Here is a 526,138-nt window from a genome sequence, read left to right as displayed (position 1 = left end):
GAGCGCTTTTCGGAAGCTGAACATCCAATGTGGCTGTCAGCTATTGTTTCCAGGGCACCTGCCCCAATCAGAAACTGTGCCTTGGTTTTTGAACATTTCGGAAGTCAAACAGACTTCCAGAACGGATTAAGTTTGGTGCTTTTGTTTTTTTGCTTATTTCTTTTGCGTTTTTGTTTCTGAGGCTTTTTCGGTTAATTTGTTTTTGTGACTGTGTGGAACCCAGTTCAGCTACTGATTGATTGACTGCGGAAATGGATATAACCCCCCCCCCATCCAAACAATGACTATCATCAGTGCAGGTAAGGAAAAAATAATAATTTTAATTTTTATCATCTACAATACTGTCTTATTTATTTTATAGTACAGTACATTGATCATTGCTTTCAGTTTACGGATCAATGGTCTTGGTAGGTAGTAAAATTCATGTTAACATGCTGTTTTAGGGGTTGTTTTTAAAAGTCTGGAACGGATTAATCCGTTTTGCATTACTTTCTATGGGAAAGTGTGCATTGGTTTTGTAATGCTTTGGTTTTGGAACGGACTTCCGGAACTGATTAAGTTGGAGAACCAAGGTACCACTGTACTGGCTTCTAGGTTTCCTCTGAACTTTCTTGCTTTCACCACTTGGTGGAGGGTGACTATTTTCTCTGCAACTTTGCACAGATGTTAAATTTTGCATTCAATGCCCTGCACACTTTTGCTGACGCCCTGCCCGGAGCTGCCATGTGTCTCCCCCTGCCCACAAGGTACTCCGGAAGGGAATGTGACCCTCGGTCTGAAGGATGTTCCCCACTCTTGACCCTATAAGTGTTCTCAGAGTTACAGCTGAGAAAGCCTCCCCAGTCCGGCTGCTGCATTCGACAAGGATGGACTTTGGAAGGCTGTTATCTCCCTCTTGTCAAGATCAAAGAAGAAGCCCCGTTGGTTTTAAGAGAAGCTGGATTTCACCTTGCGATTTCTTCTTGAGAAATTCTGCTTGGGTTGTATAGAAACCCTTGGAAGCCTAACCCATATTTGGGAGGGTGCGTGAGGAAGTTGCACATGACCTATTTATGGATCTTGCTGGAACTTCAGCTAAACAAACAATTCCCAAAGCACTCCAGAGCAAGGAAGCAAGATAAACAAAATGCAAGGTGCCAGAAGGCAGACATCTGATCACAAGGAGTTCTCAGGCCTGCAATCCTAAGCCCCCCCTCTTCCTCCGCCAGTGGATAGGCCTTTGGTCTGATTCAGTAGGACTCTTCTTAAGTCCTTATGCTGTTGTTGTTGTTTAGTCATTTAGTCGTGTCCGACTCTTCGTGACCCCATGGACCATAGCACGCCAGGCACTCCTGTCTTGCACTGCCTCCCGCAGTTTGGTCAAACTCATGTTTGTAGCTTCGAGAACACTGTCCAACCATCTCGTCCTCTGTCGTTCCCTTCTCTTAGTGCCCTCAATCTTTCCCAACATCAGGGTCTTTTCCAGGGAGTCTTCTCTTCTCATGAGGTGGCCAAAGTATTGGAGCCTCAGCTTCACGATCTGTCCTTCCAGGGAGCACTCAGGGCTGATTTCCTTCAGAATGGATAGGTTTGATCTTCTTGCAGTCCATGGGACTCTCAAGAGTCTCCTCCAGCACCATAATTCAAAAGCATCAATTCTTCGGCGATCAGCCTTCTTTATGGTCCAGCTCTCACTTCCGTACATCACTACTGGGATGTAGTCCTTATAGTCTAAGACTAAGTCCTTTATAGGATTAGTCTGTTCCCTCAGAAGCTCAGAGAACACATAGCATTACTGGTTATTTGGTCAGTATTTTCCAAAGATTGCTTCATAAAATCCTAGAATTGTAGAGTTTGAAGAGACCCGAGGGTCATTTAGTCCAACCCCCTGCGATGCAGGAATCTCATCTAAAGCATCCATGACAGATGGCCATCCAAGCTATGCTTAAAAATCTCCATAACCTCCTGAGGGAGTCCATCCCGTCATTGAACAGCTCTTACTGTCAGAAGGTTCTTCGTGATTGTCAGGGGATTGTTGCGGCTACTCCCGAGTAAAGACGCTTCAGTCTGCTCTGTCTTTAAGAGCTTTATTGTGCATACTATTTACAGTGCAGAGACATCAGAAAACATGACTGCCTAGTCTGGTTCAGAACCCGGCAATGGCGCTTGTCTGTTTTTGCGCCAGCATAATAGTCTGGGAACCCCAAAACGCCGCCCCCTTGCCCTACGTCTGGGTGCATGACCCAACGTGGGTGCCGGAAGGGGCTGCGTTCCTTCTCCCGTCCTTTGGCTGGAACGTTGCCAAGGCTCTGATACATCTTGAAGCCCCCTCTCCATTCCGCTCCATTCCTCATTCCCTCCTCCTGACCTGCTGCTTGTGCTGTCACTGGGCGAAGTGCTGGCTAGGATGACTAGGGGAGGGTCCCTGTAGGGAGTCCCCCTGACAGTGATGTTTAGTCGGAATCTCCTTTCCTGTACCTTGAAGCCATTGGTCCTTCGAAGGAGGAGAAAGCAAGCTTGCTCCATCTTTCACTTGTCAGTCCTTGGGATATTTGAAGGTGGCTATCATATCTCCTCTCACTCTCCTCTTTTCCAGGCTGAACATACCCAACTCCCTCAACCATTCCTCATAATGCTTGGTTTGCAGACCCTTGGTCATCTTGGTCGCCCTCCTTTGCACACGTTCCAGCTTGTCAACATCCTCCTTAAATTGTGGTGCCCGGAACTGGACACAATATTCCAGGTAACCTCTGGCTGTACAGATGTTGACGGACTGCAAGCCACATCTGCTCCAGCCAGCAATGGTGGGAGTTGGATTCTGCCCATGCAAGGAGGGCTACGTGTTCCCCATTCCTGCTGCAGTATTTCAACAATGCAATAACTGTTCTAGAGACTTCTAGAACTTGAAATCTAGAGCTAGTGCAGAGTGCTAGAGACCTGAATGGGAATTCCCACTTAGCCATCAAGTGCATTGCAGGATGGTGGGACGCACCACCTCTCTCTCCCTCCACACTATCTCAAAGGGTTGTTGTGAAACAAGGGGCTGGGAACCTGACGTGTGGCATCAACAACACAAATGGATGCATGAGCACATCTCTGGCAGCCTGAGCCCACCAAAGGGTTAACGAGGAACAAGGCAGCTGCCTTGCTAAAATAGACCCCATCTGCTAAAGCCATGACTTATAAATCACGCCAATTGATACTGCAATGGCATTTGCTCTGATACCAGGACAAACATGGCATTATAGCTACTCTGCAAAGGACCACATGTTTCCGGTGTGTTTATTTCGACAGGGGCTAATGTCCATGGGTGTAGCCAATGCAGGACGGGGGGGGGAAGCTGCCCCCCTAGATCAAGTAAAACAATAGAAATACTTAACTAACTGACCAATCAGGTCAGTTCTGCCACCCCCCAAAAAAATGTGTCCCCCCCCCAAATCCTCGCTATGCCCATGATGGGCAGAGCCTGGGCACAGTCAGGAGGGGGAAACTAGATGCAAAGTTTCTTGTGGTTTGCTGATGTATAATCGATCTTTTTAATGAAGCAAGGGAGGGAGCCAGATCAGGATTATGGCAAAAGGACAAAGAAAGCTTTAACCCAGTGGGGGAAGGGTTTGTTTTCAGGCTCCAGGGGCCGAATGCGGCCCTTGAAAACTTTCTGTCTGGCCCTCGGGGCTTTCCCCAAGCCATACCCCTTCACAGGCCCTGCTCTGCATCCTCTTGGAGTGGCTTCGCCAGAGTGGAATGTACCACTGAACCCTGCTTGTGTCTCTTGCTTGCCTGGAAGGAGCAGAGAGGAAGGCTGTGTTTGTGTGTGGAAACCAGCCTAATGCAAAAAAGAAAAAAGAAAAAAAAGTAAAAACCCACATGTCTGCTGAGAGCAACTCCTGGTTTCTTGGTGCTGTGGTTAATGTTATTGATTACAGTGTAAAATGCACCTCGGTAACAGGTTACAAACCAAACTGTTCTGCACTTATTTTAATTTTTGTTTCAAGTACCCTTTTTCACATGGTTCTGAGAGAGCAACAAGAGGAGCATTTATTCTAAGAGCTCACAAAGCATGACAAAGTGGCGTGTGCCTTTGCCAAAAGCCATTCATCACGACCATATCCTGGCAACTGCTCACCTGCAAGCTGATCAGCTTCTCAGCGCAGCTGGGCTACCTGAAAGCTTGGCACCGCCAGGTAAGCCTCGGAGAATAGATGTCTACAGGGATCTCGTTATCTCTCATTTCTAATGTTGCTTGTTGAGAAACATGACCACGCAAACACCAGAACCGCCTCGCTGAAGCAGACAAAGACTTGTCTAATTCACTGTTCTGTTTCCTTCTACAGAAGCTAAGTCAATGTCTTCAGGAAGCTCCAGAACAGGAGATGGAGTTGATCAGAGTAAACCCCACCACCACCACTTTTCCAGAATAGATCTAGGGCCTACTAAATACAGTGGTACCCCAGGTTAAGTACTTAATTGGTTCTGAAAGTCTGTACTTAACCTGAAGCATACTTCTTCTTTTTGAGGTTTATTGGAATTAGTTTATTAAGATTAGTTTTATTTTTACAACAATAAAATAAAACACAGCTGTTTAGTAGGATTTTGGATTTGATCAGCCATACCACTTTACTATTTGTCTTTTTTAAAAGATGCATATACAGTACTGCCTTTTAGAGTTACCACTCCAGGTCAGGTGACATTGACCAATTAGAACAGCTGAATCACAATTTTAAAGTCTTGGAAAAATAAAAAAGTATTTGCCCAGCACTTAAGCAATCTCGGAGTGGTCCCCAGGTGAGCATCCCTGGTGTTTATGAAAATATTATGAAGGCAGAGTACCACAACAAAGAATGCTTCCTCATGAATAGCCATGTACCTAGTCTCTAGAACAGGCATCCCCAAACTGCGCCCCCCCCCAGACGTTCCGGCCCACAACTCCCATGATCCCTAGCTAAGAGGACCAGTGGTCAGGGATGATGGGAATTGTAGTCCAAAACATCTGGCGGGCCAAAGCCCAGGGATGCCTGCTCTAGAAGTAGGGATACCATGATGGTCTGGCATCCTAGCCAGCCATAATTTTTGGCACCACCATTCTCCACCTTCAAGTCGTCTGGCATGTATCTTCGGAACCTGAAGCGTACTTAACCTGAAGCGAACTTTCCCATTGAAAGTACAGTGGTACCTCGGTTTATGAACACAATTGGTTCCGGAAGTCTGTTCATAAACTGAAGCGTTCATAAACTGAAGCGAACTTTCCCATTGAAAGTAATGGAAAGTGGATTAATCCGTTCCAGACGGTCCGCGGAGTAACCGTTCATAAACTGAAGCGAACTTTCCCATTGAAAGTAATGGAAAGTGGATTAATCCGTTCCAGATGGGTCCGCGAAGTACTTAAACTGAAGCGTTCATAAACTGAAACATGGGTGTAATTGGTTCCGGAAGTCTGTTCATAAACTGAAGCGTTCATAAACTGAAGCGAACTTTCCCATTAAAAGTAATGGAAAGTGAATTAATCCATTCCAGATGGGTCCGCGGCGTTCATAAACCGAAAATTCATAAACCGAGGTGTTCATAAACCGAGGTTCCACTGTAATGGAAAGTGGATTAATCTGTTCCAGACGGTCCGTGGAGTACTTAAACTGAAGCGTACTTAACCTGAAGCGAACTTTCCCATTGAAAGTAATGGAAAGTGGATTAATCCGTTCCAGACGGGTCCGCGGAGTACTTAACTTGAAAGTACTCAACCTGAAGCGTACTTAACCCGAGGAATGACTGTACTGTACTTACATGAACACTGCCCACTCCCACTGAGAAGGAAACTAATATAACAAGCATGAATACATATAAGAAAGCAGAATTCATCTCCTTCTCTCCTTCTCTTCAATTCCCGCCCACTACTGAAGCTCAAGACACTCTGGATCCAACTGCTCGAAGCAGGTCTGAGACATCAAGATGGAGATTGGAGAGATGGCACCATGCTGCTTGCTTAGCTGTTTGGTTCTTTTGCAATATTTATTAGAGGTAGTTCTGAAGAATTCAGAAAAATACAACCCTTGTTTGCACATACATTTTCTTGGGAGCTTTATCGTTTTTGCTCACCATGGCTCTTCTGTACGTTTTTTTTTAAAAAAAAATTAAGTGTCTTGTGACTGCCATTTAGTAATTTATTTGAAGCATTTTAATCCCAATATATGCCTGTTGTCTTTGTCCATGGAGTTTTCTTGGCAGGGATACTGGAGTGGCTTGCCAGTTCGTTCTCCAGGTGGATCACGTTTAGTCAAAACTCTCCACTATGACCTGTCCATCTTGGGTGGCCCTGCAGGCATAGCTCATAGCTTCTCTGAGTTATTCAAGCCCCTTCGCCACGACAAGGCGAAGGGGACAGTGTTCTCGAAGCTACGAACATGAGTTTGACCAAACTGTGGGAGGCAGTGCAAGACAGGAGTGCCTGGTGTGCTATGGTCCATGGGGTCACGAAGAGTCGGACACGACTAAACAACAATCCCAATATTCAGCCTCAAAAAGGCTCTTGGAGCAGACTATGATTCTCAGTGAAAAGACAGCTCCTGTCCTCGGGTTTACAATCTAAAAGGAAAAGGAATTGGGATTGGGGGGGGGAGGAAAAAAGAAAGTTCAGGTGCTACCTCTTTGCGCAGTTGAATATAACATCCAACATTTTGAGTGGTATACTTATTCATTTTTAAAGCGAACATCTGGCAATTTAACCCCTGCAGACACATGGCTTCTCTTCCTATATACACAACATAATCACACAGCCCCCCCATGGGCAGATTTGTAGTTTTGCATCACAATCCTGGATTTCCAAAATGTTAAGGCAGGAGCAAAAAGAGCAGGAAGGTTTTAAAATGGCTGTTGTGAACAACAGCAGATGTTTGATTAAAGCAAGGATGTAGGAACATAGAGCAGCAGTAAGGATATGGCTTCCAGGAGATGTGGGGATATTGGGGGGGGGGTTGTGGGGGGTTGGCAAGGAATGTGAGCAGCGGCAGCCCCCTGTAACAGGAATAAAAAGAGATATTTTACATTTCAGTTTCATTTTCCAAACAGCTGCCCTTCCCGCAAAATCAGATCCAGCTATTTCAAAAAGCCAGGAGACTCTCAGTGTCCCGTCCCCCGTCCCCCCCGCAAATAACCCCCTACCACTGTTATGCACCACCCACAGACAGAGGGCCTACTGAATAAATAAAAGTGAATTTAAGGCATGGATAAGCTAATGCAGCAAGATAATGTTCCTTAAAATAAGGGATGTACAATGATCCATGCACTCACAGGTCAATTTCTAACAGCGATGATGAGGGTAGCCCTGATGCTAAGGCTGTAACAAGCAGGTTTAATGTTCTGCGAATGCATTCAGTTGTGAAACTCAGACATGGCAGGAGGTAATTATCAGTGGATCGTTGCACTTAAAATAGGCCGGAGTTCAGCCTGTGCATCAGTGGAACAAACAAAACCCCAGCTCCTATTTTCTGCTTGTTACGTTAATTTATTTCAAGCGGCTCCTCTGCGTATAGCAACTCGACAAATGCAAATGTTTCTGCCGCCGCATTTAGAATCACATACCAAATTTAGAGTGACTCCACACTTGGGAGAGGGGGCAGTAGGTAGCTCAGCCGTACAACACACACTTTTGCATGCAAAAGGCCCTGGGTTCAATTCCCAGCATCTCCGGGTAAGGCTGGGAAAGACTCGGGCTGGATCTAGACACATCAAAAAAAGCGCTTCAGGAAAACGCGTTGTAAACTTCATTATGGAAAATCACGTTGGCGAAAGACGGGACTCCACAGCGCCACCTGGTGTCACAGTGTTATAATGCATATCAAACGTTTTTTCTTTGCTAACGTAGCTGAGTCCTCAATGCCTGGAACCCTGGATAGCTGCTGCCATTCAGTGTAGACAATACTGAGCCAGATGGGCCAGTGGTCCAACTCGGGGTAAGGCAGTTTCCAAGGTTCAGGCAGCAAACTTGATCGTTGCCATCGATGCACTGATAATGCTGCCCACAGCAGACTCATGAACTGTGGGTGACTTATGCATGTCTTTGAGCACATGGATGCACTTGTCAAAGGACCTCAACTTCACAGGTGTCTTCACAGGTCTCATGCAGGTCTAGGGATGAGTGAACCTGCCAATTTCAGTTTCTCTCGCTTTCTCATTGCCCAAATCTTAAACGCAGTTGTCCTCAATCCGTTTTGCAATTTTTTTAAAAAAGTCCTCAAGGAAATTAACCAGCACAACTTTCTGCTAAGATATACATTTTTTTTTTTTGCAAAGCAATTTCCCCAGATATAATGAAAAACAGCCATCCTTCAAAATTTGCTGGACATTTTGGGTGGGGAGAGTTTGTTTTAGGGGACAAGCAATCATTCCAGTGCTCTTGAAGATCCCCTCTCCCCAGTCCGTAAGGATTCTGCAATCAGTGACCTGATTCTTCTCAAAGCACCGGCCGCCATCACGTTCAGTCTGGCTCTGCGTAGCGGCATTTAATTGGAATTAATCAAATCACGACATTCGTTTCTATTCAGCTTCACGCATGGCACGGCTTCCTCTCCTGTCTCTTGAGCACTTGGCCGGGTGTTGACATAACACGCTCCCTCGCTCCTGGGCCGAGCCAAAAGTTTCTGAAAAGTCTGGTCTGTGTCACGTAGCAGTGTGTAAGGTGAGTTGTGCTGCTTTAACACATAATGCGGCAACCTTTTGGAAGGAGTAAGGAAGAGCGCTTGTGAACAGGGCGCCCTGTGTACTTGCCAATTAAAAGTTTGTTGCTGTTTTCCCAATCCCGCTCTGTCACTCAGTCATTAAAAAAAAAGGGGGGGGAGCTGTTTCTGTCAGGCCTGCAGGCGGGGAGCTGTTAATGAAGGAGTTATGAATGAACTGATTGTGTTACACTTTGCATAGGTTCCCCCTTCCAGTACCAGGCACGGATCCCAAGAATAATTTCCTCCCTTCCCTCCATTGTCCTTTATTCAGCCCCCTTAGCTGACCTGGGCTGGCAGATTAATCGCTGGCTTCAAGAAGAAAAGGGCCCAGCATATTTTGTCCTCCCTTTGCCAGGGCAGAACAATATGTTTGTGAAAGTGTCAGTCAACATCTCCTGACAGTGATGGATACGGTTTTGAACTTGAGGTGCCCAGGTTCAAATCACCGCCAGCCACTAATATGCTAGGTACAGTACTTGTCTGAAAATCTTTCTATGGAGCCAATAGTCTGTGCTCTCACCTCCTCCTCCCACAATAGTTGCAAAAAGCAATTAATTCCAATCGCCAGAGTTATGTACATTGCAGAATGGCATTCTGTGTAATAATACGTGTTGATTTATTTATGTTTTCAGGTAATCTGGAATTTGGTGGGAATGAAATGAGTTCCATAAAAAGAGGGAGAAAGGACAGAGGTGTTTTTACAGCATGTAAGAGGACTAGAAACTTGATTTCTAAATGAGAATCTCATGCCAGATAGAGTGATTGCCGTGAGTTTAGTTGTTGTGTTTGCAGTACAAACAACAACAACAACAACAACAACAACAACAACAACAACAACAACAACAACAACAACTTGTAGGGTTTGGGAATTGCTGCTTCTCACCACCAGCCCCACAACCGTTTGATTTTCTTTCAGTCAGTTTTTAAATAAGCATTCATCATCATCATCATCATCATCCTCAATAACATTGCAAGAATGCATCCTTTGTACCATTCAGGAAACAAACCTCTCTTTTTGGAGGGCCTTTATGCTTGCATCTTTCCCTAGCTTAAGTCGGCTGCTTACAGATGGCCATTGAACACGGACAACATTGGTGGCCGCTATGCCAGCCTATGACTTCATCCATGTGACTCCGCATGCAAACACTTTGCTTTTCTTCCTCTCTTGTTAGTAGGAGGCTCTTTAGACACATTGACAGTTCCATGGCGCAGGGATAACAGAGGACCCCTTTGTGAAAACATTTGAGCGTTGCACAGAAGCGCCGCAAAGTGGCCTTTCGGTTTCAAATTCCCCCGCACTCGCACATCCTCCCGCATTCATGTACACCCACGGGTGTTTGTGCTAATGTTAGAAAATCAGATTTCTACATGGACATGCAAAATCAGAAAACATCGCCCTCTTAGCTAGCCAATTTCACAGCAGCAGTAGCTATCAATAGCTGCTAGCCATGATGGCAACATTCTGCCTCCACAGTCGAAGGCAATATTCTGGGAATCAGAAGTGGAGAGAGGGCTGTTGCACCCGGGTCTTTGCTTCTGGACTTCCCAGTGCCTGATTACTTTTTATTGCAGATATTTAATTTATTAGGAGAGGACAGTGCTCGTACAAGTCCCTGAAAATTCAGCGAGTTCTTCCAGTGCGGTCAAGACCAGTTGGTAGTTGGCATCTATCTGCTTTGGGAGACAATGGAAGATTGAGCCTTTGGGGGTGAAGTCAAGCTGTTGAAGGTTGTGGTTCCTGCTGTGGCTGTAGAGATCGATGCTGGACAGACATGTTTTGTTGCAGCTGGGGCAGATGGAGGCATCCTGTTGTGCTGGACCAACACAACAAATATGGATTTGAGGCACCAGGTCATGTTGGCCCAAGTCATTTGCTGCTTTGAGGTAACAGACAAGATTCGCACCCCACCTTACTTCAAACAGTGACTATGGGACTCCGGTTCTGTTTGGTTGGTTTTTGGAACTGGGGCCATGATTAAGAGGGGTGGCCAGGGGCATTCATATTGTGCAGCTAGAGGTGAAATTCTTGGACCAGCACAAGACGAACCATAGTGAAAGCATTTGCCAAGAATGTTTTCATTAGTCAAGAACGAAAGTCGGAGGTTCGAAGATGATTAGATACCGCTGTAGTTCCGACCATAAACGGTGCTGACTAGTGGCATTATTCCAAGAAGGAAGGAAGGAAGGAAGGAAGGAAGGAAGGAAGGAAGGAAGGAAGGAAGGAAGGAAGGAAGGAAGGAAGAAAGAGTGACTATGGGACAACACCACGCACTGTACCTGAGGGCAGCAAGTTGGGGGCTCAGAGGCTCAGAATCCACCACCTAAGGCACTTCCCCAATCTGCCAGATGGTAGGGCCGGCCCTCTGAGCCGGTATCTCATCATGTGGCTCCTCAAAATGGCCCGCTACCTCACATCTGGAGAAACAATTGCATCGGCATGAAGCTTGTGCACCTCTGCTGTGTTAAACACTTCCTGACTGCCCTCACAGCACGGAACAGAAAAGATTGCTCATTGCTTCTTGTCCTCGTGATCCAGACCTGCTGGGTTCTTTAGCCTCAGCCGGTTCCTATAAGTTTGCATGGCTGATGGGCAACGGCAGAAGCTGTGCAGCCTCCGAGGCTTATCTCTGGGCAAAAGAGTCGAGCAAATGGGTGATTTGGCTCCCTGTTGCCAGCACTAAGTTTGAGGCATAACGCTGCTGGCCCGGTAACAAAATGCAGCCTGCAGAAATGTCCAGAGAGGTCAACAAACTACTGTTACCTAACAATCTACTTTGGAAATGCTGAATCATCTGCCCAAGGTGTGATCCTGACTGCTATTCCCTGCGCTGAAATGTGTATGAAACTGTCTCTCATGCCAAGCTGCTCCGCACATGTCCTGCCTTCCAGCTTTGTGCAGAACTGATAACGCCCCTTCCTAGAAGCTGAAAGAGATAATGGAGTGCATTTGTTCCCCCCTTTCTTTTTCAGACCCCAGGCAACATTTTCTCAGCAATCTCTGGCAATCATTAGGGTTTTTTTTTTAAAAGGCAGGTGCTGTGGGTTAAACCACTGAGCCTAGGGCTTGCCGATCAGAAGGTCGGCGGTTTGAATCCCCACGATGGGGTGAGCTCTTGTTGCTCAGTCCCAGCTCCTGCCAACCTAGCAGTTCGAAAGCACGTCAAAGTGCAAGTAGATAAATAGGTACTGCTCCGGCGGGAAGGTAAACGCCATTTCTGTGCACTGCTTTGGTTCACCAGAAGCGGCTTAGTCATGCTGGCCACATGACCCAGAAGCTGTATGCCGGCTCCCTCGGCCAGTAAAGCGAGATGAGCGTGCAACCCCAGAGTCGTCTGCGACTGGACCTAATGGTCAGGGGTCCCTTTACCTTTACCTTTTTACAATTAAGAAGAGGAGGGAGAAATTCAATTTGGTTTGCATTTAAAGGTGAACTTAGCACTTTGCACCTTACAGATTTGCAGTTGATTAGATTTCTGCGTGGACAGACGAAATCAGATAATTTCACAATGATAGCTACTCAGGCAATTTCACAACAATAGCAGCTATCAACAGCTACTAGTCATAATGGCTACGTTCTATCTCCGTGGTCAGAATACCAGTCGCTGGAAACCACAGGAGGGAAAAGTGATTTTGCGCTCATGTGCCTCTTGCAGGCTTCCCACAGGGTGGCGACTTTGAGAACAGGATGCTGGACTTGATGGGCCATTGGACCTATCCAGCATGCTCTTCTTATCACAGATTCACAGAGTTGGAAGGGACCCCCAATGGTCATCTACTCCACCTCCCCCTGTTCTCACAGTAGCAAACCAGATGCCTGTGGGAAACCAGCAAACAGAATCCAAGCACAAGAGCTGTCTCTCCAGCAACTGGTATCCAGAAGTATTGCTGGAGGGCAGAGCATAGCCATTGCGTCTAGCAGCCATGGTTAGACCTCTCCTCCTTGCATCTGTCTACTCTTTTAAGGTCATCCAAGTTGGTGGCCCTCACTGCCTCCTGTGGGAAGGAGTTCCACAGACCAAAAGTTTGCTGACCCCTGGCATAAAGCAGTACTTTCTTTGATCTGCTCTGACCCTTCCAAAAGTCTGCTTCGTTGCATGGCCTTCTTAGACGGCCCCACAGCAAACCTAGAGACATTTCACAGGTCCAACCACTTGACCATACATTGTATTTTGGGGCTGCGGCATGTGAAAAACACCAGGAGAAGTGTGTGGCTGACTATGTCGTGGATATAAAATGCGATCATTGCATGTGAGTTTGGTAGGGATGCCGTTGGAGTGTGCTATCAATAAGCTAGTCGACTGCGGAATGAAAACAGAGGCTGCTGCAGCAGCAGAAGAAGAGTTATCCTTTGGGGAAACGAAACGAAAGCGAACTTGGCACGGAGGGAGGGAGGAGAGTTAAAATTACACAGCATTGTTTCATAGTACTGCTGAGTCATCCCCCTCCTACCCAGCTGCATTTTGGGAACTGCTATCAAAACCTGAATGTCCCGTGGCTCTTCAGCAGAACAGGAATGCCGATGGCACAATGTTCTATAAATAGCTCAAAAAAAAAAAAAAAACTGGAGACATTCCAGGGTGTTTTTCTCTCATTATTTTTAATGCTGCTCAACTCCAATGTTCTGATATTGTGGGGTTTTTTTTGGGGGGGGGGAGAGGTTCTGTTGTGGATAGAAAGGCAGCAGAGCCGTGTGATAGTATGTGGTGGTTAACAACAGTCTCCAGACTCATCTGTATATCTCACTGAGCTATCTGACCCCAGGAACAAAGGAGGGAAGGAACAAACATGATCTTAATAGTAGGCCTGTCACTTGATCTGTTTTTCTCTTGCCAAAGGAATCATTTTGAGATTTGTTTCGCAGCACCTACACTTGGGAACTCCCTGCCTGTTGACATCCGGCAGACTGTACTTGTTTTGGCGGATGCTGAAAACTTGGGGTTTTTTAGGCAAAGCTACCCAAATAGGTAAAAGGATTCAACTTTTATTTTGCTTATCATAAATTTGAATTGTTTTTGAATCTTTTAAATAGCTGTTTTTAACTGGGTTTTTTTTTACTGATAACTTTTGCCTTGTTCTTTTTGTTGAAGGCTTCAAGTTTTTTCCCCTTTCATTTAAGAGGTAACTTATTTTTTTTTGTGTGTGTGTGTACAGTGCTTTTTCTATTAAAAAATGTTTAGGGGTACTCTCATTTTGACTCAAGAAAACCACCATTTTATAGTTCAAATCGGGAAAAATAAATACAGTAAATGGAGAAAAGTACAAAGAACATGCATTACTCATATTGAAAAACTGCCCCTCAATGAGGGCAAACTTTCATCAGTATAACACGCATACATCCACATTCCACACTGCTTCACACATTAAACGCTCGCTTCCATCTGAGACTCAGGAAACACTGGAAAAGGAAATGAGGTCGCCATCAGGGGTAGAGACGGAACTTTTAATGTTTTTAATGTTTAATAGATTACTGTGTTGTATTTTTCTGTTGGAAGCTGCCCAGAGTGGCTGGGGAAACCCAGCCAGATGGGCGGGGTATAAATAATAAATTATTATTATTATTATTATTATTATTATTATTATTATTATTATTATAACTGACAATTCACCATGCTAGTCAACAGAACTGGCAATTCACTGTGCTAGAGAAGAAACTAAAATTTTAATTATTTTTAGTTTCTTCTCCTATTAGAAACTGCTTCGGGGTATGCGTCTCCCTGCGTCCCCCCCCCCAGAAAAAAAGCACTGTGTGTGTGGGTGTGTGGTGTGTACACACACACACACACACACACACACAAATGCAGATATATGCATGCATGCCTTTTGGTCCTCAAGTCTATTAGGTAACTCCCTGATCAATTAAAAATCAAAAGCATAATATTAAAACAAAACAACAAATGTTAGAAAATGTTTTAGCTGATTAGTCAACTAAATGGTCAACCAGCCCAGTCTTGCCAACACTGACTGGAAACTACTCCCCCAGGGCTTCAGAAGGGGAGCGTTCTTGGTCCTACCTGGAGTGGCTAAGAAGTAAACTTGGGGTCTTCTGCATGCAAAGAGAGCCCTCCACCACTGAGCTATGACCCTTCCCCAGTAAACAACTACATGCATTTCTACATGCAATGGACTGGCTGGATGTAGAGAAGTGGTGGAAGGCACCAGCTGGGGAAGCCCCCCCCCCCGGCAAGGGCAACCCCAAGGGAAGAAGGCTCAGAGCCAGGGGATTGGTGGGGGGACGACACTGAGTGGTCAGAGGGAGCAGATGGGGAGGAGGAGGTGTCGGAAGCTGAAGAGGTAACAGGGTTTAGTGAGCAAGAAGAGGCTGGGGCAGAAAGCAGTCCAGAAGCAGAGACAGAAGCAGAGGCTGGAGATGAGGGGGGCCTTAGGCTGCTGGGAAAAGAACCAAGACCTACTGGGAAGAGTTGCTGTAATCACTAGGCCTGCGCTGTTTCGGTTTCTTTGAATAAAGAGTTGACTTCACAGACACTGGTGTTTTTATTGCTGATGAGCTACTCCTCACCCTCAGGCATGTCAAATCTGCGGCCCTCCAGATGTTTTGGACTACAATTCCCATCTTCCCCAACCACTGGTCCTGCTAGCTAGGGATCATGGGAGTTGTAGGCCAAAACATCTGGAGGGCCGCAGGTTTGACATGCCTGCTAGCTCCTGACAATACACATCTTCAATCTAAGCTTTAGCAGTCACGAAATTAAAAGACACCTGCTTCTTGGGAGAAAAGCAATGACAAACCTAGACAGCATCTTAAAAAGCAGAGACATCACCTTGCCAACAAAGGTCCATATAGTTAAAGCTATGGTTTTCCCAGTAGTGATATATGGAAGTGAGTACTGGACCATAAAGAAGGCTGATCGCCGAAGAATTGATGCTTTTGAATTATGGTGCTGGAGGAGACTCTTGAGAGTCCCATGGACTGCAAGGATAGCAAACCATTCTGAAGGAAATCAGCCCTGAGTGCTCACTGGAAGGACAAATCCTGAAGCTGAGGCTCCAATTCTTTGGCCACCTCATGAGAAGAGAAGACTCCCTGGAAAAGACCCTGATGTTGGGAAAGATTGAGGGCACTAGGAGAAGGGGACGACAGAGGACGAGATGGTTGGACAGTGTTCTCGAGGCTACCAACATGAGTCTGACCAAACTGCGGGAGGCAGTGGAAGACAGGAGTGCCTGGCGTGCTCTGGTCCATGGGGTCACGAAGAGTCGGACACGACTAAATGAATAAACAACAAAATCCTTAAAGCATTTCTTATTTATTTGCCCATGGGATTTCACGCACTCCAGGGCTGGGAGCAGGTAGCTATGGACAACCCTGGTGTGTGTGTGTGTGTGTGTGTGTGTGTGTGTGTGTGTATACTATATATATATCTATATAGATAGACATCCTCTATAATCAACTTCAAGTGTCTCTGCGTCTAGTCCCTGTGTCCGTGGGATTGTGCTATTGCGCATGTGCCCCACGGACAGCCGTTGGGACTTGGAACAAGCAGGTGCGGCGGGGCACGGCTCCACCCCAAAGGCCCGTCCTGGGGCTGCAGCAGGCAGGCTCCTCCCTGGGCCGGGCTCCGGGCTCCGGGCTCCTCCTCTCCGGGCCCATATAAGGCTTCCACCGTGGGAGGGAGACCCCTTCAGTCCTCGCTTGGGCCTGCCGCCGTACCTCGCCTCACGTCTCCCCGGCAACTCTCCTCGCTCTCCGGCCATGGCTGCGGCGGCAGGTGAGGAGGGCGGCAGCGGCAGCAGGGCCCGGGCCAATGCCCCAACGATGCCTCTCCGTCCCGATCCTCACCTGCTCGGCAGTGATGGAGGAGAGCCCGTGGCGGGTCTGTGGCCAGCTGGTGGCTGTGCTCCTCGCCTGGCTCTGGTACAGCCGCGGAGATGGCAAGGGGAAGGGGGAGGCCGGGAGTCCCCTCAGCGGCAGCGCGGAGACTGAGGTACTGCGCTTTCTACCCCGCCCACCTGACTGTGTTGCTAAGTTGGTACCCTAACTTTTCCTGCCTCCCCTAACTGCTTCTCTGCCAACTTCTTCCTTTCCTGCCTCGCTTCGTCCCTGAGGGGGTCATTGTGGGGTTCTCCTCGCTGCCCAATGTCTTGGAGAGGGTGTGTGACACCCCCCCAAAATACCTGGGGTTTTCTCTCTCCTCCCCGCAACGGACTGTGTACATCATGCACTTTCCACACCGGCCCCGCAGAGACTTCAGATGGCCGGGTGGAACTGTTGAAGTCTGTTTTTACAAACGTTTCACCACATATGTTCTATCACCCGTTAATTTAACGGGCTTCATGATACTAGTTTGCAATAAAAGAGCCCTGGTGGGGAAGAGCTTGTAACGGGAGATAAACAAGACGTTTTGTTTTAAAGGCCAACATCATGTCAGATTAATTAAACTTAATTGCACTCTTACACTTGCCTCCTCAAAGGTAAATCCCATAAAATTTAATGTGGCTTACTCCCAGGCAGAAGTGTGTACAGATCTGCATGAACACACAAATCGAAATTGGTATAAGGGATTCAAGGATCCCAACATACATCTGGGCTTGGCCAACAAATTAAGTTCTCAAACCCTTCAAGCAATTTATTTTGGGCAGATTATTTGAATGCCTTGGGTGTATCCAATGCATGATTACCTTATATACTTGAATATAAACTGACCTGAATATAAGCCGAGGCACCTAATTTTACCCCCCAAAAACTGGGAAAACGTATTGACTTGAGTATAAACTGGTTCACCACACCACAAACTGGCGGAGGAGGAAGGAGCAGCCCCAAAGGGCTGCTTTCAGGCTTCTTGTTCCTCCTCCTCCTCCTCCGTCTTTGCTGCTGTCGGAAATGCGCTTGGGTGGGACCCTCACTCGAGTATAAGCCGAGGGGGGGGGCTTTTTCAGCATTAAAAATGTGCTGAAAAAGTCGTCTTATACTTGAGTATGTACACTTGTCTGCACTGTGGTTCGAAAGTTGTCGGAGAGCTAGGGCGCTTGAAAAGAAGAGTTGTGAAACACAGTACGCCTTGGCTGTGATTCTTGGCTGCTATTGGAAGTCTTTAGTTTGGAAGTCTTAAGTTCATGGGAACCTGGGGTACCAACAACAACCTCGGTAAATTACTCCAAGACAATCGGTAGCAGGTGGCAGGTTAGGTTTGTTCTACTGTGTGTGCTAACCTTATATTTGTGTTCCACTTCAAGCTGTTGAGATTTATTGGCTTCAGTCACAATCAACCAGGAAGTTCTCCAGGGGAGGTTCCATGGAAATAAATTGTTGTTGTTGTTCAGTCGTTTAGTCGTGTCCGACTCTTCGTGACCCCATGGCCCATAGCATGCCAGGCACTCCTGTCTTCCACAGCCTCCCGCAGTTTGGTCAAACTCATGTTCGTAGCTTCGAGAACACTGTCCAACCATCTCGTCCTCTGTCGTCCCCTTCTCCTAGTGCCCTCCATCTTTCCCAACATCAGGGTCTTTTCCAGGGAGTCTTCTCTTCTCATGAGGTGGCCAAAGTATTGGAGCCTCAGCTTCACGATCTGTCCTTCCAGTGAGCACTCAGGGCTGATTTCCTTCAGAATGGATAGGTTTGATCTTCTTGCAGTCCATGGTACTCTCAAGAGTCTCCTCCAGCACCATAATTCAAAAGCATCAATTCTTCGGCGATCAGCCTTCTTTATGGTCCAGCTCTCACTTCCATACATCACTACTGGGAAAACCATAGCTTTAACTATATGGACCTTTGTAGGCAAGGTGATGTCTCTGCTTTTTAAGATGCTGTCTAGGTTTGTCATTGCTTTTCTCCCAAGAAGCAGGCGTCTTTTAATTTCGTGACTGCTGTCACCATCTGCAGTGATCAAGGAGCCCAAGAAAGTAAAATCTCTCACTGCCTCCATTTCTTCCCCTTCTATTTGCCAGGAGGTGATGGGACCAGTGGCCATGATCTTGGTTTTTTTGATGTTGAGCTTCAGACCATATTTTGCGCTCTCCTCTTTCACCCTCATTAAAAGGTTCTTTAATTCCTCCTCACTTTCTGCCATCAAGGTTGTGTCATCTGCATACCTGAGGTTGTTGATATTTCTTCCGGCAATCTTAATTCCTGCTTATGATTCATCTAGTCCAGCCTTTCGCATGATGAATTCTGCATATAAGTTAAATAAGCAGGGAGACAATATACAACCTTGTCGTACTCCTTTCCCAATTTTGAATCAATCAGAAATAAATAGTAGCTCATAGAATCATAGCACTGTAGAGTTGGTGGGGTCTCCAAGGGACATCAGGTCCAGGAATCACAGCGAAAGAATCCTTGACCGATGACCACCCAACCTCTGTTGAAAAACCTCCAAGGAAGGAGAGACCACAACCTCCCAAGGGAGCCTGTCAAACAGCTCTTACGGCCATCAAGTTCCTCCTAATGGTTAGTCGGAATCTCCTTTCTTGCAACAAGAACATGCTTTCCTCCTGCAGTTTCCAGCAACTGGTATCCTATGCTCAGGTTGTAGACATGTAAATGAAGCCATCTATCCTAAAGACATCACAGCCTCCACAGACTTTCATTCCCAGGTAACCAAACCCTGCAAAAGTGCCGGCACCTGGAGTCTCTTGCTGCTTGGAGATTGGGGCTCGCACAGCAATATTTTCAAAAATGAACTTTAATATCGTTTATGCTGTTTGCTTGCTGTAAGAATTCTAAGGTCTCAAAATATAGAATAAATATTCATAAATGCATACATCTACAAGTATACACTGGTGGAGGAAGAGGAGTGCGGGGGGGGGGGGAGCGCACCGCCCCCGCCCGGGCTGGGCGCCACGCCGCGCCCCCGGGACTTGCGCCAGCCCCTCCCCCACCTGCCCTCCGCCCCGCCCCCCGGTGCCGGAGCATGAAGCTCTGCCACTGCAGGTATATAAACCCTATGTCTGAAATAGTGCAGGAGAGCAATCCTAAAACCATTTTGGCTCTCCCAATGACTTTAAATATTCTTCTGCAGTAAGGGAGGCAAATGGGGAAAGCTTTCTTCCCATTGTCTTTTTGCTTACAAATCCTTCAAACCCTGTCTTATGGGCGTATTTGTGTATGAATAGGGTGAGCCTGTGACCTGGATTCAGGAACTAAAGTATTAACCATCACAAAATAATGGCCAGGCTGCCCAGGTAATGCAATCAGTGACCATTATTAGGTATCCTGGCAGACAGGATTTCTGATGTAGACTGCCTCCTATGATGTATGTATGATGCTTTTAGGGTGATCTTTGGTTCGGCATTGGCAATGTCAAAAGTCTTTAAAGGTTCCTGCACGTTTTTGTTCTGGGTCTCTCCGTCCTTTGCAAGGAGGGAAGGGAACGATGTTGCAGCAGAAAAATAAAGGTCTGCCTTGCTTTTCACTGGATCCTGCCTCCATCCATTCTTCTCTGACTGGACTGGGGGAGTTGGGCAGCAAAAGCCAAACCCCAACTTTTACATCAGCACCAAGGGAGGAAAAAATCTTTTAGAATCTTTCTCCGGAACGACAGCCTACCAAGCATTTTCTGAAGCTCGTACCCTTTAGAAATGTCTCTCAGCCTTTGCTAAATAGCTTGTGAGCAACGATGCTGCTTTAACAATGGAACTTCTGGCATTGGTGCGCTGCAATTGCACTGGGGAACACATTTAATAAATGTGGCTGCCAATGAGGGCCTACTGCAGGTCTCCTTATCTGTGCTGAGCCTGACCGACAGCCTTTGAACACCCTCCTATCAGATTGGCTCGAATATGTGTGACCTCATTCCAGAAATATTAGTGCTTACACAAGACCTGTCCCTAAAAATAAATATCCTGCAGACTTTCCTCAATTGCAACAAACAAAAAACCTCCCACTCCAGGACCTCTGTCAAGTGCAAAATATATTACATCCTACTGAGCGTTTTCACAACCCTTAAATTGATTGGTGGAACATCACAGCTACCCAGCACATAAGCCTCATTGGTTGTGTTCTTTTGACATTAATTTCCTGTTAATGTCACCATGCACTGATGGAAAACTCGGCTGTAATGAGGAGGCGCAAGAGAAACAAGAGGCTCCGACATAAATGTTAAAGAACAGGAACGATTTCATTTTCATAACAGGAATTAATTGGATATTTTAGGGAGCGAGCTTGGTGGCTGATTAGGCATGGCTAATTGTAGCAAAAGTTGAAATTGAACCAAGATATTGGGTAGGATGGTAATGGCAGGGATCGTTGAGATAATTGAATCATAGACTTCTAAAGCTGTAAGGGACCAAGGGGTCATCTAGTCCAACCCCCTGCAATGCAGGAATTCTTTGCCCAACATGGGGCTCGAACCCATGACCCTGAGATTAAGGGCCTCATGCTCTACTGACTGAGCTATTTGTTTCACCCTCTTTCAATCATTGGCATATCCAGGTAGGCCTGGAAAAGACTTGTCTGGGACCCACCTCTTCTTGTTTTTTGTTAGCCATAGTTAGCCATGTGGCAACCAAAACATTAAACTGCGGCCGCTAGCATCTTGCCTTGAAACCACTACATGAAACCATGGTTTGTTTGTGAACCATAGTCTCAAAACTAGTTTGTCAGTCCAGACATTGTAGTAAACCATGGTTAACTGAAGAAGAAAGACTCGGACACACCTCTGGGGGCTTGCTGATCACTAAACCTTGGTTGGGTGTTATGCCTGAACTGAGTGAATGGAGGAAGAAAACAGGATTGCCCTATGTCTAAAACTATATCTTAAAAATATCTGACAGCAACACAAACTCCTTCGATCAAAATGCAATCTGCAATGTCATGCTGGCAATGGAAAAAAAGGGGAAAAGGACAGCCTTCAGTTGCCTAGCAATAAAAGCTCTGTCTAGACATCAATGTGCTGTGTCAGGTTATCTGATGGTCCAGCCATCCAAGTGCTTGCTCATACCCCCCAACATTTTTCCTTTTTTTTAAAAAAATGATTTTTATTTAATTTTCCAAATAAACACAACAAACTACATTCAAACATATATTCGTACACTCAACCTGCCGAGCTTGTGACTTCCCTCCCTTTTGCCATTCAGCTTTGTAGCTCAATCTGAGTCTCACTGTTCCTTATTATACACCAAGTTCTCATCGTAGGATTTATTTCAACCCCGCAAGTGTCTTCAAACTTCTACAGTTAATATTAATATAATCCATAAATTTACTCCATTCTTTCTGGAACTTTGTCTCGCTCTGGTTTCGAATCCCACAGGTCAGCTTTGCCAGTTCACCATAGTCCATCATCTTCATTTGCCACAATCATTCATTGGTATCTCCTGTAATTTCAATCATTGGTATCTCCTGTAATTTCCATTTTTGGGCCCCTCCAACATTTTTCCGATGAAAATAGGGACGTCCCATTCCACGATGATATTTTTACTATTTATACCCCACACATCTGACTGGGTTGCCCTAGCCACTTTGAGGAACTGCAATAATATGCTGATTATTGGGAATCACATATACTCCAACATGTCCTAGGATGTTATTATTATTGCTGCTGCTGCTGCTGCTATTGTTGTTTATACCCTGCTTCCAACATATATAGAAACATAATATAACAGTCATAGGGACCCAGGTGGCGCTGTGGTTAAACCACTGAGCCTAGGGCTTGCTGATCAGAAGGTCGGCGGTTCGAATCCCTGTGACGGGGTGAGCTCCCGTTGCTTGGTCCCAGCTCCTGCCAACCTAGCAGTTCGAAAGCACGTCAAAATGCAAGTAGATAAATAGGAACCGCTACAGCGGGAAGGTAAACGGCATTTCCATGTGCTGCTCTGGTTTGCCAGAAGTGGCTTTGTCATGCTGGCCACATGACCTGGAAGCTATACGCCGGCTCCCTCGGCCAATAATGCAAGATGAGCGCGCAACCCCAGAGTCGGTCACGACTGGACCTAATGGTCAGGGGTCCCTTTACCTTTACCTAATATAACACTAAACATTTTAAAAACTGCCCTATACAGGATTGCCTTCAGATGACTCGGGAGTCAGATAACTCCATACCCTCCAATAAAAATAGGGACATCCTAAGGAAAAGTGGGGCATTCCAGGATCAAATCAGAAACTGGGGCGGCTTCTCTAAATCAGAGAAGCCCTAGAAAATAGGGACACCTGGAAGGTCTGCTAGGCATTTAGCCCGACTTGATCTTGGGACAACATGTAGCAATTGGATAACTTGTTGAGGCACTTGGGATTGCGGTATTCCAATGGCTGTTTTGGCTTGAGATTCCACATGGTTTAATGGGTCTCAAGGAAGCAACTTGAAGCTACATGACATTGTCTGGGAGCCCAAGCTAGCTGAGGCAGGAAGAGAATTAGGAGCTCACCACAGCTGGTGCCAACAGGAATCTTGGCAGCATCCCTTTTCTGCAGCAACAGAAAATGAAGCTTCTTGAATCCTTCTGTTACTCACAGAAGAAGAGATCTGGAGGGAGTGGGGGAGGCTGGAAAGGGAACAAAGCAAAGGCATAAAAGAGACATCATTATCAAGAAGCGGCAAAGCATGAGCCTTTAAGGCTGAAAGGACCGAGAATTCACCTTGGAGCAAATATGTGGAACTCAGAAACTCGTACTGAGGAGACTGATGCCCAGTAGTAATTACAGATTGCATTCTCTGCTGGAAATGGACATGCATTCCTAGCCGCTCCTCAGTCCCCGTCCCCCCACTGCTCCCCCTCCCAGCTAAAGCATATGAAGGAGCAAGGAAACTCTGATCCCAGAGTTCAGCATCCCATGCCCTAGGCAGCGTGCCTTTGGTCTATGTTGCAATGAAGCGCTCTATCAAACTCTCCATATGCCCTGGATTTACAGAAGACATCCCAGCTTCTGATTTGATCCCGAAATGTCCCGCTTTTCCTTAGGATACGCCAATTTTCATTGGAGAAATATTGGAGGGTATAGAGTTATGAGACCCCCGAGCCAAGGAGATAAGTAACTATGCAACCTTTAGAAGACATCTGAAGGCAGCCCTGTATAGGGAAGTTTTAAAATGTCTAATGTTTCATTATGCTTTTATATATGTTGGAAGCCACCCAGAGTGGCTGGGGCAACCCAGTCAGATGGACGGGGCATTAATAATAATAATAATAATAATAATAATAATCGAATAGAAGGCCCCTATTTTTTATCATATAACTGTTGGAGGGAATGCTCCATTGCGCGGCAAACTTCATATTGAGCATTCAGTGAAAATGTTACCACTTTCTTTTGGTTACCAATGGCAAAAAGGAGAGGACCACAATTGTGGTCCCGGGTCTTACAATTGGCTAATAAGCCCCAAACCTTAGCTGCTATGTCTCACTGGGCTAAAAGGACAAGGGAGGAGAAAGATGAGAATGAGCACCTTCCCAAGAACCAGCATATTTGTGAACAGAGAAAGTGCCTGGAACAGAGAAAGTGACTAGAGAAAAAGTATTCTCGCTCTCTCAAAGCACTAGAACCCATGGACGTCCATTGAAGCTGAATGTTGGAAGGTTCGGGGCAGATAAAAGAAAGGACTTCTTCACACAGCACGTTGTTGAACTATGGAACTCCCTCCCACAGGAGACAGCGATGGCCACCAACCATTGTGTTTATTATATTTTAATTTATGTGGAGTGTCTTATTTGAGTTGATATAGCAACTGAGAAATTTTGTTGTTCCCGCAAAGGGACAATGACAATAATGATCTATTCTATTCTATTCTATTCTATTCTATTCTATTCTATTCTATTCTATTCTATTCTAAAAGAGGATTAGACAAATTCATGGAGGGGAAGGCTATCAATAGCTGCTAGCCATGATGGCTACGCTCTTCTTTGAAGGTCGGAGGCAGCAATGCTTCTGAATACCAGTTGCTGGAAACCACAGGAGGGGGAAAGTGCTCTTGCGCTTGAATCCTGCTTGCTGCTTTCCCAGAGGCAACTGGTTGGTCCCTACGAGAACAGGATGCTTTCTAAATGGGCCATTGTCTGATCCAGCAGCCTCTTCTTATGTAATATTCTTATACTGTATAGCCATTATTTCTCCCACCGCCTAAGTAGCAACGTTGGGATGTGGGGATCAATCATGATCAGAAGTAGACTGAAAAGGAGGGGATGTTGTAATGTGTTCTCCACACACGGTGGTCTCGATGAAAATCATACCCAACAATTGGGGCTGCTCCCTTGGCCACAGAGGGTTAGAAGTATGGAGTCATAGAATCATTGATGGTAGAGTTGGAACGAACGATGAGGGCCATCTAAGCCAACCTCCTGTGATGCAGGAATCCTTTGCCTGTCCTGAACCCACCACCTTGAGATGAAGAGTCTCCTGCTTTATCAACTTGGGCTATTCTACTTTCAGCAAGCTTTGCATGCCCAAAGTCTCGGGTTCAATCCCTCTCATCTCCAGGTAGGGCTGGAGAAAGGCTTTCTGAAACCAGAGCTGCTGCCAGTCAGTGCAGACAATTCTGACCTAGATGGGCCACTGGTCTGATTCAGTATAACTTAATACAGGTTTACTTTATATAGGTGAAAAATTCAAGTAGTTGTGTAATTTTCCATTGGACTTGAACCAGTCTGTATTGATCTCTTTCAGAGTGCATTCCTGAGAGTTAGATGTGGCACATTCCACCCATCAGTTACATTCTGGCCGTAACAGCGAATCTTCAGCGGTTTCTTGGATGCAATTCTTCTGCTGATGGGTCCTAAAATAGCATTTTGTCTCATGTTAATACAGTAGATCCTGCTGACTCACGCCTACTTTGTGAACTACTGCATAACATCCTCATCTGATGCTGCACCAGAAATGATGTGCAGGATTAATGTGCTAAATTCCCACCCACCCCATTATGCAGCTGGTGGTGGATAATTCTTGTCCTGCACATCAAGGGTCCCCAAAGATTGCACAGAAAGATTTAATATGATACTAAAAAGTATTGATAGGGGGGGGGGACACAACCCACCTGAGTAACTTATTTATTGCACCTTCCATTGAGTAGCTGTTTCACACATCTGATGGAGTGGGCTATTGTCTAGGACAGTCATCCCCAAACTTTGGCCCTCCAGATGTTTTGGACTACAATTCCCATCTTCCCCGACCACTGGTCCTGTTAGCTAGGGATCATGGGAGTTGTAGGCCAAAACATCTGGAGGGCTGCAGTTTGGGGATGCCTGGTCTAGGAATTCTTGTGCCACAATAAATCTGCTAGTCTTTTAAAAACTATATATGTATGCTTTATCGATTTTTCAAAACAACATGGAATAACAACCCCCCCCTCATCGAACAGGTCCCCCTCCTCCCAATCTCCAAACATAGTTCCATATGAAAAATTATTGTTCCAGTTAATTCTTCAGAGAGTGCTAGTGTCCATGCTTTCTGTTTCCACTGAGATAATTGCAGTTGTTGTTCTAGCGACTTCCAGTTTGGAGCAGTGCTTTGTCTAGTGACTACTCAAAGGAAGGTGATTAGTTCTTCATATCGCAAATAAAAATCTGCAAGACTCATACAAGACTCATCGTTCCTTAAACCAATAATGCACAAACTGTGTAGCATTGGAGAGCAACTAAGGAGCTGTGAGGAACAATATACCAGTATACCTGAAGGAGCGTCTCCACCCCCATCGTTCTGCCCGGACACTGAGGTCCAGTACCTGAGGGCCTTCTGGCGGTTCCCTCATTGCAAGAAGCCAAGTTGCAGGGAACCAGGCAGAGGGCCTTCTCGGTGGTGGCGTCCGCCCTGTGGAACGCCCTCCCATCAGATGTCAAAGAGAAAAACAGCTACCAGATTTTTAGAAGACATCTGAAGGCAGCCCTGTTTAGGGACAGAGGACAAGATGGTTGGACAGTGTTCTCGAAGCTACGAACATGAGTTTGACAAAACTGCGGGAGGCAGTGGAAGACAGGAGTGCCTGGCGTGCTATGGTCCATGGGGTCACGAAGAGTCGGACATGACTAAACGACTAAACAACAACAACAACATTTCATTTTTCTGTTGGAAGCCGCCCAGAGTTGCTGGGGAAACCCAGCCAGATGGGTGGGGTATTAATAATAATAATAATAATAATAATAATAATAATAATAATAATAATATATTAGTAGTAGTAGTAGTAGTAAATTAACAGTGCAATCCTGTGCATTTCTGCTCTCAATTAAGTGGCCATGTCTGGGTTTATAGTTAATATAATTTTGTTAACAACAACCCAGGCCTGGATTTAGGTTTGATGAGGCCCTAAGCTTATAGCTGTCAAGTTCTCCCTTTTTTAAAGGAAAATTTCCTTATGCTGAATAGGCTTCCTCGCGAGAAAAGGGAAAACTTGACAGCTATGCCTAAGCTACTGAAGGTAATGGGGCCCTTTATATGTCCAGTTGTCCTTTGTCAACAACAAATTGTCGCTGTTTTTCGTGTTTAATATATGCTATATGGTAATTTATGGACCTAATAGGTATCTAAAGCCATTTGCACATGCAGAATGTAGGCACTCTATCTATAGAAATGAGCAAACCAGTGATATTTTAGGGAGCAGGCTAGCAGACAGGGCCCATGACTTACACTATAGGAGCCTACACAACACAAAACACTGTTGCTGTTATGTTATGTTATTTGTTTTTTATCTTATACAGTCGTACCTCGGGTTACGACCACCTCGGTTTGCGAACAGTTCGGGTTACGAACTGCGCAAACCCGGAAGTGTTTTCGCCGCGTGCGCGTGCGCAGAAGCGGCGCGCGCGCGATCGCGCGATCTGCGCATGCGTAAAGCGCGAAAATCGCGAAAATCGCGCTTTGCGCATGCGCAAAATGGCGGCGCCCATTGCGTTCGGTTTACGAACTATTCGGGTTACGAACTGCGTTCCGGAACGGATCGCGTTCGTAACCCGAGGTATTACTGTATTTTGGAAATGTACATCCATTTTTTTCCTTTAAATTTTTTTGGGGACCTCCAAGAGAGTGGGGCCCTAAGCTATAGCTTGTTTAGCTTATACGTGTGCATGCACACTTCTTCAGATACGAAAAGGCCATTGTGTTCAGTGGGAAAGTGTGAACAGGGCTGCAGTTAAGCAATGAAGGCAGGGCCAGCCCTAGACCCAACAGCACCCTAGGCAACGAGCATCTTCAACGCCCTTCTTCATTTGTTCATTGTTTCAATATGTGAATGATATGGATAGATCCACGAGCGTGCATTTATCGTATTTTCTATTATAAGGATGAATCATGAACTTAAATGCAGCAAAGCCGTGAAATGAGATACACATACAATTAAATGTAATGTGACTTGGGAAACACTGGTTTTAAATAGTAGATTTCATACTGTAAGGCTGCAGTGTTGAGATCAAAGCACCTTCCCCATAAATCCATCCTTTGAATTCCACCGGGTTGCTTTTGCCATTCTTCCACGGAAGGTCGATCAGTAATAGCTCTCCCACTCTCCCGCAGTGACTACGTTAAATGCCTTCCCTTCTCTCTCTCTCTTGTTCTCTCTCTGCACATCAGCAGGAGAAAATATTGGAAGGTATTTACAAACTCACACAAAGGGAAAGGATTATTGTACTATTTAAGTAGGAGAGGATCGGTTGCATCCAAAGGATGCCTCTGCACTAGAAAAACATGTACTTTGGAGGAAAGACTTCTACAACAGAAATAGGTGGAATCTACACACATATAACAAATGCTGTGAAAATGTTTTGGGTTTTTTTTTTTTTAAAAAACATTTTGAAAAAATATATTGAATTTGCCATAGCTCACTTTCGCCATCTAGTGCCATATTTGTACATTGCACTTTACAACACACTTTAAACATTTCATTTGCAGCTGTATAGCTGAGACCACGGTAGGACTACTGCGGAATATACTGAGGTTAAACCAATAGAGCTAAGAAGGCCACCAAGATGTTGTGAAACTCCCATCTCACCAACCCTAGCTGGCATAGCCCACATGTGAACCATGAAGAGCCATGTAGACCTGGATTCGAATCTTTCCTCTGCTCCCCAACTCAAGAGAATGCCTTGGGGGGACGACATGTGATTTCCTCAGTCCCCCTCCTTCCTCCCTGGCCCCCATATTTTCAGTAGAGTCTGAGATCCTCTCAGCTGTCAATGCTATACTGAGGAATAAACCTAGGACCTTGTAATGCAGGACGCTGCCTTGCCCACCACCAGGCCATTGGGCTACCTAACTTATTATTGCCTTCATATGATGTCACAGGTAGTCCATAGCCAATGGCAACAGCTGGGGGTGCATCATCATCTTGGGGCGCACCTCAGTAGATATTTATTTGTGCGCCTTCTTATTATGAATACTAATAACAGTCATAAATAATAACTGTAGCTTGTTAAGGGGCAGACCCTCCAAGTCCCCCTATTTTCCAGGGACTATCCTGGATTTACAGAAGCCGTTCCGCTTTCTTGTTTGATCCTGGAATGTCCCGCTTTTCCTTAGGATGTCCCTATTTTCACCGGAGAAATGTTGGAGGGTATGGAGTTATGTGACACACACACACACAAAAGCCAAGGGGATAAGTAACTATACAACCTTTAGAAGACACCTGAAGGCAGTTTTTTTTAATGTTTAATGTTTTATTATTATTTTTATAAGTTGGAAGCCACCCAGAGTGGCTGGGGCAACCCAGTCAGATGGGGATAGGGCAACCTTATATTCATTGGAGCTCTCAGCATTCTTTGGGGGAAGCCATGCAATTTAAGAGTGCTTTGAATGGATGGTGTAGACATGACCCTAACATCCACTGCCTATCTGCAGGATTGGAGGAAGTGTGGATACCAGTAGATACCAAAGGATACCAGTTGCTTGGATTTCCAAGTGGGGGAAGACTGTTGCATTCAGGTCCTGTTTGTTGTTTAGTCGTTTGGTCGTGTCCGACTCTTCGTGACCCCATGGACCATAGCACGCCAGGCACTCCTGTCTTGCACTGCCTCCCGCAGTTTGGTCAAACTCATGTTCGTAGCTTTGAGAACACTGTCCAACCATCTTGTCCTCTGACGTCCCCTTCTCCTAGTGCCCTCAATCTTTCCCAACATCAGGGTCTTTTCCAGGGAGTCTTCTCTTCTCATGAGGTGGCCAAAGTATTGGAGCCTCAGCTTCACGATCTGTCCTTCCAGTGAGCACTCAGGGCTGATTTCCTTCAGAATGGAGAGGTTTGATCTTCTTGCAGTCCATGGGACTCTCAAGAGTCTCCTCCAGCACCATAATTCAAAAGCATCAATTCTTCGGCGATCAGCCTTCTTGATGGTCCAGCTCTCACTTCCATACATCACTACTGGGAAAACCATAGCTTTAACTATACGGACCTTTGTCGGCAAGGTGATGTCTCTGCTTTTTAAGATGCTGTCTAGGTTTGTCATTGCTTTTCTCCCAAGAAGCAGGCGTCTTTTAATTTCGTGACTGCTGTCACCATCTGCAGTGATCAAGGAGCCCAAGAAAGTAAAATCTTTCACTGCCTCCATTTCTTCCCCTTCTATTTGCCAGGAGGTGATGGGACCAGTGGCCATGATTCAGGTCCTGTTAGTGGGCTCCAAAAGGCTGTTCACCATGAGAGCAGGACGTTGGATTAGATGAGCCTTTGGCCAACAGGGCTCTTCTGTGGGGAGCCAGTGTGGTGTAGTGGTTAAGAGCGGTGGACTCGTAATCTGGTGAACCGGGTTCGCTTCCCCGCTCCTCCACATGCAGCTGCTGGGTGACCTTGGGCTAGTCACACTTCTCTGAAGTCTCTCAGCCCCACTCACCTCACAGAGTGTTTGTTGTGGGGGAGGAAGGGAAAGGAGAATGTTAGCCGCTTTGAGACTCCTTCGGGTAGTGATAAAGCGGGATATCAAATCCAAACTCCTCCTCCTATTCTTCTCATGTCCTTTATCTGTGCTATTACAGCTGCAACAGATCATTCGTGCATTGCAGTCATCACTTGACATGGTTTGCCATCAGCCAACCGGCTTGAAATCTTAGGCAAAGGGAGGTTCCCCCTTTGCTTGGAACTGCTTAGACTGGAATCTGTTCTTCTAGGGTTGCCCCATATTTCAAAAAGTAAAAACCAGGACACCCCAAAGGTTTTATGAAGACCCCAAAATTCTTGAGCTTTTTAAAAAGAAAACTACCAAAGTGGGTTGCTTTTTTTTTTTTTTTTACAAAAACGTCTTCCGGTAATTCCCCCCAGACGGGCACTTCTGCCTTTGAAATCCCAGCCTACTCAAGCATGCGACCACTGTCTCGAAAACCAGCAGTGCCTGACTGACTGAGCCACAGGCATGAATAACCAATCAAAGAAGAAAATGGTCATGGTGTCCAAAACACTACAGCTGCTACACTTCTGTCTGTGACACTGGCTGGCTTGGAGAGCTAACCTATTGTGTCATCATAATTAGGCCCTCTGCAGCCCCAGAATTTTTTTTAAACAATTATGTGCATTGCTAATTATGTTTTGCACACATCTATAAATACTATGCCCTGGGAGGGGACAACGAAAAGCTTCTAGGTATAAACCATGTCAGCAGACTGGGGTGGGTTAGCCTGGTTTTTAAGGCGGGGACTTTGACATCTGATGGTGACTAAGACAGCAAGCAACTCCATAGAAATAACTGAAGAGCGTTGCAATTTCATGGGTATTTGCCTGTGAATGAGCCCAAGTCAACATGGTACTGTAATTGGATCAGATTTGTTTATTTGTATCTAAGACCATAACAAAACAAAACTTAATAGTATGAACGTAACGCCAGGTAACTTCAATGTAAACAGCCGTACAGCTTGAACGAACTTAAAACTCCAAATTTCCTTGCCAGGTCACAACACACCCATTTCAAAAGGAAACATTGTTCCTCTTTTAGCAAATATTAAAATGAAATCTTAAAAACTGAGACGCAATAAAATTAATTTATGCAGATCTGAATAACGTTATGCAAAATCGAAGTGAATAACAACATAAAATAGAATTCTGAGTCACCCTGACAAGACACAACATTCTCTCTTAATAACTTTCTCCTCACTTCTGTCCTGCAGACAGAAAATGTGCAGTTGTATACTTACCTTGTCCACCCAGTAGATAAATTATGAAGTGTTGTCCGAAGTATTAGGGAGAGATGGGGAGAGGTCTATCTTTGAGTCCGTAATTTATCTAATGGGTGGGACACAGCGAGACTTGTGTTTGCATTTAGGATTAGGTTGCATATAGGCGTGGCTTGCAAGGAGGGGCAGAACTGCTACCCAAGCTTCCCAGCAGGTGGGTTGCTGTTGCTTCCTGGGGGCAGGAGGTGAATAGGTGAGATGTCAGAAAGGTCAGCACACTGCAGGCCCACCAGCAGAGTGAATCTGGTGTTCCTGCGGGTGTGTTTGCACCATGCTGACCTCACTGCTGCCTTTCCTCTTCCCCCTTCTAACAAGCAACAGTGACCCACCTGCTGGGAATCTAGCGTAGCTCGGTGGTAGGAGAGAGGCACTTAACTTGAAGGAAGACTCCCAGCAGGTCCAAATTCAGCTCAAACTCAGCTTCCTATCCAAAGCATTGACGGCTGGGATCTTTTGCTTTTGGAATACTGTCATGGCTGATCTTGTAGCACACAGTAGACACTGACCCATCAGTGGGGAATTCCATTCAGCTTAGTGGTGTCTTACAATAGCGGGGAATTTATTTACAAATAGAAGTTGGATGGGGGGGAGGGAGGGGCGCAAGCATCATCGGCCAGAGTATCAGCTGATCTGGGCCAAACTGTTGTTCCCCTGCGAAATACAAAGCGGGAGAGGGAGAGAAACAGACATACCGAGAGAGAGCACCTGACTCTCAGCCCCTAACTCGGCATTCTTGCTGGCAATCTATGCTCAGGAAGTAAGCATTTTCAACTATCCAGCATGATATATCACAGAGGTAGGGAACCTTTTTCAGTGGGATGGTTACATTATAATGTTCATCATCATTTTATTTGTACTCCACCCATCTGACTGGGTTGGCTGAGCAAAGTAAGTTATGTTCTGTGTTGTCTGCTTGTGCATTCGGGCAAGATTTAGTCCAGACCCTTTTCAAATTCCTTTCCCCTTAAAAGCACATGAGCTTTGAGGAGGGGGTGAGGCATGCTCCAGATTATCTTGCGGAGGTATCAGTGAGGTTCCAGGGCTGTTAGATGGAGATCTGGTTTCGATAAAGGAATATTGCCAAGGCAAGATGAATGGCTATCGCATTAGCAGTAGCAGAAACCTGATCTGAAAAAGCACCCGTCTGCAGAAGATTGGGTTACAGGCTGCATTATCTGACAGGAGATTTGCCTTTCCCTGCTTCTTCTTCAGGCAAGAGAAGATATGAATCAGAAATAGCCCATCAAATATTGGTGAGAGCTTCTGCATGCTTCCCGTGCTTGCTTCTTTTAAGGACAATGCTTTAAAGCTGCACCCTATAAACACCCAACTGTGAACGTGATGAGGCACATTGTGCCCAGGGGATGAATGCACCCCTCCAGGCATCTCTACCTGGCCCTCAGGACTTTCCCCAGGCCACGCCCCCCTCTCCCCAGGATTCGGCACTGCCGTTGCCCCACATTCTTTCCAGGTGCTTTTGTACAAAGGTAAGAGTAACATCCGTTACTCGGGCCACTTTTGCCTTTGTCACCTCCTGCCACTAGCATGCAACCTCCAGATGTCTGCCAGGGAAGAAGGCATGTGGCCCTCAGGCTGCAAAGGTTTCCCTATAAAGGTTTCCTTTCAGTATACCTGAAGAAGCATCCCCACACCCCATCGTTCAGCCCGGATATTGAGGTCCAGCTCTGAGGGCCTTCTGGCGGTTCCCTCACTGCAAGGAGTGAGGTTACAGGGAACCAGGCAGAGGGCCTTCTCCGTAGTGGCGCCCGCCCTGTGGAACACCCTCCCATCAGATGTCAAGGAAATAAACAACTATCTGACTTTTAGAAGACATCTCAAGGCAGCCCTGTTTAGGGAAGTTTTTAATGTTTGACATTTTATTGTGCTTTTAATTTTCTGTTGGGAGCTGGCCAGAGGGGCTGGGGAAGCCCAGCCAGATGGGCATGGTATAAATTATTTATTTATTTCGATGCCGCTTTATATTTTTAATAAAAACCTCAAAGTAGTGTACAGCATTAAATCTATAAATCAATAGCCAGGCCTCCAGCCTCATGAGGAGCCTCTTCAGTGGGGCTTGTGAGTGTGGGCCCTGTCCCCTAGGCCAGGTGGAAAGGACCTTGCACCTCACAACTGTGTGATCTCACGATTATTGGTAATAATCAGGTGATTATTACCCCTGCTCTAGACATTCTGCTCTTTAGGCAGCCATTCTTTACACCATGACCTGGGAATAAGTGATGCTTCACTCAGCATTTTTTACATCCGTAGATAGGCTTCAGGTTGCATTGTTGGAGGGTTGGTGAAATTCCCTCTTGCGGTATGGTATCCTGGTTGCTTTTAACCAGGCAAGCACCTGTAGATGTGAGCGTGCAAGCTTGCTGCTTTCCAAACAGCTCTGCGTGGCTCTTAAAAACCCACTTCCATTAGCAGCAGAAATCACCACCTTACCTGTTGGAAATTCACGCTTTGCTTTTGGCCTTTGAACGTTAGTGCATTGCATTGGCATGCGCTGATTCAAGAAACATGCTCCTCCTTCCTTTGTTTTATAGCTAGCTAGACACTGTAAGCCTGCAATATTCAGACCAGGTTGTCTTTCTTCAAAGGTAGAGACGAGACCCAGCTGTGAATTCCTATTGCAAGCTTTCGTGTTTGTGCATTTTATTGGTTGGTTGACAGGCCTTGATATTATACTACTTCACGACAAGATTAAGCAGGAAATGGTGCATGTGCTTGGCGAGCTTGTAAAAACTCGAACATAATAGAATCAGACCTGTTACCAGAAATTTTCTATGTGTGGGCAGTGGAGAGAAACTGGAGCATAAATATTGTGGGGAGAGGCACGGTAAATCAACTCAAACATCTAAATAGGCTTCTCTCTTGTTTGCAATAAAGCTTCATTCATTCACAAATGGTCAAGAGAGTAACCCTATACACCAGCTGACATAAAACAAGCTGGCACCCATAAAGCCAAATTATGCCTTAATTTGGGTGTTAAGTCTCACCCACATGCGGAGAGAGGTATATTGCTCAAAATTAATTAAACTGGGTTTGTTTTTATGCCACATCCTTCATGCTGTGCGTTTCCTGCGGTCTGTTTGATGGAGACAGAGAATCGATATCCAGTTTAAAGAGAAGCGGAAGAGCTTTTCTTCTAATATCAGATGGAGGGAAGTGACTCAGTATTGGAGATAAGAGACTGGGGAAGAGCTTGAAACAGATTGAGCAATACAAGGCAGCAAACTGAAAGGACAAGAGGGAGAAGCTCTTGAGGACCACCAGTTCCAGGCTGAACCCCTGGCATCACAAGCAGCGCTGAGAAATACCTCTGCCTGAAACCCTGCAGCAGCTGCTGCCAGCCAGTGTTGACAATACTGCACTAGATGGACCAAGGATCTGACTTGGGATAAGGCAGGCTATTATATTCCAGTTCACTTACAGGCAAAAGCTGAGGCACATTTTCAAACATTTGTCTTCAGCTGGTGGCGCATGGATCCAAAATCTGGTTTCAGACTGAAACCTCAATCAGCCGTTCAAACAGGTGGCTTATTTCTGAATAAACATGCACAGGCTGGCAGCCCACCATTGCCTCATGAACAAAGTTCTGAGCTGTTAAGTGGTTGGATTCTGTCCCTTGCAACCTGCCCTAAATCCTAGCGGGGCAGCAATAAATCTGCTAGCATATTTGCAAAGCTAAGCAGGGTCGGGTAAGGTTTCAAAATGGATGGGACACTGTATGTTGAGACTCCAGCACTGCAGGGAGTTGGACTAGTTGACTCCTTGAGATCCCTTCCAACGTTACAATTCCAATTATGTCGGAAGGATTTTGATGTTTGTACTAATTATTATTAGAAAGCAAAGTTCTGTCTGTGTTTCACCCCCGGAGTGTCTGTCAGTGGCGTGTATCCATGGAAACGGACCAGTCAAGCAGACAAAAGATGGAGCTATGAACACCCCCTACCCCCCACATTTTATCCAGTGGAGAACCATTGCCCTGTGTCTGCAGAACATTTTGAATGTTACCTACAGTCTATTACACTGGGGCTGATTCAGGAAACGGAAATCACATTTTACAGATCCTATTATTCATATTGGGGGCAATCAATGGCTACTACCGTAGTTGCGATAGCCTATATTCTGCCTCCCTAGTCAGAGGAAGTATACTTCTGAATGCCAATTGCTGGGAGAGTGTTGCTGTGCTTGGTCTCTGCTCGTGGGCTTCCTGTGGACCGGGCACCCCCAAACTGCGGCCCTCCAGATGTTTTGGCCTACAACTCCCATGATCCCTAGCTAAAAGGACCAGTGGTCAGGGATGATGGGAATTGTAGTCCAAAACATCTGGAGGGCCGAAGTTTGGGGATGCCTGCTATGGGCGTCTGGCTGGCCGCTGCGAGAACAGGATGCTTCAACTAGGTGGGCTAAGAACTGACTCAACAAAGCTCATCTTATGAGATTCACCATGTCAGTCTCACTGATTTTAATGAGACTGGTAACTGTGCGCTTAAACCTCTGCTCCTGCAAAGGATGGAGCTTCAATGCACTTAAGAGAAGAGCTCTCTCTCTCTCTCTCTCTCTCTCTCTGAACCCTTCCAGTTCAGAAGACCAGCATCATCAAGCTCCATATCTGATTTTCACAGGTGCCCACGGAGTCTGGAGGAAATGAACTTTTCTCCAGGCAAAGCGGAGAGATCAACTAATCTGCAGCCAATATAAGCTTCTGTCAGGGGCTCGTTGCCAGACACTGACAAGCTGGTGCAGATTCTCCTACTGCTTGGGATGAAGTAATGACACAATTTGCATCCCTCCGTTTTCACCATGGGCTTTATAAATAGTGGGATGAGTCAGGGCCATGAATGACATGGCTAAAAAAACAACAACCAATGCCTTGTTTAACTACGGAAATATGTTTTTCTTTTCTTTTTAAATCACAAAATCCTTGGCCTATGACTGTGTCAACCACAGCACACTCTGTCTCCTGAGAAATCTCTATGTGGGACAAGAAGCTACAGTTAGAACTGGATATGTAACAAAATTGGGAAAGGAGTATGACAAGGCTGTATATTGTCTCCCTGCTTATTTAACTTATACAGTGGTACGTCGGATTACAAACGCTTCAGGTTACAAACGCTTCAGGTTACAAACTCCACTAACCCAGAAATAGTTATCCCCTGAGTGCTCACTGGAAGGACAGATCCTGAAGCTGAGGCTCCAATACTTTGGCCACCTCATAAGAAGAGAAGACTCCCTGGAAAAGACCCTGATGTTGAGAAAGGTGGAGGGCACAAGGAGAAGGGGACGACAGAGGACGAGATGGTTGGACACTGTTCTCGAAGCCACCAACATGAGTCTGACCAAACTGCGGGAGGCAGTGGAAGACAGGAGTGCCTGGCGTGCTCTGGTCCATGGGGGTCACGAAGAGTCAGACACGACTAAACGACTCAACAACAACAACAACAAAGATGTCTAATACCTTTGTGGGGGGGGGGTAGAAATTTAGCACTGGCACTTTGTACCAAGGCTACATTCACAATATATATTTAAAGCACATGACTTCCCCCAAAGGATTCTGGGAATGGTCATTTCCCTATCACAGGGTTACCAGTCCCCTGATCAGACTACAGTTCCCAGGATTCTTTGGAGGGAAGTCATGTGCTTTACATGGATGCGCACACAGCCTGAGCAGCATAATCTGGTTCTCCACATCGCTACCACCATTTCTTCCTTGCTTGATGGGCCACCGGAAGTGAGTGTCCAGTTAGGAAATATTAGACTATGGATTGTTAAGTGGGCAATGTGTATGATGTCACTAAATCTAAATGCGGTAAGACAGCCTTGGTTGTGCTTGTGCGTTCTGCTAAGTGGCACCATTGATGTATGAGCCATAGCCAGGCATCCCCAAACTTCGGCCCTCCAAATGTTTTGGACTACAATTCCCATCTTCCTCAACCACTGGTCCTGTTAGCTAGGGATCATGGGAATTGTAGGCCAAAACATCTGGAAGGCCGCAGATTGGGGGTGCCTGGCCATAGCCCTGGTGACACCACTGGCTATGAGCACATACAGACAGCCATGCACATTGCCAGACAGGCCCTTTCTGTCCCATTAACCTGTCACCTAAAATAAAGTCACAATGTGGAGAGCACCAGCATTCTGCTCCCCGCCCCCCGTGTTCTTCAAAGCAGGGAACCGAGCTATTGCTTCTCAGTTATGGGGAAGAGGCATCAAGTAGCATGGAAAAGTTAAGTCCTCCCACAAGATGTATAATAAAGTTACAGGATGGGGTGTGGGTGTTAGTCTGGACGTCCTATCCGAGTCCCCTCCGGGCTTGTAGTTCTATCATCTGTAAAACAGAATTATGGAGAAGGAACTGCAGAAGCGGTCAAACCAGTCTCCATGCAGCCATAGCCAAGTCTGACTCAAGAGTTGCTTGACTCAAGAGTTAGCCAAGCATAGGAATGTTGCCAGAGAAACTACTACCGTAGCTACTGATGCTTCCAGTAGGGGGCAGACCTTCACCCGTCACCTGAGCTGAGGCAATGTCATCTTGGATGAAGGAGAATAGGTCAGTGGCCAATCTTAACACTGGCTGTAGCTGAGAAGACTCGGATGCTTGGCTTGCTCTATGCGCTGAAACGGAAGCGGTCACTTTGGGAATTCCCCATGAGACCTAATGGGAGGGAGTAGGATCAGTTGGGAAGTTAAAGCTGTGAGCTCTCCCATCTGATGCTGAGCTTGTACCATATTACCACAAAAGTATCATCATCGCCAGTGACCTTCTTCCCAAATATATAAGCTGGCACCCTTGAAATCTCTCCCCACTTGGGAGATTAGGGTGCGTGCAATTATCATCAAGAAGCTGTAACATTAGTCATGTCTGTTTGGACAGTGCTGGAGATAAAGAAACAAGGTTTTGTTCTGCCATTTGACGCACAGCAGCAGGGAGACCTCTTTCTCTGCCCTGGCACAGAAAAAGGGCCTCTAGTCTAGGTAGAGAAGGAAAACACCCCTTTTTAATAATAGGAAATGGTGTTTTTTGAGGAAGTGGTTGTCCCATAGCACACTAACTGTGTCAGTGGGAATGAGGCCGCTACTATCCTCTAGGGCAGGAAACCAGTGGCCCTCCAGATGTTGATGGACTACATAGGAGTATTATGTAAATGAAGACTATATTTTTAATTGAAGGGTTTCAATTGTTTAAGCAATTTTGTTGTACATATTTTACTAATTTCCATCCTGCCTGTCAATCCTCAAGGAATACCTAAGGCCAGCTTTCATCAAAGGCAGGGTGGAAATAAACCCAAACACAAGAAATGCTTTTCGTCAATTATAATAATGTCCTCTTAAACGTTAGTTATTACCCCTTTGTAATTACCAGCTACGTCATCTTATAATCGTTTACCCACCTCTGTTTATGAAAGCCTTCGTTGCAAAGGCATGTGGCAACCCAAATTCTGAAGCAATGGGAATTGCCACCACAGATAATAGCAAAGGGCTCAGCATACAGAGCAGGCCAGGCCTGCACAGAAACACTCACATGATAACAGAACTACTTCTGTTCTATAATTTTCTTGACTTAGAGCAATGCACTCCTTAAAATATTTAATTACTCCAGGCAACAGGCGATGTGGAACTTGTGGACCAACACACGTTGCTGGACTACAGTACCCACCATCCCTGACCACTGGGCATGTTGGTTGGGGCTGATGGGATATGGCATCCCCCAAACCACAGGTTTCTCACCACTAGTGCAGACATTCAGGAAGTTAGGCTTCTCCTGGTCTAAAGAGATCTTTAGGCCTACCTGAAGAATTTAGAATAATAGAGTTGGAAGGGATCCTGAAAGTCATCGAGTCCAACCCCCTGTAGCACACTTGGTCTCCCATCCAAGTTGAAACCATACCAGACGCTGCTTAGCTTTGCAACTGTGCTAGCAGTTTTAATTCTGCACCACTTCTGGCCTTAATCATAGGAAGAGTCTGCTGGATTAAGCCCAAGCCCGATGCAGTCCAGCATTCTTTTCTTATAGTGACCAGCCTTATTATGCCCAGCAGCGGAATGTCAAAGGGATGCTCAGCCAGCAATTTAATTTAAAATCGCCAAGGCATGCCTGAATGTTTTTCCATGGCATCTCTTTTGGGCAGGTACAAATTAAAGGGTTGCGTTCAATGATGTCCTACCTAGACAAGGCCTATTAAAACCAAGTCAATATTAACATCAGTGGGTCTACTCTGAGCAGCGCTAGCCACTGAACGGCTGTCAAAGTTTTCCATATCCAAAGTTTTTTAAAAAACGAGTCATGCAAAAAACAAAAACAAAAAACCCCCAGCCAATAACTCAAAACAGGCTTGGTGAAAGAAGCACCTCCTTTAAGCGACGACGTTAGCAGCTTGGATCTTTAAACATGCTAATTTACGTACAGTAGGAGAAAAATCGCCAGCCAACATTCCCCTCCCCAAAAGGCACGAGGTCTTCCCCGGCTCCTCCTCTGAAAGATGCTCGAAAGGGGAGGGCGAAGCGTGGCTGGAGTCCATTCCGGTCCGGACCCCGCCCTCGCGCGCCAAAGACCGAACTCCCCCCCCCACTTCAGGACCTCCACCTCCCACTACCAGGATCAGCCTCTCCGCAAAACCAACCACTTTCTTTGCTGCATAATAAAGAGGAGCCATAGTAGCGTAGGGTGCGCGCCTGGCGCTTCTTCCTCCCCCTCCTCCTGTAATTGGTAGCGCCCTCCCTTGCCCCCCTTCCTCACTGGTCTGTTGGGTTGTCCCTTTCGTTCCAAAGCGCGCCCGGGGGGGGGGTGGGAGTAGAACCGGGGCGGGGGGGGGTTACTGAGACTCGGTTCAAGTTCTGCCTGCTCATTGCGCGGAGGCTGCGAGTTGTGCGCACTTGTCGCGGCTGCTGCCGCCTTCTGTGACTCAACAGGGCGTGGAGACACTGGTGGCGGCGGCTCCCCTTTTTTCCTCCCGAGGCATCGCGCCGGCTCCTCCGGAGGCATTTGCGCAGCCGCCCTCCCTCCCTTTTTTTTTGGCCCTCCTCCTTTCACTTTCTCCCTCCCTCTTTCTCTCCCCCCTCCCTCTCCGACGGTGCGCGAGGCGAGCTCCAGCCTCCCATCTCTCTCTCTCTCTCGCCTCCTTTGCGCCCAAGCAGCAGCAGCGAGTGAGTTGCTCTTGTTCCTCATTGTTCTCGCCCAGAAGCAGAAGCAGGAGCCATGGACGACCCCGACCAGTCCCCCTTGGTCTCTTCCACCGCCACCTCGGGGGGAGCCGGAGGGCAGGACCAGTGGAAACCTCAGCAGCCCCTTTTCCAGTACCAGTTCGTGGCGGAGAACGACGGCGAGCCCGAGGAAGAGGACGAGGACGAGGACGACGACGAAGTGGACGACGAGCAGCTGGAAGTGAGGGAGAGGAAGCCCGCCGCACCCGCCCCGGCGCCGTTCCCAGTGGCGGCCTCTGCCCCGCCTCTGCGGGACCTGGGCGAGAAGCCCCCAGGGCCCCCGCCTGCCCCCCAGCCGATCTGGACCAGCCACCCCGAGGCGCCCTCTTCCACCACATCCCCTTTCTCTCCATCCGCCTCCGACTTCTCCCCGCCTGAGGGCAAGGGCAAGGACCCCCCGCGCAGCGCCCCGCCGCCTCCGCCGCACCGAGAGGAGCCCCGCGCCCCCGCCGTCCCTCCGCGCAGCGCCCCGCTGCCGCCTAAGAGAGAGGAGCCCCCCGCCGCCACAGCTGCCAAGAAGGGCGCCGCCTCAGGCTCGCCTGGTGAGTTCGCGCGCGAGGCAGGGGGAAAGCTGAGGAGGACTTGAAGTGGGGAGGGGGAGCTCCGAGGGGATCCCCCGAGGGGAGATCAGGGGTGTGGCCGATTGGCTTTGTGGCGATCGGGGGCCTCGGGAGGAGTTTCCGCGTGGGGGTTGGGCTCAGACTTATTGGTGGTGGTGGTGGGGGTTTGAAACTGGCAGGAGTGGCCTTACAAGGCTGTGGGGAGAGAGTTTCCTGGTGGGGGGAGGAGGGAAGGGGCAGGCCGGGGAGCCCTGAGGAAAATGGCGGGGAGGTGGGGTGTGGGGCATGTTTCCTTTGGGGTGGAGTTGGGGGGAGGGAGGTGTCTGTGGCGGCGATGGCAGCCGTGTCGAGGAGCCAGGAGAGATCGGGGTTTTCTTTGGGGTGGGGAGCTGGAGGACTTGTTGAAACGGAAGGCTTGAGGCACGAACTCGGGGGTGCGGGTGGGGGCGGGCATTGCAGGTAAGGGTAGAGAAAGGCGGCGGGAGCTCCTCGAGGGGAAAAGTAGGGAAGGGGCTGAGGAGGCAGGTATGCGGAGGAATAGTGGCCGTGGGGAGTTTGGGGGTTCAGGGGGGGTGATCGAGGCGCAGCTGGTGGGCCAGGGAAGGAGTGAGTGGATGTATTGGGGAGCCGTGTGTGTGTGATAGTGGGGCACAATGAGAAGAGAAGAGGGGGCGGGGAGGCAGTGGTCAGGAACAGTGACTGGTTTTTCTGAAGGGAGTGGCTGGTGTGTGTGCATTTGTGCGCGGGCCCGCGCTACGGAGACTGCTCCGTTGGAAAAGGTGAACTGTCCTAGCTAAAGTGGCAAAAAGGCGGGGTTCTTTTTCTCGGGTTGTAAGGTGATCTGCTGGAAATGTAATGAGGTGGATTGGGCTGGCGAGGGGGTGGGGGTGGGCTCTGCAATGGAGCAGATGGGAGTGGCAGGCGCTTTGTGGGGTACACGTGCGCGTGGACGTAGCAGGTCCGGGAAAGGCTTTGCTGCTAAGTGAGCGCGTTACGTAGGCTCTCTTGCCACTTTCCCCTAAAGAATACTCAGGGGCCGTAAGTAGCGCTTTGCCATCTGTCATGGGAAGAGCTGAGATCTTCCTTTGTGTCTGGAACCTGTTGTTGCCCATCCTTTTCCAAAGGCATTTTATTTGACGGGCTCCGAATGCCAACACTGCCGGGGACAGGGAGAGAAGAAAAAAAAAATATCTAGGGTGTTACAGGAATAGTTCCAGAGCAGGAAGAATTCTTGTGTGCTGAGAAGGTGGGTAGGGTAACTGCCATTCCGCCCCGCCCCCCGACTTTTGGAGACTTTACAATTTCAGTAACTATTAATGCAAGAAGCTGGTTCAACCCCCCCCCCCCCCTGGTCATTCATGCTCCTCCTCTTTGCTTACTTCCCATTCCTGGTGCTTTTGCATCTTGTTCTTTTCTTGATCTAGAAAAGCCCCCCCCCCCCCCGTTTTCATTCAGGATTAAGAAGAGGGTTAAGGGGGGAGCCCACCCCCAGTTCTCCCCACTGTCTAGCATAGGCGCGTATCTTTTTGTCTGCAGGCTAACTGAAGCCTCTACATCCAGCCCGTCTATTGTCACAGAGAGCCCGCCTTTTCTTTGCACACACTGGATCTAGAATAGATGAGTGATGTCTCTGGTCCTCCTTACAGCAGGCAGGATTCAGAATGAGCACCTCCCTTCCTGTATATGGAACCAGCAAACTTGACTCAGCCTCCTGCCACCGCCCAGCATCCGCGCCAGACAGAAGCATTATGCAGACTTCTCTCTCTGTCTGCCTCTCTTTCTCTCTCTTGCTTCTTTCAAATATTTCTTTGCCTTCAGTCTGGAAATTCAAGGCGCTTAACAAAGCCCAGGTACATTGAAATGCAGATATCTGCCCCTTAGAAACATGAAAAAGCATAGCTGTAATGATTCAGAAAGCATTTGTTCATAAGTAGAAACAGAGAATAGAAGAATGATAGGAAATGATTTGGGCAGGAGAATGTCAGCACCAGATTCACACAATACTTTATGGAGAGACTTACCGGGAGGATAAATATTCAAAAATAATATTACGATTCTTAACAAAAAAGAGTGAGGATCATGTGCTAATTTCATTCATTGTGCATTTCACGCTTACATACTACACTCCTTTTGATGTCATTGTTTGTTGTTAATAGTACAGAATCAAAATAAAAGGTTAAAGAAAAGAGAAGCAGCAGCAGCAGCAGCATAATAAATACAGCACTAAATTCCCTCCAAGTTTCATGCTGTTTTAAGGATTAGCAATAAGTATGAATCAGCTGGAAATCCTAAGTAGTATTTTCCAGTCCCCTTTGTCATTCTTTGTAGTGCCTTTAATAATGCAGAGGCAAAAACGGATGCTGCAGAAATAGTACAGTATTAGTTTTTAAAGGCATGTCTGTAGATGTTCACTTTCTGTGTATGAGATGGGCATGCTATTAAAGCCTCTGGATATTCTCTGACAGTGCTGCATTCAGAATGAACTCTAAAGTAGTTCTTGATAGAAGTATATGACAGGAATATGGGGTTGAGCAAACATGTAAATAGATGCTCTTTGCCCTTTAGCCATCCTAGGGGATAAGTGTAGTGAAAGTAGTTTCTCTGCACTTGTGCACAATGTATCAAAACATGTTTAGTGTATTTGTACCTCGCCTTTCTCCCAAGTTGAGAATCAAGGTGGCGTACAACATTTAAAAACATTATAAAATACAAAGCAATAAAAACGAACCAGTTAAAATGATAATTAAAATATTAATGATAATTAAAATGATAATTAAAATATTAATGATAATTAAAATGATAATTAAAATATTAATGATAATTAAAATGATAATTAAAATAAAATCAGAACATATTTAGCACCAGCAGCGAAAATATAGTTGCCCTAACAAGTAGGCCATTGATCAGCATGTCAATACAGTACAGTACCTTAGTTTTCAAAGTCCTGTCTGAGCAGGAAGGTCTTAGCTTGCTAGCAGAAGGATGATAAAGTTGGAGCCAGTCTAACCTCTCTTGGGAGGGAATTCCACAATATGGGAGCCACCACAGAAAAGGCTCTCTCTTGTGTCACAACCAACTGTGCTTCTGAAGTTGATTGGGTTGAGAGAAGGTGCTCACCTGAGGATCACATTGGGAGGTTAATATAGGAAGATGCAATTGTTCAGGTAGCCTAGGCCAGGCATCCCCAAACTTCGGCCCTCCAGATGTTACAATTCCCATCTTCCCTGACCACTGGTCCTGTTAGCTAGGGATCATGGGAGTTGTAGGCCAAAACATCTGGAGGGCCGAGGTTTGGGGGTGCCTGGCCTAGGCTGTGCCCAAGATTCTTGAAATTGCAAGAAAGAGAATGATGTATCAAAACACCCTGAAGCTTAATAAGGTACAGTCTCAAAGTAGGACAAAGAGGAGTGAAAGGAAAGACCTCAGTAGAAAGCACATTGTATAAGCATCAGATCAATTACAAACGGACTTGATGTGTTTTAACTACAAACTTGATGCCCACAAATGAGATGCAAATAAAAGTGGATTAATAGTTAAGATAGTTAAAAATGACAGCAAGAAATCCTTGTCTTGTGTCGCAAACGTTTATATAGTGGAAAGGGGTGTGTGTGTGTGTGGACTTTATAATCTGGTCAGGGTGGGAATTGTCACAAAAATTCTGTGACTGCTTGGGAGAGTGGCTGGTGGTTTTATTATTCCTAAATGAAAATCGACATCTGAAGAATAGAATGGTTAGAATTAAATGGAACCAGAAACTTGCCAAAGTCCTGAAGGGAGAAAACATTTGTGGAGCTGCTATCTGATCTCCAGAGAATCTATGGTATTCATCCAAGTATTAACTAGGTGTATTCTCCTTGTTTATGCAATATACAGTTAACCTCACTTTGCTACTCTATCAACCACATATTTGCTACTCTGCTGTCAATCTCTGGTTGCGCATTCCCCCCACTTTTTCCCCATCAATAACTGGTGTTTTTCCTCCTAGTATTTCCGTCTTACACTTCCCCTTCATTGTGGAAAATGCTACTATTTCCCCTTCTCCCCAGATTCAAAACAAGGGGTGTTCTGCTTCCTGCAGTTTCATCATTTCTAGAACCCAGTGATTCTTTCATTTGATCCCACTAAAATGTTGGTCTTTTCATGTGCTGATTAGGTAGCTCTCCCCATTTCTGCAGGTGCTCCCTCCCCCACTTGACAACAGGTGGGTGTGTCCCATTTGTGTTTTGCCATATTGAAAGCTGTCTCTCCCTGATATTCTGGTTTACTACATACAGAGAGGTTTTTGCATATGGGAAATTAACAACATATATGTCCCCTCACCAACCACAGCTTGCATTCTGAAGTAACACAGGTCCATATTCTGTCAGCTCCTTCTGCAAAATGCTTAATTACACAGTAATTCTCCAGTAGCACAGGTATATAGGGGCAGGTCGATTGCATCATGGCCCTTAAATAATAGGGTCGATACATTTTGGCATATTTCTGCGGCTACTTTGTAGCTTTGCTTCCTGTTTGAGACGAGCAAATAATTTTGAAGGGTTGTTCTCTTTCAGTGGAATGTTGTTTCATACTACAGAAAGGTAAGAGTGCTCTGTGTGTGAACAGTCGTGCTCACTAGAAAAGTATTTGGCTGTGTTGGCCATCCACATGTCGAGAGCAATTTTTGAACTTCTCTGAATGCTGATTCATTCAAATGGAGTGTTTGTGTGGGTAGCCAAGGCTTGCCTGTTAATGCAGCACATGGTTGGATTGTCTTGTGGAGAGGGAGTCTAACGAAGTGGCTTAGTCATCCTGACCACATGACCCGGAAGCTGTCTGCAGACAAACGCCGGCTCCCTCGGCCTATAGAGCAAGATGAGCGTGCAACCCCAGAATCGTCCGCGACTGGACCTAATGGTCAGGGGTACATTTACCTTTATAGCCTTTGAATTGTTTCTTTGGCTGGAGTTGCTCCACTAAAAGCTGGTGCTGGAATGCTTATAACCCAATGAACAATCACTAAGAACTGATAAGGTTCCATCTCTGAGGATTCTCTATAGTTAGCAGCTAACTCTGACTCGCTTCTAATAGTTTGTCCTCCTGCAGCGGGTTTTTAATTGTGTTATTAGTAAAAGAGTAAATATGAACTTTTAGCACAGGAATTGCATTCTGTGTTCAGTGTGCATATTATTTAAATTCAGGAGCTCAGTTCTAGAGTATAGATTGTGAAGAGCTTGGCAAAAACTGGCTTGCAGTGGATATAAATGGAAGTATGCATTTTCTAATTGAGTGCTTGAAACTCTGCTCAGTCTTTTGACCTTGGCATATGACTTCCTAGTGTGTAACCAGATTCTTGTTTATGAAGATGCTGCATCTAGCCATGACCTTAACTCGTCAAAAACAAGCTCATATCCTGCTGTTTGCAAAAATTATGCAGCTTAAGCAAATTTGCATTATTATTACTATTTGCCTAATTTTGCAGTTAGTCTTTTGAACAACCTGGGATAGGGTAACGAGTAGTGGAAATAATCGGAAGGGAAGAAGTAGGTAGGTGCTAGGACAGGTTGAGGTGAGTTAATGGCACAGAAAAAGTGGACAGAGAGAAGTTTTTCTTCCTTTTTCATAAATATAGAGCTTGTGGAAATCTAGTTGGAAGATTCAGGACAGATAATAGAAAATACTTCATTGTAGTGCATAGTTAACTAAGGCTGTCAATGGCCACTAGCCAGGATGGCTATGCTTTTCCTCTATGGTTGAAGGAGCAATGCTTCTAGTTGCTGGAAGCCACAGGAGGGGAGAATGCTCTTGTGTTTAGGTTCTGCTTGCCAGTTTCCTGCAGGCATCCGGTTGACCACAGTGAAAACTCTTGAATCCAGGAGTTCTATCTTCCCCAGCCACTTTGAGTCCTCATCAGATGCTGACTGCTTACATGTTCTCAAGCTTGCTTCTGCCGCCATAAGGACTAGAAACTCATTATTTCAACATGAAAGCTGGGATTCCCAAGATGCAGTCCTCTGCCACATAACCAGATCTTCTAACAGCACAGTACAGTGTTAGAAACTCAGCTATATAAGCTAGGTGCCAAATGGCACCTTACATGTAGGTTACAGTCTCCACAACAGAATGTCTGTTCGCCAGGGGGTTGGACTAGATGACCCCCAGGATACCTTCCAATGCAACAATTCTACAATTTCTATGATTTCTACATTGCTTGATGGTAGCTTGCTCTAACAACAGATCACTTGCCCCAGTATGCAAGAAGGAGAAACACACACAGTGGAAATGGTGTTTTCAACTCTGGTCGTCAACTTGGTGCCCTGTCATGTGATGCCCAAAAATCTTTCTGATACAGTGCATATGGAAGGCTCTAAGTTGCCTATGACTCACTTGCACAAAGCAGTGTGCTCAACACGCAAGCAGGTAGACCTTCATCGTGGTATTGGTCGTTAGCATCACATTCTCCCATACCCTTTTGGGAGAGGCAAGCCATTGCCATAGCTGCCTTGCCAATACGCTTGTCCAGCTCAGAGTCAATTGAGAGGTTGCTGGTTATGGTGGAGCCCAGGTAGACGGGATTGTCTACTACCTCTAGTGTGTGGTCCCCAGTTCTGATGTGTGGAGAGCTGGTGACATCATGACTCAGGATGCTGGTCTTCATCAGGCTGATGGCGAGGCCAAACTCCCTGAGGGCTTGGGCAAAATGGTTGAGAGGAGTCTTTGTAGAGCTTCCTCGGAGTGCGTTGTCAAAGCTGTGTCATCTGCAAACAACATCTCTTGGATAAGAACCTGCCACATTTTAGTACTGGCATGTGCCAGGTTGAGCAGGCACTTTTGGTCCTTGAATGGAGATACACACCATCTCTGGTCAAGCTGAAGGCATAGCAGAGCAACAGGGAGAAGAATATGCCAAAGTCATCAAGCTAAACTATGGTTTAGTGTGAAAATGTGTGCTCCCCCCAAAGGAGATTGTGGCTACTTTGCTTCTCTGGTCCTGCTATGTGATGCTATGTGATACCCTCCGGATGTTGTACTACAGCTTACATCATCCAGCATGGCTGATTACCATATCTGGGATGATGGGAGCTGTAGTCTACCACCAACATCTGGAGAGCATCATTTTGGCTTCCCTACCTCTGGTGGATACATAGAGAATGCACAACTTTAGTTAAGGCTTGGTACGCTTTGTACGTAAATGCCTTCTTGAATTGTATCACATTTTTCCTTCTGAAAACAAGGACTGCAGTTCCGGTAGGGTTTCACCATAAATCCTATTTCTATTTACAATAATATTAAAGGATAACAACTTTAAAGTTTTGGCAGCAGCTCACAAGAATGTCACTGGGTATTTGCATGGTTCACAAATGTTTACCTGAGAAGGTGTGGTGTTGGAAACTTGCCTTGAATACCTGTCATCATCTCCACATACTTTTAGCTCTTCTCAGCTTTCATATGCTGTTGGGATGAACTCCCTTTTCTCATTGAAACAAATCCCTGTTAAATCCTCCCTTGTTTTCCCTTTCTGTACTCCAAGACTCTCTCTGCACCACTACAACACACAATTATCCTGCTGGTTCTCCCCCCCCCCATTCTCACAGCTTATACTGCCTTCTCCCTCTACCTGTAGTCAACTTATCTTTGAATCTGTTCTTCTCCCCCTTTATCTAAGGCATCTATCCCATTATTTCACATCAAAGACTTTCCAGAGTTGCTTAAAAAGATCAGAAGTAAGGTAGTCCCTGACTTCAGGATTATAATGTGCTTCTTCCCAGGAGTTGCAGTTGGATCTCTCCCAGTCAGGAAGTTTGTGCTTCTAAAACACATCCTTCTCTTTACACTACTACACATCTCTCCACGTGTAAATCTTTCAATTTCTAAATTTTATTCTTTTTATCCGCACTTGCGTGTCTCTCTGTGTTCGCTCTTTCTCAGGGATTCAGCCTCCTCCACTGGTTCGCTTTTCTCTCTCCTTTTCCCTTCCTTCAGTATATACTTTGCATTCCTCTACAATGCCTTGCTGAGATAATCAGCAAGAACACATGGGGCTCCCCCCCTTTCTTCACACAGGGGTTTTGTTCCCCAGCCAGTTCACACAGGCCGAGAGCCTCAAACAGGTGGGCTAGCCACACTGGCTGCCTGCCTGCAGCAGCTTAGCAAAAACTGGCACAGACTTCCAACATGGGCCTCTGAACCCAAGGCGTTGCCCCATCCCTGCCCATACTTTTGATGAGCTTGGGAGAGCCTTACATTTTCCCAGGCATAAGTGGGAAACAGTTGCAAACAGTGGGGTCCTGGGAATTCTTCCAGAGTACAGCAAATAAGACAGGGATTGGGCTGTGACTTCTCTTCTGCAGGTCTGGTTGTATGGAGACCTCATGATTGTCAGAGCTTATGTGTTTTCAGCTTGATAGCTTTGGCAGAGTGTAACTGTTCTGATAACATTGTTTCGGAAGACTTCTGCAAAATGGCTTTTGCCCTTCTCTGTTATTGCACTGGGCGTATTTTCTTGTTTAGAAATGTATGCAGATTCATTGAAGCAATTAAATATTTTTGAAGGTTATGATTTGAGTTCAAAAGGTTCAAACGCCAGTATGTAGGGAACAGATATTAAATCATTACCTTCTGTTCTCAGACAAAATGAGCTTGATTTTATGAAAGTCTAGTCATTACTGAGAGGGAAAGCCAGTTGTAGCTGTACATACTAATTGTGCACAGCAGCAGTGATTGGAAGCATCTGGGAAGTCAGCGGATACAACTGTTGTACAAATGTGTGTTGTTTATTTCACTGTTGAATTTGCATAACAGTTGTAAGTTTGCAATGGCTTTGTAATAATGCCAGAATGGCTGCAAGTGAGTAAGTAAGCAAGTAAGTGGCCTTGTTTTGATCTGTTTTCTCATTGTTTTTCATTCCATTGCTTGTACTAATGTATTTGTAGTCAAAGCTGGACTAATATTTAAGCCGCTCTGTGGCCAGAGTATGAGGGCTCCTACTTGCCATGTTTTGGTACAGTCCTGTGCACCTGGCAAGCAGAAGCCTCACATCTCCTGTTATAGTGTTCCAGGAAGCCTCACTTCTCCTGTTAGTGCTTCAGGAAGAGGAGGAGTCAATCCCAAGAAGCTGAGAAGGGTGGCTGTGGTGTGTGTGTGTGAGGTTGTGTGTGTGTACTTGAGTGCCACTGTTATTGCTTGATGATCCGTCCTAAGTGGCAATCAACTCAAATTCTAGTTCTTATCTTTCTAGAATGGATGATTTCTCTTGGCAAATCATTTAAGATGGTATTTATACTCTTCTTTTTGTGTAAGCATTTGAAAGCAACTAAATGATAAATGTGAATCTAAAACGTATCCTTAAAGAAATTAGTACTTGCATTCCATTTTTTAAAAAGCCTTTGACAATAACTAAATTACATTGATCAATAAATTGGAGCTTAGGGGGCAAAAAGGGCCCCTTCCCATTAATCCTATCTTCTGGGATACTCCCTTCTCTCTCATGTATCAACTTCTTGTGAGTGTATGTGGTTTCAGTCTTTCAGTCTTGGAGAACCACTGCCAATAGGAGTTAATATACCAGTGTGAGATACTTATGTTCGTATGAGACCAGGAGTTAAGATACTTTGAGCAGGATTGTGGAATCAAAGGTTCTGAGGTGTGTTCCTGTGCAGCAGAACAAATAATTCCTGTTTTGCCGCCTCATTGATGTTCGTGCTCCCTCTCCTTAGAGGGGGTGTGTCTTCTCTGAAATAGTAAATGGATGCATAACCTCAGTATTAGAGTCTGCATGCCCACATTTCATATTTGTATGCCATTAAGGGACAATTCTTAAGATAGTTTTGCATTTGCAGCTTTAAATTAGCAAGAAGAATAGATATTAACAGTAGTCTTGTCTTCTGATGATAAGTAGTAGTTGCTGCTTTGCAGTTTAATAACTTGGAAAGGTTTTGATAATATGCACATTTAGAAACGATCCATTACAAAGGCATTGCAGGGGGTGATACTATGATTCTATGTTTAAATAAATTAACATTTCAAATGTCTGACAGTCCTCATCAATGCCATTTAATTGTTCTCATTTCAGATAGCAGATTTTCACGAAGGTCAATTTTTAATGTGGAAATCCATCTCATATCTCATTGTCCAAAGTGATGCTTGTCTAGCTATGCATAAATAATTAAAATGTTCCAAACGGACATTATGGTACACCCTTTCTCATGCCCTTTTAACAGATAATAGGGTAGCAACATGAACTGAGAGCAAAATATGTTGTATCAATCTGCTCCACTCTCTGCCTGCATGAGCAGCACTTAGTCTGCAGCATTAATTTTGTATTAGTAACCTACAATATGGAGAAAGCTGTTTTTTCAGATGTCATGTAGCAATAAACATTGCACGCTTCAGCTTCCCATGAAGTTCTTCAGCCATCCTCTTAATAATTCCCTTTTTAAAAAAAAGATAACCCAGGGCTTCTTCTGGAGGGAGGCCAGTGTATAAATTCAATAAATGATAATACTCTCTCTATCCCTTAAAATTTACTTGGTGTGGGAAACCAGGCAATGTAAAAAATTAAGATGAGATAATCACCCACCCACACCATTTTCTGCATCTTGTGCAAATAAATGCATGCATTAATAGTGTCTTGGTTTTGCAATGTACATCTTTGTTCTCCTCCACCGGATCTCTTGCTTTGTTGAGTAAGCATACAGAGGCAAACTAGCATTCCTTAATTCTCGGATGCTTTACTTGGCAACCTGAGCAGTGCAGTAATCTGATCTCTTTGTGCGGCTTAATACTTTCAAGAAATCAAAGACCAAATAAAAGATTGGCTCCATTTTATGCTGGATGCTTTGGAAATAGAATGTGTACAAATCAGCAGGACACCATTTAAGTGTATGTTGCAAAGCATCTCTCCTGTTTTGTGTTCTTCAGAAGTTTCAGGGCCGTGTGTGTGTGTGTGTGTGTGTGTGTGTGTGTGATGTAACTCCACACAATAAGAACGCTGGGAAATGTTAATCATAGTGTATGTTTGATGTCTTTAGGCCACTGTCCTGGTAAAAAAAAAAACCAGGTTCGCTAACAAGGACAAAGCAATAACAGAATAAAAAAGTGGACTAATAGTAAAACTAAATAGAAATATAATTATTTTATTTGGAAACACAAGAGAGAGAGAGAGAAAGCAACTGCAGGAAGCAGAGAAAGACCCACTAAATGCAGTGGATAATAATAATAATAATAATAATAATAATAATAATAATAATAATAAATAATAATAATAATAATAATAATATTGTCGCCAGAATAGTGACATTTGGATGGCGTTCTAGAGGAAGGAATTCACCACTGAAAAGTCTTTCTTCCTGCTTGGAATTTTGGTACTTATTCACCAGTAGAGATTGTCTGTATGGCAGCCGACTCTTCGTGACCCCATGGAGTCTTTGTCCATGGAGTTTTCTTGGCAGGGATACTGGAGTGGCTTGCCGGTTCCTTCTCCAGGTGGATCACGTTTGGTCAAAACATAACTTCTCTAAGTTATTTAAGCCCCTTCGCAACGACAAGGCAGTGCTCCATGAAGGGGATCTTTTACTAAAAATCTCAAAGCGGTTTACAGCATATTAAATCAATCAATCAATCAATCAATCAATAAAACAATAGCTGGGCAATGTTCTTCCAGCCTCATAAGGACCCTCTTTAGTAGGGGTGGTGCGTCTGGGCCTCGCCCCCTAGACCAGGTGAAAAGGGCCTTGCAAGGAGCGGCCTTCACGCCTCACAGCCGGGCGATGTTCCTCCGGCCTCATGAAAAACACAACACCGTATAGTGCAGGCATCCCCAAACTGCGGCCCTCCAGATGTTTTGGCCTACAACTCCCATGATCCCTAGCTAACAGGACCAGTGGTTGGGGAAGCTGGGAATTGTAGTCCAAAACATCTGGAGGGCCAAAGTTTGGGGATGCCTGGTATAGTGCATAATTCAAGCCAGCCATTCCCTATTGTTGATGGTCAGCTATGGTGTGCATTGCTCAGCTTTTGCATCATCTTAGATGTGCACTGGCTTGCTCATAGTCCTTTAATCATTAAGTGAGGCTCTGGCAGAGCTCTCCTGCAGGGCACAGGTGGCGCCCTTTGCATAACACTTTTTCTGTTGCTTCTTGGATCAGTCAGGAAGGATAGCTAGTAATCATCCTGCCACTACTATGCTCTTTAAATAGTTGATCGCAAGATGTGAACTGGAGGATGTATAAGACTTGGGCGAGGGCTAATGGTTAAATCAAAGCTCTTTTGATGTTTGCTTCAGCGTAAATATGTTAGTTCAACCTTGACATGGGAGTAAGTGGACATACATGCACTCTTGAGCACTGATTCTCCCTATGCTATTTCATGATTTTATACAACCTGATTTGTTTTTACGTAGCATTTAAAACAGTCCCAAATATAATATTAAAACATCTTTTCCTTATTTCTGCACTGCAGTCAATTAGCAATAGCTGCCCCCCCCCCCCCGATGCAGTTGATGCAATTGCTTAATGTACATATTCATATGTTTAGGGGGATGAAGGAGAGTAACCGTGTGAATCACATCTGCTTGTGTGGAATTCTGGGTGGAGTTTTAAGTGACCTGTTAATGACCTACATTAGCAAAGAAGTGTAGTAGATGAAACACCCTGGAATTTCTTGGCTGGTGGATCCTGAGTCAATATTCCTGGGCGTTCCTATTTAGGCCTGCATCTAAGATTGGGGCAAGTGGCTGGAGGGGCGGGGAGGGGAGGAGTGTTTCTTAGCAGAAGCTTCTCCACTTTGTGACAAACAGAGTAATCCTGCATGCGAATTCTCTCTCGTTTCGTTCTTTTTAAATATGGGTGTAAAATATCTGCTAGAAATATGAATGCTGAATACTCTCTTCTCCCTCTTTCCCTTCTTTAAACTCATTTTCCACATTTATTTCTGCTGAGGTCATACTGTATTTGTTTTTCAGATGAGACCCCTTTTGCTCTTCCTGTTGCATCTGACCCTCTGATGCACTCTTCTGCAGGCAAGTTATTTCAGCTAGCCTTTTGCATTAGAGTATGTCCCTCCCCCCCCCGTGTCCTTTGCGTTTTCCTTCCCCACTAATAGTTTCTAGATGTATTTACTAAAAAAAAAAAGTTGTCGCAGATCCAAGAATACTAAAGTCTTCTAAATTTGTAAAACATGTTTTGTTTGTTTCAAAGTGGCTCGAAATTCAAGCTTGGACAGTTTCTGTTTTACAGTTAAACTGCAGCTGTCCATCAATTCTTGGAACTTTTCCCTAGGAACAGCTTGTAGCTACTATTAACAGAATAACTATTAAAGGTGTAGTTGCTTTTGCTGATATAGAGTTGGCTCTAATTTGTTACAATTAATGAACTGTTAGCATTAATGCAGTTTACCATAATTGAAATTGATTTGCCTTTTCACCTGTTGGGTGTATGATGAAGGTGATCCTGCCAATCTCTTAATTGCATAATTAAGAGACTGGGCTTCAGATTCTTTGAGTTTTCCTCTTCCTCCTTGTATTTCTTTCCCAGTTTACTGTTAACATTCACATTGGCTCTTAACCATGGTTAATGCTGAGCAGGATTCCCATTGTTACCCGGGCTTGAAGTTGGCTTGCAAATGCTAGTTCGGAGGGAACCTGCTCGGTCTTAAGCACAGTTAGTGTTAAGTAGGGTTGCCATGAGTAGTCTCTTCCCAGGACACACCCTCTTTTTCAGGGGTAAGATTTGAGACAAATTGCATTTATTTGCTTTTAACGGCAGTCATAGCGTCCTCTTTTTTGGCTCTTCAAAATATGGAAACCCTAGTTGAAGACTTGGGAGGGAGAGGAAATGCATTATTTATCGCCTTCTCCTACTCTCTTGGCTATGGTTAAGAGAACATCAATATTATTTCTTCACAGGGTTGTTATTATTCACTTGCTTTTTTCCAAAAGAGAGAGAGAGGGGGTAGGAGAATGAGACCTATTTCCCAGGCCTGTTGCGTAAAACTTGTGTACTGTACTTTGCATAAGCTCTTCCCTAACCGTATTGGATTGCACAATACTTGCTGCTTCATTTACATTTACCCTCTCTTAGCTTTAATATTGCATGCTTTCCCTACTAACCTTTCTAGGTGTAAGTGTTAAGAGCTAGCTACTGTGTTTTTTTGGGGAGGGGATCTTGTCATTAAAACTTGCCTTAACTTTCAGACCACTTGCACTCTTCGCTAACTTTCCTTTCTGTCCACGGCCACAGACAAAGGTATGGACTTGCAGGAGCAGCTGGGTCGTGCATGGCGAGAAGATTTCGCTGCAGCCCCGCTTGACGCTACCGCTTCTCTTCCCTCTCTCTCTCCTCTCTCAGCCAATCCTTTTAAAGACTACACAGCCCCCGACACAGTAACAGGCGGGCTATCTACAAAGGGCAGTTACGGTCAGGTTGAAAGCCAGGCATTTACCGCTGCTACCCAAAATGCACGAAACCCATTCCTTGCAGATGTTGGTGGCGATGCTGGTGGTTCAGAAGGGAAACCTTCAGAAGCAGTGCCCTCTGACACGGGGACAGGGCTATTCTTTTCATCTCAGACGAAGGAACCAGTAGGCACCAATGAAGTGTTTAATATAGAAAAACTATCTGCACACCAGCAGGACTCCTCTCCAGAATCCCCTGTCGAGCTGTTTGTGAAGCACGATAACGATGCATTTCTTGAAGACCGAAAGCATGATCCTGACGAAAATATGGCTTTCGTAGACCTTTCTGTAAGGGACGACTATGTGGATTTCAAGCCTTTTGAACCATCATGGGCTAGCAATGAAAGCAGCAGTTTGAAAGAAATGGCTAGGAGTCAGATGGATGGTATAGGTAAACATGACATGGAGGAGGCTCAGACTCTGCCGGTAGAAAAAGACTTTGAAAAAGAGAGCGAGAAGAAGCATGAAAGCAGCAATGAAGATATTTCTTTCCCCAGCACTCCAGAAGCCTCAACAGAATTTTCAGAAGATTACATTACTTGTGCCAAGTTTGAATCAGCTGTGACAGTTGAGGGCAGCACAGCCAAGTCTCTGGTGGAGGAGCAGGCTTCTGAAAATAAAACAGATGAGAAAAAGATAGCAGAGATGAAGGCCCATTTTGGCACGGAACCAAGTGTTGCCCACATTGAGTTGGCAAGTGGCCAGGGCAAGAATGCTGAATCTGATAAAGCCGAGAATCTGCTGGCGTCTACTGATGCTCTGGCCAATATGCCCGAAGGTCTTACTCCTGATTTAGTGCAAGAAGCATATGAGAATGAACTTCATGATGCAATTAGCCCCAAACTTGCTTACGAAACGAAGATCGATTTGGTTCAGGTGTCCGAGTCATCGCAAGAGCCCTTGAATGTGGCCGTGCAGCTCTGCCCCTCCTTCGAAGGAGGGTCTGAAACAGCTCCTTCCCCTGTCTTGCCAGATATTGTCATGGAAGCACCATTGAATGCAAGCGCTGTTGGGGTAGTTGCTCCTGCCGTGCAAACTGAAACCTCCTCTTCAGAAGCTTTTTCTGGTGATTACGAGAACGACTATGATAATGTAATGCAGAAGTCTGAGGAGCCTCCCTCGTATCAGGAGGCAATGAATGTACCCGCAAGTCAAGCACAAGAAACCAAGGTTGATGTTGCCGATAAGGAACCCGACCATAAGAATGGTACAACTGCGGAAGACTTGGAGAATTCTTATATATCCATTGCATGTGACTTAGTTAAAGAAACTAAGGTTTCCAATGAATCCGCTTTACCGGCCGTTGCAGAGAAATCCAAGGAGATGATTTCAGAATGTGTTTCCCAACCTGTACCTGAATATGCCAAGCTTCACGAGAAAGCACCTGGGAAAAGTGACTTATTTGGTAGTTGTCAAGAACCCGTTCTTGCTCAGAAAGAGAAAACCACCGCATCTGCTGCTCAGATTGTATCCAAGGAAGGTTGGGAGGAGAAGCAGAAGGAGTTGCCACCTTCCTTTAGCAAGCCTTACTTAGAATCCTTCCAGCCTCAGACTGAACCCTCCCAAAATGCACCCACTGTCTGGGCTCCAGAAGTAGCGGCTGCAGATCTGGCAAAGGAGGAGAAGACATGGAAGGAACTAGACATGGAAGACCTACGTTCTGGCGCAGGTTATTTTCCTGTTCCCAAGGAGCTCAAAGTGGGAGGCAAAATTGTGTTGTCCGCAGAATCCTCTCCAGAGACGGATGATTTCCCCACAGCTCCTTATCAAGCTGCTAAGTCGGTGGTGGGAGCTACGGAAAAAGATGTGTCGAAGGAGACTGAACGCAGAGAGCCTCGTGATGCATTTGAATCGGAGGCAAGGCAGTCTCCTTGCCAAGAGGTGGCCCACGACCTTTCTTTAAAGAATGTGCAAGTCAAAAATGAAGAGAGAGGTCGTGCCTTGGGAAAACCCTCCGTGAAACTGGACAGAGAAGTGCATGAAACAACTAAAGAGATCTTGGCCCCAGCTGATATTACTTCTTCGCCGGCAGAGAAAAAGTTAGACAGTGTAGGAAAGGGAGCTGAGAGTGGAGTTGCTTCTGTCAAGGAAAAGGAGAAATCCGCCCCTATGTTTTCATCAAAGCTGAGTAAGCCTACAGGTAACCTGCTTTCACTTCCTTTGCATTTCACTAATCAATGTGTTTCTTCAGCATGCCATGGCTTGTGTCCCTCTTGAAAATGTGTGTCTCACGATCTGGCTGTACATCTTTGTGGTGGCGTCGGCTCAGAAAGCGGCCGTCTAAATTTCCTTCCTCTCTGCCTGCTGCCCAGCCCTTCTTCCCAACATAACTGCTTGAGGTTGAAATTTTATGCTGCACATAGAAGGAGGTGTTGCTGCTTGCTTCAGAACTGTTGCCTCTGTTGGGTCTTCTGTGTAGAATTTGTTTAAGCCAGAAGATGCCTTTGGGTGATGCTTGCTGATGGCACTTCTAATCTGGATACTCTAGACCAGGGATTCCCAAACTTGGGTCTCTAACTTGTCCTGCTAGCTAGGGATGATAGGAATTGTAGTCCCAAAACAGCTGAAGACCCAAGTTTGGGCAACTCTAGACACAGTCTAGAGAGTTGAGCCTCTTTAGCCAATTCACTTCCTGGGATTATTGGTGTGCAATGATGACAAAAAGGTAGGAATTTTTAGGGGAAAGTTTTATATAAAGTTTTTAGGAGAAGATTCAGGTAGGTAGCTGTGTTGGTCTGACGCAGTCGAAATAATTTTTTTAAAAAATGGAAAAATTGTGCAGTGGCTATTTTTGGTCACCTGCATACTATCCCTTGCTTTTTCCTGTTTGACTAATTGCAGTCGTTAACAGTCACAGCTTTACCATACCCATTGAGTCAATCATCCATCTCCTACTACCTTTCTGAGAAAAAGCCCACGCCACCCTCCCACTATATATAAGGGTCTGGTGTATCAGTGTATCTGAAGAAGTGTGTATGCACACAAAAGCTTATACCCAGAACAAACTTTGTTGGTCTCTAAGGTGCTACAGGACAATTTTGTAATTTATTTTTTGGGAGAAGTGGAGGTTTATATTATAAACCTATGTTGTGGCTGTATTTGAAATACTCTGCACAGTTACCCTGTTTCGAAACGGGTATCTCAGAACTGGAAAAGAAGAAAAAGGCAACCTAAACGATCAAAACTGGAGCACTGTATGAAGAATTTCCTTTTAAGCTTAGAGAAAAGATGACTGAAAAAGTATGATGGAGGTGTGCTGAGGGTGAACAGAGATTTTTCTTCTTCTCCCTGTCTATTAGAATGCAGATAATTAGCTTAAAGAATTTGCTTCCATAAGGTGTGGTGATTGATGGCTTTCAAAGTGGGGTTGACAAATTCTTGGAGGATAAGTCTTCATTTGCCAGTTAGCTACACTTCTCCAATGAATTCTACTTATTGGATGCAACAGCTAGACATAGAGACCATCTGAATCCAGAAGTGGTTCCTGGTCTACCTTCTCTATAAAAGTTGCTGAGTGGGAAACAATGAGAAAGGACTGTTGGCTTCAATGCTGCTTGAGCTCTTTGCCCAAGTGTTTGGACACTTGCACACTGAAGGGTTGATGGATCATGGCGGTGCGTCTGAGGTTGGGCTAGTCAGCACAACCTACTTGGTACCATGGGGAAAAGTCACCTGTATAGAATTATCATAGTTTACCCAGGGTTCGGATAAACATGCAGACTTTTTTTTAAAAAAATAAAAAATTGTGTTTTATTGATTTCCAATTACAAATGAACTAATTCGAAGAAATAATAGTATCAACAATACCAACAACAGGTTTGAGTACAGAGCCATCACAAAAAGGGGGAAATAGAAGCAATCCCAATTGGGGTTCCTTGGATGTACAGTAGTCAGATGAAAGTGTGTGGAACTTTGATCTGACTATTGTCTGCACCTCATCCAGAACGCTGCCACCAGAATCATTCACCTCTCTTGTTGCCCACACCGTATGAAGCGCCCTTCCTCAGTTGCTTCTCCTGCTTCGGCAACAGCACACACCCTCCTTCAATTTTACCCCTTGGAACAGCCTGAAGATCTCCTGCTCTCTAAAAACACCCTTCTTATTGCTACCTATTAGGCCCAGAGCTCCCTCGTCTATCCTCTGTATGGCTCTCTCCCTTCCTTCAAACCCAGGGGGTGGAGAATCTCTTTCACATAGAGGGAGCTCAATCTCTTCTCTGGGGGAAACTTTTGAGGGACATGGGCCACTGGTGGGCAGCACCAGAGGCAAAAGCGGGGAAGGGGGTGGGTGGAGAGAAGCAAATTCAAATGCCATCTTTGTACAGGATAATGGTTTCTACACTCCCCTTTCCTCTGGTCTCCATCCAGACAAGCAAGAAGTATTGTTAGAGTTCAAGGGCATATTCCAGCCAGGCAGAAACACTTGGGGTAGGACTTAGGGCCAGGGCCCGAATATAGAAGTTTGGAGGTTTCTGAGGGCCACGTAGAGAGGCCTGGAGGGCTGCATTTGACCCCCAGGCCTGAGGTTTTCCACCCCTGCTTTAAACCAGGGATAGAGAGCATGTGGCCTTCCAGGTGTTGCACTCCAAGTCCCATAGTCTCAGGCCATTGTTGGCTGGGGTTAATGGGCACTGGAGCCCAATTGCGTAGTGAAGGCCACAGGTTCCAACATCTGGATGGCTTTAAACCTTTCCTTAAACCACCTTTTCTATGATGCCTTTTCCTGGGTCATTACCCAACTGAAACAGCTTTTGCACAAAGCACTAGACTTCCCTGTTACTCTTGCTCATCCATCCCTCCTTTTTAGAATCTTGCTGCCTTCGACGCAGCTTTCGCAGGCCCTTTGGAGAAGAAATCTGCCTTCTGTTTTTAGCTTTGTAAGTACCAAATAAATTGACGGTACCATGTAAGTTAGTAACAATCTTTCCTGCCACGGTCAGAGTGAAACAGGTATGGCTGAGTCTTAGGGAAGGAAGTTCACAGTCCACCCAGAACATCTCTTGATGAAGCTCTGCTGAACTAAGAGGAAGAGGGGGGAGAGCTTATTCTTGGTGCTTCTCATACTCCAGTGTCCACTTATTCTACAGCATACCCGTATCCCCCTTTTTGATTCTGAGTTCAGGAAGCATCAGGAGTTATGCTAAGGAAACTTGGGGACAAAAAGAACAGCCACCAGAAAATCTCAAGAATCTGTGTTGAGGTGATAAGGAAACTTTCAGGTGTTGTTGTTCAGCAGGACCTGCTTAACAACAGAAATTGTTGCTTTGCGGGGGCAGTCATGGAACCGTGTCTGGGCAGAATCTTTCCCCCTGCCAGTCCTGTTGGGTCTCCTACCTCTTATTGTTGTTGCACAGAATTGTTTGCCACATTCCAGTTGTGTGTGACTTTCCACTTCAGGACACTGTGCCCCTTGTTGAAAGATTCCTGTGAATTATGCATAAGCCTCTGACTCAGCGGAAAAACTGCTTCTGGCACAGAACAGAGCCATTCTTTCGCCTTGATGTGGGATACCTCTGAGTCGCCTATTGTGATGTCCCTTCAATGTTTCATTTCTGTGCTTATGGTTTAAAAGCAAAGGCTTAATTCTGTGCAAAGGTGTCTGCCTCATACCACTGTTTTATGCCTTTCTTGTGCTACACTTGAAGAGCTGGGTCCTGAATTAGACATACCTTTTCAGAATTTCCTTTCTGAAGGTTTTTGCATCGCTTAGGAAACACCTGCTGTGTTAGAAATCTGAAATTTGCAGCAGTCCTTCCCAGTACAGCAGTTCTGATTTTATAGATATTGGTTGATATAAAATGTTAATAATGCCTTAAGTAGAGCTATTGAAAGCAATAAACCTACTTCAAGTAAGTGTAACATTTGACATAGGGTTGCGAGTGGCGCTGTGGTCTAAACCACTGAGCCTCTTGGTTGGTGGTTCGAATCCCTGCTACGGAGTGAGCTCCCGTTGCTCTGTCCCAGCTTCTGCCAACCTAGCAGTTCGAAAGCACACCAGTGCAAGTAGATAAATAGGTACCGCTCCGGCGGGAAGGTAAATGGCGTTTCCGTGTGCTCTGGCTTCTGTCACGGTGTCCTGTTGCGCCAGAAGCTGTTTAGTCATGCTGGCCACATGACCCGGAAAGCTGTCTGTGGACAAACACTGGCTCCCTCAGCCTGAAGCGAGATGAGCACTGCATCCCACAGTCACCTTTGACTAGACTTAACCGTCCAGAGGAACTTTACCTTTACCTAACATTCGATATCCCATAAATATTTTAACTAGGGCACAATTTTTGTATTTAATAGCATCAGCCAAAGGCAAGCATAGAATAATATGAATGTGTTATGCATAGTAAATGAATTGAATGATACCTTAAAATTAACTAATCCGATCAGTCAGACTGCAGTAAGTTACAGAAATTATAAACAGTTGTATTTGGAAGGCGATAACTCTCCATTTTGCTGATGCTGATGGAGAAGTGAATCATCAAAAAGCTTGAAATATTAATAATACAAAGAGACCCCACTGCTCTGACATTTTTAGTTTTAATATACATTTATCTAGCCACTTCTAAACTGGTTTTAAAAGTGTGTTCCACAGCTATGGTTTCTGCTCCTTAATCTGCCTGCTGCGCAACTAGCTTTTAAAAATAGAAAACACTTCTCTTGCTCTCCACTTGAACTCTGTCAGTTGTTTATTATGTATAACGTGTTTTAAAAACAGACAGGTATTGTGCGGATGCTGCCAACAACAAACACAACAGAAGGCAGTTAAAGTGCAGTTGAAAAGGAAGGCTTTGTTTTCCTTAGCTCTTTTTGACTGAAGTTGAAGGTTGTGGCAAGCATTTAACAGCAGTTACGTTGCTGCTGAAAATGTATGGAAAACAACAACCCACTTTTCGCTTTGAAATGGTGGTATAGGCATGGAAAAGAACTGCCTGTTGTTATAAAAGGCATGGAAAATCTGACCCAGAAACGACTTTGTAATCAATGCGCATGGTCCCAGCGGAAGATAGGTAAGCTAAAGTAACAATGAAGAAGTAAATTGAAACTCAAGAGCTGAGTAAATTGAAACTTCAGTGGAGTTGTAAGTGAAGGTTCTTCTGGATTGCATCTGCTAACATGACCTTCCACTACCTTTGCCATCCACTCACATGGCCTTGTAGTTCAAAACATCTGGAAGACCCCCAGGTTGGTGAAGGCTGCGCTAGCAGTTAAGAGACCCCCTAATTAAGTTTTAAGGAAATGTAGGGTGGGAATAAATAATGGAGTGTGGGGTCAAAAGTCAGTGGTGGAACACATGGTTTGCAGGTGGGAAGACGCAGGTTCCACTCCTGGCATCTACAGTTCAAAAATGGATTTGGTAGCAGATGGTGGGAGAGACTTCTCTGCCTGAAATCTTGCAGAGCTGCTGTCAGAGTACTGAGCCAGATGGACAAACAGGCTGACATGATATAATGCAGTTTCCTCTGTTCTTATCTGACTGTCATACTGGCCAAGCAATTCTGATGAGAAGAGGTGAATTTAAAACCATCCCTGCCATACCAGGTATTGGATGTACATTTCGTAAGCTCTCTTTTATCAGACATTGCCCTCAAATGTAGACATGGAATACAGTACATCTGTACTGAACTACAAACCAGCAGAGGTCAGATGCTGAGTTTTCTTCCTTTTCCTTTTTTAAATGTCTCTAGTTGCTGTAGAATTAAAGTTACAAAGCAAAATGTGCAGGTACTGTTTAATAATTGCTTTGTGAAACATGAACCTGCTACCACCTTTCATTGCTTCTAACCAATGCATGAAGTCAGAGGTGTGATTGACAATGGCTACAGAGAACTTTAGAGGCATACAACTTCAATAGAAGACCCTCAAAATGAGCCAGGAAGTATCATCTTCAGACAACTGAAAAGGGGCTTCCAGGTTTATTTGGAAGCTATTTGAGTATTCTTTGGTGCATGTTTCGCTTTAGTTTTTCTATGACAATGGAGAAGGTACAGTTTGGTTCGTTTTGAATCTGTTTTTCGCCCCTTTCCTGGGAAAGAAGTGATAGTCACCCAGAGAAAATGTTGAGAAACCCAATATTTTAGTGTACCTATGACTGTACTATAGCATATGTGAAGGGTTTTATTAGATAGGTGATGGAAAATAATTAACTATATTTTATCCACCTATAGAACCACATTTGTGAAGTAGCAGACAAAAAGTTCGGCTTACCGCTTGTGTTTTAAAAGCATGGGTCTGAACAAAGTTCAAATCCCATCTTATGCAGTTCAATTGAAAGCAAAAAATATTAGCTATTAGGCCAATCTCCTCCTTTGTTACCCCATTTTACTCACAGGCAAGCATTCATCCTTAGCTGCAACAGCATTAAACTAAATGCAGGTAAAATACTCGTGTTTACAGCAAAAGCAGTTTCAGGCGATGCGAGGCATGTCTTTCTGTGATAATACCATGTAAAAATGGCAAAAAGTTGTTGTTGTTTTTTTGGGGGGGGCAAGCAGACCCCCAGGAGTCCCCAGACTCCTGATTGGGAACCACTGATGTAAATGCATAACTGGAGGGGGTGGGTGGGTATTCTGATTGAGAAAACACAGGTTCCATCAGTGCTGCAAAGTAGGCCAGCGTTCCTGGACTATTGCTGCTGAGGCACTGGGAAATATTAACCCCATAGTGCAGTCCAGTATATTATATTGCTCTCCAGGTTCTTGGAGGTGTTGGGATTTTTTAAAGTGAAATTTGGTGGCGGGTTCTAGGATTATTCTAACAGCAATGTGAGGGGGATTGATTTCCTGCCTGAGGGGGTGGGAAATAAGGGGATTCCAGTGGGTGGGTTGCTGCTGCTGATATAAACGCTAGAAAGGAAATATATCAAAGACAACCCTTTTTTTGCTGGGGGGAAAGGGTGACTGTTGGCTTCAGCTGATAACATTGTTGTCCTTACTGCCAGGTATAGATAGTAAATCTTAAATCTTTTTTGGCCCCTCCTCCACTGCATTTGAAATGCCACACCTGAATGCTGACTTGACATGAGTCAGCAGTGTGATGCAGCAGCTAAAAAAGCCAATGCAATTCTGGGCTGCATCAATAGGAGTATAGCATCTAGATCTAGGGAAGTAATAGGTACCACTGTATTCTGCTCTGGTCAGCCCTCACCTGGAGTACTGTGTCCAGTTCTGGGCACCACAGTTCAAGAAGGATACTGACAAGCTGGAACGTGTCCAGAAGAGGGCAACCAAAATGGTCAAAGGCCTGGAAACTATGCCTTATGAGGAACGGCTTAGGGAGCTGGGTATGTTTAGCCTGGAGAAGAGAAGGTTAAGGGGTGATATGATAGCCATGTTCAAATATATGAAAGGATGTCATATGGAGGAGGGAGAAAGATTGTTTTCTGCTGCTCCAGAGAAGCGGACACGGAACAATGGATTCAAACTTCAAGAAAGAAGATTCCACCTAAACATTAGGAAGAACTTCCTGACAGTAAGAGCTGTTCTGCAGTGGAATTTGCTACCAAGGAGTGTGGTGGAGTCTCCTTCTTTGGAGGTCTTTAAGCAGAGGCTTGACAGGCATATTTCAAGAATGCTTTGATGGTGTTTCCTGCTTGGCAGGGGGTTGGACTGGATGGCCCTTGTAGTCTCTTCCAACTCCATGATTCTATGAATGCAGTATCGCCAGCCTGTGGTGGGTTGATCAAAGAGCTACAGTAGCATAACTAGTTTACAACTCATGAAATGTTTTGAGTTCTTCGCATGGTTTAGGAGTAGCAGTGGAGAGCAGCAGAGCCCTTGTGTTTAACAACTGTTATGCCGGCAGAAATTCCACAGGTTAAGCCTTTTCTTGTATGGCAATATAATTATGGGAAAAGCTCCTGCTGCCATTATCCCTGTGAGACATTTTATTTCTTGCACTGTTTTATTTTGGGAACCTTCCAAAAAAAACCCAAACCCAATCATACAAAGTACTATATGCATATTTTATACACTTCTGTGTCCTCTTTTGCAAGAGGGCAGAAGGCCCAATCCACTTGCAGTGAACTGGGCTCTGGAAACACAAAACATACAGGAGCATTTTCCCTATTGCCCTGAAGAATGCTGCTCTGTTGAATAAGACAGGCTACAGTTTAATAAACTAGTTACAAAAGTAATAATGTGTACTGTACGGTCTGTAATTGCTTTGCAAAATTCACAGTGTTCAGAGAATTAACAACCTCCTACACCGCTTTCTGTTATGGCTGCAAGAAAAAATAGACACTTCCATCTCCTTTTGTAATAACTGCAGTTTATTATAAACTGTGCTGAAAGATTATTGTAATGTAAACTCTGCTACAGTTAATGAAAGCAACCCTGCTTCTTCCCAACATATGGATCGAAGTCGGCTTGTTTCCACTAACTATGGTTAAAATAAGGCAGAGTTTATCCAGGTTCACACAGAACAGCAAGCTGTTGTTAATTACTGCCTTGTGAATTTATAATGTTAAATTGTAGTTTAGGGTTGCATCCAAACCAGCCCTTTAGTGTTAGCTCAGTTAATAATAATGATAAATAATAATAATAATAATAATAATAATAATAATAATAATAATAATTTTTATTTATACCCCGCCCTCCCTGGCCAAGACCGGGCTCAGGGCAGCTAACACTGAATATAAACAAATAAACCCCACAGTTGATTAAAATATAAGTTAGGATACAGTTTAAAATGCAGTTTAAAATGCAGCTTCGTTTTAGTGGTAGCCTATAGGTCAAAGCCATAAGGGAGAAAACGTCAAATATTCACTGGGGCCAACTATCCATGCTGGTCCTACATGGGCCAGCAAAAATAGCCGAGGGAAAATTTATATACAAATTCCATATAAGGGGGTTCCATTAAAAAAAAATGAGAGGGGGGTTAGACTGAGTCCAGCCCAAAGGCCAGACGGAACAGCTCCGTCTTGCAAGCCCTGCGGAAAGATGTCAAATCCAGCAGGGCCCTGATCTTCTGTGGTAGGGCGTTCCACCAGGCCGGGGCCAGAGCTGAAAAGGCCCTGGCCCTGGTTGAGGCCAGTCTAACCACCTTGGGGCTTGGGACTTCCAAAGTGTTGTTATTTATGGACCTTAAGGTCCTCCGCGGGGCATACCAGGAGAGGCGGTCCCATAGGTATGAGGGTCCCATAGGTATGAGGTTATTCATCTAGCGTAGTTGCTTATTAGTCATGACTAGGCATTGTCACTTCCCAGGGACTCTCAGACACGAGGTGTTTACCAGCCCTTCCATGGGAGAACCCTTAACCAGAGATTGAATCTCCCTGCCTTATTAACATTGGACAGGCAGCTTTTGCTCTACTGTCTTAGATGCAAGCTGAAACCGTTTTTATTTCAGCAAACATGCTCAGACGCATGATTTAGTTAGGTATACTTATCTCTAGCACAGTATGGTTTTATCTGTGCATCTTTGACGACAGTTTTATATTTTACATACACTTCGGATATTTTCCCATTGTTGATTTCTAAATGTTTCTCAGTTGATAAATAATGCTTAGCCATAAAGTATAGTTTATTAAGCCATAATGTGCGCATGGCTTGAGCGTTCCTCATTTGCTTCTTCCTTCCATCAGCAGCTAAACAAAGCAGACTGCTAGCTTAAGTGTGATGTCCAAGCCCAGGATTGTGGTTTTGTTTCGCCTAAACAAATCATGATTGCTAAGCCAACAACATGTCATGCACTAGTCAACACATTAAAACAACAACAACACACAGTTAAAACTAACCAGAGGTTCAGAGAACAGCACTATAGCACTCTCCCCACAGCTCATCAGTGTTCCTTAAACATTCCAGTGTATTAAGTCTCTCAATAGGCACCTGTCACTCACTCAAGGTTAGAAGTACAGCAACCCTCTTCACTGAGGCTACCAAGGAATGGTTGGGGTTCAAAGCAGTAAGGCCATAAGAGACCTGGGTTCAAATCGCCCATTCAGCTGTGAAACCCATCAGGTGAATTATGGGGAGGGGTCCATTTTACAAACGGCCTGCCTGCCTAACAAGGGTGACTGTTGAGGATGAAAGAGTACCATATTTAGTATCAAATTTAATAAATGATAATACACAAATTTAATAAAGAACACAGTGGTACCTCGGGTTACAAACACCTCGGGTTACTAACACTTCGGGTTACAGACTCCGCTAACGCAGAAGTAGTACCTCGGGTTAAGAACTTTTACCTCAGGATGAGAACAGGAATCGCGTGGTGGCGTCCACGGCAGGCCCCATTAGCTAAAGTGGTATCTCTGGTTAAGAACGGTTTCAGGTTATAAACGGACCTCCGGAACGAATTAAGTTCACAACCAGAGGTATTCCTGTAATACATTCTACAGCTTTTAAAATGTGTTTGTGGAAATGGGTTATTGGTTTCTTTTTGTTCTGTTATGTGAATTGAATTTTTCTGTTGTGAACAGCCCTGGAATCTTCAGCTGAAGGGCGGTATAAAAATCTAATAAACAATATAATAATACTGCATATGTACCACCTCAAGTCCTTTGGGATAAAAAAATCTTGACCTAAGGTTGCACTAACTCAGGGGTCAGCAGACTTTTTCAGCAGTCCACTGTCCCTCAGACCTTGTGGGGGGCCGGACTATATTTTGAAAAATATATATGAATGAATTCCTATGCCCCACAAATAACCCAGAGATGCATTTTAAATGAAAGGACACATTCTACTCATGTAAAAACACCAGGCAGGTCCCACAAATAACAAGAGATGCATTTTAAATAAAGAACACATTCTACTCATGTAAAAACATGCTGATTCCCGAAACATCCGCGGGCCGGATTTAGAAGGTGATTGGGCCGCATCCGGCCCCCAGGCCTTAGTTTGGGGACCCTGCACTAACTCCACAAATATAGTGATGACCCCTCTTTTATCAGCCAGCAATCAGCATTCAGAAGCACAGCTGATGTGAACTGAGATGTTTCATTTATCGGAGCTGATATTTAGTGATTGCTTTGTCTTTTGAAGTAAAAAAAACAATGTTTATCTAATCTTTGCTCTTCCCCCCAGAGCTTGACTACATTTGTGGGCCATCAGTCTGTCTTGTGGTACTGAATATCTAGGTTAATTAATAATCCGACTGATTATCCAGCTGTAGTATTTATGCTTTCCACAGTGCATAAGTGGCTTTCTGACCTTTTTTGGGGGGGGGAAAGGGAGGGTGCTTGTCTTCAGAACGATTTCTGGTTGAAAACAGCAGTCAGCTGTGTTTTTCATCCTCACACCAAAAATGTTAGCCAAGCACATTCCCTTTCAGTCCCAATGTATAATTTAGGCCCTACTTAATTAATATTTGAAGGAGTGTCTCAAGTAGGTTCCAGGAAGAAAAGCATTAATATATGCATTAGGAAGGCTGCTGTTCTAAAGGAGGCTCATGTGTTTGCCCCATGAAACCCCCAGCCGTGAATTATGGGCTGCATCCAACACAATGTCATACTCAGACCCATTGACACCAATGGATGTGAGTTAATAACCCCAGTTGATTTCAGTGGGTTTACTCGTGAGTTTGACTTCTTTGAATACAACCCAAATTTACGTTGCTGGAACTTCATCAATTTGTCTTATTTTTAAGTGGATATGGACATGTGAATTTTATAAAACTGTGTTTTTGAAGGTATTGAGGTATGAAGCTAGCTGGAGAGGATTGCACTCGGAGCTAGAGAACAGTTATAGGTAAATGATGAATAGGGAACATGGCTGGAGAATGCAAGGAGAAAGGCAGCAAACTATACTGGATATAAATATTCTGTCTCTAAAACAATGGAGGATTTTGTAGATGCTGTTTGCTTATTTTCAATTATATCCACAACTACAGAGACAGCAAGAACTTGAAAAATCTGTAATAGTGCGTGTTTCTGTGACAGGTATATTCTATATACCTGGAAGTTTTTAATGTTTGATCCTGTATTGTTTTTAATATTCAGTTGGAAGCTGCCCAGAGTGGCTGGGGAAACGCAGCCAGATGGGCGGGGTATAAATAAATTATTATTATTATTATTATTATTATTATTAATTACTAAATGGAATTCTACAGAATGTGGAACTACAGAAAACATGCAACCATTAAAAAAACTTTTTTCTCCAAACCAATGCATTACTTTGCAAACTGGGCTGCAACAGCCGTAAACTCTGAATTGCAAACCCACCTTGCCAATGCGATGGGTGCTGGAGCACAGCAATATCTGCAGGGACTCTGATTAGCCAACCCCTTTTCTAGGATTTAAAAGACCCTGGTTGGATAAAAAAAAGTCTTGACTTGATGGGGGGAAAGACCATAAAGGAAGTGCCAGGCATGGTTCTCTGGGAACTGAGGTGCCACAACCAAAAAGGCCTTCTCTATTGTAATCACCAGCATCGCTTCACATGATGGCAAGGGGCCTCAAAAGAGGATCTTCAGGTTCAGGTAGATAGAAGGTGTGATACATTTTAGGGAACCTAGTTTCAAGTCTTAAGAGCCCCAAATTTCATTTCTTGTGTTGAGCTTTAGCCTCAGTCCAGAAGACTTAGTAATTGTAGGGTGATCCTAGAGCAGGGGTCCCCAAACGTACGTCACCGAGGGCCAGTGACACCAGTGCCGATTGTGCTGCGGGCCGGAGTGCGGCCCATACGCATGCACACACGTGATTTCCGGCGCACTTCCGGGTCGCCAGAACACTGGAAATAGCTTGTGCGCATGCGCATGGGCCTCCTCCAGCCCGGAAGTGCTCTGGAAATGATGCTTGCGCATGCACACAAGCTATTTCTGACGCTCCAGCGACACAGAAGTGGGTAGCCGCGCCGCGCCACCCCGTTAACAGCGGGGGGTGCTGGGGGCTGCATAAAAGAGCATCGTGGGCCGCATCTGGCCCCCGGGCCTTAGTTTGGGGAAGCCTGTCCTAGAGTGATCCTGGGTTAAACCACTGAGCCTAGGGCTTGCCGATCAGGTCAGCGGTTCGAATCCCCATGACGGGGTGAGCTCCTGTTGCCCGGTCCCAGCTCCTGCCAACCTAGCAGTTCGAAAGCACGTCAAAGTGTAAGTAGATAAATAGGTAACGGCGTTTCCGTGCACTGCTCTGGTTCTCCAGAAGTGGCTTTGTCATGCTGGCCACATGAACTGGAAGCTGTACGCCAGTTCCCTCGGCCAATAATGTGAGATGATCGCCACAACCCCAGAGTCGGTCACGACTGGACCTAATGGTCAGGGGTCACTTTACCTTTTACCTAGAGTGTCTGGGGAGGGTTTGGAAACGAGAAAACTCCGTTCTCCAGCTTTGAGATTCTGAAATAGGCATAGGAGGATTTGAAGGAGCATGACATTGTTCTCTCCAACTCCCTTCCCAGCCCTACTGAAATGCTGGTGATGTCTGAGTCAACTTGTAATCATTCTTCCACTGCAATTCATCTGTCGAATGTCCATGCTTCCTCAAATGCATACTCTGCAGGAGGATATTCTGCCCACATCATCTTCTGCTGGTCACTGCTGCTGTTCTTTTGCTCCCTTCCCTAATGATCCTGGACTTCTCAACAAGGAAGAGGGATCTCTGTCCTACTTCTGTAACAATTTGCTGCAATAAACGTTGCTCGTTCATTGCATTTTCATCTGGTGGAGCTTGGAGTTCAATATATTGAGTTTCTGTCTTGTCTAGCTTTTCCTGTAACTAAGCAATTGCTTAGCGAGTGTGGCAAGTAGGGACTTATTGTTGGTGGTCCCCAAATTGTACAGTTTTCTTGCATCAGAAATCTGCATGTTGACCTTCCTTGTTCCTTTTTTAAAGGCCAGTGAAAGCACTTTGCTATTTTATTTGTTTGGATTTTTATACCCTGCCTTTCACCCATGGAACTAAAAAGTATCCCACATAGATTTCCAAGTTCCCATCTAGCAGCTCATCTTTAGCAAGGGAGCTGAATTATGGATTTTCCATGTACTGAGGCTGTATTTTTTTAACAGGCATTTCTACTACAAGGGTTAATGTACAAGCATCTCCTGTAGGGGTCAGCAACCCTTTTCAGCTGTGGGCCAGTCCACCTTCCCTCAGACCATGTGGTGGGCCAGACTATATTGGGGGGGGGGGACACACACAAATTCTTATGCCCCACAAATAACCCATAGATACATTTTAAATAAAAGGACACATTCTACTCATGTAAAAACATGCTGATTCCCGGACCATCCGCGGGCCGGATTGAGAAGGCGATAGGGCCAGATCCGGGCCCCGGGCCTTAGGTTGCTTACTCCTGAGTTACACTGCCCGATTATGAGTTTTGTCTGCTTGATTTGGAAATACTTTTTATTATGCTGCACCCTAATTGAAGCTTGTGTGTAAAAGAGGGCTACTGCTTTTTGATACCTTTCTCCGGAAATCTGAAATACAGTACTCATGGTCGTGGCTGGTCTTCTCGCCTAAGATTTAAAAAATGCATCAACTTTGGTGGAGCTTCTCTGCTTGGTAAGCAATAGGTAATTCTTAATCACCCCAAAAAAGTACCGATTTACAAGCCTGCCTCGCTTTTGTAATGTCGTTCATAAAAAAGTGGCTTTGCTGATTCTGCACTGTTAATGGTTTGCTCCTGCCAAGAGCTTGGATTTATTTGAAAAGACAAATGTTATCCACAAGACCTGTCTTAATGCAGCTTTGTATCTTGAGAATATTGCCAAGGCCGAAAGCAGAGCACTGCAGCCACCTAGTGTTTGCAAAGTGAAAAAGTAGCCTCCGCAATTGTATTTTTCACTTGCAAAAGTTTGACAGTTATGAAGTGCTGTTACTTCTGTAGTCTTTCCCTAATGGCTTTTTATTTTACTCATTTATCACAGAATTTATATGCGGTTTGTTGGCTCCCAAGTCCTCTTCTGGAGCATTTTTAAATTTTATTTTAAATACTAGAGTTAAGAATCTTAGTAAATTCCCATGGTGGTATTTGGACAATTAGCAAATAACATGATATATTTTAAGGCAGGGGAAGCCAGTGTGATGCCTTCCAGATGGCTAATGGTCAAGCATGATGGAAGTCGTTGTCCAGCAACATCAGGAGTGCACCACATTGGCTATCCCCATTTTAAGACATCTTTGACACTTTTGCACATGTCATTCGATGGTGGCAGCTGTATCTTAGATAAGCGGTGTTCATTCTGTCTTGGATAGCTCTACAACCACTTGGTCCTGACCAGCGCCGACCCACCCATGAGGCAGGGTGAGATGACTGCCCCAGGCAGCAGGATCAACAGCTCCTGTTGCTGATGTAGATCTTCGCTCCCTTCTTCTTCCTTTGGGGGATGCCATTTTGTGGTTCGCCTCAGGTGCCAAAATGTCTTGGGCTGGCCCTGGTCCAGAGGCAATTTTTAACAGCTAAGAAACCCCATCAGGGAAAGAATAACCCACAAAGACGTTTAGCAGCTGCTTTTAATTACCCAATCCCCCAATAGGCTGTAGTATAAGTACATGGTAGTAGAGCCACATCCGGGAAGAGCCACATCCCAAAGAACCATAGGTTCTATCCTTTCCATTCTTAATTTCACAAGCGTCCAAAGAACTGAGTGGATGGTTAGAAAATTAATCATAAAGGTAATCATAAAGGTTCTGAAGAAGTGTGCATGCACATGAAAGCTCATACCAATGACAAACTTAGTTGGTCTCTAAGGTGCTACTGGAAGGAATTTTTTTTATTTAGTTTTGACTGCCTGCCTACCTACCTGTAACATAAAGGTAGAGTTTTTCAAACTTTGTTGAGTTCTGCAGTTAACCTGGACCCTAGGCTTTCACGTGTTGGCAAGTAGAACCCACCAAAGATGCCTCTGGGGACAAGGCTTTTACACCAGTGTAGGGATCGTTTGTATGCACATGCTTTTTCACCTCTGCATTCATAGAATCATAGAGTTGGACGGGACCCAGAGGGCCATATAGTTCAACCTCTCCTTACTGCTGCCTTGGTTCATTGCTTGTCTTCTCCTCTTCCTTGCTCAAGCCCCCCACCCTTGGGTGAAAGATTATACTGCCTTCCAAAGGGTTGGGCTAGATGACTCTTGTGGCCCTTCCAACTCTGCAGTTCTATGATTCTATGAAGAATTCTGGAAACTTGGTAAGCCACGAATATTGCAAAAAATGGGGGGGGGGGACCAAACCCACCCCCAACCAAATTGAGGCAGCGTAACAGAAATTACTGCTGAACATTGCATGGTTCTGCATAAGTGTTATGCACATTTCTATTTTTGTGCTGCGTGTGGCATCTACAACCCTTGTAAATTCTAGTTTGAGGATAGGGTTGAAAATGTACAGTAGTCAATCCCTGATATATGGTGGTGGGTGCTGGACCTCACTAGTTATGGCATGCAGCTTCAATATTCTGGTTAGCTCTTTCCCTTTTCTCTAGCTGAATAAAATGTGAATCTGCCCAGTTCTGTAACCTGTACAAAACCTCTGCTTTTTCTTGGCCACAAGTAAGTGCTGAGCCTTGCCATTAGTCACACCTTCCAGGCTTTTCTCTGCAGCAGCCACGAGCACTAGACGCTTGCCCCCCAGTTCTAAATCGCTGCACTGCACTTGGGAACCTGCCCACACTGCTGCTGCAGTGCCATGCACTGCTGCCAGCGCCAGCGTGGCTTTGCTGTCATAGCTTTCGGTGTACCTACCCCAACTCTAGATGTTGAACCAGGAAATTCATGGTGTCAGTTCAGATAAATGCTGGTGGGCAGGGGTGTACCCAGGATCAAAACTAGGGGGGGCAAGGGGCAGGGGCAAGGGGCGGGGCCAAGGCACAGGAGGGAAGGGAGGAAGCGCGCACGGTGGGGCGGGGGAGGAGCCAGAGCGCGATGGCTGCCGGGCGAGGGGGCCGCCGGCGGCAGCAGCAGGAGCTGCTGAGTTCAATGGGACTTGCTCCCAGGGAACAGTGCACAAGAGGGCAAGCTTCTTAGCACCCGCTCCGCCAAGTGGCACTAATGTGGTGGTCTTTTAAGGTGCCCCGCATGCCCAGAAGCACTCTCCTTTTTTTCTTTTCCCCTCCTCTGAATGCAGTTCAGCAGCAGGATCGGCGGTAGTGGGATCCTGCATTCAGAGGATCCTGTGCTCCGCCTCTGCCCACCAGCCCTGCCAGCAGCGCCGCTCTCGTGCGCCGGCTCTGCTTCTAGGGGAGGGCAGCTGCCCCCTCATGCCCCGCGCTGGGTACGCCCATGCTGGGGGGGGCTGGGTTTTAAAACAAAGCAAACAAAAAGCCCTGTGTATTGTCATCGGAAATACTTGTCGCAAAGGCAGATTGAGGATTGGCTGGCGTGCTTTGCAAATCCTTCCAAACTGCGTGAAGTGGTGGCAAGCCAAATCGTGGTCTGTTCTTTAAGAAGGAGCAGCAGCACACACAAGCCTGCTGACCAAATGCAAGTTCTACCTTAAAAAAACAAAAAACAAAACCATTTTAAGGTGGCTGGCTTAGGTACACAGCAGCCAAAAATTCGGCTCCCTGCAATTTTAGCATCGACATAGTCTAAAGTACTAAAAAACAATAGAACCTGGAAATTGATCCCTGCCATACGCCAATCAGCAATCAAGCACTTGTAAAATACCTGCAAAGGCTGAAAGCCCCAGTGCATATTTCACCTCTGTCCAGAACTCACTTGATGGGCTTCAACCAGGTGTAGGGAACCCTTGTCCCTCCAGATGTGTCTGAATTGCAACTCCCATCATCTCTAGCCTTCAACCATGCTTGCTGAGGCTGAGGGGAAGCTGTAGTTCAGCAACATCTGCAGGGTCAGAGGCTCACCACGCTTGGCTTAGGCTAATCGCTGCGGGGCCTACCTTACAGGGAGGTGGTAACTATGGTTTTGAATACTTGAAATGCGGTACATGAATGCATTATTTGCCCGCATGCATTTACCGGGCTTAAATTTTCATTTAGACCATGTATTATTTTCACCTTGGGTCCTTCCTTGCTGCCTGTAAGACCTCTTTGCCCTGGTGCGATTTTTTTAACCCCACGATGCTCCCTAACGATCTAGCAACCCACGAGTTATTTGGATATACACAGTATTAAAAAGCTCTGTGGTGTGTGTGTGTTCGTTCGTTCTGTATTGCAGCATCAGTCTCTTCCCCCCTGCCCTCCCCATCTGTTTTTGGTACCGGCAGCAAGCAAACGGTTGCCACGGTAAGCAGATTGAACCGAGGAATTAGCGCGGGGAGTATCAGTAGCCTAGTTACAGATTGCACTGCGTCAGTCTGCTCCACACCCAGAAGACAGTCAGGTGACTTAAGTCCTGCAGCAGCCGTGCAGCAGGCAAGAGACTGCAGACCTCTGCTGGAGGAACCCTGATGTGTCATCTCTCGGGTGCTTTATTTCTCCAACTGCAGCCTTTCCATTGGTATGCATAATTGATAATCCCAGCTGGAGGGGCAGATCCATTGTGAAGAGAGATGGACAGCCAGCCGAGCAATTGGAAGGATAAGGGTATTTGCAGTTTTACTGTCAATTCTTTTTAAGCTTTTAAAGATGCTGTGGGTTGCCCTCTGTACAAAAAGAGGCTTATAGTGTGCGGTTTTTCTAGAGGAGCAATTTTCCTAGGAATGGGCATGAGGGCTAATGGCAAGAGGGTGGTGAGTCCTTCAGAAGATCAGCGATGAGGAATATCTAAATATGGGGGGGGCATGGGGCGGGGGATGGGTCATTTGCCTGACGCTCTGAATGTTTTAGTGGATTAAGTCCTGCCATCTGACGGCACAGGACAGCTTGCCTTTGGTATGTCCTGGTTGTACAAATGTCAGGGCCAGCTTCCATTTAGCTGATGTACTGGCTCAGAGAGAGAGAGAGGAGCTTTTCTAATAAAAACAAAAACCAACCCAACAAATGCTGCTAGTGGTTAATGTAATGTGATTTGCTAAAGTAATGGGCTTTCACCTCTGGATACAGTGCCGTCCTTTTACAAAGCAGAGGTAAAGTCCAGCAATACAGTTTCAAGTCACCCTTGTTTTCACAGCCCCTCTCGTTCCTCGCTTTGTGACGCTATTTTTAGTTAGTTTGATATCTGGGGGGTGAGTGGGTTCCATGACTTACAAAACTGTTTGCCTGCCTTTTAATTGCAAAACCGGCATTGCCAATCTGAAGCACGCTGGGATAAAATGAGTACCTATAGTTACAACGGTTGACCTTCGCCCCTGCAGCCACTGTTCTTTGTAATCTCTGTGTTGTGAAACTGTAAGAATTTTAAGTCTGTGCCACACATTTAAGCTTTGAGTTGTGCTAGTAGAACAAAACAGGCTTGCTCTCTCTCTCTCCCCCCCCTCTCCCCCCACCCCCAGCTTTTAATCCAGCTATCCAAAACAATACTTTACTTAAAGAGATTGGGTGTGCGATGATGGGGCAACCCAGCCAGTCTTGATACAGAGTCCAAGGTCCACAGTTATGTGTTTCAAAAGCTTATGTATGTACGTTGCTTTCAGAATTTGCTTCACTCATGCTCTCTCTTCCACCTCTTGAAGTGTTTGGAGTCGCCAAGTGTGGATGGATGCATATTAAGCTGTTTTATGCAGAGTCAAACTATTGGTCCCTACAGCCCACTGTTCCTTGCTCTGCTTGGCTGTGGCACTCTCTCCCACACATGTGCCAAGCTTGCAGTGACCTACAAATTGTATATATACACGCCGTTACTTCCCCTTTGGTGACGTATACAGTCCCAATCTTGGCAAGTAAGGGTTACATTGAGTGGCGGATTAAAGTTGCATCGTTCTAATGAGGTAGGAAGCTTTTGTTTTCCGTTTAAGAATAAGGAAGCAAAGACTTATCCAGAGGGGTGATTTCCCATGCTCAGATCCAGTGCAAATGACACACACAAACTTTATGGGGATTGTGCTGATCCTCACCAGTCTAAACGGCAGAAACAGGCTTAGTAAGTTCAGCAGGGTGGCGTAGCTCAGTTAAGGGGCTGCCATTTCCCTGTTTCTCTGTGATGCTTCCTCCTCCATTTCTGGTTTTGTGCTGAAATCATGCAAGCTGCCATCTGTAGAGAGCTTAAAGCCAACCTCCTTACCCCTTTCAGCACTTGACAATTCCCCCCCCCCTTTTAACTTCCATTGCCATGGCCGCCATTTTGTTTGGAGACCAAATGAGGCCTTAGACCAGCTTTTGGCCACCTGGTGCTTTCCAGGGTTTTTTTTTTTTTGGATCACAACTCCCATCAACCCCAGCCAGCACAGCTGATGGGACTTGTAGTCCAAAACACAAGGGTAGCTTCCTCAGCTACACTAGAGAAAGGAGGAAGGAAGGCCTGTAAATGGATTAGTGTAGGCCAGGGGGTCACCAAACTAAGGCCCGGGGGCCGCATGCGGCCCAATCACCTTCCAAATCCAGCCCACGGACAGTCTGGGAATCAGCGTGTTTTTACATGAGCAGAATGTGTCCTTTTATTTAAAATGCACCTCTGGGTTATTTGTGGGGCCTGCCTGGTGTTTTTACATGAGTAGAATGTGTCCTTTTATTTAAAATGCATCTCTGGGTTATTTGTGGGGCATAGGAATTCATTCATTTTTTTTTAAAAAAAAATATAGTCCGGCCCCCACAAGGTCTGAAGGACAGTGGACCGGCCCCCTGCTGAAAAAGTTTGCTGACCCCTGGTGTAGGCCCCTGCCAGTACAGTACAGACACACACAGGTTGCAATGCTTCCTCACACACTTCCTCACAATAAAGCCTTGTTGGGAATTAATGGTGTACAAGTCTCAAATCAGCAGCTTAGAATGTCCCCATCATAGCTGCCACGTTTTCTCCCTTTTCTCGCGAGGAAGCCTATTCAGCATAAGGGAAAATCCCTTTAAAAAAGGGATAACTTGGCAGCTATGGTCCCCATCTTTCCCCACCCCCTAATGGAGAAGGACCCCCTTTTCAAAGTTTTTTTTTTAAATCATGAGTATTAAGACTCTCCTTTTAATTACTTGGCTGCATAATTCAGAGCTGGTATATGGGGTGGGATCTACAGTACCAACATAAAATTGTAGAATTGTAGAGTTGGAAGGGACCACAAAGACCATCTACTCCACCCACCTACAATGCAGGAATCTTTTACCCAGTGCTTTTTTTTCCTGGGGGGGACGTAGGGGTATGCATACCCCTAAACATTTTGAGAGTCTAAGTTTGACCTCATTGAGAGGCAGTATTTCAATATGAGTAGGAAAACTAGAGTACCCCCCTAAACAATTCTTTTAAAAAAGGAAAAGCACTTTTACCCAACGTGTGGCTCGAACCCATGGCCCTGAGATTAAGGCCTGGATTAACACCTGAAACAAGTAGTTGTTTGATAAATAACAAATAATAGTTCTATTGTCCCAACTCGGGGGTCTCCAAACTGTGGTCTGTGGACCACCAGTGGTGCCCAGCTTCATTCAGGTGGCCCACATCGTGCCTGTAGATTTGTGGCTGAAGATGAGAGAGAAGGTGCATCCGTTGCGTTAAATATTCATATTATTTTTAAATTGTATTTTATTGCCCCTTTTTATTGTATGTTTTGCATTTACTGCAGCAAAATAAAACGCAGAATGTGTACAAAATTAAAGAAGCAACACAAATGCATTGGGAACCCCTACAGCAATTAGCACAGCGCATTGCAATTGCTGCAACAGGCAGAAAGTTTGATAGGTGGTCCGCCGGGGGGGGGGGGAGAGAGTTTGGAAACCACTGCCCTAACATGATATAATTGACACCCGCTTCTTTGATGTCTGTAGTAGTCCTCCTCTTCCCTCTTTCTCTTTCCATCATCCTCCCCCCTTCACTTCAACCCCCCCCCAAGTTTCCTAAAAAGAGCTGCACTTAATCTGGTGCATGTGAACCTTTGGTAAATAGCCTCTTGAAACTGAAGCTCCTGCATGAAGGGCTTGCGAGGAAGAGGGACATTTCTGTGTTGCGTGGATACTCTGGGCCATACTGGTGACACCCCAGAGATAACTTTGGCTCCAAACAGGTGTTGCACAAGCACCCCTCTCTCTGGCCCACATTCCCAAGCCAAAGTATATTTTTAAGAGAAGCTGGCTCTGTGCCTGATTCCCCAGCTGTGTTTTGTTTGGCTAATGTTTTAGGCTTGGGTGATAGGCGGGGGACACCTGTCGGACAAGATCCAAAGGGTTGTGCGAAGAGAGCAGCTTCCTCTTCTTTTCTGCCAGGAGATGCGCCCGTGCTATGTGCATGCAGAGCTCCACTCCCTGGCCAAAGAGGAGAATGTGAATTGCAAGAGGCTGCATGCAAAAAAGCTGTAGGGCCAAATTAGGCATGGCATTAATTGAACGAATGCCACTAGTGTGGATTTATATATATATATATATATATATAGAGAGAGAGAGAGAGAGAGAGAGAGAGAGAGAGAGAGAGAGGGAGAGGAAAATGTAAATAGCTGCATCAAGGAGCCCTTAGTTGAACTCTGCCTCTCCCTTACTATTGTCCTGACAACGCCGCCATCCCAATGCTATTTTCATTTGAAGTCCCTAGTATAGCCCTGCCTCTTTGCCAGGCCCCTTGAGGTGAGCCACAGCTTGGTAATGAAGTCTGTGGTGGCACTTGGAAGGATATATTGCTTGGTGGATATATTCCTTCTCGTTGGATAGATTGCTCGTCATGTTCTTCACCCTGAAATTCTGGCAATTTGCTGCATGGCCAAAAATAATTCCTTAAGTTTATTTGTTTTTGTTTACTTCATTTAAACATTTATACATGCTTTCCCAACAAATGGATCCAAAGCAGTGTACAACAAAATAACAAAAAGGTTATTAGCCTGTTCTTAAAACATCATTATCTTCAGTTATTAGAAATGAATTAGTGACCTGTAGCATTCTCCAGGTTCTCATTTTCCAAAGAAGGAAAGGAGAAAAATGTTGGTTGGTTAGCACACCTTTCATAGAAATTTGCCTATATATGAAGAAAAAGAACACCCCATTTTACTGTCTTAAGAGTTACCCCCCCCCAAAAAAAATGCTTGTTTAAAAGCTGCAAAACGCCTGCTCCTTCCCAAGTGGGTTCCCAGGTCCCATCCTGATGCCCTCTTGTCATATGTGGAACTCGTCCAAAAGCAACGCTGCAATTGCAACCCTGTAGCAAAATATTTGCTTCTCTTAAATACCATTCAGAGAACTAAACAAGAAGAGCATATGGACGATGTTACAACCTCTTTCTCCTCCTCAAATATATATATATACCTTTTATGTGGTGTGCCCCCCCCCCGGCCCCGTTTTTAAAGGAATGCCGTTTGACTACCGTAGCTGCCTCTGTCTAAAATCTAAATGTAGAACGTAGCATATTGCCTGCAAACATATGTTCTGCATTCCAAGGAATTACAGGGGAAACGGCCATTGGACGAGGGCTTAAAATACTGTGTGGTAGTCTGGGGTGTTCCTAACTGTGTATCAGCGAGGGCTGCAGGCAGTTGCGTATATCAGGTGACCTTTGAGTGCCCTAGCAGGAAGTGGAAAGGTTTGCTAGTCAGCTGTGCAAAATCTGAGTACATGCAGGCAGCCCTGGCAAGATGGATGCCAGAAGTGGTGAGTATGTGTTGTGGTGTCGAGGGCCCTTGCATTTATTGTTTGGTTTGCACTCAAGAGGCAGTGTGGTTCGGTGTGCATTTTATTTAATGCTCTAGCGGAGGGGAGAATGTTCACGATAGACACAGAATCCTTATTTTGTGCAGCAGCTGCAGTTGGCATTCCAGAGTTGTGCAGTGCTTTTTTTTTTTAAAAAAAGGTTTTAATAGGAAGACTGCAGAGCTCTGAGTTATCCAGACAGTTGCATTAAAAGCAAAGGAAGGATTGTAACTGGATGAGCTGTGTATGCAGGCACTGTGCTAGCGTTGCTATTTTTAGATTCGCCAAGTGACAGTCCTTGTGCTTTCCAAATGTAGTCAGACATTTGCTTTGGAATAGGCCTGGGTTTGGTTTTGTTCTTTGAAGGGCAGAAATTGTAGATCCTTCACATTGGAACTGCATTTGCCTCAGGGTAGGTGGCTGTTCAGAATACCCTTCTGTGTGTCTCTGCCAGTGGATACGTTTGGCTTTCATTTTAAAGGGAAGCAAATGGCAGTTTATCGTGTACAGTACATATTATTCAAGAACTGTACCAGTTGTGACTTAGAAAACGACTGTAATGTAATTGTTGGTCTTGAGTAAAATTAAAAAACTAAAAACAAAAAACCCAAATTTAAATGTTTATGCACATCACACACACAGAAGGCTTGTATTTTGGGATTTGTGACTTAAGCTATAGGAGATAATGGCAGAAAAAACAAACCACATATATATACACATACTGGTTCAAGGCACTCAGTGACTGCTTTCAGACATATTACTAAACCATGGTTTCATGTTACAGAAGTAAACTGCAGCCAGTCTCAGGTTTCTCGCTCTTCCCCTCCCTATCTCCCGCACGCCCCAGAGGATGACTTTGGCACGGACTACTTTCAGTTTCCTTTAATCTCTGTTCGTTGCATTAGAACCTGGGATTGTGGTTCGTCACTAATTATGGTCAGTTTCAAACAAGCTAACTTCAAACTATGGTTTCTGAAGCTGGCTTATTTAAGGGCAACCACAGGCTGTAGCTCTTGTCATGTAGAACTCGGTTTAGTGTTGTGTCCAAACACAGCCATTGGCTCCCTCCGTATTTTCCCGAGTTAATTTGTCGACCAGGTGTGTTTGGAATCAGCCCTCTAAGGCTGTTCTGGTTCTTGAGGCTCCTGTTTATATGGCTTCTATACAGTTATGAATGTATGCATTCCTCACTTTGCAAAAATAAAAAGTCATCTACGACTGGGTCACCTGTCAAGGCAAACGTGTCTTTGAAAAGGATTTTGGTTTGCATGCAAACTGGTCCTATGGTGTGTTTGCTGTTGTGGTTTATTTTTATTTATTTATTTTTTAAAAAAATCCTATGTTGAGTTCATTGGTTTGGCTTCGGTTACACAATTGTTTTCAGTCATTAGTAGCATTGGGGAGGAGTTCTAGACGTGGCGGCACAGAAACATTTTTAATAAACAGAAACAAAATATTCAGCGCGACAAAATCCTCTGGAGAAAATTGGACCTGTTCCTTTTAAACACTGCCTAATTTAAATAATAAAATGATTCCAATATTTGAGGCTTTCCTTTAACTGTAGTCTAATGTAGTTGGGATATCACTGATACTTTTACATGTTGTCAAGAAAAGCAAAACAGAAGCATAATTGATGATACTGCTGTGACACACAGAGAGCCAGCAGTGACACTCTTTCCCACTTCCTCTTTCAGCTCTATGCACTTTGCAAGGCTCAATTTAATTCTACTGGGCCCGACTTTTACTCAATATTGTTTGGAAAAGTGGAATGAGCCTATGCATGACTTCTGTTTCTCTGTTTCGGGGGTGGCCAGGGGGAGTGGTGCTTTTGGTTCAGAAATACAAATGTGCCCAAGGGCCTGTCCCTGGGCTACATGATTCCTAAATTTAATATCCAATGTAACATTCCATACTGCTGAACTCTGCTGTGTGCTGTTGCAGTGGAAGAGAATAAAGTGGTAGGAATGTTGTATTCAATATGCCAAATATGGTTTGCAGATTTATTGGTTACCATTGTGTTCCGTATCTCTTCCCAAGAAGAGCCTAGAAACTGTGTATTGGCCCATTAGCCCAGCTGTGACCTCACAGAGTGAGTGACAGACATGATTGAATGTGAGATTTGAACTGCAGTTTCCCCTGTCCAAGGTTCTGTTTGCCATAACTCATGGTGGGCTTCATGACTTGGTGAGTGGGTTTAGACCTGGCTTTTCCCATGTGCAAACAGAGCACTCTCTTCCTTACAGCATATTTTCTCTGAGGGTGTTGTCGCTAATATATTTCTGTCTGCCCCTGTAAGATAAGACCTGTTGGAAATTGCATCCATTGTATTTTGGCCTTGATGATGGAAACCTGTTGTGCTGGTAGGAATGGAAAGCAGCCTTGTTCTTGAGAAAAAGCAGTTTCGAAAACCCCATCTATACACTGCTAGTGCCAGCCTGCTTATTCCGATTCCTGGGAACCTCAAGCCCAAATGGGCATCACTGCACTGTGCTTGCTGCCTTCACCAAACCCATAACAAGAGACAACTTATATTGCTGTGATGGCGAGTGCGTTCTCCTTCTGCTCACCTGGGGCCAAGTGCTCTCTTCCTGAAGGAGCAGGTGAGAGAGAAATTATACTCCAGGCCTGATGGGGGCAGCACCAACACCATCAGGGTTAAAGTGCTTCTTTGGCTTGTTTGTTATCGCAGCAGCATATGAGGAAAAGCAAGCCCTGTACTGTTATTCTGACTTCCACTTAAACAGGATCTATTAACTTTTCTGAGCCATCGTGGTGTTCGACACTGCACACCACGTACTAAATCTTCATGGGAACATCTCCAACGTTTGATGCATGAGTGTGTTTTTATCTATGCATGTGTGTTAGAAGTTCATTCATATATACATTGCGTGTGTGTAAAAAAAGAAAAAGTTGGGGCTATGTTGCTTTGACAATGTCTTCTCATCTCCTTTCTCCTAAATCTCTCTAGTTGTTGACCTCCTTTACTGGCGAGACGTTAAGAAGACGGGCGCGGTGTTTGGATCCGGCTTGTTCCTGCTGCTGTCATTAACGGTGTTCAGTATTGTGAGTGTGGTCGCTTACATTGCCTTGGTCCTCCTGTCAGTGACCATCAGTTTTAGGATATACAAGGGAGTTATCCAGGCAATCCAGAAGTCTGAGGAAGGCCACCCATTTAGGTGAGTGCTTCACCCTACCTACAATCAGTTGTTAGGGGAGAGGATGTGAGGTTGTACACTCCCCCCCTCCAAGCAAGACTTTGTTTTGCCATTACCACCACTAGTTCATTTGTATCACCACGTATCTGTAGGGCCTCACTGGCAACCTTAAATAGCAATTGAAACAACAAACAGGTTGATGATACAATGACTACTGCAATGGACACAAGATAATACCACCAAGGCAACTATGTGTAAACTAACACTAAACATCCATAAAAATGGCAAAAGTAGTTTCTTTCCCAAATAGGTTTTATCTTAAATAGGTTTTATCTTAAACAATTGCAAACGCAGTTTCATTTACACTATATTGCATTGGTACGGTATATCAATAATTTCATAATCTTTGGCCGTTTGAGAAGCATTGGAGCCTACATTGCGAACATTGAACCATCTCAGAAGCAATGCCACCACTTTTGAATTGGGCAGTCGTGAAACCTGTGGTAGCTTTAAAATCAGGTACCTTTCACAAAAAGAAAAGCATCGCGTGAGCAGAATCGGCAGGTGCTACGTGCCTGTCTAAGGAGCATCTTGAAAACTTCAAGGATGCCAAATTCCTTCAAATAGGATAAAATGGGAGGAATTTGACATTGTGCTAAAGTGGTGGTTCCATCAGGGTGGACATTTTAGCTTGCTAAATGCAACAGTCCCCCCCCAACTCCTGCTGCGTTCTCTCCTGGGGGTTCTCCTAACCCCCAGAGGAAATTTTGTAGGGCTGGGCTGGGCTGAAGTGTTTATTTTCCCTTTTAAAATATTTAAAATATGTTGGGCTGATTGGCAAGAGGTTAGTGGGATGAAAGTAGAACTTTGAGGGTTGCAATATTCTGGGAAGTGGGTCTGCCTCAATGCAGTGAAGCTGTGGGAGTGTTGATGGCCATCATCTCCAGTTATCAAAATACATTTGATTTTAGTTGCCAAGCCTGCCTTTCCATGTGCAAAAAAGGCACAGTCTTTCTTTTTTCTTTTTACCTTTCGTTGACCTGCTTTAAGTGGCCAGACATTTGCTTCTACCATTTAAGTGCAGTTTAATGAACTAATTGTGCCGGTTCTTGGAAAGACCTGGGGTTTTAAGCTTCACTGCTGTGAATAAATTATAGAGTGCCTCACGCTTGGGTCTTTGTCCATCTGCACAATTCTTGAGCACCATGACCTTCCCTGTTGTTCCTCCATTGTGCTCTGGCTGAGAGCTTGGAGAGCTCGAAGAATCTCGGGCTGCCAAGTCAAATGTTATGAATGGCGTTTTCCCTCTTTTAGGGCTTACTTGGATAAAGATGTCGCTGTGTCTGAGGAGCTTGTGCAAAAATACAGCCATATGGTGCTTGGCCACTTCAACAACACAGTTAAGGAGCTCAGACGCCTCTTCCTAGTGGATGACTTGGTGGATTCTCTAAAGGTAAGATACTTCCATTATTTTCAACTTTTCCGGAGTATATACTTGCAGAAAGGGAGGGAATCTCGTCCAGGTAGACCTGAAGGACCACATGGTGTGTTTGCCAAATGGAATAAAGCATGTGAGGCGGGCAGGGATGGGGAACTGTGCCCTTGCTTTGGATGTTGTTGGGACTCCAGCTCCCATCAGCTGGAGGGTGATGGGAATTGTAGTCTAGCAACATATGGAGGGCAACAAGTCCCCCACCCACACGTTAGAGGTTCTAACAACCACCGGGGGTATGTGGGCCTATTTGGATTTCAGTTCCCTTGCAAGTCTTTCCCAGGATTTATGCCCATTCGTAAATTAGGCAGGCATATTTGAAATTTGTTGCTTTAGAAGCAAGGTTCGTCTACTCTATTGCGCCAGAAGCAGGAGACTTGGGATGCTTCCATTCTAGTTATTTAAGGTGGAACTGCCATGGTTTGATCACAGTTTGCGTGGGGGGCACCCACACAACAGCATCATTAGTATTTTTGATATATGTCTTCCGTCTATTCTCAGGCATAGAAAATTGATTTCCCCCCCTCCAAGAACTGAATGAATGAATAGTGCACACTTAGGTGTCTTCATGCAGCCTTCCCCAACTTGGTGTTGTCCAGATGTATTGAATTCCAAGTCCCATCATTATCAGTGCTCCCTCCCAGTTGAGGAAGGCTGCTTTAGAGCTGCTCTTCTACTTTTTTAAAAGGGTGAATTTTGGTCATGAGTTTGGACCTGTCACAGTTCAGCACACATTCATAAAATTTGTGGTGGGTGCCATTTCATGACCATGATTTTGACTTTGAATCCTTTCACTATTGCTAAAAAACACTTCCCCAGCTAATAAAAAAGAAGAAATTCAGCACCACAATGCTATAATGTTTGTGGTTTAATTATTCCCACTTTATAGTGTTATGGTGTTTGAACTCCAATTGCACCATAATACCGAAACTGGCATAATAGCATTATGGCGTTGCAATGCTTTCATTAAAGAAAATTTACAGCTGGAAAAGGATTTCAGCAATTTGAAGCATTGGCTTTTAAAAAATGTATGGGGGTCGTTAAAAATGGCCACCAAAAACATTGTGAATGTGTGTTGTACTTCAGATGGCCCCCACCCATGGATTCTGTGCAGACAGTTGTACAGTACAGTATAGCAGTTTATAAACATTTACAAAGCAGAATACTTCCAATAGAATAAAAGTCTTTGATCCAACTGGCAAAAGAGGAAGAAGAAACCCTCTGCTATGAAAAATTACTTTCAACTGTCAGTAAAGTCTTCATTCTTGCCCTGAACAAGGGAATATTCTGCAGTTCCTTTCCAGCTCATTGATTTAGCATTCTGCCGATCTTTCATGCTTCAAAAGACTTGCATAACCACGTAGGTTTATATGAAGTGGGGCACGTAGGAAGTGCTTCTGAAATAGACGATAGCTTGGATATTTTCTTTGCCCATCTAAAACCATGTTTGGTTTTAGATCTAGGCTAGAGTTAGCTGATGCCATAAGGGCTGTGGACTTGACACCTTTAATATTTAACCATGCTACTTTATTTTCCATCTGCAAAAATGCCACCTTAGAGTACATTTAAATGCCACTTTACAACTTCTTGCTACTGGATAATTCCAGTTGAGAGGCTGGTGATCTGAGCAAAGTTTTCCAGTGGTGGTATAGCCACTCCAAGGGAGTCTTCAACAGCCCTGGAGGAAGATCAACTGTCTCCTTATCAGAAAATCTGAGTTACTACCTGACACTGTTGATTGACTGAAGCCTATCTGATTTGCTTTACTGACTTACAGGATTTGCTCACTGGCGACTTTGGGGTGTTGAAATTTCAACTCCCTGACTTGGTTCAATTGCTGGTGTTGCCTTGGCAAGATACAAGCCAGTGTCCTCTCTTGCTCTGCTGAATGGTTTCTCCCAGCAGTCAGCAGCATAAAGCAAGATTGAAGCAACCCGTTCCTTAAACGTAAAAGGAAATTCCTGAAGGATGGTTCTGTGGAACTCAAGATGAGTTCGAACAAAATAAAACCTTTAGCATAGTTTTGTTCTCCCCACTGCAGTTGTTTGAGGCTTAAGAGCACCAGAGGGATCCTGCTGTGTAAGACCAGATATCAGTCTGCTCCAGCATTCCAGGTCAGGGAACTTGGTATCCTCCCGATCAGGCACCCCCAAACTTCGGCCCTCCAGATGTTTTGGTCTACAATTCACATCTCCCTTGACCACTGGTCCTGTTAGCTGGGGATCATGGGAGTTGTAGGCCAACAGTTTGGGGATGCCTGCTCCAGATGTTGCTTGACTACATCTCCCATCATCATTGACCCTTGGCTGTGCTAACTGGAGCTGACGGGATTTGCAGTCCAGCAACATCTGGAAAGCCATCAACCCAAAGTTGATTTAGAATCTTTTCACGCCGAGGAGCATATTGTGGTTCTCTCCCCCCCCCCCAACAAAGGGAAGAAGATATTTCTCTGAAGAAAATGTGTGGGGTTTTTTATATTAATGACTTTTGGATTTTGGATGATTTTACTCTGTGGTTTGCAGTATCTTTGGCATCTCACCCCCTTCTGGGGAAAGGCCTGTGGTCAGCCATATTTAAAATGCCAAAGAGGGAATGGAAACTGCCCCATTCCTTAGGAAACTCAGGCAGCCTAGGAGATGCCAGTCACATGTGCTAGAGGGACTATTCAACAGTTTCTCAATACCATTTGCCAGATGATGATGGAAGATCAAAAGAACTTCAGTGATGGCAAAGTAACTACCTCTGACTTTTGAGGAGCAGGAGGTTTGCTGCAGAGTTTTCAGTCATACTGTGATTTTATCAAGATCTGCTGTAGCGATTGCAGCACAGTATAAATTCACCAAAACATATGGCCCAGCCAGTCCTATTCTGCCACAGGACCCGATTCTATCTTTAGTATCTTCAAACTGTGTTAAGGGGTCAGCTGTTCAGTGTTGGGTTGGGGGTTGATTATTTTTCTTGCTAAATATAGTAGGAGTCACTTAAGGAGGCATATAACACATCACATATTGGTTTAACGCAGCCTTTCTCAACCTTGGGTCCCCAGCTGTTGTTGGACTACAACTCCCATCATCCCGGGCCACTGGTCCTCGTTGCTAGGGATGGTGGGAGTTGTAGTCCAACACCATCCAGGGACTCAAGGTTGAGAGAGGCTGGTTTAATGCCATTTAGCCCAATATGGCAGGATTGAAAGCCTTAGGTGCAAGGGCCAAATGTGCCCCTCCATGACGTTCGGTCTGGTCCTTGGAATTCTTCCCAGGTCACACTTCTCATGGCTTTGCTACACAGCCTCACTTGCCTGGCTGGAACGTGTCTGGAAACTCTTTCTTATTGGTGGAGGATAGAGGTGTGTGTGTTGGGGGTGTCTCTGCTTCCTGTAGTGACCCCCATGCTCTTGGCTAACTCTATGGCAGAGGCATATGGGCAGGGATGATTCTGCAGTGCTGTGTTGTCATGAGTTCATGTAACTGAGCCTGACTGGTGGACTGACTTTCCTGTAAGATGCACCCTGTCCTATCTAAGAAGAATTCTTCTTAAGCTTACAGCCTTAAAAAGAAGAAGAAGAAGACATAAAAGGGACCTTGCCTGGAAAGAGATTTAGGTATCTTATCTGAGCCTTAACATCTGCTAAGACTTGCAGCCGGTTCTGAGATAGGCCAGAGTACTGCAGAAACAGCCCTTTGCCCATAGTTGCTGTATAAGTAATGCTTCTATGCAGTTTCTAAAATAGGGGTTGATTTTTTAACAACAACAACTACTCCCTAGGTGTAGGGGAAAACAGTACTCACATTACTCTTAAGCAATGTGATGAACAGCCACGTTGCAGGGAATAGTAATAATAATAATAATAATAATAATAATAATAATAATAATAAATATTATTTATACCCCGCCCATCTGGCTGGGTTTCCCCAGCCACTCTGGGCAGCTTCCAACAGAAAAATAAAATAATCGATTAAACAGGCAAGGTTTCTAACCCTTTGGAGGAAAAGGCAGGCTTATGCACCAGAAAATGCTTTGTTATGGATGTGCGGAATGACCTGGCCTTGTCAAAGACTCTGCAACAATTGTAGGCCTCAGATTATGGTATATATGCTGGGGGTGGGGGACTCCAGACTCTGTGTTTCGGTGAACAAGTGATTGTAGCCCTTCTAGCTTCAGTGGCTTTTCTCCACACACTCCTTGAGTGCTTTTGTCTACCTGGCATGTGGCCTTGAAGAATGGAAAGGGCTACATGTAAAACCTCTGGTGTTTCTGTGGCTGGAATGCATCTTCCTATGCCAAGAAGTTTTTTGTGGATTCCCTACTTTTGCATCTGGCCACACCTTCTTTCCCCCCGCTGCTGACGTGGCCTCTGCAAGGTTGTCCGTAACATGGCCCTCAGCCCTGATAAATGCCACCAAGCATTTTCTGCTGCATTTTCTTGTCAGTGCTTCCCAGGGTGCTGTGTACACCATGCTTTTAAGTCAAAAGTACTGTGCCAAGGCAAGAATGCATAATCTTAAATCTGCATATAAGCATCTCCCAGGAGTCCCAGCTTGCATGCAGTGGTCAGAGATGAAGAGAGGTGCAGCCCAGCAGCATCTACAGGGCCACAGGTGTGCTGCCGCCGGCTTAAGCGTTCAGCAGGAGCCTCTGCTGCAGGTGCTGCAGCCAGGGGAAGAGCAAGAGGGCTGTTAACTGGAGATGGGCCTTTGGGTTGCTGGCGCTTTGTCACCAGTCCCAGGAGTATCCATTTAATAGTGACAGTACCAGCATTTCAGGTGCCAAGCGAACGCTTCATTATATTCTCCTTGGGCAGTGTTTCTCAAACTTGGGTCCCCAAGTTTGTTGTTGGATCACAACTCCCATCATCCCCAGCTAGCAGGACCAGTGGTCAGGGATGCTGGGAGTTGTAGTCCAGCAACAACTGAAGATCCACGTTTTTTTTGGGAGACTTAGGATACCTTTGGTTAACCAAGGGTCACAAGCAGGGGTTTCTTCGAATGCAAGAATTCAGAGATATACAGGGTGTAAGGCAGTGATGGCCAAACTTGGCCCTCCAGCTGTTTTGGGACTACAGCTCCCATCATCCCTAGCTAACAGGACCTGTGGTCAGGGATGGTGGGAATTGTAGTCCCAAAACAGTTGGAGGGCCAAGTTTGTCCGGTGTAGGGGAAAACAGTGCCCTTGAGTCTTTGGATAAACTATTGCTAAGTTGCCATTTTTTAAACTACTTTTTAAATGCATTGCTGAACTTCTTTTTTAAAATTAGCTCAGTTCATAGTTCTATCTTAAAGGCTTGTAACCTACTTCGAACATTATCCAATAAAAAAGAAAACCCAGCCCAAGTCATAAATACTTCTAAGTAAATGATTGTGCAAATGTGCCGTTAGTCATTTTGTTCCGAGAGCCCTTCCCCTACTGAACGTTTTGCCCTCAGATTAGGAGTGGGAATCAGCTGACTTGGGAACTCTCACCCACCACCCCACAGGCAACACACATTAGTGATTCAGCACTTCCAGGTCACACACACACACCCTGCCCTTCTTACTTGGCAAGTAGATCTTAAACCCTCTGGGAACTAGTAGGGCTCTATCTCATCCCGGGACATGTTGGTCTCGTTCCCTTATTTCTCATGTTACATTTGGAATAGTAAAGGTGATTCTCCAGTTTCATGTGGTTGGGGTTTTGGGTTTGCAATTAACTAGTTGCTTAGGAAAGGTAAACATTTTGTCTCCGAAGGAGGAGGGCCCTCCTTGTTTCCTCTCTCAAGTCCTAAAGAGCCACCAGCTCCTTGAGGAGAGAGACCACAGACCATGTTGCTTCTCAAGTTCAGTCCCTGGTGAGCTGGGCGGAAAGGATGTCAAGTTAACAGGCCCAAAAGAGACTCAACGAGCTGCTGTATACCAAGCCAGACCAGTCGTCCATCTTGCTTAGCATTGTCTGCACTGACTGGCAGCAGCTCTCCAGGGTTTCAGGCAGGGCTCTCCCCCAGCCCCACCTGCAGGTGCTAGGGAGCGTCTGCATGCAAAGCAAGATGGTCTACCATGGATCATGGCTCTTCCCCAGCTCCTTGCCCGAAATAATGGAGAGCTCCTGGGCTGGGTGGACTGGCGCTTTGACACAGCAAGTGGGAGCTGTGCACACCCACAGCTCTGCAGTTAAAGATTTTGCAAAGCTGCTTTCCCCCTTCTAGACTTAAGACTCTCCAAGTGCTACTGTACTCCAACTCTCATCAGCCCCTAGCCAGCATGGCTAATAACCAGGGATAGCACGTCATGTAGTCTAGAATCAACTGGAGGGCCACAGATTGGCTGCCACAACTGAAGACAACCTAGGCCACAAAGAACCAAGGCAGCCTTGATGGCTGCCACCATCTGATTTCTGTGTTCTGGGAACAGAATCTTACAGTGTCTGGGAAGCGGAAGGCAAGGAAGGAGGCTGCAGTGGGTGGTGGTGAGAGAACAAAGGTTTTGTCCTACGTCAGTGGTTTTCAACCCATCTGCCGTGGCAACCTGGGGTGCCTTGAATGATGGTCAGGGGTGCCGTGGGCAACACTGGCCTCCGTCCCTCTTTCCTTCCCTCCCTCCTCTGATCCCCTCTCACAGCTCTGCCTCCCAAAGGCTTGCACAGCTGTTCGTTGCAGCAGCACAGGCTGCAAGCTCCCCAGGTGAATGATGCCTCTGGCACTGGCCAGGGGGTGCTTCCCAGGCCCTGGTGGGGCAGTGTGAGGAGGCACATCTCTTTGGGGCAAGGGGGGTGCAGCTCAGAGAGTAGAGGCGGCAGCTGCCCAGAGGACTCCCAATGAGGGGAGAGGAGAGACTGCTGGGTGAACACTTCACAAGGCAGGGTGTTTGGAAAAGGGTGAGGGGCTGCCGGCTCTGCAGGGACGGGGTGACGTAACGGGGCTCCTGAGGCTCACAAGGGTGCCACAGAAAGAATGTAGTTGGTCAAGGAAGCTGTGGACCCAAAAAGGTCAAAAGCCTCTGCCCTACGTAATATCTATCAACCTTGCTTGCTGCTTGGAGGGTGTCTTGCTAACGAAACATTCCCCATGTGGTAAGAGCAGCTCACAGTGACCTTAAGTGCATGGAAGTAGCATAGGGAAGTTTCTAGTGTGTTGTGGTTTGCTTTGGTTTTATGATTTGCTGGAAGCCGCCCAGAGTGGCAGCCCAGTCAGATGAGTGGCATTTAAATTATTTATTTATTTAGCCCTAAATCTAATGGCGTAGGGCCTGTCTCATTGCTTGTACTTGAACCTCTTCTGTGGTCAAAATGGCCACATGAACCACAGGGAGATGGAGCAGACGTGAAATCCTATGAGACCTTTCGTCATTCTCAGCATGGCCAAGGGACCTCAAAGCTAAAGTCTGTGGGATCCCATTACAAGTCTTTTTGGCTATAATTATCTTTGACATACGGAGGCTGGAGTGCTGCCTTTTCGCTGCCTGATCTTTCCATGCCGCCTTCAGCGAAGTCCTTTTAGTGAAGGCCACCTAAAGAGTCGGGACAAATGCCAAATTGCCATGGGGGATGCTGCTGCTGCTGCTGCGAGTGCCATTCCCATGTCACTCTGCATTCCCATTCTGCATTCCTACTCAGCTTTCTCTCTTTTCTTCCAGTTTGCCGTGTTGATGTGGGTGTTCACCTACGTTGGTGCCTTGTTCAATGGTCTGACGTTGCTGATACTGGGTAAGTCGGCCCTCTATACTACGTTGCACCAAATAACATGCAAAGCGTTTCTGAGAAAGCAGTGTGTCGTCGCGATTTTGGTGTCACGGCACAGCATGATGCCGAGGCATCAGAGCAAATCGGCAAAGGCTGCAGAGATTTTGTGGGGAAAGCCGTAGAAACGTCATGTTTTAATCTGTGGGGTTTGCAGAGGAGGGCTGATTCCATTCCTTTTGACTTGGGCACAGTCGTTGGCTTGATATGCCAATAGCAGCAATCAGGATCAGTATTCTTACAGGGCAAAGTAAGGGGAAGGCTGCAGCTCAGCGGCAGAGCATCCGCTTTGCATCCAGAAGGTCACAGGTTCAATCCCCGGCATTGACTTGCAGGTATAGGGCAGTATATAAATTCTATCCATCAGTCTCCAAATAGAGCTGTGCAAGATTCCTTGCCTGAAACCTTGGAAAACTGCGGCCAGACACCACAGATGGCTGAGCTATGGTCTGACCTAGTATAAGGCAACTTCATAGAATCGTAGAAGGAACCACAAAGTACCATCTATTCCAATCCCTGCAATGCAGGAATCTTGCATGGCCCTGAGATTAAGAGTCTCGTTCTCTACCGACTGAGCTATCATAAGTAGCTCAGGCGAGTGCATAGGTTTCTGGATGATGTAGTTCTGGACCTTGCTTTGCTTGTCCAGCTCAGCATCACATGCCCCGTCATTGTTTGGGGGCACTGCATCCCATATTCACAGAATGCAGAGACTGCCGCCTCTTGCAAGGGCTATTTGCAGCAGCCTCGTATTTTTGTTTTAGCCTGCATTCACACACCTTACTTGATCTTTTCCGCATCCCTGCATTTGCATAAAACTTACAGATGTTTCTTGTGTTGTGTTCCCTCCCCCCCCCAATTCCAGCTCTGATTTCGCTCTTCAGTATTCCTATTATTTATGAAAAGCACCAGGTGAGTGTACGGCGCATATTCTCTGACAGTTCCGCCAAAAATGTGACGGTTAATTGGGACGATTAAGAGTTAAGTTGTGTGCAAAAAAGATTTGAGAGAGCTCTGCAGAACACAATCCCACCTCTTCTCCTGGTGATCTACTTAGTTGCTGCTGTTCCTATTGCTCAGCTGGGGTTATGTAAGTCTCTGGAGGGTGTCCCTCTTAAGCTGACTTGGCAGGCTTTCCTGGTTGGGAAACTACTTTGGAGCTGAATCCACTTCAAATGACCTGCTTTAGAGACGCTGCAAGGCAGTGAGCTAGGTTGAAGGGGGAGGGCAAGACTTTCAGAGAACAGGCTAGTAAAAGGAGAAGAAAAGAGCACCATTTGAAGTAAACATATAGTGGGTCCCCTCCGCCCCCATATATGGATAAATTCCTCCTAGACCATCTTCAACGGTAGGGTTGCCATATTTCAAAAATTGGAAATCCAGACACAAAAGTTGTTGAGCCCTATTCAACAGTGGCTTCAAATTTACTGTATTTTTCCGTGTATAACACGACTCCTATTTTTTGGGACACCAATTAAAGAAATCCCCCATATGCACTATCCGTGTATAAGATGACCTCCCAATTTTAAACTTGAAAAAATAGGGGGAAAATATGGTATATTTTGCTCAGTGGGCCTACAACAGGGGTGCCCAAACATTTTTCAAAGAGGGCCAGATTTGATGAAGTGAACATGCGTAAGGGCCGACCAAAGTTGTTGAGCTTTAAGATTTTACCCCAAGGTTGTTGAGATTTTACCCCAGGACATATACTGCCACGGGGGCTAGATTAAATCGTCCGGCGGGCCGGATTAGGCCCCTGGAATGGACTTTGGACATGCCTGGCCAACAAGGAAGCTTAACAGGCATAAATTGTATTAAATTTGCCTTAATTTGTGGCTGATTTGGTAAAATTGGGAAATTCAATAAAGGCACTGAAGATTTTGCAAATCTTTAAAACATCACTAATCCTATACTAAATAAAAAGCCTTGCACAGTTATGAAATAGATAGACATACAGAAGACATGATCTTATTTTATTTGTTATTTGTATTATATTTACTGTTTTTAATTAGATTTTGTAATTTTGAATTATGCGGAATGCTTTATCTGAGTGGATGTAGCAACCGAGTAATTTCGTTGTTCCCGCAAGGGGACAATGACAATAAAGGTATCTTATTTTATCTACTCTCAAGGCCTAGTGGAATAGGGATCAATGTTCCTTTTTTGTTAGGGTGACAGGAAGCCTCTGTCTCTGGTTATGACTTTTTTTAAGGGGGGGGGGATGTTGAGCAGAAAGTAAGTGTTAATACGTGATGATTTCCTGTGTTATTGAAATGGTAATTAATCCTTGTGCCTTTACTTGCCAGGTTCAAATTGACCATTACCTGGGACTTGTGAACAAGAATGTCAAAGATGCAGTGGCAAAGTGAGCATATAGAATTTTGAAGATAATAGCTGATAGCTTTCAATATTATTTTTAGTGAGAGACCACATCTCTCTGTGTGTGTTTTGTGTGTGTCTGTGTGTGTGTGCGCGCACACACACACACACCTCTTTCAAGGCCCTGTAATCTGGAATGCTCTCCCCAGGGGGGGCACACCTGGTGCCTTCATTGTCTGCTTTTAGGTAAAAGCGTTTTTATTTACTCAAGACTTAATCTTTGTTTTTGTAAGTCGCTTTTTTTGGGGGGGGGGGAAGCAACTGATAAATATAATAATCTCACACAGCAGAGAGATGAATGTGAGCTGAATGAGCATATTAAACTTGTGCTTCTTGTAACTTCCAAAACTACCATCTATGGATGACTTATCACTCTTATTTGAGGTTGCAAAGAAAAGTATTTCCAGGTCAAAACTGAAATTCACTAGAGCCTCTGGGTTTCTGTGTGCCATCTCTCTCTCTCTCTCTCTCTCTCTCTCTCTCTCTCTCTCTCTCTCTCTTTCTGCTTCTTGATGGTCAGCCACCCCAATCTCTTTGCTGCAGCCTCTTTGTCTGCTTGCACTTTTTACACTGGACTGCTTAGGTTGATTTGTTTGTTTATATATTTAAAAAAGTACTTGTACACTGAAATTTCATAAATAAAATTTAAAAATCAAAGTGGTTTGCAGCAGCCACAGTACAATTTAAAAAAAATATGCAGGTTTAAAATTGGAGATCATTAGCTAACTATTGCAGAAAAATGCTTTCTTAACTGGCAGGATAATTCTCAGCCATCATTTAAAAGTTAAAACAGTAGATGCATGTTGAATTTCTGTTGGGAGAGCATTCCACACGGCTGGACCAATGCCACTTAAAGGCTTGGTTTTATGTCAAATGAGCTTCAAAGACTCGGGGGGGGGGGGGATTATGGGGTATTGGGGAAGGCAGGAGGCATAGCATTTTAAACGGCTTGTTTTTGTTTCTTTGCAGGATCCAAGCTAAAATCCCCGGGTTGAAGCGCAAAGCCGAATGAAAAACCTAAAGCAACTTTTATTAAAATAGGAGTTCATCTTTTAAGTGGGGAAGGGGAGGCATATTCATTTGGATTACGTGGGGAGGGTCAGCGAATAGCAAAACCTTGACATTGCAGTGCAATTTCACAGATCTTTATTTTTTAGCAACGCAGTGTTTTGAGGCGGGAGGAAATAACCTGTTCTTGACTGCCATGTGTGTTCATCATAAGTATTGTAAGCTGCTATGTATGGATTTAAACCTAATCCTCTTTTGCTTCTCCCGTGTGCAGCACTGGTTAACACAACAGATTGGAGAGCTGTACATTTTATGCTTCAGCCAAGGTAGTCTTGCTGCGTTTCGAGACAGCGCAGTGCCGGTGAAGTGCAGGGAGAGCATTTCAGTTTAGCACTGTCTCTGGTCTGTGTAGGTTGATTGCAGATTTTCTTTTTTAAAAAAGAGAGATGTGTAGAAGAATATGCCATTAAAGCAAGCTTAAAAAGCCTTGCCCGTTTGGTATCGAGTGTAGCCGTATTGTGCTTTTTTTAATTTTACTGTTTTATCAATTGCCAATATAAAAGTTATATATATAAATATATATATATAGTGTTTCACAGCAGCTTAGGGTGTCCAGCTCCTCCACAGTGCTTGGAATATTGGAGAACGGAACTGGGTTTTGTTTTGTTTTGTTTTAGCTCCATTTATCTTAAATCTTCAGAAAACACTAGCATCTATTAAAGAAAGAAAACACTCAACTCTCCTGCACATTACACAGTTTTCTGCCATAACTTTTGCTGCACAAACCTCTTATAGTCTATTTTGAGTAAATAAGTTTACAGTCTCTCAAAACTCTGGATCTGTGGAAGGAATTTCTGAAGGTGCGATTCCCAAGATCCTTGCAAGGCACTGGCAAGGAGTACGCAGCATGCTTGTTCTCCGATGTGCTCGGAATCCTCGGCGCCTGTGCATGGGTCAGTGGGTTGCGCCCCGATGCTGCAAATGTTGTTTGGAAAGTTCAAACCTTGTTAATGCAAGAAATTGAAAATGGAAAAAAAATGTATACACTTGCGGTTCAAGCTGTATTAAACTAAGTCTGTGGAATGCATTGTGAAATGTAAAAACAAAACAATTTGAGTATCAATAAAGCGTATAGACTTAAATGGTTGTGTGTTGTCTAGCAAATTAAGCATCGTGCATTCGTGAGTGAAGGCACTGGCAGATTACAGGTGCGCGTGTTTCCAGCTTGAATGTGCAAATCCTCTCCACCGAAAAGTATGTTGAGTTGATGCATGGTGGTTGATGGGCACATGTACTGTGCCATTTAAGGCTCCAATTAACTAGTGAAGAAATACTGGAGTAAGTCCATTTGAGTCTTACAGATGACAGCTCCCAGAATCCCTGACCCCATTGTCCATGGCGACTGGGGCTGATGGGAGTTGAAAGGCAGCAGCATCTCGCGGACAACATATTGGCAACCTCTGATTTAGTGTTCAAGATCAGGAGTCGGCAAGGTCCACTCCCGCGGAGATCGCTCCGTGGGCCGGATCACACCTGCACAGTCGTGATTCCTGGCATCTGCACATACGCAATTTTCGGCACCGTGGAAGCGAGTCCCCGCTCCGCGCTGGTTTAGTGCAGCGCACAGGGACTCGCTGAGTGGGCAGCTCGGTTCGGGGGCAGCTCGTGGGCCGTTTAAATGACCCCCATGGGCCGCTTGTGGCCCATGGGCTGCAGGTTGCCGGCCCCTGTTCAAGATAATGTGACAAAATAAAAGGGCAGCCACTTCTACTCTCTTTTAAAAAAAATCACCCCCCCCCCCCCGAAAAAGTATGTGAATGAGTCACTAGCTTTTATTTATCTGTTCTGGGAACTTTTGACAAATGAGATATTTGCTGTCTGCAGTCAATGCTGTAAGAAGAAGGGGCAGCCGGGCAAAGACCAGTCTGCTTGTTTTGGGTGCGCTGCCAACCTCAAATGAAAAATCTTGACACACAGCTGTTTTCAAATCATAAATCTTTTACTGGATTGCTTGAAAAATAAACTCATGCAAGTACTATTTTAATTTACATTATAATACAGCATCAGGTCTGAGTATACTGTTCCTAAAATCAAACCATATAAACAAATACAAACAAATCTCTTCCTGGCACACACACACACACACACACACACTATTGCTCTTAAATATTTTTGCACAATTTCACTACATAGCAATTCATTCTGTCACATTTTATTTGTTTTTTTTTTAAAAAAAGGAATTGGGATACAATCAATATGAAAAGGCCAGCATTACAACATAGGCAAACAAGGTGACCACCTGACATCAACAGCTCAATATGATTACACTGCCTAATACAGAAAGGCTTCCTTAACAGAGAAGAGTATGGGAATAAGACTGCATAGGGACCTGTGTGTCGGAAATCATAGAGGCATGTAAGGCATTAATATATTCTATTGATCGACTCTCAACAAATGGTAGCACTTTTGCACATTAGACGCTGATCCCCTCTCCTACCCCTCTGGAGAATTCTCCAGTTTTATTTTGGCTCTCTCTTAAACCTAGGAGTGAGCTGCTTACCCTTGCTTGTCCTTATGCAGGGAGGCTATCTGTTTGTAGAGTATTGCTAGCAAAGGAGGATGCAGTGGCTTCTTTCAGCAGCTGCTGATGGCCCTGCCTGACTTGGCAAAGAGGATAGGAGGAGCCCTTTCCCTTCAGTGGCCAGCTAACTATTGCAGCCTTAACCATAGCACCCAAACCCAGTACCTTGGGGCAAAAGGATCTTTCCATTTCCTCCCTGTAAAGTACAGGAAACTGAACCTGTAATCTTCTAAGTATAGGAGGCATGTTCTACCACTGCTATTGGATTTTTCTGGGTGAGGAACAAAATTCTGCAGCTTCTTGGTCCCCTGCCTGAGAGCCTGTGTGTAGCTGCTGAATTGTTTGCCAAATCTTTGGAACAAAGGTGGAGGAAGGTTTATTTATGAAAGCATTGCCATTATTGGCCCCGACCTAGAAACAAAGCGGGGAAAAGGTTCTTCTGCAAGTGGGAGGGGGCCAGAAAGAGAATAATCTCCCCTTTTTCCTTCTGGAAACCTGAGTAGGAGCTGACCAACTTCCAGAGGACCACAAGCCCTCCACTCCTATCCTCAAGACTGCATTTGATACGTGGCAGATTTAATTTGATGGGCAGCTATATATATGAGACTTTCCTTGCACCCCACCCACTCTTGTTAAAAAGAACCAGTTGAGACTCAAGTTAAAATACAAAATAAAATACAAAAGCAAAAGAAGAGAGAATTGAACATCGAGAGTGGGAGGGCAGGAGGGGAAATGACTTTGTCAGCCCTCGTCAGTTGTGGAAGTTGTAGCACCAAGAGTAGAAAGCAGACACAGGCAGGAATCCTGTACCACTGGCAAAGCTTTCAAAAGGCACTTCATAGAAAACTGGCAAATGAACTTATTTTTAAAACCAGAAATATTTGGGAAGGAGAGGGGGGGGAATAATAATTTGGTCAGTATAAAAATAGCCATGGCTCAAAGCTTTCTTTACTCCGAAGGCGTCCCTTGCCCAATAAGGTTTTGTTGTGGGTGGTTTCAAAATGGTTTGGTTTATGAAAACACGAATACTTTTTAAAAATAATCTTCAAATCGCAACTTGTTTTGTTGTCAAAAAGGCTACTGGAGCTTAAGTTTGCACTATGGGCTTCGCAGATTAGGACACTTGATTTTCAGCAAGAGAGGTTTCAAATCATAAGAGTTGGGAGGGACCCCCAATAATCATTAGTCCAACCCTCTGCAATGCAGGAATCTCACCTGAAGCACCCATGACAGATAGCCGTTAGTGCAAACCAAACTGGGCATCCTTCAGTCTTAAGGACCAAATCAATTACGGTATTTTTCTGTCTATAAGACGGCCCCCATGTATAACCCACCCCTATTTTGGGGGACTCCAATTTAAGAAAATTGGGGGGGGGAGATCTATCCGTGTATAAGACGCCCCAAAATTGTTGGACATTTTAAAGGAAAAACCCCTAGTCTTATACATGGAAAAATATGGTAATTTTTCCTTCTTTCGCAATGGTTGAATGGTTGGGGGATGGTTGTGGCATCCAACATAGGTCAAGTTTCACACATTTAGAATCTACGCAGCGTTTTGTAACAAAGCCGCCTGCTGAGGTCTTGGGAGGCATCCCTGTTTGGCACTCACATGGCGGTGGTAGCAAGAGCGGAACTGGAGGAAAGTGACCTTCAAAGGCATCGCCATACAAATACGCTAGAAAGGAAGAAATGTCGATTACCATCTGTGTGCACATGTGTGGTTGAAATCAGACTTCTGCAAGACAAACTGGAAACCCGGCTCTGCCCTCCAGCTTCCTTATCTGCACAGTTATTCTAATTCAAGAAATATATCCCATCCAGCAATGCATACTATACAGTCATACCTTGGAAGTCGAACGGAATCCGTTCCAGAAGTCTGTTCAACTTCCAAAATGTTAGGAAACCAAAGTCCAGCTTTGGAAGCTCCTGCAGGAAGCTCCTGCATCCAATCAGAACATGCGGGACCCACGTCGGATGTTTGGGTTCCAAAAGAATGTTCGAAAGCCGGAACGCTCACTTCCGGGTTCCAATCGTTCGGGAGCCGAAGCGTTTGAGATCCAAGGTACAACTGTATACAGTGGTACCTCACAAGACGAATGCCTCGTCCAACGAAAAACTTGCAAGACGAAAGCGTCTTGCAATTTTTTGGGAGACTCGCAGGACATATTGTTCTATGGCCATGCTTCGCAAGACAAAGTAGCATAGACTGCAGGCTGTCTGTCTGTCTGGTTGGGTGCGAGGGTCCAGCTGCTGGGGAAGGAGGGAGGGAGCCTCTCCCTGGCCCTCCTCCTGCTTCCCCCTCCCCGCCCGCACAGCTGCCTGGACCTGGGCCGAGCGGCGGAGGCGCTCGGCAGAGCCTTAAAACTTTCCGGAGCAGCCGTGTGACTGCTGGTGCTCCTGGGCTAGGCGGGTGAATCAGCGCCGGACGCGAGGCTGGAGGACGAGCTGGGGGAAGGGGAAGCGAGGGACGGACCTTTTTTTTGCCCATAGGAACACATTAATTAAATTTCAATGCATTCCTATGGGAAACCGCGCTTCGCAAGACGAAATTATCACAACACGAAACAACTCGTGGAACGAATTAATTTCGTCTTGCGAGGTAACACTGTATGAAAAGTGAATCCCTACAGGCCATAAGACTTCAGGTGCATCCTCTCAGACCTACAATTTGTTCATTACAGTCCGGCTAAGGCCTGTACAAAACGGCATCTGCCCCATGCCAGACTCTTGCAGCTGTTTAGTGACTCAGATCCGCCCCCCCAAATTCCTTCCAATGACACAGGGAAGACAGTTGACTATTACTTCGGGCATTAAGGCAAGCCAGGGACATGAAAGACTTCAAATGTGAATAGTGAGGGTTAATTTTTCATTTTATTTTTTACTAGTTTAACATTTCTATTTCTAACACGGAGGCTCTTTGATAATCATTGCACCTCTCATTCTTGTAAGAACCCAGACACATGCATTGCAATTTGGTAGATGAAGGAACAGAGGATGGCAGAGATATTGGCTTACCAGTGACCTGGGTTCACAAATCCAATTTTGCCTGCGTGCAACATTCAATCCGGGCTGCCTAATGTCTCCAGCAATGCCCTTTGGTTTGCTTCCTACATGTTTGCTGTAGCTGAGTTTAAGCATTTCCAACATTTCCTTGCGACGGTAACAACTGTTCCATTTATTTATGGCCTTCTATTTAGAAGGGGCCCTGCTGCACCCCTCCTGCTGCTCAATGCCATTTTCCTGCTTCAGGAGGAAACAGAAGTGGTGCAAGCGCTCTCCTCTCACCCACTAGAGGAAAGGCAAGGGAGGGAGGGGTGCAAAAGCAGACTGATAAGGCTCAAAGGTCTATTTTTCTGTAGCCCGAGGGCTCCACTCCCTGACTGTGGGCCAAATTTTTGTACAGTAGGCAAGTTTCTCCCTCATCGGCCTCCATTCCGATAGGCAAGAAGCATGATCAGAATTCACATCCCAGCCAGATGGCGAAACCCAAGGAAAGTGCCGCCAGGGAGGATCAAAGAGGATGTGTCAAGGGATACGGCTGTGGAAGGGGCCGGGTCTGGGGAGAGTTGCAAGGGCTGAGGGCTGCTTGTGCCTCCCAGGACCGAGGTTCTCCAGCCCTGCTCTGGAGGAATGGAAAAGAGGAATAAAATGCTTAACAGATGGCTGCCTTTCACTGAGGGAATGTGGCCCCCTGGACTTCTTTATCTGGCCCTCAGCGCTATCCCCAACCCAAGTGCTTTTGCCTGGCTGGAATGTGTCCTTGCACTCGAATAATCACAGAATCATAGAATCTTAGTGTCACCTAGTACATCCCCCAGCATTGCAGGAACCTCAGCTAAAGTATCCAAGACAGATGGCCACCCAACCTCTGCTTAAAAACCTCCAAGGAAGCAGAATCCACAACCTCCCGAGGGAGACTGTTCCACTTGTCTGGATGGAAGACACAGAATGGTTTGTGAGGAATCCAGCCTACTGCAGAAAGGCAAAGTTTACATCCTTTGCTCTGCCCAACTGCCAACTTGTTCCAGCAAAGCGTTGGATGAGTGTGTGCCTCTTTGCCACCATTTCCTACAGCAGCTTGTGGGATTTGATATTCCTTTATTCTTTTGTCATCTCCACCACAAGAGCTCAAAGGAATATCTTTTTGCCTCCCAAGAGCCCTGCGAAGCAGGCTAAGTTGAGTGCGAATCTCCCAGTGGGGATGCGAACTCTGCTTTCTCACACCCAAAACCAACACTCAGCTTGGCATAAACAAATGCAAGAAGTTACCTGCAGTCATCTCCTCCTGTGCTGATAACGTACTTGTCATCATGAGAAAAGCGTATGTTGGTGACGTGAGCCGAATGGCCGAAGTAACGCTTGTGTTTGGCCTGTTGGGAAAAGGCAAGGTTTCTCACACACACACAAAAAGCACCATCTCGTTCCACCCACATTGGCAGCTGCGATTCTTTTAATTGTCAGAATGCAATGAAGACCGACTACACTGATCACGGGCATCTGAACACTTCTGAGAACCCACAATATGGTTCTATATATGGGCATCTCCCTCCACATGTGTGTTTAACTTGAGCCCGACTGCATATATGCGTGGCGCCGGGAAATAATTAAATCAATCAATTTAAACTCCAAAAAGGCACAAAGGGGACAAAAACACCCTAGAAAGAGTAGGAAAAAAAGCTAGCAATACCAGGAGTCTACTTCTAAATCACAGCCAGGCACTTTGGGGTACCGGTCTACCTCTCTTGTCATCTTTTCCATATTGTCCTCCAGCGATAAGGAAAACAGGGAGCCACCGCTGCTACCATTCATGCCCGTCCGGTTTTTTAAAGGGTTTTTCCAAGGGTTTCCAGAAGCTTAGAGAGGGGTTTACACGCTTTTTAGATTGTGTTCCCCACTATACCTGATTTCACCTTTATGCTGTAAGTGGGGAGACAGAAGCCTGAACCAAGGGGGGGGGGCGGAATGCAACTTGGTTTGCCTTTAAAGGTGAACCTATATAACTTGCACTGTTTGAAACAAGGTGTGAACCAAAACAAGAGCCACCCTTTGAAATTCTCAGTTCCCCAGCTTTTGCAATGCAATTCTACAGTTAAGTAATGTGTTTGACAATGCATAAGTTAGGATAAATATGCAGATATTCATGATAATAACATGCAGGAAATGTATTGTGTGTGGGGGGGAATTGCTTTGTAAAAATGTGCATGGTTGAGGAAATTAGCATCCCAAAATGTGTATATTGGGAGAAATTTGCTCGAAGATGCTGATGAATGATCAGGAGGACTTAAAAATAAATAAATCACAAACTGATGTGGAGAATTGAAATTAAGACTGGGAAAAATGAGAAACTGAAATTCTCACATCCGACCATCCTTGGTAGATGCAACCAGGAATAAACTGGAGAGAAAAAGTTCTCAACGTGTCCCAAATCTTTTATTGCTACGCAGCACAGTTTGGAAACAAGAAATTTGTGTCTTGGGGGGCAATGCTCCCTGCAAAAATATATACTACTACTGTTTCCTCATTTGCCAAATGCCTGGCCTCCAAAATGCACCAGGCAATAAAAAAAATATTTTTTTGGCATTCTAAGAAAATTTTCTCTCTTGTTTATTCATGAATTCAGCACCTCACCCCGTTTTCTGATTTTGTGCACAGACACCACAAAGCTAGAAAGCCGACTTACAAATTTTTCAGTGCAGGGGAAGTCAAAGAGTTTGACTAGTCCAAAGTCATCCCCGGAGACAATGTTCAGGCCAGCGTGGGTTACGCAAGCACAGTTGACATCTGCCTTATCCGCATTTCGAGGCCAAATACCAATGACTTCATCTCCAAGGATACTGCTCCAATGGTGAAAGATGAAAGAAAAAAGATAGTATAGCATTTGGGGCATGTAAAGCCCTTAAGGAGCCAGGTATGTTGTTGTTTTTTAAAGAACAAATATACTGAGATCTCTCAGAGAAGATGCTTTTGGCAGCACAGAGGCGGCCAGTCCAAATGTGCTGGCATCCATCTGTCTCGAAAGACAATGGTGTGTACCTCTGGGAGCGAAGTGAAATTGCTGGAGAATCACAGCACCTGCTGTGGCTGCAGAGACTGGAAACTCATAACTGCTGCCTCCCATGTCATTTTTGCTATGTTAGCAACACCAAAGTGGCCTCTCCGGGGTGAAAGCCTGGACAGTGTATGGAGGTCGAGGGCTGCCCAGACAACAAGACCCCGCCTTGGCCTCACTGATGTGTATGGGATGTAATCCATTGGTACAGTCAAATGCAACATTCCTGATTTCCCTAGCATGGGCACAGGCAGGGGGACATCCAGTCAGTGTAACTTTCTGTTCCACTGGTCTGGAGCGTCTTCCCCCTGCATGTGATCTGGGAGATGGGCATGGCTCTGGCTGACTCCATAAAAGAGCTGAGTCATGCAGTCATACTTTTGCCTTGCTGTTCTTTTGCTGCCATGCTGCTATCTTGATGTAATTTTCCATATGAGATGAACTCACAGTTTGGTGTGTAACCATTAAGCAAAGCCTGCCTTTCAGGGATCCAATCGTGAACTGAAATGTGAGTAAACTTTCTGTTACTTTACTCAGAAAGACTCTTGTGCCTTTATTCTTTTAAGAGGGATCAAAGGGGACACCAGGAAATAATCTTAACTAGGAGATTCAAATGAATCTGCAATCTAGCTTCCAGCTATATTGAGGGGAATCTGCTCTGCTACATCAATTACTAGAGTGAGTGAAGGATAATACTTATTCAATATATCCTTTCCTACCGTCCTTAACATTCTCACAATGTGGTCCAAACGAAATCATCAGCTCGGCCTGCAGGAGTTGCCGGAAGGAGGCGTACAAGATGCTACCCAACTGTCTTAGGGACGGCACTCCAGATTTGTGTAGGATTTACTCCTCAGCCTTTTCTTCTCCCAATTAGTTTCCAGCAAATTGACTGGGGTGGGGAACAGGGTGTATTTTTTCCACCCATTACAAGTGGGTGAATTCTTCCTGGGTAGGAAGCTGCGTTATACTGGAGTCAGATCATTGGCCCGCTTAGCTCATTATTGTCCACAAAGACTGCTCTTCATGGTTCCAGGCAAGGGACACTTCCAAGCCCTACCTGGAGATGCTGGGGATCAAACCTGAGACCTTCTGCATCAAAGCAGATGCTCTACCACTGAGCTATGGCTCACAATGCTGCTCTCCTGCCACCCATCCCCTTGTATCTCGTTTCTGCATCACCGTGAAGCTCACAGCTCTTTTTGTGCCGCATCACCTTGTCCAGGTGGCCCAGGTGATCTTCCCGATGAACACTGCATCCGTCACCTGCTTCCCTAAGGGCACCTCGTGGACTTGGCGTTTATAAGCACCAGTTGATACCTGAGGGAGGCAAGACATCATGATCGTCACACGGATAGTGCCAAAACGCTTGGTCCCCATGCCTAGCGCCTACCACGGCAGCTAGCAATGCCATAGGTCTGCGGCTCTCCTTACTGAAACACGGTTTTACAAAAAGAAAATATGAAGGAATTAATCTGCAGCCCGGACAAATGCATATGCTAAGTGGCATTTCTGCATTAACAAATGCAGGATCACAGATTATGTCTCAGTGCCCGTTTTGCTTTATCTGAGATATAAGCAGGGAAAGGTAATAGAATCAGAGAACTGTAGAGTTGGAAGGGACCCCAAGAGCCATCTAATAATCCAACACCCTGCATTGAAGGAATCTCAGCTAAAGCATCCAAGACAGATGGCTGCCCAACCTCTGCTAAAAAACCTCCAAGGAAGAGAGTCCACAACCTTCCGAGGGAGACCGTCGAACATTTCTTACTGTCAGAAAGGCCGCTACAGATCTTGAGTACCATGCCTTGCCACCCTGTTCCCTCTTCGTTGAGACTTATGCCACAAAGGAGCTCAGCTCCAGGGAAGCACATTCACAGAGTCACACACGTTTTATAGCCATTTATACAGCTTTCTCTACATGTACGAAAGGTCATTTCGCACATTCTTCAGAGAAAACCTTCTGAAGTCCATGAGTGTCTGCAGTGTAGGAATCTGAGTAGGAAACAATGGCTAGGATTTGCTGTGCTGGCTGTCAGGCTACTTAATGCTCTAAGTTTTTTCTGTGTCAAGTGTGAATGTGGCAAATGTGATTGAAGCACGTGCATCACATGAAATTCCTTGAAATGGCTTGTTCCCTTTGGCTTAGTTTTAACTCAGCCAATAAACTTTTGCCTGGACTGAACCATGTCAGTCTGAAGTTAGGAATTCACTCTATCACATTAAACCCTTGTGGGAAAGCATTCCTGCACATTAAGAACAGGTATGTCCGGGTCAGAGCTGTAGCTAGGTGATCTTAAACCCCTGGCAGAACCGTCTAGATCAGGCTTCCTCAAACTTGGCCCTCCAGATATTTTTTGGCCTACAACTCCCATGATCCCTAGCCAGCAGGACCAGTGGTGAGGGATGATGGGAATTGTAGTCTCAAAACATCTGGAGGGCCGAGTTTGAGGAAGCCTGGTCCAGATTGTGCCCCCTAGCCATGGACAAATTAGCTCTTCTTTCCGCCTCTCCTCCAACCAACCACCCCACCCATTCAATTTACTCTTTATTAAAAACTTTTCCTTATGAGGCAATACTTGATATTTTTATTTATAGACATATTTATGGAAATATTTTTAGCCGATTTTCTGCCTCCCCCCTTGCCTGCGCTCCTGGCAGGGGCCCACCTCACCATCCCCTAAGTACAGCCCAGGTCAGGGTGAAGGATATTCTAGGCTTGCTTTCTGCCTGACATGCTAGTTTTCTATGCGCAGGGAATATCTGTACCACGGGCATTATAACAGCAGCATTTTGATCTATGAAATGTAAGACTTCCTATTTTCATTCACTGTCTTCTTTGCCTCTCTGCTTTTGTTTTATTTCATCTGGGACACTGTCACCAGTATGGAGCCTTCTATATCAGAAGAGCTGTAAATCTTAATTTCAAAAATAGAACAGAAATGAAATAAAGGCAAAAACCTACCTGAATGTATCTGCTGTCTGCGGAAAAATCCATCTGAATGACAAAGCTTGGGATGTCTTTACAGTAGCCGATGCGGTTCAGGGTTGTGCCTTGGGTGAGATCATAGAAGTCAACAGTGTGTTCCTGTGAGCCCACTGCCAGGAACCGGTTGTCAGGGCTGATTCTGCACAGCAAAACAAGAAGGAGCGGGGCTTTGTTAAGACAGTGCTGGGCCATGAAGTGTAAGGAGAGTTCCTCGCTTGGGAAAAAGCTGAATATGATGCTTAGCAAATGATACTTTAGAATGCCTTTCATTCCTGAGAAGATCATCTGTGGTTTGTTGAGTGGTGCTCAGGTGGTTTGGAAAGCTGTTTTAAATAAGATGTCTGTTCCAGTCAATACAGAGTTTTCATTTCTTTTACAGAACGGGGAGGGGAAGCCGAAACTTGTGTGACATAAAACCCTTGAAGATATTTATTCAACCCAATCCGCTTTGCAGTCCTACCTCCTCAGAGATCCTCCTACAGCTTCCAGATCTGCTCAAAAGCACAGCAAGAGAAGACTTCCCTCCCCTCACTGTCCAAAGAATTCCCCCACTCCTCAGATTATCCGGCATTTCAGCACAACTTTAATTGTGGTAATGGGACCTGCAAAGGGCAGGCTACAGAGCGGAATGGAGTTTCTGCCTAATTAAATTTCTCTTGGAAATCACTTTGCTCACCAACTGCAGTATTTGTGCCAGGGGAGATCTTATTTTAGAGATCGTCTTCCCTGCTATGAGGATGCCCACCTGCTGAAGCCACCTTCAAGAGCCCCAATCTGTATTCCCTTGAGTCACAAAGTGAGGACATCTATGGAAGCAGCAGCGCTTTCTTGGTGGTGGCCCCGTGATTATGAATGATATCACCCGAGAGGTGTGCTTAGGGGTTCCATATGGTTCTGCAAGGCCTATCTGATCAGACTCATTGCTCTCAACTGCACTTACTGCTATTTGGCTAGCAAGAACTAGGGATGGCTATGGAATATCTGTTTTATTAGCTTTACGGTTTCTTGAAGTTTGGTGTACGTTTAGAACAGGGGAAGCCAATGTGGTACCGTCCAAATGTTGTGGACAACTCCCATTATCCCTGACCACTGGTCATCTTGGCTTGAAATGATGGGAATTTAGTCTGCAACATCTGGAGGGCCAAACATTACCTATCCTAGGCTTAGTGTGAACTAATGCCACCTGGGCAATGCTTTCCAAAGGAGTACATTCATCAGTTCCGCAACGAGCCATTAGCAAGCATCATGCGGCGCAAAACCAAACGGCTCACGAGCCCGTCAGTTGCACTTCTGCCCATCCTGGTCACCCCCCAACCTAGCCAAAATACCTGATGTCCTGGATGGCAGACTTGCGGTCTCTTTTCTTGCCCCACACTTTAAGGCTGTTCGTGAGCAGAATGATGAACTCTCCGTTCTTCATGCCGATGGCGACCATTTCGCCGTCGGGGCTGTAGGCGGCACATCTGGCAGCATGGCCCAGATTCACTTTGTTCAGAAGTTTCTGCAGGATGGAGTTGGTGACACTTTGCTTCAGGGCATGACTTATAACTCAAGACACTTACACCACACACACACACACACACACACACACACACCATCCTCATTCAGCTACACCAGTTCGTGCAGCTGATCAGTGCTGGCATCAACTTTTTGACTGGGACTTTGTACCCAACCCCAGTTTCTCGATCAGAAGTCGAACCATGCACAGTGCATGGTTCTTCATGCAGTCAGGGATACAAGCAGGGAAGTTAGTTTCTGCATGCATATGGCCCTTAACTGGGTCGCGGTGATATTTACAAAGATATCACAAGAACGTAGAAAGAGTCCTACAGAATCAGTCCAAAGCAAGGCCGGATTTAGGTTTGATGAGGCCCTAAGCTACTGAAAGGTAGTGGGGCCCTTTGTATGTCCAGCTGTCCTTTGTCAACAACAAATTGTCGCTGTTTTTTGTGTTGAATATACGCTATGTGGTAATTTATGGACCTAATAGGTATCTAAAGCCATTTGCACATAACAAAATATGTATTTTATCAAAGTAATTGTTTTTTTAGTTTGAATAATATATTTATTGAAATTTTTACAGTAAAAAATAGAGCACAAAAAAATACAGAAACGAGAAAAAAAAACCAAAGAAGAAAAAAGAAAAAATAAGAAAAGAAAAAGAAAAAATACATAAAATAAGAACATATAGTTAACTTAAACTTATTAATATCTTTCCATCGACTTCCTCGTCCCTCCCTTTCCCGATTCTTATCCTTAACTTATTCGCAGCAATCTTATTACACGCAAAATTACTCAACAATTTCATATTCTTCATATAATCCTATTTCTTTTAAACTTTAAATTTTAAATTCCTTTTAACTTCTTCCAATTATTTCCTTTAGCCTCTATTTACTCCCTAAAGAATATATCATTATCCCCAATCCTTATTTCACATAAATTTTCACAACTCATTCTTTTATTTTCCCCCTCCCTCTCCTGGGTAGCAATTCCCTCATCACCACCACCAGGTCCGTAATCCTTAATCTTTAATCCTTGCCACTTCTCAAACCTCAAAAATCCGTCCTTTAATTGGTATTTTGTAAAAAGTTTTTCACCCCACTCCCTCCCTTGCACACTCCCTCCCATGCCATTTCCCCCTTCTTTCCTTTTGTTGCTTCGAATCTGCCCATCTCTCTCCCTCCTCTTCATTTTCCTTGTCCCCTATCATCATGAAACTTTTGTCTGGGTTGTGTCTCCCCTCTCCCACTAGAGAGGCACAAACCCAGTCCCAAACATCTTTTTCTGTCACCACTTGATTGTCACTAACTGGGGCCCGGTCTTCCTCTCACTGGCAGTCCAGGACCCCATGTTTCTTCTTGGTCTGGAGAGTTTTGCATCAAGTAAAAGTCTTTCAAAACCTCTCTTACAGGTTGTTCTTCATCCAACTGCTCCTTCTTCTCATCTTCCTGTGGATTTTCCTCTTTATCTTCTTCTTTCTCCTGTTCTTGTGGTTGTAAAATTGTCATTAAGGGCTGCAAGTTCCTGTTGGGGTTACACAGCTCTTGAGTCATCTCCTGGATAAAATCCAGAATCTGTTGTATGCTGACTTCCTCAGGCTGCATGTCGAATATTTAGTCTATCTAGCTCCTTTGTCTTCTCATATTACAACAGCAGACACGTAGTATGGTGCCAGGGGTGGTACTATTCTCTTTTGTTCACTCCGTCCATTTTGTCTATAATAAATGCACCTTTTAACTTCTAAAACCAAGGACTTTTTCCATTCCAAAATTTCAGACCAGTTCAAATCGCAACTATATATCCGAAATTTACAATGCTTGATACAGTCTTTCCCTTTGTCTCGTCACTAATGCCGCTGGTAGTGGCTTCAAGGGTCCCGCTCCCAGGATACGTGGGGGGATCTTTTGATCTCACTATGCCTTGCAGAGTTCCCAAATTAAAGTACTCTCTCCCACTGGCTCTGCAACCTGGGGGGAGGGTTCGAGTTCACCTTCTTAAGAGAGTTCTTAGCCTTACGCAAGCCGGCTGCAGGCTAGTTAGCTGCTGATTGTTGTATCGGTGGTGGGGGGGAGCGACCTCCGTTCCCTCGTATTTTTTAACTCCCCTCTCGTGACCAAATTCAAATAGCTCAAATCTTGCTTCTTTTTACTCACGACCGAATTCTTTTTTTCCGGAGGTATCTGCCGTTCATCCGTCTCCGAATCGGAACTTTCTGCCATCCAAGTAGCACTGGACCCAAGGCTCCGTCGCGCTCTCTCCGCTCTCGGCGCCCCCGAAAGGGGGTTTCCGGGCAGCAAACATGACTTTATGGGGCACTGCTGGGAAATCCAAGCCCCCAGAACGCTCAATCTGGGGTTTTACGGGTGGTCGCGGCGCTCACGCGACCCTCCCCCTTCTTGGTGGCAGTGGGTGTCTCGGAGACCGAGACGAACCCCGCCGAACGGCGATGGCGGCAAACCGGAAGTCTTTATCAAAGTAATTGTTATAGAAATGAGCAAACCAGTGATATTTTAGGGAGCAGGCTAGCAGGCGGGGCCCATTACTTGCATCATAGGAGCCTACACACCACAAAACACTGTTGCTGTATGTAGATTTTATTTTATTTGTTTTTTATCTTATATTTTGGAAGTGTAAATCCAGTTTTTTTCCTTGAATTTTTTTGGGGGGGCCCCCCAGGGAGTGGGACTCTAAGCTATAGCTTGTTTAGCTTATACGTAAATCTGGCACTGGTCCAAAGGCCTATTTAGTCCAGGAGCCTGTTCTCACAGTGACCCACTGGATGTCTACAGGAAGACCGTAAACAGGTTATGACCACACCTGCTGCAGTTTCTCCCCTTGTGAATCTGCCGCTGAGCCTGAAGGTGTTATCCTGGCAAGCAGCCACTGATAGCTTGTTTAGGGAAGCTTTTAATGTTTAATAGATTATTGTATTTTACTGTTTTGTTGGAAGCCGCCCAGAGTACAGCTTGCTTGGAAAAGTCCTTAAAGGTATATAAGTAATAATTACTAGTTGTGATAACTGGAGGTTTGCCGAGGGACCTGGAGTTCAAGAGACACCTTTGCAAGTCACCAGGCATGATCCAGGCAAAGTTAAACACACGTGGCTCAACTGAATCTAATTTGTACTCAACAGTTCACCAGTAAAATAGGGGTTATGTTAACCCTCTGCATAGAGTTGCTGTCAGGGCAAACACAAGAGATTATGAAGCATTTTGGAAATGAGAGGTTCCATGATAAATTCTAAGCCTATAATTTTCCTAAGTACACTGAAGGTTGCAATTCAGCCCAAGCACCTCTTACTTTGTCACAAAGGTCCCAGATCCTTGCGGTGCCATCATTGCTAGCAGAGATGAAGATGTCTTTGGAGGGATGAGTAGCCAAGCCCCAAATCTCTCCTTCCATGTGGCTGTCAATCAGCAGGTTAGAAACACCATTTTTTTCTCCAATTTCAATTATTTCTCCATCTTTGGTTCCCACTAAAATTTTGCCCTGTTGATATTTCAAAGTGCAAGTATTATTATTATTTTTGTTAAAAAACTCTACTTAGAGAAGCATGAATTTCAAAAGACTGCTGCATTTTTTCACGTATTATTATTATTAGTCATTTAATTTCTATCCTGATTCTTTTTTTAAAAAAAATCCTCAAAGCGGCTTGCAGCCTACATTAAAACATCAAATAAAACAATCCAGAATAAAACATTACTGAAGAAAGTCAAACATAAAGTATACATTCAAAGCACTGTAATTAACAGGAAATTAAAATATTATCTCAAGGATTTCAAAATAAAGCACTGCAAAGGAAGTCAAGCACAGAATGCACATGTAATGTAGCAAAGTTAACAAAGAAAGTCTTAAAAATTTATCTTAAACATTACTTTTGTTCTGCGTCCAATGCTGATCAAAGGAAGAGAGAGGAACAGGAAATACTACATGCTCCTTCCTCTCCAGGGGAGGATGGGATGACATCATAGAGAACCCTCTCTACCAACTGTATTTCTATGGTCTGAGTATCTGCCTATTAGCAATGCAGCTCTGTGAACTTAGCCCTTTCCCATGCTAACTAGCAAGAATATGCATATGTTAGGTTTGGCTGCTAATCTCCCACACATGGGAACTGCAAGGTTGTTCCAACAAGTTTCCCCACCTACCCACCAAGATGTTAAGCAGAGGCAGAGAATGCTGCGCTACTCACAAGAAATTCTGTCCCTGCAGGAATCTTGGGCTTGAAGGTGGGTTCTGTGTCTAGGGAGCTGCACCTCCTCTTTCTATCAACACACTGCCTCTCCTTAGGAGACAACACCAGATATTCCTCCACCTCTGAATGCTTCTGCTGTGTCACACCAGGCTGTGCTCTGCTGTCTCATCCCTGCCATTCATCACCCTCTTCCCCAAGTGTCTGCCACTTGTGGCCAGAATAAGGAAATCCAGAGGGAATCAAGACAGATTGTCTGCTGGATATTCAGAACCATCTACTTGTTCCTACCCATTGGGGCTTCCTAGCTTCCTTTTCTCCATATGTGGAATCTCTCTCTAAGTGCAGATCACTTTTTATTGTTTTGCTAAACACATGCATTTTGTGTATCTCACGTACTTTGCCTCGGCACACGGAACGGACACACTCCACGATTTGCCCTGTCTCAAGCTGAAATGCCCGGCAGCGTTTCATCTCCTGATCCCACAGTTTCACAGCACCTCCTTCTTTCGTCCTGGGGGTGGGGGTGGGGGTAAAAGTATGCAGGATATCATTTAAGATTAAGTTTCCACATTCCCTTTAAATGCTGGCTGTGTCTTTCCTGCAATGACTGCAAGGCATCTGCATGTCTGAAAACAAGTAGTAACCCCACCCTACCCCACCCCACCAGGCTGGGTGCATGTTTAGCATGTTTTCACGAATGCCCTATAAGTAGCACAAAAAATGCAAGTGACCAAAGTTGGAGTTGTATTTTGTTGTGGCATGCAAAGCAGACTTTCTTCTTTGGGAATTAACAGTGATTTGAACTCCTCTCTGAAGAAGCGAAGCAACTGTCAAGCAGTGGAAACTGCAAACAGAAACAAGTTATAGTCTCTTACGGTCTTTCTTTCCCTCCAGTAACAATGAGTCCATCACGAAGTGTTGTGTACATTGTAAAGACGGGCCCAGTGTGAGCTTTTGCCACCAGTCTGATTAGAAAGTGATCCTTCCAGACATAAACATCTCCATTTATGGCACCAGTGAAAGTAAGGTTGTTCTGAAAGAAACAGTAATGAGCTGCTTTGTAAATGCCATTAATTAAAGGAATCTGTTACTTCTCAGCATAATGAACCACAATCTTGTAGGTCACAGATTGTCAGCTACTTTGGACCAGTGTATTTTGGCATCTACACTGACCCCTCATGAATGGAGATTCCATTCTGAAGTTGGTGCACTCTAGCAGAATGTCTCGATTCCTATATGCCTGGTTATACCACCTTTGGTCAAATGGGTGGGAAATGTTGGAGGTGGTTTGGATGGACATGCTTAGCAGCACAGGACTTCCTTGTTACCAGAGGCTACAGAAATGAAGAAGCAACTCAAATCATTTAGAAGTGAGCAATTCTGCAGCCTGTTTACTTGTAAGTAAGTCTCTTTGCTTTCAGTGGGACTTACTTCCTAGGAAGTAGGTTTCAGATTACAGCCTTAGTCATGAAAAAATAATAATAATATCCCACCTCCCTGATGAAAAGCCCACAAGTAAAAATACAAACTCACCGCTCCAAAGGCCACAGAAAGCATGGTTTGCATTTTGGCATCTTCCAACGAACCAATGACTCCCTTTTTATAGAGCAAAGCGCTTCCAGCCAGAGTCCAGAATTTCATGTGTTTGACTCCAACAGAGACAAACTGGGTGTCTGAATCTGGACGGAACTCTACAACAAAGATCCTTTCTAGATGGCCTCCTCTGCTTGCAATTTTAGCACCTGCGGAAATCGAAAGGGAGCGGCAAATCAGTGAACACAACAGCTACATCGGTGTTTGTTAAAAGCACCACACACACTTTTAAAAAGTTGTTTAACATTTAATGTGTGGCTTTGCCTTTAGAATTCATGGTTCTTCCAACTACCGCATTGGCCCGAATATAAGCCGCACTTTCCCTCCCAAATTCCGACCGTGAAAAGTTAAAGTCCGGCTTATATTTCCCACACACACCCCTTGAATTTTAAAGGTGCGTCTTATTTGCGGGTGTGGCTTATACAGTCATAGCTCGGTTTAAGTACGCTTCGGTTTGAGTACTTTCAGTTTAAGTACTCCACGGACCCGTCTGGAACAGATTAATCCACTTTCCATTACTTTCAATGGGAAAGTTTGCTTCAGGTTAAGTACGCTTCAGGTTAAGTACAGACTTCTGGAACCAATTGTGTACTTAAACCCAGGTACCACTGTATTCGGGCCAATACGATAGTAAGAAAGAGACTGTGTACTCACCTTCCTGCCATCTCCACACTGTGATTGTATGTTCAGGATCAACTCCCACAGACACTAGGAGCTTGCCAGTAGCGCTGAAGTTGACGTAATTCACTCCTTTGGAATGGAAGCAACGCAGCATAGACAAAGTCTGCTTAGTCATAGCATCCCATATGTGGATAGAAGGTGTTGTACCTGATTTATTTTTAAAGGAATGGGAAATTAAGAAGGTTTAAAGTCATCAATCTTGAGAGGCAAGTGCATTGTATCAACAATAAGGCAGCTAAGACAAAGCCATCTGCACCCCCCCCCCAAGAACCACATGTAGTAATAGCTCATGGAACACACATGAATGGGTTGGGGGGAGAAATATTGGACTCCATGATGGGAGATATGTTCTGAAATGATCATAAGGAAATATTCATGGAAAGATGCACGAAACCACGCACAAAAATCAAACCTGCCCATATTCAACTTGTATCCGCAGTTGACATAGATACAACAACAGGAGGAGGAGGAGCATGAAAAGGATCTGACGCGACTTTTCTGACTAGGACTCACAGGAGAGGGAAAGCCTTACCTGGAAATTCTGTCATATCACCTGCATGGTGTGGGCAATGGCAAATGAGAAAGCACCAAAGGGAAAACAATAGCGGAAATAAGTCACTGTTTCTAATGCTGAAGTGCTCAACATCAGCACCAGAAGGAAGGAGCACCAAATAAATAAATAAATCAACAAAAACCAATAATGAATATGGATAAATAAACAACAAAAACAAAAGAAAGGCAGGAATATAGTTGAATCATATATTCAACGTAATGCATTTCTGCTGATACCTGTAAGAGAACCAAAATTGCCCCAATGCAGTGGGCTATTCTGGGGGGGAAAAAATTCCAGTGCAGACTGATGGAAATGTAACACTGGCTATCTCTTCACTGCCGCCAAGAGATCATGAGCCAGTCCTGTGAATGTAGTTCCCCACTCCCCTCTTAGCCACAGGAATGGAAAACACTGGAATTGACCTTAGCTTCTGTTCATAGTAACCTGATTTTGAACCCTACCTTAGAATCATAGAATCTTACAAGTTGGAAGGGACCCAAGGGTCATCTAGTCCAACCCCCTGCAATGCAGGAATCTCAGCTAAAGCATCCACGACAGATGGATGTTTAAAACTATGTTTTCAGATCCTGGTTAAATATTCCAAGGGAGGATCTACCCTCATGGTTTTTAACGTTAAGGAAGGGTTAAGGAAGGGTTTTGAGATGGACACATTGAGATCCTACTTTTTACGTTCATAATGTGTTATTATCTGCCTTTTTTATTGCTTATTTTTTATAGGTTTATACTGCTATATTGGTAAAACACTGCTCATACGTCCCTATGTAGGGTTTTACCTTTTTAAAAAATTGTATTTAAACTCCAACCCCCCTCCAATGGTATTCGAGGGGTGATGTTCAGGGAGAGAGGAAGAATTAAAACGTGGACCACAGCAACCAGCGACAAGCAGCAGGGAAAAGAACCAGTGTTTTGTAATAGGGTGTGGCCAGGTATTACTTACATTTGACCAAAAGAAAAACAAGGTAAAAAAACGTTTCAATTAACAAGTATGCCCTATGACGTTTTAGAGCTACATATCTAATATTGTTCTAATAAGGGGAAATAATGTTAAATATTAGATCAGGCATCCCCAAACTGCGGCCCTCCAGATGTTTTGGCCTACAACTCCCATGATCCCTAGCTAACAGGACCAGTGGTCAGAGATGATGGGAATTGTAGTCCAAAACATCTGGAGGGCCGAAGTTTGGGGATGCCTGGTGTAGATCCAGCCCAAGTTGTAAAATGATGCCAAGCTCCCTGTACTACCCCCCCCCAATGATGCCAAAACAGCGTCAAGCCATGATCGATCACCCAAGAGGAACAGAATTTTCCACCAGCCAACCAAACTGCCAACACAGCCAGCCAGTCAGTAAATATTCTCAGTTCCTTAAATACTGCAAAAAAACATCGTTTGGGCATTTTGTGTGTTTAGATTTACTTTCCTGACGGATATCCACAAAGACAAGAGAGGCAAGGGAGATTTCCTTTGGAAATGTTGTCGAGAGCCTCAGGCCTAATATGTCATTGGCAGGAGAAGTTTCAACTTAAACCTCTCGGTTCGTGAAGTGCGATGATTGTGTTGGGCCCCAAATCATCTATCTATCTGCATCCAGGTACAGTAGTTTCAAGCTCTTAAAGAAACACAGGCGTTTTATTAGGTAGCTATAAATAGAGAGTTCCAGTGGAAATGCTGACTGAGACTGAATGAGAACTGGAGTTCCTTCCATGTGGCAGGTTAATGAGAAGACAGCGAATTAAGGAAGCCGTGGTAAATGGCAGCACACCAAACAGCTGCTATCCAGAGATTCCCCAAAGACACGCAGGGGCTATTTTGATGATAGCTTTTTGCTTGGGTAATATCAAAGGTGCTAGCTAGAGTAGGGAACACATTTTGCATGTTAAAACTGTCAGGGTTAATGCCCTAGCATTGCCTATCGAATCCTACCTCTTCATTAGGGTCAATTACCAGTATTCAAAAGGGAAACTGAGGTCCGAAGAGATGAAATAGCACCAAACAAAGCACAATCAAGGACCATAGCAACAAAATAACTTGCAGCTGTATCATATGTCAGGCATAGAAAGCAAAAATTAAAGTTTGCTTTAAAAAAAGCAGTCCTGGGTCGGTTTTACATGCAGCAACGTAGCATTTAGACACTCTGGAAGAGGTGGATGTGTTCTCTCCAGATTCACATTGACTATTTGCATAGCTGCCAAGTTTTCCCTTTTCTCGCGAGGAAGCCTATTCAGCATAAGGGAAAATCCCTTTAAAAAAGGGATAACTTGGCAGCTATGTATTTGCCCGAGACCTTAGGGAGTTGCTACATGTCTGAGCAGAAAATTCTGGGCTATGTTGTCTCCTTATATCAGGTTCAGAATAAAGATGCCCATCCAATAGCGGGGTGGGGTGGGGATAATTCAGGAAGGATACCTCTGTCCAGTTTCATACTCCCTACATCTAAACAGAGGGCCAGCATCATAGAATCATAGAATTGTAGAGTCGGAAGGGACCCCGGGGGGTCATCTAGTCCAGCCCCCTGCAATGCAGGAATCTCAACTAAATACTTTACTTCAAACTTGACTATGAACCTACCAATCTGGCTGGTTGCCACCACGTTTTTGTACTTTGGGTGCTGGTTGACTGTTAGGCAGAGGATGTCATCTGTGTGCTCCAGGTAGAAAGTCTGGCTTCCTATGCGATTCCAAAGAAACATTGGTTTTAGAATAGAAATTGAAACAGAGGCGATTACAATATACGTACAAAAAGTCAGTCCTGGAAAAATGAACGTATCTGAAGAGGGGGGAAGGAAACGATCACTTCTGTTTGTGTAAGAACAATTGAAACTTGATATAAGAATAGCTTTTAGACCATTTCAACCATTATTTATCCTGCAATCCTAACTTTGCTTATCCGGAAGGGTGCCCTATTGAATTCAACAGGACTTACTTCTCAGCAAAGATGAGATAGGTTTGCACTTTTTGTGATTTCGCTGAACACCTGTTTATGCCATACTACATCATCTATCCATTATTTACACAAAATACCAGCTCTAAAGAGGGATTGTGGTTTGCATTCATAAGTGATTTCGGCCTAGTGAAAGGTGAAAGGGTCTCAGATGGAGAATGGAGAAAGGAAATAACTACAACCAAGACTCTGGGAGGTTACTACCATTCAGAGTAGTAGACAATACTGGGTCAATAATATTAATAATTTTATTATTTCTATGCTGCCCATCTGTCTGGGTTGCCCCAGAAGTTTTCAATGTTTGATGTTTTATTGTGAGTTTATATTTTGCTGGAAGCCACCCAAGGTGGTTGAAAGAATGCCAAAAATTGCTCACCCACACGTGTCGCAAACACCGCCTCCCACCTGTCCCCTCGCCAGCAGAAGCTGCCAATTGCCCGCCCAATTGCCGCAGCGTTGGCCATTCAACACAACCATTGATGCAGCAACCAATAACACGCACATTAGCTGCTGACAGCCATGGCAGCAACCAATCAAACGGCCAGCCTATGCACTACCCATGTATAAGATGACCCCCACTTTTTAGCATGATTTTTGAGGAAATGAACCTAGTCTTATACACGGAAAAGTACAGTACATCTTTTGGGCTTTTCATGGGCATCTGGTTGGCTAGAGTGAGAACAGAGTGCTGAGCTAGGCCTGATCCAGCAGCCATATCCTTCTTATGTTCTTATATTGTTTCAAGCCCTGTCATGCACAAACTGTTCCTCCACATGTGGAAGGGCCTCTCCATTGAGTCCTATGCACAAGACTTATTGTGCAGGTGTCCCATGAGCTTAATGGAATTTTTATGGGATCCTTCGCCTCCAGAAGTCAAGATATAGGAGGGCTGGGAAGTGTGTGCTTTGAATTACCTGTGGAAAGGTTTTGAACGATGCATGCTGCAGCAGTATGGAAAATAATATCAGCACCATCGTTGAGGTAATGAAGGTTGTTGCGACAATCAAATCCGCGATACCCAAAAACATGGTCTAAAGCCAACTCCTAAAAGAAAAATGTACCAAGATAAGAGGGTTATATGCTACTTTTGATTAACACTTCTCTCCCCCCCCCCCAGAGGAGACACATCAGCAATGACATTTTTAAAAGAGACATTTTCTCCAGCCACCAACCACAAAAATGTAAAAAAATCAGAGTGGAACAATGTCCAAATTGTTCTGATGCTGATAATATCTGCAAAGTTTTATCCAGATCATACAAAGAAATTCTGAATCAATAAGCAGCATGCAATTTTAAAAAAAAGGTTTGCAGAACATTAACAAATATTTACCTCATTCACAATAAAGCCAGTTCAACAGCATAAGAAATAAAAATTGTAGACTAAAGTACTGTATCAGCTTGACAGACACTTCTTGCTCTTCCAGAAGGGATGGGACCAGGGTTTCTCCATACTATTCTCATCCTTTTTAGTACTCAAGAAGCAAATTATAAATCCTCATGCCACAAATCTATTGATAAGTCTCCATGGGATGAATGCATGTGAGTTCAACTACATGTGGTGCAATGCAAGGTGCAGTGGTACCTTGGGTTACGTACCTGATTCGTTCCGGGGTGCAGTACGTAACCCGAAAAGTACGCAACCCGAACAACCGTGAAAGCGTGCTTCTGTGCATGCACGAACTGCACAGACTGCTTCTGCGCATGCGACGAACCCGGAAGTAAACGCTTCTAGGTTTGTGGAGTTAGTAACCCGAAAAGTACGCAACCCAAAGCGTATGTAACCTAAGGTACAACCGTACTGAAGCTTTTCACTTAGCATTTACCTTTTCATATTGTCAAAGGAGAAATTACACATCTAAGGGCTCATCCAAACTTATCTTTACTCTGAGCAGACTTGTTATTGTTGTTGTCCCAGTGCTTTTCTGGGGAAAACTGTGTTCTACTAAAACTGCTGAATTGGAGCAAATGCCATACATGGAAAACCCAATTGCTGTTTGCTCTGATTTGACTTGGAGCATTAAAAGGGACTTTGACAAGTTGGCAGCAATGCTCCTGGAGAAAACGTGTGTGGAAAACTCGTGAACTGAGCGGTGACTAGGAAGGTGGAAGAGCTGAAGGACCGGGTGATTGCACACCTCGCCATTACGTTCAGCAAAAGAGGCCTTGTTCTGTGCTGATGGCATACATATTTCCAATTGGGGAAATGGTGTTTGGTTGCCCATGGTCTTTGAGGGCATTAGAGGTTGGTTGCAGGAGTGAGGGTGGTGAGCCTTCAGTTCGAGTGGCGGTTAGGCATTGGTAAAACCTGGATTGGGGGAGGTGAGGTGTGGCCATCGCCTCCATTCTAAAGGGTATTCCGTTAAAGGAATCCGGGGGTCGTGGTTCCTGTCTAAAGCTCGGGTGGAGGCTAGGGCCATGGCACGACCTTCCGGTGACCCTGGGGGGGAGCTCCAAGTTGATGTGCATCAACAGGGCTCCCCCTACTGGTGGTTAACCCTCATGAGACTTCCTGCAGGCGGGCAGTAGTCAGATATAGTCGGTTCAATTCCAGTGCCTAAGCCAATACCGCTCACATTCTGCAACCAATAAAGTTGTGGCCTAAATTTTGCCCATTAACCTAAAATATGGTGTCCACGTGTTATTATTCAACATAAGGGGGAGGCCTCGGGGTCTTGGCATGCAAATGCCATACACGGAAAGCACAATTGCTGTTTGCTCTGGCAGGTAGCATTCTTGGAAAAAACTGACCCAATAATTAAAAGCAGCAAGAGGCCAATAAGAAATTCATTGCAACTGCATGCGCAAATTAAACATTTTGCATGGCTTGTGGAGAAGAACATCAAAAACAAATAAAAATCACTGAGGGCAAAGACCAGCTTGTTGCTTGTCCATAATTGCCATCGCACACAAAAACTCTTGAAGCAAAGCAAAAATTCATTCAGCCCAGGTTGCAATTAGCATAAAATAACAAAGGATTAACCCTGACCTCAACCAGTTTCCTTTTTTTATTGATGTTATTCTTTTGCAGTTTCTCAGGTTGAGGAGCAGCTCTGCTAACTGGAGGCCTGAAAGAAGCACAATGAAAACACGAAGATCAGCACACATGAATGGGTAAGAAATAACCCACTGGGTAATGAAACTAGCTAGCTGGAGCCTGGGTGGTGTATATCTTGCTGCCAGGGGGTCATGGCTGCTTCGAGATTATCTATGGATGGAGAATGAGTTGCACTCTGCCGTCTTATTTCAAAACCATACTGGAGTGAATCTGAAACAACGCCCAAGGTGTTTTGGCTAGCATATGAAAGAGTCCCTTACGTATAAATGTCAGGAAAGGCGGCTGATTTGTTAAACCAGGCTTTCATAAAAAAAGGAAGGACGAAATCTGCCCCAATCCCAAAGGCTCCTGCTCACTTGTATGGTTGTAAGCTACATCAAAGGCTGCTCTGACCATCAGGAGTGGCTTCTGAAGGAGCTGGGCATGTTTAGCCTGGAAAAGAGGGGATACAATAGCCATCTAAAGGGCTGTCACATGGAGGAGGGAGCATGCTTGTTTCCCCCCCCCTGCTCTGGAAGATAGAACTCGAACCAATGGCTTCAAGTTACAAGAAAGGAGAGTCCGACTAAACATACAGAAAAAAAAATTCTGATAGTAAGAGCTGTTCAACAGTGGAAGAGACACCCTCAGGAGGTTGTGGACTCTTCTTCCTTGGAGGTTTCCAATCAGAGGTTGGAAGGCCATCTGTCTTGGATGCTTTAGCTGAGATTCCTGCATTGCAGGGGGTTGGACTAGATGACCCTCGGGATCCCTTCCAACTCTACAGTTGGAGAGGGCTGTGATGGCAGGGAGAGGATGTGCACATAGAACACTCTGTGTGGCCTTTTGCCTCCTGGCCTAAGGCCATAGCTTAGTGGAGGAGCATCTGCTCTGCATTCAGAAGGTCTCGGGTTCAATCCTTGTCATCCCCAGGTTGCAGTGGTGGACTCTGGGCTCTCGGATTTCAGTGGTGCCCCATGCGACATTAAACTTTGATACCCCTTCCCTCTTGTGCTCCGTTCTACAGCATTGCTGCGGCGCCTCCTGCAGCATGGCACCCAGTGCGTCCACAATGGCTGCACTACCCCTAAAACCGCCTCTGCAGGTAAGGCTGGGAGTGTCCCCTGTCTGAAACTCCGGGCAGTCACTGCCAGTCAGTGAAGACAGAATGTAGCTAGATTGGCCAGCAGTCTGATTCAGTGTAAGGCATTTCTATGATGAAACTTTTCATGGTCTTTTTTAAAAAATAAATAAATAGAAGGAACATATGGAGCTGTTTTATAGCACTGATCCAGCATTGTCTGCTCTGACTGGCAGTGGTTCACCAAGGACTCTTGTTCACTCTTTAAGAAGGGACTGGGAGTGGATGGAATTTCTGCAGATGCTTTTGGAAAAGGGGGGGGGGAATCCACAGCTGCTCTGTTGTCTCTGATAGATTTTTCAAGGACCCAGCTGTCAGAATGAAAACAAGCGCTGCCAATTTCAAACAGCATCTCCAATTTCAAACAGCATGAAACGAAGAAGGCATGAAGAATAGCATTTTACCATGTGCAATATAACTGGACGACGTTTATTGACTCTGTGGTTTGTTTTTTAATAAGGCTGTGTGTTGTAGACATCTGACCCAAGTGACTTCTGAGTCCTCTTAGAACATGACTGTGTTTTCTGAAAGATTGGTTGCCAGACAAAGGCAGAATGTTTTTTGTTAGTGAGGTCTCGGCTTTCTATGATATTTACTGAGCATTTGTTTGGGGGTAATAATAACTGGCTGATTTTCTTCCTTTGCTTTGTTATGTAAGGATCAGCCAGCGACATTGACTCATAATTCTTTGTCTCTACTGCAGTAGCAATTAATGCCTGCAAAGTAAACAACTATAATTATTGGGGTGGTGGAAAGAGAACAGAAAATACAAATACAATGAGTTGTCAGAAACAAAGCCCTTATTGCTGGCTTTTATAAATACTGCTACTCTTCCATGCAAATGGCATAGAAGTCTATGGGTTCTTTCAGACATGGGCTTAATATTACGAATAAACCACTGAGATATCACAAATAGGATGCTGGCAACAAGGTGTTGTTGTTTTTTATTAATTTTTTTATCTGATTTCCCTTGGAAAGGATGAATCTAGATTAAATTGGGGGGCATATATGGGCTGGTGTTTTGGTAACAGTGATGTTAGTACTCGTTGCATGCATGCTTTTTGCAGAGTCCACATTGGGTTGCAAAAAACTTGCATGCAATGAGGAGCATCGATCCCAAGATTAACACCCATTTTGAAGACGATGGAAGGTCCCTGCGCAGATTGGGTCTTTGTAATCTTTAGCACAAAGACGAATTAGAATACTCTTGCGAATGAGAGACCTCTTTTTTTCCTTTTTCCTTTTTGGCCTTCAGTGACCTGTTAAGAGTCCTGGTTTCTTGAACTTCAAGAAGTAGTTTGAGAACAATTTTTTGGAGCGTAACTTTCTTACCACATGAACTGGGTTGTTGCACACAGTGCTCAAATTATGGCAGTAAAGATTGGGGGTGCATGATGACATGATTAAATCTGTTTCCTGCTCGGCAGGGGGTTGGACTGGATGGCCCTTGTGGTCTCTTCCAATTCTATGATTCTATGATTCTACCACTTGACTCCTTCCAGTTTTAGTAAAATTATCACTCTCCTGTAGTCTTCCTAAAAACAGTAATGGAGAGGGCTGCCACAAAAGGTAAGGAGTTTATGATCCCTTTGCCCCCACCCCTGTAATATATCCATTCAAGTACGCTGTGGGCAGCCATGAAAACATGAGCTTCATGGTGAGCACTTTTTTATTATTTTTAAAAAAGGAGATTTCATTGTTAGGTTTGGTTATTCAGCTGAATCAAGCACACGCATACAAAAACTCGCTAAGACATAAATGTGCACATAAGACATTTCATGGCTTGCAATAACCTTCTGATATTAAGACCAAGGTCTTGAAAATGCTGGCAGCATTAAGATAAACTCAAAAGTGTAAATAAATATTGACGGATGTAATAATGGAATACTGAATGGTATAGTTTTTGAAAAATATGCAGGGATTTGTGATTTGCAAAATGAACCATGGAAAGAGAAGAAGGGAAGTCATTGATATCTGAAAGATGTAAAAACGAGTACTTTAAATTGTAAAACAGAAAATAAAGGGGGGTGTGTGTGAATGACAAAGGTCTAGTATGTTTTTCCCAATGCACTGAATGAAATATGCAACAGATCAATTATTATCTTTGGAGAAATGCCGAGCATATTATAGTAAAATAAATAAATCCACTGGAACAGCCTTTCCCAGCTTGGTGTCATCCAGATGTTTTCACCATTGGGAGTTGTCACCCAAGACATATTGCAAGACATCAGGTTGGAGAAGGCGGCGGTCAAATGACAATCACAATGGAGGTACAGAAATATGTAGCAATGACCTTGGAAGCAGAGTTTTAAAAATATAGGTCGTCACAAAGACGACAGCTAATGTTGATTATCTCACATTATTTAGCTATAAAAAGTTGCAGCAAAGTTATTGAGGAAATAGCGGCAAACCAAACGACCACAACTCAGGTAGGTAAGTATGTTCAGTTTAAGCATGAGCAAAACACTTCAACACTGAAAAGAGTTACCTTGATCCCCTTGTAAGCAGCAAATAAAGCCAAGTGAGAAACTTAGTACAGTTCAGAGAAACAGAATCAGGCCATTATAGACATTCATGCACAAGCCTCTTTTGAACTGACCGGTCATTCCTATGAGGCCATGCTATTCAAGCATGCCAGCAAGAACTAAAACAGAAATTAAAAGAGTGCGCCAGTCCGCAAATTCAGAAAGATCATACCCTGACATCGTGGGGCAAAGTCTGCACTAAAGATCCTACAAGACAAGGAGAAAAGAAAGAGAGGAAGCTTTATCAGTGCTCCCCACATACTCCAAACAGCCCTGCAAAAAAGTCTTTTGGCATCTTGCACACCTAAAGAGAAGTCCAGAGTATAGTAACAGCTTCAAACAATAGATGGATGTGGGGTTTGTTTGTTTTTTGCTTTGCATTCAAAAGCATCATATATAGAACCGGTTTGCCATGGAGCCGACACTCAGCAGGGAATCACAACTCCTCGAAGAGTGTTCCTGTGCAATACAAGTGCTTGCAAAAACAAATTTTGTCACATCCCCCTATGTCTATTTGAGGTGCACACTTAAAAAAATATTTTGAATGCATACCTAAATACGTAATATTTGGAGTGGCCCCTTGTCCCCATCCAAAGGCAACTTTTCCCCATCCTGATGCTCTCCAGATGTTTCAGACTACAACTCCCATCAGCCACCACCATGCTGGCTGGGGCTGAAAGGAGCTGTAGTCCAAAATAATCTGGAAGGTGCCAGGTTGGGGGAAGGCTGTCCTAAGAAATAGCAGATTCACCGCTTCACCGGCCTGTAGTGCTGCAATGGAAGGAGAGTGTAGGATAGGGAATGTTTTCTGCATTATGTTGATCCAAAGGCTCTGTCTGTGAAGTTTCACTTTAGAGGGGTGGGGTGGCTGCAGAGAGTTAGGGCTCCTCCGCACTCCCACTTGTCCCATGTCAAGAAAACACGAAGCTTCCCCAGTGCCCTGCCCCTTCCCAGGGAAAACCTGCTCTTTGGCTCGAAATGGGAGCAATGAACATTGAAGAGCATAGGCGTGGCTAAGCTCTTGCTGTACAGCTGCCATTGACTCCAAACACCCAGTCTGTTTCGGTTTTAAGAGATTCCTTAAACAAAGGGTACAAAGCTCTCCACTACCCTAGACTGCCGACTCCTCCCTTGTAATGCAATGCTAGTAAATTCTGCAAGGCTGAAGTGGCAATTCAATAAGCATTTGGGTTGAAATGTAGTCCATTCACTCCTTTAGGCCACTCTTCTAATTCCACTAGAATTACCGTATTTTCCCATCTACAAGACGCCCCCATGTATAAGACGCCCCCTATTTTTGCGGCAACAACCAATCGCCAGTCCACCCTTGGCACTATCCATGTATAAGATGCCACCTAATTTTTGACATTGTCCTTAGGGGGAAAACCTACTCTTATACATGGAAAAATACGGTAAGCGAAAACCAGCAACTCGTGTCTAAGGAGCAATTTCCAAAAAGGGGTGAAGAACCGAAGGATTCCTCACCCCACCACCATTCCGCAGGGGAAAAATAGGAAAAAAGCATTGTTTGAAAAGTGATTTAAGGCTGTGTTCCTCTGCCCACTTACCTGGGAGTAAGCCCCATTGAACCAAATGAGAGTTACTTCCGAGTGAGCATATATAAGAAGACGGTGCTGTAACACAGCGATCCTATGCCCACGTACCCCAGAGTAAGCTCTGTTGGGCACAGTGAGACTTGCATCATTCTAGGCACTGGGATCACCAGGGCCAGGAGGCAATGGTGTGTCTGAATATCTTCTCTAACTTCCATTTCCACAGGAGCAGTAAGAAACCTGCCTGCCGCTCCAACATTGAGTAGCCCAGGCACTATCGACAGAAATGTCCATGGCTTGGAGCAGGGGTCTGCAACCTAAGGCCCATGGGCCACAAGCGGCCCATGGGGGTTGTTTAACCAGCCCACAAGCCGCCCCTGAAGTGAGCCGCCTGCTCAGTGAGTTCCCGCGCGTTGCGCTAAACCAGCACAGTGTGGCGTGGGGGCTCACTTCCGTGGCGCCGGAAAGCGTGTCTGTGCATGCGCAGATGCCAGAAATCACATCTGTGCATATGCAGACACCAGAAATCATGTCTGCGCAGACACAGCCACCAGAAATCGTGTCTGCACAGGCGCAGATGCCAGAAATCGCGGGCAGGCGCGCTATTCGACTCACAGAGGGATCTCCACTGGAGTGGACTGGCCCAGGAAAGGTAAATCTTGCCGACCCCTTGGTTGGCAATATCGAAAGCAACACGATGGCCAGAAACAATTACAGTCTAGAAAACTTTATGAAATAATGCAAAACATCAAAATTGGCCATTGTGTTGCTTTCGATATTGCTGAGTCACATTTTGCAATGCAGGGGTTTGTTTGTTTGTTTGTTTACCCCTGGGTTGGAGCAATGTTCCTCCTTGCCCTTCTCCAGGGGTCAAGGAGAAAGGGCAGGATGCTCTGCCGCCCTCTCAAAAGCAAAACACTCTCAGCATTCTGCTGCTTAGCAAAACGGACTACCGGAAGCGGTGGCATAGCACAGCTCCCAAAACTGCCTGTGGGGGAAACTGCTTTTCATAAACGATAATTTACACACCCTTAGGTAGAAGAGGAACAAGGAGGTGTTTGGATTTGGCACCACCTCTCTCTCTCTCTCTCTCTCTCCCATTACACCTGACTGTGGTTACACTCACACTTTACATTTAAAGCACATGGCTTCCCACAGTGAATCCTGGGAAAAGGGGTTTGTTAACGGTGCTGCGAGGTGTTAGGAGACGCCCATTTTCCAAGGGTGGTTTGACAATAAATCCTTCTTCCTAGGAAACTCAGGAAAGCCCTATTCCCATCGCTGAGCTACCATTTCCAAACAACTATCAGCACCCTTAACTAACTAAAGTTCCTGGGTACAGGTAGGTAGAATTGTGCATGCACATGAAAGCTCATACCAATGACAAACTTAGTTGGTCTCTAAGGTGCTACTGGAAGGAATTTCTTTATAAAGTTCCTGGGGGAAGTCATAATTGTTCAAATTGGGATGGTACTGCTTTAAATGTGTAGTGCAGAGAGTTCACGATCCTCAGCATCTATCACTCTTTGGAACTGCATGAACAGCATCAGGCATGCAGTGCTTGTAATTCCCAGGATCAGGGAAAAAGTTTGGTTTGTTTGTTTTTTGTAGGCACATGACATCAACCTAAAAGACTCAGATGTATGCATGGAAATTTGATGAAGCCTTAGCAGCAACAATTTGGAAAGTACTCAAAAGTTTCTCTCGAACCAGTTTTTCTCTTCTTTCTGTTTTAGTATAGTTTAGAAATGAACCGATTTCCACAGTTCTCCTCCTAAGGATGTCCAATACAGTTTATGGGGAAAGCAAGGCAGGATTTGTGAAGAAAGCGAAGGTGAAGACAGATGTAACATTAAATGTGGGAGAAGAGCTCTGCAAGCACATTCACTGTCTCAAAACACACAGGTACATTATATTGTCCTGGAACAAGCTGTTGGGAGTGGGTGGGTGTCCATGTTTTTAGCATGCCAGGGAAGAACAAGCAAGTCCCAGGGTACCTATTGGCTAACGCCTATGCCGTCACCAACCTACCTCTTCCATAACTCCCAGAGCAGATGGGCAAATGTTATATTTTTTAAAAAGTTTGTGGTTTTTTAAATTGTTAACTGAAGAATATAAAAATTAACAAAGGGGAATATACTATTTAAAAAGAAGCTGGTCAGTCTGCCTGGGGAGTTGATCCAGTCTTCTGTTTGCAAGACATGCATAAGTGCAAGGGAAGTTGTGAAGCGCGGCTCATACTGCAGGTTTAAGAACCCAACATGACTACTTTTAAGAATGTTACATCTGTTTTCACCCCAGGAAGACACTGCTCACCATGACATAAGCCATATAGGAGAAGAAACACAAGATATAATTTGAAAATGTATACATACATATAAAATTTTGTAAAATTTTATATTTCTCTATGCACAGCACATATATGCGCAAATACTCAGTATATTCATATATACATAAACATGTATATATGCACACATATGCCTTTTGCAGTCTCATAGCACCTCAAACATTTGTCTAAGAGATGTAAAACTAATGCCACATCACAAGTCATGTAACACTCCTAGAAAGTCTGATGAAAGCTGGTTTGTGACCCCCCCAAACCACTTAATTCTGAACAATAAAATGCTATGGAGGTGAAATCTGTATGGTTGTTAGCAGAATATATTTACCCTTAACACATTTTAGTAAGCTGAATGGTACATTCACAGAAAGCTGTGTGGGTTTTATTTCCCTCCCCCCCCCTGGGTGTTGCATATACTTACTTGACAATTCCCTGCCTCCAAAGGAAAGCAAGTTAAAACATAATACAAGTATTAACCGTTTCTTTGCAGTAACATAACAAGGAAGTGTGTGTTTGCCACGAATGGCACTCAGAGAAAAGTACAAGTGTTCTCAAATATTGCAGAGGAATTTTCCAATGTTTTGCGAATGTAAAGCACCACAAAACTCAAACCTGGCACTTTGGCAAGCCCAGAGTCTTACTCTTCAAGGAAGAGGGAGAGTTTTTGGCCCAATATTTGTTGTGTTGTACTGCACATCAAAGTGCAAGTAGATAAATAGGTACTGCTACAGCGGGAAGGTAAACGGCTGCTCTGGTTCGCCAGAAGTGGCTTTGTCATGCTGGCCACATGACCTGGAAGCTGTACGCTGGCTCCCTCGGCCAATAACACGAGATGAGCGCTGCAACCCCAGAGTTGGTCACAACTGGACCTAATGGTCAGGGGTCCCTTTACCTTTACTGCACCCAGATAATGGTCAGCATTGCAGCTCAGCAGCCACTTGGGCCAGGTTATCGGGTGAACCAACAGGAGACTAGCTGGAACTGAGCTAAAATGTAAACTGGATTTGCAAATCCTGAAGCCTAAGTAAGTAATCATGGGAAATATGTTCATATGAGTCACCCTTCAAAGTGTAGATAGAAAGAGACCTGAGTAGGATTTAGTCGAATTAGCAGTGAAGAGGCACAAGTTACAAGAAAATATGTGAAGCAGGAATAGCTTGAGCTATGCATAAATATTGTTCTGCATGGAATAAATTAATCCGGGGTTCTTTAAGGAAATCACTGCTGTTTCAGCCAGAGGACTTACTAGAAGTTAAAGGCTACAGAACCCTGATTGAGAAACAGAAAATGCCAAGCCAGGTAAGGAGGGGAAGATAGCAAATTGACCAGTGCAGTTTGGTTGGAGAGGAAAAGTAAAAGCAGAGAGCTTGTTCTGTTGGAGACAGAAGGCAAAGCGAGGACAGGTTTGTTGAAAGAGGAAGGGTAAAAAAAATAATGCTCAAGTGGACTTGATCACCGGACACTTGTTTTACCAAGGATAGTGAAACCATGAATTCTCCAGTAAAACAGTTCTGCTACTTGAATGCTGCTTATTGCATTCACGTGTCACTCTGACTCTGCTTACAAATATGAGCAAGCAGAAAATCAGATTAATATAATCAGAGCGGAAGAGGATTTAGGGGACCTTTTTTTCAAGCTACCAATTGTTTTGCTGTGGGTCCTGGCATAGCAGATCAGTGATTAATAGGTTTGCTCAAGACAAGATGTTTGTCTCCTTCTTAAACAGTGATGTGCGGGAGTAGGATCTTTGCAATTTCACTAACCTCATAGTCTGGGTATGGTTGGAACTGTACTGAACATTCCCCAAAGCTCAAACTAATACTTTTTGGTGTAGATTTCCCATTGGCCTATTTTCATTGCAATACTAAGCGCGCTATTGAACACAGCAAGATTTACTTCAGAGTAAATAGGCACAGAATTGCAGAGTTAGGCTCCCATCGTGAATCTGGGCTCCCCCACCTCTTCTGGAATAGCATCAAAGAGGAGTCCAGAAGATTTCACTTCAATTTCAGATTAACCTCAGTTAATTTTAATCATGTCCAGTTGAAAAAGGCCAACTTCAAACCACAGTTTATGAAGCCGGCTTGATTCAACTAACCATAGTTAAGATTAATAGCAACTGAGGGTTGGGATGACACGCCAAACTGTGGTTTATTTAAAATGGAAGCAGAAACTTCTTCTCTTTTGTAAAGTTCTTTTATTATTATTTCAAGAAGGAGAACTCCTCGAGGAGGAAAGGGGAATACAGGAGAGCTTATGGCTGCTTATAGATTTCACCTCCTGCCTGAATTTGCTGATAACTTGGATGGTCTGGAAGATATTTCTTCTGGTTGGCTTTTTTTGGAATTCGTAGCTGGCAGACAAATCTCTTTCAAACTGCTGTACTGGCAGTATTTTCTCAATTTAAAAAAGTAAATCGGGTCAATGAAATATGACCAGCCCTTTGGCTGTGTGGGGGTGTTGCAGTGCATCAGTTGATTACATCTCACTTCTGGGCAAGCAGACTCTGCTTTTAAGAAGAAGAGAAGAAGAAGAGTTTGGATTTGATATCCCGCTTTCTCACTACCCGAAGGAGTCTCAAAGCAGCTAACATTCTCCTTTCCCTTCCTCCCTCACAACTAACACTCTGTGAGGTGAGTGGGGCAGAGAGACTTCCGAGACGTGTGACTAGCCCAAGGTCGCCCAGCAGCTGCATGTGGAGGAGCGGGGAATCGAACCCGGTTCACCAGATTACGAGTCTACCGCTCTTAACCACTACACCACACTGGAAGGACCTTGTCTCCTCATCGTTTCCAGCATACTCTGGTGTGCATTGAAATACAAATAGCAGACAGTCTTGTGAGCAATGCCAAAACGCAAAGCAATATTCTGGGCCAAGCTGTCTAACTACTTCACTGGCTTGTATCTATTGCATACACTGGCAGACTTTCCTTTCTTGTGCAAAAGGAGCCTCAGCTGTACTGAAAAGTGTCATAAAGGACTGCCTTGCGCCAGCTCAAAGTGAGCGATTTCTGCAGGCAGCCTGATAGAAGCCAGAAGCATTATAGTCCTCAGTATGCATACACCTGCCTGAGCTAAGGGAGCATTCCACACACCAATCTTACGATTCTGCTAAGAAAAAGAACAAGAGGGAGTGGCTTTCTGGAATTCTCAGTTGAGTTTGCACTGACAAGGAGCGATCACAGATTTTATACAGAAAATAATGGGTTTCCTCCTAGCCCCCCCCCCCAATCATTGCTCTCATTTTGGCTACTTCATTCTGTACTGAGCCACTCAATATGGCTTGGCAGAAGCTGGCATGAGATCAGCAGACCTGTGCCTTCTGAATGGCTGGCTCCCCAAGATCACTTGCAGAAGCAAGTGCAGAATATTTGATACCTGCCCACACCTAAAAAAATCTGGGCTGTTCCTTCTTTAAGTTCTCCCATTGTCCATTTTGCAGTATTAGCTTATCCTGAGCTGTCCACATTACCTATGCAACTGTTGGAAGTGGGAAGCAGATCAGTTTGCTTAGAAAACTCCGGAGGTGCGCGGGGAGCGCGAGCCTGGGGCTGCCTCCTCCGCGCCCTCAGCTGTTGAGCGGCTTCAGGCTATAGTGCGGAAGCTCCGGAGGCGTGCGGGGAGCGCAAGCCTGGGGCCACCTCGTTGCACCTTTCAGCTGTTCCGCGGAAGCGACCCCATGCTCCCGCTCCCCGAGCGAAGCTCCGGAAAGCTGCCTGAAGCCGCTGAGTTCGGCGCCCCTGATGGCCAGGCACCCTGGCGCCTTGCGCCACCCAGCCCGAGCCTAGGGACGGCCCTGGAGGCGCCCTCTCCGCTTGCTCGAGCCGGGCCTACCCCTCCAGCAGCTAGCGCGCCGAGATGGGCTCCAAGGGAAGCAGGGGAAGGCCACGGCAGAAACAGAGAAGGCCGCTAGCTGACAAGGTAAAGAGACTGCTTTTTACCCCTTCCCCCCTCACCAACAACCAAGGAACTCTCTTTTTATTTTCTACTTTTTATTTTTTTTTTCTAATTTTTATTTTTATTTATTTATTTTTTATTCCACTTATATTTTTCCTTAAAAAGGTCAACAACAACTCTGGGAAATGGGGGGGGGGCAGAAGATGATCTCGCCTAGGGCACAAAAAACCCTAGCACCGGCCCTGCCAAGAAGCACAAACTTTCTTTTTTTTCCATACTAAGTCCATTCTCAATGCATTACAGTTACGTCTGTGTGCTCCAAAGAAGGATTCATTTCAGGATAGTTAACTTCTTCTGTTGCATACGAACTCAAGCTGCGAACAGTAACTTTGTAAGGTGCCATTTATATAGATGGCACAGCAGCAACAGAGAGGAGATAGGGAGGTAAAAGCCCTTTTCAGATGAAACACTCAGGTGTTTCATCCATGCAAACATAAAGCCTGTGCATCTCTCATGTAAAGAGGACTAGACAGACAGACAGACACTTCCTGTTCGCCTGCACATTCCATGTTCTCCATGGCTCACTTTCTATATTTTCCTTATATTCTTATATTATATTCCTTCCTCAAAAGGGGCAAATGAGCTGGTCCAAGCTCCAGCAGATGCACACTGCTATAGCCCCCAAGCCCTCCCCCTCTGTCCTCGGCCACCATCAAAAACTGCATGGACGGCATTTCGAAAGGAGCAAATAAACTTAACGTGTGAACATCCATAAAGCAATTTAAGCATTTCTCCTAAAAGTACCTTCTGCACACACAAAAGGACCAACTTTACACAAGTCAGTTAGTCTTAAGCATTCAAGTCGCGATGCAAAAAAAAAAAATGGGAGCCATTTTAAAATATGAGCTTGTAGTTAGTATTGGCAATTTTTCCCAGACACAGTAGACCAACAGAAGAGATACAGCAAAGCAGTGTTGGTGGGGTTGCATATGCTCTTCAAGGTGTGTTAGAGTGGCGCTGTCTTAATACTTCATATTTGAGTTGAGGCATGCTTGCCAAAAAGGATGCCCGTACTGCATTGGTTGTATTAGAGTAAGGCAGCCAGGGGGAGAAAGCAGAGCTTCAATGTGCCTTGTGCAATTAACTTTCTGTTTAAGGGTCACTTCCCCACTGGTTATCATAGAGGTTATTTGTTCCCCCGGCCATGCAATTCAAAACAGACAGGTGCTTAAAACAAGGGATACAAATCAGGTGTTAGTAAAAGGCAAAATGCAAAGGCTTTGCAATGCCCCACATATCAGTAACATCAAACACCTGCAAACATCAGAAGTACCATCAACAATATGGCTTGCTTGGTTAAAGCCATTCAAGCCTGGTGCATATAAATATCTTTCTCATCCAAGGTACAATTGATTCGTGTCCTAAGTATAAAACTGTATGGCTTACAATTGCCCTGGCTTGTCCGGGACAGTCGCGCTACTGACCAAATGGTCCCGTGGTGTGGGAGCACTTCTTTTAGGACTCCCACACCGCGAGACTGTTCCTGTGGCTCCTTTGATAAGTGCCCCACTCCTAAATTAAGCAGACAGAGCAAGGGGCGGAGAGCCAATCAGAGGAGCAAGAGAAAGAAGGAAGGGGACGAGAAAGGGGGAGATGGAGGGGAGGTAGAGATAGCAAAAATGAGAAGGGAGAGAAGAAAAATGGGGGGGGGGGAGGAGAGAGAAACATCCATTAATTTTCTCAATGAAATGCACATACTAAAATCACCGCAGGATTTATATGCCCAGACCCGCCTTGTTAAACAATCGTTACAATACAAATTTCACTTCTCTCTTTCTGTTGTAGAGGAATGCCCTGAATTGGAAGGAAACAACAAAACATTTGGAGAAAGAAGAATCAAGGTCTGCGAAGTTTAAGGGATGCAGAAATGAGGTTCAAAACAGCAGCTCTTTAAAAACAATTCTCCACCAACTCCTCAAATTGGACCAAGTAATGGAACTCAGCTGCAATTTTTTTCTTTTTGGGTGCAAAAGCATGACCCAGCTTGGAATATTTTAAGGTTAAAACCTAAGTGTTCGTGGGGCATATTCAATGTAGCACTATGGCTAAAGCTCTTTCAGCGGAAGGATTTCTCCTTGTGCGACAAAACATTCTTCCCCTCTCCTCCTCAGCACACCCCCAACGTTGGCTTTGGGTCCCCCTGCAACTCTCCAGAGCAGATCTGAAAACAGCATGAGATGTGGAGGGGGGCACGCTTTGGCGTTCATCCATCACTTCATAAACTGTGCTTTATGAAGGCTTGGAAAATTAAATGCAGCCCCTAGGCCCCAATACTATTTCTCACAAGTATACAGTTTCTCTGTGCACAAACCACATTGCGCTGAAGATGGAGAGAGCTGGTATCTTGTAGACTTGGTTTCATTTTTAATGCACGAAATTTCTAGCCTTCATAGCTGTGACCTATGAGGATCCAAGTCATTTCTCTCTTTCTCTACAACCAGTCAGAGAGGGCCTGTGAAGACTCCACCAAAAACTGAAGCAGGCCTTATGGGTCAGGGAAGGGTCTCTTCTGTAGTGGCTCCTCGAGTCTAGAAATAACTTACCTAGGGAGGTGTCCATAGCCTGTAAACTTCCTAAAGCATTTTTTTTTAAGATTCAGGGCTAAATCTGCATTCAAATAACTGGTGGCCGGTTGAAACAATCTATTGGTCTCTGTTACATTTAACTTTATTGAAAATTACTGGATGGGTTTGGTTTGTAACGCCATTTAGATTTGTTGCTAAAGCTTTTTTTTTTGTAAGCTGTTGCAACAATCTCGTATTGTTAGCCGATTGAGCATACTGGAAAGCAAGGTAAAAAGTCGTGAGAATAATTGGAAGGTTGCCCCTGGTTTTCCAGGCCTGCGAGAGCTCAGGCTGAGCTGGTCTCAGCTGGGACTCCACGTGTCTAACAAGAGTCCACCAGCAAAGGCTTCCAATGGCCTCCCCTTGGCTTCTAATAGTTCAGCAAACCCAGCAGAAACTGTGCAGCAGAAACCGTGATTTCAATCCGCATTGTTGGAGCTGTCTGAATGCTCCCATGGTTTGTAAGAAGGAGGAGGGAGGGAGAGAGAGAGAGAGAGAGAGAGAGAGACTCCCTCCTTTTCCAGCTTGCATAGCTGTCAAGTTCTCCCTTTAAAAAAAAGGGAAAATCCCTTATGCTGAATAGGCTTCCTCGCGAGGAAAGGGAAAACTTGATAGCTATGAGCTTCTGGAAACTCAGCATTTAAAAACCCCAGGGGACAACATGGGAGATATTATTGGCATCTAGCCTGGATGGCTGCTGCAGGCTCTGGAACTACAGCTGCTGTGGTTTATGATGATTGGCATGTGTGCCTCCGTATAAGTGGCACATACAAATATTGGCTGCTGAGCAGAGGAGTGGATACACATGATGCATAGCTGCCAAGTTTTCCCTTTTCTCGTGAGGAAGCCTATTCAGCATAAGGGAAAATCCCTTAAAAAGGGGGATAACTTGGCAGCTATGCACATGGCAGATGCTTGCAGAGGTGTGAAAAGAAAGACTGCAGTGGTGTGTGGGGAGAGGAGGCTAAGACTCGAGACCAGAACCTGGGTGTGGGGTGGTCTTAAAGAAATAATGCATCAAGTCAGGGAAAGAGAGAAGTTGCTTGGCTGGGAGGAAACTAATCTCTTGTGACTGTAAGGGTGACTCCCTACAGAGAGCCAGCCCCCACCATCCTGATGTCCACCTGGATGGGGGGAGGACAGTTTGGAGTACCTGCTGGTATGGGAAGGGCCTCCAGCCTCACGCAATGCCTGGGTGCCAGCAGAGTGTGTGCAGGAGGAATACCTGGTAGAGGAATTCCATGCTCTGTTTCCACATAGGCCCAGACCACCAAGGTTTGGGGTGGGGGAAGTTGTGGCACCCCCAAGCAGCGGGGCCGACTCTAGAGGCTCCCCACCGAGTGATGAGGGGGAGGCAGACTGGGAAGGTTCTTCACCTACAGAAGAACAGGAGTGGGACGCAGGCGACCAGCAGGATGCCCTGTGGGGGTGGGACGCGTCTTTCAGGAGGGGGAGGGGGAGGACTGGGAATAGGTCTTCATTCCCACAGGCTCGGACAAAACAGACTTCCTGGGCTTCCAGTCATCCCCCCCAAGTACAGTCCCAGAGCACGGACTGGGAACAGATTTTCACTCCCACAGGAACGGATGAAACGGACTTTCTGGGATTTCAGTCCTCGCCCCACATGCTATCCGCCTCAGGAGGGGAGGGGGGTCATGGGGGTGGATGTAAGGGTGACTCCCTACAGGGAGCCAGCCCCCATCATCCTGACGTCCACCTCGCCAAGCACAGAGAGCAGCAGTGGGTCTGAAGCAGCGGGGGGGGGGGAAGAGACTCGGATGGGGAGAGAAATCAGAGTGAGGAACAATGGGAGAGCTCAAGGGCGGAGAGATGCAGGCAGAAGCTCAGGGATGTTGGAGAACCCTGTCACAGACCGCTCAGGGAGGAAACTGAGAGGGCATCGCTCCTTCCGGCGCAAGAGTTAAGGAGAGCGCTGCAACGCAGGTCGAGGGGGAGGCGTTTTGGGGTGCCCCGACTACTTTGCTGGTGTAAGAACAGACGTACGCCATTGCCGGATTCTGATTCGGAATGAGAGGTCATGTTTTAAGCTGTCTCTGCACTGTAAATAGCTTGCAAACTGGACTCAAGCAGAGTTACTCTAGAGTAGCCACGACGACCCTCTGACAGTGACAAAACACATCTCCCGAAAGCAGAAACAGAACAGGTTAAACAGCACTGACAAATACGTTTTTGGGTGCAATGAATTCAAATCTGCTATTATTTTAGTGACTGGACAATATTTAGGTTGGTTAAGTCTACATCTGATGAAGAAGCACATAAAGGTCTTTCAGAAAACCAAAGAATTTTAAATTTATCTTTTTGAAAAATCCAGGTAATGCTAAATACCCGGTAATAATATTAATATTAATATATGACTGCAAATACTTTCAATCATTTTAATGATTTCTATGCAATTTTACACACATATTGCTTACCAAGCAAAACTAAACCATATTAATTTAACAAAGATATCTTTTGAATTCCCAAATCATGTTACAACTTTTTAGAACGCTTCATTTTTGAAAGTTGAATCATTCAACACAGGTAAGTAGCAGCTTGCTCATTGCTGGTTTGTTATTGTTTATTTTACTCTATGCAACATACTTCCTTAGAGGAATCTGGTGACTTTGACAGTGGGCAGCCAATGCAGTGGGCAGACAGCTCCATCTGCAGAAGACAAATCCAGAGAAGACAAATCTGGATTCGGCCATAAACTTTGGGGCCAGCTGCTATGAGAAAAATCGAATTGCTGCCAACCCACACAGAATTGTTTCTGTAGATAAAAGGTATGTAGTAGGGGAACCATGAACACCAACCTAAGTTATTTGAAGAGTGATGGGATACAAATGTTTTTAAAAAGTAATTCTTAGCAGTTTCCAGTAGACTTCTTGAAAATACACGAGTGGCTTCAATTAAATTAACTGTGTCTCACTGACTTGGTTCACACAGCATGGTAAGCCAAGCAAAAAATGTTAGCTGCAACTCGTGGTTCTCAAGGACTAAGTATAGCCATGATTCCAGGTTCAGGTCACATACCAGGTCAAACTTTGGCTCACCTCAGTGTGACTCAGGAGCTTTTAAAAAACAAAACAGGGGGGAGTAAAACAGCTACAAATGCGTCTTGGGGAGTCCACCCATTTGAGCAATCCCAGTAAGCCGTAGTTCGGCTTGCCATGTTGCGTGAACATGGCAAAGGGCTCTGAAAATGGATTAAGACACTTTTCAGTTTAGGATGTGCTGACATTTCCAGGACACAGAACGCACTGTACCAACAAGTGTAAGACAAGCGAGACCTGGAACAAAATATTGCCGTGTATCGTGACGCCTAACAGGAGCACTCCTGCTGCCAGCCAACTAGCCAGCAACCATATCCTTCTCCTGGATTACTGTAAGATGCAAAGAGCTCAAAGCAGAGCAACCCTGCTTTCCATTTTTATTTTCCACACCCAACACGCTGTCTACTAAGCATACACAGTCGTTATTGGGCCATCTGGAGATATATATTTTATTTTATTGTCCTTTAGGTTGTTTTTTATCTAAAAATGATTTTTCATAACTCTACAAATCCCAAATTCTTCTCACTACTTAGTGGTCCCATTCAGGTTCAACTCCTGTGGGCACTCACCACCCAAGTTTGCAATTAGAAGGAGCGATGCTTGAAAGGGCCCGATGCTTTGATTCCAACACCACCTGCAAGTAAGGATGTTTCAAAACAAAACAACCAAGACCTGAGTTCTCAGCGTGGCCACATAACATATTGTAACAGTGGGTTGCATCCAATGAAGTCATCCCATTTCTGCAAGGAATATCCGTTGTGCAATGGAACTTCCTTCCCGTCTCTTCTCCCTGTACCCCTGCCACCACCACCACCCCTTGCAAATCTGCTCCAGTGGGCTGGAGAAAACACTAGAACAAATTGAGGGGGGCATAAAGAGGGAGGAGAAAGAGGACAAGTTCCATTGCACAACTGGAAGTCCTTGTGCAAACAGATTCACCATAACTCAATCTGCTTGTTTGTTCCCTAAAGATCCAATCTGTTTCTTTCATTTGTGGGCGGGGAGCCAAGGGGTTATGGCGAAGGTATCTCATACAACAGGTGGATTAAGAGGAACCCAAGGAGAGGGAGAGGCAACACCATGCAGGTATCCTTGGAAGGTGAAGGAAAGTCTGAGCCATTTGAAAGAAGAATCTGGTCAGGTACGGACTGGCAGGGGGACAAGCTGCCGACATAAAATGTGGGCTTTATGGGCAAGTCTGGATGGGTGGTGCAGTTTGGAGAAGTCAGAGCTATGGAGGGGAGACTGTGAGGGGAGAGACTTCATCAGGCAAGACCTTCTTCCACCTGCCCATTTCCATGTTGCTCACAGGGAGCAGCAGCAGCATGTTGTGACTACACCAGAGGGCCTCCTGAGCCAGCTGATAGTGTTTCCATGGAGATCTGCCACAGCATATTAACGCTGCCTTTTGCTGGCAAGGAAGGTGCCAAAGTGAAGGAGAGGACAGAGGAATTGCATGTATCCTGTATTCAAGGAGTAGCAGTGACTGCTCTGCACACATCACAGGCAGTAAATAACAATGCAGAGAGCGGAGGCCTCTTGCAGCCTTGGAGAAACAGTGCCAGCTAGATCCACGAGTAAACTCTGAGTCCTTTGTGCTGTTCCAGCTAAGCAAAACAACTCTAAGCCCCGCTTATTCAACACAAAAGCAGTTTACAGCTGCTTAGCAGCACTGGAGTGACAAACAGCAGCACCCAAAACGTTCTGCTAAACCTATTATTTTGGCTCGTTGTTTTCTGAGCCTGGTTTTGCTTCCCACAGACCCTGTTGTTGCTTTGCCCTCCTCTCATGTTCAAACAATAATTAAAAGGCTACTGTTATAAGAATTTTGAGGTCATATATATATATATATATATATATATATATATATATAATTGTTCATAAAACATGTACATGAATGTACAGAAACATGTCTGAGGCAGCACAGGAAGACAGGCCTGACTGACACCATTTTGACTCTCTCTCTCTGACCAGGTGTTCCTCTGCAAGGAAGAAGGGGGGTGGGGGGAACCTTCTCATTGTCTCAGGAATTAAAGTGATAATCCCTGGCATCCTGATACCTGAGTGCCAGACAAAAGGGTGTGATTAACTTGGCTGGGAAACAGGGAAATGTAAATATCTCTCTTTTTTGTTGATTAGGTTTTGGGGGCAGGGGGCAGGGTCCAGGATGCTCAGATTACTGCCACCAGACCTCCCCTTTCATGATGTACCTATGATGAATCTAGGGAGGGCGGTCTTGGGCTACACCCCTTCTGTGATGTATGGGTGATGCTTCTGGGGGGTGGGCTGAAACCAATTTCAAATTTCTTTTTAAGGGCAGGACACCTTTGTTTGGGGTTCCTTCCTTGTTCTCCTGCATGAGGGGAAGGACCCTGTTGCAACAGCGAAAATAAAGGCTTTGCTTCTCAAACTTCTCTGGTTGGCCTCTGTTATATTCTCCAACTGATGGAGAACCCAATAAGGGAATAAGGGCAGGTTTTTGCCCATATCACTACCTTTCAACAGCATGAAGGTACTGATTTTGCATCAAGTAAATACCCTAAGATTTTTATTTTTATTTTAAAAAAACCTTCCACAGAATCTGAAAGAAAAATCCACTCACATCCATACTGTTGTTTAATGTGGACAACAATCTTCCTGTACCTCCCATTAATTCTCCATTGCATATATGACTTTCTCCTCCAAATCACAGCCTTCTCACTCTTTCCCCTCCCTCAATCCTAATTTTCTCATACCAGGGATACTCCGAAATGGAGAGGGAACGAGAAAATCCAGAGGCAGTTCTTTTAGACATTGGTCTCCCAACACATTTAGTCTCATATGGAGAGGAATTTCAAGGTTAGGCTTGAAATGTGGTCTTGCTCGCTGACAAGGCTTTCACATGGTGGCAGCAATAGATAACATGCAGAGCCAGCCCACTCATGAGGCAGGGGGAGGAAGCTGCCTCAGGTGGCAGAAGCCCAAGAGGTACTAGCACCTTCGCAGGCACCCTGCCACCTCCACCACCAGTGGAGATGTGGCGTCAGCAACAGTGCTTCCAGTGAAATTTTGCCAAAATTTTCTGAGATCTTGCCAAAATTGCCGGAGCCTACCATTGCTGCTGTGCAACCCAGGTAAGGGAGGTTGAGGCGGCGGCAGGACGTCATGCCTCCCTTGAATAAATGCCATCCTTATGTGAAACTGATGAGGTACAGTCACTGTTTGAGGATGCAATCAGTACCCATGCCTCTTGGATAATGTAAGAATTGGGCTTCCGGTCACAATGCCTGCTTTAATGAAGGCAGCCCTACTGACAGCGGGGGATCGTCGGCGAATGAAAAACAAGGATGACAGAGGGCAAATTAACCTTGCAAATTCCCCCGAGAGATGGGGGTGGGGGGTGGGCTTCACTTACAGTTCATCTCAGTACCTGACTCTCACTCCAGCATGGAATGCAGGAGGCAGGGAGGCGCTGAGTGCAAAAGCACTTTGCCTGGTGAAAACCCTCCTACGCCGCCATTAAGAAGCAGAGGTTCTCTGTTTAATTGGATTTTTAATTGTCTTTAAAGTACCGGCATATGATGGAAAAGGGCTGCAACAACATACTGCTACATGGATCAAAGGTTTGAATTGAGAAAATATTTTCTTCAGTGTCAGAGCCAGTTGGGGAGAGGGAAGCACATGGTTTGTTTATTCTAAGTTTCTTTTATATATTTATGATTTGGCAACCCTCCCCAGAATGCAAGACAAAAAGATATTTACAAGTGAGGAAGGGACGTTGGAGTAATAATTGATACTAACAAGCAAAGATGGAAACTGTGTGTGATCTGAAATGAAGAAAGGAGGGGGAGGGGAAGCTCAAGTATGATTGTGTTGGAAAGACAGAGTAATTCCCCTCACCTCTGCTTAAAAACAACAGACAAGGAAAAAGAGACTGAGATGCAGTTGTGCTACTGATGGAACGTAATCTAAAATAAAGTTTAATTGGGTCATAAATCTCTAGCTGGAAGGAAAAGAATTTGGGGGCTGTGATAAGAACACTGCAGAGATTCTGGGTGTTGGAAAGGAGTATTAAATCTCCAGCGGGTTCAAAAACTGCCCACCTTTTCCTAGGCTGAGGGGGAAATGGCAAAGATCTGTGACATGTTTTATTAGTGAGACAGAATGGTTTCTAGCAGACTGTCGCCTGTTCTGAGACATTGAAGCAAGGGATGGAGAGATAAGACCTCTGAGAAACTTCGAGATTCAGTTCCGCCTGAAGCTACAATGGGAGAGAACAACAGCTGGGAAGTAACAGAGACAACACCATATGTGGACAGAAGTAATCTCCATGGACATAAGAGTTTTCACACACAGGGCAGAATAAAGATAAAAGTTTGAGTACCTCACCTGAAGTTTTATAAATTTATGTATTATAACAACACAAATGGAATCATTAATTATGTAGCTGTTGACTAAGGGATTCTTACCGTGTTTCCCCTTTTTTAAGACACCGTCTTATAACTTTTTTCCCCTCAAAAAACACAAGGTGTCTTATTTTCAGGGGATGTCTTAATTTTTTATTAGGTTTTTATTACGGTACGGTACCTTACTGGCTCGGGGTGCTGCCATCCATCCCATCGCTAACATGGGAGCCGAGGGGCGCAAAATGGAGGCGGGAGAGTGGGGGGAGGGAGAGATGAGAGAGACGCGAAAGGCTCCGGGGTGAATGGCAAGTAGGTCGTCGGAAAGATGCCTGTGTAATCCCGGTCCGTGAGGGGGAAACGAGACCCGTATCCACACCTTGTCCACACCACCGAAACACACATTCATAAGGGGCGGCAGCTCAAGGAGTCAAACTTCCTTTCCCGCTTGAACGCGTGCAGAGGCGGGCAAGGCGAGGGTACGTGCGGGGACCCCCTTCGGGAATCCTCTGTGCCTTTAAACTCAGGAGGTCGAGTAGCCAGCCAGCCCCCCATGCGCGACATCTCTGAGGAAACGTGCTTTTACGCTGAAGTCCCGCAGTATTGCCGCAGGAGGAGGCGGTGGCGGTGGCACCCTGACTCCAGAGGGAACGGGGCGAGTTCGGCGTGGCCCGCCCACCGAGCACCCCCGCGTGTTTCTTGGGCAAAGTGGCAGCGGCAGCACCACGGCAGCGCTCCCTGAGGTGCTCCTGCCTCCCCACTGTTTCCATTAGCGGGCGGGGTGGGGTGGGGGCTCCCTCGCTTGCTCCTCGCCGCCCTTCTCCCTCCATGCATTGGCAAGGCCGCCTTTCAATCAGCCGCCAACTCACCCGCGGCGCGAAAGGGGCCAGCAGCGCTCCCGCCGCCGTTCATTGCCCCGGTGGGCCATGCAGCCCACGATGTTCTGTCGCCCCGGTGGCACGGAAGGGCTTGCAGGCCTCCCGCCGCCGCTCTGCCTCGGGCCATGCAGCCCATGACGCTCTAGCGGCGCGGAAGGGGCCCAGCAGCGCTCCCGCCGCCGTCCGTCACCCCGGCAGCGTGGAAGGGCCCGCTCAGCCTTGGGCCATGCAGCCCATGACGCTCCGGCAGCACAGAAGGGGCCAGCAGCGCTCCCGACGCCAAGGGGTTTCCCCGTTCAGGCGCTCGGCCAGAGTGGAAAAAAGTCCTGAGAAGAGCGGGGGGGAAGTCCTCCTAGCGCGGCTCGCCTGGCGACGCGCTCAATTCATGCACCCCCTCCCACCTGGTCTCAAGCCTCTCTGAGGCTCTAAAGGAGAGCAACAAGGTATGTCTTATTTTCGGGGTATGTTTTATATTTCGCAAATACTTTAAAATCCTACCATGGCTTACTTTATGACTACGTATTAAAAAGGGGGAAACACGGTATTACAACGGAAATGTAACTGACATTAATTAAGATTATGGAACACAATGATATAAGATCGGAAACACACCCAAACCACCACCTGCGGAGCCACGTTAACTAAAATGCATTAATTGGAAGTCGATCGGCATTTTGATAATTGTATAATTTGGGAATTAATTGTTATTGTTATAATTTGGCTACTATTGGGGGTATATTGGAAAACTAATAAAAAATGTGTGGTTTTTTTTAAAAAAAGATAATGTAAGAATTGGACCTAGCAGATAATATGGCCAGCTCCTGACCCAGAGACAGCAACTTTTGTTTTATCAGCTCCATGCTATTTTTATATGCATTATTTCTATAGTTCATTTTATCCTTCAAACCATCGGCTCCTGTTCTGCTGCACAGATTGTGGAGAAAGGAAGGTGGGAGAAAGGGCTTCTAGAGTGGAGGCTTATCTCCTGAATAGTGTCTTGATTTCCCCAAGCTATTAAAATAATAGACAAAGTTTCCAGGCGAAACTCTGGCAGCCACACTAAGGGAGAACCAGAAACTTCGCGAGTTGATGAAAAGATATGCAATAACCGCTGAAAGTTTTTTTTTAGATAAAAGAAAAAAATACTACCCCAAATGCAAACCCAGAACCATGGGGAAAGGTTTTTTCTTTTCTACTTCCGTTTGAAAGAAATACATGGTATCCCCAATTATATGGACAATACAGCTTGGTGGTACCTGGAATACATTATTTCAGCACAATACGTAGAAAAGCTGGAATTTAGCATTGGGAGATATGGCAGCATCCAAATAAGGGAGATGACAGCTGTAGATTTAAAAATGCAATACGTCTCAGCACCCACAGTGAACTTTAAACTATACACAGATGAACTTGTTAAAAATGGATGGTTGCACTATAACGCCTTGAAATAAACATGTTTCATTGCAAAGAGGAAGTGCCTTAGTTTGCAGAGTAATGTGGATGTTTCAATGTAGGTTTTGGAGCTGTGTGGAACAGCAGCCCCTTCGATGGAACAATGAAGAAAATTAACTGAGTGCCTCCCCATTGGCCATACCTTTCCTCCACGGAAACCTCCTTCAGCTGCTGGTGCGGTTTTGTGCCTTCCATCTCTCGGATGCTCACGGCATAGATCTTCGTGGTGTAGTCAATCGCCTTTTCTCTTGCAACATCACTGTCATAACCTTTGATGGGTGCAAAATGGAACACGGCACTTGTTTAGGTGTTTGCAATACCATAGCATAGAAATTAAATGTGCTGCACATGGTTCATGAAGCACAAAGCATGCTTCCTCATCATCTAAGGAAAAACAAAACAAAACAGGGTGCCCATGGCCAATGACATGACAGTTTGAAACTTGTAAATATCAGGGTGGTCCAAGGTCCTCTCTGATTAACTTATTTAGCAAACTTGGTAACACAGCACTGGCTGATCACCTCCTTCTTGTCTCGTACCCATTTACACACAACCCAGGATGAGCTGGGAGAATTCTGGGCTGTGCCATTTTAGAATGCAGGGCTGGGCCAGCATAGCTTTAACTGCTGCTCCAAATGGGGAGGGTGGGGGAAACCTTCCTGCAAGTAGTAAACTAGCAGAAAGGTGACATACACCCCTCGCCCTGATATGGTAGCTTATTACACAAAGAGGTTTTTTATTTCCATGGGGAAGCTTTCAAAAATATGGCATCCCTTTCCTCACCTAAGAAGGCTCAGTTTATATGCCACCACCTCCTCTTCCTGCATAATGTGTAGAATGAGTCTTTAAGTGAACAAAAAGCCCATGGATCTGGTCTCAACTCATAGCTGCCAAGTTCTCCCTTTTTTTTAAGGGAAATTCCCTTATGCTGAATAGGCTTCCTCGCGAGAAAAGGGAAAACTTGGCAGCTATGTCTCAACTGCATGTAGTGAAGTTTGGAAGTGTAACAAATAAAAAAAAAACATAGGCAACGTCACCTCCATCCTCTTCGGCATCCGTATCTGACTCCTCACTGTCCACTAGTTTGCTTTCTTGGGTGCCCACAAATTCTCGAGTCCAGATCATCAGAGCAGTGTCGGCTCCCCCCACTGTCAGAAGCACAGAGTCATTGTGTAACCAGCGGGCATTAGTCACATGGGCGCTGTGCCCCACGTACTTCTTGAACTTAGCATGCTGACCCTGCAAGAAACCAAGAGGATTCCTTCTGCTTATTTCCCATCTTCCCTTAAAACGCATGATGCCTCCACTGGCCAGCATGCTTTTGGAACATGTGTAAAGATGTCAAAACCTGAGCTGTATTGTACATTACCTTGACCGGGTATCTGAAGAGCTTTACGAACCCAAAATCATCCCCTGTAGCTAAGAGCGTGCGATCTTTGGTAAGAGAAGCTGCGTTGATAACGGTGACGTCGCTGGGCATCGGCCAAATCCCTTCGCAGGTAGGACCAAGGACACAAGTCCATGTGTCCCACTCGATCTTCTCAATCTGAAAAGGGAGAGAGAGAGAGAGAGAGAGAGAGGGAGAGAGAGAGAGAGAGAGAGAGAATGTATATATAGATCTATCTATCTATCTAGGAATCCATAAATGTAAGTGCAGCTCACATCCTCTAGGGAATTCATTCTTGCAGCATACACTTTTACAGAGTGGGCGAATTGTTCCTCCAGCTGCTCATTTTGTTCGAAAGATGTAGTGCAGTTAAATGTGCCTCAAATAAAGGGCAGTGATTGCAGCAGGCTCATTAAAAACACCAAATCACTGTGTGCTGTTCCATGCAACCCTATTTTTAAAACTTGAACCACTAAGCTCACGTCCGGATTTCTTTTCTTAAAAACAATGTCTTGCAAGAAACCCAAAGATTCTTTATTCCAAAGCAGAACCAAAGGTTTAAAACACATGTAATAATAATAATAATAATAATAATTTTATTTATACCTCGCCCTTCCCAGTCAAGACCGGGCTCAGGGCGGCTAACAACAAGAATATCAAAGCAAGCATTAAAGAAACAATTCAATTAAAACGCAGATTAAATACAATGTTAAAATTCAATTTTATGGGATATGGGAGATGGAGGAAAGAACCAGATGTTGTAGATGCTTCCAGGCTATTTTCTGATGGGATTCCAATTCAGGATGCGGGATTGTTGATTTGGAGCTCTTGTGCAACAAACCCATTTCCTCTCCAAGCTGGACTTTTTGCAATAAGGAAACTGATGGGGAAATGCCCCGGAAAGTATGGGGTGATAATTGCTTGATACAGCATTGTCTAACCTCCCCACAAACAAATACTCAACAAATTGTCAATCTCATCTAATCTCCCTATCAATTTTGGGCAAACCAATCACAATGAATGTCATAAAAATATTATAACAACAACAACAACAACAACAACAACAACAACAACAACAAATAATAATAATAATAATAATAATAATAATAATAATAATAATAATAATAAACAGGTTGTCTGAAAGTGCACACCCATACTAGCCTACTGAGAAATATTTCCCACTGAGTGAAGTCAGACTTACTCTCAAGTAAACAAAGAATCAGCAAAATAATTCAGAGGAATACAATTTGGGGAAAGGGTCATTTCACAAAGAAGTTTCTCACTGCATTACTGGATCAAGTTCACCAAGTTTTGTTTGAATCGCTGTTTCTCCCTAGGCATTTCCTCAAAAATATTTGATTTCTAAAGTATCGTCTCACAATATACACATTTCAAAAGTTATGCCCCCCCCCAAAAAAATACAAATTTGGGTATGTTTTTGTGACAAGAACTGCAATGTAAAATCCAGAGAAGTGTGAAATCTGAAGGATAGTTGCATTCCTTTCATTTCACACATTAGTCTAGGCTTTACAGATCCGGTCAGTTCACAAGAAAATTGGCAAAAACCAAATTCAGGTGGCACTGCTGGGAGTTGTAGTAGAAACCTTCTGGAGGGCACTAGGTTGGGGAATGCTAGGATAAGACAGCTCAGAGGACCAGGCTGATCACAAACTAGCTTTGGTGAAGGCAAATAGGAAACTCTGGAAACCGAGCTGTAGGCTATGCTCTTATTCTATTGGAGAGCAAGGAAACAACAACAACAATAATATATAAAACCTTGAAAGTTCAATTTGTGACATATTCCACCATCCCTTTCATTCCTACCTCGGTGGATCTTATAACATGCCTCTTTCCTCTCGGAGCTTCAAAAAAGAATTGTTCTTTGGCACCAGAATTGACTTGCAATAGCTTCCCTTGATCAAAAAGAAAGAGGATATTATGACAAGGCTCTCTCATTATTAAATTAAGATACGGTTTGACACAGAAGGGTAAATTCCCTTTATGAAAACCTAGTTATTCAGCACTTGCAAAAAATAACTGTAGTCTTAATCAAGGGGGTGATTATCTCTGGATTACACTAATAGTGAGGACAGGTGTAAGATTTTAGGAGCGGAGAGGCCCAGAAAGCTTTCTCAAAGCATTCCATCTAAATATACCATTCGTTTTCAGAGTAGAACTTTGGGGAGAAACTGCCCTACAAGTTTGTAGCAGAAGTCAAGTGCACAAGGTGCTGATTGGCTGCCCTGCTGTGAGGTCACCAAAAAAAACTCCGCCCACATTCCGACAGCAGTTCTCCATTATCATTTCCATTGACACCACTAGCTGAATTGTGCCCAGTCCATATAACATACACACCGAGTCTGTAGGTGGTGTTAATTGGCGAGGGAAAGCTTGCATTGATGAATAATAATGATTTAGCTGCTTAAGATGGAGATTTGAAGTAACTGTTTCACCTCCCTCATCTGAAGTGTTTTACCCAATGGTCATATTTTTGTTTGTTTTAAATGTTATTTTAGGCCTTGGTGTCAAAATGCATTTGGCTCACGTCGAAATATGTAATATAAATTTGAGATTGTCTGGATATATTTTTGTTTCATCACTGGGCAAGCAGGAGCCACATGTTTTGCAGCACGTCAAAAAGAACTATGAAATCTGTTTCACTGGAGACCAGGCTGGACACATATTCAAGGTTTTTACCTCTTGAATCCCAGTCAATGTGCGTGACATAGCTGGATGCCCCTTTGCAGATGCCAACTCTTTTGCTGGTAAGCACATTGTAAATATCTACAAAATTATCATGGGAAGCCACTGCCAGATATTTCCCTGCATCTGTAAAAGAAAGAATCCCAAGTAAATTATAGCATTCGCTGTGGTTTTCTTTTTATTTCCATTGCAGAAGCATGGGGGAATGGTGCTGAGTTATAAAATACAGTGGTACCTTGGTTCTCAAACGGCTAGATTGCCAGGCAAATTGGCTCCTGAACGCCACAAACCCCGAAGTAAGTGTTCCGGTTTGCGAACGTTTTTCGGAAGTCAAACGTCCGGCGCAGCTTCTGCTTGAGTGCAGGAAGCTCCTGCAGCCAATCAGAAGCCGTGCCTTGGTTGTCAAACGGTTTTGGGAGTCAAACGCAGGGCAGTCTCGAGCAGGTCGGCCACCTTGGCGCTGAGGGGCGGAGATCGCTCCGGCGCCCCCGCCCTCGCACGGCGCAGCATGGTTTCCGCGCGGCTTCGCCGCACGGCGCCCTACCTCACCACGTCACCAGGGGTCTACCTAGAGCCGGTCCTGGTCAAACGGACTCCCGGAATGGACTAAGTTTGAGAACCAAGATACCAGTGTAATGGAAAAGTAGCAAGCAAAAGGAAAGAACATGGTAAAGGCAATGCAGTGCTACTCAATTCGTTTCCATTTTGTATTTTTATGCTGCGAACCACCCTGCGATCTATGGATGAAGGGCAGTATACAAATGTAATGAATTGTAAATAATAATAATTCATATACCCTTCCCACCCACTGCACCGGATTCTTTCACATGTAAGTTTCACTTCATGCTGACAGCAGCTTCCTTGCAACATTATGCGTGTGCATGTATTGTTACAGGGGTCAGCAACCTTTTTCAGCCGTGGGCTGGTCCACCCTCCCTCAGACCATGTAGTGGACCAGACTATATATTTTTTTTGGGGGGGGGGAAATGAACAAATTCCTATGCCCCACAAATAACCCAGAGTTACATTTTAAATAAAAGCACACATTCTACTCATGTAAAAACACCAGGCAGGTCCCACAAATAACCCAGAGATGCATTTTAAATAAAAGGAGACATCCTATCCTACTCATGTAAAAACATGCTGATTCCACGGGCCGGATTGAGAAGGCGATTGGGCTGCATCCGGCCCACGGGCTTTAGGTTGCCTCCAGTCAGTCAGTTCTCATTAGGATTTCCCCCTAAAGATTTTTTTGCATTTCTGCAAATCTTGGGGTCCCCTGAAGTCTGCTGCTACGCCTCTCTTAGACAAGGTTGGTGCAGTTTTGGTTTCCAAATGTTTATGCAAACCCAAAGAGAAAAACTATTGGCTAAACTCGGCATTTTGTAACATTGCATGGTAAAAGCCTTTTATTAAGAAGTCATTTCTTCTGCACCTCGGGAAAATTTGATGTCAGAGATCATTTCCTTTCTGTGATGGAAGGAAAGCATATCTTCTACAGTATCAGCATTCACTACCAGAAAACTCCCATCGTTCAGCCCGACAGCCAAGGCTTTCCCATCGGGGGAGAAGGCACAGCACCGCCCTCCTGGAAAAAAAGACATTTAGAGAGAGTTTCTGTTTAGAGCTTCGATGCCAAGGAAGGTAGCAGTCAATGCAGATTAATCACCCTCTTAGAATTAGCCAGTGTCTTAGGGCAAGGGCTGCAGCTCAGTGGCAGAGCCTTTGCTTTCCATGCAAAAGTTCTCAGGTTCAATCCTTGACAACTCTAGGCAGGGCTGCCTGAAAACCTGGAGAGCTGCCGCCAGTCAGTGTAGACAATACTGAGCTAGATGGAGCAAAAGTTTGACGCAGTTTCGGAAAGCTTCCTGTGTCCCTAATAACCATGCATGTTGTTGGCATCCATCTGACTCGCGAGACAATGGAGTAAACTGCCAGGGGTGAAATCAAACTGCTGCCCTAGCAGCACCGAAGTGGACCCCTTGGGGTGCAGGCCTGGGCAGTATGTATGGAGGTCCTGGGCTGCCCAGACAACAAGACCTCCTGCTCAGCCTCGCTGATGTGGTCCAAAGGAAAGCAGAACAATATGTTTTGCACCAGCTTGGCTGCAGGAGTTGCTGGAATTAGGTGTACGAGTCGCCATCCAACCATCTTAGAGACTCCACTCTGAATATGTTTTAAGGCAGGCATCCCCAAACTGCGGCCCTCCAGATGTTTTGGTCTACAACTCCCATGATCCCTAGCTAAGAGGACCAGTGGTCAGGGATGATGGGAACTGTAGTCCAAAACATCTGGAGGGCCGAAGTTTGGGGATGCCTGTTTTAAGGTTTTCTCTCAAATACACCCCACAAGACAGTGGAAGTCTAGGATTAGAGTTTGCCTTCTCTTAGATGAGCTACCTTCCCAGGTTGATGTGCTCCATCTGCCCCTCTAATTTCCATCTACAGCATGTGCAGAAACTGTCCTCTTAACCACTGGACCCACACTTGTCTGCTCAATCCGCCAGAAAGAGTCTGTCTTTGCATACAAGGGAAGTCCCTAGCTCACGGAAAATTTGAGATCCATCGGCTAAACCCTCACCTGGTTTAGCAGGTCATTCAAAGCTGTTCCCGGGGTGTGGCCGCTATCGCACGCTGACAGCTTCTAGGAGTCACAGGTGAGAGTTGAGTGAGGGGGGCAACCAATGGTGGACAAACTACCCAGAAGGACCACAACTATACATGTGAACAGCTGTAAAACTGAGCAGTTTCTAAAAGTGGCTGCTCCAGGTGTGAGGTGCAAGGCTGGGTGTGGTGTAGGGCATGACCCAAATGAGGATAGTAAAAAGGTGCTGTATTGATAGCATATATAGGACTAAAGGGAGGTTACCTTTCTTAAGCTTTCTCACAGCCAGCATACGGTGTTGAGAGGAAAGTTCCCAGATCCTCAGAGTTTTATCATCGCTCACTGTTGCACAGATAGGTAGGAGGGGATGCGCTGCCAGACCCCAGACCTCCCCTTCCATATGCCCCTGTTTATACAGAAAAAGAGTGGTTTACAAAAGAAAATCATGTACATTTATGCTTCAATTTCAAGCTAGAATTGCTTTCGAAAGAGCGTTGTGGGTTGTTGTTTTTACTGTGTTGCTTACTCATCCTCTGGCAATGAGGGTCCCTGTAATTCCCATTTATTCTCCTCCTTTCTCAGCTGTGTACTGGTGGAGGGATTAATAATTTCATAAACCCTTTAGGACATTTCTGCCTGAACCTAGCCACATGGTCAGGAAGTGCTCTGCCACACATCCTGGAGTGTTCTCTATACAGTGTACCTTGGTTTTCAAACAGAATGCATTCCAGGAGTTTTGGAAAGTGAAAATCAAGTAGGTTTGGTTTTAAGTGTGCTGAATTGAAATTTTCCCCACATTCCTACTTGAGAAGCACAAAACAACTGTGTATTCTGATGGGTTGCTTTTGTTTCTGTTTTGCCTTGCTTCTTGTAGTTGATTTTCCAGTTCTATAATAAACAATATTAATCTAGTTGATTTAAACCATACTAGGTGCGTTCATATTTACTGCCTCATTTGTTTCATATTGATTCCAAATGCAACAAAAAAGGCAACCATCCTTTTTCTCAAAATCACAAAACCCCACCCATTCAAAAGGGCACGAAGCTTGCTATTTTATTCATAATCATTCTTCTCCCATTTTTTCCTCTTCCCATTTCTTCCTCTTCCTCTTTCCTATTGCTGGTACCATATATTTCTCACATTTTTTTGTGATTAAAACCTGAGCAGCCAACAACACATGCAACACCGAAACAAAGGAACGTTGAGGGACATTTTACTTTGCAACTTATAAGCTCTGAAAACAAACTGATCTGCACACCAAGAGCCAAAGCAATCTAACCGTAAAGGAAAAGAGAGAGAGGTAGATAGAGATTAATTAGCAATCCAAAACAAAGATCACATGAAAGTAAGCAAGTGTAGAAATGCGGGAAGTCATAGTACCTGCACAAGCAGAGTCATGGGGCCGCTTTTATCAATTTCAAGAATCTCCCCATTTTTTGTTCCCACCAGTATATGCCCATGTCCTAAGGTGATGGCACGAATGGATGGGTTATCTTCCAACAGCAACCCTGAAGATTAGATTAGAGAGAAGGAACGTTCATAAGAATGTGGATTTTTTGAAGAGATGACTACTGTGCCTTTGGTCAGGGTTCAGCCTGACTCATTTTCTCTTTGTATAAGAATAAGCACGAAGGAGGTTCCCAGCCCACTCATAGGTGGGAACATATCAGTGGAAACAGTTGGTCTTGGTGAGTATTAACCATTTCCAGTTTTAACCTGAAGGTTGCCACTTGTCCAGTTTTCATCTTAATTGTTGGAATTAATTGTGGGGTGTATCTTAATTGACTGATCGCTTGTATTATGCATATCATTTTATTTATATGATATTAGCCACTCTGAGCCTGGCTTTGGTTGGGGAGATATTATTATTATTATTATTATTATTATTATTTATTATTATTAGCTTTGGTTCACATATTGTTTTGGAATGTGGAAATTAGGCTGAATAATCTTTAAATGGGAATTAAACAGAATTGCTCCCTGATCCCTACTTGCAGAACAACACAGAGCTGATGGTGGCTCTGGAAGATGCTTAAGCAGACTGCCTAGGTTTTCCCCAATTTGCCTAGATTTTGGGGAGGGGTTCTGCAGGAAGGCGTCTCTCTCACCAAACTCACGTATGAGGTTATACCTTTGGAGCCAGGCGACAATGCTGCTCTTTTAATGGCGTATGTCTTCAAGCACCTCTCAAACGTGTCATCCCAAAGTGCCACCACTCCATCCTTCCCACCTGTCACAAAGCCCTGCACAAAAATTCATATAAATATATATATACTTAATGCATTAACATTAGAGACGAAGAAGGTGTGCGCACAATGCAACTGGACTACAGAATGAAGGCTGCTTTACGTACTGAGCACATTATTGTACTATTTCTCACATGCGCATTCCCACTTCTGCGGCACACAACCTCACAAGCACCGACCGCAGCGAGGGTGTCTGAGACTCAGAGGAGGCCTTCAGTTAGATTTGTGGGAATAAAGTCTAATCCAAAGAATGTGAAGTGGACCAACTGTCCTACCACAAAGAAGGCTTGAGAGATCTTTGATCTGATTCAGCCAAGTAATTCCTACCTGCACCACTGCTGTAGGTGCAGCAAATGATTCCTGGGCATCCAAACACCAAGGATGCCAATGTGAAATTGTGTCTGTTTGTGTGCACATGGGGTGGGCTTGAAACGAGATAGGTATACGAAATGAGATCGGTATGCGGCTATGGTTTTGAAATTCCGAAGCCAAATAAAGAATATCTGGTGGTGGCGCAAGGCATACATACCTTATCTAAGGCATGCATGGCAAATACAGGCCCATCATGAGCTTTCACCGTCTTAAGCAGCAAAATATCTTTCCAGATGTAAATGTCTCCTGTGGCAGATCCAGAGAAAACAAGGTCCTCTATTCGTCCATACGAAACACTCATCATGGTTTCCTGCTTCCCGATATTTCCAAAGATGCCACGCTTGGAGGTAAAACCACCACCTGAATTTTGATGACAGAGCAACACACATTATTATAATTTTGTGTGTGTGTGTGTGTGTGACACACACACACAGAGAGAAGAATGGCCTAATGATGGCTCCTGCCCCGTTACATCCTACGAAGGTACTTTCAGATACTCCTTAGTTGACAAAACTGAGAGCCCTGAACACTGTTGACACCAATTCACGCAACGAGTGCCAACAACCCTTGAGTATGGTGGTGGTTTGAAAAACTGCTTTGGCTATCAAAGAAACTTAACTGGGAATCTGTTGTGCAGGGGCACACCAGCTCACATCCTGGGTGTGACTAAAGGAATGACTTCCAGCAGAGGTAGGTCAAGAGAAAGGCTCAGACTTGTGAACAGCATGGAATGGCCCAAGGAGAAGAAATAACTTACATTCTTTTCCTTTTAAACTAATTTTTATTCATTTTTAAACAAATGCAAATGCAATAACCATTAAACATTCTTAATGCAACACAATACCTGCTTGTTGCCAGAATTTGATGTGTTTCATTCCAACGGTTACCAGTTTATCAGCATGGTGGGGGTTGCATTTCACTACAAATATCTTGTCTTTATGGCCTCTGCAATGAATTAAAGAGTAAAGAATACATGAGTTGTCTAGCCATCTTTTTTTAAAAAAGATTTTGGTGCATTGTGAGATGTGTGTGTGTGTTTTTAAAATGCATGCAAAAAAAGGCACTGCTTTGGGAGACATTTTTAGAAATTAGAAAGATGAGTTGAATGGGGATTTATTGATCTTTAAGCAAGCCTTAGAATCTAATGAGTTGTGACAGCAGCAGACCTGTTTTACAACAAAAGGACACAACTGAACAGGTGTACTATGTGTTGCTACTGCAAGACAGACGTTGAAGAGAAATTGAGCATACATTCTAGTTGCTTTAGGTTTACATCCCTATTATTGCCGACCAAACAGAAAGATTTAAAACTCATACGGTATATGAAAATGGTTCTTGTATCCTTAAGGTGCTTGAAACTGTCACTATTTTGCACTGTTTTGGTGCTCTTGTGCAACAAACCTGCTCCCTCCATTTTTTGCAGCAAGGAAGGCGATGGGGAACATATGGAATACCAATCACTTGATGCAAAGTTGCATAGATCAGAATGAATGCTCAAAAAACAGCAGATGTCACATAAACTCCCTGCAAACTTTTTGCAATAAATCAGGATGAATAGTCAAAAAAACAGGTCATCTGGAAGCAAGGTCAGAGTCTGAAAAACTCTGAATTAAGTTTCTCTGACAAGCCATTTTGGTTTTATCTGCTATGATTGAATGGAGTTCTAACATCCTCTGAGAAGTTAGCACAGCCTGCAGAGTGAACACAGATCCATCTCAATATGATCAATGTGATCCGTGACATATTAAATATTGCTGAATCCAGTTTGTGCAGAACTGCTGGAAGGAGCAGATGTCTGCCAAAACAAGCATTACTCTGCTGGATTCATATAAATTTATACTGGTAAGTTTCACTCCTCTTATAATTCCTCCAGTCCTGTTAATTCTCTTAAACTGCTAAATTACCTTTAGTCCATGAAAAACTGCCAGTTGCAGTGTGTTTTCAACACTTGCTAAAAACATACATGTTTGGCCAAGGATTTCTGGTCATTGATATCTAGCCTTTGTAAAACTTTCCTGGTTCCTGTACTTTTGTTTTAATATCGATTTTATTGAATCTGTTTTGATATTTTTGTGAATTCTGAATTTTTTTTAAAAAAGCACACACACACAAGGCATTGTAGAAGTGTTTTGATTTAAATGAACAAAAGGGAATGGGGAACAAACTGGAGCTATCCATAACGGCTTCAGTCACAGTTAAAGCTCTCTCTTCATTCCCATCGTTTGCGAAGGTGATTGGCAAAAAAGTACCAGTATTTTAAACTAATAGGTCCATCAGAGCTCATTGAAGCTCATTGTGGGTCCGGCAAATTATGTATTCACTGTTTCATGAGATAATAGCATACACCCCAAAACCATAGAAATAATAGTGTGAATGAACAGGAACAGAATCAACAGGAATGGAGACATTTATTGGAGTTGTACTGTATGGATCCTTAGTTTAGTAGGCAGACACTACAGGAAGTAAAAGTAAAGGTAAAGGGACCACTCTGGGGTTGCGGCGCTCATCTCACTCTATAGACCGAGGGAGCCTGTGTACAGCTTCCGGGTCACGTGGCCAGCATGACTAAGCCGCTTCTGGTGAACCAGAGCAGTGCACGGAAACACCATTTACCTTCTTGCCGGAGCAGTACCTATTTATCTACTTGCACTTTGACGTGCTTTCAAACTGCTAGGTGGGCAGGAGCTGGGACAGAGCAATGGGAGCTCACCCCATCGCGGGGATTCGAACCGCCGACCTTCTGATCGGCAAGCCCTAGGCTCAGTGGTTTAACCCACAGCGCCCCCCCCGTCCCTTACTACAGGAAGTAGTTTCAACATTATTTAAAACAATTTCTTGAAGAAGGCAGCCCATCTTGGAGAAAGAAAACTCTGGTCCTAAACTTGAGGGATATCTTCAGGGGAAGAAAATGCTAAGGAGTAAACCTTACATTTATATAAACCTTATATTCCTCCCTAAGATGGCTGGATGGCTCCTTGTAAACCTCCTTCTGGCAACTCCTGCAGCCAAGATGGCGTCAAATGTATTGCTCTGCTTTCCTTTGGACCACATCAGAAAGACCAGGTGGGTGGGTTCTTGCCGTCTGGGCAGCTCAGGACCTCCATAAACACTGCCCAGACTTGTGCCCCTGAGAGGTCACAACTCAGCAAAAACAGCATTGGAGGCAGCAGTTACGCTTAAGTCCATCAGTGGCTACAAGATGTTGCACTTGATCTTAGCCAAAAGGCCGAGAAGCGACAGCTACGAGATATCATGGCAATACTCAGCCTCCAGGGTATTACAGATGTCACCTGTATATCAGCCTAACAGTACCTGGATCTGACCAAATGAAACAATGCTACATAATTCTTATTCAGCAACTGCAAATCTTCCCCATTTTGTGCATACTCTATTTCATATGGAGAGCAATCTTCAGGAAAGGGTTGGCAAAGTAATTCATAAGGGGGTAAAAAAAAACACCCACAGCTGTGCTTCAATGTATTCAAGATAACAGAGCGAAAGGCAACACAGGTCAAATTAATTAAGAGAGCTATAAAGAGCACCATTTAAACCACTAGGCGATAAGCAAGTTGCTATTAATATTTAAGCAGTCTCAGAAGGAGGAATGGAAGATCCATGATAAGTACCGTGTTTCCCCCTTTTTAAGGCGTAGTCATAAAATAAGCCATAGCAGCATTTCTAAGCATTTGAGAAATATAAACCGTACCCCGAAAATAAGCCATAGTGATAGGCGCTGTGCGGAAGAGATCACTGAGCTCCCCGAGTCAGCAGCAGCAACGCCGGCCGCAGCAGTGTTTGCTGAGTCCTTTCTTGCTTTTGGGACTTGGTTACTGTGCTGGCTTGGGATGGTGTGTGTGCAATTGCTGTTGCTGCTTCGTGTTTTTCAGCTGGATTCTCTGGGTTCTAAGCACTTTCCCCCGTTTGTTTGTGAAGCAGCACTCGGCTGCAGCCCCTGCCTCTCCCGACGGCTGCATGAATGCGAGGCTGGAGTTGATCGCTATCTCCTTTTCCATTTCTTTTGTCTTTGAGCACCCGGCCCCGCCCCCTCTCCCCTTCGTGGAATGAAGAACAGAGTTTTAGCAGCATTTCCTCATTATAAAAAAAAGGTCAGGAACTTTTACTTTAACCTCAAAAATGGGATATTTCCTCTCTCTAAAAACAACTCTGACCTGAACACCAATAAAACGGGGGTAGATCACCTCCAGTTTATAAATCCGCAAGTAGATCGCAGTCTCTTGGAAGTTGGGCTCTATACTTTGGCTGATTGCAAGCCTTTGCATCTTTAAAAAACAAAAACCATGCGCTTCTCAGTCTTAATTTTCCTTTAATTCATCCCCCTATACCCTCCTCCAACCATTGTCTCCTTCCATTCCTTACCCCCCTCCCTCTCTCCCCACTTCCCTCACTCCTGTGCGATCTCATTTAGTCATATACTTGCTTTTTCTGTTGTGTTGTCTATTTTATATTTAATATTATTACCCTTTATGATGTTATTTTTCCCCTTGCGATAATTATTTATTTTTTATCTTTAACTAACTTTCCTTTCCATATTTTTCCATATATAACTCAACACTTTCCCATTCCTTCTTAACTCTTTGGATAGAGTGCCCCCCCCCATTATTGTTGTTAATTTTACAATTCCTGGATTTTTTATGGAACCGAACAGCTCGGGTGCTTCAGAATGTGCCTTCTGTTGCTACAGGGCTATGGGGCTTCACTATTTGACCCCCCACCCCAGGTTGGGATTTTTAAAGTAGTTCTGTGGGTCCCAGGGCACAGAATCACCCCGATCCTTTCCTTTGTCTAAACAGACCTCTTCCCCCCTGACTTTGGAAGGCTGTGCTTCAAGGGTGATACCAGGGGTTTTTTAAGACCTGCGCCTCTTAAGGATTGTTACGGTCCATAACTTCCATTGCTTTCTACAGGGTTGGGGGTTTAAAGCACTGCCACCCCCACCCCACCCTGCAGGCGCTCGGAACTGGCAGCGCCAACAACGCGCCCAGCAATGTGCAGAAGAGAGCACCGAGCATCCTGAGCCAGTGGGTCCCAGTTGTACCAGCACTTTTTTTTAAAAAAAAAGACACCCCCTGAAAATAAGCCACTGTGTGTTTTTTTGAGGGAAAAAAGTTATAAGACGGTGTCTTAAAAAAGGGGAAACACGGTAATTGCAGCACATTAGATGGATAATTAGAAGGGCAAAAATTAACACAATATTTCAAAGAACAGTTAAAGCCAACAGAAATAAGGCATGAAATATAGATTTTTGATTAATTCATGTTAGTTATTTCAGTGGGTCCTGGGATTTGCCACACAAAGTTTTAAATCATCACAATACTGCTAGCATATTTGCAAGAAGTTATTAGGCAGGCTGGTGGTTGTAAGGGGGGGGGGGGGAGAAGAGCTGAAAGGCTCTGCCTCCCCATCTTTGCAAAGGGATACGGCAGCCCAATGCCATGCAGGAGAAATGAAGCTTTCATTGTAAAAAAGTTAAGAGCATTCACCATCTCTGGGTGCTGCATGGTCCCTGGAGATGTTTTTAAAGTATGGGCTCAAGGAGGGGATTCAAAGGGGATTCTAACTTTGCAGAAGACACATTGATGCAGCAGATTAGCCAAATGGGATGCTCTGCCCTTTGAAAGCACTCTGATGTCTTGTCCATTATCAGAAGTGGGGGAGGGGGGCTGGGGGTGCGTTTCAAAAACCCACCCAGCCATCACTGTTGGTTGGAGGGCAAAGGACTCAAGCTCAGATGTTTTGGGTTGTTTTGAACCAGCATGTAACACCGTTCAACTGTATGCAAGATTTCAGCCGAATACTTTATACTGAGATTTAAAAAAAAAAACCTACTGCTGCTTAATAATAGACAAAGCAAGTGCACTGCATTGAAATAAATCACTGAGATCCATGATTTGCCTGGGCTCAGTCCTTATTTTATAAAAAGGGAAGCTTCTATTTAATAGTGGAAATGAGAACATCCATTAGAGAACCAATAATTAGATAAGTGACCAAACTGTTCCCGAATACTTTGAGTGTTCAGGCAATCACAAAAGCTTCTTAGCCCATGCGAGGTTAACAGATAAACTCCCAGGCAACAAATGGAAAATGTAAAAATATGTATTCCAATTTGAGATGGGGAAGATGGGAGTGGGCCCAGGAGAGGTTGTCTGACATTATCAGACTTGAAAATCTATTTATATTATACTGTACCACCAAAACTGCAAGGGAGGTTCAGGCAGAGAAACAATCTCCCCTCCAACTACACTGCTCTCCACAGCAAGAGGGCAACTATATGTCAATTCTTGCAAACACTGCAGAATAAAGGCACAGAAGAGTACAAAGTAACATTTTGCTTTGGCACAATAGGTGGAATTTAAGTTGTTTCCTCCATTCACATAATGACACCCCCCCAACTTTACCCAACTTCCCCTTGTAAGAGTTGAGATAGATAGGTTCAACAATCAACTTACAATTATTCTGTATATAATCAATATAGGGAAAGACATATATTATTCATCACAAACTTATGCAAGAATGGGGGGGGCAAGAATGTAAGCTATAAGGGGGTAATTGGGTGGTTGTTTTTTATTTTTATTATGTATTTTGTGGTTTTATATATTGATTTTTATATGCCTGTTGTCTTTGTCCATGGAGTTTTCTTGGCAGGGATACTGGAGTGGCTTGCCAGTTCCTTCTCCAGGTGGATCACGTTTAGTCAAAACTCTCCACTATGACCTGTCCATCTTGGGTGGCCCTGCATGGCATAGCTCATAACTTCTCTGAGTTATTCAAGCCCCTTCGCCATGACAAGGCATTGATCCATGAAGGGGTCTGGAGGAGACTCTTGAGAGTCCCATGGACTGCAAGAATATCAAACCTATCCATTCTTAAGGAAATCAGCCCTGAGTGCTCCCTGGAAGGACAGATCGTGAAGCTGAGGCTCCAATACTTTGGCCACCTCATGAGAAGAGAAGAATCCTTGGAAAAGACCCTGATGTTGGGAAAGATTGAGGGCACTAGGAGAAGGGGACGTCAGAGGACAAGATGGTTGGACAGTGTTCTCGAAGCTACGAACATGAGTTTGACCAAACTGCGGGAGGCAGTGCAAGACAGGAGTGCCTGGCGTTCTATGGTCCATGGTGTCACGAAGAGTCGGACACGACTAAACGACTAAACAACAACAACATATTGATTTTATTCTGTGAACCGCCCTGAGACCCCTAGGTATAGGGCGGTATATAAATTCAATAAAGTAATGGTAATAATAATAATAATAATAATAATAATAATAATAATAATAATAATGTCCTCAATCATTATTATTATTATTATTATTATTATTATTATTATTACCATTACTTTATTGAATTTATATACCGCCCTATATAAACTACACTGCACTAGGAGGGCACTAGGAGAAGGGGACGACAGAGGACGAGATGGTTGGACAGTGTTCTCGAAGCTACGAACCGTGTTCTCGAAGCTACGAACATGAGTTTGACCAAACTGCGGGAGGCAGTGCAAGACAGGAGTGCCTGGCGTGCTATGGTCCATGGGGTCACGAAGAGTCGGACACAACTAAACGACTAAACAACAACAACAACAACAATAATAATAATAGGCTGGAAATGTTATTACCATCATTAATGTTAGGGAACACAGCAAAACAAAACAACAAGATGTACCTCCTATGCTAGTTAGGACAAAGCAACTTTGTAACATCTGGAATGAACAACATAGGTGGAATACTGGTGAACATGCAGGTGTCAATAGGTAAAAAGATCAATATGTCATTCAGGATTAAATACCCCTCCATGAATTGAGTCTACAATGAAGGAGCGTCTCCTCCCCCATCGTTCTGCCCGGACACTGAGATCGTTCTGCCCGGACACTGAGATCTAGCGCCGAGGGCCTTCTGGCGGTTCCCTCGCTAGGAGAAACCAAGTTACAGGGAACCAGGCAAAGAGCCTTCTCGGTAGTGGCGCCCACCCTGTGGAATGCCCTCCCACCAGAGGTCAAAGAGAATGTTCTTACCTGGTTGCTGCCATCTTTTCTCCTTTTTTCCAGTCCCAGAGTACGATGGTATGATTGTCATCTAACCCAATAGACGCCAGACATTTTCCATCAGCTGTACGAAAGCAATTTATATCATCCTGAGGTGAGAAACCCTTAACAGAAATCTGACAAATACTGCATTATTGCAAATTTAAAGTACAGGAACTCATAGCAATGCAGCTGGATGCTTTGCAATAAACATAGTTTTTCACTGGAGTAAAGGTAAAGATAAAGGGACCCCTGACCATTAGGCCCAGTTGTGACCTACTCTGGCATTGTGGTGGCAGCGGCAGCGGCCACCTTGTGCTTCTGGGGCCAGCAGCGTCGGCGTCTACCCTGCTTGGCTGGAGAGGACGGGAGGGTCGGGCAGGCGAGAGGGGGTGGCAGGGCGGGCAAGGGCGAGGCAAGGCACGGCCGCAGCCATGACGGCTCCGAGGCGTTGCTGCATATCAGCATAATATTTCAACCATGTCGTGGGTTCAAGCCCCACCTTAGGGGAAAATTCCTGCATTGCAGGGGGTTGGACTAGATGACCCTTGTGGTCCCTTCCGACTACAATTCTATGATTCTATTGATATATTACCATAGCATACGCATCAATCTGCTTTCTTGAATTGTCCTACTCCTAGGCATAGCAGCCAACTCCTAGAGGCCTAGGTGCCTCCCCCCCCAATTACTGGTAAATACCGTATTTGAAAGAGTCACCCCCCCATGTTGATGGGCTTTCTATGTGGGGCTTATCTGCCCCCCCGTATTTTATTAAGGATGGAAGAGGGAGGGAAGGAAGGAAGGAAGAAATAGAGAGAGGGATAACTCATATTTGTGGGTGCCTCTGGGTGACGCTGTGATGCTGGAACTCTGCAGCAAGAGGAAGAGCCTTGTAAGCAGCTTTCTCTCTGCTTGATTTACAGCAGGCACGTCCAACAGGTAGATTGTGATCTACCAGTAGATCACTGGATGTTTGTGGTAGATCACTGCTAGATCACTGGCACCCCTAAAAAAGCTCACCCAAAATTTTCCATCTCCCTAAAAAAAACTGAACTATGACGTGAAGCCCTAAACAAAAATGGGCTTCCCTCCTAAAAGAAGCTCAACAAGTTTGACCTAAACCCCAAAAAACAGGGCTTCCCTTCCTTAAAAAAACTCAATAGCTTTGACCTGAACCCCCCAAAAGTGGGTAGATCACTCCCAGTTTATAACTCTGTGAGTAGATCAGAGTCTCTTGGGAGGTGGCCACCCCTGATTTACAGTATACAGATGCAGGAGAAGGGGTGGACTGGAACACCACTGCTTTTTATAAACATCACTGTGTCTATCAAAGCTACAGCCCCCCTTTTCTTATTCACTTCTTTTTAGCCTTGCAGAGCCACCTTAGTCAAATTGAAGTGGTGAGCTATCAAATCCTGCCTGAAAGGGTATTCTGCTCCATTGTCTTAACTGCTTAACTACTGGTAGCCACTTTGCTTTGTTTATTTGATGTGTTTTTGTTACAGCTGTGTTCCCGCCCCCCCGAAAGCGGAGACTGAGCTGCTCTTGCTAAAGCAAAGCCCTTTCCACTTCAGTTTTGGAGGGGGAAAGTGCTGGTTATGGTCTGTAAAATACATTAATTTTTTGCTTCTGGGGGGGCAGCTGCCCCCTCCTACCCCCCTGCCTACGCCCACGCTTGGGCTAGAGCCAAGTTTACCCTCTCCTGCCCCTGCAGCTCACTAGACTACACTATAATATAAATGTAATGTTTATATCATGGGTAGGCAAACTAAGCCCGGGGGCTGGATCTGGCCCAATCACCTTCTAAATCCGGCCCACGGACGATCCGGGAATCAGCGTGTTTTTACGTGAGTAGAATGTGTCCTTTTATTTAAAATGCATCTCTGGGTTATTTGTGAGGTATAGGAATTCATCCCCCCCCCCAAAAAATATAGTCCAGCCCCTCACAAGGTCTGAGGGACAGTGGACCGGCCCCCTACTGAAAAAGTTTGCTGACCCCTGGTTTATATGCGCTGGGAAATCCCCCCAAATTGTGTGACTCCCGTTATTGCAGTGTTCTCTTTATTGCAATGGTCTGGAACCGAACCCACAGTATCTATGAGGTATGCCTGCACTCTCTTTCAAGGAAAGCACAGAAGAGCAGAGTGCAGCCTCTCTGGCCACTGGCAGCATCCACATCTGCTTAGCTTCAACAGTGTTCAGTGGCAGGAGAACCTCCAACCCAACACCGGCATAAATCAAAAGCTAGCCTGATTGCACTGAACTGTTGACACTGTCAATCCAGCCTGTGATGGTGGTTCCTGGCCAACAGAACACGTGGCTTGCAAACAAAGGGGGGGGGAGGCTGGGCAGTACTGGCTATCATGGCTTGTGCTCCACTGGATTACTGAACTCATCAGGGAGGAAAGCAGACTTAGGAGGTAGCTACTGTGAATCAGATCAGCAGTTGCCGAGCAGATTCAGGCAAGGGTCTAATCTCCCACAAAACTTACAAAATATCTAGCAGCACAGCCCCACGTGGGGAGGCTGTTGCTAATGGGATTTGCTCTCAAATGAAATGCTTCCCCACCAATCAAAACACATTCTTTAGAGAACAAAAACTATATTCTGAAGTATAGACTGTGAGAAACTTGCAACAAGTGTGACACATCAATAACAGTGTGAAACAGGTAGCATTTTAGGAGTGCTATTTATTTTTCATACAACCCATACTGTAACCCCCACCACTAGGCACCCTACAAAAATTAAAAGAGAAGCAGGCCTGGCCTGCCAGCTTAAAGTCTGATACAGGATAAGGCATATTAAGGATGGTTTGTACACAGCATCCATTAGGAACATCCCTCAGCAAATTCCACTGTCGCTAGCCTTATTGATAAATAGTGTTATGAAGAAAGGGAAAGAACAGTGACATAAGAACCTGCTTTAAGGTTTATGCACTCACGACCTACTCCAAAGTGGGAACTGAAACTATTTATTTGGAAACTGATAAGAAGGCCGAAGAATTGATGCTTTTGAATTATGGTGCTGGAGGAGACTCTTGAGACTTTGGCCACCTCATGAGAAGAGAAGACTCCCTGGAAAAGACCCTGATGCTGGGAAAGATGGAGGGCACAAGGAGAAGAGGACGACAGAGGATGAGATGGTTGGACAGTGTTCTCGAAGCTATGAACATGGGTCTGACCAAACTGCGGGAGGCAGTGGAAGACAGGAGTGCCTGGTGTGCTATGATCCATGGGGTCATGAAGAGTCGAACACGACTAAACAACTAAACAACAACAAGGAAATGTGGCAATACTAATGTTGGAGAGAAAAACAGAAATGGACAGCAACCAACACTGATGGATCCATCCAACCAACCCTAGTTGGCAGTAGACAAGCTGCTTACCTGAAAAATCAAGGGCACAGACGCCTCTTTGGTGTTGGCCTCTTAGCAGCGACAAACATTTGAGTGCCTGAGTGTCCCACACGTGAATGGTGGCATCTCTCCCAACCTAAATCAGAACACCTGGTGTGAGCGGCTGTGCGTAAACAAAAAACTTGACAGTAATAATTTTCATCTACCACACTCTTCCACCAGGAAACACTTCCTAGTTTTGTCAACCAGATGTCTCTTAAGTGTGGTTTACTTTGATATCTCAGGTGCTGACAAAAGGCTTCCTGCCCGCATTGTCATCTAGACTTGGCCACAATTTGTTGTTCATAATCTTACTTCCATTTTCAAAGCTGTCATCCTTGCACTTCTCTCCTCACTTTCACTACCGGTAGGTCCCTCAAGTACAAAATATATCCATGGAGCATCTAGTTATTGGCTCTCCCATTCAATTCCTTCTCCTTGGGCACCCTGCGGGATCAAGGGGCCTTCTGACACACACTTACCTTCACGCATCCTGTTCCTCAGAGACCCTTTTTACTGCCAGCATTTGGATAACAACAGACTGCAACCTTTTCCTTGAAGTCATCCTCAGTTTGCCCTCCCTATCCTCTTTTGTTTTTTCCTCCTGTCACTCTTAGCAGCCTCTCCAGTACTTTGCCTTCCTCCTCCTGTTTGACTTTAGGGGATTGCTCCACTGAGCTTTAAGCCTTCAAGCATTTCTCTTCTCCTTCCTGCATTCTATTTTGGGGTGATCCTTTGACCAGCGCTATCAAACTGATGATTCATAGATGTATCATTGTCTTCATTCCTACTTGGTTCCCTCTAGCCAAACTAAATAAATTAAAAAAAATGTTTCTCTGATTTATACTCTTGGATGTCTAGCCATCACTGGAGTCTAACATTCCCCAAACTGGAACTCTATTTTATTTTAAACTTTATCCTATATTTTCCTTTCTTGATGCTGCAGCAATAGCAAACAGTGGGACACCTGACCTCATGACACCTTAATCATTGCTGCTTATCAGGACAGATAAATATTGCTGCCAGTAAACCTCACTGCTCCCCATATCGTTGGCTACTATACTATAAGTACTATAAATGATATATATCCCCTGTAACATGGTATATATCCCCTGTATTTTATGGTTTGGTGCCCACATGCTGCTTTCTGTTGGGGAGATGCTCTGCTATTTTTCTGCAAGGATATGGGTTCCTTACTATCAGCAGAGGCAACATTTAACTTTGTCTTCCTTGCACCCCCCCATCCCAGTCAAACAGTCATGCTGATAGTTATGTGAACTACCTTAATATCCCTCCCTAAAATGTACACTCAGAAACGGAAAACTAAAATAGTAGCTGCAATAATAACTCCTTCTAGAAGCAAACAGTACCCCATGCCAACAGGATTGGAGCCAAACAGAGAAACAAGGGGGAGGTATCAGAATGTCTGGGGAACTCCAAGGTTTGCAGCAATACAAAAAAATTTTTTAAAATAAAAGTCTGAAGGAGCCCCCCAAATAACAGCCCTCCACCCAACTCAAACCGGCCAAACAAGGACTGAGCATGCTCAGTGGCCTCCAGGAATGGTGGAATATTGAGTTGCCGCTGGAAAACTGAGGACGATAATGAATTGGCTTGCTTGAGCCTCTTACACCTTATCATATCTCACAGCAAGGCTGGGTGAACAACAGCAGACCTGTTAAAGTGTGAGGAGAAACCAACGCAACATTTTCTTGTAGGTCACATTTGCAACACACTAAATCACACCATTCCTAAGGAGGTTGGTATGATGTTTGATTTTTTTAAAAAGTGCAACAATAAGTAAACAACAACAACAACAACAACAATGAAAATAATAATAAATTTCCATTGAATTGGCAAGCGTTGTTTCTCCAAAATATTACCTGTCCAGTAGCAACATAGTCTTTCAGAGGATGGATGGCTAGACTGAGGATATCATCATCGTGACCGAGATACAGTCTTTGGGTGTGTTGCTGTCTATTGTAAACAACAGCAACAGCGGCAATGTGGTATACCACCTCCCCAGTCTGTGTGTAGAACAAATTGTTTCGGCAGTCATAGCCTCTGTAACTGGGATGGATGAGAAACAGCAAAAGGTGAACATTTTAGCAAAGGGGCCTGTGAACTGTAGAAGCAAAGGATATTGTGCTATGATCCTAAGTGCCTTCAGATTTTGCTGAAATCAATCAGACTCCATTTCTAAGTAATGTATTTAGGATACAGATTCAATATGAGAAGCAGTGGATTAAGAATAATGCTGGGTGGTTTTCCTGGGATGGGCAAAAATGTGACAAGCTAGCTACTTAGAACCAGGTAACTGGTTTCATTCACATTCTACAACCAAGTTGTCTTCCAGTTTCGCCTTAAATCCTGAACTAAATCTGAGCTTTCAACACATGCTAAAAAGGGTTTCATTGGACAGTCTGCGTGCAGATGAACTGATATTAATGGATATTTTCAAAGGAATTCTATTCTACAGTGGTGGCCAGCAAAAAGTCCGTTTTTATGCAAAATATCGCTGTGTTAAGCTACAGCCAGTCCAGCCAGGAGTTCCAGACAGTTCAAATTATTACTGATCCAGAAAATAACTCTGAAAGCCAACTTTGATGTGAAGATGGAAAAGGAAATGGGAAGGGATTCGTCTCCACCTTCCTCCGTATGTTAAAGCAAACGGGCGGACTGGTCCTTGGACACTGCTGCCTGTGGGAAGCAGTTTCCCATTTCCATGCAACGTTGTATTTCCTATGGTGAACTCAATTTTTTTGAATACTGTTCCTTCGGTAGCCTAAACAGCACCATCTGTGCACAAGAGAGAGCTAGCATACAGCTTGGGGGAACCCAAGGTCTGCATAAATACAAACAATACTTTTGCTTAGAACTGCCCCCTAAGGGAGGGAGGGGGGGTGTCAGCTGCTAAAACAGCTCACAGAGGATGGAGCATGTTAAGAGGGCATGGAATGCTGGTTGTTGCAAGGCGGGTGGAAAAAGGAAATGAGAGCCAGTGCGGTATAATGGCTGGAGTGTTGAACTATGACCTGGGAAATCAAATCCCCACTCAACCACGAAGCTCACTGGGTGACCTTGGGCCAGTCACTGTCTCTTAGCCTACCCAACCTCGCAGGGTTGTTGTGAAGATGAACTGGGGAGGAGGTGAACCATGCCCACCACCTTTAGCTCCTTGGAAGGAGAGGTGGTATAGGAATGTAATAAATATATAAATGGAATGATGTCTCCTTTAGGAAAGCATGAACAGGAGCAATCCATACTGCACCATTTTGTTATAACGGTAGGTTTCTGTTGTCCATACTTAACATAGGCTATAGCTGATGTATTTTTGATTTGGCAGCAGGCACAATGCAAAGCTACAATGCAAGCCCCTAATAGAAAACTCCATTTCCCTAAACTGAGAATGTGTTCCTTGGTTTTCATGATAACTTCAGAGACAGTCTCTAAATCTAGGTGCTATTTCTGGTTTTGCCAAGAACAGATTACCTTTTTCTGTAAATTGTAGTCTATAAAAGCGAAAAGACAAGAGTAGTCACTACTGAAAAGTTATTATACCCATGTATAAATTGCAGCTTTAAGCTGTCCTCGGGGGCTCGCTCTCTTTTAAGGAAGGGCACTGAGTGGTTTTTCTCTTTACTTTGCTGTTTCAGTTGAGGTAGATCTTCTTTGTAAACCTAAAATAATTGAGAGTTACATTGCATTATACATCCCCAGTCCAATAATTCATATGGCTTATTGCTATTTGTGTCACTACGGGGCCTAGTAATTTGCAAAATTAATGTCACTACCCTGTAACGCATGACAAAAATCTGCCTCTTTAAGAAGTCTGAATTCTTTGTATCAGAAGCACCACCCCAGTAATGGAAGATCAGGCCAAGCTCATTCGAATACTGCACAAAAAAGTTTTAAAGCGCACATTGACACTTGATTTCCTCCCACTATCTTAATTCCTTGATTTCCCCCACTATCTTAATTCTTTTAAATTAAAAAAACCACACATATATAGATCCTTCCTTCTTTCGTTCAGGGAGTTTTTGTGACATATGCAAATGACACAGGAGATTTAAGCGGCTTGTAAGCGCTGAAAAAAACTAGGAGATGGATTTACACTCCTAACAGGTACACCAGATATTAGCTATGTAAATCTTTTAAAGAGATGGTTAGGAACTCAGATACTGTGACATCGGTCTAATCCAGTGGAGAGCTGCAAAACAGCTTTCAAACATTCCTGTGTGGGTGTTAAAATTTCCTGCATTTGGGAAGCTGCAAGATTCAAACGCACTGGAAATCTCTGCAAGCTACATGTACAAGTTGTTTCTATAAATCACGACGGCTTGCACACAACCCTGTTCCTTAATAGATGGCCTCTGAGCCATAACAGCTCTACATATACTCTCCAGCTGTCCCTCCAAGCCATTTCATCTTCGTTTCCCATCATCACCATCCCCACCCAGGATTCTCTGTCATACCTCCAGGCAGCGGCCAATAGTATCTGAGTTACAGCTGATAAAGCCCCTTAGCACAATGCTATGCACACTGATTCTTAAAGAAACATTGGATTGAACATCCCACCACCATCACCATACGGTACTTCTGTTCAGGGTGCCCCTGAACTTTCAAGCGATGTTGTATGTGGGACTACTATTGGAAATTGGGAACAGAAAAGCCCCCTTGTGGAAGAGGAGGAAGGAACTTCAAACTCTTGGGCCTAAGACTCACTCCAAGCAAAAGTCACAACACAGGACAAATGAATTAGAGTCATAGAGTTGCAGAGCTGGGATCATGAGGGTCATCCAGTCCAACCCCCTATAATGCAGGAATCTTTTGCCCAACATGGGACTCGAACCCATGACCCTCAGATTAAGAGTCTCATGCTCTACTGACTGAGTTATCTCCTCATAACTGCGAGGTCAGGTCCAGCAAGCTGCAGAGGAAGCCTGCCTCACAGTCCATTTGGTGAGTGTGATGCATTCTGCAGTGACAAAGGCGGGGCCTTCTCTATGGGGGCCCCTCCATTTGCAGAATTACAGTACCTGCTTATGGAGATAAGACTATATTTAACTTAAAACATCCATTGTTTCACACAGGCATTTGTAAATGAACACGACCATTTAGATGCTGCTGCTGCTGCTGCTGCTGCTGCTGCTGCTGCTGCTGCTGCTGCTGCTGCTGCTGCTGCTACACTGAGTTGCTTTCAATACTTTTATTAGTTCACATGAGTTGAATGATGATTTAATTAATTGTTTATTGCTTTATCACGTACACTACATTTAGCGCCTTAGGATCCTACAGATTGAGAGGCAGCTCCTTACTATCAGCAGAGGCAACATTTAACTTTCTCTCCCCCCCCCCATATTTTGGCCACAGGGATGTTTGAACATGGACATCCCAATCAATCACTCATGCTGATAGTTATGCGGACTACCTTAATATCCCTCCCTAAAATGTACACTCAGAAATGGAAAACTAAAATAGTAGTTGCAATAATAACTCCTTCAATGAAAATAAATTAATAATAATAATAATAATAATAATGATAATAATATACAATGTAGGGGTAAAAAAGCTGAGTACAAATACAGTTTAAATACCCCAGTTCATATTCAATGTGGTCTCTCATTTAAACTCTCAAGCTCAGTTCTTTCACTTAACTTTTCCTTCCTTGAACTTTAAAATCCCTCAGCTGAATATGTTTCAATAGGTTTCCAGGTTGCTGGGCCTAATGGCCTGTTTTCATATTGCTTACCTGTCGGGTGTAGTTGATTTGAGCTTCTTGCTCTATATCTGAGTCTAACTCTGGCACATCAGATAAATCGGAGTCAGATTCTTCGCTGTGTGAATCTATGCCACTTTCTGCATACGGGAGAATGCACCAAATGACATTTTAATAATAAAGGCAATTAAAAACTAAAGCCACATCCCCACAAATAACGAATACAACAACTCCAAACAGTGGTATCTGAAGAAGTATGCATGCACATGAAAGCTCATACCAATGACAAACTTAGTTGGTCTCTAAGGTGCTACTGGAAGGAATTTTTTTATTTTGTTTCGACTACGGCAGACCAACACGGCTACCTACCTGTAACTCCAAAGAGTTGGTTAGTGTTTCTGATTTGGCAGTAGAAACCTGCACACTGAACCTAACCAAAGATGCAAGCAAAGCACAATGTATTGTTCAATGACCTCCTTCCATGAATTTTCAGTTTATTTCTGTTTTCCATTATGGCCATAATTCTACACTTCTTCTGTACTGTATGCACTTCTTCACTTAAAATTGGCTTTTCTGTTCAGCTGCAGTAGAGCATGTTCAAATACAGCTCCAGCTGCTCATATTGTTCTCTACTCTGTGCACATATAACTCTCTAGGATTCTCACCGACATCCATTAGCGACAAACTAGAAAGCTGTGTGTACACAGAGGTGTAAACAGTGTTTCCCCATCTGTTCTCCAGCAAATTCAAACCTCCCTATGTCTCCTATTCCAACTTTTCTTCATTGGTCCTAGCTATTCTAATATTCCTGTGGGTCTCTGCAGTTTGAAATGATTTTTTTTAAGTTACAGATTTAAATATGTGGACATCCCCTGATGCACAGCGAACATTGTGCACGTGTATTATTTGAGCAAACTTCACCCAAGGAGAACATGGGCCTGTAGGAAAGCAAAAGGCAATGCACATGTTAGATTCAAGTATTCTGGGGAATAATGATGAGGGGGAAAAAACCCATTCAGTCCATCAAAGCTGTCTTTTCAATTGCAACTTCTTTCAATGCTTGGCCAAAGCATTGAAAGCATGTGGATGTATTTTGCTTTGAGGGGCCCATGTCTTTTGGCTGAATCATAGAATCATAGAGTTGGAAGAGACCACAAGGGCCATTCAGTCCAACCCCCTGCCAAGCAGGAAACGCCATCAAAGCATTCTTGACAGATGGCTGTCAAGCCTCCACTTAAAGACCTCCAAAGAAGGAGACTCCACTACACTCCTTGGCAGCAAATTCCATTGCTGAACAGCTCTTACTGTCAGGAAGTTCTTCCTAATGTTCAGGTGGAATCTTCTTTCTTGTAGCTTGAATCCATTGCTCCGTGCCCGCTTCTCTGGAATCTATACTGCTCAGTTCAAGTTGGAACAGTTTGCTGGTTTTTATAACTGTAGCTGTTCTACAACTGTATATTATATTGCTTAATAACCCATCCTGGGACCATAATGGTGAAGGATGTGATTCAGTGAATGAATGAATGAATGAATGAATAAAGAAATGTTATTTGCATTACCTTGGGGTGCTGTTTCATGGATTCCATTTGTTAAACCTTCTGGAATAAACCGCCACTGAAAAACAGAGTGATCTGCACCTCCAGTACTTATCACCCACTGAAAGTCATGCGACCAACGGACATTAGTAACATGTGCAGAATGGCCAACATATTTTCTAAATTTAGCTCCTAGAATAAAAACAACATATTGATAATTGCAAATAAAATTCATGAAATGTCAGAAAAAAGCAGTTACTATCTATCGATCTACATATATAATAAGTTCTTTTAATACAGCCAGCATGAAGTCACAATAAATTATATACCTGATCAACACAGACACACAAAATGTATTTTCCTTTCCCAATTAATGGGCAATAATTTTCACTAAAATGATTGCCCTGTCGCCTACCCTACTCAGTCTTTGTATCGTGGTAGTCAAAATGGCATATTCATTTCTCTTCGTTTTGTGGCTTTTGTTTTTGTCTTCAGTATTGGCATTTATTTGCCTGCTGATGCAATCATATTAGATACTAAAGGTAAATGTACCCCTGACCATTACGTCCAGTCGCGGACGACTCTGGGGTTGCGTGCTCATCTTGCTCTATAGGCCGAGGGAGCCAGCGTTTGTCCGCAGACAGCTTCCGGGTCATGTGGCCAGCATGACTAAGCCACTTCTAGCGAACCAGAGCAGCACATGGAAACACTGTTTACCTTTCCGCTGTAGTGGTACCTATTTGTCTACTTGCACTTTGACATGCTTTTGAACTGCTAGGTGGGCAGGAGCTGAGACTGAACAACGGGAGCTCACCCCATTGCGGGGATTCGAACCGCCCTAGGCTCAGTGGTTTAGACCACAGCGCCACCTGCATCCCTATATTAGATACTAGTTCTTAATAAACAGAAAATAACAAATAATCCTTTGTTAGTCCATAAAGCTGTTTTCTCTTTTGCTGCAGTGGACTAACACAGCTAAAACTCTCTGGAAGTAGTTCTTGAGAGCTTACGGTGGAAGTTGTTTGCACAAATCAATGTAAATATCACCAGTGCTTTTTTTTGTAAAAAAAAAAGTTTAGGGGTACTCTCATTTTGACTCAAGAAAATCACCATTTTATAGTTCAAATCGGGGAAAATAAATACAGTAAATGGACAAAAGTACAAAGATTCACAAAATGTTTAGGGGTATGCGTCCCCATGCGTCCCCCCAAAAAAAGCACTGAATATCATGTAAGCTTAATGTCAGAATCATTCTATCGCACTGCATGTTTGAGTTTCATATTCATATTGCATGATTGCAGTTTCCTTGGGGCAGAGCTTGCAGGCTACTATTTTTTTTTATGTCAGCTGTATGGTGTGATATAAATAGTAAATCGAAAGAGAAAGTCCTTACTCTGCTACTGTAAGATGCAGCCAGAAGGCCTTTGTCCTCTTGACTCCCAAGTTTGTTTTATAAAATAATTGAAAAGACATTGAAAGAAAACCGCTTTGAAAGCCAGCAGACCTCATGCTTTGCATGCAGCAACTTCTAATATTGTGTTTCCTGAACAATATGCCATGGACAGCTAGCATCCAAGGCAAATCAGGTATTGATTTGTGGGCTTCCAGTGGGCATCTGGTTGTAAAATGTGTGAACGAAATGCTGGACTTAGATGAGCCTCTGCTGTGTTCTAGCATGACTTCTTACGCTCTTTATGTTATTTCTACCAACTGTAACAAGTAGTGTCTTCAGGATTGGGGACTGACCTGACTTGGAGGGGATTCCATTGGATCCACAGCCAGTCAAATACTTGATTGAGAGTTGGTCAAGGCCTAGTATGTCCTACAGAATGAAATCAGGCAGGCACAGCGAACTTTATATATTACCAATGGACTACTGACCAGAAGGTTCCTTGGTAGGAGCCAGCACCAAACCACTAACAAGCTCGAGTTAAAGATATCAGACCACATTTTCAGCTTTTTGCTTTTCATTTCAATCCTACTGTTATGTACTGAGCTGAATCCTAGAACAATAGGATTCAGAATCAGCGGGAGCTACCCAATCCAACTCCAGGTGGAAGTGAATCCGCAACCTGATTGGCCTGCTGGAGCAGCCAATCAGGCGGCTGGCAGAAGTGAATCTGCTACCTGATTGGCCTGTAGGAGCAGCCAATCAGGCTGCAGGCAGAAGTCAATCCACAATATAATTGGCCCACAGGTGTAGCCCTGAAGTAGCCAATCACGCAAGGCCCATTGTGTAAATAATGTATATAAGCAGATGGTTTTGGGAAAAGAGCCATTCGTCTTCTCTTCTTCTCCTTGATGAATATGAGCCTTTTTTGGGGGGGTTGTGTCTTTTTTTTTTTTGTATCTTCTCTATCCCCTCCCACGGGGGGAAAATTTAAACAAATAAGGGACCTCGGGGGAAAGGAAAGGTTAAAACTAGTGGAGTGTTAGGGGAGGGGTGGATTGTTGGTAAAATGGGGGAGAAAAGAGGAGCAAAATCAATGGCAACGCCATCTGATAGACGCCCCTCCAGGCAGGAGGAAGGTAAAGAAGGTAAAGACTGGGAGGGACTCTTAAATGAAATCAAAAAAGAAATTAAGCAAAGTGAACAGAATATCGAAAAAAAATTGGGTGATATACAGGCTTCAATAGATCTAAAATTTGAGAAGGTGGTAGGAGAATTGACTCAAGAAATTAAAGAGGTAGCAGGGAAAACTAAAGGCTTGGAGGAAAACACTAAAAGAGTGCAGAAAGAGGTGAAAGAGATAAAGAAAGAAACTGAGGGTTTAAGGGAGGAGATAGCTAAACTAAAGAAGGAAAAAGAAGAAATGTTAGATAATATGGCTCTTATGGAACTTAGACAGAGGCAGCAAAATTTGAAATTTAGAGGCCTTCCTGAGGAGCAAGATGAGAATATAAAGGAAAAACTTTCAAATGGAATAGCGAACTGGTTGGGACGCACCAAAGAGGAGATAGAAGGGGCAATTCTAAATGCATTTAGAATCAAAGTCAAGTCAGTGAAGGCAAAGGCGAGAAAACTCCCGGGGGACTGCTTGGTAATATTTAATTCGATGTTTCTAAGGAATGAAATCCTTAGACAAAGCTTTATAAGTAAACTGGCAATCGATGGGAGGGAAATAACCATATTTAAAGAAGTGCCTACTAGACTGTTACGCAAAAGAGAAAAATTTCGAGAGTTCATTGAAGTATTAAGGAGAAATGATATTGGTTTTAGATGGGAAAACCCGGTTGGACTCACCTTCTATTATAAAGGCATAAGAACTACGGTCAAAAACCAGAACGATATAGGAAAGTTTAGAAGAAAGTACGGACAGGCCTTAGGAATGGAAAAAAGTAGTGAAGAAGGGGCAATAGGAGGGGAGGAAAATGATAATGAAGAAGACATGTTAGGGGAAAGAGAAGAGAAAAGCATTGATGAAGAAGAAAGAAATTCAGACGTAGATATTGATAAAGAGGAACAGTCATAGGACCAAAACCGGTATTTTCATAAACTTAATAAAAATCTATTTAAAGGAATAAACCATGGTATTGAAAATTAAATCTTGGAACGTGAATGGACTAAATAATAAAAGTAAAAGAAACAAATTTGAATATGTCCTGACGAAAGAAAAATTAGATTTAATATGTTTACAGGAGACACACATTTCAAAAAAACACGAAAGGGTCCTGGTGAATAAAAAATTAGGAAGGGAATTTACATCTTTAAGCGAAAAGAAAAAGAGAGGTGTGGTATTATATATCAAAGAAAAATTTAAACCGGAATTGGCTTTTAAGGATGAAGAGGGGAGAGTAATAGCAGCCCGAATCATGGTACAGGGGGAAAAGATTCTGGTAGTGGGAATATATGCTCCAAATCAGAGGAAAGCAATATTCTATAAAAAATTAGAGAAAAGGTTATTAGAGTATATAGAGGAAAAAATGCTCCTAATGGGAGATTTTAATGGGGTGGTGGACCCACTACTAGATAGAACGAAAAGGAAAAAAGTCAGTAAGGATGGTAAATTACCAAGTTCTTTTCTTAAAATGGTGGAAAGGCTGGACCTGATCGATGGCTGGAGACATAAAAATCCCACATCTAAACAATATACGTTCTTTTCCGAACCCAATCAAAGTGCGGGAAGAATAGATTACATTTGGCTATCGAGAGAACTAAGCACTAAAATTTTGAAAATAGATATTCCACCCAGGACACTTTCAGATCATAATCCAGTATATCTAGAAATGTCAGATGAGCAACCTTCCCCCTTTCGGTGGAAAATGAATGAAGGCCTGTTTCACGACCAAAGAATTGTTGATAAAGCCCGGGAAGCATTCAAGGAATACCTTAAATTTAATTTAAAAGAGGGATCAGAACTTAACTGGGTCTGGGATGCAGGGAAAGCATTTATGAGGGGTTTCCTAATAAAACAAAATAGTATAAAAAAAGGGAAAGAGAAAAGAAGAAAGATCAAATAACAAAAGATTTGCTAGAAAATGAAAGACAACTGAGTTTGAACCCAGGGAACGAAGATATAAAACAAAAAATAAAGATGTTGCGGGCTCAATTTTCCACTCTGCTTAGTCAAGAAGTGGAATGGAAATTAAAATGGATTAAACAAAAGAATTTTGAACATGCAAATAAGTGTGGCAAACTTCTAGCCTGGCAACTGAAAAAAAGACAAAGACAAAACTATATTAGTCAAATACAAAAAGATGGTAAGGTGACAGGAAACCCTAAAAGTATAAGGAATGCATTCCAAAATTTTTATAAGGAATTATACCAGAAGGGGAAGGAAAAAGGAGAGGAAATAGACAGCTATTTAGAAAATTGCAGATTAAGGAGAATAACAGAAGAGCAAACTAACTTATTAAATGCCCATATAACAGAAGAAGAAGTACAGGAGGGAATAAAAAAAATGAAAATAGGAAAGGCGCCAGGCCCAGATGGGCTGACGGCCAAGTATTACAAAGAACTGAAAGATGAGGTGACGCCTATCTTAACTAAATTAATGAATGAAATTATGTTAAAAGGAAAGATTCCAAATTCCTGGGAAGAGGCCTATATTACCCTAATTCCGAAAGAAAATTCAGAATTGATGGATGTCAGAAACTATAGGCCGATTTCTCTTCTGAATTCAGATTACAAACTATTCGCCGATATCCTGGGAACTAGACTTAAAAAAGTGCTATCCGAACTTATACACAAAGACCAGACAGGATTTTTACCAGGCCGCCAAATGAAAAACAATGTGAGAACAGTGGTAGATATTATTGAATACCTGGAGTTAAGAATTGATAAAAAGGCAGCTTTGATATTTGTCGACGCCGAAAAGGCGTTTGACAATATATCCTGGGAGTTTATGAAAAAGATATTAGAAAAAAGAGACATGGGAAGGGAATTTAGACAAAGCATTGAAGCAATATACACCAAGCAGAGGGCCAAACTGATAATAAATAATACATTATCAGAGGAGATAAACATCAGGAAAGGAACAAGGCAAGGGTGCCCCTTATCCCCTTTGTTATTTATCTTAGTTTTAGAAGTATTGTTGGACAAAATAAGAGAGAACAAGGGGATAAGTGGGATAAAGATTGGAAAGAGAGAATACAAGCAGAAGGCCTTCGCCGACGACCTGGTGATAATCCTGGAAGATCCCGACGTTGGTCTAGCAGAATTAATGAAGGAAATGGGCGCATTTGGAGCAGTAGCAGGATTTAGACTAAATAAAAATAAAACCAAAATGATAGTTAAAAATCTGATGAAGAAGGAAAGAGAAGATCTGCAAAGGAATTATGGTATTGAAATAGTGAAAAAAGTAAAATACCTAGGAATATGGTTATCGGAAAGAAATATAAATCTGTTTAACGACAACTATATAAAAACTTGGAGTGACATCAAAAAAGACCTAGAAACATGGAAAAAACTATACCTGTCACTGTGGGGTAGGATCGCCACAGTGAAAATGAATATATTACCAAGGCTTTTATTTTTATTTCAAATGATTCCGGTAGTAAAAGGTGTCAGCATATTTGAGGAATGGAGGAAGGAAATCTCTAGGTACATATGGCAGGGGAAACCCCCACGAATAAGGTATAAGATCTTAACAGATAGAAAAGAGAGGGGGGGGGTTCTCATTGCCAGACCTTAAGATTTACTATGAGGCTTCATGCATGATATGGCTAAAAGAATGGGCAACTTTAAGTGATCCCGATCTTTTGGACCTTGAAGGTTTCAACAACAGGTTTACATGGCACAGCTACCTTTGGCATGAAAAAGTAAAATCGCACAGAGGCTTCCTATCACATGTGTTTAGGAGGCCACTGTATGAAGTTTGGAGCAGAATTAAAAGCCTAATAGAAAGGAGAACCCCAAGGTGGCTGTCGCCAACAGAAATTTTAACAATCAAAAAAACGAACATGGAAACAAACTGGCTTTGTTATGAAGATCTCCTTATAGAAACTGAAGAGGGATGGAAAATCTTATCCTATGAACAATTGAAAGAAAGGGGTATAGGCTGGCTACAATATCACCAGATATATGATTTGTTCAAAAAAGACAATAAAAATCACGGTTTCGAGAGTAAAAAATCTAAATTTCAACTAGAAATACTGGAAGGTAAAGAAAAATTGTTAACCAAGATGTATGACCTCCTTCTAGACTGGAATACGAAAGATGAAGCTACTAAAGAGTGCATGATTAAATGGGCATTAGATCTAGGTCATAATATCAGTATTGATCAGTGGCAAAACCTATGGAAGTACCAAATTAAATTTACAGCTTGCACTCTTTTAAAAGAAAACATCATGAAAATGATGTTTAGATGGCATCTTACGCCGGTCAAACTTGCAAAAATTAATAAGTCTAGTAATAAAAAATGTTGGAAGTGTAACATCAAAGAAGGAGACTATTACCACATGTGGTGGCTCTGTGAAAAGGTAAAAATCTATTGGGAACAAATATACAATGAACTTAAAAGACTGTTAAGATATACGTTCCCAAAAAGACCTGAAGAAATGCTACTAGGAATTTTAAGCAGAAGCATAAAGAAAGGAGATCACAAACTTTTCATGTACGCCACCACGGCCGCAAGGGTTATTCTAGCGCAAAAATGGAGAACAATGGAGGTGCCAACAATAGAAGACTGGAGAGAGAAGTTGATAGAATACTCAGAGCTAGCGAGGTTAACGGGGAGAATTAGAGACCAAAAACAACAAAAGTTTCAAAAAGAATGGGAAAAATTTATAATTTATAGGAAAGACTATTGTAAGATTTAGTAAAAGTAAGACCAAGGAGAAAACAAAATGGGGAAAAAAAAAAATCGGTAAATGGCCATTACAAAATGCAACAAGAGGGTATGTAACCAGGACGTAAATATACAGCCAAGAATAAAATGGATAAGGGTATCTGTTAAAACATATAGGGACGAAAATAATCGGATGGAAATAAAACCATAAGAGAGAGAGGGGGAAGTCAAATGGGGGAAGACGAGGTGAAGAAGGAAATGTGGATCAGGAAGGAAAATATTGCAATTTGAGATATAAACCCAGGTTGACGATTTGTATAAGATGATAACTTTATTTGAGGTATGTAAGCTGTAAAGGGATACCTGTGGATTACTTTTCTTTTTGGGTATGGTATTGCTTTCTCTTCCTTTTTAGGTGATTTGTTATTGTATATAAAATTAATAAAAAATTATATGGAAAAAAAAAGAATAAAGAGCATGAAATTCACTCTCGACTCCGAGTATATTTCACTGGCGACGAAGGTGGGATCCTGCTGAGCTGACCGCCACCACGCACTGCACCGCAGCACCGCCACCTGCTGCACCGCTGCATCGCACCGTGCATCCAGGCTTCAGCTCCAGGACCCAAGGAACCCAGAATGGCAACCAACAGCAGCTTCTTGCCATTCAAACCAGCATCAGGAGACTGGGAAGGGTACGCCGCCCGTTTCAACTTCCTCCTGCAAGCGAAAGAAGTCACCAACGATGCCATGAAGAGGGCGACATTCTTCAGCGTCTGTGGAGAGGAGACGTTTGAAATCGCCCGGGCTCTCCTTGCACCTAGAGATGTCGCTACCGTCTCTTACAAAACAATAATGGAACGGCTGAAGGAGCACTTTTCACCACAGCCCTCGGTGGTAGCTTGCCGAAATGCCTTCTACGCAAAGCGGCAAGCCCCAGGGGAAACCATAACTGGGTTTGTGACCTCCCTCCGCCAAGCCGCCCGGTTATGCAACTTCTCAGAGTTGGAGAACATGCTTCGTGACCGCCTCGTCGGTGGCCTGAGGGACGAGATGTTGCAACGACGCCTCTACGCCAAAAAAGACCTCACGTTCCAGATTGCTCTGGAGGAAGCCCTGGCAACCGAAGCCGCCGAGAGGTCAACGCAAGAGGCACGACCGGCCCCGCCATCCCAACCGAGGGTCTACCACGAAGACCTCACCGACGAATCCGAATCTGACAGGGAGGAAGTACACCGAGTACAGCGGCGCACTCAAGCAGCACACACACCACAGCAGCCTCGACGAGAAGGAGGGAACTGTGCAAGCTGCGGGGAGAACCACGAGAGGAGGACCTGTCGTTTCCGCAACGCAGAGTGCAGGCAGTGCAGAAAATTGGGACACATCGCCCGGGTGTGTCGGGCTCGACTCACCCGTCGACAAGCATCAGATGACCGACCCAGGAGCCCCAGGTCACACGGCACCATGCACCAAGGCAACTCGACGGAGATCACGGACTACCAGGTATTCCAGTTGCCCCATCCCAGCACAGAGAAAATTTATATAGAGGTACAGATAGAGGGAGCCCCATGCCGCATGGAGCTGGACACGGGTTCAACTCTATCCATAATCTCGGCCCGAACATTAAGGGAACTGTGCCCTAATGGGGGTCCCAAACTAAGGCCGGCCCCATTCACCCTCCGGGACTTCCAGAAACGTAAGGTCCCTACAATGGGGGTGGGGACCTTCAGGGTGCAATATCGAGGGCGAAAGCAACAATTGGACTTGCTGGTAGTTAAGGGCCCCTACGTTAGCTTACTGGGACTGGCATGGTTTGGACCTCTGGGGCTAGCCGTTACCGGGGTGAACCGCACTAGCTTACAAGTGGACGTGGACGCCATATGCAAAGAGTTTCCAGGGGTTTTCGATGGGGCATTGGGACGATATACAGGACCCCCCATTGCCCTACAGCTAGACCCCGCTGTACGACCCATCAGGCACAAGGCCCGCCGGGTCCCGTTCGCCCTGAAACCCCGCATAGACGAGGAATTGGACCGGCTCGTGGAGCAAGGAGTGCTGGAGCCGGTGCCCAACGCCCCCTGGGAAACTCCAATTGTCACACCCGTCAAGCCTAACGGTTCGGTCCGCATCTGTGCAGACTACAAATGCACCATAAACAAGGCTCTCATGGCCCATGCATACCCAGTGCCAGTGGTCAGCCATGTCCTCGCCACCCTGGCTGGGTCAAAAATCTTTGGCAAACTGGACTTGGCCCAAGCGTATCAACAGTTGCCTGTGGACGAAGCCACAGCAGAGGCTCAGACGATTGTGACGCACAGAGGGGCATTCAGAGTAAAGCGGCTGCAATTTGGCGTTAGCGTGGCACCAGACATATTCCAGAATCTAATGGACTCTCTCCTTAAAGGGATTCCTGGCGTCACCCCCTTCTTCGATGATGTACTGATCGCCGGGCCCACACCAGAGGAATTTGAGGACCGCCTCCGCTCCGTCCTGCACCGTTTCCAGACGGCGGGCCTCAAGGTGAAGCGGGAAAAGTGTTTACTGGGAGTGCCGCAGGTGGACTTTCTGGGATTTAAGGTGGACGCAGAAGGGGTCCATCCAACCGGTGACAAGGTACGGGCCATTTGTGAGGCCCCAGCGCCCAAGAGCAAGCCCGAACTTCAGTCATTCTTGGGACTATTGAACTTTTACCATGCCTTCCTTCCCCATAAGGCAGCGGTAGCGGAGCCCCTACACAGACTCCTAGATAAAAGGGCCCCTTGGGTGTGGGGCCAGCGACAAAGGGCCGCATTCCAGGCAGTCAAGGACTTGCTCGTCTCGAACTCGGTCTTGGCACACTTCGACGAGAGGCTGCCAGTGGTGCTGGCATGCGACGCCTCTCCCTATGGCATCGGCGCTGTCCTGGGACACCAACTCCCGGATGGAAGAGAGGTGCCGGTGGCATACTTCTCCCAGACGCTTGCTGCAGCCGAACGAAACTACTCACAGATTGACAAGGAGGGTCTGGCAATCGTGAAGGGCGTAAAAAAATTCCATGATTTCTTGTACGGGCGGCCCTTTACCATAGTGACTGACCACAAGCCGTTGCTTGGCCTGTTTGCCCCCGAGAAGCAGACCCCCCAAGTGTTGTCTCCACGTGTCCTCAGGTGGTCAATTTTCCTTGCCGGCTACCAGTATGCACTAATCCACCGCCCTGGGAAGGCGATGGGCCACGCAGACGCACTCAGCAGGCTACCACTACCAGAAACAGGCCCCGACCCAGCGCCTGCGCAAGAGGTTATGACCCTGGAGCTGCTTCCCGACCGACCCATTCAGGCACAAGAAGTTGCGCACCATTCCACAAAAGATAGGGTCATCTCCCGGGTCCTGGACTGGGTGTGGCGAGGATGGCCCAGCAGCAGCCCTGGGCCAGAATTCGCTGGCTACACAAACCGCAAACATGAACTGTCGGCCCACAAGGGGTGCCTGTTATGGGGAAGCAGGGTTGTTGTTCCCCAGCCCCTCCGCAAAAGGGTCCTCACAGCCCTACACGAGACACACCCAGGGGTAGTGAGGATGAAGGCCCTTGCCAGGAGTTATGTGTGGTGGCCGGGGATTGACAGAGAGATAGAGGCCTGGGTCCAACACTGCCAGACCTGCCAAGAATCCCGCCCGGATCCCCCAAGGGCCCCAGTCCAGCCCTGGGAGTCCGCCCGACATCCATGGTCACGCTTGCACGTGGACTTCGCTGGCCCCTTCCAGGGAAAAACATTCTTCATAGTGGTGGATTCCTACACCAAATGGCTGGAGGTCGCACTGGTACCGTCCACTTCTACGGCGGCAGCCATCCGGGTACTACGTAAGCTGTTTGCAACCCACGGGCTCCCTGACACCCTCGTCTCGGACAATGGAACCGCATTCACGTCAGAGGAGTTCCAGACCTTCACAGCGCAGAACGCCATCCGCCACATCCGCTCAGCACCATTCCACCCTGCCACCAATGGCCAAGCGGAGCGCATGGTGCGGACCACCAAGGACAGCCTCCGCCGCATAACACAAGGGGACTGGGAATACCGCCTTGCCGCATTTCTTCTAGCACAGCACAGCACCCCAAGCACAACGACGGGCCGGAGCCCAGCTGAACTACTCATGGGCCGGCGCCTTGCAACTAGACTGGACCGACTTCACCCCGACAGAGCTCAGGATGAGGTAGTGGTGGGGAAAGGCAGGAACCCCCGGACATTTGTGGCCCAGGACCCAGTGTATGCAAAGAATTTTGGGGCAGGCCCAGCATGGGTACCCGCCACAGTCACCAAGGTGACCGGTCCCGTGTCGTACGAGGTACTAACAGAAGGGGGGCAATGTTGGCGCCGCCACTGCGACCAGCTACGGCGACGATTCCCAGGAGGAACCCGGGAGGAGAGCGGGACAGAGGGGTCCCAAGGGGACAGCAGGGCAGTGAGGCCTGTAGAGCGAGAGGGGTGGGCAGGGGAAGCAGAAGCAGTAGGCACAGAGGGGCGCCCCGAGGCTGGAAGGACACCGGAACCAGAGTCACAACCTAGTGGTTCAGTGGCGCCAGACCAGACAGCCCCGGCACAGCCAGCAGCCTCGGAACACGAGCCAGAACCAGAACCCCTGACCAAGGAACACCCCAGGCCACAACGCACACGGAGGCGGCCAGCAGACCTTGGGGACTACGAATGCAACTTCCCGGGCAGGACTGGAACTTAGAGGGGAGGGGTGTTATGTACTGAGCTGAATCCTAGAACAATAGGATTCAGAATCAGCGGGAGCTACCCAATCCAACTCCAGGTGGAAGTGAATCCGCAACCTGATTGTCCTGCTGGAGCAGCCAATCAGGCGGCTGGCAGAAGTGAATCTGCTACCTGATTGGCCTGTAGGAGCAGCCAATCAGGCTGCAGGCAGAAGTCAATCCACAATATAATTGGCCCACAGGTGTAGCCCTGAAGTAGCCAATCACGCAAGGCCCATTGTGTAAATAATGTATATAAGCAGATGGTTTTGGGAAAAGAGCCATTCGTCTTCTCTTCTTCTCCTTGATGAATATGAGCTGAATAAAGAGCATGAAATTCACTCTCGACTCCGAGTATATTTCACCTACATACTAGTATCTTTTTGATATTGTCCATGTACATCGCAATGATACAGAGAAATTATTGGCATTGGTCCATCCAAAAGGATACGACATGGTTAGGGAGCAGGGCGGAGGAACTGGGCAGTCTCTGGTGCTGAGGCCCACCTGAAAGTGGCTCAAGATCCACTAAGGAAACATTAAATGATCAATCCCAACTATTAAGCAAGCAATCAGTTATGCACAGGACAGAGTCTTACCTTTCTTTAGACAAGGAAATCTGAACAATTTAACTAATCCAAAATCGTCTCCAGTCACCAGAACTGCATTATTGTAATTTCCATCCACAGAGTTGATGTCTGTAACGTTGCTATACTTCGGCCAGATCCCGTTCACTTCTGATCCCATCACACACGTCCAGGAAGCCCAATGAATCCCTTTGATTTCATCTTTGCTTGTTAAATGCTTTCCAGCTGGAACGAAATCAGGTTAATAAGCTGTTTAACCATTTGCATTTCAGAAGAAGTAACGGAACGGAATTTTCTACCTCGGCGGTTTTCAAATTTCCTGTTTTAAGGGATTCGTTCCATATCAACCTGCCTGCTAAGGATGTCCTCCATGTCAGCTGTGGGATGACCACAATTTATTGGTAAGTCTTCATGTGCGGAAGGTCACAGGTTCAATCCCTGGCACCTCCAGATATATATGGATATTTCACTACGAGTTTCCTGAGAATCTTGTCAACAGTTTGGTTTCGATTGTACACAATTAATTTTGGCTTCTATTCTTGGCCACTCGCCATCATCACTGGCTGCTCAAAAAGTAGGGCTGGGTGTAGCAGCAGCACCGGACTCCTTGCCTGATCACAAAAATGCGCCACAACTCCTTTGTTTATATTATCACTGTAAGTCTAGGGTTTACAAATCTCGTAACATCGCTGTTGCTTCAGAAGAAGCGGCGTTCATCTGAGCTGCCTGCTGTCCCCAGAAGGCTCTCCTCCGGAAAACTGCAGAGAGATGGAGTCTGGCTTCCATGCTCAATAGGAGTGATCTCTGAAACCACTCTAAACTTCCTGTTCACTGGCTGGACATGTATATGTGTGTGTGTACATTAAAATAAACACATATATTTAGAATGAGCAAGCCACCCCTCGCCACCCCCTGTGGGCACCCATGCAACCCTTCCCTATTTTTTGAAGACTTTTCAAAAGACGCTCCCCCCCCAAAAAAAAGTCTGATTGTAACCTGCATGCATTTGGACCCATTTTGCAGACACTCCAAAGCAATCCCAATGAGCACTGTGCATGCTCAGAAGCCATCGAATACAGAATGACGGCTGGAGAATAAAAATAGAGGAAGGGAAGGAACAGTGGAATGCTCTACTTGGAGGAAATGGCTGATTGGAACTCTGGGCAGGGGCACTCCCCTTTGGCAGTTAGGCTATACTGCAACATTTTGTTGCAGATTCCACTTTTAACAATGGTCTGTGTTATTATTTGTTTGCTTTTTTATTATTAATTTCAAGGTGACCTGATTATAGTTTCATGTTCTACTACAGGGAAGATGGCGACAATGTTGAAGATTTAGAAACCTTAGTTAGTTCTGGAGTTGTTCTAAATTCTGATAATGGCTACTCCATTATCATTTCTGGTGCACCAGGTCAAATCCTAGACCTTTCCCACCAGTTCCAGAATAATTTTTAATGAAAGGAATTTGGTTGTTGTTGTTGTTGTTTTAAAAAAGTTTTCTGTTACATATTTTATCACATTTCTTTCCTGAATCAACACAAAATGATTTCAATTTGAGCACGACTTTGGACATAATTCAGATGGGGTAGTGAGTCTGACTAGGATGAGGAAAAGTCAGGTTCAAAGCCCTGCTCAGTAATGAAGTTCACTGTGTGTGTGTGACCTTGGACTAGTCCCTCTTGTTAGCTCATATCAAGCAAGTCAAGCAGACCTGCCTGAGGACTGCAAAGCAAGCAGGGATGGGAAAGAAGCTAAACGCAGGTTTGCAGTTAAAGAACTTCCCTAAGCTGCACTATTTCTAAGATATTGTGAGAACCATCCTTCAAAACTTGCACTTCCCTGAATTTTGTAATGTATGTAGTTCTCTAGTCAAGTATTGTGTACAAAAATGTACCCACTATGGAAAAATGTACATTAAAACATATATATTAGCGGGAGGGATGCATTTTATTTGGGGAAATTTCTTTGCAAAAATATGTTGTTTTGTTGTTGTTTAGTCATTTAGTCGTGTCCGACTCTTCATGACCCCATGGACCATAGCACGGCAGGCACTCCTGTCTTGCACTGCCTCCCGCAGTTTGGTCAGACCCATGTTGGTAGCTTCGAGAACACTGTCCAACCATCTCATCCTCTTTCGTCCCCTTCTCCTAGTGCCCTCAATCTTTCCCAACATCAAAATATGTATACTGGGAGAAATTTGCACTAAAAAGCTGGTGGATTTTCCTGAGGACTTTAAAAACAAATCACAGGCGGATGTGAAAATGTGGGAAATTGAACTTACGACTTGAAAACGAGAAACTGACTAGAAACTGAAGCTGACAGATTTGCCTTTCCCTGGTACCAAATCAGCCTTTATACCTGTGAAATTTAAAACTGCACAGTTCTATTTACAGATGTTTAAAAACCAATGCAAAGCTAAAGGAGAGGTCTTACATGGCATCCTGTAGAAGAAGCGTTCTCCCGCACCATCATTAGTTTGCAAGGATTTGCTGTCCAGAGACCAGTCGATGTGAGTAATAAAGCTAGAAGATTTGTTGCATTCTCCAGTTTTTTTGTACCGTTGCGCAACTGCATAGATATCCACGGGGCCATCATTGGAACCCACTGCAAGATAGCAGCCATCTGGCGAAAACTTCATTTCATGAATTACCTCTTTCCGGTCTTTGATATGAACAACTTCCGTCATATCTCTGCAAAGGGGTGGAAATGTCAGCAGCAGGCCTGAAGATGCAAAACGTTAAAACAAAAACCAAGCCCACGCCATCTCAAGAGTCCTGACTTACAGGTGACACTCGGAAAATTAGAATATGGTCGAAAAGTGCATTTATTTCAGTAACGCAACTTAAAAGGTGAAACCAATATATGAGATAGATCCATGACATGCAAAGCAAGATATGTCAAGACTTTATTTGTTGTAATTGTAATTATTTGTCATTAGGCGGGTCAATTATAAATGGAATGTAATTAATGAAATGTAATAGCGATGTTTATTTTTTTGTTTATTTTTGTATTATTATAACTATTTGTTTTATTACTGTGGAATTTCCAAAAGAAAGCATTTGTAAAAATTAAAAGAAAAAGAAAAAATAATAAGTTGCATTACTGAAATAAATGCACTTTTCGACGATATTCTAATTTTCTGAGTTTCACCTCTATTTATTACTTTGATTAAAAAGAGCCCACCTTTCAGTTCCCAAAATGTTAAAATAAATAAACAAGTATCATTAAAAGGTTTTATTTAGAACAGTGTTTCTCAACCAGTGTGCCTCCAGATGTTTTGGGACTACAACTCCCATCATTCCTGACCACTGGTCTTGCTAGCTAGGGATGATGGGAGTTGTAGTCCCAAAACATCTGGAGGCACACTGGTTGAGAAACACTGATTTAGAATTCTATTGTCTCAAAACAGCTGCAAACAGTCATCTGAAATAAAAGCCAGACAGATTCATGGTACTTTATTGTGTGGCAATGTCCCTCCCTCCCCAGAAATAAGGCACAAGACACAGTGAAGTAAGTTTAAGTGGGTGAAAAGGCCACAACTTTATTGGTTAAGGATGTTGAGCGGTATTGGCTTAGGCATTGGACCCTAACCGACTATATCCGACTGTAACCCGTGTGTTACAGTCTGGGAGAAATTAACCACCAGAAAGGAGCCCAGTGATATATATCTACTGAGACACCTCCTGTGGCCACCGTTGGGGGGTGCCCTAAGGCCCTGACCTCCGTAGGCCCAGGACAAGGCTACCGCCCCCGGAACCCCTTTAACGGGATTAAATCTCCAGTTTCGGGCAGAGGATGATGTAATCTGCCCCCCCTTCTTTATTTATGCAAATTTCCAATGCCTAACCGCCAAACCAAGTTGTGATGAAATGCTATGAGGTAGGCGAAAAAAACAGATTGGCTAATCCAAGTGGAAAAAATCCTACCCGGCCCCACGGCCAACCGTGGATTTGTCACTTGGATTTGTTTTGCCAAATATTTTGTGTGTGTGCAAATTAACCTATGATTTATAGCAGTGGTTCCCAAACTGCCCCTGTGCAGGGACTACTTAAAAATTACCAAGGGTCTTGGAAGACCACTTAATGATTTTTCTGCCTGTTGTTAGGGTTGCCAGACTCAATAGAGGACAGGACTTCTGTGCCTTTAATTGCCCTGCTCTCTTTTGAGTCTGGAAACCTTAAAGAGAAACCAGCAGACCCTTTGTTTAATTTCCAAGCAAAGGGTATGCTGGTTTCTCTTTAAGGTTTCCAGACTCAAAAGAGAGCAGGGCAATTAAAGGCACAGAAGTCCTGTCTTCTATTGAGTCTGGCAACCCTACCTGTTGTAGCAATTGCAATCTGCTGTGTTAGAAGCTGTACAACTTTTAACTGTGTCCTTATTCCACCTTTTATGTCTTAGATATTGTATTATAGTTTGAATTCCACAGAATTCCACAGGGAGAGGTGTCAGGTTCTGCACTTAAGACAGGAAGAATCTGCTGCACAAATATAAGATGGGAGACACCTGGCTTGCCAGTAGTGCATGTGCAAATGATCTATGGGTCTTAGCAGACCACAAGCTGAACATGAGTCAACAATATAAGGCAGCAGCAAAAAGCTAAAGTTATTCTAGGCTACATCAAAAGAAGTCTAGTGTCCTGATCATGGTAAGTAATAGTCCAAGTAATTAGGGTCTGGAAATCAAGCCTTATGAGGAACAGTTGAGAGAACTGGGTATGCTTAGCCTGGAAAAGAGCAGACTGAGAGGAGATATAACCATCTTCAAATACTGTCACATGGAGCGTGCAGCAAGATTGCCCCCTCCTACTCTGGAGGCTAGGACCTGAACCAATGAATTCAAGTTACAAGGAAGGAGATTCCAACTCAACATCAGGAAGAACTTTCTGAAAGTAAGAGCTGCTTGGCAGTGCAACAGACACCCACAAGAGGTGGTGGACACTCTTTCCTTTGAGGTTTTCAAGCAGAGGTTGCATGGCTATATGTCATGGATGCTTCTGTTGCGATTCCTTGGACTAGATGACCCTTGGGGTCCCTTCCGATATGACAATTCTATGATTCTATGGTAATGTAAAACCAGCATTTGTATCTCACATACAGAATAGCCCTTGTAAAGAAGAAATATAGCCTATATCCCACTGAGACGCATCCCTTTCTCATGCCAATATTGGTTTAAAGAAAAGGGGGGGAGCTGTGCCCAGCTTCAAAGACAATATTATGGTATGTTAAAAATATTCCTCATGCTGTCTGAACTGGGAAACTGTTGCTTAAGTGCTGCTTTAAAATCAGGTTATCAAACTAGGATCTGGTTAGTGGAGAAAGGGAGTGGCAAGGAAGGGAGAGGAGAACTTATGGGCACACAGCTCGTTCTCCGGCAAACAAACCATGGCTTATCAGAAAATTATGAGCTGGGCTATGGACTTGTTATAGAATGGCGGAAGTCACACCCACAATTTCATATTTGGTCCAAGTTTTTAGAATATGCTTGCTTTCGTTAGATTAATTTTTCTTTTTCTCCCACCTTACTCTCAGAACAATGAAGGAACCATCCTTCATTCCCAGTGCCAGCTGAGACCCATCAGGACTGAAAGATACACTTCGCACAGCTTCTTCCATATTGCAACGGGCAATCAAGGCATGATCAGCAAGGCTCCATAAGCTACACAAGAATGAAAAGGACAAGAGAAAACTTATCATTGCAGAATATACTATTTATTTTTACTTGGTAGCAGAAACATTTGTCCGGCTTCTACTTGCTGCTCTCACTTCCTATTACACTGTTCCCAAATGATGAAAACCTGCATTTTTAATTGTATCATTAACAAATTCACACAAAAAGACCCTCAATAATCATTTGGATGCTACGATTAAAATATAGGTGTTTGAGATGCTGGAGAGGTTTTATGCACATTTTTTTGGGTGGTTTCTTCTAACCTTAATGACGGGTAATAGGCTACTGAGTTATTTACGCTAGAATTTCCCAGGGCTTCCTTCTCCAGAGCTCTGGAATGCCTATCAGTAGGTGAGCTGGAATATTTAATTGCATTAGGAACTGGATAGGAAACAAAGTGTGTACATACTCCCTGAAACTTCAGGCCTGCTGGATAGAAAGTAGGAACACTCTCATGGTCCATGGATTGTATCCAACAGAGACATCGTTTTGGTGCAAAGAATTCTGCCTGCACAACAGGACTCCCTCTTCTTTTCCCACATGCCCCATGCACAATTTGCTCTGGAGGGTTGGGAGAAACCCTGGACGAAATCAAGCATGCATGTATGGGGATCCAGATCCATGGCGAGAGGTGTGGGAGAAATCTTGTTGTGCATGCAGAAGTCCTCGGGCTATTTGGATGATTTTTTTTTGGGGGGGTGCAGCCCTATGTTGATGGAGAACAGCCAATGTACACTTGCTGCTTCCTTGTCCTGAGTGACTAAGTCATTTGCCCTGTGTTAGTCTGTTTATATATTGTTTATACTGTAAAAGCAATGATTCTTCAACATCAACTTTGTTGGACTGGTCATGTTGTGCGGATGCCTGATTATCGTCTTCCAAAGCAACTACTCTATTCCGAACTTAAAAATGGGAAGCGTAATGCTGGTGGTCAACAGAAGAGGTTTAAAGACTCTCTCAAGGCAAATCTTAAAAAATGTAGTATAAACACCATAATCTGGGAATCACTGGCCTGTGAGCGCTCCAGTTGGAGAACAGTCTTTAGCAAAGGTGTCATGGGCTTTGAAGACGCTCAAACTCAGGACAAAAGGGAGAAATGTGCTAAGAAGAAGGCACGCTTGGCAAAGCCTCACCATGATCAACTCCCACCTGGAAACCAATGTCCCCACTGTGGAAGGATGTGTGGATCCAGAATTGGCCTCCACAGTCACTTACGGACTCACTGTTAAAACCGTGATCATGGAAGACAATCTTACTCGGCTACAAGTGATCGCCAAGGAAGAAGAAAAGAAGATATATTGTAAATCACTTTGAGTTAACTTGTTTTAAAAAAGGTGACAAACAAATTTAATAAATAAATAATTAAAATGACCACTTGGTAACAATACATTTTTAACAAGATGTGATGCCCCGGGGGCCATGTATACATCACACTATCTTAATGTCTCCAGCAAAACAAAGCAGAACTATGGTCTGTCTCCAGATTGAGTCTTCTATACCCAGAACCAACATTATCTACATTACACCAACAACCCGCACCCAGCCAGAACATTGCACCTGGAACACTGGCAGCTGCTTGTGCCTTCTTAAGGCTATTTGTCAACCCAGCCCAGTGTTATCTGCGCTCATTGGTAGTGTCCCTGTAGGGTTTGCAGGAAAAATCTTTTCCCTTGCCTGCTACCTAATTGTCTTAACTGGAAATGCCAGTAACCTAATGTGGGCCCTTCTGCATGCAGAGCATGTGCTCAGCCACCCAGCTATGTTCCACTCCCAGTACACTGACAAATCTTTCCACCAGGAGCAAACACCAGTTTCTGCTAAAGTTTTTTTTTTAAATGCAATATGCAAATGATGCCACAAAGCATATGCAAGGCATGAATCAGAAAATCACAGATATTTCAACATGTTCAGCACATCAAGAATAGTTAGTATCAGATGCTCAGAATGATAAAAATGAGAGGGAAAGGCCCGTCTCCTAGGAAACTGGCTTCCTCGGCTTTTCCCGTGAATTACAGAATTACCCTGACATCAAACTGAAGCGATACAGGAATGTACTAAGTCAACTAGGAAGATCAAGTTTAATGCAGGAGTTCATCGAAAGGGTTTGGTTTCATTGGGGGGGGGAGCATGGCAAACCTTATATTAACGACTATGCTCAAGACAGTTTCTTCAGACCAACAGTCTGAAAATGCAAGGAATATAGGAGAAGGAGAAAGGTTCCACATTTGAATGTTTAGAAAAATTAGGAAGGAGCATAGCTGCCTTTTAACAAGTCAGACTATTAGTCCATCTTGTTCTATGTTGTCTACGCTGACTGGTAGTGGCGGCTGTCCAGGGTCTCTCCTAGCCCTCATGACACAGAGTGTGCCGGTCAGTAAATCACACAGTTCCAAGTTGGAGTTAACTCTTTATTAGCAAAAACACAATATTCACAGACTTGGCTGAGTGTCAGGACTAATGAGCCCAGTGGCAGCGTTCCCTGTGGGTCTTACTCCATGAAATCAGTTGCTGAGACTAAAGATCCCCACCTCCACACAGTTGTCTTTGTGTTATCCTGCGAACCGTCCTGAGGCCTGCGGGTACAGGGCAGCATACAAATTTAATAAAGAAGAAGTCATCGTCGTCTCCTCCTTTCCAGGGCTTTCCCCAAACAATTGGAGACTGTGCATGTATGCAGCCAATCTCTACTCTGCCCTTTTCATGCCTCTTCTGGGTCAGGGAGACAAGGGGGAAGGGGAGCTTGTCGCAGCAGGAGGGGAGACACAGATGCATGCTCTTTTCTAAGCAGAAAGTTGCCAAAAAGCTAAGACTGCTCAAAATCTAGCAGCTGCTTGCACTTCTCAGAAAGTCTGCTTCAGCTTCCTTGGGAAGCTCTGCTATCCACTTGTCTAAAACCTTGACTTCTGCAATCCTTAACCACCCCAAAGAATTGCGTTCTCTTGGAACTACTCCAGCTTATTCTATCAGACACCTGGCCACTGAGTTTATTTACTGGAAACTTATGCTGGCTGCTGCATCCTCCCGCATCCCATAAATGGGTTACTTAGCAACAACCTCACCAGTAAAAAAGCTCAGATCTCGGAAGCTTTACTGGTGTTTCAGAACAATTAATGCTTGAGCCTTCCTCTTGAGAAAAATTAAGCAGAACAGGAATAGTTTTCAGAGCCATAGTTCAGTGGTGGAGCATCTGCTTTCATTGCACGTCCTCTTTCATGATGCATGTTTGTGTGTGTGTACAGAAACCTCTGACTTTTATAAGGCTTGCTGCATACATTGCTCTACTTACTTTGTGCCTCTGGCCCGACTCCCCACTGGTGTGTCCCTCCCTGGGATGTTTACCAACAAGCAAATGCCCCCAATCCCATTTTAAAGCATGGCAGCTCCCCAAAATGTATGTGGCAACAGTCCATAGGCCATCTTCTTGCACTCTTGCCTTACCGCACGGATCGATCATCGCTGCCGGTAACAACTAACGGTTTCTTGGGATGCACCGCCAGGGCCCAGAGCTCTCCTTCGCAGTGACCTTGCATTATGAGCATCGGCTTGTCTCTTTCTCTCACAATGACCTCAAATATTTCGCTGTCCTGCGTCCCTGCTAAAAGCCGGTCTGCTTTCCAGCACACGCTTCGGATGGACAAACCTGGGAGAGGACAGAATAGCCTTAGAACAACGATGGCTGGTTATCAGTCCGTTTATATGGGACATAGAATCATAGAGTTAGAAGGCTCAAACCACCAACCTTCTGGTCAACAGCAAGACACACTGATCCATTATACCATGATCCAGCCAAAGTTAAGCACTTAAGTTAGGGTTGCCTCAAACTCAGGATGAAAGGGGAAAACGTGCTAAGAGGAAGGCACACTTGGCAAACCCTCACTGTGATTAACTCCTGCCCGGAAACCTATGTCCCCACTGTGGAAGGACGCGTGGATCCAGAATTGGCCTCCACAGTCACTTATGGACTCACTGTTAAGACCATGTTCATAGAATACAATCTTACTCGGCTACGAGGGATCGCCAAAGAAGAAGAAGAAGATTCTGAAGAGCATATAAGAGCATACTATGACGACTCTCATTTTAAATACCCCTACTATATCTAGGCTATAGAAGCTGTGATATATTACTGAGGGGGGCAGGAGAAGAGGAGAGGAAAGCAAGTCTTCAACCACTAGTTATGCCTGTGCCTCATCCAGTATAGAAATGAATTGAATAACTCTTTATTTGTGTCAGTCATCAGCCATATCAGTATAACAACAATGCAATATACAAAGAATAGAAATAAAAAGTCAATTATATAAAATACATTTTGGGGTTTTGAATCAATAGTCAAATGGTGGATCTTATTCTGATTGGCCCAGCTAAAAACCTTGCAACCTTTGCTGTCACCTGCTCATCTAGATCTGCCAAGAGAAAGGACACTGTGGCAGTGGTTGGGCAACCCGGAATGGACAATAAAAGAGGGGTGATAATCTCATTCCTCAAGTCTTTATAAAGAGTGCAAGCCAGAAAGGCATGCACCACCGATTCGGGGCGGCCACAGGGACATGAGCGTTTTTCGTATGGAATCTGTTGGAATCGTGCCTCAAGGGCAATATAGTCAGACATTTTGGCAAATTAAAAAAATCCACCCAGACAGAAATTTCACCCCTGGAAAAAAGTATGCATCCTGGAAAAAGAGGGCATATGGCAACTGTACTTAAGTTGTACTGTTTCCTGTGGGTGTTCAAAATGTGCACTGAAAGCAATGAGACTTAAAAGCACTCAGCCCTGGCTAGCTTCTGCCTGCAGTGGGCCAGTGCTCCTTCAGTTGGTATTCAGTGCAGCTCATTAACTCTACAATGAATAAGAATACAGGTAACTCGCAGCTTACATGAGGATTTGGTTTCTGGGAGTCCATGCATAAACTGGAAATCATGTAAAGCCACTTGTTTCCTGCTTGTCTCATGATTTCTAGGCACGGGTCTGAGCAGTCTTCTGTTTGCCCGCTGCTTTCCCCCCAGGGAAATCCTCTCTTTACTGCTGAATCGGAGCAAACATCAATCCGTGGAAAATCTGATGGACATTTGCTCTGATTCAGCAGTAAATAAGAGTCTTTTCCTGTGGGGATGCAGCAGGGCAAAAGGTAGCGTGGATGGGCTCGCAACTGCCAAGTCCAGTGCTGTCTATCAAAGATGAAAGGCAGCTCACCTGGGGCTTGTTAAGGCTGCCTGCCTGCCAGGGTCTGCAAAAAAACAGGGCCCAGCAGGCCTGTTATATCTCTTCATGGGCCGCAAGGTGGAACGACCTCATTTCAGATGCTGATTATCTGATTTGGCACACACACATATATTTTTTAAGGTAACTGCTGACACCTGTTCACAAAACACCATTCTTTCCATTCTTCAGCTCTTGTAGTAGCCAAAGGTTAATTTATGTAAATGCACATGCCCTTCTTTATTAAGTGCTGTTAATTGAGAGGTATTTTATCTGATACGAATCAGATATTGGTCCTTTTCTCGCTCTCTAGTTTACCATCACTGACTATGTTAACGAAGTGCATATGGATGAGCACTACAGAGCAGTTAATTCTCGCTGCTGGCAGGCTTGCAATCTGTTTTGTCAGATAAAGCTCTCTTCTATTGTACAATAAGCAGATGTGCCCTGCTTCCAAAAAACTGAAAATAAAACTGACTTTAATCTCATTCTTCCATCAAACTACAGGTTTGCTACGTTTCATGGGGATTAAGTCACTACATGGCATGGTCTAATATTAATTCCTGGTTCAGACTCTGAAAAATTTGGCTAGTTCAGCCTAAGGGTCTAATTAGCCTAAGGGTCTAATTCAGCCCAGTATCCTGCTGAAGGATATAACAAGGCCAGTGGAAGTGATGATATTCCAGCTGAACTATTTAAAATTTTAAAAGATGATGCTGTTAAGGTGCTACACCCAATATGCCAGCAAGTTTGGAAAACTCAGCAATGGCCAGAGGATTGGAGAAGATCAGTCTACATCCCAATCCCAAAGAAGGGCAGTGCCAAAGAATGCTCCAACTACTGCACAATTGCGCTCATTTCACACGCTAGCAAGGTTATGCTTAAAATTCTACAAGGCAGGCTTAGGCAGTATGTGGACCGAGAACTCCCAGAAGTGCAAGCTGGATTTCGAAAGGGCAGAGGAACCAGAGACCAAATAGCAAACATGCGCTGGATTATGGAGAAAGCTAGAGAGTTCCAGAAAAACGTCTACTTCTGCTTCATTGACTATGCAAAAGCCTTTGACTGTGTCGACCACAGCAAACTATGGCATGTTCTTAAAGAAATGGGAGTGCCTGATCACCTCATCTGTCTCCTGAGAAATCTCTATGTGGGACAAGAAGCTACAGTTAGAACTGGATATGGAACAACTGATTGGTTCAAAATTGGGAAAGGAGTACGGCAAGGTTGTATATTGTCTCCCTGCTTATTTAACTTATATGCAGAATTCAAGTATTGGAGCCTCAGCTTCAGGATCTGTCCTTCCAGTGAGCACTCAGGGCTGATTTCCTTCAGAATGGATAGGTTTGATCTTCTTGCAGTCTATGGGACTCTCAAGAGTCTCCTCCAGCACCATAATTCAAAAGCATCAATTCTTCGGCAATCAGCCTTCTTTATGATCCAGCTCTCACTTGCATACATCACTACATGAGTTCTAAACCTAACTCTTGTCAATAATCTGGCCACTGCATTTTGAACCAGTTGAAGTTGCCAAGTTGTCTTCAAGAGTAGCCACACTTAGAGCTCATGAAGCATCATGGCCAAGTCATTTCTGCCAAAAAGGGGCTATATACTTGGCAAATCAGATGGGGCTGGAAACAGGAACTCCTCATCACCGAGGAAACTTTGCCCTCCAGTGACAATGCTGGATGCTGGATTATCCGCAAAATATGAAGCAGCTTCGTCTAAGGGAATGCAACCCTGACCAGAACAGGTTGTCTCCAGATTTCCTGGGCTTGAGAACTTGGAACACATAACTTCTCCAGTCTTTTCAGGACATTTGCATAGGCAGTTACGCAGACATTCCCCCCGTGTAGAGGGGCCCCTCCCCTCATGGAAACAAAAGGAGTCAAAGTGCATCTACACAATTCTCTGCAAGCGGAATTTTGTCTCAATGAGCCAATTAGTATTAATAGTTTATACCTCTACATCTGCAAGCTGCAATTTTATTTGCCCTCGTGTGCTTTTCTCCAAATGTTCTCTACACAGAATCAATGGCTAATAAATGACATTAATTTGATGAACCCCTAATGAGACCCCCTTCAAGGCTGGAATGCATTCTAGACCCCCTGCGGGAGGTTAACTGACATGCCTTTACAAGCAGCACATTAGGGATAAATGACATTTATAAATAAATAATGGCATCCTACTGTTGCCTATCATTCCGAAGAGAAGATTTTTGCCCCTCCATAAATGTGGTGACTGTCGCTCTCCTGACAATTGTAAAAATATATATGGAAACTGGAATTGCTCTAAAACAAAAGGATAGTCCACAATTTTGATAAAGTGTCAGGTGTAGCTCTAGCTGCTTTAGCCCAAACGTAGCAGAGTATCGCTGCACAACACGGAAACTTCCAGAGGTTTCAATGACTAGACGTCTGGACGCAGAATAACTATATACAGGATTTATTAAATAAAAGAAAAACAGAGTTTCTATATACAAAGCAAAGCAAAATAAATCCTTACTCTCTCTCTCTCAACCATCTGATACAGCACATCTCCTTCTAACTCTCACCTACACCACCACACAGAACAAATGTGCTAGCATTCCTTAATAACAGAGTTCAGTGCTGACCTTCAACCAATGAGAGAGTAGTTGCTATGTCTCTGGCAGAACTTGGCTTTCTACCCAGTCTTAATTGACTCCCAGAGTTATTAGTTTGAGAAGCAAGAGTCTGATTGTTTCCCAGAGAACCAATTAACAGAAACCTGAACAGTTTTTATGTGATTCTTACCCTAGAAATTAGCTTTGTCATTCCCCACTCTCTCATTCTCTCTCTCTTACAGACACAACCAAATATATATATAAATACAGGTATATATGGGGACACACGGACACACGGACACACACACACAAGTGTTTGTGTAGGAATAAAATACATTGCATCACTCTTCCTGAAACATTTTCTGCACCCACCCCTATGAGCTATATCCCCAAATGTGCTTGGTTTTCCTCAGTTAAACTGATTCAGCTGGGCTTTAAGACCTGGAGTTACTGGGAATTAACAAAGTTTTCTTCCTTAGATAAAGGCTTGACCTCCAGAAGCTGGAAAATATTTTATCAGTTACACTGCTTACTTTTGACCTTGTAGGGTCTTCAGACAAAAAAACTGTTGTAGGAATCTTTTTCAATGTTTCAAAACACAACACAACATCCCCACTCTGTCCATGCCAACAAATGTATCTTTTAATAAATCTGGGGTGAGTCAAAGTAACTCAGAGTTATCTCATTCCAAATTTACTATGGGGCATTTCTTATTGATACACTAATAGGTTCTTTGAAACACCACAGGAATAACCAAGTCAGCTTCTTCTGAAGAAAAAGCACCCACACACCCATTTATTCAAACATACCATATACGTATACAAGCACCTATGCAATATTGGACTATCTACAAATCCTGCAGAATTTGCTTATTACCCAAAGAACTAGCATTCTTTTTTGAAAAACAAACAAACAAACAATTGATGAAAACGCCCCTCTGATTCCAAATATATTCATCTGAGTCTATCTTTTTAGCAGTGGCGGAGCAAGCCGATTGGGAACCTGGGGCAGCACGCCTGCCCTGTGCCCAGGAGTGGAGCCAGCCAGCCACGAGTCGGGGACAGCCAGGGCAGGAAAGCTCCACAGGGCCTCCGAGGAGGAGCCTGCGCTCGCCTAAGCCACTGCATCTCTCCCAGGAGTGCCACCTGGCATTTTGTCACCCCCCTCAGTGGTGATACCAAGGGTGGCTCTCCCCTACCGCACCCCCCTTCCTCCGCTCCTGGTTCTTAGGTCAATTAATTAGTTGGAGGTTCTCGAGAAAATGGTTTCCTCGCTTAGGTCTCTGGGCAAAAACCGGCCTTTGTGAGAAGAGGATACTTTAGAGTAACTAGGATGAGATCATTGGGTTGAAGTGCCTGTGTTACCTCGTACTACAGTGCTTCAAGGCCAGAGACTAATTGGAAAGTGATTTCAGCTGTGTGGGAGCACACATATGTTCAAGTGCTAGAAGATTCTAGATTGTACACCTGCTGATTGGCTTAGGGGATTCGTCCCAATTGCAATTGCAATGAAGCTAGCCTTTTGCTATTGGCCCCTACCTCAATCTCCATTTCATCTCTGCTGTGTCTTCATGTTGCCTTCTGTACCTATTTCTTTGCACCACCCGAGAGATCCTATTGTCTGTGATTTCTGAAATCTCTGTTCTGTGGGATGTATAGAAGGATAAGGGTTGGGAAGATAGCTTTGTTACTTTATTCTGATTTGTGATTCCCAGCTATATCTCTTAATTGGCTGTGGCTATTTTTATCCCCATCATTTTGAGGTCCGCCGAGTACACAGGTGCTTCAGCCTTGGAGAAATGTCAGTGCCCATTTCTATGGATTTAATGCTGTTAACACTGATGAAGCTCAAACTGTGTCTACAAAGGAGATCCTGCAGAGAAGTTATCCGGGGAGATAACTTAATGGATAGACCACTAACTACAAAAATGCAACAGCATAAACAGCATCAAAATCTCTTATTCGCTATTTATAGAAGCATAAATGGGGCCACACTGCCATCATATTGGAGGCAGGTGACACTAAAACAAATGAATGGAGAAGATCTCTAGCATTTTCAGGTAGCAGGAGCAAGAAAAACTTTTTTTTGTGACAGTACAATGTTATAGCTATTAGGCAAGACTTTTATGCCAAGCATAATTCCACACACATATTTCTGGAAGGAAGATTCACTCCATTAAAATACATGGGACTTACAACATAAGAACTGTCTGGATCAGACTGGGATCCATCCAGTCAAGGGTCCTGTTTCCAGCTGGATCCTTTCAGGGTGCCCACAACTTAGAGCATCTTCACATGAGCACCTCAGTCTGTAACACTTGCTAGAAAAGAAGCCAGTTGCTAGCCAAGTTGCTCACTAGGAGCTATCCATGGTCCTGAAACTTCTGTCCAGCCTTGACTCCTTTTCTGTGGAATCCAGCACTGGACCAGAATATGACATCATATCCCATAATACTCCCACACATAGCATTGTTAGATGCAATCATGCAGAGTGCTGCTTCTGCTGCTGCTAAGCATTGTACTGCACTGCCACAAGGTAATCCCACGAGGGGTTACCAACCGTGGAGGAGACTCAACAAGAGAGCAGCTTTCTCTGGACTCCCTCAAAACTGAAGCTGGCCCAAAAATACTAGGTTTGGTGGACAAATATTCTGACCTGCTATAATGCAGCTTCCTACATTGTCTGTTAAGGCAGTTTGAGTATCAGAGTAACACACACACACACACATTGCAATTTGCAATCCAAATGCTATACCCATTCATTTTGCCACCTCCAATTATTCTGCAGCACCACCCAACATGAAACGAAGCAATTGGTTTTGCTTCACTTGGGGAAGAGGTAGTTTCGTAAGCTACAATTGTGAAAACAAAGGCAAAACCTGAAGGGCAGATATGCTAACTCTTGTATGTATTCCACTGCCTCCTCAGGATCACAGCAACAAGGATTAAATTCAAACTCAGAGGAAGAGAAAAGAGTAAAAATACTCATGTTTTGTATTGCATTAAATACATTACAAATAATTTAATAGAATCATAGAAACGTAGAGTTGGGTCAAAAGTATTTTCATTACCTTTATAGCCTTGCTCATTTTCCCTGAGATCAATTTTAGTTATGGGTTTAAAAACAGTGTCCCACAGTCGAATGCAGCCATCTCTCCCACCGGTGGCAAAACCTTCTTCGCATGCATACATGCTAAAAATGCCAGCCTGTGAGTGAACAACACACATACTTGAACTGAATTTTTAACAAAAGGCATTTCAAAGCCCAAACCTCTTTGCAAAGGGCTTAAACGTCATCACACTTAAGTTGGCTTCACGTAAAGCTTGTTTTTCCTATGAAACTCTCATTGTTTATATAAACCTGATGTTTTGATGATTTCACCATATATCAGGGGTCAGAGGCAGAACCTTTCCAGAAGTGGGGGAGCAAAGAATGAACATGATCATGTTTATCATGTGATGGTCGCCAAGTAAACACCTCCCTTAGCATGATTTATAAGTCAGGACCTCCACACAGAAAACCTAACTTCTTTTTTCATTAACAAACAGCCTCATCCAGGGTTTGCCACGTGGGACTCCCAGATGTTGCTAGGTTCCTACTCCCAAGGTCCCAGTTCTCCTGGCCAATGGTGAGCTGGATGATGGGTGATGGAAGTTGCTGCATTGAAGAAGAAGAAGAATTTATTATTTATTCCCCTTCCATCTGGCTGGGTTTCCCCAGCCACACTGGGCAGCTTCCAGCAGAATATTAAAATACAATGATTCATCCAGTATTAAAAGCTTCCCTAAACAGGGCTGCCTTCAGATGTCTTCTAAAAGTCAGGTAGTTGTTTATCTTATTGACATCTGATGGGAGGGAATTCCACAGGGCGGGCGCCACTACTGAGAAGGCCCTCTGCCTGGTGCTTCATTATTTTCACAAAACAAAACCGAGAAAGTAGAAGGCAACTTACACCATGAGCTCCTTGAATCGTGCGGGCTAAGGTGAGCCCTTTCCAGACGTAGATGTCTCCATTTAAAGCACCAGAGTATGTGATGTCATCTTTTGCGCAGGACAAACAGAGGATAGTTTGCAAGTCTCCTGTTTTACCAAATATTCCTCTTTTGGCTGTCAAGGCATTTCCGCACAGCGTCCAAAACTGCAACGAAAAGTACAAAAAGGAGTCTGCGACATTCGTGATCTGAGATCATCCTAAAGGCAGGACATATCTCCACGTTGCTTGAGAACCTTGCAAGAGGGCCCAGTTGCTTCTACTTACTTTATGCCACGCATTTATGTGAATTATCAGTGAATTATCAGGGTGGCCTACATGCATAAGCTACTCTGGGAGCCCAGAGTGAAGTGTGGTGTTTTTAAAATGCTTTGAACAAATAAACCCATTAAAATACATAAAAACACATATTAACAACAAAACATGCAGGAGGAGCATAAAATCACATGGTAGAGATAAAAATCAGATTTAGACAATGGTGAAAGCAATAATAAATAAGTAATTACAACCACACAGAACTAAAGGAAAAGAATTGTATGAAAGGGTATGAAAGTGAAGGATAAATCCATTATTTTAACCGCTCAGTTGCTTCACGGCCCTATCATGTATCACCTGTCTTAATGTTAGTGGATCAATAAATGTTAAGGGCACACCTATATCTGGTGGCCTTTGCATGATTTCTATCAACATTTGGAATGCTCTCTTTCTGCCTCTGCTCACAATCACAGAGCTCGAGGAAAGTCTCCCCCCAAGAAGAGACTGAGCAAAACAGAGTCTTCATTTTGCTGGTAGCCCATCTCCCAATCTTTGTTCTCTGTTAACTGCCCATCTCTCAGGAGATCTTTTGAACACAGCAAGACGAGTCCAGCTATAAGAGTCAGTCTTCCAGTTTAACTCTCCAAGCATTGATTAAATTCTAATACTTACTAAATCAAGGAATTATGGGTGTCTTGAACCCACAAACTCAAAACAATAATAATAGTAGAAGGGGCCGGGTGATGGACAAACAACCAATCAAACTTGATCTTAAATTTGCCAATGTTTTGGGAATATAATATCAATTAAATCTATTTTTTGTGTTGAAATGGAGTCATTCTGAACTCTGCCATTAACTTCATTTCCAGCAAGGACTTTAAAGGGGTCTTCCTTTGCAGACTGATACAGTTTAAAAGGGTTCGCAAGGGTTAATTTTTTTTTATTTCACCCAATATGAATGATAATTCCTCCAGATAACAGCATCTCTAATATCAGAGAGCTTCAAAAGCAATTTACTTATAGCCCTGCCAGATTGGATAACTGATTGCCTTGTGACAATATTAGCAAATTATGGCATGCCTTTGTTTGTTTGGCATGAATGATGATTGCTTGGGATAATCAGGACATCGGTTTTACAGATCCCAGGTGCCAAAATAATAAAAGCAGGTGCTTTACTTCCTGCAGAGAACAACAAACAGCAATTCTTCTGCTAAGGCCTCACCTCAGCAATCTGAACACAGTGCCATGTTAGAGGTGCAAGATTCTTGGCAGAAAATAATAATTCTGGTCCTCACACCCACTTAATTAAGGAGAAGTACTGTAATTGCAATCTGCCTACCTTGCTCCTGAGCACCAGGACCAAAAAATATATATTCAGGGCTTCTAGTATGCTACAATACTTGTTTTTGCCTGTTTGTTTCTCAAATCTGAAATTACACATTTTGAAGATTCTATTTTACATAAAATTATATCCTTGCTTACATGTAATATTAATTAGTAAAGTAAGTGTGGACAAAAAAATGAATCTGTAACAGGTAAAGAGTCACTGGCACAATCATGCCACACATTGAAAGCACATTTCTCTCTATGCAAAGAATACTAGAAATTGTAGTTTACTCCTCCCAGCACCACTAATAAACTACAGTCCCCAGGATTCTTTGGGGGGTGTTCTTGAAATGTGCTTTAAAATGATGGTGTGTGCACAGCACTTGTCTATTCCATATTGCTGTAGGCAGTTCGAAAGCACGTCAAAATGCAAGTAGATAAATAGGAACCGCTACAGCGGGAAGGTAAACGGCGTTTCCATGTGCTGCTCTGATTTGCCAGAAGCGGCTTTGTCATGCTGGCCACATGACCTGGAAGCTGTACGCCGGCTCCCTCGGCCAATAATGCGAGATGAGCGCGCAACCCCAGAGTCGGTCACGACTGGACCTAATGGTCAGGGGTCCCTTTACCTTTACCTTTTTATGTTGTATTAGAATATTGCATTACTCCAGTCTTGGATGTCTCATTTAAATAAAACGAATTCTACAGGCTAAATGGGGCCCATATTTTGGACTCTGACAATAAAATCTGACAAGTTGGTTTTTGTGCTGGGCTGCAGGATTGGCTACAGCTTCCTTTCCCCAATGCAGAACTAATTGTGCTTAATTAATAAGACTGAAAAATGTTATGTGACATAATTGCTTAAATACATATGTGTGTGTGTGTGTGTGCACGTGCGCACGAGAGGGAGCACATCAATAGATGGAAGTGCTACGCTGAGAAACAAAGTGAGATGCAGAATAACATGGAATTTAATTGTAAATTGATATGTTGGAATTGGGTATAGCAGCCCAAGAAAACATGGCCTTGGAGAAAAAAGTGAAATACCGGTACAAATGGAAAAATTGATTAAAATTGGTGATTGCAATTTAATGTTTTCCATTTGGTGATTATTTAAATTGCTGGTTCAAGTCATCTTCACTCTAAATCAGTTCATCTTGGAGAAAATGCAGAGAGAGAGAGAAAGCCACACAGGAAATAAGTATTTTCTAAACTATACTATGTGTCCCTTCTGCTTTGCTTGGTAAGCAGTCCGTCACTGCAATCACTTTATACTGAATAGTTCTGGAAGTTTGCCACACTGAGCTGGCTGCATAACATTCATAGCTTTAAAAAAAATGTAAAAGAAAATATGCCAAGGAATTATAAAGAGTTTCTTTCATTGGCAGTGCAAAGCATCAAAGCCAATTTACCTTGATATGTTTCACTCCACAGCTAGCCACTCTGTTGGGTTGATATGGGTCCCAGGAAATATCAAAGATCTGTCAAAAAATATTCAAAACTGCTACACTAAATTAGAAACCACATGCATTCATATCAGATATGTCATAAATTCAATAAACAAATGCCTGGTTCTCTATAAAGTCCTAACGTTCTGTTACCAATAATATACGTGACTATAGCTGACTTTCCATATGGATGAAAAATGTTTCTGGGAAGCAAACAGCATCATGGAAGACCTTGTAAGGCATACAAACCTCTTGGCAAGTGTTTGCCTTAATTTCATTTATGTCTCCATCTCTCAGTGTCAAAAACAATCTACACATGTGACAGCAAAACTGACAATGGCTGGAGAACACCAGTAAATACACAGTTAGTAACAGCACAGCTGAAGGAACTGAACAAGACTTCAATAAGTCCCACTGGAGTATACCTGCCAAGTCTCCCGCTGAAAAATGCGGGATCAGCAGCAGCGCGGCACCAGAAGTTGCGTAGAAGCAACCTCTGGGGCCGCTCTGACCGTGTGTGGGCATCGGAAATAGAGCAAAGCGGCACCGGAAGTCACTTCTACGCATGCCCGGCAGCCATCTTGGTGGTAGCCGCATGGCAGCGACCATCTTGGTGACGGCCGCCGCCATGCGGCCAACACAAAGATGGCCGCCGGGCATGCGTAGAAGCGACTTCCAGTGCCGCTCTGCCCTATTTCCGGTGCCCACACATGGGCAGAACAGCACCCAAAATGGAGGCTCCCTGGCAGGTAGGAAATCCGGGGGATTTCTGGGATTTTTCTCCATTCGGGAGAACAGCGGGAAACGGATTAAAATCCGGGGGTTTCCCGCGAAAAACGGGATACTTGGCAGCTAAGCACTGGAGAGGAACAGGGAGATACAATACCTTTTGATGAATGTACCTTTTGATGAATGGTTGAAGGAGTTGGGTATGTTTAGCCTGGAAAATAGGAGACTAGGAAGGGAGATTATAGCCATCTTCAAGTATCTAAAGGGCTGTCACACAGAAGATGGAGCAATCTTGTTTTCTCCTGCTCCAGGGGGTAGGAGCTAAACCAATGGATTCAAGTTACAAGAAAGGAGATTCCAGCTAAAAGTCAAAAAGAACTTTCTGACAGAGCTCTTTGAAAGTGGATCCGTCTCCCTCGGAATGTGGTAGACTCTCCATCCTTGGAGGTTTTTAAGCAGATGTTGGATGGCCATCTGACAGGGATGCTTTAGTTCTGATTCCTCTCATCTCTGCCACTGCTAATGGCAACTTAGAAAGGTGGAAGGTGGATGTTTGATTAGGGAAATGGCACAGGGGGAAGATAAACATACACACTTTCTGCCTGTGTCCCTTCTCCAATCAAATTAGCAGCCCCTGTTGTTTCTTTCAAGTAGAGGGAAAAAATGTTGGGAGATCCTATCACAGAAGTCCCACTTATTAATTTCCCTTTATCTATAATATCACGAAATATCATCTTCCTACAATAATTTAATAAACTAAATTATAATATTATATTTCTGTGAGCATTAGCTTAAAGGGGGGGGGAGCTAACAGCTCCATCAATGCAGCAAAAAGGGTTACAAGACATATTACAAAAAACATTTATGCCAAACGCATTAGCTGATTACCCTGTCTGAGTGGCCAGTAGCTGATGCAATAAGTTTTCCTTTCCTCCATTCCCAAATGCAGACTGTGTTTTTGGCATCTAGTCCCACTGAAGCTAGACGCTAAAAGAAGAAGAAATGAACAATTTTGTTAAATGAGCATCCACTCAGTAGTTAGCTATTCGCTGCAGTCGTAAGAAGAATCTTTATCTGCATTAGCCACAGCAATAAAATAAAATACAATGTACTGAAAGATAGAGGTAAAAAAAAACTATACAAAATACATTCTGGAGGTTTACAACAATAACCAAATAACAGATAAAAAAATTCCTTCAGTAGCACCTTAAAGACCAACTAAGTTTTTATTTTGGTATGAGCTTTCGTGTGCATGCACACTTCTTCAGATCTGAAGAAGTGTGCATGCACACGAAAGCTCATACCAAAATAAAAACTTAGTTGGTCTTTAAGGTGCTACTGAAGGAATTTTTTTATTTTACTTCGACCCAGACCAACACGGCTACCTACCTGTAACCAAATAACAGATCTTATTCTAATTGCCCCAGCTAATATTTTCTGCAGTTTTTGCTGTCACCTGATTATCTTGATCTACTAGAAAGAAAGGACACAGTGGCAATGGTTGAGTGACCTGCTATGGATAGTGGTAGAGGGGTAATAACCTCACTCCTTAAATCTCCCTCAATAAGTTTTAAAATATTTTAACATTGGTATCCTGCATGCTGCCGTCACCAGAACTATTCTAATGGTCTTAGAACTGAATTAAAGAGTTGGTTGCCACATCCCTGGAGTTAATGGCAGCTGAATGTGAACTGATTCCATCAAAAAGTATTGTATTTCCAGCTTCAAAGTGGTTGGGCAGATTTTAATGATAGTGAAAATTAGCTACTGGAATCATATTTCAAAAAGTAAACTTGCTGAGCTTTTTCTTAACAAAAACGCCCAAAAAACCCCAAACTTTTTCAATTGACGTATGGCAGCCTGACATATATAATGTAAGTTTGAATATTGCTTAGCCTTGTTAAATTACAATTTCTCCTGGTTTTGGGAGTATATAACTGCATATTTTATTTCATGTTGGTGTTTATTTTATGAAGACAATTAAAATATTAATTATAAAAGGAAATAATATTTTTTTCTGGTGAAACATAGGAAGTTGCCTTGAACTGAATCAGACCTTTGATCTTTGACCTTTCTAGCTCTGCATTGTCTACAACAGGGTTTCCCAGGATTTTGGGGCTACAACTCCCATCATGCCTAGCTAGCAGAACCAGTGGTCAGAGATGATGGAAATTGTATTCCAAAAGCAGCTGGAGACCCAAGATTGGGAAACCCAGATCTACAGCAGCCTTTCTCAAACTCGGGTACCCAGATGTTGTTGGAAAACAACTCCCATCATCCCTGACCACTGGGCCCTGCTAGCTGTGGATGATGGGAGTTGTAGTCCAGCAACACCTCAGGACCCAAGGTTGAGAAAGGCTGGTCTACAGTGATTGGCAGCAGCTCTCTGGAGCCTTTCACAGCCCTACTTGGAGATGCTGTGGATTGAACCTTTTCAATCACTCAGCTACAACCCTTCCCCAAATTAAGGACTTCATTTCCCTGCCCAAATGGACTTTTCTGGGATACTGCTGCACAAAATGTCTATTTGCCCATTCACACACATTGCAGCTACAAGGTGATGAATATGCATGTGTGAAGGATGACAGAAACACTTGTCTGATTTAACAGGCACCTGAGTTGAAAAGCTGCTTACTAATCTGATACTTGTTGGCACAATAATGGTCCCAAGAAAATATTCTAGAAAGACAGGAAACGTTCAAAGCTATTAATTTCAGTGCAAATGGAGAATCTCCTGTTACACTAAAAGATCTTTGCTCTTCAAGACAGCGGCCTTTGAAATTTTGAAACCGTTTCCTCAAAGCCTTTCTGAGCCTGAAAACCGTTGGTGCCTTTGAAGCTTTTCAAAGCACTGCCAATCATCAGCAATGCAAAATTAATGGGGCTGGTTTAACTGACTTGGTTCATTAAAAATATGCTCTGATGTAACTGGCAGGGAGAAGAGGGAGAAGAGGAAGAGGAAGAGGAAGAGGAGGAGGAGGAGGAGGAGGAGAGTTTGGATTTGATATCCTGCTTTATCACTATCCGAAGGAGTCTCAAAGCAGCTAACATTCTCCTTTCCCTACCTATGACAAACTTAGTTGGTCTCTAAGGTGCTACTGGAAGGATTTTTTTATTTTTTATTTCCCCCCCACAACAAACACTCTGTGAGGTGAGTGGGGCTAAGAGACTTCAGAGAAGTGTGACTAGCCCAAGCTCACCCAACAGCTGGATGTGGAGAACCCGGTTCCCCAGATTACGAGTCTACCACTCTTAACCACTACACCACACTGGCTCTCAATAACCCACTGATAACCCACTGATAGGCTCCAACTATTGGGCACATCAACATTGGTGAGGCAATGTGACAAAACCATTTGCCGTTACAGAAGAAGATGCTGGAGTCGCTCATTCACACAGGTGAAAAGGTCCTGGGGCAAAATGCAGCAGTGAAGACAGACAACACACAAAAAAGACTACGATCTCTTGAGTAAATAACAAAGATTGTGGTCTCCCAGAAAAGAGATGAAGGGTGGTGTCTGTGAGCAACATGTCACCTTCAGACACCCCCTTGACACCCATCATGATCCCCTGCTACCCCGTTTTTTTAAAAAATGGGGATGTGGATTCCTTTGGTTATTACTATTATTTATTAAATTTGTATACCGCCCATGCCCGTAGATCTCAGGGTGGTTCACAACATAAAATTACAAAGATCATATGTCTTAGGGCAGTGGTTTCCTATTGGTGGTCCTGGGGGGTCTGTGACACCATTCACATCACAAAAGCTACCTAGGAGATATCAAAGTTTTCAAAAGTAGGGGGTCAACTGCCTGGCTTTTTGTGAAACAGAGGTTCTGCAGTACCTAGCTAAATGGGAACAACTGCCTAAGTTAGTGCTTCCTGCTTTTTTGTTCTTTGTGTTTGTTTTGGTTTTTGAGGTGTGACGGTTGTGAACCCTGCTGGTTTTTTTTTTCTATTAAATGAGTATTTTGTGGTGCCCGCGACAATTCCTAAGATTCCTGCATGTGGAGGAGTGGAGAAGCGAACCTGGTTCCCCAGATTACGAGTCTGCCCCTCTTAACCACTACACCACACTGGCCCTCTCCAGGAGAGGGACTGACTGTGAAACTAGTTTTCGTATGCACTGTAGATATACACTTAGAGGTGGCAATAGCTCTTGTCTCTTAGTATTCCTGCTGAACTTTTCTATGGAAACGCATGCCCTGGAACAACGGCCTGCAATTAATCATAAAGCTTACTGCAGATAACAATTGGGATTTAAACCTGCTGGATGCCTAATGCCTCTCTCATTTCCTTCCTCTGGACAGAGAAGTATATTTTCAAGCAAATCAGATTAGCTTCTAATTTCCTTCTTACTGCCCTGTGCCTGGCAAAGATGAGAACAGAACAGCAGAACTGAGAAACCAGCTTGGATGGTTTACAGGTATAATATTAAATTCACTCATATAAAACAGAATATTTGGTTTATGCCAGCAGTGATACAAAATGATAACTTTTAAAAAGGGACAAAGGTTTCCTTTTTCTTTTTTTGAGGGGGGTCTCTAGACTAGTGTTTTATTGCAGGTATATTCTGCTATAGGTCCCTGATACAATAATCCCTTGGCCTGAAAGCAAGATGAGCACCGCAACCCCATATTAACCGTCCAGGGGTCCTTTACCTTTTATTTTTATTATAACCTTTTTTAGTGCATTAGTTGTAGATTTATTCTGCTTTATTAGTTGCTCTGCAATACTACCACATATTGCTTTCTGGAGGGACTACAACACAACAAAAGCAGGAGAATGCTTGCGGTATGAAAAGTTGTGGGACGTGCACCTATTGGAAATGAAACAGTATGACCACCCCAAAACATTTCCAGGTGCAAATGGTATTGAAAGTGGGGTTGTGTTTGACTGCCCCAGTATTGTCATAAGTACAAATCATCATGAATGCACAAGGAAAATGATGTCTGTAGCAGTCCCTAGAGAACCAGCATAAAGAGTTCCCAATGAGAAAACAAACAGAGGGCTAAGAAAGCAGACAAGGGTGGCAGGAAGGGCATTGTATACTGGCTTGTGAAATGCCAACATCAGGTGCCCCTCTATCAAATATTTTTAAAGGCATACAACCTCCTGCCCACAAATAGCAGAGTGCTAATGGTGACTTGATGGACTGTTTCTACTTATTCAATTTTTAACCAGCCTCTTTGGCCCCAGCAGAGCTTTCAGGGTAGCTCAAATTGCACAATGAGATACAGTGGTACCTTGGTTCTCAAACGTCTTGGTACTCAAACAACTTGGAACCCAAACACTGCAAACCTAGAAGTAAGTATTCCGGTTGGTGAACTTTTTTTCGGAAGCCAAACATGCTCCGTTTTGAGTATTACACTTCCAATTTGAGCGCCACACTTCCATTTTGAGTGTTACGCTGAGGTCTGTCTGTTTTTGCTATTTATTTTGCGTTTCTGTTTTTGCGGCTCTTTTTTGTTCTGTTTTTGTGACTGTGTGGAACCCAGCTCAGCTACTGATTGACTGATTGTGTGACTGCAGTACATTGTTTATTGCTTTCAATTTATGGATCAGTTGTCTCTTTGGTAGTAAAATTCATGTTAAATTGCTGTCTTAGGGGTTGTTTTTAAAAGTCTGGAACGGATTAATCCATTTTGCATTACTTTCTATGGGAAAGCGTGCCTTGGTTTTGGAACGCTTTGGTTTGGGGACGGACGGACGGAACGGATTAAGTTTGAGAACTGAGGTACCACTGTATATACACCTGAAGCACCAAAACCTCAGTTACAACACTATCCAATAAAAAACACAGCAGGGTAGTATATTAAGGTGGCAACAAAGAGAACTGAAGGATGCTGCTAAGCCCTCTCAGTTTGATACTCCAAAGGCCTTCTGAAATGACCAGGTCTTAACCAAATAGATACATACCTGGCCGTCCGAATCAAAAGCCAAGCAGGCAACTCCATGGGTATGTGCGTCCTTCAGGATGGAAACGGTCTGTATGTTGTAGGAGTCCCAGATGCAAATGTAAGGGTCCTTCCCAACTTGCCCTGTAGCAACCAGAGTTTTTTCCGGGTGCAGAGCTAGACTGGGGGCGGGGGGGGGGGGATTGTTCAAAAATAAGGGTTCAGTACCACGTTATCAGAGAATGCACTCACAGTTATTTTGTGTTGTCCAAATATAAACAGTTAACTTATTAAACCTCACAATAATTTCATAATTATCTATGTATTTCTAATAGTATAACCACGTAATTTTTGATATAACTGTAAAAACTACTCTGAAAATTTATTATTCCAAAAATGAAACCTTCATCTGGTTGTAAATATTAAGATTATACCAGCAAGAATGAGTCTTTCTGTAATAGTGATTTAAATCAAGTCTTGCTGACTAGTGATTTAAATCATGATTTAAATCGTAGTTTAAATCAATTTGATTTAACTCAAATCCACCCTGCCCTAAACATTTTGTGAATCTAAGTTTGGCCTCATTGAGGGGCGGTATTTTAATGAGTAGGAAAATGAGAGTACCCCTAAACTTTTTTTTGTGGGATGGAACACTGGGGCAGACAAGTCACAACAGTTCCTAGAGTGTCCACTAACAGGAACTCACCTGGAGGGACACCTGACTACAGGTCAGTTCCTGTTCCCTCAGACATGCAAATGAGTTGGATTAGACAAAAGCCCTAGCCTGCAATCACTCTCTCTCTTAGCTACTTCCTCCTTCGATGGAAACACATCTCCAGAGAATCTCCAGTTAGCATGGTTCTCACTCTAGGCCTGCAGCCAAGAGTGAGACCAAATGGAGTCTTACTTTACTAAGTAGTCTCTAGATATATATATATTTGTAACTTTTCTAAGCAAGCCTGCCTTTCTGAGATTATGCTGTAACTCAGGATGAAACTGTAAGTAAACTCTATCTTATTTTATAAACACTGTGTTGTGTATTTCTTTTAAGAGGGACAAAGGGGACCTTTGCCAGGAAGTGTAATATTGTTATAGAGATTCTAGCGAATCTAACGCACATGCTTTGCTGCGCACAAAAGGGGAATGTCACTCTGCTGATATTGGAAGCTTGCTAACACAAGCTTGGATAGGATCTATCTAATAATATATCCTAATCCACATCCCTAACATTCCCATAAAGGGTTATTACGGCCCAGGACTGCGTATTTTTGTGTATTTTTGAAGGATTGCTTTGGATTGTGATTTTGAACTGAGTAGGATTTTTCAGTTAGAACTTCCTGGTGAGCACATGGTCTATTGTTCTCCAGTGTGCCTCGGGGATTAGCTACCCCTCCCCTCCCTCAGAGTTTACAGCACTGAGAACTCAGAGGCAGTGAAGATTATTTTGCATTTTGAGATATTTTTAGAGATTTTGACTTTGGAATTTTTGGCAAATTTTTGAATTTTGAGAAAATTTTAGAATTTTGAGATTCCAAGATGGCTTTTGCAGATTTTGATAGTGGAGTTAAGCCAGGATTCATGGCTCTAGATGATGACAATTATGTATTTTGGAAACAACGCCTGATAGCATTTTTAGATGCAAGGAATGTTTTGGATGCCATTGAAAAACCTATGCCTACTGGCACAACAGCTGAGGATTTAGCCAAGATAGCAACTTGGAAACGCATGAACAGCGAGGCCAGATACATAATTTTGAGTGGACTTCGCAACAGGCATCTAACATCAGTTAATAGCAAAGATGATGCAGCTAAAATCTTAAAAGATATTGAGCGCAGGTATGGAGCATCTACTAAGAACTCCTACAGAAATTTGATGAGCAAATTAACTGCGCTGAGGATGAATTCAAGAGAAGAATTCACTGACCATATCAGCAAATTTAGTGAAATTGTTCAGAGGATTGATCTTACTCCTAAAGCCCTTGATGAAGAAACAAAGGTTTCATTTTTGATAGAATCTCTAGGACCAAGCTTCAGTTCATTCAAGAGTTGCATGGATCACAAAAAGGACCTGACTTTTGAAGAACTGATTGATCATTTGAGAGAGGAATGCAGAGATTACCTTGATTCTTCAGAAAGGAATACAGGGAGAAAGGACACTAATTATGCTTCCAAGCATTTCCAAAGGTCCAGACAAACGCCAAAGGAAATAATTTGCTTTAACTGCAATTTAAAAGGGCACATGGCGAAGGAATGCCGGGCACCTAGGAATAAATCCCGCCCCTTTCCACCAAAAGGCGAAAAGAAGGGGGGTCGTGGGCGTGCAATGATATTGCAAGAAAGAAATGTAGCTTTCCAGAGCTGTGAAGGAAAGCGCAATAAGTGGCTTCTGGACAGTGCAGCAAGCAGCCATTTCTGTTATAAAAGGGAATATTTCAATGAAATAGACAATAATAAACAGTCTGAGATTGAAATTGCTGATGGAAATGTTATAAAGTCAATAGGTGCAGGATCTTTGAACTTGAATTTCAAAGTGAACAATGAGTCTTTTGATACTACAGTGAGTAATGTTAAGTATGCACCAAAGCTGAACTGTAATCTAATAAGTGTGTCTAGCTTGGACAAGAAAGGTTTTGAAATTATATTTAAAAATGGACAATGCAATGTGATAAAAGATGGTGAAGTGTTTATTCAAGCCAAACTAATCAATGATGTGTATGAGATTGATATTTCAGAGAATGAGTCTGCAAGGGTTGCACAACCCAGCAGAAAGGATCAACCAGATCTGGAACTCTGGCACAAAAGGCTTGGACACAGGGACACCAACGTTATCCTGAAAATGCAGAAGGAAAATCTGGTAAAAGGTCTACAGGTAAAGAATTGCAGTACACCAATGCCAAACTGTACAACTTGCATAACTGAAAAGGCAGTCAAGCCTTCCTTCCCACGTTGTACAGAGAAGAGAAGCACAAAAGTCATGGACACTGTTCATACTGACCTATGTGGTCCGCTGAATGTACCTTCCCTAGGAAACAATAAGTACATTCTGATATTTATAGATGACTTCTCAAGATATTGTGTTGGATATTTTCTAGAGGAAAAGAGTCAGACACCGGAATTGTTCAAACTGTACTTAAACATGGTGAAGAACAAATTCCAGAGAGCTCCTTCCACCTTAATTTCGGATAATGGTGGAGAGTTTTGCTCACGGCAGATGAAGGCCATCATGGCACAAGAAGGCATAGCACATGTAACTACAGTTGCTTACACGCCTCAACAGAACTCCATTGCTGAGAGAAAGTTTAGGTCTATTATGGAGATGACAAGGTGCATGTTAAAAGAGGCCAACTTGTCACAGAAGCTATGGGCTGAAGCGGCGAATACGGCGATTTATTTGCAAAACAGATTGCCTACAAAGGGTGCAGAACGCACACCATTTGAACTTTGGCACGGGAGAGTCCCAAGTCTGCAGCACATACGTGTGTTTGGAAGTGTCTGTTATTACCACGTGCCCAAAGAGCGCAGACACAAGCTTGACTCCAGAGCAAAAGCAGGTATCCTGGTTGGATATGCTCCTGGAGGAAAGGGATATAGAGTTCTAGATCCAAAGAGTGGCAGAGTAGACCCATACCATGTGGTTCATTTTGATGAACTAGGAAAGTTTGATACAAAGAACACTGTTATTGACTGTTCTAGAGAGTCACCAGATGAAGAGTTTATAAGTTTTCCTTTAGCACAAGGAACTAATATACCTTCTAGTGTCACAACACCCCCTACAGGCGACACCCCAGAAGACGCAGAGGTCCAGACCCCTGGCGGCACCAGAGACGAAGAGGAGGAGCTGTACGTGGACATGCCAGCGTTGGAGGAGGATGAGGATGCTGATGCGGTTGCACAACCAGAGGTCAGATGCTCATCCAGAACCAACAAGGGCGTTCCGCCACTACGACTGTCCTACTTTGCAGGGTCGGCGTCTCCACCAGAACCTTCCACTTGGGAAGAGGTAGAGCAGATGCCAGCCACCGAAGCCAGTCTCTGGAGGAAAGCCGCGCAGGAGGAGATTGACGCACTGCACAAGAACAAGACCTGGACACTCACAGAATTACCTGCTGGTAAGAAAGCAATTGGGAGCAAATGGGTGTTCAAGGTTAAAAGGGGTTCAGAAGGGGAGGTGCAACGTTACAAAGCAAGACTAGTGGCACAAGGTTTTTCACAGCAATATGGCCACGACTATGACCAAGTCTTTGCACCGACAGTAAGATACAGTAGCGTAAGATTACTTTTAAGCATCGCAGCATCTAAAGGGATGGAGGTGAAACACATCGATATAGCTACTGCGTTTTTGCATGGGGAAATTTCTGAAGAAATTTACATGAAGCAGCCTAAAGGTTTTATAAAGCCAAATGAGGCACATTTGGTTTGCAAGCTTCAAAAGGGACTGTATGGTTTAAAACAAGCAGCCAGAGCCTGGAACTTGAAATTGCATGGAATGCTGGTGAAACTTGGGTACAAGCAAGGTGAAGCTGACAAGTGTTTGTACACTAAGCAGAGTAATGGACAATTTTCTTATATTCTTGCCTTCGTTGACGACCTTTTAATCGCAACGTCAAATGACAGGGATTATAAAAATGTAGTCCAGCACCTCAACAAGGAAGTGCAAGTGAAGGAATTAGGACCAGTTGAGTATTACCTCGGGATTCAAGTAGAAAGAGAACAGGATGGTTCATTTCTACTCAATCAGAAGCAAAAGATAATTGAACTGTTGGAGAGTATGCAATTGCAGGATGCAAAACCCGTTGACACCCCGATGGCTACAGACTTCTTAAAGAACCAAGAGGATTCGAAGCTGCTGCCAAACAACACAGAGTATCGTTCAGCGATTGGTAAACTTTTGTATTTAGTTACCACGTGCAGACCTGATTTAGCCAATGCAGTAGGGATTCTCAGCAGGAAAGTGAGTAGTCCCACTGAGCATGATTGGGTTGGTGTGAAGAGGGTGGTTCGATATCTTAAGGGTACAATGGATTGTAAATTAAAGTTACCAGCTGTCAGTGACCCTAAGCTCATTGGGTACACTGATGCTGACTGGGCGGGTGATAATTCTGATTATAAATCCACAAGCGGGCATGTCTTTATGTATGGGGGCGGAGCTATCACATGGGGCAGTTATAAACAGAAATGTATAGCTTTATCGTCTACAGAATCGGAATATGTTGCGGCTACAGAAGCGTGCAGAGAGATTTCCTGGCTGGACCAACTCCTAACAGACTTTGGCGTGGAGAGAAAGGAACCTATAAGCCTGCTGGAGGACAACCAAAGCTGTCTAAAGCTGGCGCAGAATGAGAAGTTCCTAGCACGCTCAAAACACATTGGGGTCAGGTACCACTACGTTCGCCAGATGATACAAGATGGACTTGTCGAACTGTCGTACTGCTGCACATCGGAGATGACAGCAGACATCCTAACAAAACCCCTGCCAAGACAGAGTTTCCAGAACCTGCGTGTCAAGCTGGGACTCTTGGGTGGTTGAATAAAGTTGCTTATGTTTTGTTTTGTATGTAATGAATGTTGTGAATTGCCTGAGAAGGGGTTTGTGGGATGGAACACTGGGGCAGACAAGTCACAACAGTTCCTAGAGTGTCCACTAACAGGAACTCACCTGGAGGGACACCTGACTACAGGTCAGTTCCTGTTCCCTCAGACATGCAAATGAGTTGGATTAGACAAAAGCCCTAGCCTGCAATCACTCTCTCTCTTAGCTACTTCCTCCTTCGATGGAAACACATCTCCAGAGAATCTCCAGTTAGCATGGTTCTCACTCTAGGCCTGCAGCCAAGAGTGAGACCAAATGGAGTCTTACTTTACTAAGTAGTCTCTAGATATATATATATTTGTAACTTTTCTAAGCAAGCCTGCCTTTCTGAGATTATGCTGTAACTCAGGATGAAACTGTAAGTAAACTCTATCTTATTTTATAAACACTGTGTTGTGTATTTCTTTTAAGAGGGACAAAGGGGACCTTTGCCAGGAAGTGTAATATTGTTATAGAGATTCTAGCGAATCTAACGCACATGCTTTGCTGCGCACAAAAGGGGAATGTCACTCTGCTGATATTGGAAGCTTGCTAACACAAGCTTGGATAGGATCTATCTAATAATATATCCTAATCCACATCCCTAACATTCCCATATTTTTAATCGTATCCACTGAAATAACAGTAAGTCGTCAAACTGAACAAACTGAAAGTCCACAAAATAACAAGCTTACAAAAACAGATCATTAAAAATGTTGCTCTGGTGCACCGAATACTTGAGAAATAACTCACAAGGCAACAATTTGGCTAACATGCTTTCACTTTTACTAATGTAATGAAGCAAAGTGACTGGGACCATGACTTTTTACCTTCTAAAAAGCATCGCTTATATATTTTGTATCCAAGGCAGTATCTGGCGTGCTCATTGTTAATTTGGAATCATTAAAGATGCCAGTCACGCCTTTCAGAAGAGCCTGATTGAATACTATATAGGAGCCATTAGTGAATCCATCTGGCTGAGGGTCTTTGCCAGATGGCAAAACTTGCACCACCTCCGCAATTTCTGTCGCAGGACTCTGTGCATTGCCCAGAATCTCCTATCTTGCTAAAACTCTGCTTTACTGAGAATACACAGTTTTGTTTCTGCTGCTATTTCTGTCGTTCTAGCGTATTTTCAAGCTTTACAGCAAAGTCTGGGGCGGGGGAAGGAACACACAGAACCACCTTTAAATTCAAATAAAATTTGATAAGTTACAAACTTATACCCCAGGCATGTCCAACCACTAGATCGTGATCTACTGGTAGATCCCTGGCTGATCCTAGTAGATTGCAGGACCCTTATCAATCACGGGATTAAATAAAGTTTACTGAAAGTTAACAAATAAAAGCTGGAGAACTCTGGACAATCCTACCCAAAAAAAGCTGAACAACTCTGGGCTTAACAACTCTGGCATGTAAATGCATGGTTTTTTTCTATGCAAAAGACCTTCCCTGTTTCTAGGCTTCACTATTTATCTTCATAGGAACCCAAAAAATTATATTTGTAAAGCTCCGTTGAAGCTGAAAGACTACATGTTAGGTTCTCTACAGTATTTTGTACAACAGACTTGCTTAATGCAGGAGAATAAAGTGTTCATGTGCAAAATGCACCACTTAGGAAGAGAACTACTGGGGTGCCATTTATTCTCCCCTTGCTTTATGTTTGCAACAAAGAGCTCCAATTGCAAGCATACAGTTATCGTTAGCGCAAACTATATTTCATTCAATAACTACACAGAACAGTAACGACTTCCTCCTAGGAGAGCATAGATCTCTTAAACGTGCATTTTCAATTGCAGAAAGGACAACTGAGACCTACCATGCATGATTTCTTATTTAACGTGTCGTTTTTTTTAAAGATTTATTACGATCCACTTAAATGGTTCCTGAATACCCAACAGGGAACGTCCATTAAAAGGACTATTCAATCAAATTGTCAAAATTATGATCGCCGTGTTCAACTTTGAGCTGTCAGCTAATGGAATGACTGCAATCCAAGAAAGATATGCTGGATCAATTTTTCTTCTTCTTAAGATTCTTACCCATCGAGCTACCACAGGTTGGTTCCATAACATTTTTCGAGTTCCACGCAAATCATTGCTTACCGATTCACACTCTGTTCCCACCTAACAAAAGCAAATAGTGATGACTCTGATGTGACGGTGAGATCTTTGCAGCATCCATGTGCTCTTGGACCACTCAAAATCCAGCAGAAAAGGAGCCCTGGGTATTTGCCGAACTGTGCATTACCCCCCCCCTTCTCCCCCCTCCAATTTTTATCCCCCCAAAACCTCACAATGCCTATGACAGCAGCATCTCACACCGAATGTAACTGACCTGTAGAAAGGACTCTATGAATTGAAAACAGATGTTTCCTGCAATTTCATCATCTATGAAAATCTTTCAATAAAAATATTTATATCTATATCTCTTGGTTCTACCAATGCACAGCCTGGTAAAAGACCTACATATCAGATATCGGTATTTCTACTGCATTCTAACCCCGCACCATAAAAATGTAGTGTTTTCTTTGGTTACTGCAGTCGTACTTCGGGTTGCATACTTTTCGGGTTACGAACTCCGCAAAACCGGAAGCGTTTACTTCTGGGTTCGCTGCACACGCATGTGCAGAAGCGTTCTGCGCAGTTCACGCATGCGCAGAAACGCGCTCTGGTGGTTGTTCGGGTTGTGTACTTTTCGGGTTATGTACTGCACCCTGGAATGAATCAGGTACGTAACCTGAGGTACCACTGTATATGGAACTTCGTGCTGTGGGAAATGCTACGTGTGACATTCTCACATGCCTTATGCTGCCATATACTGGACATGCCAGCAACCACCGCAGAGAATATATTTGCAGGATTCCTGCCTCTTGGAAAAGCACTCCTGCTGCCAAGGACCCACAGCTGGAGGCTGCAATTGGTGGAAGACGACAGCCCCCGCCCACTGCACGCAAACAAGGCAAAACACTGTCCGGATCTCCCTTTCTCGACAGACACTAAATGGAATTTCACCTGCCACCTCCCTTCCCCAGAATGGGCTTGCATGCCTTGTTATATACCTGCTTACTACTTTTGCTTGCTAAAACCTCTGCATGCACGCCCCGGATTTCCACGGGAATATGTGCTGCTGCTTCACTGCCTCGATTTGGAATCAAACATTCCCTGATAAAAAAAGATTACTCTGTCCTTGTCAGTTTAATATGCATGTCCTCTATTTGAGAACTTTGTATTAAAAGGATTTTTGGAACTGAGATGGAACAGGGGCTTGCAAGGCAGCCAGAACCGCTGCTGATTTATTGGTGAGGATCTGGTGCTCGGAACTACAGCTTTAAAACCTTGCGCCTCTGCTTCCTTCTTCCTCCTCCCCATTCATTTTCCCTTAATGCCCTTTTAGACTGTAAGCCTGGGGGAAGGGACAGTCTTAATACTGATTTTTTTTTTTTTGTAAGCTGCTCTGAGAGCCTTTGGGGCTAAAGGGGAGGGGAGGTATAAATGCTGTAAACGGCTGCTGTCTTCCAAATGCCCTGCAATGCATTTGCACCTCAGGAATTTGGCTCTTCATACACAAACATGCACATGTCCACCTTTTCTAATCCGCTTTGGTGGTCAAGTATACTACACTGGAATGGCTGGAAAGACCAGGTTGGTGGCATTTGTGGGTGGCAGTAGTTGGACCTGAAGCTGTTGAATGAGTAAAGAAATGCCCACGCCCACCACAGCATTAGACATATAGGGTGGTATTCAACCAAGAGCAAACCCACTGAAATTAAGGAACATTTGGGGCGGTACCCAAGTCCAACTCAGGCCAGGCCACTGAAATTAGTTGACCTAAGCTAGGGATGTTTATTGATTTTAGCAGGTCTAATCTGAGTGTGACCTACTGCCCCGAATATTTTTCTCGGTGCCATCACCAAAAGCCTGCTCTTTCTAGGTAGCACAGTTTGCACTGCTCTCTCCTTCGCTTATGAGAAGAGCACACACACAATGGTCCATTAAAACAGGGGTGGGGAACCAACAGAGGAAGAGGGTAGTAAAAGGTAAAGGTAAAGGACCCCTGGACAGTTAAGTCCAGTCAAAGGTGAGTATGGGGTGTGGCGCTCATTTCGCTTTCAGGCCGAGGGAGCCAGCGTTTGTCCACAGACAGCTTTCTGGATCATGTGGCCAACATGACAAAACAGCCACTGGCTCAATAGGACACCGTGACAGAAGCCAGAGCTTACAGAAATGCCATTTACCTTCCCGCTGCAGCGGTACCTATTTATCTACTTGCACTGGCGTGCTTTGAAACTGCTAGGTTGCCAGAAGCTGGGACAGAGCAATGGGAGCTCACCCTGTCACTGGCTTTCAATCTGCTGAGCTTCCGATTGGCAAGCCCAAGAGGCTCAGTGGTTTAGACCACAGTGCCACCCGTGTCTCTGTTAGGGTGAGTGGGGCAGCCAGCCCCTACCTGCCTGCCTTCTTACTTACAAAAGGCCCAAGGGATGTCACTGCCTGCCAGATTCCTCTTCCTTAGCTCCAGTATTGCCCTTGCAGATCTCAAAAGAGAAGAGGGTGGGATCTGCCTAGCTTTGCTCACTGTCTCCACTTAGCGCTGGTCTCCTTGCCTTTCCACCCAATGGGCACTAGAGCCATCACTGTGGGGAGCCCATATTTTCTGGGGGTGGGCAATGAGCATTGTTTCTTATAAATATTTTCAGAAACTGAAAAATTAAAGTTTAAAAATAGTAATACTTGGGGGGGGGAGATTCTGGTCTTGCCCAGATTGCATCGATCTGCCTCACAGTGATGAAATTAAGACAATGTGTTGCATAATTATTATTTTTGCTGTACACATAAACCCCGTTTTAGAAGTACCAAACTCAATATGGAAGACTGGGCTGCATGTTCATTACAAAAGCCAGTGTAGATCTTTGTTCTAATTTCCCCAGCTTACTTGACCTGCCACTATTAGTTAATGCTTGAGATATCAAAGGTGCCATTGTAATTACAGTATTATATGATTTTTTTCATTTTTCTTTAAGGTGCAAGTATAATAAAGTTTTTCCCACAGCTATCTACATTATATTGCCCCCCTCACCACATATAATTTGCCCCTTCCTTTTGTGTTTTAAAAGCTGCCTTAGCAACTTGTTGGAAAGATGCTATAAAAATAGCGTAAACAACTTCACAGTTGTGAGCCTGCAGACGGGAAGTATTTTCAGTTTCACCTTAATTTATAGGAGCACAATAAAGACCCATAGCATTTCTTTCCCCATTACTGAGTCCTTTTCCAAGTATGTGTCCACTTCTGTTATTCATCCCTAAACCGCCTCCTTTTGGTTTCCCAGTAAAAAGAATAAATGAGTCTAGCCTGAAACAATAACGAACATTTGGAAGTTCTATCAGAATTGTAGCAATATTAATACAATCTAATTTGGGGAAAAATTTTTCGATACAATGAGCAGCTTATTTTGTTTCTTTGCTATCAGAGAGATCATTTTTGTAGCTGTAAAAAATATAAAAGAGTAAGCCTTCAGAGCATCTGGTTCCTGACATTTGAAAGGGAAGCATATCAGCCTGCTTTTCCCAAAGATAAATTTTTAGCTCTTGGAGCAAATCGTATTTCCTATGCTCACTGCAACTTATTCTAGGCATGCATGCTCCGAAGAAAGTCTCAGGGTTGCAAGTCAAATATAAGGTCTTATTTTCGTGGGGGTGGTAGGACTGTGTTTAAAGGTAAAGGGACCCCTGACCATTAGGTCCAGTTGCGCACGACTCTGGGGTTGCAGCTCTCATCTCGCTTTATTGGCTGTGGGAGCCGGCGTACAGCTTCTGGGTCATGTGACCAGCATGACTAAGCTGTTTCTGGCAAACCAGAGCAGCACACAGAAATGCCGTTTACCTTCCCGCCTGAGCGGTACCTATTTATCTACTTGCGCTTTGACATGCTTTCAAACTGCTAGGTTGGCAGGAGCAGGGACCAAGCAGCGGGAGCTCACCCCGTCGCGGGGATTTGAACAACCTTCTGATCGGCAAGCCCTAGGCTCTGTGGTTTAGACCACAGCGACACCCGCGTCCCTGCGTTTAGGCTTTACCAATTCAGATTGCAGGTGGGGGCTTGCCCCAGCTCACGACTCAATCTTCCTCCACACAAAACAATTCTTTCCACGTTAAAAAAAAAAAAGTATGTCAGTAATTCAGCCTGCAAGCATGTTTGTAGCAATGGGCTTAATCGTGTTGTATTGAATGCATTTTATATACAGCTTCATTTTTCAGCAGGAATTTCTAAGTGTTTTACATAGTCCTAACAAAAGTGTATCAATATATAAGAAATGCAATACAAATTCCAGTTCCATAACCAAACAGGGCTACAGATACTAATAATATTGCTTGCAGGCAATGCTTGTACTACTCAGAACAGACCCCCATCAAAAGTCAGAAGACATGACCAAATCCAGCCCATTAATTCCAGTGGGTCTACTCTGACTAAAACGTAGCTGGATGTAATCCAATAACTCAACCTTTTACGCAACATAATTCAACATTGATTAATGGGAAGAATTCAAGATGTACTCTTTCGATTGTTGTGTCAGCACAAACATGTAAGCATCATTCTTAGGCCTCCATGTACTGCTGAACACAATGTAGGAACTGGCAACTTATTCATCTGGTGCACCAATTCTGGATTTCACATAACTGTTGGTGAGTCAGAAGTGTGCGGCTCAAACTGCAGTCCAGAGTTTCGCAGCGCTTATTTACAGGTGTGTATAGAACTGCAGCCTTGCCCACATACTAAGGCGGCTGGAGGCAGACTATGGTAGTTTTTGTGTCCCCCTCCCACAAAAATGCTGAAGTTGGGTTTGAAAATGGGGTTACTGATCATGGGGTGTGTGCTCATCCTACTCTCACAGCTGTTAGTAATGTCTCCCAAACTCTGCAAAGTCTCTTTAATCAGAGACAACACTGGCACAAAAGAAACATGTCCATATATTATGGGAAGCCTTCTCTCTCTCTCAAACAACTTTCAACTCTCTTCAAAACTATAGCCTGGCAGAGTCCTAGAGCCTACTACCCAAAGCTGGGAAGGTGCTAACAAGGCTTTGTCAATGAGGTGGGAGGACTCTAGGACCCTGGGTCTCACTTATCCAGCTTTGGGAAGGCAGCACAAGTGTGTGTGAGGGGGGCAGAACATCAAATGTTGCTGAGGGCCAGAATAAAGGCATTGAGGGCCACATTGGACCACCCTGGGTTAGGGGGTGGCCCCTGGTGACAGGGAATCAGTCTGTGTTTTCTGGCATGAGCATTGGAGCTTGGAGTGTGATGGTCCATTTTCAGAGAGAGGGGGGGGGAAGCAGAGAGAGAGCAGAAACAGGACCTTGGGAGTTTTGAGTAGGGAGTTTGGCAGAAGGAGAAGCACTGTGGGGTTCAGGATCTTTCTCTGGTTTTCTGATGATAGGCAGAGGCGTAGCAAGGTGGGTGCGGTCCACCGCGGGTGCCATCCTGATGGGGGGGTGACATTTGCCATGCAGTTGCCCCCACGCTCCCAGCTGGAGGAGGCAAGCAGGCAGGCAGGGGAGAGGATGGGAAGGAGGCAGGCGAGCAACAACAGAGGGGGTGGGAATGGGCGCTGCTCACCCCGTCCTGTCCCCATGGGTGCCATGCGCCCCTTCCTGTCTGTCCCTATGGGCGGTTCGCCCCGCACCTGGGCGTGCTACCCCAGGTGCCTGAGAGGCTTACTCTACCACTGATAATAGGTAGTGCAACTGCTGCTGTGCAGCAGGTCCACTTTGCCCCCCACCCAATATACACTGCAAATGAACCATATATTACGAAGATACCTTATGTTTCCATTACTCTCTTCCCCAACTGAAACCAAAACCTGGTCGTTCTGTCGCTGGAACTCCCAAGGGAGGTGGAGAATGTGTAATCATGCATTTAAATACCCAAACTAATGATAAAAGCTGAAGCAGCAGCATTGTCTTAGCAAGAGGGAGAATAAAACAAAACTCAACTAGAATAGAGGCTGGAAGCTTGCCAAAAATAAAAGCCTTGGCAGCTCATCTCTGCAGGCCCTGCTCTCAGATCTGGCGAATCTCAAGCTCTAATGAAGCTTTCATAAAAGTGGGGTTGCAGTAGAAGAGAAGAAAAGAAAAGCTCTACTGTCAAAATAAATACAGGAACCTAACTTCCAGGAGCTCAGTTGTGATGGGCCAAACTCCCTGAGTATGGTTTGAAGGCACATGAGGCCACCACGTTGCTGAAGCTAAGGTGGTTTGGGTTTGGTCAGGACTTGAGGCGAGAGTGGGAGAGGCTGCCTGAGAGCCACCACCCATACACTACTGTGGCGATCACACAGGGTCCCCGGACGTTTCACAGTCTATTGATCCCTGTGCCACCACTTTATTTCTCGCTGCCACCAACCAGGCTCTACCTGGTAAAATACTGAGTCCAGTCAGGGTTAAATTGGAACATAAAACTTCTGTTTATTTACTGCAGTTTAACAAGTGTGTCTGTTGTCTTTGTCCATTGAGTTTTCTTGGCAGGGATACTGGAGTGGCTTGCCAGTTCCTTCTCCAGGTGGATCACGTTTAGTCAAAACTCTCCACTATGACCTGTCCATCTTGGGTGGCCCTGCATGGCATAGCTCATAGCTTCTCTGAGTTATTCAAGCCCCTTCGCCACGACAAGGCATTGATCCATGAAGGGATCAATTAGATCCACAGTTAGAACTGGATATGGAACAACTGATTGGTTCAAAATTGGGAAAGGAGTACGACAAGGTTGTATATTGTCTCCCTGCTTATTTAACTTATATGCAGAATTCATCATGTGAAAAGCTGGACTAGATAAATCCCAAACCGGAATTAAGATTGCCGGAAGAAATATCAACAACCTCAGATATGCAGATGAAACAACCTTGATGGCAGAAAGTGAGGAGGAATTAAAGAACCTTTTAATGAGGGTGAAAGAGGAGAGCACAAAATATGGTCTGAAGCTCAACATCAAAAAAACCAAGATCGTGGCCACTGGTCCCATCACCTCCTGGCAAATAGAAGGGGAAGAAATGGAGGCAGTGAGAGATTTTACTTTCTTGGGCTCCTTAATCACTGCAGATGGTGACAGCAGTCACGAAATTAAAATACGCCTGCTTCTTGGGAGAAAAGCAATGACAAATCTAGACAGCATCTTAAAAAGCAGAGACATCACCTTGCCGACAAAGGTCCGTATAGTTAAAGCTATGGTTTTCCCGGTAGTGATGTATGGAAGTGAGAGCTGGACCATAAAGAAGGCTGATCGTCGAAGAATTGATGCTTTTCAATTATGGTGCTGGAGGAGACCCTTGAGAGTCCCATGGACTGCAAGAAGATCAAACCTATCCATTCTGAAGGAAGTCAGCCCTGAGTGCTCACTGGAAGGACAGATCGTGAAGCTGAGGCTCCAATACTTTGGCCACCTCATGAGAAGAGAAGACTCCCTGGAAAAGACCCTGATGTTGGGAAAGATTGAGGGCACTAGGAGAAGGGGACGACAGAGGACGAGATGGTTGGACAGTGTTCTCGAAGCTACGAACATGAGTTTGACCAAACTGCGGGAGGCAGTGGAAGACAGGAGTGCCTGGCGTGCTATGGTCGATGGGGTCACGAAGAGTCGGACACGACTAAACGACTAAACATCATCAACAACAACAACAAGCATGTGGTTTCAATAACGGTCTTCAGTCCATTATAAACACTTGGTGCCTATACTGGCCTATACCTTCCTACACTCCCTAAACCAACCTCCTTCCTGCACCCTTCAGTTATCTACTGAGCTTCCTAGCAACTAGCTGTTACTGACTCAGCTTATATTCCGCTACACTAATTCAACCTACCCACAGACTCCCCCGCACTTCAACTCCCACTCCAATCCCAACTGAACTAACTGAACTCCCCCCCCCCCAAGAGCTGGTTTTATAGTCCCTCTGACTCCACCCCCTGGGTTCTTATTGGGTAACCTGTTTAACTATTTCACCTCCAGCACTATCATAGGTCAACGTCACAACTACCTTGCCTTCTTACAAATGCAGTACAGGTATCATGTGTTACCTGCTGCAACCGTGCCAGTTCCACCCCATGTACTGTGCTCAGGGCTTGTTCCATCTTCAGGAAAACATAACTCTTCTTTTTCTCCGATGCTCCTACATGCCGATCAAATAAAAAATGCAGAGCCACAGTCATTAGAAAACTTTAGATGAAAAAGAATGTGAGTTATATATTTTGCCTGTAGAGGAATGAAGCTGTCTGAAATTGGGGGCGCGAAATTAATGGTACATTTTGGTTGCAATTGGAATGGTTAATTCACTTGAGTTGCTATTTACATGGCAGGCAAGAGAAATGAGAGATCCGGCTTTTGCTGCAGCCCAGATGAAAATAATACGAGTGACAAAGGCGAAGCAATGATGAATTAAATTAATTTACATTCATATGGTTCTTTGAGATAAGCATATTGATTTTGGGATGCCATGAATTATGCAACATGTGCTAGACTAGAGGAAGGGAAGGGAAGGGAAGACGCTTGCCACTTTGTTTTTAAGCCAAGTCCTATTACTACATAGATGCAAACATCTGAGGGATGCAAAGCTCCTCTTCAAGCAAAAGGTTTTCTTCCTGCCACCCACAATAATAAAAGGCAATGCTGAGCCTTCCCTGCCCCCACTTATTTGCTGAAACTAAACAAAAAAAGCATTAACAAGTTAACAACGGCTCCACTTCACTATTAGCTATATGACAAAGCCAAATAAAAATCTAAAATATTCGCTAGAATTAGGGCAAATTCTGCCAGCTAAGGAGCCACTGGATTTGGCAGAAACTGCTTTGCACCACTAGAATGCCAGATGTACGAGTATCATAACAGATACACCAGCGGAATAGTCTGACAGCGCAGCTGTTCTGCCGGCAAATACTCTGTGTGTGCATGGATACGGTATGGGCTTGTTTTGTTCTTGTTCTTAGTGTGTATTTTTTGTTTTCATTTTGTATTTCTATGCAGTGAACCACCCTGAGACCTTTCGATGAAGGGCAATATACAGATTTAGCTTTTCTTATGATATTTATTTTATTTATCAAAACAAGGTGGAGACATCAGCAGAACAGGGGTTGCGGGGGGTGGGTGGTTTGAGGCCAACCCATCCATCCATCCATGCCGCCTTTCCACAGTTAGAACCATGCTCAAGGCGACTTACAACGTATTTTAAAAAGTAACTACAAACGAAACAAAAGTAGTCCTTGACAACAAACCAAACATCAAAAAGTAGACAACCAAACTGAATAATTTCCATATAATGACTGGCGTATGAGCACAAGGCACATGGAGGAAGCCTATACATGTATAACTTGCATGAGTGTAGTAGGCTCTGTTCTCAAACTATGTACATGTGGAAGACAGGACAAGGGATTATGGGCCCAATCCTTTCTCTCCACGCATTCAGTATCACCATACTTCCGACATCTAAAAAAGGCTACTTTTCACATGAGTGGGTCTCTCCTTCATGTTCCTGCATCCTTCCTAGCAACTTGCCTTTTGTGCCACTGGATCCTGAAGTGCATAGGGTTTTTTCCAGCAAAAAAACTCAACAATGTTCGTTCAGCTGCTCCGTCTTGGGGAAGATTATTGACAGAAAAAGCCCAACAGGGATGGAGTGTGAGCACAAATGGGTAGGAAACGACAGCAGTCTGTAATGGTAACACAGCAGACACAGCAAGGCAGGCCCAAAGGGGGATTTCTAGGGAGAGTAGTCAAATATTTCAAATTAATTAGCCCACCAAGTAGGGTTGCCACCTGTCCTGTATAATACAAGATTGTCCCGTACTTCAATGTAAAATGCTAAGTCTTGTATTGATAGAGTTTTGTGCTCCCTCTCTCTACCATGTTAGGTATCCTCTCCAATGCAAGGGTTTGAAAAGTCATGAATATTTAAGCTTTGGGTAGCCAAGCACAGGCAGATTTACAAATTCATATGTATGTGTGCGTGCATGTGAACAAATTCTAGAGGGACCATTCTGCAATTGATTTTAATGGACTGCTTTGAAGTCACTTCAGTGCGAGATGGGGGTGGGGAATATCCAACAACAGCCCCACCCCACCCTTTCCTGTATTTTGCCAGAACAAAGGTGGCGACCCTACCACCAAGAGGGGGCAAACCAAGAAAAAAATGCTGTATTGGATTGAACATGGGGGTTTGTGCATGCAAAGTATGCACTCTATCGCTGAGCTATGGCCTTTCCTAGCAAGTCAATATATGGTTGTTCCAGTTTCATATGCTTAGGTTTAGTTATAGCAGGATTGGAACTTGTTTTAAACAGATTTTAAGATTGTGTTTTTAAATTGCTGTAACCCATCTTGAGACCTTGCAGTAAAGGGCAGGTAAGGAAATCTAATAAATGTTAATAAAATAAAACAGTTTTACACAGCCCTCTCCAACAGAAAGTGCTCTTAGTACTCTCTGCACAATCCTCATTACATTCCAAAGCTTTCTGCTTTCTTACATCCCGTTTCACATAGTTCTCCACCAGAGAAAATGACAATTAACCATGATTGTCGAAAACCGTGACATTATATGCATTGATCCTTGTTTGTGCTCTTGCTGCTGATGTACCTCACTCTACAAATGAGCTACATAATCTTCCTCCCTGGACAGCCTCCAGGTCTACAGTTGCCTAGATTTCCTTTTTTATTGGCTTCAGCAAATTTTGGAACTGCAGCAACAAAAGCATACTGAATTCTGGTTTGTTCCCAAATGTGCACATTTGAGCATAACTCAAGCACACACACACACACACACACACACACACACACACACACCATTCAGCCTTAAAAACTGGTGGTAGTGATGAACTGCTAGTGCATATGCAGTAATTAAATGCCTACAGCATGATAATGTCAATCAAACCTCACTACAATTTGTTCTGTGCTTGGAAACACAGGAGATGGTAATTCTCCCCACCCCCTCAGGCTGAGTGAGTAATTAACTGGTTTGGGATTCCCTGGGCCTACTGTACTCTTTGTAAAATTAACACATGAGTGCACATAGGCAGATGAAAGGCAGGGCGCAAAGAAAAGAAAAGCAACAGCAGCAATGACTAAAAAGGTAAAGATAAAGGACCTCTGGGCAGTGAAGTCCAATTAAAGGCAACTATGGGGTGCGCCACTCATCTCGCTTTCAGGCCGAGGGAGCCGGAGTTTGTCCACAGACAGCTTTCCAGGTCATGTGGCCAGCATAACAAAACCGTTTCTGGCGCAATGGAACACCGTGACGAAAACCAGAGCGCACGGAAACGCCATTTACCTTCCCGCCGCAGTGGTACCTATTTATCTACTTGCACTGGCGTGCTTTTGAACTGCTAAATTGGCAGGAGCTGGGACAGAGCAACGGGAGCTCACTCCGCTGCGGGGATTCGAACCGCTGACCTTCTGATTGGCGAGCCCCCGAGACTCAGTGGTTTAGACCACAGCGCCACCTGCATTCCAAGCAATGACTATGACCACAGCAAAAGGGGCTGCATTGGCTTCCGAGTAAGGAAAAGAGAAAGTTGCAAGAGAAAAGAGGGGAAGGGAAAAGCATGAAGGAAAAAAGAGAAAGGCAATGAAGGTTGCCATAAAACAAAGAATAAGAAAACAGCAGCAGTAATTTGGGGGGTGGGAGACACAAAACAGCTTCCTCAAATGTCCAAAATTCATTTATTTTCTCCATCACATATGGATTCCATCCATTCTCTAAGGGGTTCAGGGCAGCATGTCTTGTTTCCCCTCCTCACTCCCAGATTGTAGCCTCATGACTGCCCTGTGAGGTACATTAGGCTGGAGTGTGGGGAGAATGTCTGGCCTACATTTACCCGGCAAGCTATACTAATATGATTATTTACTAAATTTCCACACCGCCCTTCTGCCGAAGATCACACGGTGGTTTACAAGATGAAAACACAAAAATACACACCCTAATAACAAAAACCAATCCCTCTCTCTCTCACACACACATTTTTAAAGGCCACAGATTGCTTAATTAGCCAAAGGCCTGGGAGAAGAGGAATGCTGTTGCCTGGCACCTAAAGATAGGTACCAGGCTAGACTCCCTGGGGAGAGCATTCCATAAATGGGCAAAAAAGGACCTCAGGATGCGAGTCAGTTCATATGGGTAGAGGTGATTCCTGAGGCAGTTCTTTATGGCTGAATAAGAACATAAGACATCCCCTGTTGGATCAGGGCCAATGGCTCATCTAGGCTGGCATCCTGTTCTCTTAGCCAACCAAGTACCCTTGGGAAACCCACTCCCCTCCTCTGGCCTCCAGCAACTGCTTTTCAGAAGCATGATGGGGAACGAGGATTTGAACTTCAGCCTACTCCATAGGGATGTAAGTAGGCCTTGCTTTCCATTTTGCCCTGTACTTGTTGCATGCAGCGCTGTTTCTGTTCCACAGCAGTTCTTTGTCCACCAAAAACTACATTATTCATCTCATCCCCTCCCTGCTGTGTAATTGTGTAAATCACACAAGTTACATTGTCATTACACTATTCCATTTGGAAGCGGACCATTTGGATCCCTTCCAGTCAGGATTCAGGCCTCATCATGGGACTGAAACTGCCTTGGTCGCACTGGTCGATGATCTCCGGCGGGCTAGGGACAAAGGTAAGGGCTGTTTCCTTGTTCTGCTGGATCTCTCAGCGGCTTTTGACACCATCGACCATAACATCCTTCTGGACCGTCTAGAGGGCTTGGGAGCTGGGGGCACTGTCATGCAGTGGTTCCGCTCCTTCCTCCTGGGCCGTGTTCAGAAAGTGGTGGTGGGGGATGAGTGTTCAGACCCCTGGGCGCTCACTTGTGGGGTGCCTCAGGGTTCTGTCCTCTCCCCCATGCTTTTTAACATCTATATGCAGCCACTGGGAGAGATCATCAGGGGGTTTGGGCTGGGTGTCCATCAGTATGCTGATGATACCCAGCTCTACCTCTCTTTTAAATCAGAACCAGTGAAGGCGGTGAAGGTCCTGTGTGAGTGCTTGGAGGCGGTTGGAGGATGGATGGCGGCTAATAGATTGAGATTGAATCCTGACAAGACAGAAGTACTGTTTGTGGGGGACAGGAGGCGGGCGGGTGTGGAGGACTCCCTGGTCCTGAATGGGGTAACTGTGCCCCTGAAAGACCAGGTGCGCAGCCTGGGAGTCATTTTAGACTCACAGCTGTCCATGGAGGCACAGGTCAACTCCGTGTCCAGGGCAGCTGTTTATCAGCTCCATCTGGTACGCAGGCTGAGTCCCTACCTGCCCACTGACTGTCTCTCCAGAGTGGTGCATGCTCTAGTTATCTCTCGCTTGGACTACTGCAATGCGCTCTACGTGGGGCTACCTTTGAAGGTGACCCGGAAACTGCAACTAATCCAGAATGCGGCAGCTAGACTGGTGACTGGGAGCGGCCGCCGAGATCACATAACACCGGTCCTAAAAGACCTACATTGGCTCCCAGTACGTTTCCGAGCACAATTCAAAGTGTTGGTGTTGACCTTTAAAGCCCTAAACGGCCTCGGTCCGGTATACCTGAAGGAGCGTCTCCACCCCCATCGTTCTGCCCGGACACTGAGGTCCAGCTCCGAGGGCCTTCTGGCGGTTCCCTCATTACGAGAAGCCAAGTTACAGGGAACCAGGCAGAGGGCCTTCTCGGTAGTGGCACCCACCCTGTGGAATGCCCTCCCACTAGAGGTCAAAGAGAACAATTACCAGACCTTTAGAAGGCATCTCAAGGCAGCCCTGTTTAGGGAAGCTTTTAATGTTTGATGGATTTCTGTATTTTAGAATTTCTGTTTTTTTGGAAGCCGCCCAGAGTGGCTGGGGGAACCCGGCCAGATGGGCGGGGTATAAATAATAAATTATTATTATTATTATTATTATTATTATTATTATTCCACTCCATTCATTTCAGAGGAAAAGAAATGGTGGTTGTGAGCTGTTCAGGGCTGATTCAGTCCAGCTGGTAGATCCCACTGGGAGAAAGTTTCAATGAACTCAATACTTTTTGAGCAGGCTTGTACAGAATTGCTTTGTAAACATACAGGATACGGTAAATAAAGGTCTTGCTGTAGTCACATACCCTCCAACACCTTGAAGCCAAAATCCTGGAAGCCATCTTCCTGTTTTTTATACGGAGAGCACGGCAGCCATTTTGGTTACCATGATCTCATGTGATCTTGCACCACAGTTCCTCCCCCCCAAAAAAAAGTGCTTGGGGGGGGGATAGTGCTGCAAAATTACACAAGATCATGGCAAGCAAAATGGCCTCTGTTCCCTTGCGATAAAAAATGGGATGTCCCAGTTTCTCAGGGACACTTGCGCATACCCTCCAACTCCTGGTAAGAAAAATCCGGGATCAGCAGCGGCGCGGCACCGGAAGTCACTTCTACACATGTCTGGACATGTGTAGAAGCAACCTCCAGTACCGGCGCTCCCTGATTTCCGGTGCCCAGACATGGGCAGAGCGGCACCGGAAGTCGCTTCTACGCTGACATGCGTAGAAGTGACTTCCGGTGCTGCTCTGCCCTATTTCCGGTGCCCAGACATGGGCAGAGCGGCACCCGAAATTGGTTCTGCGCATGTCCAGACATGCGCAGAAGGAGCCTCCCTGGCAGGTAGGAAATCTGGGGGATTTATGGGATTTTTCTCTATTCAGGATAACAGCGGAAAACGGGTTTAAATACGGGGGGTTTCCCACGAAAAACGGGAGACTTGGCAGCTATGCACTTGCGCTGTATATCTGCAGTGAAGTAGTAAATTGTATGCCTGACTATGCAGTTGAATACCAATGATGTCCAGCAGTAAGTGGCATTCTGCGAACATGAAAAATCTGGGAAGGGTAGGCATGCAACCTCAGATAGCAATACTACAGAGACCTGTACTGACTCTCCTCAGCCCCGACAATTTTATCTGGTTTCGTTGCTATCGTTCTCTACCGTCAAGGTTTGCCAAATTCTCAAGATGCTTGGAATCTCTGGCAACTGCAGTCTCTTGTCTTGTGTGCCACTGGTGTCCAGCCTCATGAGGATTTAGCCTAGATTTGAGTGCATTCGTCTTAAACTCGTGATTGTGTTTGCTACTTAGCAGCGCATTTAATACAAGGGCGCTTGCCTTTTTTTAAAAAAAAAAACCTGGGATGTTTCTGTTTGCGAGCATAGTCCATACCAAGCTAAACTTGCATTCAATTACATGACAGCACAGCAAGATACAACAACTGATTTTGAATAGTATTAATAAGCTATTTAAATATCAGAACTAGAAGCCTACAGGCTAAAAACAAAAAACAAAAAAACCTGGCTGGCTAGTTCATATTAGCATGTGGATTGCAGCTTCACCACAGCTTGCTTCTTATTCCTGACAATTGCCCCTTAATCAAGTTGCAAGTTCACTTCTGCAGCAGTGAGTGTGGAATCCACAATTGGCAGGATTCCCCAACCGTCAGCTCTAGACCTAGTGATCCTGTGCCCTCTCTTCTGTCTGACTCCACAGGCTTCCAGGGTACCTTTAAATTTTGTACCTTGCCATGGGGTGCCTTTAAATTTTTAACACAGCTACCTCATCATGCCTTGTGTCCTTTTATATATGCCTGTATTCTTTTTGCCCCCTTTTTAATGAGATGACCTGCTTGACCAACCTTTAGGGAACAAATTAACATAATGAGCAGTAAATACAAAACAGGAAAATTCCTGCAAGCCATTCTAGCTGCTCTGCTTTTTAAGGGCACACAAGTGCATAAAGTGAGAGAGTCTTGAGACTCAACCCTGGCTAAATGTCACACCCTCTGATGTGGAAGAACCGCAATCCTTTTAATATATTGCACATGCAGCATAATGAGAGCAGTGTACCACTTCAAACTGTACCACTTCAAACTGCAGATAGGGCTATCACGCTTTTTAATTCTCCCCCTATGCAAAAAATAAAGAAATCTCCTGATCTGCTAGGTTAATTTTATTCTTACTTTTTTGGCAGGAAGTTTTACATGGGGAGAATTTAAAAATGTGATTCCCTTTCATGGTTGGCCTCCATTCTCCTTGGCACAAACTGGGTGCATTTTTTCCTAACGTGGTGCGCTGCGATTGACTCCATATTGGCTGGGAAGATCTTGATTTGAGCCCTTGCTCCCCTCTACTTCTGCATGTGAGAAACATGCATAGCTGAAGTCTGGAGTGGTGTAGCCAAGAAATAATTTTATTACAGCTGTTTGGTAGACAAGACAGCATACATCAGATTCTACGTTAATGCTCTTATTTATTTATATTTGCTAGTTGCTTAGGGCAAGGCAATCTCCGGGAACCTTGCAATCAAGTTTTGTTTTTGTTTTAATTCAAATTCTGTCAATTGCCTGTGTGAAGAGATATGCCAAAAAATATATATATGTTAGCATCACCACCAGGAGAGCCTAGTTCAGGAAAGCATTTCACAGGTGCTATCACCTCCTTGCAGATTTCTACACTTCCTCTGCACAAATTAATTGCAGCTTTCTCCCCAAACAGACACCTTGTTTGTACTGTTGGGTTTTTCTACTTGCAATTTTTCGCAATACGTGAAATGGCATAAAGCTAACACTGCATGCGCATGCTATTTGCCACCTAATGAGGGAAGACAAAAGGATTGTTTAAAATGTAAATTCCCAAATTGTTTTGCATTCTAATATTGTTTAAGGAAGTTCCAGTTGAAAATAAAAAGCAAGAAAAGCTTTATTTAACAGAGTCAGACTATTAGGGTACCTGCCTCTAAACTTCGCAACCAGCAACATAACTGCACTAATAGTCTGAGTCACATTAAATAAAGAATTTCTTGCCTTTTGTTTTCAACTGGAACTTACCTTTTCAGCTTTTGACAGTCTGCATGTATTTTTTTTACAGCATACTGTAAGTTTCTGGTAGTGCAAACTGTTTGATGAAAAAGAAATTTTAGCTCATACGTAAGAGAGCACAGGGCATCCCCACCCCAGGCCCCCTTTTCATTCTATGTCTGCTAAGCACTATGGATTCAGCATTATTTTACTGGGGAAGAACATCTACCCATGTACTTTCTCAGATTATGTATACCAACCATGGCAAAAACTGGTGAATTTTGAACAACCACCAGTTGAACTTCCATCGGGGGCTCTCCGTTCCATTTCACCACCCAAGGCGGAATGGGAAGTTCTGCCTCACGCCTCCCCCCCCCCAATGCCCCCAAACACTTCCACTGCCGCTGCTCTCCAGCTGTTGTCGAACTTGGCAGGAGTTAGGGTGCTCCTCAAAGTGCTGCTGCTCAACTTCTCTACCTGTGGGGAGTTACAGAATTTCAGTGCCTGATTCTAAAATCAAAGAATATTTGCTTATGATCACAAGATCACAAACAGAAACGTGTTTTTGTAACAATTGAAGTAGGTTTAATTAGGCTACAAATAATACAGATGTCCAGCCACTCAACATTTGTTGCCAGGATGAATATGATCAGTGGGAATACCCAATCCTTTAATTTAAAAAAGGCTGAAAATCCTACCCCCAAGTTACCTGGGAAGCAAACCCCATTGAATTCAATGGGATTTGTTTCACCATACTACCCTGAAGACGGCCGATCTCGTTTGACCTCGGAAGCTAAGCAGGGTCAGGCTGGTTAGTACTTGGATGGGAGACAGCCTGGGAATACTGGGTGCTGTAGGTTTATAGGGATGCGGGTGGTGCTGTGGTCTAAACCACTGAGCCCAGGGCTTGCTGATCAGAAGGTTGGTGGTTTGAATCCCCGCGACGGTGTGAGCTCCCGTTGCTCGGTCCCTGCTCCTGCCCACCTAGCAGTTCAAAAGCATGTCAAAGTGCAAGTAGATAAATAGGTACCGCTCTGGCAGGAAGGTAAACAGCATTTCCGTGCGCTGCTCTGGTTTTGCCAGAAGCAGCTTAGTCATGCTGGCCACATGACCTGGAAAAACTGTCTGCAGACAAACGTCGGCTCCCTCGACCAGTAAAGCGAGATAAGCGCCGCAACCCAAGTTGTTTGCGACCTTAACTGTCAGGTCCTTTACCTTTACCTTATAGACATGGTTAGAACTCTGCTGGACAGTGTTAATCCAAATCCAGTATTAATCAACATCCCAAACAAATAAGCATTTATTGCAGTAAAGTGGTAAAGGGGGATTGCATTATCCAAGACACTAAAAAGCATGGTAACTTGCAACAGTTTTTCCTCTGTTTTTCTTCATAACATGGTTAAAATATTTGCATTCAAAATGGAGTAAGCAGAATGAGAGCATAAGTAACCATTTCTGTCCAGTGCTCTGAACTGTCAGTATGTATAAATGAATCATGTCAAACTAACTGACAGAGAAAGAGAGCAAGTTACCTTGAGGCAACAGGGAAACCCATGGCTTCAAAGAGAAAGCTGGAGGACACCACGAGAAAGAAATGAAATGCAATATTCAAGCAACACAGCAAATTCAGAACAATCACAAATGGCAAGTACTTGTGATTTATAACCTGATTCATTTAACTGCAATCTCACTTTTAATTACAGCTGTATTTTCTAGCTTGAACGTGCCTGACAAAGTGACCATACAACGTCACAAATAATGTTATACATATATAACATTGACACACTTTCTCTCTCTCTCTCTATATATAGTCAATGATATTACCATATATATATAATGGTATTGACTATATATATATACCGGTAGTCAATATAGATATTGACTATATATAGTCAATATCTGCAACCAGAGCCTCTTGGGTTGTTGGGATGTAACACCAAACCATGTTTTGGCATTATGAGCATGCACAAGCCTATGGTTTGTACACTCCCTACTCTCCAACAACCTCTGAGAAACTTTTAATCAAAGTCTGCAGCAAACCATAAAATACTGTTTCCTCCTAAGTTGTCATGGCACCAACCTTAGGCGCCAGGCAAAAACATGACTGTTTCCTCAGACATTTGGATTTTGATGTGGTTTGATTTGGGGGCTGTTTTTTTAGTGTGTTCTAACTGTAATCAGATACATTTGCAAAACCAAGGTCCACTTTGTCTGTTAGGCATCCTTAATGGAGCTTTGTATTTTCCCACAGGTCCGTGTTCTTTCCATGCTTTACAGTTTTCAAATGCAAAGCATGCTCTGAGACGCCAAAGCATTACAGCTTGACCTCTACAACTGAGATAAGTGCTCTAAACAACGTTTATATGTAACGCTGAATGGAAGACTGCATTAGCCATTTCATCTTTGCTTCCATTAGCTCCTCAGCTCAGTTTTTACACAGGAAAGGGTATTGATAATAAACTATTTTCTCTGTTCATGGCAAACATTCACACCTGCCCCTATGCACTCATGTGTATTTACCAAATACATATCCATTAGCGGCCCCCAAAACGACACCTTCTGTCTCTTCATACTGTCACCCAAGATATATAAAAAATGAACAAAATATTCTGATAACATATTAGGGGTGTACGTATAGCTACCACAAATACCTTGTCCAGCATAAGTAAGAATCCATTGTGGGCCAAATCCACCATTACTGCTGCCTTGGAATCATAGTAAGAAGGGACCACAAGAGTCGTCTAGTTCAACCCCCTGCAATGCAGGGATCTTTGGCCTAATGTGGGGCTCGAACGAACCCACAACCGTAAGATTAAGAGTCTGATGCTCTACCAACTGAGCTAAACCCAGTGTGGGTGGATGGGCAGGCTGGTAACATTTTATCTGTAAGGCTGATCAAAGGTGCAATCTTATCCACACTTTCCTGGGAGTAAACCCCATCGAGCTCATGCCCAGGATTGAAATGCTAAGAAATTTTGAAATTTGCACCAACACTGGCCACAATCACAACAAGGTTATGATTTTGTATTTGGATTCCATTAACTTCAGTGAAGATGACTGAGCATATGGCCACCGAGACCATATAATACCAGTCCTGAAAGACCTACACTGGCTCCCAGTACATTTCTGAGCATAATTCAAAGTGTTGGTGCTGACCTTTAAAGCCCTAAATGGCCTGAGCCCTGTATACCTGAAGGGACATCTCCACCTCCTTCGTTCTGCACTGAGGTCCAGCTCTGAGGGCCTTCTGGCGGTTCCCTCACAGTGAGAAGATTCCTGGGAACCAGGTAGAGGGCGTTCTCAGCATTCCCCCCCCCTCCCGTGGAACACCCTCCCATCAGATGTCAAGCAAATAAACAACTATCTGACTTTTAGAAGACATCTGAAGGCAGCCCTGTTTAGGGAACTTTTTAATGTTTGATGTTTTATTGTGTTGTTTATGTTCTGTTGGGCAGGGTATAAATAATAAAAAATGTATTGTTGTTGTTAATATAAAAAAATTATTAGTATTAGTATTATATAACACTCCCAAAGAAGATTGCTAAGACTTGAAAGCACTTTATGTTGACTCTATCATGTCACTGTTTAGTAGTGTGCTGGGTTTCTAAATGTGCCCAGAGCTGTCGTATGGGCATCATGTGCTTGAAAGCAGCATGTGAATTTATAATGTTCTTCGCTATATCCAATACTCCCTGAAAGGAAAGTCCGAGTTTATTAGCACTTGTACAAGATACAGTCAACAGTACTAATAATTCCTCTTTAATCCAATTAACTTTCTTACTTATGGCTATCAAAGACCTATTCAAATGACCTGTCTGTAAGGCAATGGAACTCAGTGTCGTCCAGACTAAAACAGAGAGCTGATAATGACTGCACATAATCAGACCTTTGGGGACATGGCCAAGGAGTAATTCCACACACTTGAGTTTAAAGCAACATGTAAAAAAACAGAACGATGATTAAGAAGGTTCCTTGATAAATTTTTTGATTTACTGATACTTTTATTATGGGACTTCTTGTTCTGCTTCATTTCCCTTGGCCTATATTTATATTTAAATATTTATTTTTATGCTTCTACTTCAATATAATTTAACAATCTCTTATTAACGGCAGTGACTAAATGTTTGCAAAGCATTGATACTCTGCATTTCCTCCAATTTGTTAGGTTGTCCAACCATATGTTTTGCTTTTTTTTTTTGGTAAGGACAATTACTGTCCTGTTGACATTGTCTTAGCCTGCTTATACAATCCACTGAAAATCAAGTCAACAAACAAACAAACAGATGACCACCTCTGTCCCCTGAATACCAGTTATGGAGGAAGTACAGCAGCCAGGAGTGAGTTACTCAGATGCGGTTTTAGGGTGGTGTGACCTGTTTGGCCTCACTGCATGCCATAGCATAACACTGGTTTAAATAGAGAGTGAAAAGCGGGGCACGCACCAAATTTTAGCATCGCATAGGTTGCCACTGACCATAAAGCTGGACCATAAAGAAGGCTGATCGCCGAAGAATTGATGCTTTTGAATTATGGTGCTGGAGGAGACTCTTGAGAGTCCCATGGACTGCAAGAAGATCAAATCTTTCCATTCTTAAGGAAATCAGCCCTGAGTGCTCACTGGAAGGACAGATCGTGAAGCTGAGGCTCCAATACTTTGGCCACCTCATGAGAAGAGAAGAATCCTTGGAAAAGACCTTGATGTTGGGAAAGATGGAGGGCACTAGGAGAAGGGGACGACAGAGGACGAGATGGTTGGACAGTGTTCTTGAAGCTACAAACATGAGTTTGACCAAACTGCTGGAGGCAGTGGAAGACAGGAGTGCCTGGCGTGCTATGGTCCATGGGGTCACGAAGAGTCGGACACGACTAAACGACTAAACAACAACAGGTTGCCACTGAAACTGACTGGATAGCTCAGTTGGTTAGAGCATGGTGTGAATAACGCCAAGGTTGCAGGTTCGATCCCCATATGGGACAGCTGCATATTCCTGCATTGCAGGGGGTTGGACTAGATGATCCTCAGGGTCCCTTCCAACTCTTTGATTCTATGAATTAGAGAGCTCAACGTCCGCCATTGAATTATCGACCTCATGTTCTGTTTCTACCCTTCACAGGGGCACCTGGTTGTCATTCAGGTCTTGAATCTGATCTAGCAAGATTCTTCTTACGTTCTAATGCATTTTTTTTTTTGGCCGGGCTCCAAGTGTCTCTAGCTAAAAAACTGCTCCGACGACGGAGGAAGTCAAAAAGAGAGAGAGAGCGAGAGCGAGAGAGAGCTGCATGTTAAAGATTTGTAGGCTGTCTGTAAATACCAACTACACCAGTTGGACTTCAGCAGAGTAAGCGCAGGCACAGCGGAAACTTCTTGGTCGCAGTTGAAGGCAAGTAGCTTGACACAGGAACTCACTACCACAGTACTGAGTAACTATATACAGGTTTATTTACAAGAAAACAACAAACAGTACATAGATCACTAATTCTAATTCTCTCTCTACCTCCAGCATAACCTCTCACACCATCCACCATCTCCACTAACTCTCCACAACTCTCTACACAGAGCACATGTCTTTATTGTTCTCTTTACCAATCAACTGGCTGTTGCTAGGTTACTATCTCTGGGCAGAACTTCAGCTATGTGCAAAGCTGAGTCATTCACCAGGTGCTTAATTGGTGTAGTGTGTTGAGCTGCATGTTCACACAGAGAGGCCTTGTCCTTTTTGTTACCTGGGAAGTAAGGTCGCACCCACCTCTAGTCACGTGCAAAGGAAGTATGTCCCAGCCAGGAGGAAACAGGAAGTTTTCGACTGGCTGGACCAAACATTCCCCCGCATGTCCACTCTAGGAAAACAAGGAATGTTGTACTTGACTGCTACTTATGTATCACATCCCACATATATGGTGGGCGGGCAACCTCAGGCCCAAATGTGGCCCTCCAAGCCTCTCTGTCTGACCCTAGAAACTCTCCATAGGCCACACCCACTCTTTCCAAGCCACACCCCCTCTCCTGGCCTTGCTTCTCATTTCAAGCAGTTTTGCCTGGCTGGAACAGATGGATGGAAGATCCATCTGTCTGAGTATCTGTTGAAACTAGTCTACTATACAAAGGTGAAATTTTGCATCGACTGCTCCACCTACCTTTGCCTATGGCCCCATGCACCATTGAGATGTGGCCCTCAGAATATTATGTGGCCCTTGGGCTGAGGTTCCCCACTCCTGTTCAGCACAGACTGCACAGTGGGTGCTGGTCCTGCAAATACTTTACATTTTGTGTTTTTATTTTGTGTTTTTGTGCTGTGAACCTCCCAGAGACATTGGGATGAAGGACGGTATACCAATTTAATAAAGAAAATAAAGAAAATTTTAAATTCTATGTGCCAGATTTTTTTCTAAATAATAAATGATGAATCTAGGTCATTGCTTGGGCAGAACACAGGCCATCCTGGGCAGAACACAGTATGCAAAGGTAACAGTAACCTTGATCTCTGCATTCTTTGCCACTATTAATATATAGCTGGAAAACAGGGAAAGTGAACAGGAAATAGCCTCTGACTATTTAGGCACAAAATAGATAAAATACTTGTATACAAGCTAAAAACAAGATAAAACACTTTCCCTCTGATTTTTGAGTCAAGCACTTTCCACAGTTGTAATTTAGAAACCATTTTTCCGTAACAGTGCAGAGATAATTCTCTCTGATGTGCTCATCTGCAGGAGAAGAGAATCTTTAGCTGACTGAATTACTGGGCTCAGGTGAGACACTCTCTTCAGAAAAAAAAAACCACAGCAAGAAAAACACTTGGGCAAACGATAGAAAAGCGGTATCATTACTAGGATAAGTAACAGGCCAGTTTCACAAGCTGGAGGCCTGCAATTTAAAAACAATGCATGAACCAACACCCTTGACAGCTGTGAAGCAAGTGCTCCTTTTCCTTGATTTTCTTTCGGGTGCCAATAAACACCCAAAGAAGAAGACTGTGCTAGCACGCATTTTCAGTACCAAGTTCCCTGCAAAGAAAAGCCCTGCATATCCCAAACAGTGTTTTATTTGTATCGAGATTTGCACCCCTCATTCTAGTACCAGTGCACTAATCAGAACTGCCTTACAGTAGTCATGAGTGAAGCAGATCCTGCCACATCTTCTAGGGTGCACATTCCAGTTCTGCAAACCATGCTGGATGCACCAGATGGTCCATGCCATCACACCACCTGAAGCAAGAATACAACTAGAACAGGGGCGTACCCAGGATCAAAATTAGGGGGGGGCAAGGGGCGGGAGGGGAGGGGCCACAGTGGGAATGTGGGTGGGGCTACGTGGCCTGCGCCTCCCAGTTCTTCCGAGGAGGCGGCCCCAGGCTCCCGCTCCCGGCACGAAGCTCCAGAGGCGTGCGGGAAGCGCAAGCTTGTGGCTGCCTCCTCCGCGCCTCCAAGCTGTTTCAAGGAGGCGGCCCCAGAATCCCACGCCCAGCACGAAGCTCCAGAGGCGCAGGGAGCGTGAGCTTGTGCCTGCCTCCTCTGCGCCTCCCAGCGCTTTCAAGGAGGCGGCCCCAGGCTCCCGCGCCCGGCACGAAGCTCCAGAGGCGCACGGGGAGCGCGAGCTTGTGCCTGCCTCCACGCCTCGCAGCTCTTTCAAGGAGGCGGCCCCAGGCTCCCGCACCCGGCACGAAGCTCCAGAGGTGCACAGGGAACGCAAGCTTGTGCCTGCCTCCTCCGTGCCTCGCAGCTCTTTCAAGGAGGCGGCCCCAGGCTCCCCCGCCCAGCACGAAGCTCCAGAGGCGCGTGGGGAGCGCGAGCTTGTGGCTGCCTCCTCCGCGCCTCCGCCCCTCCCTAGAAGCAGGGCTGGTGGGCGGAGGCGGAGCCCAGCCCAGCGGAGCGCGAGTTCAGCGTTCCCGCCCGCCGCGCCGCGCTCTCTGGTTCCCCGCCGCGCTTGGCCTTGCCAGAGGGCGCGCCGGGGAGCTGGAGGGAGGGTGCGGCGCGGCGCGGCGGGAATGGCGAACTCGCGCTACGCCGGGCTGTGCTCCGCCTCTGCCCACCAGCCCTGCTTCTAGAGTAGGGCAGCTGCCCTAACTTGCCCCGTGGTGGGTACGCCCTTGAACTAGAACATACCCAGTTCTGCTGCCATGGCTGCATATCATCAGGGGAGCTGAGTGGTGGGTATCAAACTTTTGGAGAAACTTGTGCACCACTGCTGGACTTCTCACTGAAGGGAAACCCTGGTAAGAACTTTTGGAACCTCAGAAGTCCCTAGGACAGTGCCCTACCTAAGCTTTGCAGGGGGACAGCAGTTTTCCATTAGTTTAAAAAACAACAAGTACAGTCATTCAGAATCTGTTTGCATTCTAGTTTGATCTTCTTTGGTTTGCATCTTTCTGATGCATTACGTGAACTTAAAGGCAGCTGTCCTTCAAAATTCACACTTTTGAGGTTTGCAATGCAGTCCTCCTACCAAATAATGCAGCTAAACACTTTAGTTGAGACTCCTGCATTGCTGGGGGTTGGACTAGATGAATCATAGAATCGTAGAGTTGGAAGAGACCACAAGGGCCATCCAGTCCAACCCCCCTGCCAAGCAGGAAACACCATCAAAGCATTTTTGACATATGCCTGTCAAGCCTCCGCTTAAAGACCTCCAAAGAAGGAGACTCCACCACACTCCTTGGCAGCAAATTCCACTGCCGAACAGCTCTTACTGTCAGGAAGTTCTTCCTAATGTTTAGGCGGAATCTTCTTTCTTGAAGTTTGAATCCATTGCTCCGTGTCCGCTTCTCTGGAGCAGCAGAAAACAATCTTTCTCCCTCCTCCATATGACATCCTTTCATATATTTGAACATATATCACCCCTTAACCTTCTCTTCTCCAGGCTAAACATACCCAGCTTCCTAAGCCGTTCCTCATAAGGCATCGTTTCCAGGCCTTTGACCATTTTGGTTGCCCTCTTCTGGACACGTTCCAGCTTGTCAGTATCCTTCTTGAACTGTGGTGCCCAGAACTGGACACAGTACTCCAGGTGAGGTCTGACCAGAGCAGAATACAGTGGTACTATTACCGGTACTTCCTTTAATCTAGATTCTATACGCCTATTGATGCAGCCCAGAATTGCATTGGCTTTTTTTAGCTGCTGACCCTCTGGGACCCCACATTTAAATTCTTCCCTGGTCTCCTTGCTGGCCCTAGTAGGACCACCTTGGCCAGTTAGCCCTGGTGATCATTTGATGTCTACTGACTGGTTTTATTTTCTTCCCCAAAATGACCCCTGAATTTTTGAATTTTATTGATATTGATGCTGCATTTTTATGTTGTATTTTATGCTGTTTTATTCTGTTTTTAAGTCACACTTTAATCAGTGTTTTATATTTCCTGCTAGCTTCCCTGAGCCCGGTTTTTAAACTGGGAAGGGTGGTGTATAAATTATTATTATTATTATTATTATTATTATTATTATTATTATTATTAACTTCCAAATCTACAATTCTATGATTCTATGAAATGTGTATCTCAGGAGAAAGTAGGCATAAAAATGGAAACACTAGTGAAAATAGCATAAACATGCTTTGTAGGAGGGGAAACGGCTTACAAAACTGTGTATGATAGGCAAAATTGCATTAAAATGTTTATTATGTTAAATACACCCCCCCCACCCGTCATTTCTTAGACCTGGGTATCTGTTCTCCCTCCCCACCACCACCACCAAAAAAAGGCCTGTTTAGTTCATGGGCCATTCCAGGTTATTTAAAATAAGACTTCCCAAGCCCCCTAGCAAAATATTCTCCATGAAATAATTAGAATAAGGGCATAAAACACAAAGGGATATGGTCACCACTGTTAATTAGTAGCTGACTCCAGCCCACGGTGATATTGATGGTCTTTTTGTAATTTGGCAGACATGTCATTTGAAAAATATGTAAGCTCATCACCACCATGAGGACAATACAAGCCAGAAGCTGATATACTAATTGTAACTGGAGATATCAAAGCCCTGAGACAATTCAGAATTTGTCTCTTTCTTCTCTGGTGTAACAATGTCATTGTATGCACATAAAAGAACTTCCTTTGGCAGGGAATCAGTAGATGTCCTGAGCTGTGTGCTGAAACCTGCAGTGACTTACCCTTCAATGACTTTTAACAGAGCCTCACCTTGTAACCTAGCCTGTGATTAGCAAAACATGCGACAGACAGATATTTGTGAAATCCTATGCAGCCTTACTCAGCAGGTGCTGCTTCTGAATCACCATCCCTCTTAGGATTGCAATGCTTGTGGATTTCCAAAGAACGAGAGGTTCAGCAACAAAATTGTGCTATATAAAAGGGGGGGACTGAGGTAGGTGCAAAAGTAATTTATCTGATCAAAGCATATTCCTATAGAAAAGGCTGTGCTCTCTACTGACAGCAAATGGGTACTGACCCTTAGGTGGCCAAATGACAGTATACAGGGCTTTTTTTTTTTCAGGCGGAGCTCACCGGAGCTCAGCTCCGGCACCTCTCAGGTGGGTGCCATTGCCATTCTAAGAGAACAAGGGAGAAGTTCAAAATGAGCTTCAGCACCTCTTCTTCTAGAAAAATAGCACAAGTGAAATTTTAGCAAGCTTGCAGCAACCCCAAAGTTTGAAGTGCTTTAGGGAACTTTAGGGAACCCCCCCTTCCAAACACCCTCTTAAGAGACGAGCATGGACCTCTAAAGTTTTAAGCATCTGGAGGAGAAGAGGATAGAGGGTGAAGAAACAGCTTTTCCCATCCTTTGGACCCCCTGGGAAACTCAACAAACCTGCTGTACCTGGATATGGATAGTGCAACTGAATGGAACGCAGCTTTTGCAAACCTCTTAAATACATATTTTAATGTATTAAGCAGCATAGAAATTAATTGAACAGTTCATTCACACCTGCCCAAGCTCTAAGATTAGCATCTAAGACCCTCCCTTTCTGGTGAGAGCTGTCAGATTAAAGAATACCAGGAACAGGGCCCTTTTCTGTGGTAACCTCATATACTGGGACTATCCTCCCCAAGGAAATATAAATCATAGAATTGGAAGGAACCCTGAGGATCATCCAGTCCAACCCCCAGCAATGCAGGAAAATGGAGATTGAACTTGCAGCCTCTGGTGTTATCAGCACTACATTCTCAACCAAGCTGAGCTACCCAGGCTGACCTCTTATTCTCAGTCTCTAGTCTAGAAGATCCTTAATTACTTATCCCACTCGGCATTTGGGAAATGTTACTGTGCTGTGTTTCAGTAAACACTCCATCTGCTACGTCTGCTTTTTAACATTATATTTTACTGGAATTGGGAGTGTTGTCTACTCTTACATGGCGTTTGCACCTATAGCTATTGTAAACTGCCTTGGGAGGCTTGGTAGACTGTACAACAGCATTGGAACCCTCCTATTTAATAAGCACACAAGCTACCAGTTAAGAGTGGCTGGCACATAGAGCAGAGCCCTTATTCAAACAACGCATGCATTCATGTCCCAACATCCTCTTTATTTGCCTACCTCTCTTCATTCCACTGTATGGAAGTTGCCTTACGGGATTCATTACTAACTTATTTGTAATTTTCTACCCTCCCTTAAACAAGGTTTTCAAGGACAGTAACAAAAAGATATATTTAACACTTAGCAATAAAATATGGAAGTGCCCTTGCAGTAGCAAATCCACTACAGTGTGGTGTAGTGGTTAAGAGCGGTGGACTTGTAATCTGGTGAACTGGATTCGCTTCCCCGCTCCTCCACATGCAGCTGCTGGGTGACCTTGGACTAGTCACACTTCTCTGAAGTCTCTCAGCCTCACTCACCTCACAGAGTGTTTGTTGTGGGGGAGGAAGGAAATTGTGAGCCACTTTGAGACTCCTTAGGGTAGTGATAAAGTGAGATATCAACCTCCTCCTCCTCCTCCTCCTCTTCTTCTTCTTCTTCTTCTTCTTCTTCCCTCTCCCTCCCTCCCTCCCCCCCTCTCTCTCAGTGGCCTGCATTGCCAGCCCAACTGCTGTTTGGTAGACCCTGTGAATGTTTCCAGGGAGAGTGGGTCTGCTATTTTTCCTGACATTTTTTGATTTTCTACTTGTTTCCCCTCACCCCAGCTGAGCGAGTACTCTCTGCTCGCGTAACAGCAGTGTGTTTCCATCCGCCAGCATAAATACGAGCACAGGATTGTTCTGTCCATTGCCAAAGCTGAGCTGCAGCAAACGATTGTAACTGGAGGACAGTCGGTAACATATTTTTCCGTGTATAAGACTAGGTTCCCCCCCCCTAAGAAATGAAGTCAAAAATTATACATGGGGGCGTCTTATAGGCAGAAAAATATGAATGCCACTAATAAGGACACGGAAGGGAAGAGGAATAGAATTGCTATTTAATTTCGTGTTGTCTTTGGTTGTCAGTGTCTTGCTGCAAAGAGGACACTTATTTGTCCACCATGGACTTGATGTCCTGGCTCTGTTTGAAGCTTTCCCTGTGAAATAACATCTATGAACCCATCAAAGGATGACATTGCTTCAAGCATGGAGTTTCTTTCCCTCAATTGTGTCAAGAGAGCAAAGCGCAGACATCCTCCAATATGGTTTCTGCCCACTGAGATAAGCAGGGCAACAATTGAAATGAAGATCCACTCTGCTCCTAACAACCCTAAACCCCAACGTTATTTGTGCATTAATATATATGTGTGTGTGTGTGTGTGTGTGTGTGTGTACACATACACACACACACACACATACAGGTGGAACGTATAAACCAACACCGGGACTGGCAGACTGACCCTATTCTGCGTTATTATTAAAGTTTCGTCCTGTTTTACATGGCTGCTCAGAAGAGATTAGCAAGCTTGCTGTGTAGTTTTAATATCCCTAAGACAAAGAATTCCACCATAAAACAAGAGATAAGACCTTAATCCCACTGCGTTATCTTACAGTCAACCAAATTTGCATCAAATAAAATAAACTTGCCGTTGATCTCATCTGGAGTAACCATCAAATTTTACTCTGTTAAATAGGCACGCAAATCAAGCTTGAAAATCCATAGCTCTTTAGCATTTTTGTTCGAGCAGAACTGCCATCACACCAACGGGGGTGTGTGTGCATCCCTCCTTGTGTTACTTGATTTAACCTTAGTATCCATACAAACAGAAGCACAGATAGAGCAAGCAGAGGTCATCAGCCCAGTGGAATAACGGCTGTGTGCATGTACTGTATTGAAATGGGTAAAAGGGGAGGCGAGAGAAGATGGAGAGCAACACCAGAACACAGGCATATCAAGGGAGAAGAGGGTCTTAAAATGTGTGAGGAATAAGTTTATTGAAATGTCCTGCTGTGACCCAATGCTGTTTGAAGTAAACTTAAGAGGGATAGCTTGTCAAAAGGACTGAATAAGCATAGAATCATAGTTGGAAGAGACCACAAGGGCCGTCCAGTCCAACCCCCTGCCAAGCAGGAAACACCATCAAAGCATTCTTGACATATGCCTGTCAAGCCTCCACTTAAAGACCTCCAAAGAAGGAGACTCCACCACAGAATAAGCAGAGCTCTCGCTGACGTTGGCTTCAGTCATTTGTTTCAATAAACTGTTTTCTATTAGCTTATGGCAGTTACTCAGGCCATGAAGCAATGCGTACAGAATGAGCCCCATGGAATTCGCCGAAATAACACGGGATTGGCCTGCTTCGTTACTGTTTCTCAACAAGGTATTGACATTTACAAAAAAAGCGGGCCTGCAACAAGATGTTGCAGTGTGACGCGCTCCTGTTCAGGGTTGCAGCCGGCCAGACAGTTCCCTTCATCAGCCCCACCTATTCCATACCCACCGAGCATGCTCAGTCCTCGCTGACCTTTTTGGGTGAGTGGATGATTCCAAGGATGTTTCGCTCTGCAAATCTTGGGAATTCTACCAAGCCTGCTCAAACCTTCCTCTTGCATGTGGATGGTGCTGTTTTGGCTACGTAAAGAATGTACGCTCATGGGAATAAGTTTGCGATCTGTGTGTGTGTGTGTGTGTGTGTGTGTGTGTGTGTCTGTAGGATTACTTCATCTATTGCATCACAACAAACACAGAGCAAGAACTGAGCAGCCTTAATTGTGCAGACCAGTCTTGTGCATGCAGAGGCTTTCCAATCCTCTCAATGAAATGAACTCTGTCCATAGGCAAGGAGATAACATGGAAACTTCACATTCAGAGACAGCAGAGATATGAGATGCCGGTGACAAACAGCAAGCGGCAATTATCCTCACGCCCTGCTGAAGGCTCACTAAGTAGATATGGAATATCCAGGCACATACAGGGCACTTCCAAATGAGCTGCTTATTCAGCATTCATCCTGACTGATTTGCAGGTGGATTTGACAACGTTGGCTATTTAATGAACATCCATTCTGATGTGTCTGTGCAGAGTTAAGAAGACACTGCGTTAAAGAAGCACTATTCCAGTGCTTTTCGCCATCGCTTCCCCTATAAAAGTTGGATCTTTTGCGTGAACTCCCAGCACCCATGTCCGTCTCTCAATACAGGACAGTTGGGCCAACAACGTCCTTGTTTAAAGAGTCGGAGGTTTGGCACAGACATGACACCACCAGCCTGCCTGCTGGGGTATACCTGTTAGGGATCAATCCAGGGTGAAGGGGGCCTATGACACACATCAAGTAGGGACCCCCTGTAGGGTTGCCACCTTGAGGAGTGCTATGGCCTTAGCCCCTGCTTGGACAGAAGCGACTCCTTCCAGATCCTTTTAACGGGATACCCCTGAAGCCTGGAGGGGCAGGCAGAGGCTACAGCATCCCCTCCACCAAAGCCTAAACCGCCACTTAAGCCAAAAATGAGGAGGTGGAAAGCTGAGCAGGTTTAAATACCCAAGAGGTGGACCAGAGTGAAGCCTAGAGCCTCTGTCCGACCCACCTCTGGGGCGGAGCCAGCTGTGCAACCGGCTTGTGATTGGACAAATATGGGGCAGGCTATGTTCCACTTCCCAGGCTGGTGCGAGGCCCATTTGGCAGTCGCATCGGCCTAGGAAAACCCCCAAAACTGGTCTCCCACTAGCTCATGGTGGGCTGCTCAAGACACCGTCACGCAAAAACGCCTGACCATTACAAAAGAAAGCATACTGGGGGAAATGGATTTGTTGTGCAAGACGTCCCAATTAACTATAATGGTGTCACCAGAATTTACAGGTATGTGACTGAATCCTACCCAAAAACCAGCAATAGTCTAGAAGTGCCCACAAAAAGATGTACTTTCAAAAAGGGGGAGGAGGAGAATTAAACTGGCAGCGTATGACTTTTTAAACCTTTGCACATAGATGTTACAATAAGCTTGTAAAATTTGCCATTATGGATGCTGTAGAGACACCATTGCTATGGTGACCCCACATTCAAAGTATTGTGTCAAATTTACTTATTAAAAAAAAGGAATGCAAAGAACGCAGAGATATATCAGAAAGACTTCAACTTACTAAAAGGTAAATGTCAATACCATGTTGAGAAACGGTAGCAAGTCAGGCTAATGCCACTGAATGCTACAGGGTTTACCCTAAGTTCATTGTCCCATGGCCTTAGTTACCTTCTCCAGCAATTCAGCTGTCTTTTCCTACATGCAAAAGCTAATAGAAAACAGTTCCTTGAAACAAACGACAGAAGCCCAAGAGCCCTGCTTATTCAGTCCTTTTGACAAGCCGTCTCTCTTACATTCACTTGAAACGACACTGTAGTAACAGGACCTGACTCAAAGGGTCAGAATTTTCTTTAGTTCCATGTATATCTTCATATGTATAACATTAGAGACACACATGAGCCTCTCTCTCATGCTTTCTGTGTCGCTTATAAGTGCATAATAATATTTGGAAGACAAATAATATTTGGAAGTTTTAATTATCAGTTAGGAACCAAAAGGCCATTTACCGTATGTCTCAGTTTCTTATTTATGCATTGTAAACAGATGCTACTGTTGTCAGAAAGGTTGAAACAACTATGAAGTATTCCATGAACAATTTTTTAGAAAGTTGTAGGGCAAATAATAGTTCCAGATTGTACTTACAATGCCCAACTGGAAACTGGATAGCCAGATATCACTAACTAACTACCTAATATATATTTTTGGCACAGCTTACCATCTCTTAGGGACACAGGTGGCGCTGTGGGTTAAACCACTGAGCCTAGGGCTTGCTGATCAGAAGGTCGGCGGTTCGAATCCCTGTGACGGGGTGCGCTCCCGTTGCTTGGTCCCTGCTCTTGCCAAACCAGCAGTTCGAAAGCATGTCAAAGTGCAAGTAGATAAATAGGTACCGCTATAGCGGGAAGGTAAATGGCGTCTCCGTGTGCTGCTCTGGTTTGCCAGAAGCGGCTTAGTCATGCTGGCCACATGACCTGGAAGCTGTACACCAGCTCCCTCGGCCAATAATGCGAGATGAGCGCCGCAACCCCAGAGGCGGTCACGACTGGACCTAATGGTCAGGGGTCCCTTTACCTCTACCATCTCTTATTACCAAAGTCTGCCCCTGTTGGAGGTCTCCCTCCTGACTCAATAGAAGCTTTAGGGATGCAATTTTTAAAAAAGACTGCAGCAGGTAAGGGATGTTTAAACTCTCTACCTGTCCATTCCCTGTGTTTCTGCTGCTGCTCAGTACCCCTACAGATGCTATTCACATTTTAAAAGTGTAGATTAACTAACTGCAACATTAAGTATGGCCCACAGACGCAGGCACAACCTAGCTTCGCCATCCTGTATCACCCCGCTGACCATGCTAAAAAGCAAAGTCCCACCTGCTTACATATCATTGGGATGTTCTAAGATAAGCTTGCTGTTGCTCTTCCTTTTTGCTGTCTATTATTGTTGTTATAATTATTTCCGCACACTTTGCAATTGTTCTTCTACCTCACCAAGTATTTGGTATCTGAAGAAGTGTGCGTGCACACAAAAGCTCATACCAATGACAAACTTAGTTGGTCTCTAAGATGCTACTGGAAGGAATTTTTTTATAAAGTATTTGGACAGACAGCTGAGTCGTAATTTTTTAGACCGGAATAAATACGGCTTCATCAAGAACTTCCTAAACCTGCTATTCATACCTCCACTGTCAAAGGAAGTACGTTTCCAAATTCCAGTAGCTGGAAACCACAGGAAGGGGGAGTGATCTTGTGCTCAGGTCCTGTTTGTGGGCTTCCTGGACAGCTCAGTTGCTTAAGAGCATGGTGCCGATAATGCCGATGTTGCAAGTTCGATCCCCGTATGGGACAGCTGCACATTCCTGCATTGCAAGGGGGTTGGACTAGATGATCCTCAGGAATTCCTTTCAACTTTACAATTCTATGATTCCCACAGGCATCAGGCCAGCCGCTGTGAGAACAGGATGCTGGACTAGATGGGCCACTGGCCTGATCTAGCAAGCTATTCTTATGTTTTTATTATGGGAACAATCCCTAGTAAGCTGAAGCTTATGTTCACCTCACTCCCCTCTCCCCCTCCTGTGCTGATGGGAAGATGTGTTCAAAAGCTTCCACTTTCCTTTTAAACTAACCACAATCAAGGATTATGTTAATAGCTGCCAAGTCTCCCGCTGGAAAATGCGGGATCAGCAGCAGCACGGCACCAGAAGTCGCTTCTACGCATGTCTGGACATGCATAGAAGCAACTTCCGGTGCCGCTCTGCCCGATTTCCGGTGCCCACCCGAAATGGAGCCTCCCTGGCAGGTAGGAAATCCGGGGGATTTCCGGGGTTTTTTTCTATTCAGGATAAGAGTGGGAAACGGATTCAAATCCAGGGGTTTCCCGTGAAAGATGGGAGACTTGGCAGCTATGATTATGTTTGAACGCAGATAAACTGTGGTTAGCTGAGTAAATCAGCTTCTATGGTTCAGATGCAACAGCAAACCATGGCTAATTGAAATCAGAACCAAAAACCTTCTGATTTTCTCAAAGTTTCACCAGAGCGGAGAAAATTATTATATACCATTATTTGTTGTTGTGTCCAAACCAGGCCAGTCTGTGAGCTTGACCCTCATTCTCACATACCAGGCCTTAACTGAAAGCAAGTCTTACGGATTTCAGTGAGGCTTACTTCCAAGTAAATATCCTTAAGAGTGGGTTACGTAGAATGAACAATGAGCAATACAGATCTGAGGGATTTGTTTTCACAACAGCTATGATCTTTCAAGGGAGAAAGTGGGAAATACCACTTTTTCTGGAAAAAAAATCTAGAATCTGAAGCTTGGTGAAAAATCTAAAGCAGGATAAATGATATTGCATAAATTATGCATATTATTGTCATGCTACAAAAAACATTCTGCAAATTAACACGGTTACATGGAAGAGCTGCAGATATGTCAGTCTAGTGCAAATAATTAGAGGCACGATGATAAACCAGGAACAAAATGAAAATAGGAGCCGCATTTGGGAGATGGGAACTTGCGTACATGATGTTAAAGGAGGCAACCCCCACAACTATATTGTGAATGAATATCAAGGAGAATCCAGAACCATAAGTCAGATTCCAAATTAGTCACCAAGCAATGCTGGCATCTAGATTTTTAGTGTTTTTCTACTAACAGGAAAACATGCTGTCTTTTAAGTACAAAGTTTCTGAATGCTCAGGAAAATTTGAATGAAATTAGGAAGACCCAGATATAAAATCTGAGTCTTAATACACTTGGGAAGTGTCAGGAGAGGGAATGTTAAGGGACAGTAGAATGGGAGAGGGAGAATTCCAGCTACTTCCCTATATTACTTGTACAAGACAACTGTGTTTCAAAATAAATGACGATATAGCAGCAGCACAGATATGCCTGTTTCATGATATAAACTTGAAAGCTCTCTCAAATACACAGATAACTCTCTAAAACAAACAAGTATATTATCCTTCTGACATTCTGTGGCTGAGGCTTCAATCTAATGTCAATTTTCCTGGAAATAAGCACCACTAAACTGAATGGGGCTTACTTCCGAGTAGACATCTACAGGAGGCACCCTAAGTCTTCTGCCCCCTCAAAAAACAAAACTGATACCACAATCCTAAACAAGCTGGAACAAGCCTTAGGTGGAAGCAAGTGTTACTTTCAATAAATGTATTGAGGAAGAGGACATAAGCTCCACCCAAGTGCTGAAATATTGGGATCAAAATTGACTGGAGGGGGAAAAAGATGTATTACAGCTTTATGTACCAGTGCCCAGATGTTACTGAGGGCACAGCATCATCTATACCTGTTATCACTCACTGTATAGGCACTAGTTTTCCAAAACCATAATAATGATTGGATCAATGAGAAATAAGTCTAGTTTTCAAGGAACATTGAATGACCTTCCCGATGCAATTGGGGTGCAATTAAAGTTAATCTCCACCAAGATACTACGGCACACAGAGGAAGAATACAGAGCAGATGAGATCCAGGTGAACGCAGCAATTCACATACACATCTTTGGATACATTTGCTTTCCTAAATTGCAAAAGGCATGTTTAAAAAAAAGAGTAAGAAGTTGCTAGATGCTTTGCCAAATCTTCCCTCCCTCCCTCCTCCCCTCCCTGCCCCCCCCCCGCCTGCCCGCCCGCCCGCTCCTTACCTGATAATGTCATCGTTGTGCCCCAGGAAAAATTTCTGGGTATGCTCTCTGGTGTTATAAACCACCCCGACTCCAGCCACGAAGTAAACCACTTCCTTGCCTGCCGTGTAGTACAGGTTGTTGCGGCACTGGTGACCCCTATACCCATATATCCACTCCAGGCGCAGCTGGGATCTAGGAGCTGTCCGATCCGCCATGATAAGAGACGACCCCCCCCTCCCTAGAAACACACAGGGGGAAAAGCTGCTGGTGGTTCCCTCCACCCCTGCTGTTCCTTCCTTTTACAAACGCTTCCAATTCCTGCTTGGCTGCCAAGTCTCGGGGCTGCACTTTGCAATGCTGATGGTTTTCAGGGGAAAATGCATCCGGGCAAAGTCCTGCTCTGCTGCTGCTTCAGCCGCCGCTGCTGCTGCTGCTGCTTTTGCTAGTGCTGAGCTGCCACCATAATCTTCCACTGCCAAAGATGAGCAGCTGCTGCTTTCTCCCTGTTTTGCAACCCCGGCAACTTGGGAGGAGGGGGGCACCTACATAGATGCAAACCAACGCTGTATGCAACTACTGCATGCTGATTCCACCCAAAGGAGCCTGTTCTGAGTGTCACGGTCGCCCAGGCGCAGGACACCGGTGCTAGGCTTCTTCTGCCCAATGCATCTTCTTGCAATGGGAAAGTCACTGCATTTTTAAATATAGTTGTTTTTTAACGGTGTGGGAAAAAAAGGTGCAGCTGGCACGGGGAATCTGCCTGTTCTTTTCAAATGCAAGCAATGAGCTTTAATTCATTCCGTGATGGCTCTGAATGTGCGACAAAGTGGTTTCTCTGGATTTTCATCTTAGTGCATTTGCAACTTAGTGCAAAGACAGGAAATTTCTGGGGGAGGGGAAAAAAAGGAAATAAACCTTAATCAAAGCAAGCCATCCATACAAGTCGATCAGTTTAATCACTCTACAGTACCATTTAAAAAATAATAATAATGTGTCAGCACCACCTGTTTCCCCCCCCCTCCAGAAATCAAGGGAAGCATGTAGATAATGATGAATCCATTTTTGTATGTGTGTGTATAGGAGAACAATGAAATGGTCCTTATCATATTAGAATTTCTTAGGGTACATTTTGTAAATCACAACAACGCATTCCCCCCCCCCATTCTCACTCTTTCTCAGAACAATAATATTTCCAGAGGGCGGGGGGGGGGGACATGTATGCCAGTCTTGTGGTTTTTCTCATTATGACAAACTCGTCTCTAGTACTAAATACAGAGAGGAATGCGAGGGGGGTGTTTCCAGAGCATGCACACACAACCACTGCCCAGTGGAGTTGAATTAATGAGACACCAGGAAGCAGTGACAAACATTATGGAAATCAGGAGGGGAGGGGAGAGGAGGAGGAAGTGTTCCCACTAGCTAGTTACATAAATGATACCGAACAGCCAGAGCACAACTGCTCAAAGCAGTTTCCCCCCAATTTTGTGCAGGGAGCAGGAGGCACAGGTACCTTGAAGTCTGAGATACCATGAGGATGGAGGCAAAGAGTTGCCATCAGTCGCTAAGAATTCGCAGCTTTACTCGGCTATGCGGTTAACTTAGAAGGGGTTATCCCACCCTTTCCAGCAAAGCAGCAACAGGAACTGAACGAGATGTCTTGCCCATGTCAAGTTTTTCCTTGTGTGCCTTTGGATTCCGCTGCAAAAGGACAAATACTGTAGCAGTGAGCTACCATGGTCCCCATTCGCTGAATGGGACTGTAACGGTGACATCCAAAGTTAGTCAGATATTCAGGTATACTCTAAGTATGATCAACACTAGATATCACCCTAACAGGTCGTTATTTTCACCATGTCCTCTGAGAATGACTTAGTTGGATATCACCCTCATTTAATGATCCAAAGACTTGCAGATAGTTGCAGCCAGCCACTATCACACCCAGGGCAAGAAACTATTTCTTCCATGCAAGATCCCTCTGCTCACACTTCCCTATCAAGGTGGAGCAACCAGGTAATGGCAAGGTTGCCATGCAGGTGGTTTGAGACCTTTCCTCCGAAAAGAACCTAGTAAACAAGGAAAGCAAGGGAATTAGAGAGAGAGGGAGAGAAAAGGTCCACGACTTTCCCGCTTTTGATTTGAGAACCATTTCTTCTACAGGTAGTTTAGAAGAAGCTGATGAAACCTACGGCACAACTGAGGCCACAGAGATAAGCCCGATTAAAGGCATGATGGCTATAGGTTAAATAAAAGCTGCATGTAGCTGAGGGGCTTCATTTTAAGCAGTACGGGCAAAATATTACAAAGGCTACTTTCCCTGTGTGAGAGAGCTTACAAACCACACAGAATGAAGTGGCAGCTGTGCAAAAACAAGCACAATTTGTATGTGCTCAGATTTCCCCCTGCTGCAATTATATCAGAATCTACAGGGCAGTCACCCTGACATCAAAATGTATTCTGGACCTACCTTATCTTACTCTGTAAAAGCACCCCATACACCGAGGGTGACATATCAGTCAGGGCTTACTATTTGACTGCTTCACAAGTTCTACTTGCTTCCCTTCCTTCCACACTTGCTTTCAGAATTTCTTTTTTTTAAGTTTCATTGACAAAATAGAGAATTACAACTACAGAACTCTGGCCAAGTCTTCCAAATGGGGGTTGTATCACTGTGCATCAAGGGCAATCTGTGAACGATGTAAGATACTTCTCAGCAAGCATGACCAAAGGATCGAAATCATCCAAAACAAATGCAAGATCTACCTCTGGTTACTCAATGGAGCACTCTAGCCATGCTCAATAAAACTATTCCTTTCCCCTCTGCATTTTCTGCTGATTTTTACTCTATGAAAGCATCAGCTACGTAGCAATGCTTAGTATTTTACTGCTTCACAAGTTCTACTGGTTAAGCAACGGTATTTGAAATAGACCCAGAAACAAAATTTCTATCCTCCCTCTCTCCAAGGATCTCAGGGTAACCTCTCAATAGCCCTCTCACAGGTAGGCTGTCATTGCCTGTAACTGAGCAAAGAGGTAAATGGCAGCTTCAGGGGGTTACTTTAAGCCCCAATTTATTTCATTGGGCCCACCTTAAGCAAGACCAAGTCGGCACCTAACCCATAATCAAGCAAAATAAATATCCAGAACACCTAACCCAGGCATCCCCAAACTGCGGCCCTCCAGATGTTTTGGCCTACAACTCCCATGATCCCTAGCTAACAGGACCAGTGGTCAGGGATGATGGGAATTGTAGTCCAAAACATCTGGAGGGCCGAAGTTTGGGGAAGCCTGACCTAACCAGTCAGTGTCCTTGGAAGACCATACTTCCCAGTTTTAAGATACAGACCTTGGGTGGGACAAGGACTTCTATTCCCTTCAAGGCACAATTCTATAAACTGAGACCATGTCCCCTCTCCCCCCCCCCCATAAAAAAGGTTTCCATCCTGTATGCTCTTATCTGGAAAAATGCCCCACTGAACTCAGTAAGGGCTTACTGCTCAATTGGTAGAGCATCTCAGGGTCGTGAGTTCGATCCCCACATTGGGCAAAAGATTCCTACATCGCGGGGGGGGGGGTTGGACTAGATGACCCTCGTGGTCCCTTCCAGCTCTACAGTGCTATGATTCGAAGCAGAGGCAGTCCCTAGAACAAGGCTGCCTTTCCTGGAAAGGTGTTGCAAGCAATGCCTCCTTCCTGCTTCCTCTCTGCCAAACGCCATGCCCTTCAACAGTGCAATGATAATTATTAGTATTATTAATAACGGGCATTTTGGGGGGGGGGAGAGCGCAAAGCAAAACGCTTGGGGCGAAGTCTCCTCATTAGAAACTCCGTTTAAGGAAAGCTGAGAATCCGGGATTCTTATCACTAATAATAATCCCACACGACTCCCCCCCCCCCGCCGTCACAAGACAGTGATTTTGACTGTCACCTGTCAAGAGCAGAAGGGACGCCTATGAGACTGGAGCCCAGGAGAAGAGGAGGAGAAGGAGAGCAGGAGACCGCACGACAAGGCGAATGGACCTTCGTCGCCCTCCTCCTCATCCTCGGCCGCCTCAGCTCCCCCCGCGCGTCACGCCGCCTCGTCCCCGCCCTGCCCTCCGCTCGTCTCCTAGGCAGCCCCGGCCAGAAACAGCCTCATCATTCGGCGGGAAAGGGAGGGAAAGCGCAGCTGCGTCATCATCGCCTCACCACCAGCAGCAGCATCTGGCGCATCCCCTTGGAAACCCCGCGGACTCCCACGCGTCCGCCCGCCGAGCGAAGCCGCCTGTGGCCAAGAGGCTCACGGGAAGCGCAGTTCCAAGCCCCGCCGGCAGCCGCGGAGAGAGCGCGCGGGGGGACTCCATGTCCCAGGGTGCCGAGCGCAAGCAGCCCCGCCTCGCCTTGCCCGGCTGAGCTGCTTGCGCTCCGCTCGTTCCCCGTTTGTGCGTGAGATGCCTCTGGGCAGTTTCCGAACGGGGGTGGCTTGTTTGGAGAGGGGATCGCACGCAATGAATAAAAGGAAAACCCGCGGAATAAATAAGATTCAATTCTAGACCCGGAGCGCCGCCGACCACAATGGGGTTTTACTTCTGAGTAAACGTGCGCAGCTGCGCGCTCCTTGCGCTACTTCAGTTTATTGTCCGTGTGTGGCATATTTTTAGGCTCGAAAAGCTTCCCGATTTAGCCTGATCGCCTGTGCAGCTTTACTCATAATTCAGCTTTACCCTACATTTAGTGGGGCTTGGGCTGCAATTCTGCGCCCGCTTTCATGGAAGTGAGATACTCTCCACTGAACATTTATTCTGATTTATTTACGGGAACCGCGATCAAAGGTCATTATTTGGCGGGGGGCGAGGGGAAGTGAGCCTGCTGCAGCAAATCCACTTTAATTATGCAACCTGCATTTGCCAGTATGCAATTTCTTCTGTTGGTTCGGATATACGTTTTATGGTAAGCTCCTTGCGCATTTTATAGCTGGTATAAAGCTTTAAACGAATTTGTATTTTTTAAAACTCTGGTTCAGTTTAGCAACAAGATTTCCAACACATTACTGCATATATGCCTATTGTCTTTGTCCGTGGAAATACTTTGGCCACCTCATGAGAAGAGAAGACTCCCTGGAAAAGACCCTGATGTTGGGAAAGATGGAGGGCACAAGGAGAAAGGGATGACAGAGGACGAGATGGTTGGACAGTGTTCTCAAAGCTGCGAACATGAGTTTGACCAAACTGCGGGAGGCAGTGCAAGACAGGAGTGCCTGGTGTGCTCTGGTCCATGGGGTCATGAAGAGGCGGACACGACTAAATGACTAAACAACAACCTTCTAAGGGCACTTGGCACTGATCTAGTGCTGAAACTAATCTGCCCTTGTTGGTTGTTGGATTTCCTAGGAGTCACAGGGAGCCTGTATGTCAGTTAGGGCTGCCTGGCGGTGTAATCCAAAACATCTGGAGAGCACCAGGTTGGGAAGGCTGGCATTGGTTTTCTCCAACTCCCTCCCATCTTATTTTTCCCTCTGGCAACTGTTGCAGCTCCTCCAATGCTCCCCCCCCTGCGGCCGCCTTTTGTTCTTGATACAGATGCATGATTTGTTTCCCCGGAGCCCAGGTTACAGTCCTTACTTAATAATCGCACTGGTGTCCTGTTTGTGCACCAAGCAGTTCTAATGAAAAATTTATCCACAACCAAACCTGCAAAGAAACCCGGAGGTTTTTTTTACTAGTTTATAGATTAGATGGTTCATCAATGCACATTTGGTAAGGAACACAACATTGTTAAAATTGGGCTTTTCTCTTGCTCCCGTGTCCAGTGGTTTCAAAAAACAAGGCACAATGCACTTCCAAGTCATGCTATGTAGAAATTCCAAACATTTTTAATTTAAAAATCATTCTTATTATACATTCTGTTATTGGCTGAAATTGGCTCAGGGGTGGGTGTGTCCGGAAAACCACTAGAATACCCTCATGGACATCAGGGTAAATGGATTTACTTCCAAGAAATCTGCATAGAATTGCAGCTTCTGTTATTCAGACAGGTGCAGTGTGAAATGTTTTGCTGAAATGATCTAATAAACTCCATTTGTTCAGGATAATATTCCTCTGAACCGCATACGGAAATTCTGTGTGGAGCAGTGTTTTGATTTCCTAGGAGACAAAGCAAGGGGCGGGGGGAGCGTCAGAGCCCCATCATACTGATTTGGGTTAAATTTCACATTAAAACCCTTCTGTATTGTGTAGTTAAGCTGTTGATTTTCAAGAGAGCAGGAGGATGTTGAACTAATTGCTCGAGGAACTATTTCCCCACCAACACCAACAATACAGATCTCATGGCAGTTAAGATCTGTTGGGACACTCCTCTTCTTGGTTGCTAAGGCTGAGCTTTCTATAAACAGCAACAGAGCTTTTAGAGCATAAATGCTTTGTTCATTAGGGCTTCCTCACCTCTGGTAATGTGCCAAAGTAGCACAGAGAAAGAGATGCAGGATACAAAAGGTGGTTCTATTTATTTTATTTTTAAACTGGGCCAACGGCTGTTGGTTATGGAATGAAGAAAAGTACTGTAGTATTATTACTCTTTGATGTACATTGAAGTGAATCTTTGAGGCTTGGGAGATCTGACACTAGAGATGGTTTAGCTAAAGGTGCCAGAGAGTGAGGCATTCTCCACCCTCCATCCTGGCAAGTAAACAGTATTAAGCTAGTTCAGGAACACAATTGAGTGTAGCAAAAGCACCTGGGAAGAGCATAGAGCAGGACCATAGCTGCCAAGTTTTCCCTTTTCTCGCGAGGAAGCCTATTCAGCATAAGGGAATTTCCCTTTAAAAAAGGGAGAACTTGGCAGCTATGAGCAGGACCAGTGAAGGGTGTAGCCTAGGAGGGGGCATGGCCTGGCAATTGTAATATGCAGATGTATAAATAATTATTATAATTTAAGTGGGAAAAGCTCACAGCAGTAGAAAAGACTGTGAGCAGTAGAAAAGACTGTGACCAGTATGTCCTTGCTCTGTCTGCAGTCTGGATGCTAACTGTTGATGGGCAACATCTGAACATTCTGCATGGTGTATGTGAAGTCTTATTATAAACTAGCTGGCCCGGCCACGCGTTGCTGTGGCTCATCCCTGTGACTGCCCCCACACTGTCTGGACCCATGACATATTCTGCCCCCTCCTTCCCCCACCCCGGGTCATCCCTGTGATACCCCCCACTCTGTCCCGACCCGGAAGCCGCGCCATGGAGGTGGGTGACTACCGATAAGAATATTAAAGGGATATTTAGAGATAAGAATATTAAAGGGATAAGATACTAAGACACCCATGTTTACTGTCAGTCCCAGTTAAGCATATAACTATGTCCAGTCTTTTTATTTTATTTTGTTACAGTAAGTGCCACACTTTTAACATGGGGGTGTGTGCTGGTACTGTGCACCCTTGAGTACCCCCAGAAAAATAGCACTGGCTATGCTATTTTGGGCAACCAAAATGGTCAAAGGCCTGGAAATGATGCCTTATGAGGAATGGCTTAGGGAGCTGGGTATGTTTAACCTGGAGAAGAGAAGGTTAAGGGGTGATATGATAGCCATGTTCAAATATATGAAAGGATGTCATATGGAGGAGGGAGAAAGGTTGTTTTCTGCTGCTCCAGAGAAGCGGACACGGAGCAATGGATTCAAACTACAAGAAAAAAAGATTCCACTTAAACATTAGGAAGAACTTCCTGACAGTAAGAGCAGTTCGACAGTGGAATTTGCTGCCAAGGAGTGTGTTGGAGTCTCCTCCTTTGGAGGTCTTTAAGCAGAGGCTTGATGGGCATATGTCAAGAATGCTTTGATGGTGTTTCCTGCTTGGCAGGGGGTTGGACTGGACTGGATGGCCCTTGTGGTCTCTTCCAACTCTACGATTCTATGATTCTATGAATGAGAGCCAGTGTGGTGTAGTGGTTAAGAGCGGTAGACTTGTAATCTGGGGAACCGGGTTCGCCTCTCCGCTCCTCCACATGCAGCTGCTGGGTGACCTTGGGATAGTCACACTTCTCTGAAGTCTCTCAGCCCCACTCACCTCACAGAGTGTTTCTTGTGGGGGAGGAAGGGAAAGGAGAATGTTAGCCGCTTTGAGACTCCTTAGGGTAGTGATAAAGCGGGATATCAAATCCAAACTCCTCCTCCTCCTCCTCTTCTTCTTCTTCTTCTTCTTCATGTCTGGAATAGTGCAGTCACTGAGAAGCTGAGCAAACACACGTGAGCCCTGAGATAGCTGGACCATGAGAATGATTCGACAGGTCAGTGGCATGGCTCCCCCCCCCACCAGAAGAGACCAAATGAGACTGTAACAGCCCCCACCATGGGGTGAACATCCTAAGGGCGCTTCTGGATCAGCCCAGCATCCTGCTCTCACTGAACTGTGAAGTTTTTCGGGTGACCCTGGGCCAGTCGCCGTCTCTCAACCTAATCTACCTGTCAGGTAGAGGATAAAATTGGGAGGGAGAGGCACGGGGGCCACCTTGAGCTCCTTGGATACAAGGTGGGTTTTAAATGTGTGTACACAGATGGATGGTCATCAGTCATGGATGTTTCAGCTGAGGTTCCTGCATTGCAGGGGGTTGGACTAGATGACCCCTAGGGTCATTTCCAACTCCACAATTCTAGGATTCTATTACAATGTCTGAGAGCAGTTGGGGCAGGGATGGTCAAGGAGTTGCTTCACCTTTTAATGTCCTAGCCCTCCCCAAATCAATATTTGGCTCCTCCACCCACTTTTTGAAGGGGGAAGCAGGACTCTGAACATACCAGGGTTAGTTTTAAAAGCATTTTAATGACATAGCATATATTTAACAGATAGGGTAAAAGTCTAGAGGTACAGTTCCATACAACCGAAAGCCAGTTCCAGTACTATCCTGACTACAGGCCCAGTCATTGAGAAGTCATTCCTATTAAATGTATTTCTTTTCTTTCTTTCTTTTTTTCTGATTGTGCAGTAAGATGAAAATTGTTCATTACAATAGTTACAGTGACAGAGAAATGCACACTATGTATCAAAGAGCAAAAGGTAATGTAGCAAAATTATAACACAGTGTAGCTGCTGACAAGCAAGTTAACCATTGGAATAACATTTTTTTTTGTTTTTGTTTTTTTCTTCTTCCAGTAAATGCTTCAGTTCCACTTTTACACTTAATCGATGATTTTAAAGGGTTCTGGTTTTTTTAATTATACATCTAGCCTTATTATACTTTTTTTTACTAGAATTATCTGAAACGTACAATATAATGTATTTCAGCAAAAAAAAAAAATCAAAATTACAGATTATTTAAAACCGTTATCAGTATGCTAAGTCTTTCTTTCTTTTTTTCCCAATACCAACATTCTTAACTGTCGTTGCCGCATGTGGGGTTTTGGCGGGGGTGGGGGGGAAGAAAGCATCACGTCCATGTTTAAGTTCACATAAACAAGATGCCCGGATATAAGAAATGGTTTTGGCCTGTAGGTTAAATGTGGAGCTGCACTCTTTGTCGCGGTAGAAGAGAATATGCCACCATTTCATTTACCAGGGTTAGATCCGCAGTGGGGAGAACCGAGTAGCCAAGGCTCAGTGCAACCACCCCAGATGGAAGAGGGGGGGGGAGTGTGTGTGTGTGTGTGTATGTTTCTGTGTGTCTGTCTGTGTGGGCTTAGGAACTTTGCAAGCACCTTGTATTCCAATAACACTAAAATAATGATGGGGTGGGACGGGGTGGGGGCAGGGGGGCACTGTTGTTTTTCCAGACAGCCTCAAAAAATCGAGGAACAGTTTAAATAGTAAAAGATCTAATCTACATTAACCTTGTTAAAAAGGGGGGGGGAGGAAAGAAAGAAAGAAAAAACCAGAGAAAGAAAAGGAAGGAAAACAACGAAAGGAAAAACAAAACAAAACAAACCCTGGCTCTTCTCTTTTACTCAGAAACTGCCCAATGCACCTCAAGACGTATTTGTAACTTTAGAATCTTTTTGTGTATTTTTTTGTTTTGTTTAAATGCTCTATAAATAAAAAATTTAAAAAAAAAATTAAATCACATTGAGGAACATTAGGCACAGAGAGTAATGTATTGGTTCTGAGCTTGCATGCTGGAATTCCACTGGAACGGTCGAGAGAGGTGCAGCGTGTACAAGAGAGGAGGGAGTTCACTTCTTTTTCCCAAAAAGGCTGAATCTCTTCTCTTTGTCTTTCTCTTTCTCTTTCTCCCGCTTGCCAGGACTGGACTCGCTGGTTATTGTCACACTGGCTGGCAGGGTCTGGGCGCGGCTCGTCGCTGGGGTGCTGTGTGTGCTTGTGGACAACTCAGTTTTGTCCGAGATCGCAGAGGCAATGGCCTGGATCCATGCGTTCATTTCCTCCTGGGGGGGGGGAAACGACAGGAAGGTGTTTAAAAAGAGAGATTTCAAGGAGCTGCAGGTCTTCCCACACTTTGAAAATAAATAGCTTAAGCCAGAAATTCTCAACCTTTTTGTGCCCATGGCTCCCTTAACCAACTACAGTGGTACCTCGATTTTCGAAAGTCTCTGTTGCCGAACGTTTTGGTTTTCGAACGGCGAAAACCCGGACGTAAATACTTCCATTTTTGATCGCACCTCAGAAGTCAAATGGCTTCCGCCAAGTCCCCCCCCCTCAATTTTCTCTATTGAATTTGCAGACTGCCCTTTGCGTCTCGCTTTTCGAAAGTTTCGGAAGTCGAACGGTCTTCCGGAACAGATTACGTTTGAAAACCAAGGTACCAGTCTACAATGTTCCTGCTGCACCCCTGTGGGGCTCAGGATCCCAGTTACGTCACCCCTTGCCTGCAGAGCTGGAAGCCTCTCACCCTTTTTCGAACACCCTCCCTTGTGGAGTGTTCCCTCAGCCTCCGTTCCCCTCTCCTTGGGAGTCCTCTGGGCAGCCGCTGCTGCTGCCCCTGGTCTCTGAGCCACCCCACCCGAAAGAGAGTTGCCCCTTCACACTGTCCCAAAGCAGCCTGGGAAGAGGATGCCCCCAGTCTTAGTGGCCCAACAGAGACTGGCCAAAGGTGAATGGGTTTGCATGGTGGAAAAGCCCCCCTTCAGCACTGGGCACTCAGCTCTCAGGCAGGCCTTACACATAGCAAGCAAAAGAAAGGCCAGTGCAGCGCCTGCCTGCCTGCCTGCCTGGCCTCCCACTTGTCTGTCCATTCCCAACAGCAAGTGCTGGCGGACTGGCCATCTGGGCTCCCTCGCCCACTTGCTTGCTTACTCCACGGCTGCCTCAGCTCCAGGCAACCAGCACCCCCTGGCCAGTCCCAGAGGCACCATTCACCTGGGGAGGTTGTAGCCAGGGCTGCTGCAACAAACGGACACACAAGAGGGCATAGGAGGAGGGAGGGAAGGAAAGGAAAGGAAAGGAAAGGAAAGAGGGACAGAGGCCAGTGTTGCTCGCGGCACTCCTGACCATCACTGAACGCACCTCAGGGTGCCACGGCACACTGGTTGAAAACCACTGGCTTAAGGGATTCTGGTCAACTAAGGCAACTTTCACACCATACATTTTAAACAGCACACCACTCCAACCTCCAAGAGACTCCAGGGCTGCCTGAGATTTACCCAGGGGTTAATAATAATAATAATAATAATAATAATAATAATAATAATAATAATATATTATTTATACCCCGCCCATCTGGCCGGGTTCCCCCAGCCACTCTGGGCGGCTTCCGACAAAACATTAAAATACAGAAATCCATCAAACATTAAAAGCTTCCCTAAACAGGGCTGCCTTAAGATGCCTTCTAAAGGTCTGGTAATTGTTGTTCTCTTTGACCTCTGGTGGGAGGGCATTCCACAGGGTGGGTGCCACTACCGAGAAGGCCCTCTGCCTGGTTCCCTGTAACTTAGCTTCTCGTAGCGAGGGAACCGCCAGAAGGTTACCTTGGAATAAAGGTCAGTGAAGACTGTAGAGCTTAGAGTACGTGCCCCCACTCCCATCACCTCAAAAATTCTGCAAGCTCCCCCTGAAATGTGTGTGCCCATCACAACAGAGACAGCAAAAATTCAAAAGCTGTCTAGCGTTGCGATGCCATCACACATATGCTGAGAGTGAAGGTGCCTGCCAGCCAGCAGACCAGGGTTTCCCAAATTTAGGTCTTCAGCTCTTCCTGGACTACAACTCCCATCATCCGTAGCTAGCAGGTCCAGTGGTCGGAAATGGTGGGAAATGGTAGTCCAAAGACAGCTGGAGCCACAAGTTTGGAAAACACTTCAGTAAACATTGTACTGGGAAGTTTTTAATGCTTGGCATTTTATTGTTTTTATATTTCCCTGGAAGCTGCCCAGAGTGGCTGGGGAAATCTAGTCAAATGGGTGGGGTATAAATAATAAAATTATTATTATCATTCTTATTATTATTAAATCAAAAGGGGAAGGGCTGCAGCTCAACACACATAATTTGCATGCAAAAGGTCCTGGGTTCAATCTTTGGCATTTCCAGGGAGGGCCAGGAAGAGGCCCCTTCCCTGGAATGCCAAGCAGTATCAACAGTAGTGAGTTTGATGGACCAGTTGTCTGATTTGGTGTCCTATCGCTTTATGAAGAATGCGGCTTCAGGAGATGACAGTGACAGCAGAACACCAGTAGCACCAACATGACTTTAGAAAAAGAAGAAGAACCCAACAAGGGACAGAAACTTACATCGTCTTTGGCTTGGAAGAGGTACTCATTGCCGTCAGTTAACCTGAAATTCAGAACGACAACATCAGGATAAAGAAGGTGCTCTTGCCAACCAATCGGGAGCAACAGGAACTGCGGACCTCGTTCTTTTTGTACCAGTAACCCCACGAAAGGCTCATTGTTGGTGACATACTGCCCACCCCAGTTTTAGAGGCACCGTGCGTATCCCGACATGTCCTTGTGTGCTCCATCCCAATGGGGCACATGTGTTCCCATTTGGGGGGTGGAGCCCTGCCACTGCCTTTGGCATGCCAGCTGCCACACAAGGCTGGGCAACTGTGGCAGTCCCAGGAAAGCAAATGCAACATGCTTCCTGCATTATTTTTGGAACTCTGCAGAAAGATCCTACAAGGCACTGCTCTCTATAACACCACAGCCTGAGAAAAGTTCATGTGCTTGTTTACCCCTGAGTAAGGACATAAAAAGAGCCTGTTGGGGAAACCGAGGTAGTGGCCTCCACATTGTGGCCTCCACTTCCCATCATCTGCAACCAACATGGCCAATGGCCAGGGACGATGGGAGTTATGGTCCCAAACATCTGGACATTGGCCTATGTGGTCCAGCATCCATTTCCCATAGTAGCGAATAAGATGTCTCTAGGAAGCCCACCAAGGGCCTCTTATAACAGTCTCCCCCAACCTGGTTCCCTCCAGATGTCTGGGACTACAACTCCCACCAGTGTTGGCCAGTATAGCCAACGGGCAAGGGATGGTGGGAGTTAAGCGGATCCTTCCAGCAGGAGTTCCAAAACCTGGGCACCACGGCGAAGAAGATTTTCTCTCACCTCACCACCAGCCAGGCATCTAGCGGCAGCAGGACATAGAGATGGTCCTCTCCCAGTGGGCAGATAGGTCCCTGTGGGAGATGTTGGTCCTCCAAACGGTTTATACATTTGTGCACTTGGCAGAAGGACATGGATGTTTGGAGAATCCAAGACTTGCTTTCAATTGTTGTGGCTTTCTCTGTTCTTACAAACCAGCCTCCCCCACTCCTGTATTTGCAGTGTTTTGTCACTGCCTGAAGACTGCTTTCTTTTTTTAAGCTCCACCTACATGATTGTGGCTTGGAACATGCTTCTGTGTGGACACTGAGAAAGAACACAAGGTGGTGCTTTGTGCAGAATTCAACTTCCTGTGAACCCCAGATTCTTCTTTTTTTCATTTTTTAAAAAAGATGGTTGGTCATGTTTGCACATAACCCTATGATCACCGGGGTGGGGGGAACTGGTGGCCCTCCCTGACCATTGTCCATGGTGGCAAGAGCTGATGGGAGTCGAGATCCAGAGCAGACTGGTGGGAGGAGATGGGGGAGTGCACAAGTCCAACGCTTTGACTGAATTTGTTCAGGCTCATCTACGCAATGCTAAACTATGGTTTAGCACTGCATGTGAACTGGACTTGTGCGGTTCTAGACTGTACGATTCTGAAGGTGTATTTTCAAGTGCATGGGCAACAGTGACTGAGCACTTCGGAATTTGAGAGTAAGGCTTCAGTACATTGCAGTGTTCCTAGTTCCTCTTCTGGATGAACAAAGCCAGAATAAATCATGCAAAACAGCAAGACTTGTGGGATATATTACGCAATTATTCCCAATTTGCACAAATTTATTCCACTCATACCTGGCAGGGGTGTTTTCTTGGTGCAGAACTAGAATGTCTGAGGCTGGACTGTTCATTTTTTACATTTTTACTTCCCCTTGAAATGTATTTAACAAGATTTATATACCTCTTAATCACCAAAACCTCTAAGTGGTTTACATAAAGTATAAAATACACATTAAAATTACTGATAAAATCAGTTGTTTTTTTAAAAAAAGTTAGCCTAACATTTTTCCAAATTAAAACCAGCGGTTTTAAAATTACACATTATAAAATAAAATTATATATGATGATGCATGTTGAATTCCTTGAAAGAGTGGAACAAATATCAGGTGCTCATCAGAGGACCTTTCACATTTATTCTGGGCTGATTGGAGGTCCCAATGCCGTTGTGCTCCAAAAGAAGACTAGTAGAAGACTATGTCGAAACAGTGTGATTATCTGGATCACTGTCTCACTAGATGAATTTAGTTACATAGATTGTACAGCTGACTATTGCTTTGCTGCAGTTTATAAAGACATATATTTTGCCCTTTACTCGTCGGTCTACATGTTGCCTCTTTTGGATCATGGTTTGAAGTCTGCAACACAGGGGTTCATTTATGTTGTGCTCCAATTCAGCAGGGGAACATGATGGGATGCAAGAACTACAAATACTTGCTCATTCGGACTCTCTTTGGCTTCAATGAAGAACCTTCACAATTTCTGAAAGCGTCAATTCCCCCCCCCCTTATGGGTTGGGCGCCTCTCTGTTGCTCTGCCCTGCTTTTGTGAACTGCTTAGATAAGGTTTCCTTGCTTTGCCTTGTCTTCTTAGGGCTAAGGTAATGCTGAACCATTTTCGACACTGAAGCATTTAATGCAAGGTGCTGGAGAAGGGATACACAGAGAAGCACACTTGAGAAGCGTACTAGAAACCTTTGAAGAAGGATTAGACTGCCCTGCCGCTTGGGAGACAAGCTGTTGCTGTTTGTGCTCGGAAAGCCAAACGGGGAGGGCAGGGGGAGAACGAGGACCCGAAAGGTACTGGTGCTGAAGGGACAAACCAGTGGCTGGTGTGGTGGGGATGCTAAAGATAACAGAACATAAAATCATGGAATTGGAGAGTTGGAAGGGACACCACGGGTCATGTTGAGGAAGCCCACAAGCAGCATCCACATGAGGTTTTTTTTGCCCCGGTGTATATTACTTTGCTACCTTACACTGAGTTGCATTTGCCATTTCAAAGCCCTTCCAAAAGAGATCCTTTTGCAATCTCTTTTTGTTCTATTGCAAAGGGGATCCTGGTGACTCTGGGACCTTGAATCTATTTGCTGGTTGCAGTCCTTTGCAGCTTTGTAACATCTTCATGGTAACATGGGATGACAGGGGGGAAAGCAAGGTCCTATTCCAGAGCCATATACGCCAGCCTTTCTCACCCTTGGGTCCCTAGATGTTGTTGGACCACAACTCCCATCATCCCTGACCACTGGTCCTGCAGGTGAGGGATGATGGGAGTTGCGGTCCAGCGACCTATGGGGACCCAAGGTTGAGAAAAGTAGATATACACTAACAAAACAATTCAAGGGTTTACCAAGCCTATCAAGTTTTGGAAGAGAATGTTTTCTGAGTAGGTCCACTGTTGGAGGCAGTAGGCCTCTGAATAACAACTGTTGGGAATCACAAGTGGGGAGATAGCCATCTCTTTGGTCAACTGTGAGAACAGGATGCTGGGCTAGATGGGTCTTCAGCCTGATCTAGCAGTCAGGATCTTTAGCCTGGATACATCAGTTAGTTAGAATGTATTGCTGCTAACACCAAGGTTGCAGGTTCGATCCCCGTACAGGACAGTTGCATAGTCCTGTATTGCAGGGGGTTGAATTAGATCAGGCATCCCCAAACTTCGGCCCTCCAGATGTTTTGGACTACAATTCCCATCTTCCCCGACCACTGGTCCTGTTGGCTAAGGATCATGGGAGTTGTAGGCCAAAACATCTGGAGGGCCGCAGTTTGGGGGTGCCTGAACTAGATGATCCCCAAGGTCCCTTCTAACTCTACGATTCTGATTCTAAAGTCCTTAAGAGAGGAATTAAAGGGAAAGAACAAGGCCCAACCCAGATATCCCCTATGAACTGATCTCAGGACATTTCTAGAGGGCCATGTCATCTGCAGCACCCAGGGGTTATGCTGTGAATGCAGTTGCTCTGAAGATCGGTGGGTGTGGATAATGTCTGCAAACCACTGGTGCAGGGAGCCTGGGAACTATCAGTTCCCATCTCTGTGGGGAAAAGGAAAAGTCTCTCTCTCTCCCCCGTCCCTTCTCCCGCAGGAAGAGGTGCCTTACCTTAGCTTGAACACATGCTTTTTCTTCTTGTATTCAACCGCCACTTCGCATGCCGCTTCTTTCAGGCTGACGGGGATCTCGTTGTGGTAGGGGATGCCCGAGGAAGCGGCCTTGGCATCTTTGTAAAAGCCCATGTCTTGCTTGTTAATAACACAGTAGACGTTATGCCAGGATCTTGGGAGACAAATGAAATAACAAGGGAAGCATTAAGGCCGCCGTCACGGATAAGCGCAGCTTCTTCCTTGCTTTTCTAATGCTGTAGCACTGCATAAGCAAATCAAAGCTCTTTTTCTGCGAGAAGATAAAACATGGAGTTTGCATGACACAGCTCTGTTATAAAAGGGAGAGGGAGACAGAGAGAACAGGTTGTCTGCAAAACAGAAGAGATTTCTCAATGCTATGCCATTAGGGGTTTTGCCTTTTAATGATTTTATGTGCTGCGCCTAATGGTTTTCTAAAATGTTTCTATATTGCTGTACCCACCGCTGACATTTTGAGAGAGGGTAGATAAGTATCAGCAGTATTTGGAAGTAAACATGCTGAGTGTTTTCAGAGGGGAAGCTGTCAAGTCTGAAAGCTATCAACTTGGATGCATAATTTATTCAGCATTGTTTACATGGTTATTTCTATCTTGCCTTTTTCGATCCGAAAAGGATTCTGTTATGGAACTAACAGGATGCAATGAAAACCACCAATCCAGTTAAAACCTCTACATTTGAAGATGAAAATAGCCAGCAAAACCAGGGGGGGGGGGAAGAGAGTGTGTGATGCTGTAAGCGTCTGAGATAGAACGGGACCAAAATCAAATCTATCAAAACAGATAAATAAATTCAGCTTATTTATATTATGCATGTGCCGCCTGACAACAAAAATCCTTGAGGCATTTTGAGTTTGGCTGTGAATCCTTGTGAGCAGGAATCTGCAATGCTCCCCCGTCTGTGTAAGTCTTTGCAGGAGGGACACTGCAATAAATCAGGACAGGGTGGCTGGAGGTCACCCCTCTCCTTTCAGCCACGCAGAGAGGAAGTGAAAATGCTAAGGGAGGAAATCCCTTCGCTTCGGGAAGAGTCAGAAAGAGGAAAGCCGAGAAATGCAGGAGAGCAGAGGGATTTTTGGGACGCATTCCACCCTGCTTGCAGAATGAGCAGGAAGCAGGAACAGGGACCACGAGGTGGATACTCAGAAGTTGCAATATATGGGAGGAGGAAGACGCAGGAGATTTCCGTGGGGGCGATGGTGGTGGTCTGTGTGCAAGGGAGGTTGCACAGAAGGAGAGGTGAGGAGGCACAGGCATGGGGTGGCGGTGAAAACAGGGGCGCAAAGTGGGACCGTGGAACAGAAAAGAGAAACAGGGTTGGGAAGGGGAGTAGCAAGCTTAGTAGTTGCATGCGGAACAGGGGGTGCTGGCGGGCGGAGTGAGCAGGGGCACAGCCCCTCGTTTCAGCTCGTTCCTTGCTGGGGCGACTTCAGGGGCCTGGGCTCCCCCGAGCACAGCCTGAACCCTGCCTCCAGCTCGAACCTCACCTTGTCCTACACCCCCGTGGAGCCTGGCCACAGTGCAGAGCGGGACAGAGCCCTCTAAAGCAGCGTCCAAAGGAAGAGGAGAGGAGAAAAGGAATTTGGAGGGGGCAGCCCTCGCCCTTTGAGCAAGTAAGAATGGTATTGGGAACCGGGGGGTCTGGGACCAGAAGCCTTAGTGGTGACAGACTATAACAAGAGCTTGGTAGGAAATAAGGAAATAGGGGTGGGGGAAGGATAAAGGGGAATCTCGGGGGGGGGGAAATCCAGTGATGAGGCGGCAATGACTCCCCCCCTGCATACAATGAAGGAATAGCATACTGGAGCTCTGGGGATCCTCCAGAGGTGGTGGAAAAGCATGGAGCGAACCTAACAAACCTGTTTGAAGCCTTCTTGTTGTGTGACTCCCATTCGTGTTTGCGATGCAAGAAGCCCTCCAGCAGAGTGGAAGGCGCTTCTTGCGTTTTGGCTGGGAGGGTGGCGGCTGTCTGGGCCTGGAGGCCAGCCTTGGCTTTGCGGTCGGCCGTGGGCGAAGGAACGGGACTCGTCTCCTTGGAGCTTGTCCTCTGGTCCGCTGCTCCGTTGACCATTTCGTTGGCTTCCCTCGACTCTCCCATCTAAGAAACAAGAGCGGGACACGTAAGCCTCTGTCTGGCGGCAAGGCTGTTGCACGCAGCACTTTCCCCGTTTAACCAAAGAACATCTTAAATGTTCTGTTTGCAAGGCTTGGCCCCACGCTGTGTACAAAAGCCTCGGGGGTTCCAGTAAAACTACGCTCGCCCCCCTCCCCATTGAAGAAACAGAGGGCTGGAGGAATTAGAACGGTATCATTAGATTAGTACCCAATTGATAGAGGTAAAAAGGAACAGGAGAAAGGGAGAGGGTAACCCATCTGTGAGAGTTTTACCGCTCTTGGCTTTGCTGATCAAGTCCTTAAAGTGCCATGACTGAGCCAAAGGCAAACTGCACATGCAACAAGGACTTCTCTATTAGGAGGCTATAGAGGACGCAATTCTTTGCCGTTCCATAACTGGGAGAAAGAAACTGGGCCCAGGATTGTGGCCGCACTCGTCAACTGCAAGCGTTTTCGACTGTTCCAATATTGCAACAGTAAGAATCTCACGTTTGTTCAGAAAGGTCGTAAAAAAAGGGAGGGAAATCCAACTGATTCACGTAAGCTGCCTTTCAATGCATCTATAACGTTACTGTACAGTAACCCTATTGATGCATTAAGCCAGTGAAAAGAGTACTGCTAACGGCATTCACAGAAGCACCCCGATGTGACCCGAACCCACCTGCAAATTCCCCCACTCCAGCACAGCCACCCCCAAGGTGACAACATAATCAGAAGACAACATGCAGAAATTGGTGGGGGGTATCCAAAGGCAGCATGCAATTTCATCACGTCCCCCGTCCTAGTTAGAAGAACTTGGATCGTCAAAGACAGGCAGGTTTAGAGGGGAGAGGAAGGTGGAACGAGGCAGGGTTGACAGTTAAAACGTTAATTACTCTCAAAGTCTCTTATCGTCGGGACTTTGGAATCAGGTGGATCGGATTGGGTGTCAAAGGAGCCAGGAAAACACTACAACCACTCAACTCCACACGTCTATTTACCCCCAAGACAAAGACAGAACCAAGGCCTTGGCCATCTCTCTCTCGCCTTGCCGGTCTCGTTGCCTGCTGTACTGTAACTGAGATGCCTAGCGGGGCCAGCTCTGGCTGGGCAGATCCTTGAAGTCTTCAGCAGCCATTTCATCACCCAAATCATTTACAACCGGAATCCTGAAACTTTAATCTTTCGCAACAGTGGCTCTGTCCCAGGCGGGACGGATAACATTGATTAAAGGAGTCGGGACTTGGAATTCTGTGCTGCAGAAAAGCCACTGGTAGCAGCCCACGGAGGAGTGTAGGGGGATTGTGGTTATTAGCAAGTTACTAAAGCCCAGCACCGCTCAATGCTCTAGTAGTAGATTACAAACACTATGCGCCATTTTTAAAGAAAATAAATAATATTTTTTTTTTTTTACATTGAGGACAAGCAAGGATTCGCCAAGGACACAGTAATTAAGACACTTTTGCTGCTCCAGCCAGGATTCAGACAATTCAGAAGCAGAATTATTACGCAGCAAGCTGTACATCTTCCACTTTTGCTACAACTGTTTGGGCTGATTCTTGGGAAAGGTGGCTGGTACCATTGACTCCCATTCCAGTATGTTGGCCAAATGCTAAAGGCCTCCAGTCATCCATGGGCCTTCTCGGTAGTGGCACCCGAGTTTGAAACTCCCTCCTTTGGGAGCCTCAGTGCACCCATTCCCTCCCAGCTTTCAGCCACAATCCTACTCCTAGTGAACTCAACTTCACGGGGAACAATGGGATTTACAGCTGGATAAATATGCATCAGATTCTGCTCTTTTCTAAGGCTGCAGTCCTATACTCTCTTATATGGAAATAGGAACTAGTGGACTCCATGGGGCTTACTTCTGAGTAGACCTTTACAGGATTGCACTGCAAGCTACCCAGAGCCTTTTTTATTTTATTTTTACAGCCCCAATCCTTTGAACCAAGAACCAGTTCAGGCTCCAATGGTCAAGTTTTGCTGGCACAGTATCAACCCCGCCTCTTATGAAATAACTTATTGTCCCAGGAGGGAACCCAAATCCTGAACTAAATTAAATGTGCGTAACTCCCCTCCCCCCCATGTTAACTCTTAGTTTTGTGGGGTTTTTTTATGATTACTCTCACTTGGGGATGAGAAATCCGGAGAAAGCAGGCTTTCCTCAAAAATTAGGGGGAACTTCCTAGGATTAGTAAAAGAGAAATCAAACAATGGAACAAGAGTTTCCATGGTAGAGACACTTGAATTCGTTTCTTTGGAGGTTTTGAATGAATGGGCAAGAGGTGTTAAGTCAGAGGTCTCTAGGTATAGAGCATGCTTTCCCAACCTGGTGCCCTCCAGATGGTTCGGACCATCGCCATGCTGACTAGGGCTGATGGGAGTCATAGTCCAAGTGATCTGGCAGGCACAATGGTTGGGAAAGGCTGGCAGAGAATATACTGCATTAGAGCAGGGAATGTAAAAAGAGAGACTTGTGGGAGCCAGCAGGGGCTGGTGCCCCTTGGGACTGGCAGGGCAGACCAAGGTTGGTGGGGCAGTGCCCAATTTACCAAAAAGGACCAGGCTCCACTGGTGGAAGCTCCCCTGTTCAGATTCCACCAACTGGGAAAAATAAAGGAATTTTGTGGAGTGGAGAATCAACTCTATATGCAAACCAGGCCACCAATATTACATTGTGGTAATGCCACCTTCCCAGCAGTACAGGTGGGTCAAGTCCAAGGGAAACCTGAGAGCCAGGCACACAGCCTCTGTATTCTTGCCTGTTTCTGGCAACTTCCATGGCTGCTCATCCGGCTCCTGGGTTTCCCAGGGCTTGCTTGCCTGTGCCATACCTGCCAAGTTGCTGTCGGAGAAATAAGGGCTGGAAGTAGCAGACCGGAAGTAGCGCTGCCGCCATTTTGGAACTGGGCGGAGCATGCCCAGAAGTGACTTTTGATGCTGCTTTGCCCAGTTCCAAAATGGCTGCCGCGCCAGACGTCGCACTGCAGCCATTTTGGAACTGGGCAGAGCAGCATCAAAAGTCACTTCTGGGCATGCTCCGCCCAGTTTCAAAATGCCCGCCGCGCCAGAATAAACCGGGGGGAAACAAAAAAATCTGTTTTTTCAGCTAGGAACAGCTGGAAAAACAGAGTTTTCCTGTGGAATACGGGAGACTTGGCAGCTATGGCCTGTGCTGGCAGAGACTAGGGAAAAAAGCATAGGGAAGGCACTTGTGCTCATGCAAGCGAAGACTGCTGTGGATTTGCCTTTAGCTCGCTGCAGCACGGCCATCTTGTTAAGATTATGAACAAAGCTGTCGGGTTGCTTTTCAGTATTTTTGCAGCCTGCTTTCAGAAAAGGTTTCCGCAATGAACAGAATAACAACAACAACAACAACAATAATAATAACAAGCATGTATGCAAATGGTGCATGGTGACACGGGGGGAAAGAATAAGAGCTAAACAAAACTTTAATGGTAACATGCTTTGAGCATGCAGACAAAACACCATGGGTGACAATGGTTAACAACAACAACAACAACAGATAAACACAAGCATGTTATGAATACACGTTGTCATCATTGGAAGGTTAACTGCAAGTCAGCTGAGTGGTTAGCTGATTCTTGAGGTATTTAAATCCTGACTGTAAGATGCAACACAGCAGCGAGGGACGCAACATGAAACTCATCCCCGCTCCCCCGAGTTTGCTTTTCAAAGTGCATGAATCAAGGTCTACATTCAATCTTCCACCTCCTTGAGCCTCTGTACTATTAGATGAGGAATCAAGGGATCTGCGTAAGGGAATGACAATCCACACATTCTTCTGTGAAATGCCACAATTATTCGGAACCCAAAAAATTGAGGCAGCTATTAACAGAGAGGACTGCAGTGTCCTTTTGCTGCCTGGGATTCAGGTTTGAGGCATCTTTTCCTCCAGTTTTTCCCTGAATGCTAGAGCTCTATGTTGCCATTATATGAGGAAACTGAGCATCCCTTAGGCATTTTTGGCTACAGGATAGAACAGGTTTGGAACAGTCCCTTTGCCTGGCCAAGGGTCAAAAAGGCACCTCTGGTTCCTGCGGGGTTTAATGCACTTTGAGGGGCAGCAACCTAGAACTGGTGTAAGGGAAGCACCAAAACATGTCAACACATTGCTATAAGGAAATCTAAAGAGCATTAATTACGAAGTTATATGGTGATATCCTGGCCGTGGGGGGAGGGGGGGGAAGAGAGAGAGACATGTATGATAATGAAGAAAGACATGGTTGCATGGAAGAATAAAATCCTAGCCTTTTCACTCCTCACAAATGTTGCCAGGTACACTTTGAGAAGCTAAACTGATAACTGGTACACCTTAATGTAGACTCGGGAGGCTCAGCAAAGGGAAACCATATTTATCAGGTGTGGTTTGCTAATTCTAAAGGTTAATAACTAACTAACTAACTAACCCTTATACAGGTGGTAAAGATTGCATCAGAAATTCTTCATGGGAGGAAACCAAGGCCATATTGAAAAATGGGCAAAACTACAAATAAATTTGGAGAAGTCTAACAAAGGCCAATTATTCTTTACCTTTATCAGCTGAGGCAACCACCTGTCGACTATGCTACAATCCAAGTTTATGTAAACAAAGTCTTCTTAATGCCACCTTTGTCCAAAATTACTGAATTTGAAGTTGCAACCCCAGAGCGCATGTTTAGCAATCTTTATCGCTGCCCACAATCAAGGGAGGTTAAAGAGGATTCTCCCCCTTCTTTAGGGTTGCCAGACTTGGAAATTAAACAAAGGGTCTGCTGGTTTCTCTTTAAGGTTTCCAGACTCAAAAGAGAGCAGGGCAATTAAAGGCACAGAAGTCCTGTCCTCTATTGAGTCTGGCAACCCTACCCTTCTTTAAAAGTGTGGAATTTCTCTACTCTTTCAATGTGTCTTTTCATGTGGATTGATGGTCCTAATTCAGAGGTGAAGATTGCCAGGTGAACCCTGGGTTTCACTGCGGGCTTCAATCACCTCACCTTTCTCCTCCTACAGTAGCAGCAGATAGACTCACAGTAGATACCAATTCAACTGTCATTAATTCTCCCCCCCCCCAAAAAAATCCCAAAAAGTCTCTGCTACAGCCTCCACTACTGCCTTAGCCCCTCACGGAACTACATTCCCCAGAATTCCTTGGAAAGAAGAATGTTGTTAATTCAGTTTAAATTTGTAGCATAAATGTACCCAGATGACGTATCTGCCACCCTACCACCACCCAAAAATCTGTGATTTGATACTATGGTCACCACCCTCTGTTCTCCACCTTCACACAGAATGGAAGTGTCTAGAGCAGGTGTAGTCAATGTGGTGCCCTCTAGATACTGATGGGCTCAAACTCCCATGAGCCCCTGCTACGATCAGGGATGGTGGGAGCTGTTGATCAACAACATCTGGCTAAGCCTGGGCTAGAGGGTAGACACTTGGATCTACGGAGCCCAAATTAAGATCCCCACTCAACCGAGAAGGTAACTGAGTAGTACCTCTCAGTCTAATCTACCTCAAGGCTGAGTTCCTTGTGTGGGATACAAATGTAATAAAACCGGAAACGTGTAATAGCAGATTCACACTTGTTAAGGGTTCCTTTCCTCTTCCCTAACCTGCACTTCTCCTTTCGTGGGGGGCATGAGAACAGGGGTGTGTGAACCTGCAGCTGTCCAAGGTGCTGTTAAGACTCCAGCTCCCATCGTCAACCTTAACCAGCACAGGCAATGGTCGGAGCGATGGGACGCAGAGTCTAGCAAAATCTGCAGAAGACACAGGTTTCTCCACCCCTGGTTTGAGAGTCAGTGAGCAGAGGTTTCAGATATGGGCTATGAATCAGCCCCTAGTGCAACCTCAAAGGGCTGTTCGGAGGATTAAAAGGGGAGGAAGGGAAAGAGAATCATGTATGCTACTTTGGAGGAAAGGTGGAGGTAGAAATCGAATAATTAAACAAACAAGGAGGATGCACCTTCTGTTTCCCTTCACTATTAACACGTTTTCCTATTCCCCCCCTTTCCCCCCTTACACTTCTAGGAATGCGAAGGGCTGAAGTCATGGAAAGAGCCATTGCCTCTGCAGCCTAGTAGGGTGGGGGGAGAATCTTAGACCCAGCATGACCAAGTGTTGGTGCCTAGCTGGAATTTGTCCTTGAACTCTGGCAATGCCTTTTGCTTCCCTGGGTGGAGGGCAGAGAGGTGTGTATGCGTGTGAGAGAGAATGTAGAAATTAGCCTACTGTGCAGAGGTAAAATGTTCACTCATTGCCCCACCCACTTTAGCCTCTGGCTCCTCCCACCGCTGGCAAGTGCCTCTGTTCCCCAGCCGGAAGGGAATGTTGCTCTCGGATGGAAAGTGTCCCCACTCCTGCTGTGGGATGAAAAACAAGCTGGGCATCAAGGGGGCCGCATCCCACTCCCCATGTGCCTCAGGTAGAATGTTGCTGGCTAGTGCATGGGAAAAGCGAGCATCCTCTTTATCTGTGCGTGACAGGTGAGCATATCAAAATGAAGAGGCTTCCTTTCCCGGTAGACGTACATGTGCCTTGCAGAGGCAATGATAGGAGGGATGGGGAAGGCAGATGTTCAAGTTCCCTCTTCCCCCCGGGGCTTAACTTACTTGGAAAAGGGGGAAACCTGGAAACAAATAGTCCCAGCAACAGGAACAAGGGATGCTCACACTATTAAAACTGCACAGTTTTAATGGCCCATTGGCAATTTTTTGGGGGGGGATTGCAATCCTAAACATGCCTCCTTGGAAATTAAATCCCACTGAGTGCAAGAAGGCTTGCTCCCTAGTAACTGTGTTCAGGAGGGCAGCCCAAAAGATGCTGTGAAGAAGACCTGCTCCTGCACCTGAGGTGAAGAGGGTTGTCCTGTGTTCAGCCTCACATGATCTGCATGGATTTCTCTCTCCCCACCCCCACCAGGCCCTATTTTAAAAGGACTAAGAGAGTCCCGTGGTTTTCAATTGGGGTTTAGGCACCAAATAACCAACTCACTGGCTAGGGAAGAGGAACACTGGAACAAGTTGCCGAGACAGTAAGATCACACTGACTACTAATTTTGTAGCATCCTTCCGTTTAAGCTTTATTGGCGGTTCCTGGGTTCACACTGCTTGGAATGTTCAACAACTTACTAACTTCTAGGTCAGGAGTGGAGAACCTCAGGCCTAAGAGCCAAAATGTGGCCCTGTAATGCTGTTGCCTGGCTGGAGTTTGGCCTCGAATCTTGCTTGCCTGGATAGAGGACAGAGAACTATGGATGCATGTTGAGAAATGTCTTACTTTTGCACGGCTGAGATGCAGCCAGCACACTGTACTAACAGCTGTATCTGTTACTCCACCCACTTCTCCCTCTGGTCCTGCCTGCTTTTCAACTCTCAGGCTGCTTACCATGGGCATGCGGCCCTCATAAGGTTGTGCAGAGGGTAGTGTGGCCCCTGGGATGAAAAAGGTTCCCCACGCCTGCTCTTTTGGTGCAGATGGTTCTCCCTGACTCTGAATTCCACACCCCCAGTTTACATATCCACACCTGCCGATTGCTTTCTGTCTATAGGACTGGATCGTGCGCACGAAGGCATTTGCCAATATCACGGCTGGCTTCCTGGCTCAAAACTGTTAGTACAGCTAGGGACATCGTACCTGTCGGTCTCTATTTCTCGTCTTCCACAACGATGAGATCTCATTACATCTCAATTACTCACACAAACGGGCGGCTTTAGCGGCAGAAATCTCAAAAGCTATTAACAAAACGAAAAACTCACAACAAAAGATCATTGAGACAGTCGCAGTGCAACCAGAGTGGGGTGGGGTTGGGGTGAGCCTTGAAGGCGTTCAAAGGATTTAGAGTTGAGGAAATAGAGGGTGCCTACATGGGCACTGGAGCAAGAAGCTGGGTGTGATGGCGACTCAACTGAACACAAGCTCAATGCAGCGGGGTGTGTGGTTGCAGTGGGAGAGAAGCAGTAAAGGGAATTTGGAGGGCCGGCAAATCAAGGAGGAACAGGGGAGGAAAAAGCAGCCCGTGGCCTTCTGCAAACCGCTTTGCATCTTTCAATGTCCAGAACGAGGCCGGTCACTAGCCGTCCATCTGCCACTAAAGTTTTTGTAGTTTTGGTAGGTTTGGGAGCGGTAACTAACCCGAGGAGATTCCTGGTCTGGTGGCAAACCATTCTGGGATACCTGCTCTCCTTTTGTGCCGTCCCTGTTGGGAAAGAGAGAGAGAGAGAAAGTGAGAAAGTGATTGGAAAGAAGCACAGGAGCAACACTGTAGACCAGGCCAATTGCTATGGGCATCCGGGCACACTGAAGAGCTGCAGAAGCCCAGCATCTGTGACACATTCTGGGGGCACACACTTCTTTCCTGTGGGGGTGCCTTGGCAGCCATGTTGGATTTCACTGGTGCACAATGAACTGAGAGTGTTTTACCTAGAGCCCACCTGACACTGGGTTTATATTTCATTAACTTAGTATTATGACTTCTTACAAAACTCATGAGACAATAACTAGGTAACCCATGCACTGAAACTAGCATTACACACAGCAGAAAAATCTATTTTAAAGCTTTAAAATAAATACAGAAACATGGGTGGCCAACCAAAAATGGTTTGGGAAACAGAGAGTAGCTTAAAAATAGTTAAGGGAGTGAAAAATCTTGGGATCTGCCTGACTGTGAGAAATCTTAATTTATATCAAGATGGTTATATTAAATTATGAAAAGAGATTTAAAAAGAGTTAAGAGATTTGGGGAAGGATGAAGCTTTCCCTATGATAGGTAGGATTTCAGCCATTAAAATGAATGTGCTTCCTAAAATGTTCTTATTCCAATCGATCCCGATCGTTAATAAACTAAGTTGCCTCAAGGAATGGAAAAAAGATATTTCTAAATTTGTCCAGCAGGGGGGAAAGCCACAAATTAAACATGAAATTTTGACTGATACAAAAGAAAGAGGGGGCTTTGCCCTGCCAGACTGACAACTGTACTATGAGGTAGCTTGCTTGTGTTGGCTAAGGGAATGGATCGTATTGGAGGATGCAGATATTTTAGATCTGGAAGGCCACTATATGGAATTTGGCTGGCATTCATTTCTCTGGTATGGGAAAACCAATATATATAAAAGTTTCATAAACCATGTCATTAGGAGAAATTTGTACATAGTCTGGGAGAAATATAAAAATTTGTTGGAAAGAAAAACACCCCCATGGTTGTCGCCAACCAAAGCAATGACAATCAAGAGAATAAACATGAATATATGGTAGGGGTCCTATAGAGACTTGTTGGATCTCTCAGGGAGTGAACCCAGATTGAAACCAATGGAAGAAGTAAGGGGCAAAGTTACTGATTGGTTACAGTACAATATGTTTAAATTAGATAAGAAAAAATGGCTTTTTGGACCAAAGCTCACAATTTGAAAGACAGCTGTTGCTGAATAAGGAAAAACTACTGTCTAAAATGTATAAATTATTATTGGAATAGGAAACAAAATATGAGCTGGTTAAAGCGTCAATGACCCACTGGGCAATGGATATAGGGTACAATGTAGAATCAAACCTCTGGGAGAAACTTTGGAAGAATGATTTGAAATTTACTGTATGCTACACACTGAAAGAGAATTATATGAAAATGATCCATAGATGGTATTTAAATCCGAGTAGATTGGCTAAGATGCATAATGCAGAACCGGATTTGTGTTGGAAATGTAAAGAAGTAGAAGGAACCTTTTTCATATATGGTGGGCATGCAAAAAAAGTTAAAGAATATTGGAAAATGATTTATAATGAGATGAAAATAAGTTCAAAATAACTCCCCCCCCCAACACTCCCAGAAGCATTTCTGTTAGGAATTGTGTAGGCAGAGGTTCCCAGGAGTCAGAAAAACTTATGTATGCAATAACAGTGGCTCGGATTTTGCTAGCCCAAAAATGGAAAGTGAGGGAGGTCCCTAGCAAGGAGGACTGGCAACTCAAGATGATAAAATATGCAGTTAGCAGGTCTAACAAGTAGAATAAGAGAGCAAGAAAAACAGGTATTGAAAGAGGAGTGGACAGTTTTTGTAGAGTATATTGAAAACAATTGTGCACAGTTGAAAACTCTGGCAGTATTAAAGCAAATTCAACAGTATAATACACATTGAAGTGATGAAAGATGGGGAAATAGAATTAGATGGATATAACAAAATATGCAGAAATCACCATTATGAAAATACCCTACCCACTGAAGGAGGCCACAATTATCTGGCCAAAGAGCTGGTTCTGCTTGTTGCCTAAGGCAGTGTTTCTCAACCTTTTTTGGGCCACGGCACACTTGTTCTATGAAAAAAAATCCCGCGGCACACCAACTCTGTGCCGCCCTATATTTAGTTTAGTTTGGAGGGGAGACGTAATCATTACACACACAGGTGCAAAAAGTGCATGGTGTAAAAGTTGGAGTTTAATGGCAAAAGACTGTTGAGGGGTTCCTTTGCGGGTCTGTTCTGCATTATGTCCTTGGCGAAGCCACTCGCCGCCTTCTCCCCGTGCGCGCAGCCCCGGCGGCGGAGTTTCTGCAGCGGAAGGGAACAAACGACGGACCGACCTCCGATCGGTCCCTGTCTGTGTGGGCTGGGGCTTCTTGGTGAGGCTCCCTTTTGAGGCTCCCACATGCGGCTCCGGAGCCGCGGGTTGCCAACCCCTGGGCTAGCAAGAAGAGCACCTCACCTTCTGCAGGACTCCTTGCCGAAGAGGCCGCTCACTCCCGCGCCGACCAAAAAACTCCCGGGCGCCGCCAGCAAGAGGAGCGAGAGCGAGACAAACAGCCGCGGTGGTGGCTGTTGAGAGCTGCGCTCGCCCCGCCCCCGTCGTGACCCGGCCGGCTTCCTTTCCGGCGGGTCAGCGCCCCTAATGGCGGCCGCCAGTCACGTGACAGGGCAGCAAATCGCCCTTCTCGTCGCCAGCGTCTCCCGGCACACCAACCAGCGTCCCGCGGCACAGTACTGTGCCGCGGAACAGCGGTTGAGAAACGCTGGCCTAAGGATATATAATGAGGGCATCTGGCGTTCCACAAGCAGGGAGCCACCAATGAAAAGGCCCGTTCCCATGTTGCCACAATCCAGACCTTATGTGGAGGGAGGGCATATGGCATGTGGGTTGTGCCCATAAACCATAACAGTGTTGATAGGTTATAGTTATGTTTCTCAAACGTGGGTCCTCAGCTGTTATTGGACTACAACTCCCATCATGCCTAGCTAGCAGGTCAGGGATGATGGGAGATGTAGTCCAAAAACATCTGGGGGCTGAGAAACACTGTAGCTGATTGGACATAAGCCTGGCCAGAAGCCAACGCTAGACAAATCAACTTGTGCGCAAGCTGATTCCCTCCTCTGCATCTCCCATCCTGGCTGTACGGCCAAATGAACCACGACCTGCAAGCCAAGAGGAAAACTTCCAGGGCTCACAAGCCTTGGCTCTGAACTCACATGCAAAGCTAGGAAACTACATATGCTCTTCATTTTCAGTTTCCTGCTTTAGAGCAGGCGTGCGGAGCCTCAGACCCAGGGGCTGAATATGGCCTCTATACCTGGCCTGCCAAACTCTCCCCTCACTGCCCCCTGCATTGTACCCTGAGTATTTTTTTCGTGGCTGGAACATGTCCTTGAACTCCAAGAATACCTGGGGTGGAGGATAGAGAGGTCTGTGTGAGCGTGTGTTTCCTTGCCCACTTTTGCCTCTGGCCCTTGGAAGATTGCAACAGAGGAAATAAAAAAAAAGACTTCTGATACCTTCTCTGGACTACCCAATGTTGCCGCTTACCAGTGCCGGATTTACATATAAGCTAAACAAGCTATAGCTTAGGGCCCCACTCTCTTAGGCCCCCCCAAAAAATTTAGAGGAAAAAAACACTGGATGTACATTTCCAAAATATAAGATAAAAAAACCAAATAAAATAAAACCTGCAAACAGCAACAGAGTTTTGTGTTGCGTAGGCTCCTATGATGTAAGTCATGGGCCCCGCCTGCTAGCCTGCTCCCTAAAATATCACTGGTTTGCTCATTTCAATATGTAGGGTACCTACATTTGGCATGGACTGGTTGCATGGCAACATGTGCAAATGGCTTTAGATACCTAATAGGTCCATAAATGACCATATAGCATATATTCAACACAAAAAAACAGTGACAATTTGTTGTTGATAAAGGACAGCTGGGCATATAAAGGGCCCCATTGCCTTCAGTAGCTTAGGGCCTCATCAAGTCTAAATCCGGCCCTGCCACTTACCATTGCTGAGACTCTTCTCCGGTCTTGGGGCTTGGCTCCGGAGAAGGAGGCTGCCTCTTCCTCTCTTCCTCTTCTTGCTGTCGACGTACTTCCAACAATTCCAACTGGGGAGCAGAGAATAAACAGTGCAACTTTAGGGGTCCCTCCGTTCTCAGAAACATTGGCTATCTTAGTTCCTTGTTAGCTTCCTCAACATGCCACTCCTGCAAGAACCTGATTAGCTGTTGGATTGGATTGGCTCAGGGGGGGGGGGAGTTGAACTATCCCCCCCCTGCCCCCAGAAAACAGGAAATCATTCAGTTTACTTCTACCAGAATCAAAATTTACCTGTATAACAACAACAACAACAACAACAATACAGTGGTACCTCGTAAGACGAATGCCCTGCAAGACGAATTTTTCGCAAGATGAATGCTTCTTGCGATCTGATGGTGACTCACAAGACTAATTCATTTTGCGAAAAATTCGTCTTGCGAATCACGGTTTCCCATAGGAATGCATTGAAATTTTATTAATGCGTTCCTATGGGCAAAAAAAGAAATTTCAATGCATTCCTATGGGAAACCGCAATGTGCAAGACGAATTTTTCGCAAAATGAATTGACTCGCGGAACGAATTAAATTTGTCTTGCGAGGTACCACTGTAATAATTTATTATTTATTCTGGGTGGCTTCCAACAAAATATTAAAATACTATAGTCTGTTAAACATTAAAAGCTTCCCTAAACAGGGCTGCCTTCATGTGTCTTCTAGAAGTCTGGTAGTTGTTTTTCTCTTTGACATCTGGTGGGAGGGCGTTCCACAGGGCAGGTGCCACTACCGAGAAGGCCCTCTGCCTGGTTCCCTGTAACTTGGCTTCTCGTAGCGAGGGAACCGCCAGGAGGCTCTCGGCGCTGGCCCTCAGTGTCCGGGCAGAATGATGGGGGTGGAGACGCTCCTTCAGGTATACTGGACCGAGGCCTCTGTAATGTATTAGCTCTGTGACTCCCAGTAACTGGAGCTAGAACAAAGCCATCATGCGTGCGCGCACGCATCCCTGGAATGGCTCCCGCGACTCACCGTAGTAAGTCTTTCAAGCGCCGAAAATCTCTCGTCCCAAGTTGCAGCGGACTTTTCGAACGCTTCGTGCCTCTTGATAAGCTTCTCCACTTCGTCCACGCTTTGCCCGATCTCGCGGCTTGACAGGTACGGCTCCTGCCCCAGCAGCCAGGCTTCGGCGACGCTGGCGTCCCTTGAAAACTGGTGCACTTCCAAAACTAAGTGAAAGGCAGAAACGTCAGGTACTCAGGGCCGGCAAGCACTGTGCAATGATAGGCCTAGCCTCTTAAGGCAGGCACTCTCTTAAAGACCTTTCTCCTAGCTCTTGGGGGGCCCTGTTTCATCAGGGCGGTACTAAACCAATCCTTTGAGAATGTCCTAAAGCAGGGGTGGCCAACTCCCAAGAGACTGTGATCTACTCACAGAGTTAAAACTGGGAGTGATCTACCCCCTTTTGGGGAGTTCAGGTCAAAGCTGTTGAGTTTTTTTAAGGAAGGGAAGCCCTGTTTTTTGGGGTTTAGGTCAAACTTGTTGAGCTTCTTTTAGGAGGGAAGGAGGCCCATTTTTGTTTCGGGCTTCAGGTCATAGTTCAGCTTTTTTTAGGGAGGAGGAAAATTTTGGGTGAGCTTTTTTTAGGGGTGCCAGTGATCTAGCAGTGATCTACCACAGACATCCAGTGATCTACTGGTAGATCACAATCTACCTGTTGGACATGCCTGTCCTAAAGAGTCATCAATATATTTTCACCCAGGGACATGCCCATGGTGGACAAAGGAAGCAAGAAATCATCAATGATCTGTCCTTCACCCTAAGGTCCCATGTTGCGTTGAATGGACACTCCATGTATCTAGACCAGGGGTGGAGAACCTATAGCTCTCAATTTATTGTTGGGTACCCAACAACCCTTGACCAGTGGACAGTCTGGCTGGGGCTGATGGGAGCTGGAATTCATCACCATACGGAGGGTGCTGGCTTTCAACTTTTTCCTACTCCTCCAACACTCAAGTTAGCACTCTATGGCTTCTGAGCATGCCCACACCCCACCCCACACACTGGCTGTTTTGGGTTCTTTCCTCTTACAGTTCTCCCCCTTGGTTGTATCTCTGCAAGCCTTTGGGTTCCCTTAACCCTACTGATACGCCCCTTTGTTTCAGTCTCCCATTCTGTATGATGATGATTGTTGTTGTTTATTAATTTATATACTGCTTAATTGCAAAGGTGGCTTTTAAGTGGCTGGCTTTGTGCTTCCCATATGTCTTCGGTGTTCACATCGCCAGCTTTGCAACAATGGCAAATGCATACACTCCTGGCCGTATATTTAAAAATGCTGACAAAACTCAGGAAAGACTGCTAGCTTAAAAATACTGCACGAGATCTCATTGCTCTAATAAGACATACAAAGGGAGGGTCTTACTCAGTCTCAGCCACTCCCATCTGTCTTCCCATTTGTCAATCATTTCTTTTCTCTTCTCTGTGAGCTGCAATAGCTTTTCCTTGATCTGGAAGGAAAAAAAGAATGGAACGTTATCAATGTACTACAGGCTTCTTCTTCTTCTTTTTCTGTCTTATATTTGACTTTAACAGAGCTGCACCTGGCATCTGGGAGCAAGTTAGGAAAAGCAGGCTCTGTGTTTCACATCCAGACTTCTTGCTTGTCACTGGTGGACAGTGTCCACTGGGTCTGGCAGGGGAGGGGGCTTGTTGGGAGGGTGGGGGTGGGGAAACAACATGAGCCCTGGTTTGGGATGATGTGACAATAGACTCTGGTTTGTTTTGTCTGTGGAAGAGAAGGAGGGGAGGAGCACAATAAGAATGCTTCAGTAGCGTGTATGAGCAGAGTTGGTGTGTAAATTGATTAGATAAGATAAGATGGGACAGAGCTCTAGTTACAGGTAGGTAGCCGTGTTGGTCTGAGTCAAAGCAAAATAAAAAAAGTCCTTCAGTAGCACCTTAAAGACCAACTTGGTTTTTATTTTGGTATGAGCTTTCGTGTGCATGCACACTTCTTCAGATACTGAAGAAGTATCTGAAGAAGTGTGCATGCACACGAGAGCTCAAACCAAAATAAAAACCAAGTTGGTCTTTAAGGTGCTACTGAAGGAAAAAAATTTTTTTTTGATGGGACAGAGCGATAGAGATAGAAACGGTAGGATTAATTAGATAGAATAAAATAGTATAGGTATGACATATTAGATAGGACAGTACACAATAGCTAGGATGGAGTAATAAAAAGGGATCGATTATATTAGGAAGTCAGGATACAGATTAGATTGATGGGATAGGATAAATTAGATCAATGAAATAGGATACATTAGATCACCAGGATAGATAGAGTCTATTCAGTAGGGTCAACAGAAGGGAATGCTTTGGTGAAGTCAAGATACATAACAAAACCTAGATTCAATTAATATAGATGGTCCTTAGGTCTGAAACGGTGATCCTTACCCACCACTCCTGCATAGTTGCAGAGAGCAAGCACACTGTACCTCTTCTGACGCATAGTGTTTCCTCGCCAGCAACGATTTGCCCAGCTCAATGCAAGTCGTAAAGCTGTCGTTACGGGCATCTATTTCTGCTTTGATTCCCTGGTGATTGTTCATCAGCAATTCTACGGAGGAAACATCCCTGAAACAAAACGTCGCTGGTTCAGAAAGCCACACACTCGGTTTATTAAATGCTTTTGCGGTCCACGGCTAACAGAAACTGAAACCTAGTTCTCACTGAGGCAGTAAGCCTGTGATCCTCAGTTGTGCCACCTCCACCCGTAGGTGGGGCTCATAACCATTTTACAGACAGGAAGACTGAGGTGGAGAGTTAGCAGCCAAGTGTGTTGCTGGCTGAGAACGGATCGGAACTCAAGCCTCCTGAGTCCAGTTCAGTCCCAACATTATGCTTCAAGAATGCTTGGTAGGCCTCACCAGCAACAGCCACACGGACGCAGCGAGAGGCCTAGCACGAAACATTTGGCTTGTTGTTCCATATTACCAGTGCCGGATTTACATATAAGCTAAACAAGCTATAGCTTAGGGCCCCACTCTCTTGGCCCCCCCCCCCAAAAATGTAAAGAAAAAACACCTGGATGTACATTTCCAAAATATAAGATAAAAAACAAATAAAACAAAAACTTCATACAGCAACAGTGTTTTGTGTTGTGTAGGCTCCTATGATGTAAGTAATGGGCCCCCCCTTCTAGCCTGCTCCCTAAGATATCACTGGTTTGCTCATTTCTATATAAAGGGTGCCTACATTCTGCATGTGCAAATGGCTTTAGATACCGATTAGGCCCATAAATTACCATATAGCATATATTCAACACAAAAAAACAGTGGCAATTGGTTGTTGACAAAGGACAGCTGGACATATAAAGGGCCCCATTACCTTCAGTAGCTTAGGGCCTCATCAAACCTACATCCGGCCCTGCACATTACCTAGGCTTCTCTTGGGCTTCGATCTGACGAATGACATCCTCCATCCAAAGCATGAGGTCTCGGACCATGCTGAAGAAGCGGAATTTGTCCCCGGTGTCTACTAGCCTGACCCTGCGTCCCTCGCAGGCATCGAGCAAGGTCTTCCACGCTTCCAAAACCTCATTTTCACGCCTTTGGATATCGTCGGCCTTGTCTCCAGCATAAGCAGACTGGAGGCGGGCGGCATCTTCTTGCAGTTGCCTTACCTGGCGAGGGAAGAAAGAGGAACCCCCATCAACCAACGCGATTGTTGGAAGGCCTGCCATGGAATTACAGCCAGGGCTGCATCTAGGCTGCAAAACCTGGGAGATGAGCAATGCTGCAGGGTTGTGGCAGTGGGTACAGAATTCAGCTCCCTGACCACCATGGCTTCTTATTTCAAAACAAGAACCAAACGCCAAGTTCCTGGCCCTTATGACTGCGAAGATAAGCTTCAAGACATATGGGCTACCAAAACCAGCCCAAGTCATTTTACTGCCTGAGGCAAAGGACAAGATGGCACTAGCCCAATTCCACGTACGGAAGCCAATCAGATTGACTAATGAATCTTACCTGAACACAGGAACAGAGGGCGACAAACCAGCTTAGGTGGCACATACGCACAGCTGTTCCCTCCAACACCTTACCACCACTACCCAACTCCCAGCATCTGCCATCCGAAGCACTGTCTCATTCTCCCTAACAGCAGGGGCGGCCTCCTCTCTGCCAAGCTCCACAAGGGCAGCACTGAGACTACGGGGGAGGAAGCTGGTGGTCCCCCTTAGCTAATTGTAAGAAGGCAGGTAGGTAGGAGTAGCTAAAAGTAGATTGAGGTTGGTAGGCAGCCATGGGGGACCACCCTAGAAGACCAGAAAACAAAGGAGAGCTGCTGGCAACCCATATAAAATGCACAATCTTCTTTCTTGACCACCTGAAACCACGCAGATCCCCTGCATTAAGGGGGCTGTGCTAAAAATACTGTCTCAGCATGCACACCTGTGTCCCTAAGGCCTGAATGTCGTGTTCGAACGTTGTATGCATCCTCTGCAAGGTTTCCACCGTGTTCTGGTCCCTCCCAAGCTCCTCAGGCAGCTTCTTGTGTTTGTCCTGTATCCGGCCAAAGATCTCCTTGGCATCATGGTAAAATTTGTGCAGTTCATAAGAGGCGGCGAGGATCTGCGTTCTCGTGTCGATGAGTTCCAGGAGGTCAGCCCAGGCCTCGTTGAGACCGTCCTTCCACTCAGCAATGGTGGCGGCATCAGAATGTCCGGAGTTGATGAGCTCATCAGCCATGTGGTTGACGGTGTCCACACGCTCCTGCCCAATGTTGCCGGTGTCCCGGGCAAATTCGCGGAATCGCTCTTGCAACATCTGGAAAGAGAGAGGCCATTAAGGAAACGGGCTCCAAATCAAGTGGAAGGCCACTTTTCAGCTTGCTCAGGTGACCATACATTAGAGCATCAGTAATGTTCGAAAAGAGACTGACATCAGCAACACGGGACTGTACCATATGTGGAATATATGCATGTTAGTGTCTATGTGTATGTATGTGCATGCGTCTATGTGAATGATGTACACCTGTTTACCTGAAGGAGCATCTCCACACCCATTGTCCAGCCCAGACACTGAGGTCCAGCTCTGAGGGCCATCTGGCAGTTCCTTCACTGTGAGAAGTGAGGTTACAGGGAGCCTGGCAAAAGGCCTTCTTGGTAGCTGCACCTGCCCTGTGGAATGCCCTCCCGTCAGATGTCAAAGAGCTAAATAATTACATGGCCTTTCATGGACATCTGAAGGCAGCCCTGTATCAGAAAGCTTTCAATAGCTGATGTTTTGCTGTGTTCCTTTATATTCTGTCGGAAGCTGGCCAGAGTGGCTGGAGTAACCCAGTCAGATGGGCAGGGTACAAGTAATAAATTGTTGTTATTATTTACACATGCATATTATCAAGACTATTCCCATTGCCTGTCAGATTGCGACACTTTGTACAATTTAACGGCAAGGGTCAAAGAAATTGCTTCTCACACCACAAAAGGCCTTTTTTTGCTCCCCGTACAAGTACTGGGTAAAATGACCTAGCTCCAAGGAGCTTAAAGTGCTGTGCGTGGTCCCTGCCACCATTTTGTCCTCATAACAACTTTCTGTGGTAGGTTCGGCTGAGTGTTGGTTAGTGGCCAAATATCAGTCATGGCTAAATGGGGATTTGAACCTTGATCTCCCAGGTCCAAGTCCAACACTCTTAACCACACCAGCTCTTGTGTGTGTGTGTGTGTGTGTGTGTGTGTGTGGAACAGTGTGGAATACAAGTTTTGGTTTTCATTTCTTGCTCTTTGGACAACTGGCCTTTCCAACCATGGATGTTACCTGTAGACTGCCTTGCATACTAACGAAATACGGGGGGGGGGGGGGACGAAATAACTGCAAATTGTGGAAAGCTGAAAAAAATGGGAAGAGTCATCTGATCATCTTACTGTCACATGTTCGTAATCCTGTCCCAGCTCGTGGGACCCGGCCACCACTTCCCTTTCGGCAATCCACTGCTCCAAGTCATCCACTTCGCGGTTCAACTGGAATAGCCTGTGTCTCTCATCTAGCTTGCCTCTCCTCTCCTCGGCGAGGTCTTTCAGGCCTGCGTACAGCTTGTCTACTTTGGACTGCCGCATGCTAATGCGCTCACTGAGGGGAAGACAAGGGAATGTGTGAGAAGAGAGTCAAATTCATCCACTAAAAATAAAAATAAAATTTTATTTGGAGGCACAGTTCCTCTTTCTACTACAAAAGTGCCACGGGCACTGGGCACAAAATTAGGGTTGCCATGTTTCAAACAGTGAAAATCTGGACAGAAAGCTTGTTGAGCTTCCCCTCCCCGCCCAAAGTTGTTGAGCTTCTTTGGCAAATTTGCAAAAAAAGAGGAAGTTTTTGAGGGAAATCGCCAATACGGGTTTCTATACGCCCGGATATCCCCTGGCATTTTAGTGCCTTCCGCTCAGACGCTACTTCTGACGGCAGTATTCCGGTTAAGTCTTGCAAATTCCGGATGTATGGTAACCCGACACAAAATGGCCACTGCCAGGATGTGGCATAATACAAAATGGCTGCCGCACTGTAAAGAATAGAAAAAGGGACAGGGATGGGCCCCCAGCCCCTGCCATACACAGACAGAAGCTCTTTGCCCCTCTCATCTGCTCAGAATGGATGGGAGGGTGAATGTCCAATTTGGGCAACGAGTGAAATGTACAAGGAAGGAGAGGCTGAGCCAGTACAAACAGAAACTGAGCAGGAAGAATGGAGAGTCTCTCGTGCCCTGTGGATATTTTGAGGGGATATTTGAGGGGCCGACCTTTCAGAGGTGCCGTTTGTGGTACTGGCAGGTACCCTGGAACCTGGGGGGGGGGCCCACTGGTGACTCCAGGGAGATGCCTAACTGCTGAATGACTAAATGTATTGTTTATTTGCTTTAGAGATAAAGGTGGTTACTCATTTGGCTCACTGATTTCAGGTACATGATCCTAAGATATACGGTGAAATTGCTTACAATTTGAATTTTTCTTATTTATGTGGTGTGTTTGCTTATCAGTTAAGAAACAAAAATGTTTTCTCATGCAGGCACATTTAAACTATATTCTCAAAGAAACATGCAAACTATATTTCCTAATTCCCAGAGCCCTAACCCTTTCTGCTTTTTAGTGGTTTTACTAAAAGACAGGTGGATTTTATTTGGGGATGGGATGTTACTAAAAACATTTTGCTTTATTATTATTTTTACATTGTAACGGTAACATAAGAGCACGAGCAGCATTGTTAGGCTTTTTCTGTTTGTCAATTTCTTTGGGATGATTTGGATTTTTAGTGGCATGGTTATAATAGGTATTTTTCTGCATGTGCTCACACATTCATAGCTGCCAAGTCTCCCGTTTTACCCGGGAAATTCCCATTTTTCCAGCTGTTCCTAGCTGAAAAAACGGATTTTTTTGTTTTCCCCCGGTTTATTCTGGCGCGGCGGCCATTTTGGAACTGGGTGGAACATGCTCAGAAGCGACTTTTGATGCTGCTCTGCCCAGTTCCAAAATGGCTGCAGTGTGACTTCTGGCGCGGTGGCCATTTTGGAACTGGGCAAAGCAGCATCAAAAGTCACTTCTGAGCATGTTCCGCCCAGTTCCAAAATGGCGGCAGCGCTACTTCCGGTCTGCTATTTCCGGCCTGGTCCCTTATTTCTCTGACAGCAACTTGGCAGGTATGCACATTTCACATCCTGTTGATTCCCCCGAAGCCAAACAGACATCCAGAATTAATTGTAAATAATAATTATCACACCTTATTGGACTTGGCTCTTGCACCCGAGATGGGGATCTTCAGGCCTGGGGGCCAAATGTGGTCCCTTGTCTCTCTGTCTAGCCATTGGGACTCTTACCAGTCCATGCCCCCGATACCGCAAGCCACAGCCCTTTCCTAGCCCTGCTCTGCAGCAGCCTTAACTGCTTTTGCCTAGCTGGAATATGTCCTTCATCTTAGACAATGCTTATTGCTTGCCTGGACGGAGAAATGTCTGTGTGGAAAAAGCTCTGCCTTTTGCATGGCCAGAATATAGCCTACTGCATGGGCCTAAGAGTAAAATCCATTGCTCTGCCCATTTCTCCTTCTGGCCCCACCCATGTGCCATGCGGCCCCTGAAACATTACTTATGATGGAATGTGGCCCTCATTCCGCAAAAGGTCCCCCTGCCCTGCCTTCCACCTTTCCAGTTATTGATGCAATCTGCCAGTGCTGCCTGCTGCCATATTTGGGAAGCTGGCGGCTCAGTAAATTGGTTGCAGGGGTCAAATCTGGCCTGTGGGAAACATCGGCCTATTGCCCCCAATCTAGCTCATCGATTGTAGTGGAGCTAGGATGCCGGAACAAAGTTCACAAAATCTGACAGTTTCCAGTTTTGTTTGTTTTAAAAAGACAAGCCTGGGAGATGTGCGCTAAGATACTTTCCAGACCTGACAGTCTGATTCTACGACTTTTTCCCATGGCCCAGAGGAAAAGGCTCAGATGTCCAGGATTTCCGCCAGCGATGAGTGCTATTGATAAACAGATCATCCACATCACTGGAAAGGCTTCTTCCGCAGCCTGAGTGTGTTTAAATTTCCAAAGGAAGCCAATGCAATTTTGATCGATGCATCGCTTAATTTCCTGTCCAGTGAACGACAATTTAGGAGCACATGCAAGTTGGCAAATCATTTCTGGATCCATACAGAACAGGACAGAGGAGAAACTAACCCTCTCCATGAACCCTTTTCCTCCCAGTTTTCTCTGCCCAGTTTATGCTGAATTCCAGCATCAGATGTCAAATATATGTACTCATGAATTATTTACCATTTCCTTTGTCGGACTGCATTTGGTGTTTTTTTTTCATTTGGCGCGCCCTGCCTCCAGTTTCCTTTTTCAGGGGACAATCGTCTCATCTTGGACTTCTGATTACCTTTGTCTGTTTTATATATATGCCTCCATCTTACCCTTCTTTGGAACCTCCCTGCAGGTCAGTGGAAAGCGTGCAAGCGATACTCTGGATTCTACCTTCGTTCCTTTTCTCTTTTTAATATGCGTTTCTTTATTCCTATTGGAATTTGTAACCCACCTGAAAGGATTCATTGGAGGCTAAAAGGGGTACTAAATGTAAAAAGCACAGCAAAAAAAGCATCTAAAAATATAAAAACACTCTTTGGGCGTCATTTATTTGCAGGCAAGATAGGGAATGTTAAATATTTATCTGGGTGGTATGTTCCTATTGGCAACTCTGTTGCTCAGGTTCAATAGTATTTCTCCCAGTAGTCTGACAGAAGCCTGGCACTACCGGATAACTGATCAGATTAAAGGTTTAAGCTAAACACAGTTTCCCATGATGTCCAAACTTGAGGAACTGGTTTGTTTAAACTATGGTTACTGAGAGCATACCTTGGCTCCAGATCCAACTTTGTTCTGGAACCATAGCATAGGCAAACCATGGTTTCCTGAGAACAAACATCATGGGAAACTGGGGTTAGTTTAAAAGTAGAAGCTGAAGCTTTCAGTTCTCTGGTGTGCAAACGCAGCATTATTCACATAGTGGAGCACCATTGCTCCTAGTTATGTGTTTACTGGGCCATAGTCTAAGCTTACCATTTGTTTGTTGGTTAGCCAGGGTGAGGAGTGCAGAAAGGAAACTACGCTTGATGGACTTAAATCCAGCATGGCAGTTCTTAAAATTCCTTGGGGAAATGGCAAACTACAAATATAAAAACAGCAACAGTCACCTCTCTGGATGATTGTCTGCCACCAAAGTCCTGCTCGTCTTGGATAGCTGGTGCACTGTCTCAGCATAGTCTTCTACGGCCTGCTCCAAAATCTGGTGTTTCTTCAACATGGAAACTGCACTTTGTTCATCCTAAAGTGGAGAGAGAGAACAGCGTCATTTTCTTTGCATGGCACCATGGTGGAGGGAGTCATCTTGGTGTGCGTAAATAGGGAGGTCTTCACCTAACAAACCCCGTCAGGAGAAGCTTCTGCTTGCAGAATGGGGCTTCCCCCCTTCTGCACCCCCCAAATTGGTTCGGGTGTGTGTGTCAGAGAACCCCCCAGAACAGGAACTGAGGGGAGGGGGGAATTGTTCTGCCTGGCAAGCTGAAATGCTTGCACAGACAGAATGTTTGTAATAGCCTGAAACCACACTCCATCCACAATGCATATTATAATGCATATTTTAAATTACTTTTTTTATTTATACTTGGGCTTTTTGGGGGGTCGACTTTTTTAAAGCTTCTGTCTTTGATTTTAAGGCACCGATCGTTTTAATGAGACAAAGTCGCAGGAGGCGTTCACTAACATGCACAGACGCAGGGCTGCCCCTCCGTCATGCTACTGTCTGCTCCCAACTCAGTAATATCCAGAGGCAGACCCACACCAAGATAAGAGGGGGCGGAAAGAGGGCTGAAGTGCACTAGGGTCCAGGAGCAGCTCGGGGGGGGGGGGGCGCGCAAGAGTATAATAATACAATATAAATTTATTATTTCGGTCACAGACCAGTTGCAGCTCACATACAATACCAGGGAAGTCATAAAACACGATAGGGATGCATTTGAATTTGCAATTGGGTATAACAGGGACAATACAGATATAGCAGCAGTTAAAAATATAGAAGTTAAATCTTAATCACTAAAATATAACCTAAAATTGTCATTTGTAATTTTGACAGATATATTGCTCCCATTCTCTTTTATTGCTGGGTGTTTATTCATCTCACTCACGTGACACTGCAGTTCCACATCCCAGATTCATTGGCCGGGGGTGGGGGGGCGGCAGAGTGAAGATGCAAAAATAGCCTCCTGGCAGCAGCATCAGTGCCACTTACTGGGAGATGCCGTGGCGAGGTCAGGGTGGCACAGATCCACCAGCAGAGCCAGTCTGGCACTCTAACTGGTATCTCTTTGCAGTCCTGACCATGCCTCTGCCAAGCTCCCCCCACCTTCTGGTAAACAGGAGCAACGCTGCCACCAGGAGGTTATTGCAATGCAGCGCAACCTTTGAGCAGCACTCTGGGCTTGACAGGTGGCATATGTGCCAAAAGGCTGGGCCACCTACTAACTGCCATAAATTACTTAAAGAGGGAAGAACATGAGAAGAGTTCTGCTGTACCAGGACAAACATCATCTAACATCAAACATCATCTAACATCCTCAGCATCAGGGGTTTCAAATCAGGCTACAAGCCCCCTTTCCTGACTTTAGGAAGTTTGAAAAAGAGGGGCATCTATCCAAACGAAATGGCTGGAAGCTCCAGAAAGATACAAGCCACTGAAAAAAAAGCAAACACAAGGAAACGGATCCAAGTCAAAAGACAAGTTGTGAATTGGCTGGCTAGGATTTATAAAACAGAATCAGATAAGGGTTGGAAGTGTAAAGAAGTGGAGGGAATGTTCCTCCACATGTGGTGGACATGTAAAAAGGTAAAAGGGTATTGGGAAATGATTTATAATGAATTGGGGGGAAATGTTCGAAACTACTTTCTCCCCCAAAGCCTTTTTTGTTGGGGATAACCCAGACTAAAAATTCCCAGGTGTCAGAAAAGGTTATTTATGTATGCAACTACTGCTTCCCGTGTTTTGTTAGCCCCAAAATGGAAAGTGAGTGAGGTCTCAGAGTATTGACAACTTATGAATATGAGCAACTTGCAGATTTAACATATAGAATAAGAGAGCAAGAACAACATACATTTAAAGAAGACTGGAAAACATTTATTGAATATGTGGAATATAATTGTACACAGTTGAAAATGCTGGCAGCATTAAGATAAATTCAACAGAGTCAATTTTTTTGATGGATGTAAAAGTGGGAAATTGATTTGAATGGTTATAGTAAAATATGCAGGGATGTAGGATATGTAAAATGAACCATGGAAAGAGAAGAAGGGAACTCATTAGGTATTTTAATGTTTGTAAAATGTTTACTTGAAATTGTAAGATGGAAAATTTAATACTGTACAGAGAGACAGGTTGTGAATTAGCTGATAGTGCCAGGTCAGGTCGCAATTATAATATATAACCAAGGCAAGTCAACGTGAACCAAGTAGAGGAATTAAAATACAGTCGTACCTTAGAAGTCAAACGGAATCTGTTCCAGAAGTCCGTTCAACTTCCAAAACGTTTGGAAACCAAAGCACGGCTTCCGATTGGCTGCAGGAAGCTGCTGCAGCCAATCAGAAGCCGTGGAAGCCCAGTCGGACGTTCAGGTTCCAAAGAACGTTCACAAACTGGAACAATCACTTCCGGGTTTGTGGCGTTCGGGAGCCAAAACGTCCGAGTACCAAAGTGTTCGGCAACCAAGGTACGACTGCATCAACAAACCTGGGATATTTTGTTTGTTTGTTTGCAAAAAGTGTTCACAAACTAGGGCTGGGGGAAAAGGGCCTTCTTGCTCCACCTTAACAAAAACTTGAGAATCCACATCATATAAAGCATATAAGAGAAGGGCAGCAAAGGAAGAAGATGGGGCTTGATTTCTCTTAAGTGGTTCAATCAAGTTCTAAAACTGACTTCAGCAAGCACGCACTGAGAAGCACAAGAGTTTTGGGGAACAAATGACAGGTATCTGCTGGCTCACTCCAGCTACCCTGTGCAGTCGCACTGTTTTGCTGTAGCTGTATTTTGTAAACTCACAGAACCTTGACATGTTCTGACTGGGTCTGGGTGGCAGTTATTGCTGGATATCTCTGTGTCGTTAAACATAAATGAAGCCAGACTTTCCACAGGAAGGGGGGGGGGCACAAAGAGAGAGAAATAGAAATGTAGAAAAATGGAACCTTTTAATCAAAGCAGCAAAAATAGAAACAGGCACTGACTACTGGAAGATGGATTCTGGGCTAAATGATGCTTATAACTGCACCAAGGCATTAAACTTCTCCATCAGTCAAATGATTTATAGAACCTGAAAGTGATTTCTGCTGGGCAATAACTGTTATTCATTTATCTCAGTCTACCTCTGCCACTCTCTGGGGAGAATTTCATAAAAACGTATGGGGCCAATTGGCGTTGGGCGGTAGAAGAATAGAATTGCAGAGCTGGAAGGGACCCCAATGGTCATCTAGTCCAACCTCATGCGATGCAGGAAACTCAGCTAAATCATCCACGACAGATGGCCATCCAACCTCTGCTTACAAACCTCCAAGGAAGGAGAACTTCCCAGAGGGAGACCGTTCCACCAACAGTGGACAGCTCTTACTGTTGGGAAGTTTTCCCTGGTGTTTACTCAAGTCCTACCTTCCAGAGCTGGAGAAAACAAGCCTGCTTCATCTTCCATGTGACAGCTCTTGACATATTTGAAGATACCAGTTCAGCCAGTTTCAAACCAATTTAGTTGCAACAGTTCTTGATTAAGGGCCGACTCAAGAACTGGATGAACGAAACCCAAAGGGGTAACATGAACGTGTGAATGGGCTGCCGCAGATATAACACCAAATTCACACCACCTCCTGACACAGTGCTTTCCAATGGAGATAGTCCACAGAATCCTAGAAGCTTAGGATGCTGCCTATACTGAGTGGACCATTGGTCTATCTAGCGCACCATTGATCAACACTGACTGACAGCAGCTCTCCACAGTTTCAGGGAGGGTTCTTTACCCCATCCGTACCTGGAGATGCTGGGGATTGAACCTGGCACCTTCTGCATTCAACGCAGATGTTCTACCACTGAGCCATGGCCCATTCAAGCTGCTGGTAATGAAGGGGTGGCTCACACGAAGGAAGAGCTGGCTCCAGTGTTAGAAATTGAGATATGAAAGCTAGGAGCTAAATGGCACCTTAAACCTAGGGTACAACAATAGAACGTCTAGGCGCACTTTTTGATAACAAGAATACAAAGCTGAAAACAAATGAAACTGCAGCTAAAATCTTATGTTCCTTTTTCACATGGTCCAGTCCTCCCACTGCCCACCTCCACCCCCAATATTCTTAAGAGGGTCTTTTCGCCAGTCTCCATAGAGTAGCTGGAAGTGGGGAGGCAGAAAATGGTCCTCCCTTTCCTTCCACTCCGCAGTTTTAATCTGAAATCTTAGGCACAGTGCTGTGCCCAGAACTCATAAATGGCTTGCGCTAATGAAATTCCTTGTCGCAAAACACGCCTAGAGCAATGGACGTTTCGAACGCTCGCTGGCTCATACCCGGTCAGATGAAGTTTCAATTTACCTCAGCATTGTCTTACTCTGAGGTGAAGAGGACTTTCCTGTCACCTGTGACCTCCACCTGCTGGAGAGGACAGGGACCAAACCTGGGATTTTCTGCATGCAAAGGATGCGCTAGGTACAGGCGACTCCTCACATAAACAGAGGTTACGTTTCCAGGTACCGCGCATGTGAGTAAAATCCCGTATAGTAGGGAACACCATCTAAAAAGCCTGTAAACACCTTCTAAACCTCTAGACCCCCTTGAAAAACCCAGCAGCACTCATTAGCCATTTCCCCTTCTCTTTTCACACCACTTTTACAGTTTTTGAGATCATATGCGAGCTGTCTTTGCCATTTTCACACCTTTTCGCTGTTTAAATAAAATTATTTATTTCCCAGTGCCACACATACGGTAGATGAGGTCACGTGTGAGTCAAATGTGACTTAAGTGGGGAGTTGCCTGCATACCCGTTGAGTTTTCCTGCACTAGATTGCTGTACACTTGATGACTGAGGTAACTGAACCAACTCCACCCCAAGGCACTGTGTTTGAGATGGTATGTTGTGTTTGTGGTGTCACATAACCCAATCATACATGCAAGTATACCTGAAGGAGCGTCTCTACCCCCATCGTTCAGCCTGGACACTGAGGTCCAGCTCCAAGGGCCTTCTGGTGGTTCCCTCCCTGCGAGAAGTGAGGTTACAGGGAACCAGGCAGAGGGCCTTTTCGGTAGTGGCACCCACCCTTTGGTACACCCTCCCATCAGATGTCAAGGAAATAAACTTGACTTTTAGAAGGTATTTGAAGGCAGCCCTGTTTAGGGAAATTTTTAATGTTTGATCTTTTATCATGTTTTTAGTATTATGTTGGAAGCTGCCCAGATTATTATTATTAATCATCAGGGGGACTCCCTACAGGGAGCCTCCCCCCGTCATCCTGACCAGCACTTCACCCAGTGATAGCACAAGCAGCGAGTCAGGAGGAGGGAATGAGGAATGGACATAGCTGCCAAGTTATCCCTTTTTTTCAGGGATTTTCCATTATGCTGAATAGGCTTCCTCGCGAGAAAAGGGAAAACTTGGCAGCTATGGGAATGGAGTGGTATGGTTCAGTGAGACATCCAAGCCCTGACAATGCTCTGGGGAACAGAGCGGGCAGGAAGGGCTCAGAGACACGTCAGAGCCTTGGCACCGCTCTGGTTGAGGGACAGCGGATGGGGGGGCTCAGCGAGATGTCAGAGCCCAGGCACCGCCCCAGCCAGCAAGAAGGGAGACCTCTCCTTCCGGCGCCCAAATTAAGGTGCGCACTTACACATAGGGCTAAGGGCCGGCGTTTCGGGGTGCCCAGGCTTTTATGCTGGCCCCGAAGCAGAAGGAAGCCATTGCCGGGTTCTGAAAGTGACTAGGTGGTCATGTTTTCTGCTATCTCTGCACTGTAAATAGTATGCACAATAAAACTCTTAAAGACAGCACGGACTGGAGCGTCTTTACTCAAGAGTAGCCGCAACAACCCCCTGACAATTATTATTATTATTATTAGAGAGAGCATGGTTGGAATGTGTGCTTCTAATAAGTGTACGGAAATCAGTTTGACAGTACATGCCTATGTTGAACCAGTCCTAAGGACCATTGGGGCCCACAGCTCTATGGAGGGTATACGGGATATTTGGCAACAAAATTGCACCACCCCTCATAAAATGGCAGTTCCCAGAGTCCTTCGAAGCCATGCCAATTAGCCTGGTTTCTAAACTGGCATAAACCGATACGTGCGGATGTCTTCCTGGTGCCCATAGGACACGTCTACTGTACATGGATGCCAACTTACCTTGGCCTTCTCTTCTGACATCATGTAGAGTTCCTGTTCGCTCATCCAGGCTTCGGCCTCCGCGGCGTCAAAGTAGTACTGCTGGGCTTTGTGGGACTCTTCAAGGCGCTTATGGCGTTTCTCCGTCTCCTCTATCAGGAGGCTCCACAGCTGCTGCAAGTCTGCGAGCCGCTGCTGGATTGCTTCGGCGTTAAGGCTGCTGTCTGTAATTATGTTTTGGCTCCTCTCGAAAACGTCGTCGATGCGAGGCTGGTGCCCCTGGATTTCCTTCTGAAGTGTCTAGTGTGGGAAATTCAACACTCGGATTGGAAATAGCTCACAGAACAAACACTTTGAAAAGAAAGACAACGGGGAAGTCATCCAGGAGGGCAGACTCCCATTTGGGAATCTGAGAGAAAGCGAGAGCACAAAACGTCCTGACGGTACCTGTGCTTCCATCAGTCATTTTGGCCCAAATTTCAGCGGGCTAAAGGACTCATTACTACTACGGGGAAGGCAACTAGATGACAACTCGAAGGCCTTTGGGCCTTTATGTTACACTCGCCACAGAGACTGGTATCTCCAGGGAGACTTTCGCATCTTACAGTGTTATCATTTAATACAGGGTTTCCCAACTTTGGCTCCCCAGCTGTTTTTGGACTACAATTCCCATCATCCCTGACTACTGGTCCTGCTGGCCAGGGATGATGGGAATTGTAGTCCAAAAAACAACAAGATGGAGACCCCAGGTTGGGAAACTCTGATTTATTACAGCACAAGATGTGTGTTGGGACCACAGACTTGTTATTTACATTTGCACACTGTCTTTCCACATAAATGGTGCCAAGGTGCCATCCCTTGAGTTTTAGCACCCACTGTCCATGGCAATAGAGTCTGCGTGCAGGAGAACCCAATGACAAGCGTAATCTATAGGGCAGGTTGCTTTAATCAGATCTCTTTACCCTGGCCTTTTGACACCTTAAATGTATGTTTTTAGGACCCACCCTACTCCTGTGACTTTAATGTGTTTTAACTGTTTTTAATTCTGAATTTTATATTGTTGTCACCAGCCCTGGGACCTGTTGGGGAGGGGTGGGTAATACACTTGATCACCATCTTCCATCCTGGAGGGACGTTAGGAAGAGAGGATTGCCATTGATGTCTTAGGTGAGATGTGGGTGATATTTCTGTACCATGGTCTCAGAATCTGTAAAAAGGGCAGACCACTTTTGCCATATCTGACCACAATGCAAAGTGTACACTAAAGGAGGTGGCCAGGTGCCCGGGGAGGGGTGGGGAGAGATTTCAAAAATGGCAAATGTGCTTTCTGGGCTCTACTTGTGTGTTTGTGTGTCAAAGTGATAGAAGTACTTCTTTTCGTCTGTCCCCCTGCTCAATTTTGTTGGATGATCCCAGGTTCTAGTATGATGAGAGAAAGCACGCCTAAAGGCCTCCCTTGATAGTCTGCCCATTTGGGGATCATTGTACTACTTTGGATCCAGGCAGATTTAGCCACTTACCTGATTCTTCTTAATGAGCAACTGTACAGTCTGCAGGTTGTGACCATGATCTGTCGATGTGGCAATGGGCATCCTCTCTCCAACCCACAACTAGAGGGAGGGAAATAAGATGTCAAACTAACTCCATGGGAAATGAAGGGTAACAGGCAGACCCAACCATTACAGCTCGTAGCCACCGGTGGTCTTATCCTCTATGAATCTAATCTCCTTTTAACTTGGTAGGTGCAAATTATGTGCTACATAAAGAAGAATTTGCTTTTTTGTCTGTCCTGAATCTCCCGCCACTCAATTTCATTGGATGAAATCAGGTTCCATTACTATGGGAGAAACTTCTCTCTATCCGCTTTCTCAGCAAGTGGACATTGGAAGAATTTTGAAACTCACAATTTCGTCCTCCACATCCCGGTTGAACTGGTGGATCTCCTTGGAGGCCAGCAAATGGGCCTTCCTCTCGGTTAAGGGTTCCAGCAGCTCCACAAACTTCTTCTCCACGACGAAGCGTTTGCTGTCAACTTCGTCGGCACTCTTGCCCTCCTGGCTCAGCGCCTGGGCCTGGCTCTGCAGCTCCTCGATCTCTTTCTTACGAACGTCCATTTGGTTCTCAAGCATCTAAAATGCAGGGAGAGGAAATGAGCAAGTTCACTAGCCATTCTCTTCCAGTGCGATGCTGCTGCTGCAGCAGCCTCCCCCAACCTGGTGCTCTTTGGAGGTTGTTCGACTCCAGCTTCCATCAGCCCCAAACAACTTGTGGGGCTGTGAAGGAGTGTAGCCCAAAACATCAAGAGGGCACCTGGTGGGAGAAGGTTGTGCTACTAGGAAAGTGTGTTGTTGTTATATTAAATTAAAAAATTGTCCAGTAGCACCTTAGAGACCAACTAAGTTTGTTCTGGGAATAAACTTTTGTGTGCATGCACACTTCTTCAGATACCTGTTGTTGTTATGTTATGTGTTCTGTGTTTCAATTTTGTATTTTAATGTTGCAACCTGCATTGAGACCTTAGGGCAGGGGTCCCCAAACCTACCCAGCTTTGGGCCGGATGCCCGCCACGCCGATTGCGTGGTGGAGCGTGCACGGGGGCGTGGGAGCTGTGCATGCGCAAACGCTATTTCTGGCACACTCCCGACCAGGAAAGCACCGAGAATAGCTTGTGCGCATGTGCAGAAGCCTCCTCCGACCCGGACGTACACCGGAAATGACGCTTGCGCGTGCGCACAAGCTATTTCCGTCGCTTTTCTGGGTTGGAAGTTGGCAGCCACGCCACACCGCGCCGGTAAGAGCGGGCGGTGGCAGCGGGCGGCGGGGTCCCCGGAGGCCGCATAAAAGCACCTCGGGGCCTGTATGTGGCCACCGGGCCATAGTTTGGGGACCCCTGCCTTAGGGTGAAGGGCAAATAAATAAGTAGTAATAATGAATGCTTTAAGAGTGAGGAATTTCAGCCACCTTGGGTGCTCGGTGTTTGGAAAGGCAGTTGTATAATTTTAATTTTGGAAACAAGGGAATGCATATGTTTATATCTTTCTCTATCTCCAACCACCTCTCCTCGCTGAAAGAAGCTGCTCCGATCACTTCACCTGTTGCTTCTTCAGCAGAATATTGACGCTGGTGAGGTCCTTGCCATAGTCGTCTGACTGAATCTGGCTCTCCAAGCCATTCAGCCACTTGTCCAAGTCAGCGCAGCTCTGGGTGAACAGCTCAGCCTTGTTGGCATCAAAAAGCCTCTGGGCTTTCGTCTGGGTGGTGCTTTCAAGCACTTCCCACATATGGTGCAGACTCGTCAGCTTCTCTTTCACGATTCCCTCCGTTTCGGGTTTCTCGGCGGTGAGCTGCATCCCTTCCTGCAAATGAACAGAAACCCTATAAGCTTTGTGGGTTAGAACAGCCTGGGGATCAGAAACAATTGAATCTCAATGTTTTCTTTCTTTCTTTTCCGTATAACAACTAAGCTTGCATGGGTAAGTTTCGTTACTTGAAATTAAAAACCAATTTTTTAAAAATAATGTGAATCAGTTGTTGCCTCGCTGATTCAAAGAGCAGAATTGTGAGGCAGGTAGGCCTTATCCTATCCACATTAAAGGCTGGAGGGAAAGCCGAGAGAACAGCTGTTCTGCGGTGACTGAGAGGATTCCTGGCTGGAATGAGACTTGAGCCAAGGACTTTAAAGCTCAAAGCTGGCATTCTTTTCTTACTAAATCAGCGAGGCCTCTCTGCAGCCTGGAAACTTCCCTGAGCTTGGATCCTACATATGCATGGAAACGCCAGCCTTTAGCTGCCCAGGTGAAAAACAGAGCAGCTCACTGTCACTGCTCTCACAAGGTAACTGCAGGCAAGTTGGTGGGGTGAGGATTTCAAAACACATTGTGCACAACAGAAGGAATTATACAAATTCACAGCACTGCCTCGACACATTCCGGAGGAATTCTTTTGCCACATCAAACCAATATTAACCCAAAGGCTTGGCAGTCAAAATGGCGCTGTGTGTCTCCAAAGCCAAATGCTCTGAAGCATAAAATGAGCAGTTTAAAACACACACACACACACAGCCGGCATCTCAGAGACATCTTGTGGGCTTTCACACAGCTTTTCCCCCCACACCTGCTCACCTTTTCAATTTTGTCAAGCCATTCTTTGTTGGAACCAAGCTCTGCCATGAAGGCCTGGTGTTTCAGCCATTTGCTGTGCAGGTTCCTCGCTTCATCGTAAGACATGTCCTGCGCTGTAAGCATCTTCTCATTAATCCAGAGCGACAGCTGGAGGGGGGGGAGAAGAAGAAGAAGAGGGGTATTTTTTGTGTTGTGGGTGCAGATGCCTCAGGGGTGCCTCCTCCAACCATATAAACCTCCTCTGAGAAGAATATGATTCCCCCCTCTGAGAAGAATATGATTCTTGTTGCACTGAGTGGAAAGGGAATGACAGAATGCATTGGGTGTTATGCTTCTCCTGCGATGGAGAGTTGGGGATAAGCATGGAGACTCATAGAATCATAGAGTTGGAAGAGACCACAAGGGCCATCCAGTCCAACCCCCTGCCAAGCAGGAAACACCATCAAAGCATTCCTGACAGATGGCTGTCAAGCCTCCGCTTAAAGACCCCCGAAGGAGACTCCACCACACTCCTTGGTAGCAAATTCCACTGCTGAACAGCTCTTACTGCCAGGAAGTTCTTCCTAATGTTTAGGTGGAATCTTCTTTCTTGTAGTTTGAATCCATTGCTCCATGTCCGCTTCTCTGGAGCAGCAGAAAACAACCTTTCTCCCTCCTCTATATGGCATCCTTTTATATATTTGAACATGGCTATCATATCACCCCTTAACCTTCTCTTCTCCAGGCTAAACATACCCAGCTCCCTAAGCCTCTGCTCTGTTGCACCGCCATGTCTGTCTTCACCATCCTCCTTGTGTTGGAGGGTGAACGTTTGGAGTGGGCCATCTTATTCATATAGGCTCTCTGCATAATTCGGGTTCCTTGGTGTTATTGAACCACAGCTTCCACCCTCCCTGGCCATTGGCTAACTTTGGCAGGGATGATGTGAGTTGTAATCCATAAACACCTGGGGACCCAAGGATGATTAAAACTCGTCAGATTCCCTAGGAGGTGAGCAACCTACACAGGTTGAGTAGTCTCCCCACTGCAGACATTGGCTGCATATGTACTATACATTTGAAGCACATTTAGGAAGAGTCTGCTGGATCTGGATAATGGCCCATTGTGTTTTCATAGTGGCCAACCAATTGCCAGTGGGAAGCCCCAAAGTAGGTCCTGAGTGCAACAGCACTCTTACCACTTGCGATGTCCAACAACTGATACCCAGAGGTATGTTGCCTCCAACAGTGAAGGTAGAACATAACCAGTCTTGGTGGAGGCTGGAGTAGGTAGTACTAGGTACAAGAAAGTCACAGCTCTTGCCTTTGCCTGGGGCTGATGACCACCTGCTATTGCCAACGAGCCTCTCCCAGATCAGAAGGCTCTAATGCCGTTGGCTGGTCTTCCCATTTAAGGTTAAGGAAAGCATGTGGCGTGTTTAGAAAAAGCCGTGTGCTTTGCATCTCTCCAGCCAACTGCCCCAACAGGAAAATATGTGCACAGTTTGCTGCTTGCAGCAGAAATCTCCCACATGGAGATGACCTCGCCTAAGGCGGGCAGAGCAGAGCGGAGCAGGATGGCGAGCCCAGCCGCCCCTGGCTTTGGCCGACAAAGGGCAATTTTCATTCATTCACGAACATTTGCAAAGGTCACTTCATAAAAGGCCCATTAAGGGCGGCAATGAAAGAGGAAATGTTCCGGAATTAGAAGAATCTGCCTTTCAGAGGAAGATAACAAAGAGGCCTGTTCATGGAGCAAGGAGTTTCCTGCTGGGGCCTCTGTCCCCAGGGCAGCAACATGTTCCTACTGGGTGCCATATTATCCTGACCTATGGAAGGATGCTTTCTCAGGCTCCTGTCCTGGAACATCATGAGATAAGAGCTTAGGAAGCTCACACTAAGTCAGGCCACTGGCTCATCTAGCTTAGTACAGTCTCTGCTGACTGACAGTGGCTCTTTGAGGTTGCAGGCAGATGTCACAGATTGGCTGGATGCCAAGGAGTCGTGAGAGGCTAAAACTGGGGAACCCCCCCAAGGGAACCCCCAGGGGTAGAAAGCTCAGAGCTAGGGGATTGGTGGTGTGATGACGATGAGTGACCAGAGGGAGAAGAGGGAGGAGACTGGGAGGAGAAGGTTTTGGAAGCTGAAGAGGTAATAGGGTTTAGTGAGCAGGAAGAGGCTTTGGCAGAGGGCAGTTCAGACTCAGAGGCAGAAGCAGAGGTTAAAGAGGAGGAGGAGGGCCAAGAGGCAGAGATGAGTCAGGCTGGTGGAGAAGCCAGGCTGTCTCCCCTTCCTGGGTCAACCAGCTTACTCCCTCATCCACCTGGCCTCCCAGAACCTGAAAAGGTATGAAAAGGGTGGAGCAAAGACAGACAAGGTGTCTGAGTCTCAGATTGCTTGGGAAGGAACAGGGGGACTAGGTGACTTAAGAGAGCTGTGGGAAGACAGAGACCTTCCTCGTTGGGGCAAGACCTAGCAGGAAGACGTACTGTGCTCTCTAGCCCTGAGCCGTTGCGTTTCTTTGAACAAAGCATTAACTTCGCGGAAGCATTGTGATTTATTGCTGGCCTGCTCCCAACACCTGCCCTGACAGCAGGAAACATTCCCAGCCCGACCAGGAGATGTCAGGGATCGAACCACTCCTTCTCTTCTACCCTTTGCCCCGTCTGTCCCAGGCTCTGAAAGGTCTGGACGACTCATATTCTACGATCACAGAGAGCTGCCTCATGCTATTCCATCCAGGCTTGCACTGTCAACTCTCGGCAGGAGGCAGCTATCAAGATCTCAGACAGATTAAAGCCTTTCCCAGCCCCACCCTGAGAAAGAGGTATGGGATGCAATGGGGAGGGTGGGATTTCCTTGCAGCCCTCTGGCTTATTGGGACTGTTTCTCATGTAATTTCTCTCCTTTCTGGGCAACGCACCAAGAAGACTCTTTTCGATCTGAAGGCAAAATGCATGTGGATTTTCTTAACAAAGTGAGACAACAAGAAGCTAGTCACCTGTGGACTTTGCATTCTGCCATATACAGATTTATTTTCCATGAACAGAGTGGTGGGGGGTAGGGGGATTCACATTAGATCATGTCCATCTGGGAATTTTTGTTTTACACTTTACCACCTAATCTCCAGGGTCAAGTCCACAGGGTGGACAATCTAATTTTTTAAAAATAAAAAGAGACAAAATTTCTTTAACCGCTGACAAAAAAGGTGGGCAGGGAAATTCTCTAATAACTGGCTGCCATTAGAGGATAGGTAATCAATTGCTTAAGGGATGATGCCTCTTATCTATTATAAGTTAATGGATCAGAGATGAAAGACAAATGGAAACCCAAAGAGAAAGAGCATGATTCTAAGCCAGCTTTGTTCAAGGAGAAAATGAGGGGCCTTTTTGGTCAAATATTCTTTTTCCCTCAAAAAACAAAAAACAAAAAAACAAAAAAACCCACAACAAACACATACCTCTTGGCAATCCTGAAGAAACTTTTGAAGATCTCTGTTGTCTTTTAATCTCATCAGAAGCTCGCTGGCCCCCTCCCGGTTCTTCTTATGCCTGTTGAAAACAAAAACAAGGAAGGAACTTCTTAAATGTGGAAACTCTGGAGGACTTTTGAGGTTTTGATTATTATATGCTGCCTGAATGGAGGGTCTGTTGCAGCTCTGTGCATATCTCTCAATCTTTTGGACTCTTCAAACATCCTCTAATCGGGGACAACTCTCCTTGAAAAGAAGGACACAATGGCAGGCCTCAGAACTTTTCCCACACACAACAGAATGAAGCAAAGCATTATGGAGATTTGTCCGTCCAGAATAATGCAGGGGACTTCAACAAAGGATGGGGCTTTGTATTTAAGGTCTGTTCTGGGGAGGGGCAGCAGAGCTATGGATGCTGGAAAAATGAGATACATATTTCCTAAAAAGAATTCCTGCACTCCTTAAGGGAGACAGCAGTTTGAAACGTTAAGAACTGAATTAGAAAAGAAGGGCTCGATTTGAAGGGTGAAAGCTTTAGTAATAGCCATAATACCAGAACTTGAGGCCTTCCAATAAATCTGAATGCTGGGAGATGCAGCATAGACAAATGGAAGCATTTATTTGCACAGTGCATAACTGAACTGTGGAATTTCCTTGCACAAGAGGCAGTGATGTTTACCAACTTTAAGAGGAGGAGGCAAATTTGTGAAGCTCACAGTGGCTACAAGCCACGATGGTTGTGTTCTCCCTTCACTCCAATGCCTCTGAATAGCAGTTGCTGGCAATACGCTTGTACCAGGCTAATGCAGCTGGTAGTTTCTGGGCAGCTAAAACAGCTCCTCTTGAGAAAGGAGCTGAGCGTGGGGCACAACTGAGAGAAGGTCCCTTCCTGAGTAGGCAACATGTCATGTCCTCACAGCAGTTTCCTGTGCTTTGAAACCAGAATTGGGAAAAATAATAAATAAATAAATTGTTTTATTATTTATAAACTGACTGCATTGCCCCAACACTCTGGGCAGCTTCCAGCAAAACATAAAAATGCCAGAAAACATCAAACATTAAAAACTTCCCTATACAAGAAAGCAAACCCGGACACACCCAGCTTCAGGCCTTCTAGACGTTTCGGACTACAACTGTTTCGGACTACAACTCTCTTCCCTATTCAGCTGGTGAAAACAGGGAAGAGTACGGTATATCCCCAAGAGGTACATTGCGGTCTCCAACATCAGAAAGTTTGCAGACGTTATCCTGCTAGTAATAACCCTCTCATGTACATCAGTATCATTAACGCTGCGCTGCAATTGAAGACATGTTGAGCCCCAGAGAGTGCCCTGTCTAACTAAGGCTGCCTTCTCAATTCTGGTGAGATTTGAACCTAGGACTCTGTGATTTGCAGCTTCCTCTCTTGGCTACACCGGCTCTCGTTGTAAGTGCTAGAAGTGAAGCAAGCATGCCCAAAAGCCACCTAGCGAGCAGGAATTTGAAACCAGCCCCTCTCCCTGTTCATAGCGCCCAAACTATCACCTGCTGCACCACTTCTAGAAATAAAATATGAGGCCAATGTGGTTACATACACTCAATTTTTTTTTGTAGGGGAAGAGAACATTAAGATTGTAAAACCATGCTGGTTACAGACAGTGGCCATGCTATTTCCTGTGCATCATTTGAGCTATATTGGATTTAGCCACAGAGACTGGGCCAGCTTCCCCAGAGCTAATCAAATGAGGATTTCTCTGCTGTTGTACAGGGCAAAAATTGGTCCAACTTATACTTTTTTTAAAAAAAAAACCACATTAAAGTTAACATGTTTTGACCAAACTTGAAGCCTCTTTCTGATCCCATTACACATTATGAGGCTTTCTCACAGAAGACATGTTTTGCTCAAAGGCTCTTTAATAAGTCACTGCTATGACTCAGCACCCCATAAACTTACTTTCACCAAGGCCAGCTCCAGCGGTTTCTATAATCCCTAAAGAAAGTAACAGCCTTAAGATTGCCTTGCAGGTGATTAGGCTTATGTAAGCGGAGGCTGTGGTTTTAAAAAAGAAAAACATCCATAAAAAGGTGTTGTCATCCCCCCCCCCAAAAGCTTAACGTCCTTCCAGACGCAGTCACAACATTAAAACGAGCAACCCAAACTTGAAGCTTCATGCTGGAGATGCTGTGGAAGACCTTGTGCTCTATCGCAGAGAAGTTGGTCATCCCTATCTAGAGGCAACCCACAGTGTTGGTGAAGGCTGGTGTGGCAAGCTTTGTGAACCTCTCTTTCCTTCTGGTTTCCTTATTTTGGTGGCCATTTTGTGAGGGAGATACACAGGTGGTAGTTGACAGAGGAAGGTGTCTTATACCAAGGCAGAGCGCTGGTCCATCTCATCAAGCATTGGCAACTCCAAGAGCACGAGAAGAGCTTTGCCAGATCAATCCAGAGGCCCCTCTAGCTAAGCATCCTGCATCCCACAATAACCAACAGGATATGCCTATGGAAAGCCCACAGCCTGAGGGCAATTGCACTCTTCTGCTTGTAATCAAAAGTAACCAGTATTCAGAGGCGTGTCACCCCTGATCTGGGGCAGCAGCTATCCAAGGTTACTCAGGGGTTGGGGAAACTCGGGCCCGGCAGCTGAATCTGGCCCTCCAGGCCTCTGTCTGACTTTCAGAACTCTGTCCAGAACACTGCTCACTGGCTCATCCCATGATTTTTGCCTGGGTGGAATATGTTCTTGAAATCTGAAAACACACTGGATTCCAGCATGTGTAGGAGCTAGCCCACTGCCAAAAGGTAACCGTTTTCACTTGTTCTGCTGCCTTCTGTCTCTGGCCCCCCTCCCCATAGGATAGGTGGCCCTCAAGCAGCTGCCCAGAAGGGAATGCCCAATGAAGATGCCCAAGGAAGAACCTCGGATGTTCTCCGTGCAGACATGTGCCTTTTCCGCTCAAGTGATGAGGCTCGGCAGCTGACATCCCAGAGTGCTGCAGCCTCAAGGGCCAATGTCAACCCTTCGTCCTGCTGTGTCTCTCACACTTCCACCTGGCAGCGGTGGCTGGCTGCTGTGGCTGGCTGGGTGTGTGCACTGCTCACAGCTAACTTCCTAAGTCTAGACGGACTTGGCAGGGACGGTCGGTGCAGGAGATGTGTTGGGTGCAATTATGAGGCAGCGTTGATAGCATCTGTCAACACCTCCCATTACAATTAGCGGTCTTGAAGCAACGGCTTATGCACTGAGGTCTGCTGCTCATGGTGCAATCTGAGAGCCTTTCATAGCCAACATTTTCTAGAACAACCCAAGAAGCCTTATAAAGGGCATGAGTACCAGCTGCCCTTGGGTAGCTGCCAAGGCCACAGCACCATAGCAGGGCCTACAGTTTGCATTCGTCCTGGACTTCCCTTGAGGGAAGGTCTGGCCTGGTAACACTGGTCAAGTAAAACTGGATCGCCATAATTTAATTGTGCACTGGATAGATCCACTTCTGGATATAAAGCCACATGTAAAAACAGACAGACACAAATAAGGAAGTGGGGAGAGTGTAGCCCAAGACTCACTAAATATTCTCTGCAAAGTCTACCTGTCATCAATGGAGTCCACTTTCTCTTGGATCTTGTCAGAGTTGATGTTGCCATCGCTAACCAGCCTCCTTCCGGTCTCTACAACTGCGTTGATCTTCTCCTCGTTGGCATCCATTGTGGTCATGAAATCCTCCTGTTTTTTGATTGCAGCTTCCGCCCCTTCCAAAGTGGTGGGCATTTCAGTGTGCGCCAAAACATATTCCTGTAATTATAAAAACAGCTACAGTGAAGCCTTTCCAAAGGTGACTCTGTTGGCACAAATACCACTTCTGTGAATTCTCTAATTGTATGCCAACACCTCCCGGAAAACTTTTCAAACCTTTGTTGAGCCCAGAGTGGGCAAGTCATCTTCACATATTTACGGGGTATGTTAGAGCATTCACAAAACCATGCCACATATCACTGGTTACATGCAGATGCTATATTCCCAAACCACTCCTAAACCACAGTTTAGAGATGACTAGGAATGAGTGTCAAATTCAGACTTCCCCTCCTCCTTCCCCTTTCTCCACTCTTTGTCTTGACTTTTAAGAAGACTTCCCGATTCCCTTAAACCATGGGTTGCTATTAAGTCTGAACCATCAAACTGTGGTTTGAGTGATCCCTCCAAACCAGAACAGGAAATCAGGACCAAACTGCAGTTCACTCAAACTGCAGTTCACTCAAACCACATTCCAGCGACTGAAACTTCACGACAAACTATGGTCTGATAAACCAGCACACCTTCTATTAAGGCATGCAAGAGAGAGAAGGGGCAGGGGAGGAGCCTGAATCTATCGCCCATTCCAGATTCTCCAAACCATGGTCTGGAGAATGCAGCCAATACATCAACTTGAGAAGATTCATTTGTAAGAAAATGGTTCTGTGAAGCAGCTCTTGAGGATCAATTAGGAAACTGCTTCCTGAGTTTTCTGAGCTCTACACCATGGGCCCAGATTCCAAATTAGTTTTGCCGCTACCAAAATGTATGTGCTGCTATGAGGAAAATAACTTACAGTGGAAGGTTAGATCTGGGATTTAAACCTTTTTCAGACACCATGCATGGCAAATAGGCCCCGGAATTGCTCATATGATGTGACTGTCCTGACCTTTGACAGGCTAGACAGATACAAAATAGGAGAATAGGGGGATGCCTTACACTGAGTCCATCTAGCTCAGCATTGTCCACTCTGACCGGCAGCGGCTGTCTGGGGTTTCAGGCAGGGGACATTCCCAGCCTTGACTGGAGATACAGTAAATGAACCTGGAATCTTTTGCCTGCAAAGCAGGTGCTCCACCACTGAGCTATGGACCTCCTCCCCCCCCTTAACATGACACCCACTCACCTGGTTGTTAAGGAAGGCTTCTGCTTGCTTTGTGTCTCTGAGGAACAGCTGATAGGCATGGGACTGGGAGAGAAGGTTCTGCCGATTTTCCCACATCTTGTGCAGCTCGTTCCATCCAGTGTCCAAGGCTTGCAGGCGCTGGTGCAGGAACATATACTGAGCATCTGTCTGCCCTTGGGTCACCATCTCGCCCATGTCTCTCATCTTCTGATAGTCTTCTTCGTAATTGTCGATCTCGTTCTTGATGCTCTCATGCTGTGTGAGCAGCTTCTCGGCCTCCGTCAGCGTGTTCGGCATATCTTCCGAGGCAATGGCCGTCTGGGTCCGGGACAGCCAAGACTGGAAGTCGTCCAGGTCGCGCAGAAACTGCTGCAGCTTGCTCGCCTCCCCAAGGGACTCTTCACGGTTCTTCAAGGTCGTCTTCATCTCTTCCCAAACGTCGTTGATTTCGGCAAGCCTCGACAGGATGGCCCGAGCTTGGTCGGGGTGCTCAGATTCCAACTTTTCGGCTTCTTTCTGCAGGTCGCTTAACTTGGCCTCGATGGCGACCAAATCGCGCTCCATCCCGGTCAGCTTCCTCTGAAGAGCGATAACGCCGGCCAGGTCATTCCCAAGCTCTTGGGTGGATTCAATAACCTTTGTCTTCTCCCTGATCCACGACTTGGTTTCGTTGCATTCAAGGTGGTAGTTCTGGATACTGAGGGCTGAGAGCAGGGCCTCTTTCTTCACATCAACAAGCTCTCTGAACTGGCTCCACCTTGCACAGAGAAACACAGGAGGTAAGATGGAGAAACATAATGTGAACATTCATCATGGCTCCTCCTTCCCAATCTGCCAAATGTGCTCTTTAGTATATGAGATACCTCTGCTCCCTCAGCTCGCAAATAAGTTTAAAGACATACGGCAGGAGTTGTTGATCAGTGAACTGCATAGCTGGCAAGTCCCGGTTAGAAAAATACGGGATCAGCAGCGCCAGCACCAGAAGTCACTTCTACGCATGTCCAGACATGCGTAGAGGCAACTTCCGATGCCGGGGCTGCCAGGAGCAGCTACCTCCAGGTTAGTGGAGTTTGTAACCCGAAGCGTTCATAACCCAAAGCGTTCATAACCAGAGGTACCACCGGATATAGAATTGCAACTGTTAATTCTTATACTGTTGTAGTGTGCCTTTCTTTTCCCCACTCACATTTTTACTTTTTGTTGTTTAAAACATAATAAAATAATAATAAATCTGTACAGTAAATAAAAAACTTTTTCTCATCGGCAAGAGCAAATTCAGTTAAGCAAACAAAATCTGCCATGGATACTTCAGCTGAGATTTCTGCATTGCAGGGGGTTGGGCTAGAAGACCCTTGGGGGTCACTTCCAACTCTACAGTTCTATGAATCTATGAAACAGGGTATAGACCACTACAAAATGACATCAGATCTACGTGGGTTGGGTCCTAATGTTGCCCCACACAAAAGGCAGGAAAGAACCAGTACTGCATTCATGACTGAACCCACCTTGTGTTGAGCTTATCTTGCTGCGCCTTGATTTCCTTCTCGCTCGGATGGCCATTGTGGATCAGCTGCCTAGCAATCTGGTTCACCACAGCAACCCGTGATGCCTGATTGTTCATTTCTGGCTCTAAACTTTCAAATCTAGAGAGGGGGGTAAAAAGAAAAAGAAAAGGAAGCATGAGAAGAGCGCTGGCAACTATGCAATACCAGGCACTGAGTTGCAATTACCCGACGAAGCCCATCCCAGCCCTTAGCCTCTCACCTGTGCTGGATCACCTCCAAGTCTTCCAGTTTCTCGGGGATCTCCGTGTTTATCAGCCACTGTTCCTTCTCGTCAATCCAAAGCTCACAGGCATCCGCTTCGCTGAGCATCTTGTACAGGGCCAACGTGTCCTGCAGGGCCTGTTTACGAAGCCGCGTGAGCTCAGCAACCTCCTTGTACCTTTCTTCCATTCCGGACAGCCTGCTCTGCACATCGGTCGACTCTGCGTGCTCCTGTGGCAAGGCTCCGGCTTGTTCATGCAGGGAATCCATGATGGACCTGTAGCTTGCGATCTCCTCCGCGACGTCTTTGTGTTTCTTCACCAAGGACTGAGTCGAATACTCGTCGTGGCCAACGTCACTGCTGGAGACAATCTTGAGGATGTCCAACATCCACGCGTCGATATCGTCGGCGTCTGCCTGGAACTGGTGGAGGAGGGACGCTTCTTCAAGTCGCTTCTTCCGGATGGTGGAGAGCTGCTCCAGATTGGCCCACTGGTTCTGGATGTCCGCGATCCTCTCTCTGATCTTCTCCGACCCAAAGTGATCCTCGGCTATCATGTCCTCGCCTTCCTTGATGGCCTGCTGGAAGTGGCTACTCCGACCGCTCATCTCGTCCTCAAACGCCTTGTGCTTGCTGAGAAGGCGGACGATGCTGGTCAAGTCTTTTCCGTAGTCATCCGACGACAAGATCTGCTCTTTCTCCCTTATCCAGCCCTCCTCTTCAGCCATCTCCCAGAAGAACTTCCAGAGGCGCCGGGACTCTTCCAAGCGAGCTCGGCGCTCGGCCGCTAACTGACACAGCTCCTGGTAGCAGAACTCCATGTGAGCCACTCGGTCTCTGATCACTTGCGGGTCACAAGGCTTGTAACCTGTCGGTAGGCACAAGAGGCATATGGAAAGTCAAACTGCAGAGCAGGCCAAATTATATTCAGCAGCTGATGTTAAGATATAACGCATGTGCTCATGGGCGCTGCGGACCAAACAGATTCACTTTAACAGATGCAATCTTCTGGGACGTCTTACATGTTGAGGCAATTCACACTGCTGGAATGTGTTTGGAGACCCCACTCATTGTTCGTCTGCCAGCACTTCCCCAAGAAGTGCACAAACAGGTCCAAACCCACCCGTCCCACACTGCATCTGTCATTATCCTGCACCTTTCATGCAGGTGCTCCTATATCCCCACCCTGCCTCGCCCGCTACTTTCCTCTGTAACGTGATGAGAGAGAAGTGCCACCAGCCCACATGCTCTGCTGTAGGAAATTCCGAAGGAGCCACATGCAAAGTGGAAGGTATGCACAGTCCTACCTTGGAAGTCAAACAGAATCCGTTCCGGAAGTCTATTCGACTTCCAAAACCTTTGGAAACCAAAGCATGCCTTCTGATTGGCTGCAGGAAGCTCCTGCAGCCAATCGGAACCCACGGAGGACATTCGGCTTCCAAAAGAACGTTCGAAAACCGGAACACTCACTTCCGGGTTTCAATCATTTGGGAGCCGATTTGTTCAGGAGCCAAATCTTCTGGACAAATCCTTCCTTGGGCTGTAGAGGCACCGTGGTCTACATCAAATTAATTTATTACACTTGTAGGCCAACAAAGAGCTCAAAAGTGGCTCTCCACCAAAGGATAAGTAAACAAGGGCTTACTAGCCCAAGCTGCTGTTTCTTAGAACAGACTTACCTTCTCCGTCTGTGGCAAATTTTTGGGCCAATGCATTGACGCCTCTCACTCTCTCGGCCTGAATGGAGATGTCAGCCTCGACAAGTGTGTGTTTCTGCAATAGGTCTTCCACTCCGAGGAGATGCTTGCCATAGTCTTGAGACAGCAACAACACCTGTTTACACAAAACCACCCGGTCAAAAACACCATTTTTCTAAAGTTCCTGGGGGCAAACTTTGTGTTTTACGACTGGCTTTTTCATTAGAGAGGTGTATTTTGATATCTCAATGGTATTTTGTGCCCACAGAGCCTAGGGCTTGCCGATCAGAAGGTCAGTGGTTCCAATCCCCGCAACGGGGTGAGCTCCCGTTGTTCGGTCCCAGCTCCTGCCAACCTAGCAGTTCAAAAGCACATCAAAGTGCAAGTAGATAACTAGGTACCGCTACAGCAGGAAGGTAAACAACGTTTCCGTGTGCTGCTCTGGTTCGCCAGAAGCAGCTTTGTCATGCTGGCCACATGACCCGGAAGCTGTACGCCGGCTCCCTCGGCCAATAATGTGAGATGAACGAAGCAACCCCAGAGTCGGTCACGACTGGACCTAATGGTCAGGTTTCCCTTTACCTTTACCTGTGTTTCCCAGGTAAGTCTTGCAAATGTTGAATTTGTCTCTCACACCTGCCTGATTCTACACGCACATAATTTTTTTCACTGACTTGAGCACACGTGTATTTTGGACCCCAATATGACGTGAGAACCAGCTCTCATCAGGATGGGCGCCACTGCCATTTCACTGGGCATGAACGTATGGTGAGGCAACCCACAAAAAATTCAAGATGGCAACCTTGCTGTGTGCCAGTACATACAGTACATGTCAGTATGTATGTTTAATTTAGTATGACCGCAGAATCTGTACCATATTGCCCTGAATATAAGCCACACTTTTTTTTCCAAATTCTGACCGTGAAGAAGAAGTGTGCATGCACACGAAAGTTCATACCAATGACAGACTTAGTTGGTCTCTAAGATGCTGCTGGGAGGAATTTTTTTTTTGTTTCCATTTTAATGGTGCGGCTTATATTTGGGTACGGCTTATATTCAGGCCAATATGGTAGTTGTGAGGCTTGGCTCTTTTTATTTTTAAAAAGGTGGTTAAAGAAAATAAAAACCTAGGTAATTGCTAAATACCGTATTTTTCATTCCATAAGATGCACTTTTTTCTCCTAGAAAGTAAGGGGGGATGTCTGTGCGTCTTATGGAGCGAGTGTGTGGCCGGTCGCTGGCTCCCTTACCGGTCCTGCCCCCTTGCCCAGGCCTCCATTGTTGAATGTTCTGCAGACGGAGGCTGTTTGTTTCCCCAGTGACATGTAAGTGGCTGATTACATTATCTTTCTGGAAACTCTAGAAACAGCTCCCTTTCCTTTCCTAAAGAAGCTGCAGAACTGTGAGTTGAACCCCATAAAAACAGGATTTTTTCCCTTTGTAAAGTAAGCTCAACAACTTTGAGCTGATCCTTTAAAAATGGGCCTTTTCCCCTTTACAAAAGAAGCTGCACAACTGTGAGCTGATCCCCCTTTCCTCCTCTAAAAAACTAGGTGCATCTTATGGTCAGGTGCATCTTATGGAGCAAAAAGAAATACGGTAATTACAGTCTAGAAGGTCCAACCCCCTTTCTGAGCCTCTTTGTTTCCCACTTCTGCCAATTACCTTCATCTCATCCATCCAGTCCATAATGTACAGCATCTCCTGGAATATCTTCTGCAGACCAAGGTTCATCTCCAGTCGTTGCCTGCGTGCCCTGAGCAGCTCCAGGAGGTACTCCCATAGGCGGAACACATTCTCTTTCCTGGCCGTGATGCGTTTGATGTCGTGGTAGTTCTCAGCCTCAAGCTCCCTGGCCACAGCAACCACCGCCTGGACCCTTTCCTCGTAAGCGGCAATATCGGTCTCGATGGCTTCGTGCTTCTTTGTGGCAGCCTCCACAGCGGGGAGGTCAAACCCAAAATTGTCCTGTTAAAAGACGGAGAGTTCAGTTTTTTAATGGCCCTGTGACAAGGGCTACTGAATGTGGGAAGATTTATGGATGGTATTTCTTCACGTAGCAACAAGTTAAACAGAAGAATTCCAAACCACAAGGAGGTAATGATGGCCAACAACATGAATGGCTTCAAACAAGGAGAAGACAAATTTGTGGAGGGTAAGGCTAGCAGCTAATGGCTATGTTCCCCCTCCACTGCGGGAGGCACTATGCCTCTGAATGCCAGTCCCTAGAGAACACAGAGAAAATGCTGTGCTCATATCCTGCTTCTTGGCTTCTCATGGGCATCTGGTTGGCCAATGTGAGAATGGACCAGATGTGCCTTTGTTTCAGATGTACCTTCAGATTCATTTATTTTTGTTTCGTTTCTATTTTATTTATAAATTCTCCAAAAATAAAGTACAATTGCTCAAACGTTTTCCAATACAGTCATACCTTGGAAGTCGAACAGAGTCCGTTCCGGAAGTCCCTTTGACTTCCAAAACGTTCAGAAACTGCGGAAGCCCCGTCGGATGTTCGGCTTCCAAAAATAGTTTGCAAATGGGAACTGTCACTTCCGGGTTTGCGGCGTTCAGGAGGCAAAACGTTTGAGAACTAAGCTGTTCGAAAACCAAAGTATGACTGTATATATTTCCTTGACAGTCAACTCCCCATCCAGCCTTCCACAGTTTCCTCAAATTATTAATATGCTGCATATTATAATGAATCTATACCTTCCTTCCTCCACCTTATTCTCCGAGTAACTTTTACTGCCTAAATTGATCTTCGGTTCCTAAATTGGCATTTTGGCAATAACCACAGTATGGTATGCTTATCTTATGATGTTCCACGAATCGCTGCTTTGAGAATTCTAACGTTCCTTGTATGTAGATATCAGGTTCAGATGGAAAACTTGAAGGTATGGCATGACAAGGATTCCAGGATAATACCTTGTTCCACCCAACCAGGCTTCGTCAGCCATGCATACTCATATTCTTGTATAACGGAAACATGGAACAAAATAAATTTAGGAACCGATTGGACTTTATCTCCTGACCATCCATTGGACTTTAATTTCTCTTGATATGTTTGGTCTGTTTGCATGATGTGTTGGTCTATGGAATTACACTTTGTGAGGTATTATATGTTGAATTGTGTTTGAAATAGGAGTTACCTAGTCAACAACAGCCTGTTACTTTGCGTGTGCTGTTACCAGGGTTGTATTTACATAACCTAAGGTTTAGTAATGTTTTGCATAAGTTGGAGAGCCAGCAAAGGAAAATTCAAAGACCGTGTCACGCTTTTGCCCTGTTCCTCAAATCACATCCACCTAACAGGTGGCATATTGCCAGGAAGTCACATAAGCTAATGTAGAAGACTTGGTGGTTGGAAGGAAGGAATGGTGCATGCCCCTATCCTGACTCTAGAGTAGGAGTAGGGAACTGGATTTGGCTCCCCATGCCAGGTGACCAGTTTTGCTCATGAAAGTGGTCAGCTGTTCATCTCTGCGCAAGATCTGTGTCCCAGAATTTGGGGAAGGGCCTCAGTTGCTCAGAGGCAGGGGTTCTGCCTTGCAATCACAAGGTCCCAGGTTCAGTTCCCTGCATCTCCAGGTAGGGGTGGAAATGTCCCCTTCCTGAAAACCCAGAGAGATACTGCGAGCCAGTGCAGACAATACCAAAGTGCTGGTTTTGACCTACAAAGCCTTAAACGGCTCAGGACCACAGTACCTCAAGGACCACCTCTTTCTATATGAACCTACCCGGACCCTGAGATCATCTTCTGAGGCCCTCCTTCGTGTGCCTCCTCCTCGAGAGGTCCGGAGGGTAGCAACACAAGAATGGGCCTTTTCTGCAGTTGTTCCCCGCCTCTGAAATGCTCTCCCCAGGGAAGTTCGCCTGGCGCTTTCATTATACACCTTTAGGTGCCAGGCAAAAACGTTCCTTTTAAACAGGCCTTTGGGTGATCCGGTTTACATCCTATGCCCTTTTAAAATGTGGTGGGGTTTTTTTTGGGGGGGGGGGTATTGGGATATCATTTTTTAAATGTATTTTGTGGTTTTATATCTTGATTTTATTCCGTGAACCGCCCTGAGGCCACCGGGTATAGGGCAGTATATAAATTCAATTAATAATAATAATAATAATGCCAAGCTAGATGAACCAGTGGTCTGATAAGGCAACTTCCTTTCTTGTGTCTAATTGCGCCTTAGAAATAGGCAACACTTTATGAGCAGTTGGACAAACTTGAATTTTCTCTGAATTCCACAAGGGGGTTCAACAAGCTCTCAGTAGCTCAGTGCGGAGTGGGTTGGCCAAGCAAATGTTACTTTAAACACACACACACACACACACACACACACACACACACACACCAATCTCACCTGAGAAACCAGACGCTGGTTTTCACTCAGCCACGTCTCCCTCATAGCTGCCTTGCGGTCAAATCTGCGGGCGAGTTGTTCCAGTTTCTCCTGTCGGATGAGCTCGTTACGCAGTGCCAGTTCTCTTTCATGTTCAGCTTTTTCCAGTCTTTCCCAGGCCTGGGCAAGCCAAAAAATATATGCTTTTTTAAAAAATGAATTTACATGAAGAAAAAGTCTGTAAGAAATTCTATTAAGTGCTGAATCATCAATGCACAATAATATCAATAAGGAAAGATCTGGGTGGTTGGTGTTAATTAGATGACAGAAGGCACAGTGCGTGGATTTGGGGTGGGCCAAAGTGTCACAGAAGTTAGTTTTGCCTTGGGTACTTTACTCGACAGACACAAAACATGTCTCTTTTATCCAGGTCATTTTTCTTTTTATACTCTATTGGAATAACTCTGCATGGGCTCTGCATGGCAGTAAACATATGCTGACTCACAGAACCTGAGGGCTGACACAAGGGCCAGAGAATAGCTTTTTTTCTTCTTTTTTAAAGGATACGTTTCTAGATCTCATGCTGCAGCAAAAAACTAAAGTGAAGTAAAAGTGTAAAACCTAAAAACACGGCATGTAATTCAGGACGGATATGAAAAACAAGGCTTAAGCTTCCTTTCACTGTATCCCTTTGGACCTGCAGAAAGAAATTGCTAAGAGCTGGGCAAGTCATTTGTATAGAACTCTCTGTTCCTTTTACTTAATGTGAGACCCCCATCCCCGCTAGTCCTAAGCATTGATTCTGTTTATTTAGAAAATGTATTGATTGCTTTATATTCAGATGAATCTCAGAGTGATGTACAAAGCAGAAATTAACATAATGCAAAATCTTAACAACAACAACAACAACAACAACAACAAACCTATCGAAACAACATTATCCTGTACCAAAATTAGCAGCGATCAGGTAAGGATTAACTTTCTAGCAAGCCCTGGTGAAATAAAAATGTCTTCAAGAGGAGTGCCAAGTTCCCCAAAGGGACAACACCTGTCTTGATGATGATGATGATGATGATGATGATAAAAATGATGATGATAATAATAATAATAATAATAATAATAATAATTTATTATTTATACCCCGCACATCTGGCTGGGTTTCCCCAGCCACTCTGGGCGGCTTACAACAGAAAAATGAAATAAAATAATTAAACATTAAAAGCCTCCCTAAACAGGACTGCCTTCAGATGTCTTCTAAAAATCTGGTAGCTGTTTTTCTCTTTGACATCTGATGGGAGGGCGTTCCACAGGGCAGGCACCACCACCGAGAAGGCCCTCTGCCTGGTTCCCTGCAACTTGGCTTCTCGCAACGAGGGAACCGTCAGAAGGCCCTCAGTACTGGACCTCAGTGTCCGGGCAGAACGATGGGGGTGGAGACGCTCCTTCTAGCTTCTGGAAGGAAGCCCTATGGCACAGGGGTTGCTATGCTACTGATTGATGTATCCATCACATTTATATCCCACCTTCCCTCACGGTGGTGTACTCTCCTCCTTCTCGTTTTATCCTACAACAACTATGTGAGGTAGGTTAGGCTGAGAAACTGTGAATGGCACAATGTCACCCAGCTGAGTTTCATGGCTGGGAAGGGATTTGTCCACTATGCAGTGGACATTGGCAGGCCCCTGATGACCGCAGTGACCACACCAGCTGACAGGGGTAAGCTGACATCTCAGGTCCCCTGTTGCCCAAGCTGTAAAGGGTTTTGTTCAGTTGCATACTTTGAAGCCAGAACCGTAACGGTGCTGTGCCTGAACGCTAAAAAGCCAGCCAGCCTATTTGTCACGTAAAGAAACAGATCTGTAATTAGCCACATGCCGTTCCGGAGGGTTTTTCCTAAATCCCGGGGATTGTCACGCAGCCTGGAACAAGAGGATCTCCAGGATCTTGCAGACAAGGGAGTCTTAACAGACAAATACGGGAGTGGGAGGGTTTTCTCGCCTGAAGCGATCCAGAGCCAAGCTTGCGGATGCAAGCAACAGCTGCCCTGCGAATTCCAGCCAGGATGAAAAAGCAAATTAGGAAGGCTTATCCTGTTTTAAAGCACTTTGCTATTCCCCCCAGGGATCTCGTTGAGCTGCTTGCAGTTCAGCTGGCTAAACCAGAAAAGCAGCTCCCTGGCTCCCCACCCCCCACCCTATATATCAGAGTTCTGCTCTGGATCAACGTGAGTAGAATTCGTGGCAGTGTCTTTGACCTGAGATCCAGCAGGGCTCTCTTTTCATGTTCTCTCTCACCCACCTGAGAAAGGTAATTCTGGGTACAAGAAGTTCTCTCTGCACTGAGGCGAATGGAAGCCACAGAAGGGCACAATTGCCTCTCTCATTCCAACAGGCCAGGCATTATCCATTGGGGCTTGCCAGCAGCTTGCACGCCATGCCGCCTCAACAGACGAAAAGCTCTGCTGGATCAAAGCCACGGACCATCTATTCTATGCCAGCATCCTTTTAGAAGAGACATGAGAGCCACCTTCAAATATCTCAAGGGAGCCTTGGAGGTTTCGAAGCAGAGGTTGGGTGACCATCTTTCATGGATGCTTTAGTTGAGATTCCAGCATTGCAAGGGGGTTGGACCGGATGACCCTTGGGGTCCCTTCCAACTCTGCAATTCTATGATTCTATAAAACAGAGTTGCTTTAGTGGAGCTCTGTGTACGTAGACAAGGAAAGGTGCCCCTAGAGGGCAGTATTGAACTGTTGAAGCTCCTTTTCAGTGGTGGCTCCTTGTTTTTTGCAATGCCTACCCCAAAGAGGCCTACCTGGAGAGATTTCATATACGGCACTTGTGTGCCATTTGAGGCTTGTTCATGGTTGGAGCTCGTCGCTATTACAGAGAGAGCTTAACAATGAGCCCTGGTATGGATGGCATGCGAAGCCAAGCCTTGGTTTAGTGAGGTGTGGGAGCAAACATGATCAGAGAAGGGAACATCCTCTCTGAGACCAGGCACATTCGTCCATCATTTGGCAATGTGTTATGCAAACCAAGCCACTGCTGTGGTGGTGGTTTTACACCATTTAGAGGTGCTTTCTGTATAGAAAAAAGCAGTCTGTAATTTTTAAAATTGAATACTACGAACAAAGGCATGCTAGAAATCCTATCCCTGGTCCACCTAGGACTCTCAGCATAGAACAGCCCGATTCCACAAAGCTCAGCTGCTAACACTACAGAAAACAATCCAGGAAGTTGTATATTTACCTTGTTGATATCTGAGATGAGTTTCCCTTCCCTGGGCATGTACACTTTCTGGTTATTAGCCCTCATTTTGCTTTGGATGGTGAAGAGCAAGACTTCCAAGTTTCCTTTTTCTGTGAATCTAAAAGAAGATAAAAAAACGAGGAGAGCCGAAAGGGAAATGTTAACTCTCCAAGGAAGCGACCAGACATTTTGTCCCGAGATCTACATATTTTATATGGTTGACAGTTCTTGTTTTTTGAATCCCCCCTTCCCGGATTTTATATTGCTGTGTGCAAGACACATGTGCTCAGCTAGAAACAGCTGGTTCAAATGTCACAATCCGGACAGGTCAGCCGATTGACCGTTTGCATTTAGCACCCAGCAGATGAAAGGAACAAGCTTTTTATTATTATTAAATCTTTTCTCGCACTGTCTGCTTTGTGTGTGCTTGCTGACTGGTGGATTTGAAGCCTCACTATGTGATTCCTGCAGTTGACGGCAAAACGCACAGCTAGATTTCCACCGCAGGATCGGAGCCTTCGAGCGTTTACAAGAGGCACACATCCTGCTTTTCAATGCTACACAATTTGTGCATTTTCAAACAGGCATGTCGGAGTCAACTTGATAAACATTCTGGGTATTGCTCTGAAAATCACCGGTTTAAACTTACTCTGAGTTATGCTACCATGAGATAAGGTACATGGCCCAATCCTGAACAATACGCTGATGTGTACATAGAGATTTTTTTTGCAAGAGAGGGCTCCCCCCTTCACTTCAATGTCCATGTGAGTTCAAGGTCCTGTGAGTTGCGGTGTATTTATGATGTCTGATGCCCCTGGGCAGAGGGCAAGCTTACTCACTTCTCCAGGTAAGTGTGTATGAAATTACCTGGGAGTAAGCCACTGATCTCAGTGTGATTTACTTCCGAGTATAAAGAAAAAGGAGTTTCTTGTAAAATACAGGAACAGCATTGCTCCCAAAGAAAACAGCAACAGGATAAGGCTGGCAAAACCAACCCAATCAAGATCAGTTAAGATAAAAAGCTAACTAAATAATATCTGAGAATAACTTTTGGGCATATAAGGGTGGTTGCTGGACTATTGCCAAAGAAAGCCAAACGCAGTGGTGGAGCTTCATGCTCCAGCACCGGGAGGGGGGTGGAGAGCAGGCGGGGGTGGGGTTGGCACGCGTCCTGGGGGTGTGGTGCGCCACGGGCGGGGGGGCAGCCACAATAGCACCCCACCGGGATCGTGCTGCCAGGGGTGGTCCCCCCGCACTCCTCTTCCTCCGCCAGTGGCCAAACGGATTCCAAAATACTTCAGATTAAAAACACATGTACAGTGACGAATGCCCTGTAAGATGAATCTGATAGTAACTCACAAGACAAATTCGTTGTGTGAAAAATTCGTCTTGTGAATCGCGGTTTCCCATAGGAATGCACTGAAATTTAATTACTGTGTTCCTATGGGCAAAAAAAGAAATTTCAATGCATTCCAATGGGAAACCGCGATTCGCAAGACGAATTTTTCGCAAAACGAATTGACTCGCGGAACAAATTAAATTAGTCTTGCGAGGCACCACTGTTTTTGATTAATGTGTTTGGTACAGTAGAAAGCTTTCAAGATGCACAGGGCTCTTCTTCAGTCCAAAAGGAACAGCTCTGTGCGACTCAAAAACTTGGCAACTTCTCAACACATAAAAAGTAATAAGCTACTATGATTCCCGCTTCTGTTTGTTGGCATACCAGGTATTTGCCCAATAAAAGGTACTGGGATTCCTACGCAAAGATAAATGGTCATGGGCTGCAGTGAACTGCTCCTTCCCACAACGCCTTTTCTCCTTTGTAGGTGTGTGCAACTGCTTGCAGCCCCTTTGGTTTACATGCTACGGTGGCGAGAACTGCAATCCTCTCCAGTATATAATAATGTCCATGACTCACAGCACTAAGAGCCTTGCAGTGCTGTTTGTGGAGACAATAATTTGGTGGCAGGAGAGACCCCAGAGGAAGCAGTACATGGAGGCACGAAGCTGTTAGCAAATATCAGAAGGCATCTAACCATGAACTAAGGAAGGCTTGTGAAACATGAGCAGCATAACTAGTTTCTAATTGTCCAGGATTGGGAAGATGCAAACTGCCTAAAGGCTCCCCAACTGTTTTGATCGAGCTGGGATTAATTCCCGAAAAAAGGGCAGCGTCGGACGGGGCCTACTTGGGTGGCTTCTCCACTGTGCGGTAGGTGTTGAACGCCTGCAGCTGCTGCTGCACCCCAACCAGCGAGTTGGCAAACTTGCGGTTGTTCAGGATGATGATGGTTTGCTCAATCCACTCGAGGAGGTCGGAAGCCAGCGACTCGTACTTTTCAATCATCTTCTCTGTTTCGATGGCGTTGTCAAGCACCTAGGACAAGCAGGCAGAAAGGAGCATCTGAGGGCTGAGGACAAGGGCTCCCCAGGGGGGGAAAGGAGACGGGGGTGGAAAAGAAGCCAGCGAGGCAAAACCACTGACTCCTGAGAACGCAAAGCAATGAAACAGTAGGAGAGGAGTGTTGACTCTGAAAGAGCCCTGTTTCCGTGATCACAGGTTGCTCCAGGGGAGCGTGACGGATGGGGGTCTTATGACTTCAGAGAACGCCCCTCTCCTGGCTGCTGCAGCAGCAGCAGCAGCTGACCTGCAAAAATGCAGTATGCCATGACTTTCCGAGTGCTAGCGGAAAATTATTTTTGTCTGCGTTTCCAGATTGGGGGGGGGGAGGGGGGAACAGACGGTCACACAATTCCGCTTTCAAAATAACAGTTCACAGAAGGTTTGAAACTGGGGCTTTGGTGAGATTATTACTCATAATATTTGTGCAGCGCTTTTATCCCAAGTTCCCGTCCTGGTCCCATGAACAACGCTCGGGATGGCAGGAAGCCACAGTGTGACTGTAGCAGCTGCCATAGCCTCCTGCAGAGAGTTCCCTTCTGATTGCCTTAGTCCAGGCATCCCCAAACTTCACCCCTCCAGATGTTTTGGACTACAATTCCCATCATCCCTGACCATTGGTCCTGTTAGCTAGGGATCATGGGAGTTGTAGGCCAAAACATCTGGAGGGCCGCAGTTTGGGGAGACCTGCCTTAGTCCTATCACTTGCCCATTTATTTGACTACCTGGTATTTCCCCTGGCAGTGCCCAGCTTCATCTAGGTCTCTGAGCAAAAAAGGAAGTTGCTGCTCTTTGTTACTCCAAGTCCAAGGAAAAGGCTGGTGGCTGACAGCGAGAGGGCAAGTTTGCAGAGAAAAGGCAGGAAGGAAGCTCCCTGTAGGCACCTGTAGCCGCTGCAAAACTGCTAGCTGCTACAGTCACTCAGAGACTTCCTGCCACTTTCACAGGCCTCTGTGTCAACTGGGACTTAGGTGGAATCTACACACATTTTTTAAAGCTGTGAAAATGCTTTAAAAAAAAAGTTTTGAAAAATACATTGAATTTTGCATAGCTCACTGTCGCCATCTTGTGCCACATTTGTACACTGCACTTTATAACCCATTTAAAGCGTTTTATTTGCAGCTGTGTAGATGAGGCCTTAATACACAAAATACACGGTTCTGCTGGCATCCAGCACAGCCGCGTGAGGTAGGTCACTCATGTTTTCGTTTTAGAGGAGGAAAGTACAGCAAAGACAGTAAAGCTAAGCAAAGTTTTGTGAACAAAGCCTATGAGACTGCAGAATGCAAACCTTTCCAATGCGCTTTCCTTCCACGGCTAAAGCTTTCATCTTGCTGAAGTAGTGGTAATATGTCACAACGTAGGTGATTATGGACTTTTCATCAGGGTGGTCAACACTGATATCTGTTAAGGTGTGGGAAGGGGGAGAAAGAAGGGGGGGAACCAACAAAATGGTGTTACTGTAGCAGAGAATTGAGTTGCACGTGATTCCAAAACAATTTGCACCATGCTGGCAACAACCCGCTTAGGCAAGGCCCAAGAATTCAGTTGGAACCAGATGTTAACAGAAAAAGGAGCTGCAAGACAACCTCCTCCCTCCCTGCAGCATCTCAAGGAATTTACCCTGCCTCCTGATGTCACAACCTGCTGCATTTATTTATCATACAGAAATCCACTAAGCTATACTAACTCTCAAATGAGTCCCCCATTTTGGCCACATCCACACTACGCATTTAAAGTGTTACCGTACCACTTTAAGCAGTCATGGCTTCCCCCAAAGGATCCTGGGAGGTTGTTAAAGGTGCCGAGAGTTGTGAGGAGACCTATATGCCCTTCACAGAGTTGCAATTCTCAAGTTTCCTGTGGAGAGGGAGTGATGGTTAAGCCACTCTGCGAATTGTAGCTCTAGGAGGGGAACAAGGAACCCCAAACGACTCTGGGCACCCTTAACAAACTACAGCTCCCAGAATGCTTTGGGGAAAAGCCGTGGCTGCTTAAAGTGGCTTGCGACCACTTTAAGTGTGCAGTGTGGATGTGGTTTTCGCGCCATTGGCTCCAGCTGATGGGAAGCAGGGAAACATGGAGGGATTTCACAGCACAAACTAAGTTCTTGCAGGCATTACTGGGGGTGGAGAGGAGATAAACCCGTCTGCTGATGCTTTTTTCCTTCTTCTTCACTGTGTTTAGCATAACATCCTACTTCTGGCCTATGTCTGGAGTTGAGGGTTTGAAACAAAGTCCAGATTTATTCCCCGAGTGAAAATATATACAGAATCATTCACCCAGCCTGGAAGTTACTCACGATGGATGGTGTGATTTGCCTATGAAGGCAGAGGTGGAGAGATTTTTAAGCCCGGGGGCCGCATTCCTTTCTGAGCAACCTTCTGAGAGGCTCCGGGAGGAAGGGGGGGGCAGAATGAGGGCAGGGGAAAATACGGAACACACTGCTGCACCAGTGGCAGGCCGTTCTTACCTTCCGGGTCCAGGAGTTTAGTAAGGCCAAGGTGCTGCTCTGCCAGGTTAAAAGCGTTCTGCAGGTTGTAGTGGGCATTTGATTTCTTCAGCTTATCAAAATCAATTAGGTCGGGCCTAAGCAAGGAACAGGAGAATGCAAATCACTTTGGGCCATTTCCCATAAAGTGAATGAATTGCGTCAGAAACACGAACAACAGAAGCAGAAAGACCAGGAGTCAAGTCTCCTAGAACATGATGTGCGGTCAGTAGCGGGAGGCAGTGCTTCTATCGGTGGTGTTGCTGCAGTTCTGCCACACGCGACTGTGCACAGTTGCCAACTTTTTCAGACTCATTTGTGCTGCATGGTCCTTGGGGATGTGAAGTGCTGCCCCAAACAGGGTTGAGGAGCTCCTGATGTGGGGAACCGGGAGGGGAGGGGGGAGATGGAGACATGGAAAAGAATGGCAGGCGAGAGACGGAGACATGAACATGTGCAGCAGGGGTAGAGGCAAGAGAGGAGGAGAGAGCATGCACCAGGAGTAGGTGTGGGCAGACGACAACGAGGGGCAGAGATTCTCCTTAGCTGGAAGGGGAAAGGTTGTGTATACAAGAAAAGGCTCCCCCCACCCAAGCCAATGATTGGCTGCCGATTTCTAGTTTCACCCGGACTGCATCATCATTATTACCAGATAAAGGACAGGATTTCAAGAGGGTGTGTATGAGGGATGGTGAGGAACCTTGCAGAGAGCAGGGCGGGTTCTTCCTCGTTTCCCGGGCAACTGCTTTCCCACTGCTGAAGAGGCAATCCACTCTTCAATCATAAGAGCGGCTTGTGTTTTCGGCAGAGGAAACAGCTAAGGCATGCAACAACCAATGAAGCCGCGAATGTGAGCACCATTCTCTCCTAGCAGGGCTCACATAACTTTCATAAATACCAATGCAGTGTTACAAGGTCAGTTCCAGAGCAAGGCGAGCAAAATTCAGATCTCTGCCTTAAGGAGCTTACACTGCAATTTTAGATAGGACAGCAGAAAGAGAGAGAGAGAGAAGGAAGGGTAAAAAAGGGATAAACCTGAGCCAATGCAGGATATACTTAGAAAGCAACCCAATGAATGCTTCGCTGGGAGTAAGCCCCACTGAACGCAGTAGGATTTGCCTCCACGTCTACATGCATAGGATTGGTCCATTGCGGCAACAAAGGGAGTAGAAGCAAAGTCTTTTGCAGAGAGAAAAAGAGGTGATGTGAGGCAGCTGTTCTGGAAGAGGGGACCCAGGACTGCAGCTACGCCATGAGTTGTGATTCTGCATCTGCTGGCCGAGAGCTTAAAAACTTCATCAATGTCTCCGACAAGTGCCCACCTGTGTTTATGGATTAGCGCGTTGAAAGCCATGCCGTCCCTCCAGCTGGTGGTGAAGTTGTGAATGTTGACGTTGGGATAGCTGGCACAACAAAAGAACCAAAGATGGAGGGGGGGGGGAGAAACAAAACAAAGAAAACTCCATCAGTATAGGATTAAGGCCCAGAGACATGAATTAATGAGAGGCGTCGAGTTGCCGGAAAAAAGTTTGCGCTGAAGCAGCCTTCGGGTTACCATTTTTAAGTGGAACTGCAGAAGGCAAAACAGGAAACGCCCTCCCAGAGAACTTACTGGCAATTCCTCTTTTTTAAAAAAAAGATGCGGAGGTTTCAGATATGGAATAGATAATGGACTTACTGATGCCTGGGAGAACAGGACTATTACTAAATGGGAGATCCTCTGAGACCTCAATTGGATAGCAAGAGGGGAACGCCTTGCCTATTATTCCGCTGCCCAGTCATTTGATCCTTGGGAAAGATACAGGAGCACAGGAGGGGAGGGGAGCTGGCCTCATCCAGCACAGCTTTATGTTCCTATCCTAGTCTGCGGTCTCAGTTTATACAGACGGAATTGTTTTTAAATGTTCGTGTTGTTTTTATATGCAGAATTGCTTTTACACTGGTTTTTATTGTTGTAGCGGTTTTGTTTGTTTTATAATTGTACGCTTTATTGTAACGACCCACCCTAGGACCTTGTGGTGAATAATGCGTAAGAGATCAAATAAAATAAATACATTTTTTTTTTAAAAAAAAAGACCAGGACATTTTCTGTGACCTTTTGGAATCTGCTTCTCCTAAAAATCAGGCAGGTAGCTATCTAATGTTTTCCGCAACCTTTTTTTGCTGCCCATGGCAGCCACCTTGTGCTGGCACCCACAGGGTTTTTAAAAAAATCAAGATAGGAGCACCTCATTTTAATCCCTGAAAAACCACCTCCCGGGTGCTAAGATCGAAGGTGGATGCCCTCTTGGTTGTTACACCACCTTCAGACGCTCAGCGGGTGAAGGACTGGGGGGGCATTCTCTGTGATGGCCCCTAAGTTGTGGAACTTCCTTGCCGAAGCCTGCCCTGAAACCTTAGGGTGAAGGGTGGATATTAAATTATAATAATTAGAATTTTCTTTACCAAAAATAAATAAATCCCTGCAGGTACTTCCAAAATTGACATTGGGGGCCTGCTTAACACTCACCTGTCTACCCAGGGGACCCCTGTGGCTATAATTATGTCTTATGAATCTGACCTACTGGATTTGTAATGCATTTTGCACGCGTTTAACAAATGTAATTTTTGCTGTTGAGTTTTATGCGGTTCACCGCCGCGGCGTTTCATCTCCTTCGTGCTGGAGGGGTAGGCATCTTTGCAAACAAATTATAATTAAAAAGCACGGGGTTGCCGCAGGTGGCAGGTGAGAGGCGGGGAAGGCGTCTGTCAAGGAAATGGAGCCCTTTCGGCGACTGAATGGCAGGCTAGGATAACAAGCAGGGGGTGGGAACCAGGCCTCAAAACCTGCGGCAAGACTTGGGCAGCCCAGCAGGTTGACTGATCCATGCCAAAACTAGGAAGCAAGGAGATGGAGAGATGGTTCTCGAACGGGGATGGAGAACCCTTTGCAGCCCAAAGGCCACATTTACATCTGGACAAATTTCTGAGCGGGACGTGTGACAGAGGATAACAAATGTTAAGACTTCAGCTCCCTTCAACAAGCTAGGCAGTACCTGCTAGCATTACTTATGTGGGGATAATTTGGAAGCCTACACTTGGCATTATTAAGGGCAAATTGGGGTGCACCCCACCCAGGAGGTCTGGGCTTCGGTGTCAAGGTTTGAAAATGGAACTGGATCCATCAAGTTATATTCTCCACCACAGAGGACTGTGGGAAGCTGCCTTAAACTGGGCCCAGTCTATGAATCAGTTGATAACGCATGTCAGAGATTCAGACAGGGTCCACCAATCCCCACTTGGAGATGCCAGGGATTGAACCTGGGGTGTTTTGCATGCAAAGCATGTGGTCTGCTACAGAGCTACAGCCCCAAAGGCTTCTGGGAAGACAGCCGTTTTAAACGCACCACTTCTGTAAAGCATGCAGCCCCTAAGTTCCGTATCTTAGTGCTGTAAGTGTTGTTCTGAGCCACTGTATTCACAAAAACATCCTCTGTTGGCTCATATCGTCTGCAGGGCAGCACAAGTTACGACACTGCCCTGGAGAAGAAAGTCTTGCTCCCTGCTCTACACAAGGATTGGCCTTAAGGGAAGCTGTTCATTAACTTGGGATACTGCACTTGCTTCGGACTACAACTCCCATCAACCCCTGCCAGCTGATGGGAGTTGTAGTCTTAAATGCTCAGAGAGCACAAGACTTGGGAGAGGCTCTGCCAGCATTGTCTAGAGGACCACTGGGTTAAGACTCACCCGGCTGTCTTCATCTGGCACCATAGTAGCAGTGCATCTTTCGCAGACTTCTTCTCTTTGTTGTCTTCTGTTTCAACACTGATGTCTTGGATCTGCAATGCAACACATAGAATCATAGAATCATAGAGTTGGAAGAGACCACAAGGGCCATCCAGTCCAACACTATCAAAGCATTCTTGACATATGCCTGTCAAGCCTCTGCTTAAAGACCTCCAAAGAAGGAGACTCCACCACACTCCTTGGTAGCAAATTTCATTGCCGAACAGCTCTTACTGTCAGGGAGTTCTTCCTAATGTTTAGGTGGAATCTTCTTTCTTGTAATTTAAATCCATTGCTCCGTGTCCGCTTCTCTGGAGGAGCAGAAAACAATCTTTCTCCCTCCTCTATATGGCATCCTTTATTATATTTGAACATGGCTATCATATCACCCCTTAACCTTCTCTTCTCCAGGCTAAACATACCCAGCTCCCTAAGCCATTCCTCAGAAGGCATCGTTTCCAGGCCTTTGACCATTTTGGTTGCCCTCTTCTGGACATGTTCCAGCTTGTCAGTATCCTTCTTGAACTGTGGTGCCCAGAACTGGACACAGTACTCCAGGTGAGGTCTGACCAGAGCGGAATACAGTGGTACTATTACTTCCCTTGATCTAGATGCTATACTCCTATTGATGCAGCCCATGGGTCAGCAAGCCAATTCTCACCCCCCCCCAGTCCATTTATTTCAGGCGGCCTTCAAACTTTCTGAGAGAACACTGTTGCCGAAACAACCACAGAGTAGGAGACTATAAGAACCAGCATGTGGACATGCATGCACACCAGGGTGGTCAGTAAGACTTGATTTAAATCTCTCTCTTTTTTTACAGAAAGACTCGTTCTTGCTGATATAATCTTAACATTTACAACCAGATAAAGGTTTCATTTTTGGAATAAACAATTTTTAGAGTACAGTGGTACCTCGACTTACGAACGACTCAACAACCAAATTTTTCGACTTGCGAATGCGGGTAATGTCCGCACGCTTACGAATGTCTAGACATCCGGAAAAAAAATCACGGCGGTTTTAGATAGGTATTTTTCGACTTACGGATTTTTAGATAGGGTTGCTTCGACTTACGAATTTTTCCGTTTCCAATGCATTCCTATGGGAAATCGCGTTCCCCATGGCGTTTTTCGACTTACGAATTTTTCGACTTACGAAGGTGCCTTCGGAACGGATTAAATTCGTAAGTCGAGGCACCACTGTAGTTTTTACAGTTATATCCAAAATTACTGATTTGGTTATACTATTAGAAATACATAGAAAGATAATTATGAAATTATTGTGAGGTTTAATAAGTTAGCTGTTTATATTTGGACAACTTTTCTGCTATAGTTTATTGGAAGGAGAAAATAATCATTTCCATAATAACAATGTAAACAATTTATTAACTAAAACAATAGCATTATAGCATATGTATCCATGTTTGTTAACTGATGTGGTTAAACAATTTTTTTTAAAAAAAAAACACCTTATACTCAGTTTTAGCATACATGAAAAACTTAAAACAAATCCTTATTTCCTGATGAATAGCCTTTGTACTATAATGTAACTCAAATAGAAAACTATATTTAAAAAGATTTTTAAAATCTGATTTAAATAAAAAAATCTGATTTAAATAAAAAATCTGATTTTAAAAAAATTATTTAAAAAAAATCATTGATTTTTATCCACCCTGATGCGTGTGTGTGCACGCACACACAGAGAGAGAGACAGGTTGGAGAAATGTGCTAAGAGGAAGGCACACTTGGCAAATCCTACTCGGCTACGAGGGATTGCCAAAGAAGAAGACAGCAAGCGTTCACCGAATTCCAAAACAATCAGAAGGTTTCCTCCCCTGTATACGTACAGAATAATATCGTGAACAGAGCTGGCTACTTCCACTTTTAAAGGAGCATGCTTCACAAAGCATGAGAACGACCCAGCCCAGATAAAGTACACAAGCCCCGCAGATTTCAAATTGCGGAACTTTGGTTTGTGCCTATAAACTCCAGCAGGTTCAGCTCCCTCGTAAATCTTTGTGAATTGTAGCCTTGGCTCCGTAGGAAATCGCGGCCCTGATCTGCATAATTACGCAACGAAGTGCCGAGAAGGAATGCCCCGTGGGAAGAGGTTGCAGGAAATTCTCCTTGAAGGGGAAGAGGGAGAAATAAATTGGATTCCCCAAAGTGGCTTGCTTTGGTGGGATGGGCCCGCTATGCTAGTTTCCTGGCAGGTGGGTCACCGTTCCTTACCTTTCCTTACCGGGAGGGATATAGAGGCTGGTGCCCCAAAAACAGGCCAGCTGGAGCAGCCCACCTGCCAGAACACTAGCATGGCTATTTCATCCCACCCAGAGAGCCACTTCTGCTCCTGCCCAAAGGCTGAACATTATAAGGAGTGGTGGTGAACCAGCAGAGGCGCCCTCCTAACAGTAGCGGAGCTTCATGCTCCGGCACCGGGGGTGGAGAGCAGGCGGGGGCATAGCTGCCAAGTCTCCCATTTTTCGCGGGAAACCCCTGGATTTTAATCTGTTTCCCGCTGTTATCCCGAATAGAAAAAAATCCCGGAAACCCCCTGGATTTCCTACCTGCCAGGGAGGCTCCATTTTGGGTGCCGCTCTGCCCATGCCTGGGCATCGGAAATCGGGCAGAGCGGCACTGGAAGTTGCTTCTACGCATGTCTGGACATGCGTAGAAGCGACCTCCGGTGCCGCTCTGCCCATGTCTGGGCACCAGAAGTTGCTTCTACGCATGTCCAGACATGCCACGGTGCCACGCCGCTGCTGATCCCGCATTTTTCAGCGGGAGACTTGGCAGTTATGGGCAGGGGCGAGCGTGCTTTCTGGGGGCATGGTGTGCCGCCTGCATGGGCATGGCGCACGTTCTGAGGGTGTGGCATGCGTTCTGGGGGCAGGGACAGCCGTGATGGACAGCTCCCATCGCCCTCCTCTTCCTACGCCCCTGCCTCCTGGCACTCACCAGAGTGGGCAAAGCAATGCACTCAGGAGCTCAGGGGAGCTGCAGTTTGGCACAGACACCTGTGGCGCTGCCACTGCCAACTCAGACCTCCCCATACCTGGCTGGCACTTCTCCCTGCTCTATCGTGGTGGCGGCAGCAGCAGCAGGGCTGATGCCCCTCTGCCCCCCACCCCAAAATATGCTGCTGTGGCACAAATGCTGAACGTTTATCACAGGGCTACACCTTTGTCTTTTTCCTTAATTAATTACAGGTGTTTGTGTGGGGTGTTGGTCTTACTGGAAATTCATTATTATTTCAGATTATTTATGCATCCCCCTTTGCACAAGCCACAGGGCAACAGTGGTTCCCCAAGTCAGATGGTACCAAACTCAGGGTGGGTGGGAGGATTACTGGGAGGGGGCATTAAGAAGCAAGCCTCGGTCGTTGGGAGATGTAAATGGTTACCAGACTTTGATAAGCTTGTATCACTGCAACAAGCTCCTCGGTTCTGTTGAATTAATTAAACTAAATAGCTTCAACTGGATTTTGAATAAATGCGCCGTTTGGAATTTTATTACCTCCCTTTGTGGGTCATGCAAACTGCTATCCTGAATCATGCTTTTTATAGGGTAGGGAGCACTGGGGATGAGTTTATGGAAGCAAGGGGGCAGCAGTCCCCCAAAGTTTGGGAAGCACTGGTTTTCAACCAGGCAAAATTCAGTAAAACCCCTAAAATAAAACAGTCCTTTAAAAATGCATAAGAAATCAAAGGAAAATAACTACTGATAGAAGCCGCAGCAGCATAGGAAAGCTTCCCCCTTCACTCTCCGCTATCAGAATGGGAATTTCCCTCGCTCTCAGTGCGGCTAGGAGTATTTTAGGTAGAAAGTTCCTATCGTTGCCAGTGGGAGCTTTCTCGCCTTGGCTCCCAAGTGTGCAAAGGTGTGTGGGGTGATTTTAATTTCGTTCCACAGCTTAGGAATGAAGAAATATCCCTCCCCTTCCTATTCAAAGTATGAACCGGCCCCAGCCTGTATAACGAATTATAAATAACAAAATACACGGTGCATTCAGGGCAGCCCTAAAGTGATTCCGCTAAGGCTGATGGTCTGGGAAGCCGGGAAAGATGAGTGGGACTTGCAGGGAAAAGCAAGGGCCGAAGGTGATCTCAGATTTACCTGGAACCTCAATATGATAGTCCAAATAAGGCCGAGGGTTAGTCTGTGGTTCCCGTCCACGATATCGTGGGACCCCATGTTTTCGAGGTGCACTCGCTGCTCTTTCAGGAACTGGAGGGCTTTGTCGACGTTCTCCAAGCAGTGAATGCGCATCCTCCCCTTTGTTGGCTTGGGCTGCAAGAAGAACATTTGGAAGAAAAAGAAAGCAGGGAAATGACACGTCAGTGCAAAGGTGGTCAAGGGTGCATGAATCCAAGCAGCCAACTCATTTTCAGTTCTGCATGCGGACAAGGATGCCTGTGGTCAGACACCCCCTCCCTCCATTGAAGTGCATGGGAAGCCTTTGATGGTTAATGTCTGATCCCGCAAGGAACAGATGCATGGTGGCAATGATGCCAATCAGTTTCAATGGGTCTGAATAATGCAGCCCGCTGTATCCTGCTTCCGATGAGTTTGCTGTAATATGAGTGACTGCGAAGCAAAGGCAGCCAAAGCTAACAAGGGTGATTCTCTTCCAGCATAATAATAAATAAAACCTTCGTTCTTTCGGAGCTCTTCGCCCACCACTAGGAACTGTCTCCACTCATAGTCCCCGCATGAATGGAGGGATAATTTTGGATAAGTTATCCAAAATACCTTGGGAAGTTACCAAAGGAATACTCATTCAGAGACTCCTTGGGCTTTATCATCGAGCTGGAGAATAAATACTTGTCTTTGTAGCAGGGAGATTTTGCTTGGCGCAGAGAGAACTGGTGAGAAACAGCTTGGCTGACTGATTTCTATTTTATTTTTCTGGTCAAAAGGCTAAGGAGTAAATCCGACACAAATCTGGACTGGAGTCCCTAAGGCGGTTGGATGGCGCCTTGAACGCCTTCTCCTGGCAACTTCTGCAGCCAAGCTGGTGCCAAATGTATTGCTTTCCTTTCCTTTTGGACCCCATCAGCGAGGCTGAGAGGGTGGGGGTCTTGTCAACTGGGTAGCCCAGGACCTCCATACCCACTGCCCAAGCTTGCACCCCAGGGAGATCACTTCAGTGCTGCTAACACAGTCGTTTAACTTCACCCCTACAGGCGCACTCCATTGTTTCTTGAGGCAGATGGATGCCGACAATGACAACAACTAAAGAGAGGACAGCAGGACCCGTGAAGAAGGTACAAGAGATCTGAACTCAGGGGAAAGAGAAGCTACGCAGTAGAACTTTACCACCCACTACACAAGAGGACTTTACCACCCGCCTTGAACTTTGGATTGCTCTCTTTAGTTCTCACAAGGGCTGGGCGATAACTGGTTTTCAACTTCGCAATATATCACCAGCTAAACACCGCGATATACCAACATATCACAATGCTTGAAATAAGGATGGAGCTACGCAGGCTTCACGGTTTTCCCCGCATTGTGATTTTTGCCGGCACCCGGTCTTGCGATTCGCTTCCTCCTGCAGGAGGCAAGGGAGAGCTGAGTTGGCAGAGTTAAGGTGGGTGCAACAATCAAGAGAAGCACTGGTTTTTCCCACATTGTGATTTTTGCATCACACACACGTCACGATTCGCAATGTATTTCCAGGTCGAAAATTATGAAACCAATATCCTAATTCAAACCGGTTTTGGATGATATATCGATATTTCGCCCAGCCCTAGTTCTCGCTACACAAACATTACTGCAAAAAAAAGCTCACACTTTGCAGCCGGAATAATTGGTAAAGCGAACCAAAAACACGTGCAGGTTTTCACCAGGTATCAAGTTGGATACAGTATTTGACGATGCAACCTTTAAGGCCAGCCCTTGTCAACAAACACCTTCCAGTATGCAGAGAGCTAGAACCGAATGGGGGCCTGGTGGTCCCTCTTAAAGACTTCCGGTTCCGCAAAATTTGCAGCATCCCCTCTTCACGGGTGCACACATACCTGGACAAAGACTTTGTTCCCTGGCTTGCCTGAAGTTGGGTTTTAAAATACAGCGTGTACACGGTGCTAGTTAAATTCATCTGGAACACCCCCTATTCTTGTGTCCCTGTACTCGCATTCCTTGCAGTGGTGGGAAAGTGCTAAACAAGCAAATAAAGCTCTGCCTGCGCACAGTAATGAGAACTGGGAAGGTTCCAGGAAATGCTGGCTGCCAACATGCAAACCTCTTTTTAAAAAGGCCTGGTCAGAATCACAGCCATGGCTGATTGAGTAGGCTCTGTGAGAAGCGAACTTCACAACTTCTTTTGGGATCCTATATAGATATATATATCTGAGCAAGATGGATGTTAGGAAGAAGAAATTCATTCCAGCTCGCTCCCACGAAGGAAGAAGAAAAGGAGGCACATAATCCAGCAGGGTAGTGAGAGCGAAACGGTGGAGACAAGCTGCAAATTGGGCAGAAACCACATTTAAAAAGCATCTGTCAAGTTGCAGCATTAAAGGGCTCTGTGTGCAGCTCCAAAAAAAGAATAAAGGGAAATGGGGAGGGGGGGGTGAGTCAGCGAACTAACTGCCTCCGGAACAATTGCAATTTACTACATTGCAGTTAATTGGAATTCGTGGGATTGCTTTGTGAGGAACAGCAGAGCTACAATGCTTCCCAGAATTCATCTAGTATAATGAGTCAGGATTCTCCATAATGATATATTAGCAACATGGGCCCCTCCTCCTCCTCCTGATACAGATCACAGAGGTCAAAGATGAGGAACCTGAGGACCAGGGGCTGAATGTGGCCCCCAGGCCACTCTATCTGGCCCTTGGAGCCCTCCCCAGAGGCCACGCTAATCACTAGCCCTGCTTTGCACCAGGAAGCTTTTGCTAGCTGAAAAACTGTCCCTAAACTCCGATAATGCCTTTTGCCCATCTGGACGGAGGGCAGAGGGGGTGAGCGATTGTGTGTGCAAACAAGCCTAGGGGACAAAGGTAACATTTGCACCTGCTGCTTGGCCTATTTTTGCCTCTAGCCCCACGCACCATTAGCATGTGGCCCTTAGCAGCTTGCCCAGAAGGGAGTGTGGCCCTTGGAGCTCTGGCCCAAGAAATGGCTTTTCTATTCCCACTTCCTTTTCTTGACTTGCCCATCAGTCCAAGCATTCAAGCCTGCCAGAAGACATATCTGGCTTATGAGCTACCAAGATATATTCTGCCTGGGTTCCTGCAATGAACCCCAGGAACGGCATAATAACATTAAAACACATTATTTTCCGGGGTGGGGAAGAGACTCTGGAGTCCGCTGGCAGTCCCCAAATGCCACGACAATCCCACTTATGGCAGGGGCTTCTATGAAGAGCTACATCCCATTGGTGGCAATGTGTCAGGGAATGCATGGCAATAGTGGGCGGAGCAGGTGCCAGCAGTAGGTGGAGCCTGAGCCATAAGTAGGTGGAGCCAAGACCAAAAGTGGGTGGAGACAACTCCCCCTGCCCTCACCGCAACACCCCTTCTTTCCTTTTCTCTTCCGCACCCCCCACCTGGTGGGAGGAGGCAAGACAAGGCTGCTCTTGCAAGATGCCCAAACTGATCACTTGGCAGATGGCTCCTCTACTGCTGCATCGATTTTTGGCCCCCTTCCTCCAGTTCCTCCTCCACCTACAGGGCTCCCATCTGCATATGAAATTGAGCCAAGGGATGCAAGAAAGTAGACCCAAAACTGAAGGGGTTCATTCCCTCCCACCTACAGCGCCACGAGATTGAGGTTTGCGGCATTTTAAAGGCCCTCCTGCACTCAATAGGGTTGTCCTATCTCAGAGTCTGGCTCAAAGCTTCAGGGTTTTATTCTCCTTTTTGGGTTCTCCGGGGGAAGATGTCAGCTAAGGGCAAGGAGCCAGTGCCAAGGCAGAAGGCTTGAGGACATCTGCTATGTGTTATGCCCAGTAAGCACCAGGCTCTGCCCTCCCCACATCCTGACAGGTAAAGATTTGCTACTAGGGCCTCTTGTCTTCCTCCACCAGGTCCCACCTCCAACTCCCAAGCTCTTCCTGCTTTCAGAAGGCCAAGCAATCCCCCAGCCAATGTGGCTTTGGGAGGCTGCCCTCTCGGTCATGACTTTAATGCAACATCTCTTTTGCTTTCCGTTCAGTCGATTTAAGCGACTCACTGAAACAGCTGTGGCAAAAAACAGAAGTTTATACAGCTGTATTATGTATCTCGGGGAAACATGTGGCATAAACATTAATATTTTGCTACGGTCACCCCTTTCTGACCCCTGTGACTCTGATGTAAAAAGTTTCACTTCATCTTGCTGCAACTCACTGAAATTCTTCATTCTGGGTGCATAACGGCAATAATCTCATCTGTTCTGATCTGCGGTGTTTGTTGGGGGGGGGGGGGAGGTTTATTGGTTTGTGGTGGGTTTCCCTCCGGTATTTGTTCTTGCTTTTTATTATAACTTTTGTCTCTTTATCTTGTATTTTGATGAGTTCTGCAGATGAAGGACGGGATGCAAATTAATTAATTTCTGGGATCCTCCAGAAAGAGATATGGGTCTTCAACTCCCCATGACCCCAATCCCAAGGGTGGATCTACTAGGAAACTAATGAAGTTTAAGCTTCAGGGCCCCTAATCCCGGAGGGGCCACAGAAGCAACTTTAGTCCACAAAAAAATGGGTCACCCAACTAAAATTGATTCTTTTCTTGTTTTATATATACAGTGGTCCCTCGACTTAACGAATTACTCAACATCCGATGTTTTCGACTTACGAACGGGACAAATGGCCGCACGCTTACGAATTTTTCTACATCCGAACGGAAACCGTTGGCAGTATTAAATGCTGTTTCCTCGACTTACAAATTTTAAATGTGGTTTCCTCGACATACGAATTTTTCCGAATATTTTTTTCCCTATGGGAAACCGCTTTTCGACTTACGAACTTTTCGACCTACGAATGTGCATTAGGAACGGATTAAGTTCGTAAGTCGAGGAACCACTGTATATTTCAACAACCCCGAAGTTTGAGAGTCAGCAGCACAGATGTTGTGCAGGTATGTCAATCTGTCGTGGAAAAATCCCACTGAAGAAGATGAGAGGGGTTATCTAGACCTCGTTGCTGTTTGTGAAGGAGCCCCCCTAACAGTTCAAGCTTCAGGGCCCCCAAAATGTAGGTCCCCCACTGCCCCAGACCAGTACACCGCTAGCTGCTCATGGGAAGCTCTCTTGCAAAATGCAGTCTGCCAGCAAACGCATGACCCGGGCCAGTTATTTTTCAGCTGGTATGGAAAGTAACTGCTGAGAAAACAAGGTTTAATTATCACTGTCGGAATAGAACCGGTGGTAATTAAGATCTGCAGGTCAGAGAGCTCCTCATCCTGTCGCTGATCAGCTGGTTTGTGGAAAGAGGGAATATTGATTTTGCTCCTCCAGAATTGCATTTGCTACCACTGGTAATAACAGTTTTTCTCTTTTTTTGTTCTCTCTTCTTCTTCTTCTTTTGCCTTATTATGCTTACGCACCAACAAAACACAAAAAACTGTACATTTACGACATTTGTTATAAAGATACAAAATTAACAAAAATTAAATAAACTCATATATATTGACAATAAATCTTAAAGTACATCTAACTTCCTGTCATCTCCATTACCACTGGAATTAACTGTTTTTCAGGAATGTTGCACGCCAGTGGTTTGCTTTTTTAAAAAAAGAAACAGGACTAAAAATGATTAACTTCATAATGTTGCTCAGTGATTAACTGTGCAACCCAGCTGTATATATTTTCCACCCTAAATATAGAGAAACAATATTTTTCAGAGGACCTAGCTTTTGCGACTTCAAAATATTTTCATCAAGTTAATTAGGAGCCCAAATCTTCCGCTCCAACTTTCTGGCAAATAGTGGAGGCTTGTGGAAATGAACTTAGTTAGAATTGAACCCAGAAGGTACTTGGAAGCAAAGTAAGAGGAAATTTCTTCTTTTGTCTATTCGTGCTTCAACCTCTAGAACTGGAGGAAGTAAGAACGATTTCACAATGGACACTATTCATACCTGGAACATCTTTCCTCAAACTGATGTCCTCCAGATACTGTGGACTACAGCTCCCATAATCCCTGACGATTGGCCAAGATGGCTGGGGCTGATGGTGTTTGCAGTCCAAAACATTTGCAGGACATGAGATTGGAGGAAGCAGACATAGAATCACCCTATGCAACAGAAATCAGTCCTGAGTGCTCACTGGAAGGACAGATCGTGAAGCTGAGGCTCCAATACTTTGGCCACCTCATGAGAAGAGAAGACTCCCTGGAAAAGACCCTGATGTTGGGAAAGATTGAGGGCACTAGGAGAAGGGGACGACAGAGGACAAGATGGTTGGACAGTGTTCTCGAAGCTACCAGCATGAGTTTGACCAAACTGCGGGAGGCAGGGCAAGACAGGAGTGCCTGGCGTGCTATGGTCCATGGGGCATAGCTGCCAAGTATCCCGTATCCGTCGGGAAAACCCCTTTTTTCTTACTGTTTCCCGGCGGTCTCCCGTTTGCTGATAAATCCCGGCATTCTCCCTTAAATTCGCTTCTTCCCGGCGGCCATTTTTCTGGTGCCGCTTTGGCCTTCTATGGGCACCAGAAAATGGCGACGCCGGCGCCGGAAGTTGCTTCCGCGCATGACCGGAAGTTGCGTGACGCGACTTCCGCTGGCGCTTCGCCCTTCTATGGGCATCAGAAAATGGCGGTGCCGGCGCCGGAAGTCGCTTTTACGTGTTTCCGGTCATGCGCGGAAGCGACTTCCGGCACTGGCGCCGCCATTTTCTGATGCCCATAGAAGGGTGAAGTGCCACCGGAAGTTGCGTCACGCAACTTCCGGTCATGCGCGCGCTGCCGATCCCGGATCTTTAGGACCCGGACTTGGCAGCTATGCCATGGGGTCACGAAGAGTCAGACATGACTAAACAACCACAATGCAACAGGGGATAGGGTTCCTATACTTTAATAGTTAGGTGGGTAGAGTGAATTTTGGTAAGTACTGACTCTCACTTGCAGTGCTAAGACCCTGCAAGGTACCTGCCAAAATCCCATCTCCGACAACTGGAATTTTCGAACGTTGTTCCATGGAACATACAAGGGTTCGTTGGAAAGTGCTGAGTGTTTCTTCACTAGATCAGTCACAACGGGCAGGTTTCCCTGCAGAGTAATAGGTAGTCACAGCCGAGCACTGGCTAGGTTTCAAGACAATATCTCATTTTCTCTCTCCTCCCCACCCAGCCACAATTCTATATACGTGAATTTGCATCCCAAAATCTTCTGCAATGTGCAGGGCTCCTGTGATGAAACCGTCGATGTAGAAGAGGGTCCCTGAAGGTTTTAAAATACACTGTTGTGTACAGCTAATTAACGCAGCATTGTATCTACAAGCTTGCCCGGTCACCATAGGTGATCAAGAATCCTGTTCAGGCGAGTATACATTAGAATACATTGGAGTATTCCATCCCTCCTCAGTCATCGATGTGTTCTTACGCTGCTTGTGACGAAGGGGGTTTACTTCCTTCACAACCAGCATGAAAACACAGGCTATTAGGCTCTAGTAACTTTCACAGACTTTTTTTTTTTGGCAAACTTTTGTTTGCAAGCTTCTGTTAATACATAAGAGAAACTCTCTGCTCTACAACATCGGATCCCCCTGTCTACATTCAGTGCCAACCCCAGTTACTGTACTAGCTTCTGGGAATGAAGTGTTTATAAAGGGGAACTGGATCTTTGAAGCAATCCTCATGCAGAACAGAACTGACTGCTTTTGAGATATGCTATGACCCAGCGGATACCGTAAGTAGCATGTTAGGCCTTGACTTGGAAGGTTAAGATTCAACTTCTTCCCCTGTTCCCGGGTTAATAACAACCTACTCCACAGGCTTACGGCAAGATACTCCCTGATGTAAATAACAATAAACACATTTCCTCTTCCTTCAGTCTGAGGAAGTGGGGTGGGGAGTTTGGACAGGGAGGAATGCAAACTGGCTTCCTTCGCTCACTGTGTTTATATTTGTTTAAGAATCTCAGTTATGTGCTGGGCACACATAAAGCGAGGCAACTTTAATTCCTTCTAATCTTCCCCCCTCTGTGCAATAAAGGGCAAAATTCGCCAGAGAAGATATGTGCATGTGAGCTGACCTTTCGGGCTTTTGGAAAAAAATAAAGGAATTATTGTTAAAGCACTGAACAGCCAAAAGTGCCGTTTTATATAAACGAGCCTCATGTTGGCGTGTTTGTATTACTGTCGGGAGGGGGGAAATCCTAAAATGTTGTTGCCTTTTCACGCTAGCTGGATTCTTTTCCCACTTTGCAAATAGGAAAATAATCCACTTCTGACTTTTTAATTATCTGGCAGATTGACCTTTAAGGAATAGCCTCTTGACTTATTTCCCCTAGGGCGAAAGTGATCCACCTTCACTTTCCTGAAACACTTTTGGATTTGGACCACAACAAAGAAGTTGTGCAAGGAAACATCTTTTAAAAATAATAAAGGTAAACTTTCATGGATTTGCTAAGCAGTGGAAAGGATATCAATGTAGAAAAAATAAAATGGGGTGCATTCGTATACTCTTCTTTCACGTACCCGCATTCCCCATAATGGCAGCAGCTCCATTCATAAAATTGTAGAGTTGGAAGGGACCCTGAGGATCATCTAGTCCAACCCCCTGCAATGCAGGAATATGCTGCTGTCCCATATGAGGATCGAACCTGAAACCTTGGTGTTATCAGCATCACCCTCTACCCAACTAAGCTATCTACTTGGACCGGGAGATCAGCCAAGTTTAAGGTGCCAATAACCTTGTATTTGCCTACCATATTCCATGCCGTAATATACTTGTTGGGGCTGCACAAGAGGAAGGCAGCTTGCCCCAAAGATCTTTCTCTTCTCCATCTCCCCTCTGCACCTTCTCCCTCCATATCCCACATTCAAACCCCTCTTCATAGGGCCAGGAGTCATTCCTGGTCACTGGGAGCTGTGCTGTATGGAGCGGTAACAGAAGTGTTTAATGTTTGTAATCAGGTGAAGGGATATTGCTCGTGCTTCTATACTGTCATGTTTACTGCGTGTTTTAATATTTATGTCCCTAAAGCGCTCGCTGAGTTACACGGGGACATTTTCGCGGCACGTAACGGCAATCCAATCCCTGTATCAAATAAAGAGGAGTGCAAAGTTGCGATTAGAAACTTCCCTTTCAAGATCCAGAACTTGAGAGGTAAAATAATACCTACTATACTCTGCTGCATTTAAAAACCAGCTAAGGAGCATTAAATTGCATTCAGGTGATCTTGCAAACCATGATTTGGGTGCTCCTTCCTTTCCTCCAAGCGCAAGAGGAGGAAATTAGAAGTGACTTCTCCTCCATCATCATTATCTTATTCCAATTTTCTGGACCGTGGAGAACATTTCACACATTTACGTCTTATTCTGTGTGCAACAATATGGACAACTGATTCTTCAGTCTCTCGGTCTCTCTCATTTTCCCTTTTGTACTTTGAGCAAACATTCTCATCAATTTGAAGCTGCGTTCTCCCCGCCCCACCTTTTAATATTGTGGAATAAATGAATGGATTATTATTGTTGAATTATTACAGTATTTATTTAACACTCAAGTCACTTTTGTTACAAAAACTCAAAGCAACTTACAATAACAAACACATACATTTAAAAAACCCAGCAGGAAACAAAAGGGAAAGGGGAAAAACTAAAAACCTGAAAAAGATGTGTCTTTTTTCCAAGCAAACCATAGCATGTCATTGATCTGTTTTCAGCTGTCTCCACTGGAGTGACATCCCTCCATTCAATTTCAGGTGAGCCCCCTGCCTCACCTCCTGACTGGAGTCTTATGAACAGTCTCCACTGTTCAACAGCCACCTCCCGACCCTCTGTAGAGGGTTTTGGTGGATAGAGAAGGTTGATTTTGAGAGAGGTCTTCTCTCCCTCGACTGTTGCCTGGACTCACAGCTGTCCATGGAGGTGCAGGTCAATTCTGTGTCCAAGACAGCTGTCTACCAGCTCCATCTGGTATGCAGGCAGAGACCCTACCTGCCTGCAGACTGTCTCGCAAGAGTGGTCCATGCTCTGGTGATCTCCTGCTTGGACTACTGCAATGCGCTCTACGTGGGGCTGCCTTTAAAGGTGACCCGGAAACTACAGCTAATCCAGAACGCGGCAACTAGACTGGTGACTGGGAGTGGCCGCCAAGATCATATAACACCGGTCTTGAAAGACCTACTTTGGCTTCCAGTACGTTTCCAAGCACAATTCAAAGTGTTGGTGCTGACCTTTGAAGCAGTATACCTGAAGGAGCGTCTCCATCCCCATCGTTCAGCCCGGACACTGAGGTCCAGCGCTGAGGGCCTTCTGGAAGTTCCCTCACTGTGAGAAGTGAGGTTACGGGGAACCAGGCAGAGGGCCTTCTGGGCAGTGGTGCCCACCCTGTGGAACACCGTTCCTTCAGATGTCAAGGAGATAAACAACTATCTGACTTTTAGAAGACATCTGAAAGCAGCCCTGTTTGGGGAAGTTTTTACTGTTTGATGTTTTATAGTGTTTTTAATATTCTGTTGGGAGCCGCCCAGAGTGGCTGGGGAAACCCAGCCAGATGGGCAGGGCATGTATGTATGTATGTAGTAATAATAATAATAATAATAATAATAATAATAATAATAATAATAATACCATCAGGCTGCCTCAGTGGGAGAGATGGAAAGCAGGATTTATTCAATCAGCTTTACTGGAAGACCAGCCCCATGGGGCTCCTCCTGCCCCTCGGCTCTTTTCTGTTCCAGTTGGTCATTTTAAAAAACTACAACTAAAGAATTGGTGCCTGTTGCTTGTTTCCCCTGCTCTTCCCTCCATGCCCCGTTTCCCTTGTGTGCCACGTGGGTGTTTTTTAGCTTGTAAGCCTACAGTAGGGATTGTCTTGTTTTAATTTGTTTACATGTACACCAATCAGGGAAACTTTTTGGGGGCTGGAGAGCAGGGCAAAAATGTTCAGAATAAATAAGGAAATAATGGCCCAACAGGAACATGTGTGTGGATGCAGGAATGCTTAAGTGGAGTTGTGAACTGTAGCTTTTATTTTATTTTTACTGTGGCTTATATTCCCACCCACCCATTCTGGTCTTCTGAGGCACCAGATGTGAGCCATTTTATGGCTGCTTCTGCAGACACATTTCCCAAAAGCAATCAGTTGGAAATGGCCCTTGGGTGACGGCTTAAATTCTGGACTGCAAAATCCTAGAAGGCTCCCTTGGCTTTAGCCATGATCCTACCCATCGAGTGTGGCAGTGGGATCACCAATGCTTAACTCAAAACAACTATTAGCATGTGCAGACGAAAAAGAAACATAAGCAGGAGAGGGTTCAGCAAACGAGATTTAAAAGCTAATCCTGCTAACATACTTCGGAATGCATGCAATTATCTCAAGGCCTTTGCAAACCACTTTATCTGGACGTTTGTTTGCAGTGGAAGGTGTGTCAGAATGAGAGCTCTTTGCACAGAGATTGCTGGAGTTGTGTTCCTTCTAAAGTCAAGGCAACCAGGCTAGGAAGCACCTACTGTGTATTATAAAAATCAAGTCTTCGGAGCCTCACACAAATACAGCCAAACGCAAGTACAGTGGAACCTCGGTTTATGAACACCTCGGTTTATGAAATTTTCGGTTTATGAACACCACAGACCCATCTGGAACGGATTAATTCACTTTCCATTACTTTCAATGGGAAAGTTCGCTTCAGTTTATGAACGCTTCAGTTTATGAACAGACTTCCGGAACCAATTACACCCATGCTTCGGGTTAAGTACACTTCAGGTTGAGTACTCTGCGGACCTGTCTGGAATGGATTAATCCACTTTCCATTACTTTCAATGGGAAAGTTCGCTTCAGTTTATGAACAGACTTCCGGAACCAATTGTGTTCATAAATATTGCAAGTGAATCATGGGGTGTTGCAGGCTGTTGAAGCTCAAAGGCTGGGAAGCGTAGCTCCCTGAGGGGAACAGAGGTCTCCTAACAACTTTTGGCACTGTTAACAAACTACAATTCCCAGGATTCTTTGGGGGGAAGCCATGACTGTTAAAGCAGTGCAATATAGTGCTTAAATGTATGGAATGGGTGTGGCCCAAATGCAGCCTTTATTTATCATCCATTCTGATTTCAAAGAATCGTAGAATCAAATTGGAAGGGACCCTGAGGATCATCTAGTCCGACCCCCTGCAATGCAGGAATATGCAGCTGCCCTGTGTGGGTATACGACAAGGAACATTTGTCCTGATTTCCTTGTGAAGAGTTTATATGTCTTTCCACTTTTCACTGCATTTCCCCGTACTTTGCAAAAAAAAAAAAAAGCTGTTTGTTTGTTTTTAAACTGGGCTTGTTGCGCTAGGGCAGTGAATCTTTTTTTATCCACTTCAGTTGCACGACACTAAATTTATTGAACTCCTCCTGCAAAATAGTGACAGCAAAGGCGCCACTTGTGTGCACATGAGAACACAGAAGGAGCACCACTGGAACAGACCAAGGAGTTTGATAGTCCACCACCTCATCTTTAGGAGCAACAACCTGTCAGTCAATGAATTTGTCCTTCAATACCAAGCTCACTTGTCCCCGTACCCATTTGTGGTGGTTAAGCAATTGGGGCTGACAGCTTTGCTTTCCCTAGCTGGAACTATGGATTTCTGGGCCACAGAAAATGTATCTTGAAAGGCTGGCGCCAAAAGATGTGAGTGGTGCTGAGGTCTAAACCACTGAGCCTCTTGGACTTGTCGATTGGAAGGTTGGCTGTTCGAATCCCCACAATGGAGTGAGCTCCCATTGTTCTTTCCCAGCTTCTACCAACCTAGCAGTTTGAAAGCACGCCAGTGCAAGTAGATAAATAGGTACCGCTGTGGCGTTTCTGCGTGCTCTAGTTTCCGTCACGGTGTTCCGTTGTGCCAGAAGCAGTTTAGTCTTGCTGGCCACATGACCCGGAAAGAGTAGATGTTGTTGGACTACAACTCCCATCAGCCCCAGTGAGCACTTGCTAGGGCTGATGGAAGTTGTAGTGCCACAACCTCTGGAGGACGTCGTGTTGGCAGAGGCTGTTACATGGTAAGAGTCACACACAAGAAGTTTATTCAGATAACACACTTTCCTCTCCTTGTCCCAATTATCCAGAGCGAACCCTTTCTAAACCTCTTAGCTCTTCACTGCTGTTAAAATCACGGCAAGAAAAGAAAACGAGACGAAGGGTAATTTGCACATTTCACTCACATCAACTGAAATAGCACCCCCAAAAACCACGACGGGACTTTAATGTGAAATTGCCCAAGGGCCACACTCAGTATATCATGAGAGGCACCCAATGCTCTTGCTTTGACTTTAGAACTAACAAACCTGCGGCAAAGTTAAGACTCTTGTTACAACTGGGACAGCACAGATGCCATAAAGATTTACATTGGAAATGGGCACTTACAAGTCTCTCTCCTGAAAGAACTTCCAGCAGTTTGATAAGCATCCGTCCATCGCGAAGGTCGGCGTACAAGTCCGTAATTCTACAGGACACACGTGCCAAGTGAGAGTTAACCCACTTAGTGAAAGTTTTCTTCTGGACTGCCTCTCGTTCATCTGGTGAAAAGACATACAAAGGAATAGCAGAGTTTAGGCAGGGATGCAATAAAAGCACGTCCTGATATGACACTTCTTTGAGTGCATGATATGATCACACCCCTGGTCCATCTAGCCCAGCAGTCTCTCCAAAATTGCAGGGGTACTTCCTGGATCAGCTGGCCGGGGATTTATAAAACTGCACATCCCAGAGGGACCTGGGGCTGTCTACATTCAAGCTGAGCTATTGACCTGCTACAAATCCCATCATCCCTAGCTAGAACGACCGTTAGGGATGGTGGGAGTTGTACTCCAGGAACAGCCTGGGAAGTTTGAGAAACACGGACATTTGTATGAATGGTTCTAAAGCCCCACAAGGTTTGGAGTTAATCTGGTTTTACAGAAAGCCATGGGCAAACAAGGCCCAGCTTTGGCTGAGTTCTTGGCAGCACTTTCACAATTGTTTGCACGGCCAGTTGTTGGGCAACACAGAGTTGTTTTGCCGTTGCACAAAAGCAGCACTCCAGACAGGTCACCCTCAGACTGCCCAGTGGCCTTGGGTTGTAGTCAGAGGCAGTTCTGTCTTATTTGAAAAATAAAAATCGGCTCATGTAAAGCAGGGCACACGATTGCCTCTTACCCACTTCCCAAAACCTGAGGATTGTGGGATCTTTAAAGGAACAGAATAAGTTATGGCATGGAAGGCTGCAGCGGCGGGGATCAGTGAAGATAAGAATATTCAGATTTGTAGAAACACTTTACAGCAAGGCAAAACCCCATTTGATACAACTGCCTCTAATTTTTTGTTAATCATTCTCCCCCCCCCCAAAAAAACACCCCACAGGGCGATATTTATACAGAGAATAATAATAAAAAAGAGTTCTGTGTCAAAGCACATCTTTGCATACAGTCTATCTCATGCTTTTGCCTGTGTTAGAAGGTTCTCGGGTAGCAGAGCTGGTGAAGATCCTTGTTTGAGATCTTGGAGACCCACTGTCAGAGCACAGCAGTGCTTCAGCTCAGTGCAAAGCAAGATCCCACCGCCCAGAACAATCTCGGATGCATTCAAAATTAAATTGCAATGCTCTGACCTCCCAGTCCTGGTGTTTTCTAAAGACCTTTTGTGATTATTTCCCCTCACAATAATGGTAGCAATATTATCTGCACAGGACACTCAAGACTTTGGGAGGGATTTGAAGGGATTTGTGCTTGGAGAGGTGAATTCCCTCTATATTCTAGCCATGGAGCCCACATTCTTTGCTTTCACTGCAAATAAACCTTGAGGCAGAGGTCTGGCTGTGGTGGTCAGCCTATGTCATTTATTTAATTGCTAATTTTCTATCCTGCCCTTCTTCGCAAAGGAGCCCTGGGTGGCAATCAGCAAAACAGTAACTTTTTTCAATTGAAAACATATTTTAAAACAAACAAACCCCAAACACATATCCTCACAGCCAACCATTTCAAGCATTTACAGGAAGTATATTTCAGCCCTCAGGTGTCTTTGTGAACAAGGTACCTACTTCAGGCTGGAGGGGAAGGTTGACACATAAATGAATGCTCCTCCACATGAGAACAAGAGTTTCCTGCACATGTAAACATGGAAGCCAGGAACACATGTTCTAGGCCGCACCTCCACCATCCATTTAAAGCACAATACCTTTCAGTCATGGCTTTTCCCCCAAAGAATTCTGGGAGTTGTAGTTTGGTTAAGGGTGTTGTTGACACTTAATTCTCTTCACAGCACCCTTGACAAACTACGGTTCCCAGAATGCTTTGGGGGAAGCCATGATTGTTTAAAGCGGTATCACAGGGCTTTAAATGTGTGAAATGTAGCTCCAGTTTTCCATGTAAAAAAGGGAAGCTCTCTATAGTGAAGCATTCGATCAAAGAAGCCCTGGCCTTCCGTTTGAGGTGTGGCAGAGTTATTAGACTTCTTGTTTGTTGCTAACCTCCAGCTTCAATACACTACAGACCTTTGCTCTGTGACATCACTTTCTGTGTGTGTGTGTGTGTGTGTTTTAAGTCTCCATTCTTCTTGCTGCTGTGACTGTTGCCTCGTAATTACAAAGTACACCCAACTTTACTTCTGTTGCAGCACTGGAATGTGAAATATCCAAGTGGAGGCTGGAGAGGTTTAAATGATTCGGGCAAACAGAACAGGGAGGTGATCCCCTTTGCTAGAAAGCGCAAACCTCATTTTAGCAAAGCACAATACTGCAAAGCCAAAGTACCAATGAACAAGTGGCATTGAGTTGTCCTTGTATGAGTGTGGCGTAACCTCATTGTTTGCTATCATCTCTGAAAAGTTAACAGGAATCTTTCTCACCCAGTTATTTAGAACCAGCAGCAGTATGTATATAAATATTTAATCCACAGTTGATTTAATTTTTTTTTTACCCCGTCTATAACTGTCTTGGATATGAAATCATTTTAAAATACACAATAGTTTAATATATGTTTTTATTGCTGAAGGTCATGCTGTTAAATTGCCTTTGAGGTGCCTCACAGGAAGTAATTCATAACTGGAATGGAACGGAAATTTTGAAAAATCTCCTGAGTAGTGGGCACAGTTATGCAGATGTCCTGTGTTCAATGGGCCAGCAAAGAGGCAAGCCCTCTTTGAACATCATCATCATCATCATCATCACCTCTTATTTATATCCCACCCATCTGGTTGGGTTTCCCCAGCCACTCTGGGCAGCTTACAGCATATATAAAAACATAGTAAAATATCAAGCATTAAAAAGAACTCCACTGGCAAATTTGGTTGCTGTCCTCCACCATCCATGAGAAAATTAAGTAAGGCAATAGAGACTCACAAAAGGATAGAAAACTCTTATTTATGCCTGCCAAAATATGGATAAATTGCCATGGAAAGGTTGCCTGGAGTCCAGACGGACAGTATTTTGCTGGAAGAAGTTGAGCCAATACCAGAATTTTGAGTTTTCACATTTATGCTGGATTAAAGTGTTCTGTCACCCCTAGCATAACAAATCCGCTTTTAAAGAAAAAAATTAAAAATGACTTTTTGTACGTAGTTTGAAAAAGTTTCAGGCAAATGCGCTGGGAAGCGTGGGATGAGCAAATGACTATCAGGAAGAATTAGACATACTACCTAAGCAAAGCAGGATGAGTGCACAAACAAATCAAAACAAATGTTCAGTGCAGACCGGATAGAATCTAGCTAAACTTTGTGAAAGCAAATTTGGATGAATACTCACTAAAAAAGGTCATCTGGAGAGGCTCTAAATGAATAGTGCCTTAAGGATGTCATTTATTTCCCAATTTCCTGCGCAGAATATTAAATGCATGGGGTGTTTTTTTTTTTAACTCAGCTATTTCCCCTGTTATTTTACTTCCCCTAATTTCACATTTCCATGTTTTTAGGCAAGATGTGAAAAACCGTGCCTGCTCAGGGACTGTCTGCAGGCTTCCCTGAAGTAAAACATGCATTGCAATGCAAGGAAGAGGAGTCCCAGCTGTGTTCACGGAAAAGTTCTCCAGCTCATTCAGCAAGTAAGGAGAATCTCCCTGGCTGCTCTGTATAAACTGAGTGTGTTCCAAATACACAGGCTAACCCGCATCGCAGGGGCATCGTCGGGCCATGAGAGCATTGTACGGGCCGACCTTCGCCGAGCGGATTTCAAGAAGGTTGTGTCCGTTTGCCGTGGAGTGGAAACGGCAGCTGGCCGTTTCTGTTTGAGAGTTTCACAACCCCTGAAAAGTCTCGCCGTAGTCTCTCGCCACTTTCAAGCACATAAATCGAACGGACAATTTTCCCTACCAAACCACTGGGGTTTGAAAATGCAACAAGGGTGATGAACGGGTCTTGATGGGTTTATTGAACGAAAGACTTTGTTCCTGTACTTAAGAGTGAACGAAGCATCCGCAAAAGACTATAAAGAATACTGGCAAAATAAATTATTGAACTATGCTGGACAAATCAGTTAACTTGAAACCCAAGAAAGAAAGAGGACTTGGGGGGAGGGGAGGAATGTTTAATGCATCATATCTTTTAAGCTTTGTGTATAGTGTTTTACATTAGTATAACTTTAAATGTCACTTGTAATAAGATGAATGTTTAAAATTGGATTATTAAGAATATAAGGTTTTAAGGACGTGCGTGAACGAGTACTAAACAATGGAACCAAGAGGGGGAGTCAAGCAAAAATTATGGTTAAAAATTGGTTTGTGGTGTTTTTGTTGTTATTTCTGGAGAATTACTGTAATAAAATGTTATCAAAAAGGGGAAAAGGGGAAAAAAGAAAATGCAAGAAGGATAACTAAACAGTCACATGCCTTCTTAGAGGGCTGAAGTTGTGCTTTCCTTCACCCACCCACCTTTCCAAAAAAGAACAGTTTATTGAAATGCAATCTTTGTAAAAGCAAACACAGAGCTCTGGAAACTTTGGTGCAACTCTGCAAAGTTCTGCTGCACCTAAGGAGCATTTCCCTCCCTTCCTCATTCCAATAACTAGGTGGACATCTCAGCTTGACAATTCCATGAAAGGTACAATGGACATATCTTCATCACCTGCTTTACAGAGGCTGGTCTTCGACCTGAAGGGCTATCAGAGAACAGTACTCTAACCAGCCAAAAAGTTATACAGTCCAACTCCCATTTAAAGATAAAGAACCCGAAAAAAAAGAGAGCAAATGGGGCTTTCAGGTTGACCATCAAGAACTACAGAACTACAATTCTCAAGACCCGTAACAAACTACAGTTCCCAAGGTTCCCTGCGGCTGTTGAAGTAGCATAAGAGTGATTTAAATGGAAGATGTTGGGGATCCGACCCAAGTAGGTTGCCAGATCAGGGAAACCCAGTTTCCTCCAACTGCTGCAAGAGATCAGCCCCACAAAAGCAAGACAGAGAACCATAGAAGCTTTTCCTTTGAGAATTATAGGACAGAACCACCTAAAATGTACAGGTGGTTGGTTATTCATGGATGCTACTACAGTGGCTGGAATGTTACCCGCCCCCAAATGGAAAGAAGCAGAAGTCGCAGCAAAGGAAGAATGGATACAAAAACTTATGGAATACGCAAAAATGGCAAAACTTACCGGGAATAATAAGAAATCCAGATAACAAACTTTTTATAAAAGAATGAAAATGGTTTGTTGAATATTTACAGATAAATTGTAAACAGATAAGAACATTGGCGGGATTATTGTAATAGCCTGCAGTTTTATAAGAGTATGTATTTAAAGTAGATGAATAAATGAGCAAATAAATTTGGATATGCAGAGGATATAAAAAATAAATTTTAGGAACCACAGAAAGTGGGGGGAGGAAGTCAAGTTTTGAAATGTTAAAATGATTGTAAAATTGTTGACATGTATAAAATTAGTGAAATGTATAAACTTGAAAAGTAGAAATAAAAAATTGATTATTAAAAAAAACATAGAATTGTAGCGTTGGAAGGGACCCTGAGGATCATCTAGCCCAACCCCCTGGATGCAGGAATACGCTGCTGTACCATACGAGGATCAAACCTGAAATCTTGGCTTTATCAGCACCATCCATACTTTAACCAGCTGGACAGCCGTCTTTTCCTTCTTTTCTTTCATTTTGCGGGGTTATGAACAAAGCTATTTTACAGCTCGAGACTGCAAGGCTCCATAGCTCCCGTGCGCTGAATGTGCTTTTGCAGGCAGAAAGGGTTTGGAATCTCTGGTTTTAAAAAGTGTCAGGTATCGGGAAACCTGAGACCCTGGAGAGCCACTGCTGGCCGGAGAAGACGAGACTAGGCTAGCTGGGCAGACAAGACTGACCTGAAAAAGCAGTTTCCAGCATTTATCAGGAGCATGTGCAGCTCAGCGGTATGACACCTGCTTCACATGCATGAGCTTTTCGGATTCCATCCCCAGCATCTTCAGGTTACAGCTTGGAGAAACTGCTGTCTGAAGACCTGGAACGCCACTGCCAGTCAGTGCAGACAATATTGAGCTAGATGGACCTGTGGTCTGAGCCTGCGTCAGGAAGCTTCCTGTGTTTTCAAGACCTCCGAGACACTTTTTTTTCTGAATTAAAACTGGTTGCACTCCACCACCACCCCGAAATGCCCACTTTTCAAGGAGACACCTGCTCTGCCCGTTTGTATGTTTTTCCTCTTTCTTCCCCTTCCCTCTTTCCTTTTGTGCTGCGTCCTTTAGATTACAAACCTGCAGGCAAAGAACGGTTTTCTTAAGGTTAGGTTTATTGCTTTCAAGATTGGTTTACACGGCAATTGACATTATGAATACCAGAGAAAATAAGACAGGTGAGGAGAATCCTTGTGATGATATTTAATAAAGTGAGTAGGAAAGACGAGATCATCTGTGGTAAAACAGATACCGGGGTGGAGGGGAACCCGCAAAAAAAAAAATTGTCGTTGGAAATAACATTTGCCCTTCTCTTCATCTAAAAGGTAAAAGGTAAAGGGACCCCTGACCATTAGGTCCAGTCGTGACCGACTCTGGGGTTGCGCGCTCATCTCGCATTATTGGCCGAGGGAGCCGGCGTATAGCTTCCAGGTCATGTGGCCAGCAAGACAAAGCCGCTTCTGGCAAACCAGAGCAGCACATGGAAACGCCGTTTACCTTCCCGCTGTAGCGGTTCCTATTTATCTACTTGCATTTTAATGTGCTTTCGAACTGCTAGGTTGGCAGGAGCTGGGACCAAGCAACGGGAGCTCACCCCGTCACAGGGATCCGAACCGCCGACCTTCTGATCAGCAAGCCCTAGGCTCAGTGGTTTAACCCATAGCGCCACCTGGGTCCCTTCTCTTCATCTGTTGTTGTTTAGTCGTTTAGTCGTGTCCGACTCTTCGTGACCCCATGGACCATAGCACGCCAGACACTCCTGTCTTGCACTGCCTCCCGCAGTTTGGTCAAACTCATGTTCGTAGCTTCGAGAACACTGTCCAACCATCTTGTCCTCTGTCGTCCCCTTCTCCTAGTGCCCTCAATCTTTCCCAACATCAGGGTCTTTTCCAAGGATTCTTCTCTTCTCATGAGGTGGCCAAAGTATTGGAGCCTCAGCTTCACGATCTGTCCTTCCAGGGAGCACTCAGGGCTGATTTCCTTAAGAATGGATAGGTTTGATCTTCTTGCAGTCCATGGGACTCTCAAGAGTCTCCTCCAGCACCATAATTCAAAAGCATCAATTCTTCGGCGATCAGCCTTCTTTATGGTCCAGCTCTCACTTCCATACATCACTACTGGGAAAACCATAGCTTTAACTATACGGACCTTTGTCGGCAAAGTGATGTCTCTGCTTTTTAAGATGCTGTCTAGGTTTGTCATTGCTTTTCTCCCAAGAAGCAGGCGTCTTTTAATTTCGTGACTGCTGTCACCATCTGCAGTGATCAAGGAGCCCAAGAAAGTAAAATCTCTCACTGCCTCCATTTCTTCCCCTTCTATTTGCCAGGAGGTGATGGGACCAGTGGCCATGATCTTGGTTTTTTTGATGTTGAGCTTCAGACCATATTTTGCGCTCTCCTCTTTCACCCTCATTAAAAGGTTCTTTAATTCCTCCTCGCTTTCTGCCATCAAGGTTGTGTCATCTGCATATCTGAGGTTGTTGATATTTCTTCCGGCAATCTTAATTCCGGCTTGGGATTCATCTAGTCCAGCCTTTCGCATGATGAATTCTGCATATAAGTTAAATAAGCAGGGAGACAATATACAACCTTGTCGTACTCCTTTCCCAATTTTGAACCAATCAGTTGTTCCATATCCAGTTCTAACTGTAGCTTCTTGTCCCACATAGAGATTTCTCAGGAGACAGATGAGGTGATCAGGCACTCCCATTTCTTTAAGAACTTGCCATAGTTTGCTGTGGTCGACACAGTCAAAGGCTTTTGCATAGTCAATGAAGCAGAAGTAGACGTTTTTCTGGAACTCTCTAGCTTTCTCCATAATCCAGCGCATGTTTGCTATTTGGTCTCTGGTTCCTCTGCCCTTTCGAAATCCAGCTTGCACTTCTGGGAGTTCTCGGTCCACATACTGCTTAAGCCTGCCTTGTAGAATTTTAAGCATAACCTTGCTAGCGTGTGAAATGAGCGCAATTGTGCGGTAGTTGGAGCATTCTTTGGCACTGCCCTTCTTTGGAATTGGGATGTAGACTGATCTTCTCCAATCCTCTGGCCATTGCTGAGTTTTCCAAACTTGCTGGCATATTGGGTGTAGCACCTTAACAGCATCATCTTTTAAAATTTTAAATAGTTCAGCTGGAATATCATCACTTCCACTGGCCTTGTTATTAGCAATGCTTTCTAAGGCCCATTTGACTTCACTCTCCAAGATGTCTGGCTCAAGGTCAGCAACCACACTACCTGGGGTGTATGAGACCTCCATATCTTTCTGGTATAATTCCTCTGTGTATTCTTGCCACCTCTTCTTGATGTCTTCTGCTTCTGTTAGGTCCTTACCACTTTTGTCCTTGATTATGGTAATCTTTGTACGAAATGTTCCTTTCATATCTCCAATTTTCTTGAACAGATCTCTGGTTTTCCCCATTCTATTGTTTTCCTCTATTTCTTTGCATTGCTCATTTAAGAAGACCCTCTTGTCTCTCCTTGCTGTTTTTTGGAAATCTGCATTCAGTTTCCTGTATCTTTCCCTATCTCCCTTGCATTTTGCTTGCCTCCTCTCCTCCGCTATTTGTAAGGCCTCGTTGGATAGCCATTTTGCTTTCTTGCATTTCCTTTTCCTTGGGATGGTTTTCGTTGCTGCCTCCTGTATAATGTTACGAGCCTCCATCCATAGTTCTTCAGGCACTCTGTCCACCAAATCTAAATCCTTAAACCTGTTCCTCACTTCCACTGTGTATTCATAAGGGATTTGATTCAGATTGTATCTTACTGGCCCAGTGGTTTTTCCTACTTTCTTCAGTTTAAGCTGGAATTTTGCTATAAGAAGCTGATGATCTGAGTTACAGTCAGCTCCAGGTCTTGTTTTTGCTGACTGTATAGAGCTTCTCCATCTTTGGCTGCAGAGAATATAATCAATCTGATTTCGATGCTGCCCATTTGGTGATATCCATGTGTAGAGTCGTCTCTTGTGTTGTTGGAAGAGAGTGTTTGTGATGACCAGCTTGTTCTCTTGACAGAACTCTATTAGCCTTTGCCCTGCTTCATTTTGAACTCCAAGGCCAAACTTGCCAGTTGTTCCTTTTATCTCTTGATTCCCTACTTTAGCATTCCAATCCCCTGTAATGAGAAGAACATCCTTCTTTGGTGTCATTTCTAGAAGTTGTTGTAGGTCTTCATAGAATTGGTCAATTTCTCTTCATCTACTGAGTTACAAAACTCTTACAGAACCAGAAAAGGGCTAACACAAAACCTTGTTTCTTATTCCAAAATATTTTGAGGGGGGGGTCATTCTTGTTCAGACTCTCTTGTTTTTAACTGATCTTCCGGAAGCGGAGCCGTCCTGTCTGAAGAGCAGCTGAAATACGCTTTCCGTAAATAAATGATTAAACAAGCAATTGTTATTGATCATTAATTAGCTGGGCATGACATCTAAGGCTCCAGGAGCCTTAAAGGGGTTGCGCAGATGGATAAAAGCTTTGTATCTGCAGGGTAGGGTGGGAGACCAGCGCTGAAGATTTCTAATTAAAGCCAGAGGATATGGGTGGAGTAGCCAAACGTCAGATAGCGGACGAGCATCGAACAAAGCTCAGGCAGCAGGAAAAGGGAAGTAGCTCTCTAGAGTTTTGCACTGATAACACAGAGAGTCGGACTTATCTCTAGAGCCACTTCCACTAGGTGGAAACGCCAGAGGACGCAAATAAGCTGTCCAAATAAAGGGCTGGTAACTTGGGAGTTTGGGTCAAGATTTGACATGTGTCCCTACAGGTGCAATGCACTTTTACATGGGGGCTGCCCTTGAAGACTGTTCGGAAATTTGCATCCAGAAACTGACTAGGCTAGCAGGGATCGGGAGCAGAGATTTTTATTGAAACAATTCCAGTAGGTTTCTCAGCTCAATTCAGAAGGCTGGCCGTAATGTTTGAAGCCCTGCAAGGCTGAGGAACCAGATATCGCTGGACTGCCTTCCGGCCAGTGTGGACAATACTGAGCCATATGAGTCAGAGGTCCGACTCAGTAAAAGCCAACTTCCTATACCCACAGGTAACAACACACAACTCGGCGGTTCACTCTCATTCATTTCAATGGGTTCAGGGGCCGGCCCTGACATGGGGCAGAATGAGGCAGCCACCTCAGGCAGCAGATGCTATGGGGCGAAAAGCAGCGAGAGCCACGGAGTCTGCCCTGTAGCCAAGTAATCTAACCTGCTGCCCTCAGGTGTGGTGGGGGACTCTGCCCCATTGCCGGAGAGCAGCTTTCATACATGGAATGGGGGAAATATCTCAGTCAGAAAATGTCTTTTGGTCGGCCCTGAACATGCTCATTTATACCAAATGAACAGCAGAGTGTGAAGGGTGCAGATCGGGGAGCACAGAGCTATCTATTTATTTAAATACATCTAAGCTGCACTTTTATATGCCTGTTGTCTTGGCAGGGATACTGGAATGGCTTGCCGGTTCCTTCTCCAGGTCCGTGTAGTTAAAGCCAAAAAAGGTCCGTATAGTTAAAGCTATGGTTTTCCCAGTGGTGATGTATGGAAGTGAGAGCTGGACCATAAAGAAGGCTGGTGCTTTTGAATTATGGTGCTGGAGGAGACTCCTGAGAGTCCCATGGACTGCAAGAAGATCAAACCTATCCATTCTGAAGGAAATCAGTCCCGAGTGCTCACTGGAAGGACAGAACCTGAAGCTGAGGCTCCAATACTTTGGCCACCTCATGAGAAGAGAAGACTCCCTGGAAAAGACCCTGATGTTGGGAAAGATGGAGGGCACAAGGAGAAGGGGACGACAGAGGATGAGATGGTTGGATAGTGTTCTCGAAGCTACAAACATGAGTTTGACCAAACTGCGGGAGGCAGTGGAAGACAGGAGTGCCTGGCGTGCTATGGTCCATGGGGTCACGAAGAGTCGGACACGACTAAACGACACAACAACAACAACAACAACAACAACAACAAGAAGAAGAAGAAGAAGCTGCACTATCGTAGGAAGCATGTGCAACGTAAAAACATTCACATTCCAAAGACCTATCGAAGCCGTGTGGTTTTGAAATGGGTGTCTAAAAGAAAAGCAGGGGGTACTCCCACTGGACTTCTATTGGCAAGGAGTTCCACAGGCAGGGCCAGCCACGCTAAAGCCTTGATCCCTGATGAAGGCCGACTGAACCTCAGGGGCACAGGGGAAGACCATCCAAAGGGGCCCATCAGAAGACCTCAGGAGCATAAGGGATTAGGTCTTTCGGTCCCAAGCCGTTTGAGGCACAAGAACCTTGAAATATGCCAGCAAACTGGAACCAGTGCTGCTCTCTCAGCAAAAGAGTAACCACGGCAGTCTGTTACCTTCTGCAGCAGGTACAAGGGCAGCCCCACGTGAAGGACACTGTGGTAATCAAGCCTTGAGGTGACCCCAAAATCTCTCCCCAGTGCCTCATGCTAATACACTTTTGGAGTCTGATGCCTCCTTGCCAAACAAAGGCATATCTCTTGTTGCAATGCCAGGCGAGCATTCGCTGGGTTTGAAATAAAGGCGTCGCAGATAAAATTGCCAACCACATTCTAAACCAGGGTCTCCAAACTAAGGCCCAGGGGCCGGATGTGGCCCGATCGCCTTCTAAATCCGGCCCGCAGACGGTCCGGGAATCAGCATGTTTTTACATGAGTAGAATGTGTCCTTTTATTTAAAATGCATCCCTGGGTTATTTGTAGGGCCTGAGTGGTGTTTTTACATGAGTAGAATGTGTCCTTTTATTTAAAATGCATCTCTGGGTTATTGTGGGGCATATGAATTCGTTCATATTTTTTTCCAAAATATAGTCTGGCCCCCCACAAGGTCTGAGGGACAGTGGAGCGGCCCCCTGCTGAAAAAGTTTGCTGACCCCTGTTCTAAACGCTTCATCCTGGGAGAGGCTGGTAGAATTTAGTCACACTTTATTTGTTTGGGGTAGCTTGTTCAATCTGCTTTTAAAGCATTTGAACCACAGTGATGCAGAAGGCAGAATTGTCATCCTACCTGTTTACTCAGGTGAGTGAACTTCCCAAACCTATAATCATCATTCATCATTTATGTGGCATTATTGTGTTCTGCAGTCGCTTGGCACGGCTTCCCACAACCATTCAGGGTTGGAGGACATGTTTTAATGCTGAAAGCAAGGAGTGAAACTGAGACCATGTTGCTCAAAGCTAACCAGTTGGTTTTATCTAAGCAGGGAAACTATGGATACCAGCTCTGGATCTTTAACTATGGTTTGAAGTCTGTATGGGATCCTGATTTGCTCTGAGAAACTGAAAACCATAGTTTCCTGATTTGGACTGAAACAGTAAACTATGGAAGATTTTGACATTGCATTCAGGAACACCATGAAGGGAGGAGAGAATTAAGTGCACGGACAAAAGTCTCATTCAAAACTTGGCTTCTGAAAAGTAGGATAGGATTGTTAAAACCAGGACTCTGTCTACTATTCCCTGGTGGATCACGCTGGGAATGATGAAAGAACAGATTTCTGAAATCCTTCTGTTTACTCGGGGCATGCTAACACCCATGAAATCTCCACTCAGGCTATCAGAGTGAATGGGATTATTCTGGTGTAACATGTCCACTGACTCACCCCCCCCCCCCAGCATGATAAAAAAGGTCAATAGTGCAAAAAAGAAAGAAAAAAGAGGAAGGCAGGGCAAGAGTCACAATCCTGTCAGGAGTTTCAGGATGCAGGACGTTACTTGGGACTCAGAATTGTTTTCTCAAGAAATGGAAATACGCCTTTAGATCCCGCCCCACCCGCCAGAGCTCCATAAATTCCTGCAATTCCTGAAGCTTTTTTTCCTTTCAAGGAGGATGCCCTTGAAAACATTGCTGCCCTGGGAGAGCAGCTTGCTTCTCTTGCTCCTCTTCGAGAAGCTGCGAAACAATCGCCCAACAGAGAATCTTTGGAACCAAAGCAGACAAAGTACTGGCAGGGGATTTATTATTATTATTATTTGCTGGCAACAGGCTCTACCAATTAAAAGAGAAAAACCAGAATTGACCCAAAGCTGAACTTTAGATTTCATGCCAGGAAGTCTGTGTTATCAACACAACCGCTTTCTGTGAACGGCCACTTTATAATATTCCATTATCCACCTCTGAACTTCTCTGTATTTTATTGGCTTTAGGCTCCACGGCTTATACAGTTGCTGCCCCTGCCCCCAATGCAATGCAATATAGCATTTCATGCATCTGATGAACTGTACAGTGGTACATTGGTTTGAATAACATCTTGGTTTGCATATCTTTTGGATTACAAAAATGTCAAACCCGGAAGTGCGTGTCCCGGTTTGCAACTTTTTTTTGGATTACAACCCACCCACCCCTTTTGGGATTACGGACAATTTTGGGGGGGGAGGCCCCACTGGCGAAAGCACGCCTTGGGTTACGACCTGTTTTGGTTTACAAACGGACCTCCGGAACGGATTATGGTTGTAAACCAAGGTACCACTGTATTCCACAAAAGGCATAAGATTGTACCTTAATAAATCCGTTAGTCCTTAAGGTGTCACAACACTCTTAGAATCATAGAATGAGTTGGAAGAGACCACAAGGGCCATCCAGTCCAACCCCCTGCCAAGCAGGAAACACCATCAAAGCATTCTTGACATATGGCTGTCAAGCCTCTGCTTAAAGACCTCCAAAGAAGGAGACTCCACCACACCCCTTGGTAGCGAATTCCACTGTCGAACAGCTCTTACTGTCAGGAAGTTCTTCCTAATGTTTAGGTGGAATCTTCTTTCTTGTAGCTTGAATCCATTGCTCCGTATCCGCTTCTCTGGAGCAGCAGAAAACAACCTTTCCTCCCTCCTCTATATGACATCCTTTTATATATTTGAACATGGCTATCATATCACCTTCATATCAACCTTCTCTTCTCCAGGCCCTTCTCTTCTTTGTTTCTATTTCATAGAATAGAATCGTAACCATAGAATTGTAATCATAGAATCGTAGAGTTGGAAGGGACCACGAGGGTCATCTAGTCCAAGCCCCTGCAATGCAGGAATCTTTGGCCCAACATGGGGCTCAAACTCATGGCCCTGAGATTAGGAGTCTCGGGCTCTATGACACTGTGCACAGTCCAGCCTTAGGGATTTAGGAAGCTGCCTTAAACGAAGACAAGCCAGAGGTCTATCTAGCACAATACTGTCTATACACCGATTGGCAGCAACACGTTCAGGAAGGTCTTTTCCATCCCTACGTGGGGATGCCAGGGATTGAACCCAGAACCTTCTGCCATGGATTCTTTAGTTGAGATTCCTGAGTTGCAGGGGGTTGGACTAGATGACCCCCCCAAGGTTCCCTTCCAACTCTACAACTCTTGATTCCCTTATTCTACAAAAACGATTCTATTATTCTTGTATCCTCATGAACAGTCTCAATACTACTTTTCTACATGAGAGGAGGTTAGGGCTCCCCCACCCACCCCCGTCATCCAAACATGACAAACCTCCCCATTTGCCGTCTGCAATGGCACAGTCGAAAGAAAGATTTACCGTGTGGTTTTTGTTGACCGTCTGCACTGGCCCCCTTAGCAGCCAATCACAGAAGCAGAAAACAAAGCACAGTTTGAAGCTCAAAAGTGTATTTGACAACCTACTGACCAACTAACCAACTAATCTGAGATGTTATAATAAGAGGAGCCACATTATCCTTCCTGGAGTGATTGCTCATTCCACATAATTATTGCCACCCGTACTGAATAGCTGGAGGTGCTTTTTGGGGGTGGGTGGGAGGGGGGTGGCAGAGAAGAAGCTTGCCTGATTTCTTTATTTAAAAAGCACAAACGTTGAGCCACATCAGAGGAAACACAGGGAATGCTTTGCCCAAGAGCTATCGTTTGGGGTGCACAACATCACAGGATAGAGTTTCAAAGGAAAGTGGGGGTACTTAGGAATACCCACATGTCAGCCAGGATTCAGCTGGAAGGTGGGCTTTTAAAATTACTTTATATTGCATACTGGTTTTAAATGGCAATTTACAGTATATAATCTTTGCTTTCAAGCAAGCTAACCAGCCCCCAAGCTCTGAGCATAGAGCAAATGAATTCAGATAAATACTGCACAAGGAGCGAAGGATGTGCCTGGCTGGCAAACATTTTGAGACTTTTTAGGTCATTTATAGTTGCCGTCTTAAGGATGGAGACACACACACCCCTCCTGAAGTTGGCAGGGATACTGGCTGCCCAGGAGGTACTGGCTTGGGGAATCACCCAGTACCCTCTATGATCTGCAACTGGATAGCTCAGTCAGTAGAGCACAACGCTCTTCATCTCAGGGCTGTGGGTTCAAGTCCCACGCTGGACAAAAGTTTCCTGCATTGCAGGGGGTTGGAATAGATGACCCTCACAGTCCCTTCCAATTCTACAGTTCTGTGAATCTATGAGAAAGTGGTTCTTCTCCTTTGGCGATCAAGTATAAACACGGTTTATCCATAAAGACAGTTTAAACTGCGGGTCTGTAAGTGACTGCGGAGGCCAATTCTGGTTCTGCACATCCTTCCACACTGGGGACATGGGTTTCCGGGTGGGAGTTGATCATGGTGAGGGTTTGCCAAGCGTGCTTTCCTTTTAGCACTTTTCTCCCTTTCGTCCTAAGTTTGAGTGTCTTCAAAGCCCATGACACCTTTGGTAGAGGCTGTTCTCCAACTGGAGTGCTCACAGGCCAGTGTTTCCCAGTTCTCAGTGTTTATACTACAAGTTTTGCTTTGAGAGAGTCTTTAAACCTCTTTTGTTGACCACCAGCATTACGCTTTCTATTTTTACGTTCGGAATAGAGTAGTTGCTTTGGAAGACGGATAATCAGGCATCCGCACAACATGACCAGTCCAACGAAGTTGGTATTGAAGAATCATTGCTTTGACAATGCCTGGGACTTTTCAGTTGCGAGAAAAGGGCGAGTCAGGAACAGGACACAGGTGTCTTAAAAATCTGCAGGTGGTGGAGAAAGTGGACAAAGAATAGCTCTTCTTCCTCTCGCAATACTAGAACTTGGGGTCCGTCTGATGAAGCTGCGGGGCTCTTATTATATTCTTATGTTCCTACGGGGTTTGCCAAGGCCAGTTTAGCAATTCAGCATCAGAGCTGGGATTAACACAGAGACCTCCTAAGCCTGCTTTTTTTTAATAACAAACAGAATTGACCAAACCAGGCCTTCCAAAATAACAAAAAAGTGGGGGATGCTTTAGAATTTAATCAGCGGTCAAAACAATCCTGCCCTTCCCACTTTGATACTACTTAAGCCTCAGGGAGATGATAAACAGTTATATAAAAGAGTCTGCAAGCATCCCTGGAGAAATAGCAGTAGAAGCTGCATGAGTATGGCTTAAAAAAAAGGATCTCAGGGTTGCTAGTTGTGTGATGCCCTGATACAGTGGGAGGGCATGAGAAAACCAGCCATCTGGAAAAGCCTCACATACCAATATACGCAACATAAGAAGTCAACTGAGGTTATCAATTTTAAAGCGACAGCTTTTTCCCCCTCCTTTAAAAAGAATTGCAGCTATTTTTATTTTATTTTTAAAGAGGAATAAATCACATTTCTAAGCAGTTTTACGGTCGAACGTGCTGTGTGCACGGAGAGCGCCTTCGTAAATCGGCTCAACCATGTTACGACGCCTAGGGTGAGGTACGAATTAAGCACCATGTGTGAAAAGTTAATTATGCATTGCCATTTCCCTACGCCCACCCACCCTCCGTAGCCGTCCCTGTGTATGATTGGGGTTTGAGGCAAACCATCATTCGGCGTTTCATCCCAACCTGGAAACTATGGTTTGTGTTGGCTCTGCAAATCTGAATCAGAAACCAGGATGTAGGGAAGAATGCAAGACCACAGGAGTCAATTCCTCATCCATGTAACTTCAGTCCACGGCTTGGCAATGTGTCTGAACAACCACATAGGGAGTTGCCTTCTGGCTAAGCTTGAAACTACCACAGGACCCAACAAAAAGCAATGTCTCAGAATTCTGAGTTGGCTTCCTTTTCCGTAATATTTTAGCTGCAAGAAACACCCTGGGTACTTTTATCCCCCTTTAATCTTCTGAACCTGAATGTGGCAATAATGGGCTCAAGGTTTTCAGAGTCTCAACTGCAGTCGTTTAAAAACTGATGTGCTCCTGTTTTCAGCACGACAGATTTAACAGAAACTATTGTTGCAGAAATGGAAGTGTTCAGCAAAGTTACCAGTGTCCTAAGCATGTTTACTTGGAAATAAGTCTGACGGGATTCAAGAGTGTTTACTCCAAATACACGGTAAGTTTGCATAAAGATCATAGACTAATAGCACAATCTGATGTATATTTACTTAGATTATCTGCCCCATTATGTTCAGTGGGAGGGACTGCAGCTTTATAGATAATGGCCCTTTTCGCTAGCTGTCTTGAATTGTTGGTTAAAATGCTGCTTCGGTCTCGTTCCAATATTTTTTAGAGGAAATGGCTGTGTCTACGTGAGGAAGTCTGTTAGTTATGCGACCAGGGTTGACCTGGGTCACTAGCATTGTTCTCCTGCTGGAGCTCTGGGGGCATTGTCTTGGGAGAATAAAGTCTTCTTGGGTCCCTTTTTTTTAGCAACAGAAAAACATGTCTCCTCCCTTCCCCACCTCACCCTTACCCTGCCCTGCTTCCCCCATGTATTCGTATCTACAGTTTTCCCTCATTGCCAAGGCTGGCGCATCACCATAGCATCATCAGAATGCCATTGAAGACGTGGAAATTCCTGCTTTTCGAGAGCACCTGCACCCTTAATACCTTTTGTCACAGGCTGGTTGGACGCAGAGACGTGGTGGGAGAAACCAGCTGGAGAACCACCAAAGGGAGAAGGCTCGGGGCCTGGGGGATGGTGGTTGGACACCGATGAAGGGTCAGAGGGAGAAGACTGGGAAGAGGAGGTGTCAGAAACTGAAGGAGCAACAGAGTCTGTGGCAGAGAAAAGTCCGGAATCAGAGGCAGGAGACGAAGCAGGAGCAGAGAGGAGAGAGACCAAGAGGCAGTGATGAGTCAGGCAGGTGGAGAGTCGCAGATTTTTCTCTCTCCCACTGCAACAACCTCCCCTCCCTCCTGGTCTACCAGAACCAGAAGAGGCATGACGCAGGAGGAGCAAAGACAGGCATGCAGGCACAGTCTCTGATTACCTGGGGGGGCACTCTGGAGAGGAGGAGACATAGTGGGGAAACAGGGAGCTTTTGTCTTGGCAACTGATCCATGGGGCAAGAACTACCAGGGATGAGCTTCTATGCTCATTGGGCCTGATGCTCCGTCAAATCTGTGCAGATCCTGTTCTTGCTAATAAAAGAGTTAACACCAATGTGCACAGTGTGATTTACTGCTGACTCACTCCTGTCAATGCAACACAACTGAAGTAAATGGCTTTGACACAGCACATGGAAGGACAGAGGCTAAAAATCTGGTGATAAGCCTTTGGCTTGAAGCTCTCCTCGCTACTTGGCTGGCACCGGAGGCTGGTCCATTAGGGCAAATAGGGAACCAACTTCTGTCTACCCCATCTGCCTGCCTTCCTACTTACAACCAGTCGGATTCCTCCTCCTCAGTCTAGTGTTACCCTTGTAAAACTCGGGAGGGAGGAGGGAGGGGACATACCCAGAATTACTTGGCTCTTGCCTGTCATTGGCGCTGGCGCCACCTACTGTTGGCCTCCTTGCTTTCCACCCTACCAGTCCCGATGGATGTCTGTCACCACTGCTGTCTGGACAGTGCGCATGACTAGATTATACCACAAGTTACACTGTGGTAACTTGCCTTTTGGCAACTCATCCATGGAAGCCGTGACCTGACATACGGTCACAATTTTATTTTATCCTGTGCGTTTTAAGACTGAACTGAGTCCACTGCATCTTATCAATTCTTGTAAAGTTGGTCTGTCTGCTGTGAGTGCGTGAGCTCTCTGGGGGAAAGATTTATAGGGAGAGGAGGTGTTGAGCTCCCTAGTCCACCAACCCACTAGTCCAGGCATGTCCAACAGGTAGATCGTGATCTACTGGTAGATCACCGGATGTTTGTGGTAGATCACTGGGTTTCCCCAAAGAAGCTCAAGAACTTTGGCTCCCCTAAAAAAAGGCTCAACAACTTTGACCTGAACCCCTAAAAAACGGGGGTAGATCACTGCCAGTTTTTAACTCTGTGAGTAGATCACAGTCTCTTCGGAGTTGGCCACCCCTGCACTAGTCAATTTAAAACTCCTCCCCACTTTCAGTGATTTAGTTGTGGTGAATTCAGCCTGAGGCCATCACATCCTTAAGGGTCATAGCTCAGCGGTTGTCAGGCTTCGGGGAATTGGCTTCCTCCCCGTGGCTGTAAATGAGCAGATCAAACGAAAGGGAATTCTTACCAGTTAGTTTCTTTAATAAACATAGCAAAGGACAAAATAAATTGTCTTCCGAGAATGACAGTGCTCCCAACTAATGTCATTCCCCCCCTCCGTCCCTATTAATCTACGTCACTCCTATGTTTAGTAATCTGAGTTTGTAGCCTCTGCGCTTTCTATTCTGACACTTTCTGAGCTCTCCATGACTTAGGGGAAGGGGGTTGGATACTATCCAGAGACTGTGAATCTGTTAACTCGCTCTCTTCCAGGGTTTCTTCTCCTAGCTGTTCCCCATCCAGTATTTCCCAGCTACTGCCTTCTGAACTATGCCCCTCTGCAAACCACTGTTCCAAATCTATACTGTCCTCCTGCTCCTGGGAAGATTCAGGATCAGGATTAGGAGGAAGGGGTGGCTCCCACCATTCCTCCTCAGTGCAGCCTTGCTCAGCACAATCCCTGACAGGGGTAGATGCCATGAAACACCTCTGTGACAAGGGACTTCCACAACCTAGAAGCTGCCACATTGAATGCCCTCTTTGAGACTACCCAACCACCTGAACTTCTAAGGGTGGTGGAGCTACCAAGAGGACCTTGGAGTAGACAATACTAAATGAGATGAACCAGAAGCAGAAGGCAGCTTTCTATGTTCTTGCGCCAATTTTGAAATGCACTTCAATTAAAACTGCCTTTTTTCAGTTACCGGATTTTGTTTTAAAACAATAGAGGAACAGTATAGTAAGCCACTGTGTTGGTGAGATATTAATAATTTTTCTGTCCTCCAAGGATTGGGCTCATAACCACGATGCACACTTTGTTCCTATGGAAACAGGATGGGAAAAAAGAGTCATTTGCATTCAGCAATTACCACCTAGGCTAGATTTTGAACTCCACAATGCAACCCGGCAAGAACTCCTCAGAAATTCAACGACCCCAGCAGATATTTAACTCACTTTGAAATCTCCCAATTTGAAAGCATGTCAAATTATTCCACGGCTTACAGTAAAAATCACTGTTAACTGGTTGGATCAATTCGAGAGCTTTTTGCACAAAGCCACTGCAATTTTTTAAAAAAGAAAAAAGCAGGAGGGAGGAGATTTTTCAAAAAATAATTATACGTAATGAGATTTGGCGCGGATATGATTTGAGAAACATTTTTTAAAAGGCATCTTCTCCCTATCCTTGTGTGCTATTGTAAGAAAAGAGCTGTGAAACTCATTTATTCAAATAGCTTGAGCTTGGCAGATATAAATTCATTGGCATGTTTAGAGGAAGCTGCAGATAAATTTTAAAATCTGCCTGTTCAGAAACAACACCATTGTGATCACTGAGGTTCATCACCAGGTAGAACCTGCAAGCAATAATGTGTGGCAATTATTATTTTGTCCATCTCTTCTCTTCGCCTTCCATTTCCTCAACAACTCAGCGATACCCTCCAACTCCCAGATTGAAAAATCCGGGATCAGTGGCGGTGCGACACCGGAAGTTGCTTCTACACATGTCCAGACATGCGTAGAAGCGACTTCCGGTGCCGGCACCGACCAATTTCCGGTGCCCAGACATGGGCAGAGCGGCAACGGAAGTCGCTTCTACGCATGTCCAGACATGCGTAGACGGGCTGCCCGTGTCTGCATGTCTGAGCACCAGAAATCGCTTCTGCGCATGTCCACACATGCACAGACAACCGTGAGCTAGGACATGGCTGCCGGCAGGAGCTTTACGGGATATTTACGGGATATAATCAATTCGGGATAACAGCGGGGAACGGTAACAAAATACGGGGGTTTCCTGTGAAAAACGGGAGACTTGGCGGCTATGAACTCAGCATCCCTCAACAACTCCTCACAGCTTCTGTGCAAAGAAGAACGTTGAGTTTAAAATAAATTCCATGCATCTAGCTCTCTTGATCCAGGTGTTGCCTGGGGAACCTTCAGATGTGTTGCACATTTCTGCTAAGTGTTTGCAACCGGCCAAAGTTTGAGTGGGGTCTGCATTGCCTGGGCAGGACTATTGCATGCCCACCACAACCCCTCTCTATGATTCACAGCTTTTTCCATTGTGCCTTACTAAGCCTTCTTCTTCCTGGTACCTTCCAAAAGGTTAGGACTGCACCAGCTAGGGCTGATGGGAGTTGTCCAAAATGTCTGTAGAGCACCAATTGGGGAGAGCTGGTCTAAAAGCGTAGGCCACCACAACCCCAGCCAGGCAACATAAGCTTCGATACAGGCAACATAAGCTTTGATACTGACTGCATCAATAGGAGTATAGCATCTAGATCAAGGGAAGTAATAGTACCTCTGTATTCTGCTCTGGTCAGACCTCACCTGGAGTACTGTGTCCAGTTCTGGGCACCACAGTTCAAGAAGGATACTGACAAGCTGGAACCTGTCCAGAATAGGGCAACCAAAATGGTCAAAGGCCTGGAAACAATGCCTTATGAGGAACAGCTTAGGGAGCTGGGTATGTTTAGCCTGGAGAAGAGAAGGTTAAGGGGTGATATGATAGCCATGTTCAAATATATAAAAGGATGTCATATAGAGGAGGGAGAAAGGTTGTTTTCTGCTGCTCCAGAGAAGCGGACACGGAGCAATGGATTCAAGCTACAAGAAAGAAGATTCCACCTAAACATTAGGAAAAACGTCCTGACAGTAAGAGCTGTTCGGCAGTGGAATTTGCTACCAAGGAGTGTGGTGGAGTCTCCTTCTTTGGAGGTCTTTAAGCAGAGGCTTGACAGGCATATGCCAGGAATGCTTTGATGGTATTTCCTGCTTGGCAGGGGGTTGGACTGGATTGCCCTTGTGGTCTCTTCCAACTCTATGATTCTAGAATGTTTCTCTCCTGAACGACACATCTGGTCTCATGTAGTGGGAAACCGCGGAGTGCTATATGCAAAGAAAATATTTGAAAAGCACATCATGCAATTCCAGATTCCATCTCTCGGGACAGGTTAGTAGCTATGCATCGGTGGAATTTCAGAACACCATGGTGCAGGTTTCTTGCAGAAGATCTCTGAAAATAAACATACCCCTAGCCATCATATGGCGATGTGTGTCTTAAAAGCCTGTGTCCCTTTAAAAAAAATAGCATTGTTAGGGGTATCCCAGAATAACCAGACACTGCTAACGCTTTACACTGGAGGTATTGCACATCAAGTTTTTTCCTTAATTTTAGCCCAGGACTGGGGAATCTTTTACAGCCTGAGAGTCACATTATCTCACGGACAACCTTCCAGGGGCCACAAGCCAATGGTGGGCTTCCCACAAGTATCTGGCTGCCTTCTGTGAGAACAGGATGCTGGACTAGATGGGACTTAGGCCTGATCCAGCGGTGCTCTTCTTATATTTAGGAATTTCGGGTTACTCAGTGAAACTCCTTGGCATCGGATCTAAGAAAGCACGTTATACAAGGCGCAGCCAGTTTCTGCAATTCATGACCACAAGATATGGCTGCAGGTTTAGACGGCCTTGGAAGGATCAGGCAAATGCACAGAGAATAGGTTGCTTGCTGATAGCGTGCCTCCACATCCAAAGTTCCCTGCATTTGGAAAGCTAACATGTCCGGGTGTTGCGATGCTGGGCAAAAAAAGAAAAAAGAATGAAAAAATGAAAAATTCCCAATGTTTTTTTTATCCTGTGCCATAGTTCATTAGTAACCATGAATGCATGCCAAGTCCAACTAAATTGTAAGCAAGTTTATGTCAGTTTCAAAGTTATTAACTTTATCTACCCAATACAATTAAACTACGCATGCTAAATTAGATCCCTGCCCACCCCCAAACATACACCAGTCTAACGTGCATAGGGGAGATTTTTCCAATTCAAAGGTTTCTGGAAAACCCACACTGGCTATCAGCAAGAAAGGGCAGGGTAGGAGCTGTGAATGTCCCCAAACCTCACATTTGAGGTCACTCTTATATTTTGTACGAATGCATACATACACATGATAAGAGCTGTTTGACCGAGGAATGGACTCCCATAGGAGGTGGCGTACTCTCCTTCCTTGGAGGGCTTATAAGCAGAGGTTGGATGGCCATTCGTCATGGATTGAGGTTCCTGCATGGCAGGCGGTTGGATTAGATGACCCTTGGGTCCCAACTTTACAGTTCTATGATTCTATGAAAATCCATAAGCAGGACCTGAGCAAATCAGCCCTCTCTCGTTTGTGATTCCCAGCAGCTAGCATTCAGCAACATTGGACCAGAAAACCCCCGAGGGTCCTTCCGGTTTCATCCATGTGTTGTTTTATGCCTCAATCACAATCACTCATTGCGAGTCCACTTTAGGCTTTGCTCCGTTGCAATCTCTGGGCTAAAACACGAGCCTGTTGTCATCTCCCCAAAAGCAAACGAACAGCCGGATATGTACAGACAGAATTTCATGGTTTTGGCAGATGAGCAGCAGGGAAACCCTTTCAACCCCTGCATAATCCAGCAGTGCTTATTTCGATTGTCCTACTCTTAAAGCAACTCCGCTGCAGTTTTGCAGTTGATGGAAACTTTGCACTTCCCCACTGCCGGGGCTCATTTCGGCAAAAGGGCAGCTCTCGGAGCACACGTTCTTCCTCGTTCGATGAAACTGCAAGGCCTCTGGCTGCTCCTCGTGTGATTTCACAGGCAGAACTTATTCCTAGCCAGGGCTTCCCATCTCCATCAGGGTTCCTGTGTGGTCCTGCAGATGGGATTGTTGGGTCCTAGCATGAACTCAGAGCAGAATTCAGACACATTTTGCATTTCAAGAAGACTAAATGGACGAAGCTTTCCACAAACATAAAATGACACATGAAATACTTGAATATGCCAATGGATCTTTCTTAATCTTGTCCCTCTGCCCCGGGGCATCCCAGAGAGCTAAGTAAGAGCTTTTCTTTCCGGGCTTAAAAATAATCAACACTCAAAAGAGTTACTATGAGAGCCAAACTAGACATGAGGTCCATGGCTTGAATCAAGCAGTAGAGGCATGAGCTTTAGCTGATGGGTAGGGGTTGGAAATCACTGCACCCAGTATCCTGCTTTGCACTAGGGCTGCTGAGTGCCCAAGAGACACGTTACAAATGTAGGGGATTTGAAAGGGACCAAGGGTTTGTGCTCATGCATGTGTATATTAAATCAAGGGGAGGGGATTTCAAGCTGGATTAGGACCGCAGCACATGGGGAGATAAGATCTAACCCTTTGCGACCCCGGTACTCAAATCTGGACTGTAACAATGGAGAAAGTCTCCGCTCCAATCTCCGATGAACAAAACACACAATTCTGAGTCAAATCCTGCAGGTTTCCAAACGGATCATTTTAGGACTGTTGGTTGTGCTTTTTTTTTTTTTTTTGCTTTTTTTTTTAAAGACAACCATGCCAGAGATTTCACAGGATCTCTTGCCTCCACCATGATTATTATATGCTTGCTTATAAAGAGCATTCCACTTTGAGACTGAAGGACCTTTCAATTCGGCTTTCTTTCCACCCATCCACCCTTTCCTAAGAGGGGAAAACAGTGGGGCATTCAAGCAGTCTGCGGAGCCTGGTTAATATTAGTTTGGCTACAGTAGTTTTCTTTCACAAAGGGCGCTCTCAGCTCGGGACTGCCAAGTTCCAGCAGGCACAGTACAAGGCCCTTTGTGCTGGCAAGGATTCCCTCCCCGCCATTGTGACCTTAGCCTCTACATTAAAAGTCACAACTATGAGTGATCATCATCCATCCAGCATGCTTTGGGCAGGCAGAAAAAAACAAGAGGCCCTTGCTTCCATTCTGTCTCCTTTAAGGTTATATTCACATTATGAAGAAATAAAAAGTAGTGGGATCTGCAACAAAGTGTTGCGGCGCGGAGTCCAGATGTATAAAAATACTGCTTGCTACACTCACTCCTTGCCCGTCAAGGAGAGCTGGTGTTAATCGCAGACCATTTCTCTCTATTTACAAAAGGCCTCATAAGCCAGAAGGTTTGGCTTAGCGTGTCACCGAACCTGTAAGATTTGTTCTTGGCTACAGTCGTGGTTGGTGTGAAGATAGTTTAACCATGGTGTCCCGGTTCGGAGAACATGCTCAGCCAGACCTTGGCTCAGCACTGCATGACAACAAAAGGGACTGGTGGGGAGGAGTAAAATAGCTTTCTCTCGGGGGGGGGGGGGGAGCGGTCTACGCCTTGGTGCAGTCCCCGTATACCATGGTTTGCTCTCCCACATCCTGTGAATCCAGCTAACATCATGCATGTCTTTGAGGCTGCAACCTTTGTTGTTGTTTAGTCATTTAGTCGTGTCCAACTCTTCGTGACCCCATGGACCAGAGCACACCAGGCACTCCTGACTTCCACTGCCTCCCGCAGTTTGGTCAGACTCATGTTCGTAGCTTCGAGAACACTGTCCAACCATCTTGTCCTCTGTCGTCCCCTTCTCCTTGTGCCCTCCATCTTTCCCAACATCAGGGTCTTTTCCAGGGAGTCTTCTCTTCTCATGAGGTGGCCAAAGTATCTGTCCTTCCAGTGAGCATTCAGGGCTGATTTCCTTCAGAATGGATAGGTTTGGTCTTCTTGCAGTGCACGGGACTCTCAAGAGTCTCCTCCATTTCAATTAGCCAATGTAAATATTAAAACATCGTGTGGGTCTAGTAATTCCCGCTGAACTCAACAAGGCTTGCTTCTGAGCACACATGCATAGGATCACACTGTGAACCACACAAGTGAAATGCAGTCAAGGCTTCCTGCCCTTCCCTTTCTCTCCTATAGAATCATAGAATCGGAAGGGACCCTGAGGATCATCTAGTCCAACCCCCTGCAATGCAGGAATGTCCCATACGGAGATCGAACCTGCAACCTTGGTGTTTATCAGCAGCACGCTCTAACCGACTGAGCTATCCACAAGAAGGCATGAGACAACTCATAGAGTCTCAGTAACAACCCGTAGTGAATTCTCGGCTGTTCAAGCAAGGAGGGAAATTATCAGAAATGGTTGCATGGCCAAGCATGGCACAATAAGGGATTCACAACACAGGGGCTTGGTCAATATGAATGGACCTTTTCACTCCCACGTTGAGCAACCGAGTCAAGGCTTACGTCTCCATTGTACTAGTGAACAATGTCTCTCTGCCTCTTGACACACATGCAGAAGATTCAGTGGCCCATCCCCAGCATCTCCAACTAGTACTGGGAATGTCAGTGTACCTTGGAGTCCCCGGTCAGTGCGGGCAATACTGAGCTAGGTGGACTGATTTGGTTAAGGCAACCTCCTATATCCTAGCCCTTACCTGGCAATGCTGTGGATTGAACCAAGAAGACCCTTTGCATGCAAAGCCAACTGTTTTCTGGTTTCGACTAATCAATTTGACGTACAGAACGTGAGAAATGAGTGGAATAAAGAATACGGCTTTCCTATTCACTGGGACAATGTTTTAGCTTCCGTAGCAAATGGGTCTTTGGATTAAAAACAAAGAATATTTAGAATTTATTAGACTCCAATACGCTTGTACCGAAAAGGACTATCTACATCAATGTGTTGCTGGAGATGTAATCCGGAAAAATGCTTCTTTGAAACATACGTTTATGCAATGTCCGAAGCGTACGAATTTCTGGAGGAAGGTATTTAGCTGGATAAATACTACTATGGGGGAAAGATTAATATTGTCAGGTGATAATATTATCCTAAACCCTCATACCAACTATATGTCGTTTGACAGTAGATCAACGTCGATGGACCTTTCATGCCCTCACTTCTGCCAAAAGATGGATATTGCTTCATTGGAAAGACAATACTATAGCCCCCTTTGACTGATGGATAGAAGATATTATCACTCTTGCAACATATGGACCAGATTGCTTTTAGACGCAGATTGTGTACGGATAAATACAATAATATTAGGAAGGCATTTATAAAAATTACAATGACTAGTTAATAATTTTATACTCGCTGGAATATTCATACTACTTATATGCTCATAGATTGTATCACAGCTTCGAACACTTTCCCTTTTTCTTTTCTTCTCTCCCTTTTTTCACTTCCATTATTTATTTCTCCACTGAAAATGGTCAATGAAATATAAATATTAGTTTTGGCCTTCCACGCAATACAACCAGCCGGCTATGCAGTGAAAGGAAGATATTCTCCTCTACTTAGGGTTGCAAAGAGTCTGAGAAAGCGTTAGGTTCCCCAAACACCTTTTCACTGGTCATGTTCCTCACTGGTTAGGTGTGTGTTTGTGTGTGCAGCTGGAGCGGCCTCCCTATGAGCTCTATCTTCCGATAGGAGACAGAAAAGTGTAGAACACATGAAATTGTGCATCCACAACATCATCTGACTTTATTGACTTTCAACAGGAACTTAGAATCATAGAATCATAGAATCATAGAGTTGGAAGAGACCACAAGGGCCATCCAGTCCATTCTTGACATATGCCTGTCAAGCCTCTGCTTAAAGACCTCCAAAGAAGGAGACTCCACCACACTCCTTGGTAGCAAATTCCACTGCCGAACAGCTCTTACTGTCAGGAAGTTCTTCCTAATGTTTAGGTGGAATCTTCTTTCTTGAAGTTTTGGAATTGCTTTTGGATTTTAAAAGTGAACTGCTTCAGAATACTATGCAGATTGATAAAATAAAACAGAACTGTGTGGAAAGTGAAAAAGGACTAATCCCAACAAAGTATGAAGAGACGCAAGATGAACAATAATCAGCCATGGGCAATGTAATTGAATTCAAAGATGATGAAGAAGCTGCATGGAACATTATTCCCTCAGTGAGGGGGGGGGGAACAGGACTCATGCTTGATTCAAAGAGTCTTCAAAGAAGAACCAGCATGGAATAATGCCCTCCCAGTGAGAGAGGGAGGACAGGATCCATACTGGGGCCAGAACTTAAGGGGAACCAAAATTGAGACAGGGCTGAAAAGTGGAAATGTAGTTGGATGGTATTGTGCAACAGCTAGGAAATTGGGGAGGCAGCAGGGGACGAAGAAGGGAGAGTGGTGGATAGGTGGTGAAATAGCGGGAGTGGGGTGAGGAGTAATAATGGATGTTATTTTCTGACTGATCAAGATGGCCCGAAACTGGAATGACCTATGGAACTGGCTGATTCATCTGGGAGACCCTGATTCCAGGGGAGGGAGGGGGGCTGAATTAGATTTAAGTGTTTATTATGTTATTATGATAAAAGAAATAATATTTGAATGTATGGAAATTTTGGGGGTATAAATTTGAGGCTAAGGGGAGAAATAGAGGATAGATGGATGAGAAAATAAATTTAGATTTGGATTAAGATGAACTATGGGTGGAAGATAGTCGATGCTTTTAAGAATAGAAATAATTGTGAGATAATGAAAAAATGTCTTAGAATGATTCAAGATAATAAATGAAAATTGCTTAATTTGGTGTTAAAAATGGACCCAGTGCGAGGGGAATCGAGGAAGTCTACAATGTTAATTGAAATGTTAGAATTGATACGTTTTTCTTTTTTATGTTTTTATTCTTGTTTTTTTGTCTTTTTGTTTTTGTGAATTTTTGTAACTTGTAATGTTTGAAAATGAATAAATATTATTTGAAAAGGAAAAAAGAAATTGTGCCTCCAGTAACCAGTTGGGTGCCGGCTTTTATTGTGCTTTCAGTATTTCGGTGCAAGCTGCCCTTGTACCGTGTGGAAAGGCAGAGAAGCAGTGCTTTAAATAAATTAAGTATTGCATAGCCGGCACAGAGTTAAACTATGGAACTTGCTGCCCCAGGAATCTGCAATGGCCACCGATTTGGATGGCTTTAGAAGACAATTAGACAAGTGCAAGTCTGCTACTAGCTCTTGTCTCCATGGTGGAAGGCATCAATGCTTCTGAACACCAGTTGCTGGAAACGGCAGGAAGGGAGAGGGCTCTTGTGGTCAGGTCCTGCTTGAGGGTTTCCTATAGGCATCTGGCTGGCCATTGTGAGAACAGGACGCTGGACTTGATGGGCCACTGGCCTGATCCAGTAGGCTCTTCTGACATTGTTGAGCGTGCTCACCAAAGCTTACCTTCCAAGTTCCGGACTGCAGAATCCGGGACCGGCAGCCATTTGACACCGAAAGTTGCGTTGATGTAACTTCCGGTGTCACTTTGCCCTTCTATGGGCACCAAAATGGCTGCCGCCAACACCGGAAGTCACGTCTATGCACTTCCGGACATGCCTAGATGCGACTTTTGAAGCTGGCGGCGGCCATTTTTGGTGCCCATAGAAGGGCAAATCAGAAAGAAAAAAATGGCCGCCGGCAGGAGAAAATAACGGAGAAAAACTGGAGACGAAGTGATACGGGGGACCACCGGGAAAAGGTAAGTAAAAAAGGGGTTTTCCCGGGGAAAACGGGAGACTTGGCAGCTATGCACCAAAGTGGAGAGACTGCTTTTCTACCTGAGATTGCAGGGTTCTTTGTGGGAACAGGGATGAAAGAAACAGACAGCTGCACGAATCATGATAGCTAGGAAGTGGAAGGGGCAAGCAGAATATAAAATGGTATAAAGAGGTGTGGGATATAGCTATTAATGATAAATTAACCTGTGCCAATAAGGTAAGACGGGGAATATGCAGGAGAAATGATTTCGAGGAGATATGGAAGGTATTTGTAGAATTTGAACTGTTAAAACGGAAGGGGTCAAACCATCGCAAGAGGTGTTGAAATTTTGGGGGGTTGGATAATTACAATAGAATGGTCTCGATGGTGGGGTGTGTGTTTTGTTCTTATTTGTTTATTATTATTACTTTGTCAAAATAAAATAACAGCTAAAAAAAAGAAATACAAAAAGAAAACTATGAGGAAAAACCTGCCTCGCCATCTGCAAGAATTCTCCCTGCTTTTAAAAAGCCCCGTATCACGTCTTCCCCTCCCAAGACATGGATTTCCAGTTACGTTGGAAGGCGTCCTAGTAGGCTTTGAGTGACACGAAAACCAGGCCAGGGTGGCAAAGACAAGGGAGCGAAGCTACATGGGCTTACGTGCCATTTCCTATTTTTATAATTCTGCCGCACTAGATTTCGGGCCTTGAGAACAATGAGGGATTAATTCCGTAATGAAGCATAATCCCCAGGCTTCTAATTCTGCGTGGCAATGGCCTTTGACCCCGACCTTGAAAGGACTATCCTTGCTCAGGAGCAGAGGCAGCTTTTCTTCCCAAGACCTGTTTAACAGCATTGCCTCTGGGAGCCAATAAAGCCAGCTAGATTAAACACTGATGCTCTGGCAGCAGCTAGCGGGTACTCCTGGCTCCACGGAAGCTGGCACGGTTGCTTCTCGCTAGCTGTTTTGCTGCAGAGGTGAGGAACCCTGGGCAGCCTGAGGGCCACATTTCCTCACGGAGAAGTTTCAGGGGGCCACGTGTCTGCGGTGGGTGGGGCCAGAGGCAAAGAAAGTGGGCAGGGCAACAGATGCAACCCTTACCTTTATTCCTGCCATCCAAAGGCCAGAGATTTCTGCAGACGGACGATTAAGTTTTGATATTTAAACCACTCTGGGAATTGTAGGTCTGTGGAGGGAATAGTGGTCTCCTAACAACTCTCAGCACCCTTAACAAACAACAGTTCCCAGTTCACATGACACAACTGTTGTTGGCAAAGTTCGAAATTAGCAGGGCACCAGGCGCATTTTGCGCCTAAAGATTCTCCATTTGTGAGCTCCCCCAAAAGTCTGGGTGCCATTTTTTGCACCTGGCTGATGCTCAAGCAGTGTTAGAAAGCCAGGTGCTAAAAGACACCTTAAACCTAGGTCGGGGTGCAACAATGGAATGATTTTTTTAAACAAGAATACAAAACTGAAAATGAATGAACTGCAGCTAAAATATTGTGTTCATTTTTCACATGATCTAGTCTTTCCCCTGCCCACCCCCCTAATATTCTTCAGAGGATCTCTTCTCCAGTCTTCAGAGAGTAGCTGGAAGTGGGGAGGCAGAAAAAGGTCCTCCTTCTCTTCCACTCTGCAGTTTTAATCCAAAATCTTAGGCACAGTACTGCTCCCAGAGCTCAGAAACTGCTTGCGCTAACGAAATTCCCTATCGCAAAATGCGCCTAGAACCATGGGAGTTTCTAACACTGCACTCAAAGATTACTGAAATGAAGCCTCAAAGTGCATGTTAACAACAGACAGTATGTTAAAGGAGTTTAACAATAAAGAGTAGAGCTTTTTGAAAACTGAAGTATGGTACCAATATTTTTATTGCAAACACCAAATTAAAAACACACATTTTAAAAGGGCATAGGATGTAAATCAGATGAACCAAAGGCCTGGTAAAAAAGGAACGTTTTTGCCTAGCGCCAAAAGGTGTATAATGAAGGTGCCAGGCGAACTTCCCTGGGGAGAGCATTCCACAGACAGGGAGTCACTGCAGAGGAGGCCCGTTCTCATGTTGCCACCCTCCAAACCTCTCGAGGAGGGGGCACATGAAGGAGGGCCTCAGAAGATGATCTCAGGGTCCGGGTAGTTTCATATGGAAAGAGGCGGTTCTTGAGATATTGCAGTCCTGAGATCTATGGATGAAGGGTGGTATGTATACAAATTTAATTCATAATATTAACCCACCCTTTACACTGATAGCACTATCAGAGCACAGAGAATTGCCTTATACTGAATCAAACCATCGGTTTTGATAGCTCTGCAATTACCCAATCCCAAGAAGCCAGAAGAAACCTAGGACTTTTTGCATGCAAAGTATGGCTGTTTCCAATAGTACCATAAGCAAGATAATATACAGGTATACAGGCTCAGTCCTGTATACTTGAAGGAGCGTCTCCACCTCCATCATTCTGCCCAGACACTGAGATCCAGCGCCGAGGGCCTTCTGGCGGTTCCCTCACTGCAAGAAGCAAAGCTACAGGGAACCAGGCAGAGGGCCTTTTCGGTAGTGGCGCCTGCCCTGTAGAACGCCCTCCCATCGGAGGTCAAGGAGATAAACACCTACCTGACATTTAGAAAACACCTAAAGTCAGCGCTGTTTAGGGAAGTTTTTAATCTGTGATATTTTAATGTATTTTAATCTTTGTTGGAAGCCGCCCAGAGTGGTGGAGGGAACCCAGCCAGATGGGCGGGGTATAAATAATAAATAAATAAATAATAATAATTGTTATAAGAATTTTGAGGTCATATCTATATATATATAATAATGGTTCATAAAACATGTAACGAATGTACAGAAACATGTCTGAAGCAGCACAGGAAAACAGGCCTGACTGACACCATTTTGACTCTCTCTGACCAGGTGTTCCTCTGCAAGGAAGAAGTGGGGTGGGGGGAACCTTCTCATTGTCTCAGGAATTAAAGTGATAATCCCTGGCATCCTGATACCTGAGTGCCAGACAAAAGGTTGTGATTAACTTGGCTGGGAAACAGGGAAATGTAAATATCTCTCAATTTTGTTGATTAGGTTTTGGGGGCAGGGGGCAGGGTCCAGACTGCTCAGATTACTGCCACCAGACCTCCCCTTTCATGATGTACCTATGATGAATCTAGGGAGAGGGGTCTTGGGCTACACCCCTTCTGTGACATATGGATGATGCTTCTGGGGGGTGGGCTGAAACCAATTTCAAATTTCTTTTTAAGGGCAAGACATCTTTGTTTGGGGTTCCTTCCTTGTTCTCCTGTGTGAGAGGAAGGACCCTGTTGCAACAGCAAAAATAAAAGTGCCTTGCTTCGTACGTCCTGGTTTGGTCTCTGTTATTTGGTGGGCAGGAGACGCTTAAATTCGTCTGCTTGCCTGGATCCTTGAGCTCTCCCTGGGTCAAGATCCATTTCTCTGGGTTCATAGGAACCACCTTAAATTTTACAACATAATAATAATAATAAAATTTCCAAAGGTGCAAATAAAACTTATTACTGGAGTTCCATTTTCCAATTTTTTTTATAAAAAAGGTAGCACCTGAACCATTGAGAATCTGTCTGTTCTAGTAACTAGCGCTACCAACAGCTCTTATAATTACAATTTCGGGACATGCATGGTGGCACTCTTCAGAAATATTCAAGCACTTCCAAGACAGAAAGCAGAATATCAAATATTTTGCACGCTCAGAGAAAGAGAGGAGGAGGAGGGAGGGAATAGGAGACAAGTTCCCACTCTTTTAAAGCCAACGTTTTTGGAGCGATTCATTTAATATAAGATGACTGTGCTCCTTTATGTTGCCAGGGCTGTGTTAAGGTCTTGCGCTGAAACTGAATAACACAGAGACATTTAATCCTGCTCAGCACAGTTTTTAAATGGGAACTGAAGGGTGGCGGGAAGGAGACAAAACCCCTTTGAAGGAAGTACAGTAATTAAATACCTGGGCTATAACCTTGCTCAGGCTTGGCAGGGGGCAGCAGTAGGACAAAGGTAGACCATAGCTATACTTGAAATTCTGGCCATGAACATCTGGGCAATGCATAATAGGAAACGTAACAAACTGCCCAGTGTTAAATCCAATGCAGGAAACGGTTTCTATGAATCAGGATGCAACACTATAATTTTCTCTTCTCCAACATTCCTCCAGTGCTTTAAATTAAGGCATATTTTAATGGCACTCAAGGGAGAGCATAGTTAAGAACAAAAAACCCCATCCAAAAATTGCATGCAAAATAAGGGATGTGCACTGCTAACGTTGCTTCGTACTAAAGTATCAAAAGTATTTTTAGTTATATGGGCTGCAAAGGTTGGCCTGGTGAAGAACTCTGGGCCACCTTTTTACAGGTTTTTGTTGGGACACCTTCGAGGTACGCTGGAGCATTACGCGTTTTTAAAGCAGCATCTGTGGATCATGTCACTGGTATGCAAGGAAATGTCTTGCTCACTTGTCTTGCTAAGTGTTGATTCCTGCCAATGAAAGGGTTTCCCCCATAGAAAACACTCTGAGGCAAGATAAATACAGAATTATGGTGCTGGAACAGTCGAGATCCAAATCACTGGCCACTGCAGATTTGGCAAATCCTAACCATAACAAAAAGTAGTGGCTCTGTGAAATTACCTCTTGGAAGTGTTGTTAAAATAAATAAATCTCTTTACATAGCGTCTTTTTGCCAAATCAAGGTGGATCACGAGCCACAAGTGACTGCATATGTTGGATTGATAACTATTTGAATCACGAAATAGTCACGAAATTAAAAGACGCCTGCTTCTTGGGAGAAAAGCAATGACAAACCTAGACAGCATCTTAAAAAGCAGACATCACCTTGCTGACAAAGTTCCGTATAATTAAAGCTATGGTTTTCCCAGTGGTGATGTATGGAAGTGAGAGCTGGACCATAAAGAAGGCTGATCGCCGAAGAATTGATGCTTTTGAATTATGGTGCTGGAGGAGACTCTTGAGAGTCCCATGGACTGCAAGAAGATCAAACCTATCCATTCTGAAGGAAATCAGCCCTGAGTGCTCACTGGAAGGACAGATTGTGAAGCTGAGGCTCCAATACTTTGGCCACCTCATGAGAAGAGAAGACTCCCTGGAAAAGACCCTGATGTTGGGAAAGATGGAGGGCACAAGGAGAAGGGGATGACAGAGGATAAGATGGTTGGACAGTGTTCTCAAAGCTACGAACATGAGTTTGACCAAACTGCGGGAGGCAGTGGAAGACAGGAGTGCCTGGCGTGCTCTGGTCCATGGGGTCATGAAGAGTCGGACACGACTAAACAACTAAACAACAAAAGGTTGGCAGAACAACAGCAAAATTCTCCGCAGCCTTACTGAAAGTCAAAATGGACTGGACCAGTCTGGCCTTGTCATGACTTGAGCCAAGACTCTCCTTTTTCGGGGGACAAGGCTAATGATTAGAATCCAGAAGAAAATGGCCAAAGAGAAGCACTTCTGCAAAGGAAAGCCCATTGTGCTGGGACCTCTCCAGCCTGAGAACATCGCCCTGCTTTTCTCTAACTCAAGAGGCCTCCAGCTCAGAAGCTCCAGGGGAATCACAGTCTCTCTCGCTCTGTCCAAGTCAACAACTGCTAAAGTTAGCAAAGCCCCCTTAAATTTATAATTATTATTACCTGCCCTTTACCAGAAGGTTGGGGAGGGGGTATAGCAATGAATGAAGAGGCTTCTTTTACCAAAGACACAACTAGTGCTACAGCTCCTATTTATTGAAGACTCAATTTGAGGGTGGCTGCTGCTGAAGCAACATTAAGCCTGAGCTCTTCATGGAGCTGTCCAGGGTACATTTGAAGCTTTGCCTCTGTACTGCTGAGGCCATTGCTCAAAACATAGCAAGCCTCCCCAGTTCCAAAGCTGCGGCACCAATACCAAGAAGGCTCTGCTCCATCAAGTCACCAGCCTTGCCTCTCATCTTGCCTCCTCTGAAGATGTGGCTGACCTAGGAGGTTGATATGAATGAAGGCACTCCTTAAGGTACACTGGCCCAGGGTTCAAAATACAAGGCATCATCCCTGTAATCCTGTTTCAAAGGGATCCTTGCTCTTTCCTATGTCAGTTGGGCATTGCAGCTTGCTACGAAGCTGACAGGGGAGAAAAGCAGCTTCTGTTTCTTTTACTCGTTTGAAATAAACCCACAAGAACAAATCTCTATGGCAGAGCTTTCCAAACTGTGTGTCGCGACATGTTAAGTGTGTCGGCTGCAGTGTGTAAGTGCATCGCACCAACACTCTGCAAGCTCCTCCCACGGCTGTAAGGGGGTTAAGTTTAACCTCCAGTTTGCTTGTAAAACTGAATTAAGGTAAAGGTAAAGGGAACCCTGACCGTTAGGTCCAGACGTGGACGACTCTGGGGTTGCGGCGCTCATCTCGCTTTACTGGCTGTACAGCTTCCGGGTCATGTGGCCAGCATGACTAAGCTGCTACAGGCGGACCAGAGCAGCGCACGGAGGTAAAAGGTAAAGGACCCCTGACCATTAGGTCCAGTCGCGGACGACTCTGCGGTTGCGGCGCTCATCTCGCTTTACTGGCAGAGGGAGCTGGCATACAGCTTCCGGGTCATGTGGCCAGCATGACTAAGCCACTTCTGGCAAAACCAGAGCAGCACACGGAAACTCCATTTACCTTCCCGCCGCAGCGGTACCTATTTATCTACTTGCACTTTGACGTGCTTTCGAACTGCTAGGTTGGCAGGAGCAGGGACCGAGCAACGGGAGCTCACTCTGTCGCAGGGATTCGAACCGCCGACCTTCTGATCAGCAAGCCCTGATAAATGTCGCCAACATGAAAAGTTTGGAAAGCTGCTACCTATTTCTTTTCTCCCTTGGGCCAGGGATTCAACTTGCAACCTTCCTCCTGCCAAGCATGTTCTCCACCCCAGACCTATGGTTCCATGCTTGCATTAATACTTCCGTGTCTCTTCCTGCAACACCGAGAGAGCAACAAGAAGGTGTCGTTATTCCCTTGCACGGAGCATATTGTGCAGCATTAATGGTTCGAGACCTTAAGGTCTATTATCTGCTGGAGCAGATTTTGGAATACAAGCCCCAAAGAACGTTAACACTCCCATTGTGACAAGTAACACAGGCCCTGCACAACCACGTTGGCCAGAACAGGCTTAGGAAATGCCGCAAAGTGTGAGCAAGTGCTTGTGAGTCACGACCTGGTTACAAAAACACAGCTGTACACTTTTTGCATTGCCAACAATTAAAAACTTAAGAGTTTAGTCTGAATTGCTCTCTGAGCAGCAGTAGGAAATCTGTTTAGCCCATCCAGACATTGTACAGTGACCATGCTTACAGAACCATGTGAATGCTCATACCCAGGCATCCCCAAACTTTGGCCCTCCAGATGTTTTGGACTACAATTCCCATCATCCCTGACCACTGGTCCTCTTAGCTAGGGATCATGGGAGTTGTAGGCCAAAACATCTGGAGGGCCGCAGTTTGGGGATGCCTGCTCATACCTCTGAGCTATGCCCCTTCCATTAAACTGGTATACTGTATAAATGTTTTTAAATAAATATGTGAAATTATAAATGAAATCGTGCCACTGCTGTCTCTGTTGGGCTGTGGTGTTGGTTTGGGAGGAAGGTTTGCAATTTTTTTTTTAATTGCAAAACGTTTCAGAATATACATATATGTTTTCAACAAAAATACAACCTTAATACAAATTACAGCGATTGCGAGGAACCGAAGAGCAGAAAAAATAAAGAAGGGGGGGGGAAATAAAGAAGGGGGAAAAATAAAAAAATGAGAAAACTCACAATCAAAATACAAAATGTATCTAAAACATTTTTGGCCCATCAATTAAATAAGAATAATTGCTTGGTCCCAGCTCCTGCCAGCCTAGCAGTTCGAAAGCACGTCAAAATGCAAGTAGATAAATAGGAACCGCTACAGCGGGAAGGTAAACGGCATTTCCATGTGCTGCTCTGGGTTTCCCAGAAGTGGCTTTGTCATGCTGGCCACATGACCTGGAAGCTATACGCCGGCTCCCTCGGCCAATAATGCGAGATGAGCGCGCAACCCCAGAGTCGGTCACAACTGGACCTAATGGTCAGGGCTCCCTTTACCTTTACCTTTTTAAAATAATCTAAAGTTGTTTAACCAAGCTAGGAGCAAGTGGGCCTCGAGGAAATTGTGGATCCTAAACTGTGCAGAGGAGAGAGGGAGACATCATCCACTGAATCCTCTAGGAAACAAGACTGTTTTGACTCGGAATGTACAGACAGAAAGGCCAGCGCCAAATGAGTATTTCTGGGGTATTCCATAGTTGCGACACTAATTCCAAAAGCCCCTGACCAGCATTCATGTAACTTCAGAGGGTGGAGGACCACAGGTGATGATCTCATGAAACGACAGGTTCATACATATACATAACAGGAAAGATGAATTTCCAGTGCAACAGACTTGTTAGACTTTAGCAGCACCATCAACAAAGAGTTTTGTGGAACCTTAAAAGCAAGGGTGAGGAATGAAGAACGGGATGGACAAATGCACACCTCTCAACCTGGCCCTCAGAACTGAAAAAGGTCCCCTTACCTGCATTAAAGACTATCAAGTTTATTACAGCATAATCTTTCATGGACTAGTCAACTTCAGCAGAAAGGAAGAAGAGCAAAGAGCCCCAGTTTCAGGGTATCTTAGGAAACCTTCTAGCCGAACGAAAATTTCTGGATGGTTATGATACCCACCAAGCCTTGACTTCATTCACACTGACTATCTGCAAGAACTGCTTGCCAAACAATAGTTGAGCACACCGTACCAAAATGTTTTTGACAGGATTTGGCAGCGCGTGACTTTTCCTCCGAAATTCAACTTTTGCCCCACACCTTCAAGCGCAGATCTGTTAACTGATCAAACTTGCTAATGCTCTCATCAAAGCTAGCAACTCAATGACTTTATCTCAGAGTCAGGCGCTTCTTTTCCCACAGGAGAGGCCAATCTGCATAGATACCACATGTTTGACAAAACCACCAGACCCAACCCCAATCACTCCGAAGGCAGCCAAATCCACACCCCTTTGTGCAATCCAGCATTCCGAAAGGAACACTGGTAATTACACGTTGCACATATTAATAACAGCTCCGCTATAAATTCTGAAAATTAATGCAACTAAACACTGGAGTGTTGCAGCACCTGCCCGTTTAATTATCTAATATGCCACACCAGGGGGCAAAGAAAGGAAGGAACCATCTTCAAAATATCTCTCAGCAGGACATTTACATCTCCCATCAACAGCATTTGTTAGATCAGCGCATGTTCTAGTGTCTCTACACGCAACTGAGATGTGGCTTTTGCCAGCAATATAGCCATTTGACGTTACTTCCTCAACATCAAGTTAACAATTAACATTAATAAGACACACACCATTCTTTGACTGTGATTTGTTTTAAACTTCCGTTTTTAAAATATATTTTTATTAAAGGTTTCTTGGTTTACAAAAGTATGTGCAATGTCTCTTTTCTCAAGTGACATTTTCTACAGATCAGTTTCATTTGTTGAGACGTTAGCGTTACATCAGGAAGAAAAAGTGGAAAGAGGTGGAGGGGGAATGCCTCAGGAGCGCAAAGATTCAGGCTTTCACAATGTGGACATTTTTGATATTTTATTTTATTTTTAATTTGACATTCTCACTTCACGGTGTTATTTATTTATTTTTTGAATTAAGGTTCTTCGGAACAGGAGTTGCTAAGGAAACAGCTAGCAGCACAAGACTTGTATTACAATTACTAGATACGGTTCGTGCTCAGTTCACTACCAACCAAACCTACAAATTAACTGAATGGAGCAGCGAATCCTGCAATTAAATGCACTGCAACGGAGCAGAGCGTTTGGGGAACTTGCATCTTAAGATTACGTGTGCCATAGTGAATGGTGCTGGTTTTGGACCAGAGGGATTGGGGTCCAACCCTCTGTGCAGTCAGGAAGTTTATACTGGGTAACCCTGGGACAGTCAATTGGGTGAGATACTGAAAAATGGTTCACCATATTTGTAAGAGGGCTGCAATTTCTCGTGGCAAAACTTCTGGAGGCAACATGCTAGCGATTTTCAAGTTGTTGTGTTTTGTTTTGTTTTTTTAAAAAGGCTATGATCTAGCAGGGTTACAGATTTGCAGTTTGGATCTGCACTGAAATGCCGCCTTATTCAAGGGTGAATAATTCTGCAACCTTAGCCGCATCACAGTTTCTCCGTCTTTCAGCTGAAGGAAATTATTGGCTCGTCTCATGGGTTTGTAGGGCAAATGAGCTAAGGAAGCGTTTCCTTCCCCCCCCCTCCAAGCAATAAATCTAATTAAATAAATATAGAAACAATGGGGCATTTAAAGACTTAGAAAAACTCCACAGGGTTGTCAGGAGAAGCTTTGCGACAGCACACTGTTCGTTTATCCTAATCGTTGGCATTTGGTGCACTCTTGAAAACTGCTTCCTGTACCTAAATCCCACCCCAAACAATGCATTTCAACACCATTTCCCCCAGTTCCAACATCCTCTGCTGTTCTATGAATAGACAGGCCTTTATGACGGATTGTCCTGAAACAGAGACCCTTCCTCCCTATCTTCCTTCCAATTCAGCTGCTGTTGTGTTTTTCAATTAAATCTTAACCTTCGCCACACCAGAGCTGAGGATTTGGCATTTATTTCTGCTACATCAAGCCGATGCACAATTCAAAACCACAAGCAGAGAGTCAACTTGGTTCTCAAAAATGGGCTGCAAATAAATTCCTCAAGCAGTGGAACTGACAAGGTGATAAACCTGCTTCTTTAGGGCTGTGCCAAGTAGTAGGGGAGAGACAGGGGGGTGATTTCACGCCCAATGGCCATGACTTCTTCCAGGAGCAAGCTAGGATGGCCAGGATTCAAAAGAACTTCACACACCCAAGACGGCTGATGGTATATGCTTCCTTTTCAAACAGTAGGCCACCTTTCCCTATGTCACATGGCAATCCACTTTTTAACTTGAGGGGATTTTTTTTTAAACCAGATTTGGCATGGAGGCCTTCTGGTCAAAGGGCAGAGGGAGTCAGAAAAGCAGCCTGGGCATGCATAATGCTAAAATTGCTCCAGAGGTACCAGCTGGCTTGTGCTGGAGAACCCAAAGGTTTGCAAAAGCATTAAAAAAACTTTAGGGGGGAACTTAGTGGCAGGGACTAAAAACAGCCCAACGTGAACCCCAGTGGGATCAGTGCTCAGAGAATGGAGACAGGCAGCTGGTTGGAAAACAGAGAAGGAATGAAATGGAGTATCCTACAAAAGGGCCTGGCTGGCTGGCTGGTATGTTGTAGAACCCACTTGTATAACTTCTAACTCACGCTGCATAGATTTGGAGCCCAATTTTGCTCCACATCCCCATCCTGCCCGAAGCCAATGTCTACTTTGCTCGACAATGTTTAAAAAGTATGGCTGGTTTTTAATCCATTTGTATCCAGCGTAGGATCACTCCTGTGTGCTTTCCACAAAGATCAACATATTACAATGGATTCCTTCCCCAACCCCAACCCCCATGCCAAGAAATTAAGAGAAAAACCAACACAGAATCATAAAATTGTAGGCTTGGAAGATGGCCAAACCAAAAAACTACATTCTTGGAGCTCGCTTTCTGACAGGAACCACAGCACTCTAGTCTGTGGGACGGCAGGGAGCAAAAATAAGAAATATATACACTGAGGTTTGAACTTTTGACTGCTTTTTGTAGATACGCAATTCCAGGAGAGAGAGAAAATGTTTGTGTGAGATGTGTGTGTGAAATATATATATATAGAGAGAGAGAATCAGCTTTAGATTCTGAACTGTCCTTATGTCATCCATGCCAGAGAATCCACCATACATAAAACATACACTGCTCTAAAATTGCCAAGGATAACCTGGCTCCCTCATACTGTATTTTGACAGCCCCAGAACTACCACATTTCCTAGTTGCCATTGTTTCATATGAATGAGAAAGAAGGTGGGTGGGGGGCACCCAAGGATTCCATAGTCATCCCTGGTCCCCCTCTCCCCGCCCCCCCCGCCCTCCAAATCCCCAAGATAAAAGCCATAATCCATGGCATGCAAGGAATGAGGTTGCCCAAGTAGGTGAGAGATGCCCACATGAAACGCTTGGGAGTTATATTGTGGTCGCCCGAGTGCGCCCAAAGCATCACAAAGACAGGGAGGGGAGGGAGATATTTACACCTGAAGGCTGTAAATCGCCAGAGGGGGTTTCAGACAAAAAGACCACTCCCTCTTCCCCTATTTCCTTGTCCTATTGTTCTCAATGGCAGAGTCCGAGAGGGGCCCCGGATCACCTTTTCCAGGAGGAGGTTACCGTGACCGGGATCCCGTGAAACCAGGAAAACCAGCCTGGCAGAGCCAGGGAATATAATACACCTATTCTTTTGAAATCGGGTGTCCTCTGCGCGCGCCGCCAAACCAAAAGCTCGAAGGAGTATCAGGATCAACTCGCCGTTTGAGCGTCACCTCGTAGCAGCAACGCTCCATTATTTTATTTCGTTTATACTGTAAAGGGGAAAGCGAAATGCAGCCGCTTACCTTGCAACTGCTTGAACCTTCCTTCTAGCTGATTGTAATTGTATGGCACCGAGGCAGGGCACGCGGGGGACAAGGGCACGGGCATGCCAGCCGGGTTCTGCACTTCCATGGAGGAGGGAGCCGCTCGGAGGTTAAAATCCCAGCATGCGAAACGGAACGGATGCGCTTAAGAAAAGGAGGAAACGGACGCAACACACAGGTTGCTCCAAAAGACAAATCCAGGCAGATCCCAGTTTCCTCGGGTGCGTGGTGCCCTTTCGCTCACGATTCCTTTAAAAATAAAAATAAATCCCTCTCCGATCTCAGTTCCAGCCTCCACACACGATTCGATTCAAAGCAGTCCGGCGGAGGAGGAGGGCATCCTATAGCGCGCGCGAACTTAAAACCCGCGTGGGCTGCTGGCGATCCCTGCGCGCAGGTTCGCCGGCGCTTCGAGTTGACTTCGGTTGCAAGCCTTCTTTACCCGAGCGGCGGCCGGGCAATCCGGATCCACGCAAAAAAGAAGAAGAATACACAAAACAGCCCGCCCAGGTTGCAAGTCCAGAGTTGAAGCGCGCGCGCCCGCCCGCTTTCGTGCTCCTTCCTTCCTCCCTCCTTTCCCCAGCCTCCCCGCACCTCAGACCTTTCTGCTACTTTGCAAGATCCCCCAGTAGCCACTCGCGGCGTATTTAGTGGCGGTGATGTCACTGATTAGCATAAAGTATTGTGGAAGACTGTACCAATGGCAGGAGGCGGCGGGGTGGGGAGGCCGGCCAGGAGCGCCGGCGGTGGTTCGCGCGCGCAGGCCAGGCGGCGCTCGCTCGTGATCGAGAGCATCCGCGCGCAGGGACACCTCCCCAAAGGTTCCCCGGAGCGGAGGCCGAGAGCTCGGGGCGCGCCTGTTTCGAAGCGGGAGGGGACGGGCACCTACTTGCACACGCGGCGGAGAGGCAATGGTACCTTCCGAAAAGCAAGCTGGTAGAATTACGCTCTTTTGTTAAGAGCCTCATGTAACGGAAAAGTCTCAGATTACTATCGCCTGAAAAGGAGGGCACTTTTTCTTCCTTTATCTTCAGCGCTGCGCACTAGAAAGGAGAAAAGGGGAAAAGATAGAAAGTAGCTAACTCTCCCGGAACAGAAACACTCATTCAACATTTAGCATCGGGGTTTCTTTAAAAAAAAAATCCTTAGAAATGCACACTTTTGAAAAACTATGAATGAACCCTCTTCACCCAGCAATTTAGTACCATTTGATTTAATTGGAGATGCTAAATATTTTGACGTCTGGAAAGCAGGGCATGGACCTCGCCATCCCGTTCCGATCAGGCCTTCTGCTTATTTAGCAAATTACACTTCGAACATAATACAGTAGCAGTGTTTGCATTTCTGTGTCTTTCATTTAAAATGAGGGCTTTTCCTCTACTTTGCAAGAGCTTGGTTTTTAAATGAAACCTTTGGGGTAAGGACACGTTAGCCCCGCCCAAGTGAGCATCCTGTAAGGGGGGGACAGTTGTTGGCCATGACAGTTATGGCTGATCATAGGATCACAGAATTGTACAGTTGGAAGGGATCTGGAGGGTCAGTCTAGTCCTGCAATGCAGGAATCTCAACCAGATCCATCCATCCAACCTCTGCTTTAAAACTTCAAAGGAAAGAGAGTCCACCACCTCTTGTGGGAGTCCGTTCCACTGCTGAACAGTTCTTACTGTCAGAAAGTTCTTCCTGATGTTTAGCCGGAATCGCCTTTCTCGTAACTGGAATCAATTGCTTTGGGTCCTGGGCCTCCGGCACGGAAGAAAGCAATCTGGTTCCACCCTCCATGTGACAGCCCTTTAGATATTTGAAGTTGAAGGAGCATCTCCACCCCCATCATTCTACCCGGACACTGAGGTCCAGCGCCAAGGGCCTTCTGGCAGTTCCCTCACTGCGAGAAGCCAAGTTACAAGGAAGCAGGGAGAGGGCCTTCTCGGTGGTGCCTTGTCAGAATGTCCACAGCTCAACCCCCAGCATCTTCAGAAGGTCCACTGCCTGAAGCCCTGGAGATGAGCAAGATGAACCAAAGGCCTGATACGTAAGGCACGTTCCTATGTTCTCCTACAACTTTGCAATGTAGGTTTATCTGAATTTTATGAATCGGGACACTGAGAGATGAGTCACTTTAAGGGTGCTTGAAAGGATAATGGAGTCACAGGCTCTGCCCCCTGATACATCTGATGGTCACACACCCTGGCAGCACCAAGCCTGGCAGAGATACCTACATGCTCTCCGTAAGTGAGAAGGAGCCTTCTGTATATCAACCAGTGTTCACATGCAAAAGCTCCTCCATACAAGGTGGGATTCTGATTGGCCTTGCACAGGGAAGCTCTATGCCACGGGTAGGCAACCTAAAGACCGGGGACCTTCTCAATCCAGCCCGCGGACAATCTGGGAATCAGCATGTTTTTAAATGAGTAGGACCATAAAGAAGGCTGATCACCGAAGAATTGATGCTTTTGAAGATCAAACCTATCCATTCTTAAGGAAATCAGCCCTGAGTGCTCACTGGAAGGACAGGTCCTGAAGCTGAGGCTCCAATACTTTGGCCACCTCGTGAGAAGAGAAGACTCCCTGGAAAAGACCCTGATGTTGGGAAAGGTAGAGGGCACAAGGAGAAGGGGACGACAGAGGACGAGATGGCTGGACAGTGTTCTCGAAGCTGCGAACATGAGTTTGACCAAACTGCGGGAGGCAGTGGGAGACAGGAGTGCCTGGCGTGCTCTGGTCCATGGGGTCACGAAGAGTCGGACATGACTAAACGACTAAACAACAACAAGGATGTGTGTCCTTTTATTTAAAATGCATCTCTGGGTTATTTGTGAGGCATAGGAATTCATTCATTTCCCCCCAAAAAAAATATAGTCCGGCCCACCACATGGTCTGAGGGACAGTGGACAGGCCCACGGCTGAAAAAGGTTGCTGACCCCTGCTCTATGCACACATTGCTCTGCAGTTAAGGCCCCTTCTTATGCCTTGTGAAAGTGAGGCTGCTGTGGGTTGTGACCATGACCTGCAATGCACCCTCAATGTGCTTGGGAACACCCTTTGTGTGATGAAGCACTGGACAGTCGAGCTCTCTGCTTTTAACTAGATAGTCCAGGGATCGGGTCTGGGTGCCCTCCTGCATAAATAGCATGAATTGTGGCCTGCCTCGTAGAAACCACCCCTCACTGGAATAAGAGGCAAAGCAACCTGCCTGCGGGGGGCATGTCCCACATTCCGGGGGTGCATGGCATTTTGTCACCCGGGTTGACACCGCCCCTTTGGAATGGCACCCAGAGCAAGCCCACCCCCACCTCGGAACGCCCCCGACTGGAATACGAGTTGTGAGTAAATGCCTCCCCCTTCTCCTGGATTCAACCTGTCCCTTAGAAATAAGGGCACTGGGTATTTCATCCTACAGAGATCACTTCCTACTGAACCCAACCCACTGCTTGCATTTGCCTCCTTGCTCCTGGTTGCGCCAGCATTATTCATTGAGTACCCAAATTCCTTTCATTTGAGTCAGAGCTCCTTCCTCCTCCCCCTCCTTCTTCCTCCCCTTTTAACACTGCAAAAAAATGTTGCCTTTGTTTGGTTTCTGTAGTTTTGCCATTTTTTTTTAGTCATGCAGTAAATGCGAAACTAATTTTTGTAGGAGAGACAGAATGGCACACAACACGGGGCATTCGGAATCGTGCGTGCCCGCTGTCTTCCAAAAGAGGAAAGCAGCCTACTCCAAGGACCTTGTTCTATGTGGGATGTGTGAGTTTATTCCCAAAACGAGATTCCTCGTCAGAAAAAGGGGTCTTGTTGACTTTGTCAGGGCTTCCTCTTCTTCTTCAAGGGTTTTAGAGATGGGTATAAATCAATCTGGAGCACTCACTACTCTATTCTTGGTTTAGAAACACATGCAAAATTTCACAAAGGCTGTTGAAAGATAAAATCAGATTCTAAATATATGGTTACAGTAGCCTTTTGCTTAAACCAGGCTTCCTCAACTTCGGCCCTCCAGATGATTTTGGCGTACAACTCCCATGATCCCTAGCTAGCAGGACCAGTGGAGAGGGATGCTGGGAATTGTAATCTCAAAACATCTGGAGGGCCGAGGTTGAGGAAGCCTGGCTTAAATTTTGGAGTACAGTGATCTAGTAAAGTCACAATCCTATACACAACTCAGTTCTAAACTTGTAAATCCCTCTGAGCACAACAGTCCTTACTGTTGGGTTAATGGCCTGTAGGGCTGCAGTTCTGCAGTACACTCCTGTTGCTTGTTTACTCAGAAGTAAGTGCCGCTCAGTTAATTCCCGTGGTGTTGATGAAAAGTGATGGCAATGAAACCAAAATATGTGGTGCACGCCAAACATTCTCCGAGTGTTTAGCTGTCTAATGCAAAATTCAATGAATGCAATCCATCCCCCCCCCCCCCCGATGGTGGGTTTCTGGTCCCCTGAAATATAATATGGGCAGAACCTTGGGGATTGCTAACATTGCAAGACTGGAGTAGCAGAGTAAAACCTGGCCTTGTGCCTTAGAAAACAATGTGGCTGCATGCAGGGATTGCCAATAATAATAGTGGTAATCGCCTCATGCTTCATTTTCACTATGGCATCTATTCTGTGTGTTCCTGTGCGCTTCCAGTGCTAACAGAGAGTTCCCTCTTCTAAAAAAAATCAGCTTACGTGCTTCTGCTGAAGGCAAGATAGTGCATTTAGTGGAACAATGTTCTGACCGTGGAATAGCAAATCCCTGTGTTTCCTCTAAAGCCCTTTCCCTGATAATCTTTGCCCTGCCAGCTGTCTCTGAAATAGACAGAATGCCGCACAGCGTCTCTTCGGTGCATTCTTTTTTAAAAAACAAACAAACAATCCAATTCTCCCATTTAAAAAACAAACAAAGAATGTGCATTCTATATCCAGCTTGGGAGGAACAGGATCACAAAACCAGGTTACCACAACAGTTGATCATCTGGATTTCCCTCCAGTTAAGGGCATAAGAAGAGATTGGATGGATCCATCAGTAGCCCAGCTTCTCAAGCATCGTCTCAAGAACATGAGAAGAGATTTGTTGGATCAGGCCAATGGCCAGCCCATCTAGCCCAGCATCCTGTTCTCACAGTGGCCAACCAAATGCCCCAGCGGGAAGCATGTAAGCTGGATGTGAACACGGCAGCACTCTGGCCAGTATGGCTAGTAGTAATGGGTGGCCCTCTCCTCCGCGAAATTGTCCAATCCTCTTTTGAAGCCACCCAAGTTGTTGGCCATCACTCCTTCCTGCAGGTGTGAGTTCCATAGTTTAATTATGTGCTGCGTGAAGAAGTACTTTGAAGTACGCTTGGACTACTGCAAATGCACTCTACATGGGGCTACCTTTGAAGGTGACCTGGAAACTACAACTAATCCAGAATGCGGCAGTTAAACTGGTGACTGGGAACAGCCGCCGAGACCACATAACACCGGTCCTGAAAGACCTACATTGGCTCCCAGTATGTTTCCAAGCACAATTCAAAGTGTTGGTGCTGGCCTTTAAAGCCCTAAACGCCCTCGGCCCAGTATACCTGAAGGAGAGTCTCCACCCCCATCGTTCAGCCCGGACACTGAGGTCCAGCTCCGAGGGCCTTCTGGTGGTTCCCTCACTGTGATAAGTGAGGTTACAGGGAACCAGGCAGAGGGCATTCTTGGCAGTGGTGCCCACCCTGTGGAACACCCTCCCATCAGATGTCAATGAAAGAAACAACTGAAGTTCCCTGTTTAGGGAAGTTTTTTTATGTTTGATGTTTTATCGTGTTTTTAATATTCTGTTGGGGGGTATAAATAAATGATTTATTGATTATTATTTCTTATGTGCACCTTGGCCTCGGTCCAGTATACCTGAAGGAGCGTCTCCACCTCCATCATTCTGCCCGGACACTGAGGTCCAGCACCGAGGGCCTTCTGGCGGTTCCCTCGTTGCGAGAAGCCAAGTTGCAGGGAACTAGGCAGAGGGCCTTCTCGGTGATGGCGCCTGCCCTGTGGAACACCCTCCCAACAGATGTCAAAGAGGAAAACAACTACCAGACTTTTAGAAGACATCTGAAGGCAGCCCTGTTCAGGGAGGCTTTTAATGTTTAATAGATTATTGTGTTTTATTTTTCTGTTGGAAGCCGCCCAGAGTGGCTGGGGAAACCCAGCCAGATGGGCGGGTTATAAATAATATATTATTATTATTATTATTATTATTATTATTATTATTATTATTATTATTATTACTTGAATCTTCCAACGCTTTGCTGTTTCTCGATCTGCTTTCTCTGCGAAGGGAAGAGTGAAAGGGCAGTGTGGGGGGGAAGAAATACTTTGTTTCTGTGTTCTGAACCTATTGCCTATCAGTTTCGTTTTAGCATTAAGGCAGAGGGCATAGCTGCCAAGTTTTCCCTTTTCTCGCGAGGAAGCCTATTCAGCATAAGGGAAAAATCCCTTTAAAAAAGGGATAACTTGGCAGCTATGAGAGGGTAAACAATATGCACACTATTTATGACTTTATAGGCCCCCATTTCCCCTCTACAGTATCTGGATGTCTGTTTGATTGCACCTGGAGCACAGTGCCCGAGCCAAGTTTCAGGAAAATCTAGCCGTTGATCTATGTTATAGTAATATTAGCCTGATTTGTAACCCTAGACAGGGATTGGCTCTTATGATACTCCCTCTACATCAGGATCCCCAATTGTGGCAATTGTGTTACGTTCCATTCCTGCTGTACTGAGTCAACATCCCCAACTAAGCTAGCAGTACCTAACACCTGTAGGCACATCCATTCAACTCCCGGCGCCCCACCCTTGGCAAACAGGTGTTGCTATGCAAGTCTCCATGCTCCGTGACACCAAAGCACAGGTGAACAGGCACAGAGAAGAACTGTGTTTATAACCAAACAAGGGCCACAGCCGCTTGTTTTTTAATGGCTTCTGGCCCAGGGCTTTCCAGTGTATTAAGAAGGCAAGAAAGCAGAGAGAGATAGCCAAGGTTCATGAAATTACACGGTGCAGAGCAGGCGTGGGGACCCTGTCCCTCACAACACCTTGCTGGACTACAACTCCCATCATTTCTCCTGACCTTGCTAGCTGGGGCTTATGGGATTTGGAGTCCGACAAAAGCTGCAGGACACCATGTTGGTTTGTGGCTTTGGCAAGATACCTGATCTTAAACCAGGGGTGTGGGGAACTCAGGCCTGGGGAGGGGGGCAGATGAGGCCCTCCAGGCCCCTATGTCTGGCCCTCAAAATCCTCTCCAGACCACACACCTCACTGGCCCTATTTTGCACCCTCCTTTTGCATTTGTGCCTGGCTGGGATGTGTCCTTGAGCTCCGATAATGGTCGCTCGCATGGAGGAAAGAGAAGGGTGTGTGTGTGTCTGTGTCGAAGGTAGTCTACCTGCACCAAGGTAAAACTGAATAGGTTGCTCTACCTCTGGCCCCACCCACCACAGACATGTGGCCCTCAGAAGGCTGTCCAGAAGAGAATGTGTCCCCCAGGCTGGGAAAAAAATCCCTGACCTGCTCTAAACTTAAAAATGAGCTTGCCGGTGGTTGAAAAGAGGAAGGGGGCTATAGCTCAGTGGCAGAGCCCATGATGCTTTGCTATTATTATTATTAGGCAGGCACCTTTGTTGTCCTGCTCTGAACACCGTTAAAACATTTGTTTTGTTTGGCGAGTCTACCCAGACACGTAATTTTTATCGTGCACAATAGTTTAGAAAAGATTGCTTCCATCTATATTTTGATGTTGTTGCGTTTACTGCGTTTAAAGTCTGTTTTTATAGCTATTCTTCACTGACGTTTTATACCATTTAATCCAAGCCACATAGAGAAGATTATTGGGGGGGGAGGTTCTTAATTAAGTAGGAAAGGTAAAGGGTAAAGGGCCCCCTGACCATCGGGTCCAGTCGCGGACGCCTCTGGGGTTGCAGCACTCATCTCGCTCTAAAGGCCAAGGGAGTCGGCATTTGTCCGCAGACAGCTTCCGGGTCATGTGGCCAGCATGACAAAGCTGCTTCTGGCGAAGCAGAGCAGCACACGGAAACGCCGTTTACCTTCCCGCCGGAGCGGTCCCTATTTATCTACTTGCACTTTGACATGCTTTCGAACTGCTAGGTTGGCAGGAGCAGGGACCGAGCAACGGGAGCTCACCCTGTTGCAGGGATTCGAACCGCCGACCTTCTGATCAGCAAGCCCTAGACTCTGCGGTTTAACCCACATCGCCACCTGGTAGTATAGTAGTTTACAAGTAATATACAAGTCTAAATGAATGAATGAATGAATGCAGACAACCAATTCCAGGCTCAATGTCCATGCTCTCTCCTGGACCCAAGTAACAGAACTGGGAAACACATCAGCCTGGGACCATGTGGGCTGCTCCATGGCAGAAACTTATAACATGGCACAAGTGAGGGAAAATCCAGCAACTAGTACATACTTCACAGCTTGGACCTTTGCCAGCTTGCATCTTGGAGGTGGGGGCCAAAGGGGTAGCTGCTGAAGCGAGTTCTTGCACAGTTCATTCAGTCCAAAATTGCTCCGAGGCTCAGATTTGTTTATTTTTCTGTTATTAAGCAATGCCTCGGACTGGTCACGAGGCGCTCACATGCTCTGAGATGCTTGCTTCTGGACGTATAGGCTTCACATCTGTCATCTGTTTTAGCTGATCAAGCATCTCAAGTAATGCCTCACGGAGGAGAAGTGTTGACACACACCCCGTCCTTGCCGAGCTTCTTCTCAAAGCGCAGGGCAGTTTTTATTTACCGCGTAGAAGGGCCAGACACAGGAGCTACCCCATTTTATCCTCAAAATGATATTGTAGGGTAAGTAGGGTGTACGAAAAGATAACCACTGAGCAACATGTCTGGACAGGGATGTCACCCTGGTCCAAGAGCCGCAGCCCAGCCAAAGATTCTTGCAGCATTTTAAAGGGACCCCTGACCATTAGGTCCAGTCGTGACCGACTCTGGGGTTGCAGCGCTCATCTCACGTTATTGGCCGAGGGAGCCAGCGTACAGCTTCCAGGTCATGTGGCCAGCATGACAAAGCTGCTTCTGGCGAACCAGAGCAGCATACGGAAACGCCATTTGCCTTCCCGCTTTGAGCCGTACTTATTTATCTACTTGCACTTTGACGTGTTTTCAAACTGCTAGGTTGGCAGGAGCTGGGAAGTTACCCACTGAACTTTGAGGAAAGGAGACAGGATAGTGATGAACAATTAATATTGAGGCCTCGCCATGTGTTTTTCTTCGGCAAGTAGAGGCTTAACGAAGTCTGTGACCGTATAATTAAAGTTGTTATTGTGGTAGTAAGCTGAGGGACAAGGGGAAAAATAAGGCCCAATTCATACTTGAGGAACATAAAGGTAAAGGTAAAGGTACCCCTGACCATTAGGTCCAGTCACGGATGACTCTGGGGTTTCGGCGCTCATCTTGCTTTACTGGCCGAGGGAGCCAGGGTTTGTCCGCAGACAGTTCTTCCAGGTCATGTGGCCAGCATGACAAAGCCGCTTCTGACGAACCAGAGCAGCGCACGGAAACGCCGTTAACCTTCCTGCCAGAGCAGTACCTATTTATCTACTTGCACTTTGACGTGTTTTCGAACTGCTAGGTTGGCAGGAGCAGGGACCGAGCAACGGGAGCTCACCCCGTTGCAGGGATTCGAACCGACGACCTTCTGATCAGCAAGCCCTAGGCTCTGTGGTTTAACCCACAGTGCCACCTGGGTCCCCTTGCAGCATTTTAGAGGCTAACAAATTACTTATGCATCGCACTCGAGGCAAGTTACATCTACTCCACAAAAGCTTATGCCTTGATAAATGTGTTATTCTTTACGGTGTCACAGGACTTTCTGAAATTAACCAGAAGTGTGCATGCACACGAAAGCTCATACCAAAATAAAAACTTAGTTGGTCTTTAAGGTGCTACTGAATGAATTTTTTTATGAAATTAACCAGTCTCTCATACTATAGGCCCTTCCAGGTGCCCTTTTTAAATTGTGCATGTACTGAAAGGTAGGAGGTAATAATTTGAACCAGGGTGGCAATTTCAAGGGAACCATTGGGTGTGAGGAGTGGTTTAAGTGCACCCAGATAAGGCAACTTGATCCAGAGTGGAAGCATTTGATTGTCCATTCTGGGGTGACTGAATCAAAGATTTTGGCTTACCAAAATCTTTATCCTTCATCCACCTAGTGCCCTCCGGCTGTTGTGAACTACAACATCCATGAGGCTGGTGTGAGTTGTGGTCCAAAACAGCTGGCAAGGACTGAAGTTTTGTCTAGATTGACTGCACACGTTCAAGATCACACCCAAGTAATTAATCTGGAATAGCTACCACTCCCTGGGGCCATTTAGCTCTTAAACATTTAGAAACAGAATAGAGGGGAACTCAGCACTCAACCGTTCCTTAAAACGAAGGCCCCGTTCTTAAATTACAAAAGCACAGTTGCAATCATCGTCGCTGCTCTACCACTCCGGAAAAGTCGGGATATGGAATCACACAGGGCGGACCAGATCATGGAGGAAGAACAACACAAGAGATGCATACATACAATGCTTTTAAAGCACATTCAAAGAACATTTCTCCACCTCAAAGAATTCTGGGCATTGTAGGGTTGCTACAGGGTTGCAGGGCATTGGTAAGCTACAGATTCGAGCAATGATTCTTCAACATCAACTTCGTTGGACTGGTCATGTTGCGGGGATACCTGATTATCGTCTTCCAAAGCAACTACTCTATTCCGAACTTTAAAATGGAAAGTGTAATGCTGGTGGTCAACAAAAGAGGTTTAAAGACTCTCTCAAGACAAATCCTTTAAAAATGTAGTACAAACACCAACAACTGGGAGACACTGTTCTGTGAGCGCTCCAATTGGAGAACAGCCTTTACCAAAGGTGTCATGGACTTTGAAAACGCTCAAACTCAGGACGTGCTAAGAGGAAGGCATGCTTGGCAAACCCTCACTGTGACCAATTCCTGCCCGGAAACCTAGGTTCCCGCTATGGAAGGATGTGTGGATCCAGAATTGGCCACAGTCATTTACAGACTCACTGTTAAGAGACCGTGCTCATGGAAGACAATCTTACTCGGCTACGAGTGATAGCCAAAAATGAAGAAGACAGTGCCTAGAAAAACAACTACCAGACTTTTAGAGGACATCTGAAGGCAGCCCTGTTTAGGGAAGCTTTTAATGTTTAATAAATTATTGTATTTTAATATTTCTGCTGGAAGCCACCCAGAGTGGCTGGGGAAACCCAGTCAGATGGGCAGAGTATAAATAAGTTGTTGTTGTTGTTGTTGTTGTTGTTGTTGTTGTTGTTGTTGTTGTTGTTGTTGTTATAATTCTTAAAGGGAAATAATGTGCTTTGAATGTGCACACAGCCTCTCCTCGCCCATAATCCAGCATCTAGCAAGCGAGTAGATATTCCAACGTGATCTTGCCCCCCCCCCGCCCAGCAGCCACAGAAAGCTTCAACCACACCACTCCCATAATATAAGGCTCCAGTTAAGTTCCAGCATTGTCAAGGAGTGCTTAGGGATAATTAAGCAATTCGAAGCGATCTTATGGACCCTGAGGTATTTGACTCACAAGTCTGGAATGGATAATTTCTCTAGTCTTCAGGGTGCCATTAAAAAAGTATACCGTTAAGTCTGAGGGCTGCGGGAACCCGGTCAATCTACTTGGCATGGGATTAACATCATCTGCAAAACACTTTGATGAATTTAGAGAAACCCAAAGTACAATTTGTGGGGGTGTTCAGTGATCTTGGCCCAAAGCTATTGTCGTTTAATTATACAATGTTTGTTCTTAAATGTAAGAAATGTGGCTCAGCCCTTTAGAAAAATTCTCATTAAATGGACTTGGAGATTTTGGGAGTAAAATAAAAACAAATCCGGACTTCTAAAATATTTCCAGGTGTTAGACATGACCGAATGCTTTGCCTTCATAATTTGAAAGGCAGTTCTACAATACCAATGTGGCCTAGCAACTTATTTTTTATATATAAAAAACTGCCATTCTCAGGATTCCCAGCCACATTCTCCAACTTTTGTACAGAAATTCCTTGTGGCTGGATATTTACAAAACAGTGAGCCTGAAGGTTGTGGAGAAATAGTTGAAAATATGCACCTAGCTTCTGTGGAAGGTTCAGTCAGAGACATCAATAGGTCCTTAAAATGTTTTGGGCAAAGGCCTACACCAGGCACCCCCAAACTTCGGCCCTCCAGATGTTTTGGACTACAATTCCCATCTTCCCCAACCACTGGTCCTGTTAGCTAGGGATAATGGGAGTTGTAGGCCAAAACATCTGGAGGGTTGCAGTTTGGGGATGCCTGGCCTACACCACAAATTTTTATTTAAATATGCACATATGCTAATTTGTAGGTATAGCTAGAAGGATAAGCCAACTTTTGGAGGGAAAGTCAACCTATATGAAAAGTAAATTTTAAAAGAAGAAGGCAAAGGATGCATGAGGAAGCTGCCTTATACCCTCAGAAGACGGTGGAATCTTCTTCCTTGGAGCTTTCTAAGCAGAGGTTGGATGGCCACCTGTCGTGGATGATCTGGCTAAGATTCCTGCATTGCAGGGGGTTGGACTAGATGACCCTTGGGGTCCCTTACAGCTCTGAAATTACTTGATTCTCGTATTTGATTCTAACTCAGACCACTGGTCCTTCCAACTCAGTATTGTCTACCCTGATAGGCGATGTCTCTTCAAGATTTCAGAGGGGGGTTCTCTCCTACCAGAAGATGCTAGGGATTAAACCTGGGAGCAGATGTTCTACCACTGAGCCCTTCCCCAAAGGAGATTTGGGGGCATGCTTGCAAAAGACTTGGGGGGTTGGGCCCCCTGGGCCATCCCGTAACAAGCCCCCTAGTCAAAATCGCTAGGTGCCTTTGGGAGGAGGGTTCCAAAGGCCTTGTCTTTAAACCCTCCGTTGCTGCCCTGGGCCTAGCACTCTGTTGGACTCCAGAAATACAAGAGGCTGTTTAGGAGACATGATACAGCAAGCAGCGAAACGCAGACTGGAAGTTACAACATAGGTGTGCAACGGCATGATACTTAATGCTGCTTGAAATATTGGAGGAAAGGGACCGATTAAAGAAAGAATAAACTAATCTGTCCAAATGTTTTCAATCCCCAAATGTAAAGCCCTCCCTTCCAAACTTAACTCTGAGCGCCAAAACGAATGAAATGTACATTTCCTAAAACACTCCAATCCTCCTACGTGGTGTTTTCCCTTTTTTAATATATATTTGTGGTTTGGGAATTGCCTCTTAGTACAATAGTGCTAGACGCCTGCTTAGATGCGGTCCACACGTTTTCTAGGCCGAAAGGCTGGATCAATCCCAGGCACTTTGGCTGCCCAGGCACTGAAGTACTTCGATATTGTTCCGCACTTCTATATATCATTGGCACATGGGAGCAGGTTTCTAACCTCTTAAAAGATATGATGTTAGCTAGGAATCTGAAACATTTTTCCAGCTCTGTTGTTATGAAGAGGTGAAGTTACCCACTGAACTTTGAGCAAAGGAGACAGGATAGCGATGAACAATTAATATTGAGGCCTCGCCATGTGTTTTTCTTCGGCAAGCTGAGGCTTAACGAAGTCTGTGACCGTATAATTAAAGTTGTTATTGTGGTAGTAAGCTGAGGGACAAGGGGAAAAATAAGGCCCAATTCATTCTTGAGGAACGTAAAGGTAAAGGTACCCCTGACCATTAGGTCCAGTCGCGGACGACTCTGGGGTTGCGGCGCTCATTTCACTCTATAGGCCAAGGGAGCCGGTGTTTGTCCGCAGACAGCTTCTGGGTCATGTGGCTAGCATGACAAAGCCGCTTCTGGCGAACCAGAGCAGCGCACGGAAACGCCGTTTGCCTTCCCGCCAGAGCAGTACCTATTTATCTACTTGCACTTTGACGTGTTTTCGAACTGCTAGGTTGGCAGGAGCTGGGACTGAGCAACAGGAGCTCACCACGTCGTGGGGATTTGAACCGCCGACCTTCTGATCAACAAGCCCTAGGCTCTGTGGTTTAGACCACAGCGCTACTCGCGTCCAAATACGTAGTCCAAAAAAGTATGGTTTGTTAGAGTGGGAACAAGCTCTATGAGCTTGAACAAACATTTCTTCTTCCTCCGTCTCCATTTCCCCCTTCCCATCTGTAGGCAGATTTCCTGTTTGTTGAGCAGTTCCCCGTGACATCCCAACTACAAAACTGTGGTTTAATGGTTCCCTAGCATTGCAAACAAGGATTTAGGTTTCTTGTTTTAGATATCATGGACACTGTGATTTAACAAGAAGGTGATTCTCTTCAGGTGCCAGGTGGGCAAGGCGAGGATAGAGGAAAACAAGGGAGAACTCACAGAGGTATAATTTTCAGAGTAGCTTAGCAAATCTATCCATCTTCACAGGGGAATCTGGGAATCGTAGCTCTGAGAAGGGGATGGCGGTCTCCTGACAACTCTCAGCACCCTTAACAAACTACAGTTCCCAGGATTCTTTGGGGTGGGAAAGCCATGGCTGCTTAAAGTGCCATCATAGTATTTTAAATGCATGGCATGTGGCCTAGCTCTTTCATTGTCCTGCTGTTATAGATAAGGGCTAAGAGAGAGAGAATGGATTGCTTAAGAGGCCTCCTAGTAGGTTCATCATGGCAATGGCAGGATTAAGCCCCTGATTCACAGCTCAGTTTCCTAGCCATTAATGCTGCATCAGTTAATCTTCTTGCTAAAGCGGGTTTGGAATTAACCAAAAGACACTCTCCTAATTTTATTTTGGAACAGGCTCAGCTAGCAATTACAATCCTTTGGTACAGTTTCTAAGCAACGCACAGGCGGCCGGCGGGTGTGTGTGTGTGTGTGTGTGTGTGTGTGTGTGTGTGTGTGTGTGTGTGTGGATTCATAGAACAATCTTTTGCTCAATAAAAGCAGAAGCTTTGCAAGGCGAACACTCGGAAACAAAGATGGCAGAACATTCCCTTCTTGAAACACACTCGGCACACGGGCACTTCAATCATGACTGACATCTGTCCGCAGCTCTTGTAAAATGTGATCGGCAACAGCAAAGTAACGAAAGGGGGAGGGGAATCCCTTTTTAAAATCAGAGCCGGAGAAGAACATTTCATCCCAAAGTATCTAACGCTTGCTGCTGTGCCTACTTCGCACAGCCTCTTTTTTGCAGTTTGGTTCCTCCAAAACGGCAAACTTTATATATTTTTTCATTTGTCTGTCCAGGTCAAACTACTTGCCTTGACCAGCTTTCCCCATTAAAAAAAACCTGTGTCAGTTGAGCTTTTCCAGACGGTCGCTATTTTTGCAGGAAGGATCCAAAGGCACACACTGTGTGCAAATTCCATGCAGCAGTTGCCCTAACCATGAAGATACTTCACCTCCCAAATTTCCTGGTCACCAAGGCTGAGTAACTGGAGGGACAGTGGCTCGGCAGAACGCACTTTTCGAACCTTCCTGCGCAACACAAAATTGCCAGTCAACTTCTTCACAAGGCTAGGTTATGCCAGTGGGGGGTAAATCAGGTTGTGGCTAACCTACTGCTTTCCTTTTGATGCTGAACTACAACTCCCATCACCCCTGACCATGGAGCCATGTTGGCAGTGAGTGTTCAGCAAAATCCGGACGGCCACAGGTTTCAATCAATGGGAGCGGCATTTAGATGCTTTCCTTTCCAGTTTCTCAGCTGTTCTCTACTTTTCCCATTGACCACATGACTGTGCCTGACAGCTCACTGTGTCCCCTGCTGAAATCACAGAAGCATGAAGTTCATTTCTTTGTTTGCTTGAAGGCCCCGGCCTGCAGCAAGTTCTTGCCACAGCTCTGAAGGAGCAGAGCAATGCCTACTTCTCAGATCATAACAGAGGTTAACAAATACAATGGAAATATCCATCTTAGTATTTTATTTTATTTTATTTCATTGTTGGCAGCATCTCCCAGATTCTCCTGGATTCATTTTTTCTTCAGTGCATTTTCTCAGTTCCCAGTGGATTTCTGGAAGCTGAGGAATAAAACAGCCACATTCCTCAGAATTTCCAGAGTTGTTGGCCAGCTACATCCTTGTGCTCTGTCCCACTCACAGCATCCATTATTGAGCTCAAAGGTTTACTCTCCTAATGCAATTTATCAAACCCCAAGCAGTTCCCCATGTCTGATTATCTCCTTTCTCACCCACCGATCCATCGATTTCCTTTCATACACAAACTATAAAGCCATTTTATGTACTTTTCACTTCATGCAAAATCAAGCTATGCAGCCTGAATGAGCTAGCACATGTGTACAAGGGAACAAATATAATGTCCCATTCTGTGTTCCTTCTTACACACACTGGCCATTAAGGGCTAAATAGAGCCAGTCTGGTGCATAGCCGGAGCAGGGCGGGGAACCTGTACCTCCAAATTTTTGTTTGGCTCCAGCTCCAGCCAGTGTGCCCAATGGTCAGAGCTGTAGTACAGCAACATATGGAGGGCTACAGGTTCCCCATCCCCTTACCTTCCAAGTCCCGGACTGCAGAATCTGGGACCGGCAGCCGTGTGACACCGGAAATTGCGTCGACATAACTTCTGGTGTTGTTTTGCCCTTCTGTGGGCACCCAAAATGGCCGCCGGTGGCTTCGAAAGTCGCTTCTACGCATGTCCGGAAGTGCGTTGACGCAACTTCTGGTTTCACTCCACCCATCTATGGGCACCAAAAATGGCTGCAGCCGACACCGGAAGTCGCGTCTATGCACTTCTGGACATGCGTAGATGCGACTTTTGAAGCCGGCGGTGGCCATTTTTGGTGCCCATAGAAGGGCAAATCAGAAAAAAAAAAATGGCCACCGGCAGGAGAAAATAACGGAGAAAAACGGGAGACAAAGTGATACGGGGGACCACCGGGAAAAGGTAAGTAAAAACGGGGGTTTCTCGGGGAAAACGGGGTACTTGGCAGCTATGCATCCCTAGATGAGAGCGGCAGACTCTGGAGCAGGAAAACCCAGCTTGCAATCTTCATTCAAGCATGAAGATCGCTGGTTTACCTCTGCACAGCTAGTATCTCTCTCTTATCCTAACCTCCCTCCCATCATGAAGGGGACATGAGTGAGGAAAAATCATGAAGACCGCCATTTTGTTGGCGACCCCAGTGCTTATTTTTCTTTAAAAAAATGTTTAGGGGTACTCTCGTTTTCCTGCACATATTGAAATACTGCCCCCTCAATGAGGCCAAACCTAGATTCAAAAAAATGTTTAGGGGTATGCGTACCCCTGCGTCACGCCAGAAAAAAAGCATTGGGTGACCGCACCTGTCTATTCCCAAACCTCGCTGGAGGTAAGGTTGCCCGCATCTCTTCTACCTCCGTTAACTTTGACCTACTTGTTCAATTGCAACAGACCAAGCTACATTTTGCTAGCCAAATGGAGAACACCCTTTCCCCCCCCCCCCCGCTTACTGCAAGCCAACTGCCAAATGAATAGGCTGCTGGCAGGGGACAGATCCTATGCTTCAGTTCAGGCCGATTTCTCGTCCAGTAAAATGTGCCTGTTCTCCTCTGTCAAATGTTGGAAGGTATGTACGTATGATATGGGACTGCCAAGTGACAAGGGGAGTGTGGGTGGTGGGAAACAACAAGGGAGGGGGGAATCTGGCCTGGCCAGGTTTTTTTTTGAACTCCTGTGGGCCTACTGGTGGAAAGTTTCACGTAAAAGCCAGGAATTTAGAAGGCTTACTGGAGTTATGTGAGTTAATCTGGAATTTGTTGAGTAAGAAGTACGCAAAAAATTGCTGTGCATGCGTAACCTGATGCAGATGCGCACTAAGGCGCCAAGCAGTCGAGTTCAAACCCAAAGTGCCATGTTTGGCGCAAGATGGTGGCACCTTGTTCTTTAATTGCCACATACACAAAGAGTGTGTGCTTAGCACAAGTCTCAAGAACAAACTTCCTCCTCCTCGCTGAATACTCCTTCCATCTTTACCCCCAAACAGGACTGGCTAGAGTAAGAGATTTCCCCTCCTCCATGCCCAGCCATTAAAGGTTCAAGAAGCATAACCCAGAACATACCACAAACAATGAGGGAGGCATTATAGCTCGGCAGAAGACTTTTGTTTGCAGAAGATCAGAAATGCATGCTCAAGTAACCCAGATTGCAGGGGTAGCACAGACCCCTGCCTGAGACCCTCTGTAACACCACACCAGAAATGCCGGAATAAAATCTGGGTTACTGAAGAGGTAACCTTTTTGCACTAATTTATCCGAATGTATACAAATTTTAATGCAACTTTGCCTAATGCACACATTTTTGCAAATTGTTTTCCCCCAATATAACACATTTTTTGGTGCTACTTCCATTAATAAAACACACCTTACCCCAGCATATGTATTTTTGTACACGTTACAGAGAAATGTACGGAGAAGGATGGCTGTGTTTTGGTTCACATATAACTTTGGAAAGTAAGCTGAATCAAACTCTCTCTCTCTGTCTCCCCAACCTCGCAAATCCCTAGCAGTTCATGTCCCCCCCATTCCCAAAGAAATACATTCTGGGGAGAAAGCTTGATAGAGAAGACCTAAATTTAGCACTGTATCAAATCTACAGCAGGCTTCTCAAAGCGCTGAAATGAGTGCCTCTTTTAGACAAGCTAAATAATTGAGCTGCCCACATTGTATTAGATGTCCCTTAAGTGATTGTTTCGTGTGTATTATTCATCCCTCACCTGGGGTGTGAAGCAGCACCCAAATACCGCAGAGCCTTCCTGATGGGATTCCTGCTAACATCATTGGCACGAAAATCACTACCATTCCCAGTTGGATTAGAACAAAAACAAAAACTCAGATCATAAGCTCCTGGGACCACACCGCCAATAAAACCTCCCATGAAATTTATCGAAATCTATCTAGGTCATCTGGGCCAGTTCGGTGCTGTGCCTAAGGAGCCTAGACAGAAATGCCCTTCTCAAATCTGTAGGAAGCCAACTAGGCATCATCTAGATCAGTGCTCCCCAACCTTTTTATCACCGCGGACCAGTCAACGTTTGATCATCTTACTGCGGCCCGCTGAGGGGGGGACATTGATTGTTTCGCGGCCCGCTGAGGGGGGGGCGTTGATTGTTTATATTTTATTTAGATTGTTTTGATTTAATAATTTTAATTTAATTGTATTTAATGTTTCTTGGGCGGCCCGGTACCAATTGATCCACGGACCGGTACCGGTCCGTGGCCCGGGGGTTGAGGACCACTGATCTAGATGACTCCAGTTGCAATAGTCATGTGAGCCCTTTCCCGATGCTATTTTCCAGGGTTACACCCCAAAACATTGCTGCCTTGGATGACTGCTTGGATCGTTTGTGTCCAGGAACATGCCAGTCGGGCATGTGTCTCTGCCGGATTCCTACTCATGTGTAGAACCTCCTGACACATCTCCCCCCCCCAAAAAAAAACACAGAGATGTGTATTTGTGTTCACATACACACACACAGGATTGTTAATTTTGTTAAGTCTGATACCTGAAAATTTACCTGAAAATAGGAAAAACATCTTTCTTTATGCATGTGCGGCGGCAAGAGTGTTGATAAGTCAAAGATGGAAAAAGGAAGAGGCACCCACAATCCAGGGGTGGCAGATAAAATTAATAGAATTTATGAATCTGGCAAGGATGACTGCGGCAATTAGAAATACATCTAAACAAAGATCCAAAATTGAATGGGTGGGAATATGTGGAAGATTATTTTAGGAAACAAAATATAAAAACAGAGTTAGCGATCTGTTTAGACTAGAATAACATAGGGGAATATAAGAGAAAAATGGATAAGAGAGAAATATTTACAGTAACCACAGTTGGGGGATAACAAAGAAAAGTAACGCAAGTAGCAGAAAAAATTAAAAGGAAAGTGATATGTTATTGTTTCGAAGTATATTTTATTTGTTTATTATTATTTGGGTGGCTCATTTTGAATGAATATTGAATTTGTTTTGTATTGTTTCTTTTTAAAAAGTGAATAAATAAAGCTTTTCTTTTTTAAAAAGCTCCTAGCCCTTCTCCTTTGCACCCCATGAAACTACTAAGCTTGCTTTTCACCTTCCCAACCCCAATCTCTTCATGCACATCCAGGACTGTGATGCAGCACTACAGATCCTCCAATGGGGGCCATGCAATGACAGCCTTATGTATAAAAGAAGATATGCATGTGTGTGTTCGTGTGCACGCACATGTATATGTGTTTTGTGTACAGGTATATGGATTTACGTGTGCCTCTGTGTACAACGATACTTGGGCCAGGCAGGAACAGAATCTGCCCGGTGATGGCTTTGAGGAACACAGCTTGAGAACTGTTTTTGACTGCCACAGAACAAGAGCTTTGGTTTTTTTCCATTCCGTCTGAAAACTGGGTAACCACCGCCAAGATAACAGATTATGACGCCGCGAGGGTGGAAAATTATGTTGCCCTCTAGCTCCCGTAGGGACACTGAAATGAATGTTGTTGGCACCGTAACTCTCGTGATACAAAGCGACTGGACTTTGCAGACAGGGGTTTATAAACTCTGACAGCGTGCAGCTGATTTATGCGTCTTAAGTAGTTTTCTAGACATACATCTGCAAAAGAACTAGACAAAACATTGCTTCAACCCAGGGTCGGAAGTTGAGAAGGGTGCTTGCACCGAAACACAGGGGCTGCTGACACTGTGATAAATGTTGACTTCAAAAGATACAAGCACCCAGGGGTCTGTGGGCTACATAGGCCTGCGATCACAGAGATTTTCATCAAGTTTGGCAGATGGCACAGAAGGCTAGTACCCGGAAATGGTGTGCGAGAGCTGGAGAGTTCTCGTAGCTCAAGATGAGACCCTCCTTGAAGCCCGAAAGGAATGTCAGTGAGGGCAGAGGAAGCTCCAAAGAGACCTGAGGTGTGGCAGGGCTTTGTTTAGGCTGCTAGGCCTACCTGCCTAATGGCTGATGTGGCTGCTTTCTTGCGCATCCTCCAGGCAGCCCCAGATATTTTGGTTCTGGATTGGGAAGAGAGCTCGACATTGACACCTGCTGCCTCTGTGGATCCTGCTGTCTGAGGTGGTTGTCTCATCTTTCCTCATGGGTGGGCGGGCCCTGATCAAAACACCTGTGTGGATCAGGGCCTAACTGACAGCCAGGAAAAGGTGAAGACCAGCTCTTATACGGAGCTCAGTGAATTTGGGGAGGGGGTGCAGGATCACAGCATAAGGTGTAAAAGGGATTCTCTCTCTCTCTCTCTCTCTCTCTCTCTCTCTCTCTCTCTCTCTCTCTCTCACACACACACACACACACACACACACTCTTCCACACTATCAGGAATCCAAGCAAATAACCCGTTTCTGTCTTTCTGCTGAAAACCTGGGAGATAGGGAGAAGACAGGACCACTGGGCGTGATCCTGATTCCCCCCTTCACAGTTACAAAGCAATATGGAACTTGAGAAGAGGTTTTCCTCTACTGATGATGGCAGTCAATCAACCACTACAGACCTTCCTAAATAGTTCTCCATAGGGAAGCTAAATTCGAAGCACCACAGCCATTAATCCATTTTCTGGAGGCATTAGCACCTCATAAAAAGTTCTGGAATTGAACTTTCAGAGTACCTTTCCCCATCGTTTATGAACAATTACAAACACTGAATAACCCGCCTGTGTCATTCTTGAAATAGGAGAGTTCACCATTATTATTACTTTATCATTTCTTAAAGTAGCTATCAAATCCATGAAAATTGCCTTCAAGCTTTTTTTTTTTTTTAAGGATGGCTGAAGGATATTAACATGTAGTCTGTTCATTTGGATGTTAACACCCAACCATAACGTGCTCAAACTATGGCTTGCAAACCACCTTCAAACCACAGTCTCCAGTCCTGATTTGATCGCCAATCATAAATCATGGTTTGTAGCAACCAGTCGAGTGTTTGTTTCACTAAGAGGCAATAGGTGTGGTTATGCTGAACACTCCTGTTCAGCTCTGTTTCCTGAAAGTTGTCCCTGATTTCAGAGCGTAGAGCACGAGCTATTAAATTTAGGACCACCTTTGTGCTAGGAACACAAACGGCACAAGCTGAATAATTGCACCAATGGCAGAAATGGGGAAAGTCCTACCTGCTAAGGCTTTGATGCGAGACCTCTCAAACAGCCGTGCGGAACTGTTCTCGTTGTCCCACTCTTCAACATCCCAGCGGTTGTTGACATCGCTGTATTGCTGTTGGATTTCAATGTTGTCGAAGTCTGTCGCTACTGTCGTCGTCATCTTGGATCTTCTTAAGCCAGCCTCTGCATCAGCTACCCCTTAAAAACTCTCCTGTCAAGGAAGAACGAAAGAAAGAAAAGAGAGAGAGGGAGGGAGATGTGTTTAGTAGGTTGGTTTTTAAAGATTTCTCCCTAGGTAAGTATGCAAAGGATCACAGCCGAAGTCGTTGATGGTCGTATACCTGTAACATCTGGAGGGGCATGTCCTATGGCTTGGGGCCAGAGCTGTTGAAGGACTGCCTATTCTGACACAAATCTTCCTGGGTGTTGAGATTCATGTGTCAGCCTTCTGAAGCAAAGGGCTTGGTCATTTGAAGACAGGGCCTTTTCTGCTGTGGCACCATGTCTCTCAAATCTCCACCCCAGTGAGGGTCACCTGGCACCATCTTTGTTCTCTTCCCAGCAACAGATAAACATCCATTTGATTTCTCTAGGCTGTTTGAGGCTGCAATCCGGGGATAGCTCTACAGTGTGGGACTCAGGGTTGTGGGTTCAAACCCCATGTTGGGCAAACGATTCCTGCATTGCAGGGGGTTGGACTAGATGACCCTCATGGTCCCTTCCAACTCTACAATTCTACGATTCACTGACCTGGGAGTAAGGCCTATTGAACTCAGAGGGACTTGCGTCTAAGATGTGCATAAAATTTTGCTTAATCTACAGATATAGCTTTATGTTGCTATTTCATTTTATGCTGCTCTGCTGTGATTCAACTCATTGTGATTTTATTATTTTACTTTACTTTAAGACCCTCTGAGCACTTTGGCTGAAAAACAGCTAATGGTCATTTTAAATAAACAGAGAAATAAAAAGTATTGATTAACACACACACCCCAGCTTTTATTCTGACACCCACTTTTCTGCAACCAGCCCCTCGGCTCAGAATTTTCATACATTTGCCCCGAGTGTTGATTTTCGCAATCTGGCAATGCAAAAACTCTTTAAAGTCTTTCCCCCACCCCTTGTGCTTTTCCTCTAGCTAACCGATGCCACCTACTGACAGTTAAAATTGGTTGCCATTTTCAAGGCACCCATAGCAAAACATGTTTAATTCCTCTGCATGGACCGCAGGCTGTGAAACAAATTAAGATACTTGAGATAACATTTTGGTGGGATGGATATTCCACATCTGTGTTGACATCTTAAGCCAGCCTTCCCCAACCTGGCAGGGTCTGCTTGCTTTGAACTACAGCTCCCATCATTCCCAGCAGGCATACTAGGGTTGCTGGGAGTTGTAGTCTGAAACACCCAGAAGCCACCAGATTGGGGAAGGTTGCCTTGATCACTGTAGAAAGCAATATTTATCTCTTGCAAAAAAACATTTTAACCTTTCTGTTTTTCTATCTGCTTTGCTCTTCGTATAATAATAGAATAAATGCTCATTTTACCTCTAATTTTCCCCTACATTTATTTGCAAAACAAACCCTTTTATTTATTTTGCTGATTTTTGAGGAGGTTTGGTTTTTAAGGGGTGCTTTCTCTTTGATGCAAGCTCCTCTGGTGACCGCTTTCATTGCGTCCCATAGGAGGGGGGGGGGTTGTTACATATAACATCATTTTCTTTGAAGTAGTTTTGGAGAGTTTTTGTGAGACTCTCTCTAATTTGTTTATGTGAGGTTAGGATATTGCACAGAGGTTGTCGGAACAGTGCTTGAAACTGTACTGTAAAATTTTCAATAATATCTAGGACCTCCCAGGCCACCTGGCCTAGAAATCTATTTGAGTGATGACACAGGACAAAACCCGTTGCTCTTAAAACAACTTTTTTAAAAAACCAAAACATACAGTTCCTTATTTTATACTTGTGGGTTGACATTTCCCCCCTCGGAGGTTCTTTCGGCCTCAGTCCTCTTTCGCTCTGCTTTGTGTTATTATGTGCCTGATAAACAGAAGGGACACAATGTGAGAGGATTATGCAAGTGTGATTAAGCCACCTGATAAGAAGGTTGCTAGAGCAACGCCCCCGTGATTTCATGAACCTATTGCTCTGCTGTGCAAAGCGGATTGACTTCGCGGGATTTCCTTTGGGTGCATAGAGGTATTTGGGCAAGGCATTGCGGTCGTTATTGTTATGGTCAATTTAATTTTTACTGGAAACCAGAGTTAAATTTCTTCAAATATCTGAAGGGCTGTCACGTGGAAGATGGAGCAAGCTTGTTTTCTCCTGCTCTGGAGGGCAGGACTCTTAAACCAAGAGATTCAAGTTACTGTGGTACCTCTGGTTACGAACTTAATTCGTTCCGGAGGTCAGTTCTTAAGCTGAAACCGGTCTTGTCCTGAGGTGCGCTTTTGCTAATGGGGCCTCCCGCTGCGCGCGATTCCCCTTCGCATCCTGGTCCAAAGTTTGCAACCAGGAGCAGCTACTTCTGGGTTAGCGGAGCTCGTAACTTGAAGCGTTTGTAACCAGATGCGTTTGTAACCAGAGGTACCACTGTACAAGAAAGGTGATTCTGACTAAACATCAGGAATAAACTTTCTGGCAGTAAGAGCTGTTCGGCAGTGAGACAGACTCCCATGCGAGGTTGTGGGCTCTCCTTCCTTGGATTTTTAAGCAGAAGTTGGATAGGCACCTGTCATGGATGCTTTAGTTGAGATTCCTGCATTGCAGGGCTTGGACTGCACGACCCCCGGTGTCCCTGTCCCTCACACCCGGGTTCAATTCCAACCCTGCAATTCTATGATTCTATTATTCATCTTCATGAGTGTGGCATTAACTGTGCAATTCAAATAACGTATAGATTTTCGCTGGAATTAATCAGGTTAGTTATCTCAGTTCGACAAATTATTATCAAATGCAATTCTTACACAGGAGGTGCCATATCAATGGGGAAAGTGCAAAAGGCCCGTCCTAGCCATTTTCTGGTACTCTGCAACATTGATGCAACAATAGTGGGTTAGTGGTAGATTTAAACTGGGCCGGCAATGCTTATACTGTATCATTCCCTTCTGTGATGCTTCCCCAGTGCTCTTTGAATATTGCCCTCTGGAGGGGCACTTGTGCACTACAGTGGAACAAAAGTGGGGCTCAAAAAAGAAAAGTTACTGTACTGGATTTCAGCAAGAAGTTACGGAACAATCACTTATCAGAAGAAGCAAAGCAGTATGTCTGCCCCGAAACTTTTGGCAAAGAGATGGTGTATGACCACCATGATATTCTCAATCATGCACAAATAATCAGCTATACACAATAAAAATGATGTCTGGAGAGGCCCTTTCTGCAAGTTCAATACCCTGCCATAAATGTGCATTCTGTTTTTAGGGCTTGGAGCCGAAACAAAATAATTAACTCTGAACTCTCTTCAAATAATCTCTTGTCTAACGTTTGAGGAAGTTGGGGCAGCTCCCCAACCACTGTCTATTCACATAAATGAATCGATTTTATTATATGCAAATGCAGAACTGCCTAAGAACTTATCATGGGGTTGAATTAACAACGAAACCAACTTTACCCACTCCTTGTCTCATAACAGCAGCAGCAATCACAACAACATAAAACCAACTTGTTGATGGGCATGCCAGGAGAAAACTGTCTGAAGGAACTCTGCTATGGAGCAGATTGTGCATTTTATAAAATAAAAGAAATACCTCTTTTTTAAAAAAAGCTATCCAGATGGCCAAACCTATTGTTCCTGGTGAAATGTTTCATTTTTCTCTGTCCAGAGCCATTTAAAAGCAAAATTGGAAGAGAGCTCGGCGTCTCTTCCCCCCTCCATTCCACGGGCTACATCCATCCATCTCATTTTTGGCCCAAGATCACCAGACTCTATTGTGCAATCTGAGCTTTCCCTGATGCGGGAAAAAAAGAGAGCACTTCTAAAAGAGCATCCATGGCTGCTTTTGACTGGCATAATAAAATCATTATTAGAGAAGGGCAGAATCAGTACCATGGAGCCAGGCAAACACGAAGCAGAAAGGCTGTAACTGAGCCAAAGGCAAAGAATGCACTGATGAAACCCTGCAGGAAACTTAAACAGATAATTCATATCAGGCTGTACTCAGTGGAATTCAAAGTGTTGGTGCTGACCTTTAAAGCCCTAAACAGCCTCAGACCAGTATACCTGAAGGAGCATCTCCACCCCCATCGTTCAGCCCTGAGGTCCAGCTCTGAGGGCCTTCTGCCGGTTCCCTCCCTGTGAGAAGTGAGGTTACAGGGAACCAGGCCTTCTTGGTAGTGGCGCCCTCCCATCAGATGTCAAGGAAATAGTCAACTATCTGACTTTTAGAAGACATCTGAAGGCAGCCCTGTTTAGGGAAGTTTTTAATGTTTGATGATGATTGTAAGGGACAGGGGATACCGGGAGGTCCCTCCCATCTTAAGTACCAGCTCATCGCCAAGCGCTGGGGAAAGCGGGGAGGGTTATGCCTCAAGCGGAGACTCAGGAAGTGGTGACCGAGGCTCCGGCAAGGTAGCGGAGCCCATGCACAAGGTGGGACAGGAAGGGGGGAGCAAGGGGGGAAGGCCGATCCCGCCGACCCCGGAATTACGCAAGAAACGTCGTGGGAGGAGATTAGGTCTTCCCAAACTTCTTTGCTGGAAGAAGACGCGCCAACCTCCATTCAGAGGTACTGACGCCTAACTGACAACATGTATATAGATCGGTCCGAGCACTGTAAATAATCAGCACTTAATAAAAGCCTAAAAGGACAATGCTGTGAGGAGTCGTTACTCTAGAGTAGCCGCATCGGCATCTCTGACAATGATGATGATGATGATAATAATAATAATAATTTATTTATACCCTGCCCATCTGGCTGAGTCTCCCTAGCCACTCTGGGCGGCTCCCAATCGAATATTAAAACAATACAGCATTAAATATTGAAAGCTTCACTAAACAGGGCTGCCTTCAGATATCTTTTAAAATTAGGATAGCTGCTTATTTCCTTGACATCTGATGGAAGGGCATTCCACAGGGTGGGTGATGCTACCAAGAAGGCCCTCTGTCTGGTTCCCTGTAACTTCACTTCTTGCAATGAGGGAACCGCCAGAAGGCCCTCGGTGCTGGATCTCAGTGTCCGGGCAGAACGGTGGGGGTGGAGGCACTCCTTCTGGTATACAGGACTGAGGCCGCTGAGGGCTTTAAAATGCAACACCAACACTTTGAATTGTGCTCAGAAACGTACTTGGAGCCAGCATAGATCTCTCAGGACCAGTGTTATATGATCCCAGCGGCCACTCCCAGTCACCAGTCTAGCTGCCGCATTCTGGATTAGTTGCAGTTTCCGGGTCACCTTCAAAGGTAGCCCCACATAGAGCGCATTGCAATAGTCCAAGCGAGAGATAACTAGAGCATGCACCACTCTGGCGAGACAGTCCGCGGGAAGGTAGGGTCTCAGCCTGCGTACCAGATGAAGCTGATAGACAGCTGCCCTGGACACAGAATTGACCTGCACCTCCATGGACAGCTGTGAGTCCAAAATGACTCCCAGGCTGCGCACCTGGTCCTTCAGGGGCACAGTTACCCAATTCAGGACCAGGGAGTCCTCCACACCCGCCCGCCTCCTGTCCCCCACGAACAGTACTTCTGTCTTGTCAGGATTCAATCTCAAACCTCAATATTGGGGATAAAATAAATAATAAAATAAAAATATTAAGAACATGATGGTTTATCATGTATTTAATATTTTGTTGGGAGCAGCCCAGAGTGACCAGGGAAACCCAGCCAGATGGGCAGGGTATAAATAATAATAAATCATCATCATCATGAACAACAACAACATCTAGAATCTTCATAACCAATATCCAGGGATGCATGGCACTCAGCACCTAGAATCATAGAATTGTACAGTTAGAAGGGACACGAGGGTCATCTAGTCCAGGGGTCAGCAACCTTTTTCAGACCATATGGTGGGCCGGACTATATTTTGGCGGAAAAAATATGTATGAATTCCTATGCCCCACAAATAACCCAGGGTTATAAAAGCACACATTCTACTCATGTTAAAATACCAAGCAGGCCCCACAAATAACCTAGAGATGCATTTTAAATAAAAGGACGCATTCTACTCATGTAAAAACTCGCCGATTCCCAGACCGTGCACGGGCTGCATTGAGAAGGCGATTGGGCCGCATCCGGCCCACGAGCCTTAGGTTGCCTACCCCTGATCTAGTCCAACCCCCTGTAATGCAGGAATATTTTCTCCAATGTGGGGCCTGAACCCACAACCCTGAGATTAAGAGTCTCACGCTCTACCAACTGAGCTATGTTGCAGCTTCAACATTCAAACCCGCACGATTTCTTCTGCTAGGGAAGGGCATGAAGCTATAGAAAGCACTGAAGGCCTTTGCAGCATAACCTGAGACTTCACTGGGCATTCCCCGGCACACTCCCAAGCATCCCAACCACAGAGGCTAGAAACTTGCTTTTTTAAACATGGAAGTCGAAAGCTGAATTCTGCACTCAGCGCCACATTCTGCATTGGTGCGTGCACAGACAAGGCAACCCCTGGATATGAGGAACTGTCCTTGACATTCTCCAGGTATAGGAAAGGACACCATCAGGAAGTTGTCAAGGGAAACAGCGGCTCGTTGGCAGCATCCCATTACCCCAAACTGAAGGACTATGGCTCGGTTGCTTTTCCATTCTGTTCCCTGTCCAGCCTGATTATTTCAGCAAGCTGTTTAATAGGGGCTGAGCAGCTTTGACCGGCCACAGTGTCAGCAGAAAGCAGGAAACAGCCGTATTGTCCGACATCTGCTTACGGCTGCACTTTGCCACCCGGCGGACAGAACCTGGTTGTTGCTGCTGTTTTGTCCTGCAAGAAATGCACACCCTTTCACAACATGCAGGCCTGTGACGGTGGCTGTTCTCACTCCCCTAGCACCTAGCAAGCCTATCTTTAAAGCAGGGGTTGCCAACCATTTTGGGGGTTGTGGGCACATTTGCAAACTGGCACTGCATACCCAGCACCAGGGAAGGGCTCTGTGGGGACTCGTGTGCCCAGAAGCACCGTGTTGGCAACCGTAATCTAAATGCCTGCGTCTTCTAAGCCAACGCCTCGCCTATGGGCTTCTCACAATTGTCTGATGGGTCACTAATGAAAGCAGGACACTGGAAGAAGATCAACCTCTAGTCTGATCCATCTGCACTTTTCTTCCAATGTTGTTAGCAAACCCTAAAACTGGGCAGGCTGTTATGGAAAGAGCCCATGCATTCCCCAGTTTTTTCTGCTCTGATAAACATTAAGCTTGTTTATCAGGTATTCTTTTATTTTAAAAAATGGCATGATATTATATTGGTTTTGTTATATTTTGTTAGCTATATTAAATTGTTTAATTTGAGACATGATTGTGATGATCAAAGCAATAATATGTAGATTCATTGCAGCCTTCAAGATTATCATTTACTCCCAATAGCCTTGTTCACACATTTACACTGAACACAGGTACGATCTATCTCTACACGTGTACCTCTGTGTGTGCGTGTGTGAGAAAGACTCTGCGTTTGTTGAAGATTATATGATAATAACAGTACAAGTGTGCAAGTCAAGTGTTGTGTGCACAGGTATGCAGCCTGTACACTCATTGAATGCAATGTGTGAACGCTCCTAACATTAAGACTTGATGCTGAAACAGTCCAGTCCAGTTGTTTGCCTCCGACCCAATCAACAACGATAAGAAAGATTACACTGCGGGATATTTTGCAACCTTAACCACAGAAAGTTCACAAGGAAGCCATTTCTAAACCCATACACTTCAAAGCCCATTTCAGATATTAAAGCAGCCTCCTTTCTCCTGGCATCTTCTTCAAAATGAGAGAGAGAGAGAAGAAATAAAATGGTTTATAAGTTACAATTGGGAGCAGCTTTTTCCATGTCACTTTCAAAGTCAATTTCCGAAGGGCAGGCCATGTATATTTACTTCCATAAATAAACCGGATTTTAATGCATTTATCTGATAAGAACGGACTAAGCCGCTTGATCTAAACCATCTGAGAACTTTTATTATTTTTATTATTATAAAGAGAAACAAAGAGGAAGAACCTCACACCCTTATTGGTGCACCGGGAGGCTGGCTGTTTAAACAGGAAAAGGTTATAGTTGCTGTAATCCTGTCTCGGCAACATCTGGATTTGCTTCGCCATGCTCGTACTATCCTGACAGAATAATATTTGCTTTAAGGGGTTATTATTCCTTTGTAAAATATCCTCTCGTCAGTTTCAGGTTACCGGCAGAGCCAGAGGATTCTCAAGGGGTTTGAGGAGCCTGTGTGGCAGCCAGCAAGTGTCTCTGAGTGGCAGTCCCAAAGGGACTCATTTCTATGCAAATGATCTGCTCGCTGACTAATCTTCCACCCGGCCAAGTGCACTGCTCCTAGGACAGCCTCGCAAATAAATAATTTGCTGGACTGCAGGGCCCGGAGCCCAGAGGAACTCCTGCCGACCCATAGGCAGCTGGAACAAATTCTGGAGCCTCTTGTGGGGGCCAAAGGAAATGTCACCAAAAAGTGTGCAAGCTCTCAAGTCCTCCAGAGCTCTTTCACCAGGATATTATTGACTGAAGAACTTTCCATCACTAGTACGCTAACGCTGAATTTCTCTGTTCAACCTGTTTCGTTTTAGGCTGTCGATTTAGGTTATTCGTACTGTTTTATATGAAGCTGCAAGGATTTGCTTTCTGTATCTATTGATGCCTGTTGTCTTTGTCCATGGAGTTTTTTTGGCAGGGATACTGGAGTGGCTTGCCAGTTCCTTCTCCAGGTGGATCACGTTTAGTCAAAACTCTCCATTATTATGGTGTTGGAGGAGACTCTTGAGAGTCCCAAGGACTGCAAGAAGATCAAACCTATCCATTCTTAAGGAAATCAGCCCTGAGTGCTCACTGGAAAGACAGATCGTGAAGCTGAGGCTCCAATACTTTGGCCACATCATGAGAGGAGAAGAATCCCTGGAAAAGACCCTGATGTTGGGAAAGATTGAGGGAACTAGGAGAAGGGGTCGACAGAGAACGAGATGGTTGGACAGTGTTCTTGAAGCTACGAACATGAGTTTGACCAAACTGCGGGAGGCAGTGCAAGACAGGAGTGCCTGGCGTGCTCTGGTTCATGGGGTCACGAAGAGTCGGACATGACTAAACGACTAAACAACAACAACAACAACAACAATCTATTGATGCTGCAGATATTTTTAATTGTTCTCGGTATGTTCTTTGGAGTGTTGCGTTTATTGTTTCTCTGATATGTCGTGAGCCACTTTGGGCACAAGTTTTCAGGAAAGTGGCACATAAATATTCATGGTAGATGACGATGACCGAAGGTATTGGGGACCCAAAATTATTCCGATGTTTTTTTTCTGGTGTCATAGCGAGACAAGATAACGATGCATCCTTCTTCTTTTTTTAAAGTATTATTTTCAATAGTTCTTTACAAAAACTGAAGGAAAGTCAGCATCTTTGCTTCTCACACAAGGAAGAGTTATTCTAAGACAGGCAAGCTACATAACGCAGGTGCTCCAGGTATATTCTTTGACCCACATGCAAATTTAAGCTATAGATCAAGTGAGTAAAACTGATACAAAAAAATATGGTTTTTATTGTGTTGCAGCCCTGCTTCTTATGCTGATATTGCTCCATGCACATAACTTGCCAGAATGGGAGGAAGTTAAAGTGGCAGAAAGAGAGTTAGAGAGAAGGGGAATCCAGGGATAGGGTGCTAGGCACAATTTGCTCGAAAGCAAGCAGCATGCTCTCGAAACTCCATTTTGCCAGCTTACCACAAGTAAAACAAGACCCCTGTCTCCTTCTACGGCTTTGTTTCAACCCCCCAACTATTTCTCCACTACCTCTCACATCCTTGTAGCTGGAGGCAGGCCAGGAGTTAGTAGCAGAGATAGCGGACAGAGATAAACTTCTCTCCTTCTCTCCTAACAAGCAGAACTTAGAGGCCATCCAATGAATGATAGGAGATTCAGGGAAGACAAAATAAAGTACTTCCTCGCGCAGCACATAGTTAAAACCATGGCATCCACTTCTACCCAATGCAGTGATGGCCACCACCCTTTAAAAGAGGATAAGGCAAGCTCGCGGGGGATAAAGCGATCAATGGCTACAAGTCAGGATTAGAACATATTTAGACTCAAAAGAGTTGGAAGGGACCCTGAGGATCATCTAGTCCAGGCTTCCTCAACCTTGGCCCTCCAGATGTTTTGAGACTACAATTCCCATCATCCCTGACCACTGGTCCTGCTAGCTAGGGATCATGGAAGTTGTAGGCCAAAAAAAATCTGGAGGGCCGAGGTTGAGGAAGCCTGATCTAGTTCAACCCCTTGTGATGCAGGAATATGCAGCTGTCCCTTAAGGGGATCGAACCTGCAACCTTGGTGTTGTCAGCACCAGGGTCTAGCTAGCAGAGCTATCCAACTGATGGGTGGATATCTACTCCCTTCCACTGTAGGAGGTAGTGTGCCTCTGAATGCCAGCTGCTGGGAATCACAAGTGGGGAGAGCGCTGTCCTCGTGGTCCTACTTTGGATTTCCCCACAGGCATCCGGCTGGCCACTGTCTGAACTGGGGGCTGGACTAAGATGTGCCTTTGACCTGATCTTAGCAGCTGCCAGCAATCCAAAGACAACCATTGGGGGATGGGAGGGGGGGCACCCATGCTTAGAAGGAAACTTCTCCCATCTACCAGTAAAGAAACTACTTTAAAGGTAAAGGGACCCCTGACCATTAGGTCCAGTCACGGACGACTCTGGGGTTGCAGCGCTCATCTCGCTTTACTGGCTTTACTGGCCGAGGGAGCCGGTGTACAGCTTCTGGGTCATGTGGCCAGCATGATTAAGCCGCTTCTGGCAAACCAGAGCAGTGTACGGAAACACCCTTTACCTTCCTACCGGAGCGGTACCTATTTATCTACTTGCATTTTGACATGCTTTCGAACTGCTAGGTTGCCAGGAGCAGGGACCAAACAATGGGAGCTCATCCCTGCAGTCTGATGAAATTCCTAAGAATTTCTGGTCTGGTAACTATTACCTCCTTCCTACAGGGACTCTGCCAAACAAACAGGTCAGGAATTGCTGCATTTCTAGTGGATTCCCACACAGTCACACACCCTTTCCTCCTATTTCTCACCTTCTTCTCACCCTAATCTTGTTAGGAGCAGCCCCCACCCTCCCAACTTCACAACTCCTTTGCTGGTTAGTAAAATGCGCAGCCAGCCATGTGGCTAAATTAACCATGAGGAATGGGCTTCTACAGCAAGGCACATCCATATTTTAGGGGGAAGAGGGCACATCAGCAAGCAGAAGTCAGTATGGAATGCAGCTTGGGAAGTGTGAAGGCTCCAAGAAAACTTGAGGCATCCTAGACTGATCCATTTTTATGATGTCTGTAAAACAGAGAGAATCATAGAAGAGTTGGAAGGGACCCAAGGGTCATCTAGTCCAACCCCCCTTGCAATGCAGGAATCTCGGCTAAAGCATCCCCGACAGAACAGTTGTAACAACAGATGACAATCTAAAGGTGGAAAAATGAAACCTGCCATGGGCCAGGATTTAGCTTCACCTGCTGAGCAGCAGCCTGAAGGAGCAGAAGGCGAAGTGGCTCCACCTGCTGCTGATCAGCCTTCTGGCTCCTGGTGAGAACCAGCTGGCTCCGGCTTTCTTAAGCAGGGTTTCCAGCCTCAGTCAGTTGCTGCAAACAACATTCGTTGTTCCTGACCAGACCTTGCTGCTGCTTGCTTCTTGTGACCTTGGACCCTCGGCTTTCTTGACCCCCGGATCGTCTGACCATGTGAACTGCGATACATCTGACCTTAGGAAAGGGGACTGAACCTTGCATACGGACTCTGCCTCCAGGCAAGTACCCCCCTGAGACTTGGCTAGTGGGCGGGCTTCTCCCTCCAGTGAGCTCTGCCACGGCTGGCAGCACAGGACTACAACAAAACCAAACTATAAAATGGGCACATAGAATGAGTACAGCTGCACATGGGTGAATATGAGAAAGTGCAGGTAAGAAAATATTAGCAGTGCCATTTGATTATCAGGTATTGTTCAAAATCTGCCAGGTGTGTGTTGAAGGTTGATTTGAAAATGAGGGTTCCTCTGTGTATGTAATGAAGGAATGCCAAATCGTATTACAAAGTGTCGGGGGGGGGGAGGAGGAGGAGGAGGAGGAGGAGGAGGAGGAGGAGGAGGAGGAGCCAGTGTGGTGTAGTGGTTAAGAGCGGTAGACTCGTAATCTGGTGAACCGGGTTCACCTCCCCACTCCTCCACATGCAGCTGCTGGGTGACCTTGGGCTAGTCACACTTCTCTGAAGTCTCTCAGCCTCACTCACGTCACAGAGTGTTTGTTGTGGAGGAGGAAGGGAAAGGAGAATGATTTCCCCAAAAAATATATTTATTGATTTTATAAAACTGAAAAAACATATAAAACACGAAAATACAAAAAATCACATAAAACACAAAAATACAAAATACAGAAAAAGAAAAAACAACCATATGTATCATTCATGTGCCCTGACATTGTGGGCTTCCTCATGTCCCTCCTTGCTGCGTTTCGTTGTATATCGTCCTTAGTAATTTCTATATCATACTTCAATCATCTTATTTTTACCTTAACTAACAAATTTCACTTCTTATTAATTCCTTAACAACATTTCGATTCTTATTTAACACTTATATCTAAATCTTGATATACTACAATACCTCTACAAATCCTCCTCTACAACCTCCTCTACAACTGACAGATTTGCTCATCGGTAGTTCTAGCACAAAGAAATCTTTCTGAAAGGAGATGAAGAGGTCAGGTGAAAATGGAGCATGCTGGCTGTGTTTGCCCATTCTGAAGCTCTTACTTAATAGATAGCAGCTGCCCCCCATTCCATTCTGCATGCCTCACATCCCCCCCCCAGCCAACTCCCCACAAGGAGCTCTCTTGATCTTCTGAGCTCTAGCTGATGCAGAGATAAAACAGGTGCTATCAGTCAGAGAAATAGAATAACACACACTTATTATTGTGTATTCTATTGTGAAAAAGAAATAAATACACACAGCACCATCACCTTTCTTACTAGGTGCATGACTCTTAAAGTCAGGGATGGGGAATCTGTGGCCCTCCAGAGGTTGCTGGACTACAACTCCCATTGTCCCTGACCATGGAATACGCTGGCTGGGGCTGATGGGAGTTGGAGTCCAACCACCTCTGGAGGGTCCCTGCTGTAGATCATTAGCACTGCCACCTATCACTGTAGAGGCAAAGCCAGGAAGGTTTAGAACTTGCAGAGGTGGGTTGCATTTCAGGGGAGCTGCTTCAATGTCTTATGGATCTCAGCAACTGAGCTGCTTTGCCCTAACTTGTGGCTGAGACAATTTCTGATATTTTTGCTTTAGCAGAAAACCACACAACCAGCAGTGTGGAAAGCCGCTGGGGGCAACAAACGAACGACTCTTGGTGTTTTTTTTTTTTTTTTTGCTTTTATGCTTTAGAATGGGAAAGACCCCACCAGGCATCTTGACGACGTGCTTCTGCTACAATGATTCTGACGCATTTACCCAGTACAGTGGTACCTCGACTTACGAACGACTCGACAACTGAATTTTTCGACTTACGAATGGGGCAAATGGCTGCACGCTTACGAATTTCTCAACATCTGAACGGAAACCACGGCGGTTTTAGATAGGGTTTTTTCGACTTACGGATTTTTAGATGGGGTTGCTTCGACTTATGAATTTTTCCGTTTCCAATGCATTCCTATGGGAAATCGCGTTTCCAATGGCGCTTTTCGACTTACGAATTTTTCGACCTACGAAGGTGCCTTCGGAACGGATTAAATTAGTAAGTCGAGGCACCACTGTATTGACACTGGCAATGTTTTAGTTATTGTGAAAATGCTATTCCTCTCCCGTTTAGCACAATCGCTGCTAATTTCATTGTCGTGTGGGTATGGGTGTCAAAGAGCACAACCTTCTTGCACACTGCTCTTCCGATTTCTCATCCTGTTTTCTTTTTCCGATACTGCATATGGGGGCAAATGAAGGGACAGTCACTTTTCCTGGAAGTGGTGCTAGACACACAATCATGAACTGCCTGGACCTTAGTCTGATGCAGAAAGACCATTGTTTAAGTTCTCATGAAGCACCCTATGGCATTTTTATTGTGATTTTAATCATTTATCGGGTGTTCCACATCCACCGCTGTAGTACTGCAGATAGCTGCGGCGTTAGGTTTCTGCATGAACACCTGACATTCGTTCCAGAACTAGAGTGACAGTAGTGGCTGCCAGATCCGTGTAGCCAGATTTGCCGAGACTTTAGTAAAAAGCCAGCCTAGATTGTGTTTCACAGCTAACTTTTGTGCCTCCCATATGGCCTAGTCTCTCAGTCCCCACTCACTTTATTTGCTGGTCTGCTTTTTTAAAAAAGGGAGTAAGAATGAAAACTCTTTTTTAAAAAAACCCCGCCTCTGGAGACTAGTTTTCTTGATCATATAAACAGCCATTGGTCCCAAATAAACAGATCACTTTCCACCGATGACCTCCTTTGCTTAATAAAGAGATTGAGTGGATTAGCAAACTCATTTCTGTGAGGATTGGGTTGAGCATGGGACAGAAAGATTAACGGGGCATCTTCATATTCTGCCCTCTTTTTAATTGCGTCGTAATATTTAGGCCTTTCAATGGAACACAAGCACATTTTCCCACCAAGGTTATCTCATACAGGAACAACTGTGTACTCCAGATGTTTTTGTAGACTATATAATATCTATCAACTCTTGCTGTTGCCCATGCTGGCTGAGGTCTGATGGGAGTCAGCAGTCCAAAAATACCTGGAGGGCACAAGTTTGGGGGAGGCTGTTCAACAGAAAAGTCGTAACCCTCAATAGCATAAACAAATGGCCTGAGTGGATTTGTTTTGCCCAGGAAGACAAGAGGGAGCTATCAAACCAATACATAAATCTAGGGTGTTCCCTTCAAGTTGGCCTATAACGTAACAAAGTTCACAACGAAACCTCCCGGTTATAAATCGTATCCAGCCATTAACTCTAAACTTAGTGTGAACTGAAACTTCTGAGATATCTACGTACTGTATCTGGTCATTAATTTTCATCTAAGGAGGGGATATTTGAGGGTCAGGAGAAAACACTGGGCTGCTCAAAAAATGTGCTGTTGCTTGGACTGTGCTCAACTCAACAGCTGCATCGCTTCGTGACTTCGACAAACACTCCCTGGGTTAGCCAAAACGTCTATTTGTGCTGGCCGGCCTCCAAGGTTTTATTATTATGTACGATTAGTTTGTAGTGAGAAATGTGAGCTGAGAAGAAAAATACACCCATCAAGGGTCCGTAATTGGGGACATATGTTCCCCTTTCCCCCCTTTTTCTTTCGGGATGTCTGATCCGCCAGCCAGGATACCGCATATCGTTTTGATCACCTGTTTGCATTTTGGGGTTGTTGTTGCTTTTAATAAGATAGCTATGCCAGTTATGCTCTGAGAATATTCTGGACTGTCTCGTTCAATATAGAAATCACTTTTGATCTCCTGTTTTTTCCCCCTCTCTTTCTCCCCCGCCTTCCCTCAGCCTTCCCTCTGTGTTAGATTCTCTCTGTGACAAGTTCCCCTTCGGTTATGTGAACATGTAAAATGTTCAGGAAAAGGTTATGTTTTAAAGTAAAGGAGCCCCGTTATTTCAGCAAACATCCTTCCTGCCCCTGCAGTTTTATTCCCCGTGGCAGATCTCACTGAGGAAATACTAGTGCTGGGAATTGTTTTTCCTTTGTGAAGTGCTGTGGGTGGGTAGAAGCCGAAAATCATTGTATCTGCTCACTTATTTGCATTCCATCTCATTTTAAGGATATCTGGAAAGTGATTGAAATAATTCTTTGACTTAATTGACAGGTCCAGAGCATCCAAGAGTCGACTCTTGGGTGCACACTAGGGTTGTGGACACAAAAGTTGTTGATCTTTTTAAAGTTTTGCCCAAAGCTGTTGAGCATTTTTCCTTGCTGTTGAGCATTTTTCTGAGCTATTTTTAAGGTAAAGGTAAAGGTAAAGGGGCCCCTGACCATCAGGTCCAGTCGTGTCCGACTCTGGGGTTGCGGCGCTCATCTTGCTCTATAGGCCGAGGGAGCCGGCGTTTGTCCGCAGACAGCTTCCGGGTCATGTGGCCAGCATGACAAAGCTGCTTCTGGTGAACCAGAGCACGGAAACACCGTTTACTTTCCCGCCGGAGCGGTCCCTATTTATCTACTTGCACTTTGATGTGCTTTCGAACTGCTAGGTGGGCAGGAGCTGGGACCGAACAACGGGAGCTCACCCCATTGCAGGGATTCGAACCGCCAACCTTCTGATCGGCAAGCCCTAGACTAAAACTACACTTCAGAAACGGGTTGGCATATGTCCAGATTTTCCCAGACCTTGGGTGCAATTTCCACCTGTATACCGTTTCCAATGGCCGGATCCCAGCAAAGTCTGGGAAATTTGGGTCATATGGCAACCCTAGCAGGGCTGGCCTAAGATATTCCGGCACCTGAGGTGAAGCACAGAATGGGGAAATAAAGACTGACATCAGGATCTGCTGCCCCTCTGGATTCTGCCGTCTGAGACCGTCGTCTCACCTTACCTCATGGGTGGGCCGGCCCTGGCACACCCACCAGGATAGATTATTTCATTTTCCTCTTCTGTAAGTATCTGTACATTGTCATCTTCCAAAAACATCAGGAAAGTGTACGACAACATGAAAACATTTAAAACGAACACAAAGCAATCATGAGAGTGACTGCCTTGAGTGACGTCCTCCACCTCATCAATCATCACCACATTTCAGATTTCCATGCCATGGGAAGCTTTTCTTCCAATGCAAATAGCAGGTGTGGAGGACCTGATCCAATCTGGGACCAAACTTAAATAATTTAAGGGCCCCCCCCATTCCCCTTCAAACCAGTGTCCTGATCTGCACATGGGAAGGTTGCAACTCCTATTTGTCCATGTTTTTAAAGGCATTAGGTAATCCCTAACTCTGCAAGAAGTCTTCAAAATGCCATGCTACGTTTTTCTTTTTGATGTTACTGCTTTATCCGCTATCGCAAATAAAAATGTCAACATGCACACACAGATTGCATCTGTTATTTCGGTAAACCGCTGTCTCTGTAGTAAGCGGCATGTAAATATATTGAATATATAGAATGAAATGAACAGCATATCAGCTGGTCCTCTGCCCCTTCGGTGCTATACTCTGTACCAGTGGCAGCCGGTGCCCAGTGGAACAGGTAAGGTGGAAGGCTGGGCGCCCAATGGTGGGTGGAGCCAGAGTCAATTCTAGTTTTGTCTCCATCTTCCTCCCTGCCAAGTCCTACAAGGGCAACACCAAGCCTTGAGGAGGAGGCGGCTGGTGAGCTGTGCCACCCCCTGGACCAGTTGCCAGCAGGAAGGCAGGCAAATACCAAGAATCTAGGAGTCTTGGTAGACCACAAACTTGACATGAGTGTGATGCAGCAGCTAAAAAAGCCAATGCAATTCTGGGCTGCATCAATAGGAGTATAGCATCTAGATCTAGGGAAGTAATAGTACCACTGTATTCTGCTCTGGTCAGACCTCACCTGGAGTATCGTGTCCAGTTCTAGGCACCACAGTTCAAGAAGGATACTGACAAGCTGGAACGTGTCCAGAAGAGGGCAACCAAAATGGTCAAAGGCCTGGTAACAATGCCTTATGAGGAACGGCTTAGGGAGCTGGGTATGTTTAGCCTGGAGAAGAGAAGGTTAAGGGGTGATATGATAGCCATGTTCAAATATATGAAAGGATGTCCAGGAACCCTTCTTTTCTTGGAGAGCATCAGTGAACAACACAGGCTCCACTTCCTGCCGTGAGTAGCTCCCAAGTTCTCCCTTCCCATAAACTGCTTTCCTGCCAGCACGCCCGGGATCTTCCATTTGCAGGGATGTAAGCGCTTGCCGTGCTTCAGAGGAAACTGCAATAGGGACACCATCCAAGCAAGATCTCCGAACTTCGCCAAAACAGGATGCAGTTTAGACTGCCCCATGGCCAGGGTCCATATCGGGATTATCTCGAGGCGACTTGGAAGAAGGTGCAAATGTGAATTATTTTCCCGCGGCAGATTCTGATCGGCTCCGACTGTCCCATTACATTCCTGGCATCTCGCAGCCTCCTCCCTTCCTCCTACACAAGCCTCTCCCAAAGAGAGATCTCAGGGGGATGGATGTTCCATTGGCAGCCTTCTCAGGAGTTCAAAGTTTTATATCTTTGTTTGAGTATATCTGCTGAATTACAAGCCACCAGTGCTGTATGAGAAACGATGCTGTTTCTCTGACTCATATATCGAGTTCCTTCCTCTGCTTGCAACAGCAGACATGCAGAGGCAGATGGACAGTCGTAAGCAAATCTCAGGATGTCAGTCCTTGCTCTGAGCCAAAGTTCATCAGGCCGCCTTAGCCTTGCTTCAGTGCCAGCACTCAGTCCTGGGAAATGTGACATAATGCCATGGATGGACTGTAGCTGTGAATCGCATTTCCACGTCGTGTCTATATGAAATGGCCGACTCCCAAAATGTTGTCCCCTTGACACACTCTAGCTGTGGCTATTGCCTATTTCAAACAAACAGCAGGTGTGCCAGGAAACCTGTGGCTTGGATGTGCCAAGCACGTGCAAGCCACATCCTGAAAAGCTCTTCCATTCAACTAAGTGCTCGGCGCTTAGAAATCTAGGGTTACAGGGAGAGAGGTCTTCTCCTTGACATGCTAGTTTTCTGCGTGTGAGGATTCCACGCCCCGCATGGAAATACCGAGGCATGCAACCCCCTTCCCGCAACTTGAAGTGGAACAAGAAGTATTAAAGGGTTATTTGTGAGCAGTGCTTTTTTCGGGGGGGGGAAATGCAGGGGTACGCATACCCCTAAACATTTTGTGAATCTAACAGATGAATTTAATACTGACTCCAACAAGAGCTTCATTGCACTTAAACGTAGCCAACTTAATGTTTATAAAATTGGTAGGCCCTCCTTTGAGTTTGTTTAAGCCTTCAGTGTATGTAAATTCATGGGGTTTTTTAAAGGACGGCGTCTGGTGACGGACATCAACAGCAAGCAGAGGAATCAGGAAGATGTTAGTGCACACAACCTCATGTCAATGTGGAAGTTACCATGAGCTGTCAGCTGTGTAATAAGAGGTCATGCATGTTCTTCGTACTTTTGTCCATTTACTGTATTTGTTTTCCCCGATTTGAACTATAAAACGGTGATTTTTCTTGAGTCAAAATGAGAGTACCCTGAAACATTGTTTTTTTATAAGAAAAACAGCACTGTTTGTGAGAACAAGGTCTAATAAACAAAACTATACCAATGAAGAGGTGGAGCATGCTTGGTTATCAGTGGTTCTTGCTGAATGGACCACAGTTCTACAAACTCAATAGAATGGGGAGAGAAGCAATATTCTTGTGGTACACAGCAACCCAGCTTTACACTGAGCCAGAGCATTCATCCATGTCACTCAGTATTGTCTACACCAGGCACGCCCAAACTGTGGCCCTCCAGATGTTTTGGCCTACAACTCCCATGATCTCTAGCTAACAGGACCAATGGTCAGGGATGATGGGAATTGTAGTCCAAAACATCTGGCGGGCCGAAGTTTGGGGGTGCCTGGTCTACACTGACTGGCAGCAGCTCTCCAGGGTTTCAGACCAGGATCTCTCCTACCCCTACCTGCAGACACTGGGGATTGAACCCGGGGTCTTTTGCATGCAAAGCAGATGCTCTATCTCTGAGCTATAGCCTTTCCCCATATACCATGGGCAGCATTACCACAATACTTGAGTATGTTTACTTTTCCCCAGGACAGTGAATGGGAGCAACCCCTCTATTATTACAGCGGGGAAAACACATACACACCGAAACTCCTACGCCATCTGCAATCCATAATGCACACACCACTGCAATATAACAGATACAAATGACTGGACCAACCCACACAGGGCAGGAATAGCAAGAATAAGAAGGTCTTGATGGTGAGAAGATAAGATTATCGGCTTAATATGATTTCTCTGCTGCATGTTCTCCCCCACTCCCCTCTGTAGTTGCCATGGGATTGCCTAATAGCATTTGCATCTGGTTATCTGCTTCTTCCACAAACCTGCATTTTATCCTCATGGCAACCAGGAAGGTTGTGCTAAGGGAGAGTGATTTGTCAGAGGCCACCTGGCAGGCTTCTGGGCTGGTGACGAAAGGGTTTGAACCAACCAGGCGCTCCTTCCTCGTAGCACTGGGAAACCTAATTTGAGATAGCTGTGGTGAAAATAGAAATGGAGTGGGGGGTTTCTTTTAATCCTGGAGTGCTTAATCCAGAAAATGTTTGCCTCTGGCTCTGCTCATCATCGGCTTTGGTTCTGCCCTCTACTGAAATGTGTGAGAGATGTGATCCACGAGAGGCAGACAGATACAACATTCCTTGTTTTCCTAGAGTGGCCATGCAAGGGGATGTTTGGTCCAGCTAGTCGAAACTTCCTGTTCCTCCTGTGCTGGAACATCCTTCCTTCTGCATGTGATGGAAGCTGGGTGTGACAAAGGTGGGGTAACAAAAGGACGAGTCACGCAGCACACCTCTCTCTTTTTCACTTCCTTCTACGTTTGACCAGCTTTCAGCTAGGACTGCTCTGCTAGCAGAAGCACTGGGTTTTTCCCCATATGGGGTAGATCCACATGTACATTTTTGTAACTAAGTCTTCCTTCAGGGATCCAACTGTGAACTGGTGTAAGTAAACTTCTTTTATTGACTTTGAATAAGATTGTGGCATCTTTATTCTTTTCAGAGGGATTCAAGGGAACTTACCAGACAGACTAAATTGTATAATAGTGAGAGGCTCACACAAGCCTGTAACCAGCTATCTGCTGTGCATGTAAAAAAGGGGGAATGTAAACTCTGCTAAGTAAAGGAACTTGCTAGCGCAAGTTAGGAAGGCTATTAATAAAGAATATATCCTCTCCTGCCACCCTGAACATTCCCACAATGTGCCCTCTTATAGATGAACCCCCAAGATATCACGGCCCTTGACAGGGGAAAGGAGAAATGTGGCCAACCGTTCTAACACAAAACACACAACCCAGAAGCTGCCATTGAGTGGCATTCCCAGCTACACAGGGTGCTCCCCCTTTTTGCATCAGGAATGCTGTTTTTTGAGTATATCTTCATGCAAAGGGAGAGTTCAGTTGTACAGTACCTGAGCTGCATGCAGAAGGTCCCAAGATAGCTAGGATAGCTCTGTTGGTAGAGTAGGGAACCGTTAATCTCAGGGTCGTGAGTTTGAGCCCCATGCTGGGCAAAAGATTCCCGCATTGCAGGGGGTTGGACTAAATGACCCTTGCGGTCCCTTCCAATTCAATGATTCTATGAATCCCTAGCATCTCCAAGCAGGGCTGAGAGGGATCCCTTCCTAAAACCGTCCTATGTTTGCTGAGTTGCTTGGTTAGCTCAGCTGGCTAGAGCATGGCGCTGATAATACCAAGTTCACAGGTTTGATCCCCATATGGGTGCATATTCCTAAATTGCCGGGGGCTGGACTAGATGGTCCACAGGGTCCCTTCCAACTCTATGGTTCTATGAAGTTCTATGAAGTATTTCCTTAGCACTTGTGGAACCTGAACCCCCCCTTTTGTGTTTAGTTTAGTTTTTGTCCCGCTGCTGCCGTCCCCCCAACATTCAGGGGAGGGCAGCCATAGAGGCCAGCAAAATGCAAAGACAAAAAAAACCCAGCCTTTCAGTGTGCATTTCTAAAGGTTCCCACAATTGATACAAATCCCAGGCAGAGAAGAGAGGATTTGCAGGTTAGGGAAAGCAGAACAGAAGCGAAGCTTCAGGCAATGGCTGGATTTATGCAATTGGGTTTTGCAACTTATTATTTTGCAGTCGTTGGCAGGTCCACCCCTGCGTTTCACTGGTGTGTTTCACATAGCACCGACTTTATACAGTAAACTGTTACAGAGGTGCAGCAGGTTAGAAGGCAGCCCAGTTGAGAGGAGCGAAAGACATGCCAGAGGCCACCTCTGGCTTTGCTTAGATGTGGTTCTCGCATACAACAACCAGATGTGCTGGTGAAGCTTCTGAAAGCAGGGGGTGTGTGGAATCGGGACCCACAAACGCCTCCAGCTTGATCCACCTGCAGAGATGTGCCAAGAAAGTCGAAAAGGGGAAACGGTAGGAAATAAACAATATTCCAAAGGTGATCTGTGGGAGTTACGCAGATGCTTTGCTGGCACGAAACTCTTGCGGCGGATTTATTTCGGAAGACGCAAAGCAGATGACCGTGCCAGCGAAAGGCAGCGCCGCTTCTCCATATGGGCCTGGAGGGCATTCAGAAGGAGCAAACAATCCAAAGGTCTGGGACATCTGGATTTCGCTCTGGCACAGCTCAGATGGAAAGCTAAGCAGCAGGGAGATCCAGGAGAGGAAGAGGGGACCTGGCTGATTTATCCAGAGTAAGACCATTGTATTGTCTACAGTCAATAGTGGCTTGCTACCAGTCCTACCTGGAGCTGCCAGGGGCTTCTGCATGTGAAGCAGGTGTCTGCCAATGATCCACAGCCCCTTCCCCTTAAAAATTCAGCTGCACATTCTGAACACGGCTTTTGAGAGCACAGGAAAAGAGCACTGGATGTTGAACACCGGAAACTGCCTTATACGGAGCCAGATCCGTGGTCAGTACTGTCTAAAAGAGAGGTAACTGTTTGGGACTACAACTCCCATCGGCCCAACCCAACATGGACAATCCCCAAGGATGATGGAAGTTGTAGTCTAAAACATCTAGAGCAGGGTTTCCCAAACTAGTGGTCTCCAGCTGTTTTTGGACTACAGCCGGTGCCCCTTCACACAGGAAATATGGGTCAATCACTATCTTTCACTGTCATTTTGCAGCCACCTGGGAAAATTCCATATGACCCTTTCCTACTTCTTGGGGGGGGGGGTAGGGTCCACCAAGGCTCCATCGAAAGTGTGAGAAGGGGTGAAAGAGTGATTCCATTATTCTATCTTCATAATTCCTCCTTTGCTTGGATTCAGGGCCAAATGGAGGAAGTGGTTTCCAGCCAAGGACAGCCAGCCAGCACACCCAACTTTCCTTCACTGGTCCGAGTCGCTGGTAGAGTTCAAAGCCTTGTGTGTTGTTACTGCCACACTCGGGAAGAAGTCATAGAGATAAGTGAGTGGCATTGCAGGATTTGAGTTGTGTGGTCTTGCAGAAGATAGATGCACTCAGAAGGATTTGGGGTGTGTTTGCGTACCCTTGCAATAGATCAGGGGTCCCCAGACTATGGCCCAGGGGCTGGATATGGCCCGAAGGCCTCATTTATCCGGCCCTGCCGCCCGCTGCCACCACCTGCTCTTACCAGTGTGGTGCGGCTGCACACTTCCGGGTTGAAGGAGGACCGGAAATAGCTTGCGTGTGTGCACAAGCTTTATTTCCGGCACACGTTCAGGTCGGAGGAGGCCCGTGTGCATGCTCACAAGCTATTTCCGGTCCTCCTTCGACCCGGAAGTGCGCCAGAAATAGCGTGTGCGCATGTGTATGGGCATGCGCTCCCGCGCCCTCCGGTCCGTCGCGCAATACGCACTTTGCGCACCGGCCCGAAGCGTGGTAAGTATGGGGACCCCTGGAATAGATGGATACAAGTTATGACTCTGGGGGGGGGGGTCTGGTTGACTGCCATACCTGCAGCCAGAAAGAAAATGTCCAAAAGGCCATACTGTGACACCTAGGAGTGTGATCCTTTGCCTTCAGAAGAGGGCTTGAGCCGTTTTCTTGAGTGCTCTGTAGTGATCTGATCTGCTGGTGCAGAGCCCTTATGTAACATAACTGCATTGCTCTCTGACTTTGCTGAAATGTGAGGATTGTTTGGGAAGGGCAAGTGGTCCTGCTTTTGAGCAGAGAAGTCATAACCACAGACGATCCATTGGCTCCTTCCAAATCTAGTGTTCTGCATACGCATATTGAGGTGCGTAAGTGCAGCTTTCTGCAAGGAGAACACCCTAAGTTATCGCGGGGAACAGAGACACAGGGCGCGGCTGGCCACACGCCCTGCTTTATTTAAGGTTGGAACTGGCAACAGCGGTGGAGCACTGCAGAAGAAAAACCACTGGCCAATTAGATGAGATACAAGAGGTCTGAGTCAAGTGTTTGGCAGCGCATCAACAGGAGAGGGAGGACCTCTTTTCCCCCTACACCGACAGCAAGTGCAGTCAAGGCAATGCCGACTGCAGCATCATGGTTCAGCAACTGAGAGCAAGGCAAAAGGGTGGCTCCTCTTCTCCTCTTTGAGCGCAAATCAACCTTTGCTGGGTTGAGCCCACACTTAACCGTGACATCAGCAGCAGCGTCAGTCAATGGCTGCAGATCCGAGTTGGCCCCCAATCACAGTTAGCATAGCTGCTGAGGTATGTTGCTTGTTTATTTCATTCCCTTATCATAGAGTCGCAGAGTTGGAAGGGATCCCAACGGTCATCTAGTCCAACCCCCTGCTGTAATGCAGGAATCTCAACTAAAGCATCCATGCCACATGGCCATCCAACCTCTGCTTAAAAACGTCCAAGGAAGGAGAGTCCACAACCTCCCAAGGGAGACCATTCTAATGTCTAAGAAGCTCTTCGCGCCAGAAAGTTCTTCCTGGCGTTGAGTCACAATCTCCTTTTTGTAATGAAGCCATTGGTTTGAGTCCTGCCCTCCAGAGCAGAAGAAAACAAGCTTGTTCCCTCTTCCATGTGACAGCCCTTGAGATATTTAAAGATGGCTATCATATCTCCTCTCGGTCTCCTCTTTTCCAGGCTGAACATGCCCAACTCCCTCAACTGTTCCTCATCAGGCTTGGTTTCCAGACCCTTGATCATCTTGGTCGCCCTCCTCTGCACACGTTCCAACTTGTCCACATCCTCCATAAATTATGGCGCCCAGAACTGGACACAGTACTCCAGGTGTGGTCTGAACAAATTAAGTCATTTCTAAGCCACCTTGAGCTACCAAGGTGGTGCACAACAAAATGGCAGAACAATTGGGAATGAAGTCAACATTAAAACAAGGTGAATAACAAAACGATATGGAATACTGCTCGAAGAAAGTTGCACAATGGAAAGAAGGGGCAGGCAGAAGGAGGGTTGTGGACACCATGGCATATTCCCTCAGGCCTGGTGGTCAAATGTGGCCCTCCAGGTTTTTCATTCTCTCACATGCTGTTTCCCTAGCCCAGGGTTTCCCAAACTTGGGTCTCCAGCAGTTTTGGACTACAACTCCCATCATCCCTAGCAAAGCAGGACCACAGGTCAAGGATGATGGGAACTGTAATCCAAAACCAGTTTGGGGAACTCTGCCTTAGGCCTTGTCCCTCACTGACCTTGCTTCACACACCTCTTGCCTGGAAGAAGGATAGAGAAAGGGGTTTGAGAGACAGTAGGCAGCGATTCCCCTACTGTTCAAACATAAAATGGATATTCTGGGCTCCACCCACTTTTGCCTCTGGCCCTGCCCTCCACTGTCATGTGGCCCCTGACAGCTTGCCCAAAGGGGAATGTGGCCCTCAGGCTGAAAACATCCCCCCAAGTCAACTAGCCACACAAGACGGTAGTGGGAGGATCACACCCTAATTCTGGGTTCCCTCAGAAGTGGAAATTTACCGTTGCCGTGTGGGAAGGGCAGGGAAAGGTGAACGGCAACACTGCTTTATTGAGCGCTGTTGAGAGACTTGAAACAAATGACAAAAGGAATCAGGCAGAAAAGATCTTTCGTGTCGTAGCCAATCATCTCCCAGCTGCTCTCGGATTCTTTCGGAGCCCCAAGAGGGACAATATTTGAAGACCTGCTCTGAGATTATAGAGCAGAGCGTACATTTTAAAAAGCACCAAAAAAACAACAACCAACACTCCTTGCAAGCAGAAAATTAGCGCTGTGGGGAACAACAGGCTGCTTTAAAGCCTTTCTCCCTGATCTACCAGGGAAATGCTGTGGCTCAGAGGCAGAGCATGTGATTTGCAAGCAAAGGGCCCCAGATCAAATCTGTGGCATCTCCAAGAAGGGTGTGTGGCCTGTCTGAAAACCTCCAGAGCCCCTTTCAGTCACTACGAAGCTATATGGATCAAAGTTCTGATTCAGTATAAGACAGCTTCCTATGTTCTTATTGCAGGGAGTCCCCCCCCCATAGAGCAGCACCTGAAAGTGGCTTCCCCACTTCCCCAGCCTGTAGTCTGAAGTGGCACAGACTACCGTCCCAACGCCCCATTTTGCCGCATGCATAGAAAAGGCTGGAGAACGCTCTGGCTTTTTTTTTGTTTGGGAAAATGATTTCAAAAGAAAGGAACAGGCCCAGACAATCATTATCACAGTGCTGGACGAGATCCAGCCCTGAGATAATTTCTGGGAATCGATACAGATTCAAGCCGTTGTCCCCACCCTCCCAGGCTAAACATGACTTTAATTTAAACCAGGCCTTGGCCGCAAATGCATTTGCACCCCTTTAGTGAGAGTGAAGCAAACTTGTGCACTGTGGTGGGCCAAACTTTTTCTCCTCCCCCCCCCCCGCCCCACACGCAGCCCCGCAGCCTTAGGAAATCCTACTAAGAGCAATGAGTTATGAATGGCCATCAGCTCTTTCCTTAAATAGAGAACAATTTTCCCTGGAGAAGGACGGGCAGTGGAGATATTTCCCCTGCACAGAGTCGTCGTCGTCCGTCCATCCCCCCCCCCCAAAAAAACCACCTCCACCTCCCTCTGTCCCACCAAGTTCCCACCAAGCCCCACCAAGTTCTAAACCAGGGATGGGGAACCCTCCAGATTTTGCTCAACTACAACCTCCATCATCCATAGCCTTTGGCCATGCTGGTTGGGGCTGATGGAACAACATCCAGAGGCCCGCAAGCCCCCCCCCCATCCCTCTCCTAGACCTGTCCCTATAGCCCTGGTGGCAGTAAAAACAGCTGTGGGGAGGGTGTTTCAGAGGAAAATATATTAAGAACCCTCTTTCTGGGGTGAATTGTCCTGCCCAAATTGGAGTTGTCGTTCACTCCCTTAGAAGAGGGGAAGATGTCAAGTCTCAAGAGCATAAGAAGAACATGCCGGATCATGCCAGTAGCCCATGTGCCAAGGAATCCTGGGAACTGCAATTTGCTAAGGACACTGAGAAGTGCATCTCTGTGAGGGGTAAATTACAGCTTCCGGGTTTGTTTGTTTTTAGGGAAAAGCCATGGCTGTTAAAGGCATGGTGTCGATGTGACCTCTAGCACACGGGTCAGCAAACTTTTTCAGCAGGGGGCCGGTCCACTGTCCCTCAGACCTTGTGGAGGGCCGGACTATATTTTGAAGGAAAAAATGAACAAATTCCTATGCCCCACAAATAAGCCAGAGATGCGTTTTAAATAAAAGGACACATTCTACTCATGTAAAAACATGCTGATTCCTGGGCCGTCCACTGGCGATTGGGCCAGATCAGGCCCCCAGACCTTAGTTTGCCTACCCATGCTCTAGCACAGGCTTCCCCAAACTTCGGCCCTCCAGATGTTTTGGACTACAATTCCCATCATCCCCGACCACTGGTCCCATTAGCTAGGGATCATGGGAGCTGTAGGCCAAAACATCTGGAGGGCCACAGTTTGGGGGCGCCTGCTCTAGCACAACAGCACTTCTGCTTCAATGGGTATTCAGGCGCATGATCACCTCTGATACTTTAGGTAGTAGCACGTAGCTACTAACCACAACAGCTGTGTGCCGCTGAAGACTCTCTGTGAACCTGTCTAATCCCCCTTCGGAAGCTACCCAAATGGGTGGGCATAGCCACATCTCGTGGCAGTGAATTCCGCAGTTTAACCGTGCGCTCTGTGAAGGAGCACTTTATTTCGTCTGCTCTGAGTCTTCGGCTTCACGAAGATGAGCCCACGGGGCTCTTGTATTATGCAAGCAGGAGAAAAGCTTTGTGAAACACAGCTGGAGTGTCATCTGCTGCCTTGCACTTGGACTGAATCTGGATGACTCACGAAGGGTTTACACATTTTCAAGTGCAGATCAAGAGGAGCGCTCTTAGTCCTGACTGACCGAACCCAGAACAGACCAGCAGATTTGGGTGTGGGTTGCAAATCCAAGGGTTGGAGGAAATTACCAAATTGCTGAAATATTCGCAAGAATTCCTTCTCAGAGGGAAGCTGCCAAACAAAGCTGTAACAGTCTAACAGGCAAAGATAACGGGAACTAAGATTGTGAGAGAACTTTTTTTTTTAAGTTGTTGACTCTCGTTTTGTTCCCATTACGCCCTCATCCATGAGAAAGCCCTGAGTGACATTTAAGCTGCATCCAGGTGCAGGATTCAAGAAAATTCTTTGTACTGATCCTACTGCCTGCTCAGAGCACCATTTAGGGCTAGGAATGGGCAAATCTGTCAATTTCAGCTTTTCTAAACAGTTTCACAGTTTTATAATCTTAGCTCTAGTTCTCTATATTTGCAAATCAGTTTGCACTTTTCAAAAAAGCCAGTGTGGTGTAGTGGTTAAGAACGGTAGACTCGTAATCTGGTGAACCGGGTTCGCTTCCCCGCTCCTCCACATGCAGCTGCTGGGTGACCTTGGGCTAGTCACACTTCCTTGAAGTCTCTCAGCCCCACCCACTTCACAGAGTGTTTGTTGTGGGGGAGGAAGGGAAAGGAGAATATTAGCCGCTTTGAGACTCCTTCAGGTAGTGATAAAGTGGGATATCAAATCCAAACTTCTTCTTCTTCTTCTTCTTCTTCTTCTTCTTCTTCTTCTTCTTCTTCTTCTTCTTCTTCTTCTTCTTCTTCTTCTTCTTAACTCATCAGCACTTTAATGAGAATTTATCCCAATATATACATTTTTGTATGCAGTGTTTCTCAATGACATGTCTTTACAAAGCAATTTGCCCTAAATGCATTTCTGTATGTGCATTTTTTGTGCACACTTTACACTAGTACAGTGGTTCCTTGCTTTAATAACAGCTTAGTTTATGAACAACTTGGATTAAGAATGCTGCAAATCCAGAAGTAGGTGTTTTGGTTTGTGAACTTTGCCTTGGATGCAGAACATGTTTTGCTTTCTGATGAGTGTGTTCCATTTGTAAATTGAGTCCCCCGCTGCTATGGGAAAGCATGCCTTGTTTTAAGAACACTTTGGTTTAAGAACGGACTTCTGGAACGGAATAAGTTCATAAACCAAGGTACATTGCTTGGCTGGAGAACGACACTGCAAACTCTGGAGAAGTGGAGTTTTCGAGTAACGGCTGTGTTTTGGTTCACATACTATCTCGGAAAGTGAAAATTAGGTACGTTCACCTTTCAATGAGAACTGAATCAAAGTTCTCCCCCGTCCCTACTTGGGACTCCTCTGACAACCTGTTTATTGAGCATCCATCCTGATTTGCACTAAGCTTCCACAGAGGTTAGACTACAGCAGGCATCCCCAAACTGCGGCCTTCCAGATGTTTTGGCCTACAACTCCCATGATCCCTAGCTAACAGGACCAGTGGTCATGGATGATGGGAATTGTAGTCCAAAACATCTGGAGGGCTGAAGTTTGGGGATGCCTGGACTACAGGCTCATCCACAACGCACCTGAAAACCCACATCTTCCACATTTGATTTGCCCTCTCTTCTCCTCTGCTGGGCCAGACCTTTCTGCTTTGTACAGAAATCGCACCTATTTTTCGATCAGATGTAATAATATATATATTTATACCCCGCCGAAGTTTGAGGATTCCTGATCTAGCAGCAGCACGGCCTTTCAGCCCTCAAACGAATTGTACGGTACTTCTCATGCAGATAGCTACGCAGCTACCCTAGACTAAATAATACCCTAGACTAAATAATATGGAGGCTCCAAGGATAAACTAGGCTTCACGTCATATCCATGCTCAAAAATATCCCCTCCCCATTACATCTAGCCTTATGGAACCTCCTGTGTAACTCAGAAGTTTACCTATTGCGTTCTGAACACTGGCTGGTCCTCATTTAAAGGAATTACTTCACTAACTCTGCATCTTCCCCCAAAACCAAAAACAAGCCGCCATTTAATTGCAAGACACATCACAGCAGCCTTTGTGAATCTCGCTTTGGTTTTTAATACGTTTGTAAAATTGCAGAGAACATGTTTGGATTTCTCTATTAGTCTTATTCCAGTGTTTAGGCTGCCATGAGATAAGGTGGTATTGCGACCTCTAGCTTGTACTGACAAGTGACAAATGATAGCATTAACCTGTTAGTTAAGCGAGCTATTGGATCGGCCTTTACCAGCCTGGGCCTGATGGCACTTAATTGTCCAAAACATCCGGACGGCTGCCGACAGCTGCACTAGGTCTCCGTAAGAGGCCTTTCGAGGTCGGACACCTGGGTGCATCTTTCAGCAATGGGAAAACAAGAGGAACTGGCGGGTCTGCTGTTTTTGAGCATCCGCATGGTGGGGAACGGAAATAGCTTGGCGATAAGAGCATCTCCAGGCAGGGCAGAGATTGTTCCCTGTCTGGTATGCAAGAGTGCAGCTGTCAGTCAGTGCGGACGGCACTGAGTTCGATGAAGCAATGACTCATTGCAAGGCAGCTTTCTGTGCCCCTTAAGCACCGGGAATCATTTATCTGGAACAATGGAAGCATTTCCCCGGCTGCTGCGGCTATTGCTCTGATGCAACCACGCTAGCTTGGCATCATAGACAGAAAGGGAGGGAATCCTTGCAACAGGGAGAGGGGAAGAGTCTATATTGGCTCTGCTTTCCTAATTTCTAATTACAGCCATCCCTCCAATTCCCAGAAATCAATTTCACACCAGAAGGGGAAGCACAATTCCCTTCCATTTTTTAAAACGCAACAATACTTAACAGAATTTATATATCACTTGCTTGTAAATAGAACCTCGGATTTGTAAATCCACATGATTTACCCAAAAAACAAAAAAAACCTTTAAAACTATCAACAGAAGACAAAGTTAAAATCAAGTATTTTTTTTAAATCAAAATATAATTAAAATCAACTGTTAAACTAAAAACAGACTAAAGCACATGCCGACTTCTGCATGTCCAGATAGCACTGCCTAAACAAAAATGTTTTTAGCAGACACTAAGAATCATAGAACTGTAGAATTGGAAGGTACCCAAGGGTCATCTAGTCCAACCCCCAACAATGCAGGAAGAATGCAGTTGCCTGATATCAAACATGCTGGGAGTTCCAAAAGATATGTGCTGCCATGTTAGAAGATGGGTTTCTTACAAGTGTTGAAGATATTAAGAAGAATGCTACCATGTGGCTGGTTTGCTTTAACACTGAAATCGTGTTTTTTAAAATAAAATAAAGACACAAAAACTATTGACTTTTATTCTCATTCTACTGAGCTGTTACTTGTGTGTGTTATTTATACCACTGCTTTCACTGCTACTTCATTGTTATTTATTGTTGATCCCACCACTGTTTTGCGGTGCTGCAAGTTAAATCTAGGCGTTTGGTTGCATCTTTATGCTTTGGAAGTAGGGACGTGAGAGAAATTTCATTCAGTTCACACATAAAGGCAAACCTACCCAATTCAGTGTGCCTTTGAACCTCACCTGCAAAATAGCAGAAGTCCGGCCACACACTGTGATAATTCCTAACCAACCTGCAGAGCTGCAAAAGGGATGCCCAGCTCTCCTTTTAAATATAAATATGCCATTCCCACCCACCCACCCTTAAACAAAGCTGAAAAACAACTGACAGCATCTGCCGACAGGCCAAAAGCATTGACTTCTTTTATCTGTTTACCTCTCCAGCCCTATCATTAACACGGCCCTCTTTCCTCTGGCTATCTCGCCAATGCTCTTTAGCCTTCATTCCAAAAGCAAATGCTGAACTCACACATGCATTGCACACATCACCCAAGAAGCAGCAGCTAGAACCTTCTCAACAATATATCGGATACTTCTTCCAGCCACAACACCAATGCCAGCTGAAACATCAGTTAAAGCAAAACATGCCAGATAAAGCTTATCGCGATTTACCATGCCTCTTGCAGGAAGCCAGAATGCCAAGGTCTCTTAGGAGAACAAACACCTACCGGTAAGAGCATCCTTAAGCTGAACCAAAGAAAATCCCAAGTCCGGGGTGGTGAACCTCACACTGACTGTGTCCTTGGGAGCTCCTCGAGCTCTAATAACGGTGATATTGAGAGGCAGTGTGGTGTAATGGTTAGAGGTGTTGGACTATGACTCGGGAGACCAGGGTTTGAATCCCCACACTCAGCCGTGAATCTCCCTGGGTGACCTTAGAATCATAGAATCGGAAGAGACCACAAGGGCCATCCAGTCCAACCCCCTGCCAAGCAGGAAACACCATCAAAGCATTCTTGACAGATGGCTGTCAAGCCTCTGCTTAAAGACCTCCAAAGAAGGAGACTCCACCACGCTCCTGGGTAGCAAATTCCACTGCCGAACAGCTCTTACTGTCAGGAAGTTCTTCCTAATGTTTAGGTGGAATCTTCTTTCTTGTAGTTTGAATCCATTGCTCCATGTCCGCTTCTCTGGAGCAGCAGAAAACAACCTTTCTCCCTCCTCTATATGACATCCTTTTCATATATTTGAACATGGCTATCATATCACCCCTTAACCTTCTCTTCTCCAGGCTAAACATGCCCAGCTCCCTAAGCCGTTCCTCATAAGGCATCGTTTCCAGGCCTTTGACCATTTTGGTTGCCCTCTTCTGGATACGTTCCAGCTTGTCAGTATCCTTCTTGAACTGTGGTGCCCAGAACTGGACACAGTACTCCAGGTGAGGTCTGACCAGAGCAGAATACAGTGGTACTATTACTTCCCTAGATCTAGATGCTATACTCCTATTGATGCAGCCCAGAATTGCATTGGCTTTTTTAGCTGCTGCATCACACTGCTGACTCATGTCAAGTTTGTGGTCTACCAAGACTCCTTACAACATGGCCTGCTAAAGGTAATTTTCATCCCAAATTCCACCACTGGCTCTCTGGCCTGCTGCTGCTCTTCATTACATCCAGAACTTTAAAAAAACCGAAACAGCTGTACTTTCCTGACTGCTGTGGAAGAAGAAATAAAATTGCCTCCCTCTCAAACTGTCCATAGGGTGGCAGAGAAGTCTGCAGATCCATGCAGGGAATCTGCGGACACACGCCCACAGCCACAGTAACAAAAGCTTAATTCTCTTTAATCCATGGTCTGTTCTCATGGGGCATAGGTTCTCATGTTACGGCTCACCACCAGGGGTGAACTGAAAATGATTTTTTCGGGGTTTTGGTCTTGGTGTAGCAATAGTTCCAAGCCAGTTGCCACATGGAATGGCTCAGGAGCACGGAGAATGTTTGTGAAGGCGCCACCCACCCATGTTCCTTACACCGATGCAAGGTTTCAAAGCATACAGACAGAGGCTGGAGGAAGCGTCTTTGATATTGTATCTGCAGAGTGGGCTTCTGAAACCGAAAGCAGGGAGGGTTCAGGCAGGGCAGTTCATCTCCTGCAATTCTGTGAATGCACACCTGGTTTGCAGAGAAACTCATCTTTCATTTATTTATTTTTTTAAATGAAAAGCAGGATTCCAGACCTCATGGTCTGAAAGGTGTCCTTGAAAGGATGGGAAAGGTTCCCGCATTCAGCTGACCTCCTGCCATAGATGGGATGATGGGAGTTGTAATCCAACATCAGCTGGGGACTCGAGTTTGAGAAACACTGGTCAAGGCTGGCCAGACATGGAAGTGGTTTGCGCACCATTTGGGAGACCCACACAAGCTAGGGCAGCCTTCCATAACCTGATGCCTCCCGGACGTTTTGAACCACAATTCCCATCAGCCCCAGCCAGCATGGGCAACGGCCAGGGATGATGGGAGTTTTAGTCCAAAACATTTGGAGAGTACCAGGTTGGGAATGCTGGGTGGGTTAGGGCGTTCTTTCCAATGGTGCTGCTTAAAATTCCACACGCTTTGTGTGTGCATGTGCTGATGTTCAGAACACCTGCATTATGAGCATTCACCCTGTAGCCCTGGCCTGTTTTTCACCCCATCACTCTATTTATTTATTTTATCAGGAGGGGCCAAAATGCACTCTCCTGCTCAAGACCGGGCTTATTTGTTCCTGTGTCCAAAACAAGCCTGCTAACCGTGCTGCTTGTGTTCTACTTCCACAGTAGGAGGCAGAAATGTTTCTAAACACCAGTCGCTGGGGACGATAGGAAGGGAGAGTGCTGTTGTGCTCATGCACTCTGAAATATACTCAGAGTCGAGAGTGAATTTCATGCTCTTTATTCAGCTCATAGTCATCAAGGAGAAGAAGAGAAGACTGGCTCTTTTCCCAAAACCATCTGCTTATATAAATTATTTACACAATGGGCCTTGTGTGATTGGCTACTTCAGGGCTACACCTGTGGGCCAATCAGGTTGTGGATTGACTTCTGCCTGCAGCCTGATTGGCTGCTCCTACAGGCCAATCAGGTTGCACATTCACTTCTGCCAGCCGCCTGATTGGCTGCTCCTGCAGGCCAATCAGGTTGCGGATTCACTTCCACCTGGAGTTGGATTGGGTAGCTCCTGCGGACCAATCAGACTGCTGATTCTGAATCCTATTGTTCTCTAGGATTCGGCTCAGTACATAACACACTCCTTGCAGGTTTCCTATAATGCAGGCATCCCCAAACCTTGGCCCTCCAGATGTTTTGGACTACAATTCCCCTCATCCCTGACCACTGGTCCTGTTAGCTAGGGATCATGGGAGTTGTAGGCCAAAACATCTGGAGGGCCACAGTTTGGGGATGCCTGCTATAATGCATCATCTGGCTGGCCGCAGTGAGAACAGGATGCTGGAATAGATTGGCCACTGGCCTGATCCAACAGGACTCTCCTTGTGATGCTCTTAAGTCGCCAAGCCTTAAGAAGCAAATGTATAATTCCTTTTCCCCCCAGCCTCAAACAAAGAGTCATATTTAGCAAGGAGCAGTCATCCACAAATGGCAGAAGAGAGGCTGAATGCAGGGCTTTTAAATCACTTGAGCAAATACCACCTGCAAACCAAGGGAGCAGGAGGAAGGGGGAGAGAAAAAGCCTCCAGCCATTTAATGCATTGTCGAGAAAGAATTTGTGCTAGAATGAGGTAAGCGACAGCACTCTCCAGTTCTCTTGTCAACCAGGCCTGATACTATTTTAAGGTATAGCACGGCTGCATTAGCTAGCGTTTGTGGAACAGGCTCGTCTCAACCTCCTGGACGGGCGCCAACACATTCCAGCATTTAATGCACAGCTTTGCTTGGGATTTGGTCGCACAGATTTCCGAGATGCAGCGGCCCTCTGAGTTTCCCACATTATAAGGCGATCCACCCTTTCCTAGCATGAGGTCACGTTGTACAAATCTCTGGCTGCCAATGAGAAAAACATTTGGAACCAGCTCCTCCGAGAGTCCAGGTCACAAAGAGAGCAATTAAACAAGCTTCCTCCACTAAGGGGAAAAGAAATACAAAATAAAGGAAGAAGAAATAAAGGGGGAAGGAGGAGAAGATGGTGTGCTGGTTTTTCAGGCTGCTCTAAATCAGCCTAGCTTCCACTGCAGTCGACAAACAATTTGCTCCAAGGAATGTGTGCACAGAGAGTAACAGCAGTGAAATATTGTGGCTTGGTTACAGCGCATTGTGAGGGTGATGGCAATTCACGTGTAAGAAAAGGAGAGCAGGTTGCCATGGAACCATCAGAAGCTATTTGCTTCCAACACGTCTTTCTTTGGCAGTCAAAGCTAGCATGGCCAGAACTGTGGGTTTTCACGCCAAAGAATGAAATAAGCAGAACAAACGGAATAAGGCCGCATCCACACCAAACATTTACAGAACTATTGTTATCACTTTAACAGTCATCGCTCCCCGCAAAGAATTGTGGGAACTGTACTTTGCTAAGGGTATAGGGCCTCCAGGTATATAAATTCAATAAATAATAAAAATAATTAAGGGGGTGTTAAGAGCTGTTGGGAGACTCCTGTTCTCCTCATGGAGCTATAGCAGGCATCCCCAGACTTCGGCCCTCCAGATGTTTTGGACTACAATTCCCATCTTCCCCGACCACTGGTCCTGTTAGCTAGGGATCATGGGAGTTGTAGGCCAAAACATCTGGAGGGCCACAGTTTGGGGATGCCTGAGCTATAGTTTTCCAGGAAGAAGGATTGACTATTAAACTACTCTGGGAATTGTAACTGTGAGGGAAATAGGGGCTCTTCTAGCGGCTATCAGCACCCATAACTACAGTTCCCATAATTATTTGCCAGGAGCCATGGCTATTATATTTACCATTCACGGTCCTGGCGCACACAGCCCTGGTTTTCTTAGGCCTGTCGTCGAAGGAGAACACAGAGGGCATAATAACAGTGCCAGATCAGTGGTAATGGGTGAACAGGAGCCCTGAAGCTTGATTACCAGTTGGAGAGACTGGTTAGGCATGATAAACTAACCCATCTCTTTCCTGCCAGCTTCGCAGCTGTCAAGTCCGGCTAAGTCAAATGCCACAACTGAGAGAGTATGAACATTTCTTGATTTTTGCAAGCTTCATAAGCAAGGGACCTATGGATCAGTTTTCTGAGAGGGTCAACTTGCCCCACATGTGTTGATTCAGGCGCTTCGATATGTAGAACATATATTTTTGTGATTGCCACATAACATTCATTCCACATTTCTGAGGAGTCTTATCTTTTTGGTGTGGCAGCACCTTTGCTTTGGAATTCCTTAGCTATGGTCCGTACTCTTGCCAAAATATGCCGAAATGTTTTTTTTTAAGTGAGCCTCCCCCAGACATATAATTTAATTGCTTTTATTTATTTATTTTAAAAAAACACCCTCTGCATTTTAGTGATCATTATTTTAATGTACAGTCATACCTCGGTTTAAGTACGCCCCGGTTTGAGTATTTTCGGTTTAAGTACTCCGCTGACCTGTCTGGAACGGTTTAATCCACTTTCCATTACTTTCAATGGGAAAGTTCGCTTCAGGTTAAGTACGCTTCAGGTTAAGTACAGACTTCTGGAACCAATTGTGTTCGTAAACAGAGGTAACACTGTATGTTTCTTGATTTTAAACAGCTTTGTGCATTTTATCTGCATTTCAACTACTATTGAAATCAACTCCACTGCTTGGAGAGCTTTGCCATTAAGTAGGTTGTAAATCTTTCCAAATAAAGCCAGTTGATTTTACTGTATTTATTACACTCATGTCCTGCCTTTCCTCCAAGGAAGCTCAAAGTAGCATACTAGTTTCCCACACACACCTTGTTTCATCATCACAACAGCAAGGCAGCAAGGGGGAGAGAGAGAGAGAGAGAGAGAGAGAGAGAGAGAGAGAGAGAGAGAGAAGAGAGAGAAGAGAGAGAAGAGAGAAGAGAGAGAGAGAGAGACTGGCCCAAGTTCCCCCAATATGCACTGTTTCATACCCGAGTGGGGATTCGAACCCTGGTCTCCTGGTTCCTAGTGCAGCACTCTAACCGAACTGGCTGGAGCACACGCAAAAAGTGCTCTGCCACTGGAGAGCTGCATTGACTTTTTACAGGGGAAGGAGCAAGGCTCAAAGTGCCCTTCAAAAGTCATTGCAACCATTATATTTCAAGGGTTCCTTCAAGAGCAAACAGGAACAGCTAAACCTCATGCTGCATTCCACCGGCGCTATAAATGCAATGCTTAATTAGAATCTTTGCTCCTTACGCCACTATGCATAGCTGCGCTTGGCATTCCTTCTGCCAAGAACGGCTACAGATCATCTTGAAACGCTTTAATTAGATATTTGTTTATTGCAAGGGAAGTCAGAGGCAAAAGAAGAAGAAATAGCCGTTTGCGAGATAATAAATATGTGAAGTCTTTAAAGGGCCACAGGACTCTTTGTAGTTTTTGCACATGCAAGAGGTGAACCAGTGTCATATAATACCTTTGCCATGTATCTTTAAAAATATGCAAGCCAGCCATTTATTTTGATGCGGGGGAGGGGAGGGGAGCGGGGTCTTTGCAGAATTAAGACACGGGATTCTTACGAGACGTGTGGCTGCATGCCAGCAAAATGGTCTTTCGCAGCTGGAAAAAATAAACACTCTTGGGAGAAATGCTCTACGGTCATGGTTGGCCATAGACACAAGTTAGCATCATTCACTTAACCACCTAACCCCTAAATTGGCTAACAGATTGAGATTGAATCCTGACAAGATAGAGGTACTGTTTGTGGGGGACAGGAGGCGGGCGGGTGTGGAGGACTCCCTGGTCCTGAATGGGGTAACTGTGCCCCTGAAGGACCAGGTGCGCAGCCTGGGAGTCATTTTGGACTCACAGCTGTCCATGGAGGCACAGGTCAATTCTGTGTTCAGGGCAGCTGTTTATCAGCTCCATCTGGTACGCAGGCTGAGACCCTACCTGCCCACGGACTTTCTTGCCAGAGTGGTGCATGCTCTAGTTATCTCTCACTTGGACTACTGCAATGCGCTCTACATGGGGCTACCTTTGAAGGTGACCCGGAAACTATGACTAACCCAGAATGCGGCAGCTAGACAGGTGACTGGGAGCGGCCGCCGAGACCACATAACACCAGTCCTGAAAGACCTACATTGGCTTCCAGTACGTTTCCAAGCACAATTCAAAGTGTTGGTGTTGACCTTTAAAGCCCTAAACGGCCTCGGTCCAGTATACCTGAAGGAGCGTCTCCACCCCCATTGTTCTGCCCGACACTGAGGTCCAGCGCTGAGGGCCTTCTGGTGGTTCCCTCGCCAAGTTACAGGGAACTAGGCAGAGGGCCTTCTCGGTAGTGGCACCCACCCTGTGGAATGCCCTCCCACCAGAGGTCAAAGAGAGCAACAATTACCAGACCTTTAGAAGGCATCTCAAGGCAGCCCTGTTTAGGGAAGCTTTTAATGTTTGATTTCTGTATTTTAATGTTTTGTTGGAAGCCGCCCAGAGTGGCTGGGGGAACCTGGCCAGATGGGCGGGGTATAAATAAATTATTATTATTATTATTATTATTATTATTATTATTATTATTATTATTAATGTGGGTTCCAAAACCAGGCCAAACCAGACCCCAGCTGGACCCCGGAAGGTTCCCCACCCTTCCTTCTGGAGAGGCCCACTCAGTTGTGTGCTAAGGGAAGGTTGCCTTCCATACTCCAAGGAGGAGAACGTAGTGAGTCTCCTTTTGCATTCAGTCCCACGGCAAATGGAGCGGGGAAAGCAGGGAGTGGTTTCTCGCTCCCAGGAGGGCTGGGGCGGGGATCCTGGCTCCCAACTGATGGCACTGAACTACCCACTCCCAACATCCCTGACCACTGGCCACAGTAGCTGAAAATGCTAGGAACTGTGCTCCAATGAGATCTGGGAGGCACTAGGGATTTCACCTGGGGAAGGGCTATAGCTCAGTGGTAGAGCATCTGCTTTGCATGCAGAAGGTCACTAGTTCCATCCCTGGGAACCCCAGGTAGAACTGGGAGAGAGACCCCCCCACCCCTCCTGAAACCCTGGAGAGCCCTTGCCAGTCAGTGTGGGCAATCCTGAGCTACGTGGACCAATGCGTATGACAAGTGCACAGCCTGGTTTTCAAGTCTGCTGATGATGCTCAGCTCTGCCTTTCTTTCCACCCTCAGATCTCAGAAAGACCAGCGGAATCCTAAACCAGAGCCCGGAGGCTGTTCTGGGACGGATGTGGGCAAACAAACTGAGGTTGAATCCAAACAAGATGGAAGCCCTGTGCCTAGGGAGATCTGCAGCTCCAGAAGGTCTTTTTGCAGTTACTCTGCAATGGGGTGGCAGAATCTCCTGGATTCTGCGCTGACTGGGGAAGCATCGGTGACAAGGACTATCTTTTAGCAGCTTCAGCTGGTACGCCAACAGCACTTCTACCGGTGGGGGGGCGGCGGCGCTGGCTTTACCACAGTGATCAGTGTCCTGGTCACATGCGGGCTAGACTAGACTGGTGCAATGCGCTCTAAGTGGGGCTGCACTTAAATGCAGTTCAGATACAGTCGGAGGCCTACTGGGGACAACATGGTCAGCATCTGTTTTATACCAACTGCAGTGCCTACTGGTGGGTTTCCAGGCCCAATGGAAAGTGCTGTTGAGTCCATATTGTGGTCCATCCCCTTAGTATACCCCATAGGACAGCAAGGGGGATAACCACAAGAGACAGGACCTTCTCTAAGTGGCCCCACGGCTATGGAATCACCTTCCGTTGGACATCAAATTTCTACATTGCAGGCCTTTCTGGTGACCCTGAAAACTTCTTTTTACAGCCTTCAAGGCATTATGTTTAATAACCGGGTGATGGGCTGACTAAACCACGCTCTTTCCAGCTCTGTGGAACATTGTTTAGCGGCCATTTTGAGTCTTAAAATGTTGTCTAGTTTTCCTTCTTATCTTTTGATTTGTACGTCGCTTTGAGCAGGCACTTGCCCAGAAAACCAGCCTCTTTTGAAAAAAGAAACAGGCAAATAAACACGTCATAAGCGGTTGCTTTGGTTGATTAATTGTCAACCAATTAACTGTCAACCAACCAGGGAAGCCCGCAAGCGGAACTTTTGAGGGCAACAGCACGCTCCTCACTTGCAATCTGCACGCTACTTCTGACAGTAGAGGCAGAACATAACCATTGTGGCTGGTAGCCACTGATGTAGCCTTGTACATAAGCACAAGCCTGGTAACCACAAGGAAAAATGGGTTGCGTGCAGTTGAGCACATGGAAGGAAATGCATTTGAGTGAATGGGCTAGTGGAGAAGGAGGGAGGGGGCATTCTGTCCTATTGTTTAACCCAGCAGAGAAATAATGTGAGCTGCAGCAGGAGGGACAGAGCTTACCATCCATTCTCTCTCTCTCTCTCTCTCTCTCTCTCTCTCTCTCTCTCTCTCTCTCTCTCTCTGTGTGTGTGTGTGTGTGTGTGTGTGTGTATTTGTACACTTATAACTTTTATGGACTTATAGGAAAGGACAAAACAGGACAAAATCATATGCCTGTTTACTCAGAGGTCCCATTGCATTTAAGGATTGCAGCCTCAGTTAATCAATCAATTGGAGGGGTTTTTTAAAGCATAGAATTCATCCTATTAAAATGTTTAATTCTTTAAAAGTTTCAAGTGGTTGACAAGACTCTTGAATTTCCCCATTATATTAGTGGAATGGGCTTTCCACTCAAATGGGAATTTAACATACAGACAAGATTAGTCATCCAAAATCACAGCTTATTCATATGGATGTTCTGCACGATAATTATATGCTAGTGGTTTTCTTTAGAGTTTGCTGGTGTATAATGTGAACACATTAAAACCTCCACAGAAGATCCCACTGCTCCCCCAAAGGAACTTGTTCCACTTTCTTGTACTTTTTCTTAATATCTCGTTTAAATTTACACTGCGACAATCTTAAGAGCACTACCTCCTTAATTTGAGGCAATAATGCATTATGGCCAAAGCCTGCCTTTAAACCCAGTGAGCACACAGGTTTAAATTCTACCACCCAACGATGGGGAACCTATGACCCACCAGATGTTGGGCAATAGCTCCCAGCCTCCCTGACCATTGCCCATGCTGGCTGCAGCTGATGGAAGCTGGCATCCACCAACACCCGGCTCTCCACCCAGTTTCATGCCAAAGCAAACTGCAATGTATCCAACTAGAACTGATTTCAGGTACACTAAGGGAAAAAACACAAAGAGGGTGGGGCAGCAGATAGACCTCAGCCAGGCCAGATGTCTACCACTTGCCAGCCTTCCTGCTTAACAACCAGCCCAGAGAGTGAAAGAGCCTTTCAGCTGCTTCTTCCTTAGTCTCACATGTATTCCTTGGGATAGCTCAGTCGCTAGAGAATCAGAATCTTAATCTCAGTGTCATGGGTTCAAGCCCCCCATTGGGCAAAAGATGCCAGCATTGCAGGGGGTTGGAGTAGAGGTCGCTTGAGGTCCCTCCTAGCTCTACAAGTCTATGATTCTAGGTTCTGAAGCAGGGTCTGGATGTGGCCCTCAAAGCCTCTCTATGTGGCCCTCTGAACTCTCCATAGGCCACACCCCTCACCAGTCCTGGCTTTGTACGCTGAGAGTTTTGGCCTGGCTGGAATGTGTCCTTGAACTCTGGTATTCCAGCTTGTTTATCTGGATGGAGAGTATATAGAGAGAGATGCCCAAGTGCGTGTGGAAACTAGCCTGCTGTGCAAAGGTAAAATTTATACCCCTTGCTCTGCTCACATTTGCCTCCGGCTCCTCCAACTCCCAGCATGTGGCCCCCCAGAAGGTTGCCAAGAAGAGAATATGGCCCCCAGGCTGAAAGGTGTTTCCCACCCCTGTCCTTAAGTTGTGCCGTTTCAGTTGTGTTTCTGTTTGTAATCTTTGCCGTGCGGTTTTATCTTTAACAAACTCCATTCCCCTCCGAACATCTGGAAGAAATTATGTCATTAGAGTGACCCCAACACCACTCCCATTGTTTAGGAAACCAAGTGTGCGGATTTTTAAAATCCAGATGTTCCTTAAAAGGCACACAGGTGATTGCTAGACATGCTCCACAGCTGTGTGGACAGAAGATGTTTAGCTTTCATTGAGGTGGCAAACCTGTGTCTGGGCTGTGCCTCTTCAGACTGTAAATTGAGGTTTACATATTAATAATAATAATAATAATAAAATAAAAAATACAGTTGTACCTTGGTTTTCGAACAGCTTATTTCTCTAACGTTTTGGCTCTCAAATGCCGCAAACCCGGAACTGACTGTTCCGGTTTGCAAACTATTTTTGGAATCCGACTGTCCGACAGGGCTTCCAATTGGCTGCAGGAGCTTCCTGCAGCCAATCAGAAGCCGCACTTTGGTTTCCGAACGTTTTGGAAATCAAACAGACTTCCAGAATGGATTCCATTCAACTTCCAAGGTATGACTGTAATAATAATATTTGTACCCCGCCCATCTGACTGGGCCCATTACAGAATACTCCTCCATGGGGGGGGGAAAAAAAAACCAAACCTCCCTCGATCTAAGGGAGAAAGAGTTCCTGCTTTTCTTTGCTATTTTTTTTAACAGACAATTTCATCGAGGCTAAGACTATTACCGTAATAATGGCTAGTAGCTGGAATGGCTTAATGCTGCCTCTTGAATCATGGTGCTTCCATTGGAGGGCTTAACATTACATATTGCTCACAGAGATACTGAAATGGGCTGTTGGCAACAGGATGGTTTTTTTTAAAAAAAGATGGTCTGCAGAAGGAGAAAAATCTGGTTTATACAGGGGGGTATATGGCCTGGCATTCTGATGCCCACAACATTGTGAGGTGGCTGCAAAAATAAGTGCATGCCTGAAGACCACCCATTCGGTGGCAAAGACCCATCTGGAAGCACCTTCAGGTGCAGCCTACCTCTGAATACTAAGCGGCTGTAGGACAAAAGCAGGAGGAGGCTATTGCCCCCATGCCCTGCTTGTGGGTTTTCCAAAAGGCATCTGGCTGGACACACTGAGAAAGAGGACACTGTAGTAGATGGGTGTTTGGTCTGCTCTGAAAGGGCTCTCCTTTACGTCCCTATGTTAATTTTCACAGTTCCTAACATGCCATGTCTCAGCAAAGAAAGTTTGTGTGGATTAGACAGCATGTCTCGAATAACTCTCCAACCTTAATTTGCCCTTGGGAAGAGAAGCACAACTATTGACCGCACAGGTGGCCGCTGAACTATTTTCCCTTCTCGTCATTAAAACCCTAATCACTCTCTTTCACAGCCAAGCTAAAAAAATAACCCACACAACTATAGAACCACCTACACCTTTTTTTTCTTATTTAAAGGTTTTGCATCCTGACTCCCCAGGTTACCTGGAGGCTTCAAGAAAGCATCGGCAAGCCATTCTGAAAGCCCCCAATAAATATAGGAAAAGAGGGGGCCTCCTTATACTGAGTCAAACCAACGGTCCATCTAGCATAGTATTGTCTAGACCAGGCATCCCCAAACTTTGGCCCTCCAGATGTTTTGGACTACAATTCCCATCTTCCCCAACCACTGGTCCTGTTAGCTAGGGATCATGGGAGTTGTAGGCCAAAACATCTGGAGGGCCGCAGTTTGGGGGTGCCTGGTCTAGACCAGGGTTTCCCAAACTTGGATCTCCAACTGTTTTTGGACCACAACTCCCGCCATCCCTGACTCCCATCACAGGGATGATGGGAGTTGTAGTCCAAAAACAGCTGGAGACCCAAGTTTGGGAAACCCTGACCTAGACTGACTTACGGTGGCTCTTCTCCAGGGTTTCAGAATAGGCAGTGTGACCAAACCAAATCTACCAAGACAGCACAGTTTGCCCAATCACCAGCCTGCAAATGCTTTTCTGCACCAGAAGGCCAACAAATATATCCTCTGAGAAGCCTCCTCTTGGAGGGGATTATCTCTCGGGAGCCACCACATCACAAAAGTCATGCAGACACACACAAAACTGCACAGCATCCATAATACAAGCGACCTCAAAACTCTCCAAAAGAGTCCGATTAATCAGAAGTTTGGATTCATGAAAGCACCCCTGTGTCTCACAACACTCCCTGATTGAAACGGTCACTTCCAATTTGTTATTGGAAGTGCCGGGTGGAAACGAGGCTGAGGGCCCCTTCATCCCCCATCAGTCGTTGGTTCCCTCCAGGGACAGCTCTACCGTTGAGCAGAAGGAGGCAGCTGCCTCAGGCGACGGGATGAGTGTGCAGATGCTGTCTAGGGAGCACAGGCCAGACCAGGTGGCACAGGCAAGCTCAGCCTGCTCTTCTCGGGTGCTGTTGAGGACACTGCCCTGCCACCAGGGTTGAGGCAGGATCTAATGGCCACTCTTAACTGCTGCTAACTGGGAGCCATAGAATCGTAGAATTGTACAGTTGGAAGGTGGACTTCTTCACTAGGGGTGCCAGTGTTGTGGAATGCCCTCTCTGCTGAAATATGAGAGACCCCCATCAGTTAATAGCGTTCCACCAGCTCTCTCCAAAAAACAGCTGGAGACCCAAGCTTGATAAACTGGTCTCTAGACAATACTGAGGCCATATAAAAACTTACTCGTGTAGGTCTGTATCTCAAAGCATATATGTATAAATTGATTTATCGATGTGTTTTAACAGTGTATTTATGCATACTCTGCACAGCAGGCATGGAAGATTTCTATATTTTCTTTTTGGGTTGAAATCACCAGGATGGTCACAACAAATAAACTTGTGTCACGACTTACTGAACTAGATGGACTGTTCTTTAGACAAGCATTTCCCTGAACTTGAACTTTCTGATCGAATTGTTTCAATTTCTCTTTAAACCATTTTCCTAGAATCATACAATTGTAGAGTTGGAAGGGACCCTGAGGATCATCTAGCCCAACCCCCTGTTTCAATTGCTCTGTTTTTAATGGGGTTTTTTAATTGAATATTTTCTTTATGGGTATTTTTTTGTGTGTATATTTTAACTGAGTGTGAATATTTCTTAATTGGCTTTACATCTGTAAACCACATAAGTCATCTTGGTGTGTAACTGATATATAAATTAATTAACTGATTAATATATAAGTATATAAATTAAGTATATAAATAAATTAAACGAGAATGATAATAATATTAAGTCCCCATTTAGAAGCACAAAAAGTTACTGGATCAATACTAGATCAGATGATTAGGTGATGGGTGTATCACTTATTACTACATTATAATTTTTCCTAATCTGCAAATGTATGACAACATTTATCTTGTTCATGCTCACAATACTGAAATGCTGGTCTCTATTATTCATCCCGCCCACCACCAGGAAATGAGAGCCTTACACTTGCACTGAAGAAAGACGGTGTTTGTATTTTTAATTTACACTTGACGGCTGTACAAAAGAACCAGTATTGCCAGCTGTACGTAGACTCGTTTTCCTCGTGAACAGATTTTGCAGGCTTTTTGCAGGGCTTCAAAACCCTGCCTGACCTGTTTCAACCAAAGATGGTAACTATAAGACAACAGAAATGACTGTCCACACACCATGGGCAACAAAGGCTGTGCCACAACACTTTTTGCTATCTTTTTTTTTTTTTTAAAGTGGTTTGTTTCCCATGCAAAGATGGTTACTCTTAACTCAAATTTGATACTCTCATTGGGAGTGGTTGGAGATAGAATTGCTTTGAGGTCTAGATTCTCCATGTGTCTACAGTCGTTGGTGAACAGAATCCGTTCCGGAAGTCCATTTGACTTCCGAAAACATTCGAAAACCAAGGCACGGCTTCTGATTGGTTGCAGGAGCTTCCTGAACTCAATTGGAAGCCGCGGAAGCCACATCGGGTGTTCGGCTTCCAAAGAACATTCACAAACTGGAACACTCACTTCTGGGTTTGCGCCGTTTAGGAGCCAAAACGTTTGGTTCGCAAGGCGTTCGTCAACCAAGGTACGACTGTATTCCTGCCTTATATAAAACGTGTCCCTCTAGCTGCAGAAGTGCTTTGCTTCTTTAGCTCTCCAGAACCAAGTACACATTTCCATTGGATGTTTTCCAGGAAAAGTGAGATGGAGATCTGACAATCGGGGCCTCCTTCCGCAGAAATTTCTCAGAGGTGGAAAAAGCACTGGGAAATGTAGTTTGGGCACTGAGCCACCAGGAACCTTCTTGGGCGAGTTTGATTTGTGTCCATTTTATAGGACACATTGTAAGACCATGCTGAGTTAGACAAATACACTGTAGCTTATAAGTTACAACTGGTAGAATTGCTGCAGTTTGTATCCAAGTTTCAAGCTCACCGTGGCAAGTACTGTATTAGGTAAGATATATGGGCACTTCAAGATTCTTAATTTTGTTTTAAATTGAAGGCTGCGATCCTGCTTATGCTTATCCGGAAGCAAGTTCTGTAGATGCATTAATGGTCCATAGGTCAGTGATAGGATGCATGCTTTGGCATGCAGAAAGTCCTCCTTTCACTCCCTGGCATCTCCTTTGACTCCAGAGAGGTGCTGCCAGTCAGAGAACGCAATGCTGCCAGTCAGAGTAGGCAATACTAGCCAAGGTGGAGAAATTGTCGTTGTTGTTTCCCCTTTCTACAAGGAGCATTCTCAAGGTGGCAATCATTAAACAGTAACAGAGTGGGCGTATGGGAAAGCTGAATACAGCCTGTCATCTGAGTCTTCATGGTTTTCATACACAGGGCATAAATGTTTTCATACACAATTAAAAAAGCAAAAAACAACAACAACCCAACAACCCTCTAAACACAATCAGAGTGCAAAACCTAAATGTTACAGGAACCATCACCAGACTTCCTCCTTAAAAACTACAAATACTAGTCCCAAGATAAGGGAAAGTGTTCAATGAATGCACACATCTCAAATTCTGGTGTGTGTGTGTGTGTGTGTGTGTGTGTGAGAGAGAGAGAGAGAGAGAGAGAGAGAGAGAGAGAGAGAGAGAGAGAGAGAGAGAGAGAGAGAGAATATATGTGACACTGTGCACATGTGGGGTCACTCATGGGACTTCTGCTGGATTTTCCATAACCTCACTGAGACATTTTCCAAACACATCAGCAGGGGGGAAGTGACTTTCTCAATTGGTTCCCAGAAGAAAATGGCCAACAATCCCCTCGTTTACTGATCCCGGAAATCAGGGTACAACGATCCGCACATCCGTAAAAATTCAGCTTCAGTAGCATGGATTGGCATGGTGAATGCCTGGGATGTTGCCAGAAAACATTTAAACCACAACCATGACCTCCTTCCCCTCAAAATAATACTCAATCCTTTTTTTCCAATGAGAAAATGCCACATGAATAGCTCTTGCCATTCAGGGCTATCAATGCTCTCAAACCATAAATTGCATCTATTCCAGTAAGCCATGCTCACCACAGTGGCTAAGGCTGCAAACCCTAACCCCAGCTACCTGGGAGTAAGCCCCATGGAATTCAGCAGGACTTGAATTTGGGGTAGGCGTGGCTAGGATTGCAACCCCAGAAAAGCAGCTGCAGACTAGGAAACTCTTAATCTTGCTTCTGACATCAGCTGGCGTCTATCACGTGTCACCCTTTGACAGCTCCTGGGGCTCAAGGGCATTGGCGGGGGTCACAGGATTTGACACCTGCCTTGGTCCTCCCACTCAAACATTCCCCCATCCATTGGATCATTAGGTTGCAGAAGATGAATCCATGCCTAGTATGTTGTTGTTTAGTCGTTTAGTCGTGTCCGACTCTTCGTGACCCCATGGACCATAGCACGCCAGGCACTCCTGTCTTGCACTGCCTCCCGCAGTTTGGTCAAACTCATGTTCGTAGCTTCGAGAACACTGTCCAACCATCTTGTCCTCTGTCGTCCCCTTCTCCTAGTGCCCTCAATCTTTCCCAACATCAGGGTCTTTTCCAAGGATTCTTCTCTTCTCATGAGGTGGCCAAAGTATTGGAGCCTCAGCTTCACGATCCGTCCTTCCAGGGAGCACTCAGGGCTGATTTCCTTAAGAATGGATAGGTTTGATCTTCTTGCAGTCCATGGGACTCTCAAGAGTCTCCTCCAGCACCATAATTCAAAAGCATCAATTCTTCGGCGATCAGCCTTCTTTATGGTCCAACTCTCACTTCCATACATCACTACTGGGAAAACCATAGCTTTAACTATACGGACCTTTGTCGGCAAGGTGATGTCTCTGCTTTTTAAGATGCTGTCTAGGTTTGTCATTGCTTTTCTCCCAAGAAGCAGGCGTCTTTTAATTTCGTGACTGCTGTCACCATCTGCAGTGATCAAGGAGCCCAAGAAAGTAAAATCTCTCACTGCCTCCATTTCTTCCCCTTCTATTTGCCAGGAGGTGATGGGACCAGTGGCCATGATCTTGGTTTTTTTGATGTTGAGCTTCAGACCATATTTTGCGCTCTCCTCTTTCACCCTCATTAAAAGGTTCTTTAATTCCTCCTCACTTTCTGCCATCAAGGTTGTGTCATCTGCATATCTGAGGTTGTTGATATTTCTTCCGGCAATCTTAATTCCGGCTTGGGATTCATCTAGTCCAGCCTTTCGCATGATGAATTCTGCATATAAGTTAAATAAGCAGGGAGACAATATACAACCTTGTCGTACTCCTTTCCCAATTTTGAACCAATCAGTTGTTCCATATCCAGTTCTAACTGTAGCTTCTTGTCCCACATAGAGATTTCTCAGGAGACAGATGAGGTGATCAGGCACTCCCATTTCTTTAAGAACTTGCCATAGTTTGCTGTGGTCGACACAGTCAAAGGCTTTTGCATAGTCAATGAAGCAGAAGTAGACGTTTTTCTGGAACTCTCTAGCTTTCTCCATAATCCAGCGCATGTTTGCTATTTGGTCTCTGGTTCCTCTGCCCTTTCGAAATCCAGCTTGCACTTCTGGGAGTTCTCGGTCCACATACTGCCTAAGCCTGCCTTGTAGAATTTTAAGCATAACCTTGCTAGCGTGTGAAATGAGCGCAATTGTGCGGTAGTTGGAGCATTCTTTGGCACTGCCCTTCTTTGGAATTGGGATGTAGACTGATCTTCTCCAATCCTCTGGCCATTGCTGAGTTTTCCAAACTTGCTGGCATATTGGGTGTAGCACCTTAACAGCATCATCTTTTAAAATTTTAAACAGTTCAGCTGGAATATCATCACTTCCACTGGCCTTGTTATTAGCAATGCTTTCTAAGGCCCATTTGACTTCACTCTCCAAGATGTCTGGCTCAAGGTCAGCAACCACACTACCTGAGGTGTACGAGACCTCCATATCTTTCTGGTATAATTCCTCTGTGTATTCTTGCCACCTCTTCTTGATGTCTTCTGCTTCTGTTAGGTCCTTACCACTTTTGTCCTTAATTATGGTAATCTTTGTACGAAATGTTCCTTTCATATCTCCAATTTTCTTGAACAGATCTCTGGTTTTCCCCATTCTATTGTTTTCCTCTATTTCTTTGCATTGCTCATTTAAGAAGACCCTCTTGTCTCTCCTTGCTGTTTTTTGGAAATCTGCATTCAGTTTCCTGTATCTTTCCCTATCTCCCTTGCATTTTGCTTGCCTCCTCTCCTCCGCTATTTGTAAGGCCTCTCCGCTATTTGTAAGGCCTCCGCTATTTGTAATGCCTAGTATACTGCCCTTCATTTTAAATTTGCCACAATGCCCCGGAACAATGCTATGTTGGCAATAGAATCATAGAATCATAGAGTTGGAAGAGACCACAAGGGCCATCCAGTCCAACCCCCTGCCAAGCAGGAAACACCATCAAAGCATTCTTGACATATGCCTGTCAAGCCTCTGCTTAAAGACCTCCAAAGAAGGAGACTCCACCACACTCCTTGGCAGCAAATTCCACTGCCGAACAGCTCTTACTGTCAGGAAGTTCTTCCTAATGTATAGGTAGAATCTTCTTTCTTGTAGTTTGAATCCATTGCTCCGTGTCCACTTCTCTGGAGCAGCAGAAAACAACCTTTCTCCCTCCTCTATATGACATCCTTTCATATATTTGAACATGGCTATCATATCACCCCTTAACCTTCTCTTCTCCAGGCTAAACATACCCAGCTCCCTAAGCCGTTCCTCCTAAGGCATCGTTTCCAGGCCTTTGACCATTTTGGTTGCCCTCTTCTGGACACGTTCCAGCTTCTCAGTATCCTTCTTGAACTGTGGTGCCCAGAACTGGACACAGTGCTCCAGGTGAGGTCTGACCAGAGCAGATGTTGGGGCATTTTGGGTAAATAAAATGGCAGGTGGCTTTCAGTTGCTGCTACCTTGCCTCACCTTGATGGTGAGTGGGTGATGTTGATAAGCAAAATTGGGGGAGCCAGCAAGCAGTGATTTGGGCAGGGGGCAGCTGTGAGAAGATAGAAAAGCTAATAGCTGAGATTCCTGCATAGAGCACCTTTAGGGTCCCTTCGCACTCTACAATTCTATTATTCTATGATCTACCTTGCAGGGTTGTCAAACAGATCACTGAGATAGCATCTTTGAGGTGCTGTTGCTTTTTCAAATGTGCATCTTTTTTTTTTTTTACTTTTCAAACGTTTTACTTTGAAAGTTTCCAAACCGTGCCTTCGTCCAAACACAGATTCCAGGATGGTGCACACAAAGATTGCAAATATTAATCCAATATTTAAAATGAAGGATAAAAACAAAATCCACGAAGTCATTTTAACTGTACGTAGAGGACTGAATTAGTCTGCCGAAGTTTAAGTGTTATGTTTCAGGTCTGCATTAAGCAGCTATACGGATAAAATGCAGGATAAAACATCAGAGCAATACAGGCACAACTCAAGCTCACGTCAATGTCACGAAGGTACTGTTTCTAAACTGCCCCACACGGCAGCTGGTTTGCATGGTCACCAAGTTGATAACTCTAGTAGTCACAAGGGCCTCTGATGCAGCCCAGGCAAACCCCTTTGTGCCACCATAACTGTTCAGTTAATTTTACGTCATTTACATGTGCATTTGAACCAAGCCTTGAAGCTTTACCTGGTCCCAGTTCAGGCATCAGCTGATGAGTTTTATGTTTGAATTCTCCCCTGAACAAAAAAGGGGGGGATTGCATGCAGAAAACCCGTGTGTAAGAGACCTTTCAGCCCAGCTTTCTCCCTTCCACCATGCTGAGGCTGTTTGTTTTTAAGTGCAAGCCCAAAGAGGATTTCCCCCTGACACACGAACACACACACAAAAGCCACCATCACTACCAACAGGAACGTGAAGTGGTACAGTCCAGGAAAATCTTTACCGCTTGCTCCAGCTTCACGTTAAAATCTTTCTCTGCTTTGCAAGGACCAAGATCCCTTGCCTGCTTGCTGCCGCCCCTGCTGCCACCATCGCGCACTTGCTTCTCTCACCCTTGAGGCATCAGAGTACATGCAAGTGTTTTTCTCGGCTGGGGATTTTGCACCTGGTTTCTTACTCAAAACGCCAATGGTCCCCCGTGACGCTGTCACACTGATGCCATTTCTTAAAATAAAACCGCAAACAATCTATTGCCTCGGCCACCTTTGAATCCGTGTGGCCATCATTTCCCCACACCGCACAGTGCACCGTTTGTGCTGAGAAGCTACATCTAATTGAGACACATAACACACGGGCTGGAAAAAAACCAATGCTCTATACCAATCAATTTCCAATAGAGAAAGCGTGACAACTGCACTTAAGCCAAAGTGGACTTGCTGAGCCAGACAAAAGATCCGTCTAGCACAGCTCTCTGTGTCCAACAGAGCTCAGTCAAGGGCCACACAGCAGATCACAAGAGAGGGCATGATGGAGCTAGGTCTCCTCTAGCTGTTTGACCCTGCTGCCTCATAATTGATGATATACTGCCTTGGAACATGGAGGTTCCAGTCCTAGCTATCATAAAAGAACAACAACACTCAGTCACTTAAACTCACTAATACCTCTAATCCTTTTTTTAAAAAAACACCTCTTCTATGCATCTCAAAGCATCCTAAGAGGCCGCTCTCTGTTTTTTCCATTTCCCGGCACATCCTGTCTATTCGTTCAATATTTATGATGCAGAACAATCTTACCATAAGCCCACGGAGGCCTGAGTAGATGAGTCTGGAGAGGAAGAGGATCCCTATCGCATTTTAATGCAAGGGTAAACAATAAAATTGCAGGGGTTTTAAAAAGAAATTTGTCAGAAGAGAGAGCCAAAACAAAAAACAACATCCAGTTCACTACATTTTGAAATTACATAAATGACAGCTGGAATAGCTCAGTCGGTAGAGCACGAAGCTCTTCATCTCAGGGTTGTGGGTTCAAGCTCCACATTGGGCAAAAGATTCCTGCATTGCAGGGGGTTGGACTAGATGACCCCCCATGGGCCCCTTCCAAGTCTATGATTTTATGAAATGCCATTTGGATATCCAAAGAGCTGTGGTGAATTCGGAAGCTTCAAGTCCCACCACTGCAAGGGACAGACTACATGGCCTTAGGCACTTTCACCTTCACTCCTTCCATCCGCATTGTGGGGAATATTAGTAATTCTGACTTTTTCCATGGTGGTTGTAAGGATTACAACAAGATAAAGCACAAGAAGCACTTCAAATACTTCAACAGAGCTATGCAGATGTTGCACATTGTTACTCTTTGGCAAGGCTTACCCTGGATAAGGTTTGTCAAAGCTAATAAAAATAAAATGTAGCTGTCAGGGACTCTGTCTATCAGAGACTTGTCTGCTGTGCTTTAATCTCTCAAGTGTGCCTTCGTGCCTTCTTTTTCCGATACAGAGTTGGCCCAGTTAGCATCCACGGTCTAAATTTGCAAGGAATACACAGAATCCAGTGCCTTTTAATGATGGTGAGTAATTTAAGTGATTGTAATAATGTAGGATTTCTGTTCTCCATCCCCCAGCGAAGTCCATAGAACGATCGCCAAAAGCAATATGAGAAACAAGACAAAGCAATTCTTCCAACGATCAGAAAAAATTAGGTACAGCACTAACACCTTTAAACACAACTTGCTAATTTCTTCCTGTTTCTTCCTCTTCAAATAATGCACAGCACCATCAGAAAGAAAAAAATATATACCCTCGTCAAATGGAAAGGAATTGTCTATCCGGATGTTGTTTTCTCTGAAGCGCAGCTATGAGCACGATCTATTTCAACGTATCCACACACAATCAGTTGCACAATTTTAATTTATTTATTTTCGTGATGTCCCCCAGAGTTTCACGTGAAAGGGCAATGGGCGAAATGACCGTTTCCTCCAGAGCAAAAGGAGGGGTTAAGCGAAACCTGCTATCCTTCCCAATATGGAAGGGCACTTTCACCCACAACGCCCAGCTAGGATTTACTTCTTTGCTTTGGGCTCCTTCCAGCGGCCTGCAGAACAGTCCGGGTGCAAAGGGAAATGCCCAGCCATCGCCTCTCTCCATGCACAACATTCCCCCCCCCAATGCAACCCCTCCCTTACGGCACTACTTTTTGTAGTATCAGATTAATCTTCCACACAGCTGCAGGCTGGACTCCCATCTGACCGCATTAGATCTGCAGGGCTGCAATCACATTACTCCCCTCTTCATTGCAAGAGACGGGGGGGGGGGGGGAGAGATGGGGCTGCTGCTGCTGGAATAAGTGGAAATGCCAACAGTTCGTATAGAGCTATCTGCATAATATGACAGCTTCTGGCGGAGAGAGGAGGGAGTGGAAAAGGTTTCCAGTGACAAAGCAGTAGCCATCCTGTCCCCTTGGCATTAAGGGGAAGGGGGAGGAAAAACTGGACCTGATTTTCTGCAGGGTGGGGCTGTGGTAATGCCCAAAGGGGGGGAGGGAGGGAGAGATTTTCATGCAAGATGTGTCCCAGAGAGGGAAGAAGGCAGGGAGGGATTCAGGAAGGATGCATTTTGCTGCATTTCTGCCCAGGCACCAAAAAAAGAGAGAGAAATATTTGGGGGGGGGGGTTGGTGGAGAAGTGAAATCATTTAAGACACAAGTCTGATCCAGATTCTTCCCTCAACCTTTGACGCACGCAAGCACACACATGCTTCTGAAAATAATAAACACCTCCCCAAGGGAGAAATCACAATGGAGGCAGGTGAGGGCGGGGGTGGGGACAGTGAAGGTGGGGGGTGGGGAGTGTCCTCACATCTAATACAGATAGGTGGGGGAAAGCGACTTTTAAAATGCATATTATGATCAGGAAGAATAAGCGCCCGCCCGCCCCCCGCGCGCAATCCGCTTTCCACCTCTGTTCCCCAAGTGGATCCATTTGCACAAACCTGTTGAAGTATGAAGAGGGAGGGAGGGAGGGAGGGAGATGAAGCTTGCCTGACCACCAGTCCCTCTCTTTCAAGCCACTGGGTGCAAAGAGGAGGAGGGCAGCGAAGGAGGGAGACAATGAGGCAGACCAGGGAGCAACCGACCACGCCTGTTTTGCAACCCACGGACCGTTACGCGAACCAGCAAACCGCCCAGGTCGCTCGCCGTGGATGCTGCGCCTCCGCGTCGCCTTTTATTGCGCCGTCTTCGGCTTCGTGTCACCCGCCTCTCCCGGACCTGGATCAACCTCTTATTGGCAATGCCAGACCTCGGCTCCCACCGACCGTCCCGGGGAGGCGCGTCGGGGAAACAGGGCGAGACAGCAAGCGAGGGGGGCTAAGTTAATGATCGTCGCGCCTCTGCTGCTCCTGCAGCAACGCGATGCTGGAAGCGTTTATTCGCAGGAGGAGAGAGGCATCTCGCCCGCCGGGCACCGTGACCCTCGAGGGAGGGCGAGCTCGTCCCTGCGGAAAGGGCTCCACCATCATCCGCAGACGCTGCAGCGCCACCGCGGCCCCTTTCCACGCAGCGCCTCCCCACGACAACAGCCACCCAAACAGAGCCAGGCGCAGATCGACGGCCGAGTGCCAACGTCTCTGGGATCCCCTGCGCCCCGATCCACAAGAAGAAGGCAACCCCCGCACCCCACCCCAAATCTATGCTATGCACAAGCCTCTCCCTTCTCGCCCGGTTTGGCAAGCTGAAACGAAATCGCTCACCTCTCCTGGCGAGGGTCGTGGTGCTGGTGGGGAGATGGGGGGCGGGGGTGTCCGATCTCCTTCGCCCTTGTATGCAATGCGGCGCGCTCCCTCTCTCTCGGCAGTGGCGGCGGCGGCGAAGTGCAGGAGGAGGAGGAGGAGGAGGTGGGTGGGTGGGTGGCGATGATGATGGTGGTGGCGGTGATGATGCAGCAAGAGGCAGCAAGAAGCAGCAGCAGCCTCTCTGGCTGGTGCTGGCAGAGAGAAGGAGGGAGGGGGTAAAGAGGGAGGGAGGGGCAGGCTGAGAAGAGAGGAGATCCGAGCAGCAGGCAGCGGCTCCGCGGCGGAGGAGGCTAGCAATGGATGGCAGCGGGGCGGCGGGTGGTGTTTAGGGAGGAGGGGAGATTCAAGGGAGTGGACGGTAGGAATCCGCAGCCAGCCGGCCTGCCCGCCCCCTCCGATGCCCGCCCGCACAGCGACAGCTGCACTGATTGAGAGAGGAGAGGAGGGGAAAGGGGGCGGGGACAGAAAGCTCGTACTCCTGCGCGTTCGCGTTCGCGCGCGCACACAAACACATACGGACAGCCCGCGCGCGCTTCGTAATGGAGGCGCGCGCGGCTGCCCAGCGAATAAGGGAGCAGGGAGGGTGAGGGCGCGCGGTGGGGAAGGCGATGGCCGCGGAGTCAGGGCTTTTTCCCCGCTTTCCGCAGCGGATGAGACTTCCACACGCATAAGGCTGCACAAAAGAATGTGTGAGCCCAATGACTCGCAGGAGGACTTCGCGCCCTTGAGCGCATCCTTGGCGCTCCCTTCTGACCGGGCCAGTCCGGGATGGGCACGCTCTCGCGCCCGGCCTGGGATGTACCACATCTTCACGTTTCAGGTGGTGGGGCGCGCGCGCGAAGGAGGGGCTCCCGCGGCGGAATGGCCCTCCCCTGCGTGGCGGAGAGAAGGCGGCAGGCGCCAGCGCTTCATCCCTGCGCGTCCCGCGTGTAGGCGCTGCTTAGTGGAATGGGGGAGGGATTGGTTTGTCTCTTTCGGCCGGGCTGCGTGGAGCTCCGGGTGCCGCGGCCCAGTCACCGCTTGACCACTTCGGCGAGGGCAAAGGGGCCAAAGTCCTGGTTTCCCATCAGCCCCTGGTTTTTGCCCCCCCCCCCAGGCAGCCAAAGGGGCTGCAGCATGAAGCAGAATCCTTGTGCAAAGGAGGGAGAGGGGCTTCTTGACCCTTTCATCGCTGGCATATTTTATTTTTTTTTGCACTGTGTGTGTATTATTATTATTATTTATTAAATTCCTGTCATTCCTTCCAAGAGATTTCCTCTCGGAATCACAGAATGTACCCATATCAGTTCCTTTGCTGGACATAACAAATAACATTAATATGTAATGGTCTGTTGTGAGTGTTTTTAGTGGGGAAATGGCTCCAGCTTTGGGGTGAGCATGGGGGTTCCGTTTCCTATACAGCCACCTTGATTTTATTGACACACACACACACAGAGAGAAGCTACATGTGATTCTGAAGACAGCATGGGATACTCATTTTGTGTAAATAAGGAAGCCACTTTCACTAAAATGCAGCTTTCCCTGCTCTCTGGGGTGGGATTTAGCTCCAAAACAATATGTCCCTACTGCTCTTGAGCTCACATAAGGAAAATGTGGTGTATAAATGTCGTTGCTGGCACCCATCCTTTCCGAGATGGCGAAGTAAAAAAAACTGCTGTGTTACCAGCACTGAAGGGACCTCCCCAGGGTGCAAGTGTGGGCAGGATGCATGGAGGTCCTGGGCTGCCCAGATGACAAGACCCCTTCTCTGCCTTGCTGATTGGAGGATGGATGGCGGCTAACAGATTGAGGTTGAATCCTGACAAGACAAGTACTGTTTTGGGGGGACGGGGCGGGTGGGTGTGGGGACTCCCTGGTCCTGAATGGGATAACTGTGCCCTTAAAGGACCAGGTGTGCAGCTTGGGAGTGATTTTAGACTCACAGCTGCCCATGGAGGCACAGGTTAATTCTGTGTCCAGGGCGGCTGTCTACCAGCTCCATCTGGTACGCAGGCTGAGACCCTACCTGCCTTGCCAGAGTGGTGCATGCTCTGGTTATCTCCCGCTTGGACTACTGCAATGCGCTCTACGTGGGGCTACCTTTGAAGGTGACCTGGAAGCTGCAATTAATCCAGAATGCGGCAGCTAGACTGGTGACTGGGAGTGGCCGCTGAGACCACATCACACCGGTCCTAAGAGACCTACATTGGCTCCCAGTACGTTTCCGAGCACAATTCAAAGTGTTGGTGCTGACCTTTAAAGCCCTAAATGGCCTCAGCCCAGTATACCTGAAGGAGCGTCTCCACCCCCATCATTCAGCCCAGACACTGAGATCCAGCGCCGAGGGCCTTCTGGCAGTTCCCTCACTGCGAGAAGCAAAGCTACAGGGAAGCAGGCAGAGGGCCTTCTTGGTAGTAGCACCCGCCCTGTGGAACACCCTTCCATCAGAGGTCAAGGAGATAAACAACTACCGTACCTAACATTTAGAAAACACCTAAAGGCAGCCCTGTTTAGGGAAGTTTTTAATCTGTGATATTTTAATGTATTTTGGTATTTGTTGGAAGCCGCCCAGAGTGGTGGGGGAAACCCAGCCAGATGGGCGGGGTATAAATAAATTAATAATAATAATAATAATAATAATAATAATAATAATAATAATAATAAATAATAATAATAATATGGTTCAAAGGAAAGCAGAGCAATGCGTTTGGCACCAGCTTGGCTGCAGGAATTGCCGGAAGGAGGCGTACAAGGCACCATCCAACCAACCTAGGGGCTCTACTTCAGTTTTGTATAGGTTTTGCTCCTTAGCCTTTTCTTCTCCCAAAGATACCGTGCAAGGCAGGTTTATGATCAGAGTTTTCCTTCTAGATGGGCTACCTTCCTAGGTAGACAAGTCCCATCTTCCCCTCACTTCCCTCTACGCCATGTGCTATAACCACATTTTCAGCTGTTGGGCCCCCTATTGGGGTCCGGTCTGCTCAATCCGCCACAGCCTGTCTTTGCATGCAGGAGAAGTCCCTAACTCACTGAAGGTTCGAGACTCATCAGCTACCCTCGCCTGGTTTAGTCCCAACAGTCGAAGCCGTTTCCCAAGGTGTGGCCGCTGTCACATGCTGGCAGCTTCTAGGAGCCACATTTGAGAGTGGAATACAGGGTGGGGGACAAACTACCCCAGAAGGAGCATGATGTGTCACCCACCAAAGATACTACCCCCCCTAACATCTCATTCATTTTAATAAACAATAAAAAGGATGTCAACAAACGTGCATATGGAGCTGCCAGCCCTAGAATATGAGAAGCAACATGCAAAAACAGAATTAAGAGCTCATTTTAATAACCACTTCCGAATCCATATTCCACTTCCTTTGACGTTGGAGCAGAGTACCTGTGTGCTTAAAGTGATTAGGGAAGTTGTTGCCTAGGTTCCTCACAGCACCTTTGGGGAGCTTTTATGAGTCACCGTTGATAACAAGTAGTGTGAACCTCCCACAAGGCTCCGTCAAGGAACCGCTTATCTATGCCATCCTCATCCCCTCAAGATTTCAGGGCATTTCTCAGCGGTGCTTGAGAGATTTGTACCTCTGTTCAGGCCCCTTTTCCCTGTCAGGAGCTGTAATTGGTTGTACACCGAGTCAAACGCCTGGTGCTTCTTTTCTTTTTAGATGAGCTCTTTTGGAGCCTTCTCAAAGCAGAAGGTGTGCAGAAGTGTCCATAGTTCAGTGGTTCAGCACAGGTATCCAATACTGGTGGGGGAAATAGGGATATTCCAGGATCAAATCGGAAGCTGGGGTGGCTTTCGTAATTCCGGGACTGTCCCTAGAAAATCAGGACACTTGGAGGGTTTGTGTCACTTCTCTGTGTGAATCACAACTGCTGCCTTTTGCACACTGCTGTTTTACTTGGGTGTGGGAACTGTGGCATTTCCTTTTGAAACTTCTTGAAGCAGGCACTGTTCTTAGAGCAAACTAACAGCATATGTTTCCCTGTTTATCCGGATGACACTGGGCTGTATACTAACCCTGTACAATGATTAGCTCCAAATCCACCCAGAATCCTTTGTGGTAAATGCAACGACGCTGAAGTTTTAGTGTAATAAAACACATAAGGCTACTACTCAATTCTGCAGACAGAAGACTTTTTACAGGATTCATTTATTCGAATGGGTGGTAAAAGTATTGGTTGGCTCTCAGGGATAATTAAGGTTGCCATTAGGAAAGTTTGAGGGAAAAGAGACAGGGAAACAGAGCATGTTGCCATTCAGGATTTTTTTCAGCCACCTTAGGACATTTTTTAAAAAGTGATGTTCATTTCCCCTCAAATGCAAATTCTGTGAGTATGACATATGCGAGGTGGGCATTTAAAATTTTGTAACTACAATCATACCTTGGTTCTCGAATTTAATCTGTTCCAGGAGTCCGTTCGAAACCCAAGGCACTGCTTCCAATTAGCTGCAGGAGCTTCGGACGTTCGGCTTCCCAAAAACATTCACAAACTGGAATACTCACTTCCGGGTTTGTGACGTTTGGGAGCCGATTCGTTTGTAAGGCATCCTGAGCAAGTTTGCAGATGACACCAAATTGGGAGCGGTGGCTAATACCCCAGAGGACAGGATCACACTTCAAAATGACCTTAATAGATTAGACAACTGGGCCAAAGCAAACAAGATGAATTTTAATAAGGAGAAATGTAAGGTACTACACTTGGGCAAAAAAAATGAAAGGCACAAATACAGGATGGGAGACACCTGGCTTGAGAGCAGTACATGTGAAAAGGATCTAGGAGTCTTGGTAGACCACAAACTTGACATGAGTCAGCAGTGTGATGCAGCAGCTAAAAAAGCCAATGCAATTCTGGGCTGCATCAATAGGAGTATAACATCTAGATCTAGGGAAGTAATAGTACCACTGTATTCTGCTCTGGTCAGACCTCACCTGGAGTACTGTGTCCAGTTCTGGGTACCACAGTTCAAGAAGGATACTGACAAGCTGGAACGTGTCCAGAAGAGGGCAACCAAAATGGTCAAAGGCCTGGAAACGATGCCTTATGAGGAACAACTTGGGGAGCTGGGTATGTTTAGCCTGGAGAAGAGAAGGTTCAGGGGTGATATAATAGCCATGTTCAAATATATAAAAGGATGTCATATGGAAGAGGGTGAACGGTTGTTTTCTGCTGCTCCAGAGAAGCGGACACGGAGCAATGGATTCAAACTTCAAGAAAGAAGATTCCACCTAAACATTAGGAAGAACTTCCTGACAGTAAGAGCTGTTCGACAGTGGAATTTGCTGCCAAGAAGTGTGGTGGAGTCTCCTTCTTTGGAGGTCTTTAAGCAGAGGCTTGACAGGCATATGTCAAGAATGCTTTGATGGTGTTTCCTGCTTGGCAGGGGGTTGGACTGGATGGCCCTTGTGGTCTCTTCCAACTCTATGATTCTATGACTACCAAGGTACCACTGCAGTCTCTAGAAATTCGAAAGATTAAAATGTGCCCTTTGAGTGGCTGATCAACAACATTTGGGGGGGGGCAAGAGGCCTAATAATATCCTGGTTCTCCTGAACATACTGGGATCAAAGAAGAAACCAGGACGGCTTCTGTAAATCTGGGACTGTTCCTGGAAAACAGGGACACTTGCAATGGAGAAGTGTGCTTTTAGGGGCGAAAGTACTTACTACAGAGAATGTGCTGGATGAGGGAAGAGGATGATCAACAGCCCAGATCTGGGAAGTGATGGTGTGCAGCACCAACAATTCCCATGACCTTGGGAAGGTCAAGCTGGGCCTTCTGAGTTTCAACCTTCAGAAAGGCCTTGGCGGTTGAAAGCAGTGAAAGACGCCCAGTGAATATTTGGCAGTTCTGCTTCAGCAATATTATAAACATCTCCACGAGAACATGGAGGCACACAATGGCTAGGCTTACCCTAGAGGAAATGGTACTTCATCAGGGCGTAACTTGTTTAAATAATCTCTTAATTGAAAGGGGGGGGAAAATCTGGATAGACACTGAATGTCTTTTTAGAGCAGGAAAAATAGAGCAGGAATGGTCAGCTCCAAGTCTTCAGGATATGCTGAGTGGCCCTACATGACTTGTTTGCTAGGCAAAACAAGAGGGTCAAAGAGGGAGGACATCATTCACCCAAAAAGCATGGAGCTTGTACCTTTTTGTGAAGAGCTACCACCTGCTTCTATTACGTCTCTAACTATGAGAGAGAGAGAGAGAGAGAGAGAGAGAGAGATGATAGAATAGATAGATGATAGATAGATAGATATAGCTCTCCAGACTGAAAAAGCGCCCAGGTACTGTAGTATAATAACCACATTAAACAGTCATGCCTTCGCCCAAAGAATCCTGGGAAATTTAGCTTGCCAAGGGTGGTGAGCATCATTAAAGGTAAAGGGGCCCCTGACCATCAGGTCCAGTCGTGTCCGACTCTGGGGTTGCGGCGCTCATCTCGCTCTATAGGCCAAGGGAGCCAGCATTTGTCCGCAGACAGCTTCCAGGTCATGTGGCCAGCACGACAAAGCTGCTTCTGGCGAACCAGAGCAGTGCACGGAAACGCCGTTTACCTTCCCGCTGGAGCGGTCCCTATTTATCTACTTGCACTTTGATGTGCTTTCGAACTGCTAGGTGGGCAGGAGCTGGGACCGAGCAACGGGAGCTCACCCCATTGCAGGGATTCGAACCACCGACCTTCTGATCAGCAAGCCTCTGTGGTTTAACCCACAGCGCCACCTGGGTCCCTTTTGATGGTGCATCATTAGAAGACCCCTATTCCCGTCACCAGAGCTACAATTGTCAGGGTAATTTAACAACCAATCCCTCTTCCCTGGGAACTTTGGGAATTGTAATTCTTCAAGGGGAATAGCATTCTCTCAGCACCCCTTAACAAACTTCCATTCCCAACATTCTTGGAGCGGGGGAGCCATATTCAAAGTGGTATAATATTGCTTTAAATCTATAGTGCAGATGGGGCTCACTTCTGTGGACCAGCCTTTAGAGAGCATAGCTGTCAGGTTCTCCCTTTTTTAAAAGGGAAATTCCCTTATGCTGAATAGGCTTCCTCGTGAGAAAAGGGAAAACTTGACAACTATGTTAGAGAGATGGGTCATCTCTTTTCAGCGCTTCTGTTCTCACTTGGCGGGGAGGGTGAAAAAAGAGGATTCCATCAGGAGTTAAGTGTGGGATTAATACAATCAACCAGTAGATTAATCAATAAAAGTTTGGGTTTTTTAAACCTTGCTGTTAAATGTTAATTGATAAGGGCAGATTTTAACCCATGTGGCTGAGTTTACACTGGCTTGCTTCTGAGGCCAGCATGTTACAGTAATGGGGAATAAAATATTAAAGATAGCCTTCCTTCTAACAAGTAATGGTGGCAGCAGCCTATTAAATGGTAAGTGGTTTCTATTATTTTCTTCAGTACGTTACATGCACCGTCCGTGAGTTAGGGACTCTGCACGTGAAGAAAGGCTCTCATGGATTCAGAGGATGAGGCCAATAGTAGGTCCAACCGTCAAGAAGGTGATTTCTTCACATGCTGTAGTAGAGGAAATGAGGGGCAGATGGGGGACATCAACCTGGGAAGGTAGCCTATCTACCGTAAGAGAAGGAAAACTCTGATCCTAAACCTCTGCTGCCTTGTGGGAAATATTCAAGAGAAAACAAGGAGTAAACCCTACACAAATCCAGAGTGGAGTCCCTAAAATGGCACCTTGTACGCCACGCCAGTCTGGTGTAGTGGTTAAGAACGGTAGACTCGTAATCTGGGGAACCGGGTTCGCGTCCCTGCTCCTCCACATGCAGCTGCTGGGTGACATTGGGCTAGTCACACTTCTCTGAAGTCTCTCAGCCTCACTCACCTCACAGAGTGTTTGTTGTGGGGGAGGAAGGGAAAAGGAGACTGTTAGCCGCTTTGAGACTCCTTCGGGTAGTAATAAAGCGGGATATCAAATCCAAACTCTTCTTCTTCTTCTTCTTCTTCTTCTTCTTCTTCTTCTTCTTCTTCTTCTTCTTCTTCTTCTTCTTCTTCTTCTTCTTCTGGAATTACAGTTCTGTGAGGAGAGAAACCAGGGAGTTAAGGGCCTCAACATCCTCTTCAAACTACAATTCCCCAAATTCTTTGGGGGATGTAGCTAGATGCATCTTTTAGGCTGCTACTGATACTGAAATCCAGCATCGCCTGAGCTCTGCAAGTGGAGCTTTCTCCCAATTGAAGTGCAGAGTTTTTGAGCACCGGGATATTTGCAGGGAAACCAAAAGGCTTGTTTAACACTCTATATGATATATGCTGTATAGTGAATCAACACAGATGCCTGCTGTTTTTACGTTCCTCAAGGCCGTGCCAATGGTGGCTGTTGGAATAAGCTCCCACATTTCAGAATCTTGAATTCTTGTTTAATAGTCCAATGTTTGTTGACGCACCATCTTAGTCAAGGTGGCTTTGCAAATGCATCACACATTTCCCAGCTTGCAGGAATGAAAGATGGCAAAGTTTTGTATGAAGAACTTAAATCAGATTTTTAAAACGTAAGTAAAGCTATCTTCTGATGGTCGATCTACAATGAAGGTTTATGTTGTATGTATAAACCATATTAACCCAGAGAGCATATACTGGAGGTGACATCTGAGGTGGTTGGAATACTTTCACAGGAAAAATAATGTATGTTCATTTTAAATACATTTCCCATGGGAAGAAGTTTATTTCCATTCCAAACATAAAACCAGCTTTGTTTTGTCTACAGCTCCACTGCAGAAGAACCCTTATCGTACGGGGCTTGGGTGTTTGGCTGTAACTTTGATCTAAATTCAGGCAGTCATAAAGCTAAAAGGGATGTGCTTATTGGTGCTTAGTTATGCCAAAAACTTTCCCTGCTATGCTCTCAGAGTTGAAAAGGTCCTTCAGTATCTTCCGATTTCTGCTGGCCCCATTATATCAGAGTCAGAATTGGTTGCTCACCACCTCTTCTGGAACCTGAAGAAGCCGAACCAGATATATATCCGGGAACCAGAAAATGCATGGAGGGAGCTTCACTGAGTCCTGGGAAAGGCTCAGATCAAGCCAGATTGCAGTAGCTCATGATGGCTGGCATCATTTCACATGAGAGCTGTGCCTTGTTGAACAGGAACCTGACAAAACCAAATATATTGGATGAACCCTTTCCTGATTTCTTGGGAAAGGCACCCCTGTTATGATTTCTGCATGTCTTGCAGCTCTTACAAAGGCTGGGTGTGTGTGATTTCGTCCATGACTCCACATTGCAAATAGCAATCGCAACAACATATAGTGACATACATCTGCTCCTCTCACTTCACCGGTGGGTGCTTAACTGTTCTTTAACAAAAATGCAACAATTGCAACAGCTTTTAAAGCATTTCAGCAGTATAACCAATTGCATAATTTCCTGTAATATCCCCATAGCTATTATTTCTTCTGCTTTTTCATGGTGTGCCGCATGCCCCAATAAAGGTTGAGGTAATCTTAGGCGTTCCACATTTGTGAAATACATGGAGACGCGATTATTTTTGATGGGCAAAAGTTCTGACAGACAGTTTGATTCTTCCTCTAGACAGATGTGAATAAATAACCTTGCCCTTATGCCCCAGTGTGTCCACTGTTTTCATGTCTTATGATAACGACAACTGCAAAAGGAACATTTCTGAAAGCTCTAGATCAGCTTTCGCCAACTTGATACGTGCCAAATGCTTTGGACTACAACTCCAATCAGCTCCAACTAGTTGCCAGTCCCAAAACATTTCTAGGGCACCCAGGTGACCAAATGCTGTGATGGCCATCTTTTTATAACATATTTTCCCTTGATTTCCATCCTGTCTGTATAGGCAGAACCAGAGAGCAAATGAGTGGGGTAACCTAAGGTTACCAGATTTTTTTCAATGAATCTGGGGACACAATAAATAAATAAATAAATAAATAAATAAATAAATAAATAAATGTTCAGGATGTTGATGCTGCAGCAATGGCGGTGGCAGAGAGGCGGTCGCTGCCTTGACCTCAACCACCACCTTTCCCCTTCCTCCGAGGCTTCTATCTCCTTTCTCCATGAGCCTGGGCAGCCCCTGAGTTGTTGGTTCTTCGGGGTGTGGGTGGGGAAGTGGTTTCGCGGTGGGTCAGGCATGGAAGGCGGAGAAGGAGGGCCGAGAGTGGTGGCGGCGGCAGCGAGGCTCAGGCAGCGCGATGCCTCCCTTCCCATCGGAGCAGCCCCAATCCCGTTCCTACTTGCGTGCAAGCAGGAGGGTGTGGGGAGCCCTCAGCTGGGAAGGGAGGCTTCCCGTTGCCTAACTGAGAGATCCCTGCCCCCTCCTGCTTGCATGGAAGCTCTGATAGGCAGCATGAAGCCTCCCTTCACAGCTTTGTTGCTGAGGACAGGGAAGGTGGAGGCAGCCCGGAAGCTGCATCTTAGAGCCCCTGCACCACCATCATATCGGGACTTCCGAGCAGCTCCTGAAGCCAGCCAGAGCCAACTGCTGAGACTGCCGCTGCTGCGTTTCCCGGGGACATTAGATGAAATTGGGGACATTCTGGGGATAGAATTTGTCCGAGGACTTATTCCCAAATCCGGGGACTGTCCCCGGGAAATGGGGACGTCTGGTGGTAACCCTAGGGAAACCTCTGCCCCCGCAATGATGGACCTCCTGTGATTACTCGAAGGAAAGTCACAAATTATAAACATGCTTGCCATCCTTGGGCTGAACAAGGTTCTCTACCCCCAGTTTAAGTGTGTGGCTGTGAGAAATTGTTTCCCCAACAGCAGTGATATTACAGACAGGAAAACATCATAGAATCATAGAGTTGGAAGAGACCACAAGGGCCATCCAGTCCAACCCCCTGCCAAGCAGGAAACACCATCAAAGCATTCTTGACATATGGCTGTCAAGCCTCTGCTTAAAGACCTCCAAAGAAGGAGACTCCACCACACTTCTTGGTAGCAAATTCCACTGCCGAACAGCTCTTACTGCCAGGAAGTTCTTCCTAATGTTTAGGTGGAATCTTCTTTCTTGTAGCTTGAATCCATTGCTCCGTGTCCGCTTCTCTGGAGCAGAAGAAAACAACCTCTCACCCTCCTCTATATGACATCCTTTCATATATTTGAACATGGCTATCATATCACCCCTTAACATGTGCCTTCCTTTCAGCCCTCCAAGTGGATTTGTCCACAGGACACTTCGCAACACCTCCATTCAACAGATTTTCTACATGTAACATGGTTTGCATTTTAGTGTTCTGCAGGAACAGCTAAACAATCTGAAACCCTCTTTCACCGAGAGCATGTGATAATATGGAAATTATCTCTGGAAGGACGCAGGGTAAGACTATATCTGTGCAGTTGGAAGTCATGCATTTGATTTCAAGTCAGTGGTGGCACCAGGGAAAAAATAGCGATGAGTGGGGGGGGGGGGAGAGAGAGACTTTGTGGCTTATGTTTGATGAACTAAAACTGGCTGCTGTGGGTCTGAAAAGCAAGAGGGGGTTAATAGCAATCATAGGATTAAAAAGTGCACTCTGTGTCCATATGGTGTTTTCCCACAATTTCGGTACATGCACATTGTGGAAGAGGGCTTCCATGCTCATGTCCTGTTTCTCAGCTTCCAATAGACATCTAATTGATTATATAATGGAATTTGTCCCCTGGCAGTTACCTGAGTGGCTTACATTTGGATATGATTTTCACCTGGCATTTTCATCTCCACCCTCCCACTATTATATGACTTTGATTGTGATTCATTTTTAGTTGTTTTGGTGTAGGAATTTACAGAAGAAGGTGGTTTTGCTTATGATTTTTGCAATTGTTTTGCTGACGACTTGTGGGTTGTTCCATATGGTTTTACATTGCAGTTGTGACGTTCTATTGTGCTATTGGAATTCATTGTTCGTAAGCCACATTGTGACTCGTACGAGTGAAAAGCAGCATATGTATAACAAATGAAATAAAATTAAACTATTTGCCATCCCAAGCAAACCTGCCTCTGTAGAAACTGTTTCATGTTAAAAAAAAAGTTTGCACCAAAAAACAACAGAAAAGAAGAAAAGAAAAAGGACAAAAGGACAAAGGCGTCCACAGAAATCTGGTAGCAGCACTTAGAAGATGGAGCAGATATCATTTTCAGATTTCCCGAGGATAGAGATGCTCTGGATTTAGCAGGGACAAAGTTTGGGGCAGCAGCTATTTACAGTGAATGTTGTATGGATGAGGGAGGGTTAAAGGAAACATGTAGGGTTACATATTCCACATTAGACTGAGGTGTGGATGAACCCTTAGTTATCCTCTTCTTGGATACGGGCTTCCTTTGGTTTAGGCATCAGAATTTTTTGCTTCTTAGCTTACCACTGCTTGTAAAAAGGTAAAGGTAAAGGGATCCCTGACCATTAGGTCCAGTCACGGACGACTCTGGGGTTGTGGCACTCATCTTGCTTTATTGGCCGAGGGAGCAGGCATACAGCTTCCGGGTCTTGTGGCCAGCATGACCAAGCCGCTTCTGGCGAAACTGAGCAACGGGAGCTCACCCCTCATGAGGATTTGAACCGCCGACCTTCTGATCAGCAAGCCCTAGGCTCTGTGGTTTAACCCACAGTGCCACCCGCACCCCAGGTACCACTGCTTGTACTGTATACCTAATACCGAAAACTGCCCTGTTCTTACCTTGTGATTACCCAGCCCTTGCCTATCTTCCAGCAACCACGTGCCATGTTATTTTTAATTTGCGGCTGAAAGGGTATGCTGGGGAGGGTGGTGGAAACAGGAAATAATCTTGCAAATAAACAAAAGATACATAACAGGGCGGATCCCTAGCCTGCTGTAAACGAAAACTTTCCTTTTGGAAAGAACGGAGTTATATTTAAATTCTGATTCTTTCCCCAGGAGAAAATGAGAGAGGTGTGTCCGTCAGTCCGCTGCATTTCAAGATTCCATTTGGACAAAGAGCTCAGTCAGGAGGACCAGACAAAAGAGTTGTGCCCTGGACTTCAACTCCCTTCGCTCCAGTGAAAAAATATTTTATCTTTCAAAAGCTAGAAGATCAGAGAAATACACGCAGGCCACACCAGTGCACTGCAATCACCACCAACAGATCAGATAAGCTCCTTGGCCAGGTGTATTATAAACATCATTTCAAAAAATCTGAGGAGTGTAGCTTTTGTGTTTGTTTGGTTTGAATCTGAATACTGAAAGAATAAGCTTTCCTGAAATGGCCCAAGTAGTTAAGACTCAGTTATATAACAGGCAGAAACAGCACTTTGGGGAAGGGCTGTAGCTCAGGGTGTGAGAGTATCTGCTCTGCATGCCAGGTTCAGTCTGTGGTATCTTTGCATAGGGGCATAAGAGCCAAATCCTAGGGGCTGTGGGGGCTTTGCCACCACCCCCCAACAATAAAATATTTGAGGGGGCCAGGCCCAGGGGCGTACCCAGGATCAAAACTAGGGGGGGGCAAGGGGTGGGCCCAAGGCATGGGAGGGGAGGGGCAAGGGGCGGGGCCAAGGCACAGGAGGGGAGGTGCCACAAAGTGGGGACGTGGGTGGGGCTACAGAGCCCAGGTGAAACTGACTCCAGTCTAATAACACCAAAAGGGGGGAAATCCAGGGAAATAATAAGGAGGATCAGAGAAAGGTCAGGACAAGCAGCTATAAAAAGGGACATTCTCAATGAGCCTGCTGAGGACCAGCTGTGGTTACGCAAGAGCAAGGACAAGGCATATCCCATACTACGCACATGGGCACTCATATTATGAATGAACAGCATCCTTTGACAGCCTGGCACCTTCCACGTGTTTTGGACCACAACTGCGCTGCCAGAGGCAGATGGGAGTTGTAGTCCAAAGCACACGGAGGGGAATCAGCTTAGCAAAGCCTGCTGTACAGAAATAAATTAAAGTTTGCCTGCTTTTGCCTTATCCCATCTTTTGCCTTATCCCATTCTGGGCTGCATCAATAGGAGTATAGCATCTAGATCAAGGGAAGTAATAGTACCACTGTATTCTGCCCTGGTCAGACCTCACCTGGAGTACTGTGATTCTATGATTATATGAAAAGTATTGAGGGAATGGAGGAGGGGGGGCAAACTGCAAGTTTTAATATTGTTCCATGCCACCCCAATATCCACAACAGTGAGATTCCAGGGGCCCAGGCACTTACCCAGGGTTCATATTTCCACAGTGGAGATAGTGGTGTCTTTATGATGTATTGCTTATTTACACATATTTATAAGCTGAGCCTACAATACAGGCGCTACATAATTATACTTTGTCCATAATAATTTTCACACAACCATCTTAAGAAATCAATCTATGCCTAGGTAAGCCTGTATAGGATAGCAGCCTGAAGCACAGAAACTATCTACAGCCGCTCTTTTCACTTGAACCCCTCACAGAAATCCTGTAGAGCTGGCCTGAAAGGGACCCCCAGGGTCATCTAGTCCAACCCCCCCGGTAATGCAGGAATCCTGCCCACAGCAAGACCGACCCCTTTCATACGTCCGGATTCCTGTAAGCCTAGCAAGCTGAATACACCAAGGTCCGGACTCTTCTGCCCTGCGAAATGCAACCCAATTGTCTGAATGGTGGACAATGTCAGCAAAACAAATAGGCAAGTTTGAAGACATGGCAAACAGTGGCAAAGTTCATTATGAGAAGGAGATGGAAAGTTATATCCCTCCTAAAGGAGAGAAGAAGAAGTAAAAGGACTCCAATTCCCCCAAAAGTCCACCACCTGCTTTCTTCCTGTTTTGTTCTGAGCATCGCCCAAAGATAAAAAGCGACTGTTAGGGCAAAATTCTGGGTGCGAGAATGCTCAGCCACCCAGCTCATCAGGCAAGGGCCTGTGGTCGTTGCAGAGTATAAAAGGAAGGAGTCCAGCCACGATCCGGAGCAAACAGCAAGGTTTATTACTGCGCAGCAGGTTCAATGCCAGACTGAACACCATGAACAGGGCTGCAAGAACTTTTAAAAGTTCCCACCACCATCCCATAATGTACATCGAAAGCATCATACATACATCACTTGTGACAGGGTAAAACGTCAGAAAAGGGGAAGGGGCAAGGGGCATTAGCATACAGGTAAACAGGAGGTAAACAGGATTAACATACGGTAACAATGCACGATGTCCCAGAACATTGTTAAGCAAGTACCAGTAAGTATCTGGGAGGGGATCCTTGAGTACCTGGCCGGGGGGGGGGGGGGGACAATGGGTCCAGGTGTGAGTATTGCCTCTGGCTTCGGAGGGTTGGGAATGGCAGGAGATGGTACCTGAATGGATTATGGATATTCAGAGGAGCACCACCCTGGCTACCTGACCTCTTGCTTAAAGGATTATGGCTGTTCCCTGCATCCCTGAGAGCCCTTGGCCAGAGTAGCAAAAGGGGGGTTCATTTAGAAATAAAGATACTCTGTATTCATTCATAAAGAAATATGGTTACATAGAGTCTCAGGCAACAGAGAAAGGGTAGGAAAGGGAGCCTTTATTACACAGGGCTTGATCTTGAGGGGGTTCGTGTTGGTGCGATACTAGAGTGGTGTTGTAGGATCAAATGGGGTCCCCTTGAGGGCATTTGTGCCAATCTTGATTCCCAAATGAAGCCTCGTTTGGGTGCCCCCCCCATAAAATTCCCTAACAGTGACCACCCAGGTTTTTCTATTGGTGAGACAGCAAAGAAACTAAAAACCGTAATACATAACAACATAAAAAATATCTGTTGTCAATGCCAACATACCATCGCTTCCAATGAAGCTACATGCAGACTCTTTATAGCAGGGGTGGCCAACTTCCAAGAGTTAAAAACTAGCAGTGATTGATCTACCCCCTTTGGGGGGGTTCAGGTTGAGGTTGTTGAGCTTTTTTTTAGGAAGGAAAGCCATCCATGTTTTAGCGGGTTCAGGTCAAAGTTTAGCTTTATTTAGGAAGGAAAGCCCTGTTTTGGAGGCTTCAGGGCAAAGATGTAGAGCTTTTTTTAGGGGAGCCAAAGTTGCTGAGCTTCTTTGGGGGGAGCCAGTGATCTACCACAGACGTCCAGTGATCTATTAGTAGATCATGATCTACCTGTTGGACATGCCTGCTTTATAGCAATAAAGGGGTGCTGGCCCTTTAAGGCTGAAAGAGAAAACTGAGACATCCATGCCCACCCTTTCTAACACACATCTTTTAAGATCACATCACACAGTGGCTGCCCAAACAGCTTGGATGATAAAAGACACAAAGGAGGGAGGACAATTGGGAAAGATATAACACCATTGCATTCCCATGCCTTCCAAGCCTCCTTATGCAAAACCACCCAGTTAAAACGGAACTCCTTTCACACCTCATTATCGCTGGAGGTTTCATTAAACTGATAAAGATCCCCCCTCCCCAAGGACAAGAGTAAAAGCTGTGGTGCCGACCATTTGCTACCTGAAACAAGGAAACAAATTGTATCTTAAATACTGGCACAGGAGCTTTGGAAGGCTCGCCCTGTCCAGCCTCCTCTCTTTGCGCGCGCGCGCGAGAGAGACTTCAATCCTTCAGCAGCCAGCTTCAAGTTCTCTCTCTCTCTCTCTCTCTCTCTCTCTCTCTCTCTCTCTCTCTCTCTCTCTCTCTCTCTCTCTCTCTCTCTCTCTCTCTCTCTCTCTCTCTCTCTCTCTCTCTCTCTCTCTCTCTCTCTCTCTCTCTCTCTCTCTCTCTCTTCCCCCCTCCCTCCCACCGCGATCCCTGGGAGGAACATCAGAGTGAGTGTGGTGTTTTACGTACAGTGTTTTAATCCACACCCCAGCTCTTCCAATTCTGGTTCTCCATTCCCCCCTCCTTGTTTGCTCTAGTAAGAGCAGCAGCAGAATGAGCTGAACGAGCGAAGGCTGTGGGGAGGCAGCCCGGGCGAGCTCCAGCAGGAGGGTGTTGCGCTCTCTCCCCTCCTCTCCCTCGCTGCGTCCTTTTGCTTCTAGAGAGGGGCAGCTGCCAGCTGGCTTCTAGAGTAGGGCAGCTGCCCTAACTTGCCCCATGGTGGGTACGCCCTTGGCCAGGCCCCTGAAAAGTTGATGGGCATTCCCATCACATCACTTGGGGAGACAAGCGAACTAATACCAGTGTACTGGAAGAAGCAAAGATCGCCAGTGTTGAAGCAATGATTCTTCAACCTCAACTTTGTTGGACTGGTCATGTTGTTCGGATGCCTGATTATTGTCCTCCAAAGCAGCTACTCTATTCCAAACTTAAAAATGGGAAGTGTAATGCTGGTGGTCAACAAAAAGGTTTAAAGACTGTCTCAAGGCAAATCTTTAAAAATGTAGTATAAACACTAACAATTGGGGAACACTTGCCTGTGAGCCCTCCAATTGGAGAACAGCCTTTACTAAAGGTGTCATGGGCTTTGAAGACACTTGAACTCAGGACGAAAGGGAGAAACGTGCTAAGAGGAAGGCACGCTTGGCAAACCCTCATCATGATCAACTCCCACCCGGAAACCTATGTCCCCACTGTGGAAGGACGTGTGGATCCAGAATTGGCCTCCACAGTCACTTACGGACTCATTGTTAAAACCGTGTTTATGGAAGACAATCTTACTCAGCTACGAGGGATCGTCACAGAATAAGAAGTGCGCTGTGTCATGTGATCGATTATGCGGGGCAGGGCTTACCTGGGCCCCAACAATATTTTATTCAAGTTGACACCCCAATGTAGGGGTAGGAGGAAACCCTGGAGAGTCACTTCCAACAGCCAAGATGCCAATTTTTTTGCACTTCCATGACGATTTGTGCTCACGATGCTCTCAGGGTGGTCACACACAATGCTGCTTCCAGTACTCTTTGTGCCTGCAAAATCTTTGGGGGTGGCTGCACTGTTGTTGCTTTTCAGCCCATGCATATCCTGTAACTTCCTGCTAAAATCATGAAATGCTTTACACCACACTGTTGTTGTTTAGTCGTTTAGTCATGTCCAACTCTTCGTGACCCCATGGACCAGAGCACGCCAGGCACTCCTGTCTTCCACTGCCTCCCGCAGTTTGCTCAGACTCATGTTGGTGGCTTCGAGAACACTGTCCAACCATCTCATCCTCTGTCGTCCCCTTCTCCTTGTGCCCTCCATCTTTCCCAACATCAGGGTCTTTTCCAGGGAGTCACCACACTAGGGGCTGCCAACTCCCCAGATACAAGTACCAGTATCTGAGGGTTAGCAAGAAGTTTGGTAAAGAAGATAAACCTGTCCCTCCCACTTGCCTACTTTTTTTCCTCCTGGTGACGGATCATGGACAGTATTGAACCATTCATATGGCTATGAATAGCACTGATCTTGTTTCAAATAATTCACGGACAAGTTCTTATGCCCACTGGTGGATTGTTATAAGGGTCACTGACTATCAACGGGAGGAATGTGATTGCAATTTGTAGCCTGGGTTTGTTTTGCTTTGGATTCCACCTGTTGGAACCCACTAAGCTTTTCCCTGCTTGATCAAAGCAGTGGTTCCAATGCACATTTGGAGGTCGTTCATGCCCCTAGGGCCTAATCCAAGGTCCCCGGTAGTCAAGCGGAGTTAGTTGGGTAGATGTTAATAAGCGTTGGATCAAGGCCATAAATATGCAAGGCCATGCCTGGGCGGAAAACAAAACTGCAGGAGTTCTAAGAAGGGGAAATGCCTACTGGGGATTGTCAAACTAGGGACAGTTAAGAGGGGGGGCCCACCCTGACTGCTAGGAAGTGTGGAAAAGGGGAAGGGGCAGTCTCACCTCCATCAGGATGCATTCATGTTGCATGTAGCCTCCAGTGTAGGCACATGTGAAAAGTGATGCGCTTACTTTACATTATGAGAGTCGAACTCCTGATAGCAAGAATTACAGAGCAAGCAGAGCGAATGAGCTCTTCTGGTGAGCTGCCCCCGCTGCCAAATTGTATAAGATCTGCCAGAGGCTAATGTTATAATTCTCAAATCCCCAAGCAGACAATATCTTTCTTAAGATCTTAAGGAAACCTGTCAGTTTCAGGTTCTCTCCGTTTCCCCCCCTTTCCCCAGTGCTCAGTTCAGTTCCTCGCATTTTGGCGTCAGCTTACGCGGATCGTCTCCTCGTGAAAATTGGTTGGCGTTTTTGTGTGAATTTCTTCCACTATGCAATTTTTTTTCACAAGCAGATTTCCCCATGCGTAGTGCAATTTTGTATGTTGTTCTCACATATTTTATGCATTCTTTCCCCTAATATAGGCATCGTTTTACACTTTTTTTACACTTTTTTGATAATAATAATAATAATAATAATAATAATAATAATAATAGAGCGACGAAACATCAAACATTAAAAACTTTCCTAAACAGGGCTGTCTTCAGATGTCTTCTAAAAGTCAGATAGTTATTTATTCCCTTGACATCTGAAGGGAGGGCATTCCACAGGGTGGGTGCCACTACCAAGAAGGCCCTCTGCCTGTTCCCTGTAACCTCACTTCTCGCAGGGAGGGAACTGCCAGAAGGCCCTCGGCGCTGGACCTCAGTGTCCGGGCTGAATGATGGGGGATGGAGACGCTCCTTCAGGTATACTGGGCCGAGGCCGTTTAGGGCTTTAAAGGTCCAGCACCAGCACTTTGAATTGTGCTTGGAAACGTACTGGGAGCCAATGAAGATCCATTAGGACCGGTGCTACGTGGTCTCGGCGGCCACTCCCGGTCATCAGTCTAGCTGCTGCATTCTGGATTAGTTGTAGCTTCTGGGTCACCTTCAAAGGTAGCCCCATGGGAGCGCATTGCAGTTAAATCTCATGATGTGCCGTTGTTTTTTTATGGGATACATCTACGAACTTAGAAAATGCTGTACAGTATTCCAAATGAGGCACGCTCAGGGTCTCAAGGGAGCTGTGTGAGGAAGCTGGCTGCATTTGTAGTCCCAAGAATTAGACTTGTGTTGTGGCTCTCGGGGGCACCAAATCCTGGCTTCTCTCGGGTGCCAAGGCCTCCCTCCACCCAGGATGGAACCCTGGTGCGCAGATGGAGTGGCATCGTTCCAAAACAAAGCAGCTCGCTGCTTTTATGAACCCAAAGCCCCCACGATGAGAGGAGAGAGAGAGAGAGAGGCGAGCTGGAGGAAGCCACACCTTACCTCATCTCTGCTCTTTCCTCCATGCCCGTTGCCAAGCTGCAGTCTGGAAAGGGGGGGGAGAGAGAGGAGAGGGCAAGGATGGGGAGGGAACTGCGGGCCAGCCGGCGCCAGGCAGCTTCTGTGTTTCTCTGTGTTTGTGCACTGTCTCTGGCCGCTGGTTCGCAGAACAGCCAGCGCTTGTCATTCAGGGAGCAGCAGCTGCCGTCCGGAGCCAGGAAGGAAAGCTTCCTTTTTCTGTCTCTCCAAACTGTTCTGTATCTCCGAGAAATAAGCAGGAGAAGGACTCGTTAGGGCTGGAACAGGGCTTTTAAAGATTTGCTCTTCAGCCAATTTCTGGAGAAATGGGCAATTGCATTTTCAGATTATTGTATACTGCTTGCATACACTTGTTGCAAGGGCTGACTTTATCCTTTCTCTTGACCAGGGCGAAAATGGCCAGGAGTTCGGCGACACGCTCAGAAGAATTCTGTGTGTGTAGCTGCAACCCGTTTGGGCCTTTGTAGCTGCGAATTTCAGGGGGGTGACAGAGAAGGCCAACAGTGAGAGTAGAGCAGGCACCCCCAAAACTGCGGCCCTCCAGATGTTTTTGCCTACAACTCCCATGATCCCTAGCTAACAGGACCAGTGGTCAGGGATGATGGGAATTGTAGTCCAAAACATCTGGAGGGGATGCCTGGAGTAGAGTCTCTTAACCGGCCAATGGGAGACCCCAACCATCCATTTATGATAGGGCCAGAAAACTAGGGCTGGCCCTAGCATTTTGCAGAATGAGGCCGCTGCCTCAGGTGCTGGATGCTGTAGGATGATGCTCCTAAGTTAGCCCTGGTACCCCTAAGTTAGCCCTTAGCTAAACTTGGAGGAAGATTTCATGTTCAGTCTCCTGGCTTCTGCACGTGAGCGAGCGCCTTCATGTCTTTCATGTCAGGCAGAAGAATGTCTCGGCAGGGGCCCCCACTTGACCTCACCTGGCCTGTTATGATTAAGAAGATTCCTTGCCGATTTGAGTTTGCTAGTTTCCCATAGTTTCCCCATTTGGTTAGTGTGGGTTGTGGACATAAGCAGACACCCCTCTTCGCATGTCCCAGGTTCAGGATCCATCGTAGCATTGAGTTCCCCTTTCACAAAATATCTGAAGAACTACTGCAAGGAGGGATGAATCATAGAATCATAGAGTTGGAAGAGACCACAAGGGCCATCCAGTCCAACCCCTTGCCAAGCAGGAAACACCATCAAAGCATTCCTGACATATGGCCGTCAAGCCTCCGCTTAAAGACCTCCAAAGAAGGACACTCCTTGGCAGCAAATTCCACTGCCGAACAGCTCTTATTGTCAGGAAGTTCTTCCTAATGTTTAGGTGGAATCTTCTTTCTTGTAGCTTGAATCCATTGCTCTGTGTCCGCTTCTCTGGAGCAGCAGAAAACAACCTTTCTCCCTCCTCCATATGGCATCCTTTAATATAGGGGAGTCCTTGCTGCACCCACTAAACTAGCTTGCTGCCTTCAGGTGTGGTGGAGAACTCTGGCCCACCTTGACACTCCACCTTCCTCTGGCATCAGACAAGCCGCAAAATGAAGGCAGCCCTGTTTAGGGAAGGTTTTAATATTTAATGCTGTACAGTATTGTTTTAACACTTGATGGGGAGCCGCCCAGAGTGTCTGGGGAGACTCAGCCAGATGAGCGGGGTACAAATAATAAATTATTATTATTATTATTATTATTATTATTATTATTATTATTATTATTATGTATTTGGGCAAGACAATGAATGATCCCAATGCTAATCTTAATGGCTTGCTCCACTACCTATTTCAGTCCTGATGCTAATTTAAAACAATGAAACCATATTTGAACTATGAAATGAGAGGGTGTGGTAATCAATCTTCCCAAAATTTATTCCATTTTATCCAAAAGCCATTTTTAAAAATCCCATCTGTATGATGCCCAATAGGAGATTCCACACTGAATAGGGAAAACCACTTTGTAAACCAGACTTCCTCAGTCTGATGCCCCCACCCCCACCCCAGATTCTGTTGACTACAAATCCCATCATCCATGACCATTGACCATGCTGGCTGGGGCTGATAGGAGTTGTGGTCCAAAACATTTGGAGGGCACCATGTTGGGGAAGGCTGCTGTACATGCCAAAGGTAGGGCTGCCATACATCTGGGATCGGCAAAATGTCCAGGAAAGCCCGGACATACGGCAACTACTAGCCCGGATTGGCAACCCTACTGAAGGATATGATTTGATTTGTGTCCTGGCATTGCAAATAGGCATCGTGGGAACAAAGGAATCTGCCTTATACAACTTGGAACAAGTGATCTATCTAGCTCAGCATTTTCTACACTGAAGCTGAACTAGATGGATCAGTGGTCTGAGGTATACAAGCTGCCAAGTCTCCCGTTTTCCCCAGGAAATCCCCATTTTTACAGCTATTCCTAGCTGAAAAAACAGATTTTTTTGTTTTTTCCTGGTTTATTTTGGCGTGGCGGCCATTTTGGAACTGGGTGGAGCATGTTCAGAAGCGACTTTTGATGCTGCTCTGCCCAGTTCCAAAATGGCTGCAGTGCGACTTCTGGCGTGGCGGCCATTTTGGAACTGGGCAAAGCAGCATCAAAAGTCACTTATGAGCATGCTCTGCCCAGTTCCAAAATGGCGGCAGCGCTACCAAGGCCTGCTATTTCCGGCCCGGTCCCTTATTTCTCTGGCAGCAACTTGGCGGGTATGCCCAGGGGTTCGGACAGGGGATTCTCCCAGCCCTTCTTTGAGATTCTGGAGGCTGAACGTGGGACATTTGGCACACAATCTACTACTGAACTATAACCCCCCTTCCCCAAAGCAGTGCCGATTCCAGTTTCAAATAAGTGCTGCATGAAACTCTTTGCTGACGCCACCTTCCCCTTCTGTAGGTGCTCTCAAGGCCCAGCTGAGCCGCTTTTAAGTGTTAGTATTGAATGATCCACAAATGAGCTCTTACTTTTTGAAAGGTCAATGGCTCCAAGAAAGAGGGCTCTAAATAGCCGGGATTGAGATAAAACAAGGGGCTGCGTCACAAGTGCACTTAGGCCAAGACAGAAGATGGGGAAAGAGAGAGATGAGAACAATAAGTTCAAAGTCACTGATTATCCGACCTGCATAAGGTGTATGACTAATATATGGTGGTCGGTCAGTCACGCAGTACATCTCCTTATTTTATTTCATTTGCTTCAGTACCAGGCAGACAGCAAAACCAGGGGTTTAATCACGCCCTTGATTGGCTGCCATTTAAAGCCGGGGAGCAGCATTTAGGTTGTTGAATCGTAGGTTTTGCAGGACTGGCTTAGCATCAGTGGTGATCTATGATATCCATGTATCTCAGGAGACAAGCGTACCCCATCTGGGTGGGGAACCAGGATGGGCCAGAGATAGGAATGGGTAGAGTCAAAGGTACATAACAGCCAACACTTGGAAGCCAAAATCCGGGACGTCATCTTCCTGGACGCCATCTTCCCATTTTTATAGCATGGTGGCCATTTTGGTTGCCATGATCTTGCGTGATTTCACACCGTAGTCCCGTCCCCCCCCCCCAAAAAGCACCTTTTCAGGCACAGAGAGCCCAAAATGTGCATTTTGGGACACCGCATGATCGCAGCCCCCCCCCAAGTGTTTTATTTGGGGGGAAATCGTGCCACAAAATTGCGCGAGATCACAGCACCCAAAATGGCCACTGTTGTCTTGCAATAAAAAAAAAATGTTTTGGGGGGACACTTTCGGGGTATGCAGGTGTGAGTCTTACCTTTGTACAGTCAGTTGGAGGTTTCTAGGAACATTTCCATGTACACATATTTTCATACAGGCATAAAGGGGACATTATTAAAGCATTACAACCAGGACATGTTGCATTTTTCAACTTTCAAATTCCAAAAATTAGGGGTGTGCTAAAAAAAAGTTGCAATATGACTTGGGAATTCAAAATATATTTTGCTTAAATTAATATAATTCAGTTTTGCTTGGTAAGTAAAATGCGTGTGAAATTTCATGGCAATCACTAAAAACGATTCCCATGTACTTGCAGTTATATTATATATTATTTTATTTATTTATTTATTTATTTATCATTATCATTATTATTATTAATATTATTATTACTACTATTATTGAGCAGTACCTGACATTTTCGAAACGTAACATTTAAAAAACATTTGGCTTTCCAAAAGCAGCTAATGTGCTTCTTCATCAGACGTAGACTTACCAAGCTAAGTGTTATCCAGTCACAACGATAACAGCTGGTTTTAATTCCTCACACTGAAGAACAGATATATATATATATATCCCACTGAAAAGAAAAATGCAAAAATTAAGTTTGGCCCCTTAAAATGGCACAGCCACCTCAGGTACTTTGGTTAGTAGGTGGTGAATAAATACCATATATTCCAGGGTATAAGACGACTGGGCGTATAAGACGATCCCCAACTTTTGAGAAGATTTTCCTGGGTCAAAAAGTAGTCTTATATGCATGAATATACAGTATTTCACATAATACAGAACAGTCACGCTGTGTACAATAGACCTATAAGGCACATTCAAAGCACATATTCCCCCTCAAAGAATTCTGGGCACTGTAGTTTACTCCTCACAGAGATACAACCCCCAGCAAACTTTAACAAACTGCAGTGTCCAGAATTGTCTGAGGGACAGAACGAGCTTTGAAGATACAGGGAGTATGCCACCTTACAAGGGCTGTCATATGTCTGGATTTTCCCGGACATTACCAGGATCTTGGGCAAGTCAATCAAAAAACTGTGGGGGGTTTTGCGAAAAAAACTCAACAATTCTGGGGTGTCCTTTTTTTTTACTTTTTGAAATATGGCCACCCCACCTAGAACAGAGGCAGTCAAGGTTGTGTCCTCCGCATGTCACCAAATTACAACTTGTAACATCCTTGACCTTTGGCCCTGCTGGCTGGGACTGATGGGAGTTTGACTCAGGCAACATCTAGAAAGCCACAAGTCCCGCACAAGAACATTCCTTCCAAGCCCAAATTGGTGTGATCAGTCCAGACCCTGGGCTCCTGTAAACCTAGCCACCTAAGTCTCCCCAATGGAGAGGTTAACGGGTAAAAACGTCACCCAAACAGTGATTTACAATGTGGGTATGTCCCATAGCTGCCAAGTTTTCCCTTTTCTCGCGAGGAAGCCTATTCAGCATAAGGGAATTTCCCTTAAAAAAAAGGGAGAACTTGGCAGCTATGGTATGTCCTGTCCATTCACTGTTCAACAGGAAGTCAGCTGGAAAACAGGTCTGCCTTTATTAGCTGCAAGGAACTTTTCTACGCCGAAGAGCCAGAGTCCATTTTTTCATGTGCCACTTGTGGCAAATCCTTAATTGCTTGGGTGCCAGACTCCTTCGCAACGCTCGCCTTGCCGCAGGTTGCTTGGCCAATTAGTTCCTCCCCAGTTGCCTGGTAACCTAGGAGACAAGAAAGTCACATTTCTAGGTAAGGAGGCTGCTAAAAGAGTTCTTTCTCTTTCTCTCCTACACTGAGAAAGCATCTTGGTATAACTCCACACTGAAACTAAGGTTTCGGGAGCTGGTACTTAGAATATAACCGGGTGTGAGAATGCTATTTTGCAGCAGTTTGCCTGTGGTTCTTTTTATCTGGCCTGGGAAGAAAGTCTACTGATTTTGCGGGGACCGAAAAGGAAAAGATAATAATGCAGTCTTCATATCCTTCTATGTCAACATGAAGTTGATCAGGGGCAGAGCACGTGCTTTGTGCATGCAGAAGTCCGCACATTCAATGTGCATGTCCCCAAGTGGAACCTAGGTAATTACTGTATCTTATACAAAGTCAGACGATTGGCCAATCTAGCTCATTGTCTGTTGTTGCCTTCGACTAGCGGTGTGTCGTGGACCGGTTGGATGATGAGGAATGGGGGGGGGGAGAACTAGCTGGGAAGACGGCTCAGAGCCCAGGGATTCTCGGTGGGATGACAATGAGTGGTCAGAGGGAGAAGACTGGGAGGAGGAGGTGTCTGAAGCTGAAGAGGTAACAGGGTTTAGTGAGCTGGGAGAGTTGGTGGCAGAGAGCAGTCCAGAATCAGGGACAGAAGCTGGAGAGGAGGGAGGCCAAGAGGCAGAGATGACTCTGACTGGTGCAGAGTCACAGGTGTCTCCCCCTCCTATGGTGACAAGCTTGATCTCTCAGGGAACCCCGTGCCCTAGCAATTTTGTTTGCAAAAAAAAAAAGACTGCTAAACAGGTATGTCTCTGATATGTAAAGCAGAAGACAGAGGTCCTCTGGTTGGGTCGGGATGACATGGGGCGAGGGGGCCAACTTCCATCTTTCGCTGGGGCTCAATTGGTGTCAGCCACTTCTGTCAAGAGCTTGGGTGTAACCTTGGATGCCTCCCTTTCCATGGAGGCACAGGTTGCAACCACAGCCAAGGTGGCATTTTTCCATCTTCGCCGCATTAAGCAGTTGGTCCCCTACCTCTCTCAACCTGATCTGGCCACAGTGATCCATGCGATGGTCACCTCCAGGCTTGATTATTGTAACTCGCTCTATGCGGGGCTGCTCTCGAAACTGACCCAGAAACTCCAGCGGGTGCAGAATGCTGCGGCGAGGTTACTTACGGGGTCCCGGCCACGGGATCACATTCATCCAGTGCTTTACCAACTGCACTGGCTCCCGGTGGAGTACAGGATCAGGTTTAAGGTGCTGGTTTTGACCTTTAAAGCCTTATGCGGCTTAGGACCCTCGTACCTACGGGACCGCCTCTCCCGGTATGACCCACAGAGGACATTAAGGTCCACAAATAATAACGTATTGGAGATCCCGAGTCACAAGATGGTTAGGCTAGCCTCGACCAGGGCCTGGGCCTTCTCAGTACTGGCCCCGACCTGGTGGAACGCTCTGTCCCAGGAGACTAGGGCCCTGCAGGATTTGTCATCTTTTCGTGGCGCCTGCAAGACAGAGCTGTTCCGTTTGGCCTTCGGACTGACACAGCCTGACCCCACGGTTACCCTGCCCTAAGGTTTTATTTCATAATGGTTTTATCTTATTCGTAGATTTTTAATTTTAAAATTGAATTTTAACATTGTATTAATCTGCGTTTTAACTGAATTGTTTCTTTTATACTTGTGTTATTATTTGTTGTTGACTGGGAAGGGCGGGGTATAAATAAAAATAATAATTATAATTATTATTATTATTATTAAGTACAGGTGACTTGTTGCTATATAGGAGGTAATGATGGGAGTTGCCCCAGGAAGGAGGGCATTTCTTTCTTCATCCCCTACCCCGTCTAGAAGTGATGCTCCAATTGTCTGCTTGCAAAAAAGAACAATACAATGGCAGTTTGATACGAAAGCAGCTCCATGGTGGGAGTTCTTAGAGTTTGCCATCCCTGGTTGCATAAGAGCACGTGTTGCTGTCTGAAGTGGAATGGGAAGGAGGCCATTAGAGCCTCTCCCAGTGACCTGTGAGGACATAATGTCCCCTCTAATCTCCTCTTTGCCGCTTTGAAGAGTTTTCAGTTCGCACAGATCAATGGCCCAGCTGGAGAGTTTACTCAGCTGTTTCTGAGGTAATGCCTCATGTCTGGGTTCCCCACAATGCTTTTGAAATGTTAGAAAAAGTCACTGCTTATTGCAGAGAAACATGCAGATCCCAGGAGCTCGATGGCGGGGGCTTATTTATCCAGTGCCAATAACCCTACAAATGCCAGGGCATGATTTGAAAGGCTTTCGCCAGAGTTCAAAACGTTTCTGGAGAAAAATGCCAGTGCTGCCTCGATAAGTCTTTATCAGATCAAAATTTCTAGCAATTAAACAACAACAACAACTCCTTTATAGCCTAGGCATCTGTACGTTAGGCAGGCCTCGTCTTCTCAAGTAAGGGAGATGTTTTTGAAAAAAATATGTCTCAGACTGTGTGCACATTCTCATTTCCTGTACCTTAGCACCTTAGCACAATCCGTGTCTATCCTGACACTTAATAATAATAATAATTTATCATTTATACCCCGCCCATCTGGCCGGGTTCCCCCAGCCACTCTGGGCGGCTTCCAACAAAATATTAAAATACAGAAATCCATCAAACATTAAAAGCTTTCCTAAACAGGGCTGCCTTAAGATGCCTTCTAAAGGTCTGGTAATTGTTATTCTCTTTGACCTCTGGTGGGAGGGCATTCCACAGGGTGGGCGCCACTACCGAGAAGGCCCTCTGCCTGGTTCCCTGTAACTTGGCTTCTCGTAGCGAGGGAACCGCCAGAAGGCCCTCGGCGCTGGATCTCAGTGTGCGGGCAGAATGATGGGGGAGGAGACGCTCCTTCAGGTATACTGGACCGAGGCTGTTTAGGGCTTTAAAGGTCAGCACCAACACTTTGAATTGTGCTTGGAAACGTACTGGGAGCCAATGTAGGTCTTTCAGGACCGGTGTTATGTGGTCTCGGCGGCCACTCCCAGTCACCAGTCTAGCTGCCGCATTCTGGATTAATCGCAGTTTCCGGGTCACCTTCAAAGGTAGCCCCACGTAGAGCGCATTACAGTAGTCCAAGCGGGAGATAACCAGAGCATGCACTACTCTGGTGAGACAGTCCGCTTCTTCGGAAATACTTCTTCGGAAATACTGCATTTTGATGCATTCCCCCCCCCCCAAAAAAACCAGCCGGTAATGTGAATACACCATGAGCCGAGTTTCAGGAAGGCTTTTGTTATTACACCTAGAGGATTTATATATTGCTGTCTGGTGATGAAAAGCTACATTACATTGTGTGTCTCCTTATTCCTGCTGGCGGGCAGGAAGCTAAATTTGCGGATCTGCTCTGAAATATTTCTTTTGTTTTCATTATGGCATATAGCTAAATTATTGCAGCTGCTATGGGTAGGTCCAGTATTTGGCATGGTATGTTATGTATATGTATTCTCCCCTTCACACAACACACAAGCAACGCGTCTGTTTATGTATTACCAATTCAAACATCCTCCCCACAGAGATTCTCGTGTTGGAATTAAAGTATCTCCTGTCTCATTAACAAAGGGAAAGAAAGGAAGCAAATTCTCACGAAAAGTGTCTATCCTTGAAGTGCCTTTAATTACTTTTCTGTGATGAGTACGGCATTCAACAGAGCCACGTTCCAAATATTATTGAACCAGATTTCAATGGGGATAACCATTTTGCTTGATTTCAATGATGAATGCTGCACACGCTGCTATGTTATTGTTATGGATTCCTCCTACTGCTGTCTTTATGGTGCTTCTGGTATATTTTAGTTGTTTTAATTATATGTTGGAAGTTGGAACTGACCCTAGAAGGCCTCCTAAAATACTTTTAACGATGATTGTAGCAGCAGCAGCAGCAGCGACTTCGGGGAGCATGATTTTCAGACGTCAGCAGCGCGTTACATTTGTGTTATATTCTGAGAAATCACTTGCAAAAATGTGTGCATTTGTCAAAACGACATACATGATTGCGTTTATTAGGAAACGTTTGCACCAAAATGCTGAAGAATTTGTGAAGTTTTGTTTTGTTATATGTAAAAAAAAACAGATTGCAAATTGCTGCAGAAATGTGTAGAATGAGAGAGAGAAGCTGAGAGAACCGAGTCTGACAGATCTCTAAAGGGAATACAGAAGGGAAAGGCATACTGTTGCAGCTGTAAACTTTATAGGCAGAACTGTAGAGAAAATGAAGGCTCCCTGCAGGCCATCCAGTTGTTTAAAACACTGAAATAGTTTATGGCGTATGCAGCAGATATTGCTGAGCAATAGTGGGGACTCAAGCCATCCAAACTACTGCCCCACCCCTCCAGAAATAGTTTATTTTTTGAGCATCCCGTCCCCTGCAGAGCATTCCTACGCCTTCAGATCTTCCATAGTGGCAGGGCCTTCTCCTGCCCAGCCTCTTCCTGGGCCCTGCTGCTTGCCGTGCGGCATAGCTGTAGCCCCAGTCAGTTGCACCAGGTCGGGGAAGAACAGGGGTTGGGTGGGAACAGGCAGGAAAACTGCAGCTGCCTTGCTTCCTGCCATATTTGGGAGGTTTTAAAGGCATAGGAGTGCTCTTTGGTTTCCAAACTAGCAATCCTGCACGGACAGCATTTGGAGGTTGCTTCCGACGGCAGACATTTTAGCAGCACTCAATCATTGCTGTGCTGAAAGCATTGGTAGAAGCTTGGGGAAGAGCCTCAGTCAAAAAGCCCTAAGCACGTTTTCCAGCGCCTGTTGATCCCAAGCATGACTGGAGGAGAGTCCTGCAGGATGTAACCTAAGCAGTCAAGTGCAACACTTCCAGTTTGCCCAGAGTGGACACACAGGGGGATGTTACTCCAGCCAGGAGGACTTCCTGTCACACCTGTCTGGAGCATCCTCCCCCTTCCTGTGACCAGTTAGATGGGCATGGCCCTGTGAAACCCTGTAAAAGTGCCAGTCACACAACCATCTTCCTCTTGATGCCATGCTCTCTTTGACTGTTTAGAGAAGTTTTTAATATTTGATGAATTATTGTATTTTAATATTTTGCTGGAAGCCGCCCAGAGTGGCTGGGTAAACCCAGCCATATGGGCGGGGTATAAATAAATGATGATGATGATGATGATGATGATGATGATGATGATGATGATGATAACTCTTTGACTCTCTTCAGAAATGTATTTTGCTGTCTGCTGGCTCTTAGCCAGCAGGACATGGGCTCATTCCCATATGGGATGAACTCAAATCCTTTTCTGTAACTACAAGCTAAAGCCTGCCTTCAGGGAACCTACTGTGAACTGAATGTAAGTAAATTTATTCTCATTCCTTTTAAAAGAAGATTGTTGTGTCTTTATTCTTTTTAAGAGGGATTAAAGGGGAATTTTTATATGCCTGTTGTCTTTGTCCAATCTTTTGAAAGATTGAGGGCACAAGGAGAAGGGGACGACAGAGGACGAGATGGCTGGACAGTGTTCTCGAAGCTACCAACATGAGTCTGACCAAACTGCAGGAGGCAGTGGAAGACAGGAGTGCCTGGCGTGCTCTGGTCCATGAGGTCATGAAGAGTTGGACACGACTAAACGACTAAACAACAACAAAAGGGAATTTACCAGGAACAAACCCAATCTGGACAAGCCAGACTGCATTGCTTAAGTAAAGAGATTCAATTGAATCTACCAACCAGCTTCTTGCAATATACCGGGGAATATTCTCTGCTACTGACTCACTAGGGTGAGGAAGGATAATATTCAATCAACATACCATCTCCTACTATCCACAACATTCCCACAAGTCCGGTGTGGAGAATCCCTGTACATCATAGACCACAACTCTGCGGAAATTTTATCTGCATCACTATGAAAGGTGCCACGGCCCTGTCCTCATCTAGTAACTAGAGCCCTGTGCCAGGCAGCCACCCACCCACTGTGGTACCTGAAGGGGATGGTCTTGGGTGGTGACATCACTATGCCAACGCTCCTTCCTAAGCACTTACCGGTAGGAGCTAAAGGGTTGCTTTACAGGTCACTTTTTTGTCAGCCCAAAACATAGGATGCTGCCAAATCCCGAGTTAGGCCATTGGTCCATTTTACTCAGCATGACCCAAATGGGCAGTGGCCCTCCAAGATTTCAGAGGAATGCACTCTGCGTGGGGCTACCTTTGAAGGTGACCTGGAAACTACAACTAATCCAGAATGCGGCAGCTAGACTGGTGACTGGGAATGCCTCCAAGACCACATAACACAGGTCTTGAAAGACCTACATTGGCTCCCAGTATGTTTCCAAGCACAATTCAAAGTGTTGCTGCTGATCTTTAAAGCCCAGTTTTGGCCCAGTATACCTGAAGGAGCGTTTCCACCCCCATTGTTCTGCCCGGACACTGAGGTCCAGCTCCGAGGGCCTTCTGGCGGTTCCCTCACTGCGAGAAGCAAAGCTACAGGGAACCAGGCAGAGGGCCTTCTCAGTAGTGGCGCCCGCCCTGTGGAACGCCCTCCCTTTAGATGTCAAGGAAATAACCAACTATCTGATTTTTAGAAAACTTCTGAAAGCAGCCCTGTTTAGGGTAGTTTTTTATGTTTGATGTTTTGTCGCTCTATTATTATTATTATTATTATTATTATTATTATTATTATTGACTGTCAATGTGGATTGCGTATGGGAGACTGTCCATATATGTAGGTAGGCCTGACAGTGTTCCTTATGGTGAAGACAAACCCTAAACATATATAACTTGCATGCATCTAAGCTTTTATGCTAGTTGCACATAGGAGGTGAGAGGGGCAGGCGTGAGTGGCCCATAGCTGCCAAGTTTTCGCTTTTCTCGCAAGGAAGCCTATTCAGCATAAGGGAAAATCCCTTTAAAAAAGGGATAACTTGGCAGCTATGGAGTGGCCACGATCCTGTCCCCCCTCTAGGCATATTTCCTACACAAGCATCTAGCACGTATAGGCTTAATAAGCTTGTTAAAAAGAGAGAAATCCATAGAGGGGGAGGCATCAGTCCTGATAACCCCATGTACAGAGATACTACGCTTCTTTGTGGCTCAGTTGGTTAGAGCCTGGTGCTGATAATGCCAAGGTCATGAGTTCGATCCCTGTGCGGGCCAGTTGCGTATTCCTGCATTGCAGGAGATTGGAATACACAATCGTCTGGGACCCTTCCAACTCTACAATTGTACGATTCCCTATTAGATGCTAGTCCCAGATAGAAGGCGGCTTTCGTCAAGATTCATGCATTGCAGGAGGTTGAACCAGATCACCCGCAAGGCCCTTTCTAACTCTACAGTTCTATGATTCCGTGATTCTAAACGCTGTTGCCTTTAAGGCCTGCTCGCTCCCTAAGTTTCTCCAAAGAATTTGGCTTGCCACCGCTGGAAACAACCTTTGAGTTGGATGCAGTGTCTTTCAGGGCTTATCTCATAGGATCATTGCTAAAAGTGTGAAATGGAAGGTAAATAGCATTAGAGGTACCGTGAAGAGAAATCTGTATACAGATTTTAATCCGATCTGCAGCCCTGACCTTGAGGACAAATTCCAGGAAACGGTTACAGCAAAAAGTGAAGGTAGCCATACCGGTGCCCTTCCTGACTGGGCTGAGCAATGGAACATAACTTACATTCTTAATGGACATTACCTCCTCTGTCACTGTTTCCGACAGAAATAACAATGGCTTCTGCTCATCACAGGATGACAACGCAGCACGTCCAAATTTTTTTACTATTATCTGCTTGCCATTCTTGCCAAGAAGCCACACTTTAAAGGTATCAGGCAGGAACCCAAAACACCCCACCGCCCAACGCTTGCAAATAGTCAAAATGTCGAAAGCAAAGCAACATAACTGCTGACATTAATTGCTCATTATTCATTAGCGGCGTCCTTAAGTCGCTCTCGACATTCTGGAACCTTCCCCAGCAAACGAGCAGATAATCCAGATAATTTTGAGTTGAGGGGGCGGGCAGGGAAATAACCTAACTGCAACGGCAGAGAGAAACCATAATAAAAGATTCATAGGATTATATATATATATATAAATATAGGACTCTCATTTTCAAGAGGCATCAAAGCACGCTGCAGCTGTTGTTATGTAAAGGCGAGAGCGCGTTGCCTCAGACCGTTTGCTGGTGTCAGTTTGTGTTTGGCGTTACTGAAATTACACCAGGCCAACCCCCGCACTTGGACCTCTTAGGCCTTCTGAATTTCTGCCAGAGACTGCGTGGCTTCATGAATGGGGGGCAACTGGTCCTCCTGCTGTTTCTCAAGGTAGCCCATCTTTGGAGGGCTGAGAGGCCTTTTCTCCCCCGAGGGATGGCCAACATCCACTTCCCCTGCCTGAGAAATCCCTGGACTCCCCTCCTGTCCTTTCTCCGGGGCTCCGGGATCTGTTTTGGCTCCTGCGCTGCTATCTGCTTTTGATAAGCGTAGGTTGGAGTCTGGGGGCATCTCTGGAGAATCCGGCAAGCGGAGGCCAGCTGAGGTCACGCAGCTTTCTGCAGAGCCCCCTTTCTCTGCTTTTGGCTCTTCCAGCAGCTCCGGTCCCCCAGAGCCTGGCTGGGCTCTGGTCCCCTCAGGAACTGACTCCCCCTTCTCTGGATTTATCTTCGTCCACACAAAAGCTCCACGTTTCTGGAAAGGGAAACAAGGTTGATGTTAAGCAGGGGGACATGGGGGGTGAGGAGATGCAGCTGTGAGCTGAATTCATTTATTAACTCAAGCACTGGCATGCCTCCCTCTTCTTGCTCTCCCTCTCCCTCCCTCTCTCTGGACTCTCCTCTGGCAAACAGAGGCCAGGATGTTCCGTATTTTTCGCTCCATAAGACACACTTTTTTCCTCCTAAAAAGAAAGAGGAAATGTCTGTGTGTCTTATGGAGCGAATGTGTGGTCCCTTGAGCCGAATTGCCCAGAGTCCAAAGGCAGATTGTGGTTTGTTTGTTTTTTAAGAAAGAGCTAAAGGCTAACAAGAGGGAAAGAGGGCGTTGTAAGGAACCCGCTCAGCAGCTGATTGCAAGAGATCGGGGAGGGAGATAAGGGACGCTAGCTCCCTTCCCGGCCCCTCCCGGCCCCTTGCCTAGGCCCCAATTGCTGTCTGCAGAGGGAGACATGTGACAGGCTGATTAGATTATCTGTCTGGAAACTGTAGAAATGGGTCCCTTTCCTTTCCTAGAGAAGCTGCAGAACTCTGAGTTGAACCCCATAAAAACAGGATTTTTTCCCTTTGCAAGGAAACTCAAAAACTTTGAGCTCATCCTTAAAAATGGAGCTTTCCCCCTTTGCAAAAAAGATGCACAACTGTGAGCTGACCCCCCCCCCCCCAAAATGGGCCTTTTCCCATTTGCAAAAAAAGCTGCACAACTTTGAGCTGATCCTCAAAAAAATGGAGCTTTCGCCCTTTGCAAAAGAAGCTTCCTCAAATATTTAATTGGGGGGGGGCAAAGGAGTTGGCTGCTATGCCTAGGACAATTCAAGAAAGCAAAAAAAAAAATTCTTGTTTTCCTCCTCTAAAAACTAGGTGCGTCCTATGGTCAGGTGCGTCCTATGGAGCGAAAACTACGGTGGCTGGGAGTGAACAGAACGGCTGAGCCATCAGCTCCCCTGGTTTGCAAAGCAAGGAAAGGTGTCATGCGTGGGTGGGTGGGGGAAGGCAACAGGAGAAAACGAACGAGACAAAACCCTGCCAATGCCGTCCCCTTTCCTGCCCCCCAGTTCTGCTTTTTTTAATTTGAAAATGGCTATGGTGCTCTTGCAAACTCGCATTTTCTTTTCCGCAGGGCAGTGCCTATCCCCGTCAAATTTTATTTCTTGCTACACGGGTTGCTATGGATACAACTGCAAACCACTGGCTGATGCAGGCCAAAGATTTATGAGCGCTTGCCAAATGACTTTGGCCATTAAGGGTTGCACGAGAAGAATAGGATTAATTTGATTATATATATATAAAAGCGGGGGTGAAAGTCAACAAAAAGCCAAAGTGGGAACAAACAGGGCTCTGTTTTGTTGCAGCATGTCTCCGAGAACAAGGTTCTCCATTTGGAAACCTGATTCAGTAGGTTTTGCTCCCATTTCTCCACTGTTGATCCTGATTCATCCCATAACCTTTTCTTGGTTACCAACTCCGGGTTGGAAGTCCACTCAGTACAGAAGCACTTGACAGACAAAGTCAACCAGACAAAAATAATTATGTTAAGACATGGACGGAGATTTAAAAAGATATGTAAGGATGGGAGAAATTAAAATGATCTCCACTGGGTTGAATTTCTGTGATAAAGGTGAATATATTGCCCAGAATGATATTTTTGTTCCAAACAATGCCTACTGTAGCTAATGACTTACCATTCAGACAATGGCAAAATAATAATAATAATAATAATAATAATAATAATAATAATAATAATAAATCTAGTTTTTATGGCAAGGGAAAAACACCACGTGTTAAAATATTAAAAGTTGCAAAGGGAAGGGAAGAATCGGCATACCAATGTAAAATTGTACTTTGCAGCCTGTTGTTTAATGTGAATGAAGGAGTTGAGAAATGAGAGGTTCCTGGAAATAGGACATGACTGGACGGAATGGGTATTTGTGGTACGGCAAAAGTAATGTGGACTTTAAAACCAGTATCTTTTGATAAAAGCAGAAGACAGCCTGTCATTCTTCATCACGTATCTCCAAATTAAAGAAAGTTTGATACTGGGAGATACCAAGGAATAATCAGAATTACCAGAAACCAGGTGGCTTTTCAAATACAGTAGGCAGTGTTAGCTCTAAAATCAAACAACTAAATTATAATTTCACTGGAATTACGTCCCAGTGAAGTTTTTGAAAGTCAGCTCCTACTAGACTGAAGATATGGAACTTGAGTGGCCCTGGCTGCCTGTCAGAATGAACCGTGGGGCTTGGGGGAGGTCTGGATCCAGCCCTCTGGCAAGCTGCAGCTTTGCAAACCCCTGCTTCAGAGAATCTCAGCGGAAGTTTAATTTCTTATCGGACTTCATGCCTTTCCCTGGGGGTGGCTTACAACCATAATTGCAACAACGATGCAGCTGGGACCCTGGAGGAGCCTCAGTCCTAGGCATACTGAGGGATAATAATTCTTAGGCTTAGCAAACCATGTCTGGGTTTTTAAACTCATACAACTGTAGTGTTGGAAGGAGCCACGAGAGTAATCTAGTCCAACCACCTGCAATGCAGGAATCAATAGGTAATACTAAGGTACAACACAAACACACATGGCTCCAATTTTATTATTATTATTATTATTATTATTATTATTATTATTATTATTATTATTTTATTTATATCCCACCCATTTGTCTGGGTTTCCCCAGCCACTTTGGGCAGCTCCCAGCAGAATATAAAATACATGATAAAACATCAAACATTAGAAACTTCCCTAAACAGGGCTGCCTTCAGTTGTCTTCTAAAAGTCAGATAGTTGTTTATTTCCTTGACATCTGATGGGGGGGCGTTCCACAGGGCGGGGGCCACCACTGAGAAGGCCCTCTTGCCTGGTTCCCTGTAACCTCACTTCTCGCAGGGAGGGAACCGCCAGAAGGTGCTCGGAGCTGGACCTCAGTGTCTGGGCTGAGAGAAGGTGGTGGATATATACTGGTATACTGGGCCAAGGCCATTTAGGGCTTTAAAGGGACTACATCAGGACCACAGCATTTGGAAAGGGGGAAGTTTAACAACAACAAAACTCCTCCTGTACTGAATTAAATCTTTGAGGTGGAGGGTGGTAGGAAGTCCTTGGTCCCTCACATCGCAGTGGCCACCTTCTGCTACGACATCCCAGGATCTTTTGTAAGGCAACCAAGTCGCAAGAACGTGCCCGTCCCGATACTTCACTGCCCTGTCTTTCTAAGGCCCGAGGGCGGGTGCGAATACCCAACGCCAGCGACTGCAACGCACGCAGTGACATTCCCCAGTCCCAGAACAATTGTGCTGGAGGCCTATGAGGTAAACACATCCTCCTGGCTTCCTGCTGAATGTTCAGAGCACAGGATGCACATGGCCTTACCTTCCCTTGATAGGGGATGCAGGGGGTGGCTCTGGCATTGAAGTCGTATTTGAAAGTGATCTGCTCTTGGAAAATTCTCGGAAGGCGGCCCGGCGACGGAGGAGCTACAAGTGGAACTGCGACAGAAAATGGACAGTATAGTCTCGCTTCCAGGTGGTTTGCATGGCTGCAGCTGGCATTGCATGCGGGAGACAGGGACACAGGAATCTGCCTTATAGAGAGTCGGACCACTGGTTCATCAAGCTTAGTATTGTCTACATGGATCGGCAGCATCTCAACAGGGTTTAAGAGCAGGGTTCTCTCCAGGCCCTACATGGAGTTGGTGGGGATTGAACCTGTATGCAAAACAGATGCTCTACCCCTGAGCTACGCCACTCTCCCGAGCATCCTGGGTGAATAATAATAATTTTATTACTTATATGCAGCCTATCTGGCTGGGTTGCCCCAGCCACTCTGGGCAGCTTCCAGCGCATATAAAAACATAATAAAACGTCAAACATTAAAAACTTCCCAATACAGGGCTGCCTTCAGATGCCTTGTAAAAGGACGTTCCACAGGGTGGGTGCCACTACCAAGAAGGCCCTCTTCCTGAGTCCCTGTAATTTCGCTTCTAGCAGTCTTCTACCAGAAGGCCCTCGGAGCTGGGTTCTGAACAATCGGTTCAGCGGTGCTGATGTATTTTATTAAACAACATTTAAGAAACGGCAATGTTGCATCTTACTGAATTTCTGCAATATTGGATAACTGCAATAGGAGACAACCTGTTAGATAACTTGTTGAGGCTTCTGTTGTCCCACATTATACAACACCCTCACAACACACATCTGAAGGCTCCCCGCATCACAGCATGTCTGGCTAGAAGCCTGAAAAAAGAAGTCTCCACCGTTCAGAACTGGTCCACAGACACAGTTTCTTTTGGGGCTCAGTAGGTCAAAGCCAGGCTGGATAAACAACTGTCAGGAATGGCTTAAGAGCCGGACTAGCAAATCCGGCTACAATGGATTCACGTTCGGCTTGGTGACCCAGGATGTCCTTTTCAGCCCCTGCGAAGCTACACTAATGCCCAGGGAAAGGTTAGCTGTCGGTTGTTTCAAAGAATGCAAAGCCAAATGCTGACCTACGCATTCAAAGCATTGTCTCCAGCTCCTATGAGAAATCTGGCTTGCAGGAGCCACGATGGATTTCTGCAGAATATTTCTTTGTGTGTGCACGTAGCCTTTTAGGGACTAGTTTTGCCAAGCCCAGCATCTCTGCCGAGACGCTGTCCCCTTGCCTTGGAGAGCACCAGCCCAAATCCAGACAAACAGCCAGCTCCATGTTGGCAGTCCAACAAACATGCTCACATATGGAAGCTATCCTTCCCCCCACCCTTGTAAACACGGAAGTGTGACTGGAGTTGTCATGCTCTGGCTATGTGCTGCTTGCTAGAGCTCAGCCATCCGTCATTGTTTGCCAACAAGCTGGATAGCTATTGTGGGGCTGAATCAGAAGGAAATTCCACGTTTATGTGAATCTAATCTAATCGGATCTAATGCCCACCTCGATTTTCAAAACCTTGAAACCAAAAAAGTATTTGCTGGAGAATGTAAATGTGCCATCAAATCTAATGTGCACTATATTTTTTGTGATGTAGTTTGGTCAAAAAAAGGTGCACATGACATTTGAGTAAATACGGTACTTTAAAAAAAAAAAAAAGGTTATGCCAATCAATGGGAAATGAAGGCCACAAACGATGGCTGCTGCAGTCTGAATTGCCAAAGTGAGCAGAGCTTGCTTAAATTAATACCGCCATAAAGACTCTGCTCCAGGATCTAAGGACAAGAAAGGATTTGGAAGCTTGAAAGATTTGCAGCCTGATTGCGGGAGGGGGGTGACAGAAAGCCCCCAAACTGGGAGCTACTGTTCTTTGTGTTTCATCAATCGAACTGAACTGAAAGGTGTCCACTGCTTGTATGATCAGGAGAAGGTGATTGAAGTGGAGACTGAGAATGGAAGAGTTGAAGACACTGGAATAGGATCGTTGTTGCCTAGGGTGTAGAAATTCATTTCTACTATCTGGCTCTCTAGCTGCAGGCTTCTGAAGCACTGTACACAGAGCTGACGATGGGACGCATGTGCAGATTATGGGATTCACAGGAGGTGGTTGAAGCTGAGAATTAGGAATCAATACATGTTAGGTCAGCGAAATGTGCCCAGATTTTGGAGCCATCGCTCAGTGGCGGAGCACATGGTCCGCCTGAAGGTGGGCAAAGGTTCAATAACAGTTCAGTAACAGGCACGAGGGAGCCTGATTTTGTAAGCAAATGTACTACTGCAGAATGCAGCAATCTCCTTTCCCATCCAGCAGCACTTGACACCTGTTGGCTGTTTTCTGTTCCGACTACACCTGGGCATGCAACAGGTCATAGTTTCGACCACATGGCACCAGCCAAACTGATAGAGACCACCTCTCTGCAACTGAACCAACCCAGAACCTGCACTCATCACCTGAGGACTTCCTTTGTGTGCCTGCTGCACGTGAGGTCCAGAGGGCAGCAACACGAGAATGGGTCTTTTCTGTGGTGGCTCCCTATTCGTGGAACGCTCTCCCCAGGGAGGCTCGCCTGGCGCCTTCACTAAATATCGTTAGGTGCCAGGCAAAAACATCTCTCTTCTCCCAGGCCTCTGGCTGGTCTAGACATTCTATGGCCTTTGATATGTGTTCATGGGAGAGGGGTTTTTGGCTCACTTTTGTTTCATTGTGGATTTTGTGATCTCATTTTGTATTTTTAAAATTGCGAACCACCCTGTCATCTTGGCATGAAGGGCGGCACACAGATTTAATAAAGAATAATGCTTTTGTAGAAGCAGAAGCTGAACCACCGTTATATTTTAACTTGTCTAATTTTGGTGGAAAGAGAGAAGGGAAGGGAAGCTTTCCCCTAAAAGTCTTACCTATTCCACGCGATGGTTGCCGCTTAGTGTTGAACTTAAGGGGCCGAATCAATCTACAGGCCGGCCTCTGGAAATGACTTCTTTGTGTGCTCTGCTTGTCGTAAGGTGGTTTAGGGCACGGAGCAACAAAGGGTTCAAGGCTTGGCCACCAATGATCCTTTGCAGGGAACATAAATTAATTTGTCAACAACTAGCCATTATTTATACTTTTCAAGTTTATACATTTCATTAATTTTACAATTTTACATTTCAAAATTTGACTTCCTTCCCCCTCTTTCTGCAGTTCCTTAAATGTATGTTTTTTAATATCTTCTGCATATCCAAATTCATTTAACTTGCTCCTTTCATTATCTACTGTAGATATATGATCTTGTGAAACTGCAGGTTATTACAATAATCCTGCTAATGTTTTTATCTGTTTACAACTTATCTGTAAATATTCAATAAACCATTTCCATTCTGTTATAAAAAGTTTGCTATCTTTATTTCTTATTCTTCCGGTAAGTTTCGCCACGTCTGCATTTTCCGAAAGTTTTTGTATCCATTCTTCCTCCTTCTGATGAAACCATGCTTTGGTGTATGGGTGGGGAACCTCCTTCAGACCAAGGCATACCTTCCAACTCCCGGTTAGAAAAATCCGGGATCAGCAGCGCCGGCACCAGAAGTCGCTTCCAGACATGCATAGAAGCAACTTCCGGTGCCGGCGCTGCCCGATTTCTGGTGCCCAATCATGGGCAGAGTGGCACCGGAAGTTGCCTCTACACATGTCCAGACATGCTCAGAAGCGACATCCGGTGCCGCTCTGCACGATTTCCGGTGCCCAGACATGGGCAGAGCACCCAAAATCGGTTCTGCACATGTCCAGACATGCGCAGAAGGAGCCTCCCTGGCAGGTACTGAAATCCGGGGGATTTATGGGATTTTTTCCAATCCGGGCTGTCAGCGGGAAACGGTTTAAAATACGGGAGTTTCCCACAAAAAACGGGAGACTTGGCAGCTATGGACCAAGGGCCACTTTGCCTCATGGGCAAGCTTCCAGGGGCCGCATAGCAATTACCTTCCTGCAGTAGGCTGGCTACACAATGCAGAAATTTGTGGTTCCTGCACACAAACATGGAAGCACAGCACTCCAGACTCCCTCCAGGATGGCAAAAGGCATTATCACAATTCCAGAACACATTCCAGCCAGGCAAAAAACAGGGCAGGACCGGTGGGGCTATGGCCTGGGACAGTCCTGAGGAACTGAGAGGGCTAGATTTGGCCCCTAGGCCTGAGATTCCCCAGTCTGGGTTGAGCACTGTGGTGAAACTGGACCATGATTTCACTTTCACTAAGCCATCCTCACCTGCTTTGCTTTTGTGCTGTCTGTGTCCATATACAATATTGGTTTATTTAAAAACTTGGTGTTGAGCTTTATGCATTTTGCGTGTATCGGCTGAGGGTTATTACGGCACTCCAGCTTATACTGCTGTTCCTTTGGCATATGTACCTCTTCGGTTTTAGCTAGCACCTTATACCTTTCTGGGAACTCGAGGTTAAGTACTCTGTAGGAATCTGGGCTGAAAACATATGAGAAAGCAGGACCGCATTTACTACCCTGGAAATGACACTGGTTTTAAACAAACGCACACAGAAAAACTACTTCCAAAGGTTCGGCTCCAAAGTGTGGATATCTCTCTCAAGTTAAAACAGCAGGCTGTTTTTTTTTTAAAGTGCATGGATATTTGGTTAAAATGCCTCTCCCTCACAATATAATTGAAACGACAAATGCACTATGTATTTGAGTAATACAGGCGAGGTAAAAAGGAAATAAAATAGAGTAGGTAGAAAATGTAACGGGAGTTTGGTAACATAGCATAGCTAGCAAAAGCAAGGAAAATGTTTCTTGGGTGAATTGGTGTATATATTGGCATCCGATCCCAGCATTAAGGTGCCTGCTTAAAAGTCACCCGTCTACTCAGGCTTTCCCCGAAGGGTGATCCAGCTACATAGATCTCATAAATCTGATCTACTGATTTGTGACGTGTTTAACATTTGTTTCGCTGCTGTAAATTTATTGTTGATTTTGGTGTGTGCAATCAGACCCGAAGCCATACAGATATGAACCGATATGAAGTGCATGTGGCAGGCAGGGAGAAGGAGCACTTTGCTGGGCTCCAAGAAAGAAATGAGAACACACCCTTAGCTCCTACACTCTTTCCTGCCATGCCTTGTCTGCGGCCTTCCAGCAACTGGCCGTCCGAAATACCTCGTTCTTGATAAGCGGCTGTCCAGGAAGGACTCGTTCTAAAATTAATGGGTGAGCCTGTCCCCACTCAACATTCCACCTTGCCAGGCTTCACATTCCTGATCCTCACCCTTCCCCTCCAACAGCAACAGCCCTTCCTCCCAGATTTATCGGTAGCCTCTGCACGGGAGGCTCGACTCAGCATCTCCATCACCTTGCCTCTAATGGGTTTTTCCTCCTCACCCCTGATAGCGTCCTCAAATAATGGCCCATATCCGCTCCTGGTGCCTGCTTCTCGGCTGAAAAAAACCCACCACTTCCCCACTCCACTGCCCTATGGCCTGCATTTTATAGGCACTTAGTGATGTCGTCTCCACAGGGCCCTGCTACAAGGCAGTTTTCAAGCACCATTCAAGGTCAATAAGCTCTCAAGTTATTGAGCGTATTGCTAGATCTATCTACATATGCCATCTGCTTTGGCGTGTGTGTGTGTGTGTGCGCGCACACACACAAACAGGGTTGTTTTCTACTTCAGGGTTTCTGGACTCTTCTAAATAATAATAATAATAATAATAATAATAATAATAATAATAATAATTTATTATTTATTCCTCGCCCATCTGGCTGGGTTTCCCCAGCCACTCTGGGCGGCTTCCAACAGAATATTAAAGTACAATAATCTATTAAACATTAAAAGCTTCCCTAAACAGGGCTGCCTTCAGATGTCTTCTAAAAGTCTGGTAGATGTTTTTCTCTTTGACCTCTAGTGGGACGGCATTTCGCAGGGCGGGTGCCACTACCAAGAAGGCCCTCTGCCTGGTTCCCTGTAACTTGGCTTCTCACAGCGAAGGAACCGCCGGAAGGCCTTCGGCGCTGGAGCTCAGTGTCTGGGCAGAACGATGGGGGTGGAGACGCTCCTTCAGGTATACTGGACCGAGGCTGTTTAGGGCTTTAAATGCTTTAAATGGATAGAATAGACTTTAAGTCAAGGCTGGCCCAAGACATTTTGGCACCCGAGGTGGACCCCAGATTGGAGTCCCCGCTCCCTGCCAGGGAAGAAGGGGTGAGGGGAGATCTATATCACCAATGTTGAAGCAATGATTCTTCAACATCAGCTTCGTTGGATTGGTCATGTTGTGCGGATGCCTGATTATCGTCTTCCAAAGCAACTACTCTACTCCAAACTTTAAAATGGTAAGAGTAATGCTGGTGGTCAACAAAAGAGGTTCAAAGACTCTCCCAAGGCAAATCTAAAAAGATATAGTATAAATACCGACAACTGGGAAACACTGGCCTGTGAGCGCTCCAATTGGAGAACAGCCTTTACCAAAGGTACCATGGGCTTTGAAGATGCTCAAACTCAGGACAAAAGGGAGAAACGTGCTAAGAGGAAGGAATGCTTGGCAAACCCTCTCCGTGATCAATTCCTGCCCGGAAACCTATATGTCCCCACTGTGGAAGGACATGTGGATCCAGAATTGGCCTCCACAGTCACTTACAGACTCACTTTTAAAACCATGTTTATGGAAGACAATCTTACTTGGCTATGAGTGATCGCCAAAGAAGAAGAATATCAGGAAGATCTACATCAGAAACATCAGGACATTGGGATCTGCTGCCCTGGTGGATCCCTTGCCTCATGGGTAGGCAGATCCTGCTGCTGTGCGAGGACAGAGAGGGGCATTTGTCCATGCAGGAAAGAGGGAAGCCCCAGGTTTCATTTATCCCTTTGTTTTCATGGGCCATGGGGCAAGAAGCTTGTCCCAAGTCACAAAAAGCAATGCCTTCAGCCTTTCCGCATGCAGCTCTAAGTGCCCTCTCCTTGAAGAGCCAGAAGCAGCTAGTATTTCTTTTCCTTGCTTGTGTTACCTGTTCTCTTGGCCAGAAGAACAGGTAGAGATGGCAAGAAGAGAAGAATTATCCCTGATGCCAACCCAGGCATGCCTCTTTGGAAATATTAAGAGGAGGGACTCGTCGAGAGATGAAACAGGCAGCCCTTGCTGATGACAAGCAGTTCTGCTGCACCTCTGCACCACATGTGACTGGGTTATCCAATCACAGCTGATGCAGAGACATGCTCTGAAGAGCATCACTCACTGCGAGCAGGGAGTTTGGGTGGCCAGCAATGGCCTTTCGACAGTTGCCTTTGATGACACGCTGTTAGTTTGGGAACAGCTGCCTGGGTGGACAATGCCAAGGGTTAGAGAGCTGCATCATTTCTCATAGCTCTTGCAAGGGAAGAAAATTGGTCTCAAATAACCGAGTGCATCTGTTCTAGAAGCCTGGCTATCTTACGAACTGCAAGGGTTTGTTTTTATTTTACGTACTGGGAAAGCTTTGGGGGTGGGTGGGAGGTATGTGTTTTGTTGGTTTTTTGGTAAGAATAGAAAAATGGTTTTTATGAAATCGGTATCACCTGATGGAGGTTTAATATGTTTTGTGAGTTTGGTTTTAGTATGGGTATACTTTATTGCTGTTTAGTTGCTTTAGGATTTTGCTTTTGCCGGGGGGGGGGGGTAATGAGGTTTTTTTTAAAAAAAAAATTAACCATTTGCCCCAAATTATCCTCAGAGGACTACTGCTTTCACTTGTTGTGAAGGTAAAACACGGTGGCTTTGATTTGAGACTGGTGTGAGAGCTGGGGAATAGGAATACAGGCAAAGCCTGTTACAGCAAGAATAAGGTGCCTTAAGTGCTGTGGGCCTAGTTCCCTCCCACTAGAAATCAGGCAGGCACAGTCCCTAATATGTTTCAGGTGCCAGGTTAAAATGGTTTTATTTCACTATTGCAATATGAATGCCGCTCCAGCATTTGCTGTCTTCTGATATTCTAACTTATGTTTTAAGTTCTGTGTATTTTATGCTTTACTCTTTCTTTTAAGCCGCTTTGAGACAAATTATGAAAAGCAGGGTGTAAATTTCTTGAACAAAACAAAATTATTTCTGCAATTGCATTCCTGGCTCAGGAACATTGCCACCATGGAATACACTGGAAATTTTTTACCTGATGCCTATCAAAAGCCGCATCAGAAACTAGTACAGTGGTACCTTGGTTTACGAACTTAATCTGTTCTGGAATTCCATTCTTAAACCAAAGCCATTCTTAAACCAAGGCGAGCTTTCCCTATTGAGGCCTCCCGCCGCCGGTGCCCTTCCACCTTTCGGCTTCCGTTCGTAGATTGAGGTAACGTTCGCTAAGCGGAACAATACTTCTGGTATTGCGGAGTTCGTATACCAAATAGTTCGTAAACAGGGCTGTTCTTAAACCAAGGCACCGCTGTGTGTGCTTAGAAGTAACACTATTATGCATGGAAATATAATATTGTTTTAAAAACCGTATTAATTATTATTATTCAATAAGTCATAGGTACAGTACAGCAACAATGCAGAAAGACTGCAGTACTGCTTCATGACATAGGGCCAAAGGAATACTTTGAATTATTAGTTGGAAGGAGAGATGGAGACTTGGAAAACAGAGCAGCCAGCTCCCTACAATCAAGCAAGACTTTGGAGCCTTTTAACAGCTAACAGGAAAGGGGGTGAGGCTCAGGAAGTGATGCCATTTTATGCCACTGCATGCAGGAAACACTGAAGCTGTGGTCCTCAACTTACAATGGTGTAAGCCCCAACTAAAACCACTGTGACTTACTTTTGAGTAACAGGTAGGTAGCCGTGGTATCTGAAGAAGTGTGCATGCACACGAAAGCTCATACCAAAATAAAAACTTAGTTGGTCTTTAAGGTGCTACTGAAGGATTTTTTTTACTTTTGAGTAGACACTGTACACCTACCACTCCTAGAGCTCTTGGGGCCCGAGAAGCTGTAGCAGCCAGGTTTGACTTGTTATTTTTGAAAGCAGCAAACATTTAAAGCTTATTTATAAGCTTATTATTACTTTTTGGAAAGCAGCAAATTTTCAAAGCTCTTAAAACCGTGACCATCGCCCCTTTTGCCGGGATGCTCACAGTAACCCTTCATGCAGGGTTTCTCTAAATCAGCCCAGGCACCCTCCTGGCACAAGGGTGGGCTGAATATGGGGGGGGGCGGGCTTTTACAATCAACATCTTCTGACTCCGGGTGCTGGATGGAAAGCCAACTCCCGCAGAGTCCCCTGACAAGGGATGCTGCAGCAACTTACATGAAGCGCGGCGGCGCCTTTTTCCGCCGCCCCATCTCCAAGATCTCGTACAACATGGTGCTGGCCTGGCACCCAAGGGGGAGAGGAGAGCGTGGGAGGGCGCGCAGCTTTGAACGCCGCGACGGGGAGCGGAGACGCAGCGCCGCGCTTTGATGCCGGATGGTTGCTAGGCGACTGCAGCCTGGAGAGAGGCGGGGACAGAACGCGGAGGGCGGAATGTGGGCGGCGCGCGCTCCCCTTGGCCAATCAGAATTGCCCCCCGCTGGCCGTAGGATAGTATGTACCTGTTCATGCTTTAAAGCGGGGTGGGGTGGGGGGACAATCTCCTGCGCATTTGCTCGGAAGTACCGTAAGTCCCGCACCCTGTTCTTTGGGACTGGGTCTCAGTTACTAAGTGTGACTAGGATGGAGATATTCAAGATAAGGGCTGCAATCCTGCCCTGCTAGGAGTAAGTCTCGTGGAATTATTCAATGGGGACTTGCTTTTGAGTAGCCCTACAGAGGGTTGTGTTGCAACTGCATCTGAGCTAAAGACCCTGCGCACCATAGATTTAGAGCACGTTCCTTCCCCCCAATCCTGGGAAACATCGTTTCTTAAGGGTGCTGGGAATTGTAGCGCCGTGAGAGGCAAACTGCAGTTCTCAGAATTCTTTTGTAGGTGCGACGTGCCCGTCCGTCCTTTTCATGCTCCTTGTTTAAAAACCTCAAAATTAAGACGTTTAAATTATTAAGGAGACATCTATTAATTAAGTGACGTTTTCAGCCTCCGCACTTACTTTTTCTCCTCCCGTGTTCAGGTTGTAGCACAGAGGCGAGTGCCTCAGTTGGTGAGTTTTGGGTGCCATGCAGACTGGAAACCAGAGAGGCAGACAGATCTGGCCCGCTGGGCATAAGCCATTGTGTTGCACACGAGCCCCAGGGAACTTCCCAATGGATTGTGCTTTGAGTTAATTAGTGGGGAAATCCATATTGGATAATATTTATTTCAGGCTGGATGCGCTGTAGTTTGTTAAATGTGTTGGGGTAAACTCCAGTTCCCAGGATTCATTGGGGGAGGGTTATTTTCTCTCTCTCCATATTTTTTATTAAATATTTCTTGGTTTACAAAAGTATGTGCAATGTCTCTTCTTTTCAAGTTACATTTTCTACAGTTTCATTTGTTGAGACATTAGTGTTTTAAATGTATGGTGTTTGTGCCGAGATCTCTTGGGCTGTCCCGGAACACGTCTCACCTCAAATCTATATAACTGGGCCAACCAAATCAAAATCGTGCAACACACGGTTTTCATTCTTTGTTTAAAACGACAATTTATTGTTTTATGGTGACAGAACAGCCGAGTCTAACAAAGAATCCCTAATTTGCCTACAGAAATATCTTCATCAAAGCATTGTGGCATAGCACTAATAAATAAACATTAGCTTCCCTAGCATGGAAAGGCTTCCTTGCTCCTTTGTTCACCTGTAAACTCACTCCTCACGGCAGTCATTAATTGCTGCCTAGTAGCCCCCTAGTTTTATATAATCACAGCATCCAGGAAGACATCCACTAGTGAGTTTGCCAGGACCAGCTTCCTGCTCTAAACTGATTTTTTTCATGGATTTCTCACCTAGCCGGTTCCAAAGTCCATGTTCTCCAAGGGGTGGAACATCCCTGCAAAGTGGAAGGAACCAAGTGATGAGAGTTCATCTGCCTCTATGCTCAGCCACAGCCATTTATTTAGTTTCCACCAATTCACTTCCCCCTGCTTTTATTTTACGCAGGCTATAAGTCTGTGCTGCTTTGCTAGAAACAGATTGCCAGAAGACAAAACTTAGACCTGGTCCACAGCGATGTCCACAACGATGTTGGAACAAGGTCTTCAGGTGACCTGCTCTCTTATTACCTATGATATTCAAGTGGAACATCTCTGTCCAGAAGCAGTATATCTGTGTGTATTAGAAGCTGGAAAACAAACTTCTGGAGAAGGCTTGTGAGTATCCAGAGGAATCTAGTTTAGTCCATATCGTGTCCAATTCTGGGAACCACAAGCTACGAAGGATATTGACAAGCTGGAAGGTGTGCAGAGCAGGGCGACCATGATGATCTATTCTGGAAGGTAGGACCCAAACTTCCAGTGGCACCTTAAAGATCAACTAAATATAAGGTTTCAAGGTATGAGCTTTCGTGTGTAATGCACAGTGTATCAGATACTCTGAAGCAGAGGGCAAGGGATTTTTAAAGGGATAGATGACCAAAATTAGCTTTAGTTACAGGTAGGTAGCCATGTTGGTCTGACGTAGTCGGGGGGAAAAATATCCTGCCAGTAAATTAGCTTTAGCATGTATAATGGGACATGAATCCAATATCTCTATTCAGACCAGGTCTCTCAATAGTTTTTAGTTTGGTAATGAGTTGATGGAGAAGCTCTATACAGTCAGCAAAAACAAGACCTGGAGCTGACTGTAACTCAGATCATCAGCTTCTTATAGCAAAATTCCAGCTTAAACTGAAGAAAGTAGGAAAAACCGCTGGGCCAGTAAGATACAATCTGAATCAAATCCCTTATGAATACACAGTGGAAGTGAGGAACAGGTTTAAGGATTTAGATTTGGTGGACAGAGTGCCTGAGGAACTATGGATGGAGGCTCGTAACATTATACAGGAGGCAGCAACGAAAACCATCCCAAGGAAAAGGAAATGCAAGAAAGCAAAATGGCTGTCCAACGAGGCCTTACAAATAGTGGAGGAGAGGAGGCAAGCAAAATGCAAGGGAGATAGGGAAAGATACAGGAAACTGAATGCAGATTTCCAAAAAACAGCAAGGAGAGACAAGAGGGTCTTCTTAAATGAGCAATGCAAAGAAATAGAGGAAAACAATAGAATGGGGAAAACCAGAGATCTGTTCACGAAAATTGGAGATATGAAAGGAACATTTCGTACAAAGATTGCCATAATCAAGGACAAAAGTGGTAAGGACCTAACAGAAGCAGAAGACATCAAGAAGAGGTGGCAAGAATACACAGAGGAATTATACCAGAAAGATATGGAGGTCTCGTACACTCCAGGTAGTGTGGTTGCTGACCTTGAGCCAGACATCTTGGAGAGTGAAGTCAAATGGGCCTTAGAAAGCACTGCTAATAACAAGGCCAGTGGAAGTGATGATATTACAGC

At 45.4% G+C, this 526,138-nt stretch overlaps 4 protein-coding genes across 13 annotated transcripts; 1 reads left to right on the top strand and 3 right to left on the bottom strand.

The window, feature by feature from the left end:
* Positions 1–40,671: 40,671 nt before the first annotated feature.
* On the top strand, positions 40,672–98,293 carry RTN4 (reticulon 4). Of its 5 annotated transcripts, XM_035110956.3 has the most exons (9): positions 40,672–41,450; positions 54,409–54,465; positions 55,685–58,039; positions 84,379–84,586; positions 85,880–86,018; positions 93,662–93,731; positions 94,630–94,676; positions 96,071–96,129; positions 97,113–98,293. In XM_035110956.3, exons 1-9 carry the CDS (start codon positions 40,904–40,906, stop codon positions 97,153–97,155), a joined length of 3,525 nt encoding a protein of 1,174 aa, XP_034966847.3. In that variant the 5' UTR covers positions 40,672–40,903; the 3' UTR covers positions 97,156–98,293. The 5 variants fall into 5 exon arrangements, with proteins under 5 accessions (XP_034966847.3, XP_034966848.2, XP_034966849.2 ...); XM_035110957.3 differs by lacking the exon at positions 55,685–58,039; XM_035110958.3 differs by lacking the exons at positions 54,409–54,465; positions 55,685–58,039.
* An 836-nt stretch (positions 98,294–99,129) lies between these two features.
* EML6 (EMAP like 6) lies at positions 99,130–264,733 on the bottom strand. 2 transcript variants are annotated; one of them, XM_060273134.2, is made up of 42 exons: positions 262,576–262,880; positions 258,669–259,536; positions 214,794–214,953; positions 209,763–209,861; positions 208,110–208,178; positions 205,078–205,263; positions 204,196–204,331; positions 196,787–196,988; positions 193,199–193,336; positions 190,115–190,371; positions 187,695–187,907; positions 175,160–175,327; positions 173,634–173,740; positions 171,443–171,561; positions 169,765–169,951; positions 167,873–167,978; positions 164,479–164,572; positions 157,292–157,392; positions 156,605–156,807; positions 155,961–156,072; positions 155,210–155,337; positions 154,093–154,234; positions 152,660–152,812; positions 151,219–151,350; positions 150,346–150,434; positions 148,504–148,680; positions 148,172–148,373; positions 147,277–147,403; positions 123,238–123,316; positions 121,166–121,295; positions 119,880–119,978; positions 116,713–116,886; positions 115,999–116,207; positions 115,341–115,498; positions 114,862–114,976; positions 113,571–113,759; positions 110,099–110,271; positions 108,747–108,909; positions 106,998–107,101; positions 105,413–105,566; positions 104,002–104,102; positions 99,130–101,407 (listed from the first exon to the last, which is right to left on the bottom strand). In XM_060273134.2, the coding sequence occupies exons 2-42, from the start codon at positions 258,863–258,865 to the stop codon at positions 101,383–101,385; spliced, it is 5,877 nt and encodes a 1,958-aa protein (XP_060129117.2). In that variant the 5' UTR covers positions 258,866–259,536; positions 262,576–262,880; the 3' UTR covers positions 99,130–101,382. The 2 variants fall into 2 exon arrangements, with proteins under 2 accessions (XP_060129117.2, XP_088523547.1); XM_088667421.1 differs by lacking the exon at positions 258,669–259,536 and having other exon boundaries at positions 262,576–264,733.
* Positions 264,734–267,412: 2,679 nt separating this feature from the next.
* On the bottom strand, positions 267,413–476,678 carry SPTBN1 (spectrin beta, non-erythrocytic 1). Of its 5 annotated transcripts, none has more exons than XM_035110961.3 (36): positions 476,163–476,678; positions 420,720–420,918; positions 356,244–356,395; positions 342,868–343,041; positions 338,714–338,805; positions 336,307–336,387; positions 334,967–335,082; positions 333,785–333,897; positions 332,282–332,469; positions 330,093–330,210; positions 326,863–327,021; positions 324,170–324,472; positions 322,487–322,640; positions 320,805–321,675; positions 320,546–320,683; positions 319,041–319,797; positions 317,715–317,917; positions 314,139–314,229; positions 310,701–310,847; positions 309,672–309,935; positions 308,484–308,708; positions 308,100–308,189; positions 306,601–306,879; positions 300,376–300,506; positions 296,572–296,776; positions 295,100–295,474; positions 294,086–294,330; positions 293,144–293,282; positions 292,072–292,156; positions 290,679–290,875; positions 289,621–289,724; positions 285,509–285,572; positions 277,141–277,379; positions 275,245–275,418; positions 271,287–271,329; positions 267,413–268,988 (listed from the first exon to the last, which is right to left on the bottom strand). In XM_035110961.3, exons 2-36 carry the CDS (start codon positions 420,865–420,867, stop codon positions 268,776–268,778), a joined length of 7,077 nt encoding a protein of 2,358 aa, XP_034966852.2. In that variant the 5' UTR covers positions 420,868–420,918; positions 476,163–476,678; the 3' UTR covers positions 267,413–268,775. The 5 variants fall into 5 exon arrangements, with proteins under 5 accessions (XP_034966852.2, XP_034966856.2, XP_034966853.2 ...); XM_035110965.3 differs by having other exon boundaries at positions 285,551–285,572; XM_035110962.3 differs by lacking the exon at positions 476,163–476,678 and adding an exon at positions 475,404–475,478.
* Positions 476,679–509,654: 32,976 nt separating this feature from the next.
* On the bottom strand, positions 509,655–523,162 carry CIMIP6 (ciliary microtubule inner protein 6). Its single transcript, XM_035110483.3, is given in 7 exon segments — positions 509,655–509,849; positions 509,852–509,894; positions 509,897–510,301; positions 513,691–513,806; positions 516,625–516,781; positions 517,970–518,183; positions 522,988–523,162. Coding segments are annotated over 7 exon segments (1,038 nt in total). The 5' UTR covers positions 523,044–523,162; the 3' UTR covers positions 509,655–509,802.
* Between the last annotated feature and the right edge of the window lie 2,976 nt (positions 523,163–526,138).

The sequence above is a fragment of the Zootoca vivipara genome, chromosome 3, assembly GCF_965207765.1.
Source record: "Zootoca vivipara chromosome 3, rZooViv2.hap1.1, whole genome shotgun sequence".
NCBI classification, from domain to species: domain Eukaryota; kingdom Metazoa; phylum Chordata; class Lepidosauria; order Squamata; family Lacertidae; genus Zootoca; species Zootoca vivipara.
This window is presented reverse-complemented; position numbering and strand designations above follow the sequence as displayed.

Excerpts from the sequence above, each read along its gene's own strand:
- RTN4 (XM_035110956.3), top strand. The coding sequence starts at position 40,904 with ATGGACGACCCCGACCAGTCCCCCTTGGTCTCTTCCACCGCCACCTCG. Across the intron at positions 41,451-54,408 it reads CGCCGCCTCAGGCTCGCCTG|ATGAGACCCCTTTTGCTCTT; the intron begins GTGAGTTCGCGC and ends TTTGTTTTTCAG. Across the intron at positions 96,130-97,112 it reads GTCAAAGATGCAGTGGCAAA|GATCCAAGCTAAAATCCCCG; the intron begins GTGAGCATATAG and ends GTTTCTTTGCAG.
- EML6 (XM_060273134.2), bottom strand. The coding sequence starts at position 258,865 with ATGGCGGATCGGACAGCTCCTAGATCCCAGCTGCGCCTGGAGTGGATA. Across the intron at positions 187,908-190,114 it reads CTTCTTCTACAGGATGCCAT|CTGGAAAGCATTTAACAAGC; the intron begins GTAAGACCTCTC and ends ATTTCGTTCCAG. Across the intron at positions 105,567-106,997 it reads ACCTGGGCCACCTGGACAAG|TATCCTTGGAGATGAAGTCA; the intron begins GTGATGCGGCAC and ends CCATTGGAGCAG.
- SPTBN1 (XM_035110961.3), bottom strand. The coding sequence starts at position 420,867 with ATGACGACGACAGTAGCGACAGACTTCGACAACATTGAAATCCAACAG. Across the intron at positions 285,573-289,620 it reads GGAGAAGAGTCTCAGCAATG|GGACGGCACAAAAGGAGAGC; the intron begins GTAAGTGGCAGG and ends CTTTCCCAACAG. Across the intron at positions 271,330-275,244 it reads AAGCATGTGTTCAAGCTAAG|GTTAACTGACGGCAATGAGT; the intron begins GTAAGGCACCTC and ends TCTGAATTTCAG.